This window comes from Lissotriton helveticus, chromosome 7, assembly GCF_964261635.1.
Source record: "Lissotriton helveticus chromosome 7, aLisHel1.1, whole genome shotgun sequence".
In the NCBI taxonomy this organism is placed as follows: domain Eukaryota; kingdom Metazoa; phylum Chordata; class Amphibia; order Caudata; family Salamandridae; genus Lissotriton; species Lissotriton helveticus.
In genome coordinates, this window is record NC_136068.1 from 1,510,796,868 (window position 1) to 1,511,373,583 (window position 576,716).

The 576,716-nt window shown below is 45.3% G+C and overlaps 1 pseudogene across 1 annotated transcript; it reads left to right on the forward strand.

Moving 5' to 3' along the window:
* The first annotated feature begins 41,751 nt into the window (after window positions 1–41,751).
* On the forward strand, window positions 41,752–484,807 carry LOC144770434 (sulfotransferase 2A1-like; annotated as a pseudogene). Its single transcript, XR_013598894.1, has 7 exons — window positions 41,752–41,884; window positions 153,861–154,003; window positions 287,245–287,456; window positions 315,443–315,569; window positions 331,059–331,153; window positions 431,460–431,637; window positions 479,981–484,807. The product of XR_013598894.1 is annotated as a sulfotransferase 2A1-like (transcript).
* The last annotated feature ends 91,909 nt before the right edge of the window (window positions 484,808–576,716 follow it).

Below are 576,716 nucleotides of genomic sequence, written 5' to 3' on the forward strand. Positions count from 1 at the left end.
AGATTGCAGGTTGCAGGATAACCGTACCACTTAGCCATAAGCTTATTAAGGGGGAGTAGATCCTGCCTTAAAAGAAGCCAGAAACGCCGTATGCCGTGGGGTATATTCCAGGCGACATAGGGTTGCATGCGTTTTAATATGCACGTATCAATAAGGGGGGATACATTTTTCTTAACAAGTATGCATTCCCTATCCAGTTTAAAGCTGAGTTCCCACGAGGCCTGTTTCAAAAGGGGTTTTAACTGAGCGGCGGATAGGGTAAAAAGAGTGCTCTCCTTCAATTGTAAAAGTTCAACAGCTTTCCTAAAATTCTTTACAAGAGAGGAGAACTCCCTAAAAGTACCCAACAATTCCAACTTCATTAGATGTCTCAGAGTACCCATATCCCCTCTGGCCAAGCTAGTTACCCAACGCACCAGCCCTGCCAACCCTTGCACCCAACTACTGCGAAAGCCAAACTCAAGTCTTAAAGATGCCACTGAGCAGGAGGTATTAGTGGAGGCTAGAAACCGTAAGACTTTTCCTTCTATAACATGTAAAAAACCCCATTGCCCTATATCAACTATTTCAATCGGATGTATGACGTACAACGCATACTTTTACAACGCCTACCTTTACAACGCGGTTTTTACCACGCATACCATTAAAACTCATAGCGCTTTGGGGTGCTGGATAGTGAATAGTTTAATTTACTATTCCAACTCCCAGGGCCGGTCCTAGCCATGGGCGGTATGGGCAGCTGCCCAGGGCCTCGCGCTCAGGGGGGCCCCGCCGCCGGCCCCGCAGTTGCGGGAATAATAAATGATGATGGCCTGGGGAAAAGCGCTGCGCAGTGGTGAGCACAGCACAGTGCATTCTTCCGTCCGTCTAATAATATCGAGAGTGTGTGTGTTTCTCAGGGGGGCCCCGCCGCCGTCCCCGGATGTGATGTCACATGAAAATTAGGGGGGCCTCGCATCTTCCATTTCGCCCAGGGCCCCACAATTCCTAAGACCAGCCCTGCCAACTCCAGTCCCCGTGGATAGTAGGGAAGGTTATTGGATAGTAAATTAACCTATTCCCTATCCTAGAGCGCCCCCCAGAGCAATGCGTTGTAATAGTTTGCGTGGTAAAAGTTGCGTTGTAATGGTAGGTCGTTGTAAAAGTTTCGTTGTAAAGGTTACATACCATTTCAATCCCATACAGGAGGGATGACGGTATTTTAGCCCTGAAAACCTCTAACATATGTGGAAAGTGCCTTCTTCCAGTGGCAGAATATAATGCATTTAAACTTTTACCCTGAGACAAGGCCTTACGAGCATTGTTATCGATGTGGGCCTTGTCGCTTAGGTTGTCAGATAGTATTTTCCCCAGAAAGACATAGGAATTAACCACCTTTAGTTTATGTCCACCTACAGACCAGCCAAATTTCTCATATTATGTTTTTTTCCTCCCTGAAATACTCATAATTTGGCTTTTGGTCGTATTTATCTTTAAATAATGGATTTCTGAAAAAAGATGTAGGGCATGCAGACGATTATTTAACCCCTTGAGTGTAAGGTCTAATATAAGAATATCGTCCGCGTAGAGCAAACAAGAGATGGGGGATCCCCCTAATGACGGAGCGATACCTTCACAAGCTGATAAAGACCTAGGGAGATCAGAAACATATAAGGAAAAGAGCAGAGGTGCCAAAAGACAACCCTGCTTTAATCCATTAATAGTCGGGATAGTTTGGGATAACCCCCTTTCCCCACCTTGTAGTACTTGGCACCAAGTATCAGAGTGAAGGGCCTTAACCAAATCTAACAGGAGGGGAGGCATACCCAGGGCTGCCAACTTTCTCCACAGCAACGGCCGATCTACTTTGTCGAATGCTGTGGAGAAATCAATAAACACTGCATATATTCTTCCTCCTCGAACCCTAACATATTTATCACAGATTATCTGAAGAGCGGTAAGGTTGTCCAATGTACCATGGCCCTTGCGAAAACCTGTCTGTTCTAGAGGTAAAATATGATTCCTCTCCACCCAATCATTTATAGTATATAGGAGACATTTGGAAAAAAATTTGCCAATTGCATCGAGAAGGGCTATTTGTCGATAATTCTTAGGATTATTCCTATCTCCCTTCTTGAACAAAGGCACCAAAATGCTCCCTTCCCAAGACGGGGGGACAGATTTATTCAAGAAGCAGAATCTAAATAAAAGGAACAAAATTTTGCTCCAAGAAACTGGGTCCTGTTTCAGGACCGAAATGGGGAGTTCATCGGGCCCCATTGCACCTGAGAGACGAAGTTCTTTTATAGCCAATTCAATGGTTTTCTCGGACGGGAAATCTATTAAGATATCGCTAACATAGTGAAGACTCATATTCACGACCGAGGGCTCATTACTGGCATATAGATTTTCAATATAATTTACCCAGGTTTGTTCACATATGTGAATAGGGCGAGGCCTAACTCTTTGTCATGATTCAGTGAGTGACAGTGATCTCTGGATGAAAGGTGTTATTATAGGACTTCAACTCCCAGAATGCCTGGCGGAATGTGTTGGCCTTTTTCTCTTTCTCTTTGCCTACTTAAGCATTCCTTTTCCTGTGCTCCGGTGCTTGTCACCTGATTTTCAGTGAGAGTCCTGGTCTTGGAGGTAACACTCGTGTTTGGAGCCTGTGAGAAGAAACGTTGGTTTTTCCTACTTATGCGGTAGCGCATGACGCGCTGGATTTAGACCGCGAAGATTTCTTTCCGTGTTTTATGAGCGCGGACTAACTTGGGATATTGCGAGAATCCGGAAGCGTGAGGAAACGCTTGTTCATGCAGAAAGACTGTCGCGCTGACTTCAAAAGGGTCGCACAGGATTTCAAGGTTTTATAGTTAGTTGAAGCGCATGCCGCGCTGGATTAGAGAGGTTCTGACTCGTGAACATAACGAGTGTATTGCAGTCGTAACGGTTACTGCTTCAGTGGACCCATAATCAGAAAGGACTCTCACTGGTGCAGATAAGTACAATTGAAGGGATCGTAAATTGCAGCAAGAAATAATTCTCTGTTTACAAGAGAATTAATATTTACCGGTGTTATCACTTTTTCTTTGTCTTTTCTTTATTTTTCCTTTTTGTGACTTTTTGAGTAATACCATCTGCAGCAATGTTTACTGTAAGTTAGTCACTCACACATAGTGATTATTGTATGTTTACAAAATGTGTGGTGTGTGGAGACGTGTGCTTTCTTGGTTAGGAAGAAGTAATTCTGATATCCTGATCTCTCAAGACCTGCTGATTTTCACTGCTGCATCTTTATGGTTTATTTATCCACTTTTCCCCTTCCCCTTTTGTGATACCTGTGGTGGAGTTAGATATTGCTACTCCTGCGGGGTATTGCATACAGGGGAGGTCGGAATCAGGCATCTGACATCGCTCCTGCTGTATCCCGCCTATAAGAGGTTAGTTCACTCATGTTTTGATTCTTGACACTCTTGTTCCACAACCCTCCCCAATTATGGACCAGAATAGTCTAGCATGCCCGTTCACTGCGTCCTCCCGCAGGTTGATCCAGAGAGAATCCTCTTTTTCTTTTTTTATTTTAAACTTGGCCCTTCGTCTCCTTCTTTTTAAGGTGGTTATTTGTCGGTATCTTTCGGGGGGATCTGGACAAATATTGTTTCCTCACCAGTTTATTTATTTCCTTATTTAAGGAAATAATCGAGCAAGGGAGTGTGGGCTTTTTTATGACTGAGTTGGATTTCCTTGCAACCAGAATAATCCTCTTCATAAAAAGCTCAAAAGACGTCAATTCGGCCCCTCGCCAATTATGGAGATCACTGAGTGTTTTATCGAGGAGATTTCCTAAACCCTTCATGGCTTTTGAGTTCCAAAAGCATCTTCCAGATTTAGCCCCAAAATTAATTAGATCGCCATTAAGAGTCCAAGGGTCAGCCGGGGGCGGGATTATAAAAAGAGTTAACACAATTACTGTATGATCACTGAGAGGAGTTGGTGAGATCACTAAATCTTGTAAAAGATGAAAAGAACAATACTCAACAATTATGTAATCCAATATCGATTCACTATTGTAAGATTTGTGCGTGAAAAGAGCAGGAGTGTCTGAGGGAAGCCTTCCATTCACTATAATACCCTCGGATTCAGATAATTCTTTCAAGAGCAGTTTCCCTCTTTTGTTTGTTCTAATTTTATCAGGAAAAAGGGCTTGTGGGATCTGAAAGTATTCCTCTTTAAGCCTATTTCTGAATAGTTCCAAGCTTAGATTAGAAATCTTACAATTAAGATCGCCCAGTAAAATTACCTCTGGGGAAGGAACTGTTTTCTTAATTTGTTTAATGAAGGCAAAAACTTGTTTTAACACTCCATTATAACAGTCGTCGGGGGGAATATATGCATTTATTAATATCAAGGACTGAATCTTGTCAAAATAAAATAATGTCACTGCCTGGAAAAGGTTACTGGGATCTAAATAATGTGAGTATTTCCACTTTATTCGATTAGACAATAGGCAAGCAATTCCTCCTTTAGCGTGACCCCTCTTAGAGGCAACAGCCCCTCCTTCCAAGACAAAGTAATCCATATCCACTGCCAATTTATCCCCACACCACGTCTCCTGAATACAGATCACATTTGCCTCCAAGGTATGTAAACACTGCATCTTTTCAGGACTGTTCTTAATTCCGGCGGCATTCCAAGAAATAATTTTCAAACTATTGCTAAAAATTTGTCAATAATTTGGGATTGTCTGTCGATTTTACCCGATAATGCGCCGGGTAACCAATTCCATTGCTGACCATTGTCTACTCTATTTCCCTTTGAAGGAAAAGTGGGAGGGATTACATGGGATACTAGGTGTTTAGAATTAGAAAGGCTGATCCTTAAATCCTCAAAGGGGAAAGGAGGAATAGCTTGTCCTGTACCAAAGGGCCTCTTATTAAAGGAATCAACTCTACGGGGGAAGAAAAAAGGAATTACATCGATCCCACGACACTGAAGATTCTCAGCTTGCTTCAGAATATGGTTCACGATAAGTTTGGAATAGAACTTAACCCTAGTACAGGAACCTACCTCACCATTCAAGATTGTAACCAGATCGATATCACTAGTTTGGATTAACTTCAAACTCTCCATCTCCCTAAAACATCTAAGGAGCTAGGATGTGTTCATAATTAATTCAGTATCAAAAAGAGGGTGGAAATCCAGCGTCAGCGTATCTATACTAACCTCCTTTGGGATTCCAGAGGTTTTATTAAAGTAGACTGCATCTTCTATCGGGGCAAAAAAAGAGGTAGCAGTTGGGTTGAGGGCTGATACCAATCCACTAGCAGGTTTTTTCAGGATCACTATCGGAAAAGGGTTCGATGGCATCTCTAATCCGGTAGGGGGATTTCCTAGATTGGGAATCATACAACTAGAAATAATATCAGTGTTCTCAACAGGTAAAACTGGCACCTCTTCACTCTGCAAATTAGTATCCTGCTGCGACCTTACAGCTTCAGCCCCTACAAAGGTTTGAGAGGACATATTTACCTCACTTTTGACGTGCTGATCTAGAACATCGTCAAAGATTATTTGTCTCTGCCTCTTTTTTTAAAATCTACGAAGAGGTTTCCTCTTTTTTCCTCTATGCTTTTCTGGATTTTCCATTTTTTCTTTTTCCCCCTTCTCCTTAGACTCTTGGACAAAGATAAGAAAGAGCTCTTTAACAGATTTTAGATCTTCTCCCTTACTAGAATCTTCTACAATTTCATGGGCTACATCCGTGACACAGTTATATGTTGATGATTTAGGGACTGACAAAAGCACATTTGATAATAACTCGTTTTCAGCAGAGACAGGTAGAATGTTCTGGATTGAGTTGAGAGAAGAAACTATATGCCCAGGTTCGGGCAAAACAACAACACCGGCTTTAGGATCTTGCAAACCACCTCTAGAATTAATGCTAGGAATATGTTCCCAATTTAAAAGGACCTTCAGAAGCTGAGTAACTGTTTCTAAAACACAATCGTTACTTCCTACAAATTTGCCCAATAGCATTAACATTGAGGACAACAGATGTTCTAAAGCAATTAGGGACTCGGAGATGGGTTTATCAAGACTCTCTGGGCGAGAAAAAACAGTAGGGTGAATGCCTGATATATTCAACTCGGGACTATTTGAGTTGTTAGACAGGGAGGTAATATCTTGGGATTCTATCGAAGGGGTGCTGCTATAGAGACGGAGACCCGGGGGAAAAGAGCCAAGTGGAGTTTTAACGGCCTCAGGTAGCTTCAAAGATCCGTCTTGCAAGTAGCGCCCAAAAAGATCCAGATCAATATCCAACATTTGGGAGTCCTCATTTCCCACTTCCCTTTGATTGACACCAACTGCGAGTTCTTTTATACAGTTGACATCAGTCATTGGTAGAGTACTATTCTGCATCAAGCCCTCAGCTCTAGGGGCAAGTAAGTTACTAGGGAGGGAAGCAGTGGGTTTTATTAAATTAATTTCATCACAAATTAGTGAGCTCATACCAGATTTTCCCCCCACAAGTGGATCCTCCACTAACAGCCTACCAGCCCTCACAGGAAAAGCTACTACATCCATATCCGTAGGGTTATGCTTATCTTTGGGCTTTTCCCATAGCTGGAATAGTTGACACTGACCTTTTAATTGTAAATTTTGGACCTCCTTATTTCTGAGAGGGTTAGATTTGGTTTTAGCGCACGATCTTCCTACCAAGAGTCTCCCAGAACGGAGCTTTTTAGCTGTCATAGTTAAGCAATATGAAACCAATATCTAACACAGAAACACTTAGGAGGGTAAAGTATAAAAATCAAAATGAAAATAATTGGGCCCAGCCCAGCCTAGCCTCCTTCGGCCCCTGACGGCCACAGACGGTCCCGCCCTTGTCCCGGGCTTCTCCCGGGACGCTCCCGCGCGCTCCCGTGCAGCGGTGTCTCGTAGGTGTTATGTAGGGGACGGGGGCGTGGCCAGCAGGGAGAGCGGACCAGGTGTGGAGAATGGTCTGAGCAGGGGCTCCTGGGAAACGGAGTCCCTCCTGCTCTGCTCGCAGCCCTGTCGTTGATGATTCAATGCCCCTCACGCTCTGCTCCAAGAACAAATAGGCTCCCACCTTAAGACTGCAAAGCGGGACCCGCAAAGCGGGTCCGGCGAGCAGTAGCTAGTCCAGGGGGTTAGCAGTGAAGGTGAGCGATTGGCAGCCTGCTTCCACGCAAAACAGCAGCAACAGTCAGTAAAGTCCCACGAAGGTTCAAGAACGCGAAGATTTTCTCCTATCAGGGGCGGGGGGCGTGGCCAGCAGGGAGAGCGACCAGGTGTGGAGAAAGGTCTGAGCAGGGGCTCCTGGGAAACGGAGTCCCTCCTGCTCTGCTCGCAGCCCTGTCGTTGATGATTCAATGCCCCTCACGCTCTGCTCCAAGAACAAATAGGCTCCCACCTTAAGACTGCGAAGCGGGACCCGCGAAGCGGGTATGGCGATCAGTAGCTAGTCCAGGGGGTTAGCAGTGAAGGTGAGCGATTGGCAGCCTGCTTCCACGCAAAACAGCAGCAACAGTCAGTTAAGTCCCACGAAGGTTCAAGAACGCGAAGATTTTCTCCTCTCAGGGGCGGGGCGGCGTGGCCAGCAGGGAGAGCGGACCAGGTGTGGAGAATGGTCTGAGCAGGGGCTCCTGGGAAACTGAGTCCCTCCTGCTCTGCTCGCAGCCCTGTCGTTGATGATTCAATGCCCCTCACGCTCTGCTCCAAGAACAAATAGGCTCCCACCTTAAGACTGCGAAGCGGGTCCGGTGAGCAGTAGCTAGTCCAGGGGGTTAGCAGTGAAGGTGAGCGATTGGCAGCCTGCTTCCACGCAAAACAGCAGCAACAGTCAGTAAAGTCCCACGAAGGTTCAAGAACGCGAAGATTTTCTCCTCTCAGGGGGGGGGGGGCCTGGCCAGCAGGGAGAGCGGACCAGGTGTGGAGAATGGTCTGAGCAGGGGCTCCTGGGAAACGGAGTCCCTCCTGCTCTGCTCGCAGCCCTGTCGTTGATGATTCAATGCCCCTCACGCTCTGCTCCAAGAACAAATAGGCTCCCACCTTAAGACTGCGAAGAGGGACTCGCGAAGCGGGTCCGGCGAGCAGTAGCAGGTCCAGGGGGTTAGCAGTGAAGGTGAGCGATTGGCAGCCTGCTTCCACGCAAAACAGCAGCAACAGTCAGTAAAGTCCCAGTGGAGGCTTGGATATGCTACATATCGGAGACACCGGACACGTACTGGCTGCCCTACTGGATGCACGTGTGACAGCTGCAGCGTAGAGAATAAGGGCTGTTGCGAGGTGCAGTGGGGCAGCTCGGAAAGGGGCTTTCAGCTCGATCGCCTACGCCTGAAGCTTTGCAAGGGTGAGATACACCTCTCGTGGGGGCATGATAATATGGGCAGTGTAGCGCCGCAGAGAGACGTTGGATGGGGTCCCGATTGATGGTTGGGATCTGGGAGTAAACTGGCACAGACCACAGTTGTACGGTCTCAGGACCCTCGCGGCAGGCGCCTTTACCACCTTTTCATTGAGAAGGGTACCTATTGGGGAACTACCTGGAGTCTGGCTTTGGTGTTCATCCTGTCCCGCCTTGACTGTCGACCGGCGATTTTTGTGCTGGCTGGGCATCGGCCCTTGGATTGTTTGTTGGCAGACCCGTGTGTTGAGACACAGACTTGTGGTGTGGAGACCGAGTCACACAGCGTCACTCGGTGTCGCCTAGGGTGAAATTGATGTGCACGCTGTAGCAGTGGGCCTTGGGTGGCCCGAGTAGAAATACAAAATGGCGACCAAACCCGAGAGTGAGAAGCAGCAGTCCAGGTTAACTAAGGGGTCTTGCTACGTCCAGGCCAGGGGGTTAGCAGTGAAGGTGAGCGATTGGCAGCCTGCTTCCCTGGCAAAACAGCAGCAACAGTCCGTAAAGTCCCACGAAGGTTCAAGAACGCGAAGATTTTCTCCTCTCAGGGGCGGGGGGCGTGGCCAGCAGGGAGAGCGGACCAGGTGTGGAGAATAGACTGAGCAGGGGCTCCTGGGAAACGGAGTCCCTCCTGCTCTGCTCGCAGCCCTGTCGTTGATGATTCAATGCCCCTCACGCTCTGCTCCAAGAACAAATAGGCTCCCACCTTAAGACTGCGAAGCGGGACCCGCGAAGCGGGCCCGCCGAGCAGTAGCTAGTCCATGGGGTTAGCAGTGAAGGTGAGCGATTGGCAGCCTGCTTCCACGGAAAACAGCAGCAACAGTCAGTAAAGTCCCACGAAGGTTCAAGAACGCGAAGATTTTCTCCTCTCAGGGGCGGGGGGCGTGTCCAGCAGGGAGAGCGGACCAGGTGTGGAGAATGGTCTGAGCAGGGGCTCCTGGGAAACGGAGTCCCTCCTGCTCTGCTCGCAGCCCTGTTGTTGATGATTCAATGCCCCTCACGCTCTGCTCCAAGAACAAATAGGCTCCCACCTTTAGACTGCGAAGCAGGTCCGGCGAGCAGTAGCTAGTCCAGGGGGTTAGCAGTGAAGGTGAGCGATTGGCAGCCTGCTTCCTCGCAAAACAGCAGCAACAGTCAGTAAAGTCCCACGAAGGTTCAAGAACGCGAAGATTTTCTCCTCTCAGGGGCGGGGGGCGTGGCCAGCAGGGAGAGCGGACCAGGTGTGGAGAATGGTCTGAGCAGGGGCTCCTGGGAAACGGAGTCCCTCCTGCTCTGCTCGCAGCCCTGTCGTTGATGATTCAATGCCCCTCACGCTCTGCTCCAAGAACAAATAGGCTACCACCTTAAGACTGCGAAGCGGGACCCGCGAAGCGGGTCCGGCGAGCAGTAGCAGGTCCAGGGGGTTAGCAGTGAAGGTGAGCGATTGGCAGCCTGCTTCCACGCAAAACAGCAGCAACAGTCAGTAAAGTCCCAGTGGAGGCTTGGATATGCTACATATTGGAGACACCGGACACGTACTGGCTGCCCTACTGGATGCACGTGTGACAGCTGCAGCGTAGAGAATAAGGGCTGTTGCGAGGTGCAGTGGGGCAGCTCGGAAAGGGGCTTTCAGCTCGATCGCCTACGCCTGAAGCTTTGCAAGGGTGAGATACACCTCTCGTGGGGGCTTGATAATACAGGCAGTGTAGCGCCGCAGAAAGACGTTGGATGGGGTCCCGATTGATGTTTGGGATCGGGGAGTAAACTGGCACAGACCACAGTTGTACGGTCTCAGGACCCTCGCGGCAGGCGCCTTTACCACCTTTTCATTGAGAAGGCTACCTATTGGGGAACTACCTAGAGTCTGGCTTTGGTGTTCATCCTGTCCCGCCTTGACTGTCGACCGGCGATTTTTGTGCTGGCTGGGCATTGGCCCTTGGATTGTTTGTTGGCAGACCCGTGTGTTGAGACACAGACTTGTGGTGTGGAGACCGAGTCACACAGCGTCACTCGGTGTCGCCTAGGGTGAAATTGATGTGCACGCTGTAGCAGTGGGCCTTGGGTGGCCCGAGTAGAGATACAAAATGGCGACCAAACCCGAGAGTGAGAAGCAGCAGTCCAGGTTAACTAAGGGGTCTTGCTACATCCAGACCAACAAGCTTGACCGATACACGCAGCCCAGAGGATCACCTCCCTGGCTGGTGAGAGTACAAGATGGTGGTGGAGAATCTGCTGGCCCTTCATCGGAGCCCACGCTGCTGGATGTGATGGCGGCCATCGATGGTGTTAAGACTTCTCTTGGACAGAAGATGAAGTCGCTTGACCACAAGCTGGATACTGTGACCATCGAGGTCAACCTTATCCGAGCCGATCTCACCAAAACCAGTGAGAAAGTGAAGTAATTAGACATTAAAACCACTAGCCTGACAGATGATGTATCGCTGCTGCAACAGGAAGTATGGAATCTTAGAGCTTCTAGTGACCGTACGAGCCGAAATCTGGATGACTACAAAGGGAGGGCTCGGAGGAATAATGTGCGCATCATTGGTGTCCCGGAAAAAGCCAAGGGCCAGTCCCCTGACCTCTTTGTTGAAGACATAAGATGTCAACCATCTGAAACCCAAGGGGCTGGGAAATGTCTTCACAATAGAGCGGGCGCACAGAGTCCGGGGGGAAGACCGAGGCCCGGAGCCCCACCTCGTCCAATGATCGCAAGGGTGCTTAATTTCAGGGACAGAGACGCAATCCTGCAGGCCTCCAGATCGGGAGGCCCCCTGAAATACAAAAACTCCACTCTCACATTCTTTCCGGATTTCACTCAGGCGGTCCAGAGGCAGAGGCAGAGTTTCCTTGGAGTTAAGAAGAGACTCAGAGACAGAGATTTAAAGTACGCTATGATGCTTCCGGCCCGGCGGAGGATTCAGATTGAGGGGAAAGTCTGGTTCTTTGATAATCCAGACATTGCTTCGGACTGGATGGAGAGACTTCCCCCCCAGGGGGGGCCCCAGGGACAGTGTAGTGATGGTGGAGAGAGCTTGCAAGAGCAGGAATGATGTGCGTCGCATGAGTTAAAGACGTTGGTGTTTGTCAGGTGGTGGACCGCTCACAGGAGTTTCCTACCGCTTTGAAAGTGAGCTGCCATAGGCGCAAGTCGTGACATCCTGGAGGGTGGGGAGTGGGGATGCAGTGTTCTGACATCCTCCTCAGTTCTACTTTTAGATAGTTGGTTAGTTAGAGTATGGGGCGACAGGCATACTGCAAGTTGGGGATAGGCGCAGGCCGTGAGCAGTGGTGCAGGGTGAAGGGGGGGGGGGGTTTGGCAAAGCTGTTGCATAGTTGTTTTTTTCCTTTTTTTCTTTCCTTTGTATTAGGAGGCAGAGCTATGATTTCTCGGCGTGTTTCCCCCTCCTTTTTTCTTTTTGCATCAGGTGACAATGCTGCAGCTAGACGTTCTCTGTGTGGGTCAGATGACGCATTTGAGTCAGGGATCGGAGATGAAGGTGCTGAGCTGGAATGTGAATGGTCTGGATGATAGGATTAAGAGAGGGATGGTGAATCAGCTTATTAGAAGGCACTCCCCAGATGTCGTATTATTGCAGGAGACGTATCTTGTTGGCAACTGCTGCATGGCCCTCCATAAAGGGGATATAAATTGGTGGCACATGCCGGGTTTACAACTGGATCCAGGGGCGTTGGGATTTTGACGAAAAATTCCTTTCCCATGGCAATACAGGCCACATGGTCGGATCAAAGGGGCAGATATGTCGGTGTCTCGGGGCAATTGTGGGGGAAGACGGTTACTTTTTTGTCGGTATATCTGCCGCCTGGCCTTCAGTCCGACACTTTTTGAGACCTAAGTATTGCTTTCCTTTTGGTGTTGGGGGGTCATTTTAACGCGTTGCTTGATGGGGAGGCCGACAGAAGCCCGGCGCGAGTACTTAGACCATCGCAGAGGTGGCTCTCAAACTTCCTTGAGAAGTTGGGGTTGGCAGATAGTTGGCGAGTGCGTAACCCGACATGGACACACTTCACCCACATATCTGCTGTGCATAACAGCTTGTCCAGATTAGATTACATATTGATACCGGCGACTATGGCAGCTACAGTTCAAGAGGCACGGTATCTTGGTAGAGGTATTTCTGACCATTCTCGACTGTGGTAGCAGTTTGGGTTTGGACAGCCGGCGGTGGGCAGAGATGCTCCTATTAGTGCATGGCATTTAAAAGACCCTGCCACCAAGAAAGAGGTGATTCAAATTTCGGAACGCTATTTCCAGGAGAATGTAGGAACGGTCGCTTCAGCGCAGTCCCTGTGGGAAGCATACAAAGTTGTAGCGAGAGGTGAGGTCCTATCTTTTGTGGTGGGGAGGAAAAGGAAACGTCAGGCGGAGATGACTAAGATGGAGGCGGAAGTGATAAGAATGGAGGAGAAGGTGGCTAGATCGGAGGCAGAGAACAGTGAAATGATTAAAGATATCGAAATGCCGGGGTTATCTGAGGAGGATAAGTGCTATTTAGACTCCCCTTTCTCCGACAATGAAGTTGCACAGGCAATTAGAGGGATACAATCCGGTAAGGCGACTGGTCCCAATGGGATACCAATAGAATGGTATCAAATGAATGCTCATAAACTGGCCCCGTATATCCGAGCCATGTTCCTGGAGAGTAAAGAGAAGGGTCAGCACCCATTCGACCAGCGGGTTGCAAATATAGTGGTTATTCATAAGGCGGGTAAGCCCAAGACACAATGCTCTTCGTATAGGCCCATTTTACTTCTTAATGCAGAACCCAAAATCTTGGCGAAATTACTTGCTACCAGCTTGGTTAAGGTAGTCACAACCATGATACACCGCGATCAGTCTGGCTTCATGCCACGCCGGAACACGGCTCTAAACCTGCATAGGCTACATGGGATTCTGGGTGGTTCCTCGAAGATACAGGAGCCGGCGGTCCTGGTGTCCTTGGACACCGCTATGGCATTCGATAGGATTGAAAGGAATTATTTGTTTGCGGTGTTGGCAAAGTTGGGTTTTGGAGTGGAGTTTATTGGATGGGTACGACTTTTGTACGCTAATCCCCTGGCCAGAGTGATTGACAATAACTGTGAATCGAACGATTTTTCACTGGAGAGGGGTACGAGACAGGGATGCCCTCTGTCCCCGCTGCTCTTCGCTCTTGCACTGGAGCCTCTGGCGGCATGGGTCAGGTGGGATCGGTCGATACGTGGCTTGCGGTGGACACTGGATTGGGAGGCTAACATTTCACTATACGCAGATGATAGCCTGCTTTATCTCACCAATCCCAGGGCGTCTTTGATCAGTTTTCTGGATGGGATTGCCATATTTGGTAGGTACTCCGGGTTTGCTATAAATTGGTTGAAATCGGTGCTATTTGTCCTAGCGGGCGAATACCCGGTAATTCCTAAGTCATGTCACATACAGATTGAGCCAATATGGTTTAAGTATCTAGGTATTTACATTACGCTCGAACCGAAGCTCAGATACACCAACAACTTGGGTCCCTCCTTGAACCGGTTTAAAAAGGACGTGGAGCGCTGGAGAGGTCTTCCATTGTCTTTGCCTGGGAGGGCGGTGCTGTTTAAGATGATGGCCCTTCCTCGATTTTTATATGTACTTCAGAACACAATAGACCCAGTACCGGTCGCCTATTTTAAAGAAATTGAGACATTTCAGAGGCAGCTTCTCTGGGACGGTAGATCCCGAATAGCTAACTATTTGTCAAGCTAACTCTCCCATCTGTGCCATCTGGTAATTTAAAACAAGAGCCATCGACATATAGTTCCTCTTGTGGGTCAGATAAGGTAACATTAGTCAAGTCTACTTGTCCTTTCATCTCTACTTCTCTCTGGAAGATGCAATCATGTTTGTCAACTTCATCATTCTCAGAAGGGAGGGACAGTAACATGGGAGGATTCAAAGTAGCACATCTTTTAATCGTGATGTGTTTAGCAAACAATGTTGCTTAATAACCAGTCAGACATTAACTGGTGAGTTGTGTCTTTGTCTTATTCAAAAAGGCATTCACAGCATGTGGTACCATGACTGTGAGATCAGTATAAAGTACGAGTCCAACGGATTGTCTTAGCTAGATGGCCACAGCCACGACCATTCTTAGACAGCTCGGGAGGGCTATTGCGACAGGGTCAAGAACAGCAGAGAAAAAAGCTTACAGCTGTTGCTTATCACCAAATGTTTCTGTTGAAACAGAAAGCGCACAACCAGCAATCTCATGGATGAACATCACAAACAGCTTGTCATATTCAGGAGTGACAAGTACTGGAGCTGAACACATCACAATTTTCAATTGCTCGAAAGACTGCTGACATTCAGGCGTCCAAGGCAGGGGCTCATGCACGTCTTTAGTGGTTAGCATAAGCAAGGGTTTGATTAGTAAGGAGTAGTTAGGTATCCACTGCCTACAATAGGAAGTGATATCTATAAAAGTGTGCACATCTTTCTGGGTCTGTGGGATGGTAATTTTAACAATGGTACTGTTACACTAAGTGGTTAATCTCCTACCCTCCTTCGAAGGAAGGTGACCTATATAGGTGGGCTCCTTTCAACAATACTGGAATTTAGAAAGAGACATTTTATTTCCATGTTGGGCCAAATGCAACAACAATCAAACTGGGCTATCCCTACAACCCTGCTCAGTATCAGAGGGAATAAGAAGGTCATCAACGTACTGCACCAATACATTACCTGCAGGAAGCAAAAGAGAATCCAATTGAGACTTTAAAGCTGACTGTAAATACTAGGACTTTCAATATAGCCCTGAGGAGCTCGACAGAACCTAAAGCTCCTGCCAGCTAGTATAAACCTAAAAAATTCCTGCTATCCTGATAATTAGGAATACTGAAAAATGCATTTTTTAAATCAATACCAGAGAAGAATTTAGCAGTGGAAGGAATCGTTGTCAAAAGAGTAGTAATGTCAGGGACCTCTGGAAACTGAGGAACCACTATTGTATTCCTTTCGCGCAAATCAATCACAAAAGAATAAATATCTTCATGATCATCAGGAGTACCCGAATGTGTTCGTTTAAGAATGAGAATGGGAAGAACAGTGTGCCCAAGATGGCTAACGGGTGAGGAGCTCAGGCCCCATGTGCCCTGGCCAGGAAATGGCTTTTGGCAATAATCCCATTGAATATACCCCCTCCTCGGATCTTTTCAGTCACCTGGGGTTCAAATGGACAATGGGCTGTTTGACTCTCTGATTCCCGCGATTCTATTCGTAACCTCTGAAGAACAAGCTCACGAGTGCGAGACGACACACAAGGTAACAGGACATCAAGACAACAGGGATGGTTGGATCACCCAAGATAAACTTCTACATGCAAGGTCCGATGTGATTGATCTGGCTCAGTGAGTGATCGTCTGCACACAGTTATGTCAGCGGAACTGATTTACCCTGCAGGAGCATGTAGATCAAGAAGAAACGTTTGGTTTTCTTTTGGCCTTTTGCTGATCCACCTCGCTGCATTTCTCCGACTTGCCTGGCCTTGATGCCAGTCCCTAAAATGGTGGCTGTCACCGCAAAATAAGCGCGATACAGAAGTTTGGTAGATGGATTTGATCATCCAGCATTAAACCGATTAGCCAGGAGGACCAAGTAAGCACCTACTTTTGCATCTACTCTAACTTAGTTCCTTTACCATTGCACCAACAACTCTCCTGATTGCCTGACTCATTTTCCTGACCTCACAGTGCCAGCTCTCTTTGCAATTTAGGCATGAGCAGCATAAATAGACAGAGAATGCACACAGATCCAGGTGGAACCAGATGGTAGACCTAACTTACCCTGCAGGAGCAAGTAGCTCAAATGAATATGTCCAGTCCTCTTTGCCCTTCTTTGATCTACCTTGTTGCAATTCCCTGACTTGCCTGACCATGCTGCCTATACCCAAGATGGCGATGACCACGAAAAATGAACGAGTTCCAGAAGTGCAGTGGTTGGACTAGATCAACCGGCCTTAAATTGTCTCACCTAAAAGCATCAAGTAAGCACTTCCTCTTACATCTACTCTTACTTAGGCCACAATCGTTTTAGGGCCCGCCTGACCCAAGAGTCAAGGGATTTGGGGCATGTGAGAGATTCAGACGGATGCCGACAAGCTTATCCGAGTCACCCATGACTGGTGTTTGACTCAGCTTTACCTGTTGGTTTTTAAAAGTTCTGATAGTGGCAGTGAGCTCCCCTTGCCTAGACCAAGGACCTACTGTGGCGTGCTTGGCTCCCCTGGGTTTGAGCTGGAGGATGAGGTGAGCAGTGCTTCCCAGAAACTCTGGTACTGGTGCGGCCGATAGAATCTATAACGATGCCACCAGGGTGAAACTATTTAAATATTTTACTGACCTGCAGAGCCTGAGCAACATGGCTGATGCCCAGTGGAGCTGTTTAGGCAGCTGTAGAGGAGTTTGGCTCTGGTTCACCCCCTCGACCGGCACCTGCCCAACCGGACATTGGACATAGTTTTTTTCTCATCTCTCCCTTGTTTTTCCTTCCCTCCCCCACCTCCATCCCCTCCTTAGGTCGCCTATACCCCTCCCACCCTAAACTTTCACCGACACACTGGATGTTTTGGATTATTTTTTTAATTTTAATTGAATGTTTTGGATTATTGACCCCCAGCCGGTTTGTTTCTGTCTTTCCCTTTGTCTGTTTTGTGCCCATTAAGTACTTTCCCCTTTGAAGGTATGCCTTGACACGATCTGCTTTCCTTACTCCTTTTTACCATTTCCCCTCTATCTGCCATTTCCCATTTGACGTGTGTCTTGGCTATGCTATGAGCTAATCACTCTTGTTATTATGTAATCACAGTTTTTTTTAATAACTTTATTGAATTTTGCATGAAATACAAAACAAGAGACTATCTTGTAGTATAGCAGTTACAAATGTACATATCAAATATATAGCATACGTTACATCATCAGGAGATATCAGGCATAGTTGGTTACTAGGGAATAAAATGTAAGAACTTATCCCCCCACCCCTCCGTTGTAACTGCTCAGAGCAAACTCCACATCAAGCATTGAAATCATCAAAGTAGGAGAAGAAGCAACACCCCCACCTATACAATCTGGTCAAGCACATATGATGCTTAACTTGAATCCTCTGCAACTGTGGCAACACTCCCTCTTGTCTCAGCGCAGGTTTTGTACGAAGCCCAAATGTTTTTAGGTAGACTCTGTGGCGGTAGCAGGTCACTGAAGTTTTTTGTTTGTGTAGTGCAGTATAGCATATCACTCGACCATTGTGATATCATAGGAGTCGGGCCCCGGAGCAACACATTGCCACCATGCATTTGGCTAACAAAATGCCCATATCTACTAATCTGCGAGCCCCCTTAGGTAACGATTTGGAGAATCCCAATAGCACCAGCACTGGGTTTGGAGTGAGGGTCACCTCCACAATTCGACTCATTTCTTCGAATATTAGGTTCCAAAATGTAGCTATCCCCGGACATAGCCACGCTAAGTGTATGTAGTCAGCCCTCTGTTCACTACACCTATCACATTCAGCCCCATCCCTCAGTCCATATCTACAGAGTCTTTCCAGGGTGTAGTAAACTCTATTCAGGTACTTAAAGTGTATGAGTCTGTGTCTTCCATTTAACGATATGCGCTTTAAGCTCACACAGCAGTAGGCCCACATTGCATCATCAAATTTCCCTGCCCAGATCTCTCTGCCACTCTTATGGGGCTTTAGTGTAATGATTCTCATTGTAATCCATGAATAGCTTATATAATCGCGAAACCATCCGATATGGAGACGCAACCTTAATAATATAGGATAATACTGGCAAATCAGGTGGTTCCGCCAAGTCACCACCCAGGATGTGCAATAATGTATGTCGTATTCTGTGATGCTGAAATTTACTGAGATAGGTAGCAGCAGTATCTTCCGGAACCAACTCATCCCATCTCTTCGCAATACCCCCCACAAATAAGTCCTTGACAGTCCGAACACCTATAGCATTAAGTGCCCTTATAACCCCTTTTGCCCTGCAGGGGGGCAGCTAGAGACACCATTCCAAGAGTGCGTGAGGAGAATATAATCTGTATCCCGCCTGCAATTTCAGGAGATGGTGCCAAGCTTGTGTTGTAGCATTAACCGAGTCCAGTATCCCCATTCTGCGATCTGGTGGTGAGAAAATTAAAGCTGGCAAGGGCTGAGGGGAGGCCGCCACACTCTCTATGTATAAAGGTGGGGTGTTGGGTAATCCATGCATCCAATAGTAAACATGAGCACACTGGGCAGCTAGGTAATAAAGTTTACCCGCTCAAGCCAATTTGATCAGCAAGGAATTAGGACAGCGGAAGAAAGAGCCAGGGAGAACCAGAGGTATATTGTGAAAAAGAAACAAAAAACGGAGTAGTACAACCATCTTCATAATGGAGACTCTGCCCAGCAGAGATACCGGCAGACGAATCGACCCCTCAACGTTGTCCTCCAACTTATCAATAACAACTCTATAATTTTCTTTAAACACCACATCTGAGTCCGTATGGATTTTAATCCTAAGGTAATGCACCAAGCCTGTTGTCCACTGTAGTGGTCAGTCGGGCTCGAACGGAACAGTGACAGGCATAAGGGAAAATATCACAAATTTTGACCAATTAACCCTAAGCCCCGAAACCGCCCCGAAATGCACCACCTCACGCAGCATAGAAGAGAGATGTCTTTCTGGGTCATGGACATAGAGCAAGGTGTCATCTGCATAAGTAGAGACGATCAACTCGTAATTAGGGAATCTTATACCTTTAAACCTGTGATATTCACGAAGTGCACATGCTAAGGGTACAGCAACTAAAACATATAATATGGGAGATAATGGGCAACCCTGCATGGTGCCTCTGGTGATGCGAATAGGTTATGTCACAAGATTACCGATTTTAGTTCTAGCAGTGGGCGCATAGTATAAAATCCCTATCAGCTGCAAAAAGACTGCCCCCACCCCCATCTGCTGTAGAACTTGTCTCATAAATGACCATTCCACTGAATCGAAAGCTTTTTTCATATCAAGGTATACAGCTAACGCCTGTCTATCAGGCTTAGTGTGTTGCACCGCCCCAAACACTGTCTGCAAGTTATAGGATAAGTTCCTACTCGGGACAAAACAAGCTTGCTCCGGTGCTACTAACAACGGAACAAGTGGGACCAGACATGTGGCTAAAATCTTTGCGAATATTTTTGGTATCTACATTAAGCAAAGAAAGCGGGCGATGTGAGGGGCACTCAGTCGGTGGTTTGCCAGGTTTCAAAATAGCCACAATTATTGCTTCGTTCATTGATGGCGGCATAGAACCCGTAACACAGATATCATCAAAAAGTGTGGCTAAATGTGAAAACAATAAATCCAGAAACGCCTTATAAAAGGCTACCGTCAGGCCATCGACCCCTGGGGAGCTCCCCGACTTCATACTCAATAACGCAAGAATAAATTAATCTTTTTCCACAGGTCTCATAGAAATTCACGGTGTGTATCAGTTAACCATGGGAGCTTGATGTACAATAAATTATCTCCACCTCGAAGCTGTCGCTACAAGTCGAATAGCTTGGAGTAGTATCTTCAGAACCTCCCCACTATTGCCATTTCGTCTATCAACGCGTCCCCCTCTTCTGATGTTATTTCCGTAACAATCGTCTTCTCCCGCCTCTTTTTAAGAAGCTGTGCCAATATGGAACCCGGCCTCTCCCCTTCCCTGTACGTGCACGCAGTGGCATATTTACCCAGGTGTTTAATTTCTGCATCTGCTGTGTCATGATATTCTTCCAGCTGCGTTTTGAACTTGGAAGTACGTTTATCATCGGTACCTGCCTGGATGCGGTTCTCTAATTTCTTCAGTGAGCTCTCTAAATCCGACAGCCTTTTACGGATTGATCTCAGGACCCCAAAGTGCTTGGCCATTGTTATACTGCAGATGTATACTTTCAATGTTTCCCAAATTTCCTGAAAGCTGTCAACTGAACCTATTTTGGTAGTGAAAAACATTTCGATTGCCTCCGCCAGTTCTTCCTTGAACCCCGCATCTAGTAGCGAATAGGGTGGAAATCTCCATGTGAACGGAGGTATGGATTTCTGTGGGGTGTCAAACACTATCAGTAGTGGGACATGGTCTCACAGTGTGCGGGGGCATAGCTCACAGTGACGAACAGGCACATAGAGTCGACTACCTGCAAACCAATAATCTATTTGTGTTTGTAGGTTATGGTACGCTGAGTAATGTGTGTTGCCCCCTTGTCTGGAAAACTGTTACGCCAAACATCGCATAAATCAAGCTGCACCAACAAATCTGCGACTGTTCTCGCTGATGATTTAAGTAGACTGTCAGGCTCCCCCGACCTATCTTTCTGTGTATTTAGCGCCATGTTAAAGTCACCACCCCAAAGTTGTTCGCCCTCACCACACTTAGGACCAACTCAAGTAAGGAAGTATAAAAAGCTGGGTTGTCATAGTTCGGCCCATAGACATTTACAAGCAGAAGTTCTACTCCCCGACCCCTGCACATAGATATCACGCATTGCCCTTCCGGGTCAGTATAGATTGGTTGTAGTTTAAGCGTAGATCTAGGGTTAACCCATGTAAGGACCCCACGTGCATGCGTTGTGAAACCTGTAACATGTAAATTACCAAGTAAGCCCGTGCTACGAGCATGGGGCTGCCTCGAGGCAGATGAGTCTCCTACAAGTACGCCACTTCCACATTGAATCTTACCAAGTAGGCTAGGACCTTCCATATTTTCTTGTATTCGTTAAGGCCTCTGACGTTCCACGTGAGTGCCCTAATCGTGCAATTAGGGGTGGGTTCACCTGTGTCAGTGAGGTCAGTCATGGGGGAATGTGTGGTCTGCAATCCCCATCGAGCCATCGTAACAAGCAATATACATAACTAACAACATTCCACCTGGTGATAGCGCGGTAAAAATACCATTTTATATTTATTTATTTATTGAATTTATAGGGCACAACAGCTACCCAAAAAGGGTTTCCTGGCGCCAAAACGGACTGGGTGAGAAAAGGTATTGGAAGTTTGTAGATATTATTGGGGGAAAAAAAAGTCTTCAAGGATCTACGGAAACGAGTGTAAATTGAATTGTTTCTTTGCGGATAGCTAAGGGAAGAGAGTTCCAGACGAAGGGGCCAAGGTAGGTAAAAGATCTGCCTCCCATCCTGGAAAGTTTGAATCTGGGTACATTAAAGCTTTCTTGGGTAGCAGAGTGGAGGTAACGAGTAGGGACATAGGGGCTGACAAGAGATCGCAGATACTGTGGTGCCCTGCCAGTTTTGATTTTGAACATATAGCTCAGGGCTTTGAACTTAATATGGTTCTCCACCCTGAGCCAGTGTAGGTAACGGAGGTGGCTGGAGATAGAGGTGGTTCTGGGAATCCAGCAGAGTAATCTTGCTGCAGAGTTCTGTTTCAACTGCAATGTACTAGTCACCGCTTTCTGAGAGCTGAGATATAGAACATTTCCGTAGTCAAGCCTTGAGGTGATAAGGGCCTGAACTACTGTTCTATGGGTAGCAACTGGCAGCATCCAGATTATCTTTCCAAGCCATTTCAGGATGGTGAAGCAAATGGCAGTAACCTTGACTGCCTTGTGGTGCATGGTCAGTGAATCGTCAATGGTTACGCCTAAGTTAAGAACGTGGCTGGATGGCTGAGGGAGAGCGCCCATCTCATCGGTGCAGTGTTGTGGGCCTCATAGACCTTGGTTCTTGCCAAGGATTAAGACCTCGGTTTTATCGCCTTTAAGTTTCAGATGGTTCTGATTCATCCATGAGGCAATTTTCCCGAGGCCTAACTGAAGGGGAGAGGTTGTGCTGGAATTAGTGTTAGAGAGAGAGAATATAATCTGGGAGTTATCAGCGTATGTAAAAAGAGTTAGTCCAGGATCTTCCGCTATGTCGGCTAGCGGTCTAATGTATAGGTTGAAAAGCAGAGGGCTAAGGATGGAGCCCTGGGGCACCCCATAGGATAAGAGGTGAATTCAGAACTAGCAGTGGCGGAGAAAATTTCAATGGTGTGTTTAGCTAAAAAAGAGATGAGCCAATCTAAGGCTGAGTCACAGATGCCAAGTGACCTCAGCGTGTTGATTAATATAGGATGAGATACTGTGTCAAACGCTGCGCTGAGGTCTAACAGTATGAGAGCAACAGTATCACCAATATCCAGATGGTGGCACAGCCTTTCCGTAATACCCAACAGTGTTGTTTCTATGGAAAAACCAGCTCTAAAACGAGATTGCGATGGGTGGAGGATTCTCCAGAATTTTAGAGAAGGCCGGTAGAAGGGAGATAGGCAGATAGTTGGAAAGTATGTCAGGGTCCGCGGCGGGCTTCTTTAAAAGAGGGGTCACCTGGCGTATTTCCAGTGAGAAGGGACCATGGATTCAAGTAGAGAGGCATTAAGGACATTCAGGATAATGTGAAATGAGGAGGATCAAGCTGCAGCTACACAGCCCTTCTGCCCCCTCCCACAATAGTTGAAAAATCACACAAAGTCCCCCCTCTGCTTCATCAAACAGTCATGCGTTGTAGCAAATCTAGTAATTATGAATCAAATTAGAAAATCTTCCCCACCCCCCCTCACTTCCCACCCCAAAAAACTTCCCGAGCAGTGTGATTCACTCGTGGGCGGATGTTGCTCCACTCAATGGAAAAAGAACCAGACCAAACCAGGTTCCGCCCTTGCATGCCATAGAAACGCTGCCTTACATCTGCAGGCAGATTCATCGCCTTTCGGCCGCTAGCATCCACACATTCCTAATCTATCTTGTTGTGCTACATAATGTACATAATACACCAGAGAGTGAGCATTTCACCCAAAGAGACGCCGCAGCGTCGACCGCCAGCTCCTACACATGAAAGTACATTTTACCACAACTATGCCCCCACTATAGGCCCCATAGTCCTCAGCAAACCCTCCCCCAGCGAAACCCTCTTATCTGAGATTCATGTAGTATCTCATTCAGTCCTGTTCTTCCACTTGGCCTCCGACTGCCCCCTCCGAGAGGTTTCGTTCCGGACTGCCCCTTTTCTCTTTAGCCCACTCCTTTAAGGCCTTCTGCAGAGATTTTGGGTCTGTGAAAATGTGAGATTGTCCCTGTGGTTTGACGCATGTCCTCGCTGGGTACAACATGGCATAGTCCAATTGAAGGTCTCATAGTTGACGCTTCAGTGGGGCAAACTGCTTGCGGGCCTCCTACAACCGAATTGTGAAGTCTGGGTACAAGGATATAGTTGAGCCTTCATACTGCAGCGTATACACACTGTCTGTATAATTGAGTACTTTTGCTATTATCAGTCTAGGAGTGGCTCCAGGGACAGGTCGTGGTCCCAGAGAGCGATTTTAACGCCAGGTTAATTTCTAGCCTATTCTTAGGCCAATAGTGACTATAATCTACTACCATTTCGGTTCTAGTAACATTTTCGTTCAATAATAGGGCTTAACTATGAGCTTTGACAGGGTTTAGTGCCTTTTACCCTTATTTAGGATTGTAGGCCTGAAAGCCATAGGACAGCCATCTTGTATGGCTGTCTCATCCATTTTAGATAGCTGCCTTGTCTGTCCGAGGTGCTTGCAGAGCAAAGGTGATGTTTAAAGCTTAGTGTGTTATTTGCTAGCAAGAAACCGGTCAAGACTGGCCCTTATCGAAGGAATGTATTTTGCTCTCTGGTGAAAGACGCAACATGCAGGTGGCCACTGCAGACGGCGTGAGAAGCCAGGGGCTGGTACAGGAATTTGGTGGGAATCGGCTTAAGACTGGAAAACTCCGTAGAGAAAGGGAGAGATATATTATCAAAGAGCAAGGAGCAGATAGAGAGAGAGCAACGTGTGGAGCAGACCGATGAAGTTGGTCCGAGAGCTGGTGATTAATTACTAGCTTCTAACGAAGAGAAGGAAGAGACCAAGAATCCTGTAAGGTCAACATGCAGGAGTGGTAGAAACAGAAGCAAGTCCAGAAGAGGGTTCGAGTTGCGGAACCAAAGCAGTGTAGACGAGGCGTAGCGGTGCAGACATGTATCCATGAACCATAGTGGGAGAGCAGAGTCCCGAGCCAGTGAAAACCTGAGAGAGAGGGATCAGCTCTGCTGCTGAGATGGAAAGACGCACGTTTAAGGTGAGGCGTTCTGAGCTAGTGTAAACTATAGATAACTAATATTCCTTCTCCTCCCTTTTAGGTTGTATAGATTGACTAATGATATTCATATTCAAACAGCTAATGCTATTGTGTGTATTGGTAGAATAAAGACATGATATTCGATACCCATGTATTTGAGTGTTGTTTCCATGACAGGACTAACCTTTCTTTTCAACCAGGTGCTGTCGTAAAGAAGGATGGGTGATTCCCTTCTTACAGGTAACTGAGAAATGGAAGATTGGGTAGCTTCAATGCAGGAAGTAACTCCCAAATGAATTAATTAGACAGCTCCTATCTAAACTAAGAATAGTAAATATCGTCGGTGCACCTTAGGTGTACCGCCGACCCCTATAGAACACCTCATTGGGGAATAACAGGTTCACCAGTGGGAAGCATAGATGATATTGATCCTAAGAGTTAAGGACAAAGTAAATAGTTGCCGAACTCTAAACGAGGAGTCGCCGGACGTAAAGCGAGGAGCTGCCCTCCGACGCAAGAGGGGGTAGGTTGGCCCAGGCCAGAAGACCGTGGGGCTATAAAATAAATAACTATATAAGTCGCCGGACGTAAAACGAGGAGTCGCCGGACGTAAAACGAGGAGTCGTCGGACATAAAACGAGGAGCTGCCCTCTGACGCAAGAGGGGGTAGGTTGGCCCAGGGCAGATTACCGTGGGGCTATAAAGTAAATAATTAAATAAGTCGCCGGACGAAAAACGAGGAGTCGCCAGACGTAAAACGAGGAGCTGCCCTCTGACGCAAGAGGGGGTAGGTTGGCCCAGGGCAGATTACCGTGGGGCTATAACGTAAATAATTAAATAAGTCGCCGGACGTAAAACGAGGAGTCGCCGGACGTAAAACGAGGAGCTGCCCTCCGACGCAAGAGGGGGTAGGTTGGCTCAGGGCAGATTACCGTGGGGCTATAAAGTAAAGATCATAGGATGTAAGACATGGAATTCCTTAGATGTTAGCTATATCTCTAGTAATACAGGCTTGTAAATAGCTAATAATCACCTTCTCAGGCAAATCCTCCATATATCTTGTAAATAGTCGTCTGAGAAGAGTGTGTTTGCGTGACGGCTGAGGTAGCCACGGTTGATGAGCTACCTATTCTAAAAATACAGTCGTTACAGCGAAGTACCCTTTCAACCACGAAGATTGGAGAAAAATTTTCAGTGCCAAGCAGCGTGACTAGCAATTTTTCTATGAATTTCTCCATGTTGCCTGTCGGGGTCGACTCCGGTAGACCCGCAATATGTAAGTTGTTCCTACAGGACTGTGCTTCCAGGTCCTCCGCTTTGTCCTGAAGGACCTGCAGCGCCCTTCCCATCTGCTTCCGCTCAGTGACCAACTCCGTCTGCGCTTCTCCGACCTCCGTAATCCGGCGTTCTGACATGTCCAGCCTCACTGCATGTTTGTCAATTCTTTCTGACATTCTGTCCATTCTATGGGAGAGGGAGTCAATTTTAGTCCCCCCGGTCGACAGACTACTCTGAAGGCCTTTCTCCATCGCTACCAGCATAGACCGAATATCCCCTTCTGCTTCCTCATGAGAAAGGTCTGACGGGTTGTCCCCATCCTCTGAGGTGGTGTCTTTACTCTTAGTCCTTTTTTGTTTGAATGTGAACTTAGGCTGTGACCTGTCCACCCTGCCCATCTCAAGATTGACTCCAGACACTCCGCTTCTTTTAGGTCGACCTTTCAAGCAGAAGTGGGGGAGGGATAAACCCTTTGGGGGAGATCTTGACTGAGCGTGACTTTTAAATACGTTCTGCCCTCGCTCTGAATAACGTTACGCCAGCAACCTGGAGCCACCGAAGTCAGGCCACTTCTCGGCACAGACTCTCCAAGTAGTCACTCCACGTAAGGTGTGATGAATCTCAATGTGCCCCTCTGCAAGGGCGGATACGCCCCCTCAGTAGACCCCCACCGTGTTACACCTCACCAGCAGGGTTCACACAGTTCTCTGTGTCACTCACAGGGTCACCCCACATTACCTGTCAGGCAGTGGTCACCAGAAATATCTGTACCTCAGCGGGAGCCTCGACTGCTTCACCATGGGGCCAGACACCACCATTCACAGATTCAGGCCTAACGTCCAAGAGGAAATAGTTTTTTCCCAACAGCAGGCACAAAATGACTTGCACTCAAGGTTGAAAGCATGGAAGCCTGCCAATGGGATGGCCAATGAGCCGGCCAAAGTTATTGCAGAGTATGCGAGCTGTCTCAAGCATCATCAGTCGCTCTCACCATCATGCAATGCGTCCCAATGCCATCTCGTGGGTCGCTCACAGCGCTACCGATGGGCACAGCTGCGCTATTCCCTCTTCCCGCACAGTTAGTGATTGGCATACTGGGGGCCTTAACTCTCCCCCTCCGCCGCTTGCAGGCAGCTGTACAGGCCCGCAGCCGACTCGCGGCTCGTCGCCGCAGAGAGACTCCGCTCTCTCGGCAATGTAAGCTAGTGTCTACTACGTTGCCTGAGGTCGTTCCCTCACAAAAGATGTCGGCCCAACGTGCCACTGTTCCACTGTGTTGCAAGGGTCAGTCAGCTGTGGGACGCTGCTTGTACACACTTCTGAGCGGTACAAAAGGGGGTGGTGATGGACGGAGCATCTGAATCAATCAAACACTCACACCCAAAAGATCTGGGTTTAATCCATCACCGTTCTTCAGCCCACTCTGCCACCACAGTTCAGACATGGCTATATGCAAATCAGTCTGACCCTGTGCCTCATGGGAACAGTCCAGCCCGAACTGCCAAGCCATGTCTTCCCTGGACCGGAAAAAAGCTTCCGAGGACCGGTTTCTGGCATTCCAGCCGTCTTCAGCCCGGCTTGATTGAATCCAGTGACAGAGTGAACAAGGGACTCACGTCTGAGAATACCCTGCCACACTTATGGCGGCCAAAAGCGGTACAAAAGGGGGTGGTGATGGACGGAGCATCTGAATCAATCAAACACTCACACCCACTCAAAAGATCTGGGTTTAATCCATCACCGTTCTTTAGCCCACTCTGCCATCCCAGTTCAGACATGGCTATATGCAAATCAGTCTGACCCTGTGCCTCATGGAAACAGTCCAGCCCAAACTGCCAAGCCATGTTTTCCCTGGACCGGAAACAAGCTTCAGAGGACCGGTTTCTGGCATTACAGCCGCTTTCAGCCCAGCTTGCTTGAATCCAGTGACAAAGTGAGGAAGGGACTCACGTCTGGGCATACCCTGCCACACTTATGGTGGCCAAAAGCGGTAAAAAAGGGGGTGGTGATGGACGGAGCATTTGAATCAATCAAACACTCACACCCAGTCAAAAGATCTGGGTTTAATCCATCACCGTTCTTTAGCCCACTCTGCCACCCCAGTTCAGACATGGCTATATGCAAATCAGTCTGACTCTGTGCCTCATGGGAACAGTCCAGCCCGAACTGCCAAGCCATGTCTTCCCTGGACCGGAAAGGAGCTTCCGAGGACCGGTTTCTGGCATTCCAGCCGTCTTCAGCCCGGCTTGCTTGAATCCAGATGTGGTTGGACATGAAAACACAAAAACGCCTGATCAATCAAACTCTGAGACAGATACGAAAGGATCAGGGAAACCCTAGTTTGCAAGTAGTGCTGAGGGAAGGGAAAAAGAAACTTAAACGGCTGAAATGGTTAAGTCAAAAACAAAGGAATGAAGAACTTTGGGGGAAACTTGTTCACGAAGGAAAGCAAAAAAACAGTTCCAGGTTCTGGCAAATGGTGAAAAGAATCCAGAACCCTGACCATCTGGGGCAAAATTCGCACATATCAGAGGAAGTATGGACTAAATACTTATTGTCACACTTTAATAATGACAACATAGGAGATATGGCAACAAAGTCCCACTGCTTGGAAATCACAAAGCTTAGTCATGATGTTAACTCCAGCAATCAAAGCGGGACAAGCATGTGTGGATTGGGGGAGTTTAAGAGTATGACCTTACCACAACTAGAACTTTTAGAAGGGGAAGGCAGACCTATAAGGATCATGGAGACAGGGCTCACGGAATATACCCCAGCAGACATCGGGCGGCGAATCATCAAGGGACGACCGAATGGGGCTCCGGGACCGAATGGAATCCCCCCCATGTTGTACAAATCTGACGTAGCCTTTTGGAGTGCATCCTTGGGTCAGGTCTTTAATGAGGCGAGACTTACTTTATCCCTTCCAGACTCTTGGCATGGGTCCATTATTAGTCCAATATACAAACATGGGAGTAAGAGTAACCCGAACAGCTACCGTCTCATTGCTTTGCTTGATATAGAAGCAAAATATTTCAGTGGTCTCATTCTGGAAGAACTATCGGCGTGGGCGTCCGAAAAAGCCATTATCCCTCCCAATCAAACAGGTTTCCGTAAAGGCCAAGGGACAACAACCAACATCATGGCCCTGTCCTTACTGATGAGCGAGGCAAAAACCACCAAGCTACCGCTATTTCTCTCATTTATTGATTATACTGCGGCCTTCGACCATGTGGACCGGAATAAACTTTGGGAAAACCTATTTAATTGGGGCATTCCGAAACATCTCCTAGATGCCCTAATACTTCTCCACTCTAACACCTGGGTTAAAATTAAACTTGGAACTGGCCAGCACCTCTCGAAGCAGATAGGGACAACTAAAGGACTAAAGCAGGGGTGCTTATTAGCGCCAATCCTCTTCAATCTGTTTGTTTCTGACTTACCGGAAGAACTTGACAAATGCCGAAATCATGCACCCAAGCTGGGAAAAGTCACCCTCCCTAGCCTGCTATATGAGATGATTTAGTGCTGATAAGCCGGTCGCCAATAGGCCTTCAGCATCTTTTGAATTGTACCCATGCTTTCTCAGTAAAGAATGCCCTAGAAATAAATTTCAACAAATCTAAGGTCATGACAGTTAACTACAGGAAGAAAAGGATCCCTGGTTGGTACCTGAATGGAGTAAAACTTGAACGGGTAGCCACATGCAAGTACCTTGGCGTCATGTTGGATTCTAAGAATACGTCTAGGCCTCAGCTCCAGTCTATTCGAGGGAAAGCAACAATGACCTACCTCGCATTGAAATCTCTAAAGACTAAACTCCCTGACCTCACCCTTAAACCCTTTCTTGAAATCCTCCGAGCGAAACTTCAACCAACGCTCACTTATGGGAGTGAATCGCTGCATGGGAAGGACGCTGCAGTGCTAGACGCAGTCATAGCCAATTGTTACCGGGCCATCTTCAATCTTCCCAAATATGCGTCTCCGGCCCAAATTCGTTTAGAATTTGGGGTGGTCAAACAAACACTAGAAAGACGGAGTGCATATGTAATTACCTGGCGCAAGATTCGCGATGCAGATCCTGACTCCTTAAATGCCAGCGTCTGGGAAGAGCTACTTAGATGTCGCACCTCACAGCCGAGGGATTACTTATTTGGATCTCTTGACGTGTTAGGCTTATCCGATATTTGGGAATCCGCCATAGATCACCAGTCCTTCAAAAAGTTGGCAAAAAAATCTGCCGGAATAATTTCTGCAATAGAAGATAAGAAAGATCTAGCCAACAGGGCGCATGGATGGATAACGGTGGGAGACTATGGCAAAATACAGCCACAGGCATACCTTAATATCGGGATGAAAATAAAAATCAAAGAAAAGTTCCTGAAACTGCGCCTTGGAGCTATCCCGATATTGCCGCACCTGCCGCCATGGGAGAGAACTCACCCCTCGGCTCTATGTCTGTGTAAATCTGGCAAGGAGGACATCATCCACGTGATATGCATCTGCCCGAGACTAATGGACTTGAGGCACAAGCTGTTGCTACCTTTCTTTAGATCATATGCTGTTCGGACTTGCAGGCAGGCAGTTAAACTATGTTTTTCCTCCAGTGACATTAAACTGAACTGTCAGGTTGTGAAGTTCTTTGATTTAATGAAGATAAGACTCAATCACACATGAAAGACTCATCGGAACATAACAACAACTTTGATCTGACAATAGTAACTGCTGTATTTTAAATTATTTGTATTGCCAGGGCGTTTTATATTTTTGTAAAGATTTTAATTAATCATATACAAATAAATATTACTTACTTACTTACAGTGACAAAGTGAGCAAGGGACTCACGTCTGAGCATACCCTGCCACACTTATGGCGGCCAAAAGCGGTACAAAAGGGGGTGGTGAATGACGGAGCATCTGAATCAATCAAACACTCACACCCAGTCAAAAGATCTGGGTTTAATCCATCACCGTTCTTTAGCCCACTCTGCCACCCCAGGTCGGACATGGCTTGGCAGTTCGGGCTGGACTGTTCCCATGAGGCACAGGGTCAGACTGATTTCCATATAGCCATATCTGAACTGTGGTGGCAGTGTGGGCTGAAGAACGGTGATGGATTAAACCCAGATCTTTTGACTGGGTGTGAGTGTTTGATTGATTCAGATGCTCCATCCATCACCACCCCCTTTTGTACCGCCTTTGGCCGCCATAAGTGTGGCAGGGTATGCTCAGACGTGAGTCCCTTGCTCACTTTGCCACTGGATTCAAGCAAGCAGGGCTGAAGACGGCTGGAATGCCAGAAACCCTTCCTCAGAAGCTTGTTTCCGGTCCAGGGAAGACATGGCTTGGCAGTTCGGGCTGGACTGTTCCCATGAGGCACAGGGTCAGACTGATTTGCATATAGCCATGTCTGAACTGGGGTGACTGAGTGGGCTGAAGAACGGTGATGGATTAAACCCAGATCTTTTGACTGGGTGTGAGTGTTTGATTGATTCAGATGCTCCGTCCATCACCACCCCCTTTTGTACCTCTTTTGGCCACCATAAGTGTGGCATGGTATGCTCAGACGTGAGTCCCTTGCTCACTTTGCCACTGGATTCAAGCAAGCCGGGCTGAAGACGGCTGGAATGCCAGAAACCGGCCCTCGGAGGCTTGTTTCCAGTCCAGGGAAGACATGGCTTGGCAGTTCGGGCTGGACTGTTCCCATGAGGCACAGGGTCAGACTGATTTGCATATAGCCATGTCTGAACTGGGGTGGCAGAGTGGGCTGAAGAACGGTGATGGATTAAACCCAGATCTTTTGACTGGGTGTGAGTGTTTGATTGATTCAGATGCTCCGTCCATCACCAACCCCTTTTGCACCGCTTTTGGCTGCCATAAGTGTGGTAGAGTATGCTCAGACTTGAGTCCCTTGCTCACTTTGCCACTGGATTCAACCAAGCCGGGCTAAAGACGGCTGGAATGCCAGAAACCGGTCCTCGGAAGCGTGTTTCCGGTCCAGGGAAGACATGGCTTGGCAGTTCAGCTGGTCTGTTCCCATGAGGCACGTGGTCAGACTGATTTGCATATAGCCATGTCTGAAGTGGGGTGGCAGAGTGGGCTGAAGAACGGTGATGGATTAAACCCAGATCTTATGACTGGGTGTGAGTGTTTGATTGATTCAGATGCTCCGTCCATCACCACCCCCTTTTGTACCGCTTTTTACCGCCATAAGTGTGGCAGGGTATGCTCAGATGTGAGTCCCTTGCTCACTTTGCCACTGGATTCAAGCAAGCCGGGCTGAAGACGGCTGAAATGCCAGAAACCGGTCCTCGGAAGCTTGTTTCCGGTCCAGGGAAGACATGGCTTGGCAGTTCGGGCTGGACTGTTCCCATGAGGCACAGGGTCAGACTGATTTGCATATAGCCATGTCTGAACTGGGGTGGCAGAGTGGGCTGAAGAACGGTGATGGACTAAACCCAGATATTTTGACTGGGTGTGAGTGTTTGATTGATTCAGAATGCTCAGTCCATCACCACCCCCTTTTGTACCGCTTTTGGCTGCCATAAGTGTGGCAGGGTAGGCTCAGACGTGAGTCCCTTGCTCACTATGCCACTGGATTCAAGCAAGCCGGGCTGAAGACGACTGGAATGCCAGAAAACGGTCCTCGGAAGCTTCTTTCCGGTCCAGGGAAGACATGGCTTGGCAGTTCGGGCTGGACTGTTCCCATGAGGCACAGGGTCAGACTGATTTGCATATAGCCATGTATGCACTGGGGTGGCAGAGTGGGCTGAAGAACGGTGATGGATTAAACCCAGATCTTTTGACTGGGTGTGAGTGTCTGATTGATTCAGATGCTCCGTCCATCACCACCCCCTTTTGTACCGCTTTTGGCCACCATAAGTGAGGCAGGGTATGCTCAGACGTGAATCCCTTGCTCACTTTGCCACTGGATTCAAGCAAGGCGGACTTGAGACGGCTGGAATGCCAGAAACCGGTCCTCGGAAGCTTGTTTCCGGTCCAGGGAAGACATGGCTAGGCAGTTCGGGCTGGACTGTTCCCATGAGGCACAGGGTCAGACTGGTTTGCATATAGCCATTTCTGAACTAGGGTGGCAGCGTGAGCTGAAGAACGGTGATGGATTAAACCCAGATCTTTTGACTGGGTGTGAGTGTTTGATTGATTCAGATGCTCCGTCCATCACCACCCCCTTTTGTACCGCTTTTGGCCGCCATATGTGTGGCAGGGTATGCTCAGACGTGAGTCCCTTGCTCACTTTGCCACTGGATTCAAGCAAGCCGGGCTGAAGACGGCTGGAATGCCAGAAACCGGTTCTCGGAAGCTTGTTTCCGGTCCAGGGAAGATATGGCATGGCAGTTCGGGCTGGACTGTTCCCATGAGGCACAGGGTCAGACAGATTTGCATATAACCATGTCTGAACTGGGATGGCAGATTGGGCTGAAGAACGGTGATGGATTAAACCCAGATCTTTGGACTGGGTGTGAGTGTTTGATTGATTCAGATGCTCCGTCCATCACCACCCCCTTTTGTACCGCTTTTGGCCGCCATAAGTGTGGCAGGGTATGCTCAGACGTGAGTCCCTTGCTCACTTTGCCACTGGATTCAAGCAAGCCGGGCTGAAGACGGATGGAATGCCAGAAACCGGTCCTCGGAAGCTTCTTTCCGGTCTAGGGAAGACATGGCTTGGCAGTTCGGGCTGGACTGTTCCCATGAGGCACAGGGTCAGACTGATTTGCATATAGCCATGTCTGAACTGGGGTGGCAGAGTGGGCTGAAGAACGGTGATGGATTAAACCCAGATCTTTTGACTGGGTGTGAGTGTTTGATTGATTCAGATGCTCCGTCCATCACCACCCCCTTTTGTACCGCTTTTGGCCACCATAAGTGTAGCAGGGTATGCTCAGACGTGAGTCCCTTGCTCACTTTGCCAATGGATTCAAGCAAGCCGACTGAAGACGGCTGGAATGCCAGAAACCGGTCCTCGGAAGCTTGTTTCGGGTCCAGGGAAGACATGGCTTGGCAGTTCGGGCCGGACTGTTCCCATGAGGCACAGGGTCAGACTGATTTGCATATAGCCATGTCTGAACTGGGGTGGCAGAGTGAGCTGAAGAACGGTGATGGATTAAACCCAGATCTTTTGACTGGGTGTGAGTGTTTGATTGATTCAGGTGCTCCGTCCATCACCACCCCCTTTTGTACCGCTTTTGGCCGCCATAGGTGTGGCAGGGTATGCTCAGACGTGAGTCCCTTGCTCACTTTGCCACTTGATTCAAGCAAGCCGGGCTGAAGACGGCTGGAATGCCAGAAACCGGTTCTCGGAAGCTTGTTTCCGGTTCAGGGAAGACATGGCTTGGCAGTTCGGGCTGAACTGTTCCCATGAGGCACAGGGTCAGACTGATTTGCATATATCAAGTGATCAAGCGGTAGGGAGGAGGAAAAAATTTCCATTTGTTTCCCCAGGTTGAGACTAAGGGTTATCAGGTGTAAAAACGGACACTTGTTACAATTCTAAACCTTTGGATAGAAAATTCTATAGCACCCTCAAAAACTCAATGTATTAGGGTATTGCGGTGTATATCTTTTCTCCGCCCCACATTGTAGTTATGGCATTTATCATTGAGTGCTATAGTTTGTAGTTAATGCCCGCCTCATCCAGAGGCTCCTCTGGTCTAGTTTGCAGTGTCCAGAGATATTGAGGGGTGCCCCCACAAGGTAAGGGTAAGTGAATAATCGTGAAAAAGTGGGTTAAAAAATACATAGAACTCAACCTCAAAAACTTTAATAAATGGTGTGAGTCTATACTAGTAAAACATAAATAGTACTTATGAGAGATCGAGTTACTTAATCTCTAAGTGTATTCAAGGTATTGTCGACATGTTTCAGCCCCCTTGGCTCACAGGAGTCTATGGGGCTTTCGTCAGGACTTACAAACAAACAAACACTGAAGTGCGTCATGTACTTACACCATTTGTGTAGTGACCTTTAGAATGCCTTATTTTAGGCTTTCACTGACCAATCACCCTCTTTTGCGCTCTAAATGGAGAGAAAGAGAGGAAAATACAGACAAGAAAAAACACTTTTATGTCTTATAAGTGTAGTACGCTGTATTATGTGGGGGGTAAAGAGATCAGCTCATGTCTAATCTTTCTAAAATCTATGTTAAGAATGAATCTGACAGTTGAGTGGGAGGACTACTGGGGGCAAAGGACTGAGAGTATGGTTGTTATCATAGAGAAGATTGCTTTTTTTTGTTAATTTTCAAAAATAGGGGGCTAGTGTGTTAACGCCCATGGGAGCGATAAGTCATATTTACTGATCCCAAACATGAAGTGATGTGAGCCTTGTTCGAAACTTTCTGTTCTATATAGCACCCTTCACAAACAGACTGAGTAATCAAGCCAACATATGTCGTATTTGTAGACTGCTCACTTAACATGCGGCATTCAGAAAGGTTCTCATTCATACAATTTTAGTTAATTTTGCGCATGCATAGGTACCTTCGACTGGCGATTTTCTTACCTAATGGTGATCGTTTTTGCGCCTCTTCAGGGGGTTCCAGCTTTCTATTAGCTCAGAGCTAGAGGAAAGCGGAACTCAGTTAATTAAATGTGTGTGTAGATCTTACCGCTTTTTCGGAGAGTGGCCGAAGTCTGGAGGGAGCTTAGACGCCATTACCCGCATGGCTTGGTCTGCCGTCGCTTGTGCTGACTCTGCCCCTGGATGGGGAAGTGCGTCATCGTTCTGTTTTTTAAAGGGATCGTGTTTCTTTTTTGTGTAAACTTTATTGTTTCTAGTTTCAAAGCACATTCACAGTGGCACATGTACGATATGTCATTTATTATGCAGTGCGTCATCGTTCTGTTTCTTAAATGGCTCGTCTTTCTTTTTTGTGTAAACTTGATTGTTTCCAGTTTCAAAGCACATTCACAGTGGCACATGTACGATATGTCATATATTTTGCAGGGGGTGTGGAAACAGCCTGATTATTTGATTATTCAATCTCTTTATTCTTTCTCTGGTGCAGAGCTTTATCAGACAAGTTGCTAGTCTTGCTGTAATGTTCGGTTTTTCGTTCTGTGGCATATCCACTGGATTGATTATGACATGTTTTAGCAAAGAGGTCACTGGTACATGTCAGGTGTTATCATTGTCTTGGTTAAAGGGCTTTTCTCCTCAAGGTATCGACCTTGTGTTTTGCCGTGTCTACTTGTTCATATACATTGGCGAGATGTTTGAAAAGCTATTTACCTTGAGGTTTTGACCATTCTTTGGAGCGTGTATTGTTGCTTTGCATATTGAGTTATCTTGGGGAATTAAAAACTCTGTTAATCCCACATCTCATATGTCAACTTATTAAATCTCTTGAGGCATATATTGAAGTTATTTCGCGAATTGGTGCCAAGGTATATTGTCATTGAGTCCCCAGATGTGGGTTTCAAGACGATTCACCCACCTTTGTTCCTTTTCGTATAGTTTTTTTTCGGCATCATGGGTTTTATCCTCAAGCATTTCTAAGACTGTCCAGCGTAAGTCTTCACTTGAATGCTTTGTCTCTATGAAATGGGCACAGAGTTTGGTGGTTGTTTTTTTGAGTCTTATATTGCTTCTGTGTCCCCCTATTCTGGTTTTGACCTTCCTACAGGTCATCCCTATATATCTCTTCTGGCAGGGACAGCTTGCCATGTATATGACGTGGGTAGAGTTACAGTTCGTATGTTGTCTCTGCATCCATAGGAGGGTGTCTGTAAGTTGTAATTGTTTTGTGGTTGTTGTAAATTTACAGACAATGCAATTTCCACAGGGATGATGACCTGTTAATGGTGTCATAGTTATGTCTCTCGTTATCTCAGGTTGTGTTTTTTTCTTCTTGGGGCGTGTGTGGACCAAAGTATCCCTTAGGTTCCTAGTCCTCTTATTCGCGAATCGTGGTTTTGGCCATGAGAATTTCCCAGTATTCAGGATGCTCCAGTTTTTATTTACTAGCTTTTGTACTGCATAGGTGGAGGGGCAAAATGTTGTTACACAGGTTGCTAGGTCTTGCACTGGATCTTTTGGGTGGATCTGCATGAGGCAATCTCTAGGTTGGTTATTTGCACGTTTTTTACACTTGTTGATGGTAGCTGTGGTGTAATCTCTAGCTTTAAGTCTCGTGCTAAGTTCTTGTGCCTGTTTTTTGTAATCAGCATCTTTTCAACAGTTTCTTTTTATTCTCAAAAACTGACTGTATGGGAGGTTGTCTCTCAAAGGCTTAGGGTGATAGCTCTTGTAAGAAAGGAGACTATTTTTGGCAGTCGGTTTGGTGTATGTTTTGGTATGTAAAATGTTGTTTTCAACGAAAATGGTAAGATCTAGGAAGTCGATAGATGAGTTACTCGCCGTGTATGTGAATTTCAGCCATGGATCACGGCCATTGAGCCAGTCGATGAATAGTCTCAAATCATTTTTTATATCCCATATGAGGAGGATATCATCAATGTATCTCTTCCAGTATAAAATACTGGAAGAGTACGGATTGGATTCATTTAGTACGTGTTGGCTCTCAAATTGGCTCACGTAGAGTCCAGCCACCGAAGGAGCAAAAGCACTCCCCATGGAGGTGCCATGGTTTTGCAAATATAGATCTCCTTCATACTCGAAGAAGTTTTCTTTAAGGGCCAGTTCGCAGCATTGGAGGACGAACTGCCTCGGAGTATGGTAGTTTCAGTCTTCGTTGTAGAGGACATCTTCGAGCATTTGTAGGGTGTCGTCTTGATTGATGCTCCATCCATCACCACCCCCTTTTGTACCGCTTTTGGCCGCCATAAGTGTGGCAGGGTATGCTCAGACGTGAGTCCCTTGCTCACTTTGCCACTGGATTCAAGCAAGCCGGGCTGAAGACGGCTGGAATGCCAGAAACCGGTCCCAGGATTCTTGTTTCCGGTCCATGGAAGACATGGCTTGGCAGTTCGGGCTGGACTGTTCCCATGAGGCACAGGGTCAGACTGATTTGCATATAGCCATGTCTGAAATGGGGTGGCTGAGTGGGCTAAAGAATGGTGATGGATTAAACCCAGATCAGTTGACTGGGGGTGAGTGTTTGATTTGCTCAAACGCTCCGTCCATCATCCCCTTTTGTATCGCTTTGTTCGCCCTAAGTGTGGCAGGGTATGCTCAGACGTGAGTCCCTTGCTCACTTGGCCACTGGATTCAAGATAGCCTGGCTGATGAGGATTATGAATCCGAAACCGGTCCCAGGATGCTTGTTTCCGGTCCATGGAAGACATGGCTTGGCAGTTCGGGCTGGACTGTTCCCATGAGGCACAGGGTCAGACTGATTTGCATATAGCCATGTCTGAAATGGGGTGGCTGAGTGGGCTAAAGAATGGTGATGGATTAAACCCAGATCAGTTGACTGGGGGTGAGTGTTTGATTTGCTCAAACGCTCCGTCCATCATCCCCTTTTGTATCGAGAGACTGACATCAGCAAGCATAACAATACATTATGTACAATTCGAAACTAATGAAAGCACCCTCACCATGGTATTTTCCAAGCAGATGCATCTGGGCAGTAAATTACAAAGGATTAAGTTTCGATTCTGAGGCCGGGAACACATTATCTGCTATTCAAGGCCATTCTGCGTGTGACCACCGCTAGACATGTGGGAGAAGGCCTACATCTAACAAGAAAGGTATGCCCTAATAAGAACAGTCTATTCATTAGTGTAGCAGAACTCAGCTCTGAAGAAACATAACCTAGAGAAGGCTGCTTCTTGGAAACTGCAAATGATTAGTTTTGATTACGATTTCAAATGGCGGCCATACATAAAATGGTGCAGCGAATGCTAACTTTACATAAACAATGCTAAATCATGTTTTTCTATTCTAACAAGATCACCTTTTATTCAGGTTTGACAAAAATATATCTCACCTAACACAACAGAATCCATTGTGGATGTTATATTGTGTGAACTCTGCGACTAAGTATGTAATTACAAACAAATAATCTGTAGACTTATGACTCCGAGTGTTCTGTGGATTCACTTCTTCCAGTCTCTGGGGTTGGGTGCTTTGTCAGAAACTGTGGCCTGGGTAAGTATGGACATATCAGGCCCAGAAGTGTCTTGGCTTGTATTGCTGGTACTCCGTGTCTCCTTCCTAGATGTGCCACTGAGACTAGAGCCCTCTTCGCTCTCAGGTGGAGGCAGACTTTTGGGGATACAGAGGTTGTGGGTCTGTATACTTTCCAGGGCTGTGGTCACTTGAACTAGCCTACATACAGCATCCTGACAGCAGTGCCCCATGTCAATCTGTATGTTTATAGTTCTCCTTTCCAGGGTTGTTGTGGACACTGCCAATCTGTTAATGGAACAGGTAGCGGCATCAAAGCATGCCAGGTATTCTTTGTGCCTCTGTCTCTGCACATAGTGTTCTTTTTCCATGGCAGCAATCCGCCTTGCCCTTTCTGCAGCTGGTGAATGGAGCTTAGCAGATGCCTATTGACAGTCTTTATTTGCTCATTTGACAGTCTTGAGATGATGGACTTCTCCAGCCGACCAAACGTGAGAACTTTCTGCCATGTTGTCTGACACATTCTCAGTGTGAACTGCTGCTGGTTTCCCTCTACGTCATCTGAGTGTCCTGCCCACTGGTGTTGTTGTGTCCCTGCTTTAGGATTGTCCCTCATAATTGTCCACAAAGTCTGGTAGTGGTGCAATGGTTGTTTTCCAAGCAATTGAAGTTGGACTGATGGGCAGAGGGGTTGCTAATGTGTTTGGCTCCATTTTGACGTGCATGTCAGTAGCTTCTCCAGCCTCAAATATTTCTCACACATTCTAGGTGTGATCTATGGAAATGCATGTATATAGTTAATGTAAATAAATGGGTAATGTCTTTTCACAATATTGTTGTAACAGTGCTTGATGTGTGTGACATGTTGGTGATGTACAGGTGTGTGTAGTGTAATCTTCAGCCCACTATGGTGTAACTATGGTGTACTACAACTCCCATTTTGAATTGCCAAGGTAGTGCAAGCATCTCAATGGATTCAGATTTGCTGTGATGTTTTAATTGAGTAATTGCAAACATTACGTTATGTTAAGTAGGTAAAGGGGAGTTGACTTACCCTGGCTGGTGCCTGCAGCATTAGAGGTGTCAATGTCAGAAACACCCACCACACTTTCTGATTTCAGTGTTCCCTCAACGAGTATCTCTATGGGAGTGGGAATGGAGTGCTTTAGAGGATATACCACCTGTGCCACAACCCTCAGCCGTCCAGCAAACCACCTTCTCCTTTGTGCGGGATCTTATGGCATATCACCGTTTTCGGATCTCTGGGATGGTCCTCTGTGTTACGCCAAGAGAATTCACCTTCTCCAAGATGTTGTTCCTTATCTTGATGTTCTGATTCTCACTAACATTGAGAGATGCCTTTACGAATAACTGGTCCATATTGGCCACACATTCCTCTGTTAGAAGTTCCAGCTCCTTTTCTGAGAACTTCACTTTTCCCTTCTTGATCCAAGATTCATTGTCCCCATCTTCTTTGGACATGGTGCAGTGCAATCAGAGGTATTTCCTTGCCAGTATTCAGACAGGTGCACTCCTACCTTCCTGCACCATCCTAGGTCTGCTGGGTTGTGGCCACAACCTTTATTTGTAAACTTCCTGATCTGACATCATCATTCTGCATCCAGAATGCAACTTTTCCTAATTTGTGATTTCTTAATAGGAAATCACAATTTTGTAATTTCCTAAATTGCAATTCCCTAATTGCGAATGAAAATGTGTAGGAATCATTATTAGTGGAATTCATGGTTACGTCCATCTGATTTGGGGATTTTCTAATAGTGACTTGTACTTCTTCACTTTTTGGAAATTGCAAATCCTGAGTTTTGTACATATGGCCCTATGGGGCATATTATCAAGGGTGGCGATAGGGAATTTCAGCCGATAAGTGGCGATAATTCTATCGCCCTATTAGCAAGCTGTCGCTAACAGCATTTAGCGACAGCTTTTAGGTGATAGCGAGCGGTTTGGGGCACCTTTGCATGTTATTTATCGCTAATGACATGGAAAGTGGGCGTACCCAAACTGTTAGCGACTGAAAACAGTCGCTAGCATCGCTATCGCCTATTAGCAAGGCAGGTGTAGCGATGAAAATCTTCGTGCTAAGCGCGAATATCTCCAAATACTAACACCTTCCCAGACCAGTTCTTAGCCATGTTGTCCAATGGGAGGTGGATAACATGGCTAAGAGCATTTCGTCGCTAATGCGTGAATATCACTGTATTCTGGGCGATATTCACGCATTTCACCGCTATCGCCGGAAAATTTATCGCTTTGGAGATAAACGTTGCTAATAGCACGTTATCTCAGCGACATATTCCGGCGATGCTCAGCGATAAACAAATCGTCGCTAAGCCTATTTAGCGATAAATATCGCTACTTGTTGGTAATATGCCCCTATGTTCCTTATTGTTGATCCTGTTAGACCCTAAACTACTAACCTCTGGCATGACTCAAACTGCTATCTAACCCCTTATTCGACATAACCACTAGGTAATGCACCATGACCTACGTTTTATGCTATTGCAAACAAATCTTCTGAAAATCTCATAGACTGTAGTAACTATTTTAACACCCCTTTATCAACCTTACAAACGTTTGTACTGATTTCGCTGTAAATCACTTACTTGGTAAGTGTATGTCCCCTTGTACTGCAGTTCTGCTAATTTGGGAATGCCATTTAATGGCTAATCAGCAGTTTAAGCTCAATTTATAGAACTTGGCAAGCATATTTCAATGGTATGAAGCATGTGAGTATCTGTACTCACTGAATTAGATATGGCATTTTGTTCCAACTTCTCTGACCTGCTAGTGGGAGACACTGCGTGCTGATGGGTGTGGTCAATATCGCAACTCCTAAGGATTCCTACAAGAGATCATGAGAGCCAACTACAAGATCCACAGACCCTTAGAGCTGTCGGCAAGGCATCAGTGGGAGACAGTCTGTGCCAGCAGAGGAAACATTGACTGAGCCAGACTCCAGCTACCGAGGTTTAGAATCACAGCCTGAATAGTGAAACAGGTAGGTGATCAATGTAGTATTTAACAGGAGTACGAAAAATGCATTTGTTCCTCAATTTCTCTCACTTCTCTCAGACCCCCTACCCCCTCCATACCCTCCTCTTCCTCCGCTTCTGGGTGATTGTTTGTGGGAGCGGAGAAGAGAAAGAGTTAAATGTTAAATATAAGTGAAGAACAATAAAACAGAGGCATTAAAGTGTTTCTACTCTGGGAGGTCTTCAGTAACCTTTATGAAAGTGTGAGCATGTTAAGTTTATTAATTGTGCAAGTTTATTTTAATTGAAGTGGGAATAAAAAGTTTGAAAACATGCTTTTAAGATACATTGCATGGACCTGATTGTTTCGTGTAAAACGATTGTCTAGGCTTGTAGGGAGGTACAGATTGGCAGTGGAAGGAGAGTAGAGACAGAATTCAGTTGCCCTCAGATGATGGGAATGTGTGCGTCATGCTCTCTGGTAGATTGCAGCTTGTTAGAAATGCCTCCTTGGGAACATTGATTGATACATATGGACACCAGAGGCTGTAATACTGAACGTTTGATAGAAATTGTGGTACAACAGTTTTATGTGCACAAATCCTGCCAAAGCTATCAGTTAGTATACACCGCATTATTGCTGAGTAGTTGGTGGTGGTGGGCCTGGACCTGGGATCAGGGAGCGGAAGCAGGTGGCTGATGCTGGATGTCCCATGCATGGCAAGTATGCACCAAGTTGCTTTTTTGAGGCTGCCTATGACAGGTCCTGCGGTTCTTCAGTTTCTTCGTTAGTTGGGTGGATTGAGAGTGGGGTATCACTGCATATGGCTCCTACCGTAAACCTAACAATGCATATATTCACTTTCTGCGTGTCCCCTCTAGAGCCTACGGCAAGGTCAATGACGGGCAGCCTCCAGATCCCAGCAAACTACAAATTACTCCGCCGGAGTAGGCTTGCGCAGGGGGTACAGCTTATCGGACGAATACTTTTCCCCGGCCCCACCCACGCCCTGTGCCTTAAACTCCATAACGGGGGCTGCAAAAATGTTGCATACTTACACCCTGTTGCGAATGCACGTGAGAGGGTGGCCACAGGCCCACTTGAAAGAGTGCCACCCCCGGACACCGCACCATGACAGCCTACCTACCGGCTGTCACTGTACCTGGAGTTACGTGGTTCTGACCGCTAAGGACCGAAGACTACGCTTACCAATCATGACCTTACCGCCACAGGACAGCATAGTTGCCCAACTATCTGTCCTCCCCCTCAGCCCACTAGGAAGGTGATGCCCTATAACTCGCGCCCTCCAATCATGCTAAAATGTCCTCTGTAAATGCCTGATTCCTTTTTGAATGATAGAGGAACCCCGTCTTGCAAAAAAAAACTGATCACCCCGGATTTACCCGTGTCCTATTGAATTCTGTTTTGGGGTCCTGAACTGCTTATCAACTCTATTGTTGATCCGCTTTACCGCGTGATTCAATGCTTCCGCTGACTAGTCCCCTCTCTGTTGGAACCTTGGAATCACGTGAGACCAGACGATCATAGCATCGGGGCAACTCTTTGCCTACCATCCCACCTCAGTGAGTGGCTCCTCAACTAAAACGCTTCATCCCTGGCGAGCAGGGTCGTTACCCCTAAAGGTGTAGGATCCGGTTTGCTAGTGGTCCCTTACTTTCTTTTAAAGCGTGGTTCACCAGCTCCCTGAATTGCCCCATGCACCGTCTGCCCTGTCCATGAACCTCTATTCTTGATCCCAACTTATGCACCCTGGCCTCGTAAAACTGCAAGCAAACATGAAAATAGAACATCCATCAGTGTATTGCCCTACTGACAGACTAAACCCTACACTACTGCACATGATACTATGTATGCAAACTTCTCCCTGAGTCACAGGATAAAAAAACTTGCAATTCACATGAAACAGAAACAATGGGCTAGAGCATGAGCAGCCACACTTAGTGCTTTTAGCAGTTAGAGGACCACCTAGCGATCCTCTTGACCTGCTCCTCCCTTAGACCCATTGCCACTGCCTTGGTGGCCACCCCAGTTCTAAAGGAGTGGGTTCCAAAGTTAGCCGAGTCCAACCCGGCGTCTAGGATGGCCAAACCCATGACTCTTTTGAACTGCAAGATAGTGAGCAGTGACCCATCGCCACGGAGCAGAAGTGGCCCTGACTAGGCCCACGTCTGTTGTGCCATAAAGGCCTCTAGCCTGGCAATGGGGCAGCAAGCATTACCACCGCTTGCCACCCCCATGCTGGATCTTTTGGGCCCCACTTCTTGTCCACATCTCGCCGTCATTGCGGTGTGGATCACCTCATAGGTATCACCTTCAATGATATACCTTACATAAAGGAACATAAAACACAGATGATTAGTGCTCCTAGCCTTTGGATAAGAGATGCAGTTTGCCTGCCTGCACAAGGGTGCCGAGGTACTGTGTGATACAGTACATAACTTATTATAAGTGTACGAGCATAAGGGTGCATAGGTACTGTGTGACAAACCACAGGCAAATATTGCATTTGTGTACAAGCACACAGGTGCAGAGGTAGAGTGTGCCATAACCAGCTTCCAATGTATACGTGTACTTGCGATGGGTGCATAAGATGCTATTTGACAACAGACTCCAAATTCATGTGTGTAACAGCACACACGTGCATACGGCACTCTCGAAATCGTGACAACAAAGCCTGGGATGTATTGAAGTGACATCACAAGTACTGATAATGTATGTAAGTGACATCACAGAGGCAGGCGCCTCGCAGGACTGACATCAAAGACTTGGAATATATTGACGTGACATCATCACAGCTTGGAATGTCTTGATGTGACGCCAATAGTAAGCAGGTTTAAGGAAAAGGGTGAACCCGGAATCACTGGGACCTGGGTGCTAAACAGTATACAATGAGGTGGTCCCAGTATTGTAACATCAAAAGTGTCAGATAGACAAACAAATCACAATAACATACAATTGTAGAAAACAAGGTGCAAACAAAATGTTTCGGTTGTTTCAGTGTTATTTAAACATCATTCTTCCCTTTTTGGATCAGCAAATGCTCACGGGGGCTGAACCACACTCTCTTCTGTGCTCTTTTCACCATTCTCTTGGGGTATCCTCCTGACAGGAGTCTAGCAGATAGATCATCAGATTTTCTCATGTAGTCATCTTTTTTGGAGCAATTTCCCCTAATCGTCGATATTGGCCTACTGGGAGTTTATCTCGGAGGGCCCTTGGTTGATGACTGTTGTACCTTAAGAGTAAATTACATTCAGATGGCTTCCGGTATAGGGTGGTGTAAAGCTCATTGTTCTCATAGCAAATCTTGATGTCCAAGAACGCAATTTCTGTCACATGTGATTGCAGTGTGAACTTGATGTCCTGGTCGCATTGGTTTAACTATTCATAGAAACTATTCAATTCTGTTTCTTCTCCTAACCATATCATCAAGATATCATCTATATACCTTTTCCATAATCCTCTCCTCTCTTGGAAAGGGTTATTGTTGAAGACGAATGATTGTTCAAAATTGTCCATGTAAATGATGGACAGGCCCGGGGCGCAGGCTGCCCCCATTGCCACACCCTTTGTTTGTATGTAGTACTGACCTTGGAAATAGAAAAAGTTGTTCTTCATTGCTATTGTTAGTAGTTTAACAATAAAATCCGCTGGCACCTCCACAGGGGCCGGTCGTTGGTTGGGAACCATCCTTATCACCTCTAATGTGGGGTCCTGCAGTATACTTGCGTATAAAACTACAACATCGCATGTCACTAGTAGCTGCTCTTCTGGGTTATAGGACTGTCCGTCTATTAGGGTTATCGTTTTGCATGGTATCCCTTAGGTATGCTTGAGTGTTCTCCGCGATAGGTTTTCTGAAAAAGTCAATATATTTACATAGGGGCTCCAACAATGATCCACAGCCCGATACTAAAGGGCGACCGGGTGGATTGGACATATCCTTGTAAAGTTTTGGCAAGGTGGAGATGGTAGGAAGGTGCGGGTGCTTCTGATTAAGATAGTCAAATTTAAGTTTGCTGACAAACCCTATCTCCAGTGCCTCTGACGTGAGATCCAGTATTTCAATGGCCAAATCCTTTGAGGGGTCTGACCTGAGTCTGGCGTAACTCACTCCATCTTCAAGCTGTTTCATGATTTCCGTTTTGTAGGTATCATGTACTACTGTGGCTCCTCCCTTGTCCGCCGCTTTGATCACGATGTTCTTGTTATTTTTTAAGCTCACTAGGGGCATTTTCTCGGACTTAGTGGTGTTCTGTATGGTACAAAATGGCCCCTCCGAGCACACAATAGTCTTTATCAAATGTCCACTCAAATCCGTCTTCGTATTATGTAGAGGTTCAGTCAGAACAATCCGGTATGTAGTCTTCCAAATTTGTTTATTCACAAGTTCAAGTTTGTAATCCAAAGTAAAACAGCTCCAAAAATAGCCAACACGTGTATCGATTTGCTAAATATAGCAGTCGACTTCTTCAGGGTTTATATTCCACTTAATCTTCAGTGAATTATTCCTCAATAGTATCTACCATTTCATACACGTTCAAAATCAATCTGTCAAGTCCCTTAGTAAATCGTCTGCCAAAACTCTGTAAATTCGAAGTCACATCCCCGGTTTAATATACAAGGCAATTCCTTAAAGTAATCCGTTCCTCAAGGACTATCAGTCTCCCGAATACTTGTTATGTCCACAATAACCATCCCACGAGTACCACGAGTACGCGTTCAACGGTAAACAGCACCTCTCCCGGTTGCCCTGAAGAAGTCGACTGCTATATTTAGCAAGACGATACACATGTTGGCCATTTTTGGAGACTACATACCGGATTGTTCTGACTGAACCTCTACATAATACGAAGACGGATTTTGAGTGCTCGGAGGGGGCCTATTGTATTGTTGGTGGGCCTCTCGGCCAGTTGCCATCTCGTGCTCTTGGTGGTTTCCATTGACCCTGTCCTAAAAAAGGAATGTAACCTTGGGGCGGATACCGGTTGTCTTGATATCCATAGCCAGCGCTCGGGCCTGGTTGTTCACTGTCACTGTTCATTGATGAATCCAAAAAAGTGGTATAGTTTTTCTGCCCCTGTAACCTCCTCGGCCCCTTCCTGAGAATCTTCCCTGGTTGTCTTGTTTGTAATAGTCGTCATTGATGTAGGGGTACATGTTCTTTTTATCATAGAAACGGATATCCTTTGATAGTTTATCCAGTTTCTTATTCTGGGTCGTTGTTTCAAAGTCTTTCAAACTTTTTCCAAGATTGTCAAGGGCCTCTAAGGCATTGGTCAAGCTAGTGTTGCCCGCAATTTATTGTTTAGGGCCGCAATCTCACGGGTTAGGATTTGGACCTGCTCTGCCGATGTTTCAACCCCTAGCACCATCCAATGGCGGGATGCATTATTGGCCACAAAACTGAAACCCTCTTTAAATTTGGGTACATCCACGAAGATCGCAGGTTTGTTTTTTTATCTGTAGTCCTATAGGTATTACATTGGCCTGCAGATATTTAGTGAGTAGATGCCCGTGGAGACGGGTGCAGATCAGTTTCTTCTCAAGGCGTTCAAGTTTGCCAATTTTATCGTTCAAGGTAAAGTCAATGTTTGGTGTGTCAGATGAAAGAAATTGGTTCGCTGGGTCAAGAAGTAGCTGGTTGATGTACTCCTCAGTGTATGACAGAGTCTCACTCTCTACCATCTTGAGGGGGGTGTGTGGTATCACAAAAAATACCTCGCAGGCGGGTGCCTGCTCTGAGTAAGTTTAAGAAAAAGTGTAAACCCGCAATCTCTGGGACCTGGGTGCTAAACAGTATACAATGAGGTGGTCCCAGTATTGTAACATCAAAGGTGTCAGTCAGATAAACAAATCACAATAACATACAATTGTAGAAAACAAGGTGCAAACAAATTGTTTTGGTTGTTTCAGTGTTATTTAATCACACTGAAACTGATCGTCTTTTCCTCAGGCAATTACTGAAGAGCCTACATTTTTAACATAGTTTCTACATGAGAGTGCCCCAAGTGGAAAGAAAATGGTAGGGGGAGGCTGTGCCTCAGGTGGGGTAGTGAGGTAGTGTTTAAAAATAGGGACAGCAAATCACAGACAGTTCAGGCATATATTCCTCATATGCCTGTGCAACAGGTGGTGAAGTACACATTCATCATAGTACAAAATACATGTACAATGTTGCCATGTAGCACGAGGTTCACAGTAAGGTAAGTACTGTTGAAAGGACTGGCAAAACTCAAATGTCGACCATTCGACCCCAATTGTTGTGTAGGTTCTTTTCGGCCATACGCGAGGGGTCTTCCACAGGACAGTGGTGTGGGGTGAAGGGGGACCTAGAAGTGGACAAGGGATGGAGTGTCACATCCAAGGTAAGATTCACAAAAAACAACACAAAATCCCATTAACTTGGTTGGACCATTATAATTACCAGGAGTGAAAGAGAGGGTTCTCAATAATTAATGCTGGAGAATCGAGGGATTCCGTTGCTCAAAAACAAATGGCGGCAAGAGTGAGAAGACACCTGTAGAGATAAGGTGACTGTCAGCCATCTGTTCCACAATGAAGGGATACAAAAATGAGGGTTCTAAGTCAAAACAATAACTCACTAAGCCAGTGACAGGCAATCCAGGCAAATCAGGGATCCATCATTCACAGGACGGCCGAAGCATGTGACTATAGTCATAAATTAATGAAGGCTCCCGAGTCAATCAGGGGAGAAACCAGAATCAATCTGTGAGGGGAAAACAAACAAAATCAGACTTTCAATTCTGACCACTTAGCATCGCCTCAGTTGTATTACATAAGGAACATTGAAATCTGACTTTCAATAAGAGTGCCTAGCATTGCACCAGTTGCATTAAGTTAAGAACATTGAAAACATGCCTCCTTTAAGAGCGCCTAGCATAGCAAAGCACCAGTTGCATTTACATGAGGAACAATGAAATCAGACTATCAATGAGAGCGCCTAGCATACCACCAGTTCCATTAAGTGAGGAACATTGAAATCAAAAAATCCAATTAAGAGCGCCTAGCATAGCACCAGCTGTATTACATGAAGAACATTAAAATCAGATTTTCAGAGAGACTTTGAAAACGCTAAGCATAGTACTAGTTTCATGAGGACCATTGATATAGTACTTTCAAATGAGAGGCTTAGCGTAGTACCAGTTGCATTACCTGCGGAACATTGAAATCAGACTTTCAAATGAGAGTGCTTAGTGTAGCACCAGTTGCGTTAGCCGCTGAACATTGAAATCTGGCCATGACAGGCTGAAGTCCACTTGCGCCCAATGCAAACTGGGGCCAGATCACAGAATCTGCGCCGAAATACACAGTGTGCATTCTGACTGCTACCTTGTACCTTATTGTTTGACCAGCAACTATATCCTCATTAAAATCACAATCAGACAACTTGGTCACTAAATGGCATCCCATATATTAGAACCTCAGTTTGCTATACATTATCACCAGTGATTCATAACAGCCATCTAGCTGGGTGAAATTCTATTTTCCATTTTTTTGTTATTAGTTACTCTTGTCGTTACGATTAGTGTAAGTGTGTGTCAGCTCATTTCAGGGCTGGCTAAAAATAGCATAGTTGAAATAAGACATTATGTTGAGAGCACTTAACATTGCCCAATTGCATTATATGAGGACACATTCATATGTGTTAGGCATGGGGAGATTAAGCGATCCTCTGCCTTACTCCTGCATATCATGCGATGCAGTCGTGCTAGGATGGACTTGATAATACGTGGTAACCACCCCACAGTAACACACAGACTGTAACGCGTGCTAACACCCTGGCGGTAACACCTACGTGGTAATGCCCAGAAACGTCCATGTGGTAACATCACGGCAGCCACCTCCATGCGGTAACAGCCACTTTGATAACACACGGTAACACTTAAACAGTAACAACCACTTGTTAACACCTAAGTGGTAACCCTTACACGGTAACAACCACTTGTTAACACCTATGTGGTAACACTCAATCACAGTCTTGCGGTGATACCCACGCGGTAACACCCCCATGGTAAAAACACCAATGCAGTAAACTTCAAAAAGCGGTAAACACCAATGCGGTGAACACCCACGTGGTAAAACTCAAGCGGTACTCCTCTTTTCAGCAATGCAGGCATCTACCCTCGATTATCTGGGATCCAACCCCCCAGCGATAACCTAAAAATCTTAATGTACCTAGATGGGATGACAGAAACGTGTTAAAAAACCATTCCGAGCATAAAACAGGCTGTTTTCACCTCCACTATGGCTGGAACAATTCATCTCGAGTGTGAGTCATGACACCCGGGCCGCATAAGCTGACTTGAAAAAACACCACCTCTGTACTGGACGAGAGGCCATGTGATTCGACATATAATTCCACTGGGAACCATACATTAAGTAATAACAACAACGGCTATTCACTGTGCTCGAAATGGTATGAAGAGCTACATACAACAATTCATCATTATTTGCAGACGCTCAATAATATGGTATGAAAAGCTGCAATCAATAATTTAGCATTACTTATGGATGGGGAAGACAGTGCACAGGTTATTCACGGAAAGCCCCGGGAGCAGTGTCCTATCACTAATCAGTGAAATCATGTGTTTCTATCACAGTGCACGTGTGCAGAGACTTATGAGGCGAGTTTGTTTAAGATGCAGCGCATGCTTACTACTGCCTGGATGGTAGTACTAACATGGATGGAAATTCCTTAGAGCAGAAAAGCAGCTATCTATTTTCAGCAGATTTTTTCCCTCCCATTAGACTATAGCGCCGAACTGTAGACTTCAGGCGCACTGTTGTTCGTCTACCAGTCCGAGATAGGCCGGGAGCGTCATAAGGGCCAAGCAGTTATCTACTTGTAGCTAAGAGACTTTACACCACGCAATACCATTTTAAACACCCGAGGTACACAAATGAAACACTACATACACAGCCTATGCAGATAAAGAATGGTGTTACAAACGTGAAGCTTTTCCACAAGTGTGTTTTCTCAATCACTCAAAACCAGCAAACATTTAGTAAAATTGCACTCTTTCAGTAACCCCTGCCACGATTACATTTTTCATAAATAGCACATGGCACCGTCTTGAGCAATTCGTATATTTTCCAGGCTAAAACTATATGCTCGCCTCGACTAATCAGAGCTCTGACAGAGCTAGGTATCGCGCTAGGACAGCATCCCCCTGACTCGTCCTCCTTGCTAGTAAATTACACTCTTTCCAACATATTGAACACACACTTTTGGACATGCTTTCCCTGAAACAGCTGATTCTCTTTAGATACCGCTGCGCTATTTTTGTCACCGCTCTACTGTCTCCACGGGATGCATTGCCAGGGCCTTTAATAGCTGGCAGACAAAGTGCATCTCACCTTTCCCCTTCTTCTCTTCCCTTCGTATATAAACACCTGAGTCAGTATTTGGTCTTCACAGTGTAAACTTTTATTAACTTCAAATACGGCCAATTGCTCCATTGGCCTTACTTCAATTCGTTTCTGTGACCATCACTTTATTCTTGCTTTATTTAAAAAAACACAGCACACAAATACGATATCATAGGTATACGTTTCCATTGTATTTACAATTGCCTCTCCACGGGTCCTCTTGCTTTACCTTCGGGCTGTGCCAGCAGGCCACAACCAATATACACCCTGGTCTCCTTATGCTGACCGCCCCCCGGCCAACAGAGCAGCAGGTAGATAATTTGCCACTGCTTGTGACAAGCGCCGGCTTCCTGGGTAGAGCCAGAGAGTCCAGAGCCACCAGCAGGTCAGCCCCCTCTCCCGCCAGCCCAGAGCCACTGATATACTGTAAGCCCTATTCTGGGGCCAAACAGCCACCGACCAACGGAGTCCCTGTCATTTCTCTTGCCCAGGACCCCGCCACAGGGCGAGGCACTCACTGGCGGACTCGCCCTCCCCCCCTGCGCCTTCTACTTCTTCAGCCAGGACTCCCAAAACAGTCTGTGTGAACAACTCCAAACCTGCCCTAGAGAGGTGTACCCCATCTGATGCATGCAACTCTGCCCTTGAAACGTGGATCAACTTGTGCCTGATGGTATGAAATCTTGATTTCTTTAAGATCTCTGCCACTGACTGATTTAATCTCCTTACTGATTTATTAACTGCCTTTGGTGGCGCTCCCTTCGCCCATACCTGACGCGGTATCACCTCGGACCATAGTATTTTTGTCCTAGGCAACATGTTCTTGACTACGGACAAAACGGAAAAAAGAGCCTCCTTTACCCCCCTCCTTCCTGCTGGGATCATATTATTGCCACCTGAATGAATCACCAGTATATCGGGAAGCGGAATGCCCTTGGCCATGGCACCCTGCAGATCGGTTGGCACCTCTGCTAATCGCTGTCCGCCAACCCCCACCCAATGGTGGTCAGCTCCCTTCGCACTCTGTATTTTCTCCTCACGTGAATTCTTGAATAGGTGCCCTGCTCTGCGAGTAAACGAATGGCCACACCAGCATATCTGGGCCCTCTGACCCGGTCCACCTAGATCAAAGTTGAAAATGGCAACAGGACTAGTGGAGAAGACTGACTGACAACTCATGCTATCTGGGGACGTACCTAACGCTCGAAACATGTTGACTTTCAGCGCTCTACTCATCTTAATGGTTTCCTCAGGGAGGCCTAGGACAGCCGCCATCGTGGCTGCACCGATGCAGAATGAGTGTGAAGTGAAATGTGTTGTTTCCACCCCTAAACATTCTAGAGCACGCTTACATATTCTAGTGAACTGAAACCTGGTGAGAGGGATGCCATCAGCATATAATATTACCCTGCTGTCACCTCCCCCATGTCTAATCTGGAAAAAATTCTTGGCCAAGCTCACCGGGTGACCCCCACAACTGATCCCAGCTGGACCCAGGTTCCCCTACCTAACGGATCAGTATTTGTTTTCCGCACCCTGACCTGAAGGTGTTCTGTGGTCAGGATTACATCTTCCCAACGTATGCCCCGTTCCTTGTATGACTTTGACGCCGGTAACAATTCTGAAATTCTAAATGCCCCAAAAAATGCAATGAGTATGGCAACCTGATTAATTGCGTCTCGTAAGATGTGAAGCAAATTCTGGGCAGTATTTCCAAGCACCTGGTAAGTCTGCTCGCATCTATGGGTCTCCTACTGTCCTTCACTCTGGGTGCCAAGCGCTTCCAACCCCTCATTGCTTTTTTCACCCTTGGGTCTTTTGTTGGATCCACCACACCCCCTCCAAACCCGCATAAAATGCTATTGCCGAAAGTTGTCTCCTCACCATAACCATTGATCTCCCGCTCCATTTCTGATGGACTATGAAGTTCAGGACAATTTGTGGTAAGAACCTCTCTACTGACCTTGACTCCTTTAAGATAGTCAGGTATGATTGCCATGACCTCTCATACATACTCTTCGTCTTGGGGGCCAGTGACGCCATGATCTACTCAGAGGCCGTGGGGCACCAAGCTTCCATAGTTCCTCCTGGAAGTTCGTCATCTGTCTGTCTGCTTGCGGCCATCGGGTGCAAAACTCTGCCAACTTAAAATGGGACAAGGCGTCAGCGACTGTGTCGTCCACCCCAGGTACATGTTTGGCAGTAAAGTGTACATTGCGCTGCAAGTATCATGAGACCAATTCCTTCAATAGGCGTAGGACCCAGGTACATTTAGCCCTCTGGTTGTTAATCGCCATCACCACTGACATGCTATCTAACCAAAATACACTATGCCTGTTTGTCAGCGCAGTGCCACAATGATTGGGAAAAGCTCTAAGAAGGTAATGTTGCGGGTAAGGCCTGCTAACACCCACACTTCCAGCCAGTGCTGCATGCACCACCTGCGACCCAAGACTGCCCCAAAACCCACGCCGCCCGCCGCATCTGTGTTCAATTCCAATTCAGCATTGAGGAGGCTCGGCTGTTGCCAGACCACTGTCCCATTAAATTCTTCAAGAAATCCTTTCCAAATGGCTAAGTCGTCCCTTACATCCGCTGAGAGCCTGGTGTGATGATGCCTGGCACGCAAGCCATATATCACCCTCGCGATACTTCTTGAAAAGACCCTGTCCATCGGTATCACTGGGAGGGAAAAATTCAGCTGCCCCATCAGGACCTGCAATTGGTGAAGCGTCACCTTCCTTGCTTACAAACAAGACTCAATAGCCCACCTGAATGCTGCTACCTTCTCCTGCGGGAGTCTGCATACCCCTTCTCTAGTGTTTATTTCAATGCCCAGGAAAGTCAGTTTCGTGGAGGGTCCCTATGTTTTCTCCATGGCTAACTGCACGACCAGCGCTTTTGCCAGATGCTGGAAGCCCAGCAGGGCCTTCCTGCATGCAAGGGAACCATGTGGTCCCAGAAACAAAAAATCATCTAAGTAATGCACCAGACAGTAATGCACCAGACAGATGTCACTGATGTTAGAAATTGCTGCACCGCCCATTCTAGAAACCTGCTGAATGTTTCTAACACCACACACGCGATGGAACACCCCATTGGCATGCAGAGGTAAATGAAAAATTCCCCTTCGAAGGTGAACCCAGGAACCTTGTGTCGTCAGGGTGTACCGGCAGGAGATGGAAGGCTGCCTCGATGTCTGATTTAGCCATCAACGCTCCCTCACCTTGCCCCTGTAGCTTCTGGATCGCCATATCAAAGGTGGTGTAGCGCACTGTGCACAACTCCGGGTCCAATTTGTCATTGACCGACAACCCTTGTGGACTTGGCAAGATGTGGATCAATCAGAATTTGCCTTTCTCTTTTTTCGGTTCCAACCCCAATGGTGAACATACTAGGTCATGCCTTGGCAGCTGTTGAAAGGGACCCACCACCCTGCCCAAGGATACTTCTTTCGCAATTTTTTGCCTAGCCACCTCAAGGTTATGAAGCACTGAGTGTTGGTTGTGAGGTGGAGCCGTGGACAGGGTAGCAGAGGATGAAATGCGAAAACCGGAACTAAAGCCATTATGCAAAAACTGAGCTTCTTGTAATTTGTCATACTTGCTAAGGAGGTGTGTCAGGACATGAAGCTGGATGGGCGTAGGTAAGCACCTAGGGTGTTTGGGAGGGGCGTCCCTTGGCTTGGGTTTGGGTATGGGCGGGCTGCTCTTTTGGCCTACCCAACTTCTTGAAGCATCTGATCTCTGGGTGTGCCATAACGCCACAGAAGGAACACGTGTTTAAACTTACATGCTGTGCCCCGGTTGCACTCGTTCTTGTTGAACTGCCAGCAGGCCAGTTTCTTATTTCAAGACCCCCTGTCCCCCCAAAAGGGCTGACTCGTCTTGGTCACCGGTATTGTTGAGTAAAACACCGAGTGCCATGTGTTAATCTCGTGTTGGTCCCAAGCTACTTCAGGATGAAAAGCCTTCATTTGCCTGAATTTGTTGTTGTATTGGAGCCACCCTGTCCCTGGGAAGTCTGACGCCGCTGTGTGGATCATAGACATATAATATATGATTAACTGGGCTGCCACTGTGGGGTACCTTTCCACCATAATCGCAGCGTAGATAGCGAACCCTGTTATCCAATTTTTGATCGACCAATCTACCCATACTCTTTTCTGTTTCAGCTCTCCCTCTTTCCCAGTCCTGCTTTTCCCCGGGACCACCCAGGCATTTATGAGGTTAAACACATCCACGTACTCTCCCTTGAATATTCTTTCTTTGGTCTCCACAGGCACGTGACACGTGATCCCCGACGAGGGGGCTAAGGCCATGGATGCCGACCAATAGGTCAGTGGGCTGTACGCTAGTGTTGTCTGCCCTGGGGCTATTGACCCTACGGTTATGGGGGGTGTATTGAGGGGACCAATGACCCCGCTGCGCTATTACTATGTGCTTGCACCTGTGACGTTGCCTCCACCACCACCGAAGATTGAGTCACACACCCTGACTGGACCCACACCTGCGCTATGCCACTGCCCTGATGTGCTACCACCGGTGGAGCAGCTTGCGCAGCGAAAGGAGTCGGGGGCACCATGCCCGCTGTGACTGGTAACCCCCCAGCCTGCTGAATGTTATTTACTGCTGTGGTGCATGTCATCGCAATGGGACCCCCAGCGGGGCCCACGGAGGGCAAGTTCATCGGTTGCGCCATATCAGCCACCAAGACTGTCTTGTCCATCACCCCTGCCTCATCTGAGGTAGTGGCTTGAGAGTCCCCCGCTTTGTTGCATTTCTCTGGTTGCGCCGTACCCGCTTAGCCTGCAGTGCGTCTTCCTGCACACTCGTACCGTTCCCTTGCGTTAATGTCCGTAACGCCCAGTCAATGCCTTTCTCCTTAGTGACCTCCAACAGCTCTGCCAGCATGCAAAAATCATCCCATGTGGCCGGGGCGTCCTTGCTCTTGCGAGCCCGTCTAGGAGGCATTCTGCACTTAAATGAGATAGAAAAGCATTAGTCCTCATTCTTCTCCCCTGTAGCCTCTTTTAACCATGGGACCTGAGGCTCCCCACTGTCATCTGCCCACCCTACCACCTGCCTTTGACCCTAAGCATTTGCCAGGGCACTGCCCATACCTACTCTCCCCTTGTGGCCCGCTTAACCTCTCATGCGAACTCGCTTCCAAAACCATCCTCACTCTCCGGCTCCCATTGATACCATGCATATCTCAAGTTTCTTCTCTGCCCGCATGCCTTTATCGTTGCCTAAGCCTTTGCTTGGGCACTGCCCCTACCCTCATCAGCTCACCTTCACCACACATATTAACACATGCCCAGGTGCCGCTCCCCGGCCACCCCCTTTTGGTCCCTATTGGCCACCCTGCAGCGCGGCACCGTCATCACTCTCATTGTGTTGAGCCCGAGCTGTTTTGATGCCCTTGCGCGCGTTTTATTATTGTGGTTCTGACCACCGTATTATAAAAATTGCCCTTGCTCCTGCCACTCCGTGCTGCTCCCCAGCACCGGCGCACTGCCCTCGCGCCTCGTCCGGAGCAATCATTCCACCCCAACTCCATTGGCTTTTAAATTTCGCAGACCCATTGCGCGCGTGTTTTGATATTGCGGTTCTGACCACCATATTATAAAATTGCCCTCGCTCCTGCTGCTCCGTGCTCCTCCCCCGCACCGGCGCACTGCCCTCACGCCTCACCCGGAGCAAACTTCCACACAAACTCTATTTTTTTTTAATCGCCGACACGCCCTATCGCTGCTCATTATTCACTATAAAGCTCTTCAGCCCGACAGTGTGTGCCCCTAATTCACCCAGGTGGATTGCCAAATTACATCCGTTTCCTCATGCAGAACCAACATGCGCCTCTCCCCCGCAGTACACTTTCGGGCCGCAGCCGCAGCCCCTGTTCATGTCCCGCCCAGCGTCTTCATCACCTTGAGCCCCCCACCGCACTGGAGCGCCGCACTCACGTTTCACGCTGGACACAATTCTCCACCAAGTCATGCAGCCCGGTCACAGACGAGCACTTACATGCCGCAACTTGCGTCATACCTCTTTCCGGATCCCCATCCAACCACCACTCCTGATTCACGGAACCGGACCTGTAATATCGATCACTGTGAGGCCCACTCACCTGCCAATAGGTCGAACAGCCGCAACGCCGATGCTCCACGTGGACCACCGATGCAACGCGGCCCTCGCACAAAAATTCTTCCGCTCCTACCTCCGACCTTCCGGCAGGCAACTGGACAAAGAGGGGTTCGCTACTGACCCTCGGGCTTTTAAACCCCATACCAGTTCCTTCCTATTACATGGGGTCCCCGCGTGACGTGTATCCGGTTGGTGTTGTTTACGTGCTTCACTACTGGCAAGGCCTCACCTTCCTCTTCTGGGTCTCTTGACCCGAAAGGGATTCCTACTCTGTTCCCCCTTTGCTGCACCTAACGGCTCCACGCCCCCTAGGTGGGGGTGGCGCCCGTCAATCACAGGCTGAGTTCCCAATACGTACTACCCAAACCATCGCTGGTGGCTACAAGTGCGCGCCAGCTAAAAGCACATGCTCCAACTCCTTCGCAATAACGCCCTCCTAACTTGCTTCCTCGCCAGCTGATTGGAAGGAGCAACCCACAAACAGATGTGCTTTAAAGCGTGATCGCTCCCCACCCGGTGTAGATGTTTTGACTCACTTACAGGTATCATTGGTGATGTAATTGAGACTGTAGACAGGGAAGGAGATATTTAGAAGGCATACACAGATGTCCTTGAGTTGATTTGGAGGTATCATAAGGACTTGTATGTGTCCCAGGCGAAGGGCGATTGTGATGAGGCTATTTGATAGGATTACATTGGCCTGACTGGTGGATCCAGAGAGGGAACCCCTGGTGTGACCTATCAAAACCAACTAAATAATAGAGAAAATCAAATCTATATCCAACTGGATGGCCTTGGTTGGTGATGGGCTCTTATATGATGTATGGAAAAAGATTACCTTCACACATACTGGCATGTTTGACAAGATGTGAGAAATAGGCACACTACCATTGTCTTAACTTCAAGGGTGTCAATATCTGTAAGCAGGCCGCAAAATGCACCTCTTTCTCCTGATTTTATTAATACAGATATTAAGATACTTGTGAAGGTAATTGCCAAACTCCTTTGGCTGATGTCTGGATTGAACTAGCCAGGGCAATTTTGTGCCGGATCAATCAGTGGCTCATAACCAATGCACTCTGTTTACCCTACTGCACCAGATACAACTAGATCTCTGTGCAGTGGCTCGGTTTTAATATTCTGAAAAAGCAGAATGTCCTGTTCTTGTGGCCGAGGGCATTGTGGGATGATGATGTTGCTACATTCTGATCCTAGAGCTCAGTGAGTGTGAATGACCAGCTCTCACAGCAGTTTATTATGACTTTGGGGACACATAGTTTCATTTTGCAATTCCTATTTGCCATTATGATTGAGGCATTGGCCTATATCCTAGGAGAACATTTCTCACCATTAATAATAGCAGGCATGATTGCACTCTTTGCGATCTTTTCCCAAAATGTCTTTATCTCTTTCTTAACATACCTATACATTTGTCCAAGATTATTTGGACAAGCTGTTGACCCACACACTGTTGACCCACGCACCGTTGACCCAGCTGTTGTAGTGGGGAAGCAGCTAAGTTTACAATGGGAAGTGCTGCAATTGCCTGAAAGGTGTGAATTTTTCTAATACTATAAGCACAGTTTGCTTATTGTTGTTTTTGTCCTGTGTCACATGGCCCACAGTTTGTAATTGAGAAGGAGATGGAGGCTCCTTGTCCCTTGGCTATGGTATTTGCAAACGTTATGTCAAGGCCTTCAACACGCATGTGTTTGGTGACCTGATCCAACTGGGCCTGGTATTGCATATTGTATCCAGAGCACTACACAGTTTAATTATCTTGGTCTGTCAGTGTTGCAGGCACAAAGCTTTACTTTAAAGACATCAAAGATTCAGTAACAAGCAGGTTGATATCCAAAGAAGAAACAGCCGACACATGTTTAATCGTTATCGATTTTTTTTAGACTGTTAAAATAAGAAATACATGAAGTTCATACAGTATTACATGTAAAATACATACATTAATAAGATAGTGACACGTTGTTCTTTTTATCATTACTTTTGTCAAAGGAAAACAATGTGCTGTACTCAAAATTAAAGAAAGTGTCACTTGCGAAAACGAAGGCTAACGCTTTCAAAATTGACCTAATGGCCCGTTAAGGCCTTCGGAATGACCCCCAGAGTTACAAAAAGAGCAGTGTTAGCAGTAAGAAAAGACCCAAAACCTTCGTAATTAATGCAGCAGCCAAATCACGTAAATCTTGATGTATCTCTGAGTTGTTACTAATATATTTCTGTATATCATGACTATTGTCAGGAATATACGTGACGAGACAAGAGACAAACAGAACCAAGGGTAAAGTCCTTTTAGTAAAGCCCCAAATTAGTGACCTTATCCTAGAAGTATCAGTATAAACAATATACCTGAATGGTATTGATTACGCTAAATTAACTGCTTGCCTTCCCTACTAAAGTCAGTACCGATGGTCTTTTATTTGCCTGCTAAAAGTGTTAGAGGGGATCAAAACAATTCTAGATTATACTTACAAATTAGTCAGCTTTAAAGGACCACAGACTCTGGACTTCGTTTGATGTATTTATTATAAAGCCAAAAATAATTGAATACAAAAACACCTTAATATCAGAGAATATAGGTACATGAAAATCAATACAGAGCCAAATCTACGAATATAATTCATTCGGCATAAAAGGCATAATATAATAAACTCCAAAATCAAAATACAAAATAGAATAGAAGCTGATTCCAATTCTCTTTTCATTGAAAAATAAACGAAATATCTTTCCCTACACTGCACTAAATGAGGGTCCTGCCTATCTCCTTTCTATCAATCCCCCAAAGGTGTTAGCACATGTTGACTTCCTAAGAAGCACTGACGTCAAAAATGGGTTGGATAGCTTAAGCTATGGAGCTCGTTCTAAGAGGCTCCTTCTTCTTCGAAAAAGCAGAAGTCTCTCAAATCTGTCCCTGCACATCATACAAAAAGACAATGTTCGGCCCCCAATACGTCACATAAAAAACTTTGCATTGCAACCTTTTAGTAATTTTGCACAGGAGCCTTAGTTTTTTCAGCTTCTCTCCAGTGGCCTAGGCTCCCAGATAGGCCAGACACGAAAGGCGTCTTACCCTTTCGCCTTCGAGCCTTCTTCAAAGACATTCCGGGTCTCTCCTTAATCTATGAATAACGAGGTTGAATTCCTGCAACTGCAGTAGGATGAGAACATACTATCTTCGAATACAAAAAGGATTCATTTAATTAATTCTTGAGCATCCAAAGAGAATTGAAACTAACAACAACCTGCAATGTGGGCCTACAATGTAGGCAACATGAACTACATACAGTTACATTATATGAATATAACTTCATCATTCACATTATATATACAGGAATATTAAACTTTTATAATACATACAAAATCCTATTTAAATGTGCATATTACATTACAAATGCTTATGTGACTTGAATAAATGAATTTTAATAATCATAAAACACTGCAAACAACAAAATATATGTAAGTGTATTTGAACCATGAGTATAATGCACCCATACAATTTAGAGAGCTGTAAGCGCTCAATCAGTTCCCCCCTCTTATGACTAGTGTCATAACACCAACCTCTACCCACTCACAGTTTTCTCTTTGTAGAAAAGACCAACCTAAACAGAAGTTGAAGCTTGCAGTCCCTGTCTAAATCTTTCTAACCCTTTAAGGTGCAAATAATGACTGTTCTGCAATCGTTCCAACTGCTGCTCTAGTTTCTTCTAGAGTTTTCATTGTGACGTGCCTTTTGCCATAGTATGATTATACAAATGACAGCTATTATTCCCAAATTCCTTACCACTTTGTTCCCAAATTACATCTGCAGCCAAATCACATAAATCTTGATGTATCTCTGAGATGTTACTAATATATTTCTGTATATCACAACTATTGTCAGGAATATACATGCAGCACTGTTGAACTTTCAATAATTTACAGACTCCTCCGGCTTTTGCTAATAGCACATCTAAAGCAAAACGATTTTGAAGGACCATAGCCCTTATCGAAACCATATTCCCATCAACTAGTAATAAGATTTGAGCTGTATTCACAGAGAGCTTATCTACTATTGTTGCCAACTTTCTAATTGTCACATTATTCAAATTCACACACACACTATGTATCATGGCACCAAATACATCTCCAACAATTTCTCCAGCACTTGCACCATGTTTCCCTCCATGAGATCCTTTTCCTTTCAAAGGCAATACATCATCTACATGGAAGATTTTAGGAAACACTACAGCTAAATAACACGTACCATACCAATTCTTAGCCAATTTTACATAAGCACTTTTTCCACACACAAAGTACACATTTGGCACTATGGTTAATTTATCCAATAGCACTCTTCTAATTGACTCCTTCAATTAAGAAAATGTGTTCACAATCACTATCACCCACAAATATGTTGTCATAATATGTTGATGGGTGTCAAATGCACAATTTCCCTTTGTGCTGAAAGTCCAAAGCTTTTGGACCAGAACTTCTCTTTGTCTTATGATCCAATTCTTTCTCTTACTGTGTCCAGGGTATAACCTTATGCTTTGTATCTGGCCCAAATAAAGACTGCCTATGTCAATCTTCTATCTGATTTACAAATTTCTTTTCGATGTCAGACAGCATGCAAGTTAAATTGTGTCTATGAGCATATGATGTATCTAAAGTAATAGTAGGCATAAAATACGTAGACATCCTCTCTACCTCCTTATAATATTTGTATTTATTCATGTACTTAGGAACTGTAACGTCTGAAAGTACCACATCATAATTTGAGAAGTTTGCCTCTCTCTCATCTAAGAACCTCTGAGCAGCCGCTCACCTTCACACCAGCACCAGGATGCTCCTTTCTGAGTGGCAGTTTGCACTTTACAAATGCCCATTTTCATTTGATTTTATTACTCCAAATGTGCCTTACTATAAAACCTGCTTAACAACACACTACATGTGATGCCGTATGTCAAGGGTAAGTGATTATATTGAATGCACTCTTCTACTGATGCTGGCAATTGCATACACACATAGCAATCTTTCGCTTCCATTGTATCAACATACTCATACAACAAACGAGCATATGCATTCAACATGAAATCACCTTTCGACGAATCTACATGTAACATCCGACTAGTTTCCCTAATCATATTTCTATCCTTTACAGAAGTACCCCCTTCTTCATTTGAAACAGGTGGGGTAAGGGTCGCCTTTCTCCATTTTCTTCATCATCTTGAGACCCAACCAAAGATGTAAAAATCACCACAGCTATGACGATAAGCAGCACAATAATAAGGGTACCAATTATGCACTTCTGTTCGCGTCCTGACTTTCCAGACTCAATGTTGAACCAGTGTTAGATTTCTTGAAGCACAAACAAAATCAAAAAGTTTCTTTTCTTCTTTTCTTTGCTTTATCCTGTTATTTACATTTTTTTATTTTCTGTTTTCCATTCGAATATTGCTATTTTCTGTCCAACAATACTAACCCTACTGAAGAAATATAGTCAGCCCTAGTCCTCAGTTCTTCCATTGAAAGTCCCCACTTTAAATCTTCTTCCACTTGGGCCTAGGTTATCTTTTTTCTAAGGCTAATAAGTTCTTCTTTCACAGTTCAAGCTTCATCGTTTATGATATTAGATCCAAGCATAGTAAGAACAAGCTGTAAGATTTCAGCTCATATCTCTCTCATTTCCCATGCAGTGGGCTGTGGACCAATGGTGGGGAAAGCAACCTGTGCTGTGCATCTAATCCCCTCCTGAGGCGGAAGCCGGGAGGTAGTTGTTTTTATTTGTTTGACTCCCATTACTTTCTGCACCTTTTAAACAAAACTCGCTGAACTCTCAGCTTTTATATCACTGCACTCAGCTTGACCACGAAGCTTAGCAGCACTGCCCGAACAATTTGTATGTCCTCGTGTGTTTTACCCTGCTTGACCTTAGAAGTGGTGGTAATCATCCCACCTGCCCCCCCGCTTGACTTACTAAGCGCTACCGACTCTCCCTTGCCACTCGGAACACCCTCAGCCGATTTGGGCGCTGAGATCACCGAGACTCGGGCAGGTTGAATCGACTTTGGCGGCCATCTTTGTTTGGGGCAGCGTTTACACGCTCTCTATTGGCCACTATATAAACGGAAGGTAATGCCTCCGCGCAGCGGACGCGATCAGCGGACGCGCCGGACCTGCGCTGGAGTCGTGCCAGAGTCCTGCCCGTCTGCGCCCGTCCACGACCAGGAAGCGGCCGCAAGTAATGCTAAACGTTCTATTCCCCCTTCCCTCATCTCCTACGACAGTGCAACGCTTAAGAATCTTAAGCCTACCCACTGCACCTCGGCAGCTATCACTTCTCAGGTTCTTACCTCACATCTTCCTGTCACAACCTGCAGTCCAGGACTGCCTAAGAATGACCTAAGGCACGAATGTTTTATTACTCGGTCCCTGGCACATAACCCTCCCATTACAAACACATTAATCATAAAATATGGTATGATTAACTGCCGCTCCTTAGCAAAACATTCTCTCGACATTGCCCAAACTCTGGAAGAGGAAAAGTGGGATCTCCTCTTTTTAACCGAGACTTGGCTAGGGGACGAAACTAATCCCGCTATTCATTTAGCCATTCCTCCCGGCTATAGTATATTGTGCGCTAACAGACAGGGCTCTCGCCCTGGAGGTGGAGTTGCCATAATACACAGATCCCATTGGACTATCTCTTCCTTCCCTTACAAACAACTGGAACGCATTGAAGCACTCCCCTTTTGTATTAAAATAGCGGCCAATTTTACCTTTTCTGGCCTTTTGGTTTACCGCCCCCCTAACTCCAAAACATCCCACTTACCACTCTTTCTAGATTATGCTCTGCAAGCAACATTGCGTTATGCAAATTTCACCCTCCTTTGGGATTTTAATCTCCATGTCGATAATCCCTTGGACCCTACTACACTCAACTTTCTCTCCACCTTATCAGATGGAGGACTAAACCAACTTATTGGCAGTCCTACACATAAGGCCGGTCATACTCTTGACCTGATCTGTACCAACCTGGATGGACTATCCATAAGTGAACCCTTCTCGGTGATCTGGTCTGATCACTTTTTTATTCCATTCTCATTCTCTCTGCACCAACAAGACCACCATATACGCCCGGCCAAATAACTAGGCAGCACCTGGAGTAAAATTTCCCCTGATAGTCTAGCCGCCCACCTTTCTCCTATCCATCCTTTGGATACAGCTTCTAATTTAGACACCAGACTGTCCAATTTCAACGGTTGGATTTCTTCCGCCATCGACATTCTCGCCCCTATTAGGCCCATCAAAACCCATCGCTCTGCTCCTTCTGTCCCGTGGTACTCCAACGAGCTTCGAAAAAGCAAATCTGCATGTAAACTCCTTGAGAGACGCTGGAGATTAACTTATTCCCCCGACCAGAAGCTCCTCTATAAATCTGCCCAAAAAGAAAACAGGAAAAAAATAATTGAACATAAAAGAACTTTTCTGGAAGAAAAAATCAACCGCCCTCAGGGATCATCTAGGGAAATATTTAATACAGTCAGAACCTTCACCGACCCCCTGGCTCTAAAACGACCTCCTCTGGTATCTCAGACACTTTGCAACAGTCTTTCCGATTTTTTTGAAAATAAAATTGCCACTATATACGACTCGTTCCCCAGCAATACTGATCCAGAATCTTGTGCAACTAATAATGTTTCCATTGGTTCAGACTGTACGTTTTCCAACTTTAAAGATATTACCATGGATCAATCCTTTAAAGAACTTTTAAAATGTAAATCCGGCTCTCCTCTTGATCCCTGGCCGGCCAAGCAGTACAAATCCTTGGCACCCATTCTCAACCCCATCTTGAATGGGATTTGGAATGATTCTCTGCATACTGGTGTTTTCCCAGACTCATGGAAACAGGCTTGCCTGGTCCCCATATTAAAGAAAGCCAATGCCGACCCCAGTGAACCCTCCAATTACAGGCCTATCTCCCTCCTGCCAGCGCCTGCCAAAGTACTCGAAAAACTGGTCCAGCAACAACTGGCAGGTTTCTTAGAAACACATGGTGCTTTTCACGACTCTCAGCACGGCTTTAGACCAGGGTATAGTACTGAGTCAGCACTAATCGAGATGGCTGATGCCGTACGCTGGAGGATGGACGAGGGATCAAGAGCGGTGTTGGTGCTGCTTGACTTGTCAGCAGCATTCGACACCGTCTCCCACCCCCTCCTCCTGGACCGCCTACAATCTAAAGGTATCCAGGGTACGGCCTTAAAATGGTTGGCATCTTTCCTGTCAAACCGGACACAGGCAGTGTTAACCCCTCCCTATACCTCGGACAGTCGTCCTCTTCGGTGTGGTGTCCCCCAGGGCTCCTCACTGAGTCCCCTTCTATTTAATGTTTATTTTTCTCCCCTTGCTGATATCATCGCCCAAACTGGAATAAAGGCCACTTCCTACGCAGATGATATTCAACTTTTATTCACGTTCAATAGCACCACCGATTCCACCTTTGACCCACTAAAAAACTGCCTGCGTACCATCGCCCGATGGATGGATAACAATTTTCTCCGGCTTAACGCCGGGAAAACGGAGGTACTATTTTTTCACCAGCCATCTCCTCCGGATCCCAACATCTGGTGGCCTCTTGATTTGAGTGCTCCCCCCCAGCCCAAAGAATCGGTGAAAAATCTAGGGGTTAGATGAGACTCCAACCTATCTTTCCAACAACAAATAAATAAGATCTCTGCAGCATGCTTTGCCAAAATAAGGATGGTGCGGAAATGTATCAATTTCCTACCTAATAACACCAGGAAGATCATAGTCCAGGCGCTGATCACCTCGCACCTGGACTACGCCAATGGCCTATACACTGGACTGTCTGCTGGTATTTGCCACCGACTCCAGACAGTCCAGAATGCTGCAGTACGGCTGGTTAGTGGCATTCCCCTTCGTGAGCACATCACGCCCCACCGCCGTAGACTACATTGGCTGCCAATACAACAAAGGGCGGAATTCAAAGCATTAGTACTGGCACATCGCGCAATAAGGGGCAAGGGCTCTGCCTACCTCTCTGCCTGCCTCTCCCCTGACAGTACTTCCAGGTACCTTCGCTCTTCTTCAAAAAACCTGCTTACCACGCCCAGATTTCAAAAATCCCGCTCAGGCGGAAAAACTTTTCAAGTATGTGCCTCTGCCCTTTGGAATAAGCTCCCACTCTCCATCCGGATGATCCAGGAAGAACTCCCCTTTCGGAAAGCCTTAAAAACTTTCCTGTTCTGTTAAACTATCCATAAAAAACATTTAATTCAGCTTAAGATCGCACAGAAGCGCCGGGACACCCCGTTGGGGTAGCTGTTGCGCTATACAAGACACACTAAATAAATAAATACCCTGATTTAGGATCAGAAATTGCAAACCACTTAGCTTTGGTGGATTGGGAACTGTCAGAGTCAGAATTCTGAAAGCATCAACTCCAGGAACTATCAACTGAATATCAATTGTCAGAGTGCTCTCTCCGTGACTTTCTGTGCCAGTCCCCAACCTCCAGGATCTCTCTGGTCTCTGCATCTGCAGCCAGGTAAGTCCACTCAGGAGATGCTTATTTTTGAGACGGTATTCTTTCTCTTCTGGATCGTCTTAAACCATCAGGTCTTTCTTTGGTTTCACTTTGATCTGATTCAGATGTTTCAGGAATGGGACAGAGTTTCTTCTCAGATGCAAGCCTTATGTTCAACCCCTCTTTCCTTGCTGGCCACGTTTATGCTTCAGCACCTGCTCTCCTATCTTACTCTTGATCTGATCTTTCTGCACCAGGCCGTTCACTCGGCTCTGGTTCAAAGATCACTTCTGTAATTTGGTCTATTCTTTCTTGCTTGGTCGATTGTTTAGCCTCGTCAGGAATTCTTATGCTCTGACCTGTTTCTCCTGTTTCCGTGGCATTCTCAGTTACACTTCTTGGAAAACAAGGGGAGTCATTCCCTCAACAGGCTCAGGAACTCTGCGAGTATGCAAAGCATGAATTCAGTTTGGCAACCCTCCACACTTTACAGCCGTACTTGTGACCAAAATCCCCTGGTATGGTCCTCGCCACCGAGATTCTAGACAGCTCTTCCTCATGTGCTTTCGGACAAGCACCCAGTTAATCCATAATTAAATCATCTGTGATGTCTATCAATGCTGTAGCTGGCACCATTGGCAACTGCATAGCTCTTCCCTTCAATGTTTAGTGGGGAGAGAGCCCTGCCCTCCTATCAGTAGTGCTATGCAGACTCATCAATACCTACGGCAACACATCTGGCCATTTCAATGAAGCTGACAAACACACCTTTGACACCCTCATTTTGATTGTGCCGTTTATCTGTTTCACAAGGCCAGAAGCCTCAGGCCTATAGCTAAGGTGCAATCTCTGATCATTTTTCAAAGATATACACAATAATGTCATGATTTCATTATGGAAGCGTGTTCCTCTATCTGTCTCCCCGAGGTTGAAAATCCAAACCGTGGTATCAGTTCCCTCAAGAGCAGTTTTGCCACTGTGAGATTGTCACATTGTCTACTTGTATACACCTCATCCCAACTTGAGAAAAAAAACACACCACCACCAAAACATATCTCAGCATATTGCATCTTTGCATCTCAATCAAATCCAATTTTATCCGGTTGAAAGGACCTTCTGATCTTCCGAAGTGGCTCATTACAACCACAGTTCTCTTTCCAACATTCATTTGTTGACACGTAACACACCTGCGACACACTGCTTCAGCATACACTCGAATTGTGGGTTAATTCACGTCTGCCTAAACACTCGCACCATGGCATCTCTTCCAAGATGAACTGCTCCGTGAATCTGTCTTGCCATTTGGCTTAGTAGACAGTTGGGTAATACTGTTCTGTCATCTGTTGATACCCAAATGGCATCTTCTCTCCTTTCACAGCCTGCTCTAACCCATGATGGAGCTTCCTCCTCTGGGACCTCATCCTGCAGCCGCTACACCTCGTTCCAACTATCGGCTCCAGCTAACATCATGCTGAGCTCAGTCTCTTCTGTGCTCTTACCTACATATTCGCCATTAAAAATACAATCATGTACAGCACAAAACCGAGCTACTTCGTCAGCATAGTTATTTCCCTTAGTAACAAATTCTTCTCCCTTTCCATGAGCTGCACATTTTGTCTACAGCTATCTCTTTAGGTTTCTGCAAAGAGTCTAGCAATTAACGTACATATTCTCCATTAGGTATAGGGGATCCTGAGGACGTTAAAAACCCCCTTTGTGAACATAACTGTCCAAAGTCATGAACCACCCAAACCCATATTGGCTGTCTGTATAGTCACTCGAACTCCATACGAGATGATACAGGCACGTATCAAAGCAGTAATCTCAGCCACCTGAGCAGAGTATACTCTTTTCAAACAGGCAGCTTCCACCGGCCCCATGACGGTGCACACAGCAAACGCTGCTCTCAGACACCCTTCATTGTCTTTTAAGCATAAACCATCGACAAAAAGATTCAAATCACATTCAGGAAAAGGTTCATAAACAATGTCAGGTCTGGGTTTGGTAGATAGCTCAGTAACATCTAGTCATGCTCTTCACAATCCTCTCCTTTCTCTTGTGGAAGACAGAACAACATGGCAGGATTCAATTGGGTACAACGTTTCAGAGTAACATTTTCGGAGGCCAATATAACCTGCTTGTTAGACCTGGCACCTTGGCGTGAGTCTCCCTTCCACTTTTTGCTGATGTGCCTCAGATGTTTTGTTGGTATTCGATGCTCAGGGCACTGTACCACGGCCAATCCGTGCCGCAGTGCAAGTGCTCCCAATGTAAAGTGTATATGTAATTGATTTCCACGATTGGCTTATTTGGTTTACTGTCAGTCCCCAGTAACGTGCGCGAGGAGTGCCGGGGCTTGTAGATACAAATGCTGCTAGTGGGCCTGCAGCGCTGGTTGCGCCACCCACAGAAGCGGCCTCGTGAGATGTGTCTCGGATCTGCCATTGCCGAACCTGCGTACAGTCTCGTACTGTCACGCTGACTGCGCAAGTGCCCACACTTGCCAGTCCCTAAACCTTCCCTAACCTTCATATCAGTCACCCCTATGGTAGGCCTACGGGCAGGGTGCATTGTAAGCGTAAGGTAGGACAAGCCTAGTGTGTGGCATGTCCTTGTAGTGAATTACCACCCTTTTCGTTCTTCACTATTGAAGAGCTACCTGTTCTCTTAGGCCATGGTGAGCTGCCGGAATTATTACATGCTATAGTCCCGCCAGACTCAGGGAACACGGTAGCACGTCGAGTTTAGTATGCCTGAACTTAGAATAATAAAATACTTCCTTTAGTAAGGTTTATTTTAATATCCTGTGTTTGCGAATGCTACTTTTAGAAAGTTAGCATTTGCTCGCCTAACTGTTTCAGCTCGCCTCTGCCAGGATGTGTATCTGCTGTCTGGGTTTGTGTGAGTGACAGGGCTGGGAGATTCCCAGGGACAGTCGGGGTTACCAGGTGGTGAATAGGGTGCTTACTCCAGGATGGGTGGGCGGAGTAGTCCTTGACTCTGAATAGGGTTGTGCTCCACCACCACGATGCTGGCTCCACCTCCTGCGGAGTGTCTGATGTCCCTGCCCTGCACCCTGAAAGAAGACGGCAGCGTCCTGTCAACAGAGTGCTCCAAAACTGGGTTGAACTAGGCTCAGGCCCCCTAGCCGGCAAAGACAAAAGAAACGCAGTATAAATACAGGAGCTCCGCTTCTCACAAATTTGATCCAGTTTTGACCACAACGAACCTCTGCCTGACTAGAAGGACCAAGAGAAGTTGAAGGACGGAAACCAGTCTGTATCCTGTAAGACTGGCCTGCGGTGGTGCCTGGCTGAGAACCGAGAGGAGAAGACCAGATAGGACTTTGTAGACTTGTGCCTAAGGCGATCTCCAAGGGCTTGATTGCGAGCTTGCCCCCTGAACGGAACCCAGGACCATTGGGTTCTATTCTGCTTGTGCCCGTCTGCTGTTGGGCCTTAGTTCTTATTCCCTCGCCGGAGTTGTGACTCGGGTGCCTTCGCCCCTCCCAAGGTCGTGACAGCTCGGAGCCTTGTGGAGGAGTGTGGCTCACTGATTAGAGCGGCAGACCCTGATGCAGAGGTCCGGCCCGGGACCAGGGTTCAATTCCCGACGCGGCAGGGTCCTGAGCCCAAAATGTCCACGGACTCGATAATTCTCGCCTCGGTGCCTATTCTAATCATGGGGTCCCACGCAGCAACTCTGAGCAATAGTTGCTTAATCTCCACTACGGCGGCCCACCCGCTGCGGGATGCCTGGCTTTCACCTTGGGGATACCCATTAGGGGCTATCTCACAGGGAAAAGCCAGGACGGGTTCCCAAGGCAAGCGCCTTGATGCCTTTGGGTGATACGTGCGCTATATAAGTCGCAATACATTTACATTTACATTTGGTCGCCCCGCCGCAGAGAGCCCCGCTCATCCCTGTGTCGCTCTTCGCTTCAGTGCCGGGCCGCCCGCTCTCCTGTCACCTAGCCTGCTAACAGAGTGCATTGTGCGCCTCTCATCTTCTCCAGCCGAAATCTGCACGGAGCGCATTCCATAGCCTCGGACAGTCCGTACGTCGTAACTTACCCGACTGTCTCGCTTTACCCTCCTGCATAGCAAGACTCGTGCCGCACCTCAAGAAAGGCCTCCCCATACAGTGGTACCGGAAGCCTGGTGCTGAACCCGTCTGCCCGAGAACGCGACCCCCCTCACCGATCCACGATTATGACCTGGCGTGCTAAGAAGTAGTACGCCCGGCACGCCTGAACGGCGCCTCGCCCCGTGAGCTGCATCGACCCCGGATCGCCACAACACTCCACAGTCCTGCTCCCCCACCTCGCACCTCGAGGGGGCCCGAGCCGGAGAGATCCTCTGGAGAACCGTCGGCCTCGTCCCGGGTCCGCCTTCACCAGTAGCCGCGCCTGAAACGCCTCGGACTTCCACGAGCAAGGTACACTTGAACTCCGTCTCGAGTTCATATCGGATCCAGGGTCCGCAACGTTCTGTTTTCCCTGTCGTCGTACCTTGCTGAACAACGAACATTTAAAGACTAATTGCCTATTTAAATCTGGTGGCCTCAAATCGCTAAACGTTATATGGTCTTGTGTTAATCCTGCATATGAATATACCTTTTATATAAAGTCTACGTATTTTTGATACAACCTTACGACTGGTGGGTCAGTGGGTTTCTGTGCACGATCACAAATGCTTAACTAACTATCGCCCTGAGGATTAGCCTTGTCTGCTCACGCAACACTACCTAGAGGGTGAGCAGGGGTTATTCGAAGGAGTAGGTCCCTTTAAGGATGGGCAAATTTTGCGAATTCGCGAATTTGCGTATTCGCAATCCGCAAAATTCGCGAACTTTCGCGAATTTGCGGATTTTTTATGTTTGCGTGTTCGCGGGTGTTCGCGGGGCGCTTTGCGTTTTCGCGGGGCGCTTTGTGTGTTCGCGTTTTTTTTTTGCCTGCTTCATCACTGCCACCCTCTTGTTTTTTATGCCCTTCTGCCCTCTGTACCACTTGTTTTTGTGCTTTTCTGCCCTCTGCCCCACTCTTGTTTGTGCCCTTTTGCCCTCTGCCCCACTGGTTTCTGTGCCCTTCTGCCCTCTGCCTAACTCATGCCCTCTGTCCCACTTTGTGCCCTTCTGCCCTCAGCCATAAGTCAGCTTCAACAGGAAGCACTAATAGATAAAGTAAAGCAGGTGTTCGAGTTGAAGGTCAAATTAAGTTACACAGTCATTAATCACCCCAAGTTTGGGGTGATTAATGATTGTGTAACTGAATTTGAGCTTCAACTCGAGCACCTGCTTTACTTTATCTATTAGTGCTTCCTGTTCAAGCTAACTTTTGTAACTATTTTAGAGGCTCTGGCAGCTTGCCGGCGCCATTCTAAAATAGTTACAAAAAGTCAGCTTGAACTTTTGACCCAATCCGTTCCGCTCACGGATTTTGCGGGAAATTCGCGAATCTCGCGGATTGCGAATTTACCTAAAATCCGCAAAATCCGCGAGCGGAACGGATTTTCCGCCCATGCTTAGTTCCCTTGCCCTGACTAGAGGAGAGGGTCCCTGTTTGTCACAAGTGCATACCTGTGCCAACCAGAGACCCACCAATTCTAACTCTGCTCATACTTTGTAAGTCTGTTATTTGTTATATACTGTGTCTTAGTTCTTATCATTAACAGTTTTACTAAATGTGACACATAAACAATCAGTGGGTGACCTACCACTATGCTTTTACATCTCTTAATGCTGACACCGGTTGCAGCAATGGATTTTAGACATCCGGGCAACGCAGAAGCTATGGGATCTAACGTAGCGGAAAAATAAGCCACTGGTCTACGGGCACCTCCATGTGTCTGTACAAGGACCGCTAACTCACATCCATCCTTCTCACAGCAAAAGAGCAAAAACGCTTTGTTGTAATCCATTCTCATTCCCAAAGCTGAGGCACCACATAGGCCCTCTCTCAGCTTGTGGAACGCTCTTAAACAATCATCATCCCATGGTACCGGATAACTAATGTCCTTTTCGAGTCGGCCTCAACAATGGCTTTGCTTGTGAGAAAAATTTGGGATCTACTGTTGACAAAAGCTGACCATTCCCAAAAACATGCGGACTTCTTTCTGCGTTTTCAGAGTTCCCATTTGCAGAATTGTCTCTATGCGTTCTGGTGATACTCTTCGTTTTCCTTTCTCAATCAGGTGACCTAAATACTGAACTTCAGTCTGACAATATTGAAGTTTATTTGGGGACACCTTGTGTGTATTGCCTGCCAAATGATTCAGCAACAGCCAGTGTATCGATCCTGCAAGCATCCTCAGTCTCTGAAGCAACGAAAAAGTCATTGATATATTGAACCAAGACTGAGCTCTGGGGCATCACCAGTCCTTCAAGATGCTTTTTCAAACATTGACTAAAGATAGAGGGGCTTTCTCTATACCCTTGAGGGATACAATACCATGTTAACACATGGACATCCATCCTAAATGCAAAAATAAATTGGCCATCCTCGTGGAGTGGTATAGAAAAAAATGCCTGACACAAATCGATGACTTGAAACCATTCTGCCTCACATGGTGTTTGAGTGAAATAGTATAACAGCTGGATTTGGTACCACAGGACAACATGGGATCACTATTTCCCTAAACCTGTGCAAATCCTGCACTATTCTGTACTTGCCACTAGGCTTATGTAGTCCCATTATAGGTGAGTTACAAGTACTTTCTCTTATCTCCTTAAGTATGCTTTGTGCAATCATAGACTTGTTTACAGGTCTTATTCCAGCCACTGTTTCTGGAGTCAATTTATACTGCAGTGTTCATGGGAATTTAGCATTTGGTTTAACCTGTATCTTAACAGGCTCAACCCCTCAAATCAATCCTATTTTCCCTCCTGTGAAATCCCACACTTTCGGAGCAACTGAATCTCTCAAATCACAGGGTAAATCCTTTGTTGTGAGAACTACAAACATTTCTGTGCACAAGCTCATATTGGTCATTTTAAAATCATTAGTTTGCAACTTCACACCCCTCGGAGTAAACGAAATAGTATAATTTAGCTTACACAAAAAAATCTCGTTCCAATAGACAGACTGGGCTTGAATCACACACCACAAATTGGTGTTTGTCTTGGAATGGTCCTATTCTCACAGGCAATTCATTTGTCAATGGGTTAGACTTTTTCAAATTGGTAACTCCCACCACTTGAATCAATTTTCCTGAAAGGGATACATTTGGGACCCCTTCTGTCCTTACTGCGGAGCGCGCAGCTCCGGTGTCTAACAAAAAGGTAAGAGGATGTCCATTCACCTCAGCATCTACAAATGGTCTGCTCTGATCTACTTCCAGAGCTACACCCAAAGTGCACTCTCCCTGCATCCGCTCTGACACTCATGAGGACCTTTAGTTTGGTCAAATCTGTCTTGTATCTCAAAATAAGGCATTTAATGATATAACTGATTACTTATGGGTATTTTGGAGGGTGAGGTATCTGCCTTTGTGACTCACAACATCCCCAATACATGAATCTAGGGCTTGTCAAGGTGTTCAACCCTTCAGACATCTGTCCCTCTCCCTCATTTGCATTTGATTTGCTGGATTTAACCGACAATTGCGCTTCCAATGCCTGATTTTGTGACAATAATGAAAAGCAGTGACCTTCTTTTGATTTGCCACCCAATCACCTCTCATACCTGCATCCACACCCTTCCTCTTCCCTGACCAGGTTGAGGTATCGTCTGTTGATTCATTCCCCTACAACTTCTTTTTCCTCGGCCCATTGCCTCTCCAACCCCTTGCATCCAATCAGGTCTTTCGGCATTCCTCAACTGTACCAACATCAATTTATCTTTCATTTTCTTTTGTTATGCCTCTATCTGCTCACTGCAGTATTTTGCATAACGCAGAACTTTGTCCACTGACTTATTCTGCCAACATATCAAATGATGTTGTATCATTAAACGAATATAAGATTTTAATTCCAACGCAAACTTCAAGACAAACTGTCCCATGTCTTTCTGCTCAATGGTGTCCAATCTACTAGGTTGTTTAAATACCACTAAAAGTCTCTCGTAATAGTCATGTACCGACTCCTTAGGATCTTGAGTAGTACGATCGATTTTAAGCCAATAGACAGTTTGAGGAGCTACTTTGGATTGTAACCATGTGATCACTTGTTCATATTTCTTCATTACCTCAGGTAAAGGACCATAATTCACCTCATCTCTAGCTTGTTCTTTAGTGGGCCAATCAATTGCAACCTTGCGTGCCACCCACAAAGCACCCAGAACCACTATATTAAACAGAGTATTCAAATCAATCCATAACACCTTCGAAATCTTGACAAATCTGTCAATCTATTTATACCAATCTGCAGGCTTTTCCCTCAGCCGAGGAAAATCATTAGTGAATGCTGCTGAATCACCCCTGCTCCATGGTACATGTACATACCCCCCATTTTGTACTTCTCTCAGAGAATAATTTCCTGCTGCGTCCGTTCTTCCACCCGGAGGCGGAGTATCTCCTATCACCCTTCTTGACGCTTTTGTTTTTAGACCACCTTTCTTCCCATTTGTCAAATTCTCTCCATGGTCGCATCGCTATCATCAAGTCTCTAATTTGTGCCTTTAGTCCTGTCGTTCGCTTTTCCTCTAATTCTTGATCACTATAATTCAATCTACAGCTTCCCTGCATCAACATTGTCTTGGTCAAGTCCACTGCATATCTTCGTGCCAACTGTACCAATGCTTCGTGGGTTCGCTTAGCCTTTTTAGTAACATCCTTAGCTATAAATAGCAATTCACTTGGGTCATATGTTTTAATTCTTTCCAATGGCAGATTCTCTTCATTCACTTCATCTATTTCCGCTTTTAATCTTACCACATCTATCCATGGTGCCTTCATTGCAACTTGTATAATTGTCTGACCTTTTTCACTTCCTGATTCTTCCCTGCCACAACTTTGTGTTCCCACTGACATTCTCCTTCTTACTCTTATTGTCTGCTCCTCTGAACCCATTTCTCCCACTCCTAAAGCTTCTTCTGCTTGCTGTGTTTTCTCCCGCTCCAACCTGGAGTCGCAAGGTGGAGGACGTTCTGCTAGTAGTCTCTCAGAAAACTAACATCTGTATCACTGTCCTCCTCTGTCTTACTCTTTCCTTCAGACCCTTCTGTTACCAACCTGAATGGATATAAGCGCTCTCCCTCTAGGGTGTCTACTCTCCATCTCTTCAGTTGTGCATCCCACCTGGTAACCTGATGTGCCTTTATTGCCTTTTCCATTCTTCCCTGTGACGCTTCTCTTCTCTTTGCCAATACGGCTCTCATCCATGCATCTAATGCCTCAAATTGTGTTGGTCTAGGCGGAGGTTTCAGAGAAGCCATCACTCCCCTCAACTGGCACAGCACCTCCATTCGAAATAAGCCATAATGAGAGAAAGCCAATTCTCCCTCTTTCTTTGTCATTTTATGCCAATTTTGCAGCCACTCTACAGTATGGAGTCCCACATTAGTTGTCATATAATGTGCTGGGGTATCCTCTGGTGGAGCTTCTTCTCCTACCCGAGTCACCACCCCTGTGTCGCCGTTACACAAATCTTGCAACCCCTTAAAACATCTCACCATGGAAATCGATAATTTGCAACTCAAATATCAATTTTTAACTTCAGACGAACTGCCACCAATCCCAGGGCAGTGGTACACCGACCGACCTATCCCAGCGCAACACACACTGACGTCACTTCTCTCTCTTTGCAGCGTCTCACCATCCTTTACAATTTCACCTTGTACATTTGCTCACACATTCGTACTACAAGTAACTGTATATCCAAAGTTAATAAAACAAGTAATTGCTTCCTGCTACAGTCACAATAACTTACAGGTACATAAAACGAGTAATTGTCCATATCCTTAAAGATTGATAGAACACTCTTACAAAAACATTCCTCCGCTGTGACCCCCGACCTGTGTTGGTCACTCAATTGCCGTGGTCCACCCCGGTACCTGAGGCTTTCTAACGCGACATACTCCTGCATTCACACAAAGTTCCCTATCACAAGTGAATCATAGATAATGCTTCATGACTCCCACAGTATTGATCAGACAATTACAAATACAACTATCCCGGGATCTTGGACTTCTCTTGAGTCAGATCACCAAACTTCCTGATCCGCACGTGTCCGGACCAGTAAACCGATTAACCCACACTCAATCAACTTACATTTCAACTTCGCAAGACATCAGAAAATAAATTCATTACCGCAATCTAACACACCACACAGTTTCCTATTCACGCTCCTACAGTTTCTGCCGCACCATCAGCATCTGTCGGCTTCCATCAGTCTTCGCGCTTGCCGTCATCTACTCTGTGTCCAGAGCCAAATTTGCTGCAGTTTCTTTTCTAATTCCTCTGTTTTAGAGGCAAACCATCCTCAACTACAATTTGATTATGCTAAATTTACTCCTTGACTTCCCAACTAAATTCAATACTGATGGTCTTTCATTTGCCTGCTAAAAGTGTTAGAGGGGATCAAACCAATTAAAGATTATACTTACAAACTATTCAGCTCTAAAGGACCACATACTCTGGACTTCGTTTGATGGATTTATTATGAAGCCAAAAATAATTGAATATAAACACACCTCAATATCAGAGAGTGTAGATACATGAAAATCAATACAGAGCCAAATCTACAAATATAATCCATTCAGCATGAAAGGCATAATATGATAAACTCCAAAATCAAAATGCAACACATAATAGAAGCTGAGTCCAACTCTCTTTTCATTGAGAAAGAAAACAAAATATCTTTCCCTACACTGCGCTAAATGAGGGTCCTGCATGTCTTCTTTCTATTGTACCCCCAAAGATGTCAGCATGTTTAGACTTCCTAGGAAGTACTCACGTCAAAAATGGGTTAGATAGCTTAAGGCTATGGAGCTCTTTCTAAGATGCTCCTTCTTCTACGAAAAAGCAGAAGTCACTTGAATCTGTCCCTGCGCATGATACAAAAAGAAAATGTTGGGCCCCAATACGTCACATACAAAACTTTGCATTGCAACCTTTTAATAATTTTCCACTTCAGCCTTAGTTTGTTCAGCTCCTCTCCAGTGGCCTTGGGTCCCAGATAGGCCAGACACAAAAGGCATCCTCCCCTTTTGCCTTCCAGCCTTTTTCAAAGACATTCCAGGTATCTCCTTAAACTAAGAATAACGAGGTCAAATTCCTGCACCTGCAGTAGGATGAGAACATACTATCTTCGAATACAAAAAGGATTCATTTAATTAAATCTTGAGCAACCAAGGAGAATAGAAACTAACAACAATTTTCAATTTGGGCCTACCATGTAGGCAACTTGAGATAAATACAGTTACATTATATGAATATAATTTCACATTATACATACTGGAATAGTAAACTGTTCTAATACTTACAAAATCCTATTTAAATGTGCATACTACATTACCAATGCTTATGTGACTTGAAAAAATCCTTTTTAATAATCATAAAACATGCAAACGACAAAATATATGTAAGTGCATTTGAACCATGAGTATAATGCACCCATACAACTTAGAGTGCTGTAAGTGCTCTTTCAGTATCGCTAGAAAGATTGACCTAGCTCCAGACACGTTTTAAGTAGAAATTGTTTAGTCCTTCAAGCCCCACAGATATAAGGAGAAAAGTGTTCGGTCAGCTTCCAGTTTATAAAATCTATACTTCATAATCTGTACAAGCTCGTAGTTAAGCGCGTCAAGCACACTAAAAGGAAAGTAAAAGATGAAAATATGTAACACCATTTGGAAAGTTACCAAATAATATAATTGTCTACTAAAAATAAGATGCACCAAAATTAACGGCAAAAGCCTGTATGCTGGCAAAGATATAACCCTGCAAGCATATCAAAACAATAGTATGATTAAGAAACTGTAAACAATTCAAACACCAACATACCTAGGTAAGCAAAGCTGCTCAAAGCATTGGAGAGAAGGCTGATGTGCAGAGGGCTATAAGAGGCCCATATTAAAGTAGTATTAGTAACTAGAAAACCAAAGGAAACTAATGGTAAAAAAAACTCTATTAAGCTGTGCTCCAGCCCCCTTAGTTGTCTCTCGTATATAGGATCAAATGAAGCTTATTGGCACAGTTGTCTCTCCGGTAAGCCTGAGCGATGAACTCCGCTCCGTGAGTTTGTGGGAGTCGGGCATTCCACGCTCCATGGAGGAACGTGAAATTCCTGAATTCCCCCATTTGGATGCAAAGCAGAGGATTTTTTTTCCATTTGTGCACTTGAGTTTTCTTTTGGTGCTCAACCACAAGTGCCTAGACTCTCAGGTTGCTTGCAAGTGCATGCAAGACTTCTCACATCGCTAGCGAGTGCCTGCGAGACTTCGTGCTGACACTGCTTCCCGCCGCAACAGCACCAATCTAGCATTCTTAGTGTGGATCATAAACAGAGAGGTCAAAAAGCTTTTCTGCTTGAGAATGCAGCTGAGAGGCATTTGGAGTGGATTTTTCTTCTCAAACTGTCCGTTGGTGTTGTTTTTTGGTGCAAGAAGCCATTTTTTCTAAACTTTCTTTTTCAAACTAGAAGGTAGTGCCCCAGAGACTACAACTTCCTGTTCCTGTCCAGAAGGCTCCTCCCAGTGCTTTGCCCCTCTCCTGGTCACTTTCCTTTGATATGTGTAGCTGGAAGGATCACTCTCCTTGTCTGCTGCATATATACCATTGGATTTAAGGACTTTGTTTTTGAGATATTGTGGTAAATAAATAAATAATACCTCTATTTTTGACTGGACATAACAATAACAGATAGCTCAATAAATAAGAGTCAAGATTCGAGGTAGTAGGAGTTTGCAGGTTTAATACAGCATAAGGACAGGAACAGGACAACCTGCACGGGTAAGATCTGGGATGGCTAGCCAACAGGGGGGCCCCGACAGCTGTCGGGCAGGAGCTGGAATGAGCGCGCTGGCTTTTAATAACAGTACACAAGTATATATACTAAAACAATTGCATTACAGTACATACAGTAGGTGTGACTGTGGGTGGAGTTAGCAACAGTCGCGAAAGATAAGGATGAAAGTGGGTGTAACAGGAGGCGTATACATAGACATGTGATGTAAACGTAACAGAATATGTCATAAATGGGGCGGAAACATGGAGGGGGCTACCTAAGGAGCCGGGACCTCTAACCTAGTGGTGCGCGCAAGCTGACAATGACGTGTAACTAGGGAGAAGCTGGGGGCTATGACTTCTGAGCTAGAAGGAGAGACGAAAGTCTGGAGAGTCAGAGCAACATGTACCTAAACACTATCTAGTATCTGATGTTTAGAGAACATGTTGATAGAATCCAAAAGTTATCAGGGCAAAGGCTAACAGACACTAAGACTGGTGCATGCATTATTCTACATGTAGTGTGTGTTGAGGAATATTAAATGACCATTAATTCAGTATTTCTCTTACATGGAGACGTAAAGGCTAGACCATGACGGAAACTATTGATGCGATTCACTAGCTTAGGAATGCAGAGAAGGAGGGCTGGACTGATAACTGGAATCATAACATACTCCTGGCAGACTGGCAGGCAGAGCCAGGCCGAGCCGGGCACTGTGAGGCAGGAAGTAAGTGAAGGGTCAGGGATACAGGTGGGGGCTGTATCGCTCCTCAGCGAGGGTTCAAAAGACAGGAGCTGAATCTGAGTCCTGGCCCTTTTGAGGCCTGGAAACGGGGACTTTACAATGAAATAACGTGCACACTGTGAAACGTGGCAACGTAGCTTTACATAGGCCTGATATTCGTTGTATTCACGAAAACTGGGAACTGACATACTAGAGTTGGACACAACTGTAATTGCGTCTTTAATCGATCATGGGGAATACATATGCATATTAATCATGCACACATAACATAAGATGGGGGACGCGTAGGGACACAGAACATGGCAAAATTTACTTTTCCACATTCCCTCCTTGTCACTACGTTTCCATCAGGAAACATCAATATTCATAATACCATCTATCATTTCATACAGTATCATTTGCTCGTCTCGAATTTTCTTGGAACGGGATCTAGGACGGGACTTGGGACTAGGAATACAAGAGGTAGCACAAATGCCGCAAATCGCAGGGCCACATTGTATACAGAGGCAGCAACTGAATATGATCGCTACTGCAATACCTAGAAATGACAATACTTTCCATCCCCAGGCAGAAATAATACTCCAAAACCAACCGGACCATGTCCAGGTGCCTGGATTCTGGTGTAACTGATGGGCAATTTTATGAAGTCTGGTTATAGCTGAATAAACAGACGGCGCGTTATTAGGAATAAAAATGCAGCAACTAGATCCGATGACTCTACATGCTCCTCCTCTATCGGCCAGTATGACGTCAAGAACGAGACGATTTTGGAGCACGACAAATCTCATAGCAGATTGCTCTTCGGTTAAGTTACCTAGGGCAGAGGCAGTCTCATTCACTACTGCTTCAAGGGTTCTGGTTAATCTACGTATTAACTTACTATTCTGGATAGGGCCTATAAAGAAGAAGAATCCTTTATTGAAATCTGTATACTGTTCTAGAGCAGTTTCAGTTTGATCGACAATCGGGGACTCCATCTCCCTTCTATGTCTAATGTGTACTAGATGTGTGTTTCTATGATAATCAGACGGGGCTAGGAAAACTGGTGGCAGTAGGAAGGCAATGTAACAGGTTCCATCCCAATCGAGGGGCAGACGAACATATGCGGTCTGACCACAAACAAAATAAGAATGACGTGAAGCTTTGAAAATAGATTTCCCACTGTCACTATACTCGACAATAGTAGTACAATCACTATGTCCTACATGTACGGAACCATTATTTCTGACACATAATTCGCCTTTGACTGGTAATACTGAAATAGCAGGTAAGTCTGGAGTAGGATCAGACTGAACATTCAGGACCATAAAATTCGGAGAATAATTACCTAAATTATAAACTTCATTTTCTAGATCTAACCCTGTTCTGTGGGGAAGACCTTGCTTGTCTGGAAAACATGTACTGTTCAGAAGGGACAGATCAGTTGAGGATGACGTTAACATGGACCAGGCTCCACATGAGCCATTATGTGAGAACGGATAAGGAAACAGTGGCAGAACTCCCTTCTATGTCTGGAAAGGGGGGAGTCGACCACACACCCAACAATTTGTGGCATTGCTGGTCTGGTGTGAATAATGTAACATACGGATAAATGAATTGTTGCGCATAGCAAGACGATAAGATAGTTCATGAGGAGGCAGATCACTAAACGTGTGCTCTACTGTAGCATTAGAAAACATATTCACATGAGAAATTGGAAAACATAAATGAAATGCATAACTCGTGCAGGTAACCATCAGGCTGAGAAACAATATAAAACTTAGAAAAACGATACATCGGATTGAGTTTTGACTAACTCTCTCACTATGGGGGTCTATTTCATACATGTCAGATACCTGTCTAACCGTTTCACCTAGGGGAGGACTTAGACAATTAAACTGGCTGACTTATTTTACTAGACCGTAGCTTCTTTTTATACTCCTGCTGCGGAGTTTCCTCTAACAGGGGAGGCTTGGTATCAATGTCATTTGCGGGACAGTCCTTGAGAATAGTATTTTGGCAGTCTTTAGGTAAAATGCAATCCTTGGCAAAAGATTTAGGTTTTAGTCCATGAAATTTCTTGACGTGAGACAGATGGACCCACCCCTTACGGCCCTCCAACTTCACGGCCGTACGGGTGGTCAAAAGGACTTGCTTCGGCTCCTTCCAACGAGGCTCCAGCGGACTTGAACGATCAAAATTCCGGACAAGAACCAAGCTTCCTGGAACGATTTCATGCGGTTTCACCTCGGTATTGTCTGGAAATGCGGCGGCAACCTGTGAACGACAAGAGTGTAGGGCAGACATCAAGGAAGCTAGGTAATCTGTCAGCATATTACTGGAAACATCTGTAATACTTCGGGGTCTAGGTGTACCCCACACGTTCGGGGGGCGGCCGAATACGACCTCATAAGGGGACAGACCTGATCTGGAATGTGCGACCATGCGCATATAGAACAGAGCGACTGGCAAGGCAACTAACCAGTCTACACCTTTCTCTTTACAGATTTTGGCAATACGGATTTTCAAGGTTTGATTATGTCTCTCTACGAGACCGGCTGCTTCTGGATGGCGTACACAATGGAACTTCCACTGGTACCCTAACAAAAGGGAAACGTGCTTCATTAATTCAGATGAGAATGGCTGGCCGTTATCAGAATACACGACCCTAGGGAGTCCATAACGGGGGAAATATTCACGAACCAACTGCTTGGCAGTGGTCGCGGCCGTATAATCTGGGACTGGATATGCTTCTGTCCACCTGGACAAAGCGCATACAACTACAAGGACATACTTGAAACCTCGACATCGCTCAATCTGAATGTAATCCATCTGGAGGACTTCAAAAGGGTGGTCAGGGGGCTGGAATCCACCTTGTTCCACCGGGACACTTTTACCTGGATTGAATTGACAACATATCATACAAGTACGGACTTTCTGCTTGGCTGCAGCTCGTAAATGTTTGTTAAACCAAATGTTCTGGATACTGTCTAACATGGCTTTTTCTCCTAAATGTGCAGGACTATGTGCGGTATTAATAATGACTTGAACCATTGAGTCGGGGAGAAACCATGTGGCTTTTCCCTTCGTCAACCATCCCTGATCTGTCTGGACCCCTCCTTGTTCGGACCATTTCTTGATTTCCTCGGGAGTAGCATGTGACTGGATATCTATGATATCTTGAGTGGGGTCCTTAACTGTCATACAAGTAGTCTGTTCTAGAGTGGATGTCGGTGTCTTGTTAACTGGTATGTCTGGAGTCTGAGCTGTAAGCTTGGCTGTTCGATCCGCTAGATCATTACCTTGGGAAATAATGTCAGTAACCTTCGTATGTGCTTTGCACTTCATGATAGCGATAGATGTCGGTAAATGTATTGCATCTAACAGAGCTTGAATGAGGAGACCATGCTGAATCTTGGTTCCATGAGAAGTCATGAAACCTCTCTCCTGCCAGAGCACTCCAAAGTCGTGTACAACTCCGAATGCGTAGCGTGAATCTGTGTAAATATTAACTTTCAGGTTCTTGGCGTGTATGCAGGCTTGAGTCAGAGCAACTAGCTCTGCTGCTTGAGCAGACAGGGTGTCAATACGGTGTGTCTCAATAACTTTAGTGTCAGTGGTCACTGCATACGCGGCTACTAGTTCTCCTGTACTCGTTCTCATACATGAACCATCCACATAAAGTGTCAGGTCGGGGTCTGGTAATGGAATATCTGTCAGATCTTGTCTTGGCTTAGTCATAGTGTTAACAACTTCCACACAGTCATGTGTGGCAGGATTTGAAGTAACTGACGGTAACAGTGTAGCAGGATTTAGAACGTTGCAGCGTCTGATTTCTATGTGTGGCTGGAACAGTGTCAGTTCATAACCTGTTAAACGTGCAATTGTCAAGTGCTGAGTCTGTGTTCGGTTTAAAAGAACTTCCACGGAGTGTGGAACTTGTACTGTCAAGGAGTGTCCTAATACTATGGAGTCACTTTGTCTGATAGCTAGTGCTGTGGCTGCAACTGACTTGAGGCACGCAGGCAGAGCCTGGGCTACAGGATCTAATGTGCTTGAAAAATAAGCACAGGGCTTGTATTGTCCTGCTTGATCTTGTGTGAGAACAGATAATGCTGTACCATCACGTTCTGTGACAAAAAGTGTAAAAGGCTTACTGTAGTTTGGTGTAGCTAGAACAGGTGCTTGGCATAAAGCTTTCTTTAACTCATTAAAACTAAGTGTATGTTCAGATGTCCAAGGGAGGACAGTCGATACGGCTGCCTCCTGTGTTGTTAACTGTATCAGTGGTTTGGCTAGAAATGCATACTGAGGAATCCATTGTCTGCAATAAGAAGTAAGGCCGATAAAAGCACGCACCTCCTTCTGTGTCTTGGGCTGAGGAAGACTCGCTATTAACTGGATACGATCGGGTGTCAACTGCCTACCCCACTTGGACAGTAAGTGGCCTAAGTAGATCACTTGCTGGACACAGAATTGAAGCTTCGAAGGGGACACCTTGTGCCCCATCTCGGCTAGGAAATACAGAACTGTAAGTGATGCTCGCTCGCAAGCACGTTCAGAACGGGCTGTGATCAGTAGATCATCGACATATTGGAGCAGGGCAGTGTCAGTTGGCATGTGAATATTGTCTAGTTGTCTCTTAAGTGCTTGGCTGTAAATGCTAGGACTTTCTGTGAAACCTTGAGGAGCTCGTGTAAATTTATAGCTCCTTCCATTTAAACAAAAACCGAAAAGGTACTGGCTGTCTGGATGAATGGGGACACTGAAAAATGCATTTTTAAGGTCTATGACCGTGAAAAACGTAGCTTCGGAATCAATGGCTGTCAATAGGGAAGAGATATCTGTAACAACTGGGTACTGGGAAATAATACATTTATTGAGTTCTCGAAGGTCAATCACTAATCGATATACTGGGGGTGCATTTGGATCAGTACGTTTCATGACTGGAATGATAGGAGAATTACATACATTGGAGTCAGTTTCTACAACTACTCCTTGAGCCATGAGCTCGTCAATAATTTTGGATAAGGCTGCTACAGCCTCAGGTGGCAATCTGTACTGTCTGATTCGTGGCAAGACTATACCTTGCTTGAGAGTCACACGATGGGGTGTGATTTGCATGAAGCCAACATCAGTTGGACCTTGCGCCCATAGATGCTGCGGAACATTAGACAATCTCGGATCAAAATCTCGTAAAACATAGTGACCCTTGAAGTCACGTAAAAACAAACGTATTCCCTCTGGGGAACAGCAAATAACTGCACCTAATTCTTTCAGTGTCTTAATGCCTAACAAATTTTCTGGACATGACTTCGTAAGCAATAGATCAGTAGTTCGGGACAATGGACCCACTTCTAGAGTAACTGGTTTGGAAATCTCGTTAACAATTGGCTTCCTGAAAATCCAAGGGAAACATTTCTTGAGCCTGAGAGCGGAGCCCCTGGAACCTCGTCGTGACTTATGGTGGTCCTACTTGCCCCTGTATCAATCAAAAACTTTCTGTCTTTCCCTAATACTTGACTGTGAACATAGGGACCCTCTTGATCTACAGGTATCTCGATGAGAGGCAAGCCTACCTCCCTCTCTAGGCTGTTTCATGAATACTGCTGATACTCTGGATACTCGGACTGTGCATACTGGTACATCCGCTGTGTAACATGCTGTGTTGCAGCAATAGGCTGCGGTGCTGGAACTGTCTGTTGTACATTCTGTGGCTGAGAAGTCTGTGAAACTTGTTCTTGTCTAGGCGGACGTGGTCTTTCTTTAGTCTTACCGGTAGCTATATTGTGTTTCAGAACTGCACACTCGTTTATAAAATGACCTGGCTGCTTACAATAATTGCAGGTCCCTTTAACGGGAGCTGCAGGATGACTGGCTTGATTCGGACCCCTCTTCTGACTGTCTTGTGGAACAGATTGTGCAACTAGTACTTTCATTTTCGTGTCTTTCATACGTCTTTTCTCGTGTTCTTGCTCTTCTCTGATTCTATTCTGGTGATACTGAAGCATCTGAAGCATTTGGGACGGTGTATTAGCTTGCCAAGTACTTTCGACTTTCAAAACTCTATTCTTAACTTGTGGACTTGAATTTTCGACTAGTTTAGTAACAAAAAGATGAGGGTATGACTCGCTACTTGTCTTCAAGCCACTGTTTATGCTAAAGCATTTCTCAAATCTAGAATAAAAATCACTAGTGTCTTCGTCTTGTTTCTGTTTACAGGCTGAGATTGCATCCCAGTCTTCCTTTTTAGTAGCTAATAATCTAGGTAAAACTTGTATTAATAATTCTGGTAATTCTTCACATTTGTCTCCAAGACCGGTACCTGGTACTCGTATCTTATCTTCAGCTTCTAGAGCTGTCCAATCGATCTTTTTCTCTCCCACCTCCCAATCTTTTTCCTTGAGTTTTTCATATATGCCCGCAGGCAACAGGACTTTTAACATTTTAATTATATCTGGATACGTGTATTCTCCCATACGGAGCATGTCTTTTAATTCTCGGTGGAACCCTGCTGGATCTTTATCGTGACAGGGAATTAATTTTTTCATCTCTAAGAGTTCCATCTTTGTAATCGGGGTGTAAACAAATACTCGTTGCATTTCACCACCCTCTGTCCTAACTGGGTGTACTTCTCGTAACGGATTCTGTCTGTCTATGTAAAATGGTTTGCTTTCCGGGGGTGAGACATGAACAAAATGCGGGTTCAAAAACGTTCTGTATTTGTGGCGCTAATCTAGAATGACACTAATTAAATCAGTACCTAAACCTTTCCATCTATACTGGAGTAATTCGTTCAGGATATCATGTAACGGACCTGGATCAGAATGTTGACCCTCATACAGTGTAATGAGGTGCTGGATCATATACATACCCACCAGTCGCTGCTCGGCTGGGGGCAGTTTCAGAAACATTTGTGCCACTATTTCGTCTGGAAAAGTGGTAGAATCAGTAATCCATCGGACTGCTGATCGGGCTAGTTCTTGTTCATGCATAGTACTGAGTTCACTATAACCAATTCGTGATTTCAGAATGTGATCGGTAGCTTGAAATACTTGTTCTAGAGAACCTTGTTCTGGTGCTAGAAGATGAAAGACTTTCTTGTGTTCTAGGCGTAAATGTCGGTCTGGGAGTCTAGATTTACCTACATACGCTATTCTGGCGGTAGTCTCGTCGTCTACCTCTTCAGTAGAAGAGTCATTTTCTTTCTCGCTTACTTGTGCTTCTTTGCGTTGTTCGTGTAACCTTATTATTTCTTTACGTATTTTCTTGTACATACTCTCTATACTATTGAGTGTCTTGTGCTTACCCTCGGCTATATTATCACTCCACTTTGTCAAAATTTTCATTTCGTTCGGATCTTTAGTCGGGGAATCTTGTTCCCTAATTAAACAATTGATCAGAAACTTTAATAACATGAACTGAATCTCAGATTTCCTGAGAGACATGACTTCAGCAATACTTTCTGGATCTTGTCCTGTACGAATGAAACGATACATTCTGTCTAGATCTTCTTTCATATTCGGTAGGGTGACCAAATACTCGGACACCTGCCTTATACGTACGGAATATATAACCATACTATCCTCGCCTGGGACTGGATCATAACAGCATTCAGTAAGGAGTCGCCTGATTTCTGCAATGGACTTATATTTAGGCGTACGCTGTAACGCACGTTCATGTAACTCGACTGCTCCTAGACGTCTACTTGGCGGCGGGGTACCAGGAGGACCTCCTCCCGCGGCCCCTGTACTGGAATCGTCGACTGATACTCTTCGAGCTGGCAGAGTGACTGAAGTAGCGGGAATTTGTACTACGGGCTGGACCGGGGGTACCGTAACAGGTACTGCAACAGGTGCCCCGGTAACTGGAGGAGCAGGAATTGCATTATTTACAGGAGCTGGCGGAACAGGATTAGCATATTCTGGGACTGTGTCGTCCAAATAGGACGAGAGAAAAATATCAGCTGCGGTCGGTTTGTGACGTAGCTTGGTCGGAACTAAGGGTGGCGGAAAATTACTGGATGCTTCCGGGGTTGCTTTCGGCAAGCCCTCGGCAAGAAGAGGATACATACCCTTAATGAGGGCATTCCTCTGTCTGTCTGACTGTTCGGTTTTAACTCGTTCACCTATTTCGATTAATTCCCTTTCTTGGGCTCTTTCTAAGGATTCTCTACTTAATTCTGACTTTCTGATTTCTTTTTCGGTTCTTTTATGTGATTCTTTGCGCCATAACTCGATGGCATCTTTCTGTGACTGTCTGGCTTTCTTTTTCCATAATACTTCTTCTACTCGCATGATGCACTCGGCATCCCACGTACCTGATACGGGCCATCTGTACTTTTCTTCTAACTGTTTGGTGTACTCCACCCATAAATCTAGATATAATATGGCACTTATGCCATGCTTTTGATACATAAAATGACCTGGACTGTCCCTAGGCGGGACAGGAACTGCTTCTTCTAACAGACCTTTTCTAGTTTTTAACTGACGTAACTTGGAAAACAAAGGCATGACTGAACTGTAGTCTAGTCACAATACAATACACAATGAACACGATAATTACACCACTTTCATACCACGACATTGAAATACATGAATGACATTTAAAATAACAGTTCTGACAAAATACTACCTGGAATTCTGAGGACAGAATACATGAATTTCTCGAGAACAGAACGGACTAGAACAGAAACTAGATGCACTGCTAAAACAGTACGAAACTTACCGGTCTCATAAAGAGACACGTCAGGACCCGCATCCACCTAAGTGGACACTTCGTGTTGGATCTGTGTACCCCAAACCCACGGACCAGAGACAATTAGATTGACCCTGTCTAGATACTACCCCAGCAACGGTACTCACCGGGCAGCAAGAACGGAAGGCCTCGGACTGGACTGGACTGCTACGACGCCGGACGGACGAACTTCGGACTTCTGTTACGGGTGGGTCTCCGGATACCTCGGACCTTGGACTCTCGGCTTGGGCTCTGGTCGGGACTCGCCGCGTTCCTCCACCGCCTCGTCTGGATGCTGGACCGCAACCTCCGTCTCCTCCGTGGGCCTGAGGGATACTTGAAGCAGAAATATCTGCACGTGCACGGTATGGTTCCGTCACGGCTGCAGAGGATCAGGGGGCCTGCGTGGCTTCTCCGGCGCGTGGGGAAAGGGCAAGTCCCTATTCGGGCGCCATTATGTGGTAAATAAATAAATAATACCTCTATTTTTGACTGGACATAACAATAACAGATAGCTCAATAAATAAGAGTCAAGATTCGAGGTAGTAGGAGTTTGCAGGTTTAATACAGCATAAGGACAGGAACAGGACAACCTGCACGGGTAAGATCTGGGATGGCTAGCCAACAGGGGGGCCCCGACAGCTGTCGGGCAGGAGCTGGAATGAGCGCGCTGGCTTTTAATAACAGTACACAAGTATATATACTAAAACAATTGCATTACAGTACATACAGTAGGTGTGACAGTGGGTGGAGTTAGCAACAGTCGCGAAAGATAAGGATGAAAGTGGGTGTAACAGGAGGCGTATACATAGACATGTGATGTAAACGTAACAGAATATGTCATAAATGGGGCGGAAACATGGAGGGGGCTACCTAAGGAGCCGGGACCTCTAACCTAGTGGTGCGCGCAAGCTGACAATGACGTGTAACTAGGGAGAAGCTGGGGGCTATGACTTCTGAGCTAGAAGGAGAGACGAAAGTCTGGAGAGTCAGAGCAACATGTACCTAAACACTATCTAGTATCTGATGTTTAGAGAACATGTTGATAGAATCCAAAAGTTATCAGGGCAAAGGCTAACAGACACTAAGACTGGTGCATGCATTATTCTACATGTAGTGTGTGTTGAGGAATATTAAATGACCATTAATTCAGTATTTCTCTTACATGGAGACGTAAAGGCTAGACCATGACGGAAACTATTGATGCGATTCACTAGCTTAGGAATGCAGAGAAGGAGGGCTGGACTGATAACTGGAATCATAACATACTCCTGGCAGACTGGCAGGCAGAGCCAGGCCGAGCCGGGCACTGTGAGGCAGGAAGTAAGTGAAGGGTCAGGGATACAGGTGGGGGCTGTATCGCTCCTCAGCGAGGGTTCAGAAGACAGGAGCTGAATCTGAGTCCGGGCCCTTTTGAGGCCTAGAAACGGGGACTTTACAATGAAATAACGTGCACACTGTGAAACGTGGCAACGTAGCTTTACATAGGCCTGATATTCGTTGTATTCACGAAAACTGGGAACTGACATACTAGAGTTGGACACAACTGTAATTGCGTCTTTAATCGATCTTGGGGAATACATATGCATATTAATCATGCACACATAACATAAGATGGGGGACGCGTAGGGACACAGAACATGGCAAAATTTACTTTTCCACATTATACCAAGAAGGTTGAAATACTGGTGTATAAGGGTATTGTTTGTTTTATTGGGTATATCAACAACAGTTTTACCTCTGACACCATACATCGCAATATATTTTCAGTCACAGATGTCAGTTTTATTGACTCTGTGGTTTCTCAGTAGGTATTTTTTAAGTTTGTCAAAAAGGCTTTTTAGCATTTAAGTTTCCCTTCACCTAGTACATTCAAAAACTCATCTATATTTTCAAGTGAACATCACACATAATACAAATATACATGACATACATTTGCTGTACAATGATAGACATTATTAAGACATTCATACATACTAAACAATGAAAAAATATAATTAGAACGTTAATACACAAACATATCAATAATAGATACGATTTTCCCATATATCCTAGTTGTGATTATTGTGAAGTGTCCTCCTTTTAACTGTGGCAGATCTAGATCCTGTTCTATTCTAGGCACATGTCTATATTTAGGGTCCTGATAGGGGCCAGTGACTATTTAGCACTTTAGCTCTGCCAGTCCGATCCATCCGGCTCTACTGGCTGAGTCAAACACGTCCCTTTGTATCTTCTTTTACTCTGGACCACTAAGAAATGTTGAAGCATTTCGACCTTAAGAAAGCGGGACCATTACTATATACAAGGTCTTCTTCAGGTCTGGATGGAATTATGGTAGGACATCGTAGGATCCGTGATGGGAAAAAAGATGTGCCTAGTTTTAATATATAGTGAATTTAAAATTATAAATGTGTGGCTAGAATAATTCGCACCTTACGTACCAATATCTGTTGCTCGATATTGTAGGGGTTGGATTTCAACCTGTTTCAAAAATAAGATTGAAACGGAAAATAAATTGTCTGGTTGTTTAAAATTCACATGGCCGAACTATGAGTATTTCTCCTTATCAGAGACATACCTGTGGTACTGGTGTATGTTACAGCCAGTTATCTGTATTGTCTTCAATGGCGTACCTGGGCAAGTTGGATACTCGTGCAGCTGGGGGAAACAATGTGGGGTAAAGAATCAAACTTATATGTAAAGGCTGTGGCAACCTGTTGTTAGGCAATACTATTAAACATATTTTCGTAATATTGCCGCTGTTTGTGCATTATTGTTTCAAGGCTCAATTGGAAACAATATCTGGTTAAAGCTCTGTGTTGGGCTCTAACATAGATTATCTAATGAAGTGCAGGTCGAGCAGAGTGGCATGCAAATTATGATGGTGCTGTTCTGTGGAGTATCCGCTTTTCAAGTTCAGAACGGCATAACTGGCAACACTTTTATTAGGCATCAACAATATAGTAGTTCACGGGTCATGCTGTCGTGCTCAGCTCTAGCGTGATGTCTATTTAATTTTGCGTGCTCATGATTACATGCGGGATTCTCAGCGTGCCCCGTGTGAATCTAATATGGGTGCCATACATAGTGATTTCATTAAAGTGCCCATATTTATTTACAATAACGTTCCGGTGTTGCCCTGAGTAAAACGAGTTCCTCACAGAGTAGATACCTGTCTAGTGCAGCAGACTCCAGACTTGGGTGGTTTCTCCTACGAATTGACTCGTTCGTCACTCGCGTTCTATTTCGGCCATACACTCCTTGAGTTTTGGCGTGTGATGTCTCAAAAGAAGCGCAGGGTTTCCACGCCAACACCTTTGTTGTGTACGTGGTGCTGTTCTGCTTCTCGCGCATGCGCGTTGTGGCATTCGAGTTTGTAGTTCTAATCTAAGGTGCTAGACTGAATACTGTTTTTATAGTGTGCTGAACATGGTTCTCTAACAGGCGTTGGTATGACTGTAAGCAAAATTGTCGCAGAACGGTTAGATGGTTGGCTGAACACGATTCTGCAACGTATATATGTTTCTACCCAGAATTTTCTCTGTGGGGCTGTCATTTGACCCAGCGTGATTCTGTCTCGTTTCCTGATGGAATAATAATGGTTTATGGAAATCTACTCATATAGCCATAGTAATGATGCCTTAAAAGGGTGAAAAATGAAAAAGGCATCCAAGTGCATGATATATCCACATTTCCTATCTCTGACAAAAATATATTCACTGTGGCTCTTATGTTAGTCCCAAAGAGTTACAACAGATTGCATGACAAAATCGGAACATTAAAAATCAATAGATGACCAATCTGTTCATGCTCGAGGAAAGTGGATTGAACATACATTTCCTATTCCTTTTGGGGGTAATTTAAAAAGGTGTTGTTCATACAATTATGTCAGTTATGCTGAAAAAGTACTTGCGTGTCAAACAATGGTTATCCGCAGTTGGTGAGTTCCGGCATTTCAATCAAGCCATTTTCAGTCGTGCCCAAAAATAAGATAATCTTAGCTTCTATTTTGGATAACAAATTCTCTGAATTGCTGCCCGTTATGCGCCTCAGCACTGTGCATTTCAATTCGTTGGGACTGTGCCCATTTTCAATGTACTAGGTGAAGGGAAACTTAAATGCTAAAAATCCTTTTTGACAAACTTAAAAAATACCTATTGAGAAACCACAGAGTCAATAAAAGGGACATCTGTGACTGAAAATATGTTGTGATTGATGGTGTCAGAGGTAAAACTGTTGTTGATATATTTGATAATAGATTCTGGCCTCTGATTTCCTTAAATGAATCTTTCCCCTTAGTTTGATATTCTGTTTGTTTTAATGGGGGTATGCACCTGGATTTCTTTGTACCTTTCTGCGAATTTTAAAATGTATTGCGGTGGGTGTCCTTCAGTAGGGCCCTAGTTATTTCTTTGCTTGCTATTTATCTTCTTTTGTAAAGGAAAAGTGTTGCACAGTTCAGTTAATTTTCTTCTCTATGTGTTTTTTAATAAGTTCATATCATTGATTGATATAATTCACGCTGTGTCCCAGTCTTCCAATGGGCCTTCTAGCCAGTAGGCTCTGTATCATTCATGGGTGCATGAAACACCTGTTTCTGTGGTGTCTGTCGAATTGTTCCTGCATTTAGGGCATGAACGGCAGAGGATTAAAATACAAAATGCATTTTTTTTGGGGGGATCATCTTTTTTTTTCAGCAAACAGTGTTTAGGTGGGGTAATGCATTTGGAGGATGTGTATTGTTGTGAACATTTTTAGCCCTGTTAATTTTCGTTTTTGGCATTGCTGAATTAATGCTCTCTTCTCTGTGTTACCATTGCCTCATTTGTCTGGCCAGTGTGTGTGTGTGTATGGTATGTGTTTTTGGCTTGGGCCATCATTTGCCTTTTTTGTTCATTATGCCATGTGGCCAGGGGCCATTTTGTATAGTCAGTGCCCACCTTCGGCCTGCATGTGTTCCTTGTTTTTCAGGCCCCCTGCCTGTTGTTGTTCTGACCATACATCTGGCACCATTTTGAGTACCCAGCCAGTGTGCTTTCCCCATAGTCCTGCATGTCTTCTTTGTTTTTGGCCATGCCTTCATGCTTGTTGTTGTGACCATGTGGCGGGCAGCTATTTTGTGTAGCCAGCCAATGCGCTTCAGCCATTGGCCTGCATGCCTTCTCTGTGAGTGACCATGCCGCCTTACTGCTTGTTGTTGTTTTGACCATGTGGCTGGTGGCCATTTTGTGTAGCCAGCCAGTGTGCTTTTGCCATAGGCCTGCATATCTTCTGTTTGTTCCCGATGCCTCCTTGTTTGCTAGTTAACCATGTCGCTGGTGGCCATTTTGCATAGGCATCCAGTGTGCTTTTGTCATAGGCTTGCAAGTGTTGTTCTTCTATCATTATGTTGCAGCCATGCCTCTTTGCTTGCTGGTTCACCATGTGGCCGGTTGGTGGCCATTTTGTGTAGGTAGCGAGTGTGCTTTTACCATAGGCCTACATGTGGAAGAGGTGTGGCGCAGCGGTCAGGGCGACTGATGCTGGAATCTGGGGCTCAGGGTTCGATCCCTGGCACCAGCAGCAGGTCAGCCCAGCACCGGGACACCACTTAGAGGTAGTTGTGTGCTTTACAAATACCGGTATTTCATTTCATGTCTCCTCTTTGTTCCCAATGCTTTCTTGTTCTGTGTTGTTGCAGCCATTTTGTGTGTCCAGCCAGTGTGGACCTTTGCCATATGTTTGCACGGTTGGCAGAGCAATGAGAATAGCAGTTCAATAAATTAAAATGACATGTTGGTCACCCCTACGGTAGGCCCAAGGTACCCCAGTGGGGGTGGGGTAACATATGTACAAGGTTGGACATGCCCTGATGTGTGTGGCATGTCCTGATAGTGAAATACTGCCAATTTTGTTTTTTCACTATTGCAAGGCTACCTCCTTGCATAGAATCAATCAATCAATCAATCAATCAATCAAACAATCAATGTGTTTGTTAAGCGTGACTACTCACCCGTAAGGGTCTCAAGGCGCTGGGGGTGGGAGGGGTTGCAGGTTCCAGCCCATCAAGGAGGGGGTCTGTCAAAGAGCCAGGTTTTGAGGTTTCTTGCAAAGATGGAGAGCAATGTTATCTGTCTGAGGTGGAGCAGAAGGTCTTCAGGCTCTGGCCGTGCGGAAGGAGAAGGAGCGGATGATAGAATGGGTAGTTTGTTTATAACATCTTATAATTATATATGATATTATGGGCAGAGAAGTTGGGGTGACTAGAACCTCAGTTATCTTTGGGGTGATCCCAGGTGGGGTGGAAAACCTAATATTTTCTAAAAACCAGAAGACGCTCTTTTTTGTTTTGATCCTTCTGGCGCGAAGGGAGATGGGTAAAATGGATTCTCCCTTCTTCCCCCACTAAAATTGAATGGATTTGCTCAATAGAGGGATTTTCACAACTTGATAGAGCAAATCAGCGGGTTAAAAATCAAATTGTTGGGATCTCTGGGAGACTTGGTTTACAACTTATGTTTCTAGCTTTTCTCAATGAATATAACTCTCAGAACTTCTCTTTATAGGCATCATTTATCAACACCTTTTTGTGGGATCTTTTCTTTCCTCTTCACTAATGTAAGAAATGTAATTTGTGCGCCCAATGGTCCAATGATTAACAACTTGCTCTACAGGCCGTTATGACGGTGGCCCAGTTAACTTAAGTCACTCTGGCCTGTAGAAGAACAAGGTCCACTGTCAACCTAGGAGGTTTACTCTGGCAACAGGCCCCGGGGGTAAAATTTACCCGCCCTCCGCTATGGAGTGACCGGGTGCTCTCTTGTCTCCTACTGGTCTGACTGACCCTATCTTCTTGAAACCTGGGCATTTTTTCTTAAATGAGGACACAAAAAAAATTAAATAACATCTTATAAACACAACTACCTCTGGGAACAAGATAGGAAAATAAAGTTTGATATGCCCGAACTCAGAATGTTAAAATGCATCTTTTAGTGAGGGTGATTTTTACATTCTGGGGCAGATTTACAATAACTAGCGCATCCCTGCATATTAGCAGGGATGCGCCATGCCTCCGCCACCATGGATGCGCTGCATTTACAATGCGGCTCACCATGGGGCAAAAACGGCACAGATGCGTGACGCATCTGTGCCATAAAAGCGGCGCATTGCTGGAGTTGCGTCGCAAGAGTGACGCAGCTCCAGCAATGCTCTGGGGGGCCCTATTGTTACAATGCTGCATCAATCCTTACGCCTGCTTCAAGCAGGTGCAGGGTTTTGATGCAGCATGGGCCTAAAAGTGACTGAGTGAAAGGGGGGGCGCAGGAACCCCTCCTCGACAACATCTTTTTCATTTGGAAGAGTACAAGAGAGTCGTTGGAAACCCTCATTAAAGAACTCAATCTGAAAAATGAACAGATCAAGTTCACACATTGCATTAGCGAGGAGAGCATTTCATTTTTGATTGTGTTGATAACCAAATAAGCAGATCTGTTTCTAACATCAGTGTACAAAAAACCAACAGATAAAAACAACTTACTGTTGTTCTCTAGTTTTCACTCACCATCATTGATAAAGAATCTACCATACTCTCAAATGTTAAGGATCAAAAGAATAACATCAGAAGACAACATGTTGGAACCAGCTTTAGCAGAACTTTGTGGAAAGTTCTCAGAGCGCAGGTATCCCAAGGCACTTTTAGAACAAGCAGTTCATAAAACCCAGTCAAAAGAAAAAGACTTGTTAACTACGACTGAACCAAAAACTGAACAGATCAGATATGTTTTTGTTTCTAAATTTTCGACAAGGTCTTTTACAATCAGAAAAATTATAAGAGCTAGGTGGGAACTAGGTGGGAGCGGCTGAAAAATGAGCTGGATTTCAAGGGTTTATTTGTAGATGTACCTTTATTCGCATACACCCGCAGTAGGAACAAAGTCAAGCTTGAACATTCGGAGGGATGCGTAAATGCTATAATTGTGTCAACTGCAATATTGTGATTACAGGAAACATTATCAATCATTTGCACTCTGGAAAACCTATAACACTTAGGTACAACGGTGGCTGTAACACTACTAATGTCATTTACACCATCAAATGTCCGTGCGGGCTACTATATGTAGGTAAAACTTCACGCAAGATCAAAGTGAGGATAACAGAACATAAAAGTACTATACGTACCAAAAGCACTAAATCACACCTTGCATTACATTGGGCGGAACACCAACACACCAATGCGCATTAAAATACACGATTTTAGAAGTATTGCCATTTAAATTGGGTTTTGACAAGAGTAAGACATTAGCTCAAAGAGAAGTATGGTGGGCAACATTTTTACAGACCCTCACACCAAGGGGCCTGAACGACAGGATTAAAATGTTGTGTTTTCTGTAAACAATGTTCATGTCAAATCGTGTCTAGTGTATCTGATAGGCACAGTACACATAATCCTTGTTATTAGCAATTCTAACTTTGTTGCAACAGTAATATTCTTTGTCATGCTCTTGACACACCTCAGTAGTGAATTGTTGTGTTTCGTTGAACTATAGATTGTAAATATGCAATTGCTTAAGGCAATATCTGAGGTTCACGGGGAATCACGAGTTTATCTATTATAATTTTTTCATTTTCACTTTTATTCTCCTCTTGGTTTCTTTCCTTTACTGTCATTGTTTTCTGGGACAAAGGTAAATTTTTTCCCTTTACACTTCAAAATAAAGCGTGAAATGTGACGTAAATGTTGGTCAGCTATTTTCTTGACAATTATTTTAACTTCGCAATGGCAACTCAGAAATAAGGGGAGATCGTGTTTTTATCTGGTACTAATACACAGAGGTACAATAAAGCACTTGTGATTACTATATATGTGCTATTATTGATACACTTTAAGCTCACTTTGCAGTGGCGTCCAGGCGTTTTCATCCTATAGTTGAGTAGTCTTCTTTCTATACCCATGGCCTAATCAGGTGCGAGTCGCGGGTGTTTGTAAAAGAAGTAGCAGCACGGTAACTTTCAGCAACACTGATTATTGTGGAAGCGGACAACAGTCACAGTAACACAGACGACCTGATCTGGTGAGTCGGCAGTCTGTAGTCAAGCGGTTATTAAGTACAGCGGGTCAGTGTCTTCGGGCATTGAGCAACCTATATATGTTCATATTGCAGATTACTGCCGCAGCAGTGTTTTAACCATCGCACATGCGGTACTTGTGTGTCGTATCGTAACAACAGGAGTGTTGGTTTATGGTGCTTGACAACGTGGGAGGCGTTTCTTTCATGGACATCTAAATACATTTCAGGTAACAGTGTTCCATGTAAAGCCATCCTTGTAGGTTTCTGAGTCGTTAGGGACAAGGTATTAGTTTATAGTATGTTATCTCCATACAGAGGAATTTCTGGATAGAGAGTCGTTTTTGAGAGAGCAGAGAGGCATCAGGTGTTTAATTTACAGTAAGTTGAGAGCTCATTTATTGAAGTGTATGATTGTAGCATTTAAAAGAGAGAACACACCCATATTTCATTGTTTCTTTCAACGATTTGAGACAGTCTCGCATCGCTGAAGTTGGTCTCCATTACTTTCACAGCCAACAGCTATGGAGTAATTTGTTTTCTTGAGTAGGATAGGGCATTCATGCATGTAGAAAGGCCAGCAAATCACCTAACGTAACAGCATGCATCACATTTTCATTCACAATATCTTCTTTTTTTGTACACCTCTGGAGTTGAGGCACAAGTTTGAACTTATGGTTTTCTATTCAGCTCACGGTTTCCTACCTGGGGTATTGCCATGGACTAGATGCATATAAGGAATTTATTGATAAAAACCCTGGCCGTTGAAGACAAACTATATTTTTCTTGTTAATATGATCAGTTTTCTTCTTATCATTCATCATTGGTTTTTATCCCTAACAGTGGCCCCTGGAGAAGGTATTAGCGTAATCCTGAAATGCATTGGACATGGCTGTAATTTTTGAATGCTCAAATAAAATCTTTTGCTGTTATTCAAATATATTGATTATGTGAAATACAGAAGTTTCACGTTATTATGTAAAGTATTCACATATTTGCACATTGATGATTTTTGTGTTAATCAAAAGATAAAGATAAAGATGATATAAATGCAATTAGTACAGAATCTAATGTTTTGATTTTGGATTGTGTGTTTGATTCACAGTTTTAAATTGTGAGAAATTACAATACATTAACATATGCTGTGCATCCAGTATCCTGGTGTTTTCACATCAGAGGTAGATTGAGTATCAGGCTGGCTGCCTTTCACTGGTTTGCACGCACTCATTTGTTTAAATTGAGTACATGTATTCATTTACATTTGGGTACATGTGGGAGTGCGTAGACTTCTTCACAAATTCATTGTTTTGGGGGTCACATAACTTTTAAGAATGTTAAATAATTCTTTTGCATTATTGCCAGTTAGAGCGATACGATCCGCATAATCGTAGCGTTTAGCTGATACAATAGCCGCCTAGTAGGATTTAGGGGCTTTTTTAAATTCTGTCTTGGCCTCTACACTATAGTTCTGCCTCCATTTTCTTTCCAGCCTTTTACAATGCTATTTCTGTGATTTAAGCTGTGGTTTGAACCATGGTTTAGACAGAGACGCATTGTGGTATCTAAGTTTAACTTGCGAAGTGAGGTCGACGACCACCTTTTCAATCCAACTATTAAAATGTAAAAGAGCCAGGTCAAAATCCACGGGGAGCTGAGGTTGACATTCAGCCAAAGCTAGGTAAAATGCAGCTGGATCAATTTAATGAGGTGTGCTGCGCATTAAAGCACAGGAGGCCTAGGAGAGGAAAGACACTTGGTAATATTCCAAGAAAAAGAGATCAAATAGTGGTCAGACCAGGTGACAGGCTGAGGGGGAGTCACCAACAGTGGCAAACTGGAACAGATTACATCTAACGAGTGACCTCCGCTATGAGTCGGGGAGGAAACATAGTGCTTGAGTTGGGTCGCCTGCAACATGGATAAAAAATCAAGCGTATCATTCCCATCCATATTATTCACATGTATATTGCAATCCCTGAGAAGCAGAAAGTGCGTACAATGCAAAGCTCTGGGCATGATCCAGGTATCAAGCAACTTGGGAAGAGGCCTACCGGGCCAGGGGGAAGGTAAAGCACGATCCCCCCGGACAATAGTGAGGAGAAATGTTGATGCAGATATCCAGGGCTTCAATGCCAGTAGAATCCGTCAGCCATGTTTCAGTTAAAAAAAGTAAATCAAAAAAGCATCAATGAGCAGCTCGAAGATATCCTGACAATGTTTAGCTACTGAACGGGTGATAATAAGTGCAGCCTTAATAGTGACCGGTGCCTTCCAACCCCTGAGCTTATCAGCACTTGAAAGAGGGGACTGGAAAAGCTCTAACTTACACTTGTCACACGTGTTCGTGCTGTCCACTGCGGCATCCCATCTCCTACAACCACCTCAGTTATTACCGTTAAGGGACAGCAACTCATTGCTATTATACTGAGTAGCAATATCACTGTTATGGGACAAATCACTGGCATTTTGGCTGCTGCTAGCCGCCTCCGGGACACTGACTGGCGCAGATGAGCTTGCCTTAGGAGCAAAAGGCATTTAGGAGTATTAAAGTTAGGATTCCTGACAAACGCTTGGGGGGCCATTTCATACCTGCTGGACTCTTCGCACCACCGCCTCTCACTTTGCTCTCCCCCGCCGCCGCTTCAGCCACCGTGGCCGCCGAGTGGGGGGAGCATCCAGAGAAGCCTGCCGCCTACATCCCCCAGGGTCCTTTGCAGCGACCCAGGGACGCCGCTGCAGCGTCACTCAACAGCGCCCGGAGGCGCATAAAGACACCACGCTCCTGCTGAGGAGCGGGGGCCTGACAAATGCTTGGGGGGCCTTTTCATACCTGCTGGACTCTTCGCACCACCGCCTCTCACTTTGCTCTCCCCTGCCGCCACTTCAGCCACCGCGGCCGCCGAGTGGGGGGAGCATCCAGAGAAGCCTGCCGCCTACATCCCCCAGGGTCCTTTCAGTGACCCAGGGACGCCGCTGCAGCATCACTCAACAGCGCCCGGAGGCGCATAAAGACACCACGCACCTCCCGCATCGCGGGCGACGCCGGGCGGAGCCCGGGCAGAGAGCGGGCCGTCTGTGGCCGTCCGGGGCAGGTAGAGGCAGGGCTGGGCCACTCCGTTAACATCTACAACAACAAATGGGTAAGAGAAAGAAAAATACGACTTTGGAGGAGGGCTGTAAACTCGCTAAAGTACCAAGACATTCCAACACTATCATGACATACCTCTCCTCTGCTGTGGGGGCCTTGACCAAGGAGATAGCTAATACTGAGCAAGAACTGGGCATCACTCCTTCCTCCCCGCTTAACATAGTATCATCCCAACTTAAGGAGGTCAATGAGCTAGGCTCTACCAATATACCTATACTTCCCCTGGAACCAGTTGTCACCATAGTAAATCCACCCCCTCTGGGTCAAATGAGCAAAGACACCATCTATGGCTCACCTACAAACCCACATAGTTTGACCACCCAGATGGGCCCTCAACCAGCCAAACGGAAAAAGGGGAAAAATGTTGGCACGACGAGCACCATTAGTGTCTGTATGGACAGTCTAGGAGATAAACTTGAGGAACTCTTTGTGGCCAGGATTGAACCCCTCTTGGTGGGAATTGCCAAAGACATTGTAGACACCCTAAACACCTGCCTGGAAGGCCTTTTAAAGAAATGCTCCCTCATTGACAGACTCGTAAGCTCTCTACCTCCCAACATCGCTTTATCAAGTAAAGGTTTGCTTAAGGAAGCGGCAGGGGGCTTGATATCGGCAGGCAACATGATAACTACACTTCCCCCAAGTAGTGCCATGAACAAGGAAGCCAGGCCCCAGGCTCCTAAACTGGTTCCACCTCGACGGATGGCTAGCGCTCCAACCCTGGAGGTCCAGTCAGCTGCATTACCACAGCAGAGTCCACCCCCCCAGAGGAAGGTCACCCCAAGCTCATATAAACTCAACCTTCTTGCAGAGGCGTCTCCTCTGGTAGCAGTGTACATTGGGTTTGAACCGCTCATGGAAGGGGAGAGGGAATCAACCCGGGATCCTATGGCCAAAGCAAAATTGTGGTGCTCTGAGAAATGTTGTGGGGAGAATATTGCGGACATGATCATCTATGCAAGGAGGGTGGGCTGGATTGGTAAACAACCAAAAACTACACATGGGGATTGTGTGGTAATCAACTTTTGTAGGGCCGACCTAGCTGATAGGCTGTTCTGGGACGGTTCGGCGATCTCTATTAGGGATCACCTGAGACCCGTTCCTCTAGGGTTTTTCTACCAAACTCCCGGCCCACACTAAACCCACAATCAATTACCAAGCAAGATGGCAGGGCCTGCGGGCAGTAGCAGGACGTAGAAAAGTCCAGAACAGCTCAAAGACACAATTTGTAATGGACCTCAATGCCCCACTGATAACCCGCCCCCAGGTACCACGGGATTTAACAGAGGATGGTGGGCTGATGCTGAGTAACCATTATGCCCCCCTGTCTAGTATGGACGATACTGATTGACTACCAAACGTAGAAATAACACCAATTGAGGGGGGAAGCAATTCAAATGGAGCGGCAGCATGTAAAATCCTCAGTTGGAATGTTGCAGGAATTAGATCTAAAATTGGCGACACTGATTGGGTTAGATTTATCTCAGAACATAAAGTCATCGCCCTACAGGAAACCTGGGATACCTCATCCTGCTTTTGGCTGGATGGGTTCGTAGGCTTTGCTGTAGCTGCAACCCCAAGTAATGCAGGTAGAGCCAGGGGAGGGCTCCTGACCCTTTTTTCACTTGATCTTAAAGGCCCTTTAAAACAGATCAAATATGATACCCCGAATGTTCTGATTGTTGAAAGGGAAATTTGTCCCTCTAAGAATACCCTGGTTATAAATATTTATAATTCACGCATTAAGGACGGTGGTGGCGATAACATTGCCGCCCTCGATTCCTTTTTAAATTCAGTCAGTCACAATACCCATACAAATTATGAATATGTGTTCATGGGCGATTTTAATATTCATCCCATGGTGACCACAGGACAGGAGGGCCCCCACTTTGAGCCCACTAAATCAGGTGAAGAACTGGAAGAACTTTTGGCCAATTTTAATTTTTTCGAACCAAGGAACACGGAGGGGGAATCTAGAACGCCTACTTTCAAGGGGACAGTTCCTGGCACAGTAATTGATTATATATTTGTGACCCCAGTCATCTTTAACCATGCTATCTCTTATTGCACAGTCCTTTCCCCCCTTAGTGATCATAATCCCGTCCTCTTGGAGGTGGCATGGGGGGATTTTATGGGCCCTATGCCGGGGCAGGCCGTGGTAGGACCTGCCCTACGCACAATAGATAAGGGAAGAAGGCTCAAGTGGGCAAACGTGGTCCCTAGTAATTTTTATGCCGACATCTGCCCGCAAATCGAGGATCAGATCATGATTTGTCTGAATCCAACATTGCAAGGTTATGAGATAATGGATGCCTTCCAAACGATCTGTAGTAAAATTTCTTCTAACCTCACGGTGAAACTGAGGAAGGGAGAAAATAACCACTGCCGATGGTTTGATGCTCCTTGTTCAAAAGCCCATAAATCCCTCAAATTGGCGCTTAAAGCTAACCCTAGGGACAGGTCAGCCATCGCCACCCTAAGAAAAGACTACAAACGAGCCATAAAGACCAGACAGGATAATATCAAACAAGATGCTTGGGAGAATCTAATCTCTATTGATATCTTGCGGGCAAGTAGGCAATTCTGGGCCGTAATTAACCAGCCTTACTTCTCTGATTCGCCCAACCTAGATATGGACTGCGTCATCCCGGATGACAAGTGGTTGGCACATTTTAGTTCCGTCTATGGAGACAATGGCACGGTCACACAGCCACTTAACATGATTGTTCCTGAGGCTATGCCCATGTACTTTAACAGGGCCGAGGTAGATTTTTATATACATTCGCCAGACCTATGGGCTGGCATCCTAGCTAAAGTATTTACAGCTGCAAACAGTAACCCCCCCCAACTACATGGGCTACTTCCACAATAGTTGCCATATTTAAGAAGGGGCAAACGGATGACCCAGGGTGCTATCATCCTATATCCCTTTTGGACTCTGCAATTAAGATCCTAGGCAGAGTCCTCTTGGCCAGATTAAGGGATAGCCTGGATAGTTGTGGTGGTTTGGCCAACATTCAGTACGGCTTCAGAGAGAAGAGAGGCACGATAGAGCAGTGCTCTAACCTACACCTGCTGATCTCAAAGTACACGGTGGCCAAGGAGGGGTCACTGTACCTAGCGTTCATGGACCTCTCCTCGGCCTTCGACCCGGTCAATAGGTCCAAGCTCTGGGATATCCTTTTGAAGATTGGGATTGAGGAGGCTCTGGTTAGGTTCATGGCATCACTTCATCAAGAGCTTTTTGCAGTGGTACGGGCCACAAAAGAAGGTAGATGCACGTCCCGTTTTAACTCCAAGCGAGGGGTCAGGCAGGGGTGCATACTTGCTCCTCTGCTATTTACTATCTACATTAACGGCCTAGGTACCCACTTAGAGGGGGCTGCCAGAGATGTTCCGCGTGTAGGAGAAGTTAAGATCCCTGCTCTCCTATACGCGGACAACGCAGTGCTGATAGCCCGCACTGGCGTCTGTCTCCAACAGCTTTTGGACACATTCGGTACCTTTATGGACCAATTAGACTTGAAGGTCAACTCAAACAAGTCACACACTATGGTTGTTGGTCCCCAGAAGAAAAGAGCCCTGGTAAAAACATTTAGATGCAAGGGTGAAGTTGTGTCTAGAGTACCCGTTTTTCCTTACCTTGGTGTGCTTTTTGATAACAAGGGTACCTGGTGCCCCCAGGTAAGGCCCAAAAGCCTGGCAGTGACCAGGACATCGATGGCCCTCCTGGGTTTTGCCAAAAGGTTGGGCCACAGACCGATGGAAGCTATCCTAAAGGTTTATAACAGCAAATGCATCTCTGTGGCATTGTAGGGCGCGCCTTTAAGGTGTTATGCATGTTTGGAAAACATTCAAAAGGCGGAAAATAGATTCTTACGCTCTCTTCTATGCCTTCCCCAATCAACACCAACCTTTTCCATACACGCTGAGGTGGGCATGGACTATGTCCATGATAGGTTAAAACTGGCGCCCCTAATTTACTGGCTCAAGACATGGCTAAACACAGAATTAACCCTTAATCATTTGATAATGAAGGAAGTCATGTCTTTGGCCTATTTGAAAAAGTCCTTCATGGATCTGGGCCGGCCGGATCTTTTTACTGACCCCTTTGGCATAACAAATCAAGACATAGACATCATTAAAAAAGAATTTATGCTAAGGTCAAGAATGAGCCGAGAAGAAAAGGAACTGCTAATGCCCACAGTTAGACGTCACTATTCGTTAGTTACCTCAATTGTATTAGAACCCTATTTATGTTTTGTTCCCAACCCTTTTCACAGGTTCCTTTTAACTAAATTTAGATTTAATCTTATTCATTTTTATTTGGGAAGTTTCAACACTTGGGTAAAACCAGAGTCAGCACCGCCCTGTACTTGTGATAACGTTTCTGCACAAGACACCATGCACTTTATTATGTTTTGCGACTTCTTTTCTGAAAAGAGGAAAAAACATTTGTTACCTGTTTTAAGGGAGGCTGGTTTCTCCCAGGTGAGACCAGCTATGTTTTACCTCCAATCAATGAATAACATCCGCATCACATTTTGCATGGCAAATTTTTTAGTGGTGGCGGCTAGATCAAGATCACGTAAGAAATCATTAAACTCCCCTGTATGAACTGCTTTTATATATTTTAACCGTAATATCCTGTCACATGTATTCGATTGAAATGAAATTGTTTAATTGTATTTTACTTGTACATAAATGTTTTTATGCTCTTTGTATGATTTTTAACTAAATCGAATAAAGATAATTTGACTGACTGACTGACTGCCTTTTGTGAATACAGAAAGACATTACATTAGGATTTTGTCTCAGATTATTTTTGTGAATCAGGCCCATGGCGTTGAATGGCAAATGCAATGGGAGTAGGGCCGCAATCCTTTTTTCCAGCCTTGCTGCTCTGTCATTGGAACCTGCTGGTATACTGTAAGTATAAATGGACCAGTCTGTAGCACACTACATTGTGAAAGCAGGGGGGCCAAGGGGGTCCATGATTACCATGGCCACTGTCTTGTGAACTGAACTGGGTTAGAGTTAGGCATAAGCAGGAAAAGGAAAGCCTTCTGAACAAACATACATCGTGATTTTTATTTGAAATATTAGCTTACTTGAGCCTGCTATCTGAATATTCAGGAATCAGGATATATAGTACAAACATTCCATTAGACCGATACCCCAAGATTCTACGGTTTACACTAAGTAGTCCACAATAATCATAAAACGACTTACTGGGATCAGCTGACCAGCTTGTTCCGCACCCTCTGAATTATCCTTTTATTTTGCCTTGGGGGGGGGGGGGGGGGGGGGTTATGGAAGAAATTAGGAAGATACATTAAAATAGATTAGTGATTCTGCTCATGATCTCCCCAAAAACTTTTTTGAAAAGCAAACACAGTTGCTAAAATAGATCACCCATAGTACTACTGGTTTCGACTCAAGTCTATCAACTGTTGTTAAATCTATATTCCAAATTTCCTTCACAAAAACTACTTTTGGAACTAATGTATTGCAGTGAATGATATTTGATTCTATCCATTCCCCTTTCTCAACACACTTGATGAGCCAACTCAGTCTCCCTTTTTTGCAATGCATAGATGCATACTTCACATCATCACTACGAGTTCAATTGAAAAACCCAGAACTGTATGAGCTACATAAACAAGGTCACAGGGAGAACGCTCTACTCTGTGATTCACTATAGTAACAGAATAAACATCAACTGCAATGGATTCTTGATTAATCAGCTAAAGCGAATATCTGATTAATGTGGTTAGGTAGCGTCAACTGCCCAGCGGAAAATAGAAACTGGAACACACAATAAAGTATGTTGTGTTATGTTATGTTAAAATTTCCTATAAAGTGCTCGTACAGCGAGTGGTTTCTTGGTGCTGGACTTAAGAATTGTTTTGCTGGGGCCTCATGTGTTAGTTGTCAATAGAGTCTAATTATAAGCTTGAGTAAATAGCCAAGTCTTAAGAAGTCTACAGAATCTAATGAAATCAGTGCAATTTCTTATACCTAAAGGAAGAGTGTTCCAGAAACTGGGGGGCGGTACTGCAAACCTGCAGCCACCTATTTGTTTCTCTTTGTACCAGCATAAACTTCACTAAAAATAACTTACATCTGAGTGTGAGCAGCATGCTATTCAGATTTTATTTCTTTAGCTATTGTACAACACAACAAATAAATAATACTACCATTAATAGAATCTAGACTGTAGAGCAGGTCCTATTTCCACTCCAGAATGTCCGGTCAGTGGTGCATCAGCTATTGGGCGGTGTGCCGAACCTGGCTAGTATGCTGCATGTATCAAAGCACTATAACCCAGCACCGCCGATGCTCCAGCAAGGGGGGCACTGCGGCTTGCTGCTAGCATAGACGGGCAGTGACGCTGCAAAAAAAATACTAGTGCTGCCACCTTCTCCTCAACAAAGATCACTGAGGGCGGAACACCTGGATGACGGCGCTACCCACATGGATGTCGCCCCACTTCCATGGCGCTGGGTGGGGAAATAATAACTAAGAAGAAAAAGTAAGGGACAGTAAAGTAAAGAAGAAAGACATAAGGATAGAAGGGGAAAACAACTAAGTCAAAAAGTATAGAAAACAAACAAATATGTACACAAAAAGTTAAAATACACATACACAAAGATATACACTATTGTGAAAAATAAAAATTAGGGGTAGAAAACTAATAAAGGATGAGGATTACAAAGATTAAGTCGAGATTAAAATTTAGGCACAGCACCATAACAGAGTGCAGAAAAACAAGATGGCCTTGCCCATGCGGCCCGCGAGGTACTGCTCATGCTCAATTTAGAACTACAAGCATATTTTAGGACCATGTAGTGGATTTCACATGCCACTTTGGAGCGCACAGATGCACTCCACATTCCCAATGCAACGCTTGCAGGCACCCCAGCAAACTCCACCCAAAAGCAAAACTCTGCATAGTTCAGCAGAGTTTTTTTATGACTCAGTAGAATTCTGCGTAGTAGGACTCTGCGAACTCCACCCACCCTTACTCTTGGGTCAATTTCCATATGTGCTTAGCAACGTCGAGTACGGCCTCTCTAAAAGGGGAAGGTTCACACAAAGTTAAAGAGGCCCAACGCAAACGATAAGTATATGAAATGAGAGTCATATTGAAAGCATTAGATATCAGAGCAAGAAAAGGGGGGACGGAAGCAAATCCTACAAAATAAAAAATATAAGTAACATTTCAACGTTAAAAATTAAACTTATTCCCCTATATATTCAGTGCCCACAATAGAAAAATAATGCAAAGGGAGGAGAAAAGAGAAGAACTTTTGAAGTCCCCAATGATTTTTAAGAAAGAAAAGTTTGTTTACCAGTTAAGGTTATGTCCTAGAAATAAGGGAATTACAACATAATATAACATATTAGTCAAAATACAAACATATGTAAAACCATACTCATCTTTCAAAACATCACAAATCCCATCAAACATGGATGGATAATGTAAATCATGAAGGTCACCAGGAATATGAAGAATAGTTAGTTATCATATTTGTCTACAAGTTCAATAAGCTAATTTTAAGATGATATAGGGCATTTGGAGAGGAAATATTATTAGTTACTGCAGGAAGGTGTCCAAACAAGTGATCAGGACATATGTCATATGGTGAACACATAAGAAACAAGGGGATAATTCAGTATAGTTAAGACACAAATGGCTCTCTTCATATATGCATCAACAACAATATTCATACAAAGTATGTAAAACAAATACATAAGCAGAACGCAGTTTGCAAGAACTTGGGGATCAATGATCAATCATTTAGGAATACAAACAGTTCCCTATCCAGACCAAAATACACTACCCTGAGTCTGTTAATCCAAGACGTCTCCAGTTTTCTCAAAGTTTGTATCCTATTGCCACCTCTTGGATGGTCTAGAGCCACCCCCAGATCATGAAACCTCAAACTGGTAACGCTGCAGACCCATGATAAGGGAGGTAAAGAGATATCGAAAGGGTGCAAAGGCCAACTTCAACAAACAGAAAAAGAAAACCAGAAGGGGTAGAAACAGGCCCTCCAGCAATAAGAAAAGAGGGTATAACCACCAAGACAAACTCGAGGGCCCATTGTGGGTACTGAATATATAGGCCCATGGGACTAAGTTTAATTTTTAACTGACAATATGTGTTGATTACTTATCGTATACTTTGACTTTAGTAGGATTTACTTCCTTCCCCCAACCCGTTTTTCCTATGACATCTAATATGGCACTCATTTCGGATACTTATCTTTTGCATTCTGCCTGTTTTACATTCTCTGAACCATACCCTTTTAGTGGTGCTATACTCAACTTCACCAACCACACATAGAAATTGACCTGAGAGACGGCTGCGCCGGTAAGCTCTCCGATGCTGGGTGTGATTTTGCCTACATATAGGTATGTTGCTGTCTGTACTGTTTACGGTTTCTTAAGTCATACTATTATTTTGATATGCCAGTCGGGTTATATCTTGGCAGGCATATGGGATTTTGCCCTTAATTTTGGTGCCTCTTATTTTTAGTAGGTGTTTTTAGTAGGTGTTGATATTATTCAGTACCTTTCCAATTGGTGTGACAGATTTTTGTCTCTTATATTCCTTTTAGTGTGCTTGAGGTGCTTAATTACGAGCATGTGTGGATTATGAAATATAGATTTTATACTTTTCTACTTATGTCCTTGGGGCTCCAAGGACTAAAGCATTTATATTTAAGACGTGTCTGGAGAGGCATCACTCTTTCTTGTAATATATTATTCAGGTATATTGATTATACATATACTTTTAGGATATGGTCACTCATTTTGGGCTAATTTGCGCCTTTACCAAGAGGACTTTACCCTTGACTCTGCTTGTCTCTTGTCTCATCTCGACCTTTCTAACAAAAAGGCTATGGTACTTTTCCAACTACTAACACTGTTCTTTGGGTAACTTTGGCGGTTCGTATAGGCCATTCAGTCAATCTTGAAAGCGGTAGCCTTTGTTTTCTCACATGACATTTTTCACTGCCGCACATTGCTTTCCTTTGACAAAACTAATGATAAAAAGAAGAAACTGTCACTATTTTATAATGAAAATATTTGACATGTAATGCTGTATAAAATTGATTTATTTGAAATAACAGCCTTGAGGCAGTTGTCAACTGCGAAAGACTATTTCTCCTTTGGATATCAACCTGTTTGTTACTGAATCTTTGATGTCTTGAAAATAACGCTTTGGACCTGCAACACTGGAAGACCAAGATCATTTAACGATGTAGTACTCTGGATATATTAATGCACTACTAATATTTAAAGGCTTTGAATCCACCCATTGTTGATACCAACATGAAGAACATACCAAGTGGTGCCCTCAATAGTTAATCAGATGTTTCAAGTATTAGAAGTGACACCAATGAAGATCCTAGCACTAGTTCCAACACATCAGGCTCACTGAGTCAGACTTCTTCCTCAACTTTTTTAAGGGAGGTGGAGAGATATCAAAAAGGTACAAAAGCCAATTTCAACAAATGCACAAACATAATAATAGAACCAGAGGGGGTAGAAACCGATCCTCCAGCAATAAGAAAAGAAGGTGTAACCACCTGGTCCAATTCAAGAGCCCAGAAGAGTTTAAATCTTTGAACAGGAAAGCGACTGCCTATGATGATCTTGAGGCTAGTGTTGGCAATAGTGTACCATCTGATTAACCCTGGGTGGAGCAGGACTACGCGGAGGTCCATGGAGTCTGGAATAAACTCAGTAGAATTCGCTCTGCCACTCGCTTCCACCCCCCTGTTAAGAATTAATTACAAATACATTAAAAGTAAAAGTAAAAAGACTTACCTGGACTGCGGTGTCCTCACTAGGCTGCCCTTCTCCTCTTCCTCACCTTCTCTGGGTGATCTGCCCATGCGCTCACCCGCGCAAGGACATTTCTCAGAAAAGCGCTTGTGTGGCTGTGCGCATGCCCAGATCACCCAGAGACGGCAAGGAAGAAGAGGAGGGCTTCCCGGGAACACCGCAGTCCAGGTAAGTTTTTTTTTCTTTTAAAGTTAATGTATTTGTAATTAATTCTTAATAGGGGGGATGGAGGCGTGGCTGGTCAGCTCCGCTCCGCTCCGCTGCAGAGTGTGTGGAGATTTGTCTACTACACGTTCTCTGTGGAATGCGTAGTAGGCAAATATCCGCACACTCCACGGGCGGAGCGTAGTTCTCTGCCCGCGCTTAAATCTGATACTGACACTAATATTAGTTAAAGCCCCAGGGCAGTGGCAGCCCACAGGGCTGTGGGGGGGGGGGGTACACACAGCCCGCAAATTTTTATTGAAAAGCCCCGGGAAATTGGGGGTAGGAGATCCAAGAGGCCCACCATTTATTAAAGGAGCAAGCCCGGGGGAGGTGATGGTCCCTATGGGTACGGGAGTACTGTGAAGGCACTCCTGCATAATACAATAGGAATACCCTGGGGAGGTGGCAGTCCCCAGGGCTTAATTATACCCTAGGAGGGGGTACCCCGTAAGCCCACCTCCTTTACTTTTAGCATGCCCTTGGGATTTGGCCTATCCGAGGATTTTTTGGGAAAGACAAGTGGGGGTTAAAAAAAATGTTGCCATGGATCTACCTGCAAAACCGCAGAATTTGTTTTAAAAAAGCTTTTAAACACCAGCAGGGTCCCCGTGGGACACCCCCCATCATATCTGGAGGGGCCAGGGTATTCCTATTGTGACCCCATTTCTTAATTTCTTTCTTTTTGCTGGACCTCATCTTCAAATGGAGTCCCAAGATGACTGGTTGAAGTGTTGGTAGCCAATCAAATTTCAGTAGGGGATCAGTGGACTGTTGGGCTCCCATATATCTATATTTTTTAACTTAAATATCTTTGAAACTACTGAATGGATTCACGCCAAATCACAACAAGCACGCTTTCTGGACCAAAATTTAGCTTGTAGCAATTTTGGTGTAATTCAGCAGTTCGGGCTGTGGTCATGTTAAAAAAAAATTAAATCCCTTCAGACATAACATGGGAAAAATGCATTTTGTGATTCCCCCTTTGTTCTCTGCCCTCGCTTGATGGATCACCCCAAAACTTTCAACACAGCTGCTGAACTAAAAAGGGGGATGTTTTGTGAAAATTACGTGACACTTCGTCAAGTGGCCCCAAAGTCATTGCAAAAAAAAAATGCTTATCCTATGGAAACTTTGGTCCTAGCTATAACTAACTAATGGCAACCATAATAAAAAGAAACAAAGGTTACATGTATGTTATACTTATGCTTGTTGTCCCTTGTAATTTGCCCTGGGGATGTGGTGGTCCACGAGGCATTGGAGGGTGGTGCTCCCCATTCAAATTTGCAAAAGCCCCAGGGAGGTGGCAGTCCACTGGGCTTTGAGTGTGTCTGCGTGCCCCCCTGCCTTTTTCACAACTAAAGCCCCAGGGAGATGGCAGCCACAGGGCCTGCAGTAGGGGGTCCACATGGCCCCATTGCATTCTTTTTAAAAAAAACCCTGGGAGGTGGTGGTACATGGGGCCCCGGGGCAGTGGGGAGGCTGTATGGGCCTCCTCCACATTGATTAGTAAAGAAACCCCGGGGAGGTGCTGGTCCCCAGGGCATATTACGCCCCAGAAAGGGGGCATGTGATCCCCAGAAGAGCGGCTCATGCCCCCCCTCATATAGTTGCTCCCAGGACCTGGCCCTCCAAAGGAGCCAATTAATAACAAAGCGTGGGAGCCCGCACTTCATTTCTTTCGAGTTTTCCTTGGGATTCTTCATGGATCCAGTGCGACTCCTGCTGGTAATTATTTCAAAAACTGCTTTTAACATCCCTATCTTGGGGGTCAGGGTATCCCTATCCTGCACCATTTTCTTTCTTTTCTTTCTTTTTTTGTAGGACTCGGCTTCAAGCCAAGTCCCAAGATGGTTGACAACTCTTCCTGGTTAAAGTGTTGTCAGCCAATCAAATTGCAGTAGGATTTTGGGCTCCCAGACACCTATATTTTTTAAACTTAATTATCTCTGAAGCTGCCAAACAAATGTACACTAAATCAAAAAAAAGCACGCTTTCTCGCCCAACATCGAGCTACTGTCATATTTGCAGTTTGGGTTGTAGTCGTGTTAAAATGGGGATGTTTTTGAAAATTTTGTGAAGATTCGACAAGCAATGAAAAAGTTTTATATGGCACTACGGAGACTTTTTTAACTATAGTTACCTAGTGGCTATCACCATATATATGTATATATGTTACCTACTGGCGGTCACCAGTAGGTAGTTATAGTTAGGACCTAGTTTCCATAGGAAATCCGCAACATTCTATTTGGAATAACTTTGGCGCAGGTCAATGAATCTTTTGCGAAATTCTCCAAGAAGATGGTTTGCTCCACTCTGCTCCTTCCCTGAAAGCTTGGGGGTGATTCGTCAAGTGGGGGCTGAGAAAAAAGTGGGGTCCCAAAACGTGTTTTCCCCATGCAATTTTCCATTGGGAACTTTAAGATGAGCTACATCCCGAACTGCTGAACGGAATTACACCAAATTGGGCAAAAAAGTAGAGTTTGGTTCGCAGGTGACGCTTTTTGTTAAATGGTGTAAATCCGTGCAGTAGTTCCTGAGAAAATCAAAAGTAAAATCATAGATATATCTATAGACGAAGTACCGTCCGAGGATTATACGCGTACCATTACGAGCACGAGCTGCATGCTAATTGGCTGTCAACTGTGTGTCAACACTCCAAACCAGGAAGTGTTGGCAGCCATCTTGTGTCTCGGTGGAACCAAGGCACAAGAACATTGAAAAAGATGTGCGCAAAAGACGCAAAGGGGGCAGTGTAGAAACAGCCTGACCCCCTAGGCCTGCTCAGGGGGTCCCACAAGGATCCCCAAGGCCTAACCATTTTTTTTTTAAATCACCGGATGCGCGTATGATACGCGTATGGCGTGAAAAGAAAAAAGAAAACCTCAAGCCCGCTTTAGTGCTAATTAGCACCGGGGGGGCTTTTTTTGTAAATATATATGCGGCGGGGGCTCATGGCCCCCGCAGTAATTGTAAATGTAAATGTGTGGGGGAGCTCTTAGGTTTCCCCAGCCGCAGGGACCTCCAGTCCCCGGGGCTTTAAAACATTAACTGAGGGGGGACTCGGAGGTCCCTTCAGCCACGGGGAGCGACACCCCCGGGGGCTTCTTAAAAGTGTTGGAGGGGGGACACGTGACCCCCTCCTGTAGCCCAAGATGGACCTGGGGACCGCCACCCTCCTGGGCCGGCTCCTGCAGTGTCCTGGGGTGCACAGCCCAGGGACACTGCCGTTTGCAATGTCAGGGTGGGAGCTGCGTGGCTCCCACCCTGTCATTGGAAACTGCTATCCTATTAGGAAGAGAGAGAAGGTTAAACTGCTCTCTCTTCCAAATAGGAAAGCAGATTGCTTTTTCTGAGGGGGAGCAGCATGTTAGTTGTTCTCTCTGAGGAAAAGCAATGCTGGTGCCTGAAGGACGCGGGGAGCCGGCTGGGACGGTGGAGGCATTGGGGCTCCCTCTACGGTCCCCAACGTAGCATGTAAGTCCTGGGGGATGGGGGTCTCTGGGGATATTAAAAATTACTGACGGGGTATTTTTTTTTTTTTACGGTAAAATGGTATGCTCTTCAAAACCCCGGGAACCACCACTGCCACCTCGGGCACTGCAGGAACCGTCTCTGGGCTTGGCGGTCTTCAGGGCTCTCAAGGGCACCATGCAGAGGGCAATTCAGAAATCTCTGAGGGGTGGTTGTTCCCGGGGTTTGAGGGGCGTAATTGAGGCCCACACAGTTTTAATTTTGTAGGGGGCGGGGGCCTTGGACGCGAAAGTGGCGCAAGGGGGTTGTAAATCTGGTATAGTTTTTGTTTTACTTTGCTTTCCTTTCTGTCTTGTAGAGGATCCGGGGTAAATATAATGGTTTTTGTACAGCCAGTACCTTTCAACCCTAACCCCAAATGGCTTTCTGCCTGTTACTATAGTAACAGTTCATGGAACACTTACGTGAGCACAGAGGTTAGAAGTTCACCACACTATGTTGCCAATGGCGTACTTTTAAAGGTTTGGATTGGAACCGTTAGTTGTAGCTATAGACTCTGTTACAGATCTGGTAAAGAGTTAGTCTCAGAATTATACATCAAATTATAAATACCCTCAAAAGAGAAGTGTATATATTTTTTAATTAAAACAACAATAAATAACTGGAAACTTAACTTAAAGATAACAATACAATAAAGAACTAGAAACATAACTTTAATAAAACAATAAAATAAACAAAATGTGATGTGGACTCCAATACACGTATTGTAAGTAATCTCAAAACAAAAAAATAATTAGTGTTTAAAATTAGATCAATGTGTCTAAATAAGGTCAAACATTACAAGTCAAGGTAACACTAGGATTTTACTTGTGCAGTGTGCCTGGTACATTTCACTTGTGTTATAAGCCCGCATTGAAGCGGTGTCTGTATGGAAGTGCCTACTGCATCAGATTTAAATTACAGATCGACAGGTCTTTAAAATGATTCAGAGATGAGACAGGATTAGGTGAGAGATCAAGTCATTAAGCAGGACAATATTCTTTAGGGCTTATTTACAAGAGTCTTGAGCCACTTTTGTGTTACTTTTTTTATGTTGAAAGTGACACAAAGTGGCGCAAGGGCTTGTAAATAAGCTCTTTTATTTGTAATGCATTTAATCGGAGGTATTGTATATCTAGGCCGCTCTGCTTACCTTGTGTAAATACTTTGGCCAGCAGAATTCACAACTTCAACTTAGTTTTGGATCTACACGTCAGAGTAGACAGCAGCAGCCATAACTTTAAAAAAGGAATAGAAATGATCTGAGAGAGAGTGAGAAAGAGAGAAAATACTAGATTAAAATGTGGGAGAGAGAAAGTTATAAATGGGGTTGTTAATACTGGATAAAATATTCGTAGCTCACCTTTTGCCTCTGTTGTGTGTCTAAGCACGTGCTGGTTCATAGTGCACCCTCCAGTTTAGTGATCTCAAAGATAGAAGATAGACTTTGTAATAGCATAGTACGTACAACTGCCCACGTACATTTTCGCAGTATTTATTTGTATACTCAGGATAATGTCTTTTTTTAACTTCCACTGTAAGGAGGTGTTTGTGCGCTGTTTTTCTTCCAAAGTAGTATAGTACATACATTCCCACTGCATAGCGGTGAGTTCTCGATATTGCAGGGCAGATTTACAGGCTCCCTGTGCCAACAGTACGTCACTTTTTGTGACGTACTGGTGGCGCAGGGGACTCCTTTATATTTACGAGAGGAAAAGCCACCCTGCGTGACTTTTCCTCTCCTTGTAAATATGGCCCCTTCACACGCAGCACTTTGCAGTGAAGGGGCGTTTCATGGCTGTTGCTGTGGGTGTTCCCACGCAACACCCATGGAACAAGACACATTGTCCAGATTTACGAGAAATCGTAAATCTGCAGATGCATCTGAATGCTACGTCACCCTAGAGGTGGCGTAGCAAGGCACAACGAGGACAAATGTTTTCATTTCTCCTCGTTTTTTTTCCTCTTTCAATGCGTGCTGCATTCTACGCATGCATTGAAAGAGGAAAAATGCCTTTAGTGATTGTTTAAGTGCAGCAAGGTGCCTCTTCCTGCACAAAAAGAATCTCCCCTTGGCGCAGGCATCCTTGCACCATGGTGCAAGGGTGCCTGCGCCGGTGCATGGCAACTGTTTGTGCGCCAGCGGAGGGGAGAGCACAGGAATGCGACATATTCTTGTAAATATGTCACATTCATACACTCTGAAAGTACCGTAGTGTGGTGTGTCCGGTGCCACGCTGCGGAACATTCTTGTAGACCTGCCCCTGCGTACCTAGACTGTTGCATCTCATTGACTTGCAGAGTCTGGAGGTGAGTGTTTTTCTTGAGAAGTCTGAGCCAGATTTACAAGCTCCTTGCGCTTCTTTTCCCATGTTAATAGTGACGCAAAAGTTGCGCAAGAAGCTTGTAGATCTGTTCGTCAGATTGTTGTAACCTATCTGTTCTCACTGCTCTGAGGTAATAGTATATTTCTACGTAGTGAATGTGCTGGATACTACCTACTCTTTCCTTTCACAGATAACTTGTTATTGTTTCGGAAACAAGCTTCTTTGCTCACCTAGTGCCATTGGCGTGATTCAAGGAGGGTGCACTACGTGTCGAAGCAGGCTTCACTGTGGCCAACCAAGTTCACTACTTGAACTCAGCTAAGGTTGTGCACGGCAGAGTGGACAGCAGTGACCATAACTTTAAAAGAGAAGGAGGAATGATGTGAGAGAAAGTGAGAAATGGAAAGAGAGAAAAAAACTAAATTAAAACGTGGGAGAGAGAAAGGAATTGATGGAACAGTTAATACTAGAGAAAATACTGGTAGCTCACCTTTTGCCTCCGTTGTGTCCAAGCACGTGGTAGTTCATAGTGCACCCTCCAATTTAGTGATCTGAAAGATAGTATAAAGAGTTAGTAATAGTATAGTCCCACTTTCTCCTTTGACTGATGACTTGTCGTTGTTTCGGAAACAAGTTTCTTTGTTCACCTTGTGCCATTGGCGTGATTGAAATAGAGTGCACTACATGTCGAAGCAGCTTTCTCAAAAGTTGCTACGATGGCCACACATCATCTCAGATTCCTCGAACATTGAGTTTTAGAATTGTTGGGGGGACGCCAATTAGTGAAACACAACCTGTAAGATAAAAAGGAAGTTAAAATTGTGTGTAATTTTTTTATCAAAGGAGAGAGGGAGTGACAGAGTGACTGCTAAGAGTATTCGCAGCTCAACTTTCTGTCACCAGTGTGTTTTTCACCACGTGCTTGGACATAATGCACCATGAAGCTCTACATCTGAAAGTTAGTAAAAGAAAGATGTTATGATTGGTAATTGTTACTATCTTAATGTGGAGTTGGATAACATCACCCTTTCACACACGTTCCTTCTCACATTTGTATAGTTTATATTCCGGACGTTTGAGCGTTTATAAAAACGTTTCTGCTATTATATACATATAATTTGATACACTATATAGGACTGCGCTTTTCTAAATCGCTGCGTCGCTTTTTTGTATCCAGTCTGCTACAACCCTTTGACTCCCTCCAATGCATACCCAGGCCTCACTGCTCACCTTTTCGTGGACAGGACACCTTTTGCATCATGTAGTCCTGATCTGCCACATAGAAGTCTCATATATGGTGCCAAGTCTTGATATCTGTATGGCAAACAACATATTCGTGCTCCCATCATCATCATCGCAGGTTCTTCACCCGCTCAGTGCTTCGGGTACCACTAACTCAGTGACCAAAGAGGCCATGCACGTGGTAGTGGGCCCCTTTGTTTGGTAGTTTGGGCCTAGATGAAGCGTGCGAACCACCAGGATGGGCCATCACTGCGATTGTGATGGGAGCACCTAGAAAATGGCATACAGCACGTGTGCCCCGGCTTTGTTATAGTTAGGCTCACGTGTGTAGTGACGTATGTGCTGGATGGGTGTGGTGTGTGTATACCAGCCATGAGAGAGAGTGTGTGCCGATCTGACATTGAGACCTGGCTCTATTATTATTATTATTATTATTATGCGTTCTTATATAGTGCTTGATTACCCTTAGGCATCTCGGCGCTTGCCTTGGGAACCCGTCCTGGCTTTTTCCCTGTGAGATACCCGTACTGGGCATCCCCAAGGTTAAAGCCATGCATCCCGCCGCGGGGGGGCCGAACTAAGAAATCACTACAATGGAAATCTGGGCCATGTAGTGTTGTTGTGTTTTCCTGCTAGCATAAGCGGAGTGGGCTGTACTAACGTATTCAGCCTCGATTAATTTCCCACCACCCCCCGTGGCTTTTAAATGTTGGGAGGGGGGCCGCGCGGCTCAAGGACACTGCAGGAGCTGGCCCTGGGGCGTGGCAGTTTCCAGGGCCTTCGAGGGCTCTAGCCATAGGGACACGCAGTCTGCCTCACACAATACACTAAAAAAGAAGAGAAAGTATTGAGAGATGATTTGTGATGTGTTTAGGCTTGAGATCCTGGATAATCATTAAATGGGGTCTGGCAGTGAAGTGCGTAGTTATTCTGGAATAAGTCTTTCGGGGTCCTGCGAATGTAAGTCATCTTTAATAATTGCCTCTCGCTGTGTGTACTTGCAAGGTTATCTGATTTGATCGTATGTTAAAAAAAGATACTTTCATTACCTCTTTTTGATTGGTTGTGAAGCATTGTAAGAAGATGTATTAGCGACCAATCTCTTTCCTTGCGCAGATTTAGAAAAACATTGGATTGGCTGTTGTGTGGTTATGTGCACCTTCCTCATGGTAATTTTGATTGGCTTTTTTTTCCTATGTGACGTTACGATACACTCACCATGTATATAGCTCATGTTGAGACTCACTTTATTTTACAATGCGCTTCAAAAACTAGTTTTGGTAGGGTGTTTTTAACTTAAGAGGTGTAGTCTGCTTACGAGTTTGTTGACTGTAAAGATATTTAAAAATATGCACAAGTTGTTAAAATATTTTGAATGAGTCTTTTATATTCATCATATGGGTGAAATGCAAATTTTTATTTTTCATTCATTGGTATCACACGTTGGACCACATTTCTTTTATTTTATCATAAGCAGTCATTTCTTAAGTTTATATTATATAAGTGTTGCCCCATAATTTTTTTTAAAATGCTTGGGCTTTTTTTGCTTTCAGATAAGGTAGAATAGAAGTACTACGACAAACAGTCCGTCACTCCTCCCACTTTTAAGTCACTTTTTCAGTTGACAGGTGTTCTCATTTGCACTGTTTTAGTGCATCACATGTTTATGTAAACATGCCTCTTTCTATACTTTTTCACTTTCGTATAATTTCTAAAATGCTTTACTTAAACTCGTTTTTATTTTTAAAGCATTTTGTAGGGTGGGGGGCCTTGGACGCGAAAGTGGCGCAAGGGGGTTGTAAATCTGGAACGAATTTAACAAAAGAGGGAGGTAGAGTAGTTGAAGTAGGATTCTTACTCCACAAACTAATATGCATAAACAAAAGGAATCCTACCAGGAGAGAAGTGTTGCCCAAAGGGGTATGGGAGCGCTCAGTGTTTTGTAAAATACCCCTCACAAACCAAAAGGCCCCTTGGTGTCATGCTTCATCATCGGGGTCTTCGCACCCCTCTAACGGGAAGCGGCGTGCTGCGACCTACGACTACGCGGGAGCACTGGTAAATGACTTTGTGTGGTGTGTGTGGTGCCAGTGATAAGGATATTAATGTGAGTGGTGGCAGGTAGTGAAGAGTTAAAAAGTACCTGGCTGGTAGGTGATAAGAAAAAAATATTTTTTATTCAAGACCTCGAGCTGGAACTATTAAAAGAAGGGAAGTGCGAGGTCAAATCTGTTGTGATAATGGACAGTACCTCATGTGTGCGTCGCCATGTTTCGGAGCATGCGCTCCTTCTTCAGGACGGGAGCACAACTTCCCCACCTTACTCACGTATTCTAAATCGCTGCGTCGCTTTTTTGTATCCAGTCTGCTACAACCCTTTGACTCCCTCCAATGCATACCCAGGCCTCACTGCTCACCTTTTCGTGGACAGGACACCTTTTGCATCATGTAGTCCTGATCTGCCACATAGAAGTCTCATATATGGTGCCAAGTCTTGATATCTGTATGGCAAACAACATATTCGTGCTCCCATCATCATCATCGCAGGTTCTTCACCCGCTCAGTGCTTCGGGTACCACTAACTCAGTGACCAAAGAGGCCATGCACGTGGTAGTGGGCCCCTTTGTTTGGTAGTTTGGGCCTAGATGAAGCGTGCAAACCACCAGGATGGGCCATCACAGCGATTGCGATGGGAGCACCTAGAAAATGGCATCCAGCACGTGTGCCCCGGCTTTGTTATTGTTAGGCTCACGTGTGTAGTGACGTATGTGCTGGATGGGTGTGGTGTGTGTATACCAGCCATGAGAGAGAGTGTGTGCCGATCTGACAACGAGACCTGGAACTATTATTATTATTATTATTATGCGTTCTTATATAGCGCTTGATTACCCATAGGCATCTCGGCGCTTGCCTTGGGAACCCGTCCTGGCTTTTTCCCTGTGAGATACCCGTACTGGGCATCCCCAAGGTGAAAGCCAGGCATCCCGCCGCGGGGGGGCCGAACTAAGAAATCACTACAATGGAAATCTGGGCCATGTAGTGTTGTTGTGTTTTCCTGGTAGCATAAGCGGAGTGGGCTGTACTAACGTATTCAGCCTCGATTAATTTCCCACCACCCCCCGTGGCTTTTAAATGTTGGGAGGGGGGCCGCGCGTCTCCAGGACACTGCAGGAGCTGGCCCTGGGGCGTGGCAGTTTCCAGGGCCTTCGAGGGCTCTAGCCATAGGGACACGCAGTCTGCCTCACACAATACACTAAAAAAGAAGAGAAAGTATTGAGAGATGATTTGTGATGTGTTTAGTCTTGAGATCCTGGATAATCATTAATGGGGTCTGGCAGTGAAGTGCGTAGTTATTCTGGAATAAGTCTTTCGGGGTCTTGCGAATGTAAGTCATCTTTAATAATTGCCTCTCGCTGTGTGTACTTGCAAGGTTATCTGATTTGATCGTATGTTAAAAAAAGATACTTTCAACACCTCTTTTTGATTGGTTGTGAAGCATTGTAAGAAGATGTATTAGCGACCAATCTCTTTCCTTGCGCAGATTTTGAAAAACATTGGATTGACTGTTGTGTGGTTATGTGCACCTTCCTCATGGTAATTTTGATTGGCTTTTTTTTCCTATGTGACGTTACGATACACTCACCATGTATATAGCTCATTTTGAGACGCACTTTATTTTACAATGCGCTTCAAAACCTAGTTTTGGTAGGGTGTTTTTACCTTAAGAGGTGTAGTCTGCTTACGAGTTTGTTGACTGTAAAGGTATTTAAAAATATGCACAAGTTGTTAAAATATTTTGAATGAGTCTTTTATATTCATCATATGGGTGAAATGCAAATTTTTATTTTTCATTCATTGGTATCACACGTTGGACCACATTTCTTTTATTTTATCATAAGCAGTCATTTCTTAAGTTTACATTATATAAGTGTTGCCCCATAATTTGTTTAAAATGCTTGGGCTTTTTTTGCTTTCAGATAAGGTAGAATAGAAGTACTACGACAAACAGTCCGTCACTCCTCCCACTTTTAAGTCACCTTTTTCAGTTGACAGGTGTTCTCATTTGCACTGTTTTAGTGCATCACATGTTTATGTAAACATGCCTCTTTCTATACTTTTTCACTTTCGTATAATTTCTAAAATGCTTTACTTAAACTCGTTTTTATTTTTAAAGCATTTTGTAGGGTGGGGGCCTTGGACGTGAAAGTGGCGCAAGGGGGTTGTAAATCTGGAACAAATTTAACAAAAGAGGGAGGTAGAGTAGTTGAAGTAGGATTCTTACTCCACAAACTAATATGCATAAACAAAAGGAATCCTACCAGGAGAGAAGTGTTGTCCAAAGGGGTATGGGAGCACTCAGTGTTTTGTAAAATACCCCTCACACACCAAAAGGCCCCTTGGTGTCATGCTTCATCATCGGGGTCTTCGCACCCCTCTAACGGGATGCGGCGTGTTGCGACCTACGACTACGCGGGAGCACTGGTAAATGACTATGTGGGTGTGTGTGTGGTGCAAGTGATAAGGATATTAATGTGAGTGGTGGTAGGTAGTGAAGAGTTAAAAAGTACCTGGCTCGTTGGTAATAAGAAAAAAATATTTTTAATTCAAGACCTCGAGCTGCCACTATTAAAAGAGGGGAAGTGCGAGGTCAAATCTGTCGTGATAATGGACAGTACCTCATGTGTGCGTCGCCATGTTTCGGAGCATGCGCTCCTTCTTCAGGACGGGAGCACAACTTCTCCACCTTACTCACGTATTCTAAATCGCTGCGTCGCTTTTTTGTATCCAGTCTGCTACAACCCTTTGACTCCCTCCAATGCATACCCAGGCCTCACTGCTCACCTTTTCGTGGACAGGACACCTTTTGCATCATGTAGTCCTGATCTGCCACATAGAAGTATCATATATGGTGCCAAGTTTTGATATCTGTATGGCAAACAACATATTCGTGCTCCCATCATCATCATCGCAGGTTCTTCACCCGCTCAGTGCTTCGGGTACCACTAACTCAGTGACCAAAGAGGCCATGCACGTGGTAGTGGGCCCCTTTGTTTAGTAGTTTGGGCCTAAATGAAGCGTGCGAACCACCAGGATGGGCCATCACAGCGATTGTGATGGGAGCACCTAGAAAATGGCATACAGCACGTGTGCCCCGGCTTTGTTATAGTTAGGCTCACGTGTGTAGTGACGTATGTGCTGGATGGGTGTGGTGTGTGTATACCAGCCATGAGAGAGAGTGTGTGCCGATCTGACATTGAGACCTGGAACTATTATTATTATTATTATTATTATGCGTTCTTATATAGTGCTTGATTACCCTTAGGCATCTCGGCGCTTGCCTTGGGAACCCGTCCTGGCTTTTTCCCTGTGAGATACCCGTACTGGGCATCCCCAAGGTTAAAGCCATGCATCCCGCCGCGGGGGGGCCGAACTAAGAAATCACTACAATGCAAATCTGGGCCATGTAGTGTTGTTGTGTTTTCCTGCTAGCATAAGCGGAGTGGGCTGTACTAACGTATTCAGCCTCGATTAATTTCCCACCACCCCCCGTGGCTTTTAAATGTTGGGAGGGGGGCCGCGCGGCTCAAGGACACTGCAGGAGCTGGCCCTGGGGCGTGGCAGTTTCCAGGGCCTTCGAGGGCTCTAGCCATAGGGACACGCAGTCTGCCTCACACAATACACTAAAAAAGAAGAGAAAGTATTGAGAGATGATTTGTGATGTGTTTAGGCTTGAGATCCTGGATAATCATTAAATGGGGTCTGGCAGTGAAGTGCGTAGTTATTCTGGAATAAGTCTTTCGGGGTCCTGCGAATGTAAGTCATCTTTAATAATTGCCTCTCGCTGTGTGTACTTGCAAGGTTATCTGATTTGATCGTATGTTAAAAAAAGATACTTTCATTACCTCTTTTTGATTGGTTGTGAAGCATTGTAAGAAGATGTATTAGCGACCAATCTCTTTCCTTGCGCAGATTTAGAAAAACATTGGATTGGCTGTTGTGTGGTTATGTGCACCTTCCTCATGGTAATTTTGATTGGCTTTTTTTTCCTATGTGACGTTATGATACACTCACCATGTATATAGCTCAGGTTGAGACGCACTTTATTTTACAATGCGCTTCAAAAACTAGTTTTGGTAGGGTGTTTTTAACTTAAGAGGTGTAGTCTGCTTATGAGTTTGTTGACTGTAAAGATATTTAAAAATATGCACAAGTTGTTAAAATATTTTGAATGAGTCTTTTATATTCATCATATGGGTGAAATGCAAATTTTTATTTTTCATTCATTGGTATCACACGTTGGACCACATTTCTTTTATTTTATCATAAGCAGTCATTTCTTAAGAATATATTATATAAGTGTTGCCCCATAATTTTTTTAAGATGCTTGGCCTTTTTTTGCTTTCAGATAAGGTAGAATAGAAGTACTACGACAAACAGTCCGTCACTCCTCCCACTTTTAAGTCACTTTTTCAGTTGACAGGTGTTCTCATTTGCACTGTTTTAGTGCATCACATGTTTATGTAAACATGCCTCTTTCTATACTTTTTCACTTTCGTATAATTTCTAAAATGCTTTACTTAAACTCGTTTTTATTTTTAAAGCATTTTGTAGGGTGGGGGGCCTTGGACGCGAAAGTGGCGCAAGGGGGTTGTAAATCTGGAACGAATTTAACAAAAGAGGGAGGTAGAGTAGTTGAAGTAGGATTCTTACTCCACAAACTAATATGCATAAACAAAAGGAATCCTACCAGGAGAGAAGTGTTGCCCAAAGGGGTATGGGAGCGCTCAGTGTTTTGTAAAATACCCCTCACAAACCAAAAGGCCCCTTGGTGTCATGCTTCATCATCGGGGTCTTCGCACCCCTCTAACGGGAAGCGGCGTGCTGCGACCTACGACTACGCGGGAGCACTGGTAAATGACTTTGTGTGGTGTGTGTGGTGCCAGTGATAAGGATATTAATGTGAGTGGTGGCAGGTAGTGAAGAGTTAAAAAGTACCTGGCTGGTAGGTGATAAGAAAAAAATATTTTTTATTCAAGACCTCGAGCTGGAACTATTAAAAGAAGGGAAGTGCGAGGTCAAATCTGTTGTGATAATGGACAGTACCTCATGTGTGCGTCGCCATGTTTCGGAGCATGCGCTCCTTCTTCAGGACGGGAGCACAACTTCCCCACCTTACTCACGTATTCTAAATCGCTGCGTCGCTTTTTTGTATCCAGTCTGCTACAACCCTTTGACTCCCTCCAATGCATACCCAGGCCTCACTGCTCACCTTTTCGTGGACAGGACACCTTTTGCATCATGTAGTCCTGATCTGCCACATAGAAGTCTCATATATGGTGCCAAGTCTTGATATCTGTATGGCAAACAACATATTTGTGCTCCCATCATCATCATCGCAGGTTCTTCACCCGCTCAGTGCTTCGGGTACCACTAACTCAGTGACCAAAGAGGCCATGCACGTGGTAGTGGGCCCCTTTGTTTGGTAGTTTGGGCCTAGATGAAGCTTGCAAACCACCAGGATGGGCCATCACAGCGATTGCGATGGGAGCACCTAGAAAATGGCATCCAGCACGTGTGCCCCGGCTTTGTTATTGTTAGGCTCACGTGTGTAGTGACGTATGTGCTGGATGGGTGTGGTGTGTGTATACCAGCCATGAGAGAGAGTGTGTGCCGATCTGACAACGAGACCTGGAACTATTATTATTATTATTAATATGCGTTCTTATATAGCGCTTGATTACCCATAGGCATCTCGGCGCTTGCCTTGGGAACCCGTCCTGGCTTTTTCCCTGTGAGATACCCGTACTGGGCATCCCCAAGGTGAAAGCCAGGCATCCCGCCGCGGGGGGGCCGAACTAAGAAATCACTACAATGGAAATCTGGGCCATGTAGTGTTGTTGTGTTTTCCTGGTAGCATAAGCGGAGTGGGCTGTACTAACGTATTCAGCCTCGATTAATTTCCCACCACCCCCCGTGGCTTTTAAATGTTGGGAGGGGGGCCGCGCGTCTCCAGGACACTGCAGGAGCTGGCCCTGGGGCGTGGCAGTTTCCAGGGCCTTCGAGGGCTCTAGCCATAGGGACACGCAGTCTGCCTCACACAATACACTAAAAAAGAAGAGAAAGTATTGAGAGATGATTTGTGATGTGTTTAGTCTTGAGATCCTGGATAATCATTAATGGGGTCTGGCAGTGAAGTGCGTAGTTATTCTGGAATAAGTCTTTCGGGGTCTTGCGAATGTAAGTCATCTTTAATAATTGCCTCTCGCTGTGTGTACTTGCAAGGTTATCTGATTTGATCGTATGTTAAAAAAAGATACTTTCAACACCTCTTTTTGATTGGTTGTGAAGCATTGTAAGAAGATGTATTAGCGACCAATCTCTTTCCTTGCGCAGATTTTGAAAAACATTGGATTGACTGTTGTGTGGTTATGTGCACCTTCCTCATGGTAATTTTGATTGGCTTTTTTTTCCTATGTGACGTTACGATACACTCACCATGTATATAGCTCATTTTGAGACGCACTTTATTTTACAATGCGCTTCAAAACCTAGTTTTGGTAGGGTGTTTTTACCTTAAGAGGTGTAGTCTGCTTACGAGTTTGTTGACTGTAAAGGTATTTAAAAATATGCACAAGTTGTTAAAATATTTTGAATGAGTCTTTTATATTCATCATATGGGTGAAATGCAAATTTTTATTTTTCATTCATTGGTATCACACGTTGGACCACATTTCTTTTATTTTATCATAAGCAGTCATTTCTTAAGTTTACATTATATAAGTGTTGCCCCATAATTTGTTTAAAATGCTTGGGCTTTTTTTGCTTTCAGATAAGGTAGAATAGAAGTACTACGACAAACAGTCCGTCACTCCTCCCACTTTTAAGTCACCTTTTTCAGTTGACAGGTGTTCTCATTTGCACTGTTTTAGTGCATCACATGTTTATGTAAACATGCCTCTTTCTATACTTTTTCACTTTCGTATAATTTCTAAAATGCTTTACTTAAACTCGTTTTTATTTTTAAAGCATTTTGTAGGGTGGGGGGCCTTGGACGTGAAAGTGGCGCAAGGGGGTTGTAAATCTGGAACAAATTTAACAAAAGAGGGAGGTAGAGTAGTTGAAGTAGGATTCTTACTCCACAAACTAATATGCATAAACAAAAGGAATCCTACCAGGAGAGAAGTGTTGTCCAAAGGGGTATGGGAGCACTCAGTGTTTTGTAAAATACCCCTCACACACCAAAAGGCCCCTTGGTGTCATGCTTCATCATCGGGGTCTTCGCACCCCTCTAACGGGATGCGGCGTGTTGCGACCTACGACTACGCGGGAGCACTGGTAAATGACTATGTGGGTGTGTGTGTGGTGCAAGTGATAAGGATATTAATGTGAGTGGTGGTAGGTAGTGAAGAGTTAAAAAGTACCTGGCTCGTTGGTAATAAGAAAAAAATATTTTTTATTCAAGACCTCGAGCTGCCACTATTAAAAGAGGGGAAGTGCGAGGTCAAATCTGTCGTGATAATGGACAGTACCTCATGTGTGCGTCGCCATGTTTCGGAGCATGCGCTCCTTCTTCAGGACGGGAGCACAACTTCCCCACCTTACTCACGTATTCTAAATCGCTGCGTCGCTTTTTTGTATCCAGTCTGCTACAACCCTTTGACTCCCTCCAATGCATACCCAGGCCTCACTGCTCACCTTTTCGTGGACAGGACACCTTTTGCATCATGTAGTCCTGATCTGCCACATAGAAGTATCATATATGGTGCCAAGTTTTGATATCTGTATGGCAAACAACATATTCGTGCTCCCATCATCATCATCGCAGGTTCTTCACCCGCTCAGTGCTTCGGGTACCACTAACTCAGTGACCAAAGAGGCCATGCACGTGGTAGTGGGCCCCTTTGTTTGGTAGTTTGGGCCTAAATGAAGCGTGCGAACCACCAGGATGGGCCATCACAGCGATTGTGATGGGAGCACCTAGAAAATGGCATACAGCACGTGTGCCCCGGCTTTGTTATAGTTAGGCTCACGTGTGTAGTGACGTATGTGCTGGATGGGTGTGGTGTGTATATACCAGCCATGAGAGAGAGTGTGTGCCGATCTGACATTGAGACCTGGAACTATTATTATTATTATTATTATTATGCGTTCTTATATAGTGCTTGATTACCCTTAGGCATCTCGGCGCTTGCCTTGGGAACCCGTCCTGGCTTTTTCCCTGTGAGATACCCGTACTGGGCATCCCCAAGGTTAAAGCCATGCATCCCGCCGCGGGGGGGCCGAACTAAGAAATCACTACAATGCAAATCTGGGCCATGTAGTGTTGTTGTGTTTTCCTGCTAGCATAAGCGGAGTGGGCTGTACTAACGTATTCAGCCTCGATTAATTTCCCACCACCCCCCGTGGCTTTTAAATGTTGGGAGGGGGGCCGCGCGGCTCAAGGACACTGCAGGAGCTGGCCCTGGGGCGTGGCAGTTTCCAGGGCCTTCGAGGGCTCTAGCCATAGGGACACGCAGTCTGCCTCACACAATACACTAAAAAAGAAGAGAAAGTATTGAGAGATGATTTGTGATGTGTTTAGGCTTGAGATCCTGGATAATCATTAAATGGGGTCTGGCAGTGAAGTGCGTAGTTATTCTGGAATAAGTCTTTCGGGGTCCTGCGAATGTAAGTCATCTTTAATAATTGCCTCTCGCTGTGTGTACTTGCAAGGTTATCTGATTTGATCGTATGTTAAAAAAAGATACTTTCATTACCTCTTTTTGATTGGTTGTGAAGCATTGTAAGAAGATGTATTAGCGACCAATCTCTTTCCTTGCGCAGATTTAGAAAAACATTGGATTGGCTGTTGTGTGGTTATGTGCACCTTCCTCATGGTAATTTTGATTGGCTTTTTTTTCCTATGTGACGTTATGATACACTCACCATGTATATAGCTCAGGTTGAGACGCACTTTATTTTACAATGCGCTTCAAAAACTAGTTTTGGTAGGGTGTTTTTAACTTAAGAGGTGTAGTCTGCTTATGAGTTTGTTGACTGTAAAGATATTTAAAAATATGCACAAGTTGTTAAAATATTTTGAATGAGTCTTTTATATTCATCATATGGGTGAAATGCAAATTTTTATTTTTCATTCATTGGTATCACACGTTGGACCACATTTCTTTTATTTTATCATAAGCAGTCATTTCTTAAGAATATATTATATAAGTGTTGCCCCATAATTTTTTTAAGATGCTTGGGCTTTTTTTGCTTTCAGATAAGGTAGAATAGAAGTACTACGACAAACAGTCCGTCACTTCTCCCACTTTTAAGTCACTTTTTCAGTTGACAGGTGTTCTCATTTGCACTGTTTTAGTGCATCACATGTTTATGTAAACATGCCTCTTTCTATACTTTTTCACTTTCGTATAATTTCTAAAATGCTTTACTTAAACTCGTTTTTATTTTTAAAGCATTTTGTAGGGTGGGGGGCCTTGGACGCGAAAGTGGCGCAAGGGGGTTGTAAATCTGGAACGAATTTAACAAAAGAGGGAGGTAGAGTAGTTGAAGTAGGATTCTTACTCCACAAACTAATATGCATAAACAAAAGGAATCCTACCAGGAGAGAAGTGTTGCCCAAAGGGGTATGGGAGCACTCAGTGTTTTGTAAAATACCCCTCACACACCAAAAGGCCCCTTGGTGTCATGCTTCATCATCGGGGTCTTCGCACCCCTCTAACGGGATGCGGAGTGCTGCGACCTACGACTACGCGGGAGCACTGGTAAATGACTATGTGTGGTGTGTGTGGTGCCAGTGATAAGGATATTAATGTGAGTGGTGGCAGGTAGTGAAGAGTTAAAAAGTACCTGGCTGGTAGGTGATAAAAAAAAAATATTTTTTATTCAAGACCTCGAGCTGGAACTATTAAAAGAAGGGAAGTGCGAGGTCAAATCTGTTGTGATAATGGACAGTACCTCGTGTGTGCGTCGCCATGTTTCGGAGCATGCGCTCCTTCTTCAGGATGGGAGCACAACTTCCCCACCTTACTCACGTATTCTAAATCGCTGCGTCGCTTTTTTGTATCCAGTCTGCTACAACCCTTTGACTCCCTCCAATGCATACCCAGGCCTCACTGCTCACCTTTTCGTGGACAGGACACCTTTTGCATCATGTAGTCCTGATCAGCCACATAAAAGTCTCATATATGGTGCCAAGTCTTGATATCTGTATGGCAAACAACATATTCGTGCTCCCATCATCATCATCGCAGGTTCTTCACCCGCTCAGTGCTTCGGGTACCACTAACTCAGTGACCAAAGAGGCCATGCACGTGGTAGTGGGCCCCTTTGTTTGGTAGTTTGGGCCTAGATGAAGCGTGCGAACCACCAGGATGGGCCATCACAGCGATTGCGATGGGAGCACCTAGAAAATGGCATACAGCACGTGTGCCCAGGCTTTGTTATAGTTAGGCTCACGTGTGTAGTGATGTATGTGCTGGATGGGTGTGGTGTGTGTATACCAGCCATGAGAGAGAGTGTGTGCCGATCTAACAACGAGACCTGGAACTATTATTATTATTATTATTATTATTATCCGTTCTTATATAGCGCTTGATTACCCGTAGGCATCTCGGCGCTTGCCTTGGGAACCCGTCCTGGCTTTTTCCCTGTGAGATACCCGTACTGGGCATCCCCAAGGTGAAAGCCAGGCATCCCACCGCGGGGGGGGCCGAACTAAGAAATCACTACAATGGAAATCTGGGCCATGTAGTGTTGTTGTGTTTTCCTGGTAGCATAAGCGGAGTGGGCTGTACTAACGTATTCAGCCTCGATTAATTTCCCACCACCCCCCGTGGCTTTTAAATGTTGGGAGGGGGGCCGCACGGCTCCAGGACACTGCAGGAGCTGGCCCTGGGGCGTGGCAGTTTCCAGGGCCTTCGAGGGCTCTAGCCATAGGGACACGCAGTCTGCCTCACACAATACACTAAAAAAGAAGAGAAAGTATTGAGAGATGATTTGTGATGTGTTTAGGCTTGAGATCCTGGATAATCATTAAATGGGGTCTGGTAGTGAAGTGCGTAGTTATTCTGGAATAAGTCTTTCGGGGTTTTGCGAATGTAAGTCATCTTTAATAATTGCCTCTCGCTGTGTGTACTTGCAAGGTTATCTGATTTGATCGTATGTTAAAAAAAGATACTTTCAACACCTCTTTTTGATTGGTTGTGAAGCATTGTAAGAAGATGTATTAGCGACCAATCTCTTTCCTTGCGCAGATTTTGAAAAACATTGGATTGGCTGTTGTGTGGTTATGTGCACCTTCCTCATGGTAATTTTGATTGGCTTTTTTTTCCTATGTGACGTTACGATACACTCACCATGTATATAGCTCATTTTGAGACGCACTTTATTGTACAATGCGCTTCAAAAACTAGTTTTGGTAGGGTGTTTTTAACTTAAGAGGTGTAGTCTGCTTACGAGTTTGTTGACTGTAAAGGTATTTAAAAATATGCACAAGTTGTTAAAATATTTTGAATGAGTCTTTTATATTCATCATATGGGTGAAATGCAAATTTTTATTTTTCATTCATTGGTACAACCGATTTGACCTCGCACTTCACTTCTTTTAATAGTGCCAGCTCGAGGTCTTGAATAAAAAATATTTTTTTCTTATCACCTACGAGCCAGGTACTTTTTAACTCTTCACTACCTACCACCACTCACATTAATATCCTTATTACTTGCACCACACACACCACACATAGTCATTTACCAGTGCTCCCGCGTAGTCGGAGGTCGCAGCAGGCCGCATCCCGTTAGAGGGGTGCGAAGACCCCGATGATGAAGCATGACACCAAGGGGCCTTTTGGTGTGTGAGGGGTATTTTACAAAACACTGAGTGCTCCCATACCCCTTTGGGCAACACTTCTCTCCTGGTTGTAAATCTGGAACACAGTGTTTTGTTTTACTTTGCTTTCCTTTCTGTCTTGTAGAGGATCTAGGGTAAATATAATGGTTTTTGTACAGCTAGTACCTTTTAACTCTACCACCAAATGGCTTTCTGCCTGTTTCCATAGTAACAGTTCATGGAACAGTTTAGTGAGCACAGAGGTTAGAAGTTCACCACACTATGGGGCCCATTATGATCGCGGACGGACTTGAGTCCGTCCGCACTAAAGAGGAGGAGGGAACCTCCGCATGGCCTGCGGAGTTCCCTCCTGTCCTATTAGGATGTGACCGCCACCCTGGCGGTCACATCCACTATTTTTACCATTGCGGCGGGTGCGGCTTCAAGCTGCACCCGCCACAATGGTAAACAAGCATACTTTGCATTTGTATGCAGAAATCGGCAGGCACCGTGCGGTGCCTGCCGATTTCTGCATATAAATGAAGGGAGGTACCATAGGTACCCCCCATGTGCACCCCCCACCCCCTTCACCCAGGTTGCCTGCAACAGGCCCCCGCAGTGAAGTTCCACATGCTTTTCCACGGCGGAAAACCCGCCGCGGAAAAGCATGTTATAAAGCACATCCTAATATGGCTGGCGGTGTCTGAGAGACACCGCCACCATATTAGAGCTTTTGCGCTGCGGTTGTAAGCCAAACGCGGCGGAAAAGCTGCGGACGGAAACCAGGACCCACCAGCCATCCTAATGTGGTGGTGGGTCTGCTGCGGTTTTCCCGCATCCTCCGGGCCCGCCGTGGTTTCCGCCGGCCCGGAGGATGCAGAAAAACCGCGATCCTAATCTACCCCTAAGTTGGTAATAGAAATAGTTACTTGGTGGAGTTTAATTTGTTTTCCATAGGAACCGTTAGTCGTAGAAGTCAGTGGAAAATATAATAAAAATAATAGCAGGGGTTCGGTGGAGCCCTCACAGTCCCGGGGCTTCACTCATGTTGGAAGGGGGGTGCAGTAGGCTGTGGAAATTATATTGGGAAAACAACAATGCGGCTTATTGCATATTTTCTTTAATATAATGTGGAATAATTTTTATTTATTAGGCAGTGTTTACTTTTGTAAAAGATACAGTCACTTTGTTACAGGCAATTTATTAATATGTAGGACGGCGGGTTCTGTATGTGTGCATGATACAAATTTAGTATTTAATTGGCTAAGGTGCTCTAACAACAATCTTAGGGCCTCATTAGGACAGCGGGCGGAAAACCACCCTGACCGCCATGGGGGTGGGAAACAACAGCCCGCCGGGGCCGCGGATAAACCGGCGGCCAAATTAGGATCAACCGCCAACAAAGACCGACCACTGCGGTAGCGGCCCAAGCAAAACCGTCTGATGTGGGCGGTGAAGGCAAAAAACTGACCACGGCGGGCGGAAAAGCAGCGGAAAAGCAACAACCCGGCGCTAGGAAAGCAGAGACACCGCACGGGAAATTAGGATATCCCAGAGGATGTTGCGGTCGGAACCGCTGTTACCAACCGCCGCGGTCGCACACAGGAGTGAATGGGAGAGATAGCGGAAGAGTGGCAGCCCCCTCCTGGGACACTTCTGGCCCTCCTCGTTGGGGACTGTGGGGGCCCACAATCCCCTCACGGTCCCAGCCGGATCCCCGCATCCTGCGGGAGCCGGCATTGCTTTTCTGCTTGGGGACAGCTAACATGCTGCTTCCCAAGTAGAAATGCAATCAGCTATGGTTTTTGAAAGCGAGAGCAGGTTTCCTGCTCTCTATTTCAAAAACCAAAGCAGTTTGCTATGGTAGGGCGGGAGCCGCGAGACTCCCGCCCTACCATAGCAAACAGCAGTGTCCCGCACCCCCGGGACACTACAGGAGCCGGCCCTGGGGGTTGGCGGTCCCCAGGGCCATCAAGGGCTCCAGGAGGGGGGCCAACAGTTATAAGCCACGGGGGTGGCGGTCCCCGGGGCTGGGGTCCCCTCTGGGCCCACATTATTACAAATAAAAGAAGCCCCTGGGGGTGGCGGTCCCCGGGGATGGAGGGCCTCAGAGCCCCCCCACCCTATTAAAATAAGCCCCGGGGGGTGGCGGTCCCCAGGGCTGGGAGGCCCCTCTGGGCCCCCCTTTACAAAGAGTCAATTGCCCCCAGGATGTGGCAGCCCGGGGACTATAAAAAAAGCAATTTTTTTTTTATTGGCAGGGTACGCGTACCCTATGCGTATCCCACGATTTTTTCAAAAAAAGCCTTTTGCTCACTTGTTTTTCAATTCACTTGTGCCTCAGTTCTACCGAGGCACAAGATGGCTGCCAATAATTCCTGGTTTGGAGTGTTGACAGACAGTTTACAACCAATTAGCATGCAGCTCGTGCTCGTAATGGTACGTGTATAATCCTCGGACGGTACGCCTATGGTACAACTTCGCAAATATATTTATGATTTTACTTTTCATTTTCTCAGGAACTACTGAACAGATTTACACCATTTAACAAAAAGCACAATCTACGAACCAAACTCTACCTTTTTGCCAAACTTAGTGTAATTCCGTTCAGCAGTTCGGGCTGTAGCCGTGTCTAAAGGTTCCTATGGAAAACACTTTTTGGGACCCCCCTTTTTTCTCGGGCCCACGCTTAACCAATCACCCCGAGAGGAGAGGAGCGCCCCATCTTCTTTGGGAATTTGCGAAGATTCGTCAACCGGCGCCAAATTTATTCTAAATAGAATGTTGTGGATTTACTATGGAAACTAGGTCCTAACTATAACTACCTACTGGCAACTGCCAGTAGGATATATATATATATATATATATATATATATATATATATATATATATATATATATATATATATATATATATATATATATATTACACAACAGCAACTCCACAAACGCCACTTCCAATCTCCCACGATCGACGAAGTAAGAAGGGAGAGACGGACCACAGGATCTAACTTCGGGTTAAATTTTAATGTGCAGATGAGGCAATAACAGCACGACGCGTTTCGGGCCCGTGGGCCCTTGGTTATATATATATTTTATATATATTTGTGCCTGATCGAATCGAGCGGGCCGCTCTGCCCCCACCCCTCCACATCGGCTAAGCCTCCTGGGGCCTGGTTTTGTGCAGACGTGGTGTCCCGTAACAGCCGCTCATCGGACCGGGCCGCAGCTCTTCTGAGGCAGAGCCCGACCGGAGCCGGGTTGAGGGCTCCCGTGGGGCTGACACCTGGTCGGGTGAGCTGGTCAGCGGGCCCCTTCACGCCCTGGCCACCTCGTTATCCTGGGAGTTCTGACTGTGGCTATCGACCGATCGACGAGAAGACGGATCCCCCTGCCCCGAAGGACCCCCGGCTCGTTCAGGAAGTCTGCTGCGACCGACCCGGAGGACAGACTCCGGCGGCACTGCCCTTTCTCCAGCTCCATTTAACGCCGGTCTCGCCGGCTCCTACGGATTCGGCTGCAGCGTCGCCACTACACCTGGAACACAGACTTCTACCACAGATAATTGACACCGATGACTGCACACACGGTGAGTGGCGTCCTCCTGTCCTGGGAAGAGGAGGGCAGTCTTTCGAGTTTGTCCCCATTTCCCAGCGCTCTCACCCCGAACTGCAGCCCCCAGACTTGACTCGATCGTACCGCTCACCTACTGGGGCTCACATCACAAATCAGGAGGCTCCTGGAACTACATTATGCCTCGAGCTCAAGATACACCTTTACCAATCTGCTTTTCCCAATCTAAAATGGTGGCGCCCCTTATCTATCTATCCTTAAACCTTGTTTCCTCCCCATGTCCAAACTGCTAACCCTGAAGCTGGGTTCCCAACCTAAAATGGCAGCGCTCTGCCTCTATCTATTCTCTATCCCCTCCCCTCTGCCCACGCTGATGTATCCTCAACCCCCGTGAGGCTGCGCTATAAGTGCACTATTTTAAAAGTACTTTTAACTAATTTAAGTGTATTTCTGCCTCTTAACTTCTCTTTGCCCTAAGAATACCTGCTCCTACCTGCTCTTCCTATCCTCTAGCTTCTCCCCTCTTCCGATGAATCCTCACCCACAGTGAGGCTGCGTTTCAATTACACTAATTTATAAGTGCCTTTCTGCCCTCCAGATTCTCTCTGGTCCTAGTATTACTTGCACCTACCTATTCTTCCTTCTCTCTAGCTTCCCCCTTCCGCCCGTGCTGATGAATCCTCCCCCCTAGTGAGGTTTCGTTACAATTTCACTAATTTAAAAGTGCATTTCGACCTTCTGAATTCCTTTCTGGCTCCAAGATTACTGGCACAGCTTGTAAACTTCGGCCTAAACCCCTCGCCTGTCTCAAAAATAGCGACAGCCACTGCCATCCCTCTCCCCTTTAACTTACTCTTTTGCCCCTTCCCATATCAATATGACACGTCCCACCTTGACGTGGACCGGGGAAACCCCCTTACCTTGGTCTACCCCCCCACCTCTCCAAAACCGCGGCTAAATCGCACGCCACCTTAAAAAGCCACCCGGAGATGCTGGTTACCGACTTGCGATACAACTCGGACAGTGGTACTTGCATAAATGACCTCATCTTCTACTCCAAAAGAATTGCAGCCTGGCGCAAACCTTTATTTACCTCCTTAACGTTCGCTCATCAAGAAACATTCCATATGGCACCAAAATCTCAATTGCTCCCTCCTCCACGCTCCGAGCTGACATTACCATTACCCTCTACAAAAATGGCATACTTCTGATCCAAGCCTCACCCAATAACCTCAATAAATTTGCCGATCTTTTCTCACTGCTTAGAAATCATGTACACAACTCGGATAAGGTATCCAACTCAGGCACCTTAGGCCCTACGTCCTACCAGTCTACCTTGCCTATCATCCCACCTACCCCCACCACCACGGCTTCCATCACTGTTCATCCAACCCCCCCACCATTTCCACTGACCCTGGCCAGAGATCGTCCCCTACTCCACTGATCCAACCACATCTAACGCCCCCACCAACCACGAAGCTGGCTCTCCCCAAAAACACCGACCTCAGCTCTAACCTGCCCCTCACCTGACTCCCTTACAGATCAACCTAACCTTGACAGCTCACACTCTAACCGCTCCAACAGAGTTACCCCCAGACCTCTGCTCACCTCCACGCCAACCATCTTCCATTACCGGGATCTGGTAACACCTCCCAAGACACCCGAACCGACTCAAGTAAATCCTTCTCCTCTGTCACCTCCTTGTGCTACCGACACTGCTCCCGAACCCCGCACCCCACCACTCTAGCACCCCCTACCGTTACAGATCTCGAAACTCTACATTCCAGAGCGACAAATTTAACCCAAAGCATCCATAGATCCATCCTGGATCTTATGAACCTGCTTAGCCTCGCCGAACTCACCCTCGTGGGATCAAACTTCAAGCGGCCAGATGCGTTTCGAGCCAACGCCCTTGTTCACTGGCCAAAAGGAGCAAGCAGCGGCACAACAGCCAAATGCCCCAGTGGGCTCCTCAATTAGTCAGCAAACTGCAAAGCATCCTGGGTCATGTAGTCTGTATTTCGTCCTCCCCATGTGGGGCTGCCGGCGCAGCCAATGTCCCAATTAAAACCCTCAGTGGGCTCATACCGCACTTGCAAGCTGCAATTATTGTCCAATGTTCCTGCTCATCAAGGTCTCACCAATCTGTTTAACGGTAACCTGTCTCAGTCACCACAGACCCACCAGGGGATGGCATCGGTGCTGACTTCGCGGCTGGACGAGCCGCAAATATGTGAAAAACAAAGGGTGTCCCCGGATGAAGACGCACTCTCAAGGTGAGTATCCACACATTTAATGAGCACAGGCAATGATAGCAGCAGCAAAAGTGGGATGAAACTTCAAGTGGCCAGACACGTTTCGGGCCAAACGCCCTTGTTCACTGGCCAAAAGGAGCAAACAGCCAGATGTCCAATATTAAGTTTATAATGCTCCGCCCCAGTGGGCTCCTCAATTAGTCAGCGGACTGCAAAGCATCCGTGGGGAGAGTGTTGGATAGCGTAGGGGTACAAATTACTATTCCAGCTCCAAAGAGTGCAACAGTGGGGAAACTGTTGGATAGCGTAGGGGTAAAAATTACTATTCCAACTCCAGAGAGTGCAACAGTAGGGAAAAAGTTGGATAGCGTAGGGTTAGAAATGTCTATTCCCACTCCAAAGAGTGCATAATTAGGGAAAGTGTTGGATGGCGCAGAGTAAAAATTACTACTCCCACTCCAGAGAGTGCAACAGCTGGGAAAGTGTTGGATAGTGTAGGGGTAAAAATAAGTATTCCCACTCCAGAGAGTGCAACAGTAGGGAAAGTGTTGGATAGTGTAGAAGTTAAAAATAACATACTTGTGAATACATTCATATATATATTTTTTTTAACAACTCTTTTTATTGACAAATCGCATAGAAGATACAGCTCTCCGTACCCCGGAGTAACTGTGGCAAATAGAGTACAGCATTATCAGCGATTCAGTTTACAGTAGTATATAAAAAGAAAAGAAACCCCCAGCCCCCAGTCCCTTACCCCAACTATCCTGACCCACCCCCTCCCTTACCCATCCCCTGCACGGCGTCTCTCTCGTTCTGCAGCTAGTGTACATACATGACAGTAAGATATTAAACATCTCCCTCATGTGCCCGTCGCCTCCGCCCTTTCAACATCTCTAGTCGGTGCCCGAGGTTCCAGCCACAGGCCTCTGTAGTCCGCCCATCTTTTCCAGATTTTATAATGTTTTGTGGGGCATCCTGTGGTCTCAAATATTGGCCGCTCAAGACCCATAAAGAAGTCCAGGCCCTTTTTCCACACAATCACTTTGGGAGCACTGGGATCCTTCCACGCCTGGGCCACATCCCTTTTCGCCACCGTAAGTCCCAACAGAAGTAGGTGTCTCTTATAGATGTTACCCCCAACTCCTTCGAGGACATGAAGTAGGCCTAGCTTAGGGGTACGGGGGAGGTCCCAGCCCAGCACTTCCGACAAACAGTTCCACACACCCGTCCAAAATCTCACCAGACCAGCACAATCCCACACTGTATGCAAAAAATCTCCTAGTTCGTGATTACATCTCAGACACGTCGGGGACTCAATCAGGCCTTCCCTCCACAGCCTCTCCCTAGTATAATAAGCGCGATGGAGATGCTTAAATTGTATAAAGCGCAGGCGTATGGCAATAGCCGCTCCCCTGGGGGATTCAAGGGCTTCTCTCCAATCTTCCTCCTCCAGTTCCCCCACATCTCTCACCCAGCGATCACGCAGTGTCTGTAGATCGGAAGAGCAGTGTATAACTAATGTGTGATAGATTCTGGAAATTTTCCTTTCCCCCAGATCCCCCATGAACAGCTTCACCTCTATAGGGCTGAATTCGGGCAGGGTGTCTAATCCCTATAGTGTGGGTGTGATGGCATGCCTAAATTGTAAATATCTGATGAACTGTGTAAGTGGCATACAAAACTCATCGCTAAGTTCTTGAAATGATTTAAGCGTTGTGCCCCTCAAGACATGCCCCAGTGTGGATATCCCTATCAGGTCCCATCCGTGAAAGCCCCGCAATTGTGTTAGTGCCAGCAGTTGCCCATTGTGCCATAGTGGGGTCTCTTCCGTCAGCTTCCCCCACCATCCCATATGACGCAGTGTCTGCCGCCATATCTAGAAGACCACCTGGGTCGCCCTTGGCAGCCTCTTTCTCAACCTTGCCGAGTACAGAATAGTGTGCAGTGAATCTGGGTCCATCAGGTATTTCACTAGGGCGTATGCAGGGTCCCCCCTGATAGTATGACAGCATGTCCGATGTCGCCAAGCCACCACAATACGTGGACAAGAAACAGGTACGCAGGGCCACTCGTGCCGCTCCTCCGGCCCACAGGAATCGGCCCAGCGCTGAGTTAACCTGTCGGAACCATTGCATCGGGATTGAATATGGATGATTCTGTAATTGATATAATAGACGCGGGAGGGCAACCATCTTAAAAATGGCCGACCTGTGGTAGATGTTAAGGGGCATTCGAGACCAGCTCTTCATATCCTGCTGTACCCTATCCCACACTGGGGCGACATTACGTTCCCAAGCAATTGTCGGTGAGACAGTTAGGCACACCCCCAGGTATTGAAGACCTCCAATTGCAATCTGCAGTGGCGATGCCCACGGCCCAATTTCCATGCGGTTATCCAGCAGCCAAAGTTTGGATTTCCAGGGGTTGAGGTTTAATCCCGAAACCTCTCCAAAGATTTTCATTACCTCCAGAACCCTAGGCCCGGATCTATTCACGTTGGTAAGGAAAAACAGGACGTCGTCCGCATATAATGCTATTCTGTCAGACGGTCCCTCCTCCCATTCGAAGCCCCTCAGCTGCGTGTCCACCCGGACCCACGCCGCCAACGGCTCCATAGCGAGAGCAAACAGGTATGGCGAGAGCGGGCATCCCTGTCGGGTGCCTCGTCCTATTGGGAAGGCTGCTGAAGTCGCTCCAGCTACCCTCACAGAGGCTGTCAGATCGGTGTATAGCAACCGTACATATGATATAAAGCGTGGTCCTAGGTTGAGCCATGTCAGGAGAGCGAACAAGTACGTCCAACTCAAAGAGTCGAAAGCCTTGTCAATATCGGCCAATAGTAGCGCCGCCTGTACCCCAGTCCTATTAATCGCCTCTACTGCCACATGGGCCCGTCTAATATTATGTCTTGTTGCTCTGTGAGGCATGAATCCCGCCTGATCCGGGTGGATCAGGTCCGTGATATGTGGGAGGAGGCAATTCGCAAGCGCTTTGGCCAATATTTTGGCCTCAGTATTTAGAAGGGAGATCGGTCGATAAGACTCATGTCGGTCCGGGGGTCGCCCAGGCTTGCAGAACACCACAATCTCCGCGTGCCTCCAGTCGGCTGGCAGTAGGCCATCTTCCCTCGCCACCTCCAGGGCCGCCCTATAGAGCAGTCCGAGCTGGAGATGGTATCGTTTGAAGAATTCGCTTGGGAACCCATTAGGTCCCGGGGCTTTGCTGGTGTTAAGTTCCCCCAATGCAGTACCCAGCTCCTCCGCCGATAGGGGGTTTTCGAGGCACTCCCGTACATCCTCCGGGAGGGCTTTAGGTGGAAGGTCTACTATGAACTTGCGGACGTCTGGTGCTGGGAGACGTTCCTGCGGGGCATATTGGGTCGCGAAGTAACGCGCGAAGCTCTCCGCCAAATCCCTCGGGGCTGAGATTGTAGCCCCAGTATTATCTCTGAGGCCCGGTAGCGCCTGAGTCTGGAAGGTGGCCTGACAGAGTCTATATAGCATCGTGCTGGACTTGTCGCCCCACTGGTAAATTCTGCTCCTCGTTGCTAGCCACTCCTGCTCATCCATCAGCAGTGACACATACGTTTGCTGCGCCAGAGGGAGCTGACCCACTTCCTCCTGACGACCCGCTACTCCGCATTGGGTTTCCAACAATTCAACGGTCGCTGCGGCCTGTACTAGTTTTTCTTTCTGTTCTCGGCGCGCTGCCGCACACCAGGCTATGTCCACCCCTCGGAGCGTTGGCTTCAGGGCCTCCCAAACCGTCCTTGCGTCTGACACAGTACCTAAGTTCTTGTCCCAGTAGTGTGCAATAGCCTCCCCCATCTTCTGCTGATAGGCCTCCTGCTGTAGGGTCCAAGGCGAGAGGCGCCATCTAAATGGCTGCCTCTCTTTGCCAAGAGTGACCTCTATCGTGGCCGGGGAATGATCTGACAGTCCACGCGGTAGGATGGACGCCGAGGTAACCCTGTGTATCGCGGCGGTAGGGACAAAAATGTAATCTAGTCTTGAAAACGAGTTGTGCACCGCCGAGACATACGAGTATTAACGTTCATGTGTGTGGAGGTAGCGTCATGTGTCCACCCATCTTATGCCCTGTACCATGTTACCCAGTTTGGTGGGAGTGCCTGTATTAGAATGGCCCTCGGGCCTAAACCGGTCCAGTCGGCTTTGCATAACGTCATTCCAATCACCTCCAATCACTGCCAGCCCCTCCGGGATCTCGGCCCATATCGTGAACAGCTTCTCAATTAAGGCCCATTGTAGCAGGGGCGGGGCAGACACACTCCTAATTATCAGCGGCTCCATGCCAAGCATCCCTTGTATGAAAACATATCTACCCTGTGGGTCAAGCCATTGTTTCGTGTGGACATTGGACAATCTACGGTGCACCAGAATCGCCACCCCCCGTGATCCCCTCATGAACCCTGCATGATAGACTTGGTCATACCCATATCTCTGCAGGCTGAGCGTTTTGTTGCCCAGTAGGTGCGTTTCTTGCAACAACAGTATATCTGCTTTCTCCCTTTTCCCCAGCCTTAACACCGCACTCCTCTTGATCTTATCGAGCATGCCTCGCACATTTCAACTCAACACTTTCATGGAGGCACCTGCGGGCCTCAGCACAGGAACCTCAGCCACCATCGAGACGCAGACACAACATCAGGCACAGCAACGGGCATAGCGAGCTTGAACACAGCAGCAGCACCACTCGAGACAACCATGTGCAGTACAATTCCGTTCCCCCTAACCCCTCAACCTCCTGTCTCTCCCCCTTCCCCCCCTCCCCAGCAAACCAAATGAAGCACCCCGTCTTCAACTCTTCATCAACACCCCCATACCTCAGCAACAACATTGAAGTACCCCCTACCCCAATGGATCCCCATGAACAGTCCACCCCAACTCCCACCAACCCCCCCAAAAGCGAACTTTAACCATGGGAGAATCCATCCGTCCCTAAGACCACCCCCCCCACCCTTAGTCGCCACCTTTTTCGGACACAGTCTCATTCATGCAGCAATCATTGTCCATTTCTCCAGACAGTGCCAGCATTTTGTCCCAATACAGTCCCATCCTACCAGGCATCACTGATGTCCATATCTGCCACCACACCTCTTAGGCATCGTCCAAATGTTCAAGGATCAGTCTGTGGTGGATTCGGAGTTTTCTTCTTCCCATCTGCTGCCTCTCCTGAGACAGAGCCCCTCCTAGATCTGGACCTCCAATTGTTTGTACTCCGTGAGCGTCTGGGGGCCTGCGTCCGTGTCCCGCTTGAGGAGGAATCTGAGTCGCGGCCCGGCGGGGTATGTGCTCTCACTCTCACTGTCTCATCCGTCCAATGGAACACCTCCTCCGGGGTGTCAAAGAAGTGCGTGCGAGACTTATACACCACTCTTAGACGGGCAGGAAATAACAAAGCATAGGGAAGCTTGAGATCATGCAGTCATGCCTTGGTCGCTGTAAAGGATTGTCTCTGCTGCTGTACAAGCCGAGTGTAGTCCGGAAAGATCAGGATCTGACGATTTTCGAACATAAGGGGTTCCTTTACTCGGGCTTGTCGTAGGATGGTGTCCCGATCGTGGTAGTTCAGCAATTTGGCAATCACTGGTCTGGGGCGCGCTCCCTCCGGCGGCATCTGTGTGAGGGTTCTATGCGCACGTTTAACCACAAAGCATTTGGAGAGGGAGTCCGGTGGGAGCCAGCCCTCCAGCCATTGGGTCAGGAACTTTTCCATACTGCCCTTCTCGCAACCCTCCGGGAAGCCCACAAAGCGCAGGTTGTTCCTCCGGGCCCTCCCTTCGGCATCCTCCGCCCGGAGTGTCAGGCCTTTCTGGATCCCCTCCATGGCTGTTACCTTCCGCTTTAGGGTCGCCACATCGTCCTCCACACACGAGATCCGTGCTTCTGCTTCCGTGATGCGGGCCACTGCATTCCGCAGGTCCTGGCGTAGTAGTGTAACATCCGCTCCCACAGCGCCAATCTTTGCGTCCAGCATATCCCGGGATTGACTGATCGCCGCCATTAGGGCTGCATTGTCCGGCCCCGAGCCCTGCTGGCCCCCGGCGGCCCCGGTACTCCTGCTCGGCCCCGTGAATTTGTCAATGGGACCCTGTTTCGAGGGCCCACCTCCACTCCCGCCTCTTGTCATCGTGAGCGGCGACTGGGGCGCTGGTCACGGGATGAACCGTCCGAGTTTCGGAATACCTGCACCAGGTGTTTGGTTTGCCGAGCTATGCTCCAAGGGTCAAGCAGATGCCGATGCCTCGTCCGGTCCCTTTACCGCTCCCGCCTCTGGGGGTCCCCCATGGCCTCTACCGGGGAGCACCGGGCCACACTTCGGATAAGTGTCTGTGTGTGCCTCCGGGTTCCTTCTGACCCTAGGGTCTACAGCATCCACTGCACCCGGGAGGTACGCTCCCGCCGCCTCCTTTGGGGTCCGACCTGACCCCCGAACTCGCAGTGCAGTCGGCAGAGTAGAAATGGCGCTGCCGCAGGTTGCCCCTTCCTCCACTCCGACCAGGCTTCGGACCACTCAGCCCCACCACAGCAAGGTTCGGTGCCAACTGGCTCCAGGGGATGATCACGTAGTACAAGGCACTGGCCCCAACTAGTACCCTCCAAGATCCTTCTCCACAATGCCGCTCTCGGGGGGCCCTGTGCCGCAGCCTATTTGCGGATCAATGTGCACTCGTGTCTCCCTCAGGGCCAAGCACCAGTTGTCCACCACTAGGCACCATCCAGTATCCCTGCCCCCACAATACCAGGACAGGGCAGTCGTCTCCCGGGCCTTCCCTCGGCGTCACCAAAATGGATCTCCAGGCCTCACATGTGCTGCCAGGCCCAGCCGCTCCAAAGCCTCCACAGCTTCACCACAATGCTCGGGGTCTACACGCCCCACCGGCGAAGGCCCGGTACCTGTCTGCAGATGCCTCCACATGAGTCGCCAGGACAGCTGGGGCCGGTCCTGCACCCCTGGGCCCGGTCGCGATGTTCGCGGCCGCCCGCGGCACCTCCGACGCGGGGGCGTCAAAATCGAGGTCCCGACTCTGCCGCGTCCAGCTAGACCGCAGCGTGCTCTCCGCCGCCACTCGTCACCGGGAGGTCCCAGCGCCCGGGAAACACCACCGGAGGATCTACGGGTCAAGCAACACCCCACCCCGTCGTCTCAGGCAGCGGCAAGGGTTGGGGGGACAGGATAACTCGCCGGATTATGAGCGGGCGGGACGGAGCTCGTTCAGGCTGCGACCGCCTGCCAAGCCACGCCCCCTATTCATATTTTAAAATATTTTAAAAATTAATTATTAAATAAATCTAAACTATTTACAAATTCCAACCCATAATTATAAAAAACATAATTACCAATGAATAATTAAGTAAAATAAAATGAATTCCCACCATACTCCCCTATAAACTCATAACCCCGTACAAAACATAATTATCAATGAATAAAAATTAATTACCAATGAATAATTAATTAACAATAATATAATTAACAAAAACAATTAATTTAGATAAATTATTACTTAATTACATTTAAATTACTTCCCACCCTATTGCCCTATAAACCCACAACCCACTACAGCACATAATTACCAATTAATCAATCAATTTAAATTAATTACCAATTAATAAAAATTAATTACCAACCTAATTCAAATTCATTTTTAATTCCTAAAAATCAATAATTAATTTAGTATAATTAAATAACTTCGCACCCTATTCCCCTATAAACCCACAACCCGCTGCGGTCCTAAAATCCAAAATTTTATTAAATTACATTAAAAAAATGAAAAATACATATTAAATACATAATAATATACATAAACATCATCTAAAAATCGATATTAGTAACTTCCATATTACTAACATCGATATTAGTAACACCGATATTAACAAAATCAATATTACTTACCTTCGAAATTCTGTCCCATCGATGTTAAAAATATCGATATTACTTACTTTCTATATTCTGTCCTTTCGATATTTAAACTTCGACATTATTGTATGTCGATATTTAAAAATTGATATTTTGTCTGCCTACCTGTCAAGAGATCCATTAAGAACTGATCATTAAGAAATTGGGAGATAGAACAATTTTAGTTCTGAGTGACTTTGCTTGAGCTCTATGATGGATAGCACATTCTTACTGTGCTTCCTCTGTAAGAATACCTGAAAATTATCTTTTTGAGCTGATTTTTTACTGAGGCAAGCTAAGTTATTTTCACTAACTCCAACCTAGCACAAAACCCAAGCTAAACATTAACTCCCAATTTGGAGGAGAAACAAACCCAGGGAATTAGCATATATGTAGCAAATTTTTATATTAAATAGATATTTATTAGCACACTACCATATCTGGAACAAACAGACGAAGTACAAGAAAACAAGAAAATTGTTTAGAATAGCCAACAATCTTTTGATGAGTGATTTTACCTGTGAAAGACAGTGAGTACAGTAATGCAGATTCCCTTAACCTTTAAAGTGTGATGGAAGTGGTAAGGGTACCCGACATAGGAATCCATCATTACATTTTCATTTTGTTTTAATTCAGAATGAAGCTATCAGCCTTTTAAGCTGGCTTGATGTTAGCTGGTGAGTGATTCATACAGACAATTCCGGATGGAGGATGTGTCATGTCTGGAGCTGAATCTGGTGGATCAGTGGACTGATGAATTCAGTCCAGGAAATTGTTTGATCCCATGGTCACAGGTTCAAGCCCCAGTGGATCCACTCAGCTGTTCATCCTTCAGAGAACAATGCAATTAGTACCAGCGGTTTGGCTAACAATAAACATCAGCGGTTAAGTAAATTATCAAGTTGCCCCAGTTGATGAACTTTCCCTTTCAAAATAGTTGTTAGGTTGTATGTGGTCAATAAATTCTATGTGCCCTAAGATTGACATTTATTCTCTTGTACCCTGGTTTTACATGGTAATGTATTGTCACACGATAGTGGTACTTTTTAAAGATTTGCCTGTAAGTAATGCCCAGTTAGCCTGGCAGCGGCCCTCTTGCAAGTTTGGACCAACTTACTAAATTGAACTGGGTAAACCATCATGCTGTGACACACATCTTCCAGGCCTTACTTGGAGATAATGCTGATCATGTCTACAGCTTTGCTTTGGAAATACAATACAACAAACTGACCAAGGTTCCGCACCTCAGTTTCTCAAGTAAGCCAAATCAATAAATTGTCCGTGCAAGCTCGTCCGTAGTATGCCGCACAAATACTCCACTGGATACCAGATTCAATAATGGAAGGACGGTGCACCAGAATGAAGTCAGAAATTCTCAGATGTAATCCAAAATATATTCTTTATTAAGTCTTCAAATTAAAATCTTTTTGTGGACATCAGCCAACGCGTTTCGTTCCTGGAGGAACTTCGTCAGGGCAAAAATGCCTATGTCTGGTATCCCTCGAGCAGTATCCAACAGTCAGTAGTTTCCTCAATGACTGGTATTCAATAGTAATTTCATTTTTTTCACTGTTAGGTTTCATAAATCATGCACACGCCTCAACATCCCACAGATTCACAATTAAATCAATCCGTGCGGAGGGTAAGATACCAGATCCTTTAAGAACATCAGGAGTAGTCTTATCAAAGTAAAGAGAATTCCAGGCATCCATATAAGAGCCCCCAAAAAAATGTCCTCGTCGTTGTAGACGTAAAGACCAATCGTCCCTTATTCGACCATTAGAAATACCCATGATAGCTGAGTCAATTTGGGCATTTTTAGTATAGTTTATCAAAGGATAAGTAGAAATAAGATCATCAGTAAATTTGCATCAGGTCATCAACTAATTCGGGCAAATTCTAAATAAATATACCAAAGCGCAAGAGTTCAGGAAGGGATATGAAATATGCCAGTTCAAGCGGTCTCCCAGCAAGGAAGAGACAACTAGGTCACATATGGCATATGCACCAGTTCGGATGGGAAGTCAGGTGAATCCACATCAGGCAAGTTCAAGATTGCCGTGGAAGTTCTGCAAATGTCTGTATTAGGATAATCTGCAAACCATTCGTTACCATCAGTACCATGTGCTCATGCCAACCACCTCACCCAGCCCACGAATCTCTGTCTGTTCAATCAGGCAATATTATATTAATAAAGTTCCGGGTGACACCTCCTGGAGTCACCTCTTCTGATCAGACCGCCCAGTTCATTGGTCATCTTGTATAGGTTGAGTGTCAGGTAACATAAAGAAAACACATAATGTAGAGGAATAGTTGGGACAATTAAGCAGATCTTTAGCAATCCTATAAGTGAAACACTGAAACAATGCCTCTTTAGAAAGAGCACAAGTTCAAGTGGACAGTTTCTCAGGCTGGTGCATGGGATTGTAAGAAAGAAATTTGAAAAATATCCTGTTCAGTACATGAGAACTCAGGAAAGAAAACACTGTTTCACGTTATTGGTTATATTGAGTAATTCTCTCACGAGCAGTTGACTCAGTAAGTCAAGAGACTTTACTTTTTTAGTCAGGCCCATAATAAATGAAGCTAATTTAATGTAACATATATTTGATCATTGGACATATGTTCATAGAGAATATAAGGATCTCATGATTCTAAAATAACTCTGATGCATTTGAAATCAGTTCGTATGGTTACAAATACCACGTGTCAGTATGATGTATTGCTTGTTTGAAAGTACTAAAGTATATAAATATTTAAAATAAAGGTATTAAAAACTCGTTTTAGGCATGTAACGTTAGCAGATGTGTAAAATATATTCTCTGAAAGTTTCACAAGGACATCATTAATTAGGCATGTGTAACACCTTTTTCTATTTTGTCATTTCGATGTACGCGTTTACACATAAAAGACAGATTTTAAACTGAATTTGTCATCTTATTCAGGCTAAATCTTGATAATTAACTAATTCCTATTAGCTATAGTCACATAAAATGATAGCAAGGAATTATTGGAGATAAACCTCCATAACATTAGAGTACACCATGTATATATATCTAGCACATATTAATATAAAATAGTACTTCCAATTACTAAATCAGTCTAGATTATTTACACAAACGATACTCTCTAACTATATTGTTTTCTGCATGCTTTCACAATGCAGTAACTAAAGTTCTCTTGTCTTGTCATATTTTATTGAATGTGAGTTGGTGCACGTTTATTATTTTCCCCTCAGAAATGTAATAATTCAGTTTCTCACATCTTTGAAAGTTTAAATGTGATTTCCTCTCCAACACAACCAACTTGAACTTCATATATGTTTATTGATTTATCGTTCCCTAAGGAAGATAGAGGTGTGGGCTACGAACACATAGATTGTAGTTTCTCATGTTAGACGAGCAGCATAATGCATGAGGCTGGAGAAGAATGTGCTGGATACTGCGTGATGCAAAGTTGCAGGTTAAAATATGGGTGTTCTCAGAAACTGGATGAATAGAGGATTACAAAAAAAAAACAATCACTCCTGCCTTCATTTCTCAAAAGATACTGGTACATAGCACAGCACAAATCCTTATTCAGTTGAGTGATTATGAGGCCTTAGACACATAGGGGCTTATTTATGAGCCCTTGCGCTTGTTTTGCGCAGCCCTTGCGTCACTTTTCGTGACCCTGTGGCAGCGTAAAACATGCACCATGTTGCGACATATTTACAAGGTGACGCATCTAGGCAGATGCGTCACCTTGTAAAGCCCTGCGCTACATTATACATTTATCAGGTATAATGTATGCAGGGTGGGCGTTCAAACGTAGGAAAGCCCCGTAAACGTGTCACAGTGAAATCTAAGAAATTTCACTAAAACACTTCCATGCCGCCAATGCTTCACAACCTTACGGCTGCCTCATGGCAGGCGTATGGGTGACGCAGTTCATGACACATGGGGCATGCCCCATGTGAAATGAACATTGCGTCGACAGATACATCAGTAATACTGAGAGCACTGGTTTATGGTGCAATAGAGGAGCATGGGTCAACTTAAATATGTGGTGTGCACTTGTCAAATGCTCAACAGCTCAACAAATGTAAAAGCTGCCCACTGTCCCAGGTGAAAAGTTATGTAGCAATGGGGCAACCCAATAGCCACTGGGCCTGGGTGACTAGTGGTACAACAAGAAAATGTCCCAGTGGAGAACAATTAAAACAGATAAATCAATACAAGAATGAATCAGTTGTATCTAAACAAAGTTAGGCACCACCATACAGTCTTTCCAAAAATGAATGTGATTTTTTTTCATCACGATATTGAGATTAATCAATGTATAAAGTACAAAACAAATCCTACATGAATATTTTTGAAGAACAGGTGCACAGAGGGGCGAGGTGATAAGTGCATGGAAAGGATTGTGAGGAAGGACAGTAGTAGGCGTATATACACATCAGAAAATTAATAACAAACTATCCCGACAGTTTCCTGCCAGAAGCATTAAATGTCAAATCATAACATAATTGCAGATATACATTCTCTGTCATATATGTCAGACAAAATAATAAAAAAGTTTCGACGTTTCGACCCCTAGAAGGAACAGACAGTTTTTCGCCTTGTGGGCAGGGTCTTCATCAGGACCAAAGTGACAGGAGGGGAGTGGGCACCAGTAAAAACAGCTATATTGCTTCGGGCTGTGACTAGGAAAACTGGGCTCTTTAGGATCTCAGATTTCTTCATAGATGATCGTAATATTCGGGCTGCTGGCATGACTGGTGACTCAGGTTAGCTGAGTCACCGGTCATGCCAGCAGCCCGAAGCCACAGGTTACTGATCAACCTGGGCCCTTCCTTCTTTTTGAATACTACGATGATCTATGAAGAAATCTGAGAGCCTATAGAGTCCAGTTTTCCTAGTCACAGCCCGAAGCAATATAGCTATTTTTACTGGTGCCCACTCCCCTTTTATGGCGGCTAACCCAAAGCCATGCCCAGTGTACTTTTTGAATGCTTATTACATGGGCTAGGGCAACACCTAAAGCTCCCTGTACCTATCTCTAAAAATGAGACTGCTGTTATTACCACTACCAGTGTTGTATACTCAGAATCATTCTACTCTGCTATAATTCTCTTTAGGATAACAAATTGTATTGGCTACCTGAAAAATTCTTTATTGTGTAGTTAATAAAAACCATTACAATATAAAATGCAACAATGATTTAGGATGGATCAAGGAGAACACATTCTTATCAAGGAATAAAACAGACATTGGTTTAAAAGGTAAACATAACTGTGGTACTGATGTAAAAAATTAAAAGTGCAAGTTCAGATTCTGTAAAAACAGGTAAAAAAAAAAAAAAAAGTATTTATAATGATCCACTACTTCCAATTTATTGTTATCAATTATATAGTTCAGTACTTTTGTACGACGGTGAGTTATGATCATGACCTTTGTTTTCGTGGTATTTATTTGCAGAATGTTCTGTTTAGTATATTCAGCTAGTTCGTTTATGAGACGTTGCAATCCTATTTTCGTCTGGCTAAGAAGAACTACGTCATCAGCGTAGGAGAGATGCGTTAGGGGCATTGTTCCTAAGCGTGGAGGGTGTGCATTGATCCCATCAAGCCTTGGTGTCAGGTCGGCCATGAATAAATTAAACAGATGGGGCGCCAGGACACAGCCTTGTTTAAGACCATCATGAGTGCCGATCTTCCTCGTAAGTCGATTGCCGCTATCAATCTTTACCTGCATCCAGGTGTTGGTATACAATTCCATTATTGGGCTTAAGATCGCATCCGGCAGGCCCTGCTGCTTCAATTTTGACCAGAGTAATTGTCGGCTGATACGGTCAAAGGCCGCCTTGAAGTCCACGAAACATAAGTGTAGGACTTGATGATTTTGAAGGCTTTTTTCAGCAATCAGCCTTATAGCTACAACATTTGCCATGGTGCCTATCCCACGGCGGAACCCTGACTGGTTTACAGGTATTATGTTGTTATTATCAGACCATTTTGTAAGGTCAGCTAATACCAATGAGGCATAGTACTTTGCCTCGGCGTCAATGAGCGCTATCAGGCGGTAATTTAAAGGGTTTTTGCGGTCACCACCTTTGTAAATTGGGTTGATGATCGCCCCTCGCCAGCTTTCCGGAATCTGACCACCGATGTTTAATGTCCGAAACAATTTGTAAAAATTACTGGTCCAAAAGTGAGGGTCCTCCTTGTAAATTGCCTGAGGAACGCCGTTCGGTCCTGGTTCTGCTTTTCTTTATTATTTGTAATATATCTGCTTCCTCGTATGGTTCAGGCGCTATTGCATCTGTATTGAACCTTTGGAATAGTGAAATTTCTGTTAATGGGGGAGGTTTTGTAGAATTTATTGCGAAGGTGTAAACTATGTGCTGTGTCCATACCTTTTCCGTAATACAGGTCGTGCATATAGGGCTGAATGATCTGTTGAGTGTATTTACTTGATACCAAAATGCTCTGGAATCAGATTTTTTTGCGTTATGTATTATTTTTGTCCAAAAGTCAGTGGCCTCGTGTTTTTTTTGTTCCATATTTGTTTTTTGTAAAGTTTCTTAATGTGACGTACGTCCTGCCATGCCATGGACTGTGAGCTGTGACCTTGTGCTCTCCTCACAGACTGTCGCAGCTGCCTTCTTAGAGAACGTGTTGCTTGGCTAAGGTGGCTAATGGTCTTTACCTTATGCCTTAAATTGGCATGGAGTTTGGTCTTTGGTAATTTATCCACAAAGGCAACCCACGTTTCCATGGTTAGTTCTTTATTTGTAGTGAGCTTGTGCAACAAAGTCTTTGCCTCTTGAGCTATTTGTGGAAGTGTGACACTTGTCCACTTTAACCGTTTCAAGTTTATTGTTGAGGTGTCCCCTGCTAATTTTGGTGCATTTAGGTGTTTTGAGGGTGTTAATTTAATTTCAATGTGCTGCGCCATATGGTCACTATCTGGGGAGCATATAATTTGGAAATTTTTAATTAATCCCAATAGCGGGAGAGAGACAGCGGTGTAATCCAAAATTGACGATGAGCTAGGACCGATATAGGTGCTATTCGGGGGTCTGTCCTGGCTTATTCTCCCATTTAACACCCGTAGTCCTTGTTGTTCTAACTCCCACGACATCTGTCGTCCCATTTTGTCCAGTCTCTTCACATGCGGGATTTCCTGTGTTTCGACAGCCCAGAGATCATTAGCTGTAATAATATTTTCTTCATCTTCATGAGGGTGTAATAGATTGGCATTAAAATCGCCTGTGAGTATTATTTCCCATGTTGGCTCTTCTAGGCGGAATTTTGTATTACACCACTAAGTTTCTTGAATAGCTCTTGTTTTACCTTAGATTTTGGGTGGGCGTATTGGCTACCTAATATTTTGACTTTGTAAGAAACATGATGCATACTAATGACCAAGAATGTTCAAAATATGGGGAAATTAACATTTGCCTATCTTCCATCTCTGCATCAAAATCTATTGATTTCCTATTGTTTTGGTATTATTTTGTAATTATTATGTGCTTTGTGAAAAAGCATGCAATGTATTTCCATATGAGAATATATACTGACAATGTGCTACATTATTCATACATTGAATTCCTAATTATTTTCCTTGTGTACCCTGGTTTGCTTTCTTCCTGTAGCTACATCATGTCTGATGATTATATTTCCTACAAAGGCTTCTTGTTTCACCCCTTGTCAAGCCACCAAACAAACCTCAACTTTGTAGAAAACGAGTTCCAGGTTTTGGATGATGACGTCTTCAATATAACATACCCCAAAACAGGTAAGTCTGAACTTGAATTATATCCTTTTCAAATGCATTTTTTGCTTAAATGACTTCTCAGGTTGTGGTATTTGTGTTGGTCATGAGTAAAATTGAATACATTACTATGTATGGTCTCTCAGTGCATGCAATTTCAGCAAGAGAGTTGGTAGGATGTAACAATGCCAATTTTCTTGAGGAATGGTATTTAACATTTCCAGAAGAATTATCTTAAGAGAGAACGTTAAATAGATTTTGTCCCAATTACATTTTTGACTCAATCAACAGAGGAGGACACTTATTTTACCTGGCTTTAATGGTTCGAATGCCTGAGGTCACCATATGTTTTGTGGTGGGAATCTCCCAGGTAGATTGTGGTGAACTATACTTCATTTAATAAATAGCAAAGGCCACACTAGACTAGGCCTATTTACAGTAGAGAGTAACAGGATCTCATCATTCAAATGCTGTAAAGTGCCTAAAAACCAATATCTCCATGATGTGCAGTCCTCAAATTCCACTTTGGATACCTGTAACCTAAACAAATAGTGAGTGTATTCACATCTGTACACATCTTTTATGGTGCATGGATGACAGTGTGGAAAGGGTAGAAGATACAACACAACTTTATAATGAGTCTCTGTAGCCACATTTTCTGCTAATGCATTAACCTTTGTTTTGTGAATGAGTGCTTCATAGAATGGAGATTGTGTTGGCTAATTTGGATGTTGACAAATATGTAAACCACAGCCTTTGAATCTAAAACTACACTCACGCCAGCGTTGTATAGGCTGTTGAGGTGCAAACATATAAGCCGGTGAACAGCAATGGCCACTAAAAAAAATGTAGGTGTTAGGTTATACTTATGTTCTACTTGTGGAATCTATGGGTACCTGGGGGACGGAATGTTGAGATGTCGGTTGGGAGTTGGTTATTCTTGGAATCGGAGGTCCGACTCGTGCTGTCATATTTCTTACTTCAATAAAAGGATATTAGCCTCACCTACCAGCGCCCTTTCACTGGCGACAAGTTGACTGGGACAGGACGAGTCCCCCACACCGTGTTCTGGTTCCCGACACCTTGTCTCCTTTCCTGCAGCACTGCAGTCTTCGTGGAGCCTGTCGCTTTGCTGGACTGGAGTCTCCACCCTTGATGTACACAGTAACTTGGCCCTTGCAGCCTGCTCTGGGGATTTCTATGCGATTTCTGGTCTGCAGCCGTGAGTACTGTTGTTTTTGTGCAGCAATGCATCTCGAGCTGTGTGCCGTCTCGAGTCTGTCTACGCGTGCCCTCTGGCTCCCTCGCTGACGTCATCCTCCGTGTTACTATGCTGCGTCAGTTTCTGTTTACGCCATTGAGCCATTGAGCTTCCGGTATCCATGGCAATCAGAGCTCTTACTTGTTGATTACTCGGCTGTCCTGTGCTGCATCAGTTTTCCTATCGCTGATAAGCACAGCTCAGTCAAATTCTACTCCCACAGTTGGCTCTACAGTATGTTCAGTGTCTTCACTAGTCAGACCCTCCAGGATTTCTCGATTTCGCGGTTTGCGGCGAAATCAGCACTTTTGTAAATACGCCGCGATTTTTACAAAAGTGCCCGCAAAATCACTTCTGTGAGGTGGCGGCAGGATCCTCTCTACTGTGTTATGATCCTTTTTGAAACTAAAATGAAGCAGTCTCCTCTGTTCTTTTGAAATTGCTCCTCTCATTGCTTGCGCCTCGGTGTGTATCCTTCTGCGATCTATGCCGAATAGTGGTGTCACCTTCACTCATGCAGAATCTTGTTGATGAATGTGCTCACTGTTTGATTTCTTGATCTGCTGTAGGGAATGCTATGATGGTTTTTTCTTCAATCTGTTGTTGCTGCATTCTGTCTGATGTCTGACACCCGTGAACCGGACATAGAACTACAATGCATAGAAAATGAGGGCCAGACAGGGTTGAGTGAAAGGTATTTTGGGAGTGAACAAGGGGTATGAAGCCGAGCAGTGTATGGATATTAACAGGTACATGCATCATTGTTGCCGTTTGCGATTCCTTAATTGCGAAAATTAAGGAATCGCAATTAAGAAATCGCAAACGCAATGCATCCGAAAATCGCAATTTTTTTAGCGATTCCTTATTTTTCCTTAATTGCGATTCACAATTTGCGAATCGCAATTAAGGAATCCCTTCCCATTGATTCCCATGGGCCAAATTGCGATTCGCAATTAGCTAATCGCTAATTGAGATTGCGATTTCTGTGATAGAGAGATTACTTTTATGAATGATAGCTACACCTCCACCTCTCTGCTTATGACGGTCTTTGTGGGTTATTGAAAATCCGGGTGGCACCAGCATGTCCATGATGGGAACTGTCAGGGTGTTGAGCCAGGTTTCCGTGATAAAAGCTACATCTAGGTCATGGGAGAGGATAGCTTCTGCTAATTCTGTTGCATGTTTGGAGGCAGATCTGCTGTTGATGAGCATGCATTTGATGCGGGGTTCTTCATCGGGCTTCGACTTGCTGGGTTGGGCTCTGGTTAGGGAGGTTAGGTGTGCCGGGGGTCTGGGGATTCTAGGGGGGGGAGGTTTGCTGCCCACTCCTGTGATTACTTGAATTGAGGACTTGGGTGAGGAGATCAACATGGGGTCCTGTGTTAGTGCAATCAAAAACAGTTAAGTACATCATATAATCGACCTTGCTCATTTCCCCCTAATGTATTATGAGCGTCGCTTCACTTGTCATGTGGGTTTTAAATACAAACATAAAGTAAACTAAAAACTAACCCAAAAATGTCTCCCCCCCACCCTCCCTCACTACTCTGAAGAAGATGCAGGATGTGTCTGCTGTGGGGAAATGTCTGCACCTCCAACTCTATAGTTGTTCTGAGACCTAGTCTGTTTCAGATAACCAGAGGCTGCCTAGATATTTACGACGTGTAAGTTCTCTAAATTCAGTGGATAGGAGCACGAGGAACGGGTGCCACATCTCACGGAAAGAGGTCTTAGAAGGCTTGAGAGTAGCAGACATCCTTTCCATCCGGTGGTTAAGGAGCCTTCACCTGTGAACTGCTTTCTCTGTTCCGTATCCCAGGTTGCCTATTCAAAGTGGAATACTCTGCCAAAACAGTTTCCATTGATTTAAGGTTAAAAATGAATGGTTATGAATAAAATAAAGGGCCTCGAAAATGCCGCTAAATTTCCATATTTGTGGCGCTAAATTTCCATATATGTGCCACTAAATTTGCTAATCCATTCCGCTATATCCTGGGGGGTCTGACTAGTCTCGCAAGTGGAATGAATATTATATATATTCGGATGTCCTGTGAAGCATTGGTTTGTTCCTACCGCTGATACGCACAGCTCAGTCAAATTCTACACGCACAGCTTGGCTCTACAGTGTGTTCAGTACCTTCATTATTCATGGTGCCTCTACACTGATACACACAGCTGTTTCTGTATCGTCATTGATTGTCATTACAGTGTGTGCAGTACTATTCCTTATCACTGATACGCACAGTTTATTTTATTGTTATTCAACACACATTTTGTGCTATCTCTTCCATGTGCACTGGAATTTTGTCTACGCTGATGCAAACAGCTCATTGTATCATTGTGCATTGTTCTTTCTACACATATTTGTTTTAAGTCTTTTCCATAAAATGCAAAATTCACTAGTGCCTCCACCTGCTTTTTCTCCAAGCCCCACTACTCCTGAGTCTGATTGGGAGCAGTGGAAGGACACTTTTGAAGCAAACTTGGATGCTCTAGATGGTGATTCTTTAATACATAAAAAAAAGTTTGCTATCCTTCGTCATTGTTTTGGTGCTGATGGATGCAAAATCCACAAGCACATTCCTTCTGACCCCATTTTGGCTAGAGAAGGTGAAGGAGCAAGAGACAGCGTCATTAATGAATATGCCACAGCCTTAAGAGCACTGGAAATGAGATTCAAGGCAACGGAAAATGTCATCATGGAAAGACGCACATTGTATAGAAGAGTTCAAATTTCTGAATCAGCTGCACGTGGGAGCTTCAATAATTCTAGCTATTTTGTGTGAGTATAGGGACTTTGACTATGAAATGATTTGTGACCATTTAGTGGAGAAAAACAATAACAAGAATGTTCATCACTTGTTATCAAAACCTAATCTTACTTTAGAGAAGGCTGTAGAAGTTGCTTATAGAATTGAAAGTACTACAACCTTCATGAGTCAATTGACTGTGTCAGACAGCAAATCTCACTCTTCTGATGTCTTTGCTGTTAAATCCAAATATTCCAAATTCAAAACTAAGGACGCTTCCAGAAGTACTTCTGAGACTGCTAAAACCTTGTACAAGCAAGTCCTTTCAGACAATTAGAATGTTATCATCGTGGAAGTCATTCTCATTTAGGGAATGCCATTTTTTGTCGTGCTAAGGACCGCACTTGTGCTAAATGTATGCGTAAGGGTCATTTTGCTAAAGTTTGTAGAGATTCCAATAGCGTTCAATATAGGAAAAAAGTTATTTGAGTAAGTCCTAGTAATGGTTTTGAGGAAGATCACATTTCTAGTGATGATGATAAAGTACTTTTGGTCAAGGACCCTGCTGCAGATGACCCTAACTGCCGCATTGGTTTGAATAATTTCACTAGATCATATTGCACAATCAATGTTAATGGCATTGATGTAAAGGTTATGGCGGACTCTGGTTCACCTTATACCTTGTTGAGTGAGAAAGGTTGGTACAATCAGTTCAATGACACTCATATAGTGTGTGAATTCTCTGCCACATTGAAGTTCCAATCCAACTCTTCTGATGGGGTTGTGCACATAGCCAAGTATGATTCCTGTTTATTGGGTTGGTAAGATCAGAAGAATTTAGGCATTTTGCTTCACCCAAATAATCCAGCTCAGGTTGTGTTAAGGGACAGTTATTTACCTGTTATGCCTGTTAAACATACTAACATGTGCGAGTTGCAGTTTCCTGAAGTTTTCCAAGAAGGGTTAGGTACCTTGAAGGGTTGCACCCATAAGATCAAGCTGATTGAGGAATCGTGTCCAGTAGCTCACAAGGTTAGGAGGGTTCCTTTAGCCTTGCAAGCTGAGTTACAAAAGCTCTGCGACTTAGGCGTTATTGAACCTATTGAATGTTCACTTTGGGCGGCCCCCATTGTTTTGGCGTGCAAGGCTAATGGTTCTGTCAGCATGTGTGTAGACTTACAAGATCCTTTCAAGCAAATTTAGATTGTTCGTCACCCCTTGCCAAACATCATTGAAATGCTTTCCACTTTGAATGGTGGTAAAATGTTCAGTTTAATTGATATGACCTCAGCATACCATCAGATCAACCTTCATCCTGATTGCAAACACCTGACATCCTTTATTAACCCTGAGGGCTTATTTCAATTCAAGTGCATTCCTTTTGGGTTGGCTTCAGCTTACCCCGTATTTCAACAGGTGGTTGAAGGCATGTTTAAGGATGACAAATGGGTAGTTGCATTTCAGGATGATCTTTTAGTGTTCAGCAATGATCAAGATCAGCATGACAATGGAATGCATCATGTTTTTTCCATTTTGAAGGCTAAGGGTGTAACTTTCAGTACAGAAAAGTGTACACTTTTTCACATGAGAAATTTTCTTCAGAAAAATGTAACCTTTGTGTGGTTTAATCTGTGTGATCAAGACTTCTCTCCTATCGAAAAGGAACTCGTTCATGCTATACCTCTGAAGCCCTTCAACACCTCTGATGAAACTATCATTATGACTGCTGCCAGCCAGAATGGTTTAGGTGCCGTTCTCATGCAACGCAGAGAAGGGAAGAATAAAGTTGTAGGGTGCTGAATCATCTTATTCTGTAATCGAACGAGAAGCCTTAGCGTGCTGGTGGGGCATTGTTTATTTTAAAATGTACTTGTGTGAGTTGATTACAAGCCTTTGGTGCAGTTATTACCTACCAAAGGCATGGAACGAGCTATACCTAGAATTGCCAAATGGCAGTATAGACTTCAGGAATATGATTTAACTGTAGAATATGTACCAGGTGCCAAAAATGTCTTGGTGGATTGCATGTCTCGTTTGCCTAGTTGCAATGAAGTGTATGAACTTGAATTATCTGAAAGTATGGATGCTGATTTGGGGTAACTACTTGAGAGTGGATGGCTTACAGCTTGTGATACTGATATCCAGATGACTGAAGTGAAAAATGGTATACTTCAAGGTTGGTCTGAATGGAAGTCTGATGGTGTAAAGAGTGATGTTTCCAAACATGTTTTTGGGAAGCTTTCTATCATTGAGCTTTACCTCTCCAGTTTACTGGTTGTTCCAGAGAGTATGAGGACTAGAGTTCTTATTTTGGCTCACAAGGGGTATATTGGTATGCGAGCCATGAAGAGGAGGACCAGGGAACAATGTTGGTGGCCTGGATTGGACAGAAGTGTTGAACACTTAGTAGGGATTGTATCAATTGTGCTGGAAGCGACAAGTGTCCGGTCACTGTTCCCAGTCCTTTTGAAGCTTTTGAGGTTTCCAACAAGCCATAGAGGAAGTTACCAGTTAATATTATTGGCCCCATGGTTATCTCTGGAGGTTTACTGGAGTATGGTATTGTTGTGTATTTCTACAGTCTTTGGCTAGAGGTCAAGTTCGTCAAATGTCCCAATAACTTCAACGTCATTGAATTTTTGGAGTCCATTTTTCTGAGTTAAGGCATTCCGAAAGAAATCTTGTCTAATAATAGCCATCAGTTCACTTCCTCTCAATTTGCTGATATTGTCACCTTTTGGGCATTAAACACACCAGGACTGGTAGAACAGGTTAACAGAGTCATCAGGATAACAATCAGTTGGCTAGATCTAGTGGTTTGAACAGTAAGGAGGAGTTACACAAATTGTTGTGGGCTGTTCGCACCACTCCAAATGCTGACACTGACCTATTTCCGTTTTCCCATCTAAGAAGCAGATTCCCTGCATCTAAGTTAATTAGAGAATGGATGGGGTGTTCCTCCTTTTCCAGGCAGAAAGGGGAGACCGTGATCAAGAAAAGAGCGTTTGCCCAGGATAAGTATGTGTGTGTGCGGGAAGGGAGTCCAAGGTTGCAGTTGATGATTTTCTTAGAATTAAAGTACCCAGGATCATTGCTATGAAGTATTTCCAAGTTCTCCTCTCTACAAAAAGTTGTGGATGTGAAAAAGAATGTGGTACAGTTACAAAATGGTATGTGGTGGAACAAAGATAAGGCTTCCATCGCTCATGATGTTCACAGGTTTGTGGTTGATAAGTCTGCTGGTAGAGATGATGTTGTGGCTGGTGGTGGTGAGAGAAGTGTGTCCACCAGAGCCAAACTTCCATCTTCTAGGCTGCATGGTTTTGTATTTTTAATTGTATTATTTCGTTCCACGTTCATTTGTACATTATTTATATATATTTTAATGTTTCTTCTTCTTTTGTTTTCCATTCCCTTGACTTATGTTATTCTTGTTATGTAAGGGGGAAGATGTGTTATGTTATGTTCTACTTAGGTTCTACTTGTGGAATCTATGGGTTACCTGGGGAACGGAATGTTGGGATGTTGGGATGTTGGTTGGGAGTTGGGAGTTGGTTGTCATATTTCTTACTTCAATAAAAGGATATTTGCTTCACCTACCGACGCCCATTTAGTAAGTCAACTGGAACAGGAAAGCATTTTTGGAGTAATTTAAAAAGTTGATATTTAGAGGTATCGATATTAATATTTTCTATTATTAATTTTCTTTTTTCCTGTTTCAGCATGTCTAATGGTTTCATTTGAAAGCTTGTTTGAATTTCTCTGTGTTTGATGATTCGAATCCTGACTCAGGATGCATGGAATTTTATATTTTCATTGTAAAACAGTAGCGTTCTTTTGTGTAGTTGTTATTATTCCACATGGGATTGAGAAAGAGCACTGTTTATGTTAGTGCTCTAGGTGTGGGTAGTGCCTTGGTCCTGCTAGAGCATACGCATGGAGGAGATCCCTTCGCCTGACTGCTACTGTGATCTTGAGAAGCTTTATGAGCACTGTGCAAGCATCCCCTCCTTGAGGTTCAGGAAACCACTATGACAGCATGCTGTGTGGAAAGGAGTCTGTGGCCCTTCTGCCCCAAGGAGATGGGGTGCAGTGAAAAGTGCTGCCAGTGACTGTTGGAACGAATCACATTGCTGCTGGGGCCGATCATAGTGCATGGGTGTGGGTAACAAATACTGACTATATCTGGAGCTGGTATGACATTTCTGTCATTGTGTCCACATTGAGATACGCCAACTGACCACCTGTGCCAGCAGATGAAGCATTGTAAGTTGAGTTGTTGAGCCACAAGGCAAGTCTTTTTAATGGGGGAGTGCCAAGCTTTTCAAGAAAAAGGTTATAATTGTAGGTGACAGCAGGATTTGGCAAGTGTTTTGGTAGTAGGAAGTGGCTGGCACTAATAATAGAAGGTCATAGAAGAATATACCCCAAGTATGCTCAGTCAACCCTCTGATACAGCGTGGAAGTTGACCCTGAGAGACAGAGGGGTACTGATCAGGACGTTCCTTTGACCTTCAATTAGAAACCAAATCACAACAGAAACCCTCAAAATTATATCTGGTAGAGGATATTTGGAGGTATTTAAACCTGGATTGCCCAACCATTTCAGATGTGTTAAGCCCATGTTGAAAACATCAATGTTTAATCATCATTAAACTGACATCAGTTGCTACCTTATTCATTCGGGTCCATTCTGATTTTTTCTTTTTTTTGGTGGCCACACAGGTACAGAGGTTCAACTCGTAAGATTCTTAGAGGTGGATGGAGTGACAAGGATTCTCTCAAAGGAGCATATGTGATCTTTCACTACCTCTGTTTGATATATGGACGTAGATCACTGTCATTTCGGAACACTGAGCAGTTAAAGCATGCTAAATATCCCACAGCATGCGCTTTTTTCCTGAAACATGGTGCCTCATTGGCAAACACCAATTAGCATAATTGCCTTTTAGATAGGTCCGAGGTAAAAACTGTGCAAACCATGCATGAGTGGCATGAATGTGAAAGACCTTATGCTGGATACAGTGTGGCTTTACACCACCCAAATGGGGGATTTTACTCCCATGGCAGAAAGGCTGGCAAGAAGCCTTGTGGCAGTGCTGGCACAATTATAATGTTGACATGTCGCAATAAAGCCAGTTTTAAGATTTTTAAGCCTCCTCTATCATTCAGTATGACACATGCAGGGCTTCCCTTAATGCCCCAAAGGCCTTGGAACATAATGTTCAGAAGTGAAACGTGCAAGTTGTTAAAAACGTTCATGTATTTGTAATTATTTATTTCTGATACACAACATATTCCAGACAAGTTTAATTTCTAGGTGCAGTAAGGCAAAATTAACAAAGGTGAAGTATCGCCGCTTTTTCGGCGAATTGTGCCGAGAAAGCTGCGATACTTCTAGCGCCCTATTAACAAGGGCATGCTAACGCCTGCCTCAATCCCACTTTGCTTGTCAGCGAGAAACATCGCTAATGACATGCAAAGTGGGCCTTCCCACGTCCAACCACATGTAAAATGTGGTTGGAGGTGGTAACACCCTATTACCAAGGCAGGCGTTGGGAGAAGGAGACCTGCGATAAACTCGTTTATCGCAGGTCCCCCAACGCCTGCTCTGATCAGGTGTTAGGAATTGATAACATAGGGGTGTGGATCATAAAGCTGAATCCACCCCCCCATATTATCAAGGCACACATTAGCGCGTGACAACAACGCTTGTTTTCACGCGGTAATGTTCCCTATCGCCAGATTTAATATCGCCTACGTGTTGCGCGTTGATAATGATGCGCTAACACGGCGATAAAATCCGGCGATAGCCGGCAATAGGGAAATGTGCGATGTGCGTTTTTTAATGCACATCTTGGTAATATGGCACCGAGTGTTATAATAGATTTAGAGGTTGCGTTAAGGTGAAAGAGGTAAAAAACAGAGGTTTACATCATAAAAGCTAAGGTAGCTTCTCAGCAAGAAATGCAATTTTCAAGAAATAACTATAAATAGAATGTTCATAGGGATCCAGAACAATGTTAGTCATTAGTTGTGTTTTCAACTTGAATTTGAAGAGCTTGAGAAATGAGCCAAATCTTCAAAAAACGATGCGCCAACTTCTTTAATGACAGTGGCGTCACTAGGGTTGGTGTCACCCCCTAATGACTTACCCCATGGGCTTGCTAAATAACAAACAAGAGCTCTTTATTTCAGATCCCCATCATGCAAAATAAATGGAGGTGGAGGGAAAGACAGGCAGAGGGGTGTGTACAGGTACATGTGTGAGGGAGTAGCGAAATTAGTTAAAGTCACTGCCTAACATGGAAGGAGTGAAACTGCGTTGAAAACAAAGACAAACAACCACATTTGACATTTTTAATTGCCGTGCAATCGATACACTTATCACAGAGCAGGACGCTGCAGCGGCAAGTTCAGAAAGGAGTGTGACCATCCAAGGAAAGTCACTGGTATTCCGTAACAGCCTAAGGGCCATATGTATCATCAAACTATTTTGCATTTCCTAAATAGCGAATTTTAAGGAATCGCTATTTAGGAAATGCAAAACGGTATGTATGTACAAAATCGCTTTTCAATAGCGATTCCTTAGCAAATTGCTAATCGCAAACTACCCATTCATTTCCATGGGCCAGGAGGCCCATAGGAATGAAAGTGCAATTTGCGATTAGCAATTTGCTAATCGCAAATTAGGAATTTTTTCAAGGGTGCAGGGGTGTCTCAAGAACACCCTGCTGCACCCCTGAAAAAGACATTTGGGGGCATATGGCGCACATACATGCCCTAAGGGCATGTATGGGCGTCATATGGCACCTTTGTTTTTTTGTAAAAAAGCTTTTTGAAAAGAATTCGCAACTTACCACCAACTAGAAGTTGGTGGTAATTTGCGAATCCTTAATGGCAATTTTTGAATATTTTTTGTTTGATACATTGCATTTAAGGAATCGCAAAATTTGCGATTCCTTAAGTGCAATCGCAAAATAAGGAATAGCAAATTTAGCAATTCCTTATTTTGCATCAAACATGTTTGATACATACAATTTATATAATTAGCATTCGCAAAGGCCGAAATTCGCATACATATGGCCCTAAGTGCCTACAATACAGGAACCACAAGGGATGGCGCACCACAAGCAATTGACAGATGTAATGTCATGTAAACATCGTGGAAATATGTTTTGTGCATGTTACAGGAATGTAGGACTATATTAGAAAAGAGCCGCATGCCAATTTTCTCTCTACAAACTAAAAGAGAAAAAGGTCACTGCATGCCCGCACTTAGGCACCCATGTTGGGCTGTTGTTGAGGGTGCAGCCTGCAGCTTGCCTTCCCCCCACTGTGTCGCACATGCAATATAGTTTCGTCCTCCGAGGTCCTCGTACTCGCAACCGGCAGTAACAGCCGTGGGCAGGCAGGGAAGGGAGACAGTCGTCAGCGCTACTCAACCCAGCTCCCTTCTACAGCAGCACCTCGACCAGGGCTCGCCCTATAACCTGGGCAGCCCCTGTCACCAGAGCCATTTTGCCGTTCGCGTACATCGTGCTTCACGGCAAACGGTTTCTCTTTCTATCTCACAGCAAAATGTTTCTCCTTTTCTCTTTCCCTGGCTCTGCTTGGCAGCTCCCCGGCTTCTATTTAGCTCCCGTCCTGCTTCCAGGTTGATTTAAAGTGTAGAGCTGTATTATTGTCGACACTGAGTGGCATGGCAGTAGGGGTCGTGGCAGTGGGTGGGGTGGGGGGGTTGTTATAATTAAAAAAAAGTTACCTTTTCGCCAGGTGCGGCACCGCGCCGCCTCAGCGCTCCTGACCGGTCCTAGGCTGCCGCGTTTTTCAAACTTCCCTCCCTCCCCTGCGCCAATCACAACGCTGCAATGGCAGCGTTGTGATTGGCCAGAGCAGGGATACTACTACCTGCCCATAGGAGACCGGGGGTTACTGCAGGAAGCAACCCTCGGTCTCAGCCCACAGAACTTGCTGCACACTATTTGCTGCTGCGCTACCCTGGGCCTGCTTGCCTGGGTCAACTAGACTGCCTTAGCACCACCCATCCATCCCCTTAGCTACATCCGGGCTCGCAGCGTCAGTGAGCCGCAGCCGCGTTGCCACACTACCCACCTCACGATCACCTGGGGTGACACCAGTCACCTGGTGCGTGATTGGTGTCACCCCAGGTGATGGTGTCACCCGGTGCGGCCCGCCCCTCCCCACCCCCCCCTAGTGACACCACTGTTTAATGATAACATCATGGAGATTAAGCTCTCCCTTGAAGATCATAACCAGTCAACCAATGAGAACTTTCCTCACAGTAAGGAAGATACCAATCTCCCTTTTCTATTTAAGGCCTCTCTATCAATGATTTCTCCACAGGAAAAATACAGGGGTAATCACATTCGTAGGCCCCTCACAACTCCTAAAAGCCATAAGTATTGAACCCACTCTTGGATGCAAACATTTCTGATCTGCTGGCTACATCCAAACGATCCTCCCACTTGGTGGACCTCCTTTTAACCTCCCAGACAAAAACATTCAACCACGCCTTAACCCTGATCTGAACTAAGATTATAGACAGCTCCCTGATGACTGGTGTGATGCCAGACCACCTCAAATTTGGTCGTCATGCCACTGCTTGAAAAAAAAGGAGCAGAACCGAATAACCTCAATAGCTTCAGACCCATTTCCAAACTTCCCTTCATAGCCAAAATTCTAAGGAGCTGATTTCGCTCTCAACTAAACCAACACATTGCCAAAACAATCTCCTAGATCCTCATCAATTGGGCTTTAGAAAATGATGCAGCACAGAAATAGCTAATCTTAACATAATAGATGACCTTCACAAATCCCTCGGTACAGACCCATTCTGTCTGCTTATACTCCTAGAACTATCGGCAGACTTCCATATGTTTGACCCCAAGCTTTTCCTAGATGCCTCCAAAACAAAGGCATTTGGGGTGGTCCTACACTGATTCACATCCTTTCTACAGAATCGCTCTCAACTAATAAAATAAAAATAAGCAATCTGACCTCTGACACAGCAACAACCTCCCAGGGAGACCCCCAAGGCTCTGTCCTCTTGCCTACACTATTCAGTATCTACTTGGAGTCCCTCACCATCATTCTCAACTGAGCAAACTTCCCCTTCCATCTATACGCAGATGACACCCTGCTCTACATGGAAATCTCCTCACTAGAGGATGCAATCAAGCTAAACGCCACACTCAAAGAAGTACACCAATGGCTATCCCTCGACCACCTAAAACTCACCCAAGATAAGAAAGAAATTCTTCTCATTTCAAAGTCAGAGCTATTCCCCCATATACAAGAATAGATTAACCCTAGCTGATTCCGTCAAATCTCTAGGAATCACACTGGGCCCCAAATTGATTATAGAAGATCACATAAAGAACAGTGAGAAAAATGCTTTTCACAACCTGAAACTTCTGAAAAAAAATTAGACCCTGCGTGCCCAAAATGATCTCAAATCTGCCCTGCAAGCTCTGGTGCTGTCCAGACAAGACTACGGGAACACCACACTCATGCACGGAGAAAGACCATATAGCACCCTTGAGATCTACTCTCAGGTCAATAGAATAAAACATAACCTCATTTCCCCTGCACTGAAAGAATATTAGTCTTATAAAGTGCAAACTTTGCCCAAAGGCGTGAAGGCGCTGAACATGTATTGATGTGAAGTGATCTGATACCCTCGGGTCATGCCAGCACTATATTAAACTCAAAATAAAATAAAAAATAAATATCTGCAAGACAGGAAGGAGAAATTTCCATCATTCTGTGACAATGTGGAGAGTTCTTGCCTTATTCATCGTTTCCTTTACTATTTTGCAGTGAAGAAAATAAAGTATTGCATGCTTTTGTTTGCTTTTATAGGGCTAACAGGTTCGTGACATATTTGGGGAAGCAAAAGTGTGTAGTCTTTCAAATAATGCAAATGCAAATTTAGTTTCATTTGTTGATAATGGGAAGACATTTCAGTTTGTTTTGGTAGGGTTACATGTCTGTTTCTTTTAGTCCCTAAATGTTTTTTTTTGCTTTAGTCAGGTTATTCAGTGGAGTCAAGATCTTCTGCGTGGTGTAGATGAAGAAGGATGAGCAGTAGAATAATTTGGGTAAAACTATGTATTCTATTCTATGGATCCCTTGTGTTAAGCCTAGAATTGGAGCTGATTTTGGACTTGTAAAGAAGAAAATACGCCTTACTGATACATTCTTGGACATGAAGGAAAATGAGAGGACAGAGTCAAATACACCCTATGTTATTTTCTGTTTTTGCCAAGAGCATGAGGAGGTGTCAGATCTGATGGCAAATGAAAGAAAAGTCAGAGGGATCTTTCACACCAAATATTAGTACTTCAGCTTTGTCTTTGTTTAGCCAGAGGAATTGTGTTATTCATCCATTGTTTAGTGGCCGAATATCTGAGGGATTCCTCCAGCGTGAAGCAGGGGCCAATGTCAAAGAAATTTGACCTGTCTTGGTGAAGGTCAACTAGATTCTGTGTGTCTTTGGCATACATTTGGAAACTTAAACACAAAGACAAAGACCAGATGGTGGGTGGAATGCTGAATCAATCGAACTTTCACCCCAGTCACAGATCTGGGTTAAATCCATTGTTGTTTTGCATGCCACACCATTCCAGCCATATGCAAATCAGTCTTCACACTGTTCCCCATGGGAACAGTCCAGCCCGAACTGTCAGGAATCTGGTGGCGTAGCGAGTGAATATTGCAACTGCAAGAGGCCATGCATTCAAATTAAATAGTATAGATGAAAAGGACTCATGTTAGTTTAAGGTGTTTTTGGAAGTGAGCAGATTTAGTTTGACACTTTTTTTCCTGGTTGTTAGGAAGGTTTGTATTTAAGCTTTGTTTTTTGTATGAATGCCAATATCGGGGTCCAATCACATTCTTAACTATGTGAAAGGCTGAAGAAAAGTCCATTATTTGTCTCCAGTAATGTGTCATTAGTAATTTAATGCAGAGGCTGGTGGTGGCTTTCCACTGGTAAAACTGTATTTCGGACAGCGTACATTTTTATATTGATCTTTCTGGACACCATATAAAATTAAATTTTTGCCACATTTTCCTCGCCCTCCCAATTCTAATCCTCAGAAAAAAAGCCATATTTATGACTCCATTTGCATTGTGCATGTACCACACTGTACCACACTGTTCATGAAGACAAACAAGGCCACTTTGTGTGACCGAGTGGCTTCATAAAACTCGAGGAAAGCAACGCAGTGCAAATCGCTGCATTGCCGTACTCTGCACTGGGGAGGCGGCATTCCATGGTCATTGCATGGATGTTCCCATTCAATTCCAATATTTTTTTATGCAATCCCAGATTTACCAGAACTGGTAAACCTGGGAATGTGCTGAAAAGATACACCTACCAAGGAGAGGCGTAATGTGGAGAAATATATTTATTTCTACTCTTTACTGCCTATTTCAATGTTGCTGCATTCTGCAGCACACGTATATTGAGGGAAATGCCTTAAAGGGTTGTTTTTGTGCAGGAAGGTACACCTTTTTGCACAAAAAGAATCTTGCATGCAACACAGGCACCCTTGCACCATAGTGCAAAGGTGCCTTCTTTGGCCCCAGGCAGCCACAATTGCACCAGCACAGAGGAAAATGCCATTTCCTTTTCAGACTGTGCAGTGTAGAAAGGTGATTTGCTGTGCTGCACTGCGTGACATTTCTCCTAAATATGCTCCTTGGTTTTTAGTAATAATGCCTCAGAAAGGATTTCTGCTAAGATTGCCCATTTCTGCTTCATGGACCTGACAGTCAACATGGCAGTTAAACAGCTTGTGAATCTTCTGCTGTGCATGTAGGTGGCCTCCCCCGAACACAGGCCTCTTGGTGTTTGAAACATTGCCATAAAAAGGCCTCTGGAGAAAGGAGAACAGTCCTATAAGGAGAGATGAAGACGAGGGCAGTAGTCATCCATCGCCCAAGGTTAGGTTGGCTGAATGGGCACCACTCTCACATTCCAAAAAGCTGAGCCAGGATATAGGTCTTTCCCCAGATGCCTCAGTGCCCAGGTAGGTACAGTGAAGTGGAGAGGAAGCCAACTGATTTTAAAGGACTGGTCAAAGTGTTGACTCAGGTCACCTAGAGAGTTCAGCACACTGGAGCTTGCTTGAAACATTTTTAAATCCTGCCTTCTAGGAAAGCGTTGAAGATAAAGCAAAGTAAGTGCTGATAACTATTGGAATGGACAGCATAAGAAGTCATCGCCAACCAAAGGTAGGTGGTTCTTTGTCAGAATATTGTTAATAAAATATCATCTACTACAACTACTTGTACACAAATATTGTCACATTTAGTGTAGAATTTCTATTATTTCTGTTTGGCCAATATATTTGGTAAATGATAATTAGCTCCCAATATATTTGCGGGACAATGCATGCTATTCTGGTACAATTCCATGGTGGGTTACTACTTTAAAGCATTCACCCCTGGGAAATAAAAATGCTTCTTTCCTGAAGAAGACAGAGGGGCCCTCAAAGTGTACTCTGTAGCGTTTTACTGGGTGGCGGCAGGCCTTACTGGGATAGGCAATAACAGGCTCCACACTGCATGTTAATTAGTGGCTCGCTACAAACTGAAGCCCCGTGTTCTTTATTATCTTTTTCTTATGCTGGATTGGCGTACGTCAGTCCAGATCATTACACACACGTACTGGGGGTCCCAACTGGTTTCTCTCTTACGTGACTGGGAGAGGTGATCTCGCCCTCATGGCAACAACACTACATTCCTCCTTTACCAGGAGATAACAATGACCAAACAAACTTCAAACAACAACATTAAACAATTGGTCCACTAGAGTTCTTAGACAAATAATAATCTGCAAAAGTCTGCTACAACATAATACTCATGGAATATTCTTACTTGGTTGCAGGTCACGGGTATTCGCCCACAGCAAATGGCTTGGCAGTCATCACCAGTCAGCAAGACACAAAGCTTCGGCTGAGACCGCAGTTCATATCGACCTTACTGCTTCATAGTTAGGGTGTCGACAAAGATGCTGGTGGATCATTGCTCCTTCTGGTTCTGGCAACCCTGCCTCTGACAGCGGTGTTTTTTGGCTCTGAGCCCTGGGAAGTGCAGAGAGAGAGAGATCTTCTGCTGTTTCATTTGGTGATTTGTCATTTTCTCCACTAACCCTTGGGGGGTTTGTTGTGACCTCGTCTCGTGGTGAACTAGCTGCTGGAAACTCCTCGGTGTTGTCTTCCAGGACTTTCTTGAATTAGGAGATGTTGCGGGTTACACTCTCTTGGCCTCTTCGAGCGGTTACTTTGGTAACTTTGACTTCGACAACTGTCCACGAGTCTAGTTCAAACGGTTATCTGAATTTTCCTCTGGGGTGGCTGTCTTGCACCAATACACGGTCTCCCACTAGGACGAGCGTTCTCGAGCATGTCTTTTCTGGGAAGCTTCTTTGTTGTTGTGGGTCCTTCCGGAGTTTGACTGATTTGGGGGGTTGGGTGTCTCCTCCCACACAGGGTGATGTGTGATGGCATCATTCACAGTTCCGTCAAACCATAGCTTGCTCAGAGAAATACCAGTGGCACAGTATGGGGTAAGCCAATATTCTCATAAGAATTGGTACAAAGCTTGTTCGAGGTTGCGGTTTTCTGCTAGTGTGATCTCAATCATCTTGTTGAGGGTTCTGATTAGGTGTTCCACTATGCCATTGGCCTGGGGCCAGCGCGATGTTATCTAGCGGTGTTTGACATTGTGGGACGCTAGATAGTCCATGAGTTCCGCACTGGTAAATGGCGGGCCGTTGTCAGTACGGATCTCTTTGAAGAGTCCGTGCATTGCCATGAGCTTTTTGAGCTTGGATTACTTCAGCCACAGACGTTGTAGGTTTGATTTCTACTTCAGGGTACTGTTAAAAATCATCCACGACAATTAGCATGGGTTTCCTTCCAGTGAAAATGCCAAAATATGCGCTTACCCTCTCCCACGGGTTGTCGGGAGCTGCTTCCATAATGACAGATCTTTGTCTTTCTGGTGGACTAGTTGCTAGGCAGACGGGACAGTGCATCACAATGTATTCTATCTTTTGGTCTAGGCCAAGAACCCAGACCTCGCTTCGAAGGCAGTTCTTGGATTTTACAATCCCTTGGTGGGATCCGTGCCCTAAGAGAGGAGCCTTCTTGGTCAGGCCTTCAGGTAGCACTAGGCGCTGGCCCCTAAGGAGGCAGCCATCAGTAGTCAGAGATAGCTCCTGGCAAACCTGATAGGGGGCTTTCAGGATTGACTGAGCTGCCTCAGTACAGTGTGGAGTTGGATTTTGCAGTGTCGTTCAGTCACCCGAGGTGACTGCTTGTATTGCGCTTTTAAGGCAGTCGTCTTTCTTCGTGGCAACCGCCTCCTCGACCTCCGGGAGTGTGGCAGGTCAAGCTTGCCTTCATGGGAAATCTGCTGGGTTTCGGGTGCCAGGTCAGTTTTCAACAGTGAATTGAAATTCTTACAGTTGCAAAATCCAGTTCTTAATCCTCGGGGGAGGGCGTAATGAGGAGCCTTGAAATAGCGGGATCAGAGGGTTGTGATCAGTAATGACAGCAAATGGGTCGCCGTACAGATATATGTAGAAATATTTACAGCCCCACAGGATTGCGATTGCTTCTCTCTCGATCTGTGAGCACCTCTACTCCGTTGGTGTGAGTGTTCAGCTGGCATAGACTACTGGAGCCCATTCTCCGCACTCTTGTTGCTGTGCTAGGACTGCGCATATGCCGGTGGGGCTGGCATCCACTACAAGTTGCGACTCTCTCTGCAGATTGAAATACACCAGTGTGGTGCCTGATGACATGGTTGCCTTGGTTTGTATGAAAGATTCTTCCTGCTCGGGTTCCCAGGTCCATGGGCTGGTGACCTTGGTCAGGTCTCTGAGCGGCCCATTTAGGTCTGACAGGTTCTTAATGAACCCTCCGCAGTAGGTTACCATACCCAAAAAACTGCTGACTCCGGGGCTGGTGCTTCTTGGATGTCTTTTACTTTGATGGGGTCAGGGCCGATGCCTTTATCAGAGAATCGATAACCAAAGAACCTGATATATTTCTGCAGGAAATCGTCCTTCTCCAGGTGTAGGGTGAGATCCTGTCTCTGAGGTAGGAGAACACGGCTTGGAGATGAACGAGATGTTCCTCCCACATGGGAGCGTGCACCAGAATGTCGTTACTCACGTTGAGCACTTCACTTAGCCAAAGTAGGATGTTTTTTGATGATGTTCTGGAAGACCTTATCAGCTCTGGAGATCCTAGAGTTGAGACTAGCGTACCTCCAGATCCCTGCATGAGTCAAGAAAGTGGTGATGGGGTTGGGAGTCTGAGTGCAGAGGTATTTGATGGTAGCCAGACCGGAGGTCCATCTTGGAGAACCACTTGGACCCCGCCAGCATACAGATTATGTCATCCATGGTCGGTATGATGTGGTGTTCCCGCTTGATCGCTAGGTTTGGGGCTCTCATATCCATACAGATGAATACAGCTTCAGCCTGTTTAGGCTTCTTTGCCACGACGATTGGTGATACCCACAGCCTTGGTCCTCGCACCCGTTCGATGATGCCTGCTCTCTCTAGGAACCGGAGCTCGGACTCCACTTTCGGTCGGAGATGGCATGCAATATTTCGGTGTCTGAGGGCTGTTGGAGCTACCGACTTGTCTATGTGTAATTGTATGGTTAGTCCTTTCAAGCACCCAATCCCATCAAACAATGGCGTGCAATCCTGCAGTATATCAAGTGTGTGCATGTCGAATGCAAACTGGATCAGGTTGAGCGATGCAACAGCTAAGTAGGAAACCTGACCCTTCCAGCGACACATAGACTTTGGCACATCCTCACCACGTGGATAGTGGCGACATCATCTTTGTCCATGTCTCTTGTGGGAGAGTCTTCTGGGTGCCCTTCGACTGCGCACAGTTGCTTCTGTGGGCCTTTGGGCCATCTTCTGTCTGATGGGCTACAGACTTTGGGGAAGTGGTTCTGTTTCCCGCATGCGCTGCAGGGTTTGCCATGTGCAGGGCAGATTCCGCTGTGGGGTTATGGGCCTCCACACCACCCATACGTGTAACTCTGCGGGTTTTGCTTGGCCCAGTGCGGAGCTGACTTGGTGAGCTTCGATCTGTTCCCTTGTGTCTCTGTGTGTATGGCGTTGACTGGTTCTTCCTTGATCGGAGTCATGGAGGTGGGGTCCATGTGGGCTGCTCTCGCCTTGGACAGTTCTTTGGAGCACCCCAGCTTCAGAAAGTCGCTCATGGGCATACTATGCTATTTTACTACGCATTTGCGCAATTTGGACGACACGCACCCTTGAATGAAGTGTGCCCGGATTTCATCATCTTCCTCCGGGAGGGTGCAGGTGCTCGCCAGTTCTCTCAGCCACCCGTAGAAAACGTCTACTGACTCATCCAGCAGCTGTCGTGCTTGGCATAGGAGGAACCGCTCATAGTCAGGGTTGGCGTAGGGTTCAAAATGTGCTGTGATAGCATCACATATGGTGGCATATTTTCTCGGAGATCCTGCCTCTCGTACCATCTAGGAGATCTTGTGGATGTCTGCCCCACCCAGGTGAAGGAGCATGGCGCATCTGCACGGTGCTGGTAATTCTACTGTCTCGAAATAGGTCTCTAGGTGTTCCACCCACGCCTTCCAGCATGCTGCTTGTGATGGTGGGAGGTGGCCTGTGATGGTGAATGGCTCCAGCGGCGGGACTGACATTATGTTGATGAGTGGAGGGCTGCGTTGGTGGGTGCTTGGTTGGAACGCTGAGCTGTTGCAGTTCTGGGTGTAATACTAGTTGGTAGTGCTGTGGTGCTGGCTTGCATGTGTAGTGAGATGACTGTGACTATCCGCTACCCTGCAGGGGCTGTGGCCGGGTGCTCAGAAGTGTTGCTCTCCTGTGGGCACTGGGCAGAGCAGGTTGTGTGCTTTGGAGCTCTGTGAGCCAGCCAACTCTCTGTGTTGTAGGGTTGCATGGCTGTGTGGTAGTCCTACCCTGCAGCAGTCTGTTATGGCACAGGCCTGAATGTACAGGGCATGTGGAAACTTGACACCTCCCAGGGGCTGCTGGATAGGAGTTGCACGGGGGCATTTGCACCACATGGAGGCTCCTGCTGGGGGCCTTGTGTTGCACACTGCATTGCACCTGCGGTTCCGCCAGGGAGCATTGCGGTGACAATCGCCAGTGACACCGTATGAGGCCAAGGTCTGGAACAGGCAGGGCTAAGTGGCGGTATGGGGATGCTCACCGTAGAGGGTCCGTTTATTGCCCTGTTTGGATGTCTTTGGCCTTTGCGGGGGGCAGTGGTGCCACAGCATGGAGGCTTCCCGCTGGGTAGTTCCAGTAAAGCATGGGTGACGGCTGTGGCAGATTGCTTCTTCGACTACACCAGGTGCACAACGGGGTATGCAGTGGGGTGTACCCACCTCATCACCAGTGTAGTGTTTGACTGGGTGATGGCAGGCCTCACAGGAACTGGCAATAACAGGCTCCACACTGCATGTTCATTAGTGGCAGCTACAAACTGAAGCCACTCCAGGAGACCCTGGCTCTTTATTATCTTTTTCTTACACTGGACTGGTGTACGTCAGTCCAACTCATTGCACACATGTACAGGGGGTCCCCACTGCTTTCTCCCCTACATAACTGGGAGAGGTGGCCTTGCCCTCACGGCGATGACACTGCATACTCCTGGCACCTAAGGAAGTGCTGGTGAAATCCTGCTTTACTTGAATGTACAGAGGAGTTGGGAACCTTTCTCTAGGGAAGCTGATCCCTTGAAAGTCCACAGGGAGACAAACTACTCAAAGAATCTTGGAAGAAGGACCTGCAGGCAAGGGGTACTGGGTTTAGGAAGGAACCTCTGCTGACGAGAATGGATGTGAGGGATGTTTCCAAAGAGAGGAGAGGCGTGGTGCAGCGGCCACAGCGTCTGACTCCGGGGCAAGGGGCTCATGGTTCGATCCCCGGCACTGGCGGCAGCTCAGCTCATCACTCTGTGACTTTGGACAGTAGCATAATTACTCCCCGATTCCCCCCAGCGCCTTGAGACCCCTAGGGGTGATTAGTTTGAGCTTTGCAAATACCACATATGTAACTGGTACCTCGAGAACTGTAATTGAAGGTTGGAAGCTGCAGGAGCGACTAGTAAAAATATATATAATGTTTGTCTATGGTATACTGAAGGCAGGGTTTGAGAAGTATGTCTCCCACTGAAATGCCTGGGCCCTTGGTGATGTCCTGAACAGTTGTAAAACCATATTAAATTACTGAGGGGCATATTACCAAGCAATAGCGATAATTATCGCTATTGCTTGGTTAGCGGGAACAAAATATCGCCGAGCACCGAGGATTTTTACCGCTGAGATACCTTGATATTATCAAGGTTTATCTCAAAAGCGGTAAAAATCCTGCGAAATGCATGAATATCGCTGAAAAATCAGCGATATTCATGCATTATCGTGACCATGCTCTTAGCCATGTTATCCACCTTCCATTGGATAACATGGCTAAGAACTGCTTTTAGCAGGCGTTAGCTTTTGGAGATATTCGCGCTTAGCGCGAATATTTCCAAAAGTTGTTAATAGGAGTTAGAGATGTTAGCGACTGTTTTCAGTCGCTAACATCTTGGCACGCCCACTTTGCATGTCATTAGCGATAATTATCGCTGACATGCAAAGTGGGCCCCTAAATGCCCGCTATCGCCTACAAGCTGTCGCTAACTGGTGTTAGCGACAGCTTGGTAATAGGGCGATAAAATTATCGTCGCATTAGCGGGAAAAAGTCCCGCTAATGCGGCAATAATGCCCTTGGTAATATGCCCCTAAATGTTTTGCTACATGCTCTGAAAGACTTTACATTTCTATTTGCCACTGCTGTTTGGTACCAGATATCTGCTACATTGAGTGACACTGGGCCTTGGGGTAGAACACTTTTGCCTCAAAATGTAACTCCTTTTAAAAGTTCTGACTAGAGAACATGGTACAAGTTTCAGTGCTAAAAACAAATGCTCTTATGTCCTCTAGTGGCTGTTTTTTGAAAAGTGCAACGAATGCACTGTTGGAGTGGAGTATATACGTCAGAAAGTGTTTCAATGGAAGCAAACATTCCTGTTTAATATTTTTCATCTCTCTTGATCGCTTTAAAAATATTTGCAGCTTTTTTTTGGGTAATTTTGTGTTTTTATTTGAATTGAATGAACATTTTAAAATACTAATTTCTCATATTTAAGTGTATGCTTTGTGTTGCTGCTCGTCCACCATCTATTTTATTCTGAGGGGATTCAAATACTTAAGTCATACCTACTAAGGGTATCCCAGGTCTTTCATATGAACCTGTGTTCATTATTTTATTTTTATTTTTTTATGTGGTTACAGCTTCAACCAGTACTGAGACTCCTCTCTTCCTGTTTAAGAATCCAGATTCTTACTGTAAATCAATGTGGCTGTAACACTTAATGAATGAATGGAATCAATCAAGAGTATTTGTAAAGCGCGCTACTCACCCGCTAGGGTCTCAAGGCGCTGGGGGGGCTGCTACTGCTCGAAAAGCCAGGTCTTGAGTTGCTTCCTGAAGGAGAGATGGTCCTGGGTGAGTCGTAGGTGGGTGGGGAGGGTGTTCCAGGTCTTGGCCGCCAGGTAGGTGAAGGATCTTCCTCCGGTGGTGGTTCTGCGGATCCCTGGGACGGTGGCGAGGGCGAGGCTGGCGGAGCAGAGCTGGCGGGTTGGCGTGTAGAACGTGAGGCGGTTGTTGAGGTATTCGGGGCCCAAGTCGTGGAGAGCCTTGTGTGCGTGGGTGAGGAGTCTGAACGTGATCCTCTTGCTGACGGGGAGCCAGTGCAGGTCCCTCAGGTGGGCGGAGATGTGGCTGTGTCGGGGGATGTCCAAGACGAGTCGTGCTGAGGCGTTCTGGATGCGCTGGAGTCTTTTCTGTAGTTTGGCGGTGGTCCCAGCGTAGAGGGCGTTCCGGTAGTCCAGACGGCTGGTGACAAGGGCCTGGGTGACCGTTTTCCTGGTTCCAGTGGGGATCCAGCGGAAGATCTTACGGAGCATACGGAGTGTGTTGAAGCAGGAGGAGGTAACGGCGTTAACTTGCCTGGCCATCGTAAGGGAGGAGTCAAGGATGAAGCCCAGGTTGCGTGCGTGGTCCGTGGGCTTGGGTGGGGGGGGCCCAGAGCAGGGAACCACCAGGAGTCATCCCAGGCGGAGATGGATGAGCCGAGGATGAGGACTTCCGTCTTGTCTGAGTTCAGTTTCAGGCGGCTGAGCTTTATCCAGTCTGCGATGTCTTTCATTCCGTCCTGGAAGCTGGCTCTGGTGGAGGTGGGGTCGTTGGTGAGGAAGAGGATCAGTTGGGTATCGTCGGCGTAGGAGATGATGATGAGGTTGTGCTTGCGTGCTATGGCTGCGAGGGGGCTCATGTAGACGTTGAAGAGGGTGGGGCTGAGCGAGGAGCCTTGAGGTACGCCGCCGATGATCTTGGTGGCTTCTGCGAAGAAGGGCGGGAGACGGACTCTTTGGGTTCTGTCGGAGAGGAAGGATGTGATCCATTCCAGGGCCTTTCCTTGGATCCCGGCGTGGCGGAGGCAGGTTGTCAGGGTGCGTTGGCAGACCGTGTCGAACGCAGCCGAAGGTCGAGCAGGACGAGGGCGGCGGTTTCTCCGTTGTCCAGCAGGGTCCGGATGTCGTCGGTGGCCGCGAGGAGGGCGGTCTCGGTGCTGTGGTTCGCTCGGAATCCGGACTGCCATGGGTCGAGGGAGCCGTTCGTCTCAAGGAAGGCTGTCAGCTGTTTGTTGACGGTTTTCTCGATGACTTTTGCAGGGAAGGGGAGGAGCGAGATGGGGCGGAAGTTCTTGAGGTCTGAGGGGTCTGCGGTGGGTTTCTTCAGGAGGGCGCTGATCTCTGCGTGCTTCCAGCTCTCCGGGAAGGTGGCGGATATGAAGGAGTTGTTGATGATGTCCCGAAGTTTGGGTGCAATGATGGAGTTGGCTTTGTTGAAGATGTGGTGTGGGCAGGGATCGGCTGGGGAGCCCGAGTGGATGGTGTTCATCGTGTGGGTGGTATCTTCCGTGCTGACCTGAGTCCAGGCGCACAGGGTGGTGGTGGGGGGTGCAGGTTCAGTGGTGGGGTACGAGTTCTGAGTGTCGAAGCTGTCGTGTATGTCGATGATCTTACGGTGAAAAAAGGTGGCCAGAGAGTTGCAGAGGTCTTGAGAAGGCGTGATGTCGTTGTTGCTGGCGTTGGGGTTGGAGAGCTCTTTCACGACGTTGAAGAGTTCCTTGCTGTTGTGGGTGTTGTTGTCCAGTCGTTCTCTGAAGGATGACCTTTTGGTGGTGCGGATCAGCTGGTGGTGTTTGCGGGTTGCGTTCTTGAGGGCTGTCATGTAATCCGTTGACTGGTTGTGGCGCCAGGCTTTCTCGAGGTCACGGCAGGATTTCTTGGAGTCTTTGAGATCGTTGGTGAACCACGCGGCTTTCTTGCTGTTGAGGTTGCTGGGAGGGTTTTTCAGTGGAGCAAGGGTGTCGGCGCTGTTGGTGATCCACTTTGTGAGGTTGCAGGCTCCTTTGTTGGGGTCCATGGTGTTGGTGGAGGGTTTAGGCTCAAGGAGGTGGTGAGTCGGTCAGTGGTGATCTTGCTCCAGCATCTTTGGGGGGTTTGAGGGCGGTGGTGGGTCGTTGTTTTCCTGAAGTTGAAGTGTACGCAGCTGTGGTCGGTCCAGTGGAGCTCGGTGGTGTGGCTGAAGGAGATGTGGTTGCTGGAGGAGAAGACGGGGCGGAGCGTGTGGCCGGCGTAATGGGTGGGGGTGTTGACCAGTTGCTTGAATCCGAGGTTGGCGAGGTTGTCTAGTAGGGCGGTGGTGTTGTTGTCCAGGTCATTCTCCAGGTGGAAGTTGAGGTCTCCTAGGAGGATGTAGTCGGGGGAGGCGAGGGCGAGCGGGCTGATGAAGTCTGCGATGGCCTCGCTGAAGTATGAGCGTGGTCCCGGGGGTCTATAGATGAGGGTTCCTCTGAGGGTGGTCTTGGGGTCGGTGTGAATCTGGAAGTGCAGGTGCTCTGCGGTGGCGAGGGTGTCGTCGGTGTTGGTCGTGATGCGGATAGTGTTTCTGTGGGCAATGGCGATGCCTCCTCCGGTCTGGTTGACGCGGGCCCTCCGGATGATCTTGTAGCTGTCCTGGATGGCAATGGCGATGTCGGGGGCTGAGGAAGCGTTCATCCAGGTTTCCGTGAAGAAGGCGACGTCTGGTGCCGTTTTGTCCAGGAGGTCCCATAGTTCTACGGCGTGCCTGTGGATGGAGCGGGTGTTGAGCAGGATGCACTTGAGGTGGTTGTTGTTGGCGGCTGTTTTGGCTGGCGCGGTGCAGGACCGAGTGCAGGTGAAGTAGCAGGCGTGGCAGGTGAAGGCTCCGTGGGTGCGTTTCGGGGTGACTTGGTAGCAGGCTGGATGTCGGCCGGTGTTGAGTGCGTGGAGGGTGGCGGCGTCGTAGCTCAGTCGGGTTGGCTGGCTCTGGCGGGGTCCAGGGGTTCTGGTGCTGGGCACGGTCCAGGCGTGGACGGGCGTAGACGGGCTTGCCTTTGGCGCACCTTCGGCGCGCCCGTTGCGCGTGGCCGCGCATGGAAGAGATTCCGGGGTGTGCTGCAACTGTTTACATTTGTTTCTTTGTAGTTACATCAAGTTGTATGGCATCCTCCTTTCTGCTGTTAAAGAACCACAATGTTACTTGTTAGCAATATCTTGGAAAGCTTGAGCAGCGTTCTCATTTAACAGGCTAATATAAATAATTTACCTATGATATGAAAATATCCAGATATCCAGAGACTTATGCACAGTCCTAAAATAGCAATTTTCATGCTATTTATTTTGCAAGAAAATGGAAATTGACCTATCTCTTCTGTGCAGTAACAATGATGCACATTGCACATTGCATGTTGTGATACAGTATTTAACTAGCAAAAAAACTAGGAGTGTGTGTTAAACTCCGTTCTGCCGGCAGAGTTCAGGACATTTTGTCCACTATGCTCTATGCTTGAGTGTGGAGTTCAGAAAAATCTCCTCAAGCGCTAGACCACCTCAATGCGAAATTTCTCAATGCAGGCAGTCATCGCTACCACTTGTGTTGAGAACATTGCTACTCGAGTAGAAAATCTACTCAAGCGGCAAAAAAGCAGCCCCCTTTGGCGCGCGGCATGGTGCCTTCATGCCGATTTTACACTGTGGGACAAGCTCCTGGCACTAAAATTCAGCACAAGCAGTGCATTGGACCAGAAGTCTGCCACTTGTGGAACCCTGCAGAATCTAACAGAGCTTTTAGGTAATTCTGCAGAAAGTTACAGCTTTTTAAAATACATCATGCTTATTTCATTGTCTGTCTGGTTTGCTTGTTGCTTACCAATCTCAACTCTCAAGCTCAGTACTGCCTTGTTTAGTAAGGTGAACGTGTGATGTGCCCAATTTATCCACCGAAATGTCTTTGAGTTGCATGTATAATGTCCATGGTCTGGTTACATTGCTGCCAAGCAGTTGCACGTCACATGTAACCACTTCAGCGAACCCTGGTTATTAAACAGCAGCGCATTCAATGTTTGGATTTCCCTACCTTTTCCTACTAACTTTAAACCACAGCTATGTGCCCGACAATGCAGCAGTTTGACAGAACAACTAAGGCTGACAGAAGGTGTCACACTTAACTTTGATCCACTTGACGACTATAGGATAAAATGGATTGTATTGCTCAGAGATGGGAGTGAGATTAGTGTTAAACTGTGATTTAAATGGACCAGTACTGTCCGGTATTGAGTACTGGCACTTTTTTATTTTGAGTTGGCGAGTAATACATTTAATTTAAGCGCAGAAAATAGCAGGTACTCTGGTACAGGGTACCTGCACATCTATTGTTCCATTGCAGGCACTGCTGTTAACGTGTGTGTCCATGTTGCAGGTCATCCATGGACGGTATGCTTTTCAGTAGGAAGTGACTGCCAGTGCCTGGGGAGGGAGGCTCGCGCCTGTGGTTGCCAGGTGCAGCAAGCACTCTGCATTGCCTGTGGTGCTTCTTTCTAACTCCAACCAAAACCTCACAGTGTTGCTGCCCACCATCCTTACAAGCCCCCCACCCTCCACCCTTTTATACGCACCCATTCTTCCTCTCTTTGCATCCTCTCACCTGAGCCCTACGTGCTGCTTCAATCAGGCCCCTCCTGTGTTGCTTTGGCCATCCTTTCCTTCGATTCTCTCTTTCTCCTTCCAAGTTCCCATTTCATTATTCCTTCTGTGAAGGGTTACTTCGTTCCCTGCCTACTAATGCACAGTAACTTCTGATATTGGGTTCCCTTTTCCCATTGCCTACCCGGCCGCTAGCGCTTACCTCAACCCGTGTCAGGTTACATAGGCAAATCACTTGAACATTTTGCTACAGTCATAATTTACATTCCACTCTTCTTGCCCATCTTTAAGCGTGGAATATGCTGTGTGTTTAAGCAATGCTCAGGGAGCTCCTGGAACACAATCTTTTTCTGCTCCTAAATGCTTGTGATGGAAAAGGCTAGACAGGGGGTCAATGCTTGTGACCGCATCAGGCCTAGTTGTATTAGTTCTCTCTTCAAGACATGTTGTATTCTTCTGAAAATGGGCTTCAAGCTCTCCCCATCTTTCACCCATGTATTAAATTGGCTCCTTTGACTGTTTAAAAAAAAATATATATATTTCATTGGGTGATTTGTTTAGTAGTCGCTCCTTAGTACCACCTTTTCACCTGTTGTAATCTCCCATAAGAACTGCCTCTGTTACATGTGCTGTTACACAGTATGTGATTTTTACACTTTGTGAGCATTCTTAATGACTTTCTCCTAGCTGCTGTTACAGGCGCAACATGCTCGCTCGCTTCCACAAAGCAGATTTTACATGTTTTACTGGCTCAGCGTGGCACCTGATCATGGATGCAATGATTCATCTTTTAAAGAAGTTTTTTTTCTCTGCCCACTGCACCGCCAGCATATACACAGTATCGTTTTTTTTTTTTAAAACTGCTCCTCGCGCTGTGCTTCATCTACAACAATGGGAGCAGAGCCCCTTTCTTTACTCATGCGCAGCTCGCCCAACTCTTTTATTTTAAATATTATGTTTTTTATCAAGCAGCATGGCATGCCATTTTCAAGCAAGCACGGCACGCCACACTTAATGTTTAGCAATGGCAACTGCTCGCCTTTATGTACTTATGCTCCGGGCCCAAAAAAGAGGTTTTTTTTTATAAAATACTTTTTTTTTTAAGCAGTGTGGCACCACGCACTTCATTTTCAACAATGGCTGCTGTACGCCTTTCTTTTTTTTTTTGCATGGCTTGCCCAACTGTATTATTTACTATTATATATTTCTCAAACAAGCGCAGCATGCTACGCTTCATCTTAAAAAAAGGCCAGCCGTCCGCCTTTCTTTTCGTCAGCGCAACGGCTCACCCAACTCTTTGCACATCTATTCTAGTCAGCAACATTGGAGTACTAGATGTATTTAAACAGAGCAAACTGTGTTTTTCTCTTCTGTTACAGCCACCAGCATTATATACATCATCTGCCATGGCTGCCTGCATACAGTGCATGTTTGCTGTTGACCTCTGTTGTCAATAAGTGGGTTCTAAGTAGTGTTCACCATGTCTGCATGTACTTTGCCCAGTTAGTTTATGTTAACATTGCCACTGCTTTCCTGTACAGTTGATATGAAAGTTATATTATGGTATAGCATGCCCTTATTTTCTTTAAATAATCACTACACGGCAAACAAAAACAATAAAAAACATTGCCACTTACAATGCTTGTAGTTCCAACCCTAGCAAATACAAGATCTAATGCTCTACAAATAGTTGTTAATAGTTATCAGTCACTATAAGGCAGGCCTTAAAAACCCTTGCAGCAAAGTATTTTTTCACTGTGACATGGCTGGCTCTCACATAAGCTAACACAGTTTAACACAATTGTACTGAATAAGTGTTAACATCATTATGGGAACAGCTAGAAAACTAATTCAAGGACTCAGTTTAATAGCAATTTCAAATCCTATTTAACGGTAAGATTGGAAATTACGCAACTATTTTGGGAAAGTCACTTTTAGAAAGTTGTTCTATTCCTGCTTGAAACCAAAATGCCTTTTTTCCTGCATCCAGTTGTCACCAGCCTACTGATGGCTCTCCTGTGCTGAGATGTGAATTGCAGGAGAGCTCTTAGGCTGGCACATCGCAAAAAAGTGTCATACTCTGACTCTTCTCAGAACACTATTGGACCTGAGAAGATTCAGAAGACGGACTATCCTGCTATCTGAGTAACCTGAGGAAAGGTTGGATGTGCCTACCTTCACTCCAGGACTACAGAAGTGACTCCAAGGGTCATTTTGCAGACATCTTGTTAAAGTTACACAGCCACAACAACCTTCCACGGTTCATTTCTGCTTTACAGCGGACAAATCCCAATTGGACTTAACCTGGTAACCTTCGCTTGCCTCAATGATATTGAGCCCATACACCCAAGACTGGCCCTAATGTCCTGAGCCCTTAGCTTGTGTCAGAGTGTACTTCTTCCTGCCTAACTGAAAGTTTCACTGGACTCTGTCTCAACACCCTTTGTCAACAGCTTCACAAGACTCAATGCTAAGCAGCATTCAATCAACGTCAACAAACCTCACCACGGTGTCATTGTGTCCAAAGACAAGTAACCTCCAATCGACTCCAAGTCCTTGTGTCACAACTCCCCAGCGTTATCACAGCCCTCTTTGGATCGTGCCTTCTGCCCTGCTAGTCTTTCAAACTCTATAATACCTTCTTTGTCCAAAGGTAACTTGCTACTGGGATAAACCTGGTCCCAGTATTTGACAGGCAGTCCATTGTGGTCGACATTGACCTTTGAGTTTGACCAAGTCTAGGGCAGACAGATGCCTGTGGGTGGTGCTCTGGATTTTGGCACTATTTTTAACTCAAATTTTAAAATTTAATTTAGCCTTTTCTTCTATTGGTTTAGGAGTTTTGTTGTTTGATTCAAACGTTTTGTGTTTTCACTTAATTACCATTTAAGTACTGCATACATACTTTATACATTGCATCTAAGTTAAGCCTGATGGATCTGTGCCAAGCCACAAGAGGGTTTAGCATAGGTTTATTTAGTGACTTTAGTGGTTAACCCTGACAAGGATTGTGATTATTATTTGAGGTGGGTACTCACCCTCCTCAATTAATACTTGAATTTCTTACACTCGTTCAAAAGACGTAGGCCTACTCATGCTGTCCAGACCCTATACACCTTCCCATACTGCCACATTCCAGTAATTTGCCATGTACCATATAAAGTGCAGCTTGAAACACATTACACTTTGTATCAACCCCCGCTCACATCCCTAACCCTATACACTGTCCATCCATCCATTGATCCATCCATCCATCGATCACTCACTCCCTTATTGATCCTGCAATGCAGTCCCTTGCTTATTCATCCAGCCATGCGCTCACTTGCTCATTTATACAGCCATGTGTTCATTCATCCATTCATTGACTCATTCACACATTCACTAAATCTCCTATTCACTGTATATTAGAGAAAAATCTGCAGTCAACAATGAAGCGCTTCTACTTCTATAAAAAGTTTAGACCTATATGCTTTGTCAGTGGGAGATTTTAGTATTTGCTGTCAGAAGATGCCCTGCCCAGTACTGTTGAACTTTTCACACTTTTCTTCTTGTTTTGCTTTATCACTAAGGGGGAGGCAAGATGGCCGCTAAGCTGCTGTAGAGAGTAGTCGCACCTACTCCCTCTCCTGACCCACGGAACATGTGGCTGACAGCCTGAATAGGTATGCTGTTTCTCCAAGGACTCGGCAAGACCCAGGACGAAGGAAGCACTGGCGCTTTACCCCACACAGCTAAGGCAGTACGGAAATCCCTCTCAGCAATATTTGTCATCCTCGGGAGGCACTGGAGGAATTTGTGCGCTCGGGGGGATAGAGTTAGAGCAGCCGTGAAAATGGCACATCGCTCAGGAGCAGTCCCGAAGCTTGTGGAAAAGTAAATTTTGCCATGTTCTGTGTCCCTACGTGTCCTCCATCTTATGTTATGTGTGCATGATTAAATATGCATATGTATCCCCCATGTTCGATTAAAGACGCAATTACAGTTGTGTCCATCTCTAGTATGCCAGTTTCCAGTTCTCGTGAAAGCTACGAGTATTAGGCCTATGTAAAGTTACGTTGCCACGTTTCTCAGTGTGCACGTTATTTCATTGTAAAGTCCCCGTTTTCTAGGCCTCAAATGGGCCCGGACACCAGATTCAGCTTCTGTCTCCTGAGCCCTCGCTGAGGAGCGATACAGCCCCCACCTGTATCCTCGACCCTTCACTTACTTCCTGCCTCGCAGTGCCCGGCTCGGCCTGGCTCTGCCTACGAGTCTGCCAAGAGTATGTTATGATTCTAGTTATCAGTCCAGCCCTCCTTCCCTGCATTCCTAAGCTACTTGAATCGCATCAATAGTTTCCGTCATTGTCTAGCCTTTACGTCTCCATGTAAGAGAAATACTGCATTTAATGGTCATTTAATATTCTTCAACGCACTACATGTAGAATAATGCATGCTCCAGTCTTAGAGTCTGTTAGCCTTTACCCCGATAACTTTTGGATTCTATCAACATGTTCTCTAAACATCAGATACTAGATACTGTTTAGGTACATGTCGCCCTGACTCTCCAGACTTCAGTCTCTGCTCCTAGCACAGAGTTCATAGCCCCCAGCTTCTCCTAGTAACACGTCATTGTTAGTTTGCGCGCACCATTAGGTTAGAGGTCCCGGCTCCTTAGGTAGCCCCCTCCATGTTTCCGCCCCATTTATGACATATACTGTTACGTTTACATCACATGTCTATGTATACGCCCCTGTTACACCCATTTTTCACCCTTATCTTTCGCGACTGCTATTGACCACACCCACTGCTCCGCCTATTGTATTCACTGTAATGTAACTGTTTTAGTATATATATGTTATGCATTTGTTATTAAAGTTATCCTTCCTTCCTGTCCTATCCTGGAGCGCGCTCATCCCAGATCTTGTCCGTGCAGGTTGTTCTGTTCCTGTCCTTTATGCTGTATTAAACCTGCAAACTCCTACTACCTCTAATCTTGACTCTTATTTATTGAGCTATCTGTTATTGCTATGTCCAGACAAACCTAGATCCGGTATTATTTATTTATATACCACATAATGGCGCCCGAATAAGGACTTGCCCTTTCCCCACGCGCCGGTGAAGCCACGCCGGCCCCCTGACCCTCTGCAGCCGTGACGGAACCATACCGTGCACGTGCAGATATTTCTGCTTCAAGTATCCCTCAGGCCCACGGAGGAGACGGAGGTGGCGGTCCAGCATCCAGACGAGGCGGTGGAGGAACGCGGCGAGTCCCGACCAGAGCCCAAGCCGAGAGTCCAAGGTCCGAGGTATCCGGAGGCCCACCCGTAACAGAAGTCCGAAGTTCGTCCGTCCGGCGTCGAAGCAGTCCAGTCCAGTCCGAGGCCTTCCGTTCTTGCTGCCCGGTGAGTACCATTGCTGGGGTAGTATCTAGACAGGGTCAATCTAATTGACTCTGGTCCGTGGGTTGGTGGTACACAGACCCCAAAACGAAGTGTCCACTTCGGTGGATGCGGGTCCTGACGTGTCTCTTTATGAGACCGGTAAGTTTCGTACTGTTTCAGCAGTGCATCTAGTTTCTGTTCTAATCAGTCCTGTTCTCGAGAAAATTCATGTATTCTGTTTTCAGTATTCCAGGTAGTATTCTGTTCGAACTGTTATTTTAAATTTTCTTCATGTATTTCAATGTCGTGGTATGAATGTGGAGTAATTATCGTGTTCATTGTGTATTGTATTGTGTCTAGATTACAGTTCAGTTATGCCCTTATTTTCTAAACTACGTCAGTTAAAAACCAGAAAAGGTCTGCTAGAAGCAGCAGTTCCTGTCCCGCCTAGGGACAGTCCAGGTCATTTTATGTATCAAAAGAATGGCATAAGTGCCATATTATATCTAGATTTATGGGTAGAGTATACCAAGGAATTAGAGGAAAAGTATAGATGGCCCGTATCGGGTACATGGGATGCCGAGTGCATCATGAGAGTAGAAGAAGCATTATGGAAAAAGAAAGCCAGACAGTCACAGAAAGATGCCATCGAGTTATGGCGCAAAGAATCTCATAAGAGAACCGAAAAAGAAATCAGAAAGTCAGAATTAAGTAGAGAATCTTTAGAACGAGCCCAAGAAAGGGAATTAATCGAGATAGGTGAACGAGTTAAAACAGAACAGTCAGACAGACAGAGGAATGCCCTTATTAAGGGTATGTATCCTCTTCTTGCCGAGGGCTTGCCAAAAGCGACCCCGGAGGCATCCAGTAATTTTCCGCCACCATTAGTTCCGATCAAGCTACGTCACAAACCGACCGCAGCTGATATTTTTATTTCATCCTATTTGGACGACACAGTCCCAGAATATGCAAATCCTGTTCCGCCAGCTCCTGTAAATAATGTAAATCCTGCTCCTCCAGTCACCGGAGTACCCGCTACGGTACCCCCGGTCCAGCCAACATTACAATTTCCCACTCTGCCAGCTCGAAGAGTATCAGTCGATGATTCCAGTTTAGGGGCCGCAGGAGGAGGTCCTCCTGGTACCCCGCCACCACACCAACGTAGAACGTTGGCCGAGTTACATGAATGTGCGTTACAGCGTACGCCCAAATATAAGTCCGTTGCAGATATCCGACGAGCTCTCACTGAATGCCGCTATGATCCAGTTGCAGGTGATGATAGTACAGTTATATATTCCATCCGTGTAAGACGGGTGACCGGGTATTTGGACACCCTACCGGATATGAAAGGAGATCTAGACAGAATATATCGTTTCATCCGTACAGGGGATGATCCAGAAAGTATTGGCGAAGCCATGTCTCAAAGGAAAGCTGAGATCCAGCTCATGTTATTAAAGTTTCTGATTAATTGTCTAATAAGAGAACAAGATTCCCCGACTAAAGATCCGGCCGAAATGAGAATCCTGACAAGGTGGAGTGATAATATAGCCGAGGGTAAGCACAAGACTATCAGTAGTATAGAGAGTATGTACAAGAAAATCCGTAAAGAAATAATAAGGTTACACGAGAAACGCAAAGAAGCACTAGTAAACGAGAAAGAAAATGACTCTTCTACTGAAGAGGTAGACGACGAGAATCCCACGAGAATAGCGTATGTAGGTAGAACTAGACTTTCCGACCGACATTCACGTCTAGACTACAAGAAAACTGTTCCTCATCCAGCACCAGAACAAGGTTCTCTAGAACAAGTATTTCAAGCTACCGATCACATTCTGAAATCACGAATCGGTTACAGTGAGTTAAGTACTATGCATGAACAAGAACTAGTCCGATCAGCAGTCCGATGGATTACTGATTCTACCACTTTTCCAGACGAAATAGTGGCCCAAATGTTCCTGAAATTGCCCCCAGCCGAGCAACGACTGGTGGGTATGTATATGATCCAGCACCTCATTACTCTGTATGAGGGTCAGCATTCTGATCCTGGTCCATTACATGATGTCCTGAACGAGTTACTCCAGTATAGATGGAAAGGTCTAGGTACCGATTTAATTAGTGTCATTCTAGAACAGCGCCACAAATATAGAACGTTTTTGAACCCGCATTTTGTTCATGTCTCACCCCCAGAAAGTAAACCCTTTTACATAGATAGACAGAATCCGTTACGAGAAGTACACCCAGTCAGGACAACAGATGGTGAAATGCAACGAGTGTTTGTTTACACCCCGATTACAAAGATGGAACTCTTAGAGATGAAGAAATTAATTCCCTGTCATGACAAAGATCCAGCAGGGTTCCACCGAGAATTAAAAGACATGCTCCGTATGGGAGAATACACGTATCCAGATATTATTAAAATGTTAAAGGTCCTGTTGCCCGCAGGGGTATACGAGAAACTCAAGGAAAAAGAATGGGAGGTGGGAGAGAAAAAGATCGATTGGGCAGTTCTAGAAGCTGAAGACAAGATACGAGTACCAGGTACCGGTCTAGGAGAGAAATGTAAAGAATTACCAGAACTGTTAATACAAGTTTTGCCAAGATTATTGGCCACTAAAAAGGAAGACTGGGATGCAATCTCAGCCTGTAAACAGAAACAAGACGAAGACACTAGTGATTTTTATTCTAGATTTGAGAAATGCTTTAGTATTAACAGTGGCCTCAAGACAAGTAGCGAGTCATACCCTCATCTCTTTGTTACTAAATTAGTCGAGAATTCAAGTCCACAAGTTAAGAACCGAGTTTTGAAAGTCGAAAGTACCTGGCAAGCTAATACCCCGTCCCAAATGTTACAGATGCTTCAATATCACCAGAATAGAATCAGAGAAGAACAAGATCACGAAAGGAAACGTATGAAAGACACGAAAATGAAAGTACTAGTTGCACAATCTGTTCCTCAAGACAGTCAGACGAGGGGTACGAATCAAGCCAGTCATCCTGCAGTTCCCGTTAAAGGGACATGCAATTATTGTAAACAGCCAGGTCATTATATAAACGAGTGTGCAGTTCTGAAACATAATATAGCTACTGGTAAAACTAAAGAAAGACCACGTCCGCCTAGACAAGAACAAGTTTCACAGACTTCTCAGCCACAGAATGTACAACAGACAGTTCCAGCACCGCAGCCTATTGCTGCAACACAGCATGTTACACAGCAGATGTACCAGTATGCACAGTCCGAGTATCCAGAGTATCAGCCATATTCATGAAACAGCCTAGAGAGGGAGGTAGGCTTGCCTCTCATCGAGATACCTGTAGATCAAGAAGGTCCCTATGTTCACAGTCAAGTATTAGGGAAAGACAGAAAGTTTCTGATTGATACAGGGGCAAGTAGGACGACCATCAGTCACGCCGAAGTTCCAGGGGCTCCGCTCTCAGGCTCTAGAAATGTTTCCCTTGGATTTTCAGGAAAGCCTATTGTAAACGAGATATCTCAGCCAGTTATTCTAGAAGTAGGTCCATTGTCCCGCACTACTGATCTGTTACTTACGAAGTCATGCCCAGAAAATTTGTTAGGTATTAAAACACTGAAAGAATTAGGTGCAGTTATTTGCTGCTCCCCAGAGGGAATACGATTGTTCTTACGTGACTTCAAGGGTCACTATGTATTACGAGATTTTGATCCGAGATTGTCTAATGTTCCGCAGCATCTATGGGCACAAGGTCCAACTGATGTTGGTTATATGCAAATCACACCCCATCGTGTGACTCTCAAACCAGGTGTAGTGTTACCATGAATCAGACAGTACAGATTGCCACCTGAGGCTGTAGCAGCCTTATCCAAAATTATTGACGAGCTCATCGCTCAAGGAGTAGTTGTAGAAACTGACTCCAATGTATGTAATTCTCCGATCATTCCAGTCATGAAACGTACTGATCCAAATGCACCCCCAGTATATCGATTAGTGATCGACCTTCGAGAGCTTAACAAATGTATCATTCCCCAGTACCCAGTTGTCCCAGATATCTCTTCCCTATTGACAGCCATTGATTCTGAAGCCACATTTTTTTCAGTCATAGACCTCAAGAACGCGTTTTTCAGTGTCCCCATTCATCCAGACAGCCAGTTCCTTTTCGGTTTTTGTTTAAATGGAAGGAGCTATATGTTCACACGAGCTCCTCAAGGATTCACAGAAAGTCCTAGTATTTACAGTCAAGCACTTAAGAGACAACTAGACAATATTCACATGCCAACTGACACTGCCCTGCTCCAGTATGTCGATGATCTACTGATCACAGCCCGTTCTGAACGTGCTTGCGAGCGAGCATCCCTTACAGTCTTCTATTTCCTTGCCGAGATGGGGCACAAGGTGTCCCCTTCTAAGCTTCAATTCTGTGTCCAGCAAGTGATCTACTTAGGCCACTTACTGTCCAAGAGGGGTAGGCAGTTGACACCTGACCGTATCCAGTTAATAGCGAGTCTTCCTCAGCCCAAGACCCAGAAGGAGGTACGTGCTTTTATCGGCCTCACTTCTTATTGCAGACAATGGATTCCTCAGTATGCATTTCTAGCCAAGCCACTGATACAGTTAACGACACAGGAGGCAGCCGTATCGACTGTCCTCCCTTGGACATCTGAACATACACTTAGTTTCAATGAGTTAAAGAAAGCCTTATGCCAAGCTCCAGTTCTCGCTACACCGAACTACAGTAAGCCTTTTACACTTTTCGTCACTGAACGCGAAGGTACAGCATTATCTGTTCTTACACAAGATCAAGCAGGACAATACAAGCCCTGTGCTTATTTTTCGAGCACACTAGATCCTGTAGCCCAGGCGCTGCCTGCGTGCCTCAAGTCAGTTGCAGCCACAGCACTAGCTATCAGACAGAGTGATTCCATAGTGTTAGGACATTCCTTGACAGTACAAGTTCCACACTCCGTGGAAGTTCTTTTAAACCGAACACAGACTCAGCACTTGACAATTGCACGTTTAACAGGTTATGAATTGACACTGTTCCAGCCACACATAGAAATCAGACGCTGCAACGTTCTAAATCCTGCTACACTGTTACCATCAGTTACTTTAAATCCTGCCACACATGACTGTGTGGAAATAGTTAACACTATGACTAAGCCAAGACAAGATCTGACAGATATTCCATTACCAGATCCCGACCTGACACTTTATGTGGATGGTTCATGTATGAGAACAAGTACAGGAGAACTAGTAGCCGCGTATGCAGTGACTACAGACACTGAAGTTATAGAGACACATCGTATTGACACCCTGTCTGCTCAAGCAGCAGAGCTAGTTGCTCTGACCCAAGCCTGCATACACGCTAAAAACCTGAAAGTTAATGTTTACACAGATTCACGTTACGCATTTGGAGTCGTACACGACTTCGGAGTGCTCTGGCAGAAGAGAGGTTTCATGACTTCTCATGGAACCAAGATTCAGCATGGTCTCCTTATTCAAGCTCTGTTAGATGCCATACACTTACCGACATCTATTGCTATTATGAAATGCAAAGCACATACGAAAGTTACTGACATTATTTCTCAAGGTAATGATCTAGCAGATCGCACAGCCAAGCTTACAGCACAGACTCCAGACATGTCAGTTAATCCGACACAGACACACACTTCAGATCTGACTACCTGTATGACAGTTAAGGACCCTACTCAAGATGTCATAGATATTCAGTTACATGCTACTCCCGATGAAATCAAGAAATGGTCCGAACAAGGAGGGGTCCAGACAGATCAGGGATGGGTAACGAAGGGTAAAGCCACATGGTTTCTCCCCGATTCTATGGTTCAAGTCATTATCAATACCGCACATAGTCCAGCACATTTAGGAGAAAAAGCTATGTTAGACAGTATCCAGAACATTTGGTCCAACAAGCATTTACGAGCTGCAGCCAAGCAGAAAGTCCGTACCTGTATGATATGTTGCCAGTTTAATCCAGGTAAAAGTGTCCCGGTGGAACAAGGTGGATTCCAGCCCCCTGACCACCCTTTTGAAGTCCTCCAGATGGATTATATTCAGATGGAGCGATGTCGAGGTTTCAAGTATGTCCTTGTAGTTGTATGCGCTTTGTCCAGGTGGACAGAAGCATATCCAGTCCCAGATTACACAGCCGCGACCACTGCCAAGCAGTTGGTTCGTGAATTCTTCCCCCGTTATGGACTCCCTAGAGTCGTATATTCTGACAACGGCCAACCATTCTCATCTGAGCTTATGAAACATATTTCCCTGTTGTTAGGGTACCAGTGGAAGTTTCATTGTGTACGCCATCCAGAAGCAGCCGGTCTCGTAGAGAGACATAATCAGACCCTGAAAATCCGAATTGCAAAAGTATGTAAAGAGAAAGGTGTAGACTGGCTAGTAGCTCTGCCAGTTGCTCTGTTTTATATGCGCATGGTCGCACATTCCAGATCAGGTCTGTCCCCGTACGAGGTCGTATTTGGCCGCCCCCCTAATATGTGGGGTACACCTAGACCCCGAAGTATTACCGATGTTTCAAGTAATATGCTGACAGATTACCTAGCTTCCTTGATGTCTGCCCTACACTCTTGTCGTTCACAGGTTGCCGCCGCATTTCCAGACAATACCGAGGTGGCACCGCATGAAATCGTTCCCGGATGCATGGTTCTTGTCAGGAACTTTGATCGTTCAAGTCCGCTGGAGCCTCGCTGGAAAGAACCCCGACTGGTCCTCCTAACCACCCGTACAGCCGTGAAGTTGGAGGGGAGAAAAGGCTGGGTGCATCTGTCGCATTTAAAGAAGTTTTATGGACTGAAACCCGTTTCAAAGAACATTCCCGAGGATTCTAAAAACTGCCAAAGTACTATTCTTAAGGACTGTCCCGCAAAAGACAATGATACTGAACCCTCCCTGTTAGAGAAAACTCCGCAGCAGGAGTATAAGCTTAAATTAAGGTCTAGTAAAATAAGTCAGCCAGTTTGATTGTCTAAGTCCTCCCCTAGGTGAAACGGTTAGACCGGTTTCTGACATGTATATAATAGACCCCCACAGAGAGAGAGTTAGTGAGAACTCTAAAAGTTGCACTATTATTTTATGTTTTCTGCTATATTTTAGCATTATGATTTCCTGCACAGGTTATGCATTTTATTTGTATTTTCCAGTTTCTCATGTAAATAAGTCTGCTAATGTTATAATAGAGCACACGTTTAGTGATCTACCTCCTCATGAACTTTCATATCGTCTTGCTATGCGTAATAATTCTTTTATCCGCATGTTACATTATTCACACCAGACCAGCAATGCCACAAATTGTTGGGTGTGTGGTCGACTCCCCCCTTTCCAGACACCGAAGGGAGTTCTGCCACTCTTTCCTTATCCATTTTCACATAATGGTTCGTGTGGAGCATGGTCCACGTTAACGTCATCCTCAACAGATATGTCTTTACTTAACAGTACATGTTTCCCAGACAAGCAAGGTCTTCCCCACAGAACAGGGTTAGATCTAGAAAATGAAGTTTATAATTTAGGTAATTATTCTTCGAATTTTATGGTCCTGAATGTTCAGTCTAATTCTACTCCAGACTTACCTGCTATGTCAGTATTACCAGTCAAAGGTGAATTATGTGTCCGAAATAATGGTTCCGTACATATAGGCCATAGTGATTGTACTACTATTATCAAGTATAGTGACAGTAGGAAATCTATTTTCAAAGCTTCACGTCATTCCTATTTTGTTTGTGGTCAAACCGCATATGTTCGTCTGCCCCTCGATTGGGAGGGAACCTGTTACATTGCCTTCCTACTGCCACCAGTTTTCCTAGCCCCACCTGACTATCATAGGAATTCCCACCTAGTACATACGAGACACAAGAGAAACCTCCCGATTGTCGATTATACTGAAACTGCTCTAGAGCAATACATAGATATCAATAAAGGTGTCTTCCCCTACTTAGGTACTGTCGTGAATAGTAAACTGATACGTAGATTAACGAGAACCCTTGAAGCAGTAGTGATTGAGACTACCTCTGCTCTAGGTAACTTAACCGAAGAACAATCCTTTATGAGAATTGTCGTGCTCCAGAATCGTCTCGTCCTTGACGTCATACTGGCCGATAGGGGCGGGGCATGTAGAGTCATCGGATCTAGTTGCTGCATTTTCATTCCTAATAACGCGCCGTCTGTTTATTCAGCTATAACCAGACTCCATAAAATTGCCCATATGTTACACCAAAATCCAGGCACCTGGACATGGTCCGGTTGGTTCTGGAATATAATTTCCGCCTGGGGATGGAAAGTATTGTCATTTCTGGGTATTGCAGTAGCGATCATATTCAGTTGCTGCCTCTGTATACAATGTGGCCCTGCGATTTGCGGCATTTGTGCTACCTCTTGTATTCCTAGTCTCAAGTCCCGTTCTAAATCCCGTTCCAAGAAAATTCGAGACGAGCAAATGATATTGTATGAAATGATAGATGGTATCATGAATATTGATGTTTCCTGATGGAAACGTAGTGACAAGGAGGGAATGTGGAAAAGTAAATTTTGCCATGTTCTGTGTCCCTACGTGTCCTCCATCTTATGTTATGTGTGCATGATTAAATATGCATATGTATCCCCCATGTTCGATTAAAGACGCAATTACAGTTGTGTCCATCTCTAGTATGCCAGTTTCCAGTTCTCGTGAAAGCTACGAGTATTAGGCCTATGTAAAGTTACGTTGCCACGTTTCTCAGTGTGCACGTTATTTCATTGTAAAGTCCCCGTTTTCTAGGCCTCAAATGGGCCCGGACACCAGATTCAGCTTCTGTCTCCTGAGCCCTCGCTGAGGAGCGATACAGCCCCCACCTGTATCCTCGACCCTTCACTTACTTCCTGCCTCGCAGTGCCCGGCTCGGCCTGGCTCTGCCTACGAGTCTGCCAAGAGTATGTTATGATTCTAGTTATCAGTCCAGCCCTCCTTCCCTGCATTCCTAAGCTACTTGAATCGCATCAATAGTTTCCGTCATTGTCTAGCCTTTACGTCTCCATGTAAGAGAAATACTGCATTTAATGGTCATTTAATATTCTTCAACGCACTACATGTAGAATAATGCATGCTCCAGTCTTAGAGTCTGTTAGCCTTTACCCCGATAACTTTTGGATTCTATCAACATGTTCTCTAAACATCAGATACTAGATACTGTTTAGGTACATGTCGCCCTGACTCTCCAGACTTCAGTCTCTGCTCCTAGCACAGAGTTCATAGCCCCCAGCTTCTCCTAGTAACACGTCATTGTTAGTTTGCGCGCACCATTAGGTTAGAGGTCCCGGCTCCTTAGGTAGCCCCCTCCATGTTTCCGCCCCATTTATGACATATACTGTTACGTTTACATCACATGTCTATGTATACGCCCCTGTTACACCCATTTTTCACCCTTATCTTTCGCGACTGCTATTGACCACACCCACTGCTCCGCCTATTGTATTCACTGTAATGTAACTGTTTTAGTATATATATGTTATGCATTTGTTATTAAAGTTATCCTTCCTTCCTGTCCTATCCTGGAGCGCGCTCATCCCAGATCTTGTCCGTGCAGGTTGTCCTGTTCCTGTCCTTTATGCTGTATTAAACCTGCAAACTCCTACTACCTCGAATCTTGACTCTTATTTATTGAGCTATCTGTTATTGCTATGTCCAGACAAACCTAGATCCGGTATTATTTATTTATATACCACAAGCTCCCAAGCAAACGATCTACTCCAGTAAACAGTACCCTCCCAAAACCCCAGCAGCCCAAGAAGGGAGAGAAAACAGAGAAAGCTGGCAAAGAAAAAGCGGAACTTAAGGCAGCAGCGCAGGCAGGCGCTCCCGGCACCAAATGACAGCAGCAGCGGCGCTCGCAATCAGACGGCGGCACGCTTTGTAAGGAAGGCAGGGGATCGAAGCAAGCGATCGCTGCTGCCAACAAAGATTCGAGGCAGCTTACCGTCACAGAGGCTTTAGCGGGCAGAATCCAGCCGGAGAATCAGGCTTCCGAGGCTTCCGTGGCAGCGAACGCTGGTCCCGTATTCACCGTCCTCGAGGACGCAAGCACGGCGGTTGCCAAGCAACAGGAGCTCCTGCTGCACACGCCTCCCGCGGAAGCCGCCCTGGGAAAGGAGGACATAGAGAGCACAGTCACGGTGAGCGGAGGGGAGCTGGAGGAGGCAGGGGCAGGCTCGAGTGGCACAGAAAATTATAACAACTCTCAAATGCTAGAAGCCTTGATGCAGGTCAATGTCGCCCCCCTCCCTGGAGGCAAGAATACACTGCTGCAAACTGCTACTTGGGGAAGTATGAGGAGTGTGGAAAGCCATGCCTCAAAGCAGGGACATAAGGGGGCCCAGGGAAGGAGAGTTCGAACACCAGAAGGGGAGAAGTTCTATTCATTGACTGAAGGTTCTGACTCCTCACAAGTGTGTACGGAGGAGGAGGGCAGCACTACAGAACTATCGACAGAGTCAGAGGGATCCTGCTCTAGCACCTCTAGAGGCAAGGAAACACAGAAGAAAAGGAGATCAGTGATAAGACGGGATAGGGACAGATCGGCATCTAGTACAAATAGGAAATTACTTTGGGACTATGGCAATACCTCTAGAGCGTACCAGGAGCAGTATATAGAAGAGGGAGCTGCCACTCATGCCACTCATGTCTCTCAGGATACCAATGCTGAATCAACATCACATGCTACACTAGAGGAAATGTTTAATATGCTGAAACAAATGCACGCACAGGCCAGAACTGAAAGCCGGAGAGCCAGACAGGATACTAAAAAAATCCAAGCAAGTATTAGGACAATGAATAAAAAATATGAAGAAGTGGAAGAGAGAGTTGTTCAAGTGGAAGAAAGGACTGGCAGGTTGGAGGATGAGGTAACGGACTGGCAGACGTACAAAATGGAGCAAGTGAAGGTGGTCGAGGACTTGCAATGGAAGCTGGAGGACTTTGAGAACCGCCAGCGGCGGAACAACCTGAGACTTCTTGGCCTGGAAGAGGGTATGTGGTCAAGTTGCTGAAAGGAGCATTCCCAGAGGCGCAGTGGCAATGGGAAACTGAAGTCCAGAGAGCTCATAGATTTCCACTCACGCAGAAAAAGTCAAGAGGTGGTAGTCAGGACTCATTGCCGAGGGCTATGCTAGTCTTTTTCGGGAATTTTCTGGCTAGGCAGGAAGTCATGGAGACGGCTAGGCCAGACAAAAAGAGAACATTTGAGGGGGTTACTTTTTTTCAAGGCCTGACTTCTGTCACGCGACAGTTGAAAGGAGATGGAAGCTTAGGCAATTAATTACTCCCTTTCAGCGACAGGGATCTGAAGCATACTTGATGTTTCCCGCAAAACTAAAAGTCATTACAGGGGGTCGCGTCAGAATGTTCTTTTCAGAAATTAAGGCAGGCGAGTACCTTGCAGACATCATGGAGAATCAAAGGGAAAGAAATAATAGAGGTACGGAGCCAGCCAAGGAAGCATAGTGCAATACTCAGGAGAGTATTGGATATGCCAGTAGACTGGGTGGAGATGGGAAGGAGGGGGAGGCGACGCTACAACAGAGAGCGGTCACACATAGGTCATGGTTGACCTATTTGCCTGTAGTAGGGGGGTAGGCAAGGGGAGGGGGGCTGACGGGGGGGTGGAGGGGGGGTGGTGATGAATCATGGATATGTACAGCACAAGAGAGGATGACATACAGGAACAAACAGGTATTAGATACACTAAGAGGAAGGCGACTGGTTAGTTCATTTTTTAAGATCAGATGGCGTTAGGAATTGCTTCTATTAATATTTGTGGGATAAACGAGGGCGGGAAAAGGCAGAAGGTTGCAGCTATGCTTAGGTTGCTGAAGCTGGATGTTATATGTTTTCAGGAGACACATTTGAGGGGTAAGGATAAATACCTCATGGATCAGCTTGGCTTTGAGGTCTTAGCACATACGCAGCAGGATTCTAAAACAAAAGGCGTTGCTATAATCGCTAAAAAGGGAGTCATACAGGTGTAGAAGAGAAAGGAAGATGATGGGGGGAGATGGGTCATGATCGAAGGGGAAACATCTGTGGGATGTTACACTATTGTCTCAGTATATGGCTCAAACGACGATGAACCCGAAGTATTTGACTTCCTAGATATGGAACTAGCCCTCTGGCCAGAACCTGTGATCTGTTGTGGGGATTTTAATGTCAACGGCTTGTCAGGGTTGGGTCTGTCGGGAGGGGGGGTTCAGGGGGATCGCAAAAAGAAAACACGTAGGGCTATTGGCAATTTAGTATATCACAACGCACTGGTAGATGTCTGGGCAGCCAACAATCCTACTGGGACAGGCAGTACTTTCTATTCTGCTCCTCATAGGGTGATAGCTAGATTAGACTACTTTTTGGTTTCCAGCTCACTAGTTTCCGGTACACAAATAGAGAGGCTCCCTCGCGTCTTCTCAGACCACAATCCCTTAGTATTAACTATCCCCCAGAACCCTAGGGGAGAACACAAAGAGTATAACTGGACGTTTGAGAGAGGGCTACTTAGGGAAGAAGATTACGTGACTAAAATGAGGGTATGGATTAGGCAGTTCTGGGAAGTGAATAGAGGTACGGCATCTGCGGGGATGGTCTGGGATGCTTTTAAAGCAGGGGTAAGGGGGGAAACACTGGCCTACACACTCCACAGGGGTAAAAGTGAAAAATCAGCATTAGCTAAAAGACTGAATGACCTGATGGAACTGGAAGAGCAACTTATTCGAGCAGTCATTAGCCAAGAACCACTGGAGGAGATCTTATTGGGGATTGAGTTGAAAAAATCAGAGGCTAGCGAGAGCTTGGCAAGGAAAGCTGCAAGCAATTACTTGACGAAAAAGGAAAAATGCTACGAATTTAATGAGAGGGTAGGCCATCTCTTAGCGGTCCGTATTAGACAAAATATGGCAGCTGGTGAAATAAAAGAAATTAAGGATAGAGGGGGAAGGGTTGTGAACAAGGTAGAGGACGTGCGGGAAGTTTTTAGGGAGTTTTATTCTGATCTATATGATCAAGACCTGGGTAATGTAGATGCTGAGATAGAGGATTATCTAACAGGTATTCCACACGAGGAGTTGAGTGACGAGAGGAAAGAAGCACTGGAGATGCCATTGACACTGAAGGAAGTTCAAAATGCAGTAACCAAACTCCCTTCAGGGAAGGCAGCAGGGCCTGATCAAATCCCGGCGGAATTTTATAAAAACCTTTTGGGACACCCTGGGGATTGATATGCTGGAGACATTAAGTCAAGCACAGAGGGGGGAAGCTATTCCTCGGTCTTGGGCCGGAGCGAACATTATAGTAATTTTGAAAAAAAACAAGCCACATTTGGAGCCGGGGTCGTACAGGCCAATAACACTTATGAATGCTGACGAAAAAATGTATTCTAAGACACTCTCACAAAGGTTAAGCAAGGTGATTGAGGGTTTAGTCTATGTAACACAGCATGGCTTTATACCAGGGAAAGGGACCACGCAGCACACAAGACAGATGGTCACCATCCTGGATGCAGCAGGAGCCACGGGGGACCCTGTCTCGGCTATTTTTTTGGATGCGGAAAAGGCCTTCGACAGGGTCTCCTGGGGGTATCTATGGAAGGTCTTGGATTGGTTTGGTATGGGGGTAGGTTTTATGAAGGCCATACAGGCTCTCTATGTGGAACCTATGGCAAAAGTGAGGATAAACAGAGGGTATACTGCCGAAATACGAATAAGGCGCGGCACACGGCAGGGCTGTCCGGCCTCGCCACTCCTCTTCGCGCTATATCTGGATCCCCTACTGCGCAAGCTGGAAGGGAATACCAATATCTGCCCGATAAAACTACATAGCTATGTGTATAAAATACTCGCCTATGCAGACGACGTGGCGGTGGTCACGCCAGATCCGGAATCGGCAATTATAGAAATAGAGCAGGAGGCCGCAGCTTTTGGTGGAGTGTCGGGCTATTCCCTAAACAAAGAAAAGACACAGATTGTACAGAATAACTTGGTCAACTATCAGGATATAAGAGTGGTCCCAGAAGCTACGTATTTAGGAGTAAAAATCACAACTGACCTAGACAGGCTAGTGGAGATAAATATGGGCCCCTTGCTGGCAAAGGTAAAAGAGAATACTGAAAGGATTAACAATTTGCATCTGACCCTGATGGGTCGTATCAACGTAATAAATATGGTAACATTCCCGAAGTTCCTCTATCTGTTTAGAGCCATCCCGTTATTCTTTGACAACATATGGTTTAATAAACTTGAAGCGATTTTGAATAAGTTTATATGGGCTCAGGGGAAGACAAGGAGAGCCTATCGACACCTAACGGTATCCAGAGAAAGGGGCGGCTGGGGGGCACCAGACTTTAGGCTCTATTACTGGGCTGCTGCCTTGCAGTATTGTCAGGGGTTGATAGGAGGGGGAGGCTCAGGTCACAGAGTGGAGGGCAGCTCGGGATTCACCAATGTGTATACTACACTTTTGGGTGAGGGGGCAGAGAACGGGCTTTTAAATACAATTGATGTTAGCTATTTTAAGCACACACGATTCAAGACACTAATGGCGGCCTATAGGGTCTGGAAAGGGATTACAAAGAAAATTGGCCTAGGAAGGTATAATAATTATACACGACTGTATACGAACTGTTCACTACCGAGGGACATTTTTAGGGATATTACTATGAGGGACTGCAATAGCAAGGGGATTGTGAAAGTGGGTAATCCATTGGATAGCCAGGGGAGCATACTACAGTTTGGGGAGCTGCAAGTAAAATTTGGGCTAGAACTTCGTAGTTTCTACAAGTACTTGCAAATCAGAAGCTTCTTTTTGCAAAAGCAGGGTGGCCCTGTAGGGCTGGGTCAATGTAAAATCATGGAGTATATAGAAGGCTCTAATATGTGCACCATTAGGCAGTTGTATGCGGAGCTGAAAGCAAGTAAAACTGACGACAGGGGGAAATATGCTCTAAAATGGACAGAAAAACTGGGGGCAGATTCAGAAAGCTTTCAGGTATCTCTGGATCTGGGAAGAACGGTGCTATGTTCAGCTACCTTACAATCCCAACATTTTAAGACTGTATACTCACTGTACCACACTCCGGCTAGAATTGCCCAATGGGGCGGTACGACTGGAATAACATGCCCCCGCTGTGACTCAACTGATGCAGACATCGTACATATGTTTGCACGATGTCCTCAATTGTACACCCTAAAAAATGCCATCGAGGAGTTTATGGATAGTACGCTAAAGATTAAGATAAAGCTTACAGATGAACTAATTATTTTGGGGGTGGGGGATATGGCAGATGGATTGCCAGCAGAATTTATGTTCGTCTCCCTTGCGGTGTTTCGTATATGCATAGCAAGAACTTGGTTGGACAAGGCTCCCCCCCCCGTTTCAAGTATGGATTGCAAGCCTACTTGCTATATATAATCTAGAAAAGGCAATTTACGATAGGAAAGGTAGGAAAGCTAAGTCATTAGGTCAAAGGATATGGCAGCCTATCACAAACTGGAAAAGCCGCAGGCTGGGGATAGGACATGCGGGGGAAGTGTTGATACCTGCTATGTAAGGTCTGGCATATAAGGTGGGTTAGGTCAATACGCAAGTTGTGTATCTTTCTTTTTCCTTTATGGTTGTTTATTTTTTATTGCTTGGAAATATATTGTATGTTTATTTGGGGGTCCTCTTATGATGCCATGTACTAGAAGCACGCTGTAATTTGGTTATGTTGTATAATAACCTGATGTACTGTTGTGTGCTGTAACACATACAGGTACTTTGCAGAAAAATTTACAAAAAAATGCTTAATCTGGGGTCTAAGGATCCATGGGGATCCGTGACAGTTACTTAGGGATCAGTAACTGTTCAGAAAAGTAATTATAAATTAAATATTTTTAAACGCTCAATAAAAAATACGGAATTTGAAAGTAGAGGCTAAAAGTAAAGTAGGTACCCTTAGCGTTATTAAGGGAGCAGTGCAAGTACAACACACACAATCTAGTAGGTTATATATATCATGAGTGATGTCACTGACCATGACATGAGTGATGTAATATGTGACGTCATCAGCAGTGGATTAGGGGCGCGCAAGTTATATTTAGGTGAACTAACTATAACGGGGCAATTTCAATGGTTTTGTATGAGTGAAATGTCCAGCTAACTATAACATGTGTGAAACCTATGGTTTTCTCAGTGAACTTCTAAGGTTTTTTAAATGCTAATTCCTAACTATAACATGTGTGAAACCTATGGTTTTTTCAGTGAATTTGCAAGATTTTTAAATGCTAATTCCTAACTATAACGTGCCTAAAACCTGTGTTTTTTTCAGTGAATTTCATAGGTTTTGCGAATGCCAATTTTTAATGTATTAATTGTTATATTTATTTTTTTATACTAATTTCCTACATTTTTTATAATTATTTTTAGGTATTTTATTTTTTAAATTACATTACATATTTTTAATGTAAAATAATAAAAAAACAAAATTCAAAAATGATTAAAAAAAATATTTTTTCCCAATATATTAAAATAAATTTCTATATCGTTTTTTCCAGTTTTTTTTGTAGTGAAAGTACGGTACATGTAGCGTCCTCGCATCATCCTTTGTATCTGTAATCGTACTGTACGCGTACCCGCGCATATGTTACGAATACGTTTTTACATTCCGTGTCGCATCGGCGCTTCCGCGTGACGTCATGTACGTTTGTACAGCGCACCGTACGCGTATTCCGTGAAAATGTCTTAATGTTTAAAAAGATATATCTATGTATTTCATGTAAATATTAAGGCAAGACATTATCTGAGATAAACATGAAAATAGTAGTTATTTACTTTTAATAAACGTATATTACTTTTAAAAGCAATTAGGCAAATCGCGGTGTACGTCGTACGTACGCGCATCGTAAGAGCACCGTATGCGCACCAGATGTAACAAGAGATTTGATTGGTTCATAATACTTCCTATTCTTACAGTTGAAGGACCCCACCCATTTTAATCATTCTTCTTTGACTTTCACTGAAGAACCATCTGTTTTCTGAAGCTCCTGTGTTTTTGAAGACAACATTAATATGGCTGCACGCCAGGAGGAAGATACATCTGAAAACTTCAGAAGAAGAATTTCTTGCTGAGGATACTCAGCCAAAAAGGAAGGAAGCTCTGTTCTGGAAGTTTTTTACATTTCCAGAAGGAGAAAAGAAAGTGAATGCCGCCAAGGTCACCTGCAAGGTGTGTGGGACCATGCTTTCTGGAGGTGATCGGAATAAAAAAAAATTCATTTGGAACCGCCAGCATGGTACGACATGGGACGACTCTTCATCCCCGCAATTATGCGAGAACTGCATGTGACAGGCTGCAGGAAGCCCCTACACCAGCTGTAGCCAGCACTTCCACAGCACCATCTGGTCCGCATCCGGACATCAATCCCGATTTTGGAAACCATGTCAATCTTTGCATTTTGTTATGGCGAACAGTCTATTAATTTAATTTGCTGGCGCAAACAGGAGCACCATTGCTCCCTCAGTTAATTTTTATTTGTTTATTTGTTCCTGTAAAAAAAATACAAAATACAAAACTACAAAAAGAAAAAATAAGTTATTTTAAGAACTAACTTCACTGGTCAAAACAAGAGCTATATTAGTATGATATTGTGTAAAAGTTTTGGAGAATGAATGTGTGGTGCATAAATGAATGAATGAATACATTAGTAGTGTATGGTGAATGTAAAAGTGCAGAACTATAAGGAAGTGCTACAGCATAACTCTATGATGTGTTTACTTGCAGTATACTGTAGTACTTCCAAAGAACATGAATGTAGCAAATGTACATAAATATGTTACAAGTCTATGCCTCCCTCTGTACTGCTGGTGAAACTGCCTGGATGCATTTATAAGTGCTTGATTTTTAGTGCAGTGAATTGATTAGAAAAAACTGCTGAATGGGTCACTACAACAAATCAACAGCAGTGACAGACTGCTTGGAGGAAATGTAAGGATATAGACTAGGGAGTTGAAGGTATAAAAGACAAGTGTGCAGGTAGATAGAAGACTACAAGCATAGTTCATAGCGGTTTGAAGCAGTTCATGTCCTAAGGCCTACTTCGCTGCATGAGTACTTGGGTACTGACTGAATGATTACAGTTCTGCAAGGACAGTGCCTGACTGAATTTATAAGTGGTTGAGTTATAGTGCAGTGAATGGATTACAACAAACTGCTGAATGGGACACTACAATAGTGCAACAGCAGTGACGGACTGCTTGGTGGAAATGTAAGGATACAGACCAGGGAATTGAAGGTATAAAAGACAAATGTGCAGGTAGATAGAAGACTACAAGCATAGTGCATAGCGGTTTGAAACAGTTCATGCCATAAGGACTACTTCGCTGCATGAGTACTTGGGTACTGACTGAATGATTACAGTTCTGCAAGGACAGCGCCTGACTGAATTTATAAGTGCTTGAGTTTTAGTGCACTGAATGGATTAGAACAAACTACTGAATGGATCACTACAACAGTGAAACAGCAGTGACAGACTGCTTGGTGGAAGTGTAAGTATACAGACTAGGGAATTGAAGGTATAAAAGACAAGTGTGTAGGTCGATAGGAGACTACAAGCATAGTGCATAGCGGTTTGAAGCAGTTCTTGCCCTAAGGCCTACTTCGCTGCATGAGTACTTGGGTACTGACTGAATGACTACAGTTCTGCAAGGATAGTGCCTTACTGAATTTATAAGTGCTTGAGTTTTAGTGCAGTGAATGGATTAGAACAAACTGCTGAATGGGTCACTACAACAGTGCAACAGCAGTGACAGACTGCTTGGTGGAAGTGTAAGGATACAGACTAGGGAATTGAAGGTATAAAAGACAAGTGTGCAGGTAGATAGAAGACTAAAAGCATATTGCATAACGGTTTGAAGCAGTTCATGCCCTAAGGCCTACTTTGCTGCACGAGTACTTGGGTAATGACTGAATGACTAGAGTTCTGCAAGGACAGTGCCTGACTGAATTTTTAAGTGAATGAGTTTTAGTGCAGTGAATGGATTAGAACAAACTGCTGAATGGGTCACCACAACAGTGCAACAGCAGTGACAGACTGCTTGGTGGAGGTGTAAGGATAGAGATTACAGAATTGAAGGTATAAAAGACCAGTGTGCAACTAGATAGAAGACTACAAGCATAGTGCATAGCGCTTTGCAGCAGTTCATGCCCTAAGACCTACTTCGCTGCATGAGTACTTGGGTACTGACCGAATGATTAAAGTTCTGCAAGGACAGCGCCTGACTGAATTTATAAGTGCTTGAGTGTTAATGCACTGAATGGATTAGAACAAACTACTGAATGGGTCACTACAACAGTGAAGCAGCAGTGACAGACTGCTTGGTGGAAATGTAAGGATACAGACTAGGGAATTGAAGGTATAAAAGACAAGTGTGTAGGTCGATAGGAGACTACAAGCATAGTGCATAGCGGTTTGAAGCAGTTCATGCCCCAATGCCTACTTCTCTGCATTAGTATTTGGGTAATGACTGAATGATTACAGTTCTGCAAGGACAGTGCCTGACTAAATGTATAAGTGCTTGAGTTTTAGTGCAGTGAATGGATTAGAACAAACTGCTGAATGGGTCACTACAACAGTGCAACAGCAGTGACAGACTGCTTGGTAGAAGTGTAAGGATAGAGACAAGGGAATTGAAGGTATAAAAGACAAGTGTATAGCTAGATAGAAGACTACAAGCATAGTGCATTGGGTTTTGTAGCAGTTCATGCCCTAAGGCCTACTTCGCTACATGAGTACTTGGGTACTGACAGAATGATTACAGTTCTGCAACGACAGTGCCTGACTGAATTTATAGATGCTTTAGTTATAGTTCAGTGAATGGATTAGAACAAACTGTTGAATGGGTCACAACAACAGTCCAACAGCAGTGACAGAAAGCTTGCTGGAAGTGTAAGGATACAGACTAGGGAATTGAAGGTATAAAAGACAGGTGTGCAGGTAGATAGGAGACTACAAGCATAGTGCATAGCGTTTTGAAGCAGTTCTTGCCCTAAGGCCTACTTCGCTGCATGAGTACTTGGGTACTGACTGAATGACTACAGTTCTGCAAGGATAGTGCCTGACTGAATTTATAGATGCTTGAGTTATACTGCAGTGAATGGATTAGAACAAACTGCTGAATGGGTCACTACAACAGTGCAACAGCAGTGACAGACTGCTTTCTGGAAGTGTAAGGATACAGACTAGGGAATTGAAGGTATAAAAGACAAGTGTGCAGGTAGGTAGAAGACTACAAGCATAGTGCATTGGGTTTTGTAGCAGTTCATGGCCTAAGGCCTACTTCGCTGCATGAGTACTTGGGTACTGACTGAATGATTACAGTTCTGCAAGGACAGTGCCTGACTGAATCATAAGTGCTTGAGTTTTAGTGGAGTGAATGGATTAGAACACAATGCTGAATGGGTCACTACGACAGTGCAACAGCAGTAACAGACTGCTTGGTGGAAGTGTAAGGATACAGACTAGGGAATTTAAAGTATAGAATACAAGTGTGCAGGTAGATAGAAGACTACAAGCATAGTGCATAGCGGTTTGTATTAGTTCATGCCCTAAGGCCTACTTTGCTGCATGAGTACTTGGAAACTAACAGAATGATTACAGTTCTGCAAGGACAGTGCCTGACTGAATTTATACGTGCTTGAGTTTTAGTGCAGGGAATGGATTAGAACAAACTGCTAAATGGGTCACTACAACAGTGCAACAGCAGTGACAGACTGCTTGGTGGAAATGTAAGGATACAGACTAGGGAATTGAAGGTACAAAAGACAAGTGTGCAGGTAGATAATAGAATAAAAGCATAGTGCATAGCGGTTTGAAGCAGTTCATGCCCTAAGGCCTACTTCGCTGCATGAGCACTTGGGTACTGACTGAATGATTACAGTTCTGCAAGGACAGTGCCTGACTGAATTTATAAGTGCTTGAGTTTTAGTGCAGTGAATGGATTAGAACAAACTGTTGAATGGGTCGCTACAACAGTGCAACAGCAGTGACTGACTGCTTGGTGGAAGTGTCAGGATACAGACTAGGGAATCTATACTAACATAATAAAGAGAGAGCCGAAACCTTTGAGGCGGGTAATCTCAGGAACCACAGCACCAATCACAACACCCAATACAGCGTTGGAAAGGGCAGTTGCAGCAGAAGGACATAGGCTATGCAGACGCCCACCATATACATTTAAAACGTAAAAGAACCGTGCCAGCAAAGTAGTCCCTTGTGGGCGTGTCTGCGTTGTGCTGTGGACGTGTGCTGGGGGCGTGACAAATGCTGGGGGCCTGTGGTACATTCCGCCCTTCATGCCATGTCTCATATCGTGTGCTAATCCCACCCTGCTCCCTTTAAATACCCCTGCACCCCATAATCATAACCCACCCTTACTCCTTAAAATACCCCAACACCCTTAAACACTAACCCATCTTAACCCTATAAATATACCCTGTACCCCAAAACCCAAACCTATCCCTAACCCCTAAAAAAAACCTGTACCCTAAAACCCAAACCTACCCCGAACCCTAAAATACCACTGTACCCCAAAACCCAAACCTAGCCCTGAACCCTTAAAATACCCCTGTACCCCAAAACCCAAACCCACCCCATAACCCTTAAAATACCCCTGAACCCCAAAACCCAAGCCTAGCCCTGAACCCTAAAAATAACCATGTACCCCAAAACACAAACCTACCTCTGAACCCTAAAATACCCCTGTACCCCAAAACCCAAACCTAGCCCTGAACCCTAAAAATACCCCTGTACCCCAAAACCCAAACCTAGCCCTGAACTCCTAAAATACCCCTGTACCCCAAAACCCAAACCTACCCCTGAACCCTAAAAATACACCTATACCCCAAAACCCAATTCTAGCCCTGAACCCTAAAAATACCCCTGTACCCCAAAACCCATACCTAGCCCTAAACCCTAAAACTACCCCTGTACCCCATAACCCAAAACTATATCTGAACCCTTAAAATACCCAAACACCCCAAAAAATATAGCTCAGTACCCCAAAACATATACCCCTATACCCATACTTACCTTAGCCAAACATTAAAAAAACATGCTTTTACCATTCATGCATTTACAACGAATTTCATTGTAAATGTATGCGTGGTAAAAGCATATAAAATGTAATGCCATGCGTTATAATGGCATTGCGGAGTCATGGTACTTTCGTAATGAAAGTATGCGGAGTGATGGTATGCGGAAAGAAAGGTGCGGAATAATGGGTGTTTACCCTCCCCCAATAAGTACATTGGTGGCACGGCGGCCCACATCTCCAGCAACATACTCATATTTTTTCACCACCCATTTGAAAAATGCACAGGTCTCTCCCATTGATGGCCAGCCCCAACATACACTTTTAGACACACCTCTCGCCACAAGTTTTAGATTTGCGAACTTTAGAGCTGGGGAGCTACGTTCGAATCTCGGCATCAGCTCAACATCCTGTGATTCCAGGTAAATCGCTTTGTCTCCCCGTGCCTACCACAAATGAATGTGTTCTTCTGTAATGTAAATTGTGCTCATTCCATATTGTCGAGTTCGCGCTATATAATATTGCAAGGAAAAATAAAGTAGGGAAACTCGAGTTCACACACTACTGAGCGCGCACTCTTAAGTGCATCAGCAGTGCACTGTGAATCGGAGCGTTTCACAGGCCTGTCACAGATAAGAAATGCTATCAAAACGAAATCCTACAAAACAATATACTACTGGCCGGCAGCAGTTCATACCTGGACAACGTCGGGACAGGCTGCTAGTTGAAGGTATAAAAGACCAGTGTGCGTGTAGAAAGAAGACTACAAGCATAGTGCATTGGGTTTTGTAGCAGTTCGTGCCCTAAGGCCTACTTCGCTGCATGAGTACTTGGGTACTGACTGAATGATTACAGTTCTGCAAGGACAGTGCCTGACTGAATTTATAAGTGCTTGCGTTTTAGTGCAGTGAATGGATTAGAACAAACTGCTGAATGGGTCACTACAACAGTGCACAGCAGTGACAGACTGCTTGGTGGAAGTTTAAGGATCCAGACTATGGAATTGAAGGTATAAAATACAGGTGTGCAGGTAGATAGAAGAGTACAAGCATAGTGCATAGCGATTTGAAGCAGATCATGCCCTAAGGCCTACTCCGCTGCATGAGTACTCGTGTACTGACTGAATGATTACAATTCTGCAAGGACAGTGCCTGACTGAATATATAAGTTCTTGAGTTTTAGTGCAGTGAATGGATTAGAACAAACTGCTGAATGGACCGCTACAACAGTGCAACAGCAGTGAAAGACTGTTTGGTGGAAGTGTAAGGATACAGACTAGGGAATTGAAGGTATAAAAGACAAGTGTGCAGGTAGATAGAAGACTAAAAGCATAGTGCATAGCGGTTTGTATTAGTTCATGTCCTAAGGCCTACTTTGCTGCATGAGTACTTGGATACTAACAGAATGATTACAGTTCTGCAAGGACAGTGCCTGACTGAATTTATAAGTGCTTGAGTTTTAGTGCAGAGAATGGATTAGAACAAACTGCTGAATGGGTCACTACAACAGTGCAAAAGCAGTGAAAAACTGCTTGGTGGAAGTGTCAGGATACAGCCTCGGAAATTGAAGGTATAAAAGACAAGTCTGAAGGTAGATAGAAGACTACAAGCATAGTGCATAGCGGTTTGTATTAGTTCATGCCCTAAGGCCTACTTCGCTGCATGAACACTTGCGTACTGACTTGAATGATTACAGTTCTGCAAGCACAGGCTACTGACTGAATGATTACAGTTCTGCAAGGACAGTGCCTGACTGAATTTATAAGTGCTTGATTTTTAGTGCAGTGAATGGATTAGAACAAATTGCTGAATGGGTCACTACAACAGTGCAACAGCAGTGACAGACTGCTTGGTGGAAGTGTCAGGATACAGACTAGGGAATTGAAGGTATAAAAGACAAGTGTGCGTGTAGAAAGAAGACTACAAGCATAGTGCATAGCGCTTTGAAGCAGTTCATGCCCTAAGGCCTACTTCGCTGCATGAGTACTTGAGTACTGACTGAAAGATTACAGTTCTGCAAGGACAGTGCCTGACTGAATTTTTAAGTGCTTGAGTAATAGTGCAGTGAATGGATTAGAACAAACTGCTGAATGGGCCGCTACAAAAGTGCACAGCAGTGACAGACTGCTTGGTGGAAGTGTAAGGATACAGACTAGGGAATTGAAGGTATAAAAGAAAAGTGTGCAGCTAGATAGAAGACTACAAGCATGGTGCATAGAGTTTTAGTGCAGTGAATGGATTAGAACAAACTGTTGAATGGGTCACTACAAAAGTGCACAGCAGTGACAGACTGCTTGCTGGAAGTGTAAGGATACCGACTAGGGAATTGAAGGTATAAAAGACAGGTGTGCAGGTAGATAGAAGACTACAAGCATAGTGCATAACGGTTTGAAGCAGATCATGCCCTAAGGCCTACTTCGCTGCATGAATACTTGGTTACTGACTGAATGATTACAGTTCTGCAAGGACAGTCCCTGACTGAATTTATAAGTGCTTGTGTTTTAGTCCAGTGAATGGATTAGAACAAACTGCTGAATGGGTCACTACAACAGTGCACAGCAGTGACAGAATGCTTGGTGCAAGTTTAAGGATACAGACTAGGGAATTGAAGGTATAAAAGACAGGTGTGCAGGTAGATAGAAGACTACAAGCATAGTGCATAGCGGTTTGAAGCAGATCATGCCCTAAGGCCTACTTCACTGCATGAATACTTGGTTACTGACTGAATGATTACAGATCTGCAAGGACAGTGCCTGCCTGAGTTATAAGTACTTGAGTTTTAGTGCAGTGAATGGATTAGAACAAGCTGCTGAATGGGTCACTACAACAGTGAAAGACTGCTTGGTGGAAGTGTAAGGATATAGACTAGGGAACTTAAACTATAAAAGACAAGTGTGCAAGTAGATAGAAGACTACAAGCATAGTGCATTGCGGTTTGAAGCAGTTCATGCCCTAAGGCCTATTTCGCTGCATGAGAACTTGGGTACTGACTGAATGATTACAGTTCTGCAAGGACAGTGCCTGAATGTATTTATAAGTGCTTGACTTTTAGTGCAGTGAATGGATTAGAACAAACTGCTGAATGGGTCACTACAACAGTGCAACAGCTGTGACAGACTGCTTAGTGGAAGTGGAAGGATACAGACTAGGGAATTTAACACCTTCAGCGCGGCGCAGATCCCTGCGCTATGCTGAACGTTCTAATGAGCCAACGGGCTCATGACGGAACGGTTCCGTCATGAGCATCGAAGGGGTTAAAGTATAAAAGACAAGTGTGCAGATAGATAGAAGACTACAAGCATAGTGCATAGCGGTTTGAAGCAGTTCATGCCCTAAGGCCTATTTCGCTGCATGAGAACTTGGGTACTGACTGAATGATTACAGTTCTGCAAGGACAGTGCCTGACTGAAATTATAAGTGCTTGAGTTTTAGTGCAGTGAATGGATTAGAACAAACTGTTGAATGGGTCACTACAACAGTGCAACAGCAGTGACAGACTGCTTGGTGGAAGTGTAAGGATACAGACTAGGGAATTGAAGGTATAAAAGACAAGTGTGCAGGTAGATAGAAGACTACAAGCATAGTTCATAGCGGTTTGAAGCAGTTCATGCCCTAAGGCCAACTTAGCTGCATGAGTACTTGGCTACAGACTGAATGATTACAGTTCTGCAAGAACAGTGCCTGACTGAATTTATAAGTGCTTGAGTTTGGATGTATGACATTACAACGCATGCTTTTACATCGCATGCTTTTACAACGCGAGTTTTACAACGCATACCATTACAACGCATAGTGCTTTGGGGCGCTAGATAGTGAATAGTTTACTTTACTATTCCAGCTCCAGTCTCCGTGGATAGTAGGGAAGGTGTTGGACAGTAAATTAAACCTCAACCCTATCCTAGAGCGCCCCCCGCGCAATGCGTTGTAATGGTTTGCGTTGTAAAAGTTGCGTCGTAAAGGCACTGCGTGGTAAAAGTTGCGTTGTAAAGGTTGTTTCCCCTTGAGTTTTAGTGCAGTGAATGGATTAGAACAAACTGCTGAATGGGTCACTGCAACAGTGCAACAGCAGTGACAGACTGCTTGGTGGAAGTTTAAGGATACAGACTAGGGAATTGAAGGTATAAAAGACAAGTGTGCAGGTAGATAGAAGGCTACAAGCATAGTGCATAGCGCTTTGAAGCAGTTCATGCCCTAAGGCCTACTTCGCTGCATTAGTACTTGGGTAATGACTGAATGATTACAGTTCTGCAAGGACAGTACCTGACTCAATTTATAAGAGCTTGAGTTTTAGTGAATTGAATGGATTAGAACAAATTGCTGAATGGGTCACTACAACAGTGCAACAGCAGTGACAGACTGCTTGGTAGAAAAGTAAGGATACAGACTAGGGAATTGAAGGTAGAAAAGACAAGTGTGCAGGTAGATAGAAGACTACAAGCATAGTGCATAGCGCTTTGAAGCAGTTCATGCCCTAAGGCCTATTTCGCTGCATGAGAACTTGGGTACTGACTGAATGATTACAGTTCTGCAAGGACAGGGCCTGACTGAATTTATAAGTGCTTGAGTTTTAGTGCAATGAATGGATTAGAACAAACTGCTGAATGGGTCACTACAACAGTGCAACAGCAGTGACAGACTGCTTGGTGGAAATGTAAGGATACAGACTAGAGAATTAAACGTATAAAAGACAAGTGTGCAGGTAGATAGAAGACTACAAGCATAGTGCATAGCGCTTTGAAGCAGTTCATGGCCTAAAGCCTACTTCGCTGCATGAGTACTTGAGTACTGACTGAGTGATTACAGGTCTGCAAGGACAGTGCCTGACTGAATTTATAAGTGCTTGAGTTTTAGTGCAGTGAATGGATTAGAACAAACTGATGAATGGGTCAGTACAACAGTGCAACAGCAGTGACAGTCGGCTTGGCGGAAGTGTAAGGATACAGACTAGGGAATTGAAGGTATAAAAGACAAGTGTGCGTGTAGATAGAAGACTACAAGCATAGTGCATAGTGCTTTGAAGCAGTTCATGCACGAAGGCCTACTTCGCTGCTTTAGTATTTGGGTAATGACTGAATGAATACAGTTCTGCAAGGAGAGTGCCTAACTCAATTTATAAGTGCTTGAGTTTTAGTGCAGTGAATGGATTAGAAAAAACTGCTGAATGGGTCACTACAACAGTGCAACAGCATTGACAGAGTGCTTGGTGGAAGTGTAAGGATACAGACTAGGGAATTGAAGGTATAAAAGACAAGTGTGCGTGTAGATAGAAGACTACAAGCATAGTGCATAGCGCTTTGAAGCAGTTCATGCCCTAAGGCCTACTTTGCTGCATGAGAACTTGGGTACTGACTGAATGATTACAGTTCTGCAAGGACAGCGCCTGACTGAATTATAAGTACTTGAGTTTTAGATCAGTGAATGGATTGTAACAAACTGCTGAATGGGTCACTACAACAGTGCACAGCAGTGACAGACTGCTTGGTGGAAGTGTAAGGATACAGACTAGGGAATTGAAGGTATAAAAGACAAGTGTGCAGGTAGATAGAAGACTACAAGCATAGTGCATAGCGCTTTGAAGCAGCTCATGCCCTAAGGCCTACTTTGCTGCATGAGTACTTGGGTACTGACTGAATGATTACAGTTCTCCAAGCTCAGTCCCTGACTGAATTTATAAGTGCTTGAGTTTCAGTGAAGTGAATGGATTAGAACAAACTGCTGAATGGGTCACTACAACAGTGCAACAGCAGTGACAGACTGCGTTGTGGAAGTGTCAGGATACAGACTGGGGAATTGAAGGTATAAAAGACAAGTGTGCAGGTAGATAGAAGACTACAAGCATAGTGCATAGCGGTTTGAAGCAGTTCATGCCCTAAGGCCAACTTCGCTGCATGAGTACTTGGCTACAGACTGAATGATTACAGTTCTGCAAGAACAGTGTCTGACTGAATTTATAAGTGCTTGAGTTTTAGTGCAGTGAATCGATTAGAACAAACTGCTGAATGGGTCACTACAACAGTGCAACAGCAGTGACAGACTGCTTGGTAGAAAAGTAAGGATACAGACTAGGGAATTGAAGGTATAAAAGACAAGAGTGCAGGTAGATAGAAGACTACAAGCATAGTGCATAGTGCTTTGAAGCAGTTCATGCCCCAATGCCTACTTCTCTGCATTAGTATTTGGGTAATGACTGAATGATTACAGTTCTGCAAGGACAGTGCCTGACTGAATTTATAAGTGCTTGAGTTTTAGTGCAGTGAATGGATTAGAAAAAACTGCTGAATGGGTCACTACAACAGTGCAACAGCAGTGACAGACTGCTTGGTGGAAGTGTCAGGATACAGACTAGGGAATTGAAGGTATAAAAGACAAGTTTGCGTGTAGATAGAAGACTACAAGCATAGGGCATAGCGCTTTGAAGCAGTTCATGCCCTAAGGCCTATTTTGCTGCATGTGTACTTGGATACTGACAGAATGATTACAGTTCTGCAAGGTCAGTGCCAGACTGAATTTATAAGTGCTTGAGCTTTAGTGCAGTGAATGGATTAGAACATACTACTGAATGGGTCACTACAACTGTGCAACAGCAGTGACATACTGCTTGATGGAAGTGTAAGGATACAGACTAGGAAATTGAGGGTATAAAAGACAGGTGTGCAGGTAGTTAGAAGACTACAAGCATAGTGCATAGTGCTTTGAAGCAGTTCATGCCCTTAAGCCTACTTCCCTGCATGAGTACTTGGGTACTGACTGAATGATTACAGTTCTGCAAGGACAGTGCCTGACTCAATGTATAAGTGCTTGACTTTTAGTGCAGTGTATGGATTAGAACAAACTGCTGAATGGGTCACTACAACAGTGCAACAGCAGTGACAGACTGCTTGGTGGAAGTTTAAGGATACAGACTAGGGAATTGAAGGTATAAAAGACAAGTGTGCAGGTAGATAGAAGACTACAAGCATAGTGCATAGCGCTTTGAAGCAGTTCATGCCCTAAGGCCTACTTCGCTGCATGAGAACTTGGGTACTGACTGAATGATTACAGTTCTGCAAGGACAGTGCCTGACTGAATATATAAGTGCTTGAGTTTTAGTGCAGTGAATGGATTAGAACAAACTGCTGAATGGGTCACCACAACAGTGCAACAGCATTGACAGACTGCTTGGTGGAAATGTAAGGATACAGACTTGGGAATTGAAGGTATAATAGACAAGTGTGCAGGTAGATAGAAGACTACAAGCATAGTGCATAGCGGTTTGAAGCAGTTCCTGCCCGAAGGCCTACTTCGCTGCTTGAGTACTTGGCTACTGACTGAATAATTACAGTTCTGCAAGGACGATGACTGACTGAATTTATAAGTGCTTGAGTTTTAGTGCAGTGAATGGATAAGAACAAATTGCTGAATGGATCACTACAACAGTGCACAACAGTGACTGACTGCTTGGCGGAAGTTTAAGGATACAGACTAGGGAATTGAAGGTATAAAAGACAAGTGTGTAGGTAGATAGAAGACTACAAGTATAGTGCATAGTGGTTTGAAGCAGATCATGCCCTAAGGCCTACTTCGCTGCATAAGTACTTGGGTACTGACTGAATATTTACAGTTCTGCAAGGACAGTGACTGCCTGAATTATAAGTACTTGAGTTTTAGTGCAGTGAATGGATTAGAACAAACTGCTGAATGGGTCACTACAACAGTGCTACAGCAGTGAAAGACTGCTTGGTGGAAGTGTAAGGATATAGACTAGGGAATTTAAAGTATAAAAGACAAGTGTGCAGGTAGATAGAAGACTACAAGCATAGTGCATAGCGGTTTGAAGCAGTTCATGCCCTAAGGCCTATTTCGCTGCATGAGAACTTGGGTACTGACTGAATGATTACAGTTCTGCAAGGACAGTGCCTGACTTAATTTATAAGTGCTTGAGTTTTAGTGCAGTGAATGGATTAGAACAAACTGCTGAATGGGTCACTGCAACAGTGCAACAGCAGTGACAGACTGCTTGGTGGAAATGTAAGGATACAGACTAGAAAAATTGAAGGTATAAAAGACAAGTGTGCAGGTAGATATAAGACTACAAGCATAGTGCATAGTGCTTTGAAGCAGTTCATGCGCTAAGGCCTACTTCGCTGCATGAATACTTGGGTACTGACTGAATGATTACGGGTCTGCAAGGACAGTGCCTGACTGAATTTATAAGTGCTTGAGTTTTAATGCAGTGAATGGATTAGAACAAACTGCTGAATGGGTCAGTACAACAGTGCAACAGCAGTGACAGTCGGCTTGGCAGAAGTGTAAGGATACAAACTAGGAAATTGAAGGTATAAAAGACAAGTGTGCAGATAGATAGAAGACTACAACCATAGTGCATAGTACTTTGAAGCAGTTCATGCCCCAAGGCCTACTTCGCTGCATTAGTATTTGGGTAATGACTGAATGATTACAGTTCTGCAAGGAGAGTGCCTAACTCAATTTATAAGTGCTTGAGTTATAGTGCAGTGAATGGATTAGATAAAACTGCTGAATGGGTCACTACAACAGTGCAACAGCAGTGACAGACTGCTTGGTGGAAGTGTCAGGATACAGACTAGGGAATTGAAGGTATAAAAGACAAGTGTGTGTGTAGATAGAAGACTACAAGCATAGTGCATAGCGTTTGAAGCAGTTCATGCCCTAAGGCCTACTTCGCTGCATGAGTACTTGGGTACTGACTGACTGATTACAGTTCTACAAGCTCAGTCCCTGACAGAATTTATAAGTGCTTGAGTTTCAGTGCGGTGAATGGATAAACACATATTGCTGAATGGGTCAAGAAAACTGACTCACAGTGTGATTCAACACAAATAAAAGTATTTCTTATAAATGGAGTGTATAGATTCTGACTGGGGAAATGTAACCCCCGAAACACAAGTGTGATGGTGATTACACTACTACTTGCATAGTACATAACAGTTTCAAGCACTGCGTGCCCTAAAGCCTGGCTCACTGCAACAGTACATGTACATATATGTCTGCAAACACAGCAACCAACCAAATTGTTCTCTCTCAATTTGACCAAATAGACACTCATTCATAGTGTGATTCTAGACAAATATCAGTATTTCTCATAAAAGGAGTGTATAGATACTGACTGGGGAAATGTAGGCCTGAAACACAAATGTGAAGATGGTTACACTACTACTTGCATAGTGCATAAGTGTTTCAAGCACTGCATGCCCTATTGACTGGCTCACTGCAACAGTACATGTACTTATATGTCTGCAACCACAGCAACCAACCAAATCATTCTCTCTCAATTTTCCCAAATAGACACTGATTCATAGTGTGATTCTAGACAAATAACAGTATTTCTTACAAATGGAGTATATAGATACTGACTGGGGAAATGTAGGCCTGAAACACAAATGTGAAGATGGTTACACTACTAATTGCATAGTGCATAAGAGTTTCAAGCACTGCATGCCCTAAAGACTGGCTCACTGCAACAGTACATGTACTTATACATCTGCAAACACATCAACCAACCAAATCATTCTCTCTCAAGTTTCTCAAATGGACACTGACTCACACTGTGATTCTAGACAAATAACAGTATTTCTTATAAATGGACTGCAAAGATACTGACTGGGGAAATGTAGGCCTGAAACACAAGTGTGAATTTGGTTACACTACTACTTGCATATTGCAAAAATGCTTCTGAGAATGATTCCTAAATGCACACAGACTCACAATGTGATTCTAGACAAAAAAAATGAAACCTTGCATTTTACAAAAACACATTTACTGGTCTAGAAACGGTAAGGTGACTAACACATTCTATATATATGACTGCTGCATTTTACTATAGAACCCTGACTCATTTTGCAAATACATAAGCAATCTAATGCATTATTGGCACCAACATTACATCAAAAATGTGACATATTAGAACAACAAAGAGGCACAAGAGGCTTGTAAATCTGCCCCAGAGTGTAAGCAGCAGTGTATGTATACTGACTGGTAAATTGTAGATTTGAAACACAAGTCTGATTCTAGACAAGCAACACTATTAATTACTCTTGAAAGTCTAATATGACTGCACATATTCCAGAAACATAAATACTGCATTTTACTGTACAACCATGAGTCATTTTGCAAATACAAAAGCAATAACTGGTTTCTAATTCGATCAAAACTTGATAAAAGGATAGGTTTTTAAGCACTTACAAGTCTGCAAACACAAAATGTACAAAAAAGCTTCTCTCAGAATAATTTCTAAAAGCACACAGACGCATAGTGTGACTCTAGACAAAAAATATTAGACCTTGCATTTTACCAAAAAACATTTACTAGTCTAGAACAGGTAAGGTGACTGAACACATTCTATATATATTACTGTTGCATTTTACTATACCATCCAGACTCATTTTGCAAATACATAAGCAATCTGCTGCATTATTGGTGCCAATATAACATCAAAAAAGTGACACAATGGCAGCACAAGGAAGCGCAAGAGGCTTTTAAATCTGCCACAGAGAGTTTGCAGTAGTGTATGTAAACTGCCTGGAAAATTGTAGATTTGAAACACAGGCCTAATTCTAAACAAGCAACACTATTAACTACTCTAGAACTGAAAAAGTGACTGCACACATTCTACATTTTTTAGCACTGGACTTTCTGCACAAAGCTGACTCACCAAACACATTAACTTACCAAATGCTTTTATCACAATGGTTATCCAAATGCAACAAACTCAGAATGTGATTCTACACAACTAAACTACTCCTTGCACTTTAGAAGGGTAAACACATGTGTCTTACTAAAAACAAAATGCACCACATACATCCCCTCACAAGTTAACAACTCACCTTTCAAATGGATTTGTAGATTAAAAAGAATGTCTGTCACACAGCAGATATTCTTATACAGAATCTCTGTACTTCAGTGTTCTTAGCAAAACCACAAAATGGCAAACTTTCACTCTCATTCTACACATATATTCATGTAAATAACAAATCAAATTGCTTCCCACAATCATTCAAAAGCAAACGCACATTTCTATTGGTTGAACATTTGAACCCTTTTCAACTGACATAACTTTGAACCCTACCCCCAATTTGCTTTCTACTGTTACCATATTGACAGATCATGCAAAACTCAACTGACCACAGAGGTCAAAAGTTCAGCACACTGTAAAACACTCCTCCTCAACAAGTTTAGACTCTGCATAGGTACTTACTTATAAGTACCAGTAAAGGGAAAGGTTCTTGTTAGAACCAACCAACATCTAAACACATAAGCTTGATAGATAACTGAAAAAACATTTTTTTTTCTTTTTTTTTCTTGCTTAGGTACGCATACCGGACCTTTAACAAACCTCGCAGCATACGTGGTACAACCGCGCTTGGTACGCGTACCCTAATTTTATCGTAAAAAAATAGCCCCTATCACTAATTTTTATTATCCCCGGGGACCCCATCCCCCGGGGCTCATATAAAACGTTGGGGACCTCGGGGGGAGCCCCAATGCCCCACGGTCCCAGCCAGCTCCCCGCGTCCTTCGGGATCTGGCATTGCTTTTCATCAGGGAGAGCAGCTAACATGCTGCTCCCCCTGAGGAAAAGCAATCTGCTTTCCTATTTGGAAGAGAGAGCAGGTTAACCTGCTCTCTCTTCCAAATAGGAAAGCAGGGCAGTTGAAAACGGCAGTTTTTTTTCTTTTTCGCGCGGCACGCGTGCCCTACGCGTATCCCACGATTTAAATATATTTTTTTTTGGGCCTTGGGGGTCTTTGTGGGACCACCTGAGCAGGCCTAGGTGGTCACGGTGTTTCTACCTTGCCCCCTTTGCGTCTTTTGCACACTTGTTTTTCAGTGTTCTTGTGCCTCGGTTCAACCGAGACACAAGATGGCTGCCAACACTTCCTGGTTTGGAGTGCTGACAGACAGATGACAGCCAATTAGCATGCAGCTCATGCTCATAATGGTAAGCGTATAGTCCTCGGAAGGTACGCCTACCGTACTTCGTCCATAGATATATCTTTGATTTTACTTTTGATTTTCTCAGGAACTACTGCTTGGAATACACCATTTAACAAAAAGCGTAATCTGCGAACCAAACTCCACCTTTTTGCCAAATTTGGTATAATTCCATTCAGCAGTTCGGGCTGTAGCCTCACTTAAAGGTCCCTACGGAAAATTGCATGGGGAAAACACGTTTTGGGACCCCCCTTTTTCACAGCCCCTGCTTTACAAATCACCCCGAACCTTTCAGGATAGGAGTGGAGCGGAGCGCCCCATCCTCTTGGAGAATTTCACCAAGATTCATCAACCGGCGTCAAAGTTATTGTGGAAAAGTAAATTTTGCCATGTTCTATGTGCCTACGTGTTCCCCATCCTATGTTATATGTGCATGATCGATATGCACGTATCCCCCTATGATCGATTAAAGACGCAATCATAGTTGTGTCCAACTCTAGTATGCCAGTTTCCAGTTCTCGTGAAAGCAACGAGTATTAGGCCTATGTTGCCACGTTTTCCAGTGTGCACGTTAATTCATTGAATTATCCCCGTTTCAAGGCCTCAAAAGGGGCCCGGACACCAGATTCAAGCTCCTGTCTCCTGAATCCTCTCCGAGGAGCGATACAGCCCCCACCTGCATCCCTGACCCTTCGCTTACTTCCTGCCGCACAGTGCCCGGCCCGGCCTGGCTCTGCCTGCCTGTCTGCCAAGAGTATGTTATGCTTCTAGTTATCAGTCCAGCCCTCCTTCTCTGCATTCCTAAGCTACTGAATCGCATCAATAGTTTCAGCCAGGGTCTAGCCTTCCTGTCTCCATGTAAGAGAAATACTGTATTAATATTCATAGAATATTCCTAGCACACGCAATACATGTAGAATAATGCATGCACCAGCCTTAGTGCCAAGTAGCCTTTGCCCTGATAACTTTTGGATTCTATCAACATGTACTCCAAACACCAGATACCAGATATGATATAGGTACATGTCGTCCTGACACCGCAGACTTTAGTCTCCTCTTCTAGCGCAGAAGTCATAGCCCCCAGTTCTCCCTGGTAATACGTCATTGCCCGTTTGCGCGCACCACTAGGTTAAAGGTCCCGGCTGCTCGAGTAGCCCCCTCCATGTTTCCGCCCCATTCATGACGCTTCTGTGACGTTCATACCACATGTCTATGTATACGCCCTGTACACGCCTTCTTGTTACACCCATTTCATTCTTATCTTTCGCGACTGCTACAAGTTACGCCTACTGTATTGAATGTAATGTAATTGTTTTGGTATATATACTGTATACTGTTAATGTGATGTACCCTTAACCTTATCCTCATCCTCCCATATATCCCTCCCCCACTGTCCTGCTCATGCCATTCCTGCCATTTTCCCTGCCCCCGGCAGCTGCCTTCTTGCCTTCTTGCCTTCTTGTCTTCCTTCCTATTTTATTTCAGGCTGTCCCATTCCAGTCCCTTCCTTTTTGCCTGAATAAAATCCTTCTGACTCGGATACATCGGATCCTGCCTCTTATTTATTGAGCTACCTGTTATTTCTATATCTTGTCAAAAATAGTACCGGTAATTAATTATTTATTTACCACATAATGGCGCCCGAATAGGGACTTGCCCTTTCCCCACGCGCCGGCGAAGCCACGCAGGCCCCCTGACCCTCTGCAGCCGTGACGGAACCATATCGTGCACGTGCAGATATTTCTGCTTCAAGTATCCCTCAGGCCCACGGAGGAGACGGAGGTTGCGGTCCAGCATCCAGACGAGGCGGTGTGGAACGCGGCGAGTCCCGACCAGAGCCCAAGCCGAGAGTGCAAGGTCCGAAGTATCTGGAGACCCACCTGTAACCGAAGTTTCCGAAGTTCGTAGTCCGACGTCGTAGTAGTCCAGTCCAGTCCGAGGCCTTCCAGTTTCTGCTTTCCCGGTGAGTACCGTCACAGGGGGGTATCTAGACAGGAGCATCCGTTTGCTCCTGGTCCGATGGGTTTGGGTACACAGATCCAGCACGAAGTATCCACTTAGGTGGGTACGGGTCCAGACGTGTCTCTTTATGGGACCGGTATGTTCTGTACTGTTTTAGCAGTGCATCCAGTATTTCTAGTAAGTTCAGTTCTCAAGAAATTCATGAGTTCTGTTTTCAGTGTATCAGGTAGTATTCTGTTCGAACTGTTATTCATGTATTTTTATGTCGTGGTATGAAAGTTTGTCTACTATGTTATTACTGTGATTATTGTATATTGTATTTCAAGTGTATTCCCGTAATGCCTCTGTTTTCCAAGTTACGTCAGTTAAAGACCAGAAAAGGGCTGCTTGAAGAAGCAGTCCCTGTCCCTCCTAGGGACAGTCCAGGACATTTTATGTATCACAAGCATGGCCTAGATGCCATAATATATCTAGACTTATGGTCTGATTACACCAAAGATCTCGAAGAGAAATATAGATGGCCTGTATCAGGTACATGGGATGCCGAGTGCATCATGCGAGTAGAAGAAGCATTATGGAAAAAGAAAGCCAGACAGTCCCAGAAAGATGCCATCGAGTTATGGCGCAAAGAATCTCATAAAAGAACCGAAAAAGAATTCAGAAAAACAGAATTAAGTAGAGAATCCTCAGAGAAAGCCCAAGAAAGGGAATTAATCGAAGAAGGTGAACGAGTTAGAACAGAACAGTCAGACAGACAGAGAAATGCCCTTATTAAGGGTATGTATCCTCTTCTTGCCGAGGGCTTGCCAAAAGCAACCCCGGAAGCACCCTGTAATTTTCCACCGCCATTGATCCCGATTAAGCTACGTCATAAACCGACCGCAGCTGATATTTTTCTTTCGTCCTATTTGGACGACACAGTCCCAGAATATGCAAATCCTGTCCCGCCTGCTCCCGTAAATAATGTAATTCCTGCTCCTTCAGTCACTGGTCCAGTGGGTCCAGTTAATGTTACAGTACCCCCGGCCCAGTCCATAGTACATGTACCCGCTTTGCCAGTCACTCTACCAGCCCGTACAGTATTCCCCGACGATTCTAGTTTAGGAGCCGCGGGGGGAGGTTCTCCTCGTACCCCGCCTCAACCAAGACGTATGACGCTACATGAACTAGCGTTACAGCGTACGCCAAAAGTGACTACATACGCAGATCTCAAGCGAAACCTTACTGAATGTCGATATGATCCAGTTCCAGGCGATGATCACATGGTCATATATTCATTACGTTTAAGATGGGTTGCCAGCTATTTGGACACCCTGCCCGATATGAAAGAACATCTAGACAGAATATATCGTTTTATCCGTACAGGAGTGAATCCAGAAAGCATTCACGAAGCCATGGTTCAAAGAAAAGTCGAGACTCAGCTCATGATTTTAAAGTTTCTGATTAACTGTTTAATAAGAGAACAAGATTATCCTGATAAAGACAAGGAAGAAATGAAAGTCCTGACCAGGTGGAGTGACAATATAGCCGAGGGAAAACACAAGACACAAGGTTGTGTAGAAAGTATGTACAAGAAAATACGTAAGGAAATTGTAAGTATACACGAGAAAGAGAGAGTAAGTAGAGCAACCGAGAAAGAGAATGACTCTTCCAGTGAAGAGGTAGACAGCGAGAATCCCGACAGAATAGCGTATGTAGGTAGAACTAGACTTTCCGACCGATATTCACGCCTAGACTACAAGAAAGTTTTTCCCTCTCCAGCACCAGAACAGTGTTCTCTGGAACAAGTATTCCAGGCTACCGATCATATTCTGAAATCGCGAATAGGTTATAGCAAGCTCAGTACCATGCATGAACAAGAACTAGCCCGATCAGCAGTCCGGTGGACTACTGATTCTACCACTTTTCCTGACGAAATAGTGGCTCAAACGTTTCTGAAACTGCCCCCAGCCGAGCAGCGACTGGTGGGTATGTATATGATCCAGCACCTCATTACACTGTATGAGGATCAGCATTCCGATCCAGGTCCTCTACATGATGTATTAAACGAGTTACTCCAGTACAGATGGAAAGGTCTAGGTACCGATTTAATTAGTGTCATTCTAGAACAGCGCCACAAATACCGAACGTTCCTGAATCCACATTTTGTTCACGTCTCACCCCCAGAAAGTAAATCATTTTACATAGACAGACAGAATCCGTTACGAGAAGTACATCCAGTCAAGAAAGAGGGTGGTGGTCTAGAACGAGTATTTGTTTACACCCCATCACGAAAATGGAACTCTTAGAGATGAAGAAGTTAATTCCTTGCCATGACAAAGATCCAGCAGGGTTCCACCGTGAATTAAAGGACATGCTCCGTATGGGAGAATACACGTATCCAGATATCATTAAAATGTTAAAGGTCCTGTTGCCTGCGGGCATATATGAAAAACTCAAAGAAAAAGAATGGGAGGTGGGAGAGAAAAAGATAGATTGGACAGCTCTAGAAGCTGAAGATAATACACGAGTACCAGGTACCGGTCTTGGGGATAAAGCTAAAGAATTGCCTGAGTTATTGATACAAGTTTTGCCAAGATTACTAGCCACGAAAAAGGAAGACTGGGATGCCATCTCAGCCTGTAAACAGAAACAAGACGAAGATACTAGTGATTTCTATTCTAGATTTGAAAAATGTTTTATTATTAATAGTGGTCTGAAAACAAGTAGTGAATCATACCCTCATCTTTTTGTCACGAAACTAGTCGAGAATTCAAGTCCACAAGTTAGAAATCGAGTATTAAAAGTCGAAAGTACTTGGCAAGCTAATACTCCGTCACAGATGCTTCAAATGCTCCAGTACCACCAGAACAGAATCAGGGAAGAACAAGAACACGAAAGGAGACGTATGAAAGACACAAAAATGAAAGTATTAGTTGCACAATCTGTTCCCCAAGACAGTCAGAAGAGGGGTACGAATCCAGCCAGTCATCCTGCAGTTCCCGTTAAAGGGACATGCAATTATTGTAAACAGCCCGGTCATTTTATAAGTGAATGCGCAGTTCTGAAACACAACATAGCTACTGGTAAGACTAAAGAAAGACCACGTCCGCCTAGACAAGAACAAGTTTCACAGACTTCCCAACAACCACAGAATGCACAACAGACAGTTACAGTACCGCAGCCTATCGCTGCCACACAACACGTTACACAGCAGATGTATCAGTATGCACAGTCCGAGTATCCAGATTATCAGCCGTATTCATGAAACAGCCTAGAGAGGGAGGTAGGCTTGCCTCTCATCGAGATACCTGTAGATCAAGAGAGTCCCTATGTACACAGTCAAGTATTGGGGAAAGACAGAAAGTTTCTGATTGATACAGGGGCAAGTAGGACTACTATCAGTCATGACGAGGTTCCAGGGGCTCCGCTCTCAGGCTCTAGAAATGTATCCCTTGGATTTTCAGGAAAGCCTATCGTTAATGAGATATCGAAACCAGTTACTCTAGAAGTTGGTCCATTGTCCCGAACTACAGATTTGTTACTAACGAAGTCTTGCCCAGAAAATGTGTTAGGCATTAAAACACTAAAAGAATTAGGAGCAGTTATATGCTGCTCTCCAGAAGGAGTACGTCTGTTCTTGAGAGATTTTAAAGGTCATTATGTATTACGTGATTTTGATCCAAGATTATTGAATGTACCACAGCATTTATGGGCGCAAGGTCCAACTGATGTAGGTTGTATGCATATCACACCCCATCGTGTGACTCTGAAACAAGGCGTTGTATTACCACGAATCCGACAGTACAAATTGCCACCTGAGGCTGTAGCAGCCTTATCCAAAATTATTGACGAGCTCATTGCTCAAGGAGTGGTTGTAGAAACTGACTCCAATGTATGTAATTCTCCTATCATTCCAATTCTGAAACGTACTGATCCAAATGCACCTCCAGTTTATCGATTAGTGATTGATCTTCGAGAACTTAATAAATGTATCATACCCCAGTACCCAGTGGTTCCCGATATTTCTTCCCTATTGACAGCTATTGATTCTGAAGCCACATTCTTTACAGTTATCGATCTCAAGAACGCATTTTTCAGTGTCCCCATTCATCCAGACAGCCAGTTCCTTTTCGGATTCTGTTTAAATGGAAGGAGCTATAAATTCACACGAGCTCCTCAAGGTTTCACAGAAAGTCCTAGCATTTACAGTCAAGCACTTAAAAGACAACTAGACAATATTCACATGCCAGCTGACACTGCCCTGCTCCAGTATGTCGATGATCTACTGATCACAGCCAGTTCTGAACGTGACTGCGAACGTGCGTCACTTACAGTCCTGTATTTTCTGGCCGAGATGGGGCACAAGGTGTCCCCTTCCAAATTACAATTCTGTGTCCAGCAAGTTGTCTACTTAGGACACTTACTGTCCAAGAGGGGTAGGCAGTTGACACCTGACCGTATCCAGTTAATAGCACGTCTTCCACAGCCCAAGACCCAGAAGGAGGTACGAGCTTTTATCGGCCTCACTTCTTACTGCAGACAATGGATTCCTCAGTATGCATTTCTAGCCAAGCCACTGATACAGTTAACGACACAGGAGGCAGCCGTATCGTCTGTCCTCCCTTGGACCCAGGAACATACACTTGTTTTTAATGAATTAAAGAAAGCTTTATGTAATGCACCTGTTCTAGCCACACCGAACTATAGTAAGCCTTTTACACTTTTTGTCACAGAACGCGAAGGTACTGCATTATCTGTTCTCACACAAGATCAAGCAGGACAATACAAGCCCTGTGCTTATTTTTCTAGCACATTAGATCCAGTAGCCCAGGCTCTGCCTGCGTGCCTCAAGTCAGTTGCAGCCACAGCACTAGCTATCAGACAGAGTGATTCCATAGTGTTAGGACACTCCCTGACAGTACAAGTCCCACACTCCGTGGAAGTTCTTTTAAACCGAACCCAGACTCAGCACTTGACAATTGCACGTTTAACAGGTTATGAACTGACACTGTTCCAGCCACACATAGAAATCAGACGCTGCAACATTTTAAATCCAGCTACACTGTTACCGTCAGTTACTTCAAATCCTGCCACACATGACTGTGTGGAAGTTGTTAACACTATGACAAAGCCAAGACAAGATTTGACAGATATTGCATTACCTGATCCCGACCTGACACTTTACGTGGATGGTTCATGTATGAGAACAAGTACAGGAGAACTAGTAGCCGCGTATGCAGTGACTACTGACACTGAAGTTATAGAAACACACCGTATTGACACCCTGTCTGCTCAAGCAGCAGAGCTAGTCGCTCTGACCCAAGCCTGCATACGTGCCAAGAACCTGAAAGTAAACATATACACAGATTCACGTTATGCATTCGGAGTCGTACACGACTTTGGAGTGCTCTGGCAAGAGAGAGGTTTCATGACTTCTCATGGAACCAAGATCCAGCATGGTCTCCTTATTCAAGCTCTGTTAGATGCAATACATTTACCGACAGCTATTGCTATCATGAAGTGCAAGGCACATACGAAAGTCACTGATATCATTTCCCAAGGTAACGATCTAGCAGATCGAACAGCCAAGCTTACAGCTCAGACTCCAGACATTCCAGTTAGCACGACACAAACACTCACTCCAGAACAGACTACTTGTATGACAGTTAAGGACCCTACACAAGATGTCATAGATATACAGTCACATGCTACTCCCGTTGAAATCAAGAAATGGTCCGAACAAGGAGGGGTCCAGACAGATCAAGGATGGATGACGAAGGGAAAAGCCACATGGTTTCTCCCCGACTCTATGGTTCAAGTCATTATTAATACCGCACATAGTCCAGCACATCTAGGAGAAAAAGCTATGTTAGACAGTATCCAGAACCTCTGGTTCAACAAGCATTTACGAGCAGCAGCCAAGCAGAAAGTCCGTACCTGCATGATCTGTTGTCAGTTCAATCCAGGTAAAAGTGTCCCGGTGGAACAAGGTGGATTCCAACCTCCTGACCACCCTTTTGAAGTCCTCCAAATGGATTATATTCAGATGGAGCGATGTCGAGGTTTCAAGTATGTCCTTGTAGTTGTATGTGCTTTGTCCAGGTGGACAGAAGCATATCCAGTCCCAGATTACACAGCTGCGACCACTGCCAGGCAGTTGGTTCGTGAGTATTTTCCCCGCCAGGTTTGCCTAGGGTCGTGTATTCAGATAACGGCCAGCCATTCTCATCTGAGCTCATAAAACAAGTATCCCTTCTGTTAGGGTACCAGTGGAAGTTCCATTGTGTACGCCATCCTGAAGCAGCCGGTCTCGTAGAGAGACATAACCAGACTTTGAAACTCCGAATTGCTAAAGTATGTAGAGAAAAAGGTGTAGACTGGCTAGTAGCTCTGCCAGTTGCTCTGTTTTACATGAGAATGGTTGCACATTCTAGATCAGGTCTGTCCCCGTACGAGGTCGTATTCGGCCGCCCTCCAAATATGTGGGGTACACCTATGCCCCGAAAGATTACAGATGTTTCCAGTAATATGCTGACAGATTACCTAGCTTCCTTGATGTCTGCACTACAATCTTGTCGTTCACAGGTTGCCGCTACATTTCCAGACAACACTGAGGTGAAACCGCATGAAGTCGTTCCAGGTGATCTGGTGTTGGTGCGAAATTTTGATCGTTCAAGTCCGTTGGAGCCCCGGTGGAAAGAGCCTCGAATGGTGTTGTTGACAACAAGGACTGCGGTCAAGCTAGAGGGCCGGAAGGGGTGGGTCCACACCAGCCATATTAAGAAGTTTCATGGACTTAAGCCAAGGACATTTTTCAAAGACTGCCTCATTCCTAAAGACTGCCTAAAAACAGACTCTGAATTCAAACTCCCCCTGTTAGAGAAAACTCCGCAGCAGGAGTATAAAGCCAAGTTAAGGTCTAGTAAAGTAAGTCAGCCAGTTTAATTGTCTAAGTCCCTCTCGGGTGAAACGGTTAGACAGGTTCCTGACATGTATGAGACAGACCCACACAGTGAGAGAGTTAGTCAAAACTCTAAAAGATGTATTATCATTCTATTCTTTTTATTGTTTCTAAGCCTTATGGTTACATGCATAAGTTATGCTTTACATTTATGTTTTCCGATGTCACATATACATATGTTTTCAAATGCTACAGTAGAGCACACATTTAGTGATCTGCCTCCTCACGAGTTATCCTATCGCCTTGCTATGCGTAACAATACCTTTATCCGAATGTTGCATTATTCACACCAGACCAGCAATGCCACTAATTGTTGGGTGTGTGGTCGACTCCCCCCTTTCCAGACACCGAAGGGAGTTCTGCCACTCTTTCCTTATCCGTTCTCACATAATGGTTCGTGTGGAGCATGGTCCACGTTAACGTCATCCTCCACTGATATGTCCTTCCTGAATAGAACATGTTTCCCAGACAAGCAAGGTCTTACCCATAGAACAGGGTTAAATCTAGAAAATGAAGTATATGATTTAGGTAATTATTCCTCGAATTTTATGGTTCTGAATGTTCAGTCCGATACTACTCCAGATTTGCCTGCTATTTCAGTACTACCAGTCAAAGGCGAATTATGTCTCAGAAAGAATGGTTCCGCACATGTAGGTCATAGTGATTGTACTACTGTGGTCGAGTATAGTGACAGTGGGAAATCTATTTTCAAAGCCTCACGTCATTCTTATTTTGTTTGTGGTCAGACCGCATATGTTCGTCTGCCCCTCGATTGGGATGGAACATGTTACATTGCCTTCCTACTGCCACCAGTTTTCCTAGCCCCATCCGATTATCACAGAAACACACATCTAGTACACGTTAGACATAGAAGGGAGATCGAGTCCCCAATTGTTGATCAAACTGAAACTGCTTTAGAACAGTATACAGACTTCAATAGAGGTTTCTTTTTCTTCATTGGACCTATCCAGAATAGTAAGTTAATACGTAGGTTAACCAGAACCCTTGAAGCAGTAGTGAATGAGACTACTTCCGCTCTAGGTAATTTAACAGAAGAACAATCTGCTATGAGATTTGTCGTGCTCCAAAATCGTCTCGTTCTTGACGTCATACTGGGCGATAGAGGAGGAGCTTGTAGAGTCATCGGATCTAGTTGCTGCATTTTCATTCCTAATAACGCGCCGTCTGTTTATTCAGCTATAACCAGACTTCATAAAATTGCCCATCAGTTACACCAGAATCCAGGCACCTGGACATGGTCCGGTTGGCTCTGGAGTATTATATCTGCCTGGGGATGGAAAGTATTGTCATTCCTGGGTATAGCAGTAATGATCATATTCAGTTGCTGCCTCTGTTTACAATGTGGCCCTGCGATTTGGGGCATGTGTGCTACCTCTTGTATTCCTAGTCCTAGTCCTAAATCCCGTTCCAAGACAATTCGAGACGAGCAAATGATGCTATATGAAATGATAGATGGTATCATGAATATAGATGTTTCCTGATGGAAACGTAGGGCACAAGGAGGGAATGTGGAAAAGTAAATTTTGCCATGTTGTATGTGCCTACGTGTTCCCCATCCTATGTTATATGTGCATGATCGATATGCACGTATCCCCCTATGATCGATTAAAGACGCAATCATAGTTGTGTCCAACTCTAGTATGCCAGTTTCCAGTTCTCGTGAAAGCAACGAGTATTAGGCCTATGTTGCCACGTTTTCCAGTGTGCACGTTAATTCATTGAATTATCCCCGTTTCTAGGCCTCAAAAGGGGCCCGGACACCAGATTCAAGCTCCTGTCTCCTGAACCCTCTCCGAGGAGCGATACAGCCCCCACCTGCATCCCTGACCCTTCGCTTACTTCCTGCCGCACAGTGCCCGGCCCGGCCTGGCTCTGCCTGCCTGTCTGCCAAGAGTATGTTATGCTTCTAGTTATCAGTCCAGCCCTCCTTCTCTGCATTCCTAAGCTACTGAATCGCATCAATAGTTTCAGCCAGGGTCTAGCCTTCCTGTCTCCATGTAAGAGAAATACTGTATTAATATTCATAGAATATTCCTAGCACACGCAATACATGTAGAATAATGCATGCACCAGCCTTAGTGTCAAGTAGCCTTTGCCCTGATAACTTTTGGATTCTATCAACATGTACTCCAAACACCAGATACCAGATATGATATAGGTACATGTCGTCCTGACACCGCAGACTTTAGTCTCCTCTTCTAGCGCAGAAGTCATAGCCCCCAGTTCTCCCTGGTAATACGTCATTGCCCGTTTGCGCGCACCACTAGGTTAAAGGTCCCGGCTGCTCGAGTAGCCCCCTCCATGTTTCCGCCCCATTCATGACGCTTCTGTGACGTTCATACCACATGTCTATGTATACGCCCTGTACACGCCTTCTTGTTACACCCATTTCGTTCTTATCTTTCGCGACTGCTACAAGTTACGCCTACTGTATTGAATGTAATGTAATTGTTTTGGTATATATACTGTATACTGTTAATGTGATGTACCCTTAACCTTATCCTCATCCTCCCATATATCCCTCCCCCACTGTCCTGCTCATGCCATTCCTGCCATTTTCCCTGCCCCCGGCAGCTGCCTTCTTGCCTTCTTGCCTTCTTGTCTTCCTTCCTATTTTATTTCAGGCTGTCCCGTTCCAGTCCCTTCCTTTTTGCCTGAATAAAATCCTTCTGACTCGGATACATCGGATCCTGCCTCTTATTTATTGAGCTACCTGTTATTTCTATATCTTGTCAAAAATAGTACCGGTAATTAATTATTTATTTACCACATTATTCCAAATAGAATGTTGCAGATTTCCTACGGAAACTAGGTCCTAACTATAACTACCTACTGGCGACCACCAGTAGGTAATATATATAAGCGCATAAAGACAATCAGACAATAAAGTTTCTTGAAACATAAACTACATGGCCCAGAATGCACCACAACAAACACTTGGGTGTAATGGTATAAATAGTGAAAGTGAAAAGGGGCACTTGTAAAACACTGCCGTGAACAGGAACTACGGTTCGAAACGCGTAGGAGTTTGTTACACGATATGAAATAAATCAACTTTAAGAACTACCAAGAAGTGTGCCGTGCCAATTCTTTGAGTGGAATAATCAAGAGACACTGTCCTGGTCTCAACGCGAGCACCGACTGACCAGCGCTCCCCCTGCTACAGGACAAATCGAGTGAAAGTATCTAACGGACAGGGAAGAGCCCGGCATGAAGAGCCGTGAACCCGTCAAAGGACACCGGAGCTGCCGAGAATAGCCATTATTGGTATTAATTGCAGAAGCAACAAGACCTTGGAAATCAGCCAACGGGAAACGGAGAAAACGCCAGGACGCATCACCTCGCGGATACCTGGTAGAGCGCTGACGTGCTGGGTCGGAGGACGCGGACACGATCGGGAGTCTCCCAGGTAAGGGTATGCTTGCGAGTGTATGTTAAGAATGCCGCAGTAAGGAGCTATGCATGAATTTCGGCTACCGGAAGCCCAGTCATTTTGAAAACAAGAACTCGTTTTCAATTGAACCTTTCTTGGTGGAAACAGAACAGATCGTGTTGTGGGGTAACGAAGTCATTACCCATCTCTATGAAAAGAACCATCAGTGCTTTAAATAGAGTCCCGTATCACTACAAATTAAAAATAACAATAAAAATAATGTGTAACACTTAGACAGCGGTGACGAACCTTAGGAGGCCTTGCACAGGAACAATAAATATTCCTTTACAAATACGCAACACAAGAATGGAGGAAAGAACAGCCAAAAGAATACTAAAGCTGAAAGTATGGTTCAAAGAGGCTCTAAATCAACAAAAAACATGGAGGAGGATGGCAAAGCAACATGACCAGCTGTCGCTACAAGTAAACAGCTCTTCATGCAGCTAGAAAAATTGATGCGCAAAGAAATATCGCGAGGATGGGAAATAATAACCCTAGAAAATTTACGTGGAATGTAACATGGTACCTTGAGGCCTCCGCATATTCACGCTCCCAAACCATCCGGACATCAAGCCCGAAATGCTAGAAGAATGGGATAAGAATAATATGGACTGCTCGAGGAATATGATGTTAATCATCATAAAATATGCTAGAAAGGAAGTTGAGGAGCTCCATCAGAAAATATCAGATATTGAGAGCCAGATAACATCGATCAATGAATACAGTTGAACAATAAAGAAACTTAGAGCTGACATGGAACGGAACATCGACAAACATGAAGAAGAGGTGCAAAAAAGGAAACAACACAAATTCCATAGGGATGAGGATGACTACAATTCTCACATTTGTGAGAAAATTTGAAGTTTTTAAACAACAATGGAACACCGACATGGATAAAGCGACCTGCCAATTAACAAGTGGGTCGGAATCAGACCTAAGTGAGGGGGAGCAGAGACCTGCAGGTTTGAGAAAGTTTTCTTTTTTAGAGGTGATGAAGCTGCTCTATCAAGAGCAGCAGACACCCCGAGGCAACACAAGAGGGCGCGGCCGCGGCCAGACACGAACAAGAGCGAGAGGAAAAGGATTCTTTCTCCCAAGAAATCAATATGAAAAACAAGAAGAGGCAAGCGACAAAGAAAGCAGGTACAACCTGAGAACCAGAACAGTGGTGAGAAGATAGGTGCAACCCCAGATCTAGTGATCAACCTATCAAGATACAATCTAACAAGAGATGAAATAAAACTCCTCAATAAAGGACTATCATTTTGCCCCGAAGTACATCAAGGTTCTGTCGACACTAAAATAGACCTCTATAAATATGTAAAAAAATTAAAACTAAAGAAGTTCTTTGCCAAAACCCCACCAAACAGACCGCAGGCTCAAAATGCAGATGTGCAAGGAGAAGATAGAGCTATATACAGAATAGCAGAAATACCACAACTCCGAACTGCACATGAACTCGCAAATGAAATAACGGACTCGCACACATCGAACACTCAGATTCTGGAGGAAATGGGAGTACAAACTGATAAAGGAATACCCACTGGCTTCAAAACGAAATCTAAGTTCTGCCCCATCTTTCACCCGGGAAACAAGATGTCATATGATCTAGTGACGGGAGATTTGAGAGAATCCAAAACAACGCTAATCAAATGAATCAGGAGAACCTCACTAGAAAAGAACGCCTGGCAATACAAACCCTCAAAAACAACACCACCATTGAGATTAAACCCGCGGATAAAGGCGGAAACATTGTGGTGATGGAAAAACAGCAATACATTGAGGAGGCCATGCGCCAACTAAATGAAACCAAGAATTACAAAGTTTTGGCAAGCAATCCCACTTTAGATCTGATGAAGGATTTAGGCAAGAAACTAGACATGTGGCAATCAAAGGGCCTATTAACCCCTTCCATGCTGCCGTCAGCCATTGGCCGACGTCAGCACTAACTGCCCAGTGCTGCCGTCTGCCAATGGCCAACGCAGCCCTCCCCATTTTGCGGAAGTGCGGCACTTCCGCAAAATCGCGGGCGCATGAAACAGGTTAACGGAAGATGAAAATAAATACTTAATGGTCGATAATCCAATCACTCCGACCATTTACTTTCTTTCGAAAGTCCATAAGACATTGAATAGACCACTAGGACGGCCTATCATTTCAAGTTGCGGTAGTCTGTACGAGAATATCTCAAATTATGTAGACCATTTCAATGCTCCAATTGTCCCCACGCTAAACTCGTACATAAAAGACACTGGCGACTTCCTACATATACTCATGAATACCGATTGGCAACCGACCTATCTATTAGTGACAAATGACGTGGTGTCACTTTACACCTCCATTGGCCACGAAATAGGGATACAGGCAATCCGGTACTTTCTCCAGCAACGACCGGTCACAGAATTAGAACACTCAAAGATGTAGATCGAAATGATGACAATATGCCTATATAACAATGTGTTCCTCTTCAATAAAAAGATCTATGAACAGTACTGCGGTACGGCCATGGGTGTTTCCTTCTCTCCAAGCTATGCCAATCTCATGATGGGGTGGTGGGAGAGGAGCATAGCTTGGAGAGAAGAAAATGACCACCATATGGCAAACGTAGCGCTATGGTTGCGCTTCATTGACGATTTGTTCCTATTATGGAAAGGAACAGAATCAGAATTTCATACCTTCTTTTCCATCCTCAATGCACATGATGTCGGACTAAGATTTACATGCACAGTTAGTGCCAAGGAAATTGAGTTATTGGACACAAAGGTCTATGTTAGAGATAACAAAATAGAGACCCCTGTACACAGAAAGAAAACAGCCACCAATAGTGTACAGCATGGACTTAGCTTTCACCCCCAAAAATTAAAGAAAAGTATACTGTACGGTGAACTGTTACGGATGAAGAGAAACTGCTCAGAGGATCTGGAAATGGAAAAGAAATTAGCAGAAACAAAAATGCGGTTCCTAGAACGGGGGTATAAACACATGGATATCAACATGAGTGAAACAAAGGCGAGGAGGAAGACGAGAGCTGAAACACTAATGAGTAAAGAAGAAAGGAATGATCAGAGGAGAATTGAAAGAGAGAATCAAGAAACGAGCAACCAAAATAACCAAACAGTAATAAATGAAGATCAGCCACGTATGATAATAACCTTCAGTAAAGAAAGTTATAAAATCCAGAAGATACTGATGAAGTATTGGCACATACTTCAAAAGGATCCAGATATAGGAACCAAAATTGGAGAACGCCCACTGATCTAAGAACACCAAACCTCTCTGACCATCTGCTGCGAAGTCACTTTGAAACCAAAAAAACTGAATCCTAGCTACAAATAAAAAGCAAAGGCTTTACAAAATACGTGACATGCAAAGCCTGTAAAATAGGCCGTAACATCAAGAATCTCAAAGACCCAGCAGGAAAGAACTTTGAAATTATAGACACCATAACATGTGAATCATCTTTTGTTGTCTACATGTTGCAATGCTGCTGTGGGAAACAATACATTGGGAGCACAGTATATCGGAGCATATTCGTGCTACACAAAATGGGGATCAAACATATTCCATGGCCAAACACATCAGGGTTCATCAAGGTAAAACGTGGCAAAAGACATTAAATACTTCGGCCTGGCAATCATCCCACAGCATGAACGAGGTGGGAATCGGATACAGAAGCTCAGAAGACTGGAATCGAAGCTCATAATGAGATTCAAACCATACAACCATCAGGCTTGAACGGAGATGAGGAGATGTATGTCCACCTATAACAAACTAGACTCTAAGCAAGACAAGGGTGGAACTCCCTTTGTTAGAAGTGCGAACAAAAATTAATAATCAAGAAAAATTGAATGTGGACATATGTTATCCTCCGAATCCTCAGGATCAGTGTGATGCAAAGTGAAGGCCACCTCCTGATCTATCCAAACCTTGAATGCTGTTATAGCCAAAGGTTAAGGAAGGATCAGGCGAGGGCAATAAAGCCCGCGGGAAGGGAGGGAACTGCGGGGAAGGAGATCTGAAACGACAAACAATAAAGATAGTTGAATCAGTTCTTTCTCTGTCCTATACAAGAAAAAACAACTAGACATAACCCATCAATCTAGCCCCTTACACAATCTACCTGGAAAGAATATGAAAGGCACGGTAACTGTGGAAGATAAGACTCTTCACCCTCATCAAGGCATAGGAAGACTGAGGACACCGCTATTTCCCACCTGTAACACATAAAGCACAACAGAACCTTACACACTGTCCTAGTATGTGGCCAATGGATATGTTATATGAATATCTAGGGAATATGTACGTACCCCCCATTGCTAATGCTTTAACTGCGAAAGGGAGGTCATGGAGTAACAACGTTATTGGTGTAAATAACGATAAGCAAAATAATCCAGAACGGGTTACGTCACCCGGTATTAATAAAATGTTTGAACAGTACCTTTTGCCAACCATGCACAAGATGTCTGTGGGCACTTCCAATATGCTCCTATACCTAATCCGTATTGTGACGGTTGCATCCGAGGATTAGAATGTACAATCAAGGTGTTCCTTCGCCAGGGCAGCAAGACGCCGACTCCAACGAGGACAGACCTATTACCAAGCCTGGTAACGTCTGTATGTAGTATGTCGCGATTTCGTCCTCCGCATGAACTTTTGCTTCAGGCTCACCAACGGAGGGCAAAGGTTGCAATAAAAACTCAAACCGCCAGTACGATGAAACAAACAAGATTCGTCCTCCGCATGAGCCACTACTAGCTCCTCCAACGGAGGGCAAGGCAGAGTCAGATTACTCCTTAACAAATTAGACACAATCGTCCTCTGCATGAGTCATCAGGACTCGCCAACTGAGGACCAACCAACAGGAAAGTCGGCAAAATTGCCGATCGTAAGGAGAGCAAAACAATACAAGAAACGCTTTCTCTATGCAGGAACAAGGAATCCACAGAACGGAGTCAGAAGTCCTCCGCCTTCGGTCAGTAGTATGATAGAATATCCAACACGGAGAACAGGAAGTGGATCCCATAAGTAACCTCCCTCAGCATACCGCCAAGGACTCTGGGAGATGTAGTTTTCATGGATGCACCACCACAACGATCCCTCAGTATCGGCTGCAACGGCGCTCTACCGGGGAACATAACAGTACATCCCCCTCCTCACAAAGAGAGCCGCAAAGGCCCAGGACGCATGGGAAACCGCCTATGGTACAAGGACACCAGACGAGGCGCATGAATCCCAGACGCGGGCTCCCAAGTATTGTCCTCCGGGCCATACCCCTTCCACGAGACCAGATAACGGAGGACTCGCCCCAGCCATTTCGAGTCCAGGATGGCCTCCACTTCGTATTCCAACCCGTCCTGCACCACCAAAGGCGGAGGGAGCCGCCGCACAGAGGACAGTGACAGCTTCAGCAAGGACACATGGAACATCGGATGGACCCTCAGATGTCTTGGGAGCTTCAGCTGCACTGCCACAGGATTGATACAATGCTCAATAGGGTAAAGGCCGATGTAGCGAGGGTTAAACACGCTGTGTTTACGAAATCTGATGTTCCGGGTAGACAACCACACCATATCCCCTACTTGATACAAAGGTCCAGGACGCCGATGCTTGTCTGCCGTGCGTTTATACGCTGCTTTGGAAGCATTGAGATCGCTCTGAACCCTCACCAATGTATCCTGATGTGCAGAACCCTCTTCGCAGCCTCCGGCACCTTGTCCTCCTTAACAGGATGAAGAAAAGGAAGGAAATGAGGATGGCGCCCATAAGTACAGTAAAAGGGAGACACCTGTGTAGCACTATGTGTAGCGTTGTTATAAGCCACCTCGGCAAGCCACAAATAGTCCACCCAATTGTCCTTTCCATGATCCACATAGCATCTCAAGCACTCTTTCAGGGTCTGATTGAGACTCTCCGTCTGCCCATCCGTTTGAGGGTGGAAGCTGGTGGACAAGGCCGTCTTGATATGCAAAGAGGAACACCAAGACTTCCAGAACTGCGTGGTGAACTTTGAGCCCCTATCAGAGACAATGACAGCTGGCAACCCATGCAATCAAACGATGTGCACCATCAATAGACCAGCCAATTGCCCAGCTGTGGGAACTTGTGGGCAGGCAATAAAATGTCCCATCTTAGTCAGGTAGTCGATCACCACCAGAATCGCAGTACACCCCTGGCCTCTGGGCAGGCCCACTACGAAATCCATCGATATACACTCCCATGGAACAGTAGGCGTGGGCAAAGGCTGCAGCAGCCCGGCAGGGCGACGATGATCAGCCTTGACTGTTGCACAGACCACACACTGTGACACCCATTCTGCGACATCAGCCCTCAGCGATGGCCACCAACATCTTCGATTGATATGATCTACCGTCTTCTCCACGCCCAGATGACCAGCACTGGGGGAACAATGACACCACCGGTACACCTGCTTCCGAAGGGAAACTGTAAGAACCAAAAGCCGCCCTTTATTCACTGGATAACCATCCAACATCCTCCATTCGCCGTGACATCGCAGCCAAATCTTCCAGTAGAAGGTGTTAATGCCCTTCCGGATCCCCTCCAAGAAGGCATCAGGTTGTATAACACATACCCGCTTCGCCGGATCAATGATGGCTTTCTCCTCCACATGCTCAGGAGTACGAGAAGAGGACTGGCGAGTTAATGCGTCAGCCTTCCTGTTATCCGCCCCAGGCCTGTATGTGATAGTGAATTGGAACTCGGAAAAGAAAAGCATCCACCGAAGCTGTCTCGGCGTGAGATGTCTAGCTGCTGTCATGAACTGGAGATTTCGATGGTCAGTGTAGACAGTAACCAGGTGTTTAGCCCCCATCAAGAAATGCCTCCATTCAGTAAATGCAACTTTTATCGCCAGAAGCTCCTTTTCGGCAATACAATAATTGCTCTCAGCACCGTCCAGCTTTCGGGACATGTACGCCACGGGATGTAATTGTCCTGTCTGATCATGTCTCTGTGACAGTACAGCTCCTAATGCAACATTAGAGGCATCTGCCTCCACGATAAAGGGCTTGTCAGGATTCGGATGAGCAAATACTGGGGCAGACACAAAAGCCTCCTTCAAGGCTTCAAAGCTTCATGGGCTTCAGAGTCCCATACAAAAGGATGAGCTTTTCTCAACAGTCTGTTGATGGGAGCGACTACTTGAGAAAACTGTTTAATGAAGCGCCTGTAAAAGTTAGCGAAGCCGATGAAGCATTGCACATCCTTCACATTTTGAGGTATAGGCCACTCTTTCACCGCCTTGATCTTACGTTCTGCCATTTCCTGGCCATGAGGGCTGAGCATGACCCCTAGGAATTCCACCGTTGCGACATGAAAGTCACACTTGCTCAACATGCAGTAAAGGCTGTGCTCCTGCAAAATACTCAATACCTTTTGAACATGATGCACATGGACGTCCTCTGATTCAGAATAAATGAGAATGTCGTCTATGTAGACAAGTACGTAACAGTCCAATATCTCAAGCAAGACATAATTCAAAAAGTATTGAAACGCCGCTGGGGCATTGCAGAGCCTAAACGGCATAACCAAATACTCGAAGAGCCCATACCTGGTCTTAAAGGCGGTCTTCCACTCATCCCCTTTTCTCATTCTCACCAAATGATAAGCACCTTTCAAATCTAACTTGGTGTAAATGGTAGCGGTCTTAACCTGTTCCAGTAGCACACTGATCAAGGGAAGGGGATATCTGTTCTTAGTCGTTACTGCGTTTAAGGCCCTGAAGTCAACACACGCCCTCAATTCCCCATTGGCCTTCAAGATAAAAAAAAGTGGAGGCCGCCAGGGACATAGATGGACGAATGAAAACCAGCTTCAAAAGCTTATCCAGATAAACCCTTAAATGCACGCTTTCGGGTTCAGTTAAAGCATACAAGTGTCCACAGGGAACTACCGCACCAGGGACAAGATCGATTTGGCAATCATACTGCCTATGTGGAGGGAGGATTTCCGCTTGTATTTCATCGAAAACCCCTTCGTATTCATTGTATACTTCCGGCAACTGTACCTCTTTTTCAGCTGCCGTGGCCACATACTCAATACAGGCCAAAGCCGAAGAAGGCCTCTCAGTAACCTCGTAACAATTCTCCCAACATTACGAGGAGTTCAACGTGATGGTGCCTGTAACCCAGTCTATTTCAGGATTGTGTCTTTTCAGCCATGGAATACCCAGAATTACACCGTATTGCGGAGCCTTGATTATGCTGAATTTGGCCCTTTCTTTATGACACCCAAACATCATGTCCATATCGCCTGTATGGTAACCAACGGGGCCTATGTCTAACTGTCTCCCATCCACTGCGTATATCACTTCACGTGTCTCTCTAGGGACCAAACCGATCCCAGCTCTCTTTGCTTCCATTGAATCCATGAACATGCCCGTAGCGCCTGAGTCTACCATAGCATGCATAGGTATCCATCTAGCCTGTACTAGCAACATCATTTCGATAAACAGGGGCTGAGCCCCCACTATATTCTTTATCAGAGAAGGGATGTATTTCTGACTCCAAGGAACCCCTTCGTCCACCTCAGAGTCCTCTAGTTTTCCGAAGGTTTTTCAACAGCTGCTGAAACCCCTTTGGAAATGCGGAATTTAGGCATCTTGGGTTTAATAGGGCATTCCTGCACGAAATGCCCCTTTTTACCGCAATATAAAAAAAGACCGTGCTTACGCCGTAGTTCTTTCTCTGATGTGGATAAGGCCGCCCTAACAGCCCCTATGTCCATGGGTTCAGAAGTAGTGGCTGAGTCTTTGTCTAAGGGCTTTGAAAGCCCATATGAAGGGATCGTTCTCCCCTTAAGTTTATGATCCCCTTTACGTTCTTTCAATCTGTGATCCAGACGCAAGACCAGATTAATCAAATCCTCACAATTCACTGGCTGAGGATCTATCTGCGCTATAATATCCTTCATATCTTCATGTAATCCCTGATGGAATAAAGAAGCTTGTTTGGCTTCAGGCCACTTAGTTTCTGTAACAAGCCTCCTAAAAGAATTGAAGTAGGTCAAAATGTCCTGATTACCCTGACGTAATCCTAACAACTCTCTGTCTGCTGTATAGGAATCCGCCCTTCGGTCAAACACCTTAACAAATTCATCCTTAAATGCCTCCCAATCGTGTATGAGAGGGTCATCTCTATGTATCAGTGGTACCGCCCATTGGGCTGCATCACCTGCCTGAGAAACACTTCTACGGAGCCTGCGTCCCCCTTAAAGCGTTCCGGATTAGCTAATGGAATGGTGACAGGCATTTCCACCACCACCGGACTGGGTGGTGTGGTACTGGAGGCCCCTGCATTAAATGGGTTCCTCTGGATGGTATCTAATCGAGTGCGTAGATCCGCTGTCTCCTGTCTAGAGGTGATCAATTCAGACTGGACGAGCACTAGGGCCGCTAACACATCGTCAAGTGTGGCCATTTTAACATCCACTGATCAGGAGGATGTATAATCGTGGGTCGGATATTCTGTTATCCTCCGAATCCTCAGGATCAGTGTGATGCAAAATGAAGGCCACCTCCTGATCTATCCAAACCTTGAATGCTGTTATAGCCAAAGGTTAAGGAAGGATCAGGCGAGGGCAATAAAGCCCGCGGGGAAGGGAGGGAACTGCGGGGAAGGAGATCTGAAACGACAAACAATAAAGATTGTTGAATCAGTTCTTTCTCTGTCCTATACAAGAGAAAACAACTAGACATAGCCCATCAATCTAGCCCCTTACACAATCTACCTGGAAAGAATATGAAAGGCACGGTAACTGTGGAAGATAAGACTCTTCACCCTCATCAAGGCATAGGAAGACTGAGGACAGCGCTATTTCCCACCTGTAACACATAAAGCACAACAGAACCTTACACACTGTCCTAGTATGTGGCCAATGGATATGTTATATGAATATCTAGGGAACGTGTACGTACCCCCTTTTGCTAATGCTTTAACTGCGAAAGGGAGGTCGTGGAGTAACAACGTTGTTGGTGTAAATAACGATAAGCAAAATAATCCAGAACGGGTTACGTCACCCGGTATTAATAAAATGTTTGAACAGTACCTTTTGCCAACCATGCACAAGATGTCTGTGGGCACTTCCAATATGCTCCTATACCTGATCCGTATTATGACGGTTGTATCCGAGGATTCGAATGTACAATCAAGGTGTTCCTTCGCCAGGGCAGCAAGACGCCGACTCCAATGAGGACAGACCTATTACCAAGCCTGGTAACGTCTGTATGTAGTATGGCGCGATTTCGTACTTCACATGAACCTACGCTTCAGGCACACCAACGGAGGGCAAAGGTTGCAATAAAAACTCAAGCCGCCAGTACGATGAAACAAACAAGATTCGTCCTCCGCATGAGCCACTACTAGCTCTTCAACGGAGGGCAAGGCAGAGTCAGATTACTCCTTAACAAATTAGACACAATCGTCCTCCGCATGAGTCATCAATACTCGCCAACGTAGGACCAAACAACAGGAAAGTCGGCAAAATTGCCGATCGTAAGGAGAGCAAAACAATACAAGAAACGCTTTCTCTATGCAGGAACAAGGAATCCACAGAACGGAGTCAGCCGTCCTCCGCCTTCGGCCAGTAGTATGATAGAATATCCGACACGGAGAACAGGAAGTGGATCCCATAAGTAACCTCCCTCAGCATACCGCCAAGGACTCTGGGAGCTGTAGTTTTCATGGATGCACCACCACAACGATCCCTCAGTATCGGCTGCAACGGCGCTGTACCGGGGAACATAACAACATATAAGACTTTCCTCCCAACAGAAATGACTAGAGAAACAATTGAAGCAATCTGGTTCATCAAGGGGAAAACTGCAGTTGAAAGGGGCACACATGATTAAGGGCCAAACAAATGTATACAGATAATCGGTCTAGAGGGTGGTATGTGTACAGCGGTGGCCAAGGGCACTCAGCCCTAGATATGCAAACAGACACTCAGTCATATGATTACTTCCATGACCAATGTAAACGCTACAGCGACATTGGTAAACCATTCATGGCTTCACCATGAATGTTAAAAGCGTAACTTATCTAACCTTAGACAAGCGCTGCGTGGGAAGTAACACATCTTTAACCCCGTTGCGAAACACTACCACCAACAGGACACGAAAGTGTATAAAGACAATCGCACAATAAAGTTTATTGAACATACACTACATGGCCCAGAATGCACCACAACAAACACTTGGGTGTAATGGTATAAATATTGAAAGTGAAAAGGGACACTTGTAAAACACTGCCGTGAACAGGAACTACGGTTCGAAACGCGTAGGAGTTTGTTACACGATCTGAAATAAATCAACTTTAAGAACTACCATGAAGTGTGCCGCGCTAATTCTTTGTGTGGAATGAATATATATATGTGAGGAGCGCTTGAATAAACTTGGAACAAGCTGACAAACACCCCGTGAGTGCTGCCTTTTCTTTCCCGGCTGGGGAGGAGACTTGGAGCGTTATTTATTACACGGTGCACCACCGTGCTAGCGGCACCCACCGCTAGTTCCCCGTCGCCTTTGGTGTAAAACTTGAGCTGGAATGTATATATATATATATAGTTATATATATAGTTATATATATAGTTATATATATATATATATATATATATATTATATGCACAAACCTCCTTCCAAACGAAAGAAGACAGCGACCCAGGAGGAAACGGTAGGAAACACTGGTTTATTGACACAGATGCGAATGCATTTCGGCAGCCTATCTGCCTTCCTCAGCGCCCAAAGCGTCCAACCCGTGAAATGTCACGCTGCAAGTAAGTCCCTCATTTGAACGCTTGCTAGTGCAAGCCAGCTCCACCCCTTTGATGAATTCCCCGCACCTGTGTGGAGTCCCGAGTGTAGCGCAGGACTGCAGATCCCAGAATGCAGCATAATGGAGACTGGGAACCTCGGTGCAGGAGAATAGCGTAAATGGTGACAATGTCATAACGGGGGAGCAGGGAACAGCGTGAGCCCCTTAGGATGCTGTGATGGAAATCCCGCTTTGGTGTGCCACCTGTCCAGTGCCTCCTCCGGTCCCCCAATACCGTCACAGCCACGTCAACCAGAGAGTCCATAAAGCAGGGGATGAGCCACAATGTGCTCTACCCGGCATGGGATTAACAATCCCGAAACTGCTCGCTTTCCTCCTCGGTTTCGATGGCGGGCTCCCAGCCTTTCCAACCAACACTGGCAAAACAAACCGAACTGCATATATATATCAATCAAAGCTCCAAGGTTCCCACCTGACGCACACTGACATCCAAGAAGGTTGCTGCAGTGGATGTCAGTGTGCGTCTCCAACAGGTGGAAACCTTGGAGCTTTGATTTTTATGCGGCCTCCCAGCCGCGGGAGATGCACCACCCGGAAATTTGGGGCCACGGAGCTCCGATTCTCGGAGTTTCAATGTGGAGGCGTCCATGCAGGATTGACAAGCCGGATGTGCGCGTGGAGGCCCATTGGTGGCCTTGAACAGACAGCGGCACATAACTGAGGCACTCACTACAAGACCAACAAACCAACGCGGACTCATTTGAGTTGCCCATTGGAGGGCTCATATTTTGAAGTGGGAGGTGTGGCCTCTATGCCAAAATGACTGTCGCGCCGCTGAAGAGTGCAATGAGCACGAAAAGTGTCTGGCGTGAATCGACAGGCATGCTGTAAACTGGATCCGCTCGCCAATCCGGCTTTTACCTCATGAAGGTTGCTGCAGTGGATGTCATTGTGCGTCTCCAACAGGTGGGAACCTTGGAGCTTTGATTTTTACGCGGCCTCCCAGCCGCGGGAGATGCACCACCCGGAAATTTGGGGCCACGGAGCTCCGATTCTCGGAGTTTCAATGTGGAGGCGTCCATGGAGGATTGACAAGCCGGATGTGCGCGTGGAGGCCCATTGGTGGGCTTGAACAGACAGCGGCACATAACTGAGGCACTCACTACAAGACCAACAAACCAACGCGGACTCATTTGAGTTGCCCATTGGAGGGCTCATATTTTTAAGTGGGAGGTGTGGCCTCTATGCCAAAATGACTGTTGCGCCGCTGAAGAGTGCAATGAGCACGAAAAGCGTCTGGCGTGAATCGACAGGCATGCTGTAAACTGGATCCGCTCGCCAATCCGGCTTTTACCTCATGAAGGTTGCTGCAGTGGATGTCATTGTGCGTCTCCAAAAGGTGGGAACCTTGGAGCTTTGATTTTTACGCGGCCTCCCAGCCACGGGAGATGCACCACCTGGAAATTTGGGGCCACGGAGCTCCGATTCTCGGAGTTTCAATGTGGAGGCATCCATGGAGGATTGACGAGCAGTATGTGCACGTGGAGGCCCATTGGTGGGCTTGAATAGACAGCGGCCCATAACTGAGGCACTCACTACAAGACCCACAAACCAACGAGGACTCATTTGAGTTGCCCATTGGAGGGCTCATATTTTTAAGTGGGAGGTGTGGCCTCTATGCCAAAATGACTGTTGCGCCGCTGAAGAGTGCAATGAGCACGAAACCCGTCCGGCGTGAATCGACAGGCATGCTGTAAACTGGATCCACTTGCCAATCCGGCTTTTACCTCATGAAGGTTGCTGCAGTGGATGTCACTGTGCGTCTCCAACAGGTGGGAACCTTGGAGCTTTGATTTTTACGCGGCCTCCCAGCCGCGGGAGATGCACCACCCGGAAATTTGGGGCCACGTAGCTCCGATTCTCGGAGTTTCAATGTGGAGGCATCCATGGAGGATTGACAAGCCGGATGTGCGCGTGGAGGCCCATTGGTGGGCTTGAACAGACAGCGGCACATAACTGAGGCACTCACTACAAGACCCACAAACCAACGTGGACTCATTTGAGTTGCCCATTGGAGGGCTCATATTTTTAAGTGGGAGGTGTGGCCTCTATGCCAAAATGACTGTTGCGCCGCTGAAGAGTGCAATGAGCACGAAACGCGTCCGGCGTGAATCGACAGGCATGCTGTAAACTGGATCCGCTCGCCAATCCGGCTTTTACCTCATGAAGGTTGCTGCAGTGGATGTCAGTGTGCGTCTCCAACAGGTGGGAACCTTGGAGCTTTGATTTTTACACGGCCTTCAAGCCGCGGGAGATGCACCACCCGGAAATTTGGGGCCACGGAGCTCCGATTCTCGGAGTTTCAATGTGGAGGCATCCATGGAGGATTGACAAGCCGGATGTGCGCGTGGAGGCCCATTGGTGGGCTTGAACAGACAGCGGCACATAACTGAGGCACTCACTACAAGACCCACAAACCAACGTGGACTCATTTGAGTTGCCCATTGGAGGGCTCATATTTTTAAGTGGGAGGTGTCGCCTCTATGCCAAAATGACTGTGGCGCCGCTGAAGAGTGCAATGAGCACGAAACGCGTCCGGCGTGAATCGACAGGCATGCTGTAAACTGGATCCGCTCGCCAATCCGGCTTTTACCTCATGAAGGTTGCTGCAGTGGATGTCAGTGTGCGTCTCCAACAGGTGGGAACCTTGGAGCTTTGATATATATATATATATACATATATATATATACATTCAATAATCTCTTTTCACGCAGAAAAGGAGCCGGGTCGCACCACAAATCTTCTTTTTAAATGGTTTTAATGCATATAACAAAAAGAATTTCAAAACACTCCAAACACCTACGCGTTTCGATCTCTCACTGAGATCTTGTTCACGGTGCCGCCTTTCTCTTACCATTGGTTTATAAACGGTCATGTTTACAATAAACACCTCCCCCCTTACCCTGGGCAAGGCATTCTGGTCATTGTGGTGCTAATTACAAAAAACGGTGAGAAAAATTAAGAAACAATTCTTAACTCATATCAGAAAAGAACATAAAATATCAAGTTCATACTCAAATGTTCATTTCACATATCTTAAACCTTTGCATGATGCTGTTAGCTTGCATTTTTATATCATTTGTTTAAATTTGTATTAAATAATGCCAACAGTGGCATAAGAACCTTTTCGGCACTAGTTCAATAATTTTGCAATTACAATATTGCCATGTTCCTCAATCTATCTTCTGCAGATCAGTTATGAGATTTTATTATGTTATTTCTCATCTATTCACCTCATTGCATGAACCTGTTGTGCACCAAATTTAGAAATTAACTCAAATTTATAAAATTATAAGTGAAGATGCTAAGATCTAGATATGATCGATTATGTTCATCCAGTAATTCGTAAGTTCAAAACTAGTTTTCAGAGTTTATTTACAGATGTATGTACATTTCCTCACTCTGGTTCAAACCAAACGGACTCATGGTTCGTAATTTGAGGATATATCTTGATTCTTTTTTCCTCAACATCAGTTCTCGATTTCCTCCTCTTAGTGTTTTTTTTGCTGTATCAATACCATAGATCTTCAAGTTTTTCCACTCGCTGTTATGATGAGACTCCATGTGCTTGGCAACTGCATTGCTTCTGTCTTTGTGTATAGTTGCCCTTACATGTTCCAAAATCTTCTTTTTTAGTTCATTTTTTGTGCTGCCCACATATTTTAATTCGCACGGGCATTCAATTACATAAACAACAAAAGGTGTTGTGCAGGTAATGAGCTCATCAATTCTCCAAATTTTTCCATTGTCCAACATGATTTCCTTGGTTGGTTTACATATTTGACAGATCTTGCAGTTGAAGCATTTCTTAAAACCTTTTCCTTTCAACCATGCTTTTTTCTCTTCTTTAATGAAATGACTCTTAGTTAGACGATCACTTAGGTTAGGTGCTCTGCGAAATGTCATTTGAGGTGTACACTCTGCGACTCTGGGCAATAGCTTGCTTAATCTCCACTACGGCCCCTCGCGGCGGGTTGCCTGGCTTTCACCTTGTGGATACCCGGCCGGGGTATCTCACAGGGGAATACCAGGACGGGTTCCCTAAGCAAGCGCCTTGAGACCCCTGGGTGATTCGTGCGCTATATAAATCGAAATACATTTACATTTACATTTACCTACAATGGGACCAATAGTAGTATCCATTTTTAGAATTTTCCAATTTTTCTTCAGAATGTTTCTGATTTGTTTAGACTCATTTGAAAAGGTTGTTATGAATCTTATCACATCTTTCTCACTCTCTTCTTTCTTTTGAATTGGTTGCAATAAACTGTTTCTGTCTTTTCGGCTTGCTCTCTCCCAACCTTTCTTTATGTGATTTTTTGGATAGCCTCTTTTTTCAAATCTTTGACTCATGGATGTACTTTGTTTGTCCCATTCTTCATCTTCCGAGCATATCCTCCTTAATCTTAAGAATTCTCGATACGGGATATTCTCAAATAAACACTGCTGGTGGAAGCTGCTGGCGTGCAGTGTCGCATTGGTTGCGGTTTTTTTCCTATGTAGGGTGGTATGTACCTCATTGTCTTTTATATATATTTCAGTGTCCAAGAAAACTATTTTGTTGTCACTCAGTTCGTAGGTAAATTTGAAATTCGCAGGTGATGAGTTGAGGACTTGAAAATAGTCTTTGAAATATTTTTCTGAACCATCGCAGACAATTAGGAGGTCATCAATAAAGCGTACCCATAGTATCACTTTATTCAGCATGATGTCATTCTCAGCTTGCCATGCCCATTTCTGTTCCCACCACCCCATGGTGAGACACGCAAAGCTTGGGCTAAAAGAAAAACCCATAGCAGTGCATTTCTTTTGGGCATAGATTTCTTCTCCAAAGTAAAAAATATTTTGTTTCAGGCATAGTCTCATCATTTCTTCCAGCATGGTATTATGTTTCGAATACTCTATGTTTCTGTCCTGGAGGAAGAACTTACACGCTGCGATACCCACCTCATGGTCTATATTCGTATATAAGGATATGACATCCATTGATATTAATTTGTACGAAGACTTCCAGGGGATACCGTTCAGCTGTCTGAACATGCCCGTTGTGTCTTTTATGAAAGAACTTAATTTTGACACATAAGGTAGCAAGAAAAAATCCAAATAGTTTGCTATTGGTTCAAAAAGGGAACCCATGGCGGATACTATAGGTCTTCCTGGTGGTCTAGTTCGATTCTTATGTACCTTTGGCAAAAAGTACATAGTTGCAGTGACTGGGTCCTCAACTGTAAGGTATCTATGTTCGTCGAAGTCAATCAAATTTGCTTCAAGCCATTCTTTTAATTTCTTGTCTAATATTTCTTTCATTTGTTTGGTAGGATCATATGTAAGTTTCTCATAATACATTTTGTCCTCCAGTTGTTCATGGGCAACTTTTGCATATTCCAATTTGTCCCATATGATGACATTCGCACCTTTGTCAGCCATCTTAATTTCAATGGTTTTGTCTTGACTCAATGTTGTTAACGCTTTACGTTCTTCAATTTTCAGGTTATCAATGTAACTTTGTTTCTTTAATTAGTAAATATCCTGGATCACTGCTTCATGAAAAATATCCACCTTATTTCCCGGTGGGAACTGCGGATAAAAACGTGATTTCCGCTTTTTTTTAGATAAGCCAGCTCCGGATTGTGTACAGATTTGTGTTAAGGTCTTTTCTTGTGATTCCCTGCCTGTCTTTAAATTCATCAATGTTACATAACTTTCAGCGTCTTGAGCCAGTAATGTGCTGCTTGTTGAGTCTTTGGTTGATTGCGCAGTTTTTTTAGTGTAATTTTCCTTTTCTTTGTAAAGCTTGGCTAGCTTTATTTTCCGCACATATTTGTACAGGTCTATCCTTGTTTGTGCCACATCTAGATGTACTTTTGGGCAAAAATTCAAGCCTTTTTTCAATAATGTGCTTTCAGATTCTGTAAGTTGACGACTTGATAGATTGATAACCGTTAATTCTTGTTCATCCTTTAAAATGTTTGTTTCAGTCTCATACTGCGTGTGACTGTTCCCACTCTTTCCCCGCCGGATGCCCCTTCTTCCTCTCCTTGTTTGTTTCTTCCTGGCAAATATATATATATATGCGGGACAGCTCCGCAGCAACCTCCGATCCTGTAGTTTTCCTGAAGTTCATATTCAAGAAAGAAGCACTCACGGGGGTTTCTTTTCAATATCCGTCAATGGTTTTTTTGTGAGTAAACATGATGCGTTTTGTCATCTGCCTTACTCTGATGTTTGGATGGCGCACCAAAAACAGTGCAATCTTTAAAAACAATTAGTCACATGATGTGTTTCACAACATAATCCTCGAAAATGGACCACCCACACTATTAGTTGGTTTTCGCTAAAGTCAGCGCCATAGTGGTACATATACCTTGTTAGTGGACAAACATATTTTCTAACATTGTGTGAATAGTTCTTTCTTTTAGTCCGTGAGTGCACTGGCAAGGTGCAATGGAGCGGTGATATATATAGATAAACAAATTTGTTTCCCAAACTACTGAGCGGAGTTACACCAAATCACAAACAGCACAATCTGCATAGCAAAATCGAGCTTCAGTTCAAGCTGTAGTTGCAAATTTTGGGGGAAAATTTCCTATAGATTCATCAACCAGCACCAAAGATATATGCATATATACCGGACACACTGGCAACAGATTAGATTACCCAGTGCCCACCCATGCTTAGTAGTATATGCTATTCTCTTTTTTTTCCAGAGGAACATAATTATATTAACCCATTATTAATTATTAATTGTGAACCACAACCTTAATGACATGAAGGAGTGCATCAGGGAAATAACGGACGCAATTAAAGAACTGTGTACCACAATGAGGAGATACCAGGCAGCCAGACGCAGGGGGAGACATCTCTACAGCTGGCTGGACACTTATAGCAAGGCGGTCTACCGCCTGTGTACATCCACTTTCCTGCTGTCACGCCTCTCTGTAACCATGCAGGTTGAAATGGCACATTGCACCCGGGATGTGGCCAAAGGGTTGGTGCAGGTGACCAATGCTGTAGAACAGCTGCAGACAGCTACCAAAAGTGGCACTTGACTCCTGGACTCAGGGGATAGTTAGGAGCTATGAAGCAGAAGCAGCATCACCCCACCAATTTCAGAACACTGATGGCAAAATGTGAGGCAGGGAACAACACCGGATGCCTCAAGGGAGAACAATCAGCACCCTGAGCGTGCAACAGCAGGATGTGCACGCAAAAACTAAACTGGCACCACAGAAGAATGGCAATGGGTGAAGCAACCTGTTGCATGTGGACTTTTGTTTGGCCTTCGTCCATGCACTGTAGGCAAAACATCTTGTGTGTGTTTAGGTTGTGTGACTGATATTTTCCTGCAGCTAAAGGAATAATAAAACACAGTCATGCACAAATCATCTTTTGCATTGTCTCAGCATTTCTCACCTAGAAATAGTTTTGTGTTATCTCATCACGCCTCTGTCGGCCGGCAGCTGCCCCTACACCACCTGCTGGTCTGCAACGTGAATCTGGGCAGTCATCCTCAGATGAATCTGTATCAGTAAGTTCAACTGGAATGCCTTTTTGTTGCTATGTTGTGGAGCATGTCACAAGTAGCGACAATCCTGCAACAAGTTTCTGGGCTGTATTGTAGTGCTCCAAAACAATAGAGGAAGTATAGAGGAATCGATAGAATCACCCTCCTTATAGATCCACATTAACAAAAAGATTCTATCAAAAATAGGGGTGCAAGTGTTAAATTTATGTTTTTTTTAGAAAGGTTTTTTAATGAGAAGGGGTGGAATAAGGCTCTTCCTCAGATTGGTGAGATGAAGGCGCTATGTGCTTTTAAAATACCCCTCACACACTAAGAATCCCTTAGTGTCATGGTTCATCATGGGGGTCTTCCCGTCCCTCTACGGGGCGGGGCGTGCTACGACCTACGAGCTACGCGGGAGCACTGTTTAAGTGATGAAAGACTATGTGTTAGTGCATTGTGAATGGAATTGGTGAAGTGTAGGGACCTTGTGATGTGAATAAAAATAAAATAAAATTCCCTGGCTAGTGGAAAAAATAATTTTATTCGCTTCCCTGGCTGGGAATGTTAAAAAAGGGGTTTTGTGAGGTAGGGCTGTTAGCACCTACTAGGTCGACATGTTTCACAGACAGTCCCCTACTGTCTGCTCATCAGGACCTCTGATGGTCCCTACTGAAAGGTACTCAGTTCTAAAGTTTGCCTAGAGTCCTACAAACTAGTAGCAAAAATAAGCTATCAGTTTGTGCTTCGGGGCATGAGTTGGCCCAGGGTGAAGCTGGAAAATATTTGCAAAATATTCTCAAAATATTTCCAAAAAAAGACGCATTGGTCTCTGTGAAGAAAGAGAGAAGAAAAATAATAAAGAGAAAGGTAATAACACAATGGATGTATTCGGTTTTTGCACATAGTTCTCAATTAGCTCATTTTACTTTGAACATAGAATAATGCATACAAATCTATGCTGTGTTAGCAATGCCACTGGACTTTGGCCATAACTCTTTTTCCCAAAGTAATATGCTCCATCTTATTGAGCCTGTTCATTTCCATGTAAAAACACATATAATCTCGACAAGACACACATACATATGACTCATACATAAAGGCAGGCACCCATATTCAAATCTCCATGTTGGGCATTCGTTTTTTGCAATCGGTTTACTCGTTGTCCGAGTTTCGAATGCAAGCGATAATGGATTCTGGATGAACACAAATAAATACATATATACTGTGCCTCACATCTTTATAATTTGTTTCTTTTGTTTGGCACTTATTTTTTGCAATCGGTTTACTCATCGCCTGAGTTGTGAATGCAAACGAAAAAGTCGCAGATTGGGGATGAACGTAAGTATATTCATAAATACATACTTTTCAAGTTCTGATTATGTGCCTCATGAGCCGGCAACCGAGGGTTTTCAGGCGCGGTTAACTGCAAAAGTAAATAAAGCCGCACCCTCTCGTTAGATCACATAGTTCGCGAGAGCAGTTATTACCTCGTGTTTTTGAGAAGGTCTGCTTTCCGACTGCTGGTCACAGTCTCGTACTTACATGACCGCTAGTGTCCAAAGCTTCATTCCTGCCCCCGTGCCGCTCTGAAGTAACACCGGCTCGGCATCGCTCTCATCATTTTATGGATGCCGGTTGTGTGTTGTCATCGTTCTCTAACTACTTGCTGACACTAGACTGCCAACCCAAAATGGCTGCATGTTTTGGAACACTTCCTGGTTGATGCAAAAACTGAAGTATTTCTTCTATGTTGTTACTAGATTCTAAATTTATTTTAAATTATTGTTAGCATGTAATTGTTCCATATGGATATATTAGGGTATATTGAAGTATATTAGAAGATGGAAAGGGGCAGTATTATGTGACTGGGTACTGGAGACAGGGATTCTGGCTATTTTTCACGTGATATTTGAGTGCACTGATTTTGTTTGCAGAACTGGAATATACAGTCAATCAATCAATCAATCAATGACACTTGTAAAGCGCGCTACATACCCGTAGGGTCTCAAGGCGCTGGGGGGGTGGGGGGGTGCCGCTACTGCTCGAACAGCCAGGTCTTCAGCTTCCTCCTGAAGGAGAGGTGGTCTTGGGTCAGGCGCAGGTCGGTCGGGAGGGAGTTCCAGGTCTTGGCAGCCAGGTAGGAGAAGGACCTTCCTCCTGTAGTCGCTCTTCGGATGCGGGGGACGGCGGCGAGGGCGTGGTTGGCTGATCGGAGGTGGCGTTTGGGAGCGTAGAAGTTGACTCGGCTGTTGAGGTAGCTCGGGCCTTGGTCGTGTAGGGCTTTGTGTGCGTGGGTGAGGAGGCGGAAGGTGATTCTTTTGCTGACGGGGAGCCAGTGAAGGTCTCTGAGATGTCCGGAGATGTGACTGGTTCGTGGGATGTCGAGGATGAGTCTGGCTGAGGCGTTCTGGATCCGCTGGAGTCTCTTCTGGAGCTTGGCGGTGGTACCGGCGTAGAGGGCGTTGCCGTAGTCCAGTCGGCTGGTGACGAGGGCCTGGGTGACGGTCCTCCTGGTCTCGGTGGGGATCCACCAGAAGATCTTCCGTAGCATGCGCAGGGTGTTGAAGCACGCCGAGGAGACGTTGTTGACTTGCCTGGTCATGGAGAGGGAGGAGTCCAGGATGAAGCCCAGGTTGCGTGCATGGTCTGTTGGTTTGGGTGCGGAGCCCAGGGCACAGCTCTCGTGAATATCCCTTCAGGGTCCTATCTCTCATGGGATCTGCTGGTGGTTTGTGAGATCAATGGGTAATTAGATAGCCACTTCCTATGAAATTTTTGGGACCACTTCTCAAGTAATTTGATGTACATATTTATAATCGGCTCCACTGGATGTCATTGTTCAAGCCGTTTTTATTGGATTTGATTCTGAACACCCACTTTTGTTCCTTTTCTAGGAGTTGTTCCTCTCTTGCGACCAATTCAATAATTGTCCAGCACATCTCCTCTGCTTTGTGACCCAGTTCTAAGAAATGGTTTGTCAGTTTAGTGCTACATTCTTTGCATTTCACAGTACTTTTGTGCTCTCCTATCCTTATCTTGATGGCTCGACTGGTCATACCCACGTATTCCAGGTTACATGGGCATTTAATGAGATACACAGCGTTTGCGCTGTTACAGTTGCTGAAGTTTCTCTGTTCCCACTTTGTTCCATCATTAAAGGTGATTGTGGTACTTTTTTTGGTCAAGCAACAAACTTTGCAATTTCCGCAGGGATGGTGGCCTTTTACAAAGTTCGCATTCCTCGCATGGTTTTTGCGATTGATTTTTGGTCTAGTGTGAACCAACAAGTCACGAATACTCTGTGCTTTCTTATGGCAAAAGATTGGTTTTGGTAGTTGGAGGTTGCCACTATTCAGAATTTTCCAGTTCTTGTTGATGATCTTAGTCACCGGATTCGAGCTAGTGTTGAATGTGGTAACGCAAATTGGTCTTTGCTCTTCCTCCTTCTGAATTTTATCTTCAAGAAGACTTTCTCTACAGTTATTCCTTGCTCGTTTGTAGGCTTGATCAATAATTTTCCTCGGGTAATGCCGTTCTTCTAGTTTTTTCATTAGGTCTTTTGATTGAAGTTTGAAGTTGCTGACCTCTGTACAGTTCCTGCGAAGTCGTAGAAACTGACCGTAGGGCAAGTTATCCCGCAGATGTTTCGGGTGAAAACTCTGGTACATTAATAAACAATTTTTTGATGTACTTTTAAAGTGAGTTGTGGTCATCAATTTCCCTTCTTTGGGGAAGATATTTAAGTCCAGAAAAACCAAATTGCTGTTCGAGGTGGTACTTGTAAATTTTTGAAAATCATTCTGTAAGTTCAACCATGTTAGAAATTGTTTAGAGGTCTTTTCATCTCCATCCCAGATAATAAGGATATCATCGATGTATCTCTTCCAGGTTCTGATGTTACTCCTGAAAGGGTTCCTGGGGTTTAGGATCCTGGTGACCTCTAGATGGTGAACATAGAGACCAGCTATACTGGGAGCAAATGTGCTCCCCATGCTGGTCCCATGTTTTTGGAGGTATATGGTACCCTCATATTCGAAAAGGTTGTCTTTTAATGCCAGAGAGCAGCACTCCATAATGACATTACGTGGAGTTTGGTAGTCCCATTCTTCCTCAAAAAGCACGTCTTCAATAATTGTCAGGGTCTCATTATGTGGTAGACTCATGTAGAGAGATTCTACGTCACAGCTGATCAGAAGCTGGGTTTCGGGGTTGAAAGTCTGATCTTCAAGGAGGTTCAGTACATCCTTAGTGTCTTTGAGGTACGTGGATGTCCGTGGGACCATTGGTCTTAGGAAAGCATCTGCGAATTTGGACACAGGTTCCAAGATTGAACCTATCCCGGAGACTATCGGGCGTCCAGGGGGATTTTGTAGGCTTTTGTGGATCTTTGGCAAAGTAACACAGCATAGATTTGTATGCATTATTCTATGTTCAAAGTAAAATGAGCTAATTTAGAACTATGTGCAAAAACCGAATAATTCCATTGTGTTATTACCTTTCTCTTTATTATTTTTCTTCTCTCTTTTTTCACAGAGACCAATGCGTCTTTTTTTGGAAATATTTTGAGAATATTTTGCAAATATTTTCCAGCTTCACCCTGGGCCAACTCATGCCCCGAAGCACAAACTGATAGCTTATTTTTGCTACTAGTTTGTAGGACTCTAGGCAAACTTTAGAACTGAGTACCTTTCAGTAGGGACCATCAGAGGTCCTGATGAGCAGACAGTAGGGGACTGTCTGTGAAACATGTCGACCTGGTAGGTGCTAACAGCCCTACCTCACAAAACCCCTTTTTTAACATTCCCAGCCAGGGAAGCGAATAAAATTATTTTTTCCACTAGCCAGGGAATTTTTATTTTATTTTTATTCACATCACAAGGTCCCTACACTTCACCAATTTCATTCACAATGCACTAACACATAGTCTTTCATCACTTAAACAGTGCTCCCGCGTAGCTCGTAGGTCGTAGCACGCCCCGCCCCGTAGAGGGACGGGAAGACCCCCATGATGAAGCATGACACTAAGGGATTCTTAGTGTGTGAGGGGTATTTTAAAAGCACATAGCGCCTTTGTTGGACCTGCGATGGGCAAGCCCAGCACAATGGGGGTAGCTTGGCTCAAGTGACAAGGCAAGTGAAGGCTGTAGTGTTAAGCCGGCTCTGACCCAATAATAACTCCTTGTACATCCACACCAAAAAGAAGGACACCACACCACTGCTGTAGAAAAATACGATTCCTTTATATAAAAGTTCTTTGTTGTAAATAGGGTTGTCTGGGAAAGCACATATACATTTCTTTTGGTCATACAGTTCTGGTAATAAATAGTATTAATAAATAAAATAACTTCAGGAATGGGTATCACAATCAATATCAGAATAAATATCAGAATAAATATCAGAATAAATATTGGTTCATTTACATAAACAACCACATGTTTCTTCTGGTATCGCTGCCACCAATTAAATACTTTGCGAATCATTACATCTGCAATACGTTTCAAATGGGAAAGATAACTCTTACAGTTTATGCTGTTTTCAATGACCAGGTATACGGCTTCTCTGAGCACAAAATAAGGTTTGGGACTCTTTAATAATCACTCAAGGCGTATGCGCGTATATCTAGAAGGCAAGGAAACACAGTAAATACATAATTTGCACTCGGCGGTCACCGGGATAGGATCTCTGCTTTGCCGGTGAAGTCTATGCGCGCCTTCGGGCTTTAGCACCACTTGAGCACAGGCGGCACCAGTTCAAAGTCATTAGACTGACGAACGGGCTGCCGGAGAGGTCACACAACCTTCGCGCACAGTCAAATAAATGCCGGTTCACAGTTCCTTCACAACGCTGCATTCACTATGAGGAAACGGGCCCACCTCACATCGGCTGCAGTCAAGATACGATTCAGTCGGGCACAGCACTCCTCTCGTTAGCGACGGGGCTCTCAGGGGCTCCACGGACCTCCCTCCGACTTCCGCATACAGGGGGGTTCCCGCCCACAGCTACAGCTCCCGGGTCACTGGGGTTTGGCAGAGACGCTAGTCCCGCCCAACGAAGGCCGGCCTTTCCCCGCCCCGGCGCACCACCTCACCTTCTATCTGCGCTGGTGGGGCTCGGAGACGTCCGAGCTCCCCTCTAGAGGCACCTGACGCAAAGGGGGCACAGCTGACGATCGCGGCGAACTTGCTCTCGCCTCGCGACTCGATAAGTCGATCACAGTTCACCACCGGGGGGGCGGAGAGGCACACGAATCTGGCCACAGTCTTTGGGGGCAATGAGGTACTCGCTGGGCAGGCGCTGTAGGCGCTAGATCACTTCTCACGTAGCTGACTGGAACGCCAGTCCGACACAACGCCAGCAACCCTTTGCTGCTCTACTGCCTGCGCTACCAGCCACCTCAGGGGTCAACAGGGCAGGTGTCAATCTGGTGTCAAGTCTGGAATCTCTTCTCTAATCTGAACTTCATCATCTAAAATGGCCGCCAGGGACTGAGCCTTATATAGCCAGTGCCCTGGGGTACTGGCACGAGCCAGAAGGTTCTAGAACCTTCTCTGGCTGTGACAATGACAAGGCACTCTTGAGGGGTTTTTAGGACACTCACAGCCACCGTACTGGGGTTCTAGAGCAGCCATTTTGTGTAACTGAGGACAATAAAGGAATTCCTGTCAGAAATGCGCGCCAAACAAAGGGCGCCAAAACCTCAAGAGGCCAGGGTTCATGAAGGCTCCAATGGGAGTCACTTCACATGAGAAAGAAAGGGTGTCCACCATTTTAAGTTCATTTACACAGGTTGACAACCCCAGCTTGTAATGTTGTAATGCCACAGGTTTGGGCCAGGCGCCTTGTAAATAGGTGCCACAAACCTTGTGAGCAACTGGGCGTCAAGGAACATCTAACCCCATGAAACAACACATAAAAAGTCCTGGTAGACAAATAAAAAGCGACAAATTTTGGGAGGTACAGGGGAACAAAAGAAATCATAGTGGTGAGGGGACTCTCAGAAGCAGACGGGTCTAACACGCGTCCCCCCCAGCTGAAAGTGGGGAGAGCTACCCAACCCCTTGGGAGTCCTCAACACTAAGGCGGAAATACCTGGAGAGACCGTCTGCATTGGCGTGGTCAACTCCGGGCCGGTGTTCCACCCGAAAGTCCATTCCCTGTAGGGAGATAGACCACCTCAACAGTTTGGGATTTTCCCCCTTCATTTGCATGAGCCAACAAAGGGGTCGGTGGTCTGTCTGAACAAGGAAGTGTGAACCAAACAAATATGGTCGCAGCTTCTTCAGTGCCCAGACCACCGCAAAGGCTTCCCGCTCGATGGTACTCCACCTCTGTTCCCCGGGAAGCAGTCTCCGTGACAGAAAGACCACGGGTTGATCCAGACCCTCTTCATTGAGTTGCGATAGCACCGCCCCAATGCCAATGTCGGATGCATCTGTCTGGACAATGAACTCTTTTGAAAAATCTGGAGCCTTCAGGACTGGAGCTTTACACAATGGTTGTTTCAGAGTGTCGAAGGCTCGCTGGCAAGCCTCCGTCCAAATGACTCTCCTGGGTTGCTTTTTGGCCGTGAGTTCTGTAAGGGGTGCCACGATAGTGCCATACCCCTTCACGAATCGTCTGTAGTAACCTGTGAGGCCCAGGAAGGCTCGGACCTCAGTCTGGGTCTTGGGGGGTTTCCAGGCCATGATTGCCTCAATCTTCGCCTGAAGGGGCTGCACCGTTCCCCGGCCCACCAAGTGTCCTAAGTACACTACCGACCCCTGTCCAATCTGACATTTGCTGGCCTTGATCGTCAAGCCAGCCCGTTCCAGGGCCTGGAGAACGGCTTGCAAGTGCTGCAAGTGATCCTCCCAGCTGCTACTGAAGACAGCTATGTCATCCCAGTAAGCAGCAGAGAATGACTCCATCCCGGTGAGGATCGTGTTCACCAGCCGCTGAAAAGTGGCAGGAGCGTTCTTGAGCCCAAAGGGCATGACGCAAAACTGGTAGTGTCCATCAGGTGTGGAGAAGGCTGAACTTTCCTTGGCTCCATTAGACATGGGAATCTGCCAGTACCCTGCAGTGAGGTCAATGGTACTGCGAAATTGGGCAGCTCCCAACCGGTCAATCAATTCATCCGCCCGAGGGATCGGATGAGCATCCGTTTTGGTTACCGAATTTAGTCCTCGGTAGTCTACACAGAATCTCAATTCTGGTGTGGTACCAGGTGGGGCAGCTTTAGGAACTAACACCACCGGGCTAGACCAAGGGCTACTTGAAGGTTCGATGACTCCTAGCTCCAGCATCTTAGCTACTTCGCTTTGGATACTGGCCTTCACCTTGTCAGACAGCCGGTAAGACTTTGACTTCACAGGTGGGCTGTCCCCTGTGTCCACGTCATGGGTACACAAGTGGGTCTTACCCGGGACAAGGGAGAACAGAGGAGCGAATGACCCCAAGACCTGGCGACATTCCTCCTGCTGCTCAGGAGTCAGGGTTGGCGAGAGTTTCACTCTGTCCACTGACCCATCCTTTTCTTGAGACGCAAAAAGGTCGGGGAGAGGCTCCGTGTCCTCTTCCTCCGATCCGTCAGTCACCATAACCAACATGACTTCGGGCCTCTCGTAGTGGGGCTTGAGGCGATTGGCTTGTAACACCCGATGCGGATGCCGAGGGGTCTTTACGTCCACCAGATAGGTAGACTTGCCCTTCTTCTCCAATACCTCGTAGGGGCCTGTCCAACGATCCTGGAGGGCACTCAGCTCTCCAGGCTCCATCCCCCACACCTTCTGGCCAGGCTCCAACTCAACTGGGTGAGCGTTGTGGTCATACCACGCTTTCATAACTGCCTGACTGGCTTCCAAGTTGTCAGAAGCTTGCTTCCACAACTTAGCCATTTGGCTTCGGAAGGCCAGCATGTAGCTCACAACATCCTGGGGAACTTTCCGGGGAGACCTTTCCCAGGAGTCCCTCACCAGGCTGAGAGGTCCACGTACAGGGTGCCCGTACAAAAGCTCGAAGGGGCTGAAGCCCACTCCCTTTTGCGGCACTTCCCTGTAGGAAAAGAGCAAACAGGGTAGGAGGACGTCCCATTTCCTCCGCAGGCTTTCGGGTAGACTTCTGATCATACCCTTCAAGGTTTGGTTGAACCTTTCCTCAAGACCATTGGTCTGTGGGTGATAAGGAGTGGTGAACCTGTAAGTCACTCCACACTCCTTCCACATGGCCCGCATATATGCTGACAGGAAGTTGGTCCCCCTGTCGGAAACAACTTCCTTGGGGAATCCCACTCGGGTAAAGATCCCCATCAGGGCCTTGGCCACTACTGGTGCAGTAATGGTTCTCAGAGGAATTGCCTCTGGATACCTTGTGGCGTGATCCACCAGGACCAGGATAAACCTGTGACCGGATGATGTAGGTGGATCTAGGGGCCCAGCAATGTCAATGCCCACCCTATCAAAGGGGGTGCCAACGACGGGGAGTGGTTCCAGGGGAGCCTTCAGCTTCGTCCCTGTTTTACCACTGGCTTGGCATGACACGCACGACCGACAGTATGTGTCGGACGCCACCCTCATTCGAGGCCAATAAAAGTGGGGGACAAGCCGGGCAAAGGTCTTGTCCTGACCCAAGTGTCCTGCCAAGGGAATCTCATGAGCCAACTCTAATAGGAAGGCTTGGTAACACTGTGGGACTACCAGGGTCCGTGACAATCCGTGCACTGGCGCCCTGGGTTCACTGTAGAGGAGACCATCCTCCCAGTAAACACAATAGTTCCCAGACTCGTTACCTGCTGCCTGGGCTTCAGCCTGTTGCCTCAGACCCTCGAGGGTGGGACATTCCCTTTGTCCCTTGCTCAGTTCCTCCCTGGATGGTCCTCCTTCCACTCGCCACTCAGCGGGGATAGGCAAGTCCTCCAACGGAACAATGTCCTCCTCCGCGGACTCCGGGTCCACCTCCACAGGTGGCCTATCCGTCTCACAGGGCATGGACCTCGAGGCAGGCTCCTCCTGTCCTCGAAATGTTCCCTCATTGCCAGCTGGGTGGGCCATTGTTCCAGGCTCCAACCCACGCAACTTCTCCTCCCGAGCAGCCGCAGACCTGGTACTCAAACAGGCCCAATCAGGTGTACCCAGCATCTCAGTATGAGTCCGGTATTCCACCTCCTTCCAAGCATTACAGTCTACACCCATCCCAACTTGGTCTATGGGTTCCCTCCTGTTCATCCTACACCATATCATTGCCCAGCAGACAATCGACTGGCACGGCGGGGCTTACAGCAACTCGAAGTGAACCTGCAACTCTCCCCACTCAAAGGGAACCTCGGCCACAGGATAGTGGCCCATTCTGCCGTCAGCCATCGCGGCTGGATGAAGTACGCCTGGAATCACCTGCTCTGAGGACACCAGATGACTCCTTACCATAGTCATACTGGCTCCTGTATCTCTCAGAGCTTCCCCTCTATGGCCATTGATGGTGACCCATTGCCCATACTTGGTAGTATTTGAGGGCACCTGGATCTTTGGAACCACCTCCCGATCACCCAGGGACACTAAGGTGACACCCGCCCACTCCCCCCCTTAACTAAGGGCATCTCCTCCCCGAGCGTTACACTAGCGACTCCCGGGGCCTTTCCTCCAGTGGGAGGGGGTGGTCTCTTTGGGCATTTCACGTCTCCCTTATAATGTCCAATACCACCGCACTCATAGCAATGGATAACCCTTGGCTGCTGACTCTGGCCAGGATTAGGGTTCTTCTGCGGGTTAGCCTTAGAAGTGGAGAAGAAACTTTTCCCCTTAAAGGTATTTTGGGGGCCATTGGAGATCTCCTGCTTCTTGTTATCTCCCCCCTCTTTCTTCTGGGGAGCGCCCTGTCCGGACTTCTGAGAATCTCCTCCCGTCCCCTTCGTGGACACTCGGGTACTTGCCCAAAGGTCCGCCTCCTCAGCAAGCTTACGGGGGCAAGTAAGTTTGCTGTCTACCAGGTGTTGCCTCAGCTCGGGAAGACATTTCTCGAGTAGATGTTCCTTGAGTATCAGGTCGTACAACCCTCGATAGTCCTCCACCTCATTACCTTGGACCCACCCATCCAGGGCTTTCTTGGCAAAATCCAGGAAGTCAACCCAATTCTGTGAGCTCAGCCTGTGGCTGCCCCTAAACCTTTGCCGGTATTTCTCGGGGGTCAACCCAAACTTCCTGATGAGCGCCACCTTCATGGCGGGGTAATTAACCTGTTCCTCCCGGTTTAGGGACAATAGGGCATCCCTACCTGTCGGAGGCATGTACCGGTATAATCCACCACCCCAATGCTTCTCATGGATCCCATGGGCTCTTAAGGAGACCTCATAGGCTGCCAGCCACTTGGCTATGTCATCTCCAGCGGTATAACTGGCGACTACGTCCTTGGGTAAATGGGGCCTGGGCTCCCTGGCAAATTCCTTTGACTCGACACCCTTCGGAGTGATGTTAGGGGCCTGGAATTCGAGTTCTCGTAGCTTGAACTCGTTTTCCAACCTCCTCCCCTCTCTCCTTTCTTCCAACTCCATTTTTGCTATTTCCCACCTTAACAGTCTTTCCTCTCTCCTGTCAGCTAACTCGGTTTCTGACAACCCTCTCGATGACACACTGCTGCCCTCCCGTGAGGTTGCCTTGGGGCTGATTGACATCTCACCCACCCCCGGGGGACATTCCGCAGTCCTATCAATGACAGTACCTCTGTGCGATTCCTCCTCCTCCACCGTTCCCTCCGTGTGTGTTTCCACCCATGCTCGCAGACTAGTACGGAGCTCCTCTCTTTTGGCCCCTCGCCTGACAAACACTCCCCTCTCCTGACAGAAATCCTTGAGCTGTGCCACAGTATAGGTCCCCAGCTCTGACATTTCGAATTCCATCTTGTCAGTGAAAAGTGTGGACCACCACCCCGAAGTAGGTGACCAGGATAAGAACTTTGAGGGTCACTTCCACCCACCTCCAGGAAAGAATTTGGAAAAAGCAAAACGTTGAATTGGAGGGCCGCTAGGAGAAAACTCCGGGTGTGTACCTGTGGTGCACACTGAATTATTATGGGGTTCAAAACAAGCACGGCTCGCAATCCCACCCGCTGAGCACCAATTTTATGTTGGACCTGCGATGGGCAAGCCCAGCACAAAGGGGGTAGCTTGGCTCAAGTGACAAGGCAAGTGAAGGCTGTAGTGTTAAGCCGGCTCTGACCAAATAATAACTCCTTGTACATCCACACCAAAAAGAAGGACACCACACCACTGCTGTAGAAAAATATGATTCCTTTATATAAAAGTTCTTTGTTGTAAATAGGGTTGTCTGGGAAAGCATATATGCATTTCTTTTGGTCATACAGTTCTGGTAATAAATAGTATTAATAAATAGAATAACTTCAGGAATGAGTATCAGAATAAATATCAGAATAAATATCAGAATAAATATCAGAATAAATATTGGTTCATTTACATAAACAACCACATGTTTCTTCTGGTATCGCTGCCACCAATTAAATACTTTTGAATCATTACATCTGCAATACGTTTCAAATGGGAAAGATAACTCTTACAGTTTATGCTGTTTTCAATGACCAGGTATACGGCTTCTCTGAGCACAAAATAAGGTTTGGGACTCTTTAATAATCACTCAAGGCGTATGCGCGTATATCTAGAAGGCAAGGAAACACAGTAAATACATCATTTGCACTCGGCGATCACCGGGATAGGATCTCTGCTTTGCCGGTGAAGTCTATGCGCGCCTACGGGCTTTAGCACCACTTGAGCACAGGCAGCACCAGTTCAAAGTCATTAGACTGACGAACGGGCTGCCGGAGAGGTCACACAACCTTCGCGCACAGTCAAATAAATGCCGGTTCACAGTTCCTTCACAACGCTGCATTCACTATGAGGAAACGGGCCCACCTCACATGGGCTGCAGTCAAGATACGATTCAGTCGGGCACAGCACTCCTCTCATTAGCGACGGGGCTCTCAGAGGCTCCACGGACCTCCTTCCGACTTCGGCATACAGGGGGGTTCCCACCCACAGCTACAGCTCCCGGGTCACTGGGGAGTGGCAGAGACGCTAGTCCCGCCCAACGAAGGCCGGCCTTTCCCCGCCCCGGCGCACCACCTCACCTTCTATCTGCGCAGGAAGCTCTCTACGCTGGTGGGGCTCGGAGACGTCCGAGCTCCCCTCTAGAGGCACCTGACGCGAAGGGGGCACAGCTGACGATCGCGGTCGTGGCGAACTTGCTCTCGCCTCGCGACTCGATAAGTCGATCACAGTTCACCACCGGGGGGGCGGAGAGGCACACGAATCTGGCCACAGTCTTTGGGGACAATGATGTACTCGCTGGGCAGGCGCTGTAGGCGCTAGATCACTTCTCACGTAGCTGACTGGAATGCCAGTCGGACACAACACCAGCAACCCTTTGCTGCTCTACTGCCTGCGCTACCAGCCACCTCAGGGGTCAACAGGGCAGGTGTCAATCTGATAAAGATCAATTCAAAATGGTCAGGCTATTCTGTTGATGTTTCCTAAGTTAAATTTGCCCGGCGTTAGACGCCTTTAATACCATACAAAGTTATTCAATAAAGAGGCAGGCGCTGGAGACAGGAAGACAGGAAACAAGTTTTATTCCGACGAAGTAGAACACATCAGATCGGACAACAAGGTATCGTCTCGAGGTGCTCTCTCAGCCTCTCTGAGACCTGGTCTTTTATACCCTGGTTTAAGACATGTGAACGCTCTTTATTACAACAAAGACATTGTGAAGTATGAGAACGACATCCCCGGCACCCCCCAGTTCCGGCCCATTCCAACACATGACAACAGTAGAGGCCCTTTCCCCTCATATGATTGGGAGGGGGCTATCACGCAGATGAGTGTTCTGCCGATTCCTTTGGAATGTGTGCGCCTGATCGAATCTCAGGGGGTGGGGAGGTCATGATCAATAGTGGCTCCTTTCAGGAAAGGCGAGTGCATACAGTAGTGGGCAATAAACTGTATCCTCGGGCTAAGGGATGACCAGCGGTTCGTACAGGCAGTCGGGCTCAGAGGAAGGGGTCATCAAAGGAGGGGTATTCATGGACGGAAAGGAGGTGTTGGTCAGGCGCGGGGTGTGATTCCCTGAGACAGAGTCATGGGAGGGGAGGGTTCATGACTTGTGCATGTGAGTGCGGGGGCAGCCAGGGTACGCGTGGAAGGCTTGCAAGGTTCAGGGAAGTGTGCTGACGGGCGATCGTGAACAGGGAGACCATGGTACCTAAAATGGCTGTCGTGTATGTTCATACGTGAGTCTGCAAGATGGCATAGATGATGTTCAGTACACAAACTAAAATTCCACAGTCCTCCCTTTAACATGTCTCGCCAGCTTGTCAGTTCGGATCGATCCCCATGAGACCACGCACCTCTATCTCGTATAGGGGACTCATGTGCTCAGTTTTAAAGTCCAAAGTCTTAGGGCACATACAGTTGGAAATGAGTGCACATAAAGGTGGTAAACATTGAATACCTAAGCAACACCCACACAGTATCATGATTGGTATCAATATAAACGTGAACAATCTCCATCCCCAGTTCTTCAAAGTGTCCCAGAACCATCCTCCAAGCGACCATCCTTCCTGCTCCTGGTGAACCTCTGAGGACAGTCTGTGGAGTTGTTCGATTGCTTTGTAGACTGAAGGTGAGTTATCTGGCACATAGGTGCAACAGCTGGAGCCGATGATGTGGCATGCACCTCCCCGGTCGGCCAGAACCACATCTAGAACAAGGCGGTTTTGAAGAGCCACCAGGCGGACTGCCTGAAGCTCAGCCGTGTTGTTAGCAAGGATGCCAGCGGTGATGTTAATGGTTGTTTCTACTGCCTGTGTCAGGTGTCGGATAGCGCGGCTATTTGCCATTGGGCCCCACAGAGGAACAAGTCCCTTCGCCGCATCCAGGAACTGTGCTCCGGTGGAGTCGGCTTGTCCAATGTCTCCGGTGCGCTTTTGCCGGTGATGGTAGGCTGGAGCCACATACGTGGGAGGAAGAATGAAGGCAATGTAGCACGTACCCCTCCAGCCTTTTGGGAGCCAAGTGTAAGCTTTGGTGCCACAAACAAAGTACATATTCGGGGAAGCAACAAAGGAGGGGGGGTCAGCTGAGACCAATGTTTTGGTGATGCGACAAGAACTTTGACCCACCAGCTGCGTTCCCTGTCCTTCGAGGCATGCGAGTCCTGTGACATTGATGACAGACAGGGCCACGGTCAGGGTGGCAGCCGTTTGTTTCCCCAGGTGGGAGAAGGTGGGTCTGGCTGGATTGTGGAGCACTTGCATTTCGACCCTTTCTTTGGCAGGGATGTTCGTAAGGAAGGTTGAACCTGAAATTGCAGGACAAAAGGGGGCAGACGTCTTTCCTGTTTTATTCAGCCAGAACCCATAGTAGAAGTGCGATACTGTTTGACCAGAAGCGGCGTTGTCCTTGTGGCTTTCCTGCAAGAGGATCAACCAGGCGAGGCAGGAGCCGTGAACTGAGAAAGGAGAAGGGATGAAGGGGATGGAGTGTCCGGTAGCATGCGGGAGCAACCCACAGATCCAGTAGTTCGTGGCATTTGCAGCAAGGTTGTGCTGGTGCAACAGTTGCACGAAGGAATTGTTCCAGAACTCCTTACGCCTTTCTCGGAGCTGAGGTGAAAGGGTGATCAGGTGGTGCTCTTTCATGGTGGTTGGCTGTACAGTGGTCGGCAACATCTGGTGAGCGGGTGTGCTTTCCTCCAAGATCCAGAAGGAAGTCATGAGGAGGAGGCAAAAGAGGAAGACAATGAAGAAAGCGATTGTCTTTGATTTGTGCAAATTATCAGTCTTTGGGTTCCTGTAGTGGGTATTTCCTGTTGCTTCCGACGTCTTCTTGTCTGGCGCTTCCATCATCTTCTTATCTGGCGCTTCCATCATCTTCATCTTCAAGGTGCTCGGTAGTGGGCAGAACCACAGACTTTGTTTAGCTTATCTCCGGGTAACCCTTGGTTGGTTTTGGGCCACCGTTCTGAGATTTTAACTTAGTCAGTGGCCTACTTAGCCGAAGCTCCCTCCTTTCGACGCAGGAAATACCCTTCTCGGGATGGCACAGTGGGATCAGAGTGTTTTGCAAGTTCAAGTGCCTCGGTATCAGGATAGCAGTTCAGTGATGGTCGGTCTTTGTTCAGGAGCTCTTCTTGGGTGCTGACGTTGTCTGTCGTGGCCAGGGTCGAGGAGACCTTTTTGCAGTGGTGTGCATGCAGCCAGTGCTTCTTCCCCTCTACTCGAAGAGCCGTCCGAGTGGTGATCAGTACTTGCCAGGGGCCCGTCCACCGGGGTTCCAGACTCTTTGCCCGTTGAAAGTTCCGGACTAGGACGTACTCTCCCGGTTGGATATCGTGACCGGGACCCCTGGAAGCATCGGGGATGGCCTGCTGCACCTGTTGATGAATGACAGACAACGTTTTAGTTAATTTGTATAAATAATCTGACAGTAGGACGTCGGGGACGTCGTGAATGGAGGTCGGTTTGGGGGCAGTCCAGAGGTTCATTGGTCGCCCAAACACAACTTCGTAGGGGGTCAAGTGGTGCTTAGTGGGAGTGGAGCGCATCGATAGTAATGCCAGTGGAAGGGAATCTGGCCACTTAAGTCCTGTGGTGGCCACTATTTTTGACAGTTTCAGTGTAGCATTGTGTCGTTCAACCAGGCCAGCGGATTGGGGGTGGAAGACTGCATGGAACCTCTGTTTTACCCCCAACCCCTTCAGGATTAGTTGGATAACTTCAGCTATGAAGTGGGGGCCATTCTCGCTCCATAAAATTCGACAAAGGCCGTAGCGAGGGAAAAACTCTTTCAGTAGTACTTTGGCAGTAGTCATGGCAGTGTTATCACGGGTCGGATAGGCTTCCACCCATTTGCTGAAGGCACATACAATGACTAATACATACTTCAAGCCTTGGCACCTCTCCAGTTGGATGTAATCCATCTGGAGGACCTCAAAGGGGTGGTCGGGGATCCCAAACCCTCCCCGGGGTACCACAGTTCCTTTCCCGGGGTTGTGTTGTAGGCAGATAAGGCACTGCTGGACCAGACGTTTTGCTGAGTCGGGGATCTTGTTGTTGTGCCAGACTTTGGAAATGAGTTCAATCATGGGGGCAGAACCTATGTGTGCAGGGGAGTGTGCCATTGTCAGTATGGGGATCAAGTATGAGTCGGGCAGCAACCATTTGTTCGTGTCTTTTGTCCGCCAGCAGCCTTCATCGTCCCTTAGACCCACCCGTGCCCATTCAGTCAGTTCGAGAGGTGTGCTAGCCGACTGGATGTCCCTAATTGTTTCCCTAGCGTCAGTCCATTTTTCTGCTTGTGACCTGGTCACATACATGCGTGTCGTTGTCCTATTCTCAGCTGTGGTTCGGGCAGTGATGTCGGCTAGTGCGTTTCCCTGTCCAACTAAATCTGTCACCTTCTTGTGTGCCTGGCATTTGATCACTGCTAATTGTTTGGGGAGAAGAACTGCTTCAATCATGGCGGAGACTAGATCTCCGTGAAGGATGGGCGTACCGTGGGACGTCAGGAATCCCCTTTCCCTCCACAGGAGCCCAAAATGATGAACCACCCCGAAGGCATACTGGCTGTCCGTGTAAATGTTCGCCGTGGTTCCTGCTGCTATGATACATGCTCGTGTGAGGGCAATTAGTTCGGCCGCCTGTGCGGATCGTTGTGTGATGCGAGCTGTTTCAACTACTGTTCGGGCTGTAGTCACCGCATAGGCCGCTGAAGTGGTGCCGTCTGGGAGTTTGATACAAGAGCCATCTACCCATAGTTCTCCATCAGGATCTGTAAAAGCAATGTCTCGGAGGTCAATTCTACTCCGAGTCTGTTCGTCCGTGAGGGTCACACAGTCGTGTATAGGGGGCACATCGGGGTCATTTTCGGGCAAGGGTAACAGTGTAGCAGGATTCAATGTCGTGCATCTCTTCAGAGTGATGTGGGGTGCAAGTAGAGTCAATTCGTACCCTGTTAGTCGTGCACTAGTCAGGTGTTGAGTCTTAGTCTGGTTTAAAAGGGTGTCAACTGCATGGGGTACTAATACCGTGAGAGAGTTCGAAAGTACAATTCCCTCACTCTGGTGGATAGAGACAGCAGCAGCGGCTACCGCTCGAAGGCAGGCAGGTAAAGCTCTGGCGACTGGGTCAAGAGTGGCAGAGAAGTAGGCACAAGGGCGTTGTTTGGCGCCGATGGGCTGAGTTAGAACATACAATGCGCATCCCTCCCTTTCGTGAGTGAAGAGGGAGAAGGGCTTGGAGTAATCTGGTGTTCCTAGAACGGGTGCCGAGCAAAGGGCATCCCGCAACTCCTTAAAGGATGCTTGGCATTCGGGAGTCCAAGGGAGTGGGAACGGAACATCTTTGGCCAACAGGGAAAGTAGGGGTTTTATAATGAGACTGAAATTTGGTAACCATTGTCGGAAGAAAGAGGTAAGGCCCACTAATGAACGGACTTGCTTCTGTGTTTTTGGAGTGGGGGTGTCTAGGATGGTTTGGATTCGGTCGGGCATAAGTTTCCTCCCTTCTTTGGACAGGAGATGGCCTAGGTATGTCACTTGGGGCTGGCAGAACTGCAGTTTCTTTTTGGAGACTTTGTGGCCATTCTCCGCAAGAAAGTGCAAGAGTTGGATAGTGGCTGTGATTGCAAGTGGAGTGGTGTCGGCCGCCAAAAGAATATCATCGACATATTGGATCAACACCACTCCATCTGGTAGCTGGACGGCGTCCAGCTGTCTTTTGAGGGCCTGGCTGTAAATGCTGGGACTTTCAGTGTAGCCCTGGGGAGCTCTACAAAATCGGTATGAACGGTTTTTTAAAGTGAAGCCGAAGAGATAACGGCTGTCTGGATGGATGGGGATAGAGAAAAATGCATTTTTAAGATCAATAACGGTGAAGGTGGTGGCAGTGGATGGGATGAGAGTCAGAATGGTGGCGATGTCTGAGACTACGGGGTACTGTGGCACCACCACTTTGTTGACTTCTCGCAGGTCGATGATGAAGCGGTATGCTTTCTCATCTCCCTCACCTTGTTTCTTGACAATGGGTAGGATAGGGCTATTGCAGACATTACTAACCACTTCCTCTACCACTCCTGCATCTACCAAGGACTGAATAATTGCTACCAATGCCTTCTCGCCTTCGGGCGATATCCGGTACTGTGGGAGTTTCGGTAGTATTGCATCTGGTCGAACAGTTATGTGTACAGGATCGATCATCATTCGTCCTACATCCGAGTCGTTTCTGGCCCATAGGTACAGGGGTAGGGTATCGAGCAAGGATAGGTCAGCTCTGTTATGGTGTACATATGTCGTGCGGGGTAGGGTCTGGACATGCTCGGGTTGACTCGGACTCCATCCGGGGAACACCTAATAGTAGCTCGGAAATGTTTCAGTAAATCAATACCCATAATGGCGTCAGGGGAGTTGGAGGAGAGCAGAAATGTTGTGTCAGTGGGATTGTTTCCTAGGTCAAAGGAGATAGGTACAGACAGGGGATTAGTGGAGGGCGTTCCATCGAAACCTATCGATGTAATGTGTGAGCCAGACAAGGGTGCCCTTGGAATCAGTCGTTTTGATAATACACTACGTGTCGCTCCAGTGTCTACCAAAAATGGAGACTTTGTACCCAGGACCTTAGCAGTGACGTAAGGACCTTGCTGGTCAACACAGAGCTCGACTGGATCCCTCCCTTGCCCCTGGCAGTCCTATGCAGAGTCGTGAGCATTGTTGCAGTCGGACTGTTGGCACTGATTCTGTCGAGGGTCGGTCAAATGTGTTTGGTCTGCCAGGTCGGTCATTGGTGGTGTCGTGGGTCTGCCCTCGTCCCTGCCCTCCAGTTTTGGGGCCATTTGTCATGTCCTTTGTCTCTTTATTTTTAATCAGTTCCCGAAGGGCCAGGCATTGAGACTTCCAATGTCCAAATTCTTTGCAAAATGCACACTGGTTCTCATCGAGGTCGGTTCGTGGAGCGCCAGGTGTGGGGTTGCGGTCTCTAGGGGGCGAATTCCATGGGGCATTCAACTGGTAGTTTCCCCTATACCGTTCCCTTCCTGTAGTCACTCCCTGCAATTGAGCAATCATTACTCGTTCCTTTAAGTCCTTTTTCTTTCTCTCAGTCGCCCACTCGTTCTCGTTCTTTTGGTGTTCGTAATACTGAGCCATCTGAAGGATAGCTGCAGGTTTGGAGGCTCCCCAACTACTCTCGCTCGTCTGTAACTTTTGGGAGACCTCTTGCGATAGCCCCTTTACGTAGTTTTGCACGAATAGGTGTTGTCCGGTTGCGGTGGTCATATCTTGGCCACTGTAGTCGGAGAAAACCGTCTCAAATCGGGAAAAGTATTCTGATACGTCCTCCTGAGGTTTCTGGCGGCAAGCCGTGACTACCGACCAGTCTACCTTCTTTTCTGGGATCAACGTCTTTAGCTTCTGCACTATTTTGTCGGGGAGTTCCAGTATGTCTTTTACAGGTTTCTTTCAGGGCTCTCGCTGCCTATCTAGTTCAGTGAGTTGTTTCCAGGTGTGTCCGAACAGATCTGTGTGGTCGGCTTTCCGGATTTGCTTCCACACATCGGCCGGCAGACACAACCCGAAAAACAAATCAATGTCCGATAGAGTCATTATGGTTGAGCCCAAGGCTGTGCCTAGTTCGGTATAAAATGCTGTAGGGTTCTTTCTTAAATCGGGCAGGGTTTGCCTAAAAGTTTAAATATCTTGCCGATCCCATGGTTGGTAAACCCAGTTGTACACAACCCTCCCTTTTGCATCTGCGTGGTTGATATCATCGTTTGTTCCCTGACCTCTGGGGGGAACCCAGTAGGGGGCGGCTTCTCTGATAGGCATCATAGTGTTGGCTGCTTCTAATGGAGGTTCAATCGTCTCAGGGACTTTGATCTTGACCTCTGGTTTCTGTTCCGTGAGGTGGCGGAAAACCTCAAGCGTTTGCATGAAGAGGTCCGTCACATCGCTCTCAGTCCCATCTCCAACATCGACCCTTCGATATAGAGCCGTCAGTTTAGCAGGACCCTTATTCTGGTACCTATCCTCATAGGCGTTCAGGGTGTGGTAGCTGAACCGTAAAATGAAATGCCGTCTGTGACTACCGGCATGTGAATTGTGCATATTCATCGTATATTCTTCGCTCTCCTTCCGTTCTACCAGGGTCTTTGCTATCTGGTCGATTCCATCCCGCTCATCTTTGCTCAACCTATTTGGCCTGGCTGTTAGCTGCCTGCTAGTCTCATGTTCATCTGCTGTTGTTACCAATGCGGCTGGTGAGAAGGCCGTAAGAGCCGGGGCACCAGCGCTAGGGTCACCCTCGCCTGCATTTTGAACTGGTGAGTGTTGTGGTAGAGGTTGGCAGGGAGCATATGGAGGAGGCATGTAGATAATTGGAGGACCGAGCAGTAACTCGTCATTTGCCCGCTGTTTGGAGGGCATCTCCGGGTAGAGCGTAGAGGGGGTCCTGACAGGGCATTGGCCTGCCAGTCCTGATTCTTGCGTTTGTTTAACTTCTTTTTTTCTTCTTATTTCTTCATCTAGTTCTTTTGCGGCCAGATGGGCGGCTTTTCGTAACTCTTTCACTATTTTTGCTTCCTCTCTTTTCCTTCGCTCTTCTGCTTCTTTGCGCCACATGCCAATACTATCGAGCATAGTGGGCGTTGCCTTATTTATTTTTACAGCTGCTTCTAGTGTTTTTATTTTATTTTCATCAAAAGAACCTATCAGTGGCCACTGACTTTCAGGATCCTTTTTTGTATATTTATGCCATAACTTACTATAAGCTATAGCGACTAGTCCTTGCTTAGTAAACATGTCCTTATTAGGGGTGCCTTCCAGTGGAGCTGGATGGTTCATCTCTAATAAGCGGTCCGGGTTGACCCAACTATTAACCAATGGGGAGAAGATAGGCATGACGGATTACAATGGGGGGCAAAAGCCTGCGTTACCTACCCTTCACTATCTGCAAAGGGAGAGAGAATATTCCTATTCTTCCCCGTTTGTAGGCAGAGAAGATCCTTAAGAGAACCAACTTCGAACAATTCAATGCTCGATTCAAACAATCAATCAATGGGGAGAAAAATAGGCACGGCAGATTACAATGGGGGACAAAAGTCCGCGTTACCTATCCTTCACTATCTGCAAAGACTAAACAGAGTATGGCTACTCTGTGCTTTTTTGCAAATAGAGAATCTCTCAGAGACAATAAAACGAGTAATACTAGTATTTTCAAACAATCAAACAATCAATTTCGCAATTTGTCGTGTGTCACGACCTTACCCGGACCGCACGGACCGTTTCTCGTCTTCCGCTTCCAGCGCCCGATCGTCCTCTATTCTCTGTTGCTATCGCGGCACTCCTGGTGGTTCCCAGTCAGGACCGTAGATCACTCGGGAGAGGTCTGCTCGGAATCAGTGAAGTTCAGATGATCGGCTGTCAGACGAGGGTCTATCGGACAGGAGCTCTCCCGATCGTTGCAGTCGTTCACTCTGTCGTCGGGACCTCTCCCACTGGATCCACGTGTCGCTGATGGGTCCCGCGTTTGGGACACCAATTGATAAAGATCAATTCAAAATGGTCAGGCTATTCTGTTGATGTTTCCTAAGTTAAATTTGCCCGGCGTTAGACGCCTCTAATACCATACGAAGTTATTCAATAAAGAGGCAGGCGCTGGAGACAGGAAGACAGGAAACAAGTTTTATTCCGACGGAGTAGAACACATCAGATCGGACAACAAGGTATCGTCTCGAGGTGCTCTCTCAGCCTCTCTGAGACCTGGTCCTTTATACCCTGGTTTAAGACATGTGAACGCTCTTTATTACAACAAAGACATTGTGAAGTATGAGAACGACATCCCCGGCACCCCCCAGTTCCGGCCCATTCCAACACATGACAACAGTAGAGGCCCTTTCCCCTCATATGATTGGGAGGGGGCTATCACGCAGCTGAGTGTTCTGCCGATTCCTTTGGAATGTGTGCGCCTGATCGAATCTCAGGGGGTGGGGAGGTCATGATCAATAGTGGCTCCTTTCAGGAAAGGCGAGTGCATACAGTAGTGGGCAATAAACTGTATCCTCGGGCTAAGGGATGACCAGCGGTTCGTACAGGCAGTCGGGCTCAGAGGAAGGGGTCATCAAAGGAGGGGTATTCATGGACGGAAAGGAGGTGTTGGTCAGGCGCGGGGTGTGATTCCCTGAGACAGAGTCATGGGAGGGGAGGGTTCATGACTTGTGCATGTGAGTGCGGGGGCAGCCAGGGTGCGCGGGGAAGGCTTGCAAGGTTCAGGGAAGTGTGCTGACGGGCGATCGTGAACAGGGAGACCATGGTACCTAAAATGGCTGTCGTGTATGTTCATACGTGAGTCTGCAAGATGGCGTAGATGATGTTCAGTACACGAACTAAAATTCCACAAATCTGGTGTCAAGTCTGGAATCTCTTCTCTAATCTGAACTTCATCATCTAAAATGGCCGCCAGGGACTGAGCCTTATATAGCCAGTGCCCTGGTGTACTGGCACGAGCCAGAAGGTTCTAGAACCTTCTCTGGCTGTGACAATGACAAGGCACTCTTGAGGGGTTTTTAGGACACTCACAGCCACCGTACTGGGGTTCTAGAGCAGCCATTTTGTGTACCTGAGGAAAATAAAGGAATTCCTGTCAGAAATGCGCGCCAAACAAAGGGCGCCAAAACCTCAAGAGGCCAGGGTTCATGAAGGCTCCAATGGGAGTCACTTTACATGAGAAAGAAAGGGTGTCCACCATTTTAAGTTCATTTACACAGGTTGACAACCCCAGCTTGTAATGCCACAGGTTTGGGCCAGGCGCCTTGTAAATAGGTGCCACAAACCTTGAGAGCAACTGGGCGTCAAGGAACATCTAACCCCATGAAACAACACATAAAAAGTCCTGGTAGACAAATAAAAAGCGACAAATTTTGGGAGGTACAGGGGAACAAAAGAAATCATAGTGGTGAGGGGACTCTCAGAAGCAGACGGGTCTAACAGCCTTCATCTCACCAATCTGAGGAAGAGCCTTATTCCACCCCTTCTCATTAAAAAACCTTTCTAAAAAAATCCATAAATTTAACACTTGCACCCCTATTTTTGATAGAATCTTTTTGTTAATCTGTATTGTAGTGCTCCTCCACCTTTATGCAGGCAGCGGAACCGGCTCTTTAGTATCCCAAATGTCCGCTCAATTACACAGCACTTAGATTTGTGTGCGTGATTATATGTTCGCACCCTTGCAATGGCTGGATTGAGGAACAGTGTTAGGATGAAATCTCGCACAGCATATGCACTGTCTCCTACAGTAAGAAAGACATGAGGTCAATCACTGTCCTCCCACTTCAGACTTTAACTGTATGTTTGATTGCTAGACCTAAATTTACCAAGCAGGTAGCCCTCACCAAACTCGCCACCAGTGAGAAGTCTGTATATCCTACTGTGTTGAAATATTAAGTAGTTGGGTGTACTGCCAGGGTATTTTGCAACAGAATAGGTGATGATATATTTGGCATTTCAGATAACCTGTATGTTGAGTGAATGATAAGATTTGCGGTTCCTGAATACATACTCATTGTTTGATTGGGGTGAGAGGGCTACCTGAGTTCCATCTATGCAGCCAATGACGTGGAGAAATTGGGCAATATGGTAGAAGTCCTGTTTTGTTTGCTATAATGCCTGTTGTGTGCTGAGGAATTGGATGTAATGATGTAGCCTCTGTACCATTGCATCCAGGAAAGCATGGAAGAAACACGACAGGTAACTCTTGGAGACCGCTCCTGCTGCTGCTATCACCCCCTGGAAACTCCCCCTGGTTTTAGCTCATCTATCACATCCATAATTGTAGCGGAGTCCAGCCTATACTTCTCATGGATCTCCTCGTCAGTATGCTGGAACAGAGCGATGCACACTCTGAAGATCCGTTCCTGTCACCTCCTTGTCTGTGCCGCAGCTCAAATTTGCATCCTTCTGGCGATCACATACAGTGCTGTCATTGTGGAAGTCCCTGTTGCATTGTGGTCTTGTTTAAATAGGTTGGACCTGGTTACCACCTGCCTTGAGTTGGTGTTAAATCCATGTGCAAAATTGTGATTTACAAGAATTTGCGTTTTTGCAATTATTTTATACATTTCTTTGCGAATTCGCAATTTGCGATTACGCTATTTGCGATTATTGCAATTAGCGTGTCGCTGATGGCAATTTCGCAAATAATATTCAAAATGTTTGGGCCTCGCAAAATTGGTAATCGCAAAGATTGCGAATTCCTTTTTTGCACTACCAATCTATGTTTTACATAGGACAAGCCTATTTTGCGATTGCAAACACTGTTTTTAGCGAGTCACAGTGTTTGCAACCTCAAAATAGCTTTATGAATATGCCTCATAAACCTTCTCATCTCACAATTCACAAACCTGCGGATATACCTTACTTGTCTTGGGCATGCAATCTGCACAGCACATTAGTGCTACTAGTAGTAGTAAGGACTCGGAGTCCATACTAGTAGTAGCCTAGGACAAATGTGTTCTCTGAGATCTACAGTACCACTACTAGGCAATCCACATAAGAGGACCACCATATTTGTCACGGAGTGTCCATAGTGGTGGCTATGTTACAGCTCTTCTGCCGGCTCTCCCATTCATCACTGTTTGCAACCGTGGTGGTCGGAAAGAGCGGAATGTACCGCAGTCACATCAGGGATGTCCTAATTTTCCGTGCGGTGTCTCCACTGTCCTGGCGGCGGCTTGGATGTTATTTGGCCTTTTCTGCCCGCTACGGGTGTTTTTTCTTTGCCTCGTTCCGTCACGGTTGTTTTTTTTGGCAGTTGATCCTAATAGTACCGCCGGTTTTGCTGTGGTACCGGTGGGCGGTTGTTTTCCGATACCATGGCGGTCGGTGTGGTTTTCCAACCGCCATGCTAATGGTCTCCTTAGAGTTGACTTTTGCAGGTGTGTCCATAAACATTGGTTAAAATGGGAATAGCAACCCTGGATTGATGTATGTGGGTAGCATTTTAGTATTGTAATTGATTCTGTAATTGTCTTTTTTGTGCCTTCGTGAATACCGTTACGCCTGGTGTGCCCCCTCCCCGCTCCCCGCTTCCCGCCGCTGCTCCCTCGCGGCCCCGCCCCCTTTTTCTTCTGTTACCCCATTGGCCGCCCGCTCCCGCCTCCCAGCTGCCTCTCCCTCCCACTTCGCCTCATATGGAGCACGCGCGTACGCGCAGCGGGCACGCTGATTGTGTGCCGAAGGCGCACCAAAGGCAAGCCGTCTGCCACCCGTCCGAGCCTGGACCGCGCCCAGTGCCAGGACCCCTGGCCCCCAACGATGCCAGCCCACACGACGGACCTACGACGCCACCACCCTCAACGCACTCAAACCCGACCGGTATCCCGCCTGCTACCGAGCCACCCCGAAACACAACCACGGACCCTTCACCTGCCAAGCCTGCAAGTTCACCTGCCTCCGGACCTGCACCGCACCCGCACGGCCAGGCACCAGCAACAACCATCTCAAGTGCATCCTGCTCAACACCCGCTCCGTCCACAGACACGCCGTCGAACTCTGGAACCTCCTCGACACAACATCACCAGACGTCGCCTTCCTCACGGAAACCTGGATGAACGCCTCCTCAGCCCCCGACATCGCCATAGCCATCCCGGACGGATACAAGATCACCCGGAGGGACCGCGTCAACCAGACTGGAGGAGGCATCACCATCATCCACAGAAGCACCATCCGCATCACGACCAACTCCGACGACACCTTCACCGCCGCCGAGCACCTCCACTTCCAGATACACACCGACCCCAAGACCACCCACAGAGGCACCCTCATCTACAGACCCCCGGGACCACGCACACAATTCAGCGAAGCCATCGCAGACTTCATCAGCCCGCTCGCCCTCGCCTCCTCCGACTACATCCTCCTAGGAGACCTCAACTTCCACCTGGAGAACGACAAGGACAGCAACACCACCTCCCTACTAGAGAACCTCGCCAACCTCGGACTCAAGCAACTGGTGAACACCCCCACCCACTATGCCGGCCACACGCTCGACCCCATCTTCTCCTCCAGCAAGCACATCTCCTTCAGCCACTCCACCGAACTTCATTGGACTGATCACAGCTGCGTACACTTCAGCTTCAGGAGAACCACGACCCATCACCACCCGCATCAAGCTCCCCTCAGGAGCTGGAGCAAGATCACCGCCGACCAGCTCACCACCTCCCTCAGCCAGAACACTCCCGCCAGCACAACGGACCCCAACCAAGCAGCCCGCATCTTCACTCAGTGGCTCACCAACTGCGCCGACGACCTCGCACCACTGAAGAACCCTCCCAGCAGACCCGGCAGCAAGAAAGCCTCGTGGTTCACCGACAAACTCAAAACATCCAAGAAAAACTGCCGCACCCTTGAAAAAGCCTGGCGCCACGACCAGACCACAGAAAACATGACTGCCGTCAGGAACGCCAGATGCGCACACCACCAGCTGATCCGCACCACCAAAAGGACAACATTCAAAGAACGACTGGACAACAACACCCAAAACAGCAAGGAACTCTTCAGCATCGTCAAGAGCTCTCCAACCCCAGCGCCGGAAACAACGACATCACTCCCTCGCAAGACCTCTACGACTCACTCGCCTCCTTCTTCCACCGCAAGATCGTCGACATACACAACAGCTTCGGCGCACCAACCGAACCAACGCCCCCCACCACCACCCTCTGTGCCTGGACCCCGGTCAGCACCGAAGGCACCACCTGCACGATGAACACCATCCTCTCCGGATCCCCAACCGACCCCTGTCCCCACCACGTCTTCAACAAGGCCGACTCCATCATCGCACCCCAACTCCGGGACATCATCAACATCTCCTTCAACACCGCCACCTTCCCGGAGAGCTGGAAGCATGCCGAGCTCAGCGCCCTCCTGTTGAAACCAACAGCGGACCCCACCGACCTCAAGAACTTCCGCCCCATCTCGCTCCTCCCTTTTCCTGCCAAAGTCATCGAGTAGACCGTCAACAAACAGCTCGCTGCCTTCCTCGAGACGAACGGATCCCTCGACCCCTCATAGTCCGGTTTCCGAGCCAACCACAGCACTGAGACCGCCCTCATCGCAGCCACCGATGACATCAGATCCCTGATCGACAATGGGGAAACAGCTGCCCTCATCCTCCTGGACCTCTCTGCAGCATTCGACACTATCTGCCACCGCACCCTAATACAGCGCCTCAGCAACATCGGAATTCAAGAGAAGGCACTGGAGTGGATCATCTCATTCCTCGCCGGAAGAACCCAGAGAGTCCGCCTCCCCCGTTCAGATCCAAGGCCACCGAAGTCATCTGCGGCGTACCACAAGGATCCTCACTCAGCCCCACCCTCTTCAACGTCTACATGAGCCCCCTCGCAGCCATCGCACGCCAACACAACCTTAACATCATCTCCTATGCCGACGACACCCAGCTGATCCTCTCCCTCACCAATGACCCGCCACCGCCAGAGCCACCCTACACGAAGGAATGAAAGACGTCGCCGAGTGGATGAAGAACAGCCGCCTGAAACTGAACTCAGATAAGACGGAAGTCCTCATCCTGGGATCATCCCCCTCCACCTGGGACGACTCCTGGTGGCCCCCAGCCCTGGGCACCACCCCCAAACCAACGGACCACGCATGAAACCTGGGCTTCATCCTGGACTCCTCCCTCACGATGACCAGACAAGTCAACACCGTCTCATCATCCTGCTTCAACACCTTGCGCATGCTCCGCAAGATCTTCCGATGGATCCCCACCGAAACCAGGAAGACGGTCACCCAGGCACTGGTCACCAGCCGACTGGACTACGGGAACACCCTCTACGCGGGAACCACTGCCAAACTACAGAAAAGACTCAAGCGCATACAGAACGCCTCCGCACGACTCATCCTGGGCATCCCCCGCCGCAACCACATCTCCATCCACCTGAGAGACCTGCACTGGCTCCCCGTCAGCAAGAGGATCACGTTCAGACTCCTCACCCACGCACACAAGGCTCTCCACGACCTGGGCCCCAAGTACCTCAACAACCGCCTCACTTTCTACACGCCCACCCCCCAGCTGCGATCGACCAGCCTCGCCCTCGCCACAGTACCACGCATTCGCAGAGCCACCACCGGAGGAAGATACTTCTCCTACCTGGCCGCCAAGACATGGAACTCCCTCCCCATCCACCTACGGCTGACCCACGACCATCTCTCCTTCAGGAAGCAACTCAAGACCTGGCTTTTCGAGCAGTAACGGACCCCTCCCTCCCAGCGCCTTGAGACCCTTCCGGGTGAGTTGCGAGCTATATAAATTGTTTGATTGATTGATTGATTGATATAGTATTAATCATGGCTTCCTCAACATCAATAATTATTTTCTGGGAAAAATAATTATTGGTTTTATCTTTTATTTTGTTAAGAATTTCTAGGTAGGTAGCTTGTTGTTTATTGGGAAATAGGGTCTAGATAAATGGAATATTAGTATTTTTTTTAAAAAAACATGGATTGTGTACTACTGATGAAATGATTTGGGACATATTTTGAAGGTCCCAGCCATCATCCAGGTGGTACATTGTTGTAATTTAAGTAAATTGTTTGCAGTAGCGAGCATAATAATTATTTTCTCTTTGCATTTATTGTCAAACAGTATAAATGGTTCATTACTGTGTGTTACACTTAGTTCAGGGGGAATCTCTACCTCTTGAACGGTTTTAGAGGCAGGTGTAGTAATTGTAGTGGCTTTCTTTTGTCTAGCTATTGTTCTTTTTAAAGAATCAATAGAGGGTAATTGGCCAGATGCATGTTGTGTACTCTTAGTAACTGCTCTTTTAGTGTTTCTGTAGTAGGACTATCTGTACTAGTGCTAGCTTCTTTTTTTGTTTCAAGAGCATCTCTTACTTCAATCTCAGTTACATTTGGGGGTGCTTATGTTCTTTTACATATTCAACTGTATTTTTCTATGTAATAGATCTTCCATAGCCTTTGTTTGAATAATATTTGCAGCATTTCCAAAATACTATTAAACCAGTTTGTTTTTCTTGTGTGTATACATAACGCATATAATACAATAACATTTTCCCTTTTTGCGATGTAATACATTGTGCGCCTTTAGTTATTGTGGTCTTTTTAGTTATAAGGAAAATATTTATAACAATTAATTGAAATAATACAGTATAGTTTTTAAGTAAATACATCTACATTTCTTTGCATGTACTTACAATGTTGTTGTTGATGTGAGTAAAGATGGTGTTGAATATTTTTCACAGTTTTCTTTTTGTTTTGTTGAAGATGTTTCTGGTGGTAAGAAGAAATATAATTTTAATATTTTTCTTCTCTTGTGTTGTAGGTGATGGGGACATTGTGGATACGTGGGGTTTTGGGTTGGGATTTTAGGGACTTGCTCAATATAAAATAATAATATACTTACTTTTTTAGTAACTTTTTTGTTGCTGCAGTAGAAGTAGTTTTTGTTCCTTTTTAGAAGGTATCTGTAGAGGAGACATAAGTTTAAAAGACATTTTATTTAACAATATTTGTGTGCATGATAATGTTGGCGATAATATGGATTTGATATTTGTGTTATTTCCTAAATAAGTATGTTTAGTCGATAATAGTGTTGCTGATAATTTTGTGCCGATATTTTTGCACGTGGATGTTGTTGTTGTCGATATTATGTTAGTGATTCACATGTTTCAGCCGTATTGACCTATATTAGTGTTGTGGCGTTCTTCAGGATCTCTTTTGTAATAGCTACTGCAAGTGTATGAAAACAAAAATAATGAAGATAAGTCTTTTACAATGTCAATAGCTCTAGCTCACAATTGCGAGACCTATATGTATTGCAAATGCTTGTTTGAGTGTGGGATCACTGATACAGTTGCCCCTTACCTGAAATAAGGAGGACTGTAGTAGCCTAGAGTAGTCCGTGGCAGGAATGTCAAGGTAACGTTTCTAATTAGACAAAGTATTTGAATGTGACCATTCAAAACTCAGGGCCTTATTTATGGGCTTTTGTCGTAGAGCAGCACCGCAGGCCTCCCTGCTGCACTGCCCTACGGCAAAAGGAAAAGGCAGGTATGCGATGTCTCTACGTGATATGGCGCAATCCTGGCCTTTTCCCCAGCACCAGCGCACAATGGGCTGTAGTGCGCCAACGCAGGTACCTTTGCACCATGGTGCAAGGGTGCCTGCATTGCTGCCATGATTGATTTTGCGCAGGAAGAGAGCCTTCCTGCTCAAAACCAATCCATTCAGTCACTTTCCTTATTCTATGTGTGGTGCAGAATGCAGCTCACATAGAAAAATGAAAGCACGAGGAAAAATGTTTTCATTTCTTTTTGTTGCTCCTTCCTAACACCACCCCTGGGGTGGTGTTAGGTTCTAATGCATTCCCAGGTTTACGATGCCGTGTAAACCTGGGAATGTGTCAGGTTCCAGGGGTGTTGCGTGAAAACACCCACAGCAACACCCATGGAACACCCCTTTCACGCAGTTTACTGTGTGAAAGGGGCACATATTTATAAGGCCACTAGCTTACCCGTCGGGCGTTGCTGCGATCTCCGAAGAAACGAAATTCAAGGAAACTCGTTATGATAACATTCAATTTACATTGTGTCATTTTTATTGAAACCTTTTTATTTTAATATGGAAAACATTTCAAAGTGTTGTTTTAATTCTATTTATTTATTCGAGTGCTTGTGGATACACGATTTTTGGTTTTCCGTCTGGTGCGTACATCAATATTCAAAAGATTATGAGGGCCCTGGGGGGCCGATATTTAAAACAAATTTATGCCAGAAACCTTCGCAGGAGTGACCTCAACAACTTCCCAAAGTTTCCTGGCGATCTGATGAATTGTTTTAATTCTATTTATTTATTCGAGTGCTTGTGGATACACGCTTTTTTGTTTTTCCGTCGGGTGCGTACATCAGTATTCGAAAGGTTATGAGTGCCCTGGGGGCCGATATTTTAAAAAAAGTTATGCCAGAAACCTTCGCTTGAGTGTACTAAATAACTTCCCAAAGTTTCATGGCGATCGGATGAATGGTGCAGTAATGCATAAAGGACAAACAGACAGACAGACAGACATACTTTTGTTTTTATATATTTAGACTAGAAATTCAAGGAAATTCGTCATGATAACATTCAATTTACATTGTGTCATTTTTATTGAAACATATTCATTTTAATATGGAAAACATTTCAAAGTGTCGTTTTAATTCTATTTATTTATTCGAGTGCTTGTGGATACACGCTTTTTTGTTTTTCCGTTGGGTGCGTACATCAGTATTCGAAAGATTATGAGGGCCCTTGGGGGCCAATATTTAAAACACATTTATGCCAGAAACCTTTGCGGGAGTGTACTCAACAATTTCCCAAAGTTTCCTGGCGATCGGATGAATGGTGTTTTATTTCTATTTATTTATTCGAGTGCTTGTGGATACACAATTTTTTGTTTTTCTGTCTTGTGCGTACATCAGTATTCGAAAGATTATGAGGGCCCTTGGGGGGGCCGATATTTAAACCATTTTTATGGCAGAAACCTTCGTGGGAGTGTACTCAACAACTTCCCAAAGTTTCATGGCGATCGGATGAATGGTGTTTTAATTCTATTTATTTATTCGAGTGCTTGTGGATACACGATTTGATGTTTTTCCGTCTGGTGCGTACATCAGTATTCGAAAGATTATGAGGGCCCTGGGGGGGCCGATATTTAAAAAAAACGTCAGAAACCGTCAGAAACCGTTGCGGAAGTGTACTCAACAACTTCCCAAAGTTTCATGGCGATCGGATGAATGGTGTAGTAATGCATAAAGGACAAACAGACAAACAGACAGACAGACATACATTTGTTTTTATATATATAGATTAAAAGCCACATAAAGTGGCTTTAAGTGGCCTTATAAATATGAGGTGGCACATTGCACCACTGGAACCTCAAAAAAGTGACATTCTGGGGTGCAAAAGTGCCGATAGGGTCTCATGAGGTCCACCAGTTATTCCAGCAAGATTTGTAGTGCTCTGAGGTCCAAAAGTTCAATCTTCAGGACTCCATGCATGAGTCATCCAAAATCCAAATATGTGCTATTTTAAGGCAACCGAATGTGAATCAGGTGAAATCAAGTGTGGCATTTAGATCTTTTAGACAGTGGGAAAGCTCCAGATAATATTATGGTCTGGCGTTAGTCAAGATCTTTTGATTTACTCAAATTAAGTGTCTGAGGTACCTACCTAAAGAGGCCTTTTGCCAGCCCTCTTTTTCTATTGGTCTGTTATTAAGTCATTCACTTTTTGCTTCTACCCCCACACATTTTGCTTCCACCCCCACACAGTGGCTGAAGTAGGTTGAATTGCCCCAAAACTGTAAAACACAGTTTACAGTGTTGGGGCAGTTCAGCCTACTTCAGCCACTGGCTAACTTCACTGTGAATGACGGCAATCTACACTTTCTCAAGGGGCACAGCCAGGCACAAATGCTCCCTTTAAGTGCTAGGGATTACTCTTGCAATGTGCAATCATTGAGAATGTAAACTTATTTTTCTTTTACCCCCTTTTTGGCAGCTTCCTGACCAATACTGTCTTGCAAAAACTAAGATAAAAATAAAAAAATTGACGGAGCCTAAAGGCTGATGGCATACACCAGAACTATTGGTTGCCTATTCTTTTAAAATTAGCAATCCAAACTGCCTATAGCCTCAGGTGGTACTAAATTCTTCAGTTTGAACACACAACTCTCCTTTCTGCATCCTTTTTTCCTTGATCATAACACATCGAAATTTGCTTTAAAAAGTTACTGCTTGGCACACAAGACCTTTGTTTATGGTTATTATATGTATGTAGTTTTCAGTTGCAACTACCAGACATTGTGATGTTTTTGAGCAAATCTGATTCGCTAATCATTTTGTATTTCCATCTCCGTTAATAGGAACAACATGGATGATAGAGATTTTAAGTCTCATTCGCTCTAAAGGAGACCCAACATGGACCAAAACTGTTCCAAATTGGTATCGGGTCCCATGGTTAGAGAACAATGAAGCACCAAAGACTCTAGTTTCCATGTCCCTAAGACCTCGACACATCACCAGTCATTTGCCTAAGAAGATCTTCAGTCATTCCTTCTTCAGCTCAAAAGCAAAGGTAAGCATAAAACTCAGCCACTAAGTTCAGTGTACTTTGCGAGAAGTTGATATGGAATAACCATTGGCGGTAAAATCAATGACTAGAAAAGCTGTTTACTAAATTTCGGGCTATTATTTCCAAAATGTAGCATTGCAAGTAATGTTACTTATATTTTGCTTCCAAGACACCAATCCTTCATTTGCCCGATCATATTTCTTTCCTGCCGTGTAGATTCTTTCGATAGCGCAATTACTTACAATTGGCTGATGAGTAGTTTTCCTGGTCCTTCCGATAAATAACCCTATGATTTATGATTCCTCCCTACCAACTTCTGCCTGATTTCTTGTCTTCCATCATTCTCTAATGTGCTAAAATGCCTTGTTTATTCACAGCTTTCTGCTTTGCTTGACTCACATTCTTTAGGTTGAGCTATCAAGACCTCTTGTGTATACTTTAGGACATACAGTAAAAAATACACTCGCACTCCTGAACTTGAAGTTATAAATGTGTGACCTTGATAAGTTAGAACCAATAGGACAGAGGTCCACTGTATAACAGGGAAAACCAAAGATGTATTCATACAAAGATTCTTCAATTTATTCTGTACAAGGATTTAGAAAGGCATCTCTATAACAATTTTCGACAGGACTGAATGCACCACAGTTTTAGAACAAGTACAGATGGAAAGGCATTCCTTGAGAAGTAGTGACATGAGTCAGTCCTTGTCAGCAAACACGGAAATAGCCGACACGTGTTTTGTCACACCCAGTGACATCCTCAAGGCTGTAAAAAAGTAATATAGGCATATATAAACTATTATTCGCAACCTTTCGTTTTATCATATTTCTTAGAAATACAAGGCCAATGGACTTGTAGATAAGAATTTCATAGTTAAGAAAGAAGGCCCAACAGCACCGTGCAACAAGAAGTAAGAGTGTTTGTTTTAAAGAAAAATACAGCTGTGATTATGGTTTGTTTCATTCTGCAGAAAAGAGAAAACAAGATTCTACTAAAAGACCCAGAACTGCAAAAAGTGATTGTGCATCCAAGATGAGGATGAGAGATATCACCCGATTTGTGAATGTAGTTCAGAAAGTGGAGACTTGGTAATGAAGAGCATATCTCAACCTGCCCTCTAAAAAAAAAATTTTTTAATGGTTGTGCTGTTGTTAGACCATAGTTTGCCAATAAATGTGAGTGATATACATGTCACTTCAGAATCGAAGTAAGCTCTGAAGGCTATAATGAGAACAGAATACGTTAACAGACTCCCAGAATTTAGTATCTGGATGTATTTCATCGCTACAGTATACACTTACTTTAAGATTTGCTCGTGGAGATTCACTAGTAAGCCGGTAATAGCTAAGATGCAAATTTATGTGCAGCTCCTGATGGGCTCTTAGAGCCCCCTAATAGACAGCAGGAGAAAAACGAATACAGCTGCTGTTGTATTACATATTCATATTTAGCCTATAATGTGCGACCACAACCCTCATAGGCAAGGTAGCACCAAAAACCCATGTCTTGAAAAATGGAAAGGCCCACAATTCTGAAATAAGCTGTGTTTCAAATACACCCGGCTAGTTGGAAAGGCTTTTGTAAGCCCCTACAAGGATCCAAAGATGCAGTTTCTTAGTGTCCATCAAATCAATTAATCTCTTCTTGCCTAAAAATGAATGTGTCCGTCTGTAATGCAACTGATGCTCAAGTAAAGTGCTCTGATATCTTCGGGTCAAGTTCGCGCTATATAAAAATGCAAAAAAACTGTGCCTTTTTGTCTAGGGTATAGATTTTGCATGAGATCAATTGGATGGTCTGGCAAAATCTGTTTCTGCATGGATTGTCCCCAAACTGACATAGGCAAAACAAGGGCTTTGATTTAGACAGCAACGATCATGTTGAGTTAATTTCATATAGATACTCCTTGGTTTTTGAACTATCCAGCAGACGTCAGCAATGATGTTTTTGTTCCCCAGCCTTTCTTTCCCTGATTCCAGTTTGCACATCTGCTAATTTTCCCTCCATATAGAACTCTAATCTATTTTTAAATATTCTGAGCTTTATATTGTTGACATGTGAAATTAAGTAATTGTACATTCGTTTTCACAGTTCCATGAGATCTCCCATCTTTGATTTCTGAACATAGACTGATTTCTTCTAATCCATTGGTCATTGCATTGTTTTGCAAGTCTGCTGCCCCAATTGGTGAAAACTTTGATTTAAACAACTACTGTGGCTTGCAATATTTCTGTTGGAATACCACCAACTCCTGCTGTGTTCTTCTTGGCAGTGACCTCACGGTTGTCCTGACTTCTTTTTCATTAATAGAGGTTCTTGTGTGAAACGAATGTCCTCTAGGATACCTCAAATGTTGACATCCCCACTGTGCAGGTCTTCAATGTACTATTTCTACCTCTATTTGGTTTTCATTAGATGAGCTGGAATATATCCATTGTTGTATTTCCAGATACTATCTCATGGATGAAGCATCTTTTAGATTTTATCAATCCTTTCAATAACAGTCCTTGATTTTTTGTAATTTGTTTTTTCATCTTCAATTTCATTGCAGATGTTATGATATTTGTCTTAGTCTCTCCTAGCCGTTCCCTGAAATGTGTAATAAAATTCTTTAATTAGGGCTGTAGGAAAGTTGCCCTTTCTGCAGGGTCACTCTAGGGTTTTCGCCATTTGCTGTATCTCATATTTTTGTTGACTATTGAACTGCACGTTACCCCTGCTAACAACTGATAACATGCCTGTGCTCCCCGTTTCTACATGGCAAAACTGGCATACCCCTGACTGGCATATCTAACTTACCTGTAAGTCTCTAGTATATCGTAAGATGTGTACCCAGGGTTTGTACGTTAAGTCAGTAGTGGACTACAGCACCCATTGCACCAACCCCTACTTTGACAGTCCAAACATGATTGCAGATCTACTATTTGTAGCCCGGCTGTTGCAGTATTAAACAGAAAGTTCGACCAATCAAAGTAATCTCAGGGCAAAACCTTTCTTTTAAATATTTATATGTCAACCCTATATGAGTCTTACTAACCTTGGAGGAGAGTGCATGGTATATCAAAGTAGGACATGCAGGAATTTGATGTTGAATATATACTAAAAGTGAAGACGCCTGCAAAGTTATTTTCACTGTAGCACAGCTGGATGTTCAATTGCAATTTGTTACATTATTACATACTTTTTTTAACTAGTATTTATTGGCATTTATAAAGATCAATATACAAAAGTCAAGACAGGTCGCTATAAAAACACCTCAGTTAAAACATGATATGTCTGTGCAATTAAACAGCATTATAAGCAATGGCCAATTAAACATTTCAGACTCAATTCGCAAAGATAAACTGAGATGAAAGTCTATCTTTACGACTTTCGTTATTCACAAAGGGCATTTACAGGTAGTAGTGTTAGACCTTTATCTCACTTTGCCTTAATTTCTACTCCTATGTTTAGTTGATACTAGTCCTTTGGTCTCAGTTAAATTTAAGATGAGAACATAAGTTAAACTAAGAGAAAAGTCTAACTTTACTACTCATAAATGTCCTTTGTGAATACCGAAAGTCACGAAGTTAGACTTTAATCTCAGCATACCTTTGTGAAACGGGCCCATCAAGTGGGAGTTCTCCCCCATTTGGGTCAGAAAATAAACTTACTAGTTCCTCAATGGGAGTAGGGCACAATACAATGTCCCAATACAGATGCATTACTCAGATCTTGCCTCCCTAACTCTCTCTGCTGGGGCCCCAGCCAGGACATAACCAATAAACTATACTATTCAGTGCCCCAGTGAGTGTAGCTCTCTGTATCATGTCTTATTGCCTTTCAGTCTAACTTGGAAGCCAATGTATGAAAAACAAAAAGGAAAACACCAAACCATCTCAGGGTGCGCACATGTGTATTAGTAGAAAACACTAGAGAAGGAGTGCAAACAGCCTCCCGAAGGACAATTGGGAACCCCAGGTGGCAGGGGCAACAGCCAGGAATCTGGGAGTGTACGGGCATATGTCTAGAGTAGAGAAGGCACCCCACCCTGGGGGCACAGAAGTTGAGATTACCACATTTAGTAATGCTAATTTAGGTGAAGGAACAGACAGAAAAATAATTAAACAACTATTTTTAATAGTTATCAAAAATCCAATTCAATTGTAAAATCATGTTTTGATAAACATTAAGGAAAATGTACTTTTGGGAAGGCACCTTTTCCCACCCAAAGCATGTAAAGGCCCACTTATATTTGTTCTCCCGCTTCTGCCAGTCATTAATTAGTATTTTAATTGGTGTGAGCAGGTGTGAATTTGCTCCTAGGAAGAAAGACTAGAAAGCCCTGAATGAGCAGAGATGACCCCTCTTCTCTGTACGTTGCAGAATATGTAGGGAAAGGGGGCCTGTGAGCACCCTTTTTGGCATTACAGTTTCAAATCCTGCTTGAATGTCAAATCTTGTTTGACTGGTCTGCAGAGGATTAACATAAAATACATGGGTCACACTTCAAAGGATAAGAACGGGATATAAGACAACTCTTGTGTATCAGATGCCTGTTTCTGAAAAACTGCTTTGTTCTAGCATACATCTGTCTATGAGTTTATTGGAGTTACAGTGACTGCCTCAAACTAGATGTTAAGGTTAGATGTGGGAGGACACTAGGATTACCATTGTACAATCACCACACACACCCTTTAGCCTCTGATTCCAAGTACGGTGTGGCCAAAAGACTCCCTCCATCTAGCTAATGCCCAAATTGCGTAGACTTGGCCCCAGAAATCTTTACCTCATTGGTTAGGACATGCCAGGCATAAACGTGGCATCTCAAGGCATCCACCTCAGATGAGGATTGATCCAGCTGTCTGTGACCTGAGAAGAGCCCCAAAGGACTGGACCGCCTCCTTCTTCCACTGAGGATAAAACATGTAACTCCAAAGGCTACAAGACTGGCCTGCTGTTAAAGACATAGGAAACAACAAGCTTAAAGAGGCTATTTCCAGCAATTGCCTATTGGACCAGTGGCTACTAGAGCTGGAGTGGAAGTTTGTCTTTTGTTTGACACCCTGTGAGACTCTAAGTGCCTCACCTGAGGTCCTGGAGGTAGGAGGTGTACTGCTATGGTAAATTGGGAATTAAAGGACTAAAGTCAGGAGGTAAAATCTTTGATGAAGGTGAACCTGGCTGGTGTATTGATTCCGCACTCTATCTCAATCACTGTCAAACTACACCTGGGTCCTGATCTACCGCAACCATTGAATATCTGTTGTACTTCTTGGCACTATTCCTACTTAAAACTTTAATAATTAATTGCACTGGTTCCCCTTATTGGGTTATTGTTGTTTTGGTGTCATTTCTTTTACAAAATTTTACTCTAATTGTCTAATTTAGATTGGGAATTTTTTTAAGTATTTTTATTGAGTGAGAAAACAGAGAAAATACAAAACAATTCCAATTCCTTCTAGAAATCTCACTCATGTTTTTTAACCATTTCCCCGTGCCTGAACCACCCCTCACCCGTCCCCAATCAAACAGACAATTACTTGGTGGGTTTTTCCAAACAATAATTTTAACAAGTCATTTATCCAGAGTCATTCCCTTAAACAGTCCTATATTTTACCAAGCAAAGTCCCTTTCCTTTTTCCCCCTGGTTCTATTAATCTTATTACGTTTGTATAGCGGCATTTTCAAATTGAACATATCCTTATCACAGCACCCTGTTCTCGTACAAATTGTCATACATATTTAATCCAGCCATAATTGATCACATTGCCACAAGGAGATTCTTAGATTGCATTCATGATCTAACTTCACCGAGGTGCCTTTGCATGAATATTCTTTGTCAAAGCTCCCTGTACAAACTCTATTCCTGATATAAAGTGCAAGTGCAAACATTACATTAGAATGTATGTTTATACACAATATTTGATAGGGTTAACTACCTAAAGTGCATATAAGAGCTAGCATTAATTTAAAAAAAAGCTGACAGTACATACATATTCATCATCCGAGCAGCATATACATCCCCTCTTCCTAGTATAACTAACAGCTTAATTGATAAAGTACAAAGTGCCAGATTCTGAGAAAGTGCATACACAGAGAGGCTTTCAAAGTGTTTGTTTATCTAGCCCATATTTAGCCCGGATGTATGACGTTACAACGCGGTCTTTACACCGCACTACCATTACAACGCTGGTTTTACAACGCAAGTCGTTACCACGACTTGCGCTGTAGGGTGCTTGACTTAGGAATAGTAAGATTTACTTTTCCAAACCCAGCCTACGTACAGTAGGGAAGGTTTTGGAATAGTAAATCTACAATTCCTTATCTTAGAGCGCCCTCCAGCGCAAGTCGTGGTAACGACTTGCGTTGTAAAAGCAGCGTTGTAATGGTAGTGCGGTGTAAAGACCGCGTAGTAATGGATGTTCCCCATTTAGCCCTCTCCTCCACCCCATATTCTTGAGCAAACAATCTCCTATAGTGCAAATGCAGCATTACATTGGTTTGTAGCAGCCACCGTTATTAAAGTGCAACATTTCAACAAAGTGCTATCTGGAATCTCACCAGGCTTTTAGCAATCTCAGCCATATTTCATTTATCCGGATCACCACTATTCTAGATTCAGTTGGTAACAACTCCCAAAGTGCAAGTGCATCATTACAATTAGGTTCTAGCAGCCATATTAGTGTAATATTTCTATAAAGTGCATATGTGAAATCTCTACAGGCTTTTTACCTTTTTCATAGTTCATCCTACAAAGCTTGTTCCTCCACTTGATCCCTCCAAGTAGAGAGATGTTTCCAGATTTTCCCTCCTTCCTTTTTAGCCTTAAAATCCCTTCAATCATATATGTCTTTCTCAAGGCTGTAAGTTTTCAATAAGTGGGCTAGCCACTGATGAAAGGTTGGTGGATTGGCATTTACCTTTCCCCTCTCCCCATTTGACAGTCCGCTATGGTGTATAATACAATTCAAAGGATGTTTTATAAAATTGTGCCTGGAGATTAGTGGGCATTAAAATCCCTAAGGTGTTAAAACATACTTCTTGAAAATCCCCATCTGCAATTCCCAACATCTGTTGCCACTTTGTTGAACATTTTCCCAGATCATCTTTCATATAATTATTTAATGATGCATATATTTGTCCTATCTTCGGTACCTCGTACCATATTAGTCTCTCCACTAATTCACACCCTAAAGTTTCGGCATACCGCCTTCCTTTTTTAAGATAAAATCCCTCACTTGCAGATATTTAAAAAAAATCCCTGTTAGATAAATCGAATTCCTCTTTTACTTCTTCAAATGACTTTAAACCTCCTGGTGAGAAGAGACATCCGACCTGTGTTATACCGGCGCTCGTCCATTCCTGAAAAGTAGCGGTTGTTAAAAATATCGGCTAACTCTGCATCTGTACAAGTGGTGTATCATAGTTTATTTTCGCTAGTCCTACCAGATGTCGTACCGACGACCATACCCCGAAGACCGCCAAGAGCGTCTTAAAACACACTCTTTTGTAGTACCCATAGGCACCCTCTTACATCGTGACAGTTTACTTGTGTGTATGAATAACTGCCACTTGTAGTTTTCACCCCAGGAACCACATCCAACAAGATTGGGATTTTTATTGTTTTGCATGTCAACAGGTTAATTAAGTGACTTTTGAGGTTTCACCCTGACATGGTTTGTGTTTATTCTTTGAGGTGGATAATCACCCACCCCAAATAATCTAATTCCTTACAAGCACCTTATTTATTATAATCTTTGATTCTTGATACTCGTTCTAGATTTTCTTTGCTTTTTTGTCTTAAGTAGCATCCTTGATGTTGTCTTTAATTTCTGTCTAGGGTTACTCCAGCTGTCTATAAATCAAGTTAAGCATTTCAAACTGATTTTTGCAATTTTGGTAAAATGTAGTAAATATATTTTGACAAAGAAATAATTTTTCAGAAGCAAAATGGTCATCATCTTTTCCACAGACAGCTCCAGACACTATAATTTTTGAGCTGTTCCATCATGAACCAGGAATGTAATCAATTTGGTTCCAGAGTGCTTCATCTGGTGGTGTCTATAGATGCAGGTATCACTATGGTTACTTGAAAATGTGTTTGCAGTGATGGGGCCACAGCAGTGATAGAAAAAGAGTTATTGCAATGATGCCCTAAAATAGAGAAGAAGCTTGAGAAGTAAGTATGAATCATGGGTGGATTGAAAATGTGAGGTGAAGTAGAAGGATTAATATAGAGGAAGTAAAAAAGAAATGGAGGGCAGCACATGAATATGGTTACAAAAATATATGGATAATGTAGAAATAACAGCGGGAAATCTGCAGAACGTAGTTAGTCTATGTTTCATATTTGATTTACAAAATAGTAAACAAAGTTCTTAAATTTCACTCCAATGATATTTTTCACTTCCGTTTACATGTTGCAAGGTTAACAGTGTTCTGCTGAAGTACACACTCCACCCCATTGTTTTTCTCCCACCATGCCACGATAGGCAAAGGGTTGTTTTATGCAAGTCATTTCCACATTTTCTCATACTAGGACCAGTCCATCACAAGCTGCCAAGTGAGCCCCCCTCCAGAAGGGATTGCAAAAGACCCCAGACTGGTTTTGACCTTTTTAGGTTTCACCAGTCAGTTATAGTTTAAATCGTATGGTATGATGATGATGATGATGATGATGATGATGAATTGTTATTTGTTAAGCTCTCGAATGATGAGGCGTCTTGGCGCTGGTTGTAGATTCCTCCGTGGAGACCCTTATGTACCAAGCAAAGGGACTTAAAATCAACCCGTTGCTGTGCTGGAAGCCAGTGTATGGACCTAATGGCATCCGACGTAGGGCGGCCTTTAGGAATGTTCATAAGCAGTCTAGCTGCTGCATTTTGCAGCGATTGCAATTTACTGCTCTGCGCATTGTCAATCCCTACGAAGAGCGCGTTGCAGTAATCAATCTTAGAAAGAAAAAGTACAACTACAACAGTCTTTTGGAGTACCTGTGAAATGAACGGAAATATTTTCCTAAGTACTTTCAGGAGAAAAAAGCAGGAAGAGGTCGGCTGATTAACCTGGGCTGAAAGTTTAAGTTGATCATCAAGGATCACACCTAGATTCCTGACCTTGGTGACAGGGCATGGGCACTCCCCCACCTCTGTTGACCACCAGCTGTTGTTCCACAGAGAGGGTCCCTTGCTCAACTCAAGAACCTCAGTTTTATCGGTGTTAATTTTCAAAAAGTTTTGGCTCATCCAGGACATGATGTTTTTCAGACATGCATGAAAACTGCTGGCTACCAGCTCTGGTTGTTTAGACACTGATATCGTGAGCTGGGAGTCATCGGTATACATGATCACGGAAAAGCCATGTTTCCTTACAACATTAGCCAGCGTGGACATATATATATTAAAAAGAGTAGGTGACAGAGCTGATCCCTGCGGGACACCACACGGGAGATGGAAGGTTTCAGATTGTATATTTTCCCAGTGGACATTCTGTTCTCTGCCTTTTAGAAAGCAAGAAAGGAGAGACAGAGCAGTATCTACTATTCCCACCTTTTGCAGCCGCTGCACCAACACCGTGTGATTCACGGTGTTGAACACAGCCGACAAGTCCAGGAGGATCAGTGCCGCTCTGCCCCCAGCATCCACAATCTTCCGTATCCCTTCCATGGATGGAATCAGAGCTGTCTCCGTCGGGTGGCAGCGCCTAAAGCCATGCTGTGTAGGATCAAGTAGATCGTTCTGTTCCAAGTATTGTATCATCTCCTTGTTTATAGCTTTTTCTAGGAGTTTAGCAGGCATCAGTAACCTCGAAATCGGTCGATAGTTTTTAATCAAGGGTCATTTTTTTTAGGATTGGCCTGGTACAGGCCTGTTTCCAGGCCCTGAGATATTGTCCAGTTGTTAAAACCTGGTTCAGCAAAGGAGTAAGATGTGTACTCATAAGCTTGGATACTGAGTGGAAAATGGCAGGGGGACATGGATCGTTTGGGGAGCCTGATTTAGTTGATAAGATATGTTTCTGGCCCTCTTCTAAAGAAATTGGCCTGAAACTTGACAATCTACAATGTCCTGTCCAGGCTTTCATGGTAGAGGAACTACTACCTGAATTTACAGAAACAGAGTTTAATATATGCTGTGGCTTAGCTAATGTATGAACGGTTTTAAATAGTTCCTTAGAGAAACTTGAGGCCTCCGCAATTTTAGTCATGAAGTACGCCCGCTTTGCTTCAATAACAGCCATCTTATATTTAACTAAATTTGCATTATAGGCAAGTTTATGCTCGGAGCTATAATCAGTCCTCCAAAGCCATTCGCTTCTTCTGCAGCTCATCTTCATGCATTTAAGGTCAAGGCTCTACCAAGGTGAAGTCGCTGGAACTCTTTCACTTATTTTAGTTGTTTCGGGCGCAATACTATTTACAGCTGCCTGAATCCATTTATCAAATTGATCCACTGCTAAGTCATTTTCCCCGTCTAAATTAGGTGGGGTTAGGTTCAATGCCTTTTCCAGGTCATTTCCCTGTATTTTATTCCATTTTCTTCTGACCTTCTGATTTCTGGCAAAGATAGCAGAAGGTCGGCTGGGCTTATTTTTTGTTATTTCAAAAAATATGATCCTATGGTCGGTCCAAGATAGAGGCATGGTCTTATTCATAATTATTTCTGGATCGTTTGTAAAGATCCCATCTAATGTATGCCCCGCTTGGTGTATAGGTTCTAATACTATTTGGGAAAGACCATATCCTGCCAGGTTGTCTAAAAGTCTCGCTGTGTCAGGATTACTCACTAACTCAAGGTGGTAGTTAAAATCACCCAAAATGGTAAGGGATTACGAATCTAAGCAGGTTTCTAGATAATTCAAAAGTGCTTGTGGAAAGTCAGTTCTAGGCCCAGGAGGGGGATATAGGAGAAGCCCTTGAAATGTAGAGTGATCGTTAAATTTAAATAAGAAATGTAACGCATCTGCAGAGGGCAACGTGATTAGTTCGGTGCAAAATCTAACATGATGGTACAGTGAGCAAGGGACGAATGTCAGTGCATGCCAGTCACACATAGAGCATAAACTGCAAAAAGAACAATATGATACTTGCAGTTCAGGAGGGACTGTTTCCTTGAAGAGCAGGAGAGGCAGTCCTCTGGCCAGAGTGGCATGGTGGCTGAAATGGACTGGAATGAGGCTCTGACTGATGATCAGTTGCTGTGATTAATTCAAACATTCCATCCATCATCTTGTTGTTGTTTCATGCAAGCTTCCATCCACTGATATTGCTAAGAAACCTACACTGAAGTCAATGGTGTGCCTGTAGATTGTACATAAGGATTATGAAGACTGGGGGAGATGATAGAAAAAGATTGATAAGTTAAGAGACAGAAGCTTCTGAGGAAAAGTGAGTAAGATGGACAACAGTGATACAAACAGATAGTTAGGGGCCAGAAAAATGTGAAAACAAAAGGTATGCTGACACAGTGCAAGACTATGGATAAACTGTATGTAAGAGGGTTATAACTAGGGGTGGGTGGAACTTGCGGAGTTTCACTCCATGGAATTCTGCTGAGTTACGTAAAAACTCTTTGAAATTCTGAGGAGTTCCACCAGAGGACAACGTTTGGCACAGCGTGCAGCAGGCATGGATTTTTAGTGTCTGGAGCTTGTTTCACTCTGTATAATCAGCTTGTACTGCATGACCTAGGGTACGCTGGAGGATGCTACTTCTTTCTTCCACTCGAGTAGATATTTTATTCGAGTGGCCATTTTCTTAACGTGAATGGTCGCTACCTGCCACTAACGCCAGGATGGAGAAATCTTGCCAGAGGGTGTTATAGCACCCAAAAATCACACTTGGGGACATGACTTTTCACTCACGCTCGCCAACTTAATGATGCTGAGCCATGCATGAGAAAAAACTCTGCCACATATTGCTATGGTACTCCAGGACCTAACCATAAGTTGAGGCCAACAGTGATGCAGCTAAAGCCAGCTAAGCCTAATAGAAGTACCCAGTCAAAAATGTTATTTTCTGACTTCGTCTTTCTGGGAGTCAAAGTCCCCCAACAGGTCAAGGTTAAAGGCTGTATTCTATGAAGGCCTTTTGAAGGTCAAATAGCCTTTGGTAGAGACCCTAAGGAGCATGTTGGCTTTGGAGAGGATAGCTCAGAATGAGAACATTGAAATGTTGTGTCCACCAGCGTCCTTCACCCTGTCAAGATGTTGCAACTTAGTCTCTTCTTTGAGGCTTTAAATACTCCAGTGGGACAAGCCTGGAACCTGGAACCAGACATGGCCCACTGAAGTCCAATACCTTAGCCCAGACACACCACTGAAACCTTCTAAGTAGAACCAACCTGGTATTTTAGACTTGTTTGGTTAGTCCTTGTCTTCCTGAGGTTGACAGTTTTGAAAGCCTACTCTTTTTTTATTTTGGAGTAGTTCCTCTTGGTCACTCTGAAGTTTCCCAGGACCTTGGGGACAGCACTTAGGAGTCAGGACTCATTTCAACAGATGACACCAGCAGGGTTGAGTTAGGGTCCAGTTCCCTTGGTAATTACAGGAAAGAGGCTTCTAAAACCTTGAGTTACTGGCTGAGAAGGGTGGAAGCCCCACTCAGGCCACAACCACAATCTTTGTAAGGGTGATCCACAAAGGTCACTAAATTAACCTCTCATTAATCCTTAGGCTTAACTTAGAGGCAAAGTGTAAAGTTTCAATACAGCATACAACAATAAGAAAGCATAACAGGTATCCTTAAAGCAAAAAGCACCAATCACAGTCATCTGGACCTGTTAGACAAAGGGGACCTCACAAGTTCAGGTTGACCAAAATTGAACATAGGTCAGATACAGGGACCAGGTTAGTCCCTCTGAACATCTGGTATGAAGAGTTTTGTTTTCAGTGGATCAGGACCCAAGTAGCAGGGTGAGTGTCACAGATGGTTGTCACTACACTGCGAAGAGCAGGTCCAGTATTGCAGATGGTCATCGATGTAGAGTGAAATTCCAGTCAGGCTTCGAGGACAGCTGTTGAAGCTTCACGCTGGCAGTCACCCCGGGCTGTCGTTGCTGTAGTGCGAAGGTCAGATCTCCTATTAATGGTTTTTGCTGCCAGTCGCTGTTGCGTGAAGAGCTGAGTTCACAAAGAGACCAATAATTCCAGATTTCACTTTTCTTATTAGGAGGAATTCAACTGATGCCAGCCAAGGGTCCAGGACATAGGGAGGCACATCTTAAAGATCAGGAACTCATTCTCGCAGTAGCCAGTAGGGCTCTGCGTGGTCCACTGGCAGTTCCAGTGCAACAGTTCAGCCAGGCAGTTGCAAGGAAGCATCTGAAGCTTTTTGTGTCCCAGTAGAACAGACAGGAAGTCAGCCAACTGAACATTGGAGCCACCCAGGTTAACCTGTGATGAAGAGAGCATAGCCAGTCTTCCTTCTCAGAGAGCAAGCCAGCAATTCATTCCTCTGGTAGGAGCAGGGCAGTCCTCAGGGGGCAATGGAAGTGATTCTTCTGTAATGTACACAGGTCCAGGAGTGCACTGATGAGTGGTTCAGGAGATCTAATATTTATACATGGTACCACCCTTTGTGTGTGAGATGAGCACCCTCTCCTACCACCCTGTCTGGTTCTGTAACACTCTTTCATTCCCTGTCAAGCCTACAAACTGTCTTCGGTGGCAATAGGCTGGTGCCAGGGTACTTTGTGTTTGCTGAAGGCAAAACCTTTGTAGTGTAAATGGGGAAGGCCACAGCTCTATCCCCAGCCATTCTGGAAGGATGGACCATTCTACCCACATCTCGTCCCCTTTTGTTTCACTGTCTGGAAGGAATACACAAACTGCAACAGCAGAGCCATTCATAATCATGTTACTTAGTACAATGGCAGAAGACACAAATGGCTAGGACAAGAAAATGCTAACTTTCTAGAAGTGGCATTTTCAGAATTGTGACTTATTATCCGACTTTACTATTAAAGAGGATTTTAAATTACCATTCATTTGAGTGTAAAAACTGTATTGATATCTGCTATCTGTTATCACATATTAAATGTAATAAGATAACCCGGTGTTAGTCAATGGGAAAGATAAGCCTTACAACAATGAAAACTGTCACTGCCCTTACAGGTAAAATGTAAGCGCACGTCCTACTGTTTATATACAATGCACCCTGCCGTTGGAACCTTTAAGGCCTGACTTTGGGGTGACAAACATGAATTTAAATGGAAGGGTGGGGTCTGGCAAAAAGTTTCTTTTGCCAGGTCTAAATGGCAGTTTAAAACTGTATTTCAGGGATGCAGTGGCAGGCCTGGGACTTGTTTTGAAAGGCTGCTTCTTTAAATAGCACAATGAGTGCTGCAGGCCCACTAGTAGCATTTGATTTACAAGGCCTGAGGATATGCAGTACAATTTACTAGGCCCTTACAAATAAATTACAGGTGTAGGCAAATTGTACCATGTTGAGGGAGAAAGCACAAACACTGCAGTGGTAAAGCACACAAAGTCTTAAAAGCTGACAAGAATCGGTCTAGCACAGGAAGGGACTGGAGACAAAACAGAACAGAAGCACACTGACCTTTGATGTCCACTCCTTAGTCCAGGGTAAAGGTGGGAGCAGGTACACCCCTTCTTACAGGCCATAGACAGCAGTTTTCTTCCTCTTCTGCTCTTGCATTCGTTCAAATGGGTTCTGTAGAATTGGGGGTGAGTTGCTACTTTAATTCAATTCTCTAGCCAGTTAAGACCATTTCTATCACCTGGACTTCACTACGGGTGTGTGTAATTAATCGAAATTTAAATCTGGTGCAAAATGCAATCTGGTATCTATTAGAATAGCGCAAACAAGAGCCACTCTGATCTGGTCACGTGCATTGTTCCTGTGCTTCTGTGGCATTAATTTGTAAGATCGGGCAATGGCCTACTTTGGGTAATTTGGCATAACAAGCATAATTCAAAATTTTTGAAATTACGCTTTATTATGCTAGCGTAACATAATTTCAGACAATGCTAGACTTTACCATCAAAAGACAGTCTCATTAGTCTTAGGACCTGTCTCCAGTTATCATGCACTTATTAGCATGATAAAGCTGCTGTGTTAAAGAAGTAGCCCTTTACTCTCTGTATCAGAGTTTTCCTAATACATTTCCTGTATGGACTGAAGATCAGGCATTGCCCTCTATAGCCTCACCACAACATGAATCGCTTTTAACTGTTTACAATTTTCCTAAATATTCAACATTGTAGCTGAAGAATGTGAAGCCCAGTCTGGGAGGTGATGTGATTTTCCCAGAATCACACCAAAGTAATGAGTAAGGAAGCCAGATTAGAACTCTGCTATACTGACACCTCTCATTTACATTTACATTCCACTTGCCCAATCTCCCATGACAAACATTTAGAACCGTTCAATCACAGGAACAAGATCTGACCAGACCCAGCAACATTGTCCATTAATTTCCATCCTCTGGGCCCCATAAACGTCATAAACTCTAATGGAGCAAGGATTCGCACGAAAAGCGACTTGCTTGTATTCAAGAACCTCGAATAACATTAACGAATTAATCAATATGTTTGTCTTACTAAATTGCCCCTCTTTCTTCATTATTGGGTATCCGAGAGAAGCTTGCTTATGTGTCTACTAATCCTAATACGCTTGCAGCTAAAATGGCCGCTGCTATGCGGGAATTTCGACTTCGCATGCGTCCATCATACCCATGTGACCTGACGTATTCGCTGTCTTGGTGAGAATCTGTTGCTTCTGCGCACTAGAGCTAATATGGCTGCTCTATGTTCTCACATGTGAGAGGGTTGCACAGCTGCTTTTGCTAAGCTGTTCGTTCTGCTTAATCCTAATGCTATAGTTTATTATAAAGTAATGGGTATAGTGTAGATGTTCATGGTATACAGTGTATTCATTAATTCTGTGTTCTAAAACTGTTTCTTTTCCATTTCATGCTGCACTTTGAAACTTGGCCTGTTGTGTAATGCTGTACTCCATATTGGTTGAAACTGCGTCTGCGCGAGATCCGCGAGTCTCCAGAGCAGTGACCTTTGGCTTTTAACCAAGGAGCTGACTCACAGAGAAGATGCTCCTGGGAACCTCACCTAATGAACTTTGGGAAAATACAATGTATTTGTGAATAGAACATCCATTGTTATGCGAGTTGAAGACTTCATGAGAACCTGAAATTGATGGGCGTGAACATAAATTTGAATAGGAGACGCCATAATTCAAAATATTAGGTGGTGTGATGACCTCTCCTCCTCTCTTGTCCAATCAAAATTGGGGATCCTTACACTTGCAACATTGGGGGGTGGTACACTGACCTGGAAAACAGTATAACTAGAATAGGTTTAGCTAGAGAAATTGTCCGACTTGTCCAAATAGCTGACCTGTCACTGACCCAACGCACTCAATAGCTGATAAAGAACAGAGGTGCTGCGGAGTACTCTGTCAGAAGACTTGCTGACCCAATCGGGGTTCTGAGACCTGAAGTGCTGGCGAAGCACTTTGCTGGAAAATTTTAAACCCAATCGGGGTTCTGACTGTTAGCTGCAGTGAGGGAGTAGCGCAGGCGTTGTAACTGAACTGCGGGTGCTGGTCTTAACCTTTGGTGGTCTGGTTTTGATCCAAATCTGGCTTTACTGTCCTGTTTCTGACCTGCACCTGCTAGCCTACTGGCTTGCAATTTTCGGGGCTTCTGTCCTTAACTGACCCATGGCCAGGGTTGGTCTTCACACTGTTCTAGGTAAATATAAATCTGTGTAGGTATCAAATAGTATTATTGCGTCCTTTTCTTACCCTCCCTGAATCTTGCTAAAGTCTTAAGTGCATATGTTCCTTTTCTTTCCCTTCCCTTGTGACAAATATTAAAATCGTGATTCTTGCTGTTTTTAGCATGTTCCATTTCTTATCCCTCCTTAGGGTTGAATGTTAAATGCAGTCCATGAATATATAGATGTTCCTTTTCTTTACCCTCCCTTTAGTTTAAGGAGCTGAAGTGGTTATTCTAAATATTACCGTGTTCCATTTTCTTACCTTCCCTATAGCTATATGATTAATTCAGTTTTGTCACTATATTTCGTGTTCCCTCTTTTCACCCACCCTCTTGAAATCGATTAAACTGTGAGTTATAGCATGTCCCTTATTTTCCCCGTCCGTTAGAAAATATCATTGCAAAGTCTGTTTTCTATAATTGCATTTTAGCATGTTCCTTGTTCGACCTTCCCTTTAGAATTCTAAATGGTTGGCATCATATATCTTTTGCATAGTTACATGCCATTTTTGATTTTGCTTATCGATAGTTTAATTTCTGTCAATTTATGGATCATGACTTTTGATGAAGATTAGATAAAGGTTTTCAAAACTTCTTGAGTCTGTGGTTATTATATGAGTGTATATTGTCGTTGCTACCATACCCATTATGCTAGAGTCCCTGATCCCATAGGTTCACAGATACCAATGACCAGGAGTGTAAGTCAAGGGTATAGGACCTAGAAAGTACAAATATCTGATAGCCAGTGCACAGGTTACTTGTTCTAAGAAATTGATGAATAAAATTAAATATGGGCCCAGGCGAAAATTGGTAAAAATTATAGTTGGGTGACCTGCCCGATCTATCAACTCATTATATAAATCTAGCAGACTACCAAATATTGTGTCCATACCTGGAGACTACCAACTAACCCCAGATGCATCAAGCATCCATTTTGAGATTCCTTATTAGCGAAAAATAAGGATTCGCTAATAAGGAATAGCAAAATGCCATGCATGAAGAACTCGCTTCAAAAATAGCGATTTCTTAAAATTCCTTAATTGCGATTTGCAAATTGCGAGTCGCAATTAAGGAATACCTCCCCATTCATTCCTATGGGCCAAATGCAAAAATACCGGTCGCAAAGAGGCAGATTTTGAGAATCTGCCCCTTTGGGAGCATATTTTAGCTTGATGCATCTGGGCTTTATTCTTTAACGCTCTCAGGATTTGTCAAAATGATCACGATGTTTAAAGGGAAGGAAGCGGAGGCAGATGCCATTAAATAAAATGGTTTGCCCAGGATCACACACAGTCGGTACGAGTGAGGAAGAAAGGAGTGGACATCAAGTGTTCCCATCCTACAGTCTATAACACTCTAACAGCTAAACCACCTGTTCCCTGTAAACATCCGGAGTCTTCCTAAATATGCTTCCTTGGAATGACCTTTACCAAGCTATTTGATTGGATTCTGCATCGGTGTTCATATATCTCCATGCCATTAGTTCCTCAGAACAACTGCTTTCAAGATCGGCCAGTAGTTAAATACTTCTCACTGCCTCCTATAGAAATCTGTACATCAAATCTCTGCAAGGCTAGCACAGCCTTCGATCCTTCTGAAACTCTTTACCGAGCTAAAGAAAAGAGATGCTGCATGAACCTCCGCATAAAACACACTATTAAAACATTTAATAAAGCCAGCAATGTTAGCCCATAGCTACCTTTACTGGATGAGTCCAACACAAGTACACATTCCTCAAATTCACTACCATATCCATATCATTCATCCAACTGATAAAGAAAATAAACACTTATAAAAGACCAAACAATAAATCCAAAAACCATATCCAAAATAGAAATCAATACAAAATGTATTTAAAACAATACACTTAAAAGTTAAAAATATGCCATCATAAAAAAAAAATCATTGGTGTATAATATATCTAATCAACCTTATTTAAAAAATCAATCAGAGATAACAATTTCATACAATGGTGGTCCCTAATGTTGTTGATGCGGGACAATCAAGAGTCTATTTACAGGACTAAATCAACCCCCGAGAGAAAAATGATAGACAGTTAAATTTGTCATGAACTATAACACATTCGAAAGAAAAGCGTTGGCTAGAACCCAATACCCACTATTCTAGAAGTAAATGTGGGACCAGTCAACCACCGAATTGTGCAAAAACTATGCATCAACGCGTTTTGATGGAATTCATTAGTCACACCATCTTTATCAAACAATCTTTTCGTACTCTCGATGATAGATCAAACTTTTAATTTACATAAGCCAAATCCTTTGTATAAAAAACAAGAGTCAATTTTCTCCTTCATAGTTGACAACATGGTATCAAACATCCAGCTGACTATTCATTAACATTTATTTCACATACTAAACATATAACAATATTCGACTTCAAGAATGGGACAAAGTACATTTGGCCTGCTGCTGGATTGACTAGACAGAACGTCCAATCCCCTTCTTTAAATTCATTAAACATGTATTTTACATCTATACAATATACTCAAGTTATTCCACCTCATGTCTAAGATAAAAAAATTGGCATATTGGATGAGCTAGAAAAAGCGAACAGGAAAGAGACAGATGTATAGGAAGTGAAGAGGGGGACAGAAAATAAACATCCTTTTCCTCACACATTCACATTCTACGCCTACATCTTCTATTAAGCACTGTCCTTGACCCCAGGTAGGCTTCAATGCATTAAATATAGGGAGAAGATACACATCGTCACATTCATCAATTTCATGCAGTTTCTTGTCTATTCTACATATACTCTTCATATTCTTACTTAATCATCGCTACAGACAAATAAATGAATTACCTGTTGGTCAATCAGAGAACACCACTTATGGTCCCCTACTAAAAACTGTTTATGTGACTGTCCTCACAAGGGGCTTTATCGGCACCACCTACAGGGATAGGTGAACATGTTAGCCTACCATATCATGATATCAACAATCTTAAGATTTAAAAATCTTAAATTTTTAAATGTATTAATTTTTATATTTTTTACTTTTAAAATATAGGGAGGAATGGTTTTATACTTATATACCTCCTCTCTAGAAGTATAAAACCTCTTCCTCCCTATATTTTGCATTGAAGCATGGACATGGGCCCCTACTTCCCCGACCAGTGGCTCATTAGTCTTTCTCACTCCGGGGAGGGGGGTGAATTGGGCATTCACACCAAATCTGCCCTTCTAAGGGTACAGAATGCCCACTAGACACCAGGGACTTCAGTTTTGCAGTGTTTTCCGAAGGAGGGGAGCACCCCCCTGGGAATGGCCCTGTGCTCCCGTCACCTGGGGACCCTTTACACTTTCTGCCACCCAAGGGGGGGTCGATGGGGATATTCACCCCAGTCTTATACCGGCAGGGGGGGCAGAAAGCACCACTAGACACTGGGGTCAGCAGTATTTTTGGGGGGAGGACACCCATCCTCCCCCAGGCATAGGCCCATGCTATCTCCCACTCTGAGGCTCATTAGACTTTCTGTCCCCCAGGGGTTGGATGAGGGTAGTTACCCCCCACTGTGCTCACAGGTGGGCAGAATGCCCACTGGACTGAACTCCAGAGGCTCCGTTTCATGGCACTTTATTGGCGCGAATGCCCCACTCCGGGCATAGATCCATGCTCCCACCCCACTCCGTGGCTCATTACACTTTCTGAGCCACTGAGGGGTGGATGGATGGGAGGGTTCACTCCCAATTCCCACCACTTGTGAAGCAGAAATCCACTAGGCACAAGAGTGTGCAGTTTTTCAGTACTTTTTTAAGGGCATCAGCCCCTTGGACATAAGGTCATGCTGCCACCCCATCCCGGGGCTCATTAGACTTTCTACTCCAGGAACAAATAGGGGTTATCAACACCAATATGCTGCCCTCCCAGGGTGGTAGAAAGCCCACTAAACACCAAGGATATATTTTTATTGATGCCGAAAAATAATGATGGTGTGTGTGTGTGGACCTACCTCTAGCCCTAAGATCCCAACAATTGTTGTGCTCCCCCAGGTGGGGGGCAAAGCCCCATTCCCATGGTAACCAAGAGGCTATGTTGATTCTTTTGGATGTAGGTTTGACATATGGAGCGGCAGAGTTGGAGTAAAACCTAATTTCTTTCTATTTCAAATGGTAGATGGTTACACTATGCTGGACCATGCTCTGGTATCCTGGGAAGCCACGTAAACCCAACCATTTGAAAACTAGACACCCAAGGGACTCCAGGATGGTATGACTTGCATTGACCCACAATGCTTCCTTTGTCACAATGCGCTGCATACCCCAAAATGTGCTCAAAATCATTAATTTTCCTCACATTTTTGTTGGAGCTCCAGAATCTCTGGGGAACCTCAAATTCCTACCACCCATCGTACCCCACTTGCCTCGATAAAAACACTGTCCCTCATGTGTGGCTGACCCAAACAATCACAACACAAAGGTACACAATATGTAACAAAGAGAAATTGGCAGTAGGAGTAGCAACAGTGTTTGAGCCCAGGTTAGACGGCTACCCAGGGTAATCTACCAAGCGCAGACATTTCTGAAAAACTAGACACCTGGGGAAGTCCAAGTAGGTGATGGATCTTACAAAGGTTTCTCACCTACAATGCTCTGCAAATCTCAAACTCTGCCTAAAATTGCTTATATTCCTTCCATTTCTATTATGTAAACTTGCTGAATCTGCCAGGATCTAAGCAATTCCTACCACTCAGCTTTCCCACACTTGCTCTGATATAAGCGCTACCCCACTTGTGTGGGTGGGCCTCTTGCCAACAACAGGAACAGATCAAATCAGGATCACATGAGTCTAACCACCAATGGATACCTCCCGACAGCTGCCAACACTGCAGCAAAGGGTAGGTTTTTACTTGGATAAATTTGATCACTCCACACTGCAATTTTGGCCTTTTCTTGTCACATGGACTACGCTGAGCCACACAAGCAAGGTGTTTTCTGCACAGCAGCACCATTTTCGCTCATGTTTAGGAAAAGAAACAGAAACATTTTTGTGGAGCACTTTCTTTCCAAAAAAAACCAACCACTTAGCTATAGTTTGGCTATTTACTCAGCCTACTCCAGGGGAATCCACAAACCCTGTGTGCCTATACAACCCCATGCCATTGCGAAGTAAGGATGCTAATTTTGTGTGGATACCTTATGTGGAAAAAAGTTATGAGGGCTCAAAGTACTTCAAACAGCCAAAAAAGAGCTAAACAATTAAGTACGCTCAGCAGTTAAGGGTATAATACAGAACAGGGCACATCACAATAGTCAAAACTGAATACAGCACCATCACAGTGGAAGAATGCAGCATCACAAAAAAACAGAATAACGAATCACCATCAGACGAAAAAGGCACACAAAAAATATGCAGACATCTTCTTGCCTTACCATCAAAGACATCATGTAGCACGAGTAAAAAAAGCATTTGATCCAGCTCTGAAAGAGAAAACTAATACGAAAATAGAGGAAATAACAATATTCTTAATGCATGTGTTTTTTTACTTGCTCAACTGATTTGTTTGCACCTGCTCTTCATTTTGTATTCCAAGAAATGGGCAGCACTTTTTTTTAAAGGTCTACTTATTGAACTATTAAACAAAATAAACTGTGGTGACATTAGACGTTGTAGCTAGTAAAGAAACACAGCAACAGCCATATACAAAGCCCTTAAAATATTACAAAATTGGACCATTACAGCAGTGTTCCAAGGTCGATGCTAAAAGCAACAACATCAACATTACTAGGCATCATCATCAGTCCCATCCAGAGGTTCACATTCACATTCATTCCACTTACTCCATATTCTGGTCCATTTATTTGGGCACCACTTTCCCATATATACCACCCTCTCTGCCAACATGAATCAATACATGTCTTTCTTCCAGTCCCCAAGACTCAGGCTTAATTCAGATATACGCATGTTAGCAGTATTCTGCTTGGCCACCATAAGTCCCAAGGTGACCCAAAGACAGTCCATACATCGAGGTCTGTTTCAGCCCACACAATGAGAAATCACCACTTGGCAGATAGAGGCAGATTACTTCTCACCACTTCATTGAGGCAGGTCAGTACCCTCTCCCAATAATGTTGAAGCATGGGACAGCTCCATAACATATGGAAAAAGGCACCATCCTGACCACTCCCCATAGGGATCCCTGCATGATCCGATCTGCCCATTTTAACTAGGGTAGTACGTGCATAATAGCTGCGATGGAGTATTTTCAGTTGTACCAGTTGACACCTGGAGAGTATGGCCACCTCTCTAGTGGAGGCCAAGGCTTTAGGCCACTCATCCTCCTCCAGATCTCACTCCCAACCTGTTTGCTGCCTGGCCAGGGGGTCAGAAGTGTTATTAATTAATTTGCGGTAGGTGAGCAAAGTCACCTGCCTCTGCACGTAGTCATCCTCAAGTGGAGAGGACTCTGGGTGGTCTGTCCCCCGTGGAATTGCCCTCCAAAAAGCGTTCCGGACCTGTAGATATCAGAAGGTCTCGGTTGGGGCCAACTGGTACTCCCCCTGCAGCTCTGGGTATGAAATTACATCTTCCTGTCTCCAGAGATCACCCACCCATAACAGATCTTTTAAGTCCCATTTATCAAATCCTCTATGTGTAGCTAGGGTACCTAGCCACATCGTATTCCACAAGGGTTCCAATCAGGCTTCAGGCAGGATCACAGCACGGAAACGGCCATCACCCACATCGTTGATGCCGCACTCAGAAAACTAGATCAAAACGAATCCTGCCTTCTAATCCTCCTAGACCTTTCATCAGCCTTCGATATGGTACAACATATCAGTCTCCTTGACCTACTTGAACACAGAATGGGATTATCAGGTGCTGTCCAAAAGTGCTTTGCCTCCTTCTTTAACAACCAAACTCAAAAAATCAAGATTAACCAATCACTATCCTCAACCACACTGGTCATCCTGGGCGTCCCTCAAGGTTCCGTATTATCTCCTGCCCTCTTCAATCTATTCATGGAACCCTTAACCAAAATTCTGAAACTCTCCAATATCCATTACCATATGTACGTGGATGATACCCAACTATACATAAAAATATCACAGCCGGATGACATCCGACTACTTGACACAACTTTACAAAAAAAACACATCTGGCTAACCAAAAACCACCTGAAACTCAATGCGCTCCAAACTGACTTTCTCCTAATCTCCCCACTACAAGGACAAGGTGACATAGTAAATTGGAAGAAACACCTAACAGCCCTCAATTGCAAACCTCACATTATCGATTCCACAAGATCACTGGGAATAATACTAGACAAGAATCTCAAAATGAGGGAACATATCAGCACAGCCACCAGAGGAGCCAAATTTCATATGAGTATTCTCAGAAAACTAAAACCCTTCCTCAATGACAATGACCTAAAAACAGCTGTTCAATCTCTAGTTCTACCCATAATAGACTATGGGAATACAACCTGTTGTGGCTTACCGAGATTCAGTCTGGTTCCTTTAAGAGCCTCACTAAACGCGGCAGCAAGACTCGTCACTGGCTCCAGAACAGAAAGAACAGCTACATCACCCCGGATCTAAAGGAACTGAATTGACTTCCTTATGAGGCAAGAGTGCAGCTAAAGATTTCATGCATGACGCACAAAGCCCTGCACCTCAATACACCAAAGTATCTAGCCAATATACTCCAATTAGCAGGCAATAGCAGAACTCTGAGAAGCACCAACACCTTGCTATTGAAACCACAAACATTTCAGAAAAAGAAAACCTACACACACACCTTCTCTGGCCTAGCACACAGGATATGTAACACCCCGCCCCACACAATCAAAGTGAACCCCTCCACCACCTCATTCAAAAATGAAGTCAAACTACTTCTGATGAATGAAACTCTCTCCTAATACCAGCCCTGATGCAAGTAGATACCAACTAGAAACTACTTATCAACCAAGAGCTGTGTTGACCTCTAATAGAGAATGACTAACACAATCATGACCTTCAACAAAAATTAACAACATATACGATCTCTTCTTAGATACTCATTTATATGTGACTAGCGTGCAACTTTTCTGATGATGTAGCTTTTGTAAAGTGCTCTGATGCCATCATCGTGTCTAGTCTGCGCTATATAAAACTCTATAAATAAATAAGGGGGTGGCCTGTGTAATTTTGCCTCTACACCTCATGCAGAGAAGTGTGATATGCCACAGAGTCACTATGTTAGCAGTAGGGTTAAGGGTAGGCGTAGCCCCAGGACCTCCATAAAGGGCTCTAAGATGGCTACCCGGCCTCATGTTCTCCAATCCATCTTATATGCCGGTTCCCCTCCAGGGGGATGGACCCAGTGGTTTACAGCTGTCAACTGCGCCACCCAGTAGTACTTTTTTATGTCAGAATGGGCTATACCTCCTTCAGACCAACTCCAAGTCTGCTTATGCAGGACATCATCTGGGAACACCCATCACAGACACGGCAGCGCACCTGACCCTTGATGGTCTGGATATAGGTCGCTGGGACCTGATATGGCATGTGTTCAGGAGTGCATACATGAATTGGGGTAGGGCCTCATCTTGAACTTGGCCTCCCTCCTCAAAAGAGGCAAAGGCAGGGCTCTCCAGTGTCCGATATCCTCTCCCAGCCTACACAGGGACGGCTCCAGATTACGGGGATTGAAACCCCCAGAATCGCGTGTGATAAAAATACCCAAATATTTGAAGCCACCCATCACCCCTTGGGTTGGGCCTCACAAGTATTCACCAACAATGGAGTCCTACCTCTGAGTATATATATATTAGTGACTTGTGCCAATAGCCTGAGTATCTCTGGTTATAGTAAGCACCTGTATGATTCTTTCCAGGGAGTCGGTGGTGTCAGCGGAATTTTATCTGCGTAGAGGGAAATTCTATCTTCCCACTCCGGGGTCCATCCCAGTCCTCTAATCATAGCATCGGTTCTCGCCAATGATGCCAGTGGCTCCGGCACCAGGGCACAGATCAAGGGAGAAAGAGGTCAAGCCTGGCTTGTGCCCTGTTGCAGCGAAAACAAAGCCAATGTACTCCCATTCACTGCCACCTGGGCAAGTGGATCAGAATACAGGATCCAAATCCAGGACAGGAAATAAGGGCTGAATCCAAACTTTTTCAACACTGCATACATAAACGTATATAAAGGATTACTCTATCCTGTTGAACGCCATACGTGCATACAGAGATAGTATAATTGCGTCCTCTTAGATCAGCTCCGCTCGACCCGAGGACACCATGTAACTCAGTTTAAGCACTGTGATCCTACCTGGCATGAAGCTGAACTGATCCGGATGGACCAACTGGATCAAACACGTGGCCAGAAGTTTGGCAAGTATTTTATCTTTTATGTTCAATAACAAAATGCGCCTGTATGAGGCACATTTCTCAGGTGGTTTGCTGTCCTTGTGGATCTCCATTTTAGTAGCCACTCTTTGATCTCCCTGCAGCACATCAGCCACTTAGTCTTCCAAGGAACATGCTCCGGAGGCAGAGTGCCATTAATGGGGCTGCAAGTTTATATCATTCTACGTGGAGTCCATGGGGCTCCTACCGCTTTACAGGAAATAAGAGTGCTGATTGTGTACACCACCTCCTCCTACTGGGCGGCTCTTTAGAATTAGGTTTTGCTTTTTTTTATAGCTGTATATTAATTGGATGCACAGTCAGCTTTTCAATAAATATTGTTTAAGGCAAACAGACAGTGCTCATCATTTCAGTCAGAAATTCAGTAATTTTAGTATTTGCAACACTAAGACCTCACAGATTGCATCACTAACATGAGTAAAGCGTGGTAAGAAAGGACTTACGGAGCATGAGGTCTGCAATAGGCCAACATTGAGGGGCAAAACTTGGGTCTGGGGAAAAGTGAAGAAAAGACTGGAGATATGCCTTTTGTTGAAGAATGCAGCATGTCACCAGATGATGGAGGAAGGGAGATATCAGGGGCTGATTAGGGGGGTAAATAATAAATAAATAAATGGAAAAGCACTTACCTACTGGCCCCACCTTGGTGCTCATCTGCACCTTTCCTCTCAACTCCTGATAGTCCATGCAAGCTTCCCAGTCCCCTATGCCAATCATGAATCTTTTCTCATGCTGGTAATGCATGAGAGCAGAACCGTGATTGGTGTGAGCAGGCTGGTTTTACACTCAGTTTGGGCCTAAGAGCCTCTGCTTGGTCTCCACCCAGCTGTGCAGCACGAATGTATGATGTTACAATGCATACATTTACAATGTATGCCTTTACTACGCAGTTTTTACATCGCAACAACCTTTACAACGCATTCTTTTACATTGCATGCCATTACATCGCATTTTCAGAAACTAACTTTACAACGCATTCCATTACATCGCATTATACCTTTACAACGCATACCATTACAATGCATACCATTACATCGCATTTATGGTAAGTGTTGAATAGTATAGGGGTGATAATTACTATCCTAACTCCAGTGAGTACAACAGTTGGGTAAGTGTTGGATAGTGTAAGGGTACTATGCATTGTAATGGTATTTATTGTAATGACTTGTGATGTAATGCCTGCGTTGTAGTGACATGCATTGCAATGACATGCGTTGTAGTGACATGCAATGTAATGGCTGCGGTGTAGTGACGTGCTGTGTAAAGGATGTTGCGATGTAATGACTGCTATGTAAAGGTAGTGCGATGTAATGACTTAGTTGTAAAGGTTGTTTCCCGTGCAGCACAGCTTGGGTTGGAGAGGTCGAAGTGTGCATGACAGTTTGGCTGTCCTAAGACAGCCAGCCAAACTGTCATGCACACTTGCAGCAGTGCCCATCACTCCTCCCCCCTGTCAGCAGAGCCTGGCCCCATCCTGCCCTTGACTTAGCTCAGCATGAAAAAATAAAATTATAATAACTTATGTTTGCTGAGAGAGCAGTAGAGCGATGCTCCTCCGCCTTAATGGAGGAGCCACCTCTGAATGGAGGTAGTTAATGCTTGCGGTATGGTAGGTCATTCAATTGCAATTTGATGGTATAGAGAATCCATGTGAATAAAAAAGACATCATATGTGCAGCAGGATGTTGGAGCCCAGTGCCTACCACTTCAAAGAATTCAAATAAACTATTGTTGAACTCTATTTTGAAATAGGATAGAATGCAAAGTGCAATATACTTTACTTCTAATGTGAAAGTCTGACATGTAAATTGCTATGCTTTTAAGATATTGGTGTTCCTTTTGTCCTCATAAGTCTGTTATCGTGTCTCATGTTTAGGTTATTTACACTGTGAGAGACCCAAGAGATGTCCTAGTCTCTCTCTACTACCATTCCAAAATGACCATTTTCCACAAAGACCCTGGGACATTTGAACAGTTTTTTTAGCTCTTCCTTAAAGGGGAAGGTAAGTATCTGATGTATGTTTATAAGTAGTCTTTATTTTCGGGCTTGCTTGTTTCAGTTGTTTTGGAAAAAATGCATGGTAAAACGTCCTGACACCTACGATGGCGTCTGCAGAGAGGATAGCAAACTTTCCAACGTGCTAAGCAAGAAAAGGAGATAGCAGAGCTTGGCCTTTCTGCAATTGGCAACAAACATAATCTCAACCAGACCAGTCTCTGTTAGAATTATTTGATTCATTTTCAGTTTGGTACATTATTTATGTATTTATTTATTTATTTATTTATTTATTTATTTATTTAGCTTATAAGGCGCACAGCTACCCGCAGTGGGTTTCCCGGCGCCAAGGGACAGATTAAGAGAGAGGAAAAAAGAGCAACCATAAATCATTACTGAAAGAGACACGTTTTAAGTCCCTTGCGGAAACGAAGGAAATTGATTTCAGTTTTTAAGGATGCGGGCAAAGCAGAACTTCGGACCCAGGTGGGAAAATGAGCGGCCGCCCATCTTCACCAACCTGAATCTCGGAATCACAAAATCATCTTTCCCAGAGGATCTCAGTGAACGACTAGGGTGATAGGCTTGAATGAGGTCATGTAAATATGCAGGGGCTAAGCCTTGTTTAATCTTAAAAATGTAACAAAGAGCCTTGAATTTAATTCGACTGGCAATCCTAAGCCAGTGAAGATCATAAAGTGCTTGGGAAATGGAGGCTCTTCGAGGAACATGACGTAGGAGCCGTGCAGCCGCATTCTACACAACCTGAAGTTTGTTTAAAGTTGCTACATCAGCTCCTAAGTAAAGAACATTTCCATAGTCCAGGCGGGAAACAACCAGCGCCTGGACCACCGTCCTCTGTGTGGGGACAGGGAGCATCCAGAGGATTTCTTGGAGCCATCTTAGAATGACATTCATTGCACCATCAGGATTCAAGCAAGCCGGGCCGAAGACGCCTGAAATGGCAGAAACCGGTCCCCGGAAGCTTGTTTCCTTCCCAGTGTAAGAATTGGCTTTTGTAGTCTGGTCTGCCCTGTTCCCATGATGCACTGGGCCAGGGACAGACTAATTTGCATACAGCCAGGTTCTGAAACTGGGATGGTGCAATGAGCTAAAAAACGGTGTTGGATCTAGCCCTGATCTCTTGACTGGGTGAGAGTACTCTGCTTAATTCAGAGACTCTGTCCATCACCATCCCTTGTTGTAAATAATCTTAGAATGACAAAGCAGATGGAGTTTCGCATCAATGAGAAATCTGAGGTTGCGGACCTGGGCAACAGGTTTGGGAGTAAGGCCCATTTCATTGGGCCAATTTTGAGGACCCCATGAATCTCTCCCTTTTCCCAGGATGACAACCTCGGTCTTATCTCCATTAAGTTTAAGGAAGTTACTGCGCATCCACTCAGAAACCCTAGTCAATCCTTGTTTAAGAACAGAGATTTTGCCACCTTCAACATTTGAAAGAGGGAAGATAATTTGCGTATTGTCGGCGTAAGAAAATAAAGTGAGGCCAGCTTCCTCCACTATGGTGGCCAGGGGTCTAACGTAGATATTAAACAATAAAGGGCTCAAGATAGACCCCTGGGGTACACCGTACGCCGATGAGCAAATTTTGGAAGAGGCTTTTGCAGAGAAGACCTGGAAAGTGCGGCCACTTAGAAATGAGGCCACCCAAGCCAGAGCAGGACCCTCAACTCCTAGAGACCGAAGAGATGCGAGAAGGATGGAATGTGACACCGAATCCAAGGCCGCACTCAAGTCAAGTAGTATGAGTGCAGATGTTTCTCCGCGATCAATACAGTGACGCAATCTCTTGGTGACTTCTAAAAGTGTTGTTTCGGTGGAGTGATTCGACCTGAAGCCTGATTGAGATGGATGCAAAAAACCTGAACTTTCCACAAAATGAGTAAGCTGTGTGTTAATATGCCTTTCTAGAATCTTGGAGAGGATAGGCAACAGCGAGATAGGCCTAAAGTTAGATAAATTAGAGGGGTCAGCTCCAGCCTTCTTTAAGAGAGGAACAATCATTGCATGTTTCCACTCCTGTGGAACATGGGCCTCTCTCAGAGAAGAATTGAGAATCTCCTTCAAAACACAACGGGAATCCAGATCAAGTTGTTTCAAGATCTTGACTGGTAAAGGGTCGCACGGGGAGCCTGATTTAATACTTTCCAAACAGAGAGCAAAGGAAGTATCATCAAAAGGTGACCAAGGTCCTTTTCAAGTCTATTTTAGTAGAATCAGCTCAGCGAAGTGCACCAAGCAGATTACACCATGTCCTGTCTCCTTCTCCATCTTCACCAATATATATCGTTAATGGTAAGATATCGACAACTTATACAGAAGATTCGGATCTATTTAGAACTTCTGGCTACTCTCCAATGTTCTGTTTTCTTTTACAATAGGCAGCATATTTAGTGTATGGCTGCCTCAATTTTATTTTTCTTATTTTTATTCTGCTAGCAATTTGATAATGCGTTTAACTAAATCTAATGGATCTTTTATTGCATGGTTCCAGTAGGAACCAACTCCAGGACTTAGTCTAGTCAAATTAGTTCAAAAAATGGCTAACCTAGAACTAATTGCAATATAATTTCTGTGAGTGGATTCTTATTGAAAATGTTCCGTAGAAAACGATGGTGAAAAGTCTACCACTCTATCATGACATGTTAATCCAATATGGCGGATTTTCCAAAATGGCTGCCCATTATTTGAGATATAGAGTATAACTGTTTATATGCCCATCTGCGGTTTCATTTTATATGTTTTAAGGGACGGGAAAGTCAAAAATACCATCAAAAATTGTTTCTGATCATCATCGCTTATTGGTCACGGTCTAAACATTAAAGTTAACATGTATATGATTGGCGTACACTTTTTTCCATGGTGACTCAAACTTTATTTCGTCAGTTTTTACAGACTAGATAATAGAATTTGCATTAGATATCAAGCCTACATATCAGCAGTTATAATCACTTTTCCTTTATAGACTTCATGCAGTAGAGAACATTTTTGTCACTTCTGTCTTGAAAAATTGATCTGCTGATCTAATTGGCATGGGCAAATATTTGCTTTCCTATACACATTCTAATTTGGTTTATATTTTTCATCTATATGTGCATTGTGTAGGAAATTGGGTTAATAGTTGAGGGGGTGAAACCCTGCTCACGCAGAAATAGAAATACTTGTCAGGGCGAAGTCAAAAGCAACTCTAAATTAACCTGTGCTCAACCCTCTGGTAGCTTGGCATAGAAAAGCAGGTCTAACTTAGAGGCATTGTGTAAACTATTTATGCAGCACTTCAAACAGTAATAAAGTGAAAAAACAGCACAAGAAAAATCCCACACCAATTTAGAAAACTAGAGCAAACTTAAATAAATAATTTAAGACCAAAATGACCGATTCAGGAGAAATGGATGCTGGTAAGTGGTGAAAATAGCATCAAAAAGTACACAGCGCCAACTGTGGTTGTCTGGTTGAGCTAGACCGAAACAAAGTCACAATCAGTCAGACTGCAATGGAGTGAGGGCTGGCTACAGAGACCCAGTTAGGCCAGCTAAACAAGAGTGCCTTATCCTGGTTTGCAGTGTCCCACGTTAAGGATGCATTGCCAGCCGAGGTGATGTGAGGTCCAGGTTGTCAAGGTAATGTACAGTTTTGTTTCCAAGGGGCTGTGAGTCAGTTATGCAAGGTCCTGCATTAGGGATGCATTGCATAGAGGCAGTTCTAATGAGGCTGCGTACTGCGAGGATGATACAAAGCGGAGATAGTCTGTGTAGCAGAGGCAGTGTATTCGCTCAGCTTGGGATTGTTCATCAGAGGTGATGCGTTGGTTCTGCTGGGCCCATCGATGGGCTGGCAGAGCACCTTTAGGCCAAGAGTCAAGGACTGAGGTGGCACCCTTTGGCAGGGTAGGCTTCCCAGATGGCAGAGTCCAGGTGCTGGGTTCAATTTTGATGAAAGCCTGTTACATCCCTGAAGCTACGAATCAGTAGGCCAGTCGAATAGCCCTTGGAGTCACTCTTAGGTCTTGGGTTCAGAGCTGCGGGTCTATTACTTCTCACCCAGGCAGCAGTGCAGCAGGTAAGCAGCAGCAGGGCAGCAGTCTTTTAGAGAAGCAATCTGGTAGAGTGGCTGTCCTTTCAGCAGCCTGGCAGTCCTTCTTCTTGGCAGAGACCAGTGGTCCAGAAGTGTGCTGAAGAGTTGGAATCTGAGGTCCAATATTTATGGAGTGCCCACTTTGAAGTAGAAGAAGCTTCCAGATGATTCCACCTCTAGAGGTGCTTGGAATTTCCTGCTTCCCTGCCCCAAATCTTATAGGGTCACAATAAGCTAGTGGCAAACCCTGTGTGAGAGTGCCCACGCAGGGCCTTTGTGATGGGCAAATGTGGTAGGCGATAGGTCTTCCCCCTTGTTAATTCAGAGTGGACCATACTACCATCATCTAGCTGCCATTTGTCTTACTGTCTGCGAGCAAAATACAAAGACCATTTGCCAAATACATGTGACCAAGATACAAGCAGCAGGCACCAAATGATTGGTACAAAAACTTGTCATCTTTCTAAAAGTACCATTTTCAGAATTGTGATTAAAAATCTGATTTTGCATTAAAGAGAGCTTTTAATTACATGCTTAATCTTCAGAAACCCAACACGACCTGTCTACTTACTCCCAGTTACAAGTCACTGGTGTACTGATGTGTTACAAATTTATAAGTGGATTAACAAGTTACAAAAACACTGATGGTGTTTGTTAGAACCTGAGATGCCAGGTCACCTAGGGTAGCCTGGCCTAGGGGTAAGACATGCAATTTCTAGAGGCACAGTGTGAAGGTTGCAGACCACCCAGCAGTAAATCCACGCAATAGCACACAAAAACAACACTACACCAAAGTATAGGAAAATAAGTACTGCTTTATAAAAATAATATTTCTTTGCTCTTATTGCCTTTAGAATTCACAATTAAATTACACTTCAGTTTGTGTGGAATATAGCAGGAATACTTTTCAATTCTAAAACATATTAACAACCAGCATTTAGAGTATAGACAGTTCACTTAGACAACTGGCAGATGATTCTTACACTTTTATAGCTCAGTTAGGCAATTACTGTACTCAGCTTACTATGCATCTTCTCTCATTACAGTATTACTCTAAAGTTTGGTAAGATCAGCCTTTTAATTAGATCAGGGTAACACTTTCCTTTACAAAAATAGCATTTACAGTTCTGTTTCTTATCTTGTTAGGGAGAAATGGGTTAAGAACCATTTAGGTCAGCTTACAATAGAACCCTGTCAGGGATTCCTCATAGACGCTGTACTCCCAGAGTCAGAGTCTCAATTTATATACAGTTAATTCTGTGGAAGTCACTCCCCCACGTAACTACCTCCTTACTTGTATCCACAATGTGTTGGGTCCTTCTCTGTGTCAGAAGCAGGGGGAGTAATGACAGCGAGGGGCTCGAGGAACCGAGGCTGAAGAGGCTTTCACGCCTCAGTAGGCTCCTCAGTGCCCCCCAGCTCAGGACGACTCCTATTTGTAGCCCTCGCACAGAAAAACCACAAGGGCAGACACCACGATGCCCCAGACCCCTACCGGGCCTCGTATCTCTCCCTCCCTGCCCGGGCCAGCTCCTCAGTGTGGCGCTTGGGCAGGAGGGACAAGCCGATTGCTCCGCAACCTGTAGAAGCCGCCGGCGCCTCTCCTCAGCGCTGGACGGCAAAGACGCTCCTCCGGCGGGCATGCGCAGTAGCGCGCGTGCCGGTGATTCCTCCCGCTGCTCCCGCTCCGAGGAAGGAACACTACACTCCCGGGCCTGCTCGATCTTAGGCCCCTCCTGCGCCAGGGATACCTCACTGCTTGGGCATGCGCGCAGAAGCAGCGTCTCCCAAATGGAGATCGCGCACTCGCGTCAGCGCCTGCCCGCTTCCTCCTCTCTCCCTGGGACCGGGGACATTACCTCAGGGCTGTTACTTCCTCACAGCATCAGCGACCACAGCGCTAATCCAGCGCTTCTCCACAGGGGCCGAATTGGGGTTTTCACTGCACAGCCTTCCTCCGCTTCCGCCCCAGTCAGTAAGTGATAAACTCGGGGGGGAAAAGGTTCTGCCTCAAAAGAAAGTCACGGCAGACAGAGGCAGAATGCAAATGTCCACTGCACGAGGGGGCCACAAGGATTAACCCTTCCTCTATCAAATACTGCTCAAAGAAAAGCCTCTCCTCTGGGCAGAGGACTGCGTACACAGCACTGCAGTCTCCTTCTCCTTTGACACCCCACTTTTCTTAAGCTAGGGGTTGGTCAGGCGCCCAGGGTCTCCCTTAATCCTTCACAACGGGGACAAGACAAGGATCCCAAAGGAAAGGTAGAGAAGTGGATTTAATAGGCTGCTTCCCAGTCCAGGAGATCAACCCCTTCACTAGTCTCTCCCCACCTTTCAAGATAGCCTGTCCTCCAGCTGACTCTCACAGGTAGACAAAATGGCTGCCCCGCATTCCGCCTTTTATAGGCTGCCCCTCGGTGGTCCAGAATGGACCAGAAGGTTCTGGAATGCCCTATGCTGGTCTATGGGTAAGTTCTGGACTTGGCAGTTGGTAGCCACCATTTTGTGGTTCCAACTTTCCTTGTCAGAACAGGCCTCTGGGCCTGAGGTAAAAGATTATGAGGGGAAAAAGAACACCTATCCCCTTGACCAACACCTATAAAAAGTAGTAGACACAAAAATTATTAAGGGTATGAGGGGCAAAAAGGGGACAAAATAAATAATAATGAGGAGGGACTACGCAAAAAATTCAGACAGGTCTAACACGCGTCCCCCCCAGCTGAAAGTGGGGAGAACTACCCAACCCCTTGGGAGTCCTCATCACTAAGGCGGAAATACCTGGAGAGACCTTCTGCATTGGCGTGGTCCACTCCAGGCCGATGTTCCACCCGGAAGTCCATTCCCTGTAGGGAGATGGACCACCTCAACAGCTTGGGATTTTCCCCCTTCATTTGCATCAGCCAACGAAGGGGTCGGTGGTCAGTCTGAACTAGGAAGTGCGAGCCAAAGAGGTATGGCCGCAGCTTCTTCAGAGCCCACACCACTGCAAAAGCTTCCCTCTCAATTGCACTCCACTTCTGTTCCCGGGGAAGCAGTCTCCCGGATAAGAAGACTACAGGCTGATCCAGGCCCTCTTCATTTAGTTGCGATAACACTGCCCCAATGCCATGTTCGGATGCATCTGTTTGGACAATGAACTCCTTGGAGAAATCGGGAGCCTTCAGGACCGGTGCTTCACACATTGCCTGCTTCAACTTTTCAAAGGCTTGCTGACAAGCCTTCGTCCAAACTACCCGTCGAGGTTGTTTCCTGGAGGTGAGCTCTGTGAGGGGCGCTACAATAGTGCCATACCCCTTCACAAAGCGACGGTAGTAACCTGTGAGGCCCAGGAAAGCTCGAACCTCAGTCTGTGTCTTGGGGGGTTCCCAGGCCATGATTGCCTCAATCTTCGCCTGCAGGGGCTGCACTGACCCCCTACCCACCAAGTGTCCAAGGTACACAACCGACCCCTGCCCAATCTGGCATTTGCTGGCTTTGATGGTCAATCCAGCTTGTTTCAGGGCCTGGAGAACTGCTTGCAAATGTTGCAAATGGTCCTCCCAACTGCTACTGAAGACAGCAATGTCATCCAGGTAAGCAGCAGAGAAACTCTCCATTCCAGAGAGGACCTGGTTCACCAGTCGCTGAAATGTGGCAGGGGCGTTCTTGAGCCCAAAGGGCATCACACAGAACTGGAAGTGTCCCTCAGGCGTGGAGAAGCCTGACCTTTCCTTTGCTCCATCTGTCAAGGAGATCTGCCAGTACCCTGAAGTGAGGTCAAAGGTACTTAGGTATTGGGCAGCTCCTAGCCGGTCAATTAACTCATCCCCCCTAGGGATTGGGTGAGCATCAGTCTTTGTAACTGAGTTCAGTCCTCGGTAATCCACACAGAACCTCAGTTCTGGTGTGGTGCCCGGTGGGGCGACTTTTGGGACTAGCACCACCGGACTGGACCAAGGGCTGCTGGAAGGTTCTATCACTCCTAGCTCTAACATCTTGGCAACTTCGCCATGGATGCTAGCCTTCACCTTGTCCGACAGCCTGTAGGTCTTGGACTTCACTGGGGGGCTGTCTCCTGTGTCCACATCATGGGTACACAGGTGGGTTCTTCCCGGGACAAGGGAGAACAGCGAAGAGTACTGCCCCAATACCTGGCGGCAATCCTCTCGTTGCTCAGGAGTTAGGGATGGGGAGAGAATCACTCCCTCCACCGACCCATCCTTCTCTTGGCATGAAAAGAGATCTGGGAGAGGCTCGCTTTCTGCTTCCTCAGCACCATCAGTCACCAACATCAGGATGACCTCTGGCCTCTCATGATGGGGTTTGAGGCGATTGGCATGCAGCACCCGTAGGGGCTGTCGCGGGGTCTTAAGATCCACTAAGTAAGTGGACTTACCCTTCTTCTCCAACACCTCAAATGGGCCTGTCCAACGATCTTGAAGAGCACTTAGCTCTCCAGGTTCCATCACCCATACTTTCTGGCCAGGCTCCAACTCCACCGGGTGAGCATTTTGGTCGTACCATTCCTTCATGACTGCCTGACTGGCCTCCAAGTTGTCAGAAGCCTGCTTCCACAACTTGGCCATCTGGCTTCTGAAGGCCAACATGTAGCTCACCACATCCTGAGGAGGTTTTCTGGGAGACTTCTCCCATCCATCCTTCACCAGGCTGAGAGGCCCACGCACAGGGTGCCCATACAACAATTCAAAAGGGCTGAAGCCCACTCCCTTCTGCGGCACCTCTCTGTAAGAGAACAGCAAGCAAGGCAGGAGGACGTCCCACTTCCTCCGTAAGCTCTCCGGCAGACTTCTTATCATGCCCTTCAGGGTCTTATTAAACCTCTCAACCAGTCCATTGGACTGGGGGTGATAAGGAGTGGTGTACCGGTAGGTCACTCCACACTCCTTCCACATCGTCCGCATGTAAGCTGACAGGAAGTTGGTCCCCCTGTCGGACACAACCTCCTTTGGGAATCCTACACGGGTAAAGATTCCCATCAGGGCCCTAGCCACCACAGGTGCAGTAACAGTTCTCAGAGGGATGGCCTCTGGGTACTGTGTGGCATGATCCACCAGAACCAGGATAAACCTGTGACCAGCTGTTGTTGGTGGATCCAATGGCCCTACAATGTCGATGCCCACCCTTTCAAAGGGGGCGCTAACGACTGAAAGTGGTTCCAGGGGAGCCTTTAGCTTCACCCCTGTTTTCCCACTTGCCTGGCAGGATACACATGTCCTACAGTATGTGTTGGACGCCACTTTCATCTGAGGCCAGTAAAAGTGGAGGACAAGCCGTGCAAAGGTCTTGTCCTGGCCTAAGTGTCCTGCCAGTGGAATCGCATGAGCCAATTCCAGCAGAAAGGCTCGGTATTGCTGCGGGACCACCAAGGCCCTTGATGAGCCAGGTAGAGGTACCTTGGGTTCACTGTAGAGGAGGCCATCCTCCCAGTAAATATGGTGGTGTCCCGTAGCATCACCTGCTGCCTGGGCTTCTGCCTGGGCTTCAGCCTGACGCCTCAGTCCCTCAAGGGTAGGGCACTCCCTCTGCCCCTTACAGAATTCCTCTCTGGTAGGTCCTCCCTCCACATGCCACTCAGCAGGGATGGGTAAATCCTCCAGAGAGTCTACTTCCCCCTCCATGGCCTCCTGGCCTACCACCGCAGGTGGCCGATCTGTCCCATGGGGCGTGGAAGCCGAAGCAGGCTGTCCCTGTCTCCGAGTCTGTCCCTTTTTGGCAGCGGGTTGGGCCATTGTTCCAGGCTCCAACCCAGGCGAACTCCCTCTCCGGGCAGTCGCAGACCGTGTGCTTACACAGGCCCAGTCAGGTGTACCCAGCATCGCAGAATGCGTCCGGTATTCCACCTCTCTCCAAGTGTTGTGCTCCATGTCATTCCCCAACAGACAATCAACTGGCACGGCAGGGCTTACGGCAACTCGAAGTGAACCTGCAACCCCTTCCCACTCAAAGGGAACCTCAGCCACTGGATAGTGGCCCATTCTGCCGTCAGCCATCGCGGCGGGGTGGAGTACATTAGGAACAACCTGCTCTGGAGACACCAGTTGACTTCTCACCATAGTCATACTGGCTCCTGTATCTCTCAGAGCCTCCCCTCTTTGGCCATTGATGGTAACCCATTGCCCATACTTTGTAGTATTTGGGGGCACCTGGATCTTTGGAACCATCTCCCGCTCTCCCAGGGACACTAAGGTGACATCCGCCCACTCACCCCCCTTATCTAAGGGCAACTCCTCCCCGAGCGCTACACTAGCTACTCCCGGTGACTTTCCTCCGGTGGGAGGGGGTGGTCTCTTTGGGCATCTGGCATCCCCCTTATAATGTCCAACACCACCACATTCAAAACAGTGGAGAACCCTTGGCTGCTGGCTTTGGCCAGGATTAGGGTTTCTGGGCGGGTTTGCCCTAGGGGTGAAACCTGCTCCCTTACCTTGGAAATTATTTTGGGGACCTTCGGAGAACTCCTTCTTTTTATCTCCCCCCTCCTTCTTCTGGGGGGCGCCCTGTCCGGCTTTTTGAGAATCCCCTCCAGTCCCCTTTGAGGACACCCGGGTACTTGCCCAAGTGTCCGCCTCCTCTGCAAGCTTCCGGGGATCGGTCAGCTTGCTGTCCACCAGGTGTTGGCGCAACTCGGGAAAACATTTCTCGAGGAGGTGTTCTTTCAAAAATAGATTGTACAGCCCCTCATAATCTTTCACCTCGCTGCCCTTGACCCAACCCTCCAAAGCTTTCTTGGCGTAGTCTAAAAAGTCTACCCAATTCTGGGTACTCAGTTTGTGACTTCCCCTGAATTTCTGTCTGTACCTTTCAGGGGTAAGTCCAAACTTTTTCACCAGTGCCACCTTCATTGTAGGGTAGTGGGTTTGCTCATCCTGCTCCAGAGCCAACAAGGTGTCTCTGCCAGCAGGTGGCATGTATTTATACAGCCCACCTCCCCAGTGAGTTTCTAAGATCCCGTGAGCCCTTAAAGAAACTTCGTAGGCGGCCAACCATTTGGCAATGTCATCACCTGGGGTGTAGCTAGCGATGACATCTTTGGGTAAATAGGGTCTGGATTCCCTGGTGTTCACTTTATTTTCGCTGCCACCATTATCAGGATTGGGAGACCTTCTTAATAAGGCTTGTAGGTCCATCTCTTTGATGGTTCGCTCATGGGCTAACCTCCTTTCCTCCCTTTCCATATCCATCCTAGCTAATTCCAACCTCGTTCTCCTCTCCTCCCTCCGATCTTCCAGCTCGGCGTCAGTTAAACCCCTGTCTGAGACGCTGCTGCCCGCCCTCGAAGGTATCCTGGGACCTGTCAGCAGATTCCCCCTTCCAGCTTGGTTCAACATTGCAGTCTCAAGGACAGTGTCCCCGTCACTCTCTTCAGTTTCTGGTTCCTCCCTTAAATGAGCTTCCACCCATGCCCTTATGCTTGTCAGCAACTCGCCTTTCTTGGCACCTTTATTAAAGAATACCCCTTGTTGCTGACACCATTCTCTGAGTTGGGCCACAGTATTGGCTTCTAGCTCTTTAAAATTCAATTCCATTTTTCACTATGGAATAAAATCAACACACAGGAGAAAACCAAGAAGTGACCTGAGGTTAACCTCCACCCACCACCAGAAATAAATTTAGAAAAAACAAAATTCAAATTAGGAGGGCCGCAAGGAGAAAACTCCTGGTGTAGGTCAGTGTATTGCGTTGAATTACTAATGAGTAGCTGCAACCAAGTCAGTATCCCACCGCTAGGCACCAAATGTTAGAACCTGAGATGCCAGGTCACCTAGGGTAGCCTGGCCTAGGGGTAAGACATGCAATTTCTAGAGGCACAGTGTGAAGGTTGCAGACCACCCAGCAGTAAATCCACGCAATAGCACACAAAAACAACACTACACCAAAGTATAGGAAAATAAGTACTGCTTTATAAAAATAATATTTCTCTGCTCTTATTGCCTTTAGAATTCACAATTAAATTACACTTCAGTTTGTGTGGAATATAGCAGGAATACTTTTCAATTCTAAAACATATTAACAACCAGCATTTAGAGTATAGACAGTTCACTTAGACAACTGGCAGATGATTCTTACACTTTTATAGCTCAGTTAGGCAATTACTGTACTCAGCTTACTATGCATCATCTCTCATTACAGTATTACTCTAAAGTTTGGTAAGATCAGCCTTTTAACTAGATCAGGGTAACACTTTCCTTTACAAAAATAGCATTTACAGTTCTCTTTCTTATCTTGTTAGGGAGAAATGGGTTAAGAACCATTTAGGTCAGCTTACAATAGAACCCTGTCAGGGATTCCTCATAGACGCTGTACTCCCAGAGTCAGAGTCTCAATTTATATACAGTTAATTCTGTGGAAGTCACTCCCCCACGTAACTACCTCCTTACTTGTATCCACAATGTGTTGGGTCCTTCTCTGTGTCAGAAGCAGGGGGAGTAATGACAGCGAGGGGCTCGAGGAACCGAGGCTGAAGAGGCTTTCACGCCTCAGTAGGCTCCTCAGTGCCCCTCAGCTCAGGACAACTCCTATTTGTAGCCCTCGCACAGAAAAACCACAAGGGCAGACACCACGATGCCCCAGACCCCTACCGGGCCTCGTATCTCTCCCTCCCTGCCCGGGCTAGCTCCTCAGTGTGGCGCTTGGGCAGGAGGGACAAGCCGATTGCTCCGCAACCTGTAGAAGCCGCCGGCGCCTCTCCTCAGCGCTGGACGGCAAAGACGCTCCTCCGGCGGGCATGCGCAGTAGCGCGCGTGCCGGTGATTCCTCCCGCTGCTCCCGCTCCGAGGAAGGAACACTACACTCCCGGGCCTGCTCGATCTTAGGCCCCTCCTGCGCCAGGGATACCTCACTGCTTGGGCATGCGCGCAGAAGCAGCGTCTCCCAAATGGAGATCGCGCACTCGCGTCAGCGCCTGCCCACTTCCTCCTCTCTCCCTGGGACCGGGGACATTACCTCAGGGCTGTTACTTCCTCACAGCATCAGCGACCACAGCGCTAATCCAGCGCTTCTCCACAGGGGCCGAATTGGGGTTTTCACTGCACAGCCTTCCTCCGCTTCCGCCCCAGTCAGTAAGTGATAAACTCGGGGGGGAAAAGGTTCTGCCTCAAAAGAAAGTCACGGCAGACAGAGGCAGAATGCAAATGTCCACTGCACGAGGGGGCCACAAGGATGAACCCTTCCTCTATCAAATACTGCTCAAAGAGAAGCCTCTCCTCTGGGCAGAGGACTGCGTACACAGCACTGCAGTCTCCTTCTCCTTTGACACCCCACTTTTCTTAAGCTAGGGGTTGGTCAGGCGCCCAGGGTCTCATTTAATCCTTCACAACGGGGACAAGACAAGGATCCCAAAGGAAAGGTAGAGAAGTGGATTTAATAGGCTGCTTCCCAGTCCAGGAGATCAACCCCTTCACTAGTCTCTCCCCACCTCTCAAGATAGCCTGTCCTCCAGCTGACTCTCACAGGTAGACAAAATGGCTGCCCCGCATTCCGCCTTTTATAGGCTGCCCCTCAGTGGTCCAGAATGGACCAGAAGGTTCTGGAATGCCCTATGCTGGTCTATGGGTAAGTTCTGGACTTGGCAGTTAGGGCAGTTGGTAGCCACCATTTTGTGGTTCCAACTTTCCTTGTCAGAACAGGCCTCTGGGCCTGAGGTAAAAGATTATGAGGGGAAAAAGAACACCTATCCCCTTGACCAACACCTATAAAAAGTAGTAGACACAAAAATTATTAAGGGTATGAGGGGCAAAACGGGGACAAAATAAATAATAATGAGGAGGGACTACGCAAAAAATCCAGACAGGTCTAACAGTGTTGCAAAATAATCACCATAAAGGCAAAATTCGGCTGAAGCAAGTTTGGGGGCATTGAAAAATGAGACCATGCAAGACCACAAATAGAGAGTGCACATGACTACAAGCAAATCCCACCTAGACCAATCAGATATATAAATGGTACTGTGGAACACTGATAAGGTGTAGTTGCGTTAGTGAATGTATACTTCAATCCTAACAGTAATGGAGGCACACAGGGATAGAAAAGAGACCAGCGCCCACACTAGGAAACCTAGAATGGAAATATGGAGAAAATTAGATAATCTGGTTACATGGGTAATAGACTAAAGGAAAGGAAAGGAAAGAGAGTAAATAATGAAGCAATAGGAGGAAGAGGAAGGAAAGGCAGAGGGAATACATTTGAAGTAGATCAAGGTCAATGGACTGAGAACAGACTACGATCTTAGAGAAGACAGTATTATGCTACCAATGGAATTATTATACATTGTGAAAAAGGATATTTACAATGGAGAAGGAGATGTGGCCTAGCTACTAAATTGATTTGACATTGTATGATGTAATATGGTGCTCATGTAAAGTGCTCAATGTTTTTGGGCCAAGTTCATGCTTTAAACCTGCAAAATAACCAGAAGACAAAACATGTTGGCTTGTGCAGCATATTTGAAATCATGTTCTGGAGCTTGGTAATCTGCTGATGTGCTTTTCCTAGGTTAGCTCTCGGAAACAGAAGACAACACATGTTGGCTTGTGCAGCATAATTCTTTTTTTTCTTTAAATATGTTTATTACGGAAAACAGGAATATAAGAAACATATACCAGTCCCCTCCAGAACAGAGGCATTTTGATTCAGAGTTGACCAAAGTCAATATTCAGGAGAAGACACAGCCTTCTGTCCCACATCCCGGAGGTCGGGCGGCGTAACGTGGAGGAATGCCACAGACAAAAACACAATCAATTATATAAACACGCCAGGAGTTCTGACAACTGCAGTGTCCGTTTTTGGTTTTCCTGTATTGTCCCTCCTTATTCATGTCATTCATTCCCTTCTCCATGTCTTCCACATAACCCATCTACCACCCATCCGCACAGGTGGTTGCGAAGCGAACCTCATCAAACACTTGATAACAAAACTCTCCCCCCCCCCCAAAACGCGGCATCATCAGTAGCGCACATGCAACAGTCAGGTTATTTAGGTACAGCCCGATAGGGTGCAGACCCCACACTTACAGTCATTACTCTGGGACATAGGACAACGTATAGGGTCACAAGACATGGAACATCCGTGCGGGCTTGTGCAGCATAATTGAAATCATGTTCTAGAGCTTGGTAATCTGCTGATGTGCTTTTCCTAGGTTAGCTCTCGGAAACATTTAAATAAGATGAAATGTAAACACTTCATCCCTAATATGTTGCCAATAAAAGAGCACCCCTCCCAGAGCGCCCATGATTTGTAGTGATGATGAAAGCAACTATAGGCGGACACTTCATTAGTATAGAAAGATGGATGTTCAAAATAAAATAAACCACCCTTACGTGTTTCTCTTCAGTCCACAATATTTCATGTTACATAGAAAAAGCAGCACCACTTGTTCGTGTTTTTTCTTTTTTTCATTTAGTTCCTTATGGTTCCTGGTTTGATCACGTCAATGGATGGATGGAAATATGTGGCCAAAATAATTTCCTTTTACTTACATACGATGATCTCAAACAGGTAAGGTACATCTGGGAACTATAAGAAACCAACAGTTTGACGAGAATGTTAACAGTTTTGCAGCAAGCTGTTTCTTGGACACTGATTCAAATTTGAATATAGAGTTATTTACTTTGATCATTTTACTTTTTTGCATTAGCAAAATACCCAGCAAGTGTTTTCATCTATCTACAGTGTAAACGATATTTCCAATTGTAATCATTTGGCATTGCTTGTTACGTCATGCAGAGTGAAACTGACCAAACAGTTCAAGGCCTTTGTACCTTTTGGTGCAGGGCTTAAGTGACTTATTTATCTGACTTACTTATTAACAAATAATTGAATCATTATCTTTTATAATAATTAGATGAGCTTAAAAAAATAATAGAATGCTGCTCAAATATGTTTTGCCTGGTTTTTGAGAAGTGTTCCTCTCCCATTTTTGATATTTGGTGTGTTTGTCTAAAGTGAGTGACATTCCTTGTATGTTGTGTCTGTGGGCATACAGATATCACCAACAGGTACATACATCATTGTTGCCGTTTGCGATCCTTAATTGCGAAAATTAAGGAATCGCAATTAAGGAATCGCAAACGGCAATGCATCAATAATTCGCATTTTATTTAGCGTTTCCTTAATTTTCCTTATTTGCGATTCACAATTTGCAAATCGCAATTAAGGAATCCCTTCCCATTGATTCCTATGGGCCAAAAGGCCCATAGGAATGAATGGGAAGACAATCTCAATTTGGGATTCGCAATTAGCTAATCGCAAATTGAGATTGGGATTTCAAGGGTGCAGGGGTGTCCAAAGGACACCCTGTTGCACCCCTGAAATCAATCTATGCACATATGTTGTGCACACTCATGCCCTAAGGGCATGTGTGCGCACAACATGACCGTTTGAAAAATGCACAAAAATGCATTTTTAAAAATTTTTTGCAAATTACCATGAGGTCCAACCTCATGGTGATTTTTTCCTCCTAATTGCGAATTTGCAATTTTTTTAAGTGTCATGCAGTGCATTCAAGGAATCGCAAATTGTGATTCCTTAAATGCAATCGCATTTTCAGAAATCGCAAAAAATAGCGATTTCTTGTAGTTTTTGATTGATGCATCTCAAATAGTGATTTAGGAATCGCAAACGGCCGAATTTTGCAATTCGCACTGTTCGCGATACCTAAATCACTTGATGCATGTGGCTGCAAGTTTATAACCCTGATTCATCAAGAACACATTTTGCTATTCCTTAATAGCGAAAAATACTGAATCGCTATTAAGGAATAGCAAAATGCTATTCATCAAGAAATCACTTACAAAATAGCGATTTCTTTTAATTCCTTAATTGCGACTCGCAAATTGCGAGTCGCAATTAAGGAATATCTCCCCATTCATTCCTATGGGCCTAGAGGCCCATAGGAATGAATGGGAAGACAATCTCAATTTGCTAATCGTAATTAGCGATTCACAAATTGAGATTGCGATTTCAAGGGTGCAGGGGTGTCCAAAGGACACCCTGTTGCACCCCGGAAATTGATGTGTGCACATATGTTGCGCACACACATGCCCTCAGGGCATGTGTGTGCGCAACATGAAACTTTGAAAAATGCACTTTAGTGCATTTTTCAAAGTTTTTGCTATTTACCACGTAGTTAGACTTCGCGGTAAATAGCGGCCCCAGATTGCGAATTCGCAATTTTAAAATGGTTAATGAATTGCATTTAAGGAATCTCAAATTGAGATTCCTTAAATGCAATTAATCGCAATTTATCGATTTCTAGAATTGCGATTTTTGCATTTGGGATGATGAATCCCAAATGCAAAAATAGCGCTCGCAAAGGGCTATGAGGCCCAAAGGAATGAATGGGAAGACAATCTCAATTTGCTAATTGCAATTAGCGATTCGCAAATTGAGATTGAGATTTCAAGGGTGCAGGGGTGTCCAAAGGACACCATGCTGCACCCCTGAAATTGATGTGCGCACATATGTTGCGCACACACATGCCCTCAGGGCATGTGTGTGCAAAACATGAAACTTTGAAAAATGCACTTTAGTGCATTTTTCAAAGTTTTTGCTATTTACCACGTAGTTAGACTTCGCGGTAAATAGCGGCCACAGATTGCGAATTCGCAATTTTAAAATGGTTAATGAATTGCATTTAAGGAATCTCAAATTGAGATTCCTTAAATGCAATTGATCGCAATTTAGCGATTTCTAGAATAGCGATTTTTGCATTTGGGATGATGAATCCCAAATGCAAAAATAGCGCTCGCAAAGGGCCAGATTCTCAGAATCTGGCCCTTTGTGAGCCGATTTTAGTTTGATGAATCTGGCCGTAAATGCCTTATAACTTAAAAAGTACTTACCCTACTGAAATACAGTATCCAAAAAGTATCATTAGGCACCATAATATATAATCCTGCCACATTTCATGTAAATCCAAGCAGCATTTTCGAGCTATGTCAAATCAAATATTCTATGAAAAATGCATTGGTGGAAAAACACATTTTGGGAACCCCTTTTATCCTTGCACCCCATAAGAAATGTGCATCATCTCAAAATGCAGAAAATGCTGTAGGTCTAGAAAGTTTTAGGGTCAGAGGAATTTCTGGCAATACTACCTATTTCTAAAGACTGAAAATCAGATTTGATGTTTTTATTTTTATCTATTTTATTTGTAATGCATTTGGTTATTGGTTCACTTAATCATGTGACCAATAAATGGCAATTAGTTATTTATGTAGTTATTCTGAAACTTTATATATGCAGTCTATTTTTTGGGCTTCCTTAATATTTGTAGTAAGATGGTTGCTATATATGAAGCCCGAAGAGAATGAAAGACGATAAATGTTGCTCTTTTTGTCCTCATCCATAAAGAATTAACTTTATTAGGAGTTATGACCTCTGATCGTGTCTTGGAGGGAGGAGGAAAGAGAGGGGCTTGATCACTCGAGGTGGGCAAGGGCCCCCAACCGACTCCATATCTTGTTCAGAAAACGACCTCTTAAAGACCTGGCGAACTGAGGCTTTTTTGGTGAACTGGGGGTAACACGTTCTCCCTGGCAAGGTTTTACTTTTTTCTTAATCATTGGACCATTGATAATGAAGTCTAATGATTTTTATTAGATTTTATTTACCCACTCTCCCAGGCCACCCATATACTTGCTCTTTTTTCTCAAACACTGGATCGATATAGCTGTTTACTCTGTTAACAGACTTAACCCAACCCAAATAGTCTAGTGGTAAAGGCCAGGGCCGGTCCTAGCCATGGGCGGTATGGGCAGCTGCCCAGGGCCTCGCGCTCAGGGGGGCCTCGCGCTCAGGGGGGCCTCGCGCTCAGGGGGGCCTCGCGCTCAGGGGGGCCCCGCTGCCGGCCCCGCAGTTGCGGGAATAATAAATGATGATGGCCTGGGGAAAAGCGCTGCGCAGTGAGCACAGCACAGTGCATTCTTCCGTCCGTCCAATAATATCGAGAGTGTGTGTGTTTCTCTGGGGGGCCCCCGCCGCCGGCCACGATTCCAGTAAGTTCAGCGCCAGGGCAAGTACATGACGTCACTGCACGGGCCAGGGATCCAGGGTTCACAACAAAACGTGACGCAGCGATTCTAGCTCAGAGCATCACCTGCCAGGAAGAGACGGGAGCAGATTTCGTTGCATCCCTGTGACCCCACTCCCCTTCCCCCCACCCCTATTACCCCGGAGCTGTAGTAGACACAACAATATACTTACTGCGCAGGGATCAGTAATACGGCGCAAGAGAACACCCATCGTCGAAAAAGGAGCCCCCGAAGGGGCAGACTAAAACAGCGCCCGCCCGGCGGTCTGACATGGGATCAAGAAAAAGTGCCCCTGACTCGCCGTAAGCAGTTTACTACAGTACTGGGATCACAGGATGCAGATGATACCAGTGCCGGGCAAACCGGCATCCGATCAAATGACCACCAGACTTTATTAAGAGCACCTTAGAAAAACAGAGGGATCAGGTACAGGAGAGTACAGCGGAGTCAGTTTACACTGACACCCGGTTTACATTCAGCTGAAAATAATAACACATCACCAGGCTCACCAACAGGTGTTCTAACAGGGCTGGCTCATCAGCAGCATGCCATGCCAGCAGCAGACTCATTGGCAGCATATTATAGCAGACTCGGGCTCATCTCAGTGTACAAAAATAGGACCTGGTTCATTTCCAGAACAGAATTACAGATTAGCCTCACCATCAGCACATTACAGTAGTACTGGGTGGACTCATTAGCAACGTACAGCAGCAATTGGCTGAGCTCGCCAGCAGGTGTTTATGGAAGCACTGTAGGTTCATCGCCAGCAATTTACAGAACTCATCAGCCCTACAGCATGGGCATTGAGGATTCACCACCAACACTAAAGCAGCATTGGGCTCGTTGACAGCGTATTATAGAAGGCCCTGGGCTCATTAGCAGCATATCATTTGAGATCTTGGTGGGCTCATCAGCAGATGATGATTCCTTCTCGTCATTGGTAGATTCTGGTGTAAAAGGCTCATTGGCAGCAAATTATACCAGCACCAGACTCATCGGCAGAGTAAACCAGCGCAGGACTCATCAGCAGAAATATTTATGTCTCAACAGCATACTAGATCAGCAGGGTATAGGGCTCATCAGCAGAAATAATTATGTCCCAGCAGCATACTAGCTCAGCAGGGCATAGGGCTCATCAGCAGGTTATTGCAGTCTCCTCATCAAATTGTTTCCCACCCATAGGTCCGGCTTGGCATTTTGAGGCCACTGGTGCCCCAAAGACTTATAATTGAATCACTTCTGTCAAAGAAAACTCCATCTCACATTAAGCTTGATTTGAATAGTGTCTCCGGAAGAGTCCACTGCCAGGCTGTGTCGGCTGCTAACATTTGAAAGTGGTGGGATCAGTACTAGCCTCAAATTCTAGGTAAAGAGAGAGGCTTTTTCTTGGTGAATTTGTGTGGGTTCTCTTCCAAGAAAACTTTGAAAAAGGGCTCAAATGGTGCATTTTAAAGGACAATTGTCACAAACATTTGCTAAAGCATCATAGACGCCGAAATATTCTAGAGCTTTAATGGTGTGCCATGGCAACCTGTCCATTCCACAGAGTAGACTATTTTTTTTAATTGCCCTCGGTGCCCACCTGTTTTCCATTCCCTCTACTTTTGTCCATGTTACTGATATCCATATTAGTTTGCTTCACTGATGCCAAATAACTAAGATCAAAAGTCCTGCGAAGTCACTTTCTGTGATGTCACTTGGAGGGGCCTCACATCTTCCCTTTCGCCCAGGGCCTCAGAAGGCCTAGGACCGGATACCCATTTTAAGCAGATTTCCCTTCTTGCCAATACCAATAATACAAATAGCAATTGAACATGTTGTTTTATGAGTTTAAAACGTGCCTCCCCACCCGACAAGACCCTAAAAATGACCAAAGCCAGACTTACATCGATTTCCTTCCCCAAAATCTCTGAAATAGCCTTACCAATATCTAGCCAGACGACCTGGAGCTGTAGACACTGCCTAAATATATGTAAATCATCTGCAACCCTCGCTGAACACTTTAGACGGAGCTTGCATTCTCCGCCTCCTAGCTTTGATAACGTTTTTGGGGTCCATTACGCTCCAAGGACTGCACAAATATGATTTCTTCTAAGTGGAGCAGCTTTGACAACCAACCATAGCATGAGCATTGACACTTGCCATAGGTGTGTAAAGTCGATTGCTGGCAGGTCGCTGCTCCAGGTCTCCTCCGGTGGTGCTAGAGTCACATCCTCACCCCTTACATGCATCCAGTACCACTTGGAATCTTCATTACGCTGGTTTAGGGCCCTCTGTGGAATATTTTTCCACTCTTCGTTTCCTTCATTTTGATTCGTAATACTATTTAAGGTTTCCCAAGGGGTTATTTTATTGCCCTGCAATATCTGCCCCCATTCATTTATTCCCACTTTAATTAGTGGGACAGACATTTTGTCCTGCAGGCATATGGGGTACCTGGACAGTTCCAAATAGGTGTACCAACGTTATTATAGGGTATCCTCAAGATTCTTCTGGTCAGATATCAAAACTCACTAGCCTCTCTTAAAATCTTTATTTTGGCTTTTTTGAAAAAGTTGGGGTGGTCAAATTTAAAAAGGAATCCCCCACCACGATAAGGTAAAACAAAAATGTCAGAGCTTGTAAATAAAGAGGAAAACAAGCTATCTTAAACAAAAGTGATCTTATGTTTTTTAACTGGAAAGCCCAGCAGGAGAGGTGGAAATCTGGACCTGAGATACCGCCCTCTGGTGTCTGATCTTCGAGGTTTCTTCCAGGTCTCCTCTGGTGGTACTAGAGTCACATCCTCACCCCTTACATGCATCCAGTACCACTTGGAAACTTCATTAAGTTGGTACAGGGCCCCCTGTGGAATATTGTTGCACTCTTCATTTCCTTCAACCGCTTTACCTAGACCACGGGCCCAGCTGGATAGTTCATGAAACTAGAACTTGGATAAATGTTGATTTGTAAGAATATTTAAGGTATCCCAAGGGAATATTTTATTGCCCTGCAATAATTGCACTCATTTGTTTATACCCGCTTTGATTAGTGGGACAGGCATTTTGTCCTGCAGGCATATGGGGTACCTGGAGTGTTCCAAATGGGTGCACCAATGCTATATTAGGGCATCCTCAAGATTCTTCTGGTCATATATCAAATCTCACAAGCGTCTCCTAAAATCTTTAGTTTGACCTTTTTGAAAAATTTTGGGTGGCCAAATTTAAAAAGGAACCTATTACTACGATAAGGTAAAAATGTTTGTCAGCGCTTGTAAATAAGGAGTAAAACAGGCCATGTTAAACAAAAGTGGTCTTATGTTTTTTAACTCGAAAGCCCAGCAGTATAGGCAGAAATTGGGACCTGCAATACCGCCCTCTGGTGTCTGATCTTCGAAGTTTTTTCCAGGAGACACTCACTCCCTTACAAGATCAAATAAAGCAAGGGTACTCAAGCCTTCCGTGGCGGCCCGCGTACCATGAGACATCGTACCTGTGTTTAAAAAAAAAGAATTCCAAGAGTGTCTGCAAACACTGCCGGTTGCAGAGATACTCTGAGAGACTGTGGTGCCGGGCGATTTATTCCAGGATGCCAGAGTGGGGCGCTAAAAGGTGAACAAAGCCCCATTCACATGCAAATGGTCTTTTTAAAGACCTGTGAAGTGCTCGGGTGGGGCTGTGTGTCTGTGCGCGCTGGGGAAGCTGGCTGGGGAAGCTGTCTCAGTTAAGTGACACACAAGCAGGGTGAGATGACAGAGGGAGGTAGAGGGACAGAGACAGAGGGAGAGGGAGGGAAAGGGAGATCGAGGCATGGAGACAGAGAAAGAGAGACAGACAGAGGGAGGAGGACGACAGAGGGAGGGAGACAGAGGGAGGGAGACAGAGTGAGGGAAGGGAGGGAGGGAGGGAGGCAAGGAAGTGAGGGAAGGGAGTGAGGGAGTGAGGGAAGGGGAGTGAGGGAGGGAGTGGGGGAAGGGAGTGAGGGAAGGGAGTGAGGGGAAGAGAGTGAGGGAGGGAGTGAGGGAAGGGGAGTGAGGAAAGGGGAGTAAGGGAGGGAGCGAGGGAAGGGAGTAAGGGAAGGGAGTGCGGGAAGAGCGCGAGGGAAGGGAAGGGAGTGAGGGAAGGGGAGTGAGGGAAGGGAGTGAGGGAAGGGAGTGAGGGAAGGGGAGGGAGTGAGGGAGGGAGTGAGGGAAGGGGAGTGAGGGAGGGAGTGAGGGAGTGAGTGAGGGAAGGGGTTTGAGGGAGGGAAGGGGAGTGAGGGAGGGAGTGAGGAAAGGGGAGTGAGGGAGGGAAGGGGAGTGAGAAGGGGACTGAGGGAAGGGGACTGAGGGAAGGGAGTGAAGCAAGGGAGTGAGGGAAGGAAGGGAGTGATGGAGTGAGGGAAGGGGAGTGAGGGAGGGAGTGAGGGAAGGGGAGTGACGGAGTGACGGAGGGAGTGAGGGAAGGGGAGTGAGGGAAGGGGAGAGAGGGGAGGGAGGGAGAGAGTGAGAGTAGGGAGTGAGGGAAGGGGAGTGAGGGAGGGGAGTGAGGGAAGGGAGTGAGGGAAAGGAGTGAGGCAGGGAGTGAGGGGAAGGTGAGTGAGGGAAGGGAGTGAGGGGAGGAGGGATTGAGGGAAGGAGTGAGGGAAGGGGAGTGAGGGAAGGGGAGTGAGGGAAGGGGAGTGAGGGAAGGAGTGAGGGAAGGGGAGTGAGGGAAGGGGAGTGAGGGAAGGGGAGTGAGGGAGGGAGTGAGGGAAGGGGAGTGAGGGAAGGGGAGTGAGGGAAGGGGAGTGAGGGAGGGAAGGGGAGTGAGGGAGGGGGAGTGAGGGAAGGGGAGTGAGTGAGGGAGTGAGGGAGGGAGTGAGGGAAGGGGAGTGAGGAAAGGGGAGTAAGGGAGGGAGCGAGGGAAGGGAGTGAGGGAAGGGGAGTGAGGGAAGGGAGTGAGGGAAGGGAGTGAGGGAGTGAGGGAAGGGGAGTGAGGGAGGGAGTGGGGGAAGGGAGTGAGGGAAGGGAGTGAGGGGAAGGGAGTGAGGGAGGGAGTGAGGGAAGGGGAGTGAGGAAAGGGGAGTAAGGGAGGGAGCGAGGGAAGGGAGTAAGGGAAGGGAGTGCGGGAAGAGCGTGAGGGAAGGGAAGGGAGTGAGGGAAGGGGAGTGAGGGAAGGGAGTGAGGGAAGGGAGTGAGGGAAGGGGAGGGAGTGAGGGAGGGAGTGAGGGAAGGGGAGTGAGGGAGGGAGTGAGGGAGTGAGTGAGGGAAGGGGTTTGAGGGAGGGAAGGGGAGTGAGGGAGGGAGTGAGGAAAGGGGAGTGAGGGAGGGAAGGGGAGTGAGAAGGGGACTGAGGGAAGGGGACTGAGGGAAGGGAGTGAAGCAAGGGAGTGAGGGAAGGAAGGGAGTGATGGAGTGAGGGAAGGGGAGTGAGGGAGGGAGTGAGGGAAGGGGAGTGACGGAGTGACGGAGGGAGTGAGGGAAGGGGAGTGAGGGAAGGGGAGAGAGGGGAGGGAGGGAGAGAGTGAGAGTAGGGAGTGAGGGAAGGGGAGTGAGGGAGGGGAGTGAGGGAAGGGAGTGAGGGAAAGGAGTGAGGCAGGGAGTGAGGGGAAGGTGAGTGAGGGAAGGGAGTGAGGGGAGGAGGGATTGAGGGAAGGAGTGAGGGAAGGGGAGTGAGGGAAGGGGAGTGAGGGAAGGGGAGTGAGGGAAGGAGTGAGGGAAGGGGAGTGAGGGAAGGGGAGTGAGGGAAGGGGAGTGAGGGAGGGAGTGAGGGAAGGGGAGTGAGGGAAGGGGAGTGAGGGAAGGGGAGTGAGGGAGGGAAGGGGAGTGAGGGAGGGGGAGTGAGGGAAGGGGAGTGAGTGAGGGAGTGAGGGAGGGAGTGAGGGAAGGGGAGTGAGGGAATGGGAGTGAGGGAGGGATAGAGGTAAGGGGAGGGAGGGAGAGAGTAAGGGAAGGGAGTGAGGGAAGGGGAGTGAGGGAAGGGGAGTGAGGGAGGGGAGTGAGGAAGGGGAGTGAGCGAGGGAGTGAGGAAGAGGAGTGAGGAAGGGGAGTGAGGGAGGGAGTGTGATGGGGAGTGAGGAGGGGAGTGAGGGAAGGGGAGTGAGGAGGGGAGCGAGCGAGAGAGGGAAGGGGTAGTGAGGGAGGGAGTGAGGGAAGGGAAGGGAGTGTGGGAAGGGAGTGAGGGTAGGGAAGGGAGTGACAGGAGGGAGGGAGTGAGGGAAGGGGAGTGACGGAGGGAGTGAGGGAAGGGTAGAGAGGGAAGGGGAGTGAGGGAGTGAGGGAAGGGGAGTGAGGGAGAGAGTGAGGGAGGGAGTGAGGGAAAGGGAGGGAGTGAGGGAGTGAGGAAGAGGGGGAAGGGGAGTGAGGGTGAGGGAAGGAAAGTGAGGGTGAGGGAGGGAGAGGGAAGGAGAGGCAAGGAGAGAGGGAGAGGGAGTGTGACAGTCAGAGTGAGTGAGACAGAGGGAGACAGGGAGGGAGAGAGGGAGATAGAGGGATGAAGGGAGAGAGGCAGATATATATATATATATATATTCCGGGTCGGGTAGCTCAGTGGAGGAAGGCGTCCGCTGCAGGGACCTGTGTTCAACCTCATGGTCACAGTTTTTTTTGTTGCTCTAGCCCCGCCCCCTCCCCCACTGACCCCACCCCCACCGGTGCGGCCCTCGGACACAAACCACACTGTAAATTTGGCCCCTGAGAGAAAGTTTGAGAGTACCCATGAAATAAAGCTTATCATTTCTTTTTGCAATGCTTTTATGGCTTTCAATTCAAAAGGTAGCGGAATCATGTTAAAAGTAAAGGTACATTTTGGTAAGATTGACATTTTCACCTGATTGGATCGACCTATCATTGAAATCAGAAGAGAACTCCAAGACCTTAGTAAAGCCCTTGTCTCCCTTTTTTTTATCCTGCTTGAGCGGTGCCCATCTTAGCATGATCCTGTGTAACCTGCATCCCAACATACCTTATCTCTTGTTTTTGCAGGGGATTAATTAGTTGGATATTCCATGACATGATCTAATTTTTTTGTTGGCCGATTTGGTATCTAGAAACTTCCCCAAAGTCTGTTCAAATTTGCTCTAGAATACGGGTGGAGCGGGCAAGGTCTTTTGTAAGACCATCAAGTCATCGCCATATAATGTCCCTTTTTTCACCCACCCGTTCTCCTAGAATGGCAGATGTTTTCATTTGCCCTGATTTTACATGCTAAGGGTTTGATATATATATATCAAAGAGTAGAGAAGATAATGGACACCCCTGTCTTGTTCCTTGCTCAATCTTGATTGACTCAGTGAGGGACCCCATAACTAATATCCTAGACGTAGGCTTCTTATATATGGCACTAATCGCATCAGCAAATTACTCACCCAAACCAAATTTGTGGATCATTTGTAATCAAAAAGAGCTAGCTTAGTCTGTCGAAAGCTTTTGCTGTGTCAACTATGAGGACGGACAGAGGGAGATTTTGCAAGGTTGCCAGATCAAATTGCACCTATCAAATTGTGCAATAATTCATGGAGCTGTTGGCCCCTGGTAAAGCCCTTCTGATCTTTGTGAATCAGGCAACAGATTACTCGCTCCAACCTCACTGCTACATTTTGTGCATAGATTGTATAATCACAGTTTGAGATTGGCCTGTACAACTCACTGTTTTTAGGGTCCTTTTCTGTTTTCATTATTAGACTGATCGCAGCTTCGTCCCATGACTTTGGACTCATCAGGTTCTCAGAGAATAAATCGCTCAACAACTTCACCAAAGCAGGGGAGAGTTCTTCAGAGAGTACTTTATAAAAGTCATTTGGTATACCGTCCAGCCCTGCAGTGGTACCTCTTTTGAAATTTTTAACTGCTGCATTAACCTCCTCTAAAGTGATTTCCTGATAAAGCGACTGTGCTAGAACATTATTAAGCAGAGGAAGAGCTACCCCGTTAATATAATCTTTTAACTGTATCTCCGAGACTGAGAGATCATTTGTGTACAGCTCTTCAAAGAAACTCGTAAATGTTAGTTCTATTTCAGTGCTCTCAGAACTACACATACCAGTTTCCTTAGATGCTATTTCTTTATTAGTGTTGCTCTTGATATCAGTTTCTGACTTCCAAGCAAGAAGCTTCCCACACCCCTCCTCATATTCATGGTGAGCTAACTTACTGGCCTCCCTCTTTTTTGCCCAGCACAGTTCATTTCGTTATCATTCTTATCCCAGTCCTAATTTTCTTAGTACAAGTCCCTCTCTCCGAGAGCCCTCAGTATATCAACTTTCAATTCTTATATCTCACCTCTGCTCTCCTTACGTTTTTTTGCTGCGAGTCTTATAACCCTCACCTTAATGCAGGCCTTGCAAGCATCCCATATTAATGGACTCAGGTCAGAGAGAATTATTTACTTTAAAAAAAAAAACCTGCATGTTGCTTTTTCAGCTGGGCAATTACTGTTGGATCCAGTAACAGAGTTCCATCAAATGTCCTAATGGCTAAGCCCTTTCCTAGTTGTAACTCTATGTGAACTGCTGCATGGTCTGACTGATGTTCAGGGATATGTTCCACCTTCTTAACTCTATTAGCCCATCTAGAATCAACGAAGAAGAAATCGATCCTGGAAGCATGACCATGCCTTCTATTATGGAAAGTGAAATTTTAGTTACCGCTTACCACCATGGTTTCGGCACTCCATACGTCTATTAGTCCTATATCTTTCATCATTGTCTTAATAAACCTTCTCATGTTTGGTGAGCTAGTGTATTTCCCTTTAGTTGAGTTATTAAGACTGGGCTTTAGTAATAAATTAAAATCACCTGGAGCTTCGATCTCCAAAAGCTGATTGTATAGGGAGCTCAAAGGCACGGTCTCTCCAGTATTTTGCCCATGGTACCTTGCTAGGGCACACCATACATTCTATATTTTAATATTAGCATTGATCCAACGCCTTCCAATATCTACCTTGTACTCTCCCAAAGTAGCTTTAATAGATTTTAATATGTAAGGTCACTCCCTTTGCACAGCATGATTGATTGGTGTGGATTGACTCTGCGATCCATTCCTGTTTAGCCAGGATAGCCTTCAATTCATCCTGCGTTAAATGTGTTTCTTGTAACATTATAGTATCATAATTATCCAGTTTCAAATATTGCAGAATTCTCCTCCTTCTGCTAGCTACTTTAAGCCTGTTTACATTCCAAATTAAAATGTTAGGAGAGACAGAATCCAAAGGGCCCGTCATGCTAGACATAACTTTTTCAAAAGTATCCTACCACGTAATTCAAACCTCCAACCCCTGAATCTGAATTCCTATGACTGAGGGCTTTTTTCTTTTTTTTACAGTTTCTCCCAACTACAATGCACCTAGTGAATTTTTTTAACTAACTATCTCAATAAGTGAAAGTGGACCCATCCCCCCTCCCGGGAACTCTCCCTTTAACTAAGATGGGTATGTTCTACTGTTACTTAATTGAGCCCTCGACTTCCTCCGGCATTTTACCCTTAAATCTTTTTCTGCACCCTAATCTGTTCAATAAAAACTCCTGCCTCCTTGGGATACCTAAAGTTATATATCTTGTTATTCCATATGACTTTCAGTAAGGTTGGGAATCGAACATGAGTGGCACCTCCGAATGATTTTGACTCTAGAATAACTTTTCCCACTTCCCACTGTCTGTCATGTGTAACCTTAGAGATATCAAAGCGAACTCGAAACAAGCACTCCCAGCTTCCAGCTTTTAGGGTCTCAGACTGAATTTGGTTTTTTTTAAATGTAAGACTTGAAATTAATCAGGATTTTTCTTGGATTCTTCCTATTTAATTTTTTTAAGAATGGGGCTCAATGAATCCTCTAAATGTCGCTCCTCAAGCTCAACAACGTCAATAGAAGGGATAAATTCATTGAGGAAAATTAGGGAAAAGCCTTTGATGTTATCCCCTTCAAAGCCCTCTGAGATATTGAGCACTCTAATGTTAGTATGTCTGGTGTTGTTTTCCAGCAACTCTATATCATCAAGCATACTCTTTCCCCATTTTTTCACATTTTGATTTGAGCCTGGTTTACCTCCACAACCTTCTTCAGAGCCTCTAAAGAAGATTCCATTATGGAGATTCTAGTTGTTATGGATGACATTCTACCGGGGAAACATGGGGGCATATTATCAAGAACAGGCGATAAAATTATTGCCGCTTTATCAGGACGAAACTGCCGCTAAAGCGGCGATAATGGGCTTGATGTTATGCTCTTGCGAATTCCCATAGCAGCCCAGGTTAACACCAGAACCTGGGCTGCTATGGGAATTCACAAGGACATATTATCAAGCCCATTATCGCTGCTTTAGCGGCAGTTTCCTTCCGATAAAGCGGCAATAATTTTATCGCCTGTTCTTGATAATATGGCCCACGGCGTCTTGTTAGACTTACCACTTGCGAGCTTCGCAGTCTTCCTTCGGCGCTGCATGTGAGGATTGGTTTCCGGCTTCCTTCTGCTGGTCTCTGCCGGTGCATTTTATCGTTCATTTTTTCAGTTTTTTCCCTTTTGTTTTCTGCCATTCCGAGTGCCTGCAGCAATGCGGTGGGGGCTTGGACGGCTTCGGTGTTCTCGCCCCCAGTAGATGCCGGCTGGGTCCAGTGCTGACATCACATCTTCGCTCTTCTTGGCAAGGGGATTGGCAGTGGGCAGCTACAGGGATTTGCCTCGGCAGGCGCGTTGCATCACTGATTTCCTTCCAGGGCATCCTGAGCAGGGTCAGCTTCTGTTGGGTGCCCCATAGCCGATCTGAAGCATGGTCTGCGGCAGTGACTTGGACTCAATACAGCCCAAGAGGGGGTAAGCATTTGGAGGCTAGGAATCTGGCCCCTCCACTAATTTCTCCGTGGCTGCAAAGAATAAACTGCCTAAAGAAAGGTTAGTGCAAGAAGCACAAGTAAGGGAGGGGTTACTTGCTGGAGTGAGTCAGCCAAACAGATACACTCTAAGGAATAAAAATAATAGTCCAGTGGAAGCTGTCCCACTCTCTCTGGGCCCTACCTTGTAGAAAACTGAGTGTAGACAAAGAGGTAGAAGTACAGGAGGTTCGAGCACAGCAGGCATTAATACCATAGCCTTGCCTACACCAGCCCCATCCCCTGTAAATAATCCATTAACCTTCGGTCTACCTAATAAAAAAAAGTTAAGATAACCCCCTCACTAAGAATCTTTTTCAAGGTTCAAGCCAAGCCACAGTTTAAAGAGCCCCACACAATAAAACCTCTTTTCCCCACTCTTGATAAAATAAACAAATCTACAAGGGGGATGTGTAATCATTATAGAGCCCAACAGACAAGGTGCTGAGGCACCAATTTTGGACTTTGGGACCAGTAACAGATACCAGGTGTTGGGAGACAGTGATGATAATTTCATTTGATCTACAGGCCCCCGGGCCAGGCCACTCACTTCCTGGACTCCCTAGAAGAATATATAGTGCCGCGGGCCTTAGGCTTTCCTAAGTTTCTTTTGGTCGGCGACCTAAATATTCATATGGATGTTCCTAACTCGCCTGATGCCCGCAGGCTTGGTGAAATTTTTGAGCTCGCTCAGCTTAAACAATGGGTGACCGCTCCGACGCATTCGGGTGGTCATCTGCTTGATCTGGTGTGCTCCAATTTCCCTATTCAGTCTGTGGTCACTGAAAAAACAACCTGGTCCGACCATGATCTGGTTAGATTTATGTGGGAGATGGAAGAGTCCAGTCCTCCACCTCTTATATGTTATTTCCAAAAAATTCACCTGCCCGTGTTCAGACAGGCTTTGGTTAAAACCCGTCCAAATTCTAGGACAATTTTGGACGATGCGGTTGGTGAGTTTCATGAGTGGATACGGCAGGCGGCTGCGGCCTCCACTAAGCAAACTACGCTGGCCAGAGCTAGACGCGCTCCTTCTCAACCTTGGTTCTCCCCTGAACTGAGGGAAATGAAGCTGGTGTGCAAAAAATTTGAACGAGCGTGGAGACGTGCATATAGCACTGAGGCTAAATCCGCCCTACGGCTTGCCCAAAAAGATTATTATGCAGCCATCAAGGTAGCTAAGGGGAACTATTATGCGGGACAAATTGCCAAGGCAGATAACAATGGCAGGGAGATCTTTGCCATTGTTAAAAGCTTTGTTGCACCTGTCGCTGAGGCTGTTTCCCTTTTGCCCTCGGCACAATGGTGCGAAGAGCTGTCAACTTTTCTTTCTACTAAAATAGCAAGGATCCAGAAGGACCTGCTAGCTGCTCTTCTCAGTGACAGCTCGGCAGATGCCCCGCATCCCTCTCTCTGCCCATGCTCTGGACAGCAACTTACTAACTTTGTGCTGATTGCGGAGGATGCTGTTCTCCCCCTCCTGCAGTCCCTAAAATCTGGCTCTCCAACTGACCCGTGTCCGGCCCGGGTGCTTTCGGAAGTGGCGGACATAGTCTGTGCTGAGACCACGCAGATAGTGAAACTCTCCCTGGTTGCGGGCGAGGTTCCTCCTGTCTGGAAACGGGCCAAACTTCTGCCACTCTTGAAGAAACCTGGACTGGACGTGGCTACTCCTGGGAATTATCGCCCGATTTCCCTTCTTCCGGCACTTACTAAAATCTGTGAGAAGGTAGTATTTCAACAATTGGAGAGCTTTGTTGAAACTTCTAACGCCCTCAATCCCGCCCAATCGGGCTTCAGGGCTGCTTACAGCACCGAGACGGCCCTGGTGGAGATGACCGAGGCTATCCGGGACTGTTTAGACGGAGGTGGCAGAGCGGTCCTAATTTTATTGGACCTCTCTGCCGCGTTCGATACTGTCCCTCATGAGCTCCTCCTCGGCCGGCTGTCGGCTATAGGCATTGGGGGGGTTGTCCTAGATTGGCTGTCCTCTTTTTTTATCTGATAGGACCCAGCAGGTCTGGCTGCCGCCCCATGCCTCTGAGCCCAAACCTCTGCTTACAGGTGTCCCGCAGGGGTCAACTCTTAGCCCCTTACTGTTCAATGTTTACATCACTCCCCTGGTTTATCTAGCGGAACAGTTTGGGGCTAAGATCATAGGGTACGCTGACGATACCCAACTGCTGTTCACCTGGCCTGATGCCGACCTGGATACATCTACGGTCCATTTGTGTTTGTCCTCGGTATTTCGCTGGTTAACGCAGGCCCAGCTGAAGTGTAACGAGGACAAATCAGAGGTGCTCTTTTATGGCTCTTTTCCCCCCTCGTTCAGGAGCTCACTGTGGCCCTCTAACATTCCTGGCCCGAAGGAGATGGGGAGACCCGCCAAAAATCTTGGCATCTGGTTCGCGGAGGACCTTAAATTTGAGCATCATATTAAAAAGCTTACAGGCACCTGCTTCGCCACTTTGAGAATGCTTCGCAAATTCTTCCCCCTGCTCCCCAGGGATGCGAGGGAGTCGGTTGCTCGGGCGCTCATACTGGCCAGGTTGGATTATGCTAATGCACTGTTTAGTGGCATTCCAGCCTATCTGGTGCAGCGCCTGCAAATTATTCAGAATGCGGCTGTCCGTTTATTATTTAACATACCTAGATGGAAGAGCGTTCGCGCGGAGATGCGCATGCTCCATTGGCTTCCTGTTAGACAGCGCATTGTGTTTAAATCTCTGGTGTTGGCGTTTCGGGCAACTCATGATCAAGGCCCCCTGTATCTGAGAAAGAGATTTATGAGCTATGTCCCTGCACATACCCTAAGATCTTCTACTCTGTTTAAACTGTCCCTTCCATGTTTTAAACGTGCCAGACTTGGTGGCCAGTCGATTTCTGTGATTGTGGCACGGGCCTGGAACGCTCTCCCTTTCCATCTGCGTTCCATGCCAACAGTGGCTGCATTCAAAAAACACCTGAAAACTCACCTCTTCAAGAGTACAACATGAGGTGTTTTTTTTTCTTGCTCTGTGCTCTGCTGTCTGTTCTTCTTCCCTCTTTCGCGCCAGGATACTCCCCAGTAATTGAGCGCGTTATAAAATGGTTTAAATAAAAAAAAAATAATAAAAAAAATGGAGTGGGGGTCGCAGGATAATCATCCCTCTGCTATACCAATCCCTTCTAGGACAAGCAAGGTAGTGAAAAGCAGCCCTGCCTGACAAAGAGATGTTTGACTCCTTAACCACAGAAATCAGAGACAGGTTTGCCATATCTGAGAAAAATCAAGCCAGAATTCAAGAGGCCTGTGAGACTCTAGAAGCAAGAATGTTGTCCATAACTGATAGAATCTCAACAATAAAAATTGTTATCATTTTTGTTTTCTTAGTGGCCAATAATCATGTCCTCCAAATAGTAGTTTGGGTAGCTCAATGTTAGGTCACTTTTTCATTTTGTTGCACCGGGGTACAAAAGGAAGATAATTTCAGATTGGCTTGTTCTCCCTTTTTTTTTGAGCCGAGTGCATGTAAAGAATAACTCATGTAGATTAGGATATATCTAATTGTTATGCATTTCGATTAGCGTGTGACATTAAATTGGTCTTTCAGTATTCAGTGTTTGAAGTACTTTATTTCGGTCAAGGACTATAAAGCAGCATATTGATAAACCATTACATGGTTCATTCAGTTTACAAGACAGCTACATGGTCACAAGGATTGTAGCCAAAAACAATTCTAAAAACGCAATTATGGGATTTATACAGTAAACTAAAGCATAAAATACTGTATAAGAATAATGTAATAATGAACAAGAATAAACAATGTACTGCAACGGTATTCTGTAAATTGAAATCACTAGCATCAGAAAAAAGACCATAGCAATTAAAACATTGTAGGAAATATATGGGGAATAAAGTGCAATAATCAATTATGTACATATCAGAGATCCTATAGGGAATCTAACAGCCCGCAGAATGAATCAGAATAAGGTGCCAGCTGCGTTAAAATCTTAATTCTAATGGGCCGTATAGGTATTTCGCAATAGAAAAGAAAATACACCATGTGGTGCCTCCCTACACAGAGGACAGAAGGAGCATACCTCTGTGTGTTGCCTCCATTTTGCTGGTGTGGGTTGGCAGTGGTAAAGTCCCCAGCATAGACAAAGGAGGTTCTATTTCATAAAGGAGCCTCTCAAATGCTGGTGTAACCTTAATTTCTTAGAACTGTACAGTCAATCTACCATGGTGCAATAATCTGATTATTTTTTCTTTTTCATTTTCCCAAAGGTCAGTTTCACCACTTTGATGGTAGAGTTAGTGATGGATAAGGGATCTTACACAGATCTGGCAAGCCCAGGTTAAAAAGTATGTCTAACATATTTCAGCCGGGGAAGTGAAACTGAGCCCCAGGTACTCAGGATGTCTTTCAGTCCGGTTCCATAGGGTTCTAACTCATCGATGAACCAAATCCACAGCTAATACAAGATAGGCTTAACCCAAGTATTGCTACTTGAAAGACGTAATGACGGACACCTAGGTATGGGGATTAATTGTCTCACATTTTGTTTTATTTGCATTCACGACCAAGCCATAATTAATACAAAAAAGATTAATCCTGGCGAGGAGGGTCTTGATTGGAGTTTTTGATGTCAATAGGGTGTTGTCAGCAAACAATAAAGATGGAGTTTTAAAACCACTTAGTACAGGATAATCTGATTCACAGCCCCCCAAAGAAATCTACACATCCATTTATGAATAGCTATAATAAGGTGGGGGCAAAGACACAGCCTTGCCTGACAACTTTGTTGACCAATAATCAGTCGCATGTTTCCTCATTTGTACCCCATCTAATTTGTGTGTAGTTATCTGTGTGGAGGCAGACTATGATGTCCAGTAAGGGTGGTGGTCGTCCAGCATCTCTTAGAATACTCCAGAGTGTTGATGTAGGGACCATATCAAAAGCGGTCTTCAGGTCTACAAGGGTACAAAAAGGATGCCCCTGTTTATGTCCACTATATTCCATCTTAGTAGCTGGAATCTAAACACTTGATCTATCATACTTGGTTTGCAACTAAACATTTCCTGAAATTTGGATATTATCTTGCTGTCCTCCACCCAGGATAACATTTTGTCAAAAATGTGATCCAAAATATATATGTTGGTCAGTATCTATGAGGCCAATCGGGTGGTAATTAGCTGGGTTAGATCCTAGACCCTTCCTGAAAATAGGTATGATCTTGGCTCCCCTCCAGGTTGTGAGGATTGGTGCAGCAACTGTCCATCCTGTCTATCCGGCATGGTCAGTTTGCTGCCCTTGTTTCTTACCCCTTTGCTCTCTGTAGTCAATGTGCATGGCCCTCTCCCCTCCCTATTGCTTTCCATGGTCCGTTGTGCGGCACTGATATCCCTCTTACCCTGTGTGGTGTATTGTGCTGCTGCAAGCCCAGCAATGTCAATTTGGTGCCCCTGCCCATCTCCCTACGTAATCCAATGTACCCTACTTGGCAACATTTAAAAAAATTCACCTGGGGAATTGATTTTTCCCATTGACTTACATTGAAAAAGAGGAGATTTTAAGGGACAGATAAAATAATGCACATTTGTGATTAAAAACATTAGGAGCCTCTTGCCTGAATCAGGTCTGTTTGCATGTATGGCTGTACTGCCACTGCCTCTTCCTTCTGCCCTCACTGGTCTTTTATATTGCCTCAGCCTTTCTAGTCATGTGCTGCATTGGAGTTTTGCTGCCCTTGCCCCCCTTTCCTCTGCCCTCCATGGTCTATTTTGCTGCCACTGCCTCTTCTGCCTGCCCAGGATCAAGTTGTTGCCTCTGCACCCTTCTCCATAGCCGCGGCCGGTAGTGGGAGTACCTGCCCGGCGCTGACATGGGGAGGGGGAGGGGCAGGGTGGGGGGTAGTAATGTGTGGATTACGGACCTTAACAGGTAAGTAAACATATAAATAAATAAAATTAATTTAGTTGCATGCACTGCATTACCAAATGCGATGCAGTGCACGCAACAAAATTCATTTTATTTATTTATATGTTTACTTACCTGTTAAGGTCCGTAATCCATACATTACTACCCCCCACCCTGCCCCTCCCTCTCCCCACGTCACTGTCCGGCAGGTACTCCCACTACCGGCCGCGGCTGCTTCTCCATGAGCGAGTCTTATGCCCATAGAAAGTATGGTTAGTGGTCTAAACAGCTGAAAAGAGGACATCTTGTATCTTGTTTGAGTTCCCAAATAGTGACAAAGCACTTTTAAATAATTTTCTGTTTTAATGTTTTTTTTGTCCAGCTGATCACTTGATTATATGTTACACTTAAGGGAGAGGATCTGATGTTATGGCCAGAGCTGCAGACTTTGCAACTAGGGAACCAGGTCCAGTGATTCTGGTCAGATCATTTAATTTAATTAATTAATTTAATTTCTTATGCCGAAAACCAAAATGAAAGTGTCCTTGTGTAATGTAACTGATGTTCAAGGAAAGCACTCCAATACCTTCAAGTGAAATTGGTGCTATACAAAACTGCAAAAAAAAGAAATTATCGGGTCCATTAGGATGTCGGGCGGTGGCACCACCGCGGTGGTGGTGGGGCGGAAAAACAGCTTTTTCCACCCGCAAGCAGTGGTACTCACGTCCGCCACATTAGGATAGCAAAACATAGGTAATTTCCCGTCCGCCATCAAAGTGCGCCTGCCACCGCGGCGGCGGGAGCCAATCGAGACCCACCCCCATGCCGAATGACGTCCGCCCCGCTCGACAAATTAGGATGGCCCAAACAAGCAGACGCACCGCAGCGGAGACACCGCGCAGCCTGAGCAGGTGGAAAGTCGACAGCGTAGCGCGAACGCTGAGACCCGGTCATGAATGCCATGGACCCAGCCCTCCATATGCATCCGGTGATGTACCTGCTGCTACACTATCGTCAGATGGGCCGCCGCGGATGACGCCACAGGTACGCAACTACACAAATGCAACACACAACACACATGCCGACACAGGGCCCAATCACCACACAGACACCCTGCTGGGGGACACCACACATCCACAAGGGCAGCCACACATGACCCACCTGACAACAAGGCACCCCTCTGCATCCGGAACACACATTGTCCGCCAACCAGCAACAATGTTCCGGTCCCGGTCACGTCACCGCCGCGGTCAACACATGCGCACTATGCAGAAGGCAGGGCCACTCCAAGGCATGGGCAGGGCACAAACACCATAGGGACACACCACCCCCAACCACACATCAACACACGCCAACAAGTCAAAGGAGAGGTGCCAATACCGTGCATCCCCATGCACACCAACAAGCACTGCAACAACAAGCATAATACACACTCTCTGGACCACACAACACACAACCAGGGAGACAGCCACTGCAGGAGTGGCTGACAAGGAACACACAACACCAGTGCCACACACACTCAAGGCTCTCAATCCCTCCCATCACATACACACACAAACAAACACACACCCTGGGTGTAGCCACAAACACAACACACACACACAGGGATGCCTCAACAGATGCCTGCACAAGAACAACACACAAACACTACAGGAACACATACTGAACTCCAACAGAAACAGACATACCCTGTCAGCCAAACTGGGGAAAAGCAACGGGAGCACAGAAACAACAGGAGTACACAACAACACCACCCAGGAACAAAACACACACATCATAACACAAATCACACAAGAAGTGCATCTGGACAAACACACACTGCCACATCACATCGACCACAGATGCACATCAAACCCCAATCAACAAACACCACAAGACATCAGGGAATGCACATCAGGCAATGCCAAGGCCACATACACACAGCACTGCATGCACAACAAGCAGTGTGTGCATAACAAGCACAGCAGCCACACACACATGATTGACACAACCTCATCACACACACCACAAATCAGCACTGCACAAATACAACAGCACACCCAGGAACTGAAGCAATACCACAGCCAACACCCACACATCCAACACAACAACTACACATGCACCACTCTGGGATACAAGAGCCAAGCCATCTACACCAGAGCACTGGGCAGCACACACAGCTGAAGTGCACATCATCACTACAGAATGACTAATAGCACAAGGACAGCACACATAAACCATTGGGGCAATGTCCAGCGTGGAACAATACATATGGCCTAAGAACTGCACCACAAAGCACAAGCTCACAAATGAAGTGATGGGGAGGCACACACACATGGAAACCAAGAGGACAGCGGACATCAAAGTGAAACAGCCTGCATGTCAGTAGCAGACACGTAAGGGGTGTGCTACACACAAATAGAAGGACAGAACACCCACAATGGCCAGGCACAATTGGCACACATAGGGGATGGCCTAAAACCACACACACCATTCCATACAGGAGTCGAAAAACCACCATGTGCCTGCAATGCATGACAAACACAAACACAATGCCAGTGTGGAGCAGCAGGGCCACACAGTCTACACAAAAATACCCAAGACACATTGAGGATCAATCAAACACAACACTGATGTGCAACTCACACACTTTGCACACTTCAAACTTACAAACACAACAAGGAGGAGTCACACACAACACCATGGACACACCAACACACAGCACAGTGCACTACAAACAGCTCACACAAGTGCATACAATCCTCTACACAGGGCAAGACAAAACAAACAACAGGAATACAACTCCTGGTTGACACATGTCTGTCCCTCACAATACAGGGGGCACACATACATCCACTACAAACTGACACCCTTCACACTGCACACCTCTGCTAAACCCAAGACCACGCATGTCATGAAGGCCATGGTACCAGGACCAAGGGCCAACACAAGAAGACCATACACATACAAGGCTGGGCACACACAAAGGATTCCACACACATACTTCATGACATATCCCAGCCAGCTTCTAGACATTTGCACAGCATCACACTCTGTGCTGGCAGTGTCCCCCAACCAGACATATGAACAGTGTAGGCAACAATAGCAAATCACTAACAAGATAACTGCATGGCAGGTAAAATAGCCATCACAGATTACACTATTTGCAGGGTCAGAATGGAGTCTTGCAATATTGAAGTGATACATTTAGCATGGGGCACAGGCAATCAAATGCGAACAGAAACAGAACTTTAATCAGCAAGGACACTGACAAAGCAGACAACAGAAGTAACTGTATTTATTCACATATTGCACAGATGTAGCAGTACAACAATAGTAGATAACAGCAAGGCACAAAATGATGTACAAATGCTAGATACCATGCACAGGTGAAACACAAACAGGAAGGCCAGTGTCCATAGCACAGGGGAGAGTACAGCTCAGCAGAGCAACAGGGTCAGTGTCTATGGCAGGTGAGACAGCAAGTACATGAGAGGATGCACAGGGGAGAGTACAGCACAGCAGAGCAACAGGGCCAGTGTCCATGGCAGGTGAGACAGCAAGTACATGAGAGGCTGCACAGGGGAGAGTACAGCAAAGCAGAGCAACAGGGCCAGTGTCTATGGCAGGTGAGAGTACCAGCACAGCAGAGCAACAGATCCAGTGTCCATGGCAGGTGAGACAGCAAGTACATGAGAGGCTGCCTTGCTGCCGATGCTCCCTCAGACATGCATCCAGGTCTGGATGAGTCACTGCCAAGATGCTGCCCATCAGTGGAGTCATGCTGCACCGTGCCAAACGCCCTGTGCGTGGTAGCAACCCCAAGGTCATCTCTGCCACCTGCTTTGCCAGCCGGCTGATGTCGTCCCACCTCTTGTGACAGTGGGTGCGCCGTCTGTTGGAAACCCCCAGGGCTCGCACCTTTTCTGCAATGGCCCTCCACAGGGCCTTACGCTGGTGTACCTTGAGCTGCAGGTATGAGAGAAAAGAAGGGGAAATGTCCAGTTACACAATGTCAGATACCAACATCTATCAGTACAGTAGCAAGACACAGACTCAGGACTAATTGTAAACACCCTCCCTCCAAAACTGGGGGATCCCTCACAAGGGCACTTTGCATGACCCAAACATTTGTGATTGCATGCACACATTGGGGCGTATAGGCTCCATGATATTCTCACAAATGCATGATGCCTCAACACAATATGCATCGACAGAAGTGTGTAAGTCTGAAGTAATCCAGGGCACAGATGGGGCATATCTACTATTCAGTTTGAAGAACTGGAGGAAGGAGCATGTAAGTCTGGTGATGTTTAATAGTTTGGGTGGGCAGGCACTGAACCTACTCTCTGGGTCACACTGACTCAGACTACAGGTGCACACAGAAATATTCACACATGCAAATACTGTCCTGGCACCTACATGGCTATCAACCGTTGGCTCTGTATGTCTTACAATGTAACACACACCACTCACACATACAAGTCCAGGCATGGAAAAGAGTGACATTGAGACACACATACTCCCTTGCCCTGGCGACAGCTTGTCTGTCAGTGTTTCACACAACCCCACACCCTCAGGCATATACTGCAGCTGCACAACTACACGTCTGACACCCCCTGCCCTACAGCTACCTTCATGGGGACCACCAAACAGCCTTGGGTACTGTGCCAGCACCTCGTCCACAATGACCTCCAGCTCCTCACTTGTGAATGGACTGGCACGGATCTTCTCTGTTCTTGCCATCACTGTGGACATGGAACACCTCTGTTAGAAGTAAGTCGTGAGGGGTCCCAGGCAGCAGCAGGAGAGGGTCCCAGGCAGCAGCAGGAGAGGGTCCCAGGCAGCAGTAGGAGAGGGTCCCTGGCAGCAGGCACTTCTGGCAGCAGCAGGCGAGAGTCCCAGGCAGCAGGCACTTCTGGCAACAGCAGGAGAGGGTCCCAGGCAGCAGGCTCTGTGAGCAGTGGAAATGTGAGACTCACTCCCACGGATGTATAGGCCCCTGGGGTCGTCTGGCAGCTGCAAAACAGCAACAATTGGTTGTCCAGGTCTGCCTCTTTCAAAACTATCCAATGACCGCCTCCGCGGTGGCGGAGCACACCTTCCGCGATTTTCAAATCTGCATCATGCCACCGCGATCATCGCTCCCATTGGCTGTAGGCAATACTCCATGGCGGTGATGCACTGCGGGTGCCTCGGGTGCGCTACCACGATGGTGCATCATTCAAATGCATCCAATGACCGCCTCCGCGGTGGCGGAGCATTCCCACCGCCATCTACACATGTCCATATGCCAATGGCTACCGCACTTGTGAAGGGGGTGGTGCTGGCGTCACACCGCCAGTGCCAGGCGGTAGGTACCGCGATTCATGCAGCGGAGCATGCCCATCGCCATCTACACATGTCCACATGCCAATGGCTACCGCACTTGTGAAGGGGCTGGTGCTGGCGTCACACCGCTGGTGCCAGGCGGTAGGTACAGCTATTTTCGTGACCTTTAATGGCTATGTCAATCAAGGACACTGTATCTGTACCCAGCAGCAACATGGTGACACACTTAGGTCTGTGGTCCCTGCCATGTTAGTTATGCATTTGATGGCTGATGATGCTTGACACTCTTGAGCTGGTGTCAATGATGTAGTAGAAATCAATTTGTTGTGGGTCATTGCTGACCTTGACAAGGCTTGTGTCTCACTGTATTGTATCGTACCAGACTGGTGCTTTCACAACAGCTCATGCACACAACTGAAAGTTTTCCTGCTACTGTGATCATTGTGTTGATGGATGTGTGCAGAGTTTATATGATGCATTGAGGTGTGACAGGTTCAGCAAATGGGTATGATACAGACATGGTAATTTCTAAAACATTGGCGAATGTGTTTGTGGCACTTGTGTATTGTCAGTGGAGAGGTGTGCCTTCTGTGTGTATCAAAAGGCCACCCCTGTAACCTGTCTTTGTTTTTCCATGACATCATTGATGGTATGTGCTGTGGCCATCTCATGATGGTTGTCACTGAAATTTTCAAATTTACATCTCAACTAAGAGGAGGCCGAATCTCCTACGTCACCTGACGGTGCTGGAGGACATGGAGAATGAGGCAATACTTTGGAAATTCCACCTGGATAGACCAACACTGAAGATCCTGTGTGATCTATTGGAGCCCCACCTGCAGCCTCGCCGTCACTATCCAACTGCATTCACACCCACATACAAGGTGATGGCAGCACTCCACTTTTTTGCGACAGGTTCCTTCCAGGAGACCATGGCTAGCGCTGGAGGGATGTCGCAGCCCATGTTCAACCAGGTGCTGAGGGATGTTCTTGCAGCCATGAAGCTCTATCGGAATCGCTACTTTCATTTCCCTAGGGGAGAAGAATTGGCTGGTGTGAAGGGTAACTTCTATCCCCTTGGGCGCATCCCACATGTTGTTGGTGCCATCGATTGCACCCATGTAGGTCTGGTGCCACCACAGGCGTCGGAGAACATTTATAGGAACTGCAAACATTATCATTCTATCAATGTGCAGGTGGTGTGCCTTGTGGACATGACCATTCCCATGTGTGTGCAAAATATCCTGGCTCGGCGCATGATTCGTACATCATGAGGAACAGCATGTTGCCACGGATGATGGAAAATCTGCATCCCGAGCGTGCTTGGATTGTGGGTGAGTATGCCTACTGATATGGCATGCTGTGGGTTACCTGCTGCACTCTGGCTGTGCAACATTGCAATGGTTGTTTGTCATTCACAGGTGACTCAGAATATCCCAGTAGGCCATGGCTGTTGAACCCCCTCATGAATCCCAAGACCCCGGCTGATATCCACTACAATGAGGCCCATGGCAGGACCCGACGGGTAATCGAACAGACTTTTGGCCTGCTGAAATCAAGATTCCGCTGCCTCGCCTGGGAAGGTGTGCAAGATCATTGTGGCATGCTGTATGCTGCACAACCTGGCCATCCACAAGGGGGTCCCCCTGCTCCTGGATGATGGTGAGGAACCAAGTCCACCACCTGCTGAAGGACCTGAGTCCAGTGATGAGGACAGTGGAGAGGAGGAAGGAGTAGACCTGCGCCAGCAGCTCATCGCCCGCTACTTCACTTGAAGGTGGGTGACGAGGTACGACGTGTACATTGTCTGGTGTGGTTGCTGTTGTTGTGAAGGGCTATGCGCGGATGTACAAGACAGGCACACGTTCAGTCACCTGTGTGTGGTAAATGTGACATTGACGTTCCATATGGGGACGTGTGCTGGACCCTATTTGTTCACACCTGCAGTCCATTGTCTAGTATGCCTGTAGTGTCTTGTGTATGTTTTATGTAGTGTTCTGCCTGTGATGCCACAATGAGACCAGTGACTGTTGTTCAGTTGTGTCTCCCTAGGTGCTACAGAAGAATCCTGCCGTACATACTGTACATCATTTGGACACATCATGGACATTGTCAACACTGTAAATATTGCACTAAAAACGATACTGCACAAAATCTGGTGCATCAGGTATTTTATTTGGAAAGTGGACATGTGATTTGTGAGGGAATATTTACATGAAGGTGGGGAATGAGCAGTGAGTTGACAGTCATGGTCGATGAGCTGCAAGAGTAGACATCACACGGATGTGGTGACCCAGTCCAACAGACAGGTGCCATTGCCAAGGAAATGTGGGGAAAGACAGTCCAAAGAGTCAATGCAGTGGGTAAGAGGGTTCTCATCACGGCTGGCTCCGTGACTGTCGTGTGGCAGGTGCTTTGTCTTCGGTGACTCCCAGGCTCTTCTTTGGACGCCCCCTAGGTCTTTTTGGCGGTGGGGGGCCTGCTGAATGGCTAGCGGCATCAGAGGACTCGCCCCTCTCTGGTGCCGCAGGGCACAACAGGAGGAGACAGAGGTGGTGGTTGGGACACAGGCCTGTCCCTCTGCAACGCCACTTGCTGGCCCATGAGGTCCACCATCTGTCCAAGGCAGTTGTCGATGGACCTCATCAGCAGGATGAGCTCCCCTAATAGTTCATCGGACCGGCCACTTTGTCCCTGGACCTCTTGGTATGCCTCCACAACTCTGGTAAAGTGGCCCAGGGATGGTGTCCACTCCTCCCGAGGTCTGGTGGTGACCCTGGCCCTCCCACCTGCTCTGCTGCCACGTACCTGTTGCCTCGCCACTGTGGGTCCATGCATACTATCCCTGCCCTCCACAGTTGTTGCTGTGGGCTGGTCATCCCCTGGAACAGGGAGGGTGCTGCAGGTGGTACTGGTGGTGGCGGTGGTGGTGGCTGCGGTGGAGGCACAGGCCGTGACATCAGGGGTCTGCTGCCCTGTTGTTACAGCAGACGTGGTGGTGGGGAGGATGGGGGCCTGGGACCTCTGGGTCTGTGGCACACCAGATGGGACGGCCCGGAGCTCATCGTCCAAACTGTCCTGGGAGTCAACATCTGAGAGTCCATGTGCCGGGGGTAGAGACTGGCTCTGCTGGTCGTTGGTGTGGTCCTCAGCAGTGAGTTCTTCATCACCTGCGGAGAAGATGGGGAATGGTCAGTATTGGGCACTGTGCAAGTATTGTATCATATGCGTATCATCGACTGCCTGTACAATTATGAAGTCTCCAGTAGTACAATTCATGGCAACACTGTGTGTAATTTCATATTGCAGAGGAACATCATTTACTCATACATGTTGTATGTCAATGCATTGCATGCAATTGTTGCTGTGTTTAGGGATGCAGGTCTCCCAAACACACACACACACACACATCAGGAAGGTGAGGGTAAAGAGTGCAATGGCTGACACATGCTCCTGGGTGGGGGAGGCCTCCATGCTGCTGGAGTGTGGGCCAGGGGGCATGGTGGGAGTAATGATACAGGCCTCCCACCCCCAAACAGTCCTCCAATACAAGATGGCTACCTACCTGTTAGTCTGTTTGGTAAACAGTGCAATGGCTGACACATGTTCCTGGGTGGGGGTGGCCCCTATCCTGCTCAGCTGTAGGCCAGGGGGCATGGTGGGACTGGTAGTGCAGGCCTCCCTCCAACAGACAGACATCACAAGCAAGATGGCTACCTACCTGTTAGGTGAGGGTGGACAGTGTAATGGTGTTTGGGTATTGCAAGGAAGTATTTCTCAGTGTGTTGTTTGGCATTTGTTTGTACTTACCATCCTCCGCTCCCCCGGCTACTCATGTGAGACTCTCAGGCAGCAGTATGGCATGCACCTTCTCCTCCCATTGTGTGAATGTTTTTGGTGGGATGGGAGGGCCACGGCCAGTCTGGTTAGCCAAGGTCCAGTTCTTACTCCTCCTCTCCTTGACAACCGTCTTGAGATCATGCCACCGCTTCATGATCTCCTTCTTGGATTTTGGGGTGGTCCTTACTGTATTGACCCTTTGTACTATCCTTTCCCACATTTGTGTCCTCGTGGCTAATGGTGTCTGTTGGACCAGGCTACCAAACAGTTGTGGCTCTACTCTCACTATCTCATTGACCATGACTGTCAACTCACTCTCGGTGAATTTCGGCATTTTTTGTGATGTCATGGTGTGTGGTGGTTGCAGGGGTGTGGGTGCATGGGTGTGGTTTTGAGGTGTGAGGTGTGTTGTGTGCTGAGGGATTGTTGGTGCTGGTGTAATGGTGGTAGTGATGTTGGTGGTGGATGTGTGTGAGCTGTGCTCTTTTGCCTCTCCTGTCAGATGTGGTGTATAGCCTTCTCTTCTGGAGTGTTGCAAAGGATTGTGGTCAGTGAAGGGGGTGGCTTTATACTCAGCTGTGTGGGTGTGTCCAAGTGGAATTTGGGTGTCAGGTGTGCTGTTGGGGTTGCCCTGTGCTTTTTTATTTTTATCTGCATTTATTTCTTTTATTTGTATGTGTGTTATGTATTTGGGGGGCATGGCTAATTTTCTTTGTGCAATGTTTGCCATCACTGCGGTGTTTTGGCATCGTCCGCCATGTTTTTCATGTCCCGTCCGCTGCGTTGGCTATGCTGCAGCTCTTTCGCTATTTCTCCCATTCACTCCTGTGTGCGACCGTGGCGGTCGGTAACAGCGGTTCCGACCGTGACACCCTCGGAGATATCCTAATTTCCCGTGCGGTGTGTCCGCTTTCCTTGCGGCGGGTTGTTGCTTTTCCGCTGCTTTTCCGACCGCAGCGGTTGGTTTTTAGCCGTCACCGCCCGCGTCGGACGGCTTTGCTTGGCCCGCTACCACCGCGGTCGGTCTTTTGTGGCGGTTGATCCTAATGTGGCCGCCGGTGTATCCGCGGTGCAGGCGGGCGGTTGTTTTCCGCCTCCATGGCGGTCCGGGTGGTATTCCGCCGACTATCCTAATGGGCCTCTAAGTGTTTTGCAGACTTCTGCCATTGGGCTATACTTGGGCTACATTTGGGTAATATTTGTGGTATATTTGGACTCTTTTTTTCTCTGGTGGCCATCTTTGGAGACTTATTTGTTATGATGCTCCCTAAGTTCCTAATTTACTGCAGCATCCTCAGTAGAAAATGCTTTCAGTTTTCCAATTTGATTCCATCAAGATGGCGTTCGGACGTGCCACACATTTGGCATAAATTCAGAATGTGTGCACTCTAGTTGTTCATTAGAACACTGTAGTAAAGCTGCTGATCACCAGGGAGTTAACTTGGAGTCTGCTGCTGGTGATGAAAATGCATGTTTCAGCCTGCATCTCAGAATGTTTTAATGAATTAGAAGAGGAAGATATTTGAGTACTCACTTAAAATGTCTCCTCATTTTTCTTTCTGCAGCACTAACCATAATCTTGACAAAGTGGACCCCCTCATTTTATTTCTTTCTAAATTAAATGGTTTAAGTGTTACTAGTTTGATTTAATCAACATGGCTTCAGGTATGCCATACTTATGTCATATGTAACACTGTAAGCACCCTAGTTGTTCCTTAGAACACTCTGGGAGGTTGCAGTAGAACACAAGGGAATCAACTGACAAGCTGCTTCTGTTGGGAGAACATGATTTACTGAGATTGCCAGACTTCATTTTCATATGGCTGTGAATTTAGAGTAAATATGCCCTCATTTCGTCATGGGCTCCCACCTATGAAGTTGGGTTTACATATTTAGCTTACATTTTTTTAAACTCTTTTTTAGTGCATTTCATGCTTACAATGCTAGGTATGTACGGTTTATATCAAATTTTCTTTTGTGAGATATATACTGTTATCTTTGTATTACAATCTTATTGTATTATTATGATAATGGTGTTTGGATGAGGAATCCTCTCTTGCTTTTCCTCATTTTCCTTATTTCATTCTTCATTTTTGTTTCCCTTCTGAGGTTTTCTTCTTGTATCTCTTGTGGATTCGGAACTTTTCTCTGCTGTTCTGTCTTGTTTCTTTTAGCTGCGATCATTCTCAGTTTGTAGCTCTGTGTTCTCTTTGTTTTCTATTTTCAGCCTCCTTTCATTCCTGTTCTAACCAGTGGGTGTGCTTTGGGGCAGTTTTTTGGGTCTTTTTCTCCTCTTCTCTGATGTCGTTATTTCTTTTCTGTTGTATATAGAAGAGAGGATGGTTTCTATGTTATTGTTATCCTGTCTTCTCTGCTTCTTGACTGTGCTCTTGTTGCTCTTCTTCCAGTGGTTCTACAGTTCTGTTTCCTCTGTGTCTCCTCTTTCTCGGTTCTTTTCTCTTGTTCTCTCATTGTTCTTCTTCTGATGGTTCTACAGTTCTGTTTCCCCTGTGTCTCCTCTTTCTTGGTTCTTCTCTCTTGTTCTCTCATTGCTGTTTTTTCATTAAGAAGAAAGGGGAATATGTTGTATCATGACTCCCATGTTATGCTTGCTCTCTCTGTGGAATCTTCATGTGATGTCACCTTACCGAATGGTGCGAGTCAAATAGAGACTGGGCTGACCAGCATGCTGGCTGCTCCTACTGGGGTCTCCCTGTGATCTTGTACCACCTTCAATAAACCTCTTTGAATCATCTCTACCTGCGTGGACTTGATCACTCAGACTGGCTCTAGGAATCAATGAGTGGGTGTGAGTTCTTGGGTGGTTCTCTTAAAGGGCATGTGAGTGGTTGTGTGGGAGTTGTATACGATATTATATAGGGGTCTGAGTGGGTGTATGAATACACATGTCAGTGTTTGTATTAGTAGGTTAGTGAGTGTATGAGTGGCTATATGAGTGAGTGAGTGGATGTTTTTATTGATCTATGAATCAGTGAGTGGGTGTATAAGTAGTGGTATGGGTCTGTAAATGGGTTTGTGAATGATTGTGTGGGAGTGGGTATATGAAAGGTTCTATGGGGGTGTGAGTGGGTGCGTTATTGATTTAGTGGATGATGTCATCAGTTATGCTATCAGTGATTGCTATTTGAGATGTCATCAATGATGTATTCTTGTTTGCACCGGGGAGGTGGCAGTCCCCAGGGTGCTAGGAATGTTAGACAGGTACCCCCACACATTTTTAAAGACATGCCCATGGGATTTGGGCCACCCAGTGGCTTCTTTTAAAAGATTCTTTGGAGCTCGCAAGCTTTTTTACAAAAAATATATCAGTGGGATCTGCGGATTCCCCCGGGGGGAGCAATATCTAGTTTTCTGCCAAATTTGGTGCAATTCTGTTCAGTGATAGGGGCTGTAATCATATTAAAAAAAGAAAAATCCTAATAGACAATAACATGAGGAAAATGCGTTTTGGAACCCTCATTTATTCTTGGACCCTGCTTGATGGGTCACATCAAAACTTTCAACACAGCAGCTGAACTAGAGAGGGGACGTTTTTTTTTAAATTTCATGAAGATTCGTCAAGCGGCGCCAAAGTTATTTGCAAAAAAAAAAATGCTTTTCATAATGTATGTATGTATGTCAAGGAGAACAAGCAGACCAGATGACAAAGAAAGGGACCAACAAGAGGAACAAATAATGGATACTGACATCAGTATCATCAATCTGTCTGATTTGTCATTAAATGCAGAAGAAATTACATTTTTATCACAAGTTCTTTCTTACTGTGCACAAGAATATATGTACTACATACAAACCTGGATAGATTGTTTTAAATTTACCCGTAAATTAAGACTGGCCAAGTATTATGCAGCAGGCAGGCCGGGTGAACAACGGGATTTGAAAAACGTGGATGTTACTACAACATTACAGATTTCTGATTTGGAAACTCTGAGGGACATGGACAGTCTGGAAAGGGGTGGAGAATATGAGGGAATGGATGATGCCTTACTAAGAGATCAAGGTGTTAGTGTATACAAATAGACTGTCACACCGTTCAAACCCCTTTCTTGCTCATGGTCCCTAAGGATGCAATAGATGTTTTTTAATTAATTAGTTATCCATTACTTAAAAAAAACTACATACAGATCAGCAAGCTTAAAAAACTATTCTGGCTATGACAAATTGGTTAAGAAAGTGCAAGCCAGGCCTGATACAGACAGGCAGACAAAGGCTGCAATATCGTCCTTTGACCGCTTACCATGTACCAAGAGGAGGCTTGGCGGCAACTTAAAGACAAACAGTGCTATAAGAAGGCCCATGAAAATGTATTCTTGACCACCACCACCAATTTTGACCGCCAGTTAGACCATAGGAGATCAGTTGATCTTATACCGCAGGCAGAATTTAAGTTCCTCAAAAAAGATTCTCCAGTTACACCAGTATTATATCTTATACTGAAAGTGCACAAAAATGTATTTAAGACACCAGGTAGACCAATAATATCGGCAATTGGAAGTGTGCTTGAGAGCACCTCCAGGTTCTTAGATTATTTTTTGCAGGAATATGTGAGGAACCTATTGTCACATATCAAGGATACAGGAGACATTCTAAAGAAAGTGTATGGCATCATCTTCGAGGAGAACTATATTATGATTACATTAGATGTGTTCTCCTTGTACACCAGTATTGTGCATGATCATGGAGTGAGGGCAGTGCGTCATTATCTAAAAGCACAACCTATCACGCAGTTCTGGCATACAGAAATGGTGGTTGACATGCTGCAATGGTGCCTCAAAATTACCATCTTCCTATTTGGTAAGGACAGCTTCAAGGAACGGCAATGGGCACCTGCTAATTGCATATGGGCTGGTGGGAGGAGCAGGTGCTAGCTGTTGACTATGCCGAAAAAGTGTCAGATAACGTAGTCCTATGGACCCGTTATATTGACAATCTTTTAATTATCTGGGGAGGTGATGTATCTTCTGCTGAGTCATTTATTGACCGCATTAACATCAATGATTTAAATTTAGATCACATGTCGGTAGAGTGGAGGTCCAATTGTTGAACCTGACAGTGTACATAGAGGATGGGAAGATTAACACAAAGACATTCAGAAAAAGTATGGCAGGAAACACCATTCTCCATGCCCACAACTTCCACCCCCAGAAACTGGTGAATAGCTTACCTTATGCTGAAAATTGTAAGATGAAACGCAATTGCAGCTGCCCCAAGCACTCACATCAAGCACAGGAGGAGCTAGAAATGAGAACAACAAGGATTCAGTCCATGAGTCCTGAGAGAAGCTAGAATAAAAGCAAAAGCATGGCCTAGGTACCAGCTGCTTTTTGATAAAACTGCTGTCAATCAAGAGAGTGTAGAAGCCAAACCACAATTTTGTTTCATTAAAGGGTACAATAAACAGCATAAGGATATAAGGTGTAATATGCAGAAGCATTGGCATGGACTACTTGGAGACAATTGGTTACGCCAAAACTTTGGGCAATGGGCCACTTATTACCTTTGGCATAGCAAGATCATTGCGGCAGGCTATGTTTACCAACAGCCCAGGTATCCCGCAACAGTCAACATGGCTTGGGGAGAGTAGGGGCTTCAGGAAATGTCACAAGTGCAAGGCATGCAGGTATGGAGTGAACATCAATGAAGTACCCTTGCCAGTTTCCAATAAGAAGTGGCAAATCATGAAGCCCTTAACATGCAAAAGTCAATTTGTGGCGTACGCTTTAAAGTGCAGTTATTTTAGTACAATTTTACCAGTGCAATAGATACTACAGCACATCCAGGTGATAGATTACAGTGACCAGGCATACACCATGGCCAGACACTTCCATGAGGTTTATGATAATAAGCTGGAAGGTCTGAAATACTTTGTAATTGATCAAGTCCCACAAAGACTGAGAGGGGGAACCGAGAAATATGCCTGAGGCAGCTCAAATCAAGATATATTCTCAGATTCAAATAGTAAGATTCCGTATGGGCCTAACACTGAGGTAGATCTACATGTACACCTGTGAATAGAAAGAGACATAGTATCAATATTCCAGAGATGATATGATGATGAAAATGATGAAGTATAACTGTTTTTGTGTCTTTGCATTTTGATGGGTTCTGAGTTTTGAAGTAGAGTGAGTTTCTCATTGGAGAAAAAAGTTGATTAAGTTTATCAATAGTTAGACTGTAGCCATTCCATGTAGATATTTTAATTACATGGTCGCACTTGGGGTGTAGCACAAAGCACTTTAGTTAATGAGGTTGTGAATAGCCTTGAGATCCATTGAAAGTACAGGGGCACTTGCCCATAGGGGATTGCAGGAAAAAGCGACAGTGGTTGCTTTTCCGAGTGTCTGAGATATACCCTTTATTAACTAGTTTTGCGTTGTTTATCTTGGAATGTGAAATAATGATGCCCAATCTGCACAAGGCACTCCACTTTCATAGTTGAGCGACATTTGCACATAAGAAGCGCTAAAGCAGGAATAATAAGCCCTGAGAGAATGGGGCATGTGACATATATGAGTTATTAATCAGGCACTTGCAATAATTTACAACATGGTATTAGCGCTCAATTGTTTGGTTTTCTGTATATTCACATTGCTTAATGTCTGGAAAAACTCATGATATTGCCGTAGATTTTTTAAGTGCTTGAAAGATTGAGCATTAATGTGTTCAAAGCAATGTTGATTCATTGCAAATACTGATTGCAAATGTCAATTTTAGATTTTTATTGTTGCACCATTACTTATAGCTTAATGTTTGAAATTTTGCTGCTAATACTGCACTGTCATTTTAAGAATGCACGAGTATGAAAGGGGGAGAATAATGGTGACGACCTTAGGTTTGAAAAAAGACCGCTTAGGTGGTTGAAACGCATCACCTACCTGTATGTAGCAGAAATAAACGGCCATTCAAGCAACCCAGAGCATGCTGGAGTCTGTTCTGTACTCTTGGAAACAGACGTTGGAATAAATATATATATATATATATATATATATATACTAGCAGCCCGTCCCGACGTTGTCCGGGTATGAATTGCTGCCGGCCAGTAGTATATTGTTTTGTAGGATTTCGTTTTGATAACATTTCTTATCTGTGACAGGCCTGTGAAACGCTCCGATTCACAGTGCCCCTCTGATGCACTTAAGAGTGCGCGTTCAGTAGTGTGTGAACTCAAGTTTCCCTACTTTATTTTTCCTTGCAATAGTAAATAGCGCGAACTCGACAACATGGCATGAGCACAATTTACATTACAGAAGAACACATTAATTTGTGGTAGGCACGGGGAGACAAAGCGATTTGCCTGGAATCACAGGATGTTGAGCTGATGCCGAGATTCGAACGTAGCTCCCCAGCTCTAAAGTTCGCAAATCTAGAACTTGTGGCGGGAGGTGTGTCAAAAAGTGTATGTCGGTGCAGGCCATCAAGGAGAGAGACCAGTGCATTTTTCAAATCGGTGGTGAAAAAATATGAGTATGTTGCTGGAGATGTGGGCCGCCGTGCCACCAATGTACTTACAGGGGGAGGGTAAACACCCATTATTCAGCAACTTTCTTTCTGCATACCATCACTCCGCATACTTTCATTACGAAAGTACCATGACTCCGCAATGCCATTATAACGCATGGCATTACATTTTAAATGATTTTACCACGCATACATTTATAACGAAATTCGTTGTAAATGCATGAATGGTAAAAGCATGTTTTTTTTAAATGTTTGGATAAGGTAAGTATGGGTATAGGGGTATATGTTTTGGGGTACTGAGGTATATGTTTTGGGGTGTTTGGGTATTTTAAGGGTTCAGATATAGTTTTGGGTTATGGGGTACAGGTGTAGTTTTAGGGTTTAGGGATAGGTATGGGTTTTGGGGTACAGGGGTATTTTTAGGGTTCAGGGCTAGGTTTGGGTTTTGGGGTATAGGGGTATTTTTAGGGTTCCGGGGTAGGATTGGGGTTTGGGGTAAAGGGGTATTTTAAGGGTTCAGGGCTAGGTTTGGGTATTGGGATACAGGGGTATTTTAGGGTTCAGGGCTAGGTTTGGGTTTTGGGGTAAAGGGTGTATTTATAGGGTTAAGATGGGTTAGTGTTTAAGGGTGTTGGAGTATTTTAAGGAGTAAGGGTGGGTTATGATTATGGGGTGCAGGGGTATTTGAAGGGAGCAGGGTGGACACCCGGAGCTGGAATGTACAGAACCTGGGAAGAAAAAACAATGAAATATTGGGCACACCGCTCGCGTTTCTTTTCCGTAATCCCGCCCCCCTGCACACGCACACTCCCTCTGAAGAACTGCTGGAAGATGACTCCATTGCTCTTTTTATTGTGATCTTCCTTCTATTTGAGAAGATTCTCAAAAGAAATGCTTCTTCTTAGAAACTCAAAGTCGAATGATTATAATGGGACGGAACTTTCAACAGTCGCAATAGGAAAAGTTATGAACCAATCAAATCTCTACTTTTAAAGTCACATGCCTTATGATGCGTTTAGAATGCGCTTGCACAGCTCTTTCAATACAAGTAAGCATGATGTTCTACTGCGATTTGTGTAATTGTTTTTAAAAGTAATATATGATTGTTACAAGTATTAAAAAACAATTCATACTTATCCCAAATGTCTGCCCTTAGTATGTACATTAAAAACATAAATAAATGTTTTAAACCAAGTAGAAACATTGCCCCTTTTGCGTACAGAACGCCGTACATGCCGTCACACGGAAGCTTTAATGCGACGCGTACGTCAAAGCATATTCGTACCGTATGCGCGGGTACACGCTGAGTATGATACGCAGTACAAAATATGGTGCAATCACCCTCTCAGTGACAAATCAGAGCTCAGAGCACGCTAAGGAGAATGATTAGAAGTGCTGACTCATTGCATATCTGATTCTAGGCCTGCCCCTGCGTACATTATAACACCGCCCCCATCTCTCTCTGTTGTTAATTGTTATTGCACACACTCATACTTGCACATGCGCGGTGCACGCCTGCCCACACTACCCACATGCCACCACCTAGCATGCTTCCTATCACTTAGCCTGGAAACCAATACATTACCCAATGGCATGTCCCCCAGGGCCGTCATTCTTGCAGACCGCAAAAACGCTATCAATGACGGCCCTGGGCTTGGTTTGGTCAGCCCCCGCAGTTCCCATATAATGCGGGCACTGATGTGAGCACGATCTCTTTTTCCTGCCTGTGCTGCGGTGACAGACAGACTGTCGAAAACACCCCAGACTCAGCGAAACCGCAGCCTTTGAAGACATGACAAAAGACGACAGAAGCAAAGGTAAGAGAAGACGTCACAACATCAGCCTCCACTGTAAATTGTATATGCATAATGCTATTTTTTTCTCCTTCAAATGGCTTTCCTACCCCTCAATGGTTTTAAGTTGTGCTTACTTAATTGAAATATTTCTTTATAAGTCACAAGGTCCTATACACCTCTAATTTTAAAAATTGTGCGTGCATACATTTCTGAGTCGTATTTCTGTACTACGCCATGTGCTTAGGCCTCTATTATTATTAATTGTGCGTCCATGATATTATTATTTTTTCTGCGTCACGAGGCCGTCCCAGGCCTGTATTAAGTTATTGACCTTCCTTTGTTTGCTGAAGCTGCAACAGTCTAACTACGGAATATTAAGAACCCACATTAAAATTCACTTTTGATAGTAGTTACGCAACTCAGATTACTATGACTAATCAAAATATCCTTTTGTTTCCTTCAGCAAACATCCTTCAGAAGCAACCACGGCCTATCGAGCAACAGCAATGGAATTGTTTCCAACGTATTGAATATACTTTGATGTATAGAGGCAGAGTTCAAGTCGAGTGGTGAACTCCGGTGGCCGCACTGTTTATACAAGGTAAGCACAGCAGCCTAGATCTACAAAGCCTTCATAGCAATGTATTAGAAATAGGTCGGCATAACGGGCGTCAGTAACGCAGTAGGCACTTCCATATAGACACCACTTGAACGCGGCACTATAACAAGTGAAATGTACCAGGTACACTGCACTCGCAAAACTGTAGTGTAACCTTTATTTGTGAAAAGAGAGAGGGCCATATTGTCAAGCCTTGGCAACAACATTATCGCCACTTTATCGGCAGCAAACTGCCGCTAAAGTGGCCATAATAGGTTTGATAATATGCTCTACAGAATTCCAATCAAACCTCATGTTAGATGTGAAGGACGTCTAACATGAGCTTCGATTGGAATTCCATAGAGCATATTATCAAACCCATTATCGCCATTGGAGCGACACTTTCCTGTCGATAAAGTGGTGATAATTTTATCGCCCAGGCTTGATATTATGGCCCACAGTGCGTAGTGTACAGCATCTTCTCTGTAAAATCCACAATTACCACCGAGCAGTGACAACAGATAGGTTACAACAGTCTGACAAACAGATCCACAACCTTATTACGCCACTTTTGAGTCACTTTTAACATGGGTAAAGAGATGCAAGGAGCTAGTAAATCTACGTCTGACTTTTCAAGAAAAAATCTCAACTCCAGACCCTGCAACACAGTTTTAATGTTGTTTTCTCTCTCTTTCTCCATCTCACTCTCTGTGACATCATTTCTCTTGTTCTCTTAAACTTAGACATTGCTGTCTGCTTGGACGTGTAGAAGAATTGTTCAGAATAAGTTGTGACACCAACTGCCTGAAATGTTTACCGGCAAGGTTCATACAACGGTAAGCACAGATGCCTAGATCTACAAAGCCTTCATAGGAATGCATGAGAAATAAGTCGACATAACTGGCGTCAGTAACGCAATAGGCACTTCCATATAGACACCACTTGAACGCGGCACTATAACAGAACTGGAATGTACGAGTCACACTGCACACGTAAAACCGTAGAGTTACCAAAACTTGTAATGCTTCAGCTCATTTACTCACATCTACATAATTCTAAACTCTAATTTTCTTTTTTCTTTTGCAGATTACCAATCGGACACCTTTTGGAATCCATTTCACAATTTGTTTATAACATTGTTTAAGTTATTTTTCTAGTTCTAATATAGTTATAATTGAGTTTTGTTTATATTTATTGTTTAATAAAAGTTAATTAAAAAAACTACATACTTCTTTTATTTTGTGGGAGAGGGGTATGACGGTCCACAATAAAATAATGTTAAAATACTATAGTAAGATATTCAAGACTAGAATTGAAAACTACTCCGTTCTAAGTAACAGATATAATAAAAACAACCGTGAGAAACTACTAAAATGGCGGTGGACGGAGTACAAATGAACGTTTGGCGCCTCGGCACTACCTTTCAAATAAATGTAGAAAAAATATGATTATTATTACTGTACAAAAGTACAGCAGCGGATGACACACACGAACCAGGAAAAGAAAGCGACAGATTTATTAACTGAAATAAAGAAAGGTTTGCTTGTTGAACTTGAAGAAAAAGAAAACGTGGGCTTCGAAATGGCGCTGCGCGTGCGAAGAGAGTACAACTGCTACACAAAAAAAGGAAAGCTTTACATACTATCATAGAAATGAAGGAGCATATTATCAACAGAAGGCGATACATTATCGCCGCTTTTACCGACAGGAAACTGCCGATAAAGCGGCGATATTGTGCTTGATAATAGGCTCTTGTAACTTCCCATAGCAGCCCAGGTTCTGGTGTTGACCTGGGCTCCTATGGTTATTCACAAGGGCATATTATCAAGCCCATTATCCGAGAAAAAGGGGGTCCCAAAACGTGTTTTCCTCATGCAATTTCCCATAGGACCTTTAGCCACGGCTACAGCCCGAACGGCTGAATGGAATTACACCAAATTTGGCAGAGAGGTAGTCCTCAGTTCGGACTTGTGCCCTTTGCTTATATTGTGTCAATCTGTTCAGTAGTTTCTGAAACAATTACGGTTAAAGTCATTTATATATCTATGGGGGCAGGGGAATCCACGGATTGTGTGAGGATTGGCATCGTAGCATAGGCGCAACGTCCCGATCATGCGCTCAATGCTAATTGGCTGTCAAGCGGTTGTAAACATTCGAAACCTGGAACTGTTGGCATCCATTTTGTGCCTCTGTAGAAGCGAGGGTGAAAAAGTCTGTGAAATGTGTGTGCAAAACGTGAACAGGGCAGGGTAGACACACCCTGACCCCCTAGGCCTGCTCAGGGGTCCCATAAGGATCCATAGTGCAAAAAAGTATGAAAATATTATTTTTTTTAAAGTCGAAGGATGCGCATAGGATCCGCGCATTTCGCCGCCCAAAAAAACAAAGCATGTATTTTTGAGATATGCGTCAAACTTATGTTTTTAGATCTTGAGTGACTCTAAAAAGAGCCCTTGTGTTTATTGAGAGATTTTAGTACCTACAAGTAAGTACCGATGCAGAGTCTAAAGTTCATGAGGAAGACTCTGTTCCCTTCATCTGTAAAATGTACAGCATCTGTCCTATAGGTGCATGCATATTGCTGCCGCTGAAAAAAACAAAGCATGTATTTTTGAGATATGTATCAAACTTATGTGTTTAGATCTTGGGTGGCTCTAAAAAGAGCCCTTGTGTTTATTGAGAGATTTTAGTGCCTACAAGTCAGTACCGATGCAGAGTCTAAAGGTCACGAGGAAGACTCTGTTCCTTTCTTCTGTAAAATGTACAGCATCTCTCCTATAGATGCCATGCATATTGAAATGCAGATTGTTGTGGTAAATGGACCCAATTCTATAGTCTCTTTGGTCTCAAGAAAATATAGTTGTGTCCCACAACTCACACTCTAAGCATGTTGAAAGGAGGACTTGATGGACTCAGATGGTCTCTGTAAATGAAATGGCAGTTTGAAAACTAAGATTTTTCTAAAATGGTGGATAAGATGCAGTGTTAAAAAACAGAAAAGAAATGATTGATTGTTTGACAACATTCCATACTGAAAACTAGGGTGCATGTTTCTGTTTTTTAAAAGTATGATTCTTATTGGTTATCAGAACGTGATTGAAAATAACATTACGTAGGATAAGCTGGTATATTGAGAAGTCAAGCACACTTGCTGTTTTATTTAGCAACATTGTGTGATTTACTTTTGCGTTCTTCATGAGCCGGCATTGCTTTTTCGCATGGGGAGATGCTAATTTGTATGTGGAAATGCAATCTGCTTTGGATTTTGAAAGTGAGAACAGATTTCACTGATCTGTCTTTCAAAATCAAACTAAGTTTGCTAGGGGAGGGCGGGAGTTGTGGGAGTCCCGCCCTGTCAAAGCAAACATCAGTGTCTCTGGGGTAGGCATCCTGGGACACTGCAGGAGCCAGCCATCAGGCGTGGCGGTACCCAGGGCCCTCGAGGGCAACAGGTGGAGGGCTACATAGTCTGCCTCCCGTAATACACAAATTCCCGGGGGTGGTGGTTCCCGGGGCTTGAGGGGGGTCATTGAGGCCCACACACTTCTAATTTTGTAGGGGGGTTTGGACGCAAGTGGTGCAAGGGGGTTGTAAATCTTTTACACAGTGTTCTGTTTTACTTTGCTTTCCTTTCTGTCATGTAGAGGATCCTGGGTAAATATAACGGTTTCTGTACAGTCAGTACCTTGAACCCTACCCCCAAACTGCTTTCTGCCTGTTACCATAGTAACAGTTCATGGAGCACTTAAATTAGCAAGATGTTAGAAGTTCCCCACACTATGTTGCTAATGGTGTTGTATTTTTAAAACTTTTTCATAGGAACTGTTAGTTGTAGCAGTAGACTCTGGTAAAGAGTTAGCCTCAGAATTATACTTTAAATTATACATATCATTTCTATTATGGACTGCTACCCTCACAAAAAAAAAGATGTATATACTTTTTTAAATTAACTTTTATTAAAACAATACATGACTGGAAACATAACTAAAAGATAACAATACAATAAATAACTTGAACCATAACTAACAAAACAATATAATAAACAACATGTGATATGGCCGGAAAAGAGAAGTACAGTAGGTAATCTGCAAAGCAAAAAATAAAATTAGTGTTTAAAATTATATCGAATGGAATAAATGAGGTGAAACATTACAAGTTAAAGTAACACTTGACGATATTTACTTTTTTTATATATATGAAGTGAGCCTGATGCATTTCACTTGTCTTATAGGCTTGCGTTTAAGCGGTGTCTGTATAGAAGTGTCTACTGCATCATATTTACATTACAGAGCAACAGGTCTTTAAAATGATTCAGAGATGAGACAGAATTAGGTGAGAGATCAAGTCATTATGCAGGACAATATTCTTTAGGGCTTATTTACAAAACTCTTGCGCCACTTTTATGTTATTTTTCTCATGGCGAAAGTGGCGCAAAAGTGGCGCAAGGGGCTTGTAAATAAGCTATTTTATTTTGAATGCATTTAATCAGAGGTTTTGTATATCTAGGCCGTTCTGCTTACTTTGTGTAAACACTGTGATCAGCAGAGTTCACAACTTGTACTCAGCTAAGGTTGAACCCGTCAGAGTGGACAGCAGTGTCCTTAACTTTAAAAGAGAAAGAGAAATGATGTGAGAGAGAGTGAGAGAAAGAAAGAGAGAGAAAACAACATTAAAACTGTGAGAGAGAGAAAGTTATAGATGTAAAAGATCTATAAACCCAGCCTCCACCACCCATGGACCATCTTCCCCATTGTTGCCACCTCCTTTGCTATGCCTTATCAATCAAATCTCTTCACTTAATCCTGGGTGTACCCACTCTCAAAACGCTTCCACTGGCCACTGTACATGCAGACTTTGGTCCAGCCATTTGTCCATTTTTGCACTTTGAGATAAAACGTCCCACATGCGTTCTTTATCTCCTACTTTCTCCTTTCAAATTCTCTTTGAAAGACCTTCAAGAGAAAAAGTAAGAAGGCTGGGAAACCACTTTATATGTGAGTTCTGTATGCCATCCTAATACTCAATCATGTAATTTCTTTCTTGATACTTTTCTGTAATGCACTTCAGTTGCAGTGTTCATTCTTGTCTGGCTGTGTGCGTTACGACAATATTGAATTTTTCTAAATTAATTTCCACAAGTAAAAGGTGAATGCAAGAAAAGTTACCTGCCGCATATGCAAGAGTGCTTTCAAGAGGAGACCCCAATAAAAAGTACTGGTGTGGAACTGCAAGTATGCGGAAGCACTGGCAGATCAAGCATCCGGTCAACTTTGCAAGGGAAGAGTTAAGAAGATTGAGAGAGGCTCCTCCTGCTTCACGAGAAGGCCCAACTACCAGTGGAGCAACACCGTCAACCTCTACGGCACAGCCTAATATTTGTCCCCGATTTGAAACCCTTTAAGAGATAAAGTAAGAAGGTTGGGAGCTCTGTATGCCATCCTAATACCTAATCATCCATTAGTTATACAGAGATCCACCCTGTATCAATCAAACCCATCTGTCCAAGTGTGAATTGGAGATTATCTGCCACCAAAAACCCCTCAAGTACTTATATCATTACTTTAACTTCGTTGACTAGTCATATTGAGAGTATTTACCGTAACGTTATCCATTAAAAATGTGTGAATCTTTTTGGCTCCATACAGTAGAGAAAGACTAGTATGTTCCATGTTTGAGACATCGGTGTAATGAACTAGAACAGGTGGAAATACATTCTTCAATTTCGGCAATTGGCTGCTGACTTATGTAACAATCTGCAAACTGAAAAAAGAGTTAAAAATGTATATGTTGTACAAATGTCCAAGTTCATTTTAATGTACATAAACAATTGTTCTCAATAGGATTGAGTTGAAAAGCAATCATCAGAGGTTTCAAACCAACCGCGGTAGGACCATACTAGCGGTTAGACAAAATCATATGCGAATACCAATATGCTTCCGATGGGCACTATGGACGCCCTCTTTCCTATTTACAACTATTCTAACGAAAACAGTTATTAACATAAAATAGCATAAAGTAATGTATCTTCAACAAATTAATGTTTTTGGAAGTATCATTACCAGCATGCAAAAAACACCACAATTGTAACTGTCCTGTTATCTTTGGTTAGATTCTATCACTAACTGCCATTGGTCATATTCACGACGCTTCAATATCTGTAGGAAAACCTGTTAGAGACATACGAATGGTTATGTTAAATATTTCGCTTTAATTCAACATGTCGAGATTATAAGTTGTACGTAAAGGCATCTTGCTAGCATTATTGACTAATTTTATAAGCTTTTCTTGCATATCGACAATAAGGTACGGTCCAATATACTTATGCTCCAAAATGTTTGTAAAAGCTTAGTTAACTCTCAATTAACGTAAATAAATAGGTATAATTATATTTGGCAAGCAAAATAACATTGCATTATACAAATGTTAGGCCGAGATTGGTCACTCACTTCATTCACAAACTTCTGGCCTTGATCTGATAAAACCCTTTTTGGACATCCATGATCTAGAAATTGAGAAATAAACATCAAGGAAAATTGAAAGACATGTCTTCAAATAAAAAAATTCAAAATAACGTTTGCGCTTTGTATCTCAAGTGCAGGCTGAAAATGTTTTACAAGCATTTAAATGAGAAACATATCGGTTAATGTTAATGTTAATAATTATTTATAGAGTGCACTTACACCGGGTGGCTTCATGGTGCAAACAGGCTCAGTATGCTACCCAGAATTTGTTAATTTGTTTAATTGTACACTTGCAGGAATAGCCAGGTCTTAAGAGAATTCCTAAATTGCAAAAGGTCAGTACAGGACCGTATTTCCAATGGAAGGAAATTCCATAATTTAGGAGCAAGGACCCCAAATCTGCAGCCTCCTTGACGTACTCGCTTAAATATTGGAATGGTGAGGAGTGAGACGTGGGCAGAACGAAGATTGCGTGAAGGAGTATGCCTAAGTATCAGGCTGTTGATCAAAGCAGGGCTATTGCCATGCAAGGCTTTAAAAACGAGACATCCTGTTTTAAAGGCACATCGCTGGAAGATGGGGATCCAGTTTAGTTTCCTCAAGAGAGGCGTAGCTGGTTACCATCTCGGTTGTCGAAAGACCAACCGGGCTGCATGATTTTGAACTAGCTGCAGTCATTTAAACAAGTAGAGTGGCATGCCCAGATACACCGAATTGGCATAATCCAGATGTGACAAGACGGTGGCAATTATAATCTGGATCAGTGCATCATGAGTAAAAAAGCGACGTATTTTCCTGATCTTGCGCAACTGGAAGAAACACTTAGAAATCACCATGCCAACCTGAGATTTTAACGTAAGTTCATTGTTAATTGAGACTCCCAATGTTTTGGCCGAAGGAGATGAGCATGGAGAGGGACCTAGCTCTGGAGGCCAACAGTGCGGGCCCCAGAACTTATGACTATCCCCGGTCAGAACCAGCTCTGTCTTTCACGGGTTTAATTTAAGGTGATTAAGGTCCATCCACTGTTGCATATATAAGATCATAGCCTGAAAATAAATACATGACAGAAGTGTGAGAGCCATCAATCTTAACGACCAACTGTAAGTCGTCTGCATAGTTGAAAACTGTCACCATTCTTTCCTTCAAAGATTGGATCAGAGGAGCAATATGTTAAACAAATGGGGGGAAAGTGCCGAGCCCTGTGGGACTCCACAAGTGATTTTACATGAGGGAGCCAGGAAGTGCCCTTAACGGACAGCCTGGGACCAATCATCAGAAACAAACGTCTATAAGACTATCACAATGGAGATTTACATTTTATAAAAAATATTTATAGAAACAAGTAAAATTTAACACACATTGTTCAATTTCAAATGACATATTTGGCCAATAAAATCGGGAGGACATGTTTTTATTCATTTTCTTGATACCAGAATTCCCACTAATTATACCAAAACATGAGAACAGCACAGTTATCTGTCTATAACACATGAAATACACAAATGCGTATCTCGGAATGCTTTTCTATCATGAAATGTTGAAGTCAAACCCGATAACTCCATTAGGACCATTGCAATTTTCGGCTGATAGCATATGGAGAGCAGTCAGTGGATCTGGTGTGTCGAGTTGTTGACCACCACCTGGGATAGTGCATGGGCAGGAATAAACAGCTTGTGGCGACCAGTACTTCCCATGGTTGAGACATCTGTATAATGAGCTAGAACAGGGGGCAAATCAAGTTTAACGGTATTAAAAAACATGGAGAGCGTTCAAAAATACAACATTGGCCAATCGATTACATGTTATAGAAAAAATTCCTAGGCAGCAACTGACCTGTCGAGAATCAAGTTGAACATAAGCCCTTGATGATAAAAAGGAACAGCCTCAATATACTTACACGCGGTACAAAAGGGGGTGGTGATGGACGGAGCATCTGAATCAATCAAACACTCACACCCAGTCAAAAAATCTGGGTTTAATCCATCACCGTTCTTTAGCCCACTCTGCCACCCTAGTTCAGACATGGCTATATGCAAATCGGTCTGACCCAGTGCCTCATGGGAACAGTCCAGCCGTAACTGCCAAGCCATGTCTTCCCTGGACCGGAAACAAGTTTCCGAGGACCGGTTTCTGGCATTCCAGGCGTCTTCTGCCCGGCTTGCTTGAATCCAGTGACAAAGTGAGCAAGGGACTCACGTCTGAGCATACCCTGCCAAAGTTATGGCGTCCGAAAGCGGTACAAAAGGGGGTGGTGATGGACGGAGCATCTGAATCAATCAAACACTCACACCCAGTCAAAAGATCTGGATTTAATCCATCACCGTTCTTTAGCCCACTCTGCCACCCCAGTTCAGACATGGCTATATGCAAATCAGTTTGAACCTGTGCCTCATGGGAACAGTCCAGCCCGAACTGCCAAGCCATGTCTTCCCTGGACCGGAAACAAGCTTCCGAGGACCGATTTCTGGCATTCCAGCCGTCTTCAGCCCGGCTTGCTTGAATCCAGTGGCAAAGTGAGCAAGGGACTCACGTCTGAGCGTACCCTGCCACACTTATGGCGGCCAAAAGCGGTACAAAAGGGGGTGGTGATGGACGGAGCATCTGAATCAATCAAACACTCACACCCAGTCAAAAGATCTGGGTTTAATCCATCACCGTTCTTTAGACCACTCTGCTACCTCAGTTCAGACATGGCTATATGCAAATCAGTCTGACCCTGTGCCTCATGGGAACAGTCCAGCCCGAACTGCCAAGCCATGTTTTCCCTGGACCGGAAACAAGCTTCCGAGGACCGGTTTCTGGCATTCCAGCCGTCTTCAGCCCGGCTAGCTTGTATCCAGTGGCAAAGTGAGCAAGGGACTCACGTCTGAGCATACCCTGCCACACTTATGGCGGCCAAAAGCGGCACAAAAAGGGGTGGTGATGGACGGAGCATCTGAATCAATCAAACACTCACACCCAGTCTAAAGATCTGGGTTTAATCCATCACCGTTCCTTAGCCCACTCTGCCACCCCAGTTCAGCCATGGCTATATGTAAATCAGTCTGACCCTGTGCCTCATGGGAACAGTCCAGCCCGAACTGCCAAGCCATATCTTCCCTGGACCGGAAACAAGCTTCCGAGGACCGGTTTCTGGCATTTCAGCCGTCTTCAGCCCGGCGTGCTTGAATCCAGTGGCAAAGCGAACAAGAGACTCACGTCTGAGCATACCCTGCCACACTTATGGCGGCCAAAAGTGGTACAAAAGGGGGTGGTGATGTACGGAGCATCTGAATCAATCAAACACTCACACCCATTCAAAAGATCTGGGTTTAATCCATCACCGTTCTTTAGCCCACTCTGCCACCCCAGTTCAGACATGGCTATGTGCAAATCAGTCTGACCCTGTGCATCATGGGAACAGTCCAGCCCGAACTGCCAAGCCATGTCTTCCCTGGACCGGAAACAAGCTTCCGAGGACCAGTTTCTGGCATGCCAGCCGTCTTCAGCCCGGCTTGCTTGAATCCAGTGGCAAAGTGAGCAAGAGACTCACGTCTGAGCATACCCTGCCACACTTATGGCGGCCAAAAGCGGTACAAAAGGAGGTGGTGATGGACGGAGCATCTGAATCAATCAAACTCTCACACCCAGTCAAAAGATCTGGGTTTAATCCATCACCATTCTTTAGCCCACTCTGCCACCCCAGTTCAGACATGGCTATATGCAAATCAGTCTGACCCTGTGCCTCATGGGAACAGTCCAGCCCGAACTGCCAACCCATGTCTTCCCTGGACCGGAAACAAGCTTCCGAGGACCGGTTGCTGGCATTCCAGCCGTCTTCAGCCCGGCTTGCTTGAATCCAGTGGCAAAGTGAGCAAGGGACTCACGTCTGAGCATACCCTGCCAAAGTTATGGCGTCCGAAAGCGGTACAAAAGGGGGTGGTGATGGACGGAGCATCTGAATCAATCAAACACTCACACCCAGTCAAAAGATCTGGATTTAATCCATCATCGTTCTTTAGCCCACTCTGCCACCCCAGTTCAGACATGGCTATATGCAAATCAGTCTGAACCTGTGGCTCATGGGAACAGTCCAGCCCGAACTGCCAAGCCATGTCTTCCCTGGACCGGAAACAAGCTTCCGAGGACCGATTTCTGGCATTCCAGCTGTCTTCAGCCCGGCTTGCTTGAATCCAGTGGCAAAGTGAGCAAGGGACTCACGTCTGAGCGTACCCTGCCACACTTATGGTGGCCAAAAGCGGTACAAAAGGGGGTGGTGATGGACGGAGCATCTAAATCAATCAAACACTCACACCCAGTCAAAAGATCTGGGTTTAATCCATCACCGTTCTTTAGACCACTCTGCCACCCCAGTTCAGACATGGCTATATGCAAATCAGTCTGACCCTGTGCCTCATGGGAACAGTCCAGTCTGAACTGCCAAGCCATGTTTTCCCTGGACCGGAAACAAGCTTCCGAGGACCGGTTTCTGGCATTCCAGCCGTCTTCAGCCCGGCTAGATTGTATCCAGTGGCAAAGTGAGCAAGGGACTCACGTCTGAGCATACCCTGCCACACTTATGGCGGCCAAAAGCGGCACAAAAAGGGGTGGTGATGGACGGAGCATCTGAATCAATCAAACCCTCACACCCAGTTTAAAGATCTGGGTTTAATCCATCACCGTTCTTTAGCCCACTCTGCCACCCCAGTTCAGCCATGTCTATATGTAAATCAGTCTGACCCTGTGCCTCATGGGAACAGTCCAGCCCGAACTGCCAAGCCATGTCTTCCCTGGACCGGAAACAAGCTTCCGAGGACCGGTTTCTGGCATTTCAGCCGTCTTCAGCCCGGCTTGCTTGAATCCTGTGGCAAAGTGAACAAGAGACTCACGTCTGAGCATACCCTGCCACACTTATGGCGGCCAAAAGCGGTACAAAAGGGGGTGGTGATGTACGGAGCATCTGAATCAATCAAACACTCACACCCAGTCAAAAGATCTGGGTTTAATCCATCACCGTTCTTTAGCCCACTCTGCCACCCCAGTTCAGACATGGCTATGTGCAAATCAGTCTGACCCTGTGCCTCATGGGAACAGTCCAGCCCGAACTGCCAAGCCATGTCTTCCCTGGACCGGAAACAAGCTTCCGAGGACCAGTTTCTGGCATGCCAATCAAATCAATCAAAGACATTTATATAGCGCACTACTTACCCGTGGGGTCTCAAGGCGCTTGGGGGGGGGGGGGGGGTGCCGTTACTGCTCGAACAGCCAGGTCTTGAGCTTCTTCCTGAAGGAGAGGTGGTCTTGGGTCAGGCGCAGGTCGGGAGGGAGGGAGTTCCAGGTCTTGGCGGCCAGGTAGGAGAAGGACCTTCCTCCTGTTGTCGCTCTTCGGATGCGGGGGGCGGCGGCGAGGGCGTGGCTGGCTGATCGGAGGTGGCGTTTGGGAGCGTAGAAGTTGATTCGGCTGTTGAGGTAGCTCGGGCCTTGATCGTGAAGGGCTTTGTGTGCGTGGGCGAGGAGGCGGAAGGTGATTCTTTTGTTGACGGGGAGCCAATGCAGGTCTCTCAGATGTGCGGAGATGTGGCTGTTTCGTGGGATGTCGAGGATGAGTCTGGCTGAGGCGTTCTGGATCCGCTGGAGTCTCTTCTGGAGCTTGGCGGTGGTACCGGCGTAGAGGGCGTTGCCGTAGTCCAGTCGGCTGGTGACGAGGGCCTGGGTGACGGTTTTCCTGGTCTCGGTGGGGATCCACCAGAAGATCTTCCGAAGCATGCGTAGGATGTTGAAGCACGACGAGGAGACGGCGTTGACTTGTCTGGTCATGGAGAGGGAGGAGTCCAGGATGAAGCCTAGGTTGCGTGCGTGGTCCGTCGGTTTGGGTGCGGAGCCTAGGGCGGGGGGCCACCAGGCGTCGTCCCAGGCGGAGGGTGAGGAGCCCAGGATGAGGACCTCCGTCTTGTCTGAGTTCAGTTTCAGACGGCTGGTCGTCATCCACTCGGCTACATCTTTCATCCCTTCGTGCAGATTGGCTCTGGCGGCGGCGGGGTCGTTAGTCAGGGAGAGGATCAGCTGGGTGTCGTCGGCGTAGGAGATTATGTTGAGGTTGTGTTGGCGTGCGATGGCCGCGAGGGGGCTCATGTAGACGTTGAAGAGGGTGGGGCTCAGCGAGGATCCTTGAGGGACGCCGCAGATGACTTTGGTGGCCTCTGACTTGTACGGTGGAAGGCGGACTCTCTGTGTTCTTCCGTCGAGGAAGGAGATGATCCACTCCAGTGCTTTCTCCTGGATTCCGGCGTTGCTGAGGCGCTGCACTAGGGTGCGGTGGCAGACAGTGTCGAAAGCTGCGGAGAGGTCTAGGAGGATGAGGGCTGCTGTCTCTCCGTTGTCCATCAGGGCTCGGATGTCGTCGGTGGCAGCGATGAGGGCGGACTCAGTGCTGTGGTTGGCTCGGAAGCCAGACTGTGAAGGGTCGAGGGATCCATTCGTCTCGAGGAAGGCGGCCAGCTGTTTGTTGACGGTCTTCTCGATGACTTTGGCTGGAAACGGGATGAGCGAGATGGGGCGGTAATTCTTGAGTTCGGTGGGGTCCGCTGTGGGTTTCTTGAGAAGAGCGCTGAGTTCGGCGTGCTTCCAGCTCTCAGGGAAGGTGGCGGTGTCGAAGGAGGTGTTGATAATGTCCCGCAGGTGGGGTGCGATGACAGCGTCGGCCATGTTGAAGACGTGGTGAGGGCAGGGGTCGGTCGGAGATCCGGAGTGGACCGAGTTCATCATGCGGACGGTGTCTTCGGTGCTGATCGGAGTCCAGGCGCGGAGGGTGGTGGTGGGCGGCGTTGCTGCGGTCGTGGCGTACATCGGTTGAATGCTGAAGCTGTTGTGTATGTCCGCGATCTTGTTGTGGAAGTAGGAGGCGAGGGAGTTGCAGAGGTCTTGCGATGGGGTGATGTCGTTGTTTCCGGCGTTGGGGTTGGAGAGCTCTTTCACGATGTTGAAGAGTTCCTTGCAGTTGTGTGCGTTGTTGTCCAGCCGGTCCTTGAATGCAGTTTTCTTGGTGGCGCGGATCAGTTGGTGATGCTTCCGGGAGGCGAGCTTGAGGGTGGTCATGTTGTCCGGTGTTGGTTCTCTTCTCCAGACTTTCTCGGGGGCTCCGCAGTTCTTCTTGGAGCTCTTGAGTTCGTCGGTGAACCATGGGGCTTTCTTGCTGCCGGGTCTGCTGGGCGGGGTCCTCAGAGGGGTGAGTTCGTCCGCGCAGTTGTTGATCCACTTCGAGAGGTTGTCGGCGGCCTGGCTAGGGTTCGCTGATCTGGCAGGCGGGTGCTGGCTCAGGGAGGCGGCGAGCTGGTCGGCTGTGATCTTGTTCCAGCTTCTTCTGGCAACCCGTTGCTGGTGGTGGTGGATCGTCGTTCTTTTGAAGGTGAAGTGGACGCAGCTGTGGTCCGTCCAGTGGAGTCCAGTGGCGTGGCTGAAGGCGATGTCTTTGCTGGATGAGAAGACGGCGTCGAGTGTGTGTCCGGCGAGGTGGGTGGCGGTGGACACCAGCTGCTTGAGTCCAAGGTTGGCGAGGTTGTCTAGCAGGGTGGTGGTGTTGCAGTCATTGTTGTTCTCCAGGTGGAAGTTGAGGTCCCCCAGGAGGATGTAGTCAGCGGAGGGGAGGGCATGCGGGCTGACGAAGTCGGCGATGTCTTCGCTGAATTGTGTGCGTGGTCCCGGGGGTCGGTAGATCAGGGTGCCTCTGAGGGTGGTCTTGGGGTCGGTGTGGATCTGGAAGTGCAGGTGTTCGGCGGTCGTTAGGGAGTTGTCGTGCTGGTCGTGATGCGGATGGTGTTCCTGTGGATGATGGCGATGCCTCCACCCATCTGGTTGGCGTTGCGGTCCCTCCGGGTGATCTTGTAGCCCTCTGGGATGGCGATGTCGGGCGCTGAAGAGGCGTTCATCCAGGTCTCCGTGAGGAAGGCAACGTCAGGGGCTGTGGTGTCGAGGAGGTTCCAGAGTTCGATGGCGTGTCTGTGGACGGAGCGGGTGTTCAGCAGGATGCACTTGAGGTGGTTGCTGCTGGTGTTCGGCTTGGCAGGTGCTGGTGCAGGGCAGGTCCGGATGCAGGTGAACTTGCAGGCATGGCAGCTGAAGGGTCCGTGGGTGCGTCTCGGAGTGGCTCGGTAGCATCCTGGGATTCGGCCGGTGTTGAGTGCGATGAGGGTGGCGGCGGTGTACGTCAGGCGGGTGGGCCGGGGTCCTCGAGGGCCAGGGGTCCTGGCACTGGGCGCGGTCCAGGCACGGACGGGCGCAGACGGGCTTACCTTTGGCGCGCCTTCGGCGCACAATCGGCGCGCCCGCTGCGCATCAACGCTGCGCATCAACGCTGCGCGTTCGCACGGTCGCCATATATGGCGAAGTGCGAGGGGGGGCGGGGCAGCTGGGAGGCGGGAGCGGGGAGGGTACAGAAGAGAAAAGGGGCGGGGTTATCGGCAGTGGCGGGAAGCGGGGAGCGGGGAGGGAAGACGAAGGGCAGCTTACAAACCGGAAAACAGGCACTACAGGAAGGAAAAATACAAAACAATTACAACAATACCAACAACAGGGGCACAGGGCGAGAAGCGGCGCCCAGGAGCCTGCAGGTCAGGGGAGCACGGACCACGCCGCTCAAAGGCAGGGGGCGTGGTCACGCCGTGGCAGCCGAGGCAGACAGGCGGGGAGGCACACGCGGCAGCTGGTGGCCGTGCGGCGCGGGGGTGTCCTGAAGCTAGGACGCACTCACCTGCGTCGCACGGTCGCCATATATGGCCAAGTGCGCGGGGGGGCGGAGCAGCTGGGAGGCGGGAGCGGGGAGGGTACAGAAGAGAAAAGGGGCGGGGTTATCGGCAGTGGCGGGAAGCGGGGAGCGGGGAGGGAAGACGAAGGGCAGCTTACAAACCGGAAAACAGGCACTACAGGAAGGAAAAATACAAAACAATTACAACAATACCAACAACAGGGACACAGGGCGAGAAGCGGCGCCCAGGAGCCTGCAGGTCAGGCGAGCACGGACCACGCCGCTCGAAGGCAGGGGGCGTGGTCACACGGCGGCAGCCGAGGCAGACAGGCGGGGAGGCACACGCGGCAGCTGGTGGCCGTGCGGCGCGGGGGTGTCCTGAAGCTAGGACGCACTCACCTGCGTCGCACGGTCGCCATATATGGCCAAGTGCGCGGGGGGCGGAGCAGCTGGGAGGCGGGAGCGGGGATGGTACAGAAGAGAAAAGGGGCGGGGTTATCGGCAGTGGCGGGAAGCGGGGAGCGGGGAGGGAAGACGAAGGGCAGCTTACAAACCGGAAAACAGGCACTACAGGAAGGAAAAATACAAAACAATTACAACAATACCAACAACAGGGGCACAGGGCGAGAAGCGGCGCCCAGGAGCCTGCAGGTCAGGCGAGCACGGACCACGCCGCTCGAAGGCAGGGGGCGTGGTCACGCGGCGGCAGCCGAGGCAGACAGGCGGGGAGGCACACGCGGCAGCTGGTGGCCGTGCGGCGCGGGGGTGTCCTGAAGCTAGGACACACACACCTGCGTCGCACGGTCGCCATATATGGCCAAGTGCGCGGGGGGGGGCGGAGCAGCTGGGAGGCGGGAGCGGGGAGGGTACAGAAGAGAAAAGGGGCGGGGTTATCGGCAGTGGCGGGAAGCGGGGAGCGGGGAGGGAAGACGAAGGGCAGCTTACAAACCGGAAAACAGGCACTACAGGAAGGAAAAATACAAAACAATTACAACAATACCAACAACAGGGGCACAGGGCGAGAAGCGGCGCCCAGGAGCCTGCAGGTCAGGCGAGCACGGACCACGCCGCTCGAAGGCAGGGGGCGTGGTCACGCGGCGGCAGCCGAGGCAGACAGGCGGGGAGGCACACGCGGCAGCTGGTGGCCGTGCGGCACGAGGGTGTCCTGAAGCTAGGACGCCAGCCGTCTTCAGCCCGGCTTGCTTGAATCCAGTGGCAAAGTGAGCAAGAGACTCACGTCTGAGCATACCCTGCCACACTTATGGCGGCCAAAAGCGGTACAAAAGGAGGTGGTGATGGACGGAGCATCTGAATCAATCAAACTCTCACACCCAGTCAAAAGATCTGGGTTTAATCCATCACCATTCTTTAGCCCACTCTGCCACCCCAGTTCAGACATGGCTATATGCAAATCAGTCTGACCCTGTGCCTCATGGGAACAGTCCAGCCCAAACTGCCAAGCCATGTCTTCCCTGGACCGGAAACAAGCTTCCGAGGACCGGTTGCTGGCATTCCAGCCGTCTTCAGCCTGGCTTGCTTGAATCCAGTGGCAAAGTGAGCAAGGGACTCACGTCTGAGCATACCCTGACACACTTATGGCGGCCAAAAGCGGTACAAAAGGGGGTGGTGATGGATGGAGCATCTGAATCAATCAAACACTCACACCCAGTCAAAGGATCTGGGTTTAATCCATCACCGTTCTTTAGCCCACTCTGCCACCCCAGTTCAGACATGGCTATATGCAAATCAGTCTGACCCTGTGCCTCATGTGAACAGTCCAGCCCGAGCTGCCAAGCCATGTCTTCCCTGGACCGGAAACAAGCTTCCGAGGACCGGTTTCTGGCATTCCAGCCATCTTCAGCCCGGCTTGCTTTAATCCAGTGGCAAAGTGAGCAAGGGACTCACGTCTGAGCATACCCTGCCACACTTATGGTGGCCAAAATCGGTAGAAAAGGGGGTGGTGATGGACGGAGCATCTGAATCAATCAAACACTCACACCCAGTCAAAAGATCTGGGTTTAATCCATCACCGTTCTTTAGCCCACTCTGCCACCCCAGTTCAGACATGGCTATATGCAAATCAGTCTGACCCTGTGCCTCATGGGAACAGTCCAGCACGAACTACCAAGCCATGTCTTCCCTGGAAAGGAAACAAGCTTCAGAGGACCGGTTTCTGGCATTCCAGCCGTCTTCAGCCCGACTTGCTTGAATCCAGTGGCAAAGTGAGCAAGGGACTCACGTCTGAGCATACCCTGCCACACTTATGGCGGCCAAAAGCGGTACAAAAGGGGGTGGTGATGGATGGAGCATCTGAATCAATCACACACTCACACCCAGTCAAAAGATCTGGGTTTAATCCATCACTGTTCTTTAGCCCACTCTGCCACCCCAGTTCAGACATGGCTATATGCAAATCAGTCTGACCATGTGCCTCATGGGAACAGTCCAGCCCGAACTGCCAAGCCATGTCTTCCCTGGACCGGAAACAAGCTTTCGAGGACCGGATTCTGGCATTCCAGCCGTCTTCAGCCCGGCTTGCTTGAATCCAGTGGCAAAGTGAGCAAGCGACTCACGTCTGAGCATACCCTGCCACACTTATGGCGGCCAAAAGTGGTACAAAAGGGGGTGGTGATGGACGGAGCATCTGAATCAATCAAACACTCACACCCAGTCAAAAGATCTGGGTTTAATCCATCACCGTTCTTTAGCACACTCTGCCACCCCAGTTCAGACATGGCTATATGCAAATCAGTCTGACCCTGTGCCTCATGGGAACAGTCCAGCCCGAACTGCCAAGCCATTTCTTCCCTGGACCGGAAACAAGCTTCCGAGGACCGGTTTCTGGCATTCCAGCCATCTTCAGCCCGGCTTGCTTGAATCCAGTGGCAAAGTGAGCAAGGGACTCACGTCTGAGCATACCCTGCCACACTTATGGCGGCCAAAAGCGGTACAAAAGGGGGTGGTGATCGACGGGGCATCTGAATCAATCAAACACTCACACCCAGTCTAAAGATCTGGGTTTAATCCATCACCGTTCTTTAGCACACTCTGCCACCCCAGTTCAGACATGGCTATATGCAAATCAGTCTGACCCTGTGCCTCATGGGAATAGTCCAGCCCGAACTGCCAAGCCATGTCTTCCCTGGACCGGAAACAAGCTTCCGAGGACCGGTTTCTAGCATTCCAGCCGTCTTCAGCCCGGCTTGCTTGAATCCAGTGGCAAAGTGAGCAAGGGACTCACGTCTGAGCATACCCTGCCACACTTATGGTGGCCAAAAGTAGTGGGGTCTTTATGTTGCATGATATAAACATTAGCGTCATTGAGAAGAAGATTCATTGTATTTGCATACATACGATGACCACAATGCTGCCTCCTTTTCTCGCAGGCCTTGACAGTCAGGGGGTCCCTGTTACTTTAACCCAATCGATTACATGTGCACGGCATGGGGAGGAAGCAACACCTGGCGCACTACTTAAATAATGTAAGGCGGCAGGATAAACTGATTAGCCAGGTAACAGCAGCCACCAAGGTAAGTTAATCTACATACAAGAGCTGGAAACCATGCAAAAAAACACTATTGCCGAAAACATTACTTTTGCAATGCATGGGGCACGTGAATCGCATTAACTTGAATAGCACTTAGCACAGTGCTGCGGGAAAGGCCATGTGGTGCTTGGCAAATTAAACAAACGCAGCAGGATTAAGTGATTTGCACAGAAACAAAAGTTACAAAGTCAACCTTAACGATATAAAAAAGCAGGAAAGCGTGCTTAAAAACAGCATTGCCAAATCATTCAAAAACGTGCATTTAAGCGGTATTTAAAGATCATTCAGATTAATTAATTTAATTACTCTTAAAATAAGTGCTCACCTACGAATGAATGGATACAAACACTATCAATGGCTGTGACTGCAGAATAGGAAAGTTTGAGAAGGTTGGCAGGTTATAAATGCTTTGCAGAACGATGATTGGTTGAGCATGATGTCGGGTGTGAGAGCTGTGTTTGGGTATGTTGTAATTGAGCATGCGCAAATAAAATGAAATACGTTAGGGGTACATAGCCAGACAGTGGGACATATTGTGTGCAGGCGTAACATTAACACGCATGCGCTACCACAAACATGCATGTGCACAGTGAAGGCAACTGCTACTGGGTACATACACAGATGGAGTTCAGATGTCGATAGAACACTGGCTCCCGCAGGAGGCGGGGAGCCGGCGGGACCGTGGGGGGATTGGAAACCCTCCCACGGTCCCCAACGGTGATGGTCAAAATAAATTTAAAAAAGGCCGTCCCTGGGGAATGGGGTCCCGGTGGCCTTGAAGTGGCTTCAGGAGGGGGGCTATGCAGCCCTTCTCCATAAAATAAAAATATATAATTAGCCATGCCCCTGGTGATGGGGACCACGGTGCCCGGAATTGGCCACGAGAGGGGGGCCACGTGGCCCCCTTCCCATAAAAAATTTAATACGGATACTCCGCTTATTGTCATTGTACCATAGGCGCACCCTTCCGATCACGGGCTGAATGCTAATTGACTGTCAAGTGGTTGTCAACATTCAAAAGTAGAAACTGTTGGCAGCCATTTCATGCCTCGGTAGAAGGGAGGCTAAAGAAGCGTGTGAAATGTGTGTTTAAAACGTGAAAAGGGGGAGGGTAGACACTCCCTGATCCTCTAGGTCTGCTCAGGGGGTCCCCCAGGGCCCCAAAACTAGGATTTTTTTGGGGGAAAAATTGCGGGTTGCGCGTATGATCCGCGCATTCTAGCGATATTATAAAAAAAAGAAACTTGGGCTTCTGCGCGTCTTTGGTAATTTGCATTCTTTCAACTGTTTAGAGGAGATGCAGCAGTGCTGGATCAAGGATCCACCACTGAGTAAGAAAAGGTAACAATAACATTATTTACCTGCTAAGTGAATTTCCTTTCATAGGCTAAGATTGACTGGTTTCACTTGGAAATTCTTCTAAGTGTGGAGTTTTTGGAACTTTAAAATATTCAGCTAAAATCATCTGAACAACGAATTCCGATTTACTCAGCTGTTATCAGGAGAGAACCCAGTGCTGCATCTTTTAGCCCAGCAGTGACCCTGAAAGTAGTTGTAAGCATACTTACAAGTAACTTGTATTTCCTTCCATAGGAATCCCATTCCTATAAAAAAAAAAATGAATACATTTAGATTGATGTGTCAGGCCCTAGGTCCCCAGGGCCCAAAAAAAGTAAAAGGAAGGGGGAGCACACAATGTTATGTAATTTAAAAAAATATATAAAAAAATAAATAGTTTAAAAAAAATTAGTAAATCAGTATCAAAAAATAAATATAAGAATAAATATATTTAAAAACTGTCATTTATAAAACCTTTAAAATTCACAGAAAAAACCATAGGTTTCAGACATGTTATAGTTAGGAATTAGTATTTAAAAAACCTTTGAAATTCATTGAAAAAACCATAGGTTTCAGACATGTTATAGTTAGGAATTAGCATTTAAAAAACCTCAGAAATTCACTGAAAAAACCACAGACTGCAGGGCTGTTATAGTTAGTTGGACATTTCACTCGTACAAAACCATTGAAATTCCCCCCGCTCAGATTCTTCTGGGTTATTGGCTTCTGCAACATCGTCTGCTTTATCCATTATGGCGATGTTTCCGCCTTTATCGGCGGGCCTAATTTTGATCGTCTTGTCATCTTCTAATTTTTTCAAAGTTTCTACCTGGACAAAGCAGACTATGTTGCAGAAGCCAAACGCCAGCTGATGGATGAAAAATTTTATATACAACTAAAGGAGGATCCCTCCAAAGAATTTCAGACAATAATCCAGAAGAATCTGAGCGACTGGCATGCACAAGGCCTAATAGACGATCATGAATTGAAATATTTGGACAACAAAAATCCAATGCTGCCAACCTTCTACCATCTGCCGAAAGTTCACAAAAACAAACAAAAACCGCCGGGCAGACCCATAGTTTCTGCGAAAAACTCATTAATGAAGCCCATTTCAATTCTTGGCACCACTTGTAAAAGAGCTACCATCATATCTCAAAGATACAACAGATCTCTTGAAGAAATTAGAAACTGTCAGATGGTCAACTAATCATGATGGATGTTGTGTCTCTGTACACAAGTATAGAACATCAAGTGGGAACAGAAGCACGCAGACACTACCTTGTCAAAAGACACATGAAATATCGGGACCACAATAAAATGCTAAACACCATGATTTCATGGTGCCTAAATAACAACATCTTCCTATTTGACAAAAAAATCTACCGTCAAACAAGAGGTTGTGCGATGGGTTTTTCCTTTTCACCGAACTACGCCAATTTAACTATGGGGTGGTTTGAGCAACAACTGGCATGGCATACCACCAATTACCAATGGCGTGAAAAAATTGTTCTATGGCTACGTTTCATAGACGACTTGCTAATAATTTGGGATGGCACAAATGAGGATTTTTCCCTGTACTTGGATAAACTAAACAACACCGGAACCAATCTAAAATTTACATGTGAGATCAGTTCTGAGAGAGTGACTTTTTTGGACATTGAAATCTACATTGCGAATGAGGTCCTGCAAACAACGTTACACAGAAAAAAAAACGGCGACAAACGCCATCCTACACGGTGAAAGCTTCCATAACAACAAATTGAAATGGAGTATCCCATATGGGGAATTTTTACGAATAAGACCCAACTGCTCAGACAACAGCGAATTTCAACGACATAGCAGAAATGCAACAAATAGATTCCTGACAAGAGGCTATCGCAAAAAAGTGGTGGAACAAAGCCTTAATAATGTGTCACAACAGGATCGGAAAGAAACTCTACACCAAAAGAGACAAGAAGATCAATGCAACAAAGACAAAATCAGATTAATAACTACACACAGTGCAGAGAATTACAAGCTATCTAAAATCATTCAAAAACACTGGCCAATCCTCAAATCAGATATAACGTTATCGAAAATCATTGGGGACCATCCTAACATAACTTATAGACGAGCAAGAAATCTAGGGGACCAACTGGTCAACAGTCATTTCAAGGAGAAACCCACTAACAACTGGCTACAGCGTGAAGGTTTCTTTCCATGCAGACACTGCAAAGTGTGCAAAATTGCCTTAACAACGAAAGAAATTGAAATCCGCAAAGGAACACAGTGGAAAATACACCAACACCTAACTTGCAAAAGTGCATATGTGATCTACATGGTGGAGTGTCCTTGCCACAAAAAGTACATAGGCAGCACAACATTCGAAGCTAAAAAAAGAATTCTAGAGCACACAAGGGCAACAACAAACAAAGATCGCTCGAACGCAGTTGCACGACACATGGAACAATTTCATGATAGCCAATGGGAAACCTTGAGATACTGTGCAATTCAACAGGTACCACAAACAGAAAGAGGAGGAGATCACCTAAAAATACTGAGAAGAAAAGAGTCGAAACATATCAATTTCAGGACCCTCGAACCAAGAGGGCTGAATCTTACGGAAGAACTGTATGTACATTTATGAGGAAAGAACTAAAAAAAAGAAGAACATGGACCCAAAACGGATCGCAGCCCTTAACCTACTAGAGGGGTATGACTGACTACAAGGGATACTGCGACATTGCCGGACAATGCTAAGAATCAAAGATAGCAAAAGAAAAATCTCACCAGAGAGATACAAGACTAAACAAAAAAACTCACCAAAGAGATGATAATACAAAGCAATCCAATAAAGAGCACTCCCTTTATGGTTTTAAATCGCAAACCTGGGACAATCTGGTGAAGATATTGTAGTGGATACTACATTAACCAGCATGCACCTTGGGGTAACACAGGAGGCTTTCTGTGCTACAAAGATAAAAGAAGGACTTAATAACTAGCTCAACATCCCGTGTGCAAGCTTCGTGAGAGGCGAAACGCGTTGGGTTAAGGTTGGAATAAAGCCGCTGTAAAAATCAATAAGACGAGTGAGTGCGTTTCATTTCCCCTCGGGGAATCAGCATACAATTAAAATGACTGACCCCGTCGTAGAACACGCACCACGCAACAAGAGAGCGCCGGCATCAACAGAGGGTCGCAACTGCAGTGCATATATATATATATATATATATATTCAACATAGGTTTCAGACATGGTATAGTTAGGAATTAGCATTTAAAAAACCTCAGAAATTCACTGAAAAGACCACAGGTTTCAGGGGTGTTATAGTTAGTTGGACATTTCACTCGTACAAAACCACTGAAATTCCCCCGTTATAGTTAGTTGTACTAACTATAACTCACGTGCCCGCAATCCACTGCTGATGATGTCACAGATTACATCATTCATGACATGGTCAGTGACATCACTGATGACATCACTGCTGACATCTCAAATGACATCACTGATGACATCATCCAGTGAATGTGTTTTTCTATATAGTTTAAATATATATGCCAAGGTGTATTGAAGAATGAGTTGGTGTATAAGTGTTTGGATGGAGGATTAAATAGGTACATCACTGACTGTATAAGTGAGTGATTAAATGTGTCTAACTGAATGCATGGATTAGTAACTAACTGTGTGAATGTCTGTATAAATCTGTAATTTGGTGTGTAAGCAACTGCATGGGTTAGAGAATAGCTACACGAGTGTCTATATCGGTTATTGAATGGTTGTCTGAGTATCTGTATGGGTGTCTGAGTGTCTGTGTGGGTGGGTGGGAGGTGTGTAGCTATGTGCATAGATGTGTGAGTGGGTGATTCACTGTGTATATGGGTTCCTAGAGTGCATCTGTGCAGGGCTGTATGGGTGGGTGTGTGTGTGTATGGGTGTGTTGGTGAGTGAATGGATGTATCAGTGGTATATGTGTGAATAACTACAAATGTGAAAGGCAGTACATGTGAGTGTTGGAGTATTAAATGACTATATGGGAAAGTTAGTGATTGTGAGAGTAGCTGTATGGATGAGTGTATGCTTGTATCAGTGATTGTATAAGACAGTAAGTATGTGTTAGTATCTGTATTAATAAGTGAGGTGGTGTGTATATATATATATATATATATGTATAGGTATGTAAATGGGAGTGTGATTGATTCTTTTCATGACTAACTAGGTGTGTGAGTAACTCTATGGATGAGTGGGGGTGTGTGAGTGTTTGTATAGGTGTATGAGTGCATATGACAGTACTGTATTGATGAGTGACTGCATGTATGAGTAACTGTATGGGTAAATGAGTGGATGTGTGTATAGACCTATGAATCAGTGATTGGGTATGTAGTAACTGGTGTTGGTGTGTCTATGGTTTTGAAAATAGTAGTCTGTATTTTAGAGTGGGTGTTTCAAAGGTTATATTAGGGTGTGAGGAGGAGCATTAAATTAGCCAATGGATGATGTCATCAGGGATGTCATTTGAGATATCATCAGTGATGTAATCAGTGATGTCACTGACCATGTCATAAATGATGTAATATGTGACAGCATCAGCAGTGCATTGCGGGGGCATGAGTTATAGTTAGCTCAACTAACTATAACAGCCGAATTTCTCTGGTTTTGTATGAGGGAAATGTCCAACTAACTATAACGTCCCAGAAACCTATGGTTCTTTCAGTGAATTTCAAAGGTTTTTTAAATGCTAATTTCTAACTATAACGGCCCTGAAATCTATGTTTTTTCAGTGAATTTCTAAGGTTTTTTTAAATGCTAAGTTCTAACTATGCATACATAGGTAGGACATGTGCTGAAAGAGGAAGAAAGGTGCAGAAAGAAGCAAGGGAAATGCAGAAAGAGGTAACAGAAGTCCAGAACGAAGAAGAAAGGTGTAGAAAGAAACAAGAGATATGCAAAATGAACCAACAGAGATGTAGGAAGAGGGCTTGTAGCAAAGTCATCCTGTGCCGTGGCACCCCCACATTTTTGCTGACTGGTACTACTGGTAACTGACTCTGGCTGACCCTGGGCTTTGCCTAACCAAGACCAGAGCCAGTGATATGCTGAAAGGCACTTAGAATACAATGAAAACACCTACATACACTAGGGTACACTATGGGTAGGGGTACCCCGTGATTGGCATGACCTCCCCTGTAAGGCCATAGTAGATAATAGGGGAGGGGGATGAAACTACTTCTCAGTCCCTAGCATATAATAGGGCATGGCAGTTTATAGGTCAGCAGACCTTTTCGGCACTTGCATGTGTGCAATGCTGAGCCTGATGTCAGTTTAAGCGTAGCCCTGTGTGTGCAGAAAGAGGCAAACAAGGTGCAGAAACAGGCAAGAGAGGTATAGAAAGAGGGAAGAAGGGTACAGAAATAGACAAAAGGGGTGTATAAAGAAGCAAGAGAGGTACAGAAAGAAGTAAGAGAAGTACGGGAAGAAGCAACAGAGGTACAGAAAGAGGCAAGAGAAGTTCAGAAAGATCCATCAGAGGTGCAGAAACAGGCAGAAGAGGTGCAGAAAGATGGACCGGGGTGCAGAAAGAGACAAGAGGGGTGCCGAAAGAGTCAAAAGGAGTGCAAATATTTGTAAGAGAGGGGCGGAAAGAAGAAAGTGCAATGCAGTAAGAAACAACAGAGGTGCAGGAGGAGGCAAGAGGCATACAGAAAGAAGCAAAAGAAGAGCAGAAACAAGCAAAAGATGCAGACAGATGCAAGAGAAGTACAGAAAGAGGCCAGAGAGGTGCACAGAGGGAAGAAGGGTGCAAAAGAGGCAAGTAGGGTGCAGAAAGAAGCAGGGGCAGTGCAGAAAGAACCAACAGAGGTGTGGAAAGAGGCAAGAGGGGTGCAGAAACAGGCAAGAGTAGTGCAGAAAGAAGCAACAGAGGTATAGAAAGAAGCAAGAGGGGTGAGGCAAGAGCAGTGCAGAAAAACCAAGAAACGTATAGGAAAAGGGAAGAAGGGTGCAGAAAGAGGCATGCGTGGTACAGAAAGAAACAAGAAAGGTATAGAAAGAAGCAAGAGAAGTGCAGAAAGAAGCAAGAGAGGTGCAGAAAGAGGCAATAGGTGTACAGAAAGAGGCAAGAGAAGTGCAGAAGGAAGGCAAGATGGGTGCAAAAAGAAGCAAGTGAGGAGCAGAAAGAGGCAGGACAAGTGCAGAAAGAGGCAAGGGGGTGTGTAGAAACAGGCAAGAGAAGTACAGAAAGAGGCATGAGAATTGCTGAAAGATGCCAGAGAGTTGTAGAAAGCAGCAAGAGAAGTGCAGAAAGAGGCGAGTGAGATGCTGAAAGAGGGAAGAAAGGTGCAGAAAGGGGGAAGACGAGTGCAGAAAGAGACAACAGGGGTGCAGAAAGAAGAAAGACAGGTGCAGAAAAAAGCATGGGAATTGCAGAATGAAGCAACAGGGGTGCAGAAAGAGGCAAGAGAAGTGCAGAAAGAAGTAACAGAGTTGCAGAAGGAGGCAAGAGAACTGCAGAAAGAGGCACAAGAGTTGCAGAAAAAGGCAAAATGGGTACATAAAAAGGGGCAAGAGAGGTGCCGATACAGATAATAGGTGTGCAGAAAGAGACAAGAGGGGTGCAGACATTTACAAGAGATGTGTAAAAAGAAGCAAGAGCAGTGCAAAAGAACCAACAGAGGTGCGATAAATGGCAAGTGAGGTGCAGTAGGAGGCAAAAGAACTACAGAAAGAGGCAAGAGAGGTACAGAAGGAACCAACATAGGTACACAAAGAGGCAACAGGTTGCAGAAAGGGGTAGGAGAGAAGCACAAAGAGGCTAGAGGGGTACAGAAAGAGGCAGGAGGGGTGCAGAAAGAGACAAGAGAGTTGCAGATAGAAGTAGCAGAGGTACAAAAAGAGGCTTGAAGGGTGCTGAAAGAGGTAAGAAAAGTGCAGAAAGAAGCAACAGAGGTGTGTAAGGAGGCAAGAGTAATGCAGAAAAAGGCAAGAGAGTTGCAGAAACAGGCAAACGGGGTACAGAAAAAGGGAACAGGTGGGCAGACTGAAGCAAGAGAGGTCCAGAAAGAGGGAAGGGGTGTGCAGAAAAAGGCAAGAGGGATGTAGAACTTTAGAACAGAGGTGCAGAAAGAAGCATGAGCAGTACAGAAAGAACCAACAGAGGTGCAGAAAGATGCAAGCGAGGCACAAAAGAGACCAGTGAACTGCAGAATGAAGCAAAAGAGGTACAGATAGAACCAAGGGAGGTGAAAAAAGAGGTAAGAGGGGTGCCGAAAGGGGTAGGAGAAGTAACAAAGAGGCAAGAGAGGTAAAGAAAGAGGCATGAAAGGTGTAGAAAGAGGCAAGGGAGGTGCAGGAAGAAGCAACAGAGGTACAGAAAGAGGCAAGAGTGGTGCATAAAGAGGGAAGAGAGATGTAGAAAGAGGCAAGAGAGCTGCACAAAGAGGGAAGAGGGGTGCAGAAACAGGCAGAATGTGAGCAGAAAAAAGTAAGTGAGGTACAGAAAGAGGCAGAGAAGTGCAGAAAGAGGCAAGGGAACTGCAGAAAGAGGCAACGTAGTTGCAGAACGAGGCAAGTGAGGTACAGAAGGTGGCAAGAGAACTGCAGAAAGAGGCAGGAGAGGTGTAGAAAGAGACAAGTGAGGTGCAGAAAGAAGCATGATAAGTGCAGAATGAAGCAACAGAAGTGCAGAAAGAGGGAAGAGGGGTAGAGAAAGATACAAGAGAAGTACAGAAAGAAGCAACAGACATGCAGAAAGGGGGAAGAGGGGTGGAGAAAGAGGCAAGAGGGGTGCAGAAAGAAACAAGAGAGGTGCAGAAAGAAACAAAAGAAGTGCAGAAAGAGGGAACAAAGGTGCAGAAAGAGGCAAAAGGTTTACAGAAAGAGATGAGAGGGGTGAAGTTAGAGGCAAGAGATGTGCAGAAAGAGAGAAGAAGGTTGCAGAAAAAGGCCACAGGGGTGCGGACATTTGTAGGAGAGGTGCAGAAAGAAGCAAGAGCAGTACTAAAGAACCAACAGTGGTGAGAAAAGAGGCAGAGAGGTACAGAAAAGGGTAGGACAGGAGCACAAATAGGGAGGAGGGGTATAGAAAGAAGTAAGAGAACTGCAGAAAGAAGCAACAGAGGTGCTGAAAGAGGCATAAAGGGTGCAGAAAGAGACAACAGATGTTCAGAAAGAAGCAAAACGATCCAGAAACAGGTATGAAGGGTGCAGAAAGAGACAACAGAAGTGCAGAAAGAAGCAACAGAGAGGCAGAAGTTTGCAAGAGAACTGCAGAAAGAGGCAAGAGAGTTGCAGACAGAGGGAAAAATTGTGCAGAAAGAGGCACGAGAGGTGCTGAAAGAAGCAAGAGAGGTGCAGAAAGAAGCAATAGAAGTACAGGAAGAAGCAACAGAGGTGTGAAAGATGCAAAAGGGGTGCAAAGATTTACAAGAGAGGTGCAGAAACAGGCAAGAGAGGTGTTAAAGAGGCAACAGAGGTGCAGAAGGAGTCAAGAGAAGTGAAGAAAAAAGCTAAATAGATGCCGAAAGAGGCAAGTGAGGTGCAGAAGGAGGCAAGAGAATGGCAGAAATAGGCAAGAGATTTGCAGAAAGAGGCAAGTGATGTGCAGAAAGAAACAAGATAAGTGCAGAAAGGAGCAACAGAAGCGCAGAAAGGGAGAAGAGGGTGGAGAAAGAGGCGCGAGGGATGCAAAAATAAGCAAGAGAGGTGCAGAAAGAAACAAAAGAAGTACAGAAAGAAGGAACAGGTGCAGAAAGAGCCAAAAGAGGTACAGAAAGAGATAAGAGGGGAGCATAAAGAGGCAAGAGAGGTACAGAAAGAGGGAAGAAGGGTGCAGAAAGAGGCAAGAGGGGTGCAGATATTTGTAAGAGAGGTGCAGAAAGAAGCAAGAGCAATGCAAAAGAAACAAAAGAGGTGCAAAAAGAGGCAAGAGGGCTGCAGAAAGGCATAGGAGAGGTGCACAAAGAGGCAAAAGGGGCAAAGAAAGAGGCAGGAGGGGTGCAGAAAGAAGGAAAGAAGAGAACTGCAGAAAGAAGCAACAGAGGTCCTGAAAGAGGCAAGAAGGGTGCAGAAAGAGACAAGAGAGGTGCAGAACAAAGCAACACAGGTACAGAAAGAGGCAAGATAACTGCAGAAAGAAGCAACAGAAGTGCAGAAATAGGCAAGAAAACTGTAGAAAGAGTTGCAGAAACAGGCAAAAGGTGCATAAAAAGGGAACAGGTGGGCAGACTGAGGCAAGAGAGGTGCAGAAAGAGGGAAGAGGGGTGCAGAAAAAGGAAAGTGGGATGCAGAAATCTGGAACATAGGTGCAGAGAGAAGCAGGAGCAGTGCAGAAAGAACCAACAGAGGTGCAAAAAGAGGCAAAGGGGTGCAGAAAAGGGTAGGAGAGGTACACAAAGAGGCAAAATGCATACAGAAAGAGGCTGGACGGGTGCAGAAAGAAGGAAGTGAACCGCAGAAATAGGAATCCATCGAATCCATCATCACCTTTGGCGGAGTTAGAACCAGGCTCAGAAGGAACCCCAGCGGCAGAACCAAGAGCTAGCTTGCTTCTCCCTATAATCGTTTCACAATCTACCCATAACCAGGCTTCTCCAGCTCCATGCCCAATTTTGTCCCAGACCTCACCTCAGACCCTTCCAGGTTCCGACCTGCAATACCAACCGCATCATAGCCCTGTCACAACTGAAAAGACGGCCAACTCCACAACAAAAGCACCGCCTATGAATATCGATCCTTCACCATCTCCCTTAGCCTTGGCAGTTCCAGGGCAAGGTACATGTCCACACGAGATCCAAGAAGACAAACTTTCCATATCCTCCAACATTCCAAAAGTGAACTCCGTCGAGGTCATGCTCGCCACTATACTCCATGAACTAAGGAATTTCAAAATCTCCCAAGCTCATGAAATATCACAGCTGCATAATAGGCTCACGAAAATGGAGGAGTATTTTGGAAGTCTCCCCACGAGGGTCTCGGAGGCTGAAACTCGCATCTCAAGCCTAGAAGATACCCTAACAACAATGCAGAAAGATCTTCAAGCATCAAATAGAGAGAAATCTCAACTGGCGGAAAAAATGCAGGACTTGGAAAATTACAACAGGCCGTCCAATTTACGCCTAGTGGGCATCACCGAGGGCCTGGAAGATAAGGACGTTGTAAAATGGTCAGATTCCCTCCTAAAGAAACCCATACCTGACTTGCAAGGTGACTTAGCAATTACAAGGGCACATAGAGTCCCTTCACACAAACCCAATAATCAGAAATATCCCCGCACAATATTGCTCAATTTTTCTGATTATAGGGTAAAAGAGAGAATCCTTAATACTGCTTTTTCAAAGAGAACATTCAATGTGGACGGAGTGAACAACTTTCGGATTTTCTCAGATATGTCTACGGCATCTGCCCACAGACGCAGGGACTTTGTCAAGATGATCGATTCCTTCAAGGCTAAGGGGGCTCAAGCCATGATTATACAACAGTCTAAATTGAAGGTGCTAGTAAAAGGGAGATTTTTTATCTTCACAGACCTACAAGAAGCCCAGTCATTTCTCGAAGGACTTGCCGCATGATTATAGCCATATGCCGGATCTCTAAATAATTTCTGTTTTAGCAAGAAAGGAAGAGTCCATGGGAGGGGACAGGAAGCACATAAGGATGCAACAAAATTGCATCCAAAAAGAAGAAAAAGACACAGAGAAGGACGGAAGTGGGACACGGGGGGTCACAGTCCACTCTAGGGGGGGTGGAGATAGGGGCGGTGTAGCGGGGGTTGCAGGGGAAAAAAAGAGAGTTCATACACTAAGAAATTGTTTGGTCAAATACCAACACAGTCATGGCATGGAAAACTTTAAGAATAACTTTGCAGTAGGAGTTTGTTATATGTTTGTTTGTTATATGTTTTTTTTTTTTTTTAGAGTTTTATATAGCGCGAACTTGAACCGAACCGAATCAGTTATCAGAGCGCTTTACATAGCACCAGTTACGTTACATGAGGACAAACTTTCATTTTTTTTAGGCACGTTAATTCATGTTTTCTTTTCAGCAAGAGAGGATTTTAGTGGAGGTATCTTTTTCTCATTAGTTTTGATCGTATCTATGTTTAAACCATGGTAGCGTGTCCTAAAAGAGAAAAGGCTGTAAGGTCTGAGTTCTTTGTCAATTGCACTTTAATTGCTTATTTTAAACAATGGTCAGTTATACGAGGTTATAAATTTCCTCTCTCTATTAGCATTATTTCCATACTTTTGCTCATTGTGACCCTCTATTTTAGGGTTTGTATAACCAGTATGTATTTGCACTTTAAGTATCGAAGTTCAATACCTGCTTTTTGCACTTGGAATATGAGAATTGCGTATTTTGCACAAAAGGGCGCTTTGAATTTTGTCTGCTCTAATTTCTCATCTCAATTGCGCATTTTGCACATAAGGGAGTTGTATTATTTGAATTACAGCCTTGCACTTTGCATTTTGCACTTTAATCTGCTGTTCCTCCTTAATTGTCTGTTGCCATTGAATCACTGCTTTGCGTATTTGCACGAGTTTCTATATTTTTTTGTATGCTTTGTCCTTTCATCTTAATTGCGTACTTTGCACATAAGGGCGTTATGTCTTCTAAACTACACCCCTGTATTTTGCACCTTATATGTTGCTCCTTTCTGCCTGCTCGCTGCTATTGTAGTATTGCTTTGCTTATTTGTCTATTTGCACAGGAGAGGTTTAAATCTTTCCCGAATACATTTCATATTTATACTTCTTCGAAACAACTTAATTATTGAGCAACAAATAATATGTTGAAGCTTGTCTCCTTGAATACAAATGGTTTGAACAACATCCGTAAAAAAAATGCCGTTGAGTGTTGGTTAAAAAGCCTCAGCCTGGATGTTATTTATTTACAAGGAACTCACTACAGAACCCAGGCTGAATCGGACAAAATCTTCAAGGGCTGGGTTGGTCATAAAATCTCTTCAGTAGCCGGGTTGGCGCAGAGAGGAGTATGTATACTAATAGGAAGACATGTAGGCTTTTCACTGGAAGGGGCTCTTACAGACCCCAGTGGTAGATGGGCACTTGAGCATGGAAAATTAAATCATGCAAATATAATCTTTGCCACAATCTACGCACCAGTCATAGATGACCCTCTCCCAATTCTACAATTAAAACAAGCTATAACGGGCCTACCCGGGAAAATAATATGGGGGGGGGATTTTAATTTTTTTACAAAATCCTTTAGTTGATTCCTCCAAAAAAGATCGACGCCAGAATAAACCCCAAGTTGCTATTGCCATACAAAGCTGCAAACTAGATCTCGATGTCACCGATTACTGGCGATTCTGTAATACTCTTAAACGCGAATATTCTTGTTACTCCGCAAAGTACAATTCAGCATAAAGGATATACTTCCTTTTAACATTTTACGGATTGGAGGCACATAAATATGCCCACCTACCGAACGCGTTTTCAGATCATGCAGCACTTTATATGGAGTTAAAATTAGGGAGACAAGAATCAGAGCCACCGAGAAGATGGTACTTTAATAAATTGAACCTCTTGGACTTACAATGGTGTGCAGATATTGAGGAAGAGATCGATCAGTTCTTTGCACAGAATAAAGGCACAGCTCCACTAAATATAATCTGGGATGCATTTAAGGCCACTTTGCGGGGAATAATTACCTCAAAAGAAATACCAAAGCAGAAGGCTAGAAGGGGTGTGAAAATTAAATTACAAACAAATCTCACGCAGGCAACCCAAGAACACTATAGGGTGAGATCCGCACTTTCAGGACAAAGGTTATCTGAAGCAAAGTGCAAAATGAAGGATTTCTATTACGATTTAGGCGATGCTAACAGTAACCTTTATGCCCAAAAGATATATGAGGAGAGCGAATATACAGGAAAACTTCTGGCCTGGCAAGCGAAAGAAAATCAGGCCCGAAATAGGATTGAGCAACTAACTGACCCTGCCACCAAAGTTCATGTTAAGACTACTGCTTCCATTGGCGAGATGTTTTTAAAACATTACGAGGGAGTTTACGAAGCTACTGAAGGGGCTACATCCGAAACCATCGAGGAATTTTTAGAGTCACTCGAAATACCCCAATTAGATCATGGTGATAAGAAATTGTTGATCGAGGACTTTACAAAGTCAGAATTAGATGAGGTTATTTGCTCTCTTCCCAACGGCAAGGCCAATGGTGACGATGGTCTCCCTGTCAAATTATTTAAAAAATTTGAAGGCACTCTGCGTAAAGAATTTCTACTTTTAGCTAATTATTTATTACAAGGAGTACCTCCCCCGGACTCTTTCCATTCGGCAGTGGTGGTTAGCATTTTAAAAAAAGGAAAGGATGAGGAAAATACAAATTCGTACAGGCCTATAAGTCTTTTAAATACAGATTATAACATTTTTACGAAACTTTTAGCGAACCGGCTGAATAAAATAGTAGGTTCTCTTACAGGCCCTGATCAGTGTGGTTTTATAGCAGGTAGGCATCTCCATATGAATACAACATTTTTATTGGAGGCACTGGATTATTTTAAGCTTAATAAGGTGAAAGCACAAACTTGGCTTCTAGACACTGAAAAAGCTTTCGACTTGGTATCATGGGATTGTCTTTTTGCTATTTTGCACAGCTTCGATTTTCCCACTGTTTTTATTTCCCTCTTAAAACAACTTTATATGAACTCTAGGGCACAAATTATTATCAACAATATTAATATTGGGACATGTCAGGTTAGTAGAGGCACGCGTCAAGGATGTCCGCTGTCGCCAATTTAATTTGCTTTATTTATCGAACCGTTGGCGATTGCAATCAGGCACACAATGACTGATACAGTACCAGTAGCCGGAATGACAAATATAAAATTATATGCCGATGACATTGCCCTTTTTTTAGATTCAAAACCCTCAAGCCAAGTAAAAATTTTAAAAATCTTTTCTGACTTTCAAAAGTTGGGGGGCTACAAGATAAATGTCAACAAGACGGAAATAATCTTAGCTAACTGCACTGTAGACACTTTATTGCCCGAATTTAGGCAGATTTACAACATACGCCCAAAGAGATATCTGGGAATATTTATCTCGGATAACTTGGAAGACCTATATTCGTTAAATTATATACCCCTGTTAAAAAAGGTTGGGTCTCAATTAGATCGCTGGAATTTATTGCCATTGTCTTTAATGGGACGTGCAGCTTTAATACGTATGTCTATTTTACCTCTTTTTAACTTCCTTTTTAGTGCGGTCCCTTGCGTAATCCAGGTTTCCTTTTTTTAAAAAGTGGATGCTTTGATTTCCTCCTTCCTTCGCTTCCTTTGCACATCATAGTTTCAGGTTTTTTTTTTTAGACAATCACCAGGTAGACAATTTTTTTATGAAGAAGCTGTTGCTGGAATCTAAAATTACTGATCCTGCCAGAATTACGAAAGATCCAAAGAAGGTCCGTTATAAGTCCCTACAATGGATATTTAAACAGAAAACCCAGCTCATGAAATTTTATGGTATTTTTAGAATAAGCAGTACAACGGATTTAATTAATTTTAGCTTTGGAGAGGGGGCTGTCTGGTCAATAATATAGCTAGACTTTGGAAGGAGAATGGCTTTGAGAAAATCGAGGACTTCCCCTTAGGGAATTGATGGAAATCCTGGGAGGAAATCTCTAGACAGATCCACCACTCCTGTACAATATTGAAATGGTCTTTTTTTATGATCCATGCGGAGCTTAGAGAGCTAGATATAGGTAACCTATTTTATAAAAAAGATTTGTCTATAGCGTTAAATAATCCAATACAAAAGAAGATCAGCACTTGGATTAAAATATTAAAAGAAGACAACGTAATCGATTCCTTCAATAAGATCAGAGAAAGGTGGAAAAAGAGGGAAGATATTAAGATTAGCAAACTGACATGGGATAAGATTAATACATTTAATAAAACCATCTCCCGCTGTGCTAATTTTAAACGTATGCAATTTTATATTAAATGGTTAATTTACAGAACTCCCTCATTCCTCCACAGTATTTATCCCCAAGTTGTCGATAAGTGCTTCCGTTGTGAAGAAAAGGGCACCTGAAAGCATATCGTCTGGGAGTGCCCCAAAATACAGGAATTTTGGAAGGAAATAGAAAAATATCTCTGCACCACATTCAAATCTATTATTTCATTTGATGAGTTAACCTCAGTACTAGGTTGCTCCCCGAGCTACACTCCATACGATGAGTCCCTATTTATAGCATCTCTAATAGCTAAATCGCTTATTTTGCAGTCCTGGAAATCAGAGATAGTACCAACCCTAAAAGCATGGAAGGCAAAACTACTATGGATTCAGGGTAGGGAAAGAAAATACGCACTGAGATCAGGGGCCCTCAGGAAATACGATAAATATTGGAGTGTGTTTGAATCCTAGTCTGACTTTCTTGGATATCTATCTTTAACCACTTCTTCTAATATTAGTCTGCTGGATCGTTATTACATTAGCTCTTTGCACACCGCACTTTATAAGTAAGTTTTAAACTGTTGAAATCTGAACACGTTTCCGTATTTAAATGAAGTTAGTATAAGCTGGGATCGGTTTCTGATTTTTCATTTTTTGTAATGTAATTTTCTGTGCTTATCCACACGCACTTTATTCCGTACTGTATTAATTCTGCTGCTAATGTGTAATGTGTCATGTAATATTTATCTTGTGTTTATGAACTCTCAATAAAAATATATTTTTTTTTAAAAAGAAAGAGGTAACAGAGATGTTGAAAGATGCAACAGAGGTACAGAAGGAAGCAAGAGAACTGCAGAAAGAGGCAAGAGAGCTGCAGAAAGATGCAAGTGAGTTGGAGAAAGAAGCAAGATAAGTGCAGAAAGAAGAAACAGAAGTGCAGACATAGGGATGAGGGGTAGAGAAAGATGCAAGAGAAGTGCAGAAAGAAGCAACAGCCATGCAGAAAGGGGGAAGAGGGGTGGAGAAAGAGACAAGAGGGGTGCAGAAAGAAGCTAGAGTGGCTGGCACACCATTAGTACCAATTTAACACCACATTAAACAATAAGTAACAGGTGACCATTCTAGGTTTGCAAAGGCCTTCCAGCTCGCTGTAACACTTGTCGCTGCATTTTTTGTAATGTTTGAGCCGTTTGAGCCTGAAACAAGGCTTTCTTTGTTCAAATCTACAGATTAGAAAGCAGATGATGGATTATCTGTCAAACGCGGAAAATGTATAATTGTGCGAAAGTCGTTGCAGCCAAACAGTCATATAATTTCAGTGGCCCTGCTCATACCTATGACTAGGTCCACAAGTGCTTCTCAGTGATTCCTTCTTTTTTTGTCTCACTGAGTTCATATTTGAGCTTCTTTGGAAACAAGGAAGACTAAACCTGAGATTACCACTCCACAACACATAATTACTCTCCATAACACATAATCCCAATCTACATACACTAAATACTACATACTTTCTGTCCACATAATTACACTGCACAACATACTACATAATTCCACTACACACAATGTATATCCATTCCACTCCAAAACAAATCAGTAAAAATCTTTCACATTTACAACGCCAATAGCAGCTCTAACTCTCACAAATGCGAAATCTATTACATTGCAAATGCTTTAGTAACTGGTAGTCGCATTTGCAGAGTGGTGGAGAAAGTGTGCTGGGCCTCCAACATGCGCTCAGGAATTCCCCTGTGTAGGACTTACAGGAGGTACCAGGAGGGCTTCTTGGCTCCCAAAGTCCCTCAAGAGTAAAGTGGACTTCATCCCCTTTCCGTAGTCTGTCAAAAGGCACGTTTGCAGTGTGGTGGAGAAAGGGAGGCTTGGCCTCCAAAGACGTCCCATCCTGCTGTGTGGCACTTACTGGAGGGAACAAGAGGGATAGTCGTTTCCAAGGATATTCCTGGGGGTCAACTAGCCCTCCTATTACCTCCAGTAAGCCCAATATAGCTGGATTGCTGAGAGTGCTTAAAGGCCATGCCCCTTTTTACACCACTCTGCAAACACTGCTCCTGGTGCACTGCTGCTCGGGGAATGAAGCCCACTTTAGTCCTGACGTCCTCAGGACACGAGAGGACCTCATCGCCACACCAGCAATGCGCCAAGAGGTGCATTCGCAGAGTGGTGTAAAAAGGGGCGTGATCTCTTTTGTGGGGCTTACTGGAGGTTTCCGGTGAGCTAGTTGGCCCCTAAGGGCCCATAGGATTCTATAGGACTTCCTCCCCAACCCAAAACGTGCCAGGAGGTGCATTTGCAGGGGGGCGGGGCCTTCGATGAGATGCCAGTTTTCTGTTTTCTATTTTTAGAAGGGGGCTGTGTGACCCCTTCTCTTAATATTTTTTGGGTCCTAGGGACCCCATCCCTCAGGACTTCAGCAATATATTTTTTTATTTATTAAAACAAATGCCATTAAAAGAGGGGGGCTGCGTAGCCTCCAGTACGAGGCAATTTTTGGCCCCGGGGACCCCATCCCCCGGGGCTTTGCCTCTTTTTCCAAATTTTATTTTTTTATGGGACTGGGGCCACGTGGGCCCCTCTTCCAGGCCCTTTGTGGCCCCGGGATCCCATCCCCGGGACCTCACCTCATGGTTGGAGATCATGGGGGGAGCCCCAATGCCCCTATGGTCCCAGTGGGCTCCCCGTGGGAGCCTGCATTGATTTTGAACAAGGGGAGCTGCTAACATGAAACTCCCCTTGTTCAAAAGCAATTCTGCTTTGCTTGATTGAAGCGAGAGCAGGTACCCTGCTCCTGCTTCCATGAAGCAAAGCAGGAGTTTGCTCCCGCCCTGCCAGGGATGTCATCAGGGATGTTATTTGAGATGTCATCAGTGATGTCATCAGTGATGTCACTGACCATGTCATGAGTGATGTAATATGTAACGTCATCAGCAGTGCATTGTGGGCGCGCAAGTTATAGTTAGCTGAGCTAACTTTAACGGAGGCATTTCAAAGGTTTTGTATGAGAGAAATGTTCAGCTAACTATAACGTGTGAAACCTATGTTTTTTTTCAATACATTTCTAAAGTTTTTTAAATGCTAATTCCTAACTATAACGTGTGTGAAACCTATGTTTTTTTCAATGAATATATATATATACATATATATATATATATGTTTTATTCAGCCCACAAACAAGTGTAACCGACGCGTTTCGGACAAAAGTCCTTCGTCAATGTTTACATTCTTGACCGCCTGACAACATTATATACACGTCATCCGGGTGTAACTGACAGAGGACCAATGCGAAAGTGCATGTAAATATGGCGGCCATTTTGAGGGAGGTGCACTACCTAGACTTAAGGGTCTTCGTGAATAGGGAGAGGTTAGAGACGGCCCTGTATAGAAAACCAACAGCCGGGAATAGCAAACTCCATGCTAAAAGCAGCCACCCCCCGAGTCTGATCCGAAGTATACCTTATGGCAAACTTCTCAGGTTGTGGCGCAATTGTTCACAAGACTCTGATTTTGCAAAAGCGGCAGAAGAGTGCGTTATGAGATTTCGCATAAGGGGATATGATCAGGCTGAATTAGAGAAGACCCACAAGAAGGTAGCTAGAATATCCAGAAAACAAATTTTAGAGAGCAAGAATAAGAAAGATCAATCATCTGAGATTAGTAACAAGTTTCGTATGGTTACGACTTTTTCAGATCAAGGGAACATTCTAAGAAATCTACTCTCAAAATACTAGCATATCCTCCGTACTGATCCCACAATTGGGAATGATGTTCCCCTGAAACCTCTAATAACTTTTAGAAAATTGAGATCCATTAAGGACAAAATTGTTCACAGCCATCTTACACCAGTAAAACCGAAAGTGAGTGGGACACTTAAGGACATGAAGGGATTCTTCCCATGTGGGAAATGCCGTGCCTGTGAAAACAGTAAACAGGTATTCTCATATAAGATTCCAGGAATGTCCCAATTGAAGCCCATTAAGGAATTCATCACATGCACAACTCCTTATGTTGTTTATTGTCTTACCTGTCCTTGCAGACTCAAATATATTGGGAGTACTATCAAAAATGTGAAAATGCGTATCTTAGAACATCAGAGAGCTATCATGAATAAAGATATTGCATACCCTGTAGCTCGACATTTTGCCAAGGTACACCAAAGTAGCAGGGAGCTGTTACAATACTTTGGCCTGATTCACATACCCCAAAATCCTAGAGGGGGAGATAGATTACTGAGTCTTCATAGACTTGAGTCTCGCTATATTATTGATATGCAGACAAAACACCCGTTAGGTCTTAACAGTGGGGAAGAACTTACTGTTCACCTAGGGAGATAATAAGAAACATATCCACAACATGGGAATATATACTTCTGAAAACTGTAGTGATTGTTGATCTAATTTATTTCCTGAAAATGTTTTCTGTTGATTTGATCCTAACTGATATGATGTGGATGGTTATGTTTTGGATCTCGAATCTATAATGAATTGTGAGATGTCAAAATTTATGAAATTAATCGTGTGAACCCTCCTTTTCCTCTCTCTCCAGTCCTGCAGGGAGTGGTGATAAGAATTTTTATACTTCCTAATGTTTTACTTAGGATTGTGATTAAGATATGCTGACATTTTCTTAAATAGCCGATACATGGCATTAGTCTACAGCACATAACGCATAGAAAAATGTCCTCCGAATAAGACCTGCAATATCTTAGCAATTGATGTCTGTGGCTGTTGCATATATATGCTAAATCCTTTGTGTGTGCTCATTTACTGACTGTATCATACAGCGGGCCAATTGATGGTGCATATGTAAAATGCCGGTGACATGCCGATACACGGCAATATCCATAAACACGCAGGAGCGGCTCCTATGTCATACACGACATGACATGGGAGGTATTGTGAAATATTTATTAACAAACCTACTTCGAAATGGCCGCCATATTTACATGCACTTTCGCATTGGTCCTCTGTCAGTTACACCCGGATGACGTGTATATAATGTTGTCAGGCGGTCAAGAATGTAAACATTGACGAAGGACTTTTGTCCGAAACGCGTCTGTTACACTTGCTTGTGGGCTGAATAAAACTTTTGCCGCTTACCCCTGGAGTGCGTGTAACGTTTTCTTAACGGAAGCGACTTGGAGCCATAATTATTTACCGCGGGCAACTGCACCCGCTTGCGAGTGCCTCGTGATTACCGATGCGACTCTGGAGCTTGGATATATATATATGTATATACATATATATGTGTATGTGCATATATATGCTGCTGTGTTGACTGTTTTGGGGTGATCTGTCAAGGTGGGGCTGAGAAAAAAGGGGGGTCCTAAAACGCATTTACCCCATGTTATGTCAATGGGTCTTTGTCATGATTATATTTATGTGTGTGTGTGGAACAGAATGTTCTCCTTCTTGTGACTACCCATGGTATTGTTGCAGCAGCCCACTAAAAAGTATAAATAGCAATTTCCTCAATGGCTGGACATCTGTCATATTTTTGGATCATAGGAAAGATTTGATTTAAGCTATTAATCTGAAGAAGTATGGTTTGGACAATGTGCCTAACTTAAATGCTTAGTAGAGATATTTTTATCTAGTATAAAGATATTTTAGTCAGCTATATTACACAAGGTAAAACATTTTTAGGAAAGGGGAGATTATTGAATTTGTCCAGAATCACAGGATGTTGAACTAACATTGGGATTCAAACCTGGTTCCCCAGTTCTAAAGCTGGCAACTCTGGATGTAACACAATACATTTTTTTTAAAGAGGGTCCTAGGGAACAATATTTAAAGACACAGCAATATCCAATCCCCAAATCACAACTGAAACAACAAAAAGGAATTGCCGGTCTAACAAAGTCAAGACAAAGAGAGAGTGAAATAGGGACAAAAGGGTCACAGCAAACCTTCAATCATTGAGGCAAAATAAATACCATCAGCCCACCACAGTGGCGGAGCATCGTCACAGAAGTGTGGCTCACTGGTTAGAGGAGGCAGACCCGGACGCTGAGATCAGACCCGGGACCAGGGTTCAATTCCCGACGCGGCAGGGTCTTGAGCCCAAAATGTCCACGGACTCGGTAATTCTCGCTTTGGTGCCTACTCGAATCACAGGTTCACACTCTGCAACTCTGGGCAATAGCTTGCTTAATCTCCACTGCAGCGCCATGAAACCGCTGGTGAAAGTGCGCTATATAAATAATTTTAAGTTCAACTTCAAATTCAAATTCACTACGCCCCCTCGCGGCGGGATGCCTGGCTTTCACCTTGGGGATACCCAGTAGGGGCTATCTCACAGGGAAAAACCAGGAGGGGTTCCCAATGCAAAGCGCTTTGAGACCTGGCGGTGATATTGCGCTATATAAAAACCTATCCATCCATCCATCCATCCATCCATCCATCCATTTGGAATTGTTTGTGCTTGATCTAACTGTTGTAGCCTACACCTATCAAGGGGGGGGCAGCTACAGTACAGTCAGTATCACAAATGCACCCAACCACTCTAATATTTTGCTCAGTGGTGCTGATGATTTGCAGTGCAGAATAGTGAAAAAAGAAAAGTGCAAAAAAGTTAAAATTGACTACTGAGACAGAAATAACTGTAATAGACGCTGTCTTCATGTCAATGTTAAAACCAAATGCAGATAATCTGAAAGAATAACTGTCCTAAGCAATAGGAGTGAGATTGGCCTACATGTTTCATCACTACAGGTGATTTATACCAGGCTTTCTTCAGGGCCTGATGTAAAACTAAGCTACTGCAAATATTGCCAAAACTTGTGCACAAATAATTGTTATTTTCAATAATAGGTAAGATACATCCTACCACAATCTATGAATTGGATATTGTTTTTCAGCTATCACAGGCGATGTATCTTCTTTCCTAGAGTAAATATAAAGATGTTAAGTGTTGGACCCAGTTCACATATTACAAAACAATCATTGTCTCGACATCAATATTATCATAACGTAGATAATATATTAGCCCAAATAGAGTGGCAAATAATAGGAAATACTCTATTAACACATACTTAGGTCAAATTATCAGTACTCACCCAGCTTTTTATGGGATTACGCCTCACCTCACCTGGCATCTGCTCAGTTGATGAGGCCCCGCTCTGTAATGTGGGTAGATGTAACTGTCACAAAGGTGCAATATCCACCTATGCTCATCCCCCAACTTACATTCAACCATCAATGGTAACTTTTCTAAGAAAAACACTAAACGACCATAGCTGAAGCCCCAGACCTCTCACCGAGGAGTATAGTATAGGTGAGGTCATAAGACCCACAGTTAAATAAGCACAAAACAGCATACATGAAGGGCGCAAGATATTGCTATTTTGACTAGGATGTAGAAAAAACGCTCGACATGTAGTCAATCGCCTACAGAAGACACGGACGGCAATAATCAAACTACGTGCCAAATCTAACAGGAGCGGTTCCGGCGAGTCAAAAAGCTAAATTATCTAATCGAATTTGGATGTTGGACAGAAACCACATTCATGCAATTATTTCCTACCTATCCGTTGGTACCCCTCTTTAGTGCTAAGCCGAAGGGGAGGTAACCCGACTTGCAGGCATTCATTGTTTAAATAGAAACGCTGGTTGACAGAAAGTCTTGTGGGCATGACTTCCTGTTTGGTGAAGCGCATGCGCATAGACATGCAATCGATATTTGGGACATGTAGTTGTCGTCACTAAATGACAAAATTTGTATATATATATATATATATATATATATATATATATATATATATATGTCCAAATCTTGCAGTTCCCAAATTGAGGAAGAGCCAGTGGAGACCAAATAGTTGGCAGCAGATACATTTATTGAACAGCAACCTGCCCGCAGGAGCTCCTTAAACAAGTGAAACACTGCACCATGTGTCACAGCCAAACACGTTTCGAGAATGAACCTCTTCATCAGTGGCTTTGTGGAATGGCAAGGGGAAAGCGTCTAACAGGCACCTCTTACTTGTTGACTTCTTCCCGCCCTCGTGGGCGTGGCTCTCGAGCCTTCTGGGAGATGTAGTCCGTGCCGAGTATTACCCCAGTGGGTGCGCTTAACCCTGGTCAAAATGTCCTTAAATCTTGATGCCTTGTCTTCAGGTTCCTGCTCCGCTTTAATGCTGGTGTTCACGCTGTGAGCAAACACCTTACTGCATAGGTGCGTGATCTTTCTCCCACTGCTTGTGAGCAGCATCGGTGATGCTGCTGCGGCCCCGCTCCAGCCGCGGTCGGCTCTTCCCACGACCTAGGCAGGCCGTAAACAATCCAAATCTTGCAGTTCCCAAATTGAGCAAGAGCCAGTGGAGACCAAATAGTTGGCAGCAGATAAATTTATTGAACAGTATATATATATATATATTCACTGAAAAAACCATAGGTTATAGACCATATATAGTTAGGAATTAGCATTTACAAAACCTTGAAAATTCACTGAAAAAACCATAGGTTATAGACCATATATAGTTAGGAATTAGCATTTAAAAAACCTTATTTTACTCACACAAAACCATTGAAATTCCATATATAGTTAGTTGCACTAACTATATATCGCGCACCTGCAATCCACTGCTGATGATGTCACATATTACATCATTCATGACATGGTCAGTGACATCACTGATGACATCACTGATGACATCTCAAATGACATCACTGATGACATCACTGATGACATCTCATTTGACATCAATGACCACATCACTGATGATATCATTCATGTGACAATACAATGCATCTCCTCACATTTTAATATAACCTCTGTTTCACCCAGTGTTAAATACAGAATATAATTTTTGAAACCATTGACACACCAATACTAGTTACTACATACGCACTCACTGATTCCTACGTCTACACACACCTTCACTCATTCACCCATACTATCATTCATACATACAATCACTCATCTTTACAACACTATCATATGCACTCATACACCTATACAGACACTCACAGTCTGCCACTCATCCATGGAGTTACTCACACACCTAGTCAGTCCTGTAAAGAATCAATGACACTTCCATTTTCTTGTCTATACAGTTAAACATAGAGCACCTTACATTTTCAAACATATACTAACACATACTTACCTTGTTATACAATCATTGATACAAGTACACATTGATCTGCACAGAGTCACACACCTCCCAGCCAGCCACACACACACTCAGTCTCCCATACAAATACTTGGACAATCAATCAGTAACCCATATAGTTAATCATATAGCTACTGATCAAAACATGCAGCAGTTTACAGAACAACAGACATAATGATGCACAAATTAAGACACTTTAGTCACTAACCCATGCACTCAGTGAGACACATTTAATCACTCACTCATGCATTCAGTCATGCACCTACTAAATCCTTTGTCCAGACACTTATACTTCCACTCATTCTTCAATATGTAAGACACATTTTAACTTTACAGAAACATACAGTCACTGGATGTTGTCATCAGTGATGTCATCAGTGATGTCATTTGAGATGTCATCAGTGATGTCATCAGTGATGTCACTGACCATGTCATGAATGATGTAATATGTGACATCATCAGCAGTGGATTGCAGGTGCGCGATATATAGTTAGTGCAACTAACTATATATGGAATTTCAATGGTTTTGTGTGAGTAAAATAAGGTTTTTTAAATGCTAATTCCTAACTATATATGGTCTATAACCTATGGTTTTTTCAGTGAATTTTCAAGGTTTTGTAAATGCTAATTCCTAACTATATATGGTCTATAACCTATGGTTTTTTCAGTGAATTTCAATGGTTTTTTAATAGCAAATATCATAAGCTGTCGAATGTCAAGTACGTGGTAAGTGAAAACATTTTCGTGTTTATGCACACTGATCTGCTTTGAATGGTGCCCCCCCCCTCATTTCTATTAGGAGTACTCTCTCTTTGCAGATAGTGAAAGGTAGTTAACGCAGGTCTTTGCCCCCATTGTAATCCGTCGTGCCTGCTTCTCTCTCCATTTGATTCATTGTTATCCAAGTATTTACTGTTTTAGAATTAGTTCTCTTTGGTTCATTCTCTATTTACAAACAAACACAGAGTCGCAATACTCTGTTTAGTCTTTGCAGATAACGAAAAATCGTGTAAAAAAAAAGAAAAGGAATCGAGCAAAATCAGTAGGCCACTAATGGGATCTCTTTTTGACCTCGCTAAAATAGAAACATTAGGAACAACCCCTCATGACAAATACAAAACTAGTGAGATGAACTGAACTCCACACAATGATGGCTGCAAAACAGCTCTGCTCCGCCACCCACCCCGCCCAAAATAACGATAAAGAACGGCTGCCATGATTGGTTGCGGAATGACCACGACGGAGCTACGAAATGGTGCTGCTCTCATGCTAACCCCAGCTTCAGTCTGAAACATCCAGAAACACTGTAGACTACCAATTCGATCAGTTCCGGTAGCGCCCCAATGTAACCCGGTAGAGAAGAACTAGCCCTCCCCTCTTTGACTGATGGTTCTTGTTGCCTGTCCCTTCTGTTGTCATTTAACAGAACTATTTAGCCTGCTGAAAGGGGTTGTGTTCCGACCGCTGGTTGGTGGAGACATTTTGACTATATTCTGTACCTGCGTTGTCGCGTAATGCGTCATATGACGCGCCGCGTTAGCGCATCCGGAAGTCATCCGGGGCGCGCAGCGCGTAACGTAAGCATAACAAGTCATGTGACTTGTTAATAAAACTTTTCATTGGTTCATTTTACTTTTCTTATTGTAATGATGAAAGGCTTGGTCATATGACCTAAAAATTACGCTTTTCATTACTTCCGAACATTATTTTTTCTTAAATATATGTTATAATGTTCCAGGCTAATGTACTTTCCCGGAAATTTTACAACTGTCCTGCAAGTAAAATATATTCTTTTTTCGAGAAAAAGAGCGTTTCTTCGTCCCATGACGGAGCCGTTGAGCAAAAGAGGGTCGACCTGCTGTCTTAGTCGCCGATACGCCTGAATATGAGATTCTTATCGATCACTTTATGTTGCAGGAATAGAAAACACAACAGCCCTTGACCATTTATCTTTACTGCGTTCCTTCGTATTATACCTTTTACCCTTCATGTAATTGGTCTGCTTTATTTCACTTGCCTTTTAATGATTCTAAAACAGTGACTATTATTAAAAACTTTACCAATGTATATACTACTACCATGTTTTCTTTTAAAAACCTTTATTGTGAAAATTTCATTATACAAATACGAGCCTATAACCACGTGGGCCGGCCACGGAGCAAACTGTAATCGTATATGATGAATAGACATTTACACTGTAGAGGAACGTAACGGGCGGGCCATTAGGTTGCAAGAACTAAGGTGTCTAACAGTTACGGAATCGGTGGACGTACATTTTATAATTAAAATACGACAGGGCCAGTTACAATAAAATTATCTAGATATACATTTGCGGGCAAGTACCATGGGTGACGTTAATTCGAACTTTCAACAGTACAGTAATCAATAACACATCAGAACTTAATATCAATAGGGATGTCGAAATATTCAATCAATTCTCGTCCCCGCCCGCCATGTGCTTCAAAACTGCATACGTATCTCGTGATTTCAAGGTTCTGCAACCAGTACACAACAAGGAGTTACGAGTCCCATTTATTCTGGCGCCATTTTGGGCGAGGACGGGCAGGTCCAGGATATAGTCAAAATGTCTCTACCAACCATCGACTATGATGATGTTCATATGCTGTATTTATTAGAGTAACACTCAGATGTCCACATGAAATAAATTTGCCACAATCTAAACATGTCATTTTAATCTTTCCAAAGTTCTTCTAAATATTTGGGACCGTTTCCCTTGCCTCTGAAGCTCTCAGTGCCACTTCTTTGATGAATGTACTAGCAGGTCAGGGGTTCTCCTCCAAATCTCTCTTTTATGCAGCACTATAATTAATTGGTGCCACCTCTCCATATGACGATGCATGGTATAGTTACCACAACTATATTTTTTTTCGGTTCCTCTAGAGAGTTCATCGTGGCAGATGAAGCGTGTAACGTACCGGGCATTTACCTTTTTTTGCATGTACAGGAAAGGAAAAAAAAATCGAGCGTCCGAGTTCTAAGGTGTCCCAGGGCCATTTTAGTGGACCAGGCCCAAATCCAAAGAACAGGCCGCCATTTTGAGAGTCCTGTTGCAGCCGCCTGTCGCTGTAGCATCAAGAGCAGCCGAAACTCAGCTGAATGGCAACTGAAACGGTAAAGGGGCGCCCCACTACAGCAGACGAGCCAGGCCCAAATCCAAAGAACTGCTATCTCACAGGCTAATGGGGCGACCCACGCCGAGTTTCAGCATTGTAGGATGACCACACAAGTACAGCAACTTGCTAGACATCACCTCGGTGCCATCCGGATCTCGGCGCCCCACTGCAGATGAAGTGCCTCTCAACTATGAAACCACCACGGTGACATCCGGATCTTGGCGCGTTGTGCTGCCTTCGGCCTATTCGCACATCGGTCCGCTACTGACGCCATCTCACAGGCTAATGGGGCGACCCACGCCGAGTTTCAGCATTGTAGGATGACCACACCAGTACAGCAACTTGCTAGACATCACCTCGGTGCCATCCGGATCTCGGCGCCCCACTGCAGATGAAGTGCCTCTCAACTATGAAACCACCACGGTGACATCCGGATCTTGGCGCGTTGTGCTGCCTTCGGCCTATTCGCACATCGGTCCGCTACTGACGCCATCTCACAGGCTAATGGGGCGACCCACGCCGAGTTTCAGCATTGTAGGATGACCACACCAGTACAGCAACTTGCTAGACATCACCTCGGTGCCATCCGGATCTCGGCGCCCCACTGCAGATGAAGTGCCTCTCAACTATGAAACCACCACGGTGACATCCGGATCTTGGCGCGTTGTGCTGCCTTCGGCCTATTCGCACATCGGTCCGCTACTGACGCCATCTCACAGGCTAATGGGGCGACCCACGCCGAGTTTCAGCATTGTAGGATGACCACACCAGTACAGCAACTTGCTAGACATCACCTCGGTGCCATCCGGATCTCGGCGCCCCACTGCAGATGAAGTGCCTCTCAACTATGAAACCACCACGGTGACATCCGGATCTTGGCGCGTTGTGCTGCCTTCGGCCTATTCGCACATCGGTCCGCTACTGACGCCATCTCACAGGCTAATGGGGTGACCCACGCCGAGTTTCAGCATTGTAGGATGACCACACCAACTTGCTAGACATCACCTCAGTGCCATCCGAATCTTGGCATCTCAACGCCTAGTGGTATCTTCCATACAAAAAATATTGTTACGCTGCCTTTGGCCCCATTCGCACATCAGTCCGCAACTTAGACATCACCTCGGTGCCATCCGGATCTTGGCATCTCAGCGCCTTGTGGTGTCAGTCAGAAAATATTGTTGTGCTGCCTTCGGCCTATTCGCACATCGGTCCGCTACTGACGCCATCTCACAGGCCAACGGGGCGCCCCACGCCGACTTTCAGCATTGTAGGATGGCCACACCAGTGCGGCAACTTGCTACACACCACCTCGGTGCCATCCGGATCTTGGCATCTCAGCGCCTTGTGGTCTCTTCTACACCGGAAATATAGTAGAAAATATTGTTGCGCTGCCTTTGGCCCCATTCACACATCAGTCCGCTACTGACACCATCTCACAGGCCAACGGGGCGCCCCACGCCGACTTTCAACATTGTAGGATGGCCACAGAAGTGCGACAACTTACTAGACACCACCTCGGTGCCATCCGGATCTTGGCGCGTTGTGCTGCCTTCGGCCTATTCGCACATCGGTCCGCTACTGACGCAAACTCACAGGCCAACGGGGCGCCCCACGCCGACTTTCAGCATTGTAGGATGGCCACACCAGTGCGGCAACTTCCTACACACCACCTCGGTGCCATCCGGATCTTGGCGCGTAGTGAAGCTGCAGCAGCTGCAAATAAGCTTCAGACAGTGTTACAACCGCTGCTCAGAACTCTCAACTATGACACCACCTCGATGCCATCCGGATCTTGGCGCGTTGTATTGCCTTCGGCCTATTCGCACATCGGTCCGCTACTGACGCCGCCTCACGTGCCAACGTATTTTCTCCGCATTTTATACCCTATGCAGCATAACAGGTCATGTGACTTGTTTATAAAACTTTTCATTGGTTCATTTTACTTTTGGTTTCCTAATGATGGAAGGCTTGATCATATGACCTAAAAATAACACTTTTCATTGGATGAAAACTTTTTTTTTCCCCCAAACGATGAAAGCCCCACCTTGTTTCTGGATGTTTCAGACTGAAGCTGGCGTCACCATGAGAGCACCACCATCTCGTAGCTCCGTCGTGGTCATTCCGCGAGCAATCATGGCAGCCGCTCCCCACCAGAAGCCTGCAGGAGTCGGGGCCCCCAAAACTTTTGATGAATTCTCAAGGCGGAGGGGACGCTTTCGAGAATGGGGTCCAAGACCTAGCAGACAAGCGTCCGATTTCCAAGGTGTCCCAGGGCCATTTCAGTGGACCAGGCCCAAAAAGGAAACAGCCTGCCGCCATTTTGAGAGTCCTGTGACAGCCGCCTATCGCTGCACCGCAAGAGTGGGCGCAACTCAGCTGAATGGCGGATTTTGACACAGTGGACCAAAAGCGGACGGAATGGCAACTGAAACGGTAAAGGGGCGCCCCACTACAACAGACGAGACTCCACCTGGAGAGGCCCGTTCACGCCGCCTCCCCCGGGGCGCTCCACGCCGTTATTCGGAGCAGCATTGTAGGATACCAAAACCAGTGCGGCAACTTACTGGACATCACCTTGGTGCCATCGTTCTGCTGCCTTGGAACTATTCGCACAACAGTTTGCTACTGATGACCCACCCCCCGCGACGCCCCACGCCGTTATTTGCTGGGTGGCAACTTACTAGACATCACTTTTGTGTCATCTAGATTTCGGCGCGTTCTGCTGCCTTGGAACTATTCGCACAACAGTTTGCTACTGATCACCCACCCCCCGCGACGCCCCACGCCGGAAATCTGGACGTTGTGCTGCGTTGGGACTATTCGCACAGCCGACCGCTACTTCGTTGTTTTTCTCTAAAAATGTTTATATGTTATTACTATTTTTGTTTTCTTGTATATATTTATAAATTATTAAAGTTTTATAATCTTACTACTTTGTCGGAGTGCTATATATTTTTAATGTGACACATAATTGTAAAAACTTTGATGTACAAAGAGTCATCCCTGGAATCTTCCGCTTCACGCTCGGTCCCCTCCCCAATCACAATACAGAATGGTTTTCAGATAATAGCAACGCTTCTGCTGTGACGGATCTCATCGAGTGTGGGCCTTGATCTACTATAACTCCTTTGAAGACGGGTGATTCTTTACAGCTGTGGCCATAAACTACATCTGCAGGGCTAGCTGATAGCCTAGGACCGGCCTGGACAATCGGACACAGAGGAAAAGGAGTGTCAGAGGGTGCGGTAGTGAATAGGGCGAAAGGGAGGTGTCGGGCGGGCACAGGGTGTGATTCTCAGGGAAGAACAGCGCAGATGGGGGGAGGTTTATTACCCATGCATAAAACAGAGAGCGGGGGTGACCACTGCCTGGGGGAGATGCTTGCGAGGGTGGGGAGCCATGCTAAGGATCGACAGCGTTCACAGAGTGGATCTGGTCAAGGCATCTAAAATGGCTGCCGTGCACGACAAAAGTGTGGCATTTGAAAAAAGACAAGATGGCGCACACAATGTTTTTCAACAATTCCTGATTTCCTTCGAATCGAACGTTAACAGACGTTGGGGCATATTACCAAAGTTAAGCGATATTTATCCCTAACGATGCATTGCAAAGATTTTTTTACCGTCAGAAATTATCGCAGATAAACCTTGCTATTATCAAGGTTTATCGCAAATACGATAAAAAACGAGCGCAATGCATTAATGTCGCTGAAAACTCCGCGATATTCATGCATTACCGAGCTAATGCTCTTAGCCATGTTATCCACCTCCCATTGGATAACATGGCTAAGAACTGCTCAGGGCAGCTGTTACTTTTTGGAGATATTCGCGCTTATCTCGAATATTTCCAAAAGTTGATAATAGGAGATAGCGATGTTAGCGACTGTTTCCAGTCGCTAACATCTTGGCATGCCCACTTTGCATGTCATTAGTGATAAATATCACTCACATGCAAAGTGGGACCCAAGATGGTCGCTATCTCCTACTAGCCGTCGCTAACTGGTGTTAGCAACAGCTAGGTAATACACATATAATTTTATCTCCGCGAAGCGGAGCGCTGTTACAGATATATATCTTGTTTTTGAACGTTAATTTCTCAAAATGCACTGAAGCACATATATTGAGACATAGCAAAGGCACATCGGGCTACCAGTCCCTAATATTTTACCAAGTTTCGTGCAAATCCATTCAGCCGTTCGATTATTATTATTATTATTTTTTTTTGCCCCGCGGGGCCCTTTTAAAACCTCCACATCAAACCTAGGGGGTCAGCGAGGATCTACTATGCCCCCTTATGGTCATCAGCCGTTCGATTATTATTATTATTTTTTTTTTTGCCCCGCGGGGCCCTTTTAAAACCTCCACATCAAACCTAGGGGGTCAGCGAGGATCTACTATGCCCCCTTATGGTCATTTGCCCCTTCGCTTTGGCCTCCTCTTGTCTCTCGATCCTACCGAGAGACAAGATGGCGGCCGCTACGTACTGTTTGGAATGTTTACAGACACCGGAGAGCCAATCAGCTTCGCTTCGCAAAGCTCCGTAACGCGAAAAGTACGCGAAGCGGTGCGCTGTTACAGATATATATCTTTTTTTGAACGTTAATTTCTCAAAATCCACTGAAGCACATATATTGAGACCTAGCAAAGGCACATCGGGCTACCAGTCCCTACAATTTTGCCAAGTTTCGTGCAAATCCATTCAGCCGTTCGATTATTATTATTATTATTTTTTTTTGCCCCGCGGGGCCCTTTTAAAACCTCCACATCAAACCTAGGGGGTCAGCGAGGATCTACTATGCCCCCTTATAGTTATTTCCCCCTTTGTTTTGACCTCCTCTTGTCTCTCGATCCTACCGAGAGACAAGATGGCGGCCGCTACGGACTGTTTGGAATGTTGACAGACGCCGGAGAACCAATCAGCTTCGCTTCACAAAGCTCCGTTGCGCGAAAAGTCCGCGAACCAGAGCGCTAACCGGTCCGCTGTTACAGATATATATCTTTTTTTAAACGTTAATTTCTCAAAATCCACTGGAGCACATATATTGAGACCTACAAAAGGCACATCGGGCTACCAGTCCCTACAATTTTGCCAAGTTTCGTGCAAATCCATTCAGCCGTTCGGGCTAAAAGTGAGGCCAACCGCCCTATGGAAAACTCAATGTTAAAAACACGTTTTGGGACCCCCCTTTTTTCTCGGCCCCCACTGGACGAACCCCCCCCAAATTTTCAAGGGCTGCTCAGAAACAAAATGTGCCATTTTCCTGAAAATTTCAGCCGATTCCGTCCACAAACGCCAAAGTTATTAGACATAGAATTTTCAAAAAACCCATAGAGAAAAAATCCTAACTATATATACCTACTGGCGACCGCCAGTAGGTAATATATATATATATATATATATATATATATATATATATATATATATATATATATATATATATATATATATATATATATATATATATATATATATATATATATATATATATATATTTATATATATATATAAGTATATAGAAGCATCAGCGATGACTACAGAATGCACAATATCAAATATAATATCTAAGAGACCGTCTCAGCGCCTGCAAACAAGGGATATTGCTGGCATGACTTCCAAATCGATACCACGCATGCGCACAAGCCCACGTCCGGTTTATGGGATATGTAGTTTAATGAGAGATGTAGTTTTCATAGCTAAACATCAGACAATAATGTGCATCACTGATGGCTTCAAAACCTTCAATGTCAAGGAAAATATATAAGAGCTGATATTTCAAGTCAGAATGATTGTCTCAGCGCTTATAGGCGCCCTTATGTGAAATTTCTTCGTGTCGCCCCAGTGTCGTTTATATCATCTAATTGACATTAGCTCAGTGTAACTTTCTGTACAGACGCGCATCTGCGCATAGATGCAAACTATGACACAGGAAATGTAGTTCTAATGCACAATACGAAAACGTTTTTCAGTTGTATGTGTCTAGAATGACCCCGGGGGAGTATTCAAACGCCACCCCCTCACAGCTTGAATCCGTCACTTTTAATAAAGCCCAAATATCCAATTATATTGATTCAATCTCGATACTATTTATATATTGACTTGTCAATACAACCGGACCGTAAGGAAGACCCTACTGTTTATGTTACTCCACAACCAGGCTCTCCTGAGGACAGCGAAGCCTACAAGTGAAGAAACTAATCTGATCAAATGGAAGTTATTGTTATTTCTGGATTATCTCAGTTTTAATTAAGAGACAATTCCTTCATAACAGCATGTATTGCTGGCCCCCTAAAAATCCTACATAAATACTCCAAGCCACACTCCCAAAAAGATCAAAACAGGGAGGGAATAAGGAGAGGGGGGGACCTAATCTCGTGGTTCTACTAATGAAGCTCAGCACTCAACAAGGGGACATTACTTGTAGTCATCATAGAGTCACCCACGGAATATCGTCATTGAGTCCTTGACTGTCGCTTTTCAGTCTATATATACATTTTTGTTCTTTGACAAAGAGAAACTTGGTGATATCACTGACATGAAGTGGTATGAAAGGACGCTCTAGTAGTATCCACTTCATGTCCTCTGCTTTGTGTCTAAGACTCAAGAAATGGTTAGTGAGACGAGGAGATTGTTTGTTACATCTTATTGTGCTCTTATGTTCACTTATTCTGAGCTTACCCTTCCGTGTGGTCATCCCTCTATATATCTGGGAGCAAGGGCAAGTGTTCATGTAAATAACCCTCTCAGAATTACAGTTAGTATGAGTAGTTAGAATCCAAGGTTTATCTGTTCCGATATCAACTGATTCTGTTTTTTGCGTTTGAGGACATACATTGCAGTAGCCTCAGGGGAAATGACCTCGAACTGTCGGAAGATTCCACAGTGTGTTGGGAGCCTCACAAACTTGTTGCCTAGGACTGGCATGGACCAAACTATCTCTTAAACTAGTTGCTTTCCTGAAAGAGAATAAGGGAGTCGGATGGTACTCGTTGCTACATTTAAGATCTTCCAATGTCGCCGTACCACTTTCTGTACATGATTGGACAGTATACTAAATATTGTTACAAAAGTCAGCCTTTCAAGTGTTTCTTTCACTACTGGGCCCTCGAGCAAGGCATCACGATTATTATTTGCCGCTCTTTTCCAGGCCCGTCACACCAGACGTTCGGGTAATCTCGAGACTGAAGTTGGTCTGATAATGCCTTTGCATGTTTCTCAAACAGTGCTTTCTCCGAGCAATTTCTACATATCCGCAGAAACTGTCCTACAGGCAGATTCTAGTGGAAAGCCTTCGGATGATGACTATCAAATGTTAGTAGTGAGTTTTTTGACATCGGCTTCCTATAGAGTTGGCTCGCCAGTTTCCCATCAAGTGGAGAGATCAAAATATCAGAAAATGGTAATTTGGTTTTGCTGTATTCTACAGCAAACTTCAAGTACTGGTTTTTACTGTTCAGCCACGCATGGAACTCCAAGATTTTCGCAGTAGATCCACGCCACACCACCAGAATATCATCTATGTATCTCTTCCACAGCAACATCTGATGTAAAAACAGGTTGCTGTGGTTGAGAACATGATCCTGCTCAAACAGGTGAACATAGAGGTTGGCTAGACTAGGCGCAAAAACGTTGCCCATAGATGTTCCTGAGATTTGTAGAAAGATCTTATCTTCAAATCCAAAAAGGTTTTCGCTCATAGCCAACCTCGCACACTCCATGATGAAATGTACCGGTGTGATGCTATTCAAATCCCCCGTATCTAGAAGTAGTCTGACTGAATCTAGCGTCTCCTGCTGAGGAATACAGGTATAGAGTGATTCGACGTCAAAACTGACCAAAAGGTCAGTCGTGACATCGAAATCAATCTCAGGCAGAATCCTTAAAACATCAGTGGTATCCTGGAGATACGTGGGCATTTCCTTCACTAGAGGTCTCAAAAAATTGTCAACAAACGTTGATAAAGGTTCTAATGAAGAACCGATGCCCGAAATAATCGGGCGACCTGGAGGTGGTCTTTGAATTTTGTGAATCATGGGAAGGCAATAAAAGTAGGGCAAAACTGGATGACTGGTGATCAAAAAGAGCCCTTCTTGTGGTGTATTCAAGCCCTCAGTTCTTGCCTCTTCTACCAAGCTACTTATTTCAGTCACTAACCGAGGTGTAGGATCTGTTGTTAGAAGTTGGTATGATCTCGTATCATTTAATTGGCGGAGGCATTCTGTGCGATATGTGTCAGAGACCAAGATCACAGTCGCTTCCCCTTTATCGGCGGGTTTTTATTGTTATTGAACTGTCTTTCGCCAAAACATCTAGTGGTGTCTTTTCTCTATTGGACAGATTTTGGTAGCTCTGGTGGTTGGAATCACAAAGAGCCATCACATCGTGAATGACCGCCTTCTCAAAGACCGTCACCTGTGATGGTACCTGATCTTTCATTGGTGTGAAGGTTGACTGGTTTCTAAAGCCGGTGTTGGTCTCTCATGTGTCCATGGGGCTCTCATTCCCTTCTTTGGTTTTAAAAAAGAAGTGGAGACGTATCTGCAGAAAAAACTTTTCGAGCTCGCACCTTAATTGAAAAGGATCTCCTTTGTTGGTTGGGACAAAGCCGAAACCTTTGTTCAACACCATTTCTTCATCAATCGCCAGGGTACGTGAACTCAAGTTAACTATTAGGTCATCCCTTCTGAGCTTGTCCCTGGTTACTGTTGTTGTCCTCTCCTGCTGCGGGTGTTCGGAAATTATGGTTGCGTTTCCCAATGGATTTGGGGCAGAGTTCTTCTTCTGCCTCGATTGCATCCGCGGCCTTGGCCTAAATAAGACAGATTCTCAAAGAATTGTGGTTGCGGTGGAAACTGGAACATTTGTTGGGGAAACGACTGATGTTGATATCCCCATGGTACTGGTGGCCACCAAGGTCCTTGATTGTGATATGGACCTTGTGATCCTTGCCTACGGTTCGTCCTATACTGTTGGCCTCTGCCTCTATTGTGGGTAGTGCTAGAGCTCGTTGTATCCGAGTCACTGGAGCCCTGTTCAGAACCAGAGGTGGAATAGTTTGAACCATAACGTCCACCTCTCTTATTGTATTCAGGTGCTTTATAGTTATCACTAGTGTAGGGGTAAATCTTAACCAGTGCAAATCGAGCAAGATCTTTCTTAAATTTCTTGATTTTGGTCACAAGGATGTTGTCTTTATACTCTTTATTGGATTTATTAGTCTCATCCATATTCTTTTTGAAGAGGGTGTTAGAGATGGTAGCTACTCATACTAACTGTAATTCTGAGAGGGTTATTTACATGATCACTTGCCCTTGCTCCCTGAGATATATAGGCATGACCACACGGAAGGTTAAGCTCAGAATAAGACAACATAAGAGAACAATAAGATGTAACAAACAATCTACTCGTCTGACTAACTATTTCTTGAGTCTTAGACACAAAGCAGAGGACATGAAGTGGATAGTACTAAAGCGTCCTTTCATACCACTTCATGTCAGTGATATCACCAAGTTTCTCTTTGTAAAAGAACAAAAATGGATATATAGACTGAAAAGCGACAGTCAAGGACACAATGACGATATTCCATGGGTGACTCTATGATGACTCCTACTAATGTGCCCTTGTTGAGTGCTGAGCTTCATTAGTAGAACCACGAGATTAGGTCCCACCTCTCCTTATTCCCTCCTCGTTTTGATCTTTTCGGGAGTGTGGCTTAGAGTATTTATGTAGGATTTTTAGTGGGGCCAGCAATACATGCTGTTATGAAGGAATTGTCTCTCAATTAAAACTGAGATCATCCAGAAATAACAATAACTTCCATTTGATCAGATTAGTTTCTTCACCTGTAGGCTTCGCTGTCCTCAGGACAGCCTGGTTGTGGAGTAACATAAACAGTAGGGTCTTCCTTACGGTCCAGTTGTATTGACAAGTCGATATATAAATAGTATTGAGATTGAATCAATATAATTGGATATTTGGGCTTTATTAAGAGTGAACGATACAAGCTGTGCGGGGGTGGTGTTTAAATACTCACCCGGGGTCATTCTAGACACATACAACTGAAAAACGTTTTCGTATTGTGCATTAGAACTACATTTCCTGTGTCTTAGTTTGCATCTATGCGCAGATGCGCGCCTGTACAGAAAGTTACACTGAACTAATGTCAATTAGATGATATAAACGACACTGGGGCGACACGAAGAAATTTCACATAAGGGCGCCTATAAGCGCTGAGACAATCATTCTGACTTGAAATATCAGCTCTTATATATTTTCTTTGATATTGAAGGTTTTGAAGCCATCAGTGATGCACATTATTGTCTGATGTTTAGCTATGAAAACTACATCTCTCATTAAACTACATATCCCATAAACCAGAAGTGGGCTTGTGCGCATGCGTGGAATCGATTTGGAAGTCATTCCAGCAATATCCCCTGTTTGCAGGCGCTGAGACGGTCTCCTAGATATTATACTTGATATCGTGCGTTCTGTAGTCATCGCTGATGTTACTATATACTTATATATATATATATATATATATATATATATATATATATTACCTACTGGCGGTCGCCAGTAGGTAGTTATAGTTAGGATTGTTTTCCATAGGAAATCCGCAACATTCTATTGGGAATAACTTTGGCGCGGAATGGGGTCCCTGCCTGTAATGTTTCTTAACTTTGCCTCTCTGCGCTCCGCTCCTTCCCTGAAAGTTTCGGGGGGATCCGTCAAGCGGGGGCCGAGATAAAAGGGGGGTCCCAAAACGTGTTTTCCCCATGTTAAATTCTATAGGGCGGTTGGACTCACTTTTAGCCCGAACGGCTGAATGGATTTCCACCAAACTTGGCAAAATTGTAGGGACTGGTACCCCGATGTGCCTTTGCTATGTCTCAAGATATATGCTCCAGTGGTTTTTATGAAAATTAACTTTGAAAAAATATATATTGGGCTACATTGGGATATATATATGTTAGAGCCCAAATGTAGCCCAATGTAGCCCAATGTAGCCCAATGTAGCTCAATGTAGCCCAATGTAGCCCAAAGATGGCCACCAGAGACAAAAAAACAAATGTAGTCCATATATCAGCCAGATGTAGCCCAACTATAGCCCAATGACAGAATGTCCCAGAGTGTTCTAAAGAACAACTAGAGCGCTAACAGTCTTACTTATGACAAAAGTATGGCACACCTGAAGTCATCTTGATTGGAATAAAGTGTTAACACTTAAAACATTTAATTTGCAAAGGAACAAAATGAGGGGGTTCATTTTGCCATAGAAATTATGATTAGTGCTGAAGAAAGAAAAATTAGGGCACATTTTGATTGACTTCTCAAATCCTCTTATATTTCCTTAAAAAAATTCTGATATGCAGTCTCCCAAGATGGCCACCAGACACAAAAGAGCCCAAATGTAGCCCAAATATCAGCCAGATGTAGCCCAACTATAGCCCAATGACAGAATGCCCCAGAGTGTTCTAAAGAACAACTAGAACGCTAACAGTCTTACTTATGACAAAAGTATGGCACACCTGAAGTCATCTTGATTGGAATAAAGTGGTAACACTTAATACATTTAATTTGAAAAGGAACAAAATGAGGGGTTTCATTTTGCCATAGAAATGTTACATATATATATATATATCATGGCGGACTGGTGCTGGGCTAGCACTCAATAAAAATATTTGCACTTTTCCTGGGTCTCGCTGCTCCTGCTTTCTGTTCGACAGTGACTGCCGTTGCTGAATACTTCGACTTGGGAGTACCACGTACCTCATATATATATATATATATATATATATATATATATATATATATATATATATATATATATATATATATATATATATATATATATATATATATATATATATATATATATATATATATATATATATATATATATATATTCACTGAAAAAACCATAGGTTTCACACCAGTTATAGTTAGGAATTAGCATTTAAAAAACCTATTAAATTCACTGAAAAAACCATAGGTTTCACACCAGTTATAGTTAGGTGGAAATTTTACTCGCATAAAACCATTGAAATTCCCACGTTATAGTTAGTTGGACTCACTATAACTTGCGCGTGCAATGCACTGCTGATGACGTCACATATTACATCACTCATGACATGGTCAGTGACATCACTCATGACATCACTGATGACATCTCAAATGACATCACTGATGACAACATCCTTGTGACAAAGTGGCAGACCTCCTATCTGCATAAATTGTATATGTATCACTATGGAGTGTACTGCGACCACGTGGACACCAAGTGTGCTATGAAGATATGTTAAAAGAATAGAGTAGGAACACATGAAAGAACTGTGGGTCTTATGACCTCACCTACACTATACTCCTCAGTGAGAGGTCTGGGGATTCAGCTATGGTCGTTTATTGTTTTTATTAGCAAAGTTACCATTGAAGGTTGTATGTAAGTTGGGGGATGAGCATAGGTGAATATTGCACCTTTGTGACAGTTACATCTACCCACATTACAGAGCGGGCCTCATCAACTGAGCAGATGCCAGGTGAGGTGAGACGTACTCCCACAAAAAGCTGGGTGAGTACTGATAATTTGACCTAAGTATGTGTTAATAGAGAATTTCCTATTATTTGCCACTCTATTTGGGCTAATATATTATCTACGTTGTGATAATATGGATGTTGAGACAATGATTGTTTTGTAATATTCGAACTGGGTCCAACACTTAACATCTTTTTACTTTCTCTAGGAAAGAAGATACATCGCCTGTGATTGCTGAAAAACAATATCCAATTCATAGGTTGTGGTAGGATGTATCGTACCAATTATTGATAATAAACCTTTTTGGGATATATGATTTGTGCACAAGTTTTGGCAATATTTGCAGTAGCGTAGTTTTACATATGGTCCTGAAGAAAGCCTGGTATAAATCACCTGTAGGTCTGAAACATGTAGGCCAATCTCACTCCTATTGCGTATGATAGTTATTCTTTCAGGCTATCTGCATTTGGCTTTAACATTGACACGAAGACAGCGTCTATTAAAGTTATCTCTGTCTCAGTAGTCAATTTTAACTTTTTTGCACTTTTCTTTTTTCACTATTCTGCACTGCAAATCAAACACTGAGCAAAATATTAGAGTGGTTGAGTGCATTTGTGATACTGACTGTACTGTAGCTGCCCACCCCTGGATAGGTGTGCGTACAACAGTTAGATCAAGCACAACCAATTCCAAATGACGATGCTCCGCCACTGTAGTGGGCTGATGGTATTTATTTTGCCTCAATGATTGAAGGTTTGCTTTGACGCTTTTGTCCCTATTTCACTCTCTCTTTGTCTTGACTTTGTTAGACTGGCAATTCCTCTTTGATGTTTCAACTCTGGATGTAAGCCTCAATCCCAAGAGCTCTGAAGGTGTGACACGTGGTATCTATGTTTGCTTCCTCCAGGAATATAAGGAAATATATTGAGTAGGCTGGAATTTGATGCTAATATACAGCAGGTGTTACCTGCAGAGCTGTAGTCATAACCCTTTGACATTAAAACGTCCCAAAAGAGATGTATTACATTAAAAACCACATGTGAATATGGGGCTTTAATACATAACTATGTTAATTTTGAGAAGCAATATCTACTTATAAAAAGTCAAAGTTTAGGTTGCTTCTATCATATAAATATTAGTGTAGAAAGCAGAAATAAAGGGCTACCTTTTGTAAATTGCACCCATAGTCGAACTTTGTGCATGAGAGCTCTCTTTTCAACCACAAAGTCACCTGAAGTCACCTATGCCCTTCAGCGTTAATGGAATTTTATATTTGTTTTTCCAGGATCTGAGAAGAGCAGTGGTGATGATCTGTAGGTTCCTTGGGGAAGAATTGGATGACCAGGCCATTGATCTGGTGGTAAAACATGCAACCTTCGAAAATATGAAGGACAACAAAATGGCCAACTTTTCCCTTCTAAGTGATTATTTTGACACAAGCAAGAGCTCTTTCATGCGTAAAGGTATGGGGATTCTATTCATTACTTGCCATATCGTTATCACTTTTCTCATTGCGCAGAGACATCTTATTCTGCAGCCCAAAAATGTTTCTAAGACACAATATCTTAGTCATTAATATCTACCACAAAAATGTGGCATTCACAATTAAGTCTAAGACTATATTGACAATGTAAGTATATCTACGGATGCAGAGACTTGTAATTCTTAATTCCACATCTACTTACCTTTATGAAAGTACCTAGCAGATGTTGGAAACCCTCTCACCCAAAAGTATATATTGTCATAGAAAAAATATAATAATGCTGTCAAAACCGTAGACGATAAGATGGAGAAGTTGGTATTTGGATATTCTTTCTCTGAAAAAATAATGATTTGTATGCCCCCTCTCTGTGGGTTTGTCCTTGGAGAGATTAATCAACAGGTTATTTTGTTATAAATAAAAAAAGAGAGGGAGGCCTCCTTTTAGATGCAATTCGGGACAAGGAGCATAAGAGTGAAAAACTGAGGAAGTCCCAAGACACTCAGCTGTTAAGAAACCCTTTAGTGTATTTCCCTTATACCTCACAATGCCAACTTAATCCAAAGATGTACAGTGTTATACAATTAAAACCATATAATGAACAAATCAAGAATCCTAAACAGTGTGTTTGTTGTGTTAAAAAATATACAATTTATTACGAATCAATAAAAACAATGTTATATAACATAATTATAGTGCCAAAATACATATACAGTTTCAGTTAAAAATAGAAGTCAATACAAAATACACAGTTAAAAAAATATCAGAGTCACAGTTGTTGAGGTTGTCATAAATTGTATATTTTTTAAACACAACAAACACACTGTTTAGGATTCTTGATTTGTTCCTTATATGGTTTTAATTGTATAACACTGTACATCTTTGGATTAAGTTGGCATTGCGAGGTATAAGGGAAATACACTAAAGGGTTTCTTAACAGCTGAGTGTCTTGGGACTTCCTCAGTTTTTCACTATTTTGTTATAAAGTCATCATTAGACAAGATGCATTTTATAAATGCTTAAAACTGAAGTGGTTCCTTTCCATGTTCGTTTCTATTAACAACCCCTCTCTCGATTTGTTTTCAGTACCTGCCGTGTGAGCCAAATAACCACTAGACACACCAGTGCTGTATGCAGCAGGATACCTAATACATTTGGTCATCCCTGCATTGTGCTTTCCAATTATATTTACCTGCTACTCAGCGCTTCTTTTACTTTTGTCCACCCTGATGTAGCCTATGCCCCCTCTTTCCGCTGACTCCATTTTGGATTTACCATAGCATGCATCGGGAGATTGATTCCCCATGTTTAGCTACACTATCAACTAAAGTGAGTACACCACTCTTCGGACTTTCCTATTGCTTGTGAATTCCTCCACCCTGACATGTACATTTATACATAATTATCAATAAGGACTAGCTATGTGTGTGGTTAGAGACTCAAGAGTGCGTACGTATGTAGGCAAACCATTAGGTTTGATCATGAAGCCCTCACCCACCAACCTAGTTGGTGGCATGCTTCATCATCGGGCCCACCACAGTGACACCGAATGTGTCCCGGGTGTGCTTCGACGCCAGATTACTGCAGAGTGACTCGGGGCACCGCAGAAGGACGACAGGTCCAAGGAGGATCCAGACCAGCATTTCCTGTCTTTTTCTCTGCCAAGTGACCCAAGGAGGCTTTAACAGCAAGTAGCCAGTTAAAGCAAGAGGGAATCCCCCTCTGTCCCATAATGCACCTTAGCGAGTGCGACACATTAATTATAACACAATCACTTAAATTAAGCATTTATTTGCACCCTTTCACATAATTTTGGTCCTGAGGAAAGCCAGTTTAAAATCAAAGGCCTGGCTGAAACATGTAGACCACACAGGACGCAGGAGGTCATAATCCGCACTCCGGCGCGTCCGTCTGCCTTTTAGCTGCTAACAGGGGCCCGGTGATTAAAGTTTATCCATTTACCCTCGGGTATCGGGCACCACTGTATAGCTTTTAATTATCACCTTCTCACTCACCTCACTGCACACTCAGCAATATACCAGCTCCGCAGTAATCTGGCGTCGAAGCACACCCGGGACACATTCGGTGTCACTGTGGTGGGCCCGATGATGAAGCATGCCACCAACTAGGTTGGTGGGTGAGGGCTTCATGATCAAACCTAATGGTTTGCCTACATACGTACGCACTCTTGAGTATCTAACCACACACATAGCTAGTCCTTATTGATAATTATATATAACTTTGGGGATCTGGACTGGCTTACCTAGTCCTCTCTCTCTTTTGATTTGGCGCCATGTACATTTATACAACATGTCTTCCTTCTAGTAAACCAGGAGCCCCTTGAGAGCCCATTGAGGATCGAACGCTGCCCGCCCTTCCTAACACAAGTAGGTACCAATCATTTCTACCTACTCAACATTTTCACCACGTTCAAATTAATTCCTATCTGGCACTGAACCTTATTACTTACTCGTAGGTGCTCATCTGTCCTGATGAAGATTCTGTTGTGAGGAAACCACTCACCCTCCTTTCTGATGGGGTCGAAACGTAGACCAATGTTTATATAGGAACTAATTGACCTTATTTAGACTGGATAGGTCAATCTGTATATATTGTGTATTGTACTTCTGTCACAAACACCTTTACCCTGTCCCTCACTCATCAATTCACTACCACTGCCCTGATTTCCCTTTTGCTTCCTACACCTATGATCACTGTCAATAGTAATGCATAGCGACCCATTAATGCTTTGACTGACAATCACATTTAATGCTGGTGTTACATTGGAAATTAAATTTCCGTTCTTGAACTTCCCTTTGCATTTATTGGTGGTGATCTGTTTTCTGTTGTTCTGTTTACTCTTTGATTTGTACTAAACATTTGACTACCTCGACCAATCTTTTGAACATACGATATATGGAGTTAGTCACATTCTCCTGGCTCATATGTAAAACAGCAAAATACACACAGATGATGGACGGAATGTGAAACAAATCAAACATTCACCCTGAATCAAAAGATCTGGGTTAAATCCATTGTTCTTTTTCCCACCATGCCACTTCAGTTTAGACCCAGCCATATGCAAATCAGTCTTGAACAAGCTTTCCTAATTGGCCAAATATGGCCAGACTTGCGTGCCGGGCTCACTGTGCCACTTGATTCAATCTAGACTGGCTGATGAGGGGGGGATACCTGAAAACCAATCCCAGAATGCTTGTTTCCGGTCCAGGTAGGACCTGGCTTGGCAGTTTGAAATGGACTGTTCCCATGAGGAGCAGGGTCAATTTTGCATATGGCTGGGTCTAATTAAGCATGGGCGGATCTAGCGGATCTCGCGTACGCGAACTTGCGGATTTACGGATTCGCAATCCGCGAAGATCCGCGAACTCTAGCGGATTTGCGGATTTTCCCGTTTTTTGTGTTGGCGCGCGTTCGCGCCGATTTTGGGACAAGTTCGCAATTGCGAACTTACTTTTCGGCTCGCAACGGCCGCGACTATGTTGTTTCTACGTCTGGTTTATCATCACAGGTTCACAGCACCCTCTGTTTCACCACTGCCACCCTCTGGGACACCCATGCCACCCTCTGGTACATCCTCACTGCCACCCATTAGGTTTATTTATCACTGTAGATTATGGTGGTTGAAAAAAGCAAGCACACCTGCCCTTCTTCAACTGCCATCAATTAATTTGTGTTTCATTAATGTGTCAGTAATTTTGAAAGTTCCAGTCTGGCTGGCACCTGCTTCCTTCCTTATCTGTAATTTGCTTTTTGTTGCAGCAAAAATTTTTTTTCACAGGACCTTTATGGTGTACTTGTAGCTATTCTATGAGCCTGCTGTTTGGGTCATAGCAGGGTCATAGAATAGTTGCAAACTCTGGAGGGGCCCATCAGGAAGCACTACCTTGAATGTTACTAATGTTAAGTTTGAACTTTTGCACCTGCTCATTGCTTTCAGTTTAGCTAAAATCGTTTTTTTCTGCAATTTCGCGCGTTTTTTGGGGCGCGAATCCATGCGAGATCGATTTCGGAAGCCGCGAATACGTGCGAATACAAAATTGTTTTTTTTGCGACGTGTATGTTCGCGTGATCTTGCGCGTGTTCGCGAGGCGCTTCTAGCTATACGTTTGCCAAGTTACCCTATCGGTCGTACACGGGCGCGGCCATCTTGTTGGCGTGACGTAATTCCGTTTCCGCCCGCTATGTGTAATCTCGCAAAGTGTGCTGCTCGCTAGTACAATTTCGCGCGTACTCGCAAGGAAAATCTCGCGCGAACTTACCCACGCGGTCGTGAACGGGCGCGGCCATCTTGTTTCTCATTCATTGCTATGGTTCTGGGCATGCTTTCTCTATCCTCTCTCAATCTCTGCCATCCTTTGCTTGTTTGAAGTTTTTTTGATCTAATTTTACTTATTATCTATCCCTCTATTTTTCTAGCTCTATATTTTTGTGTTTTCTGCAGCTTTTAGTTACTTTTAAACTACTTTTTTAAACTCTTTTCTTTTCTTCTTCACTATTCTATTTCTTGTTTATCATTTAACTCTATTTCTGCCCAGACCATGGTAAAGGGAGCCGGGAAGCACCCTGAGAAGGGGAAGGGTCCCGCACCCCGTGCCCGGCTCCCGTGCGGGCGTTTAAGGGGGGAGCAAGTGGTCCCGAGGGAGATCTTCAGCGCGGAGGAAGTGGCGGCACTGATCTTCCACGTCCAGCGCCGCCTCCCCAAGACGATCCTGGGAGGCGGCAAGATCGCGACTGGCTATGGCATCCGGGAGCGTCGCAAGCGGTGGGAGAAGGTGTGCCGGGCCATGTACAAGATCTCTGGGGTCCGGCGCACATATAACCAGGCCACCCACCGCTGGACCGATGTCATGGATCGGGAGCGGGACTTGCTGGACGCGCTCGGCGTAGAGGTCCCCGGGCTTGGTGAGTAGTAGTAGTAGTACATTTACTACTCTGTTTTATCCTGCTCTGTTATTTGCAAATCTTTGTTCTTTACCAAGAGCAATAATGCTGCCGATTACATTGAGGTAAATTATATTTCAAAATCTTCTATGCATTTCAGGTGCACTGCTCTCCTTCTCAGTAGCCTTGCTTGCTACTATGCTTCTTTGTTTTGTATGTTGTGTTCAGAAGCATTTCATTGGCCTGAGAAATTATGTATGAGTGTAGTGTAAAGAAAAGAACTGCGTAATGCTAGACAGTAAGGGTCATATTTTCAATTACCGGCGCATCCCTGCAAAGTAGCAGGGATGCGGCAGTAATTGTGTGCCATGCCACCACCACCCATTGGCCCAAAACGTCACAGAAGCCTTACGCATCTGTGCCGTAAAGGCAGCGCATTGCTGGAGTTGCGTGCCAACGATGGCGCAGCTCCAGCAATGCTCTGGGGTACCCTATCTCCCCAATGCTGCATCAAGCCGTACGTCGGCTTCAAGCGCGCAGGGTTTGAGTCATGCATCATTGTCCTAAAAGTGACTGATTGACATCTTGTAGATTTCCCTCAGCCACTTTTAGGATTCGTTCCTGCGCAGGTACGCCCTCCCTTGCGCCGGAACGCCCCCTGATGGCGCAGGGCTTTACAACGTGATGCATCGCCCATATGCCCATATGTGTTTTTTTTTTATATATACGCCGCACCAACACCATGGCGAGTCTTTTGTTCTGCCGCTGCGTCACAAAAGGCACGCAACAATGGAGGAAAATGAGCCGCAACTTCCGCAAGGGACTTCTAAATCAGCCCCAACAGACTGAAGTCCAGTCCTTCCTTTAGACACATGGCTATAAGAAGAAATAGTGGCGGTGGTGGCGGGTGGATTGATAGTTTGAGTATTCACTGATCTGCAAGCAGGATGGACTTTGTCTGTCACTTCGCGTGCTGCGCACTGCTGCCTGCAGTGCCAGGCCTAGGCAAACCTCTTTAGTAGTCTGTTTATTGAGTTACATAGGAACTTTCTAAGTCAACGTTCCGCAAATCAGGCAATACGAATAACGTAGTATACCACATGAGATAGATCCCGTGGAATAGTGGTCTATCTATTTGCTATTTTTCCAAAATATTTTGTTATTGTTCTTTTGAAATGTTTGATTTGGTTGAAAAATCTCATCCATGTTTTCTGGTTTTTCTTTCTTTCATGTTGTACATCAGCTCCCCCCAAGGGCAAGAGGACACAGGAGGAGGGTGCTGAGGATGCAGGCCAGGATCGGGCAGGCGAGGGCTCCTTTGCTGGCCCCAGTAAGTTTACATTTTAATAAACAGTACCTATTTTTTCCTAGCGTTCCTCATTCGATTTTTTCTAAATCGTCTTTGATCTTCTTGTAGACTGGATATAAATTCTTATCCTGCCTCGAATATGACTCCCTGTGGTATTACTAGACTATTCTTATTAGTCTGTCTGTGTAGCTAACTAAGATTGGACATTTGGCAATTCCATTGGACTCCCATTATATTCAGCAATACCTCTATGCACTGTCTCCTTACTGACTAGATAGTGTGGCAGAGTCATTCAGCTCCCGAAGTCACCGATTATAGATCCCCAATGATCTCTAGATTATCGTACGCAGGACAAGAGAGTAGTACGGAGTCACAGCACAGTCAAGAAGTGTCAGAGGCACTCATGCTTGCAAAAATTCCAAAACCTTTAGCTCATCCACTCTAGTCTAGAGGAACAAAAACCACAGAGTCTATTTAAGTTTAAAAGCTTTATTAAAAGTAAACACATTTATTAAAATCTACTTTGTCATAAAACTATTTAACTGAAAACGGAAAAGTGGTTAGTGCTGACGATTAATTGGACACATTTCTTGTGGTCGAGCCGAGCTCTCACCTTGTTTGAACTTGATCCTGGTCGTGTTCTTAGGAGTCAAGCTTCTGTCTGTTAGGAGAAAAAGTGGTGCGTGTTAAAAATCAAAAGCAAGCATTCATCAGTTGTGCATAAAAGTGCAGCAAGACAACAGCCTTCCCTGGAAAATGGGACATTTTTACTATGGAGTAGACAGTCACAAATTATTACATTGTATTCTGTTTTTTTAACATTTCTCCTAGACCAAATATTATATAGTAGTGAGTGGTGTATTATTCTAACATTCTTAAATGTACTTTGTAGGTGTAACATCTGGTGACGGGGCCAGCGCGGAGGTGGCTGTGTTGGGCGAGGACTCGGAGGCCTCTGAGGAGGAGGCGGTGCAAGAGCCGGCGGACGGTCCTGTGGGGGATCAAACGGTGGTGGCGGAAACAGGTAAGCTATATATTCCTTACTTATTGAGATTGAAGACTGCATAGTGTGCTTTCTGCACGGGTGTATTACAAATCAACCAGGTAGTAGCCTCCTCGAAATGTACTCCGACTTAGCTGTGAAGTTTTTGGTGAGAAGAATCCCAATAAGTTCTTAGACGAACGTGATGGATGGGATGAACGAAAAGCGAAAGAAGGGTGTAAGTAAGTGGGACGCGAACTTGTATGATGGCTGGCAAAGAAGAACGATATGTGTTTGCTTGGCCCCCGAGGTGGCTGGGAAGGAAAGAATATGGTATGGTGCATGGCTGGGTCAATGATGAAGCAAGGATGGGTGGAAGGACAGCAGCCTGGGTGGGTGAAACAGAAACTGTATGTGTGCGTATACTTTGACTGAATGGATGCCTGGAGCATGGTATTCTCTGACTCTTAGATAGCACATGTGTATCTAGAGAGAGTAGATGGTCGCCAGGTGAAGTAAGTGTTACCTTGAAGAGCATGTACCACCGCACCCGCACGTCCGTTCCAGTGCAGGGAAGGCAAGGAAAAGAAATTGTAAATGTGTCCAATACTACCATGAATAGTAGCAGTACTTTGTATTGCGTTTGCATTCACAGCATATATCTGGTTATTACGGTGGACACCCCGTACCTCTCTTAATAACTTTAGTTTACTTGTAGTACGTCATTCATGTGTGGGTGTATCACTGTTCACTCAATATTAAGCAAAGCACCTAAAGTCATCTCATCTGTCATTAAATACGTCCCATGTGAAGTGATAGATAATCAAATTAGTTAGCTTCTTCATTTTCCTTTTCTAGTACTCATTTGCACTGTAGGGTGAAAGGTAAATTAATTAAGCAGTAGCCCTTGTAACAGAGTATTCTCAGTGCCACCCGTAATAGAAAAGTAATAGCTTCACCACCTGCATGTACTGGACCGGTACAGTAACGCAAGTCTGTCTCACTCATCATGGTGTGCAACTTTTTTTCTCGGGTGCAAGTTCACTGTGCTGTCCATGTCATTCTGCCGGCTTGCATAAGATAACGTACCCATTTCCCTAAACAAGAGAGAAGAAGAAGAATAAGACTGGTGTACTGTCATAGTCGACTGTAATGGAAGTCCATAGTGGTCGTAGAATTAGTTCATTAAACTACCACTACTGTTAGAGCAAGGATGCAGAAGTGGGAGGTTACATAGATACTGTCCTCAATAGTTATGTACTGTGCTTTCAATTTGCTACTTGTACTCTGTGACCCAACTTTCGGCTCAATCACTTTGTGTTATTAATAAGGAGCATTGGTTACAGACTATGTCTTTCTTTCTTCATATAGTTGCTCCTTCCAAATCAACAACAAGGAGGGAGCAGGCTAGATTGGCCCGGCAACGGAGGCTGGAGGCCACAGTCGCCGAATATCGGCGGCTGGTGGCCCTGGAGGAGGAGGAGGAAACGCAGTCGAGCGGGGGTGCAACAACGACATCCTCGACTGTGACCACTGCATCCTCCTCCGTGACTAAGCCAGCGGGACCGAGCCGGGCTAAGAAAGACGACCGCCACCGCCAAGCAACCGAAATACCAGCTGCCCCCCACAGGAGCTGCAAGGACCGCCAACGCCGCCTACGAGTCCGCATGTCCAACCTGGAGCAGGAGGTCCTGAGGTATAAGAACTTGGTTAAGGGCCTCCGCTCCGAGCTTGCCACCCTCCGCAAGGAGTATGATGCCCATGCCGCATCATGCACCAGCACCAGCACCCTCCAGTAGTGGAGTGTCCCTTGCCCTTTTTTTATAGACTTTTGGGGGGTGGGATTTGGGAGTTGGGATCGTTTTGGGACGTTTCAGAGACAATCGTTGGGGTTAGGGTGGGTGAGGGAGATTATTTTGTTAGGGCTAAATAAATATATTTTTCAACTTTATCTGACCATACCTGTTTTTTACTGCTTTTCAGTCTGGTGGGTGGGGGGCGGGGGTGTAACAGTAACTTTGTTTTCCTGAACAGTCGTAGGACTTTAGTAGTACAACCGTCAATCTCTTGTCTACTCCGAAATAATACTCCATTATACTACCTCCCACCAAACGCTTATCTTACCTGTAATTTGTGTTAGAAATTAGGGCTAGGCCCAGGGCTGGCTCCAGGTGAAATGGGGATTAACGTTGTCAATCCTGGGCGGGTGACATTTCCTCATTGCGCTGGTACTAGTGGTGTGACACAGTGGCAGTTGCATGCCTATGGAAAAAAAGAAAACGAAACCTTGTTTGTCCTCCTTACTGTAGCATTACAACGGTTACGGTACGATCGAGAAAATAGCAGGTGACAGTACACTAGAACAGTGCCATAATGTAGCCTAACAAATGGTAAAGTATTTGCTTGCAAGTATAACTAGTACTTGCGTTGAATTTATTTGACATTGGCTACTACTACTAGAAGATATAGTACTGAAGCTGAGTAAGTCTAGAAGATATCCTCGTATTCCTTCACCAGCCTGTTGCTATGACCTTATCCTCCCCAGCAAGTGTGTGGAATTATTGATGTCATTTTAGTCAGACATCAAGCAAAACAACACAGCCCGGGGGAAGAGGGTTAGGGTTTGTAAAATGGATGGGAATGGGGGTTTCTTTTTGGGTAGGTTTTGTTGAGAGAAGAAAAAAAAAGCAGAGCATGGACAAACAATAATTGAAGATACAGACAATCTTTGGTTACAAACTAAAGGTAAGCACATGCAGTCACACTCATAGAATAAAAGACAACAATGGATACTGTATCTGTATTGCGTATGTTGTTGGAGTTGTCCTGTTGAATTTGGTAAGTAAGTTGCATGCAGCAAACAATTCCTCTTATTGGCGGCACTCCTCCATTCCAGCTGACGCTTCGTCCATCAATGTGGTGACCACTGACAGAAGACACCCTGTCCACTGCCTGCCTGGCGGATGTTGACTGAAACCCGGCCTGTAATTATTGAACGGAAAACAGGAAGTGCTATTACAATACCACTGATAAATAAATAAAAGGTATGTACGCTGTGTGGTTCAAAAAGTGACACTTTGATTTCCCTAATAGACAGTACAATATTTTTGAAATTGCGTGCTCTGTCTGAGTCACCTTTTTAAGGATCAATAAGTATGGCCAAAATATTATAGCGGATCTTTCCCCTCAAGGTAGGTGTACTACTGTGTTTTAGAACAAAATTTGACCTTCCCAGCAATGCTCCCACCAAGACCCTTACTAAAGCCAGTCGCAAAAATGTAGAAGAACCCCAATCATATCTCCAAAAACGATGCCTAGCAGAAAAATGGTTACAAAACGTACTTTGAAAGTAACAGTAGGCCCAAATACAGACCGTGGATTGTATTCAAACCACTTGCAAGCAAGCAAAAGTATCCATAGCCAGCATCGCTCCAACAGTGCTCTACAACAACAGAACTGCGTTGCAATAGAACCCCCCGAAACACATGCAATCCTGCTGCTAGGGCTAACCCTAACGAACCCTAACTTACAAAACGTGCCAAAACTGGTGTTTCCTTATGGATTTTGTCCAACAAACTTCTAGCCGGTATTAGACCTTCCCAGGAATGCCCCAGGCAAGACCCGCCAACCCACCCGCAAAAAAACACCCGACACAACACCCCCAAACAGCGAAAAAGCTAAATCTCATACTTACAATGTCTCTCGGCCTTCGGTCCAAACGCGGCGCTGTGCAGCTAGGTCATCATCATCATCAATTATCATAACTCCTGTTTTCCACCACGGATTTCCTGAAAAGCAAATGCAATCAAGATTAGACTGTCGCAGCAGTGCTTCGACAGAGACCCCGGCCGCAACCCACCCACGAACAGCAGGAAGCCCCCCAAAACGCTACATTGAGCAAGATGTCAGAAGAAATAGCAAAAAAAAGGCTGTTCCTTATGGATTTTGTCCAAAACACTTCTATCCGGTATTTGACCTTCCCAGGAATGCCCCAGGCAAGACCCGCCAACCCACCCGCAAAAAAACACCCGACAACACCCCCAAACAGCGAAAAAGCTAAATCTCATACTTACAATGTCTCTCGGCCTTCGGTCGAAACGCGGCGCTGTGCAGCTAGGTCATCATCATCATCAATCATCATAACTCCTGTTTTCCACCACGGATTTCCTGAAAAGCAAATGCAATCAAGATTAGACTGTCGCAGCAGTGCTTCGACAGAGACCCCGGCCGCAACCCACCCACGAACAGCAGGAAGCCCCCCAAAACGCTACATTGAGCAAGATGTCAGAAGAAATAGCAAAAAAAAGGCTGTTCCTTATGGATTTTGTCCAAAACACTTCTATCCGGTATTAGACCTTCCCAGGAATGCCCCAGGCAAGACCCGCCATCCACCCGCAAAAAAGCACCCGACAACACCCCCAAACAGCGAAAAAGCTAAATCTCATACTTACAATATCTCTCGGCCTTCGGTCCAAATGCGGCGCTGTTCAGCTAGGTCATCATCATCAATCATCATAACTCCTGTTTTCCACCACGGATTTCCTGAAAAGCAAATGCAATCAAGATTAGAATGTCGCATCAGTGCTTCGACAGACACCAAAAATTACCCACAAACACCCGGAACCCCGCCAAAGAGCACCTCAAAGGCAAGCAAGTCAGCAAAAACGGCAAGAAATTTCCACCTCATATTTGGTCCAAAACACTTTTGTCCATTATTAGAGCTTCACAGCAATGGGCCCAAATCCGTCAACTCACCCGCAAAGAAGTACAACACCCCCACAAGTGCTGAGTCTTTCTTCATTGGGCGTAATCCAGCACTCTGCTTGGAGGGAAATCGCAGTCTGGAGGAGGAGGATAGAGGAGCATGTTCTTCAGAACTTGTGAACCTGAGGAATGTAGACTGCGGCACCTTCAAATCAATAAGCAAACAAGTGAAGACAGTTCTGATGATGGTCTTGTTTTTGGGATTAGGTGATTAAAGTTTGAATTAAATTAACTGTGCAAAACAAAGAAAGAGAGACACAAAGCACACAGGAATAAAAGTGAATAAGGACGAAAAAGAAAGTTCTTGATTGATTGTCTCATTTTCAGGGCTCGGTGTCAGGGAATAAGAACAAGATTTCGTCATCATACTCTGCGAATTCAGGCTGGATGAGGTCAGTGACACCGAACAGAGAACAAATCCCCTCATCTACGTTGCCGTCCTCCTCGTCTTCATGCGGCGTGCTTTCTCGTACTTTGTAATCTGGTGGTATGAGGTGCTGATTCATCTTGATCATTGTCAGCCGCTCCACATTTTTGGGCGAGAGGCGGCTCCGTTTGGGAGTTACAATGCCACCAGCAGCACTGAAAACACGTTCAGAAGACACACTTGCGAGTGGGCAAGACAAATAGTTTATAGCCAGGTTGAAGAGCTGTGGCCACAATTGTTTTTTGCCATGCCAATACTGCAATGGCTCATCATTAAGAAAGACCACTGTTGAGTCATTCAGATAGTCCTGCACCATCGACTCAAGGTCAGCAACGGTTCCTCCACTTTGCTTACTTTTTGCTGTGGCTGTGACATTTTTTCGAGAACCATACCCAAGCAAACTTAGCCAATCCTCTACAACAGCCACTGTTTTTGTTGTGTGTGGTGCAGATGATCCAGTTGCCGGTGTCTTTAATGGCTGAGAGGTCACTTGTGCCCCAGCCACAGGTGCAGAAGTGGATTCTTGTGACTGGGGATGGCCTGCTGATGCTGATGCTGATGTACTGGCTTCTCCTTCAATAACCTGCCGTTCTTTTTCAAACCTCTTGGCTGACCAGGCTAACCAATGTTTGTACTTTTGAACATCTGCATCAGCAAAAGGAAAGAATGCTTCGCCTGCCAGCGCCTTTTTGTAGCGTGGATCCAGAATAGTAGCACAAATGTAATGCTGATCTGACTTGATCTTTTGAAGACGTTCATCACCACGTAGGCGCTCTAATAATTTCTCAGACAAAATGAAATGGTCTTTTTTTTTTCATCTTTTTCAAACTCAGAAGACACCGCCATCAGTTGGTGCTCCAGCATGCACAACAATGGGATAGCTTTTCCCAAATTACAGTCCTCCTGGCTGACTGCACGCGTGAAGAACTCAAAAGGACGAAGCATGTCTGTCAGGCTTTTAACTATGTCCCATTGCGCCGCACTCATCCGCAGGTCCTCCTTCTGAGATGTACCCTCTGTGAAGAAATAGTGATCGAGTACCGTATACTGCTCATACAGACGCTCAAGCATGTAGAAGGTTGAGTTCCAACGTGTTGCCACCTCCTGGATGAGTGCTTTCACTGGCATTCCACGTATAAATAGCAGTCTCCGCAGATGCTTCCGGGCCTTAAAAGAATGGCTGAAATGGTTGCACATTTTGCAGCAGGTGGCCATTACCTCGAACGCTGTACTGTCTTTATCACTCAAGAATTTTTGAACTACCAGGTTGATACAGTGCGCCAAACACGGCACTCTAACATGGTCACCTATCTGCATGGCCTTAACTACATTGGCGCCATTATCCGTGGAAACATAACCAATCTTGAGTTTTAGGGGGGATAGCATTTTCAAGACCTTTTTGTTAAACTCTTCCAAAAGGTTTTCTGCTGTGTGACTTTTCTCCAAGCCAAACATGGCTAGTGTTGCATGCTTCAGAGCAGCTTTGAAAACTTTGTCCGGGTCAACACCTGCGTTTAGCTTTGCTAAAACACCTGAAAAAGAGACCCAGTGTCCAGTGATGCACATGTAATCAGCGCCTGCGCCACTGGTCCACATGTCTGTTGTCAGATGTATTGTGTGAACAGCACTCTTCTGCAAAGCTGCCCCAATCGCCTGCAGCACATCTTCATGTAGTGCTGGAACCGCAACTCTGGCAAAATAGAACCGGCTCGGAACCTTCCATTTAGGGCAGAGCGTTGCCACTAATTCAAGAAAACCTACCGCTTCTACAAAAGAAAAAGGTAGAAGGTCCACAGCTAGCATTTTAGCCAGCTTAGTGTTATACAGACGCGTCAGTGGGTGGTTGCGTTCATATGGCACGTCTGAAGTAAGCATTGTTCTAATGTTGCCCTGGACCAAGCATTTACGGGCTGATAATGACTTCGTTGACCCAATTTTGCTCGCTGGTGAACTTTTGTGCGTTGGTGTCTCACTCGCTCTAACACTCTTAGTGTGCCTCACATTGGGTGTGCTGCTGACAGGGGTACTGGGTGTAAGGGAAGTGTTTGACACGTCTTCTTCCTGCTCGTCATCATCAGATGAAACATCAACATTTTCCTTGAATTTGGCCTTTCTTGATCGCATCTAGGTGCGCAAACCATTTGACAGTGTGCTGTCTCCTAAGATGACCTCTCTGGCCTCCGGTACCATAGTTGGTACCTGGCTTACCACGACTAACTGCTTGCTTACAAATGGTACAAATGGCAAACTTTGGATTTTTTGGACAAACAGTAAAGAAGTCCCAAACTGGGGACTTGAAGTGTCTGTGGGACATGGAGGAGGCGGCGATACTGGTGGTGGTGGTCATGAAGCTAATGCCAGATGAAGTGGAGGATGTGGATTGCCCAACTTTTGTACGTTTTGCACTTTCACCGCCACTAATTAAGGTCGAGGTTGACGGAGGTCTCTTCTTGCCCGAAAGAAATATGGAAGCGGGACGAGTTGGTGTACTACTTAACTCCAATGATTGGGGTGTTTCCACTGCCTCCTCATCGACAACATCATCATCACGCTCAGCAGCTCTTCGGGCTAGGGTCAAAATGTCTGTTTGCTGCATGCCCGCTGGGGCTGCAGTGACCTTTATGATGACTGGGTCATCGTTGGCAGAGTCTTCATCAGCAGCAGTATCCGCCACTTCTTGTTGAGACTCATCACACTCCATAACTCTGAGACTTTGGACGAGCTTCCTTTTACGCTTAACTACCTTTGTTTGTTCCCAAGTTTGATCCGTATCATCAGAAGGAGGTGTGCTTGAAGAGGATGTAGACACCACCCTTGATCTCTTCCTTGCTAGGGGTGTGGAAGACAATGAAGGATCATCAGGAGGAGTGGCTTCCTCAAATGATACCTCGCCTTGATTGTCGATTTCCTGATGTGCCCCTACTTCGGGAGGAACAACTATTGTGGGCACTTGTTGTGACCCTCCATGCACCTCTGCTTGCGCATCTCCTTGCGCTGCCTCTCCTTCCACATGTACTTGGGCTTGTACTTGCACATGTGATTGTTGTTGCGGCTGTGGTTGTTCAACACTCGTCAGATGAGCTACAACAACCTGTGTTGATTGAGGGACATTGCTGCTGCTTTCTTGCGATGAGCCAACATCACTGGTCGATGGTGATTGAAGAAGTATACTGGCTGCCTCTGCAGCACTCAAGGGCTTGGACTTAAGTTGGCGTGGTGGTGGTGGTGGCACTGAGCCCAATGGAGCGGGGGTGCTGCTGCCAGCTTGGTCCCCAGCAGATCCCGCTGCAGCTGCTGCAGGCATACTTTTCTTTTTACTCCCAAAAAAAGGGGCGGGCGGCACACCAGTGTCCTTGGTAACTTGCTTCTTCTGCTCCTTACTGGCACCTTTCTTGCTAGAGGAGCTACGGGTTACTTTTTTTGGGGCCATCTTCTTCAGAGCAGGTCAGCAGGCAGCAGTTGCACGAGTTGCAGAGGGTTCTGTGTCCAGACGTGACGTCGCGTGACGTTATGCTGCACACACCGCTGCAGGACTTCTTCCTGGCACTGGTGGTTCTATTGAGTCTTCTTGTGCACCTAAAAGCAATGGAAGACAGAGGAACATCAGTTCAGTTATACACCCCAAAAAATCGACAAAACACAGAAAAATGAGCACAATCCCATGCCATCCATGATGTTTACATTGAAGACACCCCACAGAAAGACTAGGGACATGCAAGTATGCAACACTCACTACCCCTGGGCATAAGGGATGAAAAGTAGGCAAAATAAGTGCAGGCCTCAGACACTGCCTCTCCTCAAAATGGCCCCCTTACACCCCAAGCACATGTTGCCTGTACCAGCCAGCACTCAAGATGGCCACCACCACCACCCACATGGCCAGTCCACATCAACAGTAGTACACCCACAAAAAACAGAAAAACAGCCAGAAATCACCACAATCCAATGCCATCCATGATGTTTACATCAAAGAGAGTGAGACCACACCACAGGCACACTCAGTCCATGCACCACCACCACCCCTGGGCAAGCAAAAGGCCACACCAGCAGCCCCCCAAAAACGACAAAAAACAATAAAATAAGCACAATCCCAGCCCATCCATGGCCTCAATTATGTTTAAATTCAAGAAGACACCCCACAGAAAGACTAGGCCCATGCAACACTCACCACCCCTGGGCAAAGGGCCACACCAGCAGGCCCAAAAAAACGACAAAAAACAATAAAATCTGCACAATCCCAGCCCATCCATGGCCTCAATGGTGTTTAAATTCAAGAAGACACCCCTCAGAAACACTAGGCCCATGCAACACTCACTACCCCTGGGCATAAGGGATGAAAAGTAGGCAAAATAAGTGCAGGCCTCAGACACTGCCTCTCCTCAAAATGGCCCCCTTACACCCCAAGCACATGTTGCCTGTACCAGCCAGCACTCAAGATGGCCACCACCACCACCCACATGGCCAGTCCACATCAACAGTACACCCCCAAAAAACAGAAAAACAGCCAGAAATCACCACAATCCAATGCCATCCATGATGTTTACATCAAAGAGAGTGAGACCACACCACAGGCACACTCAGTCCATGCACCACCACCACCCCTGGGCAAGCAAAAGGCCACACCAGCAGCCCCCCAAAAACGACAATAAACAATAAAATAAGCACAATCCCAGCCCATCCATGGCCTCAATTATGTTTAAATTCAAGAAGACACCCCACAGAAAGACTAGGCCCATGCAACACTCACCACCCCTGGGCAAAGGGCCACACCAGCAGGCCCAAAAAAAGGACAAAAAACAATAAAATCTGCACAATCCCAGCCCATCCATGGCCTCAATGGGGTTTAAATTCAAGAAGACACCCCTCAGAAACACTAGGCCCATGCAACACTCACTACCCCTGGGCATAAGGGATGAAAAGTAGGCAAAATAAGTGCAGGCCTCAGACACTGCCTCTCCTCAAAATGGCCCCCTTACACCCCAAGCACATGTTGCCTGTACCAGCCAGCACTCAAGATGGCCACCACCACCACCCACATGGCCAGTCCACATCAACAGTACACCCCCAAAAAACAGAAAAACAGCCAGAAATCACCACAATCCAATGCCATCCATGATGTTTACATCAAAGAGAGTGAGACCACACCACAGGCACACTCAGTCCATGCACCACCACCACCCCTGGGCAAGCAAAAGGCCACACCAGCAGCCCCCCAAAAACGACAAAAAACAATAAAATAAGCACAATCCCAGCCCATCCATGGCCTCAATTATGTTTAAATTCAAGAAGACACCCCACAGAAAGACTAGGCCCATGCAACACTCACCACCCCTGGGCAAAGGGCCACACCAGCAGGCCCAAAAAAACGACAAAAAACAATAAAATCTGCACAATCCCAGCCCATCCATGGCCTCAATGGTGTTTAAATTCAACAAAACAGTTGTATCATGCACCCATAACCAACCCTGGTCCTACTGGATACTGTGGCTACCCACAATATAATTTATTTAATTTTCTGAAAAAGTTCAAAAATTGTACTTGCAGCAACTGTAATGCCCCAAACAAACTTACTTGTGAAAGTTGATTTCTAATCCAAAAGTGATCCAAAGACAGTCAAAAAGGCCTCAAATCCAAATATCCAGCAGCACCCACAAAAAGTAATCCTTCCAGCTCCAGATCCAAATGAAAGTGACCAGGAGATGGACAAAGCACTGGGAGGAGCCTGCTGGACAGGAACAGGAAGTTGGAGACTGTGGGGCACTTCCTTCCTCCCCCCCCCAAAATGGACTCCTTGCAAAAAAAAAGGCCATGCAAATGTCAACCTGAGGAGTGATTCTGATAAAAATCATAATTTTCTGAAGGTTTATCCTGTTTGCTGGTGATTTTCTTGTGCGAAATTGCAAAATCTCTATTTCGCAAGTGCGAGATTGTTCCTTTCCGCCGCAACTACGTGTTCGCAATTGCGAACTCTCGCGAGGTGTGCTGTGCAAGGTGGCAAGCCGCGAGTACGTATTCGCGGGCGACAAACTCCCGCGGGAACACGCAGCAAGATCTAAAATGGCGCGTCACTCGCAAAGAAAAACAACTCGGCAAACGCTAAAATGACGGAAAGTGAACGCCGCGCGCCGCAACCAAGCAAAAAATCCGCCGCGAGCGGATTCACGGATTTTCGTCAAATTCGCGAGAGTTCGCCGATTGCGAATTTGCCGAAAATCCGAAAAATCCGCGAGCGGAGCGGATTTTACGCCCATGCTTAGGTCTAATCTGGGGTAGCATAGTGAGGTATAAATTTAACCCAGATCTCTTGACTAGGGGGGAAGGTTTGATTTGTTCCGCATTCCGTCCATCATTTTTGTGTCATTTGCCATATGTAAAAACAACACCCAAAAGAGTCAAATGTCCTCTCTCTTGTTATTTTGATAGAATGCTATAGTCCACAGGTGAGCAGAAAAACTGTTGAGGTTTGAGGGATGAGGGGGGCAGACCCACCCCATTATTTGTGTATGAATGTATATTGCTCTCATACAATGGGGTATCTGCCCCAACTCTGGTGGGTAGAACTGGGGTAAATAACCTTATCTGCCCAGAGGGGGCGTAACAACTGTTGCCTGATGTACCTGAGGGGCATGTCCATGGCCACTCCTATATTAAGAAAAATAATAATTGCGAAATCAATTGGGATTTCTGCTCTCCTTACAGGGGAGATTGGGGCTAATTACCCTCATCTACCCCCCAGTGGAGGCAGAAAGACTGTTTTCTCATTAAACTGGAGTGGGGGCATAGCCATGCCCATGCTGGGCAGCTGCCATCTCTATATTAAAAAGAAAAACATTCTGTGGTATCTGGTTGGCTTTCTGCCTGTGGGGACATATCAGGGTATTTATCCCAATATGCCCACAGGGAGGTAGAAAGACTATTGCCCCATTTAGTTTGGGTGGGGGCATGGGTATGCCCATGGTGGGCAGCCCCCACCCCTATATCCCCAATATTCACAAAAATAGAAAATGGCGTCTAGGGGGCTTTCTGACACATCAGGGCAGATTTGGTATAATTACTCTCTTCTGCCCCCAGAGGGAACATAAAGACCATTTCCCTATGTATCTTAGCATGGGGGCATGCCCAAGCGGGCAGCCCCCCACCCCAAATTCCTAATCTATTAAAAACCCTGCTGTTCAGTTGGCTTTCTGCTCCCCCGGGGGTAGATCTGGATAATTTCCCTCATTTACCTTCCAAGGGAGGTGGAAATACTGCTATGGAGCAATTGGCATGGGGAAGCACAAGCCCTTGTCCAAGGGACCACTACCCCTTATCCCTGGTGGCTAGTAGGTGGATCCCTACTTGAGGTTCACTCTTGTGTGACGATCCACAAACAGGGATCTACTGAGCAGAGGTACCTTTAAAAAGGGGGGGATTCACCCCTTTTCAATGATTCCACTCATTTGAGAATCAGTGCTCTTGGGATTGAGATATGCTCCAAGCCTTGATTCAGTGAAAGTAAAATTGACCCACTGACTCACTTTACTTTCACTTTTATTGCAGTGACACAGCGTTCCATAGCAGCCTGAAGTTAAAAAAACAAAGACTCCACCGGAGCCTTTATTTACTTACCCAGTTTTGGCCAGTGGCCAACATAGGCCCTAGGTAGGTAGTGCAGGTGTTTACCATTGGCTGACACCCGCAGTTAAAAGGTAAAAGAAGGTTCACTTCAGTGCTAAGGCTAATCTGTCATTTTTTGTCAATAAACAATATTATTCTGTTTTGTCCAGATGATTTATTTTTAAATTTTTTAAACCAAAAAAGATGTCCTGAGAAACATATTCCATGTTTATTGCTATTGAAAACACAACATATTTTCTTCATAACATTTTGTGAGTTTTTAACAAAAACAAACAGTTACTAACCATGCCCTCTAGAAAAACAAAGCACTTGTAATTCTCTTTAGACATGCATAGGACCATACCAGTGGAAGTTGGTTGCTATAACCCTTCCACATAACATAAATGAATGGTGGTTATGCCCTACTCCCAGAGACAACGCTGGCACTCCTTAAGGGCATCCTACATGCTGTAGCCTGTCTCATCCATGGGCCTGAAGATGAATGAACCCATCAACCTCTCTTGATTGAAATGCATTGACTCCCGTTGCCAGCCTGCAGCATTTTCTAAGCCAAGTGTATCATTTGCAAAGCCAGTAGCCAGTAACCCTGCTAATCTTGCAGACAAGCTCACCATCTTTGATGGTTCTTTGTAAACCTGAAGCCAAGACACAATCAGACTACAGATTAAGAAATGTAACAAAGAAAAAGCAGGGCAGATGACCTTTTTTATCTGTTCACCAAAGTTCTGTAACACCTTGGAACAACATCCTGGTATCCATCAGTACCAGTCCAACATTACTCTACTTTAGGAAATAATTGATAATTTACCTCTTTGAAGAACACCAAGTTACAATGCATTAACTGTCCATAACCCAGCTTCCTCTACTACCACTCATTGACTATATGCTTGACTTTGACTCTACACTGCTCTACTCCATTTTTGGCTAGGTTGGCTCTATACAAATATATTATCACACACATACATATAAATTCATAAATAAATGTCAATTATTTGCAAAATATTATCCACTTGATAGTTTCATTTGTGAAAAGACTGTGCTTGGCACTGCACTACCAGGGCTGTCTCTTCACTTGATAACATTTTACAACTATTACGGTTCTCTAGTTAGCAGTTGGGTTTCTGCTGCAGACGTTGTCAATAGAAGGCCGATTCTGTAAATTATCTGGACTCTATAGAATCCCTGCATGCCCGTACCATGACTGCTCCCAAATATGGGCTTGTCTATCCTAGTTAGTAATCACCAGGTTTCTGATAGGTTCTCTTTGTGGGCTGAAGTCCTGTCGATGCAAGCATTAATTTATCGTCCATGGGCTGGTTACATTACCTAAAAAAAAAAAAAGGTTTTTTACATGTTTGGTGAACACAGAGGAACATATTTACAAGAAGTGGAGCATCGCTGTTTTCACGCAGTAGAGATTCATATTTTTTTTTACTGCTGCCGGACGCCCAATTGTAACACCATGCTAGTGTAGAGTGTCCCTGCCTTCTGCATAGTGCGCATGTGTTGACCGGCACCGGCACGTTGCTGCTGGTTGTCGGTCGCTGTGTGTCCCGGATGCTGAGGGGTGCCTTGTTGTGAGGTGGGTGATGTGTGGGTGCCCGTGTGGATGTGTTGTGTACCCCAGCAGGGTGTCTGTGTGGTGATTGGACCCTGTGTCGGCCTGTGTGTTGTGTGTTGCATTTGTGTATTTGTGTACCTGCGGCGGCGTCCGCGGCGGCCCATCTGACGATAGTGTTGTAGGAGGAACATCACTGGATGCATATGGAGGGCTGGGTTCATGGTGGTCAGGACCGGGTCTCGGCGTTCGCGCTCCGCTGTCGAGTTTCCGCCTGCTCAGGCTGGGCGGTGTCTTCGCTGCGGTCCGTCAGCTTGTTTTGGACATCCTAATTTGTCAAGCGGGGCAGGCGTCATTCTGCAGGGGGAGAGTCTCGATTGGCTCCCGTAGCCGTGGTGGCGAGCGCACTTTGATGGCGGTGCGCGTCGCTCCGTGGCGGACAGGAAATTACCTATGTTTACCCATCCTAAAGTGGCGGACGTGAGTTCCGCTGCTCGCGGGCGGAAAAAGGTGTTTTTCCGCCCCGCCACCACCGCCCGACATCCTAATGGACCCCTTGATGTATCTATAAGTTTCTAGTGGCGTGCACTATGTGTGCCCAGGGCCTGTACATTAAATTCAACTAGTGGGCCTGCAGCACTGATTATGCCAACAACACCAGTAGCACTTTAAACATGTCTCAGGGCTGTCACTGCGGAGCCTATATGTTCAGTTTTACTTGGTATTTAAAACCCCATGCCAAGCCTTAAACTCCCTTTTATTACATATACGCCACCCCTAAGGTCGGCCATAGGTAGCCCATAGGACAGGTAGCTGTGTAATTAGAAGGTAGGACATGTACTGTTAAGTTTTGCATGTCCTGGTAGTAAGAAAAACCTAAATCCATTTTTCGCTACTGTGAGGCCTACCCCTCTCAAAGGTTAACATTGGGATCCTTCTTACACTTATAAGCTGCAATTACTGATTGAGAAGTAGTAGCTCTGTCATTTTTCATATCATTAAAATGGTATTGATAAAAACCTCTTTTCTGGCAAAGTTGAATTCATCATTACTATTTGAGAAATGCCACTTTTTGAAAGATTGCATTTCTCTGCTTTTAGCACTGTGTTCCTGCAGCCTGTTTCCAATACACGTTTGGTGTGGGTGACAGCTGGACTTGTATTCATTCCCTCCGGCAGCCACACACAAAGGAAGGTTTGTTGTGACTGAGTGGCCATACACATCCTCATTGGCCATTCTAGGACGGATGGGATGGAGGAGCTGACACACCTGACTAGGCAGTGTTCTGTCCCCACAAAAAGGACTACATACTCCCCTATAGTAAGTCTTTAGCCAGAGCAGGGATAGAGGGCCTCTGCGCACTTAAAAGCCCTTCTTGTAATTCACCTCCACTTCAAAGACACAACTGGGTATAAGTACTGGGTTTCTGACCCCACCAAATCAGATGCTACTGGACTTGTGAAGAACTCTGACAGGAGGAAGGACTGCTGTGCTGGTATAAGGACTGCTGCTCTAGAAGAACTGCTGTTCTGCTGTGCTGCATTACTGCCTGCTACCCTCTGCCTTGCTGGAGAAGGCCTGGACTCTTGATTGAGCGCAGAGTGATCCCCAAGGTCATGCAGGCTTGCCTCCTTTTTTAAGACTCAGGGATATCAAAGTCTTGACTCCTGCTCCTGTGCCTGGTGTCATACACTCATCTGGTCCCAACTGTGGAGACAACACTGGAGCCGATGTTGAACTGCCTATCCCTCTCGAGGACAGCACATGCTGAGGAAACTAACCATAGGTCACACACTGTGCCCTGGGGGGAAAGGGGTTAGGATAAGATAAGAAAAGTGAGGCTTGCAATACTGGATCTGTTCAGTGGCTGTGAGACACTGTGTAACAGGATTTTCAGCTCCTGAGACCTTCTGTGTCTGAAAGGTACATATGCACTGGATCTGAACCTCTGGTTGTGCTATTATGCAATACACTGGAAATAACTAGAGGAGGCAGTTGTCATCAGTACAGTCACAGGTGTCGATATACACTGACCATGTATTGACTTCAGGGACATGTACTTACGGGTTTCATTGACAGAACGGCATGAAAGCAGAATAACCAAAATGACAGATTGAAGTGTGGGACACTCCCTAGAGCTAAACTCGAAATCCTGATTTAAGTGTACAAGGATCATACATGATCAAAGACTCTGAAGTGCTTTCTCTATGCACTACTGTACATCAGAAAAACACAGAGCTAAAGTATTTAGTCCTTCTGCAATCACAGTTCAAACACCAAGGTTGCAAGAAGGGTCCAGATTATAAACACACAAGAAGCGATGGAGGAAATCACAGACAAGGTACACTATACTGATATCAAGTACTTAGCCTAGTGCTTCCACTTGACTGAAGTTCGAAGAAGGTCTTGAGGTTTTGACTTAGGATGTCACAGGGAATCCAGAGAGAGTAGCTATGCAGGAGGGAGAGATGAGGAAGACGTCATGGGAACCACTGGTATTCTTTGGACGTGAAGGAGACCTGAGCACTTCTTGGTTCCGGCTGGAAATTCAGGTGAGCAGGGAGGGTGAAGCTTGTTCTGAAGGGAGCGAGTCCAAGGAATGACTCGGGGTAGGGAGAGACTTTATATACCACTCAATGACTATCTTGTGTTCCTGTCTGACCATTTGGCCTTTTCAGCTGTTCTTCTCTCACTAATTGTCTACCTTCTTACATATTACAACCTCCACCTTTGCATCTCTCCCCTGGACATCTAAAATATTTGGCTTGTTTCCCTTCTGCTCCTAACATGTATTTGGCCTCTCTATTCAACTGTTTTTTTCAATGCTCCCATTTCTCTCATTACCCAAAATTCCATCTTCTATGTTGTCCCTATTACCCTTTCCATTCTGTCCACCCAGTCCCCTCTCTCTTGTTCCTTTCTCATTTTTGGTGTAATAAAGATACCATCTTTACATGCAAAACCTAACATGACACACGCACTTAATAAAAAATACTTCACAATAACAAGGAAAACCATAAAAGCAAACATTTTAACATTTAACAGCCCTTCAGTTAATGTGAAGTACATTGCAACCTTCTATTATGTAAATGCATCAGGAGTACTAGCACTGAAGACACTAGCTTTACATTGAATTTTCTTAAAAATTCATGCATCGTCGTACTAACTTAATAACCACTAAATTTTTCATGTTTTTTCATTTAGTCAATTGTTCTACTCCATGGTATCAGCTGGAATGAGCATGATCTATTTCATTTGCAGTCAAGGTCTGCATTATATAATGACAAGTGCAGCTTCATCAATCTCCTTTTTGCATCAGCTGCAGTGCATATTCTACTCAGGTATTGTTACCCACCTGCATTTCCTGAAGGGCGCCTAATTAGAGGCAAAAGATAGTCTTTCCAAAATTGAGTTTCCAATGAAAATATAAATGTGGGGCAATTACAAGAGTCTGCAGATCTCTGAATAGACACATTATATTCATTTCTCAATTAGACAAGTAAGATCAGATTCTTTTGAATCACAAACTCTTGAATGTACCATTAGATGATTTTTAATCAAATTCTCAGATCTCAGGGCCCAGGGTAAAAAACCTTTCAAGGTACAGATATGAATACTGCTGTAGAGGCTGCTTTTTTAACCAATGACAGTAAGGTATAGTTCTTGCCAGGCAATAGTAAAACTGCAATAGACCCAGCAATGATGATCTCCAAATTCATTGAATCTTCTCTTCTGTTTAAATTTACTTATCACAATATTCAACTCCAGAGCAGACTCCCTACTTAATTATAAATTCAATATGGTTATCAGGAACCATAAAGCACCCATGCAACTCACCATCAACCTAATTTTTGCATCTATCCCTCATCCACGCACTTGTGTCTTAAATGGGATTCACAGTCAATGTAATTCACTGGTTCTTCTCCTACCTTTCCAATCAACATCAGTTTGTTCACCTGCACACTTTCATGGTCCGAACGATCCTAATCACCAGAAGAGTCCCCTAGAGTTTCTCATTGTCTCCTATCGCCGCTGTAACCTCTACATGGGACCTCTTGAGCCTCTACTCACAGCTGGCAGGTGCATCAATATACCTGCAATGCTCAACTCTACCTGAAAGTCTCTTCTGCTCTAGACATCCAATACCTCAAACACTTCCTACACTTCATCCACATCTGGATGTCTAGTACCTACTTGTAGATCAACCCATCCCACACAGAATTCTCATTTGACAAGGACAACAAGTAAAAAATAGTACAACCCTGGCTCAATGACATCAACCCAAACCGGTTTCAACATAACTTTCTCTGAATGCTGAATCACTCTGATTCACCTTGAACACCAACCTCACCCTCAAGTAATCCATTGCCAGAAAAACAAAGATAGTCTGGTACCTGCTCTATCATGTAAAGAAAGTGAAACAGTTTTTTCCAGAAAGCTAATTCAGAGTTGCTGTTGAAGCTATCATATTCTTGCACCTTGATGGTGATGACGTCCTACACCTGGTCTTCCAGACTCCACACTCGTAAGCCATAAAAGGAGATCCTTCATACCGCAGTATGTCACATCCAAGACTGGGGTGATCACATCATCCACATCCTGATGGAAGTACATATATGCACAATCTTTAAAACTGGATGCATCATTTACATACTCATCATGACCACTACCCCAGCTCACCTCAAGGACCAGCTCACCATCTCTACTTGCTCTAGACACATCCACAGCCAGGCCAACATCTGACAAAAAACAAGGCAGTAGGCCACTTCCCTCTACCCATCTAGGATATGGAGCAGCCTTCCCTCATCCATAAAGACCACCCCTACACTGCTTCAATTTAGGATAGAGTTGAAGATGCACCTCTTTAAAAAAAGCACTACATAATGATGTGATAATAACCTTGTTGTAAATGAATGCCATCAAGTTCCATTGTAGATTAAGTAAGTTGACTTATTTAGTAAGATGTTATGATAAAGAACCCCACCAGGAGCAGCATTCCTGCTGCTCAGCCAATTCTCCAACTCCCTCTATCACTCAATCAACATTCCACAGCATCACACAACCGAACATCAGAAACCCCAGTCACACTAGCTGAACAGCAGGTATAACACATCTCTCTTCTTTCCAGAGGATTACAATGGAAGCTCTTGCATGCATGTTTGTACTATAGCAAACAAGGTATGATAAAGGTGCATGGAAATAACAGATGGAAAACATTACACACATGATGCAAAAAATGAATAAGCAACATGTCATAACATATTAATTTGAACGGACCATGCATGTTGCCACAGCCAATAAAGAAAATGTCTTTAACCAAATGATAAGAACATGTCACCCTATATACAAAGAAACAAATTGGAATACACTCATCTTCTCCCTTTCTGCCTATTAATTGCAAAGAAAGCATGCAAGTTAACACAGCAAATAACAAAAGAAAAGCTAAACTACACTCATCTCCTCCTATTCTAACCAGAAAACAACATACACTCTATCATACCATAATCCTCTATCAAACCCCTAATTCCACAAACATGCCATCTGGCCTGGCTGACATAAAAACGGTACACAGGGAACCAACTACAGGAGGCACAGCGGAGAACTGTTCAAAGCGACTGAGAAAACAAAACATCAAGAAAGGTGCAAAACCTTGGCTTAACACTGCCCCTCACCCTAGCCCATAGTGAGTGAATATCCTGAAGCTTTGTGTAAATATCCAGGGCTTAAAAAATATAAAAATTATGGACATTGATAGCATTGCTTTCTCTGCTACGGGGCCCGATGAGATAAATGAAACAACAGAGATAATCTTCTCTAATCTGGCTGTGGCTAATGCCTTAAGGAAAAATAAAAAGTAATTGGATGACTGTGGGATTCGGATCAAGAACCCTGTTACCATAAAATTTCCAGAGATTCTGAACAGCGGAGTGTTTAATGTATTGCAGGCAAACCAAGAACAAATATATCAGGAAAGAAAGAATAGAAAGGACACAACTCAGCCAGCAACAGTCTGCAGAAGGGAGCAAACACCTATGCTTGACTAAGGGGAAGATTAGCAAAGTTTAGTCTTGGTTACTGATGTAAATTGTTTGAAGACCACATGTAGAGGTAAGCTTGATATAAGCTTTATTGCAGCACAGAGATTAGTAGATCAGCTCCCTGTCTGACCAGAGCTCCAACTGCCAACAGGGCAAGAGAGAACTCTAGAACTTGGAATACATGGTGAGATCTAGAGTGCTAGCTCGGGAGGGAAGCAAAGCACTGTACAACATATCTCCCTTCCTTGCGAGGGAAGAAAACACAGGAACACAGAAGAAAGAATCATTAATGAACATAGTCATTCAAATATACAGGAGGGTGGCGGGAGCGAGAGCTCCTTGATCGGACATCAGGTTGGGAAAAGGAAGAAAGAGTAGGAGTACAAGGTACAGATGAAGAAGCAAGAGAAGTAGAACCGGAATCAATCACAGAACTACTATGATGGGTACACAAGGAAGTGGAGGCATCACCACCACCCACCTCCCCCCGACTGGTTGACAAGGGAATAAGAGATGAGGAATTACCAGAGGACAATAAATAACCATTACAACCATCCCCTTTGGCAGGAGTGAGGTCATCAGAAGAGGAGTCTTTACATTTCTGGTAGAGAGCTACCCTCCGGTAATTCCAACTCTCACCATTGGCCAGTAAGATGAAGTTGGGAAAAACTTTCTTGACTTTGTAGGGACCTCTAAATTTGCCAAGACCCTTGGTAAATCTACCAGGCTTAACCTTGACTAAGTCACCCACGGAGATGGGCAAGGAAGCATTGTCATGGGTAAAGGGAACATCGCTACTAGAATTCAGCCAAGAAGGGGTCAACTTACTCACTGGTGTGCGACCACGCATAAGCTCAAAGGGAGACTTTTCACCAGACTTGTGGGGTGTGGAGCGATAAGCCCAGACCAGTTCTTGGACACGCTCATCAGAGAAACAGCCAGACTCCACAAACATTTGAATCACGCCCTTAACAAGGCGATTCACCCTCTCACAGAGTCCATTGCCTTGTGGATTATAAAGACTCGTCTTCTGATGTTTGATACCACAATCATTAACAAAGGAAACCATTTTTGAGGAGGTGAGCTGAGTACCATTGTCTGAAATGAGGACAGAGGGGTACCCTTCATTGTTAAATATGCTCCTCAAAAACTTAATGGTAGCATCGGTGGTAATCTCCTTTACAAACTGTACACACAACCACTTTGAAAAACAGTCAATAAGAACAATTGCGAAGCGGTGATCATTGGGAAGCTCGTTCATGGGGCCTATAAAATCTATACAGACACTATGCCAGGGCGTATTCTCAAAGAGAATCTTGTGAGTGGACTGGGAGCCTAGAACCTTGAGTCGCTTCTCACCCTCCTTGCAGAAGCTACACTTTAACACGCAATCTACAGCCTCACTATCCATAGAGGGCCACCAAAAGTTCTGTTTGACACGGCGTTGTGTAAGACTTTGACCTAAATGACCCTCGTGGGCCAAGTCCAGAATTCTCTTTCTTAACGAACTAGGGGGAACAAAGCGATCACCCCGCATTAGAACATCCTTTCCCTCTAAGGAGAATTCATCCAAAATTTTCAGGAAGGGTCTGACGGAAGGACTGACAGTGCTTTCCCTCCTAGTACCACTTGATATGAGACTGATAACGGCCTTCAAAGTCAGGTCCTCCTCCATGCCCTTGGACCACTCATCACGGGAAAAAGTACCACCACTTACTGACAAGACATCTTCCATAACAGCAACTGCAAGGTCATCCGACTTGACATCAGACCTGCGATCAGTGCAAGGCATGGGTAGCCTTGATAGACAATCAGCTTGGATGTTTTTCCACCCATGAATAAATTCTATCTCGCACTGAAAGTCTTGCAAACGAGAGGCTAGTCTCGCTAACCTCGGAGAACCCTTACCAGCACCACCAGGGGCTAGAACGTTAACAAGGGGTTTGTGGTCGGTACGTAAAACAAACTTATAGCCCCACAAATAGGTCCGGAAGTAGCTCGTACCCCAGACCGCGGCAAGTGCCTCACGTTCTATCACTGAGTAGTTTGACTCGGAAGAGGACAAGGGTCTAGATGCGAATGCAATTGTTTTTTCAACACCACCATGTCTCTGTAAAAGAACTGCGCCCAGACCAATGGCACTAGCGTCCACCATCAAGATGGAGGACCGAGTAGTGTCAAAAGGGGTGAGTACATTTGCGGATTTGAGTTCCTTTTTAATCAGTTGAAAACAGGACTCATGTTCTGTGGTCCAACTGAACTTGACACCCTTTTTAAGTAAAGATCTAAGGGAAGCTGTCTTGGAAGAAAAATCCCTTACAAATTTCGAGTAGAACTCAATCAAGCCCATAAAGGATCGAAGTTGATCCTTATCAACCGGGGAAGGCGCTAGTTCAATAGCTTCAATTAGATTCTTTTTGGGTTTAATGCCCTCTTCTGACAAACAAAAACCTAAATATTCTATCTCTCTCAATAGGAAGGCACACTTCTCTTTTCTTAAGGTCAATCCAGCCTCATCTACCCTGAGTAACACATCGTGCAAGATTTTGTTGTGTTCCTGTAGTGAACTACCATAAATCAAGATGTCGTCTTGAAAAAACAGTACTTTATCAAGACCCTTAAAAACTTCAGAGACAAGCCTCTGGAATACACTAGCAGCTGAGACTAGTCCAAAAGGTAGTCTGGTGAATTGGAATGTGCCTTCGCTGGTAATAAAAGCGGTTAAATGCTTTGAGTTATCATCAAGACATATTTGGTGGTAGGCGTGTTTAAGGTCCAACTTACTAAAAAACTTTGCTCCTCTAAGGGTTGACACCAATTCGCCGATGTTAGGGAGGGGAAATACATCGGCCACAACGCACTTATTAAGGGAACGAAGATCTACACAGAACCTGATCTTGTTGTCCGGTTTCTGCGAGATCACAACAGGCGAAATCCAAGGAGACGCCTCGATAGGCTCGATGATGCCTCCTTGTAGCATCTCCTCAAGAGTAGCCTTAACTTCGTTGCGTAGGGCAAAGGGCACTCTTCTTACCTTGTGTTGTACAGGTGAGCTGCCATCCTTAAGGATTATGCGATGAGAGTATCCAATAAGTTCACCTAGCTGGTCCCTAAACACATTTTTAAATCTGACTAATATATCTTCCACAGATGAGGTCTCGACAATTGAAACAGGGTTATTGGATCTGGGATCAACTACAATGTGCAGATCGTATTGTTGATGACGGCCTAGAATAGCTGGCCCATCTGCTGATATATATATCTTCCCATATGCCGATCTGCCTTTGAAAACAATTTCCGCTTCAAAGAAACCCAGCATGTTAATTCTCTCACCCTGGTAGCCAGACGGGAAAATATCACACGTTTCGAGGGTTCTTTTTCCCCATACTTTTTCCATCAAAGAAGTGGGAATTATGGTCCACTTTGAACCGGTATCGACCATGAGTGTAACAATTTCTCCGTCAATAACAAAATCATCTTTGAAAGGATTACTCCTCTGGTTGTCACACATGCACACTGTGTCCTTCAAGACTAATAATTTGTTAACATCACGTCTCAGAGAATCACACTCATCAACAACTGTAACCTTTGAGTTATTCTTATTCCTACACATTTTAGCAAAATGTCCTGTTTTGCCACATCGTAGGCACTCTTTGTTGTTAGCAAAACAAAATTTTCCATCTGAAGGATGAGAAAAGCTACCACATCTTGAACATGTTTTCTGGTTGTTCTTGATATACGATGTCTGTGGCACATTCTTTTTCTGAAGAATGTAGCCTTTCTTCCTGACGATTGCAATGGCAGCAGATTCATCATCGCTATTGTCGCTAATAGAATTCTTGTGAGAGACTTCAGCCACTTTGGATTCCAATCCACTTTTTTGTAGTTCCCTCATACACTTTTCGCTCTCTTCTACTACTTTGGCCAATTCTATGGCGACTTTCAATGTCGGGTTCTTAGCTGCCCACAAACGTTCTTGCACTTTTCTGTTGTTGGCTTGAACAACTAATTGATCTCTTATTAGTTCATCTGCCATCTGGCCAAAGTTACACTTAATCGACAACTCTCGTAGTCTTGCCACAAACTCGTCAATACTCTCTTCAGCTAACTGTTTGTTCTTATAAAACTTATATCTCTGCAATATGAGATTCTCCTCTTTACCAAAGCGAGTTTCTAATCTTGATACCGCCTCTTTAAATTCGTCAAAATCAGCTTGAGACCCTGCAGGTAGAACTTGTGGAAGATATCTGAACAAGCGTTGCCCCTCTTTACCCAACGTGGTCATTAACAGTGCTTTCTTTCGCTTGGGTGAATAGTCTTCCCCATCTAGGGCTTCAATATAGTTATGGAACATGACTATCCAATCCTCCCAAGGAATGTGAGGATTACCTGGTTCTGACAGAAATTGAGGAGGAAGAGCAACATTGATCGATTGGGCCATCTCTTTAGAGAGTTATCAATTGATCCACAAAACAAGTATACTACACAGCAGGGCAAAATTATGTTATATCGTTAAATAGTTACTGTTATTACAAATGAATTGTGGTAGATTGTTGATGCTTACTAGTTTATTACGGGCGTATCCAATGATGTCAAAACAAGTATCTGTGCAATGATGAGCTTCCAGGTTGAAATGTGCGTTACTACGCAAGCGCTATGTGTACTCTGGCAATCGAAATGACGTTCTCTTTTTATTTTCCGTTTAATGTGCGCTGGGCGAGTGTGCTACGTTTCTGTATTTATTGCCGTGTAACCAGGGTAACGGCACCAAGATGGCCGACAACGTCATGCGTGTACGTGACACGTCAGGCGCTTCACGTTGATTACAGCGTGAGACTGCGCGTAAAGGAAGATGCGCTCAGCGCTCAGTGACACAGCGTCGCTAGGAGACTCACCGGCAAAGATAGCTGGTTCTGGTGACGCTGCTGAAGTTCGAGGACGTAGGCTGATGACGTGGCTGTCGGTGACTAGTTGCTAGGAAACGTAGTTTCAGACGTTAGAAGAGACGACGTCATACACTGTGCCGAAAGTAGGAAATCAACCTAAAAATCCGCAAATTTTCATCAGGAAGTCGCTGTCGCTGAAGAAACGGAGGCGATACTCCGTGTACACGCTGTAGATCTTACGGGGTTCTTTAGGGAGTTGATGCGCTTCTACTTCTCTGGAAATCGATTCAAGCTGCAGCATTTAGGAGGGAACAGTGGTCAGACGCTTCTCCAGACCAAGTCGCCAAATGATGTAAATTGTTTGAAGACCACATGTAGAGGTAAGCTTGATATAAGCTTTATTGCAGCACAGAGATTAGTAGATCAGCTCCCTGTCTGACCAGAGCTCCAACTGCCAACAGGGCAAGAGAGAACTCTAGAACTTGGAATACATGGTGAGATCTAGAGTGCTAGCTCGGGAGGGAAGCAAAGCACTGTACAACAGTTACCAAGGGTTTTAAACCCCTCTCCCTAACTAGCAAAATCCTACCTCCAAGTTAAAAATCTGCACCTGGGGTATTAGGGGGCCTACCAGCCGACGAAGACAAAAGGGACGCAATTGTTATGTTATATTATGTTATGTAGCTTTTATATAGCGCACGGCTACTCGATATGAGTGTCCCGGCGCTTTCCACCTGCAGCTCAGAGTAAAAATAATTCAACATCTCCAGAGATAAGATATCATTGTGGTACAGGAAACCTGGGCTTGACCTCAACACCATGGCTTGATTACACTGTCTATGAATCACATGCCATCGCTTATCAAGTAGGTGACCACGCCACGGGTGGGGTAGCCATTTACGTTAAAAAACAATTTGGCCGCTCAGGTATCACAGATAAGTGAGGGAAGTGGAGATTATGTTTTTGTTAAGGCAACGTGGCTAAAAACAGACTTGCCGGCCCATGATCTTAGCTTGCAGCTATCTTCATCCATCCAAGATCAAACGAGAAGCAACCCTAAGTAGAATGCTACCAACAATAGGTGATCTCCATTCCCAGTGCCCAGATGACATATGGATGATAATGGGTAACTTTAATGCCAATATAATGGCCTCAGATCTAAACTCCCCCTTGGTAGCCCTGGACGACTCCGCCTGGTCTATTCCAGATATAAATGACCAGGACCAATGAAAAGATAATCCTGGCCTCAAATTGTCAGCTTTCTTTAATCATCTGCGCCTCCAAATCTTAAACGGTAGAGCAGCTGCTGACACGCCAGCAGCTTACACTCACCTTTCAATTTTTAGATTGGCTACACTTGACTACATCTGGATCTCGATTGCCCTTTTCAACGCAATCCAGAACTTCTAGGTCACTCCTACAGTGGCAAGTGGCCACGCAATCATTACCTGTAATATCATAGTCACACAATGCTGCCGCCTCAGAATCAAATTCATTGGTGAGGAAGAAAAACTGGAACCAATAAACAAAATAAGGTGGGCGATAGAACACCAAGAAAAAATCTATTTTGAAGTGGAATCTTTATTGAGCAAAGTAACCCAGGGTAGCAGTGAATTTCACTTATCTAAATCATGGGAACTCCTCTTGGAAGAAACAAGGGAAAAATTAACAATGCTGATAAATGCAAGACCAACTAATTTCCCCCCAAAAATGATTGCCTCACAAAACAAAAGCTACTTTCAGAAGCAATACAACACAAACTACATAACCTCATGAGCAAAAACCACTAAGGAGGCGCCCGAAAATAGGTCTCTAAAGGCAAAATATAAAGATAACAGCCGAGAATATAGAAAAGCAAGATTTGCCTATACTAGAATGATGAAAAAAAACACTGGAGTAAAGCACACGAGAATAAACAATCACTAGACTAGAAGCGTTTCTGGAATTGGATGAATAAGTGGTGTAGATCTATTCATCGCCCCACTATTACAAATATCTCGCCTACAGCTTGAGAAAATTACTTTGAAGTTCTCTATGTGAAAACACCGAGTTATAATGGCACAATTCCCCTTATGGAAAACATTACCAATGTATAGCGGAGCACGGAGTCACAAGACCACTGCGATGACCGAAAAGAAATCACATCTGTCGAAGTCTTGCACCGTATTAAAAAAATGCGCTCTGGAGGGGCACCTGGCCCCAATGGTATTCCACGCACGGTTTTCAAAGGGATGGCATGTAAGTGGGCAACAATCATGGCGCCTTTATTCTGGGAACACAGGTTGGGAAGAAGTATCCCTGAGTCATGGAGGGGATCCCTTCTTGTCCCAATTCATTAAAAAGGTTCCAATCTATCCCAGAAAACTATCAAATGATTCTGCTCCTAGATGTGGATGGGAAATGCTATGCTAGTATACAGTTGCAAGAGATGACGGCTTGGGCTGAAACGCACAAATTGATCCCTCATACGAAAACAGGGTTCCAAAAGGGACCGTGCATTGAAAACAACCTGATTGGTATTTCCAACCTGATCGAAACAACATTGGCAAAAAAAGGCAGGGCTCTGTATCTTGCATAGATCGACTACCAAAAAGACTTTGACAGTGTGTCCCGCCAGCAACTATTGATGAAACAAAAAAATTGGGGCATTGATAATACACTCTTAACAGCACTGATTGCTCTATACTCGGACACCTGGGTCAAGATTAGAGTCACTACAGCCTGGTCCACCACCAAAAAATTGCAAGCCAACAAAGGCTTAAAGCAAGGATGCTTATTGGTCCCAACACTTTTTAATCTTTACTTGGCCGATTTACCTGAATGATTGGCTGAAGCACAAGCATTTCCTCCCAAACTAGCTAAAATCTAAATTCAATCGCTCCAATATGCAGAAGACACGATATTGATTGATCAAACGCCGATTGGTCTACAGCGGCTGGTAACAGCACTGTCTCTATACAGCAGAGAGAACAATTTAAAAATAAACGCGGCAAAAACAAAGGCAATGATAATCTCGCAGCAAACAAAAATGAAATGTGCATGGAACATTGCAGGTAAACCTATTGGGATAGTGACCTCCTACAAGTACATAGTTGTGTGGACCACTCACATCACTCCAATGCAAGGAACAGCTCAATTTGTAGAGCAAGGAAAGCCATAAGTTCACCTGATCTCACTCCCTTAATCAAAATAATGAGGGCAAAATGTTTGCCGTCTACCTCCAATGCGCAAGTACGTAGGGGATTTAACCTTTCATCCCAAAGTGGATCCTGAAAGCTAGATTTAAAGTGTATTGTCTAAAAGCTAAACACGCCCAGGACAACACACTAAAGAAAAACAACTGGACAATGATAAACCCCAGAAGGTCCCCAGGTGTGAATTTCTAGCCCATTGTGTCGAGGTATTGGAAGCAAAGGAAATATGGTCAGCCCCCTTACCTATAAGACATTTAACAAAACAGGCAAAGTTACTGTCCCCCAACAGTGATATGCAAACATTGAAAAACTTAAGTCATGGAAGCTGGGCATCACATCTCTATAATAGCGGGACCTTGTCACACTACCTGTCCTCCCTCTTAAAACCAATAATGAAGCATCAATTAATGAAATTGCGGTTCAGATTGATCCTCCTGTTGGTATACAAATATGGGCGAGCGTGTAAAGAGTCTGTAGCTACTAAGTGCCGAGCATGCGGAGCAGTAGAGGACTCTCTAACTCACACACTGTGCATCTGCGAGACAATATGCCCACTGAGAATGTACTGGCTTCGCCCATTTGGCTTATTTTAAATATACAGACATGTCAAGCTGCCCTAGTCGAGTGCATGTAAGGCGAATCAGTGCAGCTGGCAGCAAGCTTCTTGAAATATCTGATGAAAGTAAAGGCAGTTCTGGATTCCGACCATCGCACAGAACTACATTATGCTGTGCCTACGTTTTTTTAAAGGCTTCATGTTTATACATTTTTTGAGCAACCAACTGAAATAACTTTTTCTCCTTTTTTATAATATTGGAACACATGCCTTTATACTGTTTTTTTTATATGTGGCCTCATTGCAATGATTTTAATTAATTGTGCAATAAATTATCTATCATATCATATCCCATAGTGAGGGTGGAACAATGGTTCCAACCGAAAGCATTTGGCTTAAATAATGCCCTTCACCCTAACCCAAAGTAAGGGTGGAACTACACTCCAAAGACATGTCAAATATGGCTTAAACGCTGCTCCTCCCCCTTACCCTGTAGGAATGGTGGAACAAAAAACTCCAATGACCACTAATTTGACTGTAAGCTTGTGTATTTTTACTATACAGCACTCTATAGTACACAAATAGACACGTGGACACATAGATATATGCATACATACATACATACATACTACTTATATACATATATTCATACATACAAAGACATCCCTTCACTAGAACCAGGACAGAAATGACTCCTTAGTTAAAGTTAAAGGACCTAAGATCATTCATGCAAGACTTTGATGCAGTACATTCTATCCCCACAAACGCTAGCCAGCTTAACCTTTTCCTGACAAATACCCTTTTACCAATCTACATGTTTTCTCATTTTGTTGGTAGGCCACTATGCAATCTGTAATAGTTTTATCTCCAAATTGCTTATTAGAGATTTTAGCAGAGTTTATTTTGAGTTGGTTTCTGCTAGTGAGCTGATATTTTGCATTCAATGCACACTGAAACGGTTTTTGTATGATCTAAAAGTACAGCATTATCAGGGTACAAAAGAACACGAACAAACCCGGCACTCAATTTTGTGCCACTCTTTTCTGCCCTTTCTTGTTCAATTATTAGGTTGCAGTTATAACATAAAAATATGGAAGGAGCTAGTACGCATTCCTGCCTTTCTCCCTTTGCATGGTGTTGGGTGAAGAACATTGTCATTTCATTTCATATGCAACCACGTTTTGATGTATAATTTGCTTATGATTTGAGTGACTGTAAAATAACTCACTGGCTCGTCCAAATTTTGACTTTCTCACATTCACAGACTCACACAGCCACATTGCTGCACAGAGTAATACAAATCCACACTAGACATTGAATGAAGAAAAACGTTCACTTATTAAGCAAGCATTGGCACCGTCAATAGGTCTCTCCTGTGAGAACTATCGTCTTTGCCAATGCTTTTAGAAATTATGTTTAGCACTAGGGCTGCTGTGCAACATGGCTACAACTAGAAAAAAGAAAAGGTTTTATGATGCAACCATCACTTCATTTTGTAGGCATGCAGCAACACTCCTGCATTTATTTTTGTACTAATATGTAAATAAGGCACATAAAAAAGAGCTAAAGTGCTATTAAAAAAACAATTGCACACAAGCACTTTAAACAAAAAGAAGGGGGTAGGTGTATGTGTGGAGCGGGTGGAGACAATGCAACATAGAGAATGGGTAGACTGAGGGAGAAGTGCATGAATAGGAAAGAACCTGGAGGACTGCCGAGAAAAGGACAAGGTCAAGAACATATTCACAGGGGCAAAAGCACAATAGGCACAGATGGTGAGAGAAAAGAAACGGCAATGGAGGGCAGGAGGAGGGGGAATGTAAATGGTATTAGAAGGTGGCCTTGGAGTAGAGCAGAACACAGGAGAGAAAACAGCGTAGAATGATGGGGTGGCCAGAGATGCTCGCCAGGGAGACAACTGGAGACATCTGGAAAAGCATGCACTTTCACGGAGTGCTTTCAAAAAAAGAGAATGTTCTTCCCAAAGAGCGGGCACTCATGGAAGAAGAAGGAGTCAATCAGAGAGGTGTTAAACAGGGTGTGCTCTACTGGAGAGGCAAAGACCAAGTGGATGGGCTAAAACAAATGAAGCCAGCGAATAGAAAACTAACACATGTGAGTCACAAAACACAAAGCCTCTGGTAAGCAATGCGCAGAATGCATTCCTAAGCAAGCGTTTGGCATGGAAAAATATGTCTTTGCAACCAGAAAGCTGTACAGCATGATAGGTTTTACTTAAGAAGGAGGATCCCATCCAATTTTCTGAGCACTAATAATCTGCCCATCTTTTCATATATTAGAATGTTCTTATATGTTTGTCTGATCAGACCTAACATATTATGATTCCCTGTTTATTCTGTACCAAAAATCCATGGCCTTCTTTTCTATTTTAACAAACTTTCAATCAAACTAAATTTGCGATTTTTTTTTACCAATAGAAGAGCTCCCTCCTTCAGTTTAAATCGGTTAATTCTATTCATGTTCTTCCTCTGTGTTGATGTTGAAATTCAGAGTCCTCAAATATGCTCAGTCGTTAGTCACTGAAGACCTCCTAAATTGTTACCCCCACAGTATTCATCCTTTTGACTCTGCCTGTAAACTTTGAACCTCCAAAGAGTAGAATTATGAGACCACCTTGGCTGGCAGAGATTCCCATACCCTCAGATGACAACGATAGGGATTAGTGTTCCCAATTTACACCCCTCTCTTATATTGAGCGGGGACATATACACATTATTCCTAAATATATTGCATAAACCATTAAGAAGTAATACATACTCATTGTCTCTGCTGCTCCTTTATCGATATTTTTTTCTTACAGAAATAACCAGGCTTTAGTTGTGGTCAGAAACAAAATCCAGCATTGTCATGTCAGTGGCATTGAAGACAGCAGGATCAATACAATTTATTTGGATTTTTATGGGCTGTAAACAAGGTCTGGTGGCTGTCAGAGCACTTTTCATAAGAACTGTTAGATGTCAGAGCGCTTTACAGTACATAAACACATTTATAGTTCCATTTTTTTTTAGGCAAAGTAATTGCATTACATCGTTTTCAGGTGATTGGTGAAGAATTTAAATTAGAAGTATGTGAGGGGCCAGGCATATATATATAGTAAATGGACTGCAATGCCTGTCCCCATAGTGCCCCTGCCAGCCCTAACAAGGCTTCCTTGCGTTCCATCTTGCTGGGACTAGGGTGAACTAGAGAGGAGACCACCTGAGTCATGTCTTATATATCAGAGGTTCATGACCATCTCAAGCACAAAAAATACTAGCTATTTATTTGTTTTTGATTGTTAATTCTTATAAAGACCATGGGAAGAGTAGGAATATATAAATAACGGGAAAAGAGTAAAAGCAGTAGCAGTTTCTGGTCCCAACAGGATTGCTGCCAGGAAATAACTATGCTGGTAGTTGGGGGCTGGTTGTTGAAAGGTTGACCAGAAAAGACATGGCGGCCTCCAGGTGAGCCAAGATCAGCATTATATGGTGGAAGCACCATGCCAGTGATTTCCCATACTTCATTTGGTAACTGTCTGCTCCACGCATCTTTCCCTCACACTTGGCTGGTCTCCTACTCCTCAGAGTTGTCTCGAGAGCCACATCCGCCTCTCTCCACCTCAATATGAGGTCGGTCATTGGAACGGGTCTATGTGTGAAACATTATACCGGTGTTGTCTATATCATCCTACATTTGATTATATGCACAGTACAGATAACCAAGGGATACCTTGAGTAGTACTATGACCAACAAGGAATACCCATCAGTCACCACACGGAACCGCCCTTCATCATTTGGGATACCTTGTAGACCAATTACTTGGAACAACACCAGTAGACATGGAAGGTTAGATGTTATACCCTCCAAACCTGGTGGTGACCAGAATGATCTGTTGGTAGTGTTCCTATGTAGATATATGTGTGACTGGTTTGCAGTGCAGAGAAAAGTGAGTGATAGTGGGGGTAAAGATAAAATTGGGTGAGGAAGCAACTATAAATTTTATTCTGTGTATTGCTTGCTCCACCAATATTAAAAGAGCAGCAAAGGTAGTTTTAACAAATACATACCCAGATTGATAAAGTGGTCAACATGTTTCGGCAAAATTGGACCATTATGTCCATTGCCTTCATCAGGGCCTAGGCATATGAAAAATGCTACTGCAAAACGAAAGTGAAACACAAGAAGTGAAAAATTCTAAAATTATGACTGTGTATATGACATCTTCTAACAAGGAAAAAAATCACCTGATGATATAGGTGTGGTCTGGACCCGTTGTGGTCGTCCTTGTGATGTCTCTAGTTGGAAGATAGAGAATATATATATATTAATAGACAAACAACAGGTAATGGAACACAAAAACATAGACAACTAGATATGTGGCTAATAAGCATATTCTAGCTCGACAACAATGTCTGTACAAAACAAAATGCAATTTGTATGCTCTTTTTTCACGAAGGCAGTAATTTGTTAATCCTCCATGTCATCGAAAATCTCCATCTTACCCAAGTCATTGGAGTTCCAGGCCTCGCCTCACCTGGCAACGTAAAAGGTCACAAATCCAATGCCTCAAAACTGTATGTGAGTAGGGAGTTGTGGGAGATGACATTTTGAATTTGGATAAAAACAACTCAGTTTTCCTTTGAAAAGCATATTATTCCTGTGAGAAGGTGGTCCTGACCATCTGAGCTGCCTGGATTGCTGACATCACTCCCCAGGGCAGAGATATTCTTTTCAAGAGGGAGAGATGGGGGGAAACTGCAGGGTATCAATCAGCAGCTGTCACCCAGTGTCAGGCACCAGGCCTGCTGCCGGGCCTTGATGTCAGCAATTGGGGGAAGAGGGCTTTTCAGAGACTATGTGGCATGAGACCCCAAGACTACACCATCTTGAAGTATCCCAGACGCATGTGCAAGAAGGAAGGATCATGGGCAGAGAGGTGATGCGTCACTGCAGGATAGGGCAGAAGTGCATTCCTGTCAGCCCCCTCCATTTTCTCCTAAAAGGTCTTGCACAGGAAGAGGAGCACTCTCTGAGGTGTGGTCTTGCTGAGGGCAGCCAGGTGAAAGTCTGGTGCAGTGAGCCAGGGAAGACAGATTCTTGCTGAGTTCGCCTTCTTGGAGGCTAAGAGGGTGGCAAGAAGTGTTCCAGGTGGCTAAGGCTTGCCACCAGGAGCACAACAATACCAAGATCAGTGAAATCAGTCCACCCGGGGCTGAGATAGGCCCCCCAGAAGGTAGGCGTTCTTCGACTTTTATTGGTTTGATGTCAAAATGCATGGGGCTATGCCGCCAGTCTCCGATGTGCCCCCTACGTGGCTCAGGTCCCGGGGGCTGCCCCCAGAAGAAGGTGATTTTTGGGGAGCACCGTTGATCCTCCCACAAAGGTGCCTAGGGGGACTAGGTTCCCATCTCTGGGCCGAAACGAAGTAAAGTCGTGGAGCACCACCGCACCCCTGTAAAACTTTCCCAGGGGCCCAGTAGCCCATCCCCGATCTCTGTCGAAAATGAAGGCTTTGAGCGCCGCCGCGCACCCTGTGAAGAGGATTCAAGGGCTCAGGATCCCATCCGTGGGCCCCAACGAAGAGGAAGTTGGGGAGCACCTTTGAGCTCCTTGTGAAGGTAGGTGGAGACCCTCACTCCTGGGCCCCGGGTGCAGCAGAAAGGAAGGGGGAGTGCGAGTGGGAGACCGGCCACCGCATCCATTTCTGCCTGCAGGAATGGCAGTGGGCAGGCCGGAATGAAGGGCCAACTGCTGCGGAAGGCTGCAAGGGTGCTGCCCAGGCGGGGAGCAGGCAAGAGCAGCCAGGGTTGGGCTACCTGAGTTGCACTCCTACTAACCTGTGCGTGGGTTGCCCGAGGGGGACCGGGCCCCAGAGGAAGTGAGCCCACCAGTCAAAGCAGCATGGCTGTCCCCAGAGCAGCGGGAGAGCCGCTGCTCAAAAAATGCATGCACTCGAGAAAGAGCCGCATAATGCCTTGTGGCGCATGGCCCATTCTAAAGGAGAACCTGCTTGTTTTCGGCATGTGGTGCCCCAAGAAAGATGGGGTCACCTCCAATTCAATGCAAAGGTGCAGGAGGAGCTGCAAGAGCAGCGCAGACTCCCCTAGCACAGAAGAGAAACACTTATATTGTACCCTTCTTTGGGGAATCTCTCTAAAGAAGCTGTCCCTGGCCATTTGTAAACATAAAAATTAGTCCCCATACAGTGCTCCCTGTTCTGGGCCTTCTCTTTGACAATATGTATGAATCTCACTCCTTTCCTCTGTCTCCTAGACCATTACTTTGAGGCCCCAGTGATCGAGCAGATTAGGGCTCTTCATCTGAATGCAACCATGCTGGCATTATACCTGTCACCCCATGGACTCAGCTTTCACAGAAAAACTACTGCCCCTGAATGGTTAATACTGACTTTGTGGTGTCTCTGCCTAAAAGCGAAGGGGATAATGTGGCCCTTTTCTGCTTCCAGTGGCTCTACTTAAAGAACTTCATAGTGGTAAAGATGTATTCTTTTCAGATGTAATGTAAGGGTGTAATCAGCTGAGATCTGGAATATTGGAGACACTTACAAAAATGTCTGCATTAGATAAAGTTTGATTACTTATTAATAAAAGTATATTTTGTAAGAGCTTGTTTTATCTCAGGCACCACATCTTGTTGCAGCAGCCTAGCTTATAGTGTGTAAAAACTATTTTAAATGAATGACTTACATATTCACAATGCTTTCTGCCACAGGCTGGGACCTCATTGAACAATAAACAGGTCCACTGAAGTTATGCGTGCGGCAGGAGAAGGTCAAATTATGCAGCAGTGTTGGCTAAATTCTGCAGCAAGCAAAGGCGAATTATGCTACATAATGCTGCATATTTCATAAGAGCATTACTGCATTATTTTTCCATTTTTACACCTGTTAACACTGTCCTGGCTTTTATTGCCCCTCATAAGTACCACATTAACACCCACAAATAGCAATAAGCAACAGAAAGGTGACCAGTCGACCTTTAGAAAGGGCCTCCCACTGTGAGGTAAATTGTTTCTGCATTTTTAGTACATTTTGAACCGTTTGAGGTAGAAACAAGTTATTTTTTAATCTGCAAATTATGCAGCAGATGATGGATTATGTGGAAAATGCGGAAAATACATAACTATGAACTGTGAGTTCATTGTAAGCACTGTGAGTGCACAGTGAGTGTGAAAGTGAGAGGCGAGAATGAGGAGTGAGTGGTCTGAATGAAGGGTGCATTCTCAGACACTTGAAGTAACTCAGCTTGTGATTGACGGCGGCGTAGTTTTTCAGATATGAGTTAAATTATTGCTATTATGGCAATAATCAGGGATTGAGGGTGGAGGAAATAAATAATGTGCTGATCCTGCAATAAACTTCCAGTCTTATGATTTGGGTTGGCAGCCTCATTATTTTGATGTCCCAGAAGACACACAAATAAACAGTCACCTTAAGCGGTATTTTCAGCACTTAACTGTGCATATTTCGAACAGTAATTAGAAAGCACTTTTAATTGCATTCTAGGGTGGCATGAATGATTCAGTACTGATAATTATAGTGAAAAAGACAGAAAAGTCACACTCCAAATGAATACATACTTTTTTTTATTCATAACCCTATTAGGTGTCAAGACAAGTTCTTTGAAATCTCTTTAAACAACACATGGCTGGCATTTATCTCTTGGCAACCCTACTTTATATTCCTTTTCATGAAATGGATTTTCACACTACGGCAGTAAATGTAAAATACAAATCTAAGGAAGAGGCAGAGTGGGGGCCCAGGGTGTACTGGAACCAGAAGAAAAAATAGGGGGTCATTAGGATGGCGGGCGGACTTTGCCTGCCCGCCATCCTGATGGGGATTGGGACCGCCCACCATAAGGGCGGGGGTCCCGTGGGTGGTATTAGGATGCGTCCGCCACAATGGCGGCCGCATCCTGCATTTATAACATTGTGGCAGGTGGTGCTCTCTGCACCGCCCGCCACAATGCCATAATTGCATTTATGCATTTGCATACACAATGCGGCAGGCACCACGCGGTGCCTACCGCATTGTATATGCAAATGCAGGGGGGTACCACAGGTACCCCCCCGTGTGCACCTCCCACCCCTCCTTCACTTTGGGGCCCCGCAGGGGGCCCCCAAAGTGAAGACCGCATGCCTTTCCGTGGCGGCATTGCCGCCACGGAAAGGCATTGTAAAATGCCCATCATAATATGGCTGGCGGTGTCTGATAGACACCGCCACCATATTATTCCTTTTCCGCTCCGGGCGGAAAAGCGGTGGACGTTCTTTACGTCCGCCGAGGTCCCCCCCGCCATACTAATATGGCGGGGGGGAAACGAGTGAGGATGTCGGGCAGATTGCCCCTAAGCCTTGATAACCAGTTTACAAAGGAATGTAAATATGCAAATGGGCTTTAAATAACTGTGAAAAACTCGGCGTGCTGGAGATAAGACTCCTGAGACTACCCAGCCGAGACCACAGCAGGACACTCACTGACAATTGGCCCCACGGCACTCTCATTCACTTCAAGGGCTTTGGAGTAAATGAAGACAGCCTGGAAATGCAGAAAATGCACATTGCAGCACTTCCAGGCCATCTTCATTTTCACGTACTTGCAGAGGCATATGCTGCCCCCTGGGAAACCATCCATGCCCCCGAAGGGGGGCGCGCCCCACAGTTTGAAGCCTCTGGCCCAGGCAATTTAGCATTCAGACCATCGCAGTGAGCAGCATTGCTTGTCCTTACTGCTAGCCCCACTTACTCTGCAGTCACAGTCTGACTGATCACTGAAGTGAGACGACCAGACTCAATGGAGCTGAGCTTGAGGAGCGTTACCAGAACCAGCCATGACCGTACTTACAATCCTACAGTTCTTAGTCAGTGTCACTCCACACATCCTGAATTCTGATCCTTGAGGCTAGTCTAAGCCACTGGTGGCTGACAAACGGCCCCCGAAGATGAGTTAAGAGGACAGTGGACCGATTTGGGTGTGTTGTTGCACAAGGGTTTAAAGCAGAGTAGATAGTTTCGATACTTATTGTTTCAATGTTATCAGACAGTGGGGTAGTACTGGGGCTAATGGTGGAGGTACATGCGGTGGGTGATGAGCAGAGTACATTGCAGACTAGCTTAATTCATAGAGTATCTCTTTTCACTTATACATAAAATGCCTGCCACCCCTCCTTGTTCTGCCCATCTATAAAACTAATGTATGGACTTCAGCTTCTTTTTAAATGCCTCATTACCTCTTTCCCAATTAAGAATGTCTGTTGCTACTATCAAAGGTCCATTTCCTGACCTAATTCAAGAAGTCAAGAAGGTGAAGAACCGAGGGGCATATTACCAAGCAATAGCGATAATTATCGCTATTGCTTGGTTAGAGACAAAAATTTACCGCTGAGCTGCGGCGATTTTTATCGCAGATAAACCTTGGTATTACCAAGGTTTACCAAGGTTTATCGCATATGCGATAAAAAATGACCGCAATGCATGAATATCGCTGAAAAGTCAGCGATATTCATGCATTACCGAGCTAATGCTCTTAGCCATGTTATCCACCTCCCATTGGATAACATGGCTAAGAACTGCTCAGGGCAGGTGTTAGCTTTTGGAGATATTCGCGCTTAGTGCGAATATCTCCAAAAGTTGGTAATAGGAGATAGCGATGTTAGCGACTGTTTCCAGTCGCTAACATCTTGGCACGCCCACTTTGCATGTCATTAGTGATAAATATCACTGACATGCAAAGTGGGGCCCAAGATGGTCGCTATCTCCTACTAGCTGTCGCTAACTGGTGTTAGCGACAGCTAGGTAATAGGGAGATAATTTTATCTCCGATTTCTTGGCCAAAAAAGCGGAGATAAACCCCCTTGATAATATGCCCCCTAGGTTTTATATTTGGTGACAATCTGTCCTTCAAACATCAGATCAGCACCCTTACTTCTACAATTTTCTTTATCTTAAATATGATCAGGAAAGTTCGCCCTTTCATTCCGTAGGACACCCTAAAAACAATGGTGACACCATTAGTCCTGTTCAGACTGGATTATTGCAATGCCCTTTGTATGGGCATCGAAAATCAGCACTTACATAAGCTGCAGCACCTTCAAAATGTAGCAGCAAGATTGCTGCTGGATTCCTAAGTTTCAGCTAGTCTCTCATGGACTGAGAATGCTGCACTGGCTATCGGACATAAAAAGGATTAGATTCAAAACCCCAATGCTTAGCATTCATGGCATTGCACGGGGTGGGTCCTCAATACCTGAAGCAGCAACTGATCTGGTATGTACCCTCTAAAAATGTCATAGTCAAGCTTTTACAGATGCCTAGGCAAAAAAGCCTGCTGCGGTGGAAGAAGTCTCATCTTGGGGACAGTTAAAACATGGAACCTGCTCTCGGTGGATATAAAAAAAACAGTCAAATGCTGCTATCTTTTGGACAATCTCAAAAAACCTGTTTTTTGCCTACTAGACTCATGTTTACTATTTTGCAGCCTTTTTGGGTCCTGCAGGTACTAGCGCCTAGACGCCCACGGGCATTCGTGTGCAATACAAATTCTCAAATGAACTCAAACCTAATTGAGGGGGTTCATTATGCTCATCCGCAGCACTACCCACAATTGCTCCCACCATTCGTCCTAGTTCAGAGAGTCCCTGCAACTTGCTTACAGACCCACCCTCTTCCCATGTAGAGTCCATGAAGCCCAACCTACGGCTCTGCTCAGGACCTGGCTGGTACTAGCGCCTAGACGCCCACGGGCATTCGTGTGCAATACAAATTCTCAAATGAACTCAAACCTAATTGAGGGGGTTCATTATGCTCATCCGCAGCACTACCCACAATTGCTCCCACCATTCGTCCTAGTTCAGAGAGTCCCTGCAACTTGCTTACAGACCCCACCCTCTTCCCATGTAGAGTCCATGAAGCCCAACCTACGGTTCTGCTCAGGAACTGGCTGGTGGACACTGCACAGGTAGAAGAGAACCATGGCCTCCCAAGACAAATTATGGGGACCAGCACTTCATTTCAAACAAATTAAACACTCATTCTGGATATGTAAGACTGATATACAGCATAAAAGAACTAGGAGCTGATTCACAGACGACCGCCGCACTTGTTGCTAAGGCCCGCAACCTCTGCGGGGGCCCACACACATGGCAGAGGCCAGTTCTCATGGGGGGACCATCGTAATGGGTAACTGCAGTACAGAGGTCCTGCTACGACTGCAGGACCTCCACCTTAAGTGCATAGGGCCTTTGTGAATCAGCCCCTTCGAGTCGAGTGAGGACTGAAAGAACCCCGCATACATCATTACTCATTTTCTCATTCAAATAAGCATTTGAATAGTTACATTTTGAAGAGATTACTAACGCTCAGGTATTTTAGTTCTGCCCTTAGACAATGGTCTGGAGTGGACTGAAAGTAGGCCTGGGTGAAATTTTGAGTAATCGGAGTCAGTAATGATGCATTATTCTTGTGATGCCAAATTTCAGAGATTACTTGAATACATCAGCTTGTGTAATTAGAATAATGTGGGACAAAAATCCTACTGCAGGAGCACAGGAACAGCGAACTAGTAAGCGTGTGCTTGCACTGCTGTTCATTTCCGGTAGCATTTAATGCTATTTTCTTATCACAATTTGCATCCCCGGACCCATTTTGGATGCAAGAGTGCACTTTGCGAAAATAGAGCTAAATGCTGGATTACGCTTCTTTTTGCGGTACTTATAAGTAGTTACACTAGAAATAATTACAGCAGTTATGCCTATCTATAACTGAAACATCCAATGTATGGCAGCTGTGTTACAGCAATTTTAGGGATTGTGGACAAATCAAGTGAGGGGTAGTTAAACAAAGGTTCTATTCACAACCTTAAAATATTCACTAGTTATGAAATTTCAACCAGTCTATAAAATTTTGAACTAATACTTTAAGTCTTTTGCAACTTGTGGAAGTAAATCGCAAGTATTGCCTTATCTATTCATGCATGCGATTTAACCAGTCTGTGTATGGCTTATTGTTTTTCATCTTATTTCTCTAAAAGCGAAGTGATTTGAAGAGTCCTTTCTCCTTTATATCCTGCAGGAATTTCAGGGGACTGGAAGAACCATTTCACAGTGGCGCAGAGTGAACATTTTGACTGTGTCTACCAAGAAAAAATGAAAGGATTGACTGGGCGTTTCCCGTGGGATAAAACTGCTTGAGCTGTGTCCAAATGTACAACAAAATTGTGTCCAAAATGCAATAAGAAGTTGTTTTCCGTTCATGGAATTGGCTTATATGGATATTGTCCTGAGATATGAGTGACTGTTTGGCCCACGTGGACTTTCAGAGAACCAGACCATTTTTCCAAGATGTGGTCTCAAAACTAGAAAATATTTTGCAGTGGTAGTAAAATTATCCCATTCTTTATTTTCGACTACATAAATAAACAACTTTGGTCCGAATGTTGCTGACGCAGGGGGATATTCACAAGGTGAGGAATCCACTTTCAGATGTATCCATCAGAAACTGGACTACTCAAATCCTCCCTATATTGGCCAACCTAATAAACAACTAATATAATTTCAGCTTGTGTAGAATAGACAAATTTGGGACATGATTATATGTTACTCGTTATATTCCGACCAGTGTGTAAACCTATGTCTACATACAGGTTGGAATTACGAGTTAAAAGGTATTTAACACTGCTGATAAATATCGGTTTCATTAAATACCTCAAGATTCACAAAAATTTGGCAGTTCAAAACTTGCAGAAATTTAAAAGGGGAAAGGTGTGCCATATGGATTTTGCTGCGTTATACACAGAAATTGCATGTAATTTCCCAATAACTCCTAATAAGTGTTGTTTATCTTACTAGATAAATAACGTATCCCATGGTATTGTTATTTATCAAGTGCACTAAATAGCACCCATACTTGTGATCAGGCACTAAGGGGCCTAATACGATCTTGTTCGTAAAGCCTCCGACCTACGACTGAGATCGTCAGTTTTAATTCAGACCGGCTGATTACAATACAGTCAGTCGGATTTGAAACCAGCCAGTCATTCTGGCCGGCTTCTCAGGGGTCAGTCAGAACCGGCCCGCAATCCATCTGGATGGCGTTTTACGCCATCTGGATTACGATGCACAGTTTCCGGCAGGCTTTCCATGCCAGGCATTCTGTCATGGAAAGTCTGTCGGAAAGTGTGTTTGGGGGCCCCTGGCAGGGCCCCCTTTTGTTTTTGGCCTCCGGTTGGGAGCCACAGGGGCACCTATGGTGCCCTCTTATTGATCACTGCACCTTGTGGCAGGCAACTTGTGGTGCCTGCCATGGGGTGCAGGGACACCCCATGGCATGGGGTGCAGGGACACCCCATTAACACAACCTCCCAATTGCCTATGGGAGTTTGTGCTACGGCCAGTTTACGGCCATAACACATGCTCTCATAGAGAAATGTAGGAATGCAACTGCACCATATGCGGTCTCATCATAATTAGGTCGTTGGGACTGCCGAACGGAGGTCGGTCACTCCCGTTTCCTCCACAGTGTTGGTGGGAGGAAGCTCCAAATGACATTGTAATAAGCCCCTTAGCATGGGCTTCAGAAGTGACAGCGTGGGTTCTATATTGAAAACTGCAAACCCTGCACTATGAAACATGAGCACAGCTTATTATAATCAGAATTCTCTGCATGGTATATTCAAGAAGACTGGCCAGTGCCTGCTCTGGAAGCTACATCAAAGCCTTCAGTGCTGCTCGACTGGTGGTTTTAGGCTATCATCAGCTCCATTCCATCTCTACAAAATTCAGAAAATGCAATATATTGATGCTTACTAAGGGATCTCAAAAGAAGCACAATAGCTAATAAAATACCGTACTGATAGTTGAAATATACCAAAGAGTTCACAGTGAGACTGTTAGTACAATTTATATGGGTTTTTAGTACGAAGAAGGAGAGGATTGACTGTGTAGGACTGTCAGTGAGCACAACTACATGTGCAATGGGTTGCCTATGTTTAGATCTGACAGTGCCCATGTCCACCTGCACTGTCTTAGTTCAGATATTCTTGAGTGCAGAGTAAACCAGTGTGTACCTCAATTGGATGTAAGCAAAAATCTGACACTGCCCTTGCAATTCCCAGTGTCATGAAGATAGTTCCAGGAGCAAGACCACTGATTCTGTTTTTAGTTTCCACTGGCAGTTCTTCATCTGGACCATCAACATGGAGAAAACTTGAGTGCAGTAGTAGACACTATGAAGTCTTCAGAGATTAGATACATTTGCTACTCACATTTTGATCGGTTGAAATTCATGTATAAATCCCTCCGCATAGGGCTAAAATCACTCCTGTACATTGAGAATCTCCAACCACATTACACCTGAAAACATCACTGATATCAAGTAAACTCATTAGTTTTCCATTACAATTTTGCATGAGTTCTTTTCTTTGGATCACCTGCAATCCCTGTGGCCTTTACTTGCCCTCTCTTTCTCCTCTATTTGTGCCTGAGGTTCATGCTGCGTGGTTGAGTTGTTTCTGAACAGCTACCTGGCTGTGGAGTAAGCCTAGTGCCCCTAGCAGTGGGCACCGGTTAAATGACTAGGTCAGGCTGATTGGTTCAAGGTTAGAGTTGTGTACTAGTCTTGCCATAGAATACTTACAGTGTGTTATGAGTGGATTGCAAATGAGACATTGACCCATGGGGTGCTGTGAAATAAACTGACAAGTTGCCAATTAGAGAACTTGCAACAATCATCAAGAAATCACTGAATTTATCTTATTTATTTATTTATTTTAAAAATTTATAAAGCGCGGCATATACCCGTGGGTGTCTTGGCGCTATGACTTAGCTGAAAATCTCAGATGAAGCATGTGTCTACCTTACCTCTATCAATAGACTTACAGGACGTTAGACTAAGTAGAGTATTTTTCTCCTCTCTAACCTTGTGCATGTCAGTCTCATCATATCTGACCTGTACAATGAAATGCTATACCTCCAATTTCTGAACAGAGATGACAAGAATCCTGGATTTCGCACTACAAGGAATAATTCCCACAGTGGCATAGCAAAACCTTATGGGGCCCTACTGCAAAAATGATAAGGAGCCCCTCGCAAAGCTTAAACCATTGATCGCCAACCACACTGTTAAAGTATTTCACCTCTGCCTTCTGCATCCACATGGCATCAGCAAGAGTTTCCGTGACACGTTTAGCCTGAAAGAGAAATCAAATCGCCATGTCAGATCAGCATACTTAGAATCGTATTTTGTTCAAATGTATAAGACTAACAATCATTGTTATTTGCAAAATTGAAATTTAGAAGGCAACTGTATATGAGCCTCACTGATGCCTAAATAAGGGAGCAGGTTTAACAAACAGGTAGAAAGAAAAGGGTTCATTTATAGTTTGGCGGAGCAAGTTGCTCTACCAGAAATTTGTAGAACTCTTCTACTGCTGGATTGGCTGTTTCCACTCCCATATAAGACCCCATTCTGCGTGTCCTATCACAGTAAATAGTTATTCTGCCACCTAAAGTTACTGATACTGGTAGGACCAGTAAATCTAGATGGCTGAACCAATCGGTACAACAAGTGAGACCTTTGTTCAATGGCGATTTGTTCTATCTCAGGTCCCTCTTCTTAATTCACCTTAAGGTTTTTATCCCTACCCTTTCTCTTTATCTTTTTACCTACCTTTACACCTCTATTTATACCCTTTCTTTCTCAACTCTCTACTTCACCTATGTATATCACACCAGTCTCAATGTACCTCGCTCCAACACTTGGTCATGACCATACCTCTCTCTACCAATCTCTAGTTGTACCTCCATATAGCTATCTCTCTATACGCTCTATAAACCTATCTGTCTTGCTGCCTTATCCCTCTCTGTGCACCTTACTGAACTATTTCCATTTCACTTCCCTGAAACATCTGCCATATATTTCAATTCACTGTTAACCTCATCTCTATTTAGCTCACCTCCAACTTTCTACACTCTAAATCTCTCTATCTCTCTTTCAGCCCTTGCTGTACCTCATCTTTACCTAACATATCTCTCACTATTCATGTCTCTATAGCCCACCTTTGCCTCTCACTACCAAACCTCTCATAACCTCAACATTCATTCACCACTTCATCCCACCTTATCACTCTACGTCCCCTCCCTACAGCTAATCTCTGTACCTCATCACACTCACTACCTTAACTTATTTTGTGTTGGCGCTTTCTTTCTCTGTGGCAACAGTTTAGCTGTTTGAAGCCCTTAAGAAAGGACCAGAGAAATAGGCTTAACAGGTGGTATGGAGCGACCAGAGGAGGTTAGGGTTTGCCCATAATAAATATCTCTACTAGCTTTTGTTTGGCAGAAGGTGTGACCTACTGCAAACAAATCTGTACTGTTTTTAGACATTTTGTTTTGCTGGGCAGCATATTTCTAATGCAGTAGTTTACTTGCTTATAGTGACAAGTACATGAGCAAGGCTATAGTCCTGATTTTTTCGTGGGAAAAGTTATATCAGGTGCCATTGGTGTTCTTTAATTGTTCATCAGAAGGATGACTACTAAGACTTAATGAAAATAAGAAACTTATATGGTTTAAAAAAAAGTGTGACAATAGGACATACCACTCTGACACCGAGTTAAGAGCGAAAAATATGAAACTCGCGTAAGAGATTACTTGTTTACATATATGGGTTTTTCTATTTTATATATAATAAAAGAGAGAGGTGTATCACTGCTACTACACAAGGATTGGTGGCATGTGGGTGATGTGTGAGTATATATACATATATATATATATTTGTATTTGTGTGTGTGTGAGTTCACACTATTAACTGTGAGATCTTAGTAGAAGTTGTGAATGAAATATTTCTCCTGGGACACGAATGTCGGAAGTATATATGATTAAAGAGAATGGTTCTAAAATCGCATTGACTATTAACAAAATCATTGTGTTTTAGGAGTTCTCTGAAGCATTACTACAACTGGCAAGTATAGTAACTTATAACTTCCACGCAAAAAAAAATATTGTGGGAGGCTGGTTGATGGGATCTAAATCCTGAAGAATGCGATTGACCCCTAGTGGGCAGACAGAATTTGCTTAAACATGTCGATCAAAGCACAGAGGGTGACAGGAACATCGCTTCCAGAAGTACACCCTAAAGACTTTTTAATCCTGTCAGGAAGGGCCCAGGAATAAAAATTGAGAGGGTAGCATCCTAGATAGTGTTATTTTATTATTGCCACTGCAAAGTGGATCCGTAGCATAATCTAACAAATATTTTTGCCCTCCACCCTCTTTGTTGGTCTATGGTAGGGTGTGTCAGCGGTTCTATGATGAATCATGCTACTATTTAGTGGATGAGGGCAGTATTAAAAACCCTTAGGCTTCCCACTATCAGACTCTGACTTAAATAATACAATTGATACTACACAGACACTTCCCTTCTTTATGTGAGTATATATAGTTATGTTTGCCGACACAGGTATTCTATTCTATTCTATTCTATTCTATTCTATTCTGACTTATAAAGTTCATTGCTACCCGAAGGCTTCCCAGCACTAGATTAGCTGCAACGTTGCGCCAGAGCTTCTAGGGGACCATATGAGGAGATCTTAATTAGTAGAAGAGCCAGGATTTTACCTGTTTCCTAAACTGTGTCTCCTTGTCTAGGCTTCCTAATTCTAAGAGCAGTGAGTTCCGAATTTTAAAAATAAGATGGAAGAAGAATCTTCCATCTCCTCTAGATCTGTGAATTTGGTGCACCTTCAGGAGTTGGGCAGTAGAAAATGTTAATGTCCTGCTTGGGGAATATGGTATCAAGAGTGTCATCATCATTGAGGAGCCTTTGGAGTGAAGCCCTCTGAATACTAGATATAGAGTTTTTAATTTCAATCAATCAAGTATCTTAATTCGATTCAAAGAATCATCAAAGCATTTAAAAAAAATCTTTAAAAACACATTTCACAAAAATTCCTTCAGGTTCAAACATTGGGTACAGTCCTCACCAAGTAATAAAGTGCAAATTAATTGTGCAATCGAAGATATTCAATTTTTTACAGTACTAATATTTATTAGTCAGCTTAAGATGTTGTGGATAAATACTTATAAAGTGCAAGTCCATGATCAATTAACAAGTTCTGACAGTAAAATCTGTTAAAATGATGCTAAAAATATTAATTGAATATCAGTGAGATGCATTCTTGCTAAATAACCAATAAATGTACTAACCTGGATCAGATAATTCATTACTGATATTAAAAGACAAAGAATCAGGCCTAAGTCTAATATCTACATTAAACTTTTAGCCCTCTCTTTTTCCTTATGTAACTGAAAGCCAATAAAAATCTGCTGACGCTGTACACAATGAGTTGTGAGCTGCCTGATTTTAGTATTCTCAACATCTCAATGTAGTTCCTGATATTCAAACTTCTACATAGAGGCTTTATCCTTTTACTTCTGGCCATTACATATGCTGTGCAAAAAATAAATCTTGTGCTATGTCTTCGTTGCACCTAATGGGCATAACTTGCACTTAGAGTCCTCTTCCTTAATCTGGGATATAGCCCATTTGGCTGTAAAGGCATTGATCTGGAGTGTGTCATATCTAAATTTCAGAGATAATGTCTTTGCTAGTTGAGGTTCAATTTCATCCAGAGATGGCTCAAAACTTGGGGACATCTTAAACGATAAAAACTGTGCAGTGAGCCTCCTTGATATACTACTTAAACTGACTTTGTGCAAAATTAAATTCCAATAGATGCAGTGGCGGCTGGTGATATTTGAATGTGGTGAGCCATAAAAAAATGTTCATACTGCACTGCAGCGAGCGCTCGTAGTGAGTGAGCTGGAAAGATCTGCAGGGGATTCTAGGGGGTTCTCCCCTGGAGACATTTTTGAAAAAAGAGTGGAAAATTGGTGCATTTGCAGGTAATTTTGAGACAGCAGGGGGGTTAATAAAGCAATTGTGAAAGTGCAGTTAATACGTGTGCGACTAATACTAGGCCACGCTGAAACTGTGGAGGGGGCTCAGGCCTACAATTCTAAGTGCGTGCGCCTGTATGCCCCACCATGATAATTGCTTCTCGCGGCAGAGTGAGGGAAGCCTGGCGATAAAATTCAGTATGTGACTTTCACTTTTGTGGGTGTCGGCAACAATAACACTCGCTGTGGCAAGATATCAAGAGAAACTATCGCAAGTACTTGGAGTGGGTTCAACCTTCAGAACAATGATCAACGGAAAGAAAAGACGAGAGTGTGGAGATAGGGTGGTAGGCAAGGAGAGACCCATCCTTCAATGCCAGGATTTCTCGGAGCTGAGCAGGAAATGTGAGGCCAAAGGGCCGGTCTGTGTAACACCATATGGGGATGAATGCACTGCAGACAGCGGGCCAGCGCCACCCCCTTCGTTGTCCTGCGCTTCACAATGCTCACACTAATATTTACCACTGTCAGACACACGGTTTTACTCTTTGCTGTATTCAATATGTAGACATAGCACAGCCGAACCATCGAAATACAATGCAAATGCAACAGAAACATTTTTTGGGCACATAACCAGGTCCATCGCTGCTTTTGTTTCAAATCCTCAGAAACCCACACTGAATGCAAAGACATTTTCCAAAGGGCTATAGTGCACTGTGCACTGCGGTCAACTTCAAAATATGCATAAACAACAGTACTTAACTGTGCAAATGTCCATACTACTGCATACTGCTGGCAATCAAACACCCAAAAGGTGATGGTGTCAATCACTCGGGGTAGCATTTCCAACCCATTTTCTTTTGCCCACCATGCCACTCTAAGAGGAGGTACACCTAATGCAAATCACTACTTAACATGTTCCTCATGAAAACAGGTCATCCTGAACCTTGAACATCTCATCCCTCCACCCTGCTGCCCACTGCTTTTTCACTTGGGAATTTTGATATTCATACGCCCCCTTTCCCCCGAATCTCACTGACTGAGCTATACCGGGCGGTAAAAAAGGGACAGGATGGCCAGGCTCTCCTAAATGGGCCCAGTCACAAGTTGGAGGGACTGTTTTTTTAATGTTTCAGGCATGATGGCCTGCGCTCTCTGCCAGGCACTCACTTACAAGATTGCATCGCTGCTGCTACATGTTTTTATTGTGCATCTTTGCAACATTTCAAAGTGTTAAGTGTGGCACTTTGAGTGACACTTTAGCTTCCTTCTTGTGAATGCACTACGTCATAGCACACATTCTTTAGACTGCGATAAACTGCTGTCCCTGGGGGCAAGGCCTACAATTCTGCGCGGGCCTGCCTTTGAAAAAAAAAAGGGAGTTCAATTCACGCTAACGCTTGATGGCCTATGAAGCTCATGGCTGGGCCTGGCTGATGTGATGGCTGCACAAAGTCACTGGCCCACATGACAAAGGCGTGATCATGGCCTCAGTCACACCTCAACAACCACCTGTCCCTGAATGATATAGAGACAGCCTTTACACAAAAAAAGCTGCTAAGCTCACACACTGTGACTCTGACTCTTCTCTCTGACAGCTGATTGGAGGACTATCTCTCAGTCAATCCTCGATTCGGTCTCGAGTCTCGAGTGAGGAGTTCTGTACACTAGCACACATGCTCCCATGGGATGGAGAGATTGAGGAGGAGGAAGGGTGACTGGCCAGCCAATCTGCCCAGTACTGGCAGAATGACCAATCATTGCATGGCTTAACAATAAGCCATTACAGTGATTGGGCATTGCTACGTTGGACGCTGGGCGGGTCGGGCGGACCCACCCACCCGCGGTGCCAAGTCAATCATGCCTCTGCTCAGAGACGAGACTGGCAACCACGCACTACATGCTGCAGCAGCCAATCCAGACGCTGCTCTTTTACAGAGAGAGGTTTTCTCTGTAAGAGAGCAGCATCAGGATTGGGGTGAGCAGGCAAACTCGCCGCTCATTTACTAACTTCTGGGGTCTGAGGTTTTGGGCAACCCCCCCAGTCACCCTGTGCCTGCTAATGAAAAGCCACTGTGCGCATGTTGGGTTCCTGGCCGTGGAAAGGCAGCCGGCCAAACCCAAAATGCGCACTGCCCACTGCTGCCGCATACAATGCACAGTTGCATACTTGACTAACTTACAACAATGCTCATCATGCTTCTATCCACTGGGCTGGTTTGTCAATGTCACGTGACGTGACGCCGCGTGTGACAAGAGTGCGCTGCTTTAAATTATTAAAACAATTTCAACATTGAAAGCTGAAATTGTATTAATATCTTAAAGCGGCGCGCTCTTAAAATGCACAATCATTATAAGTGGGGCAACACCCTACTGTCCAAATGGAGAAACTGCCACTGAGTAGATGATCTCGCTCTTTGATTCAGCGTCAAAGGGCTGGGATTGCCCAAAACCTACTCAGACCTAAGTCAAGGAGCCATTCCTGAGGTGGGTCAACCAAGGAAAGTTGACATGAACATCCAATTCCAGTAACTCTCTCAAGGTTTGCCTAACGGTTTCTAATTCCACAGTTGTCCAAATTCTAACCCAATATGACAGGGTTCTCCATACGGCTAAATGTTCCAGTCTTTTTATGCCAATGTCATATGTTAGTAGATCCCCTGGGGCAATTGGGGGAGAGACGTAAACATTCTCAAAATTTTGTTTTCCCAACAATTAAAGGCTGCAAATTGTCACTACCCCATAGCTCTGATCCATAGATGGTGGCAGTTTGAGCTTTGAATTTATATACTTCCAGGGCGGGAATAATATCCTTTGACACAGTCAGTATTGGTTCTTTACAATGGGGTTAGAATTTTGCACTAGGATAGTCTTAGATTTATTTATTTGTGGCGTCCATAAAAGTTTTGAGTCAAAGGTAACCCCCAGGTATACAAAGTTGGAAACAGACTCCAAGGCCACCCCATTCAAGGTTATTTTACTTGTAAAGCTTTTATGTTGTCTGATGGCCATATATTTGGTCTTAGTAGGAGTTATCTCAAGGCCTTTAAGTTTGCAGTAATTGTTAAGGCTATCAACTACATTTTGTAGACCCCTTTGTGTTTGAGACAGCAAGATTGTACCATCCGCAAATGTTAAGGAGCCGATATGAGACCCTCCGAGCTTAGGTGAGCAATGAGAAGATTTTTTCAAATACCGGGCCATTCACATATAGTAAAAACAAAGTTGGCACCAGGATACAACCCTGGCGCACGTCGCTCCTGACTGGAATCTCATCTGTAATCTCCCCTCCTATGTCCCAGCACACCTTGGCAAAGTTACCCTCTGTAAAACGCTCCTGAGGCGGAAGCCGGGAGACTGTGTGCTCGCTAATTGTGATTTTTAAATACCTGCTTTTAAATTGTTGAAGTGCTTTGCGCTTAGTTATTTTGCTTAAAGGGCTGATCTCCCCTTACTCCACTTTGGCTCCGATCCCCTGTCCTCGCGCAGCAGATTGCTTGCTGATGCCGGACTGTGGAGGGGCGGGCCGCCATCTTGGGGGAAACTGGAGGGTTGCGGACTAGCTGACATTCTTCCCGCCCTCCCAGGAAGTTAAAACCCAGCCCAAAGCGCTCGTGCGCAGATCCTCTGTAAAACGCTCCTGAGGCGGAAGCCGGGAGACTGTGTGCTCGCTAATTGTGATTTTTAAATACCTGCTTTTAAATTGTTGAAGTGCTTTGCGCTTTGTTATTTTGCTTAAAGGGCTGATCTGCCCTTACTCCACTGTGGCTCCGATCCCCTGTCCTCGTGCAGCAGATTGCTTGCTGACGCCGGACTGTGGAGGGGCGGGCCGCCATCTTGGGGGAAATTGGAGGGTTGCGGACTAGCTGACATTCTTCCCACCCTCCTCACAACCTATAAATGTGCATAGGACCTCATCCGCGCAGCGGGCGCGCCGCCGGCGCGCCGAAGGCGCGCCAAAGGCAAGCCCGTCTGCGCCCGTCCGCGCCAGTCCTCCGCCTCTCGCCAGAGATGCTGGTGAAATTAGGCCAGGTAAGCGAGCTTATTCTAGATCTGAACTACTTAGCCTATGCCCCACCAGATGTAAAGACTGCCCCCCCCCCTTTGAGCCTCTGAGCGGCACGGTCACCTGCTCCTGTAACCTATTTAGTCTCCCAGTAGGTGCTTTTAGTCTTCCCTTGTTACAGCATCAACTGAAAGTACTTCACCACAACGTTAGATCTCTACCTAAGCACCACGCTGAAATCTTCGATCTTATAATGGATGAATTCCCGGACATACTTTTTATTACTGAAACGTGGATGAGTGATGATCTAACGGCTATTTCTAACCTAGCACTCCCGCCTGGTTTCTCGATTACCCTGATTAATAGGGCGTCAAGAGGAGGAGGTATTGCTGTTATCACTAAAACTATCTATTTATGCTCCCTCGAGGAAATTAATCTAAAAGGAGCTGAATGTGGATATTTTAACATTTCTATTAACGCTCATTTTACTTTTTCGGGGATACTTATATATAGACCTCCTGGTCCAATATGTGGATTTAAGACATCTCTTTTGGAGATCGTGGAAGCTTGTGCTATGAGATCAGCCAATTTTAGCATTTTTGGTGACCTCAATCTTCATTTCGAGCTGAGGCAAGATCCGATGATCTGTACTTTGATTGCGGATCTCGCAGCTTTCCAGCTTGTTCAATTAGTGATAGGTCCCACACATGCTGGAGGCCATACGCTTGATCCTATCTTTACCAACATTGAATCATCTAGCTCCCCCGCTTCTATACCGATTGCCTGGTCAGATCACTCTATGGTTGCACTGTCTTTCTGTACTTCTACCCCCAATAACCGTAAAAATCAAACTGTCATACGGAAAAGACCCTGGCGCAAACTCCGTCGTGCGGATTTTCATGCCCTTCTAGAAGCCGATCCTTTGAATTCCTTCTCTGACGTCGACTCAGGCTATGACTCCTTTTGTACTTGGCTTACCCAGGCTCTGGACAGGCTTATTCTAGAAATATGGTGCACTGAGCGTACGCAGGCAGCCAATCCTTGGTATGACGTGACTCTGGCGGGCCTCAAAAAGATCTGTAAGCAATATGAATGCAATTGGAGGAAAGAATATTCCACCGAAAAAAAAGCTGATTACCTAAAACAACTTAAACTTTATCACAAAGCCATTTGTAGGACTCGGGCAACATATTATGCCACCGAGATAAAAATTAGTCCTAATCCGGCTAAAGTGATTTTTAAAATCCTAAAGGAACTCAACACAAAGAAATCCGCTGTCAATGCTGTCACCTCAGCGGCCCAATGTGATTGTGATTTGTAATATATTGTTTTTAACCAACTCACTTGCACCAGCAGTCCTGTTTCATCAGCGGATTTAGCGCTGTTTGGTTACCGAAGCCTGACTCTCATCGCCAGCATTCCACCCTAGCCGCTGGCCACGCCCCCTTTTCGGAGGCCACGCCCCCACCGCAGTTTACTTAGGGACGCTGATTGCTAGTGTCGCCATTAGTACTACACAAACTCCTGAGGCGGAAGCCGGGAGTCTCTCTGCTCATTTTTAAAACTTGATTGTGATTTGTAATATATTGTTTTTAACTAACTCACTTGCACCAGCAGTCCGCTTTCATCAGCGGATTTAGCGCTGTTTGGTTACCGAAGCCTGACTCTCATCGCCAGCATTCCGCCCAGGCCGCTGGCCACGCCCCCTTTTCAGAGGCCACGCCCCCTCGGCCACACCCCATCTACCTATAAATTATGTGCCTCTTTCGGACGCGCAGCGGACGCGCCCAGCGGGCGCGTCGATTGCGCGCCGAAGGCGCGCCTAAGGCAAGCCCGTCTGCGCCCGTCCGGATCCGACCGGGGCCAGGGACCAGCCACTCTGCCCATCTTGCACAATATACCTCTGTGCAGCTACTTAACCTGCAAGGTTCGTGGCCTCTGGATGATATTGTAACAGCACGTATCAATAGTTTGGGACTGACCCCTTCATGTGTTCCCCCCCCCATCCCCTTCATCTACTAATCACTCCTGCTCTGCATCGCCAGCCCCCCCTTCCATCACCACTCTATCGGCCTTTTACCTTAACACCAGGTCAGCTGTTAAGCACTATCATGAACTGTTCACCTTATTGGAGCTGCAGAAACCCGACCTCATTTTTCTTACGGAGACTTGGTTTTGTGACAGTTCCCTTCCCCCATTATTAGCCATGCTTCCTGCATCATATTACGTTCTTCGCGCAGATCCTCCCCCCGGCAAACCGGGCGGCGGCGTTGCCCTGATTGCCCGTAGAGAAATCGTTTTTCAACCCCTAGTTTTTTCCCCTATTGGTTCAACAGATTTTTTAGTTGCCTGCACACTTTCGCTTAGTACTCCGCCTCCCTCATCTCCTCAACTCTTCCTGCCGAGCTTTCAAGACTTGGTGGCAACCCTAGTTGTAAACAACTCAGCCATTTTGGTTTTAGGAGATTTTAATTTCTGGCCCTCAGATCTGGCCGAATGCTCAACTTCGAAAGAATTCTCGGAGTCCCTCCGCTTTCTTAATTTTTCCCCAGCCGTGCATTTCCCAACCCACTGTCAGGGCCACATCTTAGACCAGATCTGGTCCCTCAACTGTCCGGTGTCGTCCCTGACCATTTACCCATGCACTTGGTCTGACCATTTCCTCATCTCTTTTTCGTTACCCCTCACCCCAGCCTGCAAGACCTCCTCTCCTAAAAACATTTGGGCGCGCTCCTGGAACCACGTAGATACAACCTCCCTGTCTGCCACACTTTCCGCCTCCTGCCCGGATCTTCACGGGCTGTCATCTCTCGAACAAGCTGATTCTATCAATTCATGGCTTTGTTCAGGCTGCGACCTAGTCGCTCCTTTAAAACGTATATCATCCAGACACGCTAACGACGCAAATCGCTGGTTCAACCAGGAACTTAAAATTCAAAAACTTAACGTTCGCCGGGCAGAGCGCTCCTGGAGACGGGGTTACTGTCCAATACTTAAAAATCAGTATATTACTCTCTTGGCCCAGTACAAAAAATCCATCCTGGTGACCAAGAACGCTTACTTTTCCTCTAAAATTATAGCCGCCGAAAATCAGTCCAGAGAAATTTTCACCATTGTGCATGATCTGGCATACTCTGACAGGGCCACCCTCAAACCCTCTCCTTCCCAGTATCTTTGCGATTCCCTCAATTCTTTTTTCCTTGACAAAATTTCTACCATTAAAGCTAATATCCCCCCTCCTTCCCCTTCCTTTGTCAACCCCCTATCCCCCTCTAATACAGCATGCCTTGATTTCATTCCCCTGCTTACAGAAGAATCCTTTCTTTCTCTTCTAACGCTGGTTAAGTCTGGTTCCCCGCTAGATCCCTGCCCTGCACATATTCTGAGACTGATTTACGTTGCCTGTGCCTCGCCCCCCCTTACCCTTCTCAATAGCTCGCTTTCACAGGGCATTGTCATCCCATCCTTTAAGTCAGCCGTTATCCTACCCATCTTAAAAAAACCCGGAGCGGACCCCTCAGTACTGGTTAACTACCGCCCTATCTCCCTCCTGCCCTTTTTGGCGAAGGTTCTGGAGCGCCATGTAACCAGAACGCTCAGCACCTTCGTGGAGGAGAACAGGGTATTAGCCCCCCGGCAGGCTGGGTTTCGTCCCTCACACTCTACGGAGTCCGTGGTATTATCGGTCCTTGACAACCTCAGAGAGGGTATGGACACTAACCATCCCCAGGCCCTGGTCCTCCTCGATCTCTCCGCCGCTTTTGACACGGTAGATCATTCCATCTTACTGTCCCGTGTCAGAGCGGCGGGAATCGGAGGATCGGCTTTGGTCTGGCTGTCCTCCTTTCTGAGCGACCGCACCCAGGCAGTACGCCTGGGTGATTTTTCTGCGGACTTCCAGTCGGTTAAATGTGGGGTCCTCCAGGGTTCATCCCTTTCCCCATTGTTATTTAACCTGTATATTGCTCCCCTTATTTTTGCCCTTCAACAGCTGGAGGTCTCCGTGTACAATTACGCGGATGACCTCCAGCTTATTTTTTCCTTATCCCCCTCACCAGAGTCCATTTCTAACTTTCAGTCAGTCATGACTTTCATCCGGGACTGGATGAACCACAACCACCTGAAGCTCAACCCCGACAAAACGGAGTTGGTGCTGACAGGTGGTTGCTCCAGTCCCTGGTACCCTTCCTTTTGGCCCCCCTCGATGGGTTCTCCTCCATCTCCTTCCCCCTCTGTTAAAACTCTTGGCTTCAAACTGGATCACCAACTCTCACTCCACTCTCAAGTTAGCACTGTGGTGTCCTCCTCTTTCCTTTCCCTTCGCACTATCCGCAAAGTCTCTCGGTTCTTTTCCTTTCCGGCCCTCAAACTTATAGTCTTGGCAATGGTGATCTCCCGCCTGGATTACGGCAATGCCCTCTATTGTGGTATGCCCGCGTATAGCGTGCGACGCCTCCAGCTAGTCCAGAACCAGGCGGCCCGCCTGGTTTTCAATTTATCCAAGTCACATCATGTCACTCCCCTCTTCAAGACCTTACACTGGCTCCCCATTCGTGAACGAGCCCAGTTTAAATTAGGATGCATCATCTTTAACGCCGGGTCCGGATCAGCCCCTGCCTTTATCATTTCTGAAATTCAATCTTATATTCCTCCTAGGGAGCTACGCTCTTCCACCCAACAATTGCTCGTAGTCCCCCGTTTCAAACGTAAAAAGTGGGGAGGTTCCAAATTTTCCACACTCGCCTCTGCCTTTTGGAACTCCCTTCCGGCTTATCTGAGATCCAGTCCCCAGTATACACTCTTTCGCAAGGCATTGAAAACTTTTCTTTTCACAAAAGCCTTCCCCACTTAAACCTTCTTCCTATGCTCTTGTTTTCTGATTCCTCTGGAGTTTAGTACTGTTCAGCGCCATGAAACCGCTAGGTGTACGTGCGCTTAAGAAATACTTTTAAACTCAAACTCAAACTAGCCTCCTTTTTCGTGGAAAAGATTCGGAGTATCTGCCTGGCTTTCACTCCTGAGACTCTGCCTAGTGGATGCTTAGATACTATACCTGGTTTGGCCTCTAGGTTATCCACTATTCCCGAAATTTCCAATGAAAGGTTTAATCAGCTCACCAAGCTCATTAAATCGGGCTCTCCGATGGACCCTCTTAAGCCTGCCCAATTCCGAGACTCCTCCCTGTGCTGCTTTTCTCCATTACACAGTATAATCAATGCCTCCCTTTCCACCGGAGTGGTGCCAGCTAAATGGAAGCAAGCCTGGGTCTCCCCTATACTAAAGAAGCCTACCTTAGACCCCCAGAAGCCCAAAAACTATAGACCCATATCGTTGCTCCCTTGGGCCACCAAGATCGCTGAAGCCCATGTTAACACCATACTTACTAATGTCTTAAACATCAATAACATTCTAGATGACACTCAGCATGGATTTCGCGCTGGCCATAGCACGGAGACTGCTCTCCTGGCTATGACGGAGCACCTTCGGGCCTCCCTGGATCAGGGCCAAACAGCGGCACTGATTTTATTAGACCTCAGTGCTGCGTTTGACACTGTATCCCACCAGATCCTGCTCCGCCGGCTTGAAGAGGCAGGGGTCACTGATGTGGCTCTTGCTTGGTTTAGATCATTCTTGACCAACAGGTCTTTTCGGGTTTCCACCCCTCCCTTCCTTTACAAGGCTTACTCTATTGGACAGGGGGTCCCTCAGGGCTCGGTTTTGAGCCCCACCCTGTTCAATTTGTACGTCCAGTCGCTGGCTGCTGTTGCCAAAGCGTGGGACCTTAACATCGTGTGGTACGCTGACGACACGCAGCTAGTGGTCGGGTTATCGGAAGGAAGGGACAAGGACCCTTTTAAATTTAACTCAGGCTTGGCCGCTGTAGCAGAATGGCTTACTGCCAACTGTCTACAACTCAACGCCGCCAAGACGGAGGTGTTACTGGTGGGAAATAATCCGGAACTCTGGGGAGACCATTGGTGGCCTAACAATCTGGGGAAAGCTCCTACACCTAAGCCAGAAGTAAAAAATCTGGGAATCTGGTTAGATCCTGCTCTAAGTTTTATCACCCAAACTAAAAAAGTTGCCGCAACATGCTTCGGCATTTTACGGAGTTTAAAAACTATTTTGACATTTTTTGACCCAGATACCAGACAATTGATTGTCCAATCTATGGTGCTGTCCAGATTGGATTACGCATCTTCCCTGCTTCTTGGGGCCAACAAAACAGAAACTGCCCGTTTGCAACGCGTCCAGAACGCGGCTACAAGAGCCTTAGTAGGCTTGCCTCGCTTTAGCTCTACCTCCAACACCATTCGCAAACTTCATTGGCTCCCAGTAGCTCAGCAAATACAATTTAAGGTTTATGTATCTCTTTTAAAATCCTAAGGCAGTCTACTCCCAAAATGCTAAAACCTTTAATGAAGATGTATATGCCCACGCGAGCTCTCCGCTCAGCTGTTCAGAATCTGGCTGAAGTCCCCCGGTATAAGCGCAGCAGAGCCGGCGGACGCTCCTTTCGGTTCCTAGCTGCTAAACTATGGAACACTCTACCAGGCCACATTCGAGAAATAAATGATCTATACCAATTCAGGAAGGCCATTAAAACTTTTTTATTTCCTTAACTTTCTGATGTCTTTCTCTGTTCTCTGTTGTGTTTTGTTCAGGATCAGCGCCGGGACGCCCCTTTGCTGGGGCAGCTCTGCGCTCTATAAAACCCCATAACATAACATAACATAAAATGTAACCATTTAATTTGGTTTAAAATCTACTCTGGCACTCCCTAGTGAAATAAGGTTTTCCATCAAATATCTCATGGGATTGAATCGAATTCTGCTTTCAAATCAATGAAAGCAACATATAAATGTCTGACTTTTAGCTTTGTATACTTCCAGGCTTAGATTATAAGCCTGGAAACTTGATCAATCTTTTGAGCAAGCACTTTCAATTTTTGAGCAAGCACTATCAGTTCAAGTGCGAAAAAAGATCACTTATATGAGGCTCCTGGCATTACCCATTGAGGAGTTTAATCAAAGTTGGGCCCGTGCGGACAAATTAGTAGCATGCAGACTTTGTGACTACCATCAGGAATCCTGGTATCATTTGCTGTGTTGCTGCCCAAAGCTAGCCAGTGAGAGGCATCCCTTGGTCATCCCAACTGCAGAGTTCAGGGCCTTAGGCGATGCAGCGAAATCTTGGACTTGTGTTTTTCATCTACAGAAAGTCAAATAGCAGCACGGCTGGGGAAATTTACAGACCTAATCCGTGCAGGACTGTCCGCAAACGCTGAGCCGCAGAAATAAATCTGTAGGACTGGAAGCAGGCGAGAGGTGGACACACCTTTGTCATAAAAACTAACGCATTTTGTTCTAAAACTGTATTACGAGAATATGATACTATAATGAATATTTTAGGTCGAATTAGACTGTGGCAATAATCAGGGGTTTTAACCTATTTGTTTTTTAGATAATTATTTTAGAATGTTAGCATATTGTAATGATTTCAATTAATCGAACAATAAAAGCTTTTTCACTTTTCACTTTTTACATGTTTCATATCTGAAGCAAGCCTGACAAGGTGAAAGTGTAGTTTAGACAAAATGTGTTTAGCTTAGACAAAATTTGATTACCATTAACTTTTTACAGAATGTCTATTAGGCTTATTGGCCTGTAATTTGCGCGGTCATCCCTGCTGCCTTTTTTTATGAATAGGAACAATCTCTGCTGCCTTCAAGGATTCTAGAATGGGCCATCCCTGGCTACTGCATTGCATAGAAAGTTACGTATGGCACCCACACTTCTGAGGCATGTTTTAGTTGGTCCCATGGTATCTTATTCGGGCCAGGTGCCTTTGATGACTTTATAGTAGCTAGTGTAGTGTCCTCAATACTAAAGTGAAGAGGTGCAGTTTGTGCTAGTAGCAAGGGCCCCTCAGTAACGATTGATTGTGTAGTAGTAGCTCATCGCGGGAGGCAAAATAAATTAGAGAAGTGTTTTTGCTGAGCACAAGGGTCTAAAAAGTGATCAGTAACCGTCTTGTTCGATTTGCTACCATGGGCTATTATTCTCCAACATAGACTGGTCCCTGGTTTTTGAGGCTACTATAAGATCACCCCAGCTAGCATCTTCCCAATTCCTTAGTGCTGCCTTCTGTGCTTTTCTGTAATCTGCTCTTTCCTGTCTAATCTGCTCTTTCCTGTCTAATCTGAATTATGTGTTTGCTCTTTAAGGCCCGAAGGAGCCATCGTTTGGCTAAGGCACATTCTTTATCAAACCAAGAGCTCAAAGACTGGGTCTTAAACCTGGATTTACCGATTCCCTTCTGGGGTTGTGTTAGATAATTTTTTATTTTCACTACCAGTCTTTGATGAATTTATGTTAGAGGTATATACTCTGGGCCTATCTCCACATAAGGAGATTTTAATTTTATCCTATCCTCAACAAGGAGCCAATGGAGCAAGGTCAGGACATTTTTGACCGAGGCGTGTTTTGGGACATTGATTAGAGCCCTTGCTGCTGCATTTTGGATGACCTGAAGCCTTTCTTTACTTCCTTAGGCGAGCCTATGCATAGGGAGTTCCCATAATACAGGTGAGAGAGAACAAGAGATTGGACCACAATTCTTATTGCGGGGATGAGTAAAAAATCTAAGATTTTATAAAGAGTTCTAAGGATGCCAGAGTAGTTGGCCGCAAGTTTTTTTAACTGAGCACCCATAGAAATGTAACTGTCCAGCCACATACCTTATCTTTTTATGGGGGAGGAAGAGGTCGGTAGGATGCCCAAACACTCCGGCCAGTCTAGAGATGGTTGAGGATAGAGTCTATTCCCTAAAATCGTCACCTATGTATTTTCCTCATTTAGCTAAAGACAGCAGTTTGCCATCCACCTAGCTAGTTTTCCTAAGCAAAGAGACAGCTGTGGGTATCGTGATCCTTTCCCAGGTGTAAGGGAGACAACTGATTGTATGTCGCTGGCATGTGAGACAATTAACAACCCGAATTCCTGAACAATGTCAGTTAGTGGGGGCATGTATAGGTTAAAAAGTGTGGGGCTGAGGACAGATCCCTGTGGTACCCCACACTTCACGGGAAAAAGTGAGAGTAGCATGAGTTTTTACAGATTTGAAATGACCTGTCTTTTAAGAAGTAAGCGAGCCAATTAAGAATGATGTTCTGTAATCCGGATTCACTAAAGTTTTGTCGAAGTACTTCATTATCAACCTTGTCAAGGAGGGTGAAAGCAGCAGAACCTCCCTGGTTAAGCAGCAATTCCAGTTCCCCCGTAACTTTTTGGAGGGCTGATTCCCTTTGGGTAGGAGCAAGGAAATAGACCTGTAATTCTCTATGTATAAGGGGTCGAAATCGCTATTTTTAATAGAGGTTTGACCACAGCATGTTTACATACATGCTGGGGTGGGGGACCAGTTTCATAACTGGGATGGGGTCCTGCCCAGTTATGAATGAGTGATTGAGGTGGTCCAGTAGTGTAGGGAAGATGCATTGCACTCTTTGAAGGAGTATGTGGGATGGTGCATAGTCCAGAGGGGATCCCGATTTTACCGTGCTTAGTGCTGGGAATAATTCACTGGAAATGGGGGGGAAATTTGAAAGATAAATAGAAGGTAGGGAAGGCAACTGAGGGGATATTGGTAGCTTTTTTAGTCTTTTGTTGTTAGAACTGGGGGTCTCTAGTTGGCAGAGTCCACTGTCCAAATAGGGACCCTTGCTTCTAGTCAGGGTAAGGAGGAAACCCTCTGAGATAACCCCTGCTCACCCTCTAGGTAGTTTGGCACGAGCAGTCTAGGCTAAACAGAGGCAATATGTAAAGTATTTGTACCAACACTCACTGTAACACAGGGAAAACACCACAAACTGACTCCACAACAGTTTAGAAAAATAAAAGTATTTAATCAAAATTTCACAAGACCAAAACGACAAAAATCCAACATACACAGTTCAAAAATATGATTTCAAAAGAGTTCTTAATGTTGCGATCAAAATTCTTCAGGTTGCGTTAAAATAATCCACAGATGCGTGAAAAGTTCACAGTTGCGTCACGTTTACTCACAGTACCTTTTAGTTGCAACAAAGTTCCAAAAGCAGAAGCTGGTGCGGTGGAAAACAAGTGATGCGTTTGCTCCTGAGACCCTGGAGAGGCGATGCGACAACCCCGCTGCAGCAGGGGGCGTGTTGCGATGAATCCGGTCTGTATGGGGAGGAAGGCCACTTGTATAGATTCCGGTGTGTAGGTTCCGTAGGAAGTCTGTTCTCGCAAAAGGGACGATGCGACGATCTCGTAGGGGCTGCGACGATCTCCGGGGTGTCGATGCGCGGTCCAGCGGTGATCCTCTCTCTCGCAGCTCCTCGGGACGTGATGCAGTCCGCAGGCAAGCGGTGCGGCGATCTCACCCAGCGACGACAGGCTCTGCGACGACACTCGCAGCGATGTTCGACTTTCCCGCACCGGTCTGGTGCGTCCCGCAAACAAAGGATGCGACGCCTCTGGCAGCGGCGTCAGGCGCTGCGACGATCTCGACCTTCGTAGAGGCGGGACTTCTCGCACTGTCGGGGATGTGCTCCGCAAGCGAGCGATGCAACACTTTTCAATAGCAAAAGTCTCTCAAGCTTAGTTTCATGCTTCCCAGCACAGGTACAACTTCCAGAGGCCCCACAACTGGATCAAGCACTCTAGGAAGGACAGAACTCTCTCAGCAGAGTTCAGGGAAGCTGGGGGTGAAGTCCTTTTGTTCCTGGGACTTCAGAACAGGGAGCCATCTCTACTCAGGCCCTTGGAGATTCCTTCAAGACAGGGGACACAGCTCACCAGCAAAGTCCTTCCCCTCTCCTTGGCAGCAAAGCAACAGGTCAGTCCAGCAGAGCAACAGCAGGACAGTCTTCCTTCTTCAGTTTCAGCATTCTCCTTGGCAGAGGTTCCTTCTTGATTCCAGGATGATCTAATTTTCTGTTGTCAGGGGTCCTCTACTTATACCCCTAAAAGTCTTTGTTCTCTTTGTGCAAGTGGGCCCTGAGCCCGGTCTGAACCAGTTCTAGGTGTCTCCTGAGTACTTTGTTTTACTGGCTTCGCCTTTCCTTTCAGAGTGAGGGGCAGGGTCGTCAGCCGCCCAGCAGGAGGTGGAGTCAGCATTGTGGAAGACAGGCACAGCCCTATTCAGGCCCAGGTGCTAACTCCTCCCACCACTCCAGTTGCAGATGCAGTCATTCAGCCTAGGGCTGACTCAGCCAGCCTCCTGGGGCATCCCCAGCCCCTGTCACTCTCAAACCAGACAGTCAATCCACAAACAGGCCAAGGCACACAGAAGGGTCAGACAAGAGAACATCAACTTTCTAAAAGGGCTGTTCTCAAACACAGGATTTAAATACAACCTTTCCTAAAAGATGTGTTATTAAATTCTGAGTTCAGGGATACTAGATACTTATGTCCCATCTTGTTCCTATGAGAAGAAATGCTGGAAGCCACTGTAGCCAGCATCCCCCATGTTAATCTATGGAGCAAGATAGCCTTACAATAGTGAAAAACGAAAATGGCTGCCATTCACTATCAGAGCATGTCACCTGCACTAGTACATGCTCTACCTTTTACATACGCTGCACCCTGCCCAGGGGGGTACCTTAGGCCTTCCATAGGGGTGACTGATGTGCACAAAAAGGGAAGGGTTAGGCCTGGTCAGTGGGGACACTGACCAGGAGGACATGGCAGTTTCTAACCTGCACATAGGCACTGCAGTGGCAGGCCTGAGACACCATTTTAGAGCTACTCCTGTGGGTGGCACAATCAGTGCTGCAGGCCCACTAGTAGCATTTGTCATCACCAGCCCTGGCACACCCAGGGCACTTTACTAGGGACTTCATGGCGATACAAATATGCCAAACATGTATATCCAATCAGAATAACACTTTACATAGGGAGCACTGATCAGTGCCAGAGTGTCCAAAGCATCTAAACCAGCAAAAACGAAATCCAGCACAGCATCAAAAATACAGGAGGTAGAGGCAAAAAGATAGGGGAAAACCACGCCAAAGATGCCAGGTCTAACAGTTGTAATGTGAAGTATATGTCAGAGATGTGTTTCCTGAAAGAATGTTGCAAGTTTATTGCAGCGAGATACTGCAGGGACTGGGAGATTATTTCCTAATTTTGTTGTAGTGAGAGATTTGACGATTTGGAATAATTCCTTTGGGGAGATGGCTGCCTTGTCAATTTTGGCTTCATAATAAGAGGGTTGGGCCATTTAAATGTCAATGTGATAGTTCCTAATTCCAAGGCAATAGGAGTTTTGCCTGGTCTTCCTCATAGTTTTTTCTCCATTTCCTTTCTAGCGTTCAACATTCTTTTTTTGAGTATAATAGATGAGAGGTAAACCAAGGAGCAAATGTTTCTTTTTGGCCTCTTCTGGTCGAGGTGCTTGGAATGATTTAATCAAGCGATTGTTTAATCCAATCTTCAAATTTATTGTTGGCAGGTGTAGGGTGGTCACTTAAAGCTGGATTAACGGAGGCTAAGGAGGAGATACATTTCTCTTTATTCGTTTTTACCACCTACAATCAATTCTTGGTGCTCGATTCAAGCCAATAGTTGATGGGTTAAAGTCCAACATAAGTGGAATCAGAAACTGAACTGTCCATGCCAAAGGGCAGGATTTCTTAACCTTAATGTTGTGGTCATTACTAAAGACTGAAATGAACAATTGACGGAAGCAAAGGTCATCGAACATGAACTTGGAGCAAGATCCTGGGGTTCTGTAAATCAGTACACCTGAGAAGGAGTATGTAGGTGACATATTTATGGAGGAGTAAAGGTTCGGGGACGGGGAAGTTAAACGCACATTTTAGGAGTCTTTAAATATTGTAGCCATTATATTTATATGATCTTTCCTGACTCATGTAATAGCCTGTAAAGAGTGCTTGGTTAATTTCCGGTGTGGGGCTATCTTGTAGCTACGTTTCAGTGAGAAATATTACATCTGATCATTCTTCCCCGGTCAGCGCTAATGTCTCATGTTTTTGGCGATGCAGGGATTTGCAATTAATCAAAAACAAATTCCAGCACTTTATTGCCGGGGTTTCAGACCAGTATTACATGGTTTTGTGTAGAGTAAAACTACAGTTCGGGCATGGGGGGACCCAGGGAGAGCCAGGCGCGAGCTGGTCTTTCCCTGGGTGCGTTCGCGCGAGCAATCTGGGAAGAGCAGGTGGGGTTGATTAGGGGAGTTTATAAGGGGAGGTTAGGTAGGCGGTTGGGAAGTGCGTAGCGGGAGGCAAGGGAAGGGAGGTTCTTTTTGCTAGCCTTGTTCTTGTTTACCTACTCGGTGGGCCATGGAGGAGGCGTCGGAGGTGCGAAGGGCTGTCCAGTTGCTTTGCCCTGCCGGGCGCGAGGACCTTCTGCGGCCCGGCGTGCCGGCGGAGGCGTGGGTAGGGTTGGACCGCCCCCCTCGCAAGGCTGCCGAGGGCGTGTCGCAGGCGGTGACTGCCTGCTTGTCACCCGACCCGGAAGAAGACGAGGACGGAGAGGCTGCCATGCCGGCGGTTTTGCCGCTGCCGGCTCCGGTTCCCTCAGCCTTGGGGCCCCCGCCGGTTGACCCGGGCGCCCACCAGCAGGTATGTTTATTACCATTGGGGAGTGCTGGCTTGCGTGGGGCGCCCGGGGGGAGGCGGGGGCGCTCTGTGGGCCGGCAGGCCCAGCGCTTGGACGGGCCCCCTCCGGGCAAGGCCAAGAAGTCTCCTGTGTGTCCTGGGGCTAAGCGGGGGAGGAGCCTCGATCCTCAGTGCCTCCCCCGGGCCCCTTTTACTGCCCCTGTGCACGGGGGTCACCCCCCTCCTGTGCCTGTGTTGCCTGATGGGGCTTCGCCCTATTTATGGGTTAATGGGCAGTGTTACCTGCTGTCTTCTGCCACCCCTGTGCTGGGACACGCCCACCCCCCTTTACCCAGTGATGTGGTTCAAGGCTGCCCAGATTTTGGGCCCCCCCCTGTTGCGTTGCCTGTTTTTTCCCTCTCGGGGGCCCCCTCGGCCACTGACTTTGACCGTTCAGGTGATGTGTCCTCCACTCCACTCCCCCTGGCACCCGGGTCCACGGCTCCTGGGAACGTTGGCCTTCCTTCTGCTTCGCAGCAGCCCCAGGCTTCTGGTGGGTTGGGTTTGGACCTCAGGGGGGCGCCCCCTGCTTCCGGCCAGTTGCTGTTCCCGGTTCCTCGTGGGATGCCCGGTGTTTCCCAGGGTGGCTTGGCGGTAGGGTCAGGTGGTGACTCTGGGTTTGGGCCTGTTGCTGGATCTTCGGTGGGTGTTTCCCTTGGCTCTGTGGGGGGGGGGGCATTCTTGTTAGTTCTTCACAGCCTGGCTTGAGCGGCCACAGTTTTCGTGTTGTTCCTTCAGCTGGGCGGCTGTTGACTGGTTCTACGGGATTGGGAACTGTCCCTACGGCTGTTTCCAGTGGTGGGATCGAGGGAGAGTTGTCTGGAGCGGATCTCTCTTCTGCAGCTTTGCGCGCGCGGCACTGTAATGACATTGATTGGCAGTTTTATGATGGGGGAATTGGCGATGGGGCTCTGCCAAGTGGCAGTGCACAAGTTTCATTTTCTGGAGATGCTTTACATTTGGATATACAAGATGATGATTTGGAAGAAGGGGAATTGAGGGAGAAGGATGTTGGGCTTTTGGCAGCACGGGCCCAGAGGGGTGGGCTGGGCCAACTCCCTGTTTCTCGTATCTTGCAGGAGTCATGTGTGGGCCACGCAGCGGTACGTGAGGCAGCAAGGAGTAGACCACCTCGAGGGGATCATGTTGATTTTCAGCAGAAGTCGGCACAGTTGCCAAGAGGTAAGGATGGATGGTTGGCTGTGTGGAATCCAGGGGAGAGTCTCCCGGCTAAGCGTACCAGATCAATCGGTACGGGTGATGGGGTTATTGGTGAGCGAGTCGCTCTGGTACCGAGGCTTGAGCGGCCGGTGAGTTTGAATGTTTCTAATGTGCAAACTACAGGGGAAGTTTCTACCATTGGGGCTGGGGTGGCTGCTACAAAACATGTTACGGAGGATAGTATCCTGCCTAAAAAATTGCCTTATTCTGGGGTGGGGATGCCTTTGGGGTCCCATTTGTCTGAGAAAAGTAAAACTCGCATCTGGAGTGGTGAATTTGTGGATGTGTTTCGGCTTCTCCATAGAGATGTCCAAGCTAAGGAAGGGTCGAAGGAGGAGGAATTGGAATTGGCTCAGAGGCCTCGAGTCCCGAAGTCTATTGAGAACTGGACTTCGGCCTTTTTAATTTATGCCAGCGTTTATTGCCAGCGTCATCCGAGTAAGGCGGTCGACATGTTTAAATATGCTGATGTCATACGTAAAGCCCATAGTTATTTTGGAGGCTTTGCCTGGTTGTCGTACGACGAGGAGTTCCGGGCCCGTATGAGTGTTTTTCCAGAGCGTTCCTGGGGTGAGGTTGATGCGGAATTGTGGCTCCAGTGGATGGCATCTGCTCACCCGCCCGCTATGACCCACACGGCTAGCGGACAACCGGTGCATTATCGGCCCTTTCCATTTCGCCCCGCTCTTTCTGGGGCGGGGGTTTGGGGCAGAGGGCAGTCCTCCTCCTCTGGCGCGTGCTGGCATTTTAACAGGGGTTCGTGTAACCGGCCAGCATGCAGATATAAGCATGAGTGTGTGCAGTGCGGGGGGCGACATGCTCTCACCCAGTGTTTTCCCGGACAGCGTTTTGGAGACCAAGGGAGGGGTTCCGGGGGTAGGGGACAACCTTTGCACTTTGTATCTAAGGGCTCCTACTCCTATTAAACTGGCCGTCCTTGATTTGTGGTTGGTGGACTATCCTGATTTTGAGGCTGCCAAGACTTTGTCCTGGGGTTTCAGAGTTGGTTTCAGGATTGGGTATCAGGGCCCCCGGTTGGGCAGGTGGTCTGACAATCTAAAGTCTGCGAAGGAGTGCCCCCAGGTTGTGCAGAAGAAGTTGGATGCTGAGCTTGCAGCGGGCAGGATTGCTGGTCCTTTTCTTAGCTGTCCTCTCCCTGATTTGATAGTCTCTCCGCTGGGTGTGGTAACAAAGAAGGCGGCTGGGGAGTTTCGCCTCATTCATCATCTGTCTTGGCCTGAGGGTGCCTCCATCAATGATTTCATTGACCCGGCTGATTCTACAGTGACATATGCTTCCGTGGACGACGCCTTGCGGCTCGTTCGCGCAGCAGGTATTGGTGCCTTGCTGGCGAAGAGTGACATTCAGTCGGCTTTCCGGCTTCTGCCCATTCATCCTTGGGATTTTGGTCTCCTGGGTATGCACTTTGGTGGCTATTTCTATGTCGATAAGGTGTTGCCAATGGGCTGCTCGGTGTCATGTTCCCTCTTCGAAACCTTCAGTACATTTCTGCAGTGGCGCTTCACTTTCGTCAGCGGCCACGCCCTGGTCTGTCATTACCTTGATGACTTTCTTTTCATTGGTGAGGGTCAGTCTGGGCAGTGTCAGTTAGCTTTGGAAATTTTTCAGGCTATGTCCAAGGAGCTGGGCGTTCCTTTGGCGCCGGATAAGACCGAGGGTCCGTGTACATCTCTGACTTTTCTGGGAATTGAAATCGATACCCTGGCTATGATGGCACGTCTGCCTGCTGATAAAGTGCGGGAGATGTCTGATTTCATCAGGTTGGTGTTGGGCGAACGCAAATTGGAACTGCGGAAGGTTCAGAAGCTTTTGGGGTATCTGAATTTTGCGTGTCGGGTTGTGCGGGCGGGTAGGACATTTTGTAGACGTCTTGGCCTCTCGATGTCCAGCGCCAGCCTTCCTCATCATCGGGTGCACATTACAACAGCTGTTCGTGCCGATTTGAGTATCTGGTTGCGTTTCCTGCAAGATTTCAACGGCGTGTCCTTGTTTTTTGCGGATGAGGGCATTGTGTGGCAGGTGCAGCTTTTCACGGATCCATCAGGTGCTAATGGCTTCGGCATCTTTTGGGAAGGACGTTGGTGCGCGGCTGGCTGGCCAGTGCATTGGCGGGACCAGGGTCGCAGCATTGCGTTTTTGGAGCTCTCCCCGTTGTTGGTCGCTCTGTACATCTGGGGGGCGGAGTTTCAGAATCGTTCTGTATTGTTCCACGTGGACAATATGGCTGTAGTTGACCTCGTTAATAAGCAGAGGGCCCGTGATTTGCGTGTATTGAAGCTCTGCGCGCTTTCATGTTGCGGTGTCTACAACTGAATATTGTCTTTAAAGCTCGGCATGTTCCAGGAGCCACTAATTGCATCGCTGATTCTTTATCTCGATTTCAGCGGTCAGAATTCCGCAAATTGGCTCCCGGGGCGGACCTAGAACCGACGGCGATCCCACAGTCCGTATGGGCATTGGGGGATTGAGGGTACACCATTTGGTCGAGAATTCAGTGGCTGCCTCCACCCGTCGGAGTTATTTGAAGGCCTGGCATGAGTTTTTGCAGTTTGGTGAGGAGATGGCGGGTCCAGCACGGGCTGTGTTAGCTGATGAACAATTCTTATTGCAGTTTGTTTTGCATTTGGCGGACAAAGGCCTCTCACACACGACCATTTCGGGCAAGTTGGCTGGGGTGTCTTTTTACGGGCTGCTTTGGTGGGGGAGGGATCCTGTTGGGGGGGTGTTGGTTCGGAAAGTTTTAAAAGGTTTGGGTAGGCTTCAGGCTGGTGCTCAGAAGCTACGGCAGTGGTGACCTTTGATTTGCTTCAGCTGCTTTTATCGCAATTGGAGGTGTGCTGTTATGATGCATTTGAGTGCCAGAAATTTCGTTTGTGTTTTGTGTGGTTATTCTTTGGGGCGTTTCGGGCCTCTGAACTGCTGGGTTTGAGGGATAGAGTGGGCATGACCAGCAGTGAGGTAGTGGTGGAGCATGACAGGGTGCGTATTTGGTTGCGTATGTCCAAGACTGATCAGATGGGGAGGGGTAAGTGGGTGTTTTTGGGAAGGAGCGGTGTGTCTTCTTGCTGCCCTGTTGGGGAATGGGAGGTTTTTGTGTCATCCCCTCACTTTGCTCCGGGGGCTATTTTTTGTCATGCTGATGGCAGCCCCATTATTGTTTCTCAGTTGTTGGCTGTCCTTCGCAAGGTTTTGTTGGGTGTGGGGCGGGATCCTTCTCAATTTGGTACCCATTCCTTCAGGATTGGGGCAGCGACAGAGGCCGCCAGGTTGGGGTGGGATTGGTCCCAAATTCGGCGTATTGGGCGTTGGCGCTCGAGATGTTGTGAGAAGTATGTGAGAAAATAGATCGCCTTTGCTTTGCCTAACATTTCTTTTCCTCCTAGGTCCTTGGCCCTTGGTCGCTGGAGCAAAAAGGAGGGTGTGGATTCGTGGTCACTCTTTTGTTAAAAGGGCTGCTGTAGCCGCTGCACGTCAGCTTTGTGGTAGATCCCTTGGTTTAAGCAGTCTGACACATGAAGTCTCCTGGCATGGCACAGGGGGCATGCGTTGGGGCGGACTCTTTCCCGCCTTGGCTTCTCTGGTCTCAGGGGGTTGGGGGGGCCCACCGGATCTCCTGGTGTTGCACCTTGGGGAAAACGACTTAGTTTCTCTATCAGGTTTGACTTTGCTAAAGTTAATGAAACAGGATCTCTAAGTCATCAAGACCACATGGGTGAGCACCATGGTGATATGGACTGAGTTGGTGCCTCGACTGACATGGAATGGGGCGAGGAGTTATTCAGCCATGGAGAAAGCCAGACGCAAAGTGAATCGAACCATGAGACTTTTTTGTAACCATTTATGTATATACAGTTTGGCTCATCATCATTTGCAAGTTTCAGAGACGCATTTATTCTGTGAGGACGGTGTCCACCTGTCCAAATTGGGCATTTCATTTTACCTTTTCGAGCTCCGGGACTTGATAGGTAAAGTTCTTCAGGTGCAGTTGTGGTGTGCTCCTTCCCTTCCTCCTTGTCTTTGAGTGGGGCAAGAAAACGCTAAAGGTTTTCCTGGGTGGCGGTTTTTGCTAGTGGGGTGGGCAGCCTTGAGCGGGTTGGCCATCCTGAAGGGTAGCTCATTGGGGAATCCAGGGGGTATTCGTCAAGAGTTAGTTTCGGGTTCAGTTAGGTAGGGATGTTTAGGCATACTGTGTAGATTGGAATTTTATGAAATAAATAAATAATTAATGTGTTAAAGAAATGTATTATGCACCTGTCTTAAAATAAAGTGGCCTTTCTTGCTCCTAGAAGAAGTGTGGACAGTGATTTCTTGCGCGAGGGGGGACCCAGGGAGAGCCAGGCGCGAGCTGGTCTTTCCCTGGGTGCGTTCGCGCGAGCAATCTGGGAAGAGCAGGTGGGGTTGATTAGGGGAGTTTATAAGGGGAGGTTAGGTAGGCGGTTGGGAAGTGCGTAGCGGGAGGCAAGGGAAGGGAGGTTCTTTTTGCCCCACCCACCCTCCCCCTTTTTTCTATTAGTTAGGTTTTTACTCTGCGGTGCGCTAGGCGCTGCTCTGGTCTTCGGGCCTTGCCACTGTTAGGACAGGGGCCTTGGTTCTTTCAGGAGGCGGTTTTTGCTAGTGGGGTGGGCAGCCTGGAGCGGGTTGGCCATCCTGAAGGGTAGCTCATTGGGGAATCCAGGGGGTATTTGTCAAGAGTTAGTTTCGGGTTCAGTTAGGTAGGGATGTTTAGGCATACTGTGTAGATTGGAATTTTATGAAATAAATAAATAATTAATGTGTTAAAGAAATGTATTATGCACCTGTCTTAAAATAAAGTGGCCTTTCTTGCTCCTAGAAGAAGTGTGGACAGTGATTTCCTGCGCGATGTTGTTCTCGCTTTCTAGGTTTAGGAGGAGACATGCGTAAGTAGTAGTAAGATACCTTACTTCAAATTGCTGTTTTGATGAGTTGCTTACCTCATTTGTAGACATTTGGGCAGGGTTCCTGGCCGCTAGTCTTTCTCAGGCACAGGCAGGCACAGGCGGGCTTGTCCTTGGAGTGCCTTCAGTGGCACAGCAGTGCTCCTGCACCACAACCATCAAATATCCTGGTAGTGCAAGTCAGACACAAGTGCGCCAACCGCCCTGGCGTCCCTATGGCAAAGTGGACGCTTGCAAAAACGACTTCCCTTTTAATTTCCCCCTTATTAAATTTTTTGCAGAGATTCATATTCACGACATAAAACAATATTTAGCTGCAGATTTTAAAAACAACCTCCTATTGGAGTGAGGTGCAGCAAGTGAATCAGCTGTATGCCTTCGCCTCAGGCGTCATACATGTCGGTATCGCAAGTCAGACACTAGAACGCTGACCTCACTGTACTGAGGTACTGTGATATGTATTATCATGTCACAATATGTAAAAGTAATGAGGCATTTACTTGCATAGGAATTATGATGGCTGTGTGGCAAAACATGCTTCTGCTTTACAACCAATGTTATGGTCAATACATGTTTCTGATGGAATATTTTGTATGATTGGAAACTCCTCAGAACTATTTCTAAATTCAGACATTTTTAAATGAGAGGTTTGGAAAATGTATTTTAAAATTCAATAGTGATAGTTTGTGACTTGAAAGATACATGCTTACCCGCCAGTTTTGCAAAAATGCATTTGAAGAAGTTTAATGTCATCCTGGGCCAGGGCACACAACAGAGCCCGATATAGACCAGTTTTGTTGCCTCCTTTAAAAAAGCTGCTGGTGCTCTGACCTGGTTTACCCGGCCCACTTAAAGCCCTGGATATCTCTCACACACACACACAAAGCACCAATACACAATCGCTCATAAACACATGCACACACTCACACGCACACACACACGCACGCACACACATGCTCACACACACACACCCCCAAACAGATATACATATATTGCTGCTTGCAAATAGGTGCCAATGCTCATTATCTCTTCTGGAGGCGAGACTGGATGGCACCTTTTAATCAGGAAGAGCCTCATGAGTGGGACTAGGCCTGCGCGCTGTATTCTGTGCTGCTAATGTAAAGTTTCCTAGTAATTTATGACAGAAAGTCATACATTTATTAAAGACATGGAGGCGAGTAATATGCTTTTCTAATCTCGCTTTATTCAATAGCAGCCAAGATAAACTGTACAAACTACAGTTCCCAGAAGGACAAGCGACCAATTGACTAATGGGGAAACATGGAATCTAACACTAATAACCAATGAACGGGCAGTACCCTGTATAATGCTTGTCCTGACTGTGAACAACCATCATTTCTTGCTCCACGCAGTCAAGATAAGTACATGCGCTAGTTATTTATATTTCTTATGCATATATTGTTGGTTACATACATATTTACTGCATATTTTGGTTGGTTTAGAGGTGCCAGTGATTTCCGTCTGTGCTTTGTGCTCCCCTGCCCGCACCTGTACTCTTCCCTGCTGCTTGAGCGCTCGTTATCTCTTCAGCGCGTAACGAAGTAGCAATTTTACAGCATTCCTGCCCCAGCCGTGTTATCAGCATTCCCCCCCCCCCCCCCCCCGATGAGCCCCAGCCTGCTGTGCCTTTCAGTATCGGAGCTTTGTTTCCCTTCATTCTTCTCCGGTTTCGTCCCACGGTCCATCTTTCCAAACAGTTTTCCCTCCTCCTCTCGTCTTTTCAACTGACATGGCCAATCTCATTTCAATAGAGGTGCAATCCCTTCTTCAGAAGAAAACGATCCGAGCTACTCCTCTAGACCCTTCTGGCTTTTTCAGTTCCATCTTTCTGGTTCGAAAGAAAAACAAAAAAATGCGTCCTGTCATGAATTTGAAGTGGTTCAACCAATTTGTGGTTTATCGCCACTTCAAGATGGAAACCATTAGCCATCTCAGAGGCTCTCTCCGTTTACACGACTGGATGGTCGGAATAGACTTACAGGACTCATTCCTTACAAAACTCCACCCACCAACTCCGTTGGCCACACGCTTGACCCCATCTTCTCTGCAACCACACCACGAACTCCACTTGACTGACCATCGCTGCATCCACTTGACCTTCTGGAAACTCACCACGCACCATCGCACCCAACAGATACCCCGCCACTGCTGGAGCAAAGTCACCGAAGACCAGCTAACCACCACCTTCGCCCAGAGCCCACTCCCCGACCCCACCGACCCCGACACCGCTGCCCGCAACCTTAGATAATGGATCGACGACTGGGCCGAAACCCTCGCCCCAATCAAGAAACCCTCCAACAGACAGACCAGCAAGAAAGCCAGCTGGTTCACTGAAGACCTCTAGGTCTCTAAGCAAACCTGCCGTAAGCTAGAGAAGAAATGGCACCGTGAACAGACACAGGACAGCTGCGCAGCCCACAAGAATACCACCCGCAGACACCATCACCTCATTAGATCTGCCAAAAGAGCCTTCTTCAAAGACCGCCTAGACAACAACGCACACAACAGGAAAGAGCTCTTCAACATCGTGAAAGAATTCTCCAACCCCAGCTCCAACACCAACAACATCCCACCTTCACAAGACCTGCGCGACGCCCTTGCCACCTTCTTCCATCGCAAGATCGCAGACATCCACGACAGCTTCAATGTCACACCGCCCGACAACCACTGAGACCGCCGTCCCCATGGCCACCTCTCCTGGACCAACATAAACGACAACGACACCATCAAAATCATGAACACCATCCACTCCGGATCTCCGTCAGACCCATGCCCACACCACATCTTCAACAAAGCCAGAACCACCATCGCACCCCATCTCCGGAAAGCCATCAACATCTCCTTCGAGACAGCGACCTTCCTGGAGAGCTGGAAGCAAGCTGAGATAAACACCCTACTCAAAAAACCCAAGGCTGACCCCAAGGACACCAAGAACTTCCGGCCCATCCCCCTGCTCCCGTTCCCAGCGAAGGTCATCGAGAAGACTGTCAACAGACAACTGACCCCCTACCTCAAGGAGAACAGCATCCTGGACCATCCCAGTCTGGGTCCCACAGGAACCACAGCACCACAACTGCCCTCATCGCCACCACCAATAACATCAGGGCCCTGCTGGACAATGGAGAAACCGCAGCACTCATCCTCCTGGACCTGTCAGCCGCCTTCGACACCGTCTGCCACTGCTCCCTACGCACACACCTCCATTACGCTGGGATCTGAGACAAGGCCCTGGACTGGACCACCTTCTTCCTCCGACACAACCCAGAGCATCCGCCTCCCCCTTTTCGCTCCGAAGCCACCGGGAACATCTGCGGCGTACCCCAGGGCTCAGCCTGACATTGTTCAACATCTACATGGCACCACTCGCCCACGTCCCCCGACTGCATGACCTCAACATCATCTCCTACGCCGACGACACCCAGCTGATCCTCTCCCTCACCAAGGACCCCCTCACTGCCAAAACCAACCTCCACGAAGGAATGAAAGCCGTCGCCGAGTGGATGAAGAACAGCCAACTAAAGCTAAACTCGGACAAGATGGAAGTCCTCATCCTCGGTTCCACCCCTTGTCCTTGGACAACTCCTGGTGGCCGACCGCATTGGGAACAGCTCCATCACCCACTGACCACGCACGCAACCTAGGGTTCATCCTCGACTCCACTCTCTCCATGACAAAGCAGGTCACCGCCGTCTCGTCCTCCTGCTTCAACACCCTCCGCAAGATCTACAGGTGGATCTCCACAGAAACAAGAAGAACGGTCACCCAGGCCTTCATCAGCATCAGGCTGGACTACGGAAAAGCCCTCTATGCAGGAGCCTCAACCAAACTCCTGAAACGACTTCAATGCATTCAAAACGCCTCTGCACGCCTGATCCTTGACATCCCTCACCATAGCCACATCACACCCCACCTCAGAGACTTGCACTGGCTCCCCGTCAACAAGAGGATCACCTTCAAGCTCCTCACCCATGCACACAAGGCACTCCACAACACCGGACCAGCATACCTCAAGAGACGACTCAGCTTCTACACCCCCAACCGCCAGCTCCACACAGCTAACCTTGCCCTCACCACAGTCCCCCGCTTCCGAAGAGCGACTGCCGGTGGCAGATCATTCCCTCACCTCGCCTCCAAGACCTGTAACACCATCCTCATACGTCAGACCCAGGACCTTCTAACTTTCTGAAGACTCCTCAAGACCTGGCTATTTGAGCAGTAGCAGCACCCGCCCCCTCCCAGCGCCTTGAGACCCTCACGGGTAGATAGTGCACTTTACAAATGTTCTGATCGATTGATTGATCGTTCAAACAGAACATTTCTCAAATTTCAATGGTTAGGAGTGACTTATCGCTTCTGCTCCCTCCCCTTCGGTCTGTTGTCAGCTCCATGGTGCTTCATAGAGGTAATGAAACTGGTGGTGATGTATCTGAGATCTCTTTGGGTCAGGCTAATAATCTATCTCGACCACATCTTGATAATGAATTTAGACACACAAACCCTACTGTCCCATTTGGACATCACTCGTACCCTTCTTTCAGAGCTGGGTTTCCTCTTGAATCCCGAGAAATCCATGCTCATTCCTTCTCATCAAATCGAATTCTTAGGTTTCCTCATAGATTCCTCCACGGCTTCCCTTCATCTTCCGCAAGCAAAAGTGTCAGCTATAAATTCAGAAATCTCCCATGTTCTACGAAGTTCCTCGATTTCCCTCAGATCTCTCGCAAGAATCGTAGGTCTTTTGTCTGCCTCCATTCGATCTTTTCCAGGGCCTCTGCACTACTGAGCCCTACAGTGCCGGAAAATACGCCACCTGCATCAAGGCCTAGCTTATTCAGACCTGATTTCTTTAGATACAGAAACTCATTCAGAACTTCACTGGTCGATAGACCATTTAGATGTGTGGAACGGCAGGACAATCTCCGCACCAGCCCCAGATCTTGTATTAAAATCAGATGCGAGTCTGTCGGGCTGGGGCGCCCGTTGTGGCACAATCTCAACTGGCAGTACATGGTCACTTGAGGAGTCGAGATTGCACATAAACTGTTTACAGATGCTGGTAGGTTTCTTTGCAATCAAAAGCCTTGCAAAGGACAGAGTTAAATTTTCTACCCTTCTTCGCATGGACAATGTTTCTGTGGTCCCTTACATAAACCATCTAGGTGGCACAAAATCCAAACCACTTGCAGAGTTGGTAAAGAGCCTTTGGGAATTTTGCCTCCTCAACAAGATCGCGGTCAGAGCAGAATACTTCCCAGGCAATCGAAATTCCATCGCAGACTGGCACTCTTGGGACTCCAAAGATTGGAAGCTTCTTCCATTTGTCTTTCAATCTTTGTTTAAAAAATGGGGCCCTTTGCAGGTCGATCTCTTTGCCTCTCACCTCAATTCCCAACTTCCACACTTCTTCAGTTTGGCTGCTGTTAATATCCAGCTGCCAGGATTCAGAAGGAACAGGCAGGCGAGGGATAATGTTAGACTGTAAGTTAATGCTATATATATGGCAGTATGCACCCATACCACCCATACCTTCTTGCTTGATGCGCAGATGGCTTATGACCGGGTGGATGGCAATTACTCCGGGCAGTGCTTTAAAAAATTGGATAGTGCTCGCATGTAACGACTTAACTGTTGGAGAAATATATAACCCTGAAAGTTCATCTCAGGGTCACTGACATCCTTGCCACACCAATCCCATTACATCAGGCAACCAGGCAAAGATGCTCCTTCGCACCTCTTATGTTTGCACTTACCATGGAGCCTGTCATTTATCACTTATAATTGAATCTAGATTTTAAGGGCATGGATGTAGATAGCGTACAATATAAGCTAGGGCTTTTCTCATATGACATTCTGTGCTTCCTCATAAGCCCTCCCTTGTCTCTTCCACTCCTTTTGAGTGAGCTGCAACATTTCTAGGAAGCCTCAAGTTTTCAAATTAACTACACACATTCCACAGGCATAGACATGGCAGACCCTACCGGAGTGGCTCAACACTTATTAATCACATCAGGCTTTTCATGGGATGCTTCATCGCTGCATTGTCTGGGAATAACACTCACAAATTCCACATGTGCTCTTTATGCTAGCAATATTCCACAAGTGTTAGAGGTGCTTCTGAAAGACTTATTTTGCTGGGGGTGACTCGAAATCTCCTGGTTTGACCGTATAAATTGCATTGAAATGAATTACTACTCCCGGCTGCTCAATGTCACCCATACCCTGCTAACGTGGTTACCCACCAAAACTATGCTTATGACCCAGAAACAGTTGCTCTGGTTTGATGGGCAAAACACTCTGAAGGTCCCATGGCAGACTCTCTACAAGCCATGGTAGACAGGGGATTGGGATTTCTCAATATAGTGTACTATGTTCAAGCACCCAAGCTCCAGACAGCTTTAGGTTGAAACTGCCTTTCTTACACAAAACCCTTCAAGTATGGATGCTTCCCCATTCCCTTAAACAACCTCATGTGGATGAGACACTGAGATAAGTTTCCAGGTCTGCGTCAGCTTCACCCTTCTAAGTCATTGGGAAGAATTAATTGGCATCAGGCTGCCTCCACATACCCTTTCCCGCTTCCCCCCATAGTGGGGAACCTGGGATTTATTGCAGGCATGTTGGGTACCACCTTTGAGGATTTTATGAGGAGAGTGCCCCACTACTAGGTGACTTATACCATGATGGGGTTACATTAGACAGACATACATGTAGACAACTCTTCCACCTATCCGAAGGGGGATGAGTTCTGCCTTATTAAACTCCTACATTGGGAAAACATATATACAGATAAAGAGGAAGGACGCAGGGCTAAAACAACTCGTGAGCATCTGTTCACCCAGGGCTATCCAAAGAAGAGGATCACCCTCTTGTACACTGCCCATAGTAGCCTTTCACAGGCACTTACTCATGCCTATCAGTCACGCTGGTACTGGGAGCATGACTTTGGGATGAAGATATCAAAGGATATTTGGCAGCGACTGTGGGCACGGGCAGCAGGGATGTCGGTTTGCCTTCAGCACAAAATGAAACATCCTATAGGGTACTTACTAGGGGGTGCTTCACACTAGTACGCATACATGCTATGACGGAGGCCTCTGACCTTTGCTGGGGGGGATGCGGGGAGCGGGGCACTTACATTCATATGTGGCGGCAGTGTGTGCAGGTGAAACAATACTGGAGTGAGATGCCCTAACAGCTTAGTCTAATTTGCATAGTGATCCTTCTACTAGACCCATAGTGCTACTTTTGGGTGGGATGGGGAACATTTCAGTCTATTCCTACATGACCCCTAGGGGCCGGCTACTTACTTCCTTCCATCTATAGAATGCCTCACAATAGCACATGTTTGGAGCAACCGCCTCCCTTCGGGCCTTAGACTATGTTGGATTAAAATATGCCGCGTTTATTTACTATGGATCGCCTAACTGGACTATTTAACAATAAGGGGCCCAATTCACAGAACTAACTTACTATAACTTACTGCCATTTTGGTATTCACAGAAGGCACTTACTCATTTTGGTATTCACAGAAGGTACTTACTAATTGTGGTAGATCTGGGCAGGAAAGCAGTAGTGGATTTGGCGAAACTTCGCCCCCTTCTATACTGGCGTAGATTGTGGTGCACGGTTGAATTATCGCATTATGCCAAGGGTCTCAAAGATGTAATGGATGCAGATCGTTTCCATAAGGTTAATTCGTTGAGGGAGATTAGGTCAGTGTTGGGGAACCTGGGCCTGAGTGAACTGTGGGACGATCCCCTCAACGCTGATTTTCCTTCAAAGAAGATCCTGAAGGAAATGTACTGGAATATGATTATGGTTACAACATGCGTTAGTGGATCAGTAAAGCACTTAACAGGCCGGTTTCTAGAATTTAAGTCAAGGCCCGCTTTAGAACAATATTGGGATGCTATCGAGAAACCCTTTGATAGGAAATTGTACCCTAACTGTCAGGGCATTCACTAGTAAATGGGCAGGGGTCGCCGATAATGTATACCCAAGGTGTCCAGATAGACAAGAAATGATCAGTCATCTGTTGTTTTTTTGCCCATTATACAATAAACCCCGCACTTCGTGGGTTATACCCATCTGCAAGCTATTAGGCTTTAGACGGCATGACGAGGCGTTGAGATTCCTTACTACGGATCCAACTCTTCCAATAGCTATCGCAATGGCCAAGTTTTTGGGTTGGGCCTGGTCTATTCGATCCAGGGTGCTTTCCCAGGCTTAACCAAATGATTACATCTAATGCTACCCTGTAATACAAGTAACGAATTGGAGTTATGAAATGCTGCTGGTGGCTTAATGCTGATTTTTATGGTATTGAATATTTTAAATCTTTTTAGATACATCTTATTCGTCAGTTACTAAATGTTTAATAACTTCTTAAATATGTTTTTAGGCCTGGAATATTTATGTATCTTAATGTGTATGTTGTAATGTTTATTTTGTGCTTTTATGACATATCTGTCGAATAAAGCTATTTGAATTGAATCGAAATTATGGTATTCACAGAAGGCACTTACTCATTTTGGTATTCACTGAATGCACGTACTCATATTGGTATTCACAGAATGCACTTACTCATACTAACTTTATGTCCACACTAGGGCCGGAGAGTCCGGCCCTGTGGTGGAGATGCTGGCCCGGTGGTGGAGGTTCCTGCCTGGAGGTGGAGATTCTGGCCCGATGGGGGAGATTCCGGCCCGATGGTGGAGATTCCAGCACGATTGTGGAGATTTCCGCCGGTGGCGGAATCCCTGCCCGAGTGCGAACATAAATTAGTTTGAGTAAGTGCATTTTGTAGTAAGTTAGGGGCATATTACTAAGCCCGCGATAAATGCGTTAGCGACTTTTTAAAGTTGCTAACGCATTTTTTTTCATCGCACTATTACCAATACGTCTCTAACCTGAGTTAGAGACATATTCTTGACGTCATCTATCGCCCCGCACTGGGGGCGATAGATAACGCTAATGGGATGCAGGGTGGGCGTTCCCACGTCCAACCACATGTAAAATGTGGTTGGAGGTGTTAACACCCTATTATCAAGGCAGGCTGTGGGAGAAGGAGACCTGCAATAAACTCGTTTATCGCAGGTCTCCCAACGCCTGCTTTGATCAGGTGTTAGGCATTGATAACATGGGGGTGTGGATCATAAAGCTGAATCCACCCCCCCCATATTATCAAGGCACACAGAGCATGAAGACAACGCTTGTTTTCATGCGCTAATATTCCATATTGCCGACTATCGCCGGATTTAATTTCGCCTACGTGTTGCTCGTTGATAATTACGCGCTATCACGCCGATTAAATCCGGCGATAGCCGGCGATATGGAAATATCCGATGTGCTTTTATTATCGCACATCTTGTTAATATGCCCCTCTGTTCTGTGAATCGGGCCCAAGATGTTTAAGTTTAGAAGTACTTTGCTCCCATTTAAAACGTATGTAAAGAGAGATTGAGTCTGTTTGACTTCCATGACTGATAAGCCCGTTATCTTGCAACGTGCTCACCTGTGGGGGACTTTCGTCCTCAGACGATTTGCCTGACGAGGGGTTGATGAACTTTGTTAGTTACAGTTTAATCTATACTAATATAATAAAGAGAGAGCCCAAACCTTTGAGGCGGGTTATCTCAGGAACCACAGCACCAATCACAACACCCAATACAGCGTTAGAAAGGGCAGCTGCAGCAGAAGGACATAGGCTATGCAGACACCCACCATATACATTTAAAAGGTAAAAGAACCGTACCAGCAAAGTAGTCCCTTGTGAGCGTGTCTGCGTTGTGCTGTGGGCGTGTGCTGGGGGCGTGACAAACGCTGGGGGCGTCTGGTACGTTCCGTCCTTCATGCCATGTCTCATATTGTGTGCTGTGGGCGTGTGCGGGGGCGGGATTACGGAAAAAGAAGCAAGCGTTGTGCCCAATATTTCATTGTTTTTTCTTCCCAGGTTCTGTATATTCCAGCTCCGGGTGTCCACCCTGCTCTCTTTAAATACCCCTGCACACCATAATCATAACCTACTCTTACTCCTTAAAATACCCCAACACCCTTAAACACTAACCCATCTTAACCCTATAAATATACCCTGTACCCCAAAACCCAAACCTCTCCCTAAAACCTAAAAATACCCCTGTACTCCAAAACCCAAACCTAGCCCTGAACCCTATAAATACATCTGTACCTCAGAACCCAAACCTACCTCTGAACCCTAAAAATACCCCTGTACCCCAAAACCCAAACCTAGCCTTGAACCCTAAAAATTCCCTGTACCCCAAAACCCAAACCTACCCCTGAACCCTAAAATACCCCTGTACCCCAAAACCCAAACCTAGCCCTGAACCCTTAAAATACCCCTGTACCTCAAAACCCAAACCTGCCCCTGAACCCTAAAAATACCCTTGTACCCCAAAACCCAAACCTAGCCCTGAACCATGAATATAACCCTGTACCCCAAAACCCAAACCACCCCTAAACCCTAAAATACCCCTGTACCCCAAAACCCAAACCTAGCCCTGAACCCTAAAAATACCCCTTTAGCCCAAAACCCAAACCTAGCCCTGAACCCTTAAAATACCCCTGTACCCAAAAACCCAAACCTACCCCTGAACCCTAAAAATGCCCCTATACCCCAAAACCCAAACCTAGCCCTGAACCCTAAAAATACCCCTGTACCCCAAAACCCATACCGATCCCTAAACCCTAAAACTACCCCTGTACCCCATAACCCAAAACTATATCTGAACCCTTAAAATACCCAAACACCCCAAAACATATACCTCAGTACCCCAAAACATATACCCCTATACCCATACTTACCTTATCCAAACATTTAAAAAAAACATGCTTTACCATTCATGCATTTACAACGGATTTCGTTGTAAATGTATGCGTGGTAAAAGCATATAAAATGTAATGGCATTGCAGAGTCATGGTACTTTCGTAATGAAAGTATGCGGAGTGATGGTATGCGGAAAGAAAGTTGCGGAATAATGGGTGTTTACCCTCCCCCGGTAAGTACATTGGTGGCACGGCGGCCCACATCTCCAGCAACATACTCATATTTTTTCACCACCGATTTGAAAAATGCACAGGTCTCTCTCATTGATGGCCAGCACCGACATACACTTTTAGACACACCTCCCGCCACAAGTTCTAGAATTGCGAACTTTAGAGCTGGGGAGCTACGTTCGAATCTCGGCATCAGCTCAACATCCTGTGATTCCAGGCAAATCGCTTTGTCTCCCTGTGCCTACCACATATGAATGTGTTCTTCTGTAATGTAAATTGTGCTCATGTCATGTTGTCAAGTTTGCGCTATATAATATTGCAAGGAAAAATAAAGTAGGGAAACTCCAGTTCACACACTACTGAACGCGCACTCTTAAGTGCATGAGGAGTGCACTGGGAATCGGAGCGTTTCACAGGTCTGTCACAGATAGGAAATGCTATCAAAACGAATCCAAAACAATATACTACTGGCCGGCAGCAATTCATACCCGGACAACGTCGGGACGGGCTGCTAGTATATATATATATATATATATATATATATATATATATATATATATAGATAGATAGATAGATAGATAGATATAGATATATATGGAATGTGATCAAGGGCTCTTGAAGCCCGAAACGCGTCGTTGCTGGCTGTGGTGTAAGAACAAAATAAATGTATACCTTGCCAGAAATGCTGTATCAGTCTGAGTTCCTGCTTCGCCGTGAGACGGAAGTGGTTGGAATTGCTGTTGCATAGATATATATACATATACATATATATATCCATACTACTATTATAAAGAGAGAACCCAAACCTTTGAGGCGGGTAATCTCAGCAACCACAGCACCAATCACAACACCCAATACAGCATTGGAAAGGGCAGTTGCAGCAGAAGGTCATAGGCTATGCAGACGGCCACCATACATATATATATATATATATTTTTTTTTTTGCAGAGTTTTATATAGCGCAAACTTGACCCAAACTGAATCAGGTATCAGAGCGCTTTGCATAGCACCAGTTATGTTACATGAGGACACACATTCATTTTTGTTAGGCACGGGGAGATTAAGTGACTTGCCCAGAATCACAGGATGTTTGGCGTCGTTACCAAGACTCGAAACCAGATCCCCAGGTCCGAGGTCGAGCGCCTTAGCCATTAGACCAACTCCTCTATACATTTAAAAGGTAAAAGAACCATGCCAGCAAAGTAGTCCCTTGTGGGCGTGTCTGCGTTGTGCTGTGGGCGTGGGCTTGGGGGCGTGACTAACGCTGGGGGCGTGTGGTATGGCCATCACATCGTGGGCTGTGGGCTTGTGCTGGGGCGTGACAAATGCTGGGGGCGTGTGTCCGCCCTTCATACCATGTGAGACGTACATACAAGCACCAATTACGTTGCTGTGCAGCATCAAGGGTCACGCTGGGGACGTGACACGCTGGGGGCGTGAGAAACACTGGGGGCGTGTGTCCGGCCTTCATGCCATGTGAACGCAATTGCGCCGCATCAAGGGGCACGCTGGGGGCGTGAAAAAACCTGGGGGCATGTGCTACGTTCCGCCCTTCATGCCATGTGGGTCGTACATTAATCAGAAGATCGTCTGCTGTGGCTGTGTGATGGGGGCGTGACAAACGCCTTCACCTGGAGGCCTGGTAAGTAACGTTACTGCAGCCTCTCCTGCGCGCTGTTACTGTACTCTCTCATTCAACGAAATTACATGCGCCTGCTACCATCAACCAGGGCTGCAGCTGGGCCTCAAGCAGGCGACACGCGCCTGCTAACATCAAACAGGCCTGCATCTGGGCCTCAAGCGGGGGAACACGCAAATGAGCGTGTCTGCGGGGACAATTACTGCAGCCTCTCCTACTCGCTGTCACTCAACTCTCTCACTAAACGGATTTACCCGCAGCTGATAACTCTCTCATTCAACGACATTACACGCGCCTGCTAACATCAACCAGGGCTGTAGCCGGGCTCAGGTGGCGGATCACTACACCAATTACACGCGCCTGCTAACATCAACCAGGGCTGCAGCTGGACCTTCTCAGTCCCTATTCTAATGAAACAAAAAATGTTGTCTACCGAGAGATTTTAAAATAAATTGCCCTTGCCAAATACACACATTACACACATTCTATTTCATACACGGACAACGCCGGGACGGGCTGCTAGTATTATACATATGTATTACGATGCTGACTATGAACATGGGCATCTTGCTTTTCTTTCAAGCTATCATGTAAAGTACCTACTGCCGGAGTGCCACACTCCTCTTACGTCATTGTTGTGATTACTCTGGATCCTCTTTGTTTTTCACTTCTTTTTTTCTTCTTTTTTTCTCCTTTGTACGAAACCTCATATAAAAAGTAAACTAAAAAACAACTGCATTTCAGGTCTGCAGTAGTAGGCCTGGGACGTGTTTTAAAAGTCTGCTTCAGTGAATAGAACAATGAGTGGTGCAGGCCCTCTAGCCCCATTTAGTTTACGCGGGCCTGTGTACATATAGTACCATTTTCTTGGGACTTACAAATACATTAAAGGTATAGGCCAATGTTTTATTGACAGAGCACAAGCCCTTTAGCATTTTGCACTGGTTCACAGTGGTAAAGTGCACAGAGTATTAAAAGCCAACAAAATGTGTTCAGTAAAGAAAGGGAGTGGAGGCAAAAAGTTCAGAGTGACCCTGCAGATAGGGCCAAGTCCAATAAGGTCTCTAGCTTTTTTTGATGTAACACACAGAACATCAGCCATGTTAGTCCAGGGTAAAGATTGGAGCAGGTCCAGCCATTCAGGTCTCCCCACAGGGCATAGACAGCAGTTTTCTTCTTCTTCAGTTCATTAACAGGTCCAGATGTGTTCTAAAGAGCTGGGGAGAGTTGCTACTTTTATTCAATTCTCTAGCCAGTTAAAACCATTACAATCGCCTGGACTTCCCTAGGGATGTACATAATTATACAAAATTCAAATCTGGCATTTAGCACTAAATGTTTGGCCGAAATACAATCTTGTTTTAATTTTGGTAGCAAAAATGCATTTCACACCATTAGATTAGAGCAAATAAGATGCACTTGCGTTCTGGTCATGTGCATTGTCCCTGCTCTTCTGCTGCATTATTTCATAAGATGATGTAATGGCCAAGTATAATGTAAAATTCCAGTAATTATGCTTTATTATACTAATGTAACAGAACTTTCACCCACTCCTAGACTATACCATCATGAGCCAGTCTCACTAGGCTTATTTATTTGAAAGGTTTTATATAGCGCTGGTTAGACCCGAGGGTATCAGAGCGCTTTACATGAACAGAGGCAAACAGAGAAAACAGTTCTATAGGATAACAAACGAAGCAAGCGCATACATCACAGTATAAAAATAAGCGTGGTGAGGATTAGGGTAAAAAACGTGCTATTTCTAATCAATGTAGGGGAATGTGTGATTAAAAGATACAGTGGGTAGTACCGGAAAAAAACATAAACATAATATACATGGGGGGTATAAGTCAGTGTCTGGTAAGGGAGGAATGATAAGAGCAATGGGTGAGTGCAAAGAGGGTAAGGAAAGAAACTGGCAAAAACCGAAGCAGGGGGAAGAAGAACATTCTGTCCGTGTGGGGATTAAGGACCCCAGAATAAATTGAAAAGGTGATGTTTAAGGTCCTTTTTAAAGTTGAGGTAGGTGGGGTTACAGCGCAGGCCCAGTGGGAGGGAATTCCAGATGCTTGGAGCGTTTTCGGAGAAGGATCAAGATTGGGTGGAATTATTTTTTAGAAGTGTGGGGACAAGGAGGAGCGAATTGGAGCTTCTCATCAGTATGGTGCAGCCCGCCTTTTTGAGTTTGTTTGTTAAGTATAGCGGGGTTTGTTGGTGAAGGGCTTTGTGCGTGATGCAAGCGGTCTTGTAGAAGCATCTTCCTTCAATAAGAAGCCTTTTAAGGGCTTTCAGGGCTAAGGAGATGAGGCCAAACTTTTACAATCCATGATGAGTCTGGCTGCCAGGTTGAGAACAGCTCTAAGTGGGGCCAGGTGAACTTTTGAGGTTCCTGTGAGGATAGCGTTGTCATAGTCTAATCTAGAGAGGACTAAAGATTAGACAACTGATTTGAAGTCGTCAGAGGGAATTAAGGGTTTGATTTTCTTGAAGTGACGGAGAGTGCAGAGTGCTCCTTTAGCCGAGTTTTTTATGTGGTCTTTAAGGTCAGCTTTTTTTGAAGTGTGAAACCGAGGGATTTTGCCGAATCAGATAGCGAGAATGCAAAATTGAGGGCATTTAGGTCAGTGATCCAGCTTCGGAAGAGAATAATTTCAGTTTTTTTTAGGATTCTGTTTAAGATGATTGGCGTAGAACCAGGATTGGATCTTATTCAAGGTATTGTTTAAGTGGAGAATATCAGAGTGTGATTGAATTTTGTAATCAATTTGGGTGTCGTCGGCATAAAGGTTATAGTTGATTCCCGCTTGTTTCAGAATGAGGGTGAGGGGTTCCATAAAGAGGTTGTAGAGGGAGGGGGAAAGGATAGAGCCTTGAGGTACGCCCAAGGAGACAGTCGTCGAGTTAGAGAGGCAGGATTTGTCTATGAATTGTTGTGTTCTGTGGTGGAGGAAAGAAGTGAACCATTTGAGGACCACACCATTAAGGCCAAAGCGAGATTGAAACAAATTAAGTAAGGTGGCATGTTTGCCTGTGTCAAATGCCGCTGAGAGGTCAAGAAGAATGAGAAGCTAAGCCTCGCCATTGTCAAGGGATTTGTGGATGTCGTCAACAATGTTCAGAATTACGGATTCAGGGCTGAAGCCTTTACCTGAAATCAGATTGAAGGGAGTCAAGTAGGTTAATATTACTTATGTGATTGTCCATTTAGAGCAAAGCACATTTTTCCAGGGCTTTAGAAAGAAGTGGGAGGTTAGATATTGGTCGGAGATTGTTAGGATCGTTGGGGTCAGCAGTGAAGTTTTTAGGAATGAACAAGATTTGTCCGAGTTGGAGGGAGTCGGGGACACATCCAGAAGCGAGGGAGGTATTAATGATTTTGGTCCAATAAAGGGCGATGATATGGTTAAGGTTGTGAACTAGAGATGAAGGGAGAGGTGTCTGAAGATGGTTTAAGTTTGGCTATATTATTAGAGACTTTGAGCTCAGTCATGGGGCGGAAATTGTGCCAGGAGGCATTATTCTTCAGTTGTAGGATAAGAGGTATTGAAGCGGGTGAGGATGGAATGGGTAGGAGGTTGGAAGAATGAGGTGGAAGGGGTGTTGCAGACCAAGAGGTAGTGTAGAAGGCAACGTCGTAGGCAAATTGGGGGTTGGGCGGGTCCTAAATTTGATGGAAGGATTGATCAATTTTGGCAATTTTTTCCGAGAAGAAGCTGCCAATTTCCTCACATCTAGTGATTGACGCCTTCATCTCTAGGGGGGGCCAAGATGTTTGTTTTCTAACAATGTTAAAAAGTTCTCCAGGCCTGTATTTGGCCCTATCAAGTTGAGCATGGAAAAAGGCTGCCTTTTTGTTAAAAATGTGTTTCCTATAGGTGGATCTAGCTGTTCTGAGTAGGGCAAGGTGAGAGGGAGAAGGGTGTTCTCCATGTCTCCATGTTCTTTCTGCCAGTCTAAGCTGACGAATTTCGTTATTCAGTTTCGGGATTGAACCATGATTTAGATTGGATTTTTCTTTGTTGTTTAAATTTAAGGGGGGCCACTTGATCTAGGACCTCACTTACGGTCTTATTGAAATGGTTAGTGAGCTCTGTAGCATTTTGGGAGTGTGGGGTGAGATGAAGTTGAGCTTGCAGTTTATCCTCAAGTACACATAGTGACATTTGTTTAATGGTTCTGGTCCATTTTGTAGGCTTGTTATTCATTGTAGTGGTCGGAAGGGCTCTGGTAGCTATCTTAAACAGAATCAGGTGAGGATCAACCAGTCAATAGGGATGATATTGGTGAGGGAGGCCAAATCAGTGTTGGAGATGATCGCATTGAGTGTGGCCCTTTTGATGTGGGTAGGCTTGTGGCATAATTGCTTGAGGTCGTTCAACTCAAAGAGGTGGGTGAGGCGTATAACTGTGGGATCAGTTACCTTATTCCAGTGAATGTTGAAATCTCCTAAGAAGAGTTTTTTTGCATCTGAAAGGGAGGAGTGAGTGAGAAGATAGAATAGTTCATCAGAGAAAAGGAGAGTTTCACCCAGAGGATGGTATGTTATGAAATCTAATCAAGGCAGAGCCCTTGACCGTGAGTTCAATGCCATGGTACTCAAAAGTTAGGCGATCCCTGTTCTGTAAAAGGGAGAGTTGAAAATCAGAATTATGGATTATTGCGAGTCCACCTACTTTTCTGTCTGGTCTGTCTTGTCTAATGATGGATTAGCCGGGGGGGGGGCGAGTAGGTGCAGAATGGCGGTCGAATGATCATTAAGCCAGGATTCAGTGAGGAAGGCAATGTCAATTGCCTCACTGAGGATCGTTTATGATAATTCAGTTGCATGTCTGACAGCCGACCTGAAGTTAAAAAGCATGCAGGAAAGGTGAGTTGGGGTATCATTGGCGAGTTTTAGGGAGTGTTTGGTGGTGAGGTGTGAAGGGGTTCTGGGAGAACTGGGAGTGGCAGGGATTCTATTTATACCCAAAATAACTGGGATGTTGGAGTAAGGGTGGGTTAGTGATAAAAGGTTTAGGAAGGTAGGAGAAACAGAGGTTGACTAGGTCAGGTGTGGATAGGTAGCTTACCTTGCGGAGTGGTCTATGCGTTCGACTGCGAAGGGGTCTGGTCAACCCTATGGTATGTTGGGGGCAGTTATGAGAGAGAGAGCAAAGGGTTTCACTGAAGATGGGGGGTCCTGGCATAGAGGGATTTGAAAGCCTCTCTAATATAAGTTAGTTCGATAGTCATGGTTGAGAGTTTAGATTCAATGTTGAGAAGAGACTGTGAAATAAGATTGGTTGGGGGATCAGATGAGACGTGCAAAGGGGATGAGGAAGGGTTAGGAACTGCCTCCATTTCTCCTGCACTTACTGCACTTATGAGCATTATAAAGCAGCTGTGTTAAAGAAGTAGCCCTCTACTCTTAGTATCAGATGTGTCCTAGCACCTTTCCTTTATGGGCTGAAGATCAGGCATTGTCCTCTATAACACTACAGCCACACCACAAAATGAACTGCTTGTAAGTGTTTAGAATTTTCCTGAATGTTTTACATTGTAACCAAAGAAAGTGAAGCTCAGTCTAGGAGGTGATGGTTTTTCCCCTCCTAAAGAAAGAGTGAGGAAGCCAGATTAGAACTTTGATAACCTGGAACTCCCGTATACAACTAATTTAGCACTTGCCCAATCTTCGATGACAAATATTTAGAACCATCCAAACACATTAATTTCCGTCCTCTGGTCCCCATAAGTTTCATGCAATTGTTATAGTATATACAATATTATATAATTATATAGATAAATATTTCTGCTCACACCTCCAAACTATTAGCTAAATCATTTATTCTCTTAGCAGTTGTTAAAATAATCACAATGTGTACAGGGAAGGAAACGGCGGCAGATGCCAGTAGATAAAATCATTTGCCCAGGATCGCACGGATGGTACGAGTGAAGAAGAAAGGAGTGGAAATCATATGATTCCATTCTACAGTGTATAACAATCTAAGAGCTAAACCACCTGTTCCCTGTAAACATCAAGATTATTCCTAAATGTGATTCCTTGGAGTGACCATTACCAACCTGCTTGATTGAAATCTGCATCTGTGTTCATATTTCTCAAATTTACTGAGCTTAGGATAAGAGATGCTGCATGAACCTCCGCATAAAAAACACTGTTAAAACATCTAATAAGGCCAGCAACTGTATGCCTATTGCCACCCTTACTCGGTGAATCCAGATGAGGATGAACATAAACCTGTTATCCATTTCTTTTATGTGCAAGTATCTTGTCCTCAGTCTTTGAACCACTGTTTTACTCTTGCCATGTTTAGCTCATGCAGTACCACTCCACTCGGCACGGCAGAGTTGTACTAGGGAGTAGCAACACTTCACCTACTTGTGAGTCTTACTTATTTAGGTGCTAGATTCTCCCTTCAAGAAGTCTGCCCACCAATTTTACATTTTGGTCATGCTGCCGCTCTGCACAGTGTTGTGCTATCTTTGATCAGACTCCTCGCCCAGTTAACAATTGGTAACTATCACTGGCAAAAGCTCTACCTCTACACATGATTAGATCCACAACCAAAGGCTTACTTTGGCGTAGTGCTAACACTTACATTAGAGACTGAGCTCTAGTCAGTGCTCTCTCAGTTCCTGTCAAGGTAATCAAGGTGCATCACCCTTTGAAGATCCACAAATTTTACACGGATTCATGATGTCTCATTACTGTAGTGCAAGTCATTCTGTACAACAAACCAATAGTAGGAGTGTCCTACAGTACTGGTTCTTAACCTTGTGGGAAAAAGTTATGGAGAGGTAAAGTACCTCAAACAGCCAAAAATAAGGGTGCAGCAATGGAGTGGAAAAGTCTCAGCCGTTAAGGGGGTTAAGGGGATTGAACAGATCATCACAACAGTCAAAACTGAGCATCACTACATCACATTGTAAGAATACAGCACAAAAACAAAGCAACACAAAAATCTGAAGAACTCTTCACCACCAGAATAAAATGCCACACAACACACTTGCACACACATACTTCTAACATATAGAACACTGTTTTCACAAAACAGTGGTAAAATATATTTGGAGCAGGAACTGCCTTGACTTACCACCAAAGACATGAAGTAGCACTAGCCAAAAAGGCTTTTGTTCCAACTCTGAAAGAGAAAACTAATACTGAGTTAGACAAAATATTTATTTTCGTCATTCATTGGTTTTTTACTTTTTTCAACTGATTGGTTTGCACCTGCTCTTTGCTCTGTATTTCAAAACTGGGCAGCACTTTTGAATTATCTTTTGCTTTTCCTATAGCTGCTCATTAATTGAATGCACAGTTGGCTTTTAAATAGATATTGCTTTACACAAATGAACAGTGCTCATCATTTCACTCCAAATAAGCTATTCTCCAAATTTAATGACAAGATAATCTGAATTTCATTAAAGACACGTAGGCTAACATAATGCATTATTCCTCTAATGCCAATCCATGCAGCACTTATACATCATAAAGAAAACATTGCAGAATAGAGCAGTCAGTATAATGCATTATTCCTCTAATGCCAATCCATGCAGCACTTATACATCATAAAGAAAACATTGCAGAATAGAACAGTCAGTACACATAAAAAGTCCATGCAGTGAGTATTCTGCCACTTTTAATGGCAGTACTATTGAATCTTAACAAAAAAATAAATCCCCTTGAATGAACAAAACAAATCCTCTTGAACATGAAAACGATCGATAAGGATCTCTCCGTTAAATTCCCGAATTACTGCGTATTTTCAAAAATAAAAAAGGCAAACATTAAAGTTTCACCAAAAGCATTATTAATCAGAAATAAACAAGTTTCATGCGAACTTCACAAGTTGACAAACTACATTACAATGTAATAAAGATACAGAGAATTACAGTCTCTATCAAATATTTCATTAACATTTTCAAGGACCTCGCATTTCTATGCTACAATTTTTTCAGTGTTTTAAATATTTCTTCTTATTTATTTTATCTTAATTGTTATAGTTTTTTTATATCGCAGGGCGCAGAGATACTCCTTCGGGAGTCGATTCAAGCGCGGTATAAACCCATAAATGAATATCTTCATTGTAGGTCTTGCTTAGAGACCTGTGGTATTCAGTCTATGGGCTTTTAAATTGTCCAGCACTTACCATTGTTTCTTTCGTCTGCCTTTCCAAATTCCTTTCTTTTAGTTGGTAAAAAGCATTCATTTGTCCCATCTTTGGGCTTTTTTGTTCTGCCCTGGATATTGCCCCTACTACATGGATCCTCTCATTTTTTCTCATATGTTTTGCTTTGGTGCACTACCTCGCTGTTCGCAGTTCACTTAATCTCCCACCTCCCATGATGTTCCAAAACAACACCTCCCACCAGGCGTGCAACGCCCGTAGGGCTGAAAGGGCTATAGCCACCCCATCGTGTGTCTCAGCCCGGGCTGCAGCAGCTTGAGCTGCTGTGGGCTTGGCTGGGAAGTGTCTGGAGTCTTATCTCCGGCACCTAAAAGTTTTTCATAGGTCTTTAAAGACCATTTGCATATTTACATACCTTTGTAAACTGGTTACCAAGGCATAGTTTTTTTTTCTGGTTCCAGTACCCACTCTGCCTATTTGTTACATTTGTATTTTACATTTACTGCTGTAGTGTGGGAATGCATTTCATGAAAATGAATATTAATTAGGGGTTGTGTGTTGTTTAAAGAGCCCGCAAAGACCTTGTCTTGACATGAAATAGGGTTATAATTAAAAAGTATGTATTCATTTATAATGTGACTTTTATGCCTTTGTTCCCTTTAATTATCAGTCATGGATCATTCGGGCAACAATACAACACAATTAATGGCTTTTTTTTAATATTTGCTGTTTGAAGTATGTACAGATAAGTGTTAAAAATATGGCTTTATGTGACTGCTTATTTTTGTACCGTCTGGGACATCAAAATAATGAGTGGGCAACCCTAATCATAAGACTGGAAGTTGTATGCAGGAGTAGCACATTATTTATTTCCTCCACCCTCGATCCATGATTAATGCCATAATAGCAATAGTTTAACTTATCTGAAACCCTACGCTGCCGTCAATAACATGCTGAGTTACTTCAAGTGTCTGGGAATGCACTCTACATTCAGACAACACACTCCTTATTCTCGCCATTCACTTTCACACTCATCCTGCACTCACAGCGATCACAATGCACAAATATGTAATTTGAAGAAGTTACCCAGTCCTTCTCATATTAATGTTCTTAAATCAATTCACAAACTGACCAACTGAATTATCCTGGTTAAACTGAATACTACATTGTTTGGCCTTCGCCCAGACGTGGGTTGCGTTATATAAAAAAGGCTACAGATATTTTGTGAAACAAATATCACAACACCGCTGGTTGCGCTTTTATATGTTTTAATTTTTCATGTGTATGTTGTCATTATTATTTTTTAATTGTGTGTGGAACCCTAAAGCACACATTGGTTTGGTTCTAAAAGTTGAAGTTTTGTCAAAATTATACATGTACACATTGCCTGTAATTTAAAACAAATGTGTGTTAAATTGTGTTGTGGTCTATGAAATCATTAAATAGATTTGAATGAAAAAATATTATGATAAAAAATCAAGAACTTTCTTTTCAGAATTTACTAAAAATGTAATAAACACGTTTTTTTCAATCACAAGAGTCACGTGTGGTTTGAGAAAGTAAAAGGTTTGCAAATTGTTGATTCAGTACTGGCATGCATGGTGTTGATAGTTTATAGATTGTCATAGCCTTACTGATTATGGGCCAGAACCCTTACCGAAGTAAGCACCACATACTAAGCCAGCCTCTCACATTGGTGTGCAGCAGTTGGGATCCAAGCCTGCATTGTTTTACCATCTAATCTAAGTTTGGATTAATTGAAAAATCATCACTAGCATTAGGCACATATAATATTTAGATGGACTAAGTAAGTACTACTGAACTTTTAGATTGGGTGATAAGGATCTAGAACAGCCCTTGCTCCAATCTTAGAAAGTTTAGTTTCCACTAGGGTAAGTCGGTGCAACACCACACTACACCCAGACATATCTTTAATTGTGGACCTTATTGGGGCCCAGTATTCTATATACAGTGGTCCTAAGTGCCAGGAACTAAGGACCCTGTCTACTTCTAGGAAGTTAAAGACAGGTAGCAATACAACCACTAAGCATCTCTTAGAGCTGCTTATCCTAGATGATCTCCAGAGCCCGACAGGTCAGGGGATCAGGACAAAGTGGGTGGGGATAGACCAGAAGATAGGGCAAGAGGGGTAACCCCCAGTGCCCTAATTCTAAGCATGAACAAGAGGGGTCTGAGGACGCCATTGTTCTGAACTCTGACCCAGGGGACAGTGCAGATGGCACAGAGGATTTCATTAGAAGTAGGCCCCCCTTTATTCCTTCTGGGAGGGTTTAGAGCAGACAGAGGAGATCTAGGTCTCCCTCTGCCGAGTTCAATGCTTCAGAACATTCAATTGGGACTTCATTCTCTAGTCAGAGAGAGAACTCCTTGGAGAGGGAATACCACCGGATCAAACTTGAGAGAGTTAGACGCAAGCTCAGGCAAGATCAGTTGGCTCTTGACAAGGAGGCCCTGGAAGTCCAAAAAGCTAGGAAAAATGGTGGCAGCGCGATTATACCTAAAATCAGGAAACCATCATTTGACACTAGGAATTCCAGCAGGATAGTTCCTCCTTCAAAGGAGGGGAAGGGAATAACATTCAGAAATCGATATCTACCGTAGAGAGGGCCTGCAAAGTTCACAAGGTCCCTCAAGGGTAGTAGGCAGCTATCCTGTGGCTCTCCTCTGCTAACAAAGGTAGAGTTAAGCTCCTCACTGTTAGAAAAGAGGATGATGACAAGTATTCAGTTCTGAACAGTGCGCTCATTGATGGGTCTGGCTTACCACTGAACAGTACAGGATTATGTTCAGAGATACCCAGAATACACACGCCCAGGACTGGGCAGACTCATTGATAATTCTATTAAGGCTCTGGAAGGATGGCTTCATGGAAGCAAGGTACAGGACTATCAGGGATTGTACAACTTGATAATGAAGGAGCACATTCTTAATAACTATCAGAACCAACTTTTGCACCAGTACCTGGTGGACTCTGATCTGATCTCTCCTCAAGAACACTGAAAGAATGCTGACAAATTGCTCCACACCAAGTTTAAGCAGAAGAACCATGGTAGTGGAGGCGACCAGAAGAAGCACGATTATTCTAAAACCCAGGAGAAGGGTGGGGAAAGGGCAAAGACAGAAAGGAGTCTTCTCAAGATCCCCAAAAACCTGCATCTAGGGGTGAGTCCCAAAACTCCAAGAAAAGCAAAAAGACAATCTTGGTGTTATTTATGTAAAGTAAGGACCCATTGGACAAGAGATGCAGATTTTCCAAAGGCCAAGGAACCTACTACCACTGCCCCTAAGGCAACTGCTCCCCCTAGCACCATTACTAGTGGTAGTACAGCAAACAAGGGATTAATTGGGTTAACCTTGGGTTCTGAGGTGGGGTCTAGCCTAGTCAGAACTCCATCTCAAGTTGTTCTAGTCTGTGATGGTGGCATTGATCCTGCCACCTTACGGGTTAGTCCCACTAACCTGGTCAAGAACAGGCAACAGCCTTTGATACATGGGAAGGAAGCAATAGCTTTCAGGTGCACAGGGGCAAATGTCACCATGGTGACAGAGAAACTTCTGTCCCCTGAGCAAATCATACTTGGACAAATGTACCAAGTTACCAACACTAGCAATGTCAGGTTGATCATTCTTAGGTAGTTGTGAACCTCGGCTGGGGAAAGGTAACTGGACCTAAGAGAGTTGTGGTATTTCCAGACCTACCTGTAGATTGTCTGTTGGGCAATGATGTAGAAACGTCAGCCTGGTCTGAAGTATAGTTCAGGACTCACGCAGAAATTATGGGCAGTTCTGCCAGGGTCTTTTCTGTAACCAGGGTTCAGGCCAAACAGCTCAGCACTGGGGGAGCAGTGGGTCCTGGAAAAATGGACCAGATTGCTCCTAAGAGAAGGAGCAGGAAGGGTAAGAAATTATCCTCCTACCAAACTCCCAGTGAGGATCGGTTTCCTGAGGGAGATGACCCCAGTCCCTGTGAAGGAACTGTCTCAGAGGAACTTGGGTCTGGCCAGGCAGAGTTCTTGGGGCCCTTTCAGGACAGACTTGAGTTTAGAGCAGCAATCCTGTCCCTCTCTTCAACGCCTCAGACAGCAAGCTGCTGCTGAGGAAACAGGGAATGTAAGTTGGTGCCATAGGATCTATTGGGAAGATGAGCTTCTGTATACTTAAGGTAGAGACCCCAAGCCTGGTGTCATCAGGAGGTTGCTAACACCTCAAACATTCAGGGGTTTCCTTCTCTCCCTGGCACATGACATTCCCCTTGCAGGACACTTTGAGCAAAGGAAGACGTGGGACAGGATTGCCCACATTTTCACTGGCCACATATGTCAAAAGACACCAAGAATATGTCTCGCTCATGTGTCACTTCCCGAGCCAGTGGTAAGTCAGGTGGCACTACAAAGGCCCCCTTAATTCAGCTTCCAGTGATTGGGGTTCCCTTGGAGACGGTAGGGGTTGACATTGTTGGTCTCCTGAACCCTCCAACTGCATCTGGACACAGTGACATCCTAATGGTGTTGAACCATGTCAAATCCTTTTAGAATCAATACAGCTCCTGTAGTGGCCAAGGTCTTCCTAGGAATCTTTTCCATTGTGGGCTTCTCTAAGGAAGTTTTAACAGACAGAGGTACCAACTTCATGTCTAGTTAAATAACTGCAATGTGGAAAGAGTGTGGAGTAAACTATAAGTTTACCACACCCTACCATCCAGAATGTAATGGGCTTGTTGAAAGGTTCAACAATACCCTCAAGGGTATGATCAAGGAAATACCAGAAAAGCTTAGGCAAAAATGGGATGTTGTGCTATCCTGCCTTCTCTTTGTCTACAGAGAGGTTTCTTAGAAGGGGGTTGGCTATAGCCCATTTGAACATCTGTTTGGACATCTAGTTAGGGGTCCATTGTGTCTAGTTCAGGAGGGCTGGGAGAAACCTCTCAGACCTCCTAAACAGGAAACTGTGGATTATGTCCTTGTCCTGCGTTCTTGTATGGCATGTGGAATAAATACCTGGAGGCCAGCCAAGAACTTCAGAAAGTTTGGTATGACCAAAAGGCTGTCCTGACTGTTTACCAGCCAGGCCAGAATGTGTGGGTGTTAGAGCCTGTAGCGCCCACAGCTCTCCAAGACAGGTGGAGTGGCCCCACACACTCTTGGACAAGAAAGGTGAGAGTAGAGATATTAGGAATGATGTATTGACCATTGGCTCCATTTGGCATAATTGACTGCATTTTCTGTGCTGACTTCATCTTGTGCAACAGACTGCCATTTCTGTGTCCTCATGAAGCTGCAAAGTGGGGAGGGCATGTTTTCGATCTTCACAAGTTTTTGCTCCTCACCGATCAGAATGAACTGGAACATGTTATGTGGGATGCATGCTTGGTACCTTTAAGGGAATGTGCGGAATGTACAGCTCTGTCTCGGAGTCAAAATACAGGAGCCTGGCCAGCTTCTGTCTTGACCTCCTTGACACAGACCAGAATGGCCAGCTCGGTTTTCACAGCAGAAGGAAGGGAACAAGGTTTCTAGAACCTTTGCCTCAGGTTGAGTAAACGTATTAAAGCCAGATAATGTTGATAGGTGAATTGGAACTCACTTACGGAGTAGACGTACTATTGTAAGACAAACGGAACTTGAGTCCTGGTCGAGAGTCCGAGCCCAGCTGTGAAAAGGCTCCCCAGCTAGAGTTGGCGAGGATGTCGAGTGAACGATCGGTGAGGTGTTGCCTACTTTGTGCACATAATTTCTAAGTTTCTTTGCTCTTTGCTACTCGTACATATGCTATATTTTATTCTGGTTTTGTGCTTGAGTTACTTGATATTTGGGAGTCTGCATTAACCAATATATTTTGCCTTCCTTTTTAAAATATTGAATTAATAAACGTGTGTGTCACTTTAAATGCACCTGAATTAATTTTCTTGCCTCACCTTAAGAGAGTGCTGGGTCTTGTTTTATCACCTCTTCTTTTGGGAGTGCTGTTTTACGTGAATTTTTCAAAGGTGCAATAGTGTATTTGCCTCCTCCTGGGAGTATAGGGTTCAGGTGTGTCCTATTGTGTCAAATTACAAGCACTACAGTGAGGTCCCCTACTTGGTGGACCTAGGAACTCCCACAAGTACCCACAGGGTACTTCATTTGAAACACCTGAAACCTTCTGTGGACTGGGCTTACATGAGCTTGCTCATGGTAACTGAGGAGGGACAGGAGGAAGAGAGTGTCCCTCTCTGTGATCTCCTCTCTCAGAACCCTGTTGATGGGTCAGTTGATGGAGTAGCCTTTACAGGCAGCCTCACCGACCAGCAGCAAGCTGGTTGCAGGGGTATCCTCAATCAGTTCATACATATGTTTTCTCTGACACCCAGTCAAACTCGCTGGTGTACCCATGAAGTCGACACAGGTGAAAGTCTGCCAGTAAAGAGCAACATTTACAGACAGCCTGACCATGCCAGAAACTGCATCAGGATAGAGGTCTCAAAGATGCTGGAATTGTTGGTCATTGAACCTTCAGAAAGCCCTATGGCTAGTCTAGGTACAACAACCTCACACCAAGGGTTTAAAAAGAGGGATGAGGTCTGTGTGTATTATAGAGGCCTCATTGCAATCACTAGGAATGATGCGATCCTATTCCGAGGGCAGATGAGCTCATAGATACTCTGGCTTCAGCCAAGTGTTTGAGTACATTTGACCTAACAGATAACTACTGGCAAATCCGATTAGCAGAAGATAAAAAAAGCATTTTCAACCCCCAGTAGGTATTATCAATTTACTGTGATGCCCTTTTGTCTGAAAAATGCACCTACCACATTTCAGAGGCTGGCAAACAAAGTCCTAACAGGTCTGGAAGCCTATAATGCAGCATATCTAGATGCTGTCTGTAGCTCCACCTGGGAGGATCACCTGGTCCACCTCAGAAATGTTCTGGAGGCCTGCATAAAGAAGGCCTCACTATCAAGGCCACCAAGTGCCAGATAGGGCAGAACAGGGTTGTGTACTCGGGCCACCTGGTAGGTAGAGGCCAGGTTCCGACATTGAAGATCAAAATCCAGACCATCATGGACTGGGTTGCTCCCACTACCCAAACTCAGGTCTGTGCTTTCCTGGGGCTGACTGGGTACTACAGGAGGTTTTTTTAAGGGATATGGGTCCATTGTTACTCTCCTTAATGATCTCACCTCCAAGAAAATGACAAACAAAGTTCAGTTGACCGTTAGCTACCAAAGGCATTTGATAACCTGGAGCAAGCCACGTACACTGCTCCCATTCTGAAAAGTCCTGACTATTCAAAAACCTTCCTATGCCCAGACAGATGCCTCTGAGATTGGGGTAGGAGCTGTGTTGTCACAACTAAATCCAGATGGCCAGGACTAACCAGTAGCTTTTATAAGCAGAAGGTTGACCCTCAGGGAGAAACTTCGGTCAGCTATAGAGAGGGAGGACTTTGCTGTGGTCTGGGCTTTGAAAAAGTTGAGACCATACCTGTTTGGTGCTTATTTAATTGTACAGACAGACCATAAGTCGCTCTTATGGGTTAAACAAATGAAGGGTGAAAATATCAAACTTTCGAGGTGGTCCATTTCCCGACAGGGGATGAACTATTTATTGGGACATGGCCTGGGAGTAATCATGCCAAGGAAGATGGACTCTCCAGATATTTCCACTTAGAAAATGAAGACTCAACTGAGCAAGGTCGGTCTCATCTCCTTATGTTTCAGGGGTGTTTTGTAGGAAAGTAGGATCTGCTTTCATGGTCACCCCTACTTTTTGCTGGTGTCATTATGTTTTTCGGATCAGTCTGACTGGGTTCATGCTAATCAAGGTCCCAGTCTCTGTGCTTTGTCGCTAAATTGGACTAGGTGAGTACTTAGGTACACTCCAGATTGGCTTCTGGTGTACCCTGATAGGCTCCTACTACATGGTACTAAGTTTCCCAGGGCATACGTACACAGGCGGTCTCCCATGAGCTGAAGCATGTATTATGCCACCCATGAGTGACCACTCAAATTTTGACTCCAGCCCTGCCGTTGCAGCCTGTGTAAGCTGGTGCTAGCACCACTTACAACAGATATAAGTTTCACTATATGAGGTCACCAAACTTAAAACCTGTAAGTCTCCACTAATTCAGGCCTTTCAATCCTGAAGGCAAGGTGTTGGGTCCTTAGTGTGAGGGTGCTACTGCATGAGTGGGCCCCCTACAACCTTCAAAGCCCATTCTCCTAGGTTGTAAGTGCATTAGCCATTATGACATATAGAGTAGCCCTGGTCATTATGTGATGACTATCTCTAAACAGGCTGTAATGAACCCTGTCATGTTTGATAACAAACATGTTGGAATCATACCCCCACACAGTGATCCTGGTACCAGTCTTCCAGCACCTGACAGCAAGTTAGGGTAGCTGCCGGCCGGAGACATGATCCTGCCCTCCTGCCGCTGAGCCAAGCTTGAGCAGGGAAGGTAGAACAATATGTATCCTGTCACAGGAAGGTTTGACCACCTCCCAGACAGCATTTAGTTTACTGGGACAGGTATGAGGCACTTGCCAGCACCACTGAGACTGCTTCTAGGGCACATTTGGTGTCGTCCTTGCAAACTCCAGTTCAAACCAATTCAGGGAGCCATTGGCTCCCACTCTGGTATGAAACTGGACAAAAGACATGGGAGTATCCTACCCACTGTCCAGCCCCTCCTCTGCGAGTGATCCCTAAATAGTACCAATCCTTTTCTAAGGGTACTTAAGGGCTTACCTGTGGGTGGGTCCCTAGATTCATCATGGAGCAAGATTCAGATCTCATTCAATTTCAACCATCTGGACCTCGGTGGACTTCTCTTTAGGAACCAAGACTGCAACGGGGAAGATTGCTGTTGCTCCTGGTCTCGTCATCCTGCTGGTCTTCTACAACATCTGTGCCTATTGTCCATACAGGTTCTTCACCATGCCTGTGTACATCAAAGACACCCAAAGGAATCTCCCTTGGAGTGAAGGAGTCACTCCCCTGCATCTGCAGACACTGTAATGTTGCTGACTGGTATACTTATCCTGGATTCCCATGGACTCCAAAAGGCTCATTATTATAGGTGGTAGTTCTGCAACCCCCTCCCGGCCTGCACTGTCTTCGTACCGAGTTTGAAGCCAGTATCCCTCATTGGAACCGTAGGAACAGAACCCCTGTGCTCCACCTCAACTTGCCCTTGCCAAGGCTTGTTGGCTCACTCCTTCAGAGATCTTCAGGCTCCAAGAAGCACCAACCTCTTCTAACTCCTGCAGCCAAGATATTTGCCCTCACCACTTCCTCTGCACTTCATTGGTGAGCTTCTCGAGGTCCTTTTGCGACTCCTGTGCCTTCTGTCTGTGGGACTTCTTGAGGGTCTTCTTTGGCTTCAGTGGGATCCCTGCTTTCTTGGGGCCGGCTCCAACTTACCTCCTTGTAGTGAGTCACTTGGACCTTGCTGGTCCCAACACTACACCTTTTTTGTCAACCACGTTGTTTACTGCTACCAAGGTTTGTTGGTGCCCCTGCTGGACACTGACCCCTGGGCTCTTGACATCCGACATGGGACAGCTCAGGAAAAGCTCCTGGTCCTCTACAGCGCTGCCTGGTTTGCTCAACTGCAACTTTAAGAGCACCATCAACCTCACCTGCATCTCCGACATCGGTGGGCATTCGTCTTCGGTGCTTCCTGGTCACTCCTGAGTGGCATAGACTCAGTCCCCTCTACTTTCAGGTACCTCTCATCTTGCATCTACCTTGGGGTTCCACTGGACTCCTTCATCTTCTTCTCCAGCGGCATATTTCCTGAAATCCTCCATTGTGGTCTACGGCAGTTTCCGCTGTCACTTGACACCTATGTACCCCGGCTTCCCTGGTGTAGGTATCCTGGTTCCTGGGGCATCCACAGGTTGGGTGACTCTCCAACCTTCAATCTTCCAAGGGGTTTCTTTGGGGTCCACTGGGAAGGGTCCTTCTCCTTAAATATTGCAACTGTGACTTACCTATTGACTAACATTGAGAATGTGGTTGTGTTCCCATTCTGCACACGTCCTCTGTGGGGTTCCTAGATACTCACCTTGGGTGGTTCCATGGGTCCCCGGCTCTTCTACGTCTTCTGGATCCATTCTTGACTTGAGTCTTGGTTCGCATTCCACTATTTTAGTATATGGTTTTGTCTCCCCCTGGAGACCATTGTGTATTTGTGCTACTTACATGCTCTATTTCCTAAGTATTGTGTGTATTGTGTTTCTAGCTCTAGGTAGGAGATAGTACAAATGTGTTAGTGAGTGTTTGTAATAAAATACATATTTTTGTAACTACACTGCATGATTCTTTTTCACTTATCCTATACCTTGAAGTACTGGTACAACAAGCTGCTTTAACCTCCTTCTGGACAGCCTGAAGGCCACTCTCCACAGCTACCACTTAGAGAGCTTATTAAGGTTGTCTAAGACCACTAAAATCACCATAAGGGTTGTCTGGATTAGTGCATACTTACATAAGTGAGCACCATATACTAAGCCAGCCTTTCATATTTGAGTCTGGCTAAAAGGTCTATTTTGCCAAGTTTATATAGCAGTTTAAACTGCATGCACAGGCTCTGCAATAGCTGGCCTGAGACATGTTTAAAGGGCTACTTAAGTAGGCGGCACAATTAGTGCTGTAGGCTCACTAGTAGCATTTAATTTACAGGCCCTGGGCACATGCAGTGGACTAAAGTAGGGAGTTATAAGTACATTAAATATTCTAATTGGGGATAAGCCAATAGTAGCATGTTTAGAGGAGAGAGTGCATGCACTTTAGCACTGGTAAAGTGCTCAGTGTCCGATACCGCAATAAAAAGGTCAGAAAAAGTAGGGAAGGAAGGCTAAATGTCAGTGGGATGACCAGCATAGGTCTTACAGGTCAAACACCCATTTTAATTCCTCATTGTAACATCAAGAGAACCATTTAAAAGTGTGTGAACTGTTTACATCAATCTTTGCTGGCTGGTTGCTGGTACCTAGTCTGCAGAAGGTTCTATTCCATCAGTTATATTTGGGGGTTTTTTGTGGGGTTTTTGCAGAGTTTTATATAGCGCGAACTAGACCCGAACTCAATCAGGTATCAGAGCGCTTTACATAGCACCAGTTACGTTACATGAGGACACGCATTCATTTTTAGGCACGGGGAGATTAAGTGATTTGCCCAGAATCACAGGAGGTTATTGGCGTCGTTACTGAGACTCGAACCCAGATCCCCAGGTCCCCCCAGGTCCAATCTTATGCAAATCAATCTAGTACAGTAGAAACAAATTAACAGAATATGGGTGTTACAATTCTGGGTATTTTAGGAATACAATGAGTTAAACAGTATTACCTAGTTTTAAAATGATATATGAGAGGCTACTGTGATTTATGGATTGGTTTTTGGTCTTAAAGCAAATATCTAGTTTATTAGGTTAATTGTCATGACATTAGGAGTTACAGTCAAACCATACAAGATCACTAGTCACTGTAATAGAAATGGACGTGCCTCATTCTTCCATCTCTATGGCATTTATCATACAGACATATGTTTGTTCCCAGATATCATAAAAACAACAATATATGTACTGAGGCTAACGTCATATGTACAATCATTTAACAGTGCTAGTTTCTAAGTGCAATACTGATAATTACAAAGCCAGCAAGTTAAATCCCTTACAATCGTGGCAACTAAATGTAGTTCACCTCAGCAAGTGCTGCTCAACATTCTACTTATCAATTCACTACTCTATGAGATTGATCATATTGCAAAGGGACTTGAAGCAGAGCAAAATAGTTGAGTTTTTTCACCCTCTAGATATGTTATCTCTCTTGGTCTGAATACAATGGATTGATCATGTCATGGTTGAAGATTAATGAATTGTCCCTCTTATTTGTACCAAACAAACTTTTGTGAGGCTCTGTACTTATAATTACCGCAAAATGTGACATGAATCAATCACTGTTCATAAACTCAATAGAGGTATAAAGAAAATGCTAGCCCTGCAAATCTTTCTTCTTTCATAGCTAGATTCCCATGAGATAGTCTTTTCACAAACCTGATTTAGCTTTATAAACCTAACCTGGCTTCATAGTTAGCAGAGTGCTTTACAAACATTTAACAACAAGAAAAAAGCTGAAACTGCATTACCAGAAGCAGATCAAATTGTCACTTAGTCCAACTTTGGAAATACGCTGAAATGTTGGATCTTCAAGATCTATGTTAAGTTTAATATAGACTTATAGCCCACTGGTGAGGCCAATACCAGTTGTTAAAGATCTCGAACCCAAGTTACAGGCCTGGGCCAAGGACGAGGGAGAGGGCCTTTAGTAACAGGTATAGCCCGAGGCAGAAGAGCTAGAAGGCTGTTAGAACATTCCACCCACTAAGCTAGAATGTTCTATATTTAAAAAAGGGAGAAACATTAAGACAAACATTGGGAATGTTGGAGTTTTGGTTTTATACCAGCCATTATAAACCCTGAGCAACTACATTGATTTCAATGGAGTTCTCAACATTCCAATGTTCTAACATAGCCTTATAGCCCACCGTAGCGGGCTATACCGGCTATTAAAGTCCCGCTCCAGCGTTAAAGGCCCGAGCTAAGGGTGAGGCACTCTAACAAGGAGCAGGACTTTAATAGCCGGTATAGCCCAGCTACGGAGGGCTATAAGGCTATTAGAACTTTCTGCCACTAGAGGGAAGAATATTCCAACAAATAAAGCAAAGGCCTCCCGGAGTTTGAGGGGTTTAAAGTGGAGTGGTGTGGCTCACTGGTTAGAGGCGGCAGACCCAGAAGCAGAGAACTGGCTGGGACCAGGGTTCAATTCCCGACGCGGCAGGGTCGTGGACCAGGGTCAGCGGACTCGATAATTCTCGCCTCGGTGCCTACTCTAACCAGGGATCACACTCGGCAACTCTGGGCATTAGCTTGCCTCATCTCTACAACGGCCCTCCACATTCGCCAGGGATGCCTGGTTTCACCTTGGAAATACCCAGTAGGGACCATCTCACAGGGATAGCCAGGACGGGTTCCCCAGCGGTCTACAGCACAACGACGCCTCAGGGCAGCAGTGTGCTTTACAAGACACATACATTTACAGTTAAAGTCCCTCGGGATCTGAGAGGCCTTTAAAAACAACATTGGAATGTTGCTTTGCAGACCTTTACCGGCCCGTAAAACCAGCCATTATAAGCCCAGAGAATCTTTATTTTCGTCAATGGAGCTCTCAATCTTGCATTGAACTAATACATTAAAAGGATTTCGCAATCTGGAGGTCAGTAAAGTCAATTCAGACACAGTTGACCTACTGCAGGTCATCAAAGTGCCTTTCATAATATTTTTAGTAGCCAATAAGATTTTAAATCTGCACCAAATGGAGCATTATTTGTGTGCACTCTACTCAAGATGCAATATTTATGTAACAGAAAATGTTTGACAATCCAAATATGAGATAATATTACAAGAACTGTGTAACCCTCAACTGTGTCTGAACATTCATACTTATTGTAGATATTATAATTGTGTTGTAGACAGAATGCCCCCCAAAATGTTGATGGTATGCAGAACGTAACCTGCCCCTGTCGCCTTCTTCATTGACGAGGAATTTGGGTATTCTGGTTCAATCCGACCTCTCCTTCATGACTCAAATCAAACAGACCTTTTCGATCTGCTTCCTAAAATCTAGATCTGTCAGAAAGCTGCTACACCTAATCCCGGAGGAGCCCTGCAAATTTCGAGACCATGAACTTGTAACATCACATCTTGACTATGATAATGGCTTCTATCTGGGTCTGCCGCCTTTCTGACCCACAGACTCCCGATCGTTCAGAATGCGTCGGCCAGGACAAACCTATGGGCCACTTTTTGCCAAAACATTTCACCCCACTTAAAGCGCTACATTGGCTTCAGGTGATGAAATGGATCAAATGTAAGCCCTTCATCCTCGCTTTTTGAGCCTCGAAGGCAAAGGTCCTCTCTTTTTGAGAAACAGAATTGGCCTGTACCAACAAGAGAGAACTTTGAGATCTAATAACCTCCCATTTATGAGTGTTCCTAGATTTATTTAACTTCGGCGTGGAGACTGGTAATTCATTACACTGACAGTGACGCTTGGTAAATCCTCACCACTTAACCTTCACATGGCCCAGTTAGTAAATATCCTTAAAATTAAAAAAGACCTAAAACCTTGGCTCTTTGACCAAGATTAGGCCTGATGATCCAATATGATTTCAGTCGCTGCTTTGAGCGCCAGGACGCTTCTGTCGAAACAGCTGATGGCTATACAAATGTATTTGATTGATTGATTCACAGTACCTAGACTCACTCCACACAATTGAGATACACCTTGACTGCTTGCTGATGCCCACCCCAGAGGCAAGAATACTTATTTGAGACCTACCTTTTGTTGCACACCTGGGCATTTGAGGACTCTTAACCAGGCACACTCTGCTTTCTCCATTTGAAAGAGTGGAGTGACCTCCATGACTGCATAGTATCCTGGCCATTGTTAAGCCTTTTTATTTTACTATAATGTTTGCAACGACGAACCATCACTCGTTGAATCACAAAAGAGAATTGTGCGATATATAAATCAGGATATGTTATCATTACTTCGAATGTGGTGATTGTATGTAAACAATATTTGGAGCATGATATTTATGTTAGCCAATATTCTTTTTAAAAAAAAAAAAATTTATTGAGTCTTTTATGTTTTTATACAAGCAAGTACGTGAGACAAATCAGTTCACTATATTACATTATACGATGAAAAAATAAACAATAGAGCATTCAAGCATTGAACAGCCTATAAAACTCATTCATTGAAATTATCCGGAATCATAACTAAATATCTAAATATTTTTACTCTTTACACCACTCCATCAGAGGTGACCATATTTTCAGCCCCATACTCCTTTTCCTCCGCCCTTTAGTCCTATATATCGCCAACTCAATATTAAATTTAGCAAGTAAACCCGCTCGCCAAGTCTCAAAGGCAGGAGGGGCAGTACTAATCCATTCTCGCGTGATGCAAGACCGAATAACCGCCATACAGATAAATACAAATTGTTTTCTTTCTAACGGCATTACTTCGGATGTTACTCCGAACAAAACTGATTCCCCCGTAATGGATACTACCGAGTGCAATTATATAGTCAAAAAATGTTCCAAGGAAGAGAACTGTCTCTTCAGTTTTACACATTAAAAAAACATATGTGTTGCATCTGCAGCGACCTCCCCACATCTGCTACACGCTGTTCCCACAGAAGTCTGCCATTTCGATATCTTACTGGGAGTATAGTAGAGGTCGAAAATTGCCATGTAATGTTGTGCTCTAGAGCGCCCTGTAATTAAGGCTTCCTTGGCTAATTTGACTGATTCCTCAAGGTGGACTGATTCCAATTCCAATTGTACTGCCCATTTTCCTTGAGTTGACTCCAGATCATCAGGGCAGGTTTCTAACAACGATTTATAATACACGCCGATTGGCGTTTTCTTGTGTAGGCTGTCCATAATAGGTATTCTATCTAAAGGTGAATTTAGTTTAGTAATATAGCTGTGAATTTGCAGGTACTTAAAGTAATCAGAGCGGCTTGCCAACATAGGCATCAGAGAGACCGACTCCTGCTGGAACTGCAACAGGCAGAAGGGAGACCTAGCACACCTCCTATTCCACTGCGCCAAAACAAAGAAGTTCTGGCACTCCATAATCACTCTAATCAATGACATGACAGGAGCCACACTATCAATGGACTTCCACCACCTAATTCTGGGGTACACTGACCCTTCCATAACATCCGAAAATGACAGAGACCTGATTGACCTCCTGCTTACAGCAGCTGTCAAAACGGTGTTGAATAACTGGAAGGACACAGCAAAGGCCACCTTTAAAGCCTGGTTCAACTGGGTCATTTTCCTAAGGGGAGCCGACACCATAACGTCCAACAGCCAAAGGGACTCTGGGAAAAAGAGCGAGATATGGCTGTCACTAGACAACTACTTGTCCTCTCACAAGCCACCCTAAACACTCAGACCAGACAATACTACAAAACGCACACATGCACCCTACTCAACAACATAATGTGCCTACGTCTCTCTACTTCGGACACCTTTCTTCTTTTGATCTTCTATCTCCTCACATCACCAGGGGAGCAGAAAGATAACCATACTGGTTGGCAAAGGGACACGGGGGAAACTGGAACGTGCAAGAACGGAGAGAAGAAGATGAAACAAACTGTAGAATGGACTGTCAAGAGCCAAACTAATTAAAGCCAATGTATACAATGCTTGACAACCCCCCTACCCCCCCACCCCCGGCGCTTTTTCTTCTTTCTTTGTAAATATGCTCTTTATTTTCAATAAAAAATTACTGAAATAAAAAAAAAAAGTAATCAGAGCCAGATAGGTTAAATGTATCCTGTAGGGCCGTGAAAGATAAAAGAGACCCATTGGAGATTATATCACCCAGCCAGCAAATGCCCTTTGATCGCCATCTAGACATCACATTATCTTGCCAAATCGATGGCAAGATATACGAAGCATCAAGAGGGGTATATAGTGTTATATTTGATATTCCGCTTTGACGCTTAATTAGTCTCCATACCTTGTGAGCAGTTCTCAGAACCTTGAATCGCGTCTTTTTAAAATAGCTGGGTTCAATTGTTTTTGTTAGCCAATATTCTAATTGATATTCAGCACTATCCCATCATATTTATTTATTAACTGTGTTTACAATGTGTCAGAACTTAAGGCTAATAATGATTAATTAAAATCATACAATAAAAAACATAATCCCATTTCTTAAAATCAAAGCAATAAGAGTGTACAAAGAGGTCCTGTTGTCACAGTATCTAAAACATGTTTTCGAGCAACAGCATAACATTTATAAAACACCAATATATCTAACACAGAGTTTTTTAATAATGTTTAGATTAAAATATTTGAAATATTTCTATACATATAATAAAAACATTAAGTGTAACTTTTATACCATAAATATAACTTAACCCCTAGGGATTAGCCCACTGATCTCAAGAAAATGAGCCAAGGGTTTAGGAATTGGTTCTTTCCCTCCAGGAGTGCGAGTACTTTGATGAGTGATTGATGGAGAGACGTGTGAGAATGATCGATTGCTGAGGAAGTACACATGCAGGCTAGTAGGAGGGACAAGGAGCTGGCTGAGGATCTCACGACATGGAGAGAGTTCTGTAGAAACCTCCTAACAACAGAAGGAGCTGAGAGCGAACAGAATGAATCGGATGCGGCCTGAAGTGAGTCGGAACAGAATCATCCCTAGGCCTCTAGATCTGAAACTATGGATGATTGGACGTCGACTGCCCTGTTGTCTTTTTCTGTATTGTGTGAACTGCATCTGTTGGTCCCTCTCTGCCTGCTCGATGGACGATGTGCGCTCATTGTGTTCTTATTGCAAAATAAAAATAAAGGTTATAAAAAAAAGAGTGCTCGTAGCATTAAATTTGTAAAAAAAAAAACATAATAGTATAAGACCACAGCAAACTTTGCCAAATAGATATCGATAGAAGTATTTTGCTAACTTGGACATGATTTAGATTTTAGTGAATGGGTACCCCGTGTCAAATGTGTGATATCTCGTCAGCCTTGTTACTAGTGCACTAGGACAGAATGCACTTGTAACAAGTGGATGGAATATCTGTTATGTTTTTATGGAGTAGCCAACTACCAAACTTTAAATCAGACCCTTAGTTTAATAAGCATTTTCTGGTCATCACCACAATGGGTAAATCTTGCTTCTAAGGCTGGTTGTCATCTGAGAGAAATGGATCATACGTTGATGTGGCTGGTAGCCCTCTTCCAGTAATAACAGCACTATTCCTTTTTAGGTCACCCTAGGTCTCAATAATTTAAACCGTCATCCCATTCTTGGTAGCTGTAGCACAGAGCTGACAGGCCTAACTTATTACTTAGGAAAAATGTATAATGCATTTCTCATTACCAAAACAGCTGAAAAGTAGACAGCCCAATACAGTAAATGCCACTCAAATGTATATAAATAGAATAAATGCAATGAACAAATAGACATCAAAACAACAAAAATCAGACATAGGGACTCGAAGATATGGATTTTCAAAGTTCTACATGTTTCTAGCAAAAAAAAGCATAAAGCGTCAATTACAGGTATCTTGTTTCACTAGACTAGGTCAAACGTTAAGGTAGGATTCAAGGAGAAATTCAGCCCGGTGTAAATTGTACCTTCTAACTTAGTCTGTTTCATGGAGAAAATCCTCATCAAAGAGGTCGTCATCAGGTTTGGGTGCCAGCTGGATCTGAAGTGGGACTCGTCATGACAGCCAGTTGGAGTGCAGGACCCCAGTGGGAGCCTTGGCGTTGTCAGGAAGTTCGAGGTTCTCAACATCAAAGGAAGGAAGACTCAGAGCAGGTGAAGTCTGAAGACCAGGATAAGGAGGATGGCCTTATCAGTGGGGTGCTTCTCAGCAGTGGTCCTGGTGAGGTTATCCATGTTGGGAACTGTTTAGAAAGTCTGAATCCTTTTTGCAGACCAAACCAGCAAGTTGAACCTGGCAGGCAGTTCGATGTCTGCGGCTGGAGCTTGATGTCAGTCCAGTGGTAGCCTCTGGTTCTTTTTGTGAAAAGTTCCGAAAGAGTTTTCAAGTGACTAGTCTTGCAATTTTTGAGAGAAAAAGAGTACACTTTAACACCAGCCAAGGGTCCAGGACATTTTTGGCACCAATTGAGGTATCATTTGAGGTATAGGACTCAATCTACCTCAAGCCACGAGCAGGACCCAGGGCAAATTCATTTGGAACTGATCAGCTGGGCTCATCTGAGTCTTGGGCTTATTGCATCTTTTATGTTCATGGATCTTAGGAGGAGGCTAGCCAATTTGCCTTTGGAGTTTACTCGTCAGTCCTGGGTACATGTGAAAAGCAGGTCTAGACCTTGAGGTTTCGCTCCACAGGTTCACGAGCAAGTGCAGTCCTTCTTCTGTCTTCTCACAGGTCTTGAGAAGGTACCCAGCAGTGTTACATTTATACACGGCAGTAGCTTGTCTGTGAAGGAACTTTCCTGGCCCATATAAAAAAGGTTCCCAGCAGCAGCCCTACCCATTTTGACATTGGCATCCTTACCCACTTTGACATTATTTCCACAGTATTTAGCCCTTAACAGTCCCACATTGCCCAGCTGTACCAAAATGAAGCATGATAGAATCTTTCTTCCCCTGGTCAAAGCTTTGAGCTTACCTCAGAGTTGTGTCTAGGGAAATACCTCAGAGGTGTGCCTAGGGGAATGAGGAACTCACCAACAAACCCATTCTAGAACTGGTTTTCTCCACTGGGATTGGGCCACTCTGGCTACTTGGACAATGGCAGAAGCAGGCCTAGGTGTGAATTACATCACCTGTGACAGGGGATGCATCTTTGAAGTTTGTGTAGTTCATGGGCACATCCAGAGGCCATCCTGTCAGGAGGAGGTCACACCTTCTCCCAGCCAAAGCCATTCTATGCTCATGCTAGGAGCCATTCACAGTGCCCAGAAGGCTGCCAGGTGGCAGTTTAGGATTAACTTTGAAAAGGCTACCAGAGTTTTTAGGTTGGAAACTGCCAACATTCTAAAAGTGGCATTTTCAAAATAGCAATTTAAAATGTGACTTCACTATTAGATTTGGATGTAAATCCAAATTAATTTGAGTTGTTTAATCATGGCCCTAACTATTCCCAAACTGGTATTATGTATGACAAGGTTGTATAAGGTAACCCTTGCTTATTTATGGGAGAGCCAGCCTTGCCACAGTGAACAATTACTTTAGAGATTTTTTATTGCCAGGTCATGTAAAACGTATGTCCTACTTTTAAATACCATACACCCTGCCCTTTAGGTATGTAGGCCTACTTTAGGACTGAGTTAGTAAGTATTAAAATGAACATTTAGGCCTGGCAGAAAAAGTTTATTTGGCCAGGTTGAATTTGCATACTCAGGATGCAGGGGCAGGCCTGAAGACATGCTTTGCATTGTAACTTTGGTGGTGGCACAATCAGTGCTGTAGCCCCTTAGTGAGATTTAATTTACAGGCTCTACATACACTGGGTACTCTATACTAGGGACCTAGGTAAGTTAAATGTGCCATTAAGGATTTTTAACCAAATCAACAAGATTTTAGGGGTTAAAGCACATGTACTTGAGCCTGGTAGCAAGGGCCCAGGGTACAGATTCTAAAAACCAGTAGGATCAGTTAACGAATACATGATGGCGATCGTGCAAAAAAAGACATATTCTTATAGCATCACTTTACAATAAGAGACCCCTTTAGCTATCTTTGTCTTTCATTGAGAAGAGGCTGCTCGACCGGGGCATTAGAGTGTTGCCCCCCCCCCCCCCCAGGTGCAAGCGCTTCATGAGACACCAAAAGGCACATGCATTAAGCTATTTTGCAATCGCAAACAGGGTGATTCGCAAAAATCGTCCGTTTGCGATTGCAAAATGGCCTTTCTGATGCATGTACCTTTTGGGCAATTAGCAATTTAGGTAATCGCAATGTTTTTGTGATTCCCTAAATTGCGAATGCAAATAGGGAATCGTAATTTGCGATTCCCTGATGCAGATGCAAGAAGTCTAATTTAGGAAACGCTAATTACCATCAACTTGAGGCATACTTTGAAAAATGCACAAAAATGCATTTTTCAAAGTGCCATGTTGTGCACACATGTCCTTAGGGTATGTGTGTGCTTTACATGTGCACACTTTCATTTTTCTCGGGGTGCTTCGTTGGGGCCCTAGGCCCCTTGGCAGCCTTGACTTTGCATTCGCTATTTGCGATTACCAATTTGGTAATCACAATTAGCTAATACAATACCATTCATTCCTATTGGCATGTAGGCCCATAGAAATGAATAGAGTCACATTACCTAACAGCGATTTGCTATTTTTCGAATTTCTATTAGGTAATGTTAAGGACTCGCTGATTTTTTTTGCAATTCCTATATGCATAGCATTTTGCGATTCCCAAAGAGCGAATCAATAATAGAGCTATCTGGAAAACGCAAAATGCAGGCTTGAAGCATGTGCCCCCAAATGAATTATTTAAAAGTGACAGCTATTTTTCTTTTAATGTTTTCTGAGGCGATTGAGCTGTGTTGATCTGTATGGCCTGAGGGTAAGGCAGGTTGGGTAATCCTCTTTATTGGAATTATCAGGGCGTAGGGATGAATTTAAGTGTGAATGCTGGGTTCAATAGGGTTCTTAATGTGACAAGCATTATATGAGTAATTCAGGGCTCTCTAGCACACGCTGTGTTACTGAGCCAGAGGTCACATAGCACAGTCCCTGGTCTCCTTCGGATCACTGGGATCACCTGCCCCCAACCAATATTTGCTCTCATGCTGTTTACTAGTGGGTCAACACTCTCAGCATTGGGGTGAGAGGATTTTAGAATGTGGCCAGTCACTGCTTGGCTATATTCTGAAACTCACAGTGACTGATCCTGTTTCTGTTTCTTGCTGGTGATGCAATGCTCTTCCCATTGCACACAGCACAAGTGACGTCAATATGCACAAGGGAAATTAGAGGGAGGAGTCTATTTGTTGTCATGTACTCCCAGCTGCAGAACAAGTGATTGCAGCTGCTGCTTAAGGAGCAGCCATGCCTGTTCTCCTATTAGAGCTTAAAGCCTTTTGGCAGAGCTTTACTTTGGTATCCCATACCTTAAAAACAAAAATAGATTTAATAATGCTGTTGACTCTCTTTTTCATTGCTTCAAAGGAACTGACCACACTTTACAGGCAATAAATGACAGGTATGGATGAGCACCAAGGTTGTAGAAAACAGGGTGTCTTCAGACACTCCCTCACACCATTCATTTATGGTGTCTTTTCTAGCTTCAACATCGGACTAGAAAGCATGTATTAATTTGCAGTTGTCATATTTCTTTAGTTCGAGCCCTCTGGGATTGATCTATGGTAGGATAGCCTCACCCACTCACCCGCCCACTTTTTAATTGACTTGTGCATTTGTCCTTTCTAAATGCTGCCTTCCGATGGGTTTATAGGCAGTTTGTTCCTCCTTATGACGGCCATGCTGTAATTTCTTTCCTTCCATGGCTACTGGCCCCTTAACTTTGTGTTTCATGAGCACTATTTTCTGCCCTCGCCCTCCTCCAGGTGGCCGTGCCTTCTCTCCCGCTGCCCCACTCCTGTTGTTCGTGCCTTCTCACACCCCTACCACCCGCCCACCCTCACTCCCATTTGCAATGCAATAGGTCTCGCTTAAATGCGAGTCCTATTGCATTGCAAATGCTTGTTTATTCACGCCTATTCATGCCTTCTCACAGCCCTCCCACCAGCCCACACGCAATCCCATTTGCAATGCAATAGGTCTTGCTTAAATGCAAGTCCTATTGCATTGCAAATGCTTGTTTATTCACGCCTATTCGTGCCTTCTCACACCCCTCCCACCGGCCCACCCGCACTCCCATTTGCAATGCAATAGGTCTCGCTTAAATGCAAGTCCTATTGCATTGCAAATGCTTGTTTATCCCCTGAGCAGTTTTTTAGGTCTCGGCCTGATCAAGCCGTTGCGCTAGTCTGGCCGAGACACTTAGTAGCTGCTTTTAAAAGTGCTACTTTCCCGGCGACCAGCTTACTATCACGCGCACAAGAGCGCGCGCGCGTGCGTAGTAGCAAGCTGGTGGTCGTTAAGGTAGCACCTGCGGTGACGCGCGTGCGCACCACTCGCGTCACCACTTGAATTTTTTTTTTATGATTGTGATGACTTTAGAGCCGTGCCAAGCCCTGTCCCTTTTATCCTCGTCCAATTAAATATTCCTGAGACTATGTTGGCTATCTGGTGTGAACAGGAAATGGCCCCAGTGCCTGCTCACCAGCCAGCACCAGCGCTAGGATTAATGTTACTGTTCAAGAATCCAATTTCCCCTTGGATGGTTTGGGTACTTATTAAATCCGGCGAGATGTTTTTGATGTGCTGTAAAAGATTGCACCTTCTACACAAAATCGATTGCCTTATTTATTTGCATTCCAGAGCAGGTTCTGTTTTTAGATTTCAGCTGAGTGTTTCTGGTGGGTGGAGCAAGCAGCACCAGGCGGCAATCCCACTGTGTGTTTTTTCAGATTTACATTTTGATGGTTTTTGTGCAGTGCACTGTGGCCCATTCTTTCTCCGTCAGCTACACTTGTCCCTGCCAGTTTACGCCTTCCTATGTGCACTGCGCAACAGGCACCAAGTTGTGAACCTGGGCAGCCTGGGTCTGAAGCATCAGCCATGTAGCAGTCCTGGTTGGCCCTCCATGCTGCACCGCTGAAGACCGATGGGTGGAGTATTGGTCGAATGCTTATTAAGAGCTGGTAGATCCTGAAAGGGTTAAATGCTGCCGCTGTGGTGTCCACGCCAATCTCAACACACACACCTTGGGCCTCATTTATTAGGCATTGCGTCTGTTTTGCGCTTCCGATGCGTCACTTGTTGTGACGCATCAGCGGCGTAAAACATGCCTCCTGTTGCTCACTATTTACAAAGTGACGCATCTAAGCAGATGTGTCACTTTGTGACCCCCTGCGCTACTTTGGAACCTGCGTCAGGTATAACAGGGGGCTTTCCCTCGCAAAAAGCCTCAGAGAAGTGACGCAGTGAAATCCATGAGATTTCACTGCGTAACTTCTAGGACACTGTTGCGTCAAAATCTTACACCTGCCTCACAGCAGGCGTAAGACTGACGCAGGTCCTTTCACATGGGGCTTGCACCATGTGAAAGGACGTATTGCTGGAGTTGAGTCACTTTTGTAACACATTCCAGCAATGAGTCACTTTTGCGCCATACAGATATGTCAGAAATACTGACGGATCTGTAACTCCTTGTGACATGATGCATCATGCAGTAAATATGACGCATCAGGTATGTCACAAGGAGTGCACACTGAGAAGTGACGCATCACTGCTTTCATGCAGCGATGCGTCATTTCTCGGAAATGAGGCCCCTTAAATTTAGTACATCACAAACCAGAGGGACATTGGAATTCATAGAATCTGTACATTCTGGTTATATAAATTGTTCTTGTTTGTAAGAAGCCGTCACTGGGCCAACACCGTTATTTTTTCAGTTGAAATGCTACAAATTCAAGTGAACTCGGAAATGCTCAAAAAGGCAGTCGATGCGAAGCAGAAACCTGTCTCTAGTTTTATTTAGCGCCTAGTTTAATATCAAGTATACAATGGAGGCGTTAAAACATTGTTTTAGAATGCTTAGCAGTAATTTTACCTGCAAGCTTATTAACAGACGTGGGAACTGTTTATTACCCGGGTTTTTTCCCACATCGCGACCTGCACCTCTTTTTATGTTTTCTACAATTGTGGGTTTGTGTGCCAACTCTTATAGTACCTGCATTAAAAGGGCCACGCATTTTGCAAGCACACGCGCCCATCTGTTTCTTGTGAGGGAAGTCCTAAGAGGTTCATGATGCGTTTGTTTCTTTAGAGACCTGTACAACCCCTGAACCAGTGCTCAGTTTGGAATGACATCTCTCACAGCAATGCCATATAACTCAGAACATTCTATGTGCGAAGTAGTTTGTGATTGCACGCACTTCAGATGCAGCACAACACGCATTTGCTTTCTTCAGGGACCAGCCGGTGGCACCACCTGCTTCCGTGCACCCATACAGCTATTTGTAAAGACAGACACACTTCCCAGGACCCAACACAAGGGCCCTGGCATCGAGAACATTCCCTCTAAATCATAACTCCTCTCACTGCAGAGTTGGGGGCCATTTCTAACTTGAGGAAACAAATTGATTGCTTTTCCTCCCCACATTATTCTTTCTGCCTGTCCTGTCACCGGGCCAACATTCCTGCTCTTTAGAGTTTGTTGACCGTATTACAGGCTTCATCTAAGTTATTTGTTTGCCAGAGCCAACGCTACTGCTGGGGAAGACCGACATTTTGGAATATGAGCTGTGCATTTGTCAATTTTGGGTTAGGAAATACCACAATGGGCAGAATTAGAGTGCGGCCCAAACCATGGGTACTTTAAGGTAATCAGTTTTCTTTTAAAAACAGATTTTGATAGTGTGTGTTTTGTAACAGAGACTGTGGGGCCTTTTACCTATCAAGCGTGAGTGGAGGTGTAGCAGAGGAGATAATATCAAAACACGTTTGAATCGACTGGCCAGGTGTTTTGAAAATCTTGGCCCAGATGACAGCGTTAATGCAGTCGTATCCCGCACCTACCACTTCAAGGGACCAGTTACAGCCCTCAGTCACCTCGTATTTCCCTGTCTAACAAACATGGAATGTGTGCGAATGAACAGGGGAAAGTGGAACCAGCAGAGAAATGCCCGATTCCTTTCAGATGAGCAGTTAATGTGGATCTGCTATATTTCTACAGACACTTCCCCTGGAAAGGGATACAATTAAACAAGCATTGGCATAGGTAATAGGTCTCGCTCTTGGGACCTTCTAAGTATTTAGTTATGCAGCACAATATTCTTGGTGCAACAACAACTGTTGCATGGCTAAACACTTAAAAGGACCCAAATGCAAGACCTATTGGCTATGCCAATGCGTGTATTATTTAGACTTAAAGAAGAGAACGTAAAGCGATAAACACATCATTCATCGCAGTACCACATAGTTTCACTAGATGGCGCTAGAAGTTCATAAAGCAGAAGATCAGCGTGTGGGCTACAAGATGAGGTGAAAGTCAGTGGATTTTAAAAAAAGGTAAGTGCTCAACATGCCTCTGTACAGTGTACAGAAACTCATCTGTGTGTGTACAGTAACCCTCGACTTTATAGCACAGATAAGGAATGCTCCTGACCAGAAACATTAACAATGGTCGGTTTATGCTTCTGCCAAACTTTTGTTTAATTGCACCCTTAAAGCAAAGCCATGTTACCTGGCTCAGTATTTATCACGAAGCTCTTCATTCAGACGTTGTGGAATTTGGCTGTAAAACATTAAATATTTTGCCTTTCTGGACTATTAAAAGCCCCGCTTTTAAAGCACACTGAATATTATTAAAATATTTTTCATCAAATAATGCTGATTGATTTATTCTTTGTGTTCATCTGAACCACTGAACAAACATCAAATCTAGCCTAAGTTGTGTTTTATAAAATAGTATTGATTTTAGACAAGGCCTCCACATTCCCCCTCTTATGTGTAATGTCAGAGCCTCGGGGTGTGTGGGCAGATGTAGGGGCAGACCGCAGAAACAACAGGAAGACTGGGTCCCGTAGGGCCGGCGGGGTTGGCTGTTCGATGAAGTAAGGAGTTTAGCAGATACCAAACCCCCTCCCCCAATGAGTCAGCCCTAAAAAAGGAGTGCGTTGGCAGTGCTTTAAATGACCCGGTGCCAAGTTAATATTTTGAGAGGGAGTGTGCCTGCACTTCTCAGAAGAAGTGTAATTGTTTTAATTGGAGAGAACTGACACTTTACAGAAGCAAGTAGGTACTCAGGTAAAGGTTACTCGCACTTCTATTTTTCCATTTCAAACACTGGTTTAGAGGCATGAGAATGTAAAGATCATTACACATTTGCAAAGTGTATCAACTTACAATAGAGAGGGCAACTTCCCACTATGGTGTTGCAGGACATCTTGGCCACATAGTGAGACTTTCTGAGCACAAAGCCTCTCTGCCGGCACTGAGCCCTCAGACATGTCGTTGGGGGGGGGGTGATTATTGTAGAGGGTGTAGTATCGCAGTGATACGTTCTAGTGTTCCAGTATGCTTGTCACACACTGAATACCCACCCACGACAGGCGTCATCAGTCAGATGACCGTGCTAAATAAAAGGGGCTGAGCGCACGTGCTCAGGGCCAGTTGTACCACTCCACTACTGTGTCCTGTGTCTGCTTCATTGTTAGCGATGTGGGCCTAGGGCCCACACATCATTACATTGGCGACGAGTGGGTCTTATCCCACGTGTGCAGCGGCTTCGCCTTCCCCGGTTATGGTGGGAGAAGTGTGAGGCCGATGAAGAAGAGCGAGGGGGAGAGAGCTGCTGCGTGGAATCGCCCTCCCCCTGTGTGAAAGGCGCCGGCCGCCTGAAGGCCCGCGGCGCATGTGAATGCATCAAGAAACGAGGTAACCAGGAGCCTACCCCGCACCTCAGGAACTTGCCTGCATGAGCCCCCCCGTGAAGAGCAGTGCAACCCTACCCCACATGTACGGCGACAAGCGAACGATAACCCGTGCCCAGGTGGCAGCTCCAACCCCCACCCCGCGCAGCAGATGAACTGAGAGAGGCTGCTGCGGGTGGGAGGGGGACAGAGAAAGGAGCTAGCATGTAGGCGTTCAAAGCGGCCAGCATAAACTGAAGTCAGCCCTCCCTCCGCTGGGCACAGCGTGTGGACGGAGAGGCTGCTGCGGGCGGGGAGAGCGAGGTGAGAACAGCGGGTGGCCGGCGGCTGCTTGGAGGAAGTGAAACGAGCTCACCGAGGGGGAGCGGAAAAACGAAAGCGTGCCGCCCACAGCCGATCGGAGCGGCAACAGCACCCCCCCTGCGCAGCCCGCACAGTGACAGTGCCTGCTGCAGAGTAGGAGAGCAGGTAACTGAAGTGAGGAGAATGATGCCAGGCCCGTTACTCGGCCGGTGAGGACAGGGTTACACGTAGCCAAGCTAGGGCTACACCAACAAAATAAGGCTTCCCCCAGCGTGTGTACAAGGGTGAAGCCGACCAGGACACAACAGGAGCTACGTGAGGTCCGCAAGTCAGGGAGAGAGGTGTCCCTCCTGGTCGCTCCACCTGTCGCACGGTCCCCGTGTACCAGGGCCCCCTGCTGCCTGACGCCTGACGCCTGCCTGCCAGGTCTCCCTACTGCCTACCTCCTGCCCCTGCCTCGCACGTTCCCGCGTGCCAGGTCTCCCTGCTGCCGGCTGCCTGACCCCCGACCCCGCCATCGCACGGTCTCCGGGGGCCAGGTCACCCTGCTGCCTGTCTGATCCCTGCCCCTGCCTCTTGCCCGCTGCCTGCTAGGGACTGCCCTCAGGCCTCCCCCCTTGCCGCTCCGCCATTTTTTCCCGCCTCTCCTTTCCCGCCACCCCTCCTCCTCCCGCCGTTCTCTTCCCTCCCTCCCCGCCGCTGCCCCCCTGCGGCCCGCCCCTTACTTTCCTCGACCCTCATTCGCCGCTCCCTCCCGCCTCCCAGCTGCCCCTCCCTCGCTCCACCCCCCCCCACTCTCCACTTATGGCAGAGTGGCAAACGCGCAGCATTGACGCGCAGCGGGCGCGCCGATTGTGCGCCGAAGGCGCGCCAAAGGTAAGCCCGTCCGCGCCTGGACCTCGCCCAGTGCCAGGACCCTTGGCCCCCGCAGACACCAGCCCACCCGCCGGACCTACGATGCCTCCGAGCTCAACGCACTCAACGCCGGCCGGATCCCTGGTTGGTACCGAGCCACCCCGAGGCACACCATCGGACCTTTCTGCTGCCACTCCTGCAAGTTCACCTGCATCCGGACCTGCACTACACCAGCACCGACCAAGACGAGCACCAGCAGCAACCACCTGAAGTGCATCCTGCTCAACACCCGCTCCGTCCACAGACACGCCGTCGAGCTCTGGAACCTGCTCGATACCACAGCCCCGGACGTCGCCTTCCTCACGGAAACCTGGATGAACGCCTCCTCAGCGCCTGACATCGCCATCGCCATCCCGGATGGCTACAAGATCATCCGGAGGGACCGCGTCAACCAGACAGGAGGAGGCATCGCCATCATCCACAGGAACACCATCCGCATCACGACCAACACCGACGACACCCTCGCACCCACTGAACACCTGCACTTCCAGATCCACATCAACCCCAAGACCACCCTCAGAGGCACCCTCATCTACAGACCCCCGGGACCACGCACACAATTCAGCGAAGACATCGCCAACTTCATCAGCCCGTACGCCCTCCCCTCCGCTGACTACATCCTCCTCGGGGACCTCAACTTCCACCTGGAGAACAACAACGACCGCAACACCACCACCCTGCTGGACAACCTCGCAAACCTCGGACTCAAGCAGCTGGTGACCACCCCCACCCACTACGCCGGACACACTCTCGACCCAGTGTTCTCATTCAGCAAGGACATCACCTTCAGCCACGCCACCGGACTCCACTGGACGGACCACAGCTGCGTCCACTTCAGCTTCAGAAGGACCACGATCCACCACCACCAGCAACAGGTTGCACGCAGAAGCTGGAACAAGATCACAGCCGACCAGCTCGCAACTTCCCTGAGCAAGAACCCTCCCACCGGCGCAACGAACCCCAGCCAGGCGGCCAACGACCTCACAAAGTGGATCAGCAACTGCGCAGACGACCTCGCCCCTCTGAAGACCCCGCCTAGCAGACCCGGCAGCAAGAAAGCCCCATGGTTCACCGACGAACTGAAGAGCTCCAAGAGGAACTGCCGAGCCCTCGAGAAAGCCTGGCGCAGAGACCCAACACCGGACAACATGACTGCCCTCAAGCTTGCCACCCGAAAACACCACCAACTGATCCACGCCACCAAGAAAACTGCATTCAAGGAACGACTGGACAACAACGCACACAACAGCAAGGAACTCTTCAACATCGTTAAAGAGCTCTCCAACCCCAACGCTGGAAACAACGACATCACCCCTTCACAAGACCTCTGCAACTCCCTGGCCTCCTACTTCTGATGAAGCAAAGCTTCGCATATTTTGCGGCTTGCCGAAGTCAAGAACCTCGTTTATGTGTAATAAGGTAACAAAACGTATGTTTTACTAACGTTTATTTTTGTTTAGGCAAAGTTTGCGAAGCTTGCCTACGTGTATTTCTAATACATTTAACCCGTGTACTTTAAAATGGCCGCCGCTTGTATTTTAGTTACTGCGCATGCGTCAGCCACACTCACGTGTCCTGACGCGTCTGCAGAAGTGGAGGGAAATTTATGCGCATGCGTAATCCATAGCTGTGCCCATCATGTGGTACTGCTCGTGCCACTGCTCTTGTGTCTGTATCAATGTAGCTAACATTTAAACTGCATAAGTATATTTTATAATGATAAGTAGAAAGTACAAACCCTGTGATGTGTTTTCATGATGACATTATTATGTATTAATTTGTTTTCGCTTACTTTTCATGTACCGCGGGGAATGGGGGTCTGAGTGAAAGGAGAGCCATATTGGAGGTCCCTTCTGCGCCTGCGCAACTTTGGCAGCACAGTAGACCTTGACTGATGGAACATAGCCAGTTGGCAGCGATGGGCGAGATGCTCCTGAGAAAGTCACCTCTGCCCTGCGAGAACAGCGAATGTGGCTCCTTATATGTTACAATGTAATATTGTATTGCTGCTTGTCGTGTAGCTTCTCATGGGAACCCCAATCTTACTAGGCGGTGCCCAAACATGCAAATACAGGCTTGAAATGTTGAATTGTGATTGGTGTGTTACCCAAATCCTACCTTAGGACCAATCGAAATTGAGGGATTCTGACACTTTGCAACATTGGGGGGTGGTACACTGTCCCCAAACTGTATATCTACCCTGGGTTCACCTAGGGAACCGTCCGACTTGTCTGGTTTAGCTGACCTGTCACTGACCCATCGTACTCAATAGGTGACTGAAGATACAGAGCGCTGCGGAGCACTCTGTCCGAATTTGACCATAGACTAAGGTTCTACTGAACCTTAAAGTGCTGGCGAAGCACTTTGCTGGGAGTTCGCTGACCCAATCGGGGTCTTGATCGATAACTGCAGAGCGGGTGGAGCGCAGGCGTTGCTTCCGAACTGTGGGTTCCGGTCCTGTCCTGAGCGGTCCTGTCCTGAGGGTTTGCTGTCCTGTCCTGAGGTCCTGTCCTGATTCCTAATCCGAGGGTATCCTGTCCTATCCGGGGTGTCCATTCTGCACCTGCTGTCCTTTGAGGGGTATCCTTCCTTGAGGGTTTCCTGTCCTTAACTGACCCGTGGCCAGGGTTTGGTTTCCACACCTTTCTAGGTAAATATTGCTCTGAACCTCTTAAATCTTGCACCTTCTGAATTTCTAACTTTTGCTTCAATAAAGTTTACCATTGCATATGTTATTTTTCCATGTCTTTCCGCAACTATTGAAAGTCATTTGCATTTTTCCATAAGTTTGTTCCTATGTCTTCTCACTTGTTAGAAATTATATTTTGCATTGCAGTTTGTCATTTTCTGATATGGTCTAGAACCTCATTGCCTAGATTGTTTAAAGGCCCGTTCACCTTAAGTGAAGCGTGTTACTCTTTATAGGCCCTCCTGTAGTTATACCTACATAGTCCGCCCATGCTTAAATATTATTGAATAGCATAGTATCTTCTCGTTACATTTTATATCAGTATTTCAATGATTACTCTGTCGTTATTTCTTTACAGTTACCTCATTTACGTTATCTTGGTTATTGATTGCCTTATATTGATGTACCTTATGAATGAAGCAAATGAACTTTAGATAAACATTTTAAAACTTCCCGTTGTCCGTGGTCATTTCAAACAGTATTTTGAATGTTATTGGTTGGGTTTGTATTTTGCTGCCTTTCCTTTTACAGCTAGCTCCCTGATTCATTGTGGTCATCAGGTACCCGCATCGGTGGATGGTAAGTCGGGTGCACTGAGAAATAATAATAGGGAACTCACTCACAAATTGGTAGAGCTCGTGAAGTCACCTGATCGATGTATATGGTGATTTGAAAGTATATGGGCCCTGAAGCCGGAAACGGCGAAAACTATTGGTCGGGTGGCCTCGCGCGCTCTATCAGTTTTACTGGTAGCCAGAGGATGGTTAGGGACTAGTTGAGAGTAAGGCAGGGATTAGTTGGACTAGTTGAGTCGGAAGCTGCTAGTATATTGAAGCTGCTAGAAGAGCGGCTGTTCTAAGAGAACTGATCATTCTCTTGTGAATACGCTGTTTTGGAATTCATGAATTGCTGTATTGTTATTATTCTTGTTCTTATATTGTTATATGTATTAATCCATGCATTTGTTAACCGTTTAGTTCTGTGATGTCCGAACTCCCCGGGGAATTGAAAGGGCAAGTGGTGAATAGAATCCATTGTCCTGAGGTCACAGGCTCGAGGAAAGTTAGGTGCAGGTTTAGATAACCGGGAAGCACTAACTAGGGTTTTCTGAATACATGTGTGAATAAATGTCAGTAACGGGGTTCATTGGCAAAATTCCCATAGTGGCGTAACCTAATAAGGGTCACATCGGAAGAGTAGCAGGTTCCTCGGAGCTAGCGTGAAAGCAGAGGGGTCCGCTGGGAAACCTTAAACTCGGAATATATCCCGGAAAGAAGTGGATGAGTTTAGGGGAATAACAGGTTCACCGATGCTAGAGTGAAGGGTAGGCGGAAGAGATCTACCCGCAGCGAGTGAAAAGTAAATGGAAGTAGTTTACTTGCAGTAAAATAATTCTTTCTCTGTCTAGACACTTGAGCACTGTGGCGAATGTGTATTTGTTGTAAAATAACCAAGCACTGAGCACTTTAAAAGAAAGAAAGTTTCCGTTACCTTGTGAAGGGAGGGAGTCAGTCGCGAAGCGCCTCTGACGTCACTCTGTGCCGCGCTGGGATTGGTAGAAGCAGCGGGCGGGTAGCGGAGCTGAGATTGTAAAGGAGGGGTGAGCGCCAGAGCGTGGGAACTGTCTCACGAAGGGGCCGCGCACCCATTGGCGGAGATTATTCAGAGTCACGCACCCATTGGTCGCACGGATTTCTGAAGCGCGTTCTGATTGGAGGTAGTTTGTAAACAAAGTTTAGCGTAGAAGTCGTATGTGGCACTCGCAGACTACAGGAACTCGACCTGATCCAAGGCACCTAGGGTTTGAAAGGGATCAGTGGAAGACTAATAGATACGATATTATGTACGGAACCAAGAGAAAAATGTCCCTTGTAAGTAAGGTGAAAAATTATTTTAAAACGGACAAACCGATTAAATCTAGAGAAGGTGTTCTTGTCCCACCACCCAATACTCCTGCCTCATTCATGATGTTTGACCGAGGGTACAATACCTGTGTGTGGTTGGAGAATTGGGTGAAGTACACAAAAGATGACGGAGTATTGGCTTTTCCGTTAGATGGTACTTTCAATGGTAGGATCTTATTTAATTTAAGAACTCGGATGAATGAACTGCATCCCAGACCGAGACTAACGCAGTATGAGGCATTAGAGGAGTGGGAGATTGAGGCTTTTGAAAGAGAAAGACCCCGAATGGACAAGGGTTTGACCAAGTGGTACCCCAGGCTGAAACAGGAGTCCAGGGATAAAAGGATGAAACAGTGGAGGCAGAGCATGATTGTTGAGGGTCTGTTTCCCATGATGCCGGCATGTCATAACCCTGCAGCGGGTGAGAAAAATACCGAAAAGTGTAAGCATTGGGGGGCCCCTGGGGAGTCAGATGATGAATTGATAGATGACATCTGTACCAGAAGTCCGCCACCTTATAACGAGGGAACCCGATCTTCCAGTGTAGGAGATGCTCCCCGACGCCACTTCCTCAAGGAAGAAGACAGATCCCTAGGACTGGGAGGGGGTGGTCAAGTATTGCCCTATTTTGAGAAACCCGAACCGGCGGAAACAAGGGATATATATCCCAAAGTGCCCGCAAGCCAGGAAGAAAAATATTCACGTACGAAAGTTTTCTTTCCCAGACCCTTGTATGAAAACGAAGAGAAACCATCGAATTCAGGACTGCCTTTTGTTCAACCTCCATATGAGGAAGAACGCAGGTCCTTTAACACTGGAACTTTATTCCCGAAACCAAATTATGGTGGGGGACCAAGTGAAACGCATCCTACTGCCCCGAGTTTTACTCCTCCATTGACCCCACAGATATTACATGACACGACTTTAAGAAGGATACTAGTGGAAAAGGAACAAGAGGCCCTAGCTAGACAAAGGACAGAAATAATTCAGAAAATCTCCCAGTTAAATACCAGTCCTGAGGCATTGACTATTCCAGTAACTATTGGACCAGTGGTCCCGTTATACGGAAATGGTCAGGGAAATCCAATTACTTCAGTTATGACCCCAGTCATGGCACCCCCGAGACAGGAACCGATAATCATAGATGATCAGTCCAGTGAGTGCGAGTCTGAAGTTGCGTTCTTGGACTTGCCAAACAAACCGACCGGAAAGGGAATGCAGCAGAGGCATAACCCTTTTAATGCGAAAGAAATTAAATTAGAGTCAGCAACAGGCACTAGGAATGTCTCTCTGGTAACTCCGGATGAAATTGAGAGTTGGAGTCGTGAATTAGAGAAACAGACTCCGCAAACGAAACCTTTAGACCTCTACAAGCTGAGGGTAGAAATAGAAGAATTAATGGCAGGAAATGTGGGGTTGGATCGATTGAATACCTACTCTGAAGAAGAATTGTCGTTTATATGTAAAAGCTTTACAAGGAACACCAGAGTGCTCCACGAAAAACTGACCGAAACCGCAGCTAGTATGGGGGTAGATATCTCGAAATCCAAGCCCTTACAGAAACCGTACAGAGCAGATTTCTCAGACAAAGATATAGCGCACCTGAATGTGGCGGGAAAAAAGTTGCAGATTAAAGAATTATTGGGGGTGCTGCAGAAATGGGGAGATGTGGAAAGATGGAGAAGCAGGTGGGCGAAAAAGAGGGAAGAGGCTCGCTCCCGACAAGTGACTCCTGAATTTGCTTTAAGGGAGGTAGAGAAACCTGAGCAGTTATGCCCCATGCGCGAAGTACCTGGAGGGAAATATGTGCATGTCCCCTGGTCTAGACAGGATATTGTGTCCTTTACGAACGATTTTCCAAAATTACGAGAGAAACCAGTAGACTGGTACAGGCAGGTGGAAAGGTTCGTGAAGGTACAGAAATGTCTGTGGAAAGACCTGGATGGGTTTTTCGACATTGTGGTTCCGGTAGATTTATGGACCCAGTGTAAAATAGCCATAGACTGGCCTACTGAAGAGCACCCAAGAAATAAGGAAACAGGGGAGCCATCAAAGGATGTCATGCGAAAATATGAGCAGGTAATTCAGCATTTGAAAGAAAAGGTGCCCGCAAAAGAAACTGATTGGACAAAAATAGATAGAACAACACAGGAAAGGGACGAGACAGTGCACTCCTTCTATGAGAGGTTATTGCAGGTATTTAAAACATACAGTGGTATTGATAACATCGATTTGAAGGACATGACGCACTTTATTTACAGGTTTGTAAATGGTTTAAGACCTGAAATTTGTCAGTGGATAAAAGATAATAAAATCTGTTGGCATACAAAGAAAATGGATGAGGTCCTACGGTACGCTAAGTACTGCGAGGACGAAATGGCAGAAAAGAAAAAGGCCCTTAAGGAAAAAGTGATGTGGGCTCAAGTAAAGCTCGCAGAACAGCAGGAAAAACAATTGAGTAACATGGTTAAAAATGCTGAGAACAAAAGTCCTGGGGGAGGGGGTGGAGGAAAGCCCCGGCCCAAATTTAGCAGGGAAGAGGCTATGAAGAAATTTCCCTGCCACCAGTGCGGCGAAATTGGACACTGGCGAAACGAGTGTCCCCAATTGACCGATGATAACCCCAAAACACCTGATTTAACTCCACAGACGCAGAAAGAAAGACCAAGAAAAATGCAACCCCAGGTAAAAACAGTTCAGGTGCCTCGAGCACCCAAACAGGTATACAGGGGAAAACAGGGAGAGGGTGAGGAGATAGAAGTTTGGGAAAGCGGTGAGAACAGAAATACAGCAACTTCGCAGTATATGCTAAATGATACCTTCCTTTGTAATGAACAGTACTGACGGGGCCTGAGAGGGGAGGACGAGGAGTGCGTACTTGGCGCTTCCTTGCCGGTAGACCAGTCTGGACCATACATTGAAGGAAAGGTTGACGGAAATGATGTCACCTTTCTGTTGGACACTGGCGCTACCCGTTCTACTGTAAGAACAGTGGACGTTCCAAACCTACCCCTCTCGGGAGAAAATATCCAAGTAGTGGGTGTATCTAATCAATTGATTAGTACTCCTGTTACCGAACCAATGGAGATTTCAATTGGAAATTTTAAACAAATGCATAGGTTTGTCGTCTGTGACACCAGTCCAGTGAATCTACTGGGTCGTGATTTGCTGTGCAAAATGAACTGTACCATCTTTTGCACCCCAAAAGGTGTTGAAATACAGACCCCGGATGAAGATGGCATTTATAAACTATTGTTACTTAGACCTGACTCAGAAATTAAAAGATTGACCCTGCAGGATTTGCCCCAAGAACTCCAGGAGGCAGTAAAGCCAGAGGTGTGGGATTTCACTGGAAAAGATGTGGGATTAATGAAAGATGTGGACCCCATACAGATAGCCATCAAGGACAATGCAGTATATCCTAACACTAAGCCCTACCGAATGAATGCTGGAGTGAAAGCAGGTGTCACTCTGGAAATACAAAAATTATTAGAAGGAAACATCATACAGGAAGTGATGAGCAGCCCATGCAACTCACCGATTATGGGCATCAAGAAGCCTAGTGGCAAGTATAGGGTAGTGCAAGACCTGAGAAAGGTAAACAAAATTGTAGTTCCTTGTTGCCCTATTGTCCCGAACCCCGCAGTGATATTGTACCAGATTCCTTGGGATGCTGAGTGGTTCACTGTGATTGATTTGTGTCATGCATTCTTTTCGATACCCCTGCACCCCGACAGCAAATTTCTTTTCTCGTTTGCCTTCGAAGATCACGTGTATTGCTGGAACCGGGTCCCTCAGGGGTATACAGAGAGCCCTTCTATCTTTAATCAGATCTTGAAAAAATGTCTAGAGACTTTGATCTTACCTGGGAACTCTGTCTTAGTGCAGTACATAGACGACCTTCTACTGGCGTCTAAAAGTCATAGGGACTGTGTAGTTGACACCATTGCCCTCCTAAATCATCTGTGTGAGAAAGGGCATAAAGTGGCCCCTGAGAAACTACAGTTCTGTGCAAAATCAGTGAAATATCTAGGACACCTGATAGAAAAGGGTGTCAGAAAAGTCACATCAGAAAGAGTGAGAATAATTCAAAAGATGCAGTTGCCCCGTACTCAAAAAGACGTCAGAATGTTCCTGGGTGTACTAGGATACTGCAGGCAGTGGATTCTGGGATTTGCAGTCTTAGCCAGGCCTTTGATAAAAATGACCACGAGAGGAATGCCAGACATTGTAGAATGGGACGATGAAAGCCTAATGGCTTTCACAAGACTGAAAAACTGTCTGTGTACAGCCCCTGCGTTGGGAATGCCAGATTATTCCAAAGAGTTTGCCCTATTCTGTGACACTCGCGATAATTGCGCATTGTCAGTCCTGACTCAAGAACATGGCACGACCAGAAGGCCTGTGGCCTATTTCTCTGCCACCCTGGACCCAGTAGCTGCTGGGTTACCAGGCTGTCTGAAAGCAGTAGCTGCTACCTGTGCAAGTTTGGAACAGAGTGAGTCCATAGTCATGGGACATCCTGTGACTGTGTATGTTTCACATGGAGTGGTAATTCTATTGACCAGAACTAAAACGCAGTATCTCACCCCTAGTCGGCTGACTAAATACGAGAGGATTCTTGTGGGTGCAGCAAATGTAAGCATTGTTAGATGCGGTATTCTGAACCCTGCCACTTTACTCCCCGACTCCCTGGAAATGGAAGGTGGGGATGATGATGAACATGATTGCATTGATCTGACAGAGTTCAGCACCAAACCACGCCCAGACATAAAAGAAACGCCATTGCCTGAGCATGATAAAGAGCTGTTTGTAGATGGTTCCTGTCTAAGACATGAACTAGGAGGCCTGAGTGCTGCTTATGCAGTAGTCTCTTTAACAAAAATTGAAGAAGCAGGTTACCTATATAACATCAAGTCTGCACAAGTAGCCGAATTGATTGCGATGATAAAAGCTTGCAAAATTGGGAAGAACCTACGCATAACAGTGTATACTGACAGTCAGTACTGTTATGGAGTTGTGCATGACTTTGGCCAATTGTGGCTACAGAGGGAATTCCTGACTTCCTCAGGTACTCCCATTCGGAATGCAAAAGTTGTTCATGACCTTTTAGAGGCCATCCAGTTACCCAAGGAACTGGCAGTGGTAAAATGCGGTGCTCATAATAAGAGCATGGACAAAGTATCACTAGGAAACGATTTTGCTGATCGAGTGGCCCAATGGTGCGCCAGAGATCACTATATCGTTAATCCTAAACGAGGGGGGATCGGAGCCAGCTGCCAACTTCAAGTGTTTGAAGAAGTGCCTACTTGGGATGAAGTGAGAGAGTGGCAGGAGTCGGCTCCTTGGCAAGAAAGAGAGAAATGGAAGGAGGATGGGTGTAGACCGAGACGTGTGGATGGTGTAATTTTGGGCCCAACTGGTATGCCTGTGTTACCCCGACACTTGCTTGGCACAATGGCAAGATTAATACACAAAGGATCACACATTGGTAGGGATGCCATGATTCTGGTATTTCAACAGACTTGGTACAGTAAGAAGTTCAGGAAAGTAGCAGAGTCCCTCTGCCAGAGGTGCCTGTCATGTCAACAAATGAACCCAGGCAAAAGGACAATGGTTGAACTGAGCAAAATTGGGAGATCCGGGGGTCCCTTTGTAAAGATACAGATTGATTTCATCACCATGCCCCGTTGTGAAGGGAAACGATATGTCCTTGTCATTGTTTGCGTATTTTCAAAATGGGTAGAAGCTTACCCTACTCCCCAAAGTGACGCACTGACCGTAGCGAAGTGTTTACTAAAAGAACTGATACCTAGATTCGGGGTGCCATTCATTATTGAATCAGAGAATGGTGGACATTTTCAGAATGAAATACTGGCTGAACTCTGTGAGGCCTTTGGAATAAGGCAGAAACTTCACTGTGCATATCATCCAGAGGCTTCTGGAATAGTGGAACAAGTAAATGGAACTATCAAAAACAGACTAGCAAAGCTGACTGATGCAACTGACATGACCTGGGTGAAGGCCCTGCCCCTGGTCCTGATGGGACTGAGAAGTGTTCCTGACCGCAAGACAGGCCTAAGTCCCCATGAAATCATTATGGGAAGAATGATGAGACAGGCATGGGTGCCAGGAAGCAAACTGTTGAGTATTACTGATGATTTGGTGCTTGAATACTGCAGAAGATTGGGTGACCAAGTGCGTTCTATCTCTCGCCAGATTGGAGACGACGGCATCCTCAATCCAACGACTCCTCTCCACAGCTTGGTTCCAGGAGACTGGGTCAAAAGAAAGAAGCACACTCGATCAAGCTGTCTGGCACCAAGGTGGGGAAAGAAACGCCAAGTAATCCTGGTAACAACCACTGCAGTGAAGGTCGCAGGTATTCCCCAGTGGATCCACGCTGGCCACACCCAGAAGGTATTACCAGACAAAGAATTTGAAGAAGAAGGGCATCCAGCAGAGGACTCTGCAGGAGCCAGACCAGAAGCAGCTGACAACGAGCAGCCCAGCACCAGTCAGGCTGCAGGAACAGCAGACGTTGGCCCAGGAGTAGTTGACTACGAACTGCCAAGAATCCAGCCTGCTGAAGAGGTCCAGGAAGCTGAGCCAGGAGTAGCTGATGACGAGCTGCCAAGCATATGGCCAGAAGAATGGATACCGATGATTGATCTGACCGAAGATCCCATCAGAACAAGAGAGCGACTTTGTGAAGGTAGGGAGTGGACTAGTCAGGAAAAGCAAGGCACAGGCGAAGAACCTCAGCCGCTTGAAATTCACATCAAAACTGAGGAAGGAGAAGGTCAGACAGGGACAGAACAGGTGTTCGATACACCACCGCTAACACCTGATGTGGATAAGGGACAGCTTAGAAATAGAGTAATAGTTCGAGCAGAAGAAAATCAAGAGATCGAAGTGCTTGAACAGGATCAGATAGGGTTAGAAGAACGGGTTCAGGAAACAGAAACAGAAACAGAAACAGAGACAATCGAAAGCCAAAAACAAAATATTCCTGAACAGGGCCAGATTAGTAACCAGGAAGAAGAATTTGATGCTAGCCCTGGAACTAGCGAGATAGGGGAAGAAGAAGAAGAAAGTGAAACAGAAGTGCCACAAGCAAAAGAGAACAAGAGGATAAGAGAAGAAGGTGAAGTCCAAGTACCCACTAAGAGACTAAAGAAAAGAAACAACCTTGAGCCTAGGTTCGTAAAGAGACTAAGGCTAAGGATAAAGACGGTGGAAGAAAAACGTGCAGAAGCAAGGAGAAGTGCGCGGATAGCAGAGCAAGAAGAAAACTCTTCCAAAAGAAGGAGTGAACGAATAAAAAGACAAAACAAGAAGTACAAGTCTCCGGAATGGACACTCGTTTTGGAAGAACTTGAAGATCTTGATATAACTGACGTAAGCGATAGAGAGCCCCACCCTGAGTACTCTGCTGAAGAAGAAGACGAACCACCGTGAATTTGCACAAAGTAAGCTAGCTGTGTAAAGACACAAAGAGGGGTCGAGAAACTTCTTCTGAGCCGAAATGTCTGATTCAACTGTGAATGGTAGACCTAGTTGCAGTCGTTGCAAAACGTGCTGCAAGGTGTGTATATGTAGTATAGTAGTACTGATAGTAATTTGGATAGGACTAACAATCTTTATACCCTTCACTGTAAGTAAAGATACTAACATTGTCCCTACTGAAATTGTAAATACAGACAGTGAGGAGTTGACAACACAGAGTGTAGCAAGACATGAGAGAGCACTGAGACAAACAAAACGAGACTTAGAAGCATCAGAAGAGGGAGGACTACATTATCATGGAATTAAGAACAGGACACACTTAAATGTTTTTGCAAACTTGTTAATACACTATGTAGAGACTATGGAAATTGAAGATTGCTATGTCTGCATGAAGCTACCTACTTCTGTGGCTGAAGGCGTGACATACCATCACTTGCCATTGACATATGGAATCTCCTGTAGCATTTTAGCTAGTTTATTTTACAAAAGAGGACCGTTACAGTACTATTACTCTAATAATGACGTAATCTTTTCTGAACTTCCTATACGTGGGAACTTGAATCCTGTACATACCAAAAGCGACACCATAAGATATATGGGAGACTACTTCTTGACTATAGGTAACATTGACATAGCTGATGCACACAGAGATAACTTGACTTGTTCTTTGCGTGAACAGGAAAAGATGTTCCTGAACATGGCAGAGAAAAGAAGAATTAAAATACAAAAGAAGGCTAATGACGAAAGTCAGAAAAAGCCAAAGTGGGCAGAGAACATGGAAGGCACCTCAAATGGTGGGGCGGGACCTGCTCTGTTGCTGGATTTCGAAAAGAAAGGCAAGCTATGTCTTCACCGAGAGAAGACTAGCTATTATAATAATGTTTTCATTGGTTCCAGTGAATGCGAACATAATTACAAGGTAATTGGAGGTTGGGATTTCAAAAATGGGTCAGAGCCTGTGTTTCCTGGAATTTATTATATTTGTGGGGACAAGGCTTATTTCAAATTGCCGGATCACTGGTATGGAAGCTGCTATTTTGGCATTGTCTTCCCGAAAATATACCATGTGAATGGAAAAGCTGGAAGCAATGAAGATACTAATGGCTTAGTGCGTAGTAAAAGAGAAAGTATAGGTGAAATTATGGGTAGTATTTTCAGTGCACTGATACCTGGAGTGGGAGTGGTTCTGAATACTCACAGAATTTGCAAATTGTCTACTATAGTGGATGTGCTGTCTACTGAAACAGCTCATGGATTTCTGCTGGTCAATACCGAAATGGTTGCGATCAGATCAATGGTTTTGCAGAATCGACTTGCTCTTGACACCTTATTAGCGAAAGAGGGCGGAGTCTGCCGGATGTTGAAGGCGCAACATTGTTGCACTTATATTCCGGATAAAAGTGTACAGATCAAAAGATATGTGAAAAACATTACTAATTTGACAAAGGAACTCAAACCACTCGAGGTTGATAGTGCCTGGAAGAGACTGGTAGATGGTCTCTCAAATGTAGGTCATTGGCTTGCTAGCGTAGGTAAAAGCTTATTGTTCAAGATACTGATGCCAATTGGTATTATAGGTCTTATTATATTTCTCATTTTTATCTGTTGTAAATGCCGTAAGCACACCAAGAAGCACGAGGTAAATGCAAGAGGGTTGAAACGGAGTGTGGATGAAATTGAATTGGAGGAAGTGAATGATCAGATATACAAAAAGGTGAAGACTTCTCACCCTACTAGAACTGAGAGAGAAAAGTTAGAACGATTGCTGGAAGAGATAGAGCTATATAAAGTGTGAAAGAAAGTTGGCATCTGGTTCCATTTTTTTGTGATGATAGTAAATATCATCAAAGAGGGGATTGATGAAGCAAAGCTTCGCATATTTTGCGGCTTGCCGAAGTCAAGAACCTCGTTTATGTGTAATAAGGTAACAAAACGTATGTTTTACTAACGTTTATTTTTGTTTAGGCAAAGTTTGCGAAGCTTGCCTACGTGTATTTCTAATACATTTAACCCGTGTACTTTAAAATGGCCGCCGCTTGTATTTTAGTTACTGCGCATGCGTCAGCCACACTCACGTGTCCTGACGCGTCTGCAGAAGTGGAGGGAAATTTATGCGCATGCGTAATCCATAGCTGTGCCCATCATGTGGTACTGCTCGTGCCACTGCTCTTGTGTCTGTATCAATGTAGCTAACATTTAAACTGCATAAGTATATTTTATAATGATAAGTAGAAAGTACAAACCCTGTGATGTGTTTTCATGATGACATTATTATGTATTAATTTGTTTTCGCTTACTTTTCATGTACCGCGGGGAATGGGGGTCTGAGTGAAAGGAGAGCCATATTGGAGGTCCCTTCTGCGCCTGCGCAACTTTGGCAGCACAGTAGACCTTGACTGATGGAACATAGCCAGTTGGCAGCGATGGGCGAGATGCTCCTGAGAAAGTCACCTCTGCCCTGCGAGAACAGCGAATGTGGCTCCTTATATGTTACAATGTAATATTGTATTGCTGCTTGTCGTGTAGCTTCTCATGGGAACCCCAATCTTACTAGGCGGTGCCCAAACATGCAAATACAGGCTTGAAATGTTGAATTGTGATTGGTGTGTTACCCAAATCCTACCTTAGGACCAATCGAAATTGAGGGATTCTGACACTTTGCAACATTGGGGGGTGGTACACTGTCCCCAAACTGTATATCTACCCTGGGTTCACCTAGGGAACCGTCCGACTTGTCTGGTTTAGCTGACCTGTCACTGACCCATCGTACTCAATAGGTGACTGAAGATACAGAGCGCTGCGGAGCACTCTGTCCGAATTTGACCATAGACTAAGGTTCTACTGAACCTTAAAGTGCTGGCGAAGCACTTTGCTCGGAGTTCGCTGACCCAATCGGGGTCTTGATCGATAACTGCAGAGCGGGTGGAGCGCAGGCGTTGCTTCTGAACTGTGGGTTCCGGTCCTGTCCTGAGCGGTCCTGTCCTGAGGGTTTGCTGTCCTGTCCTGAGGTCCTGTCCTGATTCCTAATCCGAGGGTATCCTGTCCTATCCGGGGTGTCCATTCTGCACCTGCTGTCCTTTGAGGGGTATCCTTCCTTGAGGGTTTCCTGTCCTTAACTGACCCGTGGCCAGGGTTTGGTTTCCACACCTTTCTAGGTAAATATTGCTCTGAACCTCTTAAATCTTGCACCTTCTGAATTTCTAACTTTTGCTTCAATAAAGTTTACCATTGCATATGTTATTTTTCCATGTCTTTCCGCAACTATTGAAAGTCATTTGCATTTTTCCATAAGTTTGTTCCTATGTCTTCTCACTTGTTAGAAATTATATTTTGCATTGCAGTTTGTCATTTTCTGATATGGTCTAGAACCTCATTGCCTAGATTGTTTAAAGGCCCGTTCACCTTAAGTGAAGCGTGTTACTCTTTATAGGCCCTCCTGTAGTTATACCTACATAGTCCGCCCATGCTTAAATATTATTGAATAGCATAGTATCTTCTCGTTACATTTTATATCAGTATTTCAATGATTACTCTGTTGTTATTTCTTTACAGTTACCTCATTTACGTTATCTTGGTTATTGATTGCCTTATATTGATGTACCTTATGAATGAAGCAAATGAACTTTAGATAAACATTTTAAAACTTCCCGTTGTCCGTGGTCATTTCAAACAGTATTTTGAATGTTATTGGTTGGGTTTGTATTTTGCTGCCTTTCCTTTTACAGCTAGCTCCCTGATTCATTGTGGTCATTAGGTACCCGCATCGGTGGATGGTAAGTCGGGTGCACTGAGAAATAATAATAGGGAACTCACTCACAAATTGGTAGAGCTTGTGAAGTCACCTGATCGATGTATATGGTGATTTGAAAGTATATGGGCCCTGAAGCCGGAAACGGCGAAAACTATTGGTCGGGTGGCCTCGCGCGCTCTATCACTTCTACAACAAGATCGAGGACATACACAACAGCTTCAGCACTCAACCGACGCACGCCACGACCGAACCACCGCCCCCCACAACCACCCTCCGCGCCTGGACCCCGATCAGCACCGAAGACACCATCCGCACGATGAACTCCATCCACTCCGGATCTCCGACCGACCCCTGCCCTCACCACGTCTTCAACAAGGCGACGCTATCATCGCACCCCACCTGTGGGACATCATCAACACCTCTTTCGACACCGCTACCTTCCCGGAGAGCTGGAAGCACGCCGAACTCAGCGCTCTACTGAAGAAACAATCAGCCGACCCCACCGACCTCAAGAACTACCGCCCCATCTCGCTGCTCCCATTTCCTGCAAAAGTCATCGAGAAGACCGTCAACAAGCAGCTGGCCGCCTTCCTCGACACAAACGGATCCCTCGACCTCTCGCAGTCTGGATTCCGGGCCAACCACAGCACCGAGACTACCCTGATCGCAGCCACCGATGACATCCGAGCCCTGCTCGACAACGGAGAAACAGCGGCCCTCATCCTCCTAGACCTCTCCGCGGCTTTCGACACTGTCTGCCATTGCACCCTAGTGCAGCGCCTCAGCAACGTCGGAATCCAGGAGAAGGCACTGGAATGGATCATCTCCTTCCTCGCCCGAAGGACACAGAGAGTCCGCCTCCCCCCGTTCAGGTCAGAAGCCACCGAAGTCATGTGCGGCATTCCTCAAGGCTCCACGCTCAGCCCAACCCTCTTCAACGTCTACCTGAGCCCCCTCGCAGTCATCGCACGCCAACACAACCTCAACATCATCTCCTACGCCGACGACACCCAGCTGATCCTCTCCCTCACCAACGACTCCACCACCGCCAGAGCCAACCTACACGAAGGGATGACAGACGTAGCCAAGTGGATGATGAACAGTCGCCTGAAACTGAACTCGGACAAGACGGAAG